Source organism: Callithrix jacchus, chromosome 1 (genome assembly GCF_049354715.1).
Source record: "Callithrix jacchus isolate 240 chromosome 1, calJac240_pri, whole genome shotgun sequence".
Classification (NCBI taxonomy): Eukaryota; Metazoa; Chordata; class Mammalia; order Primates; family Cebidae; genus Callithrix; species Callithrix jacchus.
The window spans coordinates 182,242,998-182,809,963 of NC_133502.1; the positions used below are offsets into that span (position 1 = coordinate 182,242,998).

A 566,966-nucleotide genomic window follows, 5' to 3' on the forward strand; every position below is an offset into this window, starting at 1 on the left:
GGCCCATCCTTCACTGTCAGCCTGGAGCAGCCCCTCGGACCTCAACCTGCTGGTCAGTGGGTGGAGGTGGCACAGACACCACCCCACTGCGGACTGGACCAGACAGACTGTGAGGCACCAGCCGGCTCCGGGCCAGAGGACATCTGAAGGGCTTCTTGGCTGTAGGGGGATCTGCTTTTGGGACACCTCTTCAGGGCCATCTCAGAAGGGACAGCATCCGCCTGTCTGCTTCAACTCCCACTGACAACGTCCATGTATCATTAGCGCTAATTAGCAGAGGGAAGCAGGCAGAGCACTTGGCCTGGGGCGCAGGCTTGCGGGAGGGACAATTGAATTCCCCACCAGACAAATGTGATTACCCTTGCTGCCTGGACCCACCCCATGCAGGACTGGGGCATAAATGGCCAAGTGGGACTGAAGAGCTCACCCCAGCCATGCAGGCCCCTGGTCGTTGCTGTCACTGGGCCAGCCTGCCCAGCCCCAGCGTGTGGGAGGCGGCCTCCATGTACGGCACAGCAGTGGCCGTCTTCCTGGTCATCCTGGTGGCCGCACTGCAGGGCTCTGCTCCCACTGAGAGCCGCTTGCCCTACCACATTCCCCTGGACCCCGAGGGGTTCCTGGAGCTCTCGTGGAACATCAGCTATGCCCAGGAGGCCATTGACTTCCAGCTCCTGGTGCGGCGGCTCAAGGCTGGGGTCCTGTTTGGGATGTCCGACCGTGGCAAGCCTGAGAACGCAGACCTGGTGGTGCTCTGGACTGACGGGGACACTGCCTATTTTGCGGTAAGTCTCTCCTCCCTGCTAAATTTCCAGAACTTTCTCAGCTGGCCATCTTTCTACACTCACCCTCCTTAGCCCAGAAAGTTTTCTGCCACCACTCAGTGTTTGAGTTGACTGCTCTGAGCCAAGTCTGCACCTGAGTTTGGGCATCATGGGGATGTCAATTTGAGGATAAAATAGGAAAGACATGCTTTCCACGGTCCCTGACTGCCCAGCCCAGATCACGGACCCAGCAATCCCTGGGAATGGAGCTACATACAGAGGACGCACACACCACACAGACTCCTGCCACCCCACACCCCACACGTGCATGAGCACAGATCCCATGACCCCTGGTCCTATAAACAATGCCCAGTACCACATCCCCAGAGCACACATGCCCACTGACATGGGCCAGGTGGTGGCTCATGGCCGGGCACAGCTTGACGCCTGCGCACCCATGGGATGCAGCCCGATCCACTGGGCTTGCACCCATGGACCCACTGAGCAGGGCAGACACCCTGTCCCCACCCACAGGCGTGAAGCAAAGCCCACAGGGCTCAGCTGGAACTGTTGGGATGGGCTCTGACCCCCTTCCTTCCAAATGTACCTCCACTCTTGCCCCACAGGGTGGAGAAAGGGGAGAAGTTTCCCTTCAAACTGGAGAGGACTTTAGGCCCTTCCACAAGCTGCAAGGGGTCCCGAAGTGGGCGAGCCCACTGCCTACCATGTGTCCTGCTCCCTCCTTCCTTCCAATATGGGACTGGCCACCAGGGCCTCTTTGTGGATGAAACCCCTCTCTCCACAGAAACAGACAACAGAGGGCCACAGAGTTCTGTTTCCCAAGTCAGGAGGTGCTTGCTTGATCTGTGAGCACAGAGCTGGAGCCAGTGGAGTGGAGTCTGTGTGGGGCGACTGGCCCCAGCTCTGTGCCTTGGTGTCACCATGGGGTGGTAGGGCGGACAGTCCCTCTCTGCCTTTTTGGGTTTTGTGAGTTCATGAGGGCAGACAGTGGCTGCTGTTTCTGGAGCTAAGCTTGCTCCCTCCAATCCCCACAACTCAGCCAGAAGGCACTTGCCCATGTCACCGGTCAGGCTTAGAGCCACCCAGGTAGGGTGGGTGGAGCTGCCTGGGAAGGGCCCTGCTCTGACCCACGGGGCTGCATGGATTCCCATGCACAAAGACACTGTGGCTCAGGCCCAGCTGAGAAGGACCTGGGACAGCCCTGGTTCTGAGCCATCAGCTGTCTGGAGGAGCAGTTGAGCCCCTTCGCTAGCTTTGGAGTCCTTCGTTACTCTGCCTGAGGCACCCTGAATACAGGAGTATTTGCTCCTCGCTGGGGCAGTGTCCCGCTGCCTGCCTCTCTCGGCTGCTAGGGAAGCCAGAGGAAGCCAGGTGACTTTGCCTTTCCGTCCCTGGCAAGGTTAATTTGCACAACAAATTCCTAGGAAAACAAATGTCAGCCTTGTTATTCCTCCCTAAGCAGTATGTTCAACTAATACCTGCTTGATTTCCAGCTGAAATATCACAGGCGAACTTTCTGCCTCTGTTGAAAATGAGTCTCTCGGCAAACCCGCAGTGTCCCCGGCAGGGCTGCACTGCATGGCTTTTTTCTCTAGGGAAAATTTGGCAACATCTTTTGCAGATTTCTTTTTTCTCAGGGAAACGTAGAGAAGATGTTTTAGCCCTGAATGTAAGATTAAAAAGAAACACAACCTGCAGTCCTTACCGCCAAGAGCCCGTGGGATGCTTGAGTGTGAAGAGCAGCCTGTTCGTCTGGGGAGACTCTTCCTTGTCTCTCAGTGGGTCTCCCTGGCGGTCTTCTCCCATGTGACCTGGCCTGGGGCCACCATGTCCCTGCCCCTTAGGGCCCAGTGCAAGTCCCCTGCAGATGGGGGCGGGGAGGGCAGAGGATGCCGGTCCAGATCCCAGGAAGCATCCTGCGAGAATGCAGCGGGTACGATTCCTCCCTGGGCCTCAGTTTACCTTCTCCAAGCAGGGCTGGGACTAGGGTGAGGGGAGCAGTGCCTAGGCACAGAGTTTAAAGTGGTGGTTTGGGCTGGGTGTGGTGGCTTACGCCTGTAATTCCAGCACTTTAGAAGGGCTATGGAGGATTGCTTGAGGCCAGGAGTTCAAGACCAGCCTGGGCAACATAGTGAGACCGAGACCCTATCTCTACAAACAAAAATTAAAAATTACACACACACACATAAAGTACTAAAGCAGTGCTTGCTCTCAGGGTTGTGCCAGCGCAGGGTGGGCACCTGGGAGCAATCCCCACCTTACTGTGGCACCCTGGTTTCTCTCTCCCTTCCAGTTCATGTCCCACCCTGTCCCCGACTCTCCCCTTTCTGAGGCTCGGCACCCCTCCCACCTGCCTGATCGAGAGTAGCATTGGCCTGAGGCCCTCGTTTCCAGTCCTGGTGAGGCCTTGGGAGCCTCGGGCACCTTCTTAAGAAGCTCAGAGTCCCAACCCCCCAGGCCTGGTAACCCCCATGGCTCATAGAGCCTGTGACAGGCTGGTAATCGAGAGCCCTGGTTCCTGGTTGCAGAGGAGGGGAGCACCGTTGGGGCTCAACGCCACTGTCTCCAGGCAGAAAGGGACATAGAAGGTGTGAGTGGAGCCCCAACCCCCAGAACACAGGGACTCAGGCCCGGCATCCCCCACCCTGCGGGCAATGGACATGGAGCTCTGCCGGGGGACGCCGAGCTCTGCCGGGGGATGGCCTCTTCCCCTGCGGATCCGCCCGGCTTGGCTCCTGCGTGCCTGAAGCCCAGGGCTTGTCTCTGCAGGATGCCTGGAGTGACCAGAATGGGCAGATCCACCTGGATCCCCAGCAGGACTACCAGCTGCTGCAGGTGCAGAGGACTCCGGAAGGCCTGGTCCTGCTTTTCAAGAGGCCCTTTGGCACCTGCGACCCCAAGGATTACCTCATTGAGGTAGGGGTGGCCCCGAGCACCCACGAGAGCGTGGGCTGCATGGGCATGTCACCTGCACCAATGTCACGGTACCTTTCCTGTCTTGATAAGTCTGGGGCCTGGGCCCAGCCAGCTACGACAGAGAAAGCCGAGGAGGGTGACCCAGAAGCAGTGGCAGGGCTGGGGCACTGAGGGCGGGGTTTCTGGATGGGGGGCTTGCGCCAGAGCCTCTCCCTTTGGGTTAGACCTTACTCCTGGGTGTCTCTCTCCTCCTGGTCCCTTCAATGTCAGGTGGGATTTGGAACCAGGAGACCCGGCTTTCCAACCCGGCTCTGTCGACAGCTTGCTGTGAGGCTCTGGACCTCACTTTGCCCATCTGTAAAATGGGGATGGGAACTAGACGATCTGTGAGTCCTGACCAACTCTGTCTGGGAGCTCATGGCCACAAAACCTTGAAAAAACCCTTGGCTCCTTATGCTGCTTTAAGAGTCCCCCCACCTGTTAGGAAAAGCAACCCACCTTCCCCTTGAAGACGAAACGCTTTTAACTCTAGTTCACCTTGACTCCTTTTGTCTTGTGTAAGTAACGCTTTGGGTGGCAGTGGCAGGGGCTGGCAGTTAGGGCCAGGTCTTAATCCATGCAGGGGGTCTGAGTGACCACACAGGAGGCCAGTGCCATTGAAAGATTTATTGCATTTCCCAGGAGGAGGGACACCTGTGCCATACAGGGCCACTGAGGAGCCCTGAGTTTGATCAGGAGGCAGACACAGGAGCCAGGGCAGAACCCAGACCTGAGGCTTTCTTGGGGGTTCCATTGGGAAAGGCCAGGCAGGGCAGGCAAACAGCTTCATTTAGACAATTCTGGTGGGCTCTGGGTGGCTGCGGTGGTCTCTAGTCACCTGGTTCCTGGCCCTAGGATGATTTAGGGCTGGGGCAATATTGGCCTGGGGTGTGAGTCAGGTGGAGGGGGTGGCTAGGGATTTGGGCTTGGGATGCCCTGGAGGGTTGGGAATATGATTCTCACACAAGTGTGAACGTTGGAGGGCAGGGCAGGTGCAGACAATTCTGGCCGTCTCTTTGACCCTGCTACTAATTAATAGATGCCAAACAGAGAAATATTGAATCTAAGGAAACAGAGTGGCTGGCTGTTTGCCAGGTGAGGAAACAGAAGCCCAGAGAGGGGTGGAGTGGACGTCCCAGAGGGCCAGAGCTGGCGCTGGAAGAGGTTCTTCCAGGAGGCTGTTGCTTCCCAGTGTAGAGGCAAGAGTGAGCAGAGAATCCTCCGGAACCTCACAGAGGACGCCAGTGCCTGTGTGTACTCAGCCCAGAGGCTCCAGGCCAGCTATACGGGCCTCTGCTGGAGCTCTGGGTGTCCTCTGCACTGGGCGGCTCACCGGCTTTCCACAAACTCAAAAAGCAAATTAGCCACTCACATAGGTCTGCACCCACGGTGCACAGAGAGCTACAAAAGGCACTTTCCACACCCAACCCCCGTGTCCACTCACAATTGCGTGTGACGGAGCCAGCCCCCACGTCCTGCCTCCTGAGTCTGCCCATGACCTTCAGCACCGCGAAGACCCACGAAGCCTTCTCTGGCTGCTTGGTCCCCTCCTGCCCGCTGGTGGTGACTATGTGACGTAGCGGGGCTCCACAGCTCAGTGTGGCCGTCAGCAAACCCCAGGATATTTCCTTCCTTTTGTAGAGGGCACTGACTCCTCAGGCTGGGCTGCTGATCTGACCAATGACCCCCAAACCCAGTCCACAGTGACCTTGGGGTTGGTGGAGGGAACAAATGTCCTGGCCACACTAGCTGCCAGCCTCAAGGGTCCCTTATTCACAAAGACTAGAGCGAGGTATGCCATTTGGCAGGTGTGGGTGGACAGGGACATGGAATCCACTCAGGAGCCCAATTCTGGGGACTCTGAGTGGGTGACCCACTGAGCCCTGTCTTGGCTGCAGGACGGCACCGTCCACTTGGTGTACGGGATCCTGGAGAAGCCGTTCCAGTCGCTGGAGGCCATTAACACCTCAGGCCTGCGGATGGGGCTGCAGAGGGTGCAGCTCCTGAAGCCAGACATCCCCAACCCGGCGTTGCCCTCAGACACGTACACCATGGAGATCCACGCCCCCAACATCCGCATCCCCAGCCAGGAGACCACATACTGGTGCCATGTCAAAGAGCTCCCCAAGGGCTTCCCCCGGCACCACATCGTCATGGTATGTGTGGGTCCAGGGCCTGAGTCCTCACCCAGCTCTGCCTCCCTGACACACACCCCAGCTCCCCAGCCCCTGACCCCGCCCCCCCCCACTCGCCGCCACCTGGGTTGTCCCTCACCCTGGAGAGCTGTCCATGGTCCTGGTTGGACCAGGGGGCCTCTTATCACCAGCAGGTTTCAGGCGCCTGCCTGAAGTCCTGCAGGAGCAGTGAGTGGCCTCTCTTCCCTGTCACCCTGCTCACTCCCCACCCTGAAGGGGCCTCTGAGCTCCCACTTCCCTGCCTGGACCAAAGCAACCAAGATCTTGGCTTCTGCATCTTTCCTTGGGACTGCAACTGCTGTCTGTCTGTCAGGCCACCTCCCCCTTCACGAAAAAGCAGCTCCAGTCAGAACTCACTTGCTGTAGAACACCCCCCTTCCCCGAGGAAGACAGAATAGCAAAGGCAATAGCTGTCGAGTGTCCACTATGCCACTGGCCCTGGGGGAGGGGCACAGTGAGCCCTCCTTCATCACAATAGCCCCCAGTTTCCAGCAGAGGAAGCAAAGCCCAGAGAGGTTATGTGAGCATCCAGAGACACACAGCAGGAAGGGGCATGGCTTTGAAGGTTCGCTGAGAGAGGTTATATGAGTGCCCAGAGTCACACAGCAGGAAAGGGCATGACCTTGAAGGTATGCTAGCGGCCCAGGCTCTATCCTCGGGGCTGCCCTGACTCCCACTGGGGCTGCAGGAGCTGGCCGGCCATGGCCCCATATAAATGAGGACAGCTGTGTCTTGTCCCTGCCTTGGCAGGAAATGGCCTATATGAACCTCAGTTCCTTAACCCTGGAGGTCTCTACAGGCTTTCTGTCTGCTTCTGGGCTGGTGGCTCCACCCTCACGGCCCTGAGCCCCAGAAGTGCCCCTGGAATTGCCCTGATCATCCCTCCCATTTTATAGATGGGCAGATGGAGGCCTGTGGAGGGACGCTGCTGGGGAGGGGAGGGCAGGGGCTAGTTCCCCGGGCTCAGGGGGCTGCCTCCCTGCAGTACGAGCCCATTGTCACCAAGGGCAACGAGGGACTCGTGCACCACATGGAGGTCTTCCAGTGCCCCCCCGAGATGGACAGCGTTCCCTACTTCAGCGGGCCCTGTGACTCTGAGAAAAAACCCGACAACCTCAACTATTGCCGCCGCGTGCTGGCTGCCTGGGCCCTGGGTGCCAAGGTGCGTGCCCCGTGACCCCAGGGTGGCGTCTCCTGCCTGGGCCTCTGGAGTTCCCCCAGTCCTGTTTCCCCAGCTTCACTGTCTCGGAGGCCCCAAGAAGGAGCTCCTAAGGGGACCCACGAGGCCACCAGCAGGGCCAGCCCTGAGGTGGCCTCCTCGCCTCTGTGATGCCTGAAATTCCACCTGTTTCCAGCCTTTGTTATTTTCCATAGAAACGAGAGTGCCCAGGAGTGCATGCCCTCAGTGGGTCCTGGAGTCAGGGTTTTGTGCAGAGTGGTCCCAGGGCTGGCTGGTGGTGGGACCAGTGTTGAAGCCTCCACAGGCTGACACTGGGGATCTCGCCAGCTCTCCCACCCATCTAGAGAAGGGGTTTCAGGGAAAGGCTCAGCCCCAGGCACCAGCTTCTCTCCCCAACTCTCTGACCTGAGTTTCATAGGTTGTCCCTGGGGAGCGCAAACAGCTACCTGTAGGAGGAAGTGTCGCCCTAATCCTGCTGCGTCCCCTCCACCACCCCTGCAGCTCAGGCCCCAAGGACTGGCTGGGTTTGCCCCTGTCCCCACGTGGGACCCTCTCAGGACACACCCATCTGTCTGACACCCTGCTCCACACAGGCATTTTACTACCCAGAGGAAGCCGGCCTTGCCTTCGGGGGCCCTGGGTCTTCCAGATATCTCCGCCTGGAAATTCACTACCACAACCCTCTGGTGAAAGAAGGTAGGGGGCTCTGCCGCCATTCTCCCCTTAAAAGCCCCAGGGCTCAGCTGTGTTGAGCCAGGGAGGAAATCCCACCCTTTGAGTGCCCTGCATGGCTCGTCTGCTGTCCGGCTGTTCTTGGCACATGGCCCTTGCGTCGGCCTTGTCTGCTCTCCATTGTCCATGGCTGTAGTGGGCTCCCAGGGACAGGGCCTCATGGGGCTCACTCCTCATGGCATCACCAGGGCCCAGCAATGGCCCCACACCTCCTCCTTGTCCCTATAATACTGGCTGCCCTCAGTGCAGCACTGTTCGTCTTGGGGATACCCCACGTGGGAAAGGACAAGGGGAATTTTCATAAGGGAAGCCGCCAGATGCCAAGCTCCAGAATGAGGCAGTGGTGTGTGCATACACAGGGAAGGGGTAAAACAGGGCATGTCTGGAGACACAGGACGTCCAGCCTGGCCACAGAGCAGGCACAGGAAGGGGAGCTGGGGCAGCAGCTGCTGGGTCATCCAGACCTGAGGGAGGATGAAGCAGGGTCAGCCTTTAGCATGGCAAGGCCAGGCGACACTGTCTCAGAAACTGAAAATACTTCCCTCTCTCTGTTGCACTAGCATCTTCTACCATATATAGACACACACACGCACACACATACACATGCACACACACGCACCCACATGCACACACTCGTGCACACACACACGCACACACACTCTCTCTCTCTGAATGGCACTTATTTCCATTTGTGCAAAGTGCAGAAGCAGCCTAAGAGATAAGTGCTAGGCTGTGACTCCCCACCTCGGGGATGCCGCTGGGCGGGGTGGTGGTGACCTCACCCTCTGCCTATTCTCCTGCCTCCCACAGCTGCTGTGAAGCTGGGAAAGGCTCACGCACAGAACTTGCTGTGTGTTGGCATGGGGCTGTGCCCAGCCAACAGTTGTCTGTGGTTTTTCCCTGGCTGCATATGTAATACCTTCCGCTGCTGTCAGCGTTCTCTCCACACGCACAGGGATGGGTATAAGTCAGCTTGGGCCTTAGCATGATACAGGATTTATTGCTCATTTAAGCCCTGAAAGCAAATGGGTTTTTGAAAACTCCCTAAGCATCAGGGAAGTCTGTCTGTTCATGATTATCTAGTTGTATTTATGGATCCGTTGCCAAATATAAGGACGCTCCTGCCACTTCACCAATCTCGAGATGGGCTGCTTTTCTATAAATATCAAAATCCCACAATTATTTCATGATTTAATCCCCATCTGAAGTTTAACCAATTGCAACACCCTTTTTATTATTATCCTCTGATGCAATCAGCCCGGAGATACAGGAGCCGTTTGAGTTTGGATGGTGCAGGGGTGTCCAGGGAAGAAGGCAGAGGCAAGAGGAGGTGTTTTGGCCTCACCTTAGAGGAAGGAAGCAGGGAGGTGGCTGGAGCCCCTGACGATGCCCTGAGCCCAGTTCACAACCCTGGTTTGAATCCCAGCTTGGCCACTTCCCAGCCCTGTGATCCCGAGTGGAGTCTTCGGTTCAGGCCCCGTCCTTGGTTCCCTCATCTGTGAAATGGGGAACTTACTGTGCGAAACTCTTATGAAGGGGATAGGTTATGTCTAGACGATTTCTGGCACCCAGGGAAGATGTTGGTATCTGTACCACCCTCTTATTTGTTTGATCAGAAAGGGCAATGCATGTACACTGCTGGAGAGCAAAAAAGCATGAAGAAGGTGGAACCATTCCCTGCCTCCCAGCTCCCGGATTTGAAGCGAGCACTGGTCACCGGCTATGTGTCTGTCCTGACTGCTTTTCTGGCCCATTAATTTTTTCTTGTGACCAGAACTTTTTATCTGTTTTTTTTTTTTTTTCCCACTTCATCTTCATCAGAAGCCTTGTCCCTGAGAATTAAAACCCCTTGTCAGTTTCACAATCCTTGCCGCCTGACATCCTTTTCCTATAAGTAACCCAGGGGCGGAGCCTCCTGCTGCACAGCCCCTCCTGACCATCCTGCCATGTCCACCATGCATCTAGGGGCACTGGGCTATGGCCAGGCCTTCAGAACACCCCATCCCTTGCCATGAGCTCAGCCTGCACTCAGAACCTGGCTGCTGATTCACCAGGCATGGAGTTTCAGGAACAGCAGGGCTCTCTGGAAGACGCCTGGTTTTGAGGATGTTCCAGTGGGTGTCAGCATCCCTGAACCTCTGTTTTTGTGTTTTTTTGTTCTGAGACGAAGTCTCACTCTGTCACCCAGGCTGGAGTGTAGTGGCACGGTCTCAGCTTACTGCAACCTCCACCTCCCAGGTTCAAGCAACTCTTCTGCCTCAGCCTCCCGTGTAGCTGGGATTATGGGCTCATGGTACCACGCCCAGATAATTTTTGTATTTTTAGTAGAGACGGGGTTTTGTCTTGCTGGCCTGGCTGGTCTCGAACTCCCGACCTCAGGTGATCTACCTGCCTCTGCCTCCCAAAGTGCTGGTATTACAGGTATGAGCCACCACGTCCAGCCTCCTGGACCTCTGACCATCAGTTTCATGTGACTGCTGGGAGGCCTGCCCAGGGAGCTTCAGGGACTCTCCAGTTAGCAAATCACAAGAAGCAACAGGTGTAGCCAAACCACAATCAAGAGATACACAGTCTCTGTGATAGGAAGCAGCAGCACGTTTTCCTCTGGAAGAGGCCCTTGACTGAGGCCCAGAGAGGGACAGCAAGTCATCGGAGAGCATACAGCATACTGTTGACCAGGCGGGACCTGGGGCCATGCATGGTTAGGGGCTGGACCTGCAATACTGGCCCTCCTCCTGGGGCCACATTCTCGCTCAGATTGTTCCTGAGACATCAGCTGGGTAGGTGGATTCCTTGGGTCTGCAGGACAGAAATCAAAGTAGTAAAAGTGGGGGCTGCAGGGAGGATGTGCTCCTTGAAAGCTTCTTGTTAACCTCAACACAGAGATACACTCACACTTGCCTAGCTTTGATGTGGGGCTAGGGCTCTTCTGCTCCATCAGCAGATGGGAGTTCCATGCCCTCTTCTTCCCCCAGACCACAACTGGTAGGTGGTCACCATCCTGCAGGCTGATTTCCAGCTAAGTCTCCTTTGAACGTGGAATAAGAACATCAAAGCATTTATGAAGCAATCTGAGCACAGAATGCAAGTCCTTCAGGATTTCCCAGTGTATCAGTAGCGTTTCACCCACACCTGATTCCCTGGCCAGCTTTAAGTGACTCCCCTTGATCACTGTTGTTTTCAGAGAAACAACAGTGCTTTCTTCCCAGGGAGTGTAGCCTGTTTGTGTCGATTGATCTTGCTCGCTGCCTGGCACCCACAGGTGTGGGAACAAAGACAGCTGGCTCTTGGTCTGCCTCGCGGGTGGGAGCGGATTGTGGGGTGACCGGCCCTGCCTCCTGGCTGAGGGCGGCTAGGGTCAGAGCGATAATCTGTCAGCAGTGGGAAGTGAGAGGGCCTCCACTCCCCGCTCACCTCCATCCATCCCACCTTCTCCCAGGACAGCACGACTCCTCAGGCATCCGCCTGTACTACACCCCTACCCTGCGGCGCTTCGACGCCGGGATCATGGAGCTGGGGCTGGTGTACACGCCAGTGATGGCCATTCCACCGCAGGAGACTGACTTCGTCCTCACAGGCTACTGCACGGACAGTTGCACCCAGCTGGTGAGTGGGACTGGGCCCGGCATGGCACTCTTCCTCCTCCCTCGTCCCCCAGTGGAGGCCTGGCAGGTGGTGGCCCAAGAAGGCTGGCAGGCACAGCTTTGGCTCCCCTGACCCTGAATCCCCTGTGGTCCTCCCTCTCTTCTGTATGCAAGGGAGCCTTCCTGCTGAGAGGCCACGTGTGTGTGTGCACCTCCCTCTCCAGCAATAACCATGGCTCCCACTAGTCCACACCCACGTGCCAGGCTTCCACGCACTGCATTTTAAAATATGCCATCGTTATGTAAGCAATACACACATGCACTTGCCACTCAAAAGCACAGGCACTGCAGCTAAAGAGAACGCTCTCCTTACCCGCTGCCGCCTCTCCCCGAGATACCCACTTGTCGGCTCTTTGTGTCCTTCCAGACCTTTCTCCTTTGTATTTCAGGAAGCCCTGGCAGGTGCTGGAAATTTTTTGTGGTTTTTTTAGAGTTGTATTGAATAGTTTACAAATTTTTCAACAAATGGAGTCATTCGTCCTGTGATTTGCCTTTTTATTGCTGCATAGTATTCCACAGGATGGGGTTTTCACCATGTACCTGAGCAGGGCAGGACTAGGTGAGGCAGTGAGGCACCAGCTACAGGATCTCAGGGAGCACCCGTCCTCAGGGCTGTGCACACTGGGTGGAGGCACAGGTTGGCGCTTAGGCTCTGGCACCAACAGCAGGGCCTTGGCCTCTGGTGAGATCGGGCCGTGGCTACTAAAATCTCCTCCTGTGCTTGCCCTATCTTGGTCGGAGCCTGTGCTGAACTGTCTCCCTGTCAATCAGTGTCTAGGCTGTTGTCAACTTTTCACCAATAGAAAGAAGCTTCGCAAAAATCCTTGTCCATGCAGGAAACCATTTTCTCATGTAGATTTCTAGACGTGAAATTGCTGCTCAGAGATGTGAGTGTTCCTTTGACTAAATCTTACCCAATGCCCCTCAGAAAGCCCATCTGCTGCCTCCTCCCACACACAGGATGAGAGGGTCCCCGGTTTCACTGACCGGGTAAGTGCCAGACTTACTGACCCACTGGATCAATAATAATTGTAAATATTTTCTCAGTCATTTGGGAGGAAGCCGTGTCAGTGCTGTTTAACTTGGATTTTCTGTGTGTGGACCTGAGGACCTTCTCATCTGCCTCTTGGCCGCTTGCTCCTCTTTTGTGTTCATTCCTGTGCTCGGTTTTTTTCAGTCGGTGGTTTGTTTTTCTTCTTATATGACGGATGCTATTTCCTAGTGTGTGTGTGTTATGAACATTTCTTCCTGTGTGGTAGCTTTACTTCTCATAATGACTCAGAAGGTAAGTGTTGACGTACCCATTTCACAGATGAGGAGGCTGAGGCTTGCTGGGATCACATTGCCAGCAGTCGCGCCGAGTGGAGATTCAGATACCAGCCTGTCTGACTTTGAAAGCTGTGTCCATGGCAGCAGATCGCGTCGTAATGAGGTTTATAGTGAATTTTCCTTCCCAGTAAATGAGTCGATTAGGATTTTTTCTTCTTGTGGGGAAGCCCCCAGACCATCCCAGTCTTCCAAGCAAAGGTTCCTCAAGGCTGACGGGAGATGGAGCTCTCGGCTGGCATGGGACCCATGGTCTCCCACAGGAAATCAGTTCTCTTTGTCCGAGACTGGGCTGAGAAATCTTAAACCCCACTCTGCAGTGGACACTCTCTCCCACTTCCCTAAAGCCCCCACTGGTGAAGCGTGGGCCCGTGTAAAAGGCTCCGTGGCCAGGGCTCATGGGGAAGAGTGGCCTCAGGCCGGCAGCACCCACTGCCCCTTGCGAGGCCTTGGGGCCTTTGACCCCACTGACCACTGACCCTGAGAATGCCTCTGTCCAGCCCCAGGAACGCAGAGCCACCTCCCCTTCCAGAGTCCCCTACTACCTTACATGACAGAATGAGAGTGTTCAGTCTTGTCTCCCCGTTAGCAGATAACAGGGGCACAAATTCTGCAGCCAAAATCTGGCATAGTCTAGATATCCCAGTGAAATAGGCCAAGAAGAGAGTGCTGCTTTGGACCAGAGTGCCCAGAGGAGCGTGGTCCTCCCTCTACTTGGCTGTGCCTGGCATGGCTAGGCCAGGGTCAGCTTCTGGGCACCAAAGGGTCATTGCGACCCTTTGGGCTTCCAGGCCTGGCACACCATGGCCCCTCAAGCCATTGCAAGGGACACAAAGCTATTAGTGACGGCAAGCTCAGGGGTGGCTGCTGCTTGGGAGGGAGAGGGAAAGAGTGATAGTGACAGCAGATGAGTCGTAAAAGGCTCGGCCATTCTTGACTTTCAGGGATGGGGCTTATGGGACCTTGAGCTCTGGGAGCTGCTGAAGGCATGAACAAGCTGGGCAGAGCCTGGCAGTGGGTGGGCAAGGAGACAACTCACTCACAAAGAAAAGGCTCAATTTTAGGAAACACTTTCTCTTAGTTTTTTTTTTTGAGACAGAGTTTTGCTTGTGTCACCCAGGCTGGAGTGCAGTGGTGCAATCTCAGCTCACTGCAACCTCCACCTCCTGGGTCCAAGGGATTCTCCTGAGTAGCTGGGACTACAGACACTGCCACCACACCTGGCTGATTTTTGTATTTTTAGTAGAGAAGGAGTTTCACCATGTTGGCCAGGCTGGTCTCAAACTCCTGACCTCAAGTGATCTGCCTGCCTCGGCCTCCCAAAGTGCCAGGATTATAGACATGAGCCACCACGCCTGGCCACGGAAACGCATTTTCTATCTAAAAAAGTTAGCATTTGGTTAGAGAAAACTTTTGCTCTCTGGAAGATTCTCTCATGTCCCAGTGATGGCTGGCGAGAGACCTCTTGGTGTGACGGCTGCTTTCTTTTCTGTGAGGCCAGCCTGCAGCCTCAGAGCGCCCAGCTGAGAGCACCCTGTGGTCACATCCGTCTTGGTCTTGGACGACCACCTTCCAGTTGCAACTGCAGCTCCCAGCTGTGGCAGGGGCGATGCTGGGCACAGGGAGAACGTAGCCTTGGCTGCCTTGAAGCCAAAAGGAGGCCACACTGCAGGGCAGCTGAAAGGCCTGCCCGGCCCAGCACGTAGGGCACTGCCAAGTAAGGCCTTCCACCTCTTTTTGTCCCCTGGATGGCAAGGCCTTGAGCACAGAGACCACGCACTACTCAGCTTGGTGGCTTTGCCACTCCCTGTCCATGGGGGACTCACCTTAAAGTTGACTCTGTTGACTGAGTGAAGCTGGACCCGTCAGGCTTTGCAGGCTCAGGAGAGGACCAAGGGCTCAGAAAGAAAGTCTCTCCCGAGTGGGACTGGGGGCTGCTTCCTTGGGAGCTGGGGGCTGTCATGGCCACCTCACTCTTGAGCAGGTCATTCCCCGTGAGGTTTCTGATGGTGGCTCTGACCTGGCCGGGGAGAAAGACCTGGAAAATTCAAGTGTTTCAGGGAAGCAAACTGCCCAGGGCACTGATCCCTGCCGAGTCTGGCCATGGACAGGAGGGTCCCCTCGGGGGTCGGGCCCTGACACTGCAGCCCCTCCACCCTCACCCCACAGGCACTGCCCCCCTCCGGGATCCACATTTTCGCCTCTCAGCTCCACACACACCTGGCCGGGAGAAAGGTGGTCACGATGCTGGTCCGGGACGGCCGAGAGTGGGAGATCGTGAACCAGGACAATCACTACAGCCCTCAGTTCCAGGTAGGGACCTGTGCCCCACTCCCGCCCCACCCCCAGCCCTGCCCCCAAGCCTCCTGCTGGGCCTAGTGTCACCGATGCCATAGGGACGGCCCCAGGCTGGCTTCTTTCTCCTGGGCCAGGCTCCCCATGTGGCCTGTACTCCCTGCTTGGGTTTCTGGTCGTAGGGATGGCCTCTGGGATGGGGGTCTGGCACACGGCAGATGGTGGTGGGACTCAGGAGACCCAGGCAGCCCTCCAGTCATATCGGTCTTGGTCTTAGATGACCACCTTCTAGTTTGAATACAATGCCCTCCTTGGCCAGAAGCTATACTTAGCCAGCCCTGGCTTCTACTGTAGAGGCTGGGGCAAAACGGACACCCCAGAGGTTGGGGAGGCCTGAGGGAGGATGCTGTGGGGTTTGGGTCCAGTCTGCAGCTCTCTGAGGTCTCCTCTCCCCCTACTGCTCGGCTCTGCCTACCCCAGGAGATCCGCATGCTGAAGAAGGTCGTGTCGGTCCATAGGGTGAGTGCCCAGCAGGAAGGCCGTTCCCATCACTGACACCAACTGGGGTGACTGGGAGGGCTGGGGTTGCCTCCAGAAGGAGGACAGAGAAAGTGAGGTGGGGAGGAGAGAGATGGCCAGGGCAGGGGCAGGGTTCCTGTGGATGGCTCAGGGCTGGCCTACCTCATGGGGAGACTCACGCAGGACTTCAAAGAGGGACATGGGAAGGGAGGGACCAGACAGGACACTCCTAGGGGACGTGTGTCCTCAGCCCAATCAGCTGAATCACAAACCCAAGAGTGTCTGGGAGGAGATGAGGGTGCTGAGGCCGGCAGTGAAGCCCTGATCCCTCAGAAGGGAAAGCCCAGGCCTCTGTGGGGATTTGCCAAAGTCCCCTGAGATGTGTCATGCCCCAGCAGCCTGCACGCCCACTGGCCTGCGCCCTGCGTGACCCACTGGGCTGCAGGAGCTGATGGTGTATAACTTCCTGGGGACACTCAGCCTGTGACCCTCACACATGAACCTGCTGCACTCCTCATAGTGGATAACAGCAACCGTACAACAGAGGTGCCCTGGCACACACAGTGGCATGGTCCCATGGGGACAGAGCCTCAAGCACCTGCCAACGCCAGATGTTAATGGTCATGTTGGCTTTTCCCCAGGGAGATGTGCTTATCACGTCCTGCACATACAACACGGAAGACCGGAAGCAGGCCACCGTGGTGAGTCACCCCCACTTCCCTCTGCACCTGCCCAGGGAGTGTTTAGCCTGGGCCATCTGAGGAAGGAGGACAGGTCTTGACTCCTCACCTAGGGCATGGGCTGCCAGAGAGCAGGGCTGTCCCCTCATCCCCTCAATAAGCCAGTTGTCCTCAGCGCCCACTCTCTGAACTCACAGTGGTGGCATCACCAGGAGCCTGGGATAAATGTAGCCTCTTGGGTGCCGCCCCAGGCCCACTGAGTCAGAGACATGGGCAGTGGCACTGAGCCATCTATGTTTTAACAAGCTCCCAGCTGATGTTGACCCAGCTCATAATTAAGAACCACTCACAGCAAGAAGCATTTCTCAGCATGGGGGCTGGTGTGGGGAGAAGCCGTAGGACAAGAGGTTGACCTTTGCCCCGTGGAGCTCAAGGTGCACCAGGGAGACAGGCCTGGAGCCCCTCTAATGGCAAACCAAGTTACAAAAACATTTTCAAAACCAGGTTGTGGAGCCACAGGTGCAGGGGCCTGGGAGGGTCTCACCAGGGACGTGTCTGTCCCGTGGAGCCCAGAGGAGAGGGGAGGAGGTGGAGGAAGGCTCCGTGCAGGGGCCCCAGAGGACAGAGAACATTTTCAGGATGGAAAGGAGAAGGGAGGGTGGACACATGGGTAGGCGTCAGGCGGGGTGAGTGTCACTGAGGATGATAGTCCTGGGAGAATCTGCACTGGGGATATGTGCTTTCAAGGCTGAGTATCCCAGCAGCACCAAGACACAGGCAGCCATGGGATGCATCACCCCAAGGGCTGCTTCTGGGATTGAAAGGGGATGCTGGTCACAATTACCTGGGTCCCAGGCACAAGCCAGGACCTCCCTGCCACTGGATCCATGCCAGCTGTCTCTGTAACCAGGGTGGCCTCCAGGGGTTATCCTTCCAATTGTGTGGCTCAGAGTGGAGCGGACCTGGTCACACCTGCCCTGACACCCCTCAGCACCAGGAACTCGGGTAGATGTCACAGCCCTGTTCTTTGTGTTTTAATCCAATGTGGATTCACCTGATGTTTACTGAGCCTGAGCCCCGACTGCCAGTCTCATTTATGTTTTCCTTTCGTTTTGAGACAGAGTCTTGCCCTGTTGCCCAGGCTGGAGTGCAGTGGCGTGATCTCGGCTCCCTGCCACCTCCAACTCCTGAGTTCAAGAAATTCTCCAGCCTCAGCCTCCTAAGTAGCTGGGATTACAGGCACCTTCCACCACGTGTGGCTGATTTTTGTATTTTTAGTAGAGATGGGGTTTCACCATATTGGCCAGGCTGGTCTCAAACTCCTGACCTTGCGATCTACCCACCTCAGCTCCCAAAGTGCTAGGATTACAGGCATGAGCCACCGCACCCGGCCTCATTGATGTTTCTTAAACAGCCTTACTGAGATGTAATTCACAGACTGTAGCATGCGCTCATTTAAAGCATGCAATTCTATGATTTTTTTGTATGTTCACTGATACAGGCAGTCCATCCCCATGGTCAATCTTAGAACATTTTCATCACCTCCAAAGGAAACTCCATATCCATGAAGCAGTCGGTCCTCATTCCCCACCCCGCCTCAGCCTGGCAACCGATCTATTTTCTGTCTCTGTGGATCTTCCTGTTCTGGACACTTCACGTGAATCGAATCACACAATACACAGCCTTTCGTGTCTGGCTTTTTCCATAGCGTGATGACTTGGAGGGTTCTCCACGTTGTAGCGGGGCTCAGGGCCTCATTCCTTTTCATGGATGAGTAACAGCCATTGTACGGATGGACCACGTTTTGCGTATCCATTCATTCACTGATGGACATCTGAATTGTCTCCACCTCTCATTTAGTTTTCATACCAGTCTCCAAAGTAGGAGTGTTTGTATTTTCTTTTTCTTTCTTTCTGAGTCTTACTCTGTCAGCCAGGCTGGAGTGCAGTGGCACGATCTCTGCTCACTGCAATCTCTGCCTCCCAGGTTCAAGCGATTCTCCTACCTCAGCCTCCTGAGCAGCTAGAATTACAGGCATGTACGACCACACTCAGCTAATTTTTGTATATATGTTTTTTTGAGATGGAGTCTTGCTCTGTTACCCAGGCTGGAGTACAGTGGCACAATCTCAGCTCACTGCAACCCTCCCAGGTTCAAGCGATTCTCCTGCCTCAGCCTCCTGAGTAACTGGAATTATGAGCATGTGATACCACACCCAGTTAATTTTTGTATTTTTAGTAGAGACGGGGTTTCACCATGTTGACCAAGCTGGTCTCGAACTCCTGACCTCAAGTGATCCACCTGCCTCAGTTTCCCAAAATGGTGGGATTACAAGCATGAGCCACAGTACCCAGCCAGTTTGTATTTTCACAGGTGAGATAAGAAGGCTCAGAGAGGGCAGGCATTTGACCAGGGTCACACAGCTAATAGATGGCTGAGCTGGGATCTGACCCAGGGCCATGGGCCTCACAGCTCTTGCTGCACACTTCCTGTCTCCCTTGGATTTCAGGTGACAACTGCCCTGGGTCCCTGATCACAAAGTCAGGGTGGGGGGGACAGGAGAGCTTTGCCAGCCCTTTATTCTCTCTAGAGGAGGTGCTCAGGAGATCATGGCAGCGGCTAATGTTGGATGCCTGCCACAGCCCAGCACTGCTCCAATAACTCATCCTAACCACACCCAGCCTTGCTGGGACTTCTGAGCATATCCCACCGGGAGACCCAGTGAGATCCAGCCACCAAGGCCACACAGTGAACTGGAGGCAGGGCTGGTATGGGTGGAGGTGCCAACTCTGACCGTGCTGCCTCTCAGCTGAGCACCTGTGCAGTGCTTACAGACAGCAGGCTCTGCAGGTGGAACACCCTAGGCAGGACTGCAGCACCGGCCCCATTCTGCAGGCACAGCCCCAGGGCCAGGGATGGGGAGGTCTCCAGCAAGGAAACTGCGTGTTCCCTGCCCAACCTGGCTTTGCGGCAGCAGAACTGATGCCACGTCCCAAGGCATCCAGGGCTGCCAGGCCTGGTGAGCACCACTGATGTCTCAGATGCCTATTCTTCAGGTTGAGACCCTCGGTGCCAGTGTCCCAGTGGGCGGGCAGTTCTGTGGCTTCCCTGGCCCGTGCCTTCCTCTCAGCAGTGGCTACATCACAGAAGCAGGCGCGATCAAAGAGGAGGGCAGCTCCCCAGGCAGATCTGAGCTTCTCATGCTCTGACAACCCCTTGCCTGCTGATCCAAGAGACAGCGGCCTTTGAAATTCCATTTCCTTCCCCAGGTGAGAGAGGAGGACAGATCCTGCACAGGGTCGGACCCAGTTCCCTTTTGATGTCGGCTGCGGCAGAGGGCGGGGAGGGGCAGGAACTCACCCAGGACGGCTATTGCCCCAATCTGACGCCGGTGGGGTGGATGATAAAAGCTGGGGAAGGAGGAATCCGGCCCAGAGAACAATGCAGGCAGAAACCCTCCCAGCCAACAGGTGCCAGGTTTGGTCTCTGGACAGAATTGCCCCGTGCTCTTTGTCTACACAGGAGGAGGGGCGGCAGCTGGTTTAAGCGCCATGCTGAGCTTTTCCCAGTCCTGTTCTGCCATAGAGTAGTGATGGCCTTTCTTCCCCACCAGCCACATGAAATCCCCAGGCCCACAGCAGCTTCACAAAGAGCAGGGAGCCTGGAGGACACCAGGGTGTCCTGTCCCAGCCCCTGCCCTGCTGGGGTCTGAGCTGCTGTCGGGGGAGCTCTGCTGTCTCCAGCCCCGGCTCCTCCAAGCTGCCAGCATTCTTCTTCCTCCTCTGGCTGAGGCTCCACAGTTACCAGCAACCCAGCCAGAGGCTTAAAGCCAGCGGTGGGGACCTAGGGGGTACCTTCCCTGCCCCCCCCATTATGGCAGGCCGTAGGGTTGCCCTGGGAAGCTGGAGGTTGTTGTCACAGCCTCTAGTCACAGTCCTGTCTTCTGGAACCCTTGCTTCCCTCAGAGCCGAGTTCTAGAAGTGGCTGGTGGATGGCATGGGGCTGCAGTGGAGAGGGCCTCCCTTGCAGTCCTCAGCTCCAGGCTCTTGCTGGAGGTCACAGGGACAGCTTCTAGCCAATAGCTGGGAGGCTGGGTCACTCAGGCTGTTCCACTGATGCTGTGGCTACCACGGGGCATCCCTTTGCCTGCTCTGAGACTCAGTTTCTGTTCCCATAAAATAGGCACGATGCCACCCCATCCGCTTGTGCCATTTCATTTCCTTCATGGCACCATCAGCGCCTGATACGAATTTCCTGGTTAACTCACTTGCTGCCTGTCTCTCCTGCCCTCGGTGGAAATTCCGTGAGGACAGGGACTTTGTTCCTCAGAGCACGCCTGGCACTATGCTGTGAACAGACAAAAGGACACAGTGAGCACATGGGCGCGGCGAAAGCTGCTGGATGGCAGCGTCTGTGTGGCCTGGGCCAGGGCTGACGGGTCTTCTCCGCCTTGCAGGGTGGCTTTGGGATCATGGAGGAGATGTGTGTCAACTACGTGCACTACTACCCTCAGACGGAGCTGGAGCTCTGCAAGAGCGCAGTGGACGCCGGCTTCCTGCAGGAGTTCTTCCATCTTATCAACAGGTGACGGCTCCCCGCCAAGCTCCCTGGCTCAGGGAACCCCAACCCAGACCTTCTGGGCCTGTTAGGCCGCTGGGCAGATTCGAGGAGCCTAGGCTCAGCTAGGAGTCTGTGGTGGCCTCACTCATCCCTCCCTTCACTCGCTTCCTGCTGAGTCTAGATTTGACCTGAGAGCCTCCTCAACCCAGCCCCAAACAGCTATTTCCCACCTGCCAAGGTGACCAGAGAGGTAAAGGCGTTGCCGGTGAAGGCAACATCTGGGGCGGCCTGGCAGAGGCGGCGGGGCTGGGGAGGAGGCCAGGATGAGGCAGTGGGGCTGGGGACGAAGCCTGGCAGAGGCGGCGGGGCTGGGGAACAAGAACTGGTAGAGGCGGCGGGGCTGGGGAACGAGGCCAGGATGAGGCGGCAGGGCTGGGGAGGAGGCCTCAGGAGGGTCACCCCAGGGACAGTACCCCACCTGCAGGGAGGCGTTGCCAGTGTCCCCTGGGCTCTCTGCCCCTTGGCCGCTCCCCAGCCTGGCTGTTCCTTGTTCCCACCAGGTTCAATGGTGGCAAGGAGGTGTGCACCTGCCCTCAGCCGTCCATCCCTCAGCAGTTCGCCTCTGTTCCCTGGAACTCCTTCAGTCGCAAGGTGCTGCAGGCTCTATATGGCTTCGCGCCCATCTCCATGCACTGCAACAAGTCCTGGGCTGTCCACTTTCAGGTGTGCCGCCATGGGCATAGGGGGGCATGCAGCCAGGGAAGACCTCATGGAGGGCTCCGGCCAGGGGTGACAGGACTGTGCACTGGCCTGCTGGCAAAAGTGCTCGCACAAGGCAGTTAGAGTAAGTGCCGGTGGTGACAGACCCAGACAGACAGACGGCCAGCAGAGAGAGGGGAGAGAGAGAGAAGAAAGACACAGAGGAGAGAGAGAGAAGAGAGAAACAGAGGGGGAAGAGAGAGAGATGGGGGGAGAGAGAGACAGAGGGGGGATAGAGAGAGAGATAGAGGGGGGATAGAGAGAGAGACAGAGGGGGGAGAGAGAGAGACAGAGGGGAGAGAGAGATGGGGAGAGTGAGAGGGGGGGAGAAAGTGACGGGGGAGAGAGACAGAGCGGGGAGAGAGAGAGAAGGGGGGGAGAGAGAGACGGGGAGAGAGAGAGAGACTGAGGGGAGGGAGGGAGAGAGAGAGAGGAGAGAGAGAGTGAGCCAATAGCAAGGCCAGGAAGGGCAGCACCCTCTCCAGGGGACAGCTCCACACCGGGGCCGCATGTCAGATGCCAGTGGTGTGAGCAGGTGCACCAACCTCTCCCTGCACCTAAAAATAAATTGCCAGGGGAGGGGAAGGTGAGAAACGAAGCAGCTGAAGCCTCAAGCTGGCTTTTCCCTCCTTCCCTGAGACCCACTGGCATTGGAAGGCATCTCATTTATCCCCAGCCCAGCGGGCTGCGGTCAGGAGCGCAGGCCTTTTGTGGAGTTAGTCACATAAGGTGCTGCAGCCTGGATACCCAGGAAGATCCCTCCCAGAAGCCTTGGGGAGATGGATTAACTGCTAAGTCAAACATCCTCAGCACCAAGGGAAGGAAGGGCTAATACTGGCTGGCCAAGAATCGTGTGGGCTGGATGCTGAGGGGGAGAAATGGCTAAAAAAAATCAGAGCCTGGTTGCTACATTAGTGAATGATGACACTGAGTGGGGCCGGAGGTGGGGAGGGGCCTGGGCTACTCCCGGCTTCCTGACTAGGTGACTGGAAAGTCAGGGGAGGGGCATTGACTGAGGTCAGTGGACCCCCAAAAAGCAGCTTCGGGGAGACGGGTGAGTTCGGTTTGGGACCAGTCGAGTGTGGGGGCAAGAACCCCAGAGGTGTCTGGGAAGTGGCCAGGAGGTAGCCACCCATCTTGCCCTCCAGCCTCAGTTTACCTCCTGCTGCCTTCCCTGCAGGGTGAATGGAACCTGCAGCCGCTGCCCAAGGTCATCTCCTCGCTGGAAGCACCCACCCCACAGTGCCCCCCCAGACAGTGCCCAAGCCCTGCCAGCCCCGCCATTATCAGCATTGTTGGGGATAGAGGCTGAGGGGGCACCTGCACCTCTCCCTCCTCTGTGCTGTCCCTGTGCTCTCACGCTGGCTCTGTGACAGCCCCCATGGAACAGCCCTGCATGCCCAGGATGAAGGGGCCAGACCACGCCCTGCCTAAGACCACGGTCCAATCCAGCCTTCTTCCCCGGGGTCCCCTGCATGGCTGAGAGGGTGTGGGGGCCCTGCTGCCCTGCCCTGGACAAAGTGTGCCAGGACCTTGTCCTTCCACACCCGCTGGCTCAGCGCAGGGTCCAGCCCTCCACCTGCCCTGTCCCACCTCATAAGCCAGGCCCCTGGGACAGGTGCCATGCTGGGCGGGGGCACAGACTCACCCCGGATGCTCCCGCTCCCGCCCCGCTGCTCCCAGTGATGGTGATTTGTGTCAGTGCGCGGCAGGTGCTGCTTAGACATTTCCCCACTGAGTGGCTGCTGTTTCACAGTGGGCGGCTTCCCTGCGATGGAGGCAGGACCAGGCACTTAGCTAGTTAGAGACTCATTGGGGAAATTGCTCCATTGCTGAGTAAATAGACATTTTCGCCCACCTAAAGGGAAGCCCTGACAGCAACTGTCTTCACCACCAAAAGACGAGGCGGCGAAGCTCCGGCGGGGCTTCTGGCGCTGGTTCCATGGGGGGGGGGTGGAATGGTTTGCACCCGCTTGCTCCTGTGGGTGCGGCCCGGGCTGGACAGACCGGGCTGGAGTCAGGGCTGTGCTTTCAGGGTGGTTCTGCCACTCCGTGGAGGTATGCCTTGGGCAGGCCATGTCACATTCCTGACCCTCACTTTTCTCATCTGTAAAACGGGCTAATGAGCCAATAAAGCTCACACTCGGGCTGGCACCCACTGGCGGTGGATAGGTTTGCACTCAGCGGCTGTCACTCCAGGAGAGAGAAGCTTGCCCCGAGCCTCCCCCCCGCCCCGTGCCAGGCGTGGTACCAAGTGCTTCCCCCTGAGCATCCTGAATTCGCCTCAGCTGGCCTGGGTGGGTCTTCCCTTCCTGCCCTCTGAGCTGTCTCTCAGTTAGGGGCAAGTCCAGCTCTTTGATGGTTTCTGGAGAGAGTGACAGATGCAGCTCTCTTCAGCCAGTTCAGCAAAATGCTGCCCAGCCTCCAGGGGAGAGGGGGAGATGGATGGGCTCGGAGTCCCCCGGCATCAGCTACGCGGCTGCTTCTCCTTCGAGGCCCTTCATCAAGAAGGGAACTCACAAGCCCAGGCGCTCTGCCCCACATTGTATAAATCACAGCTTCTCGTGGCCCGCAAGTCACAGGGCACTAGTGCTGTGGAGTGCTGGGCCCCAGCCTGGAGAGCCGCTCCGGCCCTCCATCATCTTTAGAGTCTCGGAGGCGGTGGACACAGAGCAGGTCCAAGAAGCCCCCTTCACTCTGACCATGTCCAATTGGCAGCCCAGAGAAGGGTCCTGCCCAAATGCCCGAGGGGCACTGGTGGCCTGTGGATCTCACAGGCAGGGAAACGGACTCCCAGATAAGCACCTCGCCTGGGGCCCAAGAGCACCAGTGACTGGGAATCCCAGCCAGCTCTGGAACTCCCACAGCAACAGCACCCCCCCCACCTCAGCCCCCACTCTCTCTCTCCTTATCAGGCTGGTTATCCTCTTCCTCTGGCAGAGACAGCAGCCACGTTGCCCCACCACCCCGCTCCAGCAGCACCCACACCTGCCACACCCAGAGGAGTGTGACCCTGTGGTTGCTGAGAGCTGCCACTGTCACACACTGAGGCTATGCACAGCCCTAGCAATCCCATGAGACACATGGTTTGTTCCCATGGATGGAGGAGGAGACTGAGGCTCAGAGACCCAACGTGAGGTGTCAAGGTCACCCAGAGTGAGCCGGGGAGCTCGGAGTGTCCCCATGTCCGACCCCAGTGTCTGAATGCTCAACCTGTTTCTTTACTTATGAAACAGGGATTTCCCCAGAACCCTGTGGGGTATTTTATCTAAAATCAGCTCTCTATCTGGAGGCTTAGGGAAAGAGCTTTATTACTTGAAAATGACCTACATGCTCCAGGCCAAAGGGACTCTCTGGGCTCACCCACCTTTTGAATTATTGAGGTGTGAGTCCAGCCGCCCAAGTCACTGTTCCTACCCCTGCTGTGTGACCCTGAGTTAGTTACTTTCCCACTCTGGCCTTGAGTCTCCCCATCTGCCCACTGAGGAGAGGGTTCTCCAGCCTCCCAGGGGGCAGGGGACTGCTAGGGTGGCACAACCCACCATCTGTGAGGTGTCCAAGCAGTGGGGTGAAGAATGCTCACGTCCATCGGCGTTGAGAGGTGGAGCGGCCTGGACCCCAGGTTCCAGTCAGCACAAGGGTGCCTGCCCAGGCGGGTCCCAGAGCGCTCCAGGGCTGTGCTGTCTGGTGGCCACTAGCCTCATGTGGCTACTTTTGATTGCGATTAATTTTAAATTAATTATGATACAAGGTCGGGTGCTGTGCTTCCTGCCTGTAATCCCAGCACTTTGGGAGGCAGAGGCAGGAGGATCACTTGAGCCCAGGAGTTCAAAACCAGCTTGGCCAACAAAAGTACAAAAAAAGTACAAAAATTAGGGCTGGGCTCGGTGGCTCATGCCTGTAATCCTAGCATTTTGGGAGGCCAAGGCAGGCAGATGACCTGAGGTCAGTAGTTCCAGATCAGCCTGGCCAATATGGTAAAACTCGTCTCTACTAAAAATATAAAAATTAGCCAGGCTGTGGTGGTGGGCACCTGTAATCCCAGCTACTTGGGAGGCTGAGGCGGGAGAATCACTTGAACCTGGGAGGTGGAGGTTGTAGTGAGCTGAGATGGTGCCATTGCACTCCACCCTGGGCAACAGAGTAACCGTGTTTCAAAAAAAAAAAAAAAAGACAGGATCTTCTGTGTCCTGGTCACACCCCCCACCTTTCCAGCCTGAGGCTGTTTCACCGCACAGTGCGGTAGGGTTCTGCCTGCCACAGCGTAGGCATGTTTTAGAACAGTTTGCTGGGAGTTCCTGGGACGCAGTACTCAGCCACAGTGAGCATCGTGGCATCAATATTTCCAGAAAAAAAATCTTTACAAATAGCTATGAAACAGGGTGTTTTAGAGTTGAGGTCAGGAAGACCTGGCTCGGGCTCTGGGGAGGTGGGTCTTCTGATGTGGACACTGGGCGGCGCGTTTGGGAGCCATGGCACGGCCAGGACCTCTTGCAGCCCATGGATGGAGCCCGAAGGTGGTGAGCTTGGGAGGCGAGTCATGGAGGCTGTGCTCACATCAATGCCCAGCCTCCCCAAGGTGCTGGGCTTTCTCTCCTCGGGGATGGAGGAAGCACACACAGGAAGGGGGGTTGCCATCGCACGCATCCCCCAGCTGCAGCCATGAGATACAATTTGGAGTGGGACCTGGGCTCTGACCTCCCCTCATCCTTAGCCTTCCCCCAAGGACAGGCCGTGAGATGGATGTGGTCACCAGCCCAATCCAGGGGTCTGTGGCCAAACCACAGACCGGGAGGAAGCAGGCCAGGCCATCTGGGAAGCCCGTTCTCCTCCTCTCCAAGAAGTCATCTCATCCAGGAGCCAGGCCCGCCTGTGAGCAAGGGGAGGCTGCAGGTGTTCCTTTGGCCCGAAGTGTGTGAAAGCCAGAGGCCCCCACTCTGCTCTCCAGCCGAAACCCCCTCCCCAGACTCAGGGGCCCAAACCCGCCTTTCACAGCCATCTGTAACCCAAACGTCTGCCCGCAGCTTTGTTCGAGCTCAGTCCACAGTGGGCCACGTGGTGTGGGAGCATCCAAAGGTGGCTGGGGCCTGCCAGGACTGCTGCACCCAGATTGCCACCTGCTGCCTGTGTGGCTCTGTGGGACGCCAGCTCCACGATGCCCCCAAGTATCTGCCACCCGATCTTCCCAGATTGCAGGGCATGCCAGGCAAGACTGCCCAGGGCAGTTCCGATGGGCCTGATCTGAACCCAGTTTCCGGGGAACGAGGGAGGGGACTGAGCACATGCGACGGGCAGCAATGGACACCCCTCCCAGGCAGGAGAGGCAGAGCTACTTCTGACACACAGGCAGTTACGGGGGGAAGAGAGGGCGGGCAGAGGAGCCACCCCCTCTCAAGGCAGCATGCAGGACAGAGCCGAAGGCAGGGGTCCTCCCACAGGGGCTGGGCAAGGAGGAAGGCATGGGCAGGAACTGCATCCAAATCAACAGCAAAGACAAAGGTCACCTGGAAACGGGGACTCCACTAGGCTCTTACCCCGCAGCACGCCCCTCCTGCCTGGGCCTGGTGAGTGAGGGGCTCAAGGGGAAACCGAGGCCGGAGCTGGCACTTCTGCGTGGGTGAGGAGGGCACCAATCTGAGACCCCACCCACTCCCTGCTTTGGCTCCTCTGTTCCCAGGCTGCCAACTCTCAGGAGGCTTTGGCCCCTGAAGAACAGGAAGGTCAAACAAGGTACGAAGAGCTTTCCAGCTCCCATTCGGACCTGTGATCCACGAGGCACCATCCTGCAGAGCCACCTTGGTCCCAGGTCTGCAAGTGCACCATGGCAGACAGTGCCAGCTGATCACCGCTCTTTCCTGGCCCAGACGCAGCCTCACGCTCTTTAGCCAAATGCCCCAGGGAAGCCCACTGATGATCAGTCAAGCTTGTAGTAAAAGATGAAGCCTATTTGCCGCCCTGTTTTCACGTGGGGCTTATCAAGTATTTACTAAGCACCTTCCAGAAGCCGGAAGAGGGTTATAAGCCGTGGTCTCTGAGCCCAAGCCAGTTTCAGGCTTGATTTCTGGGAGGATTGGGGTGGATTGGCACCTTCTGGTCAGTGACCCCAGGATGGGCCATCTTGGTCTCTGTCCATATCTGGTTTGGGGGTTTTAGCAGGACTAGGCCTAGACTAGGGACAGGGAGGGCCCAAGTTCTGGCTGGGTCCAGGGTCCAGGGCCATTTGGGACCTGTGGCCATGGATGGAGGACATGGGATGGGCATGGGGGCTGGGCTCTCAGTAGATTCCCTTCACCCTCTTGTTGTCAGGGTCGAAGGGAGACTTCAGGTGAGCCCGGGCAGCATAGGTCACCCCCATTCTCTCCAGCATGTAGTCCCCGCTCTTCACAAAGTCCAGTGAGACCTAAATGCAGAGGTGGGGATGAGGGTCACTCGTGGCCAGGTGGGTGCGTGGCTCTTACCTGCCTGCTTCTCTGGAGGAGGGGGTCTTGGCCTTGCTGCCTGCCCCACCAGCAAACTCATTCCTGAGCCAGAGGCTCCTTCCTGAACCTGGCCATCGCCCTAGAGCAGGTGCAGCTCCTGTCCATGTGACCTTGAGGTGGACATGGGCATCTGGGGTCCTGAAGAGCCCAGGTCTGGCAGCCAACACGACTTACACAGGACAGCACACCTCCTGCCCCAGCGATTCTAGATGCCTGGGAAATAGCAGAAACACAGCAGCTTTCCCGGACCTGGGCAAGCACAGCGGCTGGAGCAGCGCCGCGGCTGGCAGCCAATCCAGCTTGCATCCCTGGGGGCAGGGGGCAGCTGAAACAGCCTTCTAGACAGCTTGGCCTCTGTGTGCTCCCCTGGGGCTGATTGGCCCCCAGCAAGCCCATGGGAGCCAGTCAGCCCCAGGCGCAGGTAATCTTAGGTGCAAGGAGGGTGTGATGTCTCCCAGCCTGGCGCAGCTGGTGACACCGGGTTGGATATCATGGCACCAGCCCAGCCTGCCCTCCTCTTTGCCACGGCTGCTATGAGGAGGGCAGCTGGGCCGCTCAGGGACTCTGTTCTTCCTGTACAGCAATTAAAGCCAAGGCCAGGGCCACAGGAGGGAGTCTTGGGCTCTGCTCTGGAATTCAGAGGGCTCCTTCTTGTTCCTGGCAGCTCAGGACTGGATGAAAAAATAAAAAACAAACTGAGCTGTTTCTGTGACAGGAGCTTGAGGAGCGGCGGTCCTGAGCTGTGTGTGTACCTGCAGGATGGGAAGCTCTGAGCTGCCGCCTGCAGGCAGGCAGCACAGGGAGCTGGTGGCCTTCAAACGTCCACAGGCAGGCACAACTCACAGCGGGCACCTGGCCTTGCTAACAAATACCCACGAGGCTGGAGTTTCTTCCCCACCTTGAGCCTTTCCCACCAATGAGCAGGTTTCCCTGTCTCAGGAAGAAACCTGTTACACCCTGGGGTGCTAGAAAACGTTTAACAGCCAGCTCTGGGGTGGGGCGGGCGTGACTGTGGCATCTGCCTGTTTCCACAGTGCAAACGCTCTGGGCAGCCCTGACAGAGGGGTGGGAGACATGCACTGGCGGCTCTGGCCGCATCGACTGGTTCCCCCCGCCCCCAGCTGTCTGTCTGGATGCCGTGTAGCCTGGGCTGCCCTGGTCACGTTGGTGAGGGACCCATCCCTGACTCGGGAGAGAGCCGAGCATTACTGTTCCTTGAAGAAAGGGCCTGCACTCCCCAGCCCACCCTGGCACGGACCCCATAAACTCTGCTTTGGCTGGGCCCCAGGGCCGTGTCAGGAGGTCCTGCCTGTCGTCGAGCCATGCCATCACAATCCTCCGCTTATGAAGAAGACCCCACTCTGGGCAGTGGCCCGTATGATGACCCCGCATGGTAGGTGGGTGTCTGTCCACATTTTATAGATGAGGAAACCAAGACCCCAAGAGAGGATCTTTGTCAATGTCACAAAGCAAGTAAAAGGCAGGTCCCAACTGCTGATGGCATCAACTGTCCTGAGCCTCCCAGCTCCACTGCGGGACTCAGTCCCATGGGCTGCCACTTCTCCACGGCTCCACAGGACCATGGCTTTGCCCAATGCCTGGCAGTGCCCCCTTGGGCCTGCGAGCTGGGACTGCACATCCCTGCAGCTCCTGCTAAGGCTGGTCTGTCTCCAGGCTGCCCCTCCTCCTGGCTTCTCCCAAGTGCTACCTCCCTCCCTAACTCCCTCCACGTGTCCGTCAGGGGCTCAGGCTGGAAGGCTCTGGAGCCAGGCCAGCACCTCCGAGCCTCACTGGGGCTTGGGCCAAATGTCAGATCATCTCCCTTGGAGAGATGTGAAAGATGGGAAGAGGAGGTACAGACCACCCTTTCCTCTCCTGAGGAGGCTGCCCATCGCCTGCCCTACCACTCCTGGCCATCCTGTTCTTTCCAGCCTGCTCCTGCCTCCTGCAGCCAGAGGCCAGGGTCACCTGGTGGGTGTGGGGTTGCCTGGGGTCAGGGGTGTCCGAGTGAGAAAAGAGAGGAGGGTAGGAACATGGGTCTCCAAGTCTCTGGTCACCCTGGGGGCCACCCCTGCACCCCAGGCAAAGGGCGAGCCTTGGGTGGCTTAAGGTTTGGGTCTCTGGTGTCAGGAGCCAGCCTGGCCAGCGGGCACCTCCTTCTAACCAAGGGAAGCCTGAAACCGCCAAGTCAGATTCTTCCAGAAAGAAAATAGAGAGCTGGGGAGTCCTCTACCTGCTGAGGCCTCTTCTTCTCCTTCTCCTTGCCCCTCCTCCTCTTCCCTCTTCCTCTTTTTCTCCTCCTTCTCTCACCCTTTTCCCTCCCCCTCCTTTCTCTTCCTTCTACCTCCCTTTTCCCTCCCCCTCCTTCCTCCTTCTTCTCCCTCCGTCTTCCTCCCCTCCCTCCTCCCTCCATTCTTCTTTCTCTTCCCTCCTCCTCCTCTGGGCCCCACCTGTGCCTCCTGCCTGTGCCTGGCACACTCAGGCTGTGGTGGAGGGAGCTGGTTTAGAGGGATCAGCACTAGCCTTAGCAAGGCCACAGCAAGGCCAGGGGACTCACCGGCCCGCCACTGGGGTTGCGGATGTAACCGTAGGCAATGGTCTTGTCGATGGTGAACCCAAAGTCAGCCCTCCGGACGTGGCCCACGACTTGGCCATTCCTCCAGATGGCCTCCAGGCCGAACATGGGTACTTTGCTGGAAGAAGCAGTAGAGAAAGCTAGAACCCAGAAACCACAGGGTGGAGACACATCCACAGTGGCCTGGAAGAGAATGGAGGACTGCAGGGTGCCCACCCATCCATGGCTCCACACAGATAGGGCTGGCCTGCCAGGACCTTGCTGGTCCCCAGAGCCAGCCCAGTACCTGGCTGGACACCTGGGCTCAGGCTTTGAATGAGTAAAATGAATGAATAGAAAACATCAAAACCAGGAGTGGACTTTGCTGTTTCCAGAAGCAAGCCCTGTAGATTTGGGGGAGGCCCTGCTTCCGATTTCCTTCCACTGATCTGAATGGTTCAAACATGAAACGTGATTGTGGCTTGCTCTACTCTGTTTTTTTTTTTTATTTTTTTTTTTTTTTGGTGCAGTGGCGCCATCTCAGCTCACTGCAACCTCCACCTCCCAGGTTCAAGTGATTCTCCTGCCTCAGCCTCTGGGTCGCTGGGATTACAGGTGCCCACCACCATGCCCGGCTCATCTTTGCATTTTTAGTAGAGACGGGGTTTTGTCATGTTGGCCAGGCTGGTTTCGAACTCCTGACCTCAACTGATCTGCCCATCTTGGCATCCCAAAGGGCCAGGATTACAGGAGTGGGCCAGTGCGCGCAGCTGGGTTGGTTTTTTTCACAGCACAATACATGCTTTATTCACATGACTTTACTGCCTGTGATATATGAATGCTCACTGTACAATTTTTAAAAATTGAAAGCAGGAAGACAGATTTAAAAGTAAGCTAAAATCACAGAAAGGCCAGCACCCAGGGCTAACTGGTAACACTCTGTGGCCAGTGGGCAGACTTCTCCTGGGTGACGGGTTATCGCGACTGCAGCTGTGCAAAGGGGTCACTGCGTGAAAGGGCCGGGTTGAGGCTGAGGCCACCTCCTGCATCCACAGGCTGGAGTTGCTGTTTGGGTCCCACTTGTTAATCAGATTAGGGCGAGACTGGAAGGAGGTTTTGTAAATATCTTTGGTTTCACCCTAGTTCTTGTCCTCCACGTGAGGTCACTGAGTCCTCATATGCTTCATGGAGGGTCAGAAGGTTGGGGCCAAGCAGGCAGAAAGGACCCAGGGATGCTGCCCTGTGCAAGGGGCCTCCTCTCCTGGAGCTGAGCCAATCCTGGGCACTGGACGCATTGTCACACGAGAGGCAGAGCCCGCAGGCACCCGGGGAGAAGCCGTAAGACAATGACAGCGCGGTTCCACTCATCCTCCCTGCCCCCACCCTCATCACTCTGACACTCCTTATGAAGGCTCCAGAAATCTGGAAGAAGTGGCAGTGTTTGTGGCTAGCTGTCAGCTCCCTGCCCACAGAGCCCAAAGCTGCCCACTTCCCCAGAGACCTGCACCTCTGACCCCCGCCGGCGCCACAGGAGGGACTGGGAGCAGGGCCTGATCTCACACCACCCTGCAACCCAACTGGGACTCAGGTTCCTGGAATCCAAACTCTCCTGGTAGGGAGAACAGGGGGTCAGGGTGTCCCAGGCAGGGTCTCCCCTTCCACCTCTGCCAGGTGACTGGGCATGAGTCCCTGCCCCTTGGCACTGCGTGGTTTCCATTTGTAAGTGGGGATGGTGGCCCCAGCCAAGCCCCTCTCTCCGCATCGGAGGGCTATGGGGAGGACTAAACCAGAAGAGGATGGGAGGTGGTGGCACAGTGACCGGGAGGCCAGGTTCCCTGGATTCACCCTCCTAAGGCCCTCGGCCTATACCCACCACAGAGGGGTAGGCTGGGCTGGGCTGCGCCTTTCTCTCTTGAGACCTTCGTTTGAAGAGCAGGGAGCCTTCCCTGCGTCCCCACATGCCCTGATGGCCTGGGAGGGGTCCCCACCAGGTGCAATTTTATGCTTCTCCCTGGGTGCCTGTCGGGCTCTGCCTCTTACTCGACAGCCTGTCCGGCGCCCAGGATCAGCTCAGCTCTGCCTTTAACAGCATGGGAGCAGATGGCAAGATGGCCTCTCTCTTTGGCCTTGATTTTCTTGTCTGCACTGGGCTGTCGGGTGCGTTCTGGAAGAGCATGGCTGACACATAGGAAGCGTCAGTACCAGGGGCCTTAGACTGGGGGACTGAGCAGCGCCTGCCTGCCCTGGCTATGGGCAGTTGCTTCCGGGTAGGCGTGGGGCAGCGGGATACTCACTCCTCCACGGTGAAGCACACCAGGCGTCGGCGGAGGCCCGCAGCCCGCTGCTGCTCCAGCGCCTCCCGACCCAGGAAGGGCACAGGCGACTTCAGCCTGCAGGTGAAGGCCAGGCCTGCCTCCAGGGGGCTGTCGTCCGGCCGCAGGTCCGAGTGCCAGTGCCGGTAGCCTGCAGGAAGGGAAACCATGGGGTCGGTGCCACCTTGAGGGGGATAAGCCCTTTAGGAGATGCATGAGATGCTGCCCAAGCCCACCCCTGCAGCCTCCAACCCACACCCTCAGAGCTGCTTAGTCACCTGGGCAACCCGCGGGGAGGCAGGGGTGTCCCCAACCCCAGAAGGTTCCCTGGGGCAAGCCCCCCAGCAGACTGCCCATCAGCACTGCAGCCCTCTGCACCCTCAGGTGGGGGCATCAAGGAGGGGCTCGTGAAGGGGGAGCTGCCTGATGCCCAAGCTGGGTGCCCAACACCCAAGGGAGCTGAGCCTCCATCCTTGCCCTGGGCAAGAGTCTGGGCTTCCTCCAGAGGCCATAGCACCTGCTCCCCTGGGCCATTCTTCACAGCTCTCAGGAAAACCAAGGTGCCCAATTCCTATCCAGCTTGGCCCTGCTCCCCAGGTGCCAGGCAGTGCCTCAACTCTGAGTCCAGGTGTGTATAGGTGTTGCCGATCCCAACACCATCCCTGGGGCCCTGTGTGAAGACCCTGGGCAGCAAGCGGGTTTGGGAAATGGAGGATGCCAGGTGCTGGGGTTGGGGGAGGAAACGGTGTGGAAAGAAGGAAGCCAGGTGATGACATAGGGAAGGTAACCTTTCAAGCATCACCCCCGCCTGTCCCCCTGCGCCGTCCAGACCCTGCACTCACCTTTCTCAATGCTCAGGGAGTCGATGGCGCGGTACCCTGCATTGATGAGGCCATGCTTGGCACCGGCAGCCATCACAGCTCGGTACACAGGCACACAGGACACCTTTGGAACGTGCAGCTCCCAGCCCAGCTCCCCGACAAAGGTCAGCCGCATGGCCCGGACCTGGGGGATGAGGTCATGGCTTAGATATGGCCAGGCGGGATGGCCACCACCTCCAGGTACAGGCCACCACCTGATGGTCCAGGCCTCAGCCACTGCCTCCTGGTGGACAGCTCCTGCTTCACCGTAACTATCAGCTGGCCCTAGGTCACAGCTGGACTGCCATCAAGAAATAGGGTCTTCCAAGGAGAGCTCCCTCCAGCTGCTCTGGAATTCTTTAAGAAGAAGGAAGAGGTCACCTTTGGGAGTGGGAGATGGTAGGTTTGCTGTCTGCAGACAGCTCTTCCACAGGACTGGGTTAGCTTCCTGTCTGTCATAACCAATGACCACAGCTGGTGGCTGAAAACAATAGCAGGAAACACTCTCGCGGTTCTGGAGGCTCAAAATCCAAAATCGCCGTGCGGGTGAGCCACACTCCATCTGCAGGTGCCAGAAAGGGCCCTTCCACTTCCCAGGCACCTCCAGGTATCCTCGGCCTATGGCTGCACCGCTGCTGTCTCTGCCTCAGCCCTCACAGCCTTCCCTCTGTGTCTCTATGTCTTCCAAGGACACTTGCCACTGGATTTAGGACCCTCCCTGTCCCTCAATAATGTCATCTGGAGACGCTGACGTTAACTACACCTGCAAAGGTCCCTTTTCCAAATAAGGCTGCATTCACAGGTTCTGGGGAGTTAAGATATAGAACTATGTTTTGGGGTTCACCATTTAGTCGATAGCAGGGACCTGGGGCCAGCGTCTCACCCTCCTTACAACTCCGTTCCTTGTCTGTAAGATGGGGTTGGAAGCCTGGCTTTATCACTTTCAGAAGCTCTGAGACAGGTCTGCAAGGGGCAGGGGGAAGGCAGCAGCACGGTGCAGGGGACATCGCCCTGGCTGCACTTGGTGGGGACAGAGGCATTGGGGAGAGGACAGCCAGGCGCCAAGCGCTTGGTGGGGACAGAGGCATCGGGGAAGGGGACAGCCAGGCACCAAGCTCATTGTCCGAGGTGCCCATCAGCACCATCTGGTCAGCCCCGGCCCAGCACAGGACTCTGAAGATAGGCGTAGCCTCTGCCCGTCAGGACTTGGCTTGGCTGTAAGCACAACCATGTTCTGGGTGGGGAAGGTGCCAGAAAGCAAGACCCCTGCCTGGGACGCCAGACCAGGCTGGCAGGCAGAGCAGGATGGGCCTTCCAGGGGAGAGTAAAAGGCTCAGCACCGGGCAGCAGGTGTGGTGAGAGGCAGGAGAGAAAGGCCTGTGGGGCTGTGGATATCTGACTGTAAAAGACACAGTGACCCCAGACCCTGCAGAAATGAGTGCCAAATATCACGTGCTCATGGGCCAAGTTTCATCTCATCCCTCCGCAGCCCATGCAATGGTGGAAACTCTGTCTATAAAGTCTGCAGGCTGAGCAGACACAGAGGCTCCCGGAGGCACTGAGCGGGCCTGGGCACACGAGGCTCTGCGGAGGACAGCTGGTGTCTTTGGGAGGGTGTGTCCCGCACACCGGCACACAAGGCTAGCACTCGGCCACATGGAGGCCACAGGAGCGTGGGGGGCTCCTTGTGCAGGAGACGTGATTTTCCTGGCACACTGGGTTCGGGTGCATGCCACGTCCTCACCCAGCATCTGGCGTCTGTGTCCTCACCTTCAGGCAAACCCTTGAACCGACCGGCTCCCAAGGGAAGGCCTGAGTGCTCAGCCCTGGGACCACAGAGGTCACAATAGGAATGGGGCGAGCTCAGCGGATTGCAGGACCCCAGACAGCAGACAGGCCCGCCCTGTCCAGCTCCCGCTGGCATGCGCCTATAGGAAGGAGGGCAGAGGCCGCTCTCCCAACCACAGGAGCAGCTCCTTATAAACCTGACTGACACTTTAATCACATGGCCGCTGAGGGGCTAGATTCTTAAAGCTTTGGAAACAGCGCAAATTTGCTCTAAGTTACCATTTGCCCAGGCCTCTTAAAAAACTCAAAATTGACACAGAAAATGTACTGTTGACATTTCCCTGCTTCCCTGGTGCAAGCCGTAGGCCCCTGACAAAGATTGCCTTGCCAACGGGGTTCTAATTTTAGACAGCCTATGGAGGAGCTCAGGGCTCAAAGCCAATCTCATTTCCAAACAGCAAAAATGATTTTTAAAGCACACCTATCTGCAGCCTTCCAATTGTGGATCCATGTTCAGACAAATACCTGTCACCCAGCTCAGTGACAGGGTCGGTGTTTACGGGTGGAAGGGAGGAAGCAGTCCCATCCTTCCTGGCTCCAGCAGCTCAGCGAGGACGCAGTCAGCTGGGTCTGGGTCTCCGCTGTACCCCGTGCACAGTCCGGCCCAAGAAACAGTCCCTGAACAAAGGAGGAAAACAGGGCCACACCTACTTCCCAGCAAAGCGAGGGGGGTCTGGGTAAACCCAGGGGCCTCTCTAAGTCCACAGAATCCCTGGTTGCTGAGGCATCTCCCGTTTTCCTCCACTGAAGCAGTGGAGCAGGGCCAGCCCTCCGTTTTTCCAAGTAGGGACCCATGAGGAGAGCGACAGGATGAGTGAGGACATCGGAACACGGACTTCCAGTCAGCCAGGCTTGGGTGGGAACGGCATCTCCCAGTGCCCACGGGGATCAGCCCATTTGGCCTCAGTGCCATCCTCTGACCAGTCGGCCAGGGACCACAGGCGTGCGCCGCACAGATGGAAGCACAGGGCTCGGCACGTGGCCTTTGGCCATCCTGGCTCCAGTGGGCTGTGAAAGCCCCAGATGCAAGATGGAACTCCTGGCTGTGGATGGAGTCACAGAATTGTGGAATATCAACAGGAAGGGCCATAGGTCAGGTTTTGTTTAAAACCTTTCCACATCCTGAGGATTCCATGCAAAAAATCTGCTCAAACTATTAAAGTCAGCAAAGTTGCAGAAAATGAAGTCAAATGACCCTCCCGTATGTGGTCACGTGATCTCAAGGGCGCTGGGACCACTCACGTGGAAACAGTTCCCAACAAGTGGTGCTGGGAAGATTCATTAGCCACGTGCAGAAGAGGGAAGCTGGCTGCTTACCTTACATCATGTCCAAAAATTAACGAGACATGGAACAAAGACATAAGGTACTAGCTGTAGTGGCAGAACCTCTAGAAGAAAGTGCGGGGAATTGGAAATAGCAAGGGTTTCCTGGACAGAACACCAACAGCACAGGTCACAGAAGCAAAACTCAGATGGAAGCACATTAATCCCAAGCACGTTTGTGCATCAAAGGACAGTAACAGTGAAAAGGCAACCCTCCTGCCTCGGCCTCCCCAAGTAATGGAGAGAATATTTGCAAATATTGCATACAAAGGCCTTCTACCCAGACAGAATAAAGAACGCTTACAACTTAACAATAAAAAGTCAAATACCACCATTAAAACTGGGCAAAGGGGCGGGTGTGGTGGCTCACACCTGTACTCTGGGATACCGAGGCGGGAGGACCACCCAAGGTCAGGAGTTTGAGATCATCCTGGTTAACATAATGAAACCCTATTTCCACTAAAAATACAAAAAAAAAGTTGGGCATGGTGGTGCGCACCTGTAGTCCCAGCTACTCAGGAGGCTGAGGCGTGAGAATCACTTGAATCCAGGAGGCAGAGGCTGCCGTGAGCCAAGAATGCGCCATTACACTCCAGCCTGGGTGACAGAGCAAGACTGTCTCAAAAAAGAAAGAAAAAAGAATGGGCAAAGGACTTGAATAGACAATTCTCAGAAACAAATGCAAATGGCCAAGAAGCTGAGGAAAAGATACCCCACACCACTGCTCACCAGAGGCAAGCAAACCCAAATCACAGGGAGCCATCACTTTATGCCCACGAGGGTGACAACTACACAAACAAGAAAAAGGAAGTAACGAGTGTTGGTGGGCACGTGGGGAAACTGGACCCGTGCTCTGCTGGTGGGAACGAAAAGCCAGGCAAGCACTGTGGAAAACAATGGTGTGGGTCTTTAAAAAATCAAAGACAGAACTTCCATGTGACCCAGAACCCCACTTCTGGATACACACCTAAAGGAACTGAAAGGAAGGATTTGAAGAAGGATTTGCACACTTGTGTGCACAGGGTTATTCACGATAGCCGAGGGGTAGACACAACCCAAGGGTCTATCAACGGAGGATGAAAAAGCCAAGCATGGTGGCTCACACCTGTAATCCCAGTACTTAGGGAGGCTGAGGCAGGAGGACTGCTTGAGCCCGGGAGTCTGAGGTCAGCCTGGGCAACATAGGGAGGCCCTCCCTCTACAAAAAAAAAAAAAAAAATTTAAAGTTAGCTGGGTGTGGTGGCGTGTGCCTGTAGTCCCTGCTACTCGGGAGGCTGAAGGGGGAGGATCACTTGAGCCCAGGAGGTTAAGGCAGTCACCTGAGATCGTACCACTGCACTCTAGCCTCGGAGACAGAGTAAGACCCTGTCTCAGAAAAAACAAAAACAACAAAACCCACCAAAAAACAGATGATGTACAGACAAAATGTGTTCTGTGCACACCATGGAATGTTATTCAGCCTTAAAAGGGGAGGAAATTCGGATGCATACCAGAACATGGATGAACACGTTAAAAACACATCATCCTGAGTGACAGGAGCCAGTTGCAAAAGGACAAATCCTGTCTGAGTCCACTCATGTGAGGTCCCTAGAGTCACCAGATTCATAGACATCGAGAGCAGAATGCAGGGCATGGGGGCTGGGGAGAGGGGAGGGAGTCCTTCAATGGGACAGAGCTTCCGTTTCACTAAATGAGGACATTCTGGAGGTTTGTTTCACAACAACATGAACATACTTAACACTTTAACACATCAACCAACAAACCAACTCCTTTTCTTCCTGGGAAACTGAGGCTAGGGACTGAGTGACTGGCACTTTCTGCCATCCTGGGCCCAGGAACTGAGGAGCCAGGGGAGGCAGGGTCTGCAGAGACAGAGACAGGAAATTGGGAATTCAGGGAATGTGAGGCAACGGCCTGGGCCAGACCAACAGAAGGTCGGGGAGATACCAGAGACCTGGGAAAGGCAGTCTTTAAAAAGACAACAGCGAAGAATTTTCCAGAAGTGAAGATGGTTGGGCATGAGCTGTCAGACTGCAAGAAGCACAATGGCACCAAATGGGATAAACACCAGTGAATCCTTGGATGGAAAACACTGGGGTCTAGGCAGGCATCAGAGTGGGCAGGGCGCAGAGGGGGTGGGTGGGGAGGACAGGAGGAAGAAATGAGAGAGAAAGACAGAGAGAAAGAGGCAGAGAGAGGCCGGGCACAGTGGCTCACTCCTGTAATCCCAGTACTTTGGGAGGCCAAGTCAGACAGATCACTTGAGGCCAGGAGTTTGAGACCCAGCTGGCCAGCATGGCAAAACCCTGTCTCTACTAAAAATATAAAACTTAGCCGGGCGTGGTAGTTGGTGCCTGTAATCCCAGCTACTCGGGAGGCTGAGGCAGGAGAATTGCTTGAACCTGAGAGTTAGAGGCTGTAGTGAGCCAAGATTGCCCGACTGCACTCCAGCCTGGCAACAAAGTATAAATAAATACATAAATAGACACAGAGCGAGAGAGAGGCCTAAAATCCTGAAACCACCCCTTGGTGTGGCACTAGTCAATGCTATTCTACTATAGAACAGTATCTTTGAAGCACAGAGCTTTGGACAGAACTGTCAGCCTAGAAACCCACCTCCTCTGGGGTTGAGGGGGTAAGGTGGACCGACAGTGTCCTCAGATGCAGACAGAGCTTATTATGCACGATTCTTGTTGGTAGAATCTGTAGAGGATGCACTGCAACATCCAACACCTTCAAGCCCGGACCCCTGACCTCACCTGGGTGCAGCTTGAGGGTCAGACCAGAGCAGAAACCTGGCCAGGTGGGGGTCGAGCTGGAGGAAGACCAAGGTGAGGCGAACTCTGCCTCCTGGTCAGGAATAGGCGCTTTGGAATCAAACCCATGAAGGGTGGGGCTAAAGAGGACCCCTCCACCCATGGAACTAATCAGTCCCCTGGAGTTTGTGATCAGCAGACTGAGTTCTGCAAATAAAGGATTGGAGCAGGGGTTTTTCATGGCCGAGTGGACCCTGCTGGGAGCCGAGTCCCTTCCTGCTTGGCCCTGGCTGGGGGCTAGGACTCAGGACCCACAGGGCTGCCTGGTGCCCGCCTTCCCAGTGGCCAGGCGCTGTTCCAGCCAGCCGTCCTGGAGAGGAAAACGACTAGTAAAGCCAGCAGAGCCACCTGCCAGTGGCGGCCTCTGCCCGGGCTCAGACTCCTGGGCTGTAGGTTGTAGTGAGAGAGGACCCTTCTGTGGAAAGAGATCACGTGGGGTGAGGCTGAGGCCCACCGAGTGCCCCACACTTAGGCAGATGTCGCTACTATGACCATGGCTCTCACTCCAAATTGGCCTGAGGGCACTCTCTTTTTGGAGGGTTCTGGGTGTCAGACCCCTCCAGGACTGGGAGGGAGTTCTGCACGATGCCGCTGGTCCCCAGGGGTGAGAGACCCCTGCCCTGCCTGTCCTGTTCCTTTCAGGCCACTCAGGTGACACACCCGGTCTGCAGGCAGGTGCAGAGCCCTCCTGCTCTGGCCCACACAGCACTGGCACCCATTCCCACCAGCGTCCACCACCGTGGCCAGCAGGCTCGAGGCTCACCTGCTTCAAGGGTGCTAGGGCTCAGACCACAATCCCCCAAGCAGGGCGCCTGGCCTGATAACTCAGAACTAAAGGAGAACAGAAGGCCTCTGGGGCAGCCCAAGCCTCTCTCCGACCTCCTCCTCCCCTCCCTTCTTCCCCGGGCCTCTGGGTCTCCCTTTCCAAACCGCTCCTGTGCTACATAAAGCTTTGATTAAACACATCTGGTGTGCTCTTCTCTTGTTAACCTGTCTTTTGTTACAGGGCTGTTGCCTGTGCCCCTGATGATGGGTGAGGAGAGGGATCACACCTTTTTCTTTCCCTACGAAAGCAAGGTGAGAACCTGGAACAGATCACACCTCCAAGACCCCCACTCAGGGCCCTCTGCACTGGTTCTGCAGGAGGTCACTTGCCCCAGACAGAAGCAGCAAACCCAGGGCAGGACAAAGCTTCCAACCACCCACTACACAAACAACCTCAATCCAACCTCCCCTAGGGCAGCAGGCACTCCACGCTTTCTTCCCTCCCTCCCTTCCTCTCCCTTCCTCTCCCTTCCTTCCTTCTTTTTCTTTCTTTCTGGTTTTTTTTTTTTTTTTTTTTTTTTTGAGATTGAGTCTCGCTCCTATCGCCCAGGCTGGAGTGCAGTGGTGCCATCTCAGCTCACTGCAACCTCCACCTCCCGGGTTCAAGCGATTCTCCTGCCTCAGCCTCCCGAGCAGCTGGGATTACAGGCATGCACCATGCCCAGCTAATTTTGTTTTTAATAGAGATGGAGTTTTGTAGTGTTGGTCAGGCTGGTCTCAAACTCCCAACCTCAGATGATCTGCCCGCCTCAGTCTCCCAAAGTGCTGGGATTACAGGCGTGAGCCACCGTGCCTGGCCCCCTTCACACTTTCACGGCAACAGCTTGACCCTCGACCAGGAACATTGTGCCCCCACCTGCGGGTCTCTCTGGGCTGCACTGGGGAACCTGCCTGTGGCACCGGGTATCTGTCTAAGACCTCAGCCAATCTGCATAGGTTCCATAAATCGAGTTTTCAGGCAGAGGCTGGCCCCCAGTTGGTCTCTGACTGGCACGTCATGGTTATCTAATGCGGGCGGGTGCAGACGGCTCCATTCTGAACTAATCGAATCCTAAGAGCGCCTTGACGAGGACTTCTCACTGTCAGGAAAAGAGATTCAATTTCCTTTTGAGCTGAAATTAATTTTCAGAGAAAATCACTTTATCGCCGTGCCCCGAGGAGTGCTCCCAGCCCAGCACTGCCGCTTCGCAGGGGGGCCTGGCCTCGGCGGGAGCTCTGGGAACGCTGTGTCCGGCCAAGCAGGGCTCAGGGAAACACACCGGGAGAGCACTGCCCCCGGGGAATCTTGCTGGCCTGGAGGCAGATATTTGGGGAGCAAGGACAGCTGGTCTGCTGGCTGCTGAGTGACCAATAACTTTTCCCCACCCTGCTTGTTCCTCTAGCAGTCCAGGGATCGTGGCAGCCTGGGTCAGATCCCAGCCTCTCAGAAGAATCACGGCAGAGCAGCAGCAGCGCTCAGCTGGGAATCACGCCCAAGGCGTCTGGTGACGAGGAGGGTCTTTGGGCAGCAGCAGGCACCCCCTCTCACGCCCAGGGCCCAGATCTGCAGCTCTGGCCATCGCCCTCGTAGGCCCTCACATCTGCTTTCCACCCAGAGGCTCCGCTGACTGCGCAGCACGCACATTCCTCTCCTGCATCTGCTTGGCTGGGATCCAATCGATCGCCTATACATACTTGGCTCAGCCCCATGCTCCAGCCCAGCGTTTCTTCACGTTGAGGGATATGTCATCAACATGCTTTTAAGCCAGCACAAGATATTATTTAGGAGAATGAAATTCTCCCTGGATTCGGAGATTCCAGAATGTCTGGATAGACTTACGGAATGATCCGGAAAGAATTTTAGATATTGTGCTACACTTCATGCTATAGGTGGGGACACTGAGGCCAGAGAGGCGCCCACAGACGGCCAGGGCAGGACGGGAAACTGGGTGTCCGGCCTGAGCTCCACAGAGCCTTCAAGCTCACATGGAAGCTTCAGTCCCAAACCCCCCAGTGTCTGTGGCTGACTCAACTCTCATTGCCTGCCTGCCTGTGAGGCCCCACGGCAGGAGCTGGCTGTGGCCAGTGGCTGAACCCCACCCATCTTGATGGCCAGGAAATGGGGAAGCTACTATGTCCCAGGCTGGGGCCACCTGGGAATGTGTGGCCCTGGCCGCTTTGAGGGACAGTTCCCAGGTCAGCAAAAGCCATAACATTGACACCAAGGACCCAACACCTCTGCTCTCCTGGCCCCACCTCCCTAGGGCTCTCGAGAGAAGGCAGCAGTCCCTGAGGACAGGATCTGCCGCTGCTCTGTCTTCCACACCCTCAGTGGTGCCTACTCCTCAAGTCCTAGCTCCTTCTCCCGGGAGCTGGACCCACCAGCCATCCAACAACTTCAAGCCCCAAGGGCAGGAGTGGTCCTCCAGAACATGCAGCCTGGCCATTCCGGAGAGCCGCAGGGAGGACAAGGAGGGAGATGGCCAAGGAGGAGCCAGTGGGCTGCAGTCAGTGCTGGGCACCAGGGTCTCTAGGTGAGGACGGTTAGCCCCAGCTCACCCCCAGCCTGCCCCCAACGGGCCCCATGGACTCCAAGAACATGAGCATGGGAGGGACCCCACAGAACCAGCCACTTAGCCCAGGTGACAGTAAATCTGTATGCTCTAACGCCATGTGTCTTCCTAAGGAGAGTGGCCCTGGGGCACCGGCTGTCCCCGGCCAGGAGCTTGTTCATGCCGACAGCCGGTGCTGTGGGGAGACAGAAGCCTGCCCTCAGCATCGGGGGCATCTGCTGCCCTGGTCCTGCCACGGGGCTGGGAGGTGTTGGCATGGGGACCGCAGGGACCAGGAGAATGCTGGTGGGTGGCAGGTGGAGTGGGGACAGCCGATGTGGGCTCCTGGCCCATCCATAGGCCCCTGGGATCAGTCCCAAAGCAGAGCCCCCCCAACACGGTGCACACTTTGTTCCCAGCCAAAAGGCGAGACACCTGGGTCTCGCCCCACCCTGTCTCTTGCCAACATGGGACACCTGGGGTCTTGCTCCACCCTGTCCATCTCTTGCCAGCACTCAGTTCTCTGTGGCCACCTTTGTGGGATTCTCAGTTCCCTGAGAACTCCTTGGCCTGTGGTTATCACTCACCCTGTCCAGGACCTCTCTCCGGTATAGGCTGGGATGTGGCTGCAGGTCCTTTCCTGGGCCCCAGCCTCACTTAGAGTCTGAGCCCACCGAGAGCAGAAGCCGCATCTTCCATCCTGGGACCCCTGTCCAGCAGCCAGCAGGCTCCCAGGCAGAATGCCCAGAGTCCACGCCAGAGCCCCCAAGCACCGGCAGAGGGACCAGGTGAGCAGCACAGCATTCAGAACACATCCTTCAGTTTGGTGAAACGCTAGTGCCTGGCTGAGAGTCCCAAGTGGCCCATCGTGAGCCGACAGTGCCGGGAGGTACGCCACGGAGCCCCCCCATGGCCAGCGGGCGGCCTGTTTCCAGGCAGCTGGGCCTCCCCATGCACGCGCAGCACCTCCCCACCACCTGTTTCCCTGGGTCCCCACGATCCACACACCAGCTGACACTCACATCCCGCCTCCCCTACTTCCCCTCCCACGCATCCCACAGGCAGGGACCCTGGCCTAGAAAGCTCTGCGCTGCTCTCCCGTACCACCTGAGACCTAGGGCAACACTGGGCAAGTGAGGGGCGCAGAAATGCCCAAGGACAAAGAAGAACACGGCACACAGTGGCCCGCGAGGCGGGACTGCCAGCCACACACACCCCTGACCTGGGTGGCCCAGCTCTCCTCTCTCTTAGCCCAATAGTCTGGGTCTACTAGGAGGATGGTGTTCAAGGGAAGCTCCTCCAGGGGCCACTTCCAAAGCAAAGAGGTGGGCCCGGCGTGAAATCCATGCTCAGGGCGTGGGTGACGCAGCTGAAGGCGTTCCAAGTGGTGCTTGGGGAACGTTCAAAGGACAGAACAGCCACAACACTAGGGACGCCTGGAGTACGTTTTAAAATCCACAGCTAGACACAGACGACGGAAAGAAGATGGCAGGCGACACACTCCACTGTCAACCGCGGTCTCCCAGGGGGTGGGATTAGAGGGTTTTTGTTAACTCGTTCGCAGACTATGAACGTCCCCAACAGTCCTCTGAGATGCCACTGACCACCGCGTCCCAGCCAGACGAGCTTCGTGCAGCAGCCCAGAGACCTACAGACCCAACATCCTTGTTCTGAGGGGCCGGGGGCTGTGCCCAAGGTGGGCTTGCTAGAAACGAGTCCAGCACTTAGGCCCTGGAACCCATGTGCAGTTAGGGTGGGAAACTGAGCCATGAGCAGTATTTATACACACAGCCGTCACATGCTTTTTATACCAGTAAGCAGGAGACTGTGGGGACAAGCGTCCCCTGTGTCCGTCCCTGCACCCCTGCACCCCCATGCTGTGTCTGGCCTGGCCTGTCCTCCGGGGAATGTCATCCTGGAAGCGGGGTCTTTCTTTGTGTCAGCTCAGCAAGCACCTGGCCTGGCCTGGTTTCCAGGCCACAGAGATGGAGGTGACCCCAGGCAGCCATTACCTAGGCCTGGGGAAGCCACCAGGGCCAGGAAAGGTCTAGCCCCAGAGGAGGGAAGGGGAGGGGAGGCAGCAGGAGCTGCCTGTCTGGTCTGAGAACAAGCCCCCGCCGCTTGCTGCAGTGACTGTGTGGGTAGGAGGTGAGGCTGCTGGGCCTCAGACGGCAAGGGACATGTGCCAGGGGGAGGCCAGGCTGCTGGGCCTCAGACGGCAGGGGACCCACCTGGTGGTCTCCCCCTCCTGCAGCCAAACCACACAGAGGCAGCACCTATGCCAAGCCTCAGCAAGAGGGGAGAACCCGCAGTTCCCTCCCCTTCTGCAAACCAGAGCCTAGCCCCAGACAAAGCTGGATGCTGCATGGGCCCCACAGCCAGCCTTCTGGAGCTGGAGTCGAGCCTTCTGGAGGCCGTGTGGCCTGGCTGCAGCTGTGCTGGTCTCTCTAAGCGCCCACCCTCTCTGGTCCCAGTAGGCAGCTTTGCACCACAGAGGCAGGAAGTGAGCTAGACATGGCCGGCCCTGCTTCCTGGCTCCATGCAGCCTTTGGAGAGGGGAGGTGGGCGCAGAGCCGCCGGGATGTCCCTGGTCTCAGGCCGTCTCCTCCCTGACAGTCATAACCATGTTGTTTATCTGCTAACAGAACTCAGATTTGTCCCCCAGGACCTCCAGTCCTTCTGCAGGCCAGGATCTCGCTCCTCCTCAGCATTTTCCCCACCCGAACCCCAGATGAGCATACAGGAAGGAGAGATGGTGAGCTGTCTCCAAATGCGGCTATGCACCCGCCCACCCCTCCTGAAGGCCACATTCATGTCACTGACATATTTCAGGGGCTTTCTGGGTTTCTTTAGCCAGGTGGCCCTGTGCAGCCTGGCCCATCCAGCCCCTCTGAGCTCCATCTTGGCAACGTCCACCACACGGGGCAACGTCTCCTCAGCCCGAACCATGGAGGGCTCTGCAGGCCCAGCCCCCTGCTGCCCTGTGGCTTACACCCCTGCAAATAAGCAGGGTGGTCATGCACCGAGTTTCTCAACGGGCAATCCTGCCCTCAGCAGACACTTGGCCACATCTGGACACACTTGTGGCTGTCACAACAGTGGGTGCCACTGGCAACAAGCAGGCAGCAGCCAGGAGGCTGCCACACACCTGCGTCGCACAGGAGTGCCCCACAGCAGAAAGGATCTGTTCCAAAATGTCAGGTGTGCTGAGGTCAGGAGACCCTGTAACAGAGCCTTCCACACTGCGGTGAGGATTACGTGAAGAAATGTGCTGTGATGTTCTTGGAACAGCGTCTGGCACAGAGGAGGTCCCCGGCACACAGGAGGTCCCCGGCACACAGGAGGTCCCCGGCACACACACAGGAGGTCCCCGGCACACAGGAGGTCCCCGGCACACACACAGGAGGTCCCCGGCACACAGGAGGTCCCCAGCACACACACAGGAGGTCCCCGGCACACAAGAGGTCCCTGGCACAGAGGAGGTCCCCGGCACACACACAGGAGGTCCCTGGCACACACACAGGAGGTCCCCGGCACACAGGAGGTCCCCGGCACATACACAGGAGGTTCCCGGCACACACACAGGAGGTCCCCGGCACACACACAGGAGGTCCCCGGCACACAGGAGGTCCCCGGCACACACACAGGAGGTCCCCGGCACACAGGAGGTTCCCGGCACACACACAGGAGGTCCCCGGCACACACACAGGAGGTCCCTGGCACAAGGAGGTCCCTGGCACACACACAGGAGGTCCCCGGCACACACACAGGAGGTCCCCGGCACACAGGAGGTCCCCAGCACACAAATGGGCTGCTATGTTTACCAACAACACCTCATCTCAGCCTCGAGAAGTCAAAGCAGATGCCGAGATGCCTGTTTTCCAACAAGGAAATGAAGCCCAGAAGAGGGATGTGCTGGCCCAGAATAGAACCTGGGCCCCAACTCTGGTCTCTGAGGGAGCCTCCTGCCTAGGGCTGGGTCCCACAGAGTCCTGGCACCTGACACTGCCACCATCTCAGAAGGCACAGGCCCTGGCCCCCCGGATAGGGACTTTCTCATGCTGGCAGGGGATGTGTGGGGTGCTCCTTAATGTATAGGGTGCTCTTCAGGAACTGGCTGTGCTCCCGCATGTGCTGCCCCTCCTCCACACCCACGAGGGCAGCTGGGGGCTGCCACACGGAGCACTCCGGAGCCAGGTACTGCTCAGCTGAGCCAGGCCCTCCTGTTTCCAGGAGATCACCCCGCCTCAGGAGGGCTGCTGTGTGCCTTTCAGAAGGCGATACAGTAAGTGGTGATGCAGGCAGTGAGGCAAGGCCGCCTTCCCTGGGACTGAGTCCCTGGCATGCACTAGGCATGGGGAGGAATGGAAGATGCTGTGACTTTGGTCCCCATGACTTCTCCATGCTCCCAACAGCCTGTGGGAGGGTCGCCTCGTCCCACTGTCCCCCCTTCACAGTTGGGGACCGAGGCCCGGCGGGTAAAGGAACCTGCCTGAGATCCCCCAGCCCCCAGATCCCCCAGCGTGCCCCTCACAGCATGCTGCCACCCACAACTCAGAGGATGTGGCCAGCTGGAACCTACCAGGTGCCCGGCGGCTGTCACCACCTTGTGGGTGGAGAAAGGGAAGGCCTCGTCGCTCAGGTCTGCATCCAGCACCTCCTGCAGAATGGCCCGGCTGCAGGCAAGAGCAAAGTTGGTCATTCAGCAAGTGCTCACAGGCGGGGCCTGGACAGGACAGGCCCCAGGGACCCACCATGAATGGGACAAGTCTCTGTCCTCACGGGGCAGACGGCAATATACATGGATTAATAAAAAATATACCAAGACAGATGTACATTGCAAATATACATAAGACAGTCACCTTCCAGAGGGGTAACACCGGGGCCAGCAGAACCGCTGGAAAGGGAGACCAGACCAGGAGACAGCTCCTGTGGGACTCTCAGGTCATGGGTGGGGAGCTGAGACTGGAGCGGGTATCTAACCAGAGAATGCCCCTGAAGCCCACAGGCCAGGAGGAGCAGAGCATCTGGGCCAGGTCGACAATCCACATCCCCAGGCCCCTCCAGGTTCCCAACTCTTCAGAGGCCAGAGGGCCTCAGCCCTGCTTCAGTAACCATGGCCGAGAGGCGGGCTGGCTCTCGAGGCCTCAGTGCTGCACAGAAGAGCAGAGTAACCTGCCCACGGCAGAGGCGGACAGGAGCAGATTCCGGCCTCCTCCCAGCCCCCTGCAGAAGGTGCGCTTCCCAGACACCACCCTGCTCTGTTCCCCGACCTAACCCTCCAACCAGGCACCTCAGCCCACAAGTCCTGTCTGACGTGGGTATCAGATGCTGAGGCTGCAGACTTGGAGGGGTGGAGAGCTGGGCTTGGCACCCAGCAGGTGCTAAGAGCCGTTTTGACCTCTTAGGGGACTGTCACCTACCTGAGGGGACAAAGCCATTGCCACCTCCTAGGGGACTGTCACCTACTGAGGGCAGGGCTGCACCTGAGGGCTGTGGGGCCCAGGAATGTTCCTGAGCACTGGATGCTCGGTCCATACTCGACCGTTTGCAGACTTGCTGGGTCCCCCACTAGTTTATAAGCTCTGTGAGGGCGGGGGTTTGCTCCCCACTTCCCCTGCTCCACGGTGCCCAGCACCACGTCCACTCTCATACTTGCCCAAGTACCAGAGAACTCACTGGGGCTGGCACCCGCAGTCTTCAAGGAAGCCCTCACCTCCTGGGCACTGTGCCCATTTGACCCCTCCAGGTCTAGCCCTCTTCTGCCCTTCCACATTCTCACCCCTTCCCCTGTCCCCATTTAACCCATCATCATCCTTCAGCTCTTGGCTCAGCTGTCACCTCCTTCAGGAAGCCCTCCCTGACTCCCTAGGTCTTGGTCAGGTACTTCTTGTCCAAGGTCCTACAGTCTCCTGCCAGGGTGTCTCTCACATTGGTTGTACCCTCCCCCAATGCACCCACCCCCAGGAGCTCCTTGCCAACAGAGTCCCCATCCCAATGTGCCTGGCACAGAGAATGCTCTCTGTAAATAGGACTGACTGTGAACACCCTGGCTTGGCACAGCAGGGTGAGGGCCCTATTGCTAGGAGATGGTCCCCCACTTCTGCCCCTCTGGGGTCCCAGCAGGTGTTGAGACTGCAGGGTAGGCTACCCAGAAGTGCTGCTGACCCTAATCCCAATCGTCATTTTGCTGGGAGCCACCACCCACATCAGCCTGAGGTGCTCAGCTGTGGTACATTTGGCCAAAACCCTTATGTAACCACTCAGCACCCACGTGGTGCCAAGCCCTGGAGAGCGACAGCAGCGCCTCCAGACCTGAGGAGCACATGCTGTCTGCAGCCTTGAGTGGCGGCCACACAGAAGAGACCTGGGCCAGAAACCTGGAGCTGCCACCTGGTCCAAGGCTTTGAAGGGCTCTGACCTAGGCTGTGGGCTCAGCAACCTCAGGGAAAGGCCAGCTCCAGGGGTCCACGAGCTTCCCAGTCAGAGGCCCCGGTTCTAGTCCCAGGCTCTGTACTCACCCCTCACACTTTCCAAGCCCCAGTCCCTCATCCACGGGTCATTGTGAGGAGCCAGCAAGAAAGCACACGCAAAGCCCCTGGTGTGAATCAGGACCATGGCGAGGGCCGCTTCTGGGCGGCACGACATTGTCTCTCCCAGCCACACAGGATATTGGTTTTGGTTTGTTTTGTTTCATTTTGGTTTGAGACAAGGTCATGCTCTGTCACCTGGGCTTGAGTGCAGTGGCACAATCACAGCTCACTGCAGCCTTGACCTCCTGGGCTCAAGCGATCGTCCTGCCATGGGCTCCCGAGTAGCTGGGACTACAGGTATACACCAGCATGCCCAGCTAATTGAAAAAAAAACAATTGTTTTTAAGACAGGGTCTTGCTATGTTGCTCAGGCTGGTCTCGAACTCCTGGACTCCAGTGATCTTACTGCTTTGGCCTCCAAAAGTGCTGGGGTTGCAGGCATGAGCCACCGTGCCCAGCCTCCACTAGCACATGAGGCTATTTGAGTTCACATTCACTAGTCTTAAAAATGCAGTCCCATTAGCCACATTTCACAGGCTCAGTAGCCACACAGGGCTCAGTTATGGAACATTTCCAGAAAGTTCCATGGGGCAGCAGCTTGCACAGGCCCTGCTCCCTGGTGCAGCAGGCATGCGGAGCATGTCCCAAATAACAACTCCAAAAGTGCAGCACCAGTATTATTATTCATCTAAGAAAACTTGGGGTTATATTTGAAAGCTAGAGGACATTTTGGAGGAGAAAGTTAAGAAATTACCAGGAGGCAGTGAGCTCCTCTCCCGCCCTGGCTGCCTCCCCCGCTGCTGCCTGGAGCATCTTATAATGAGGCTGGGCGCCCCCGGCCGTACCTTGATCTGTCTGTCTGTCCCCCCTCCCTCACAGCCCACCTGCCTCCCCCACACTAAAAATAGCCCCACTCCCTGTCCAAGGCTGGTGTGGCGATGAAGCCGGAGGATTCCAAGGGCCGGCCTTGACACCCCTCTCTCCACCCCAGCGATGCAGAGGTTGGGGTCACCCAGGGGAGGAATGAAAAGCACCAAGGCTCATGGCTGCCTGTGGGCCAGGCGGGGGCTGCATGATTCCACTGCATCCCAGCCCCTTCCCCATCACGGCACCAGCACTCTCCTCTCCTCCTCAGGCACATGGATGCTGTCTCTGTCCCCTCCCCTCCCCCTGAGGCTCCCAGCACACTCCATCTGCTGTCTGGCAGCATGAGCCTTGCCCAGTCCATGGGAACCACCAAAATGCCAAACTCTCGCCCATGAGCCATACAGACTCAGGTCATTGCTCCCCACTGGACATCCCTGCCTCGCCTGGCCTGAGGCTCCTCACAGGCCTGTTGGCACCCTGCCTGCTGGCCCAGCAGCAGAGACCCCCCACCAAAGCCCAAGGCCGACCATGCTCCCCCTCTGCTCAGCACCTCTCCCTCAGAGGGGTGGCCACCAGGCCTCCGGGATCTCACCCTGCTGCCTCTGAGACGGCTCTTGCCAGGCTCCATCCCAGCCTCGACGCATGCCTCAGACAAACAAGCACTTGCCTGCCAAGGGACCTTTGCACCTGCTGTTGCCACTGCTGGAGCAGTTCCCCGAGAGCGCGCCAAGGCTGGGTCACTCATTTCCTGCAGGGTTCTGCCCAAACGTCTCCTGAATGCAGGCTGGTTCTATGGGCAGCCTCGAGTCAAACCCTTGGCAGAAGCCGGCTTGACCTTTCCCGTTCCATCCCTTCGTTCAGCACGCTCGCATCTACCGTGTGCCTCTGAGCACCGCAGCTTACACACACGGACAGCCACAGAGCAGTCACTCGCAGCCCGAGAGGGGAGCCACTGGCCCAGGACTCGGCGGGGGGTACCAGAGAACGCGAACCCCGTGGCGGGGTCTAGACACTCCAGCCAGAGGTCTTGGCAGAACCCCAGGCTGACAGGCTATCACCTAGACACAGCTGTGCCACCTCAAAGTGCTCACCTCAGTGACCTTCAGGCTGGAGACACATCTCCCCCACATCCCACCCTCCCCACCTCTTCTCTTCTCCTTTCCCATCCTCTCCCCAAAGCTGCCCCCATCGTTTTCCAGAGATAGATCACCCCTGTGACACCCTCCACGTCCCCAGAAGTACTACCTCATCTCATGCCTCTTCCTCCTGCCGGGTCCAGCAGAGCCACCCCGTCCAGCCCCACAGCAGATGTGATGGCAGGAAGTGCCCTGAGATGAGTGTCCTGGACCCTGAGCCCCGGGGTGTCAACAGTGGAAGGCCTAGACTAGGCCGTCTTCTCACAGAGGGTTTTTAACTCTTGAAAGGGTGTAGCAGTGAGCAGCGTGTGTGGGCTTCAGAGCCCAAGGGGCCACATCCCCATCAGCCCTGGCACTGACCAGCTGTGTGCCCATTGGCAAGTGTCTCTACCTCTCTGTTCCTCAGTTTCTGCATTAGTAAAAATAAGAACAATTATGACCACCTCAAAGGACCACTATGGGGACAGGAGATGTCGGCTCAGGCTTGGCAGGTCACAGGAGCTCCCTTGGTGGCTGCTGAACAAACTGCCCTTCTCCTGTGTCCCCACCCCAGTCCCTTCTCCGAAACACAGTCAGAGGGCTCTTTCCGAGGTGCACACCTGCTCAGCCATCCTTTTGCCCAAGACCCTTCAGTGACTGAGTGCATAAGCCAGCATCTGAGTGTCTTCCCAGCTCCTGCTTTCTCATGGATGGGAACACAGCCAGCAAGTGTTTGGAGGAGGAATGAATGCATGCATGGATAAGCCACACGGAGACCTGTCATGGGAGGTATTTAGGAAGGAGCCAGGGACCCATCAGTGAAGGAAATTATTCTGCCCAGGTAGCAGGGCGAAGCCTGGCCTCGTTCTGCCCACTCTGGGAGGGAGAACGGTAATTCCTCAACCGCACTGGCGATGAGACCATCCTCCCCTCTGGGATCCTGGGGTCCTCAGTGACTGAACAGCTGTCAAGTTCAGTCTGACTCATGTTATGGGCTTATCTGCATTTCGGGGCCTTGTAGATTATTCAGAGTGGCATCTCTGGGTTTACCAGAGCGGTTAACTATTCAGAATGCCCCATTCTGGACAAGCAGTTCTGCCCAAGGGCCCGTGGGAGGGCCTGGGTCCAGGGAGCAGGTGCACCCAGGCGAGGGCTCCCTGTCCTCTCACCTGGCTGGGCCCTGGATGCTGATCATGCCCAGGTCCTCAGAGCTGTCGATGAGCTGGCACCGGAACTTCTGGTCCTGCAGCACCGTGGTGATGTGGGACCAGTTGTGCTGGGCCACGGCCCCGCCCACAGCCAGGTAGTAACCGTCCCCTGGAAGAGAAGGACTGGCCTTAGATCAAGATTTCAGGGCAAGGTGAGGACAGTGAGGGTGGCCCAAGGGTCTCCCAGCTGAGAAAAACCAATGCCCTTTCAGGGGCCTGTGCCTTCACAGAGCCCAGGGACCAATCTGCCCCTCCCTTGGGCCCCCAGGCCACGCCCTGCACAGAATGTCCTCTGTGCCATGCGGGTTGGAAGAAGGACCTGCTTCCCAACCCCAACCACCCGCACCCCTGCGGACACAGCACAGAGACGCTCCTACCCCAGGGAGGACGCTGTCTGGGGAACCACAGGCCTAGGCCAGCCTGGCCCAGATGTGGCTATGTGGTTAACCAGCGTCACTTCTCCCCTCTCTGAGACTCCATTTTCTCATCTGTCAAAGGGGCAGCCCTACAACATCCGGCCCCAAGGGCTGTTGGGAGCATCCCTGGGACGAGAGACATTTCAGGGCCCCAGCCAGGCTGTTCCCTCCCTCTCCTCTTAACACCATGAGCATAACAGAGCATGAAGGCAGAGACAAGCCAGTTTTCAAGGGGCTCCCCGACCCCTGGGCTGAGGCTGTTTCTGGATGGTGTCCTCAGCCCCATGACAGACACCCCACCTCGCCCACAACACACACACACACACACACACACACACACACAAACACAGTGACTCTCAGGCCCCTGGCTCCTCGGTGGCCCCGCCAGTCTGCAGCCATCCCTGGCCTCTTCTAGGAGGGCATCGGAGCTACCAAGGCCAATATGTACCCAGGGAGATGGCAGCGGTGGGCCTGGCTCCTATGGGCCTGGTCATCCATGACCAACTTCCCTGAAAACAAAATGCCAGTCTTGAGGCCACGGGTCAGGTCAGGTCCAGGCCCGGTCTGTGAAGCCCACGTGGCAGAGAGCGGTGGGAAGGCGGGTAGCTGGGGGCTTGCGCCATCCGCACTGGCTGAGGGAGCTGAGGGCTGTGCACCTTATTTGGTGCTTTTCAGTATCGTTGGAAGGGCTCCCAAGAGCATGTATTCGCTTGTAATCTTACAAAAAAGATCAATAAAGATCATTTAAAATTGCTTTTAAGATTGACAGCTGCTTTGTACGCCACTTTGATCACATGTAAACCATCCCATTCTCTTGACTTCACGGTGATCTGATGCAGCGTACGTGATCGGCACACATATTAAATGCGTGCATACTGATGCGCGTGCATACTGATGCCCATGCATATTCATAACTCAGACAGTGCAGTTTTGAAGCCTGAAGTGAAACAAAGCCCACATGGTGTCTTCTCCAGTTGAGTGGTCCCTGGGACCCGCAGAGCCCTGGGGGATGTGACTCACGGCTCTGACTCCTTCGCACCCACCAAGTGCGACCTTCCCAGATTAACCAGCTCCACTGAACCCCAGAACTCAGCTCCAGGAATCCACCAGAATCCTCTGGAAAGCTAACTGTGCACCACTGGGAGATGGCTCAGAGTTCAAAGCACTTTCCTGACAGCTCCTCCTTATGAAGGGGGACTAGCAAGGTCCTCATTCTCCAGCCAGGGAAACTGAGGCTTAGGGAGGCTGCTCCCCAGCGTCCCAGCACCTCCAGGCTCTGACCCAATTCTCTATAGCAGCTCAGGGAGGTGGGTCCTCCTCACTCCATTTCACAGATGGGGGAAACTGAGGCTCAGGGAGGCAGTTCACTGAGCCAGGCAGTGGCAGGGCCTGGGCCAGGATTTTGGTGACCTGTGTCCTCATTTTGGCCTCTACTGTCTCCCAGCTAGACTCACTGAGTCTATGGCTCTGGGCTGTGCCAGGGCCTCTGCTCTCCTGGGGGCTGACACCCAGCTCCTCACAGGCACCTTTCCTCTGAGCTCAGGGAGTCCATTTCTGTTGAATGAGCTAGAGATGACCAGTGATGGGCAGGCCACACTGGTTCTGACCACGTCCCTCTATCCAGCAGTTCCTACCCAACCTCCAAAGCTCAGGCTGCCCACCTCCTCCAGGACGTCTTGCTCATCCCTGCTCAGCGGCTTTACATGGCCTTCCCTAACACCTCGCCTTTTACAATCCCCTTGCGTGTCCCACTCCAGGTTTTATAGGGCCTTTCCTGCAACCATCCATATAGAGCTCACTGGGGGGACCCTGAAGCCCCACCGGCCTCCTTCACCTCCTCCTGGCTCTGGCTGCCCTGGCACTGCCACATAGTAAAGGCACCACAATGACTGTTGAGGGAATGAGGATGAGCTCACAGATCCATGAAGGACATGCGCTCTGGATCAGCCTGGGACTCGCTCAGCCTCCACATGACCAATGGCAAGAGGAAAGAGTGGACCCGCTCTATGAACCCCATAGGAGCCCTCAGGCACGATCTCAGCCTCATGCCCCAAGCCAGGACCCGTCACTCACACTCACACCCTCATCCTCACCACAGGACCCTCACTCACACTCAGTCTCATCCTCACCACAGGACCCGTCACTCACACACACACCCTCATCCTCACCACAGGACCCTCACTCACACTCAGTCTCATCCTCACCACAGGACCTGTCACTCACACACACACCCACATTCTCACCACAGGACCTTCACTCACACTCACAGTCTCATCCTCACCACAGGACCCTCATTCACACTCACAGCCTCATCCTCACCACAGGATCCTCATTCACACTCACAGCCTCATCCTCACCATAGGACCCTCACCAACACTCAGTCTCATCCTCACCATAGGACCCTCACTCACACTCACAGCCTCATCCTCACCACAGGACCCTCATTCACACTCACAGCCTCATCCTCACCATAGGACCCTCACCAACACTCAGTCTCATCCTCACCACAGGATCCTCACTCAGACTCACAGTCTCATCCTCACCACAGGACCCTCATTCACACTCACAGCCTCATCCTCACCATAGGACCCTCACCAACACTCAGTCTCATCCTCACCACAGGATCCTCACTCAGACTCACAGTCTCATCCTCACCACAGGACCCTCACTCACACTCACACCCTCATCCTCACCACAGGACCCTCATTCACACTCACAGTCTCATCCTCACCACAGGACCCTCACTCACACTCACAGTCTCATCCTCACCACAGGATCCTCACTCACACTCACAGTCTCATCCTCACCACAGGACCCTCACTCACACTCACAGTCTCATCCTCACCACAGGATCCTCACTCACACTCACAGCCTCATCCTCACCACAGGACCCATCACTCACACACACACCCTCATCCTCACCACAGGACCCTCACTCACACTCGCAGTCTCATCCTCACCACAGGACCCTCACTCACACTCACAGTCTCATCCTCACCACAGGATCCTCACTCACACTCACAGCCTCATCCTCACCACAGGACCCTCACTCACACTCACAGCCTCATCCTCACCACAGGACCCTCACTCACACTCACAGTCTCATCCTCACCACAGGACCCTCACTCACACTCACACCCTCATCCTCACCACAGGACCCTCACTCACACTCACAGTCTCATCCTCACCACAGGACCCTCACTCACACTCACAGTCTCATCCTCACCACAGGATCTTCACTCACACTCACAGCCTCATCCTCACCACAGGACCCATCACTCACACACACACCCTCATCCTCACCACAGGACCCTCACTCACACTCGCAGTCTCATCCTCACCACAGGACCCTCACTCACACTCACAGTCTCATCCTCACCACAGGATCCTCACTCACACTCACAGCCTCATCCTCACCACAGGACCCTCACTCACACTCACAGCCTCATCCTCACCACAGGACCCTCACTCACACTCACAGTCTCATCCTCACCACAGGACCCGTCACTCACACTCACAGCCTCATCCTCCCCACAGGATCCTCACTCACACTCACAGTCTCATCCTCACCACAGGACCCTCACTCACACTCACAGTCTCATCCTCACCACAGGATCCTCACTAACACTCACAGCCTCATCCTCACCACAGGATCCTCACTCACACTCACAGTCTCATCCTCACCACAGGACCCTCACTCACACTCACAGCCTCATCCTCACCATAGGACCCTCACCAACACTCAGTCTCATCCTCACCACAGGATTCTCACTCAGACTCACAGTCTCATCCTCACCACAGGACCCTCACTCACACTCACAGTCTCGTCCTCACCAGAGGACCCGTCACTCACACTCACACCCTCATCCTCACCACAGGACCCTCACTCACACTCACAGTCTCATCCTCACCACAGGACCCATCACTCACACACACACCCTCATCCTCACCACAGGACCTTCACTCACACGCACAGCCTCATCCTCACCACAGGACCCTCACTCACACTCACAGTCTCATCCTCACCACAGGATCCTCACTCACACTCACAGCCTCATCCTCACCACAGGACCTGTCACTCACACTCACAGTCTCATCCTCACCACAGGACCCGTCACTCACACACACACCCTCATCCTCACCACAGGACCCTCACTCACACACACACCCTCATCCTCACCACAGGACCCGTCACTCACACACACACCCTCATCCTCACCACAGGACCTGTCACTCACACACACACCCTCATCCTCACCACAGGACCCTCACTCACACTCACAGTCTCATCCTCACCACAGGACCCGTCACTCACACACACACCCTCATCCTCACCACAGGACCCTCACTCACACACACACCCTCATCCTCACCACAGGACCTGTCACTCACACACACACCCTCATCCTCACCACAGGACCCTCACTCACACTCACAGTCTCATCCTCACCACAGGACCCGTCACTCACACACACACCCTCATCCTCACCACAGGACCTTCACTCACACTCACAATCTCATCCTCACCACAGGATCCTCACTCACACTCACAGTCTCATCATCCCCACAGGACCCTCACTCACACTCACAGTCTCATCCTCCCCACAGGATCCTCACTCACACTCACAGTCTCATCCTCACCACAGGATCCTCACTCACACTCACAGTCTCATCCTCCCCACAGGACCCTCACTCACACTCACAGTCTCATCCTCCCCACAGGATCCTCACTCACACTCACAGTCTCATCCTCACCACAGGACCCTCACTCACACTCACAGTCTCATCCTCACCACAGGACCCTCACTCACACTCACAGCCTCATCCTCACCACAGGACCCTCACTCACACTCACAGCCTCATCCTCACCACAGGACCCTCACTCACACTCACAATCTCATCCTCACCATAGGACCCCTCACTCACACTCACAGTCTCATCCTCACCATAGGACCCCTCACTCACACTCACACCCTCATCCTCACCACGGGACCCTCATTCACACTCACACCCTCATCCTCACCACAGCACCCCTCACTCAGGCTCTTAGCCTCATCTCTGCTGTAGCCTCAAAGCTGCAGGGCTCACCCCCTACTCCCTTTTTTCAGCAGCACCCTGGGGTCCCAGGAGTCCCTGCCAGCCCCCAGCCTTAAAGATGCCCTGGGCAGTGAGGAACCTATCTTTTCACCCTGGCCCCCAATATCCCACCCTCTCTGCCTCTTTTTTTTTCTTCCTGACCCATCTCACTCCCTTCCACTTATTTCAGTTTTTAAATCCTCTTTCCTTTCCCGACGTGTCACTTCCACGTGGGTGGGAACTTCTGTGTTCGGTCCATTGCTGGGTCCTTGCTGCCTTGTGCTGAGCCCGACACACAGTTGGAGCCCCAGGACTGCTACTGAAGGGGCAGGTTCTGAGTGGATCAGTAATGAGCCCCTTTCTCCCCTTGCCTCTTTCTCCCAGTGCCCGAGCTGGACCCCTGGGGGACAGTGACCCAGTCACAAAACAACTACATCTGCCAGCAGCACGGAGTCAGGCCAGGGGCCAGGAGGTGCTAGGTCTTCTGAATGGGCTGAGCCCTCCCCATTGGCTACGCCCCTGCCTCTGGGGGCAGCACAGAGTGCTGCACGGCCAGTATCTTCCCCTGTGCAAGGCCCGTCCCAGAGGCACCAATGCCCCTTCCCGGAGAAAGAGAATGCTTCCGTCGTCTCTGCTCCTTCATCCCTGGGGGGATGGGTTACAGGTGTAGAGATCAGACAGCTCCTGTGTGAGCCCAGGGACAGGACCAGGCCGAAGGGACAGGAGGCAGGTCCCAGCTCTGGGTAGCAGTCAGGGCTGAGCAAACAAGGCATGAGGGTACTGAGCTACCTGTCGCTGAGGGCACTCAAGCATTCATGGAGGGACTGCAAGGGCAGTCAGGCGCCAGCATGGACCCTGAGCTGCACATCTTTTAAGGGCCGCCCTTAGAAGCCCTCAGACTGGGGGTCACACGGGCCTGAGACTCCAACCCAGCCAGGATGTCAGTGGCAGAAGGGAGCTGACTGCTCTGAGTGGGAGGCACGGCCTGTCGTTGGCACACTCTGTTCCGGGCAGCCGAGCTGAGCACGCCCACACTGTGGCCACTCTAAAACGCAGCAGTGTGGACAGGTTCAAAGATGTAATCACTGAGTACTGGAGCTCCAGCAGTGCTGCCTGAACAAAGCCCGAATTTAGCTTGAAACAAGACCTCTAATCTCCCAGCCCTGATCACAGCAGGCACAACAGCTAATGGCAGAGCTGCCATCGGCAGCCCATCCCGTCCGTCCTGCCCTGTCCTCAACCGCCAGTCCACTGAGTAGGCCACTGTCACAGCGCTGTGTGCACAGAGGCATCCATACCTTCAAAGGCAGGGGCCAGCAGTGAGGCCTGGGGGCCAGGTGCCAGGCGGCTGACAGTCAGGTCACTCTCGGTGCCCCCACGCTGGTTGAGCATGCACGTGTACACAGTGGAGCCTGTGGGGAGGGGAGGAAGCCGGGTCTGTGCTGCCCCAGGGCCTGTGGGCCACTCACACAGGCAGCTCCTCATCACAGAGGCTGGATAACCCCCAGCAGGACACCCTCCTGGGAGATGACCTGGAGAGCCCCTCAACCCAGAGATGCTATTTCAGCTGAACAACCCAGAAAGGACTAGCCATGGGCAGGCCATCCCATCACCGCCACCCTTGTGGGAGGGAAGCTTCTTTCTTCCTGAAATGCCTTGGCACTGGCCCCTCCCATTCCATCCCTCCCACCCACCCACCACCATGCCGAGAAGTTTCTAGACACAGGATTCATGCCCCCTCTATTCATTTTGGGGCTCCCAGCACTGCGCCTGAGACTGGAGAAGACTCCAGAAATGTCTGTGGCATAGATTACTTAGTGGATGGAGGATGGCTGGACAGATGGGAAGGTGGGCAGATGGATGGGAGGATGGGAGTGGGTGAGTAGAAGGGGGAACAGATGTATGGAGAAACAGGGATGTGGGGGCTGGTGGATGGGTGGATGGAAGACAGAGTGGGCAGCAGGATTAATGGGAGGTGAGCAGCAGGTGCCTGGGAGTCTGGAGAGTGGGTTTGCTGGTTGGCTGGCTGGAGAGATGACGTCAGGGGTTGAATTGTGACCCTCAAAAAGATATGTGAAAGTCCTCACCCCAGGACTGGGACTGCGATCTATTTGGAAATGGATCTTTGCAGATATGATCAGGTTAGAGTGAGGCCATTAGTGTGGGCCCCCATCTAATCTCACTGCTTTCCTTATAAGAGGATAACATGGCTAGGCATAGCGGGCGTGGTAGCTCACGCCTGTAATCCCAGCACTTTGGAAGGCTGAGGTGGGAGGATCACTTGAGGTCAGGAGTTTGAGACCAGCCTGGCCAACATGGTAAAACCCCATCTCTACTAAAAATATAAACATTAGCTGGGCATGGTGGCGTGTGCCTCTAATCCCAGCTAGTCAGGAGGCTGAGGCAGGAGAATCACTTGGACCCAGGAGGTAGAGTTTGTGGTGAGCCAAGACTGCACCACTGCACTCCAGCCTAACCAACAGAGTGAGACTCTGACTCAAAAAAACAAAAGAAGAGAGAGAACACCTGGAGAAAGCCATGTGACAACAAGCAGAGACCACAGTGACACAGCTGCACGCCAAGGAAGGCTGAGGCCCCCGATCGCCACCAGCAGCTGGAAGAGCAAGGGAGGGTCCTCTGCAGAGGATCAGCTGAAGACACCCTAATTTTGACCTCCCACTTCCAGAACCGTGACAATAAATTGCTGTTGTTTAAGCCACCAGGTTTGTGATACTCTGTTCTGGCAGCCCAGGACACTCATGAAGATGGTGAAGTCTGCACTTTTGGGTGAGTGAGTGACAAAAAAGCACATGAAGATCCCAAGTATGTCCCAAGCCCTATTTGGCTTGGGACATACTTATATTAAAAATGAGCCATTATGTATCCAAAACTCAAATGTAGCTGAGCATCCTATGTTTCCATTTAATTCTGGCAATCCCACCTGTAAGAGTATGAGGGGGACTGGGCCCCCCAGTCCCAGGAGAGAGGTGGCTGAGGGCCAGCTGCCACACATCCTTTCTGGAATAGAGAGGAAGACAGAGGTGGGGAGGAGACGGAAGGCAGGAGCGAGAGGAGGAGGAAAGCGGTGAGGTCCTAGGGCCTGGGTGCAGGGATGGGGCAAAGGGGGCCAGACAGAGGGGCCCAAGGCCAGGTTAGGGCAAGGAGCAGTGTGCTCAGGGTACCCGAGGGGACAGGATGGTGCCAGCTCATCTCAGTGCCTGAGGCTGTGCCCATGGAGTGACAGGAGCATGCCCCCCACCGCAGGCCCCATACCTGGGGGTCGGCGGACATCTGCGGTAAAGAGCCAGTCGGCAGCCTCCCTTGCATCCAGCCCCACCAGGTAGAACTTCCCGAAGTAGGACATGTCAAACACAGCAGCGGCCCCTCTGCAGGCCAGACACTCCTTCTTGATCTGAAAAGTTCCAGGGAGGAGGCGGGAATGCCGGGGCGGCCTTTGGAGTGTGCTTTCCCCTCGAGAACATGGAGAACGGGGCCTCTTTCCAACACACCTGGACTGAGCCTCCCTTCCCTCCCTTCCAACCCACACCAAGCTCTTCCCAGCTCAGGTACACACTGTGACACATGCTTCTCAAGCACAGAGAACATTCTCCAGGATAGATGATGTGCTAGGCCACAATACAAGGGTCAGTACATTCAAAAAGGATGAGATCATATAAAGCGTGTTCTTTGACCACAATGTAATTAAATTAGAGATCAGTAGCAGAAGAAAAATTGGAAAATTCACAAAGAACTGGAAATTAAACCACACATGGCTAAAGAACCACTGGATCAAAGAAAAGAATCACAAAGGGAATTCAAAGCTACTGAATTAAATGAAAATGAAAGCACCACACGCAGCCATTCCCGGGATGCAGCTAAAGCAGTTCTCACGAGGAAATTCATGCTTGTACGTGCTTGGATTATAAAAGAAGATCTCAAATCAATAGCCCAATCTTCCACTTTGAGAAACCAGAAAAAGAGCAAATTAAACCCAAAGCAAGCAGAAGGAATGAAGCAATAAATATTAGAACAGAAATAAATAAGAATAAGAAAATAGAAAAAAACCCAGCAAAATGAAAAGCTGATTTTTTGAAAAGATCAACAAAATTGACAAACTTTTAGCTAGACAGAGAAAAATGAGAGGACTTAAAGTGCTACAATGAGGAATGAAAGAGGGGATATCATGCCTACCCCACAGAAATAAGAGGGATTGCGAGGGCACTCTATGAACAACTGTGTGCCAATAGACTAGACATGAAATGAACAAATTCCTAGAAACACACAAATTGCTGAAACAGAATGAAGACATGGCAAATCTTAATAGAACTAAAACAAAAAAGAGATTGAATTTGTAATTGAAAAATTGTCCACAGTCTCAGGTCCAGATGGCTTCCCTGATGAATTTTACCAAAGAAGAACTAATATCAATTTTTCCCAGACTCTTCCGAAATATACGAATAGGAAATACCTGCCAATTCACTCTAGGAGGCCAGCATTACCCTGATGCCAAAAGCAGAAAAAGATATAAGAAAACTACAGACCAGTATTTCTTACAAATATAGATACAAAAAAAAAAAAAACCCTCAACAAAATACTAGCAAATGAAATCCAGCAACATAAGAAAGAGATCACACACCATGGTCCATGGGATTTACCCCAGGAATGTGAGGTCGGTTTAACATTCAAAGGTCAATGGCTGTAATGCAGCATTTTAAGAGAACAAAGGACAAAAAACATCTGATCCTCCAATAGATGCAGGAAAGTATTTGGCAAAAGCCACCTGTTCATGATAAAAACACAGAACAAACTAGGAATGCAAGGGAACTTCCCCCACCTGATGAAGGACACCTACAAAGATCACATAGCAAACACGATATTTCATGATGAAAGACTGGGAACAAGATGGAGAGGTCCGTTCTTGCCACTCCATTCAACACTGTACTGGAGGCCCTAGCCAGCGCAATTAGGCAGGAAGAGAAAAACAGCATCCAGATCAGAAAAGAAGAAGTAAAAACATCCCTATTTGCCAATAGCAGGATCTTGTATATAGGAAATCCTAAGGAATCCACTCAAAAAAAACCGGTTAGAACCAATAAAATAGTTCAACAAGGTGACAGGATACAAGGTCATGCAGAAAAACACAAACAAAAGAAACTGTTTAGCAATGAACAATCTCAAAAGGAAATTTTTAAAAATTATATTTATAGCATCATCAAGATAAAATGCTGAGGAGTAAATTTAATTAAAACGTCCAAAGCTTATTTTCTAAAACCTATATTTTTTTGAAGGAAATGAAAGAAGAGTGAAATATGTGAAAAGACAACCCATGTTCATGGAACAAAAGACTTACTATCGTTGAAACGACAATATACCCCAAATTGATCTACAGACCTAACACGGTTCCTTTCAAAATTCTCAGCTGGTTTCTTTGCAGAAGTTGACTAGCTGATCCTAAAATTTGCACGGAGATTCAAAGGGGCCAAGAATACTCAAAACAATATTGAGAAGGGAAAACAGAGTTGCAGAATTCACACTTCTTGATTCCAAACTTGCTATTAAAATTCAAAGCTACATAATCAAGACAGTGAGGTACGAAACAAGAGCAGATCAACGGAATAGCACTGAAAAGTCCAGAAATAAGCCCTCATCTGTACAGTCAATTGATTTTCAACAAGGGTGCCAAGACAATTCCACGGGAAAAGCAATCTTTTCAACAAATGGTGCTGGGCCAGCTGGGTAGCCACATGCAGAAGAATGTGGCTGGACCCAACCTCATGCCATGCACAAAAATTAATTTTCATGAATCCTAGACCTAAGTGTTAAGAGTGAAGACTATAAAACTCTTAGAAGGAAACATAAATGTTTTGGTTTTTTTAGGTTAGGTTAGGTTCTTAGACATGACACCAAAAACACAAGTGACAAAAGAAAAATATAGAGATGAATTGGGCACGTCAAAATGTGAAAAGCTGGGCTGCAAACAATACCATCGAGGAAGTGAAATGGCAACCGCAGGATAGGAAAATCGTGTGCAGACTGCGGACCTGGTAAGGGACTTGTATCTAAACCATATTTAAAAACTTTTATAACTCAATAATAAAAAGACAAATAGCCCAATTTTAAAAGGGATAAAGGATCTGAACAGACATTTCCCCACAGAATATATGCAAGTGGACAACAGGCACATGAAAATGTGCTCTACGCCACCAGTTGTTATAGAAATGCAAATCTGAACCACGATGAGATGCCATTTCACACCCACTCAGAAGGCTGGAATCAAAAAGTCAGATAGCGACGGGACACGGTGGATCACGCCTGTAATCCCAGCACTTTGGGAGGCCGAGGCAGGAGGATTATGAGATCAGGATATTGAGACCATCCTGGCCAACATGCTGAAACCCTGTCTCTGCTAAAAATACAAATATTAGCTGGGCGTGGTGGTGCATGCCTGTAGTCCCAGCTACTTGGGAGACTGAGGCAGGAGAATTGCCTGAACCTGGGAGGCGGAGGTCACAGTGAGCCCAGATTGCGCCACTGCACTCTGGCCTGGGTGACAATAAAAAAAAAATTCAGATAATAGGAAGTGTTGGTGAGGATGTGGAGACACTGGAACCCTCTAGCACTGTGGTGAGGACTGTCACATAGTACAGTTACTTTGGAGGACAGTTGGCATTCCCTCAAAATATGAAACAGAGCTACCACTGACCCAGGCCTAATTCCACACACATGAGGAATGAAAACACACAAGCATACAACACCTGGTGCATGAATGTTCACAGCAGCACTGTTGCTAAGAGTTCAAAAGTGAAAACAACTCCAATGTCCACCAACTGATCAACAGATAAGTAAAATATGGTGGGTCCCTACAATGGAATACGATTGACATAAAAAGAAATGAAGAGGCCGGGCGCGGTGGCTCACGCCTGTAATCCCAGCACTTTGGGAGGCTAACGTGGGTGGATCACCTGAGGTCAGGAGTTCGAGACCGGCTTAGCCAATACGGCAAAACCCCAACTCTAATAAAAATATAAAAATTAGCCAGGTGTGGTGGCGCATGCCTGTAATCCCAACTACTCGGGAGGCTGAGACAGGAGAATCGCTTGAACCTGGGAGGTGGAGGGTGCAGTGAGCCAAGATGGTGCCCCTGCACTCCAGCCTGGGCGGCAGAGTGAGACTCTGTCTCAAAAAAAAAAAAAGGAATGAAGTGTTGACACATGACCCACGCTACCACATGGATGCACCTTGAGAATAGCATGCTAAGCAGAAGAAGTTAATCACAAAAGGACACCTAATTTTATGATTCTACTCATGTCAAATGTCCAAACTAGATACATCTACAGAGAGAGAAAGCAGAGTCGGGGTGCCTTGGGCTGGGGATAGGGTGGGGCCCGGGGTGACAGCTAATGGGTATGGGGTGTCTTTTGCTGGGAGATGAAAATGTCCTAAAACCAGATCATGGTGACGGTTGCACAACCCTGTGAACTCACTAAAAACATTGAGTTGTCCCTTTAAGTGAATAATTGTATATTATATGAATTAGATCTCAACAAAACTGTTTTCTAAAAAAATCACTCCCTGTTTCCTTCCCCACAGTTTACATATGCTGAGGTTTTCAGGGTCTCACATTCTTCATTGTATTTTCGAGTTGATCTCCTCCTTCAGGTCCCAACATGCCACCCACTGCTGAGCAGATGTGCCCACCTCATTATCATTGCAGGAAAAAAGTAATCACGGCAGCAGCAACCACCCGTTCCCAAACAGTTGCCGTGTGTCGGGAAGCTGTTTCATCTCCTCCCAAACTCCCTCTGAGTTTCCACGAGGGAACTCATATCACCCCTCATGTACTCAGGGAGGCCAGGGATGGTGGCACAGCCGGGCCGTGGCAGAGCTACGGTCCAGCCAGGCTGGGCAGGGGTGCACCGACCCTGGGAGCTGGTCACACAGATCCCTGCCCAGCTCCACATTCAGTGATGCCTCATCGGCGGACTGGATTGAAATCAGCCATGGAGAAAGTATTTACATCAGAGAAATTGGCCAATGCTGCAGAGCCGGCTTCCTCCCCTCCTCCCCAGAGAGCTGGTTGTTAGGCTGTTACCAGCGCACCACCGGGACCATCTGCCTCCTGAGCCCTCCATGGCTTCTCCAGCCTCGCCAGGCAGCAGGACAGGGCACCCGTTTGTCGGTTTCTGCTGTACGTTTGCTGACACCACCGGGGCTGCCGACCAAAACCCTCAGCAGCCTCCCGCACTGGGCTCCTCTAGCTGGGCCCAGGAAGCTGCCAGCGCCAGGAACAAGCACAGGTTTTGTGCTTTAGGATGGCTTCAGGCGTGTTTGCGGAGGCCGGATGAAGCCACAAAGCCAAGTTGGCATCTCCCCCGAGCTCCCACATCCTCGAGGGCCACAGTCCCACCGGCTTTAGAAGCTGTGGGTGCGGAGGTGCCAGACAGAGCCCCAAGCTCTCCCCGGGAGGCAGCCACAAAGGACTCGGGCACCACGCCGGCCCTGCTGCTCAGGCGCTGCATGGCACACACGCCTCCTCCTTCCTGCAGGAGCCCCTCTTCCGACGCCTGCAACAGATGCTCTGCCACTAGAGCAAGCTTTGGGGGAGAGGGTGGAAAGGAACAGTTTCCTCCCTTCAGGACCTGCTAGAACCCAGTGTGGGACCCAGGGGGGCCCTTGTTCAAAGACCATGAAGAGATTCAAGGCAGTGACAGCAGAGCAGGAACCCAAGCCAAGCCCTTTGAGGCAAGGGGCCCTGGGTGGCCTCAGGGTCAGATCCCACTGAAGCCAGGCTTGAGACTGTCCGGAGGCCCCAGGAAGGAACTCCTCGTGGATGCTTCCTAAGCTGTCCCTGGGCTCTGAGACCCCGGGCTCAGGCCTCAGCTCTGCTCTGCTGCTATGTCAGATTCGCAGTGAGATATCACAAGTCTCCCTGGGGTGGCAACAGCTGTGCTCCACCTGTGACCGCTTTACAACACAGCTGGGCAGGCCGAGGCAGACGCTGGCCTCACTCCCTCCAGGACAGCTGCCTGGGGCACCAGGTCCTTGGGTTGCCAGGTGTCCCATGTGACCAGCCTCACCTGCCCACTTTGGAGCAAGAGAAGCAGCAGGCAGGCTCCAGGCCACGGCTCCCCCGGCTCTGGTTCCCTCTGCTTATCCCTTGGAGGAACCCATACAGGGCCTGATGCCTGGGAGCTTCCAGCCACCTTGTCCTGGATCTGCTCTGCCATGGCTTCCAGAAGGAGGAGTCCCTTCCCCCAGCATGTCTCATGCCAGCCTCAGAGCAGCTCTGGAGAGCAGGAAGGGGAGGCTGAGAGCGGTGCAGCCCGACCAGGTCCCAGCCGGTCACCTCAGCCCCACTTCACCCCATCCCCAGCAGCACCACTTCTGCTCAGGCCTGGCTGCTGGTACAATCTCGGTACAGAGGGAGGAGCGGGGAGAGGAAAACGCATGATTCCTCCTCAAAATTGTGTTTGCTGAAAAAAGAGCATGAATGCAGAGCCCGAAGAGATTCCTGGGGGAGGGGAGCCCCTGCAGGGCCCGCCGAGGGCCCACCCAATGGGAGGCCCATCCAAGGGACAGGGAGAGGGACACCCCTCCACACCGCAGTGGGGAGCAGCTACACACCGAGTTCTGGTGGGGCGGGAAGTTGAAGGTGTGCTCGGCCCCCAGCAGCTGGCGGTAGGCGTAGTCCTTGTGCGTGCGGCTCCCGTAAGCCCCGTAGTAGTCGTACTCGAGGACCTGGGAAGAAAAGACATGGTCCTCAGCCTCCCTCCCTTATCCCTCCCCGCTTCCCTCCCCAGAGCAGGGTCCCAATGAGGCTGTGATGCAGGAGTCAGGCCTGGCACTGCCCTTGGGAAGCCCCAGCCATGAGTGTGAGTGTGTTGTGCACACGGGCAGGGGCTCCTGAGAGGTCCAGGCAAACGGTGGCACAGAGCAGGCAGCAGCATCGCCTGGTGAGTCTGACAGCCTGGCGAAGGCCTGGGAGGCTGGAGGAGTAGCCAGATGCACCCAAGATGGGGAACAGCAGGGCGAGGCGGCTGCCCAGGACCTCAGCCAGGCTGCTCCTGGTGCCCAGGCAACCCCAGGCCCTGCTCCTGCTCTGGGCCAGGCCCTGTGGGAAGTGCCTTACACTCCTAACAGGGGTGCCCTTTCTACAGATGAGATGCAGAGAAGTTCCATCTCGCCCAAGGGCACAGACCAGTCCCAGGTGGGCAGTGGCACAGAGCCAGGCAGGCATGTGGGATCCAGAGTCTAGCTTCTCTGCCATCGCCTTGGCCTCTCTGGGATCTGCCCCCCAGACACCCCACACACAGTCCCATGCCCCTCCCTGGCCTCTGCGCCTGTGGACAACCCCCCACCTACCCCCTAACTGCTGGCACAGCACAGCTGTGAATGAAGGTGCGGGCAACTCTCACCTCCCAGAGCCACCAGCCCCACCCACCGAGCCTCCCCTCCTCTTCACACACAGGTAGGAGCCAAGTGTGAGGTTATAATGGAGTAGGGCCTCTGTGGAGTCCCCTCCTTACCCAGGAGGGACATCACACCTGCTGCAGCCCTGCCAAGGTGTCCTGGACTCCCAGGTGGGCTCCCGGGTGGGGTGCAAAATCTGCCCATCTTGGGACCGGGGGTGTGTTCCTGACTCTCGCTCTTGTCTCCTCACCTAGGGGCAGGGGAGAGGGGCTTCCAGAGCCAGATGTGACTGGAACACAGTGGGCTGCGCTTTAAGGCAGGGTCTGCAGGACCCCTCCTCCCTGCAGGGTTCATGAGGACTGCATGTCCCTAGGGCCCAGCAGAAGAGACAATGACCAGCAAGGCTTGGAGGATGCTGACCCCACAGCCGAGGCCCATTAGCCAGCTCCGGCCCCCGTCTCTACCCCTGATGGCCTGGAGCTCCGGAGCCTGTCCTGGGCTATGGGTTGCCATGAAGAGGTAAGGTGGGTGGACCAGAGAGGACTGCTGAGACGCAGCCCCCAGAAAGGGATTTTGATTTCTGTAAATCTGGATCAAATGCTACCCCTCGGCTGGCCTTAAAGCCTTGAGTCGCTTGCTCCTGAGGGCCTGGGTCCCAGGTTTCACAGCAGAATGGCCTTGACTCCTCTCTCTGAGAACCCAGGTCCCCGGGAAGCCCCAGAGGATGCCCAGGGTCCAGGACACTGGGAAACTAAGCACCCTGGGTGCACGAACCCTCCCACTCCTACCCTCCTACGGACAGAAACCAGCAGTCAAAGTGGCCAAAATAGATGCATAGAATTAGGAGAAGATGCTCCATTCCTCCTGCAACCTGGAGGAGTCTTCTTTCAGTCTCCCCACCACGGGACACCCCTTCTGCTCTGCCCACAGCCCTTCCCACTTGGGCCATGGAAGGCCTGGCCGAGGCGGATGGGGAGTTGGGCCTGTGTGAACCTCATAAAGGAAGCACCAAGCCTTGGAGGCAGGTCGGTGGGCTCCGCTTCGAGTGTGCAAAAGAACTAACCTGGTTCCCTGGGCCTGATCACAACAGCGGAACCCCTGGGGAGGCAGGGCACATGGAGGGGCCAGGGGGTTGACGGGGCAGGGCCTCCCAGCAGCACAGTCCTGCAGGTGCTACTCACCGGAGCTGGGCCTCCAGGATGAAACCATCCCGGTCGCTCCCAGCCGTGCCGCTCCTGAAATACGCAGCCTTGTCCGAGGAGTTCCTGCGCAGGAGTGGGGAATGATCACCCGTCACACGCAGCCCGATAACCCTGCAGGGGGCAGAGTGCCACATCCGCCACTTTCACCCAAGGGCACAGAGAGCTAGGAGGCTCCAACTCTTGGAACCAGGCCCCCAGCCCAGTGTTCACAGCTACCCCCACTGCCTTACCCTGAAAACCCCCATCTATAGAGTTACCAGCTGCCCAGATCTGCCTTTGCCCTGAGAGCCCATCTATGGAATTACCACCTGCCCCGATCTGCCCTTACCATGAGAATCCCCATCCACAGAATTATCATCTGCCAACTGCCCCGATCTTCCCTCATTGGAAAAACCCCATCTACAGAGTTACCACCTGCCCCAATCTGCCTTTGCCCCAGGAATCCCATCTATAGAATTATCACCTATCCCTATCTGCCCTCACCAAGAGAACCTACATCTGTAGAATTACCATCTGCCCCATCTGTCCTCACCCTGAGAACCCTCATCTATAGAATTACCACCTGCTCTGTTCTGCCCTTGCCCCAAGAACCCTCATCTATAGAATTACCACCTGCCCCACCTGCCCGGGCCCCGAGAACCCTCATCTATAGAATACCACCTGCCCTGGTCTGCCCTTGCTCTGAGAACCCCCATCTGTAGAATTACCACCTGCTACGGACTGAATCACATTACCCCTAAATTTGTAAGTTAAAGCCCTTAACCCCAACGTGACTACATTTGGAGATGGGATCTTCAGGTTAAGGTTAAGTGAGGTCATCAGGTGGGTCTTAATCCCATAGGACTGAGGACCTGATAGAAGGAGGAGGTGACACCAAGCCCTCTCCCTGCTGCAGGAGGTCAGTGAGAAGGTGGCCGCCTACAAGCCAGGAGAACCCTCTCCAGGAACCCATCAGCTGACATCTTGATCTTGGACCTCCCAGTCTCCAGAAGTGTGAGAAAAAAAGGTCCGTGTAAGCCTCCCCACCTGTGGCCTTTTCCTGTGGCTGCCCTAGCAGACAGACGCACCATACGACCCAGCAATTCCACCCCTGCGTTTCCACAGGAGAAAGAGAGCAGGTTGCAAACAAATTGTGTTCATGTGTTCTTAGCGTTCCGTCCACAACCACCCAACGGGGGAGAGAACCCACAGCCCTCAGCTGATGAGCGGATCTACAAACGTGTGGTCTGCCTACACTGTGGAATATTCTTCAGCCATAAAAAGGAATGAAATTTGGACACATTTTATGACATGCATGAACCTTGAAAACATGCTACAGGAATGAAGCCAGACACAAAACGGCACGTATTGGGTGATTCCCTGTGTTTGAAGCGACCTGAACAGGCAAATCTGTAGAGATGGAGAGCAGCTTCGAGGTTGCCAGGGCTAGTGGGGCGGTGGGGGGATGAGGAAGGGCCAATGGCTGGGCCAGTGATTCCCGTGGGGTGGTGAGAATGTTCTGGAACTGGGTGTTTGGAATGGCTGCGCAGCGCTGCAAATGCCCTTAATGCCGCTAAACTGTGCAGTTGAAAGTGGTTAAAATGGCTCATTTTAAGATCTGCCTACTTAATCACAACAACGAATGTAATGCACACACCAGAGAAACAGAGTGGGAGCTTTCTGTAAAAATAAATGTGGTTTGGGAAAAAGAAAAAAGGAATCATTACTCTCAGGTTTGGAAGGACCTACCCAGGGGCCACCCCACCAGATGGGAAGGAGGCCCCAAGCCCAGGACTGAGAGGGCCTCAGGGGCTGCACCTGGTTCTGGGTGGGCAGCCAAGGGCCTGTCGCAGCCACACCTGCCCTCCCCTCCACCCCCTAGAGCCCGAGAAGGATGAGGCACCCCAAGGCCACAGCATTCATCAATGACATGGCCTGTCCTCCCTGCACGTCTGGGATTCCGAGGGGCAGCAATTGAGGGCACAGAATCCACCCACCCCTCTGTGAACAACAGGGACATGCCATGGGCCACTTTTCTGAGGAGGGAGAGTGTCCATCTCAAGGGCCCATTAAAGAGGGCAAGCTCCCCTCTTCATAAAGGAAAGAAAGAAAGCAAACGTCAGTGGCTGTGAAGTGCAGGAGAAGGCGGCTAGTGCGGTAGGGAGCCGCGGCAGGCGTGGGTGAACGAGGTTTCCCTGCGGGGCAGCGGCGCGCTTCAGACCTTGCCAAATCTCTTCAGCAGAGCTGCTCAGTTCTGAGGAACACATCTGAGCTGACTGCAAGGGGAGCAAACCCCGCGTTCTCCCGGGGAGGCTTCTGAGCTGTCAGGACTGGCAAGGGGGTGACTACAGGCCTGGGGGAATGCTCGGAGCCCCCAGGGCCATGTGTGGCCTGAGATCATAGCTAGCCCACCAGGCCCGGCCAGAGGCCCAGGGTAGCCTGGGAGCCAGCTCTCCGACCACTCCTGTCTCTAAGCCTCTCCCGGGAGGTGCGGCTAATATCGGGTCTCTCTAAGGGCACTGGAGTCTCAGGTGAGGGGGCCCCTTCTCCAGTTTCAATGCCACCTGCTCCCTGGGCCTGCCCTCTTGCCATCCCTGCCCAGCCATCTGTTCACACACCCCCCAAGCACCTCATTGCTCAGGATCCAGAGTGCCTAGGACATAGCCCCTGTTCCCAGAAAGCAAAGTGTCCAGCACAAGATGGCCAGGAAGCGGGGGAAGGAAAGGAGACAGGGGCTGGGAATGCAGGCAAGGAGCTCCTGGGTCTTTGGGGATGCAGGGGAGGGCACAGGGGCAGACCTGAAAAAGGGCACCTGGCGCTGGGTTTCACTGAAGGGGTGAGTAGAAGCTCCCCATGTTGCAGGAGCCTCCACAGCAGGCTCTATGAGCCGCAGCCCCTCTCCTGGGCACGCCATGATCTGGCTGCTCCCCAAGACGTGGCTGCCTGCACACACCCACCAAGCCCCCATCCCCAGCACCCCTACCCTGTTGGCGCTGCAGCAAAGGTTGTTGGGGGGTGGAGGGCGATTCCTGGGTGCATGTTCCTGCCCTCCACTAGAACAGAAGCTCCCCTAGGGCAGGGAGCCATTCACACTTTATTCCCTAATGTCCCGGCCCTGAGCCCTGAGCTCTGAGCCCAACACTTGGGGTGCCAGATTACTACCTGGGGACCAAAAGATGCCTCGCCACCTTGCCTGACCTGTGGCTGGGGTACGCCTTGCATTTCTGTTCCCCACCTCCCCCCCACCCCCGTGCCCTGTGGACTTCCCAGAGCCTCACCGCCTGCCCTGGGATAAGTCACAGCAGCTTCGGGGGTGTTACCTCATGCAGTGGGTCTCTCCTCATGTTTCGCCCAGCCAGTGGCTCATCGTGGGGGAAGACCACAGAGTAGTTCTTGGCGTAGGACTCGTGGCTGCGCTCTCGGATCCAGCGGGGGTGGTTCGTGAGCGAGTGATGGAAGCGCCTGCCGCAGATGTCGGGGGAGAGGGGGTGACAGGTCTCTGCTTTGAGGATGGCCCATCAGGGAAGGGCTGCCCTGGACAAGCCTGGACCCCGCTTCCCTCCACCAGAGGCCCTTTTGTGGCTCAGCATTGAGCGGGCCCCTGACTCTCCATTTGCCCCACAACTAGATGAGCTCAGCTTTCTCCCTAGGAGCCACCCCACCACCCGGTGGCCCTCGGGGAGTCAGCATTGCCGACAGAAGGCCCAGCCAGGCTCTCACCCGCCACGGGGCACGGGGCTCTGGCCTCACTCTCCACACATTGCCGTCTGCTGCCCAGGTTCCAGTGCTGGGGAGTCCTGGCACCCCCTGCATGCCTAGGGAGGGGGCAGCCCTGGGGATGGGCGGGCTTGGATCCCCAGAATGCTCTGGGAAGGGTCTATGGGAAGGGTGTTTAAAGTTTAGCCTCGCAATGCATCAGAACGAGAGTTTTGGGTTTGTTCCTTCAAGGCTGGGAACACAGTAGGCGGCCACCGCAGCCCGGGGTGGTGTCCAGCCAGCCTGGTGATCCCCACGCTATTTCTCATGGCGCTACAAAGCTCTGTGGCTGCACCTATGGCCTAGGCCTCTGCTACCTCTGGGTGGGCAGCACGGCCAATGCCGCATGGCTTGTTCCCTGGTCTCCCCAGTCAGATAGCGCAGAGCTGCTGGCCAGAGTTAGACCTGGGCCCAGCGGCGTGGGGGCCCTGCGGCCGCCTCCCACGCACACTCCTCCCTCTCAGCACCTGGCTCGCCCAGCGCCCCGCCTCCCCCTCACGCTCCACCTGCTGGAACCTCACTCAGCACCCACTACGTGCCTCAGCAGCCACATCAGAGGCGTTTCTGTCCTTAGTGACACAGGTCAGGGCTAACTGATTCTTAGTCTGCACAGAATTCTAGCAAGCAGGAATTTCTGATCTGGATGGGCAGGGAGCAGAGGTAGACATGTGGATTTTTATTCACGATATTATCATTAATAACTGCTGTTGCTCACCGCACCTGCTCTGGTGCAGGCCCACAGCGGAGTGCTGCTACAGGAGGAAATCCCTCCTTGTCTGTCCCCAGAGCTGCCTCCTGCATGGGACCCAAGTTTAACTCTTTCATGTGAGAGAAAACCGAGGGTCAGAAGTATCTCACGTGTTCCCAGTCACAAATGAGGCCACGGCAGAGCTGGCCTACACCTGCGCTATGCTACGCTGACCAGGAGCTGAAGGAGGGAGTGATGGAGCCTGTGAGGGTGTGGGAGGATTCCTGGGGGCAGCAGTCAGGTGCATGTCGGGTGGGCAGGAGCGGCGAATTGCAGAAGCCCAGCTGCCAATTCTGCCTGTGAGCCAGTGGCCAGAGGGACCAGGCTGGCCCAGGCTACACTCTTCACTTAAATAAAGAGCAACTCTTAGGCCAGGCATGGTGGCTCATGCCTGTAATCCCAGCACTTTGGGAGGCTGAGGCAGGCAGATCACCTGAGGTCAGGAGTTCGAGACCAGCCTGACCAATATGATGAAACCCTGTCTCTACTAAAAATACAAAAATTAGCTGGGTGTGGTTGCGGGCACCTGTAATCTCAGCTATCCAAGAGGCAGAGACAGAAGAATCACTTAAACCCAGGAGACAGAGGTTGCAGTGAGCCGATATCACGCCACTGCACTCCAGCCTGGGCAAAAAGAGCAACACTCCATCTCAACAAAAAGAGGAAAAAAGAGAAAAACAGCTCTTCCCTGGCTCACGCAGACCCTAAGGAATTTCTCTGAAGAAACAGCCCAGGCTGCACTCTGGCTCCGGCTCTGGCTCTGCCTTTGTTGGGTATTGGGCCAAGCGTCCACACACATGAGACTCAAGTGCACTCTGAGAGGGTGGGACATTGCTCCCATTTTCCAGATGGGGAAACTGAGGCTCAGAGAACAGGAGGGACTGACCACAGGCCATGCAGCTGACAGATATGGGGCTGAGGTGACAGCCTTTCATCTGATTTCACAGGGAGTCACCTGCAGAGCAGCTGCCACGGCCTAGAAGCTGCCTGGTGCCGAGCCAGCCCTGGGACCCTCACTCAAAGCCTGGAGTCTAGATGCACCCCAGACCCAGGGAGGGCTCTGGCTGCCTGGCCTCACTGTGTGCATCTCCCATGGAAGGGTAAGATGAAAGACATCATAGGTGTGTTCTCTGGCCTGCAGGAAGCAACTAGGAGTCTCTGGGTGGGGGAAGCTCCATTCTGGGGCCAGTGCTCTCTGTTCACTTTCTTTTCTGGGTCTTTCAACGACTGTCTCAGGCACCTCCCTCCTCTCCTGGCTCTGTCTCTCTCCTTCGGGGTCTGTGTCTTGTCTCTGTCCCTGGGCACAGGGGGAAGAGCATCGCATTAGAGCTAAACTTCTGGGGGCCGGCAGCTGGTCCCTCGGGCGGTGGTATCCACACTGGCACACTGAAGGGATTCGGGAGCCCCATGTCAGTGACAGCTGGGCTGAGGTGTGTCCTGGGTGCCATCACCCAGGTGGCTTGACAGGGGTCTGGGGCCAACAGGGTGGGTGCTCCTCCTGCCGTACCCCAGCTCTCAGGGGCTCCCCACCTGTGCCCTTGGCTTCCAGCCCCAGAGCAGCCCACTGCATGCTCCTGCCAGAGTCACAGTGATGGAAGGAGGATGGCTGACCTGGGAAGGCCCAGGCCTGTCCCCAGCTTGCCAGGGGCCGCCTCAGGGCCTCTGTCAACCCATGAGCAAACATCCTGCCTGCTGAGTATGGGACTAGGCTCCAGTCAGGAGCTGGGCAGGCTGGGCAGCCCCATTTTGCAGCCGAGAACACAGAGGCACAGAGATGCCACAAAATGCCACTGGGTGGGATCCTGGCTGGTCAGGTTCCAGAGCTGGAGTCCCCAAGAGAGGCCAGGGCACAAGGACTGTCCTGCCTGGGGCGGGAGCTGGGTCCCTAACTGGCTCTGGTCCAAAAGCCAGGGGCCTTCAGGCAAGTCACTTCCATTTCGCTGTTTGTAGCAGGAAGGGCCTGACATGGCCCTTCCTTATTCCTTTGGAGCTTTATCTATTCCGGAACATTCCTCTCTTGGGAGAGTGCAGGCCCAGCCCCCATGGGCTCCGAGTCAGCCAGAGGAGGCCTCACTGCGCTAGGCACCATGCAGGGGTGGCAGCTGGAGGACCTCAGTGTCATTGTCTGTCTCCACAAGGTCAGATATTTTCCCCACAGTGGGCATAATGGCCTCATCAGGCCAGGGAAGGACGAGGGGGCACCCTGAGCTGCTCAGCCCCTCTCCCTCGGGAGCCCACCCTGCCTGCCGCCTGAAGGAGCAGCTGGGGCCTCCTCAGGGTGGCCATCCACCTGCAGCAGCTGGGAGCAGAGCAGACTGGACAGGCCCAGGGGCCGGTCTCCCTCCAAGCGGCCCTGCCTCGATAGCCACCCCACAATGCACAGGGTGCGGCCTGGGCCACAGGCCGTGCTGTGCTGCTCAGAGCGGACACTGCCATAGAGATGAGACACAGGAGGAGCCTCCCTCCCTGCCGGGGAGCGCCTCCACCCCTGTCCTGTGCTCTGCAAGAGATGGCCCTGACTGGCAGAAGGCCATCAGGACACACTGCCATCACCGGCTCTGGCCATCAGCACCCCGGTCCACGCCTCGGCTGGGGAAAACTTAGCCTTTCCATGTGCAGACCCCATGCCGGGTACCTCACCAGTACAGATGCACTCTCTGCTCCCAAAACATGGCAGCACCTCCCCATCACCCTGCATTATAGATAAGGAAGTGGGTCTCATTCCTGGCCACTTTGTCAGTGTACAACAGAACCGGACAGCCTGGGCTGCCTGGCTACAAGCCACAGCCCACACACTGAGCACAATTATCCCAGTTCAGCCAGCCCCCTCCTGCCCCCAGGCCTCAGTCTCCCCATCTGGGAGGTGGGATGATGCAGTCCCACTGATGACTCCTGAGCTGTCCAGGAGCTCAGGCAGGACCCTGGGACAAGGGATCCTGGAAGCACTAAAGGGCACCTGCCCCCCGGCCACCCCTCAACACTGCCCACCTTCTGCTGGTGGCCTTCCTCCCTTCCTCCCTCACTGCTGCCTCCTCCAGGAAGCCACCTGGATTTCAGGGAAGGCTCCTTTCTAAGCGGCCCTCAATTTTTCCCCCGCCCCACATCTCCTGAGTGGTGGGCCCTGCCTGTAGGTCCCAGTGGGAGCTTGCCTGATGTCATAGCCATGCATGTCCTTCTCCGGGCGCCCGTGGATGATCCAGTGGGCCAGCTCCTGCCCACAGCCACCACCCAGCATCATTCCTGGCAGGAAGAGAAGTGCAGGGCTGTGGTCTGCCCCCCGGCAGTCTACCTGTGCCCCCATCTTCATGGACAGCACAGACACCCAAGCCAGCTCTGACACCTGGGGTGCTGCATGCCTCCCAACTAGACTGCACCCCTCCCTGCTGGACTCCCCAGCCTCTCCTGTCCCCGCCACTGTCAAGGGCCACAGTGCTCCTGGGCCCGCCTCCCCAAGAGCTCTGGGAATGGAAGGACTTATGGGGGCCAGGTGGGCTGCTGCCCAAACTCACCTGCACTATTGAAGCCACAGCCCAGGAAGAACCCTCGAAGCTCAGGTGCCTCCCCCATCAGAGGCTTGTGGTCAGGTGTGAAGGATTCTGAAAGGGAGAAGGAGGCCTGAATCCCTTGCAGTGCACACGCTCATGGGGTGGGATCTTCTAAGCGAGCATTGATCAGCCAGAGGGCCACGGGCGCCCCTCCACCCAAGCCCTCTCTCTCCTCCTCCAGGCCCTGCTCAGCGCCACTTCCTCGAGGGAGCCTCCCCGCTGGCTCCTGCCCTTGCCCTCCAAGCCTCTCAGCACATGCTGTCAGAACCAGCCAACGCCGACCTGCCCGGGTTCTGCCTGGTGGGGTCCGTCTCTGTCTTGTGGCCACTGTCCTGCCAACAAGGAGCCCTTCTCTGACCCTGGAGAGCAAGCCCCAGCCCCTCCCCTGCACCAGCATCCTTCTGTGTCCCTGCCAGGGACCTGTCACTCCTGCCCACTGGACCTCAAGAGGGCAGGGACTGTTTTTCTCACTCCACGGTCCCCGGCCTAGCACAGGGGCAGAGCCCCACAAGGGCAGGTGCTTGGTCCAGGTTTGTTGAGCCAACCAAGAATCCCAAGTTCTATGGGGAGGAGACCAATCTCCTGCTCACCGGTGAGCCTCAGATAGAGGCCAAGACCCAGTGGGAGGGGAACCCTGGCTCTCTTCAGCCGCAGACCCGGATTCAAACCCTGCTTCATCCCTTCCAAGCTGTGTGATGCTGGGCGAGTCACTTTGCCTCTCTGAGCAAGGCTTAGTGTCCTCGTCTATTAAACTGGGATAGCAGAACTTCCTTCCCAGGGCTGTGTGCTCCCCAGCCTACACGCATTCATCACCCGCCTGTCCTGTGCTTGGCCCTGGGAGGCCATGCTGAGCAGGACACGTCCCATCCCTTAGGGAGTGACGGAAGGAGGGAGCATATACTTAAGCAAAAAAGAGATGGTCTGGTAAAGAAAATACGACGAACTGAGGACCACGTGTCTCTGAGGTGCCAGCTGCCCCGCCCCAGCACTGCCCCGAGTTAGATTCTAGACTGGGTCTGAGGGACTCCAGGGCACCGAGTTTGTGAATGAGGAAATGGGGGTAGCTCCAGGTCTGCACGGTCACCCTCTGCATGCAGACCAGGAGCAAGCGCCGGCTGCTCCCAGGAGGGGGATCAGGGCCCCACCCTCGGAGCTAAGGAGGCAGCGAGACTCCAGGAGCGTGGACTGAGAACCTGGCTGGAAGAGGTGGGGCTCCTCGGAGGGCAGGAGGTAGCAGGGCCACTGCAGGACAGTGGGGAGGAGGCAGGCTAGAGGGGCAGGGCCCTGCATGGAGGGGCTGGGCTTTCAGGGCAGAGGGCAGAGGCCGGAGCAGCCCTCTGGGTGAGAAACGAGGAAGGCTCCAGAGAAGGTGATGGTGGGACAGAAAGAGTGAGCCTGGGGCTGGGTGCAGTGGTCCACACCTGCCATCCCAGTACTTTGGGAGGCCCAGGCAGACAGATCTCTGGAGCCCAGGAGTTCATGACCAGCCTGAGCAACATAGTGAGATGGCATCTCTACAAAAAAAATCAAAAAAGTAGCCGGATATGGTGGTGTGAGCCTGTGGTCCCAGCTACTCAGGAGGTGGAGGAGGGAGGACGGCTTGACCCCAGGATGTCGAGGCTGCAGGAGCCAAGATCGCACCACTGCACTCCAGCCCGGGTTACACAGAGAGCCCCTGTCTCTTTAAAAAAAAAAAAAAAAAAAAAAAGTAGGGGTGGAGGAGGTAACCTGGGCTGGGTTTGGGGATGGTCCAGGGAGCTCTTTGGGAGGGCTGGAACTATTTCCAAGCCCAGGGCAGGCAGGAAAAACGCTCTGAAGAACCTTGCACAGAATCTGCCGGGGGTGCTAATGAGAGCTAGAGGAGGGGCAGCTGCAGGAACAGGGTCTCCTGGATGTTTCACAAATGACTCAGGCGGGCTGAGCAACCGAGGACACATGGGAGCTCCAGGCAGCATGGCCAGGGGCCAGGCCTGGGGCTCCCACCCTGACCTTGGTGAGCTCCACCGTCCTGGAACGAGACTTCTGCCCTCTGAGGCGCTCCTAAGTCACGGGGCCTGGGACTTCCCTGCCCTTTTCTGGAGGCCAGAGGCCATTGGCCGTGCCTGGCAAGGAGAAATGCTGATTCCCACGAGCCTCCCAAGACAGGCTTGCCTGTACATCTTCCCCACAACAGGGCTTCACAGGGAGCACGGGCCCCCAGACTAATTAAAACAAGAGGGGAAGAGAGAGAGAGATGCCTGGGGTTGTCTGTGCCCCTGGGATTCTTTCAGGCCTGTGTTTCTCGCTGCCAGGCCCATGCAAGCTGGGGGGGTCTCCGGGGTGGAGGCGGTGAGTCACAGGCCCCCAGCCATGTGCTCCTACCCTGCACACTGCCCTGGTCCCTGGAGCTCCATCCCCTTCTCCCTGGGGCTGCATCTCCCACCGAAGGCTCCCGTAGGAGGCAAATCTATTAACATAGCCCCTGCCAGGGGCAGAGCAGATGCTGAGTGTGCCAGGACAGAGGGGGCTGGACTCCCCGGCAAGCCACAGCCCTTCCCTCCTCTCTCATCTCCAGGGCCTTTGTCTGCTCCCTGCATGGCCCGTGGAATTCCCCAGGGTCCCCACTTGGTGCCGTCCACCTCTACTCAGATACTCTCTGCAGCTGCTGGGGCCTGGACTGTGCCCTGCACCCCCTGTGCCGTCTTGTCCCTGGGGTATCCTGCCGAGTCAGTGCTCCGTTCGTCACCACCTCACAGACGCACCTACTCCAGAGGGCACCTGCTCCAGTGCCTTCAGTAAGGCTTCTGACACGGTTTCCCTGGGGGCAACCCCATGTCTTTCTAAACCTCTTTCCTAGCCCTGAAGTGGGGCCAGAGCTCCCCTATCAGGAAGCAGTGGGGAACACTGGTGTGAGTCTGCTGGAACCGGACGTGGAGGAGCCTCCTCCCTGCTCTGTGCCCACCCGGTGCTCCCCTGCCCGGATCGTTTATCCACGGTGGGCCCAGCACCTCCAGAGCCCAGCTGGGCTGGAACTCTTCCTGGCTGCCTGCCTATGTCCCCAGGCCACGGCCACCCAGCTACCCCACGCCTCCTGCAGAGCACCCACCCATGGGCTCTGGTCAGTGACTCGCCCTGGGTCTCCCCTGCCGGAAGGAGGGTGCTGGCCCGAGCATGCCTGCCTCCGGCACAGACAAGGTGCCACTGAATGTGGAATGGATGCCTTCATGAACACTGGGACTCCAGGCTCACTGGTAGTTCCTGGGCTGCCCCACACTCAACTCGGGGATGTATGGCTCAGAGTCCCTCGGCTGTAAATGCCCAGGTGCCAAGGTCAGCTCCAGCCCCTCCTGCTTCCCAGAGAGTGCCCCTTTGCCAGGGCCCAGGCTGGCAGCCTCAGCCCTACACCCGCACCCTGGGGCAGAACATTCCGAGCTCCCCAGGCCAGGAGGGCAGGGCGGGACTGCACTGTGGCCCACGTGGGGTGTCTGGGAGCCGAGCCCACCTTTTTGCTCCTGCATCCTCCAGCTCAGCTCTCCTAGGGCCAGCGAGGAGGGCCAGAGTTAGGGGAATCTTGGCGCAAGAGCCTTCCCCTGTTGAGCTGGCCTCCGGGTGCAGGCCACCAAGGCCAAGAACGGGGAAGGCCAGCAGTGTGGGGTCCTGGCCAGGGCAGTGCTCTCTGGGAGCAGTGGGGGTGGGGGCCGGAGGCAGAACTGGGGCTCACAGCTGCGTGGGCCTCGTGTCAGGGAAGGTCTCAGCGCTTCCATTCCTTGCTCAGCCTCTCAGAGTGCTGGGATGCAGCCCACTTTTCCCATTTTACAGACAAAAACACAGAGTTCCCGGGACAAATTGAGTCTAAGGATGAAGAATCCCAGGTAGAAAATCCAGGATGAGCCACACTTGAGGCAGGAGGAGGCCCTGGCCGCGTACAGGGGGCAGGTGACTGCCCTCCATAAACTCAGGCCTCTTGCCCGTGGAGAGGAGTGAAGGCCACACCTGGTACCCAGGGCTGCTGGAACCAGGCAGTGAGAGAGCCCGGGGACAGCCCTGGGTCCCCTGCCCAACACAGACTGGCCTCACAGGGCATCACTACCAAAAGTCGTCAGCCCAAAGGCCCACGGACGCCCACCCCGGCTCCAAGGCTTCCCACTTACCAGGGCCACAGACTGTGGACTTGATCCCCGTCTGCTCCAGCACGGGGACCCGGTTGATGGCACCTTCAATGTGCTGGGTGAACACTTCCCAGTCCAGGTCAAAGAGGCCGAAGACAAACTTGTCTGACACCTGCAGGGGGATGTCTCTTTTGTCCCCAAGCAGGGCATGCACCCCCATGCCACACCTGCCTTGTGATGGCTGCCAGGCCAGCCTCCGCTGAATCAATGCGTTAGGGGGCTGGCAGTCACCCACAGATCCCCGAAATTTGTCTCCCCAACCCACCAACCTATCAGGGAGGCCTGTCTACTCCCCCTCCCCACCCCAGCCCAAGCCTCCACCCACTCAGCCCTTGATGGCTGCAGTGGCCTGTGGCTGGTCACCCTGCATCCCCACCCTCCTTCAGCCCACTCCCCTAGGTCCCACCATGCCCCTCCCTGCTCACAAGCCTCTTCTGGCCCCCTGTGGCTCACAAAGGCCCCAAAGCCCTGCCCATGCCTGCCGGCCTGCCTGCCTCTACCATTGGGCCCACCACCCAGACCTTCCTGCAGCTCTTTGGGAAGAGCAAGCTGGGTTTGAGCTCAAGGCCTTCACCCTGCACTGGGGCAGTTCCTCGCCCAGACCTGGCACACTGGTTGGGTCTCTCAATGTAAGGCTCTGCTTGGACGTGCCCTCCCTAAGAAATCCTGTCCTGACCACCCATCTAAAGGATATCCCTCTGCTCCAGTCTCTGCAGGCTGATCCTGAACCTGCTGGTTTTACTCAGTGCCCTTCCAGAATCGCATTCCTTATTTACTTGTTTGAAACAAAGTCACATTGTCGCCCAGGCTTGGCTCACTGCAATCTCCACCTCCCGGGTTCAAGCGATTCTCCTGCTTTAGCCTCCCAAATAGCTGGGATTACAGACACCCACCACCACATCTGACTAATTTTTGTATTTTTAGTAGACAGGGGATTTCACCATGTTGGGCAGGCTGGTCTCGAACTCCTGATCCGATGTGATCCACCCGCCTCAGCCTCCCAAAGTGCTGGGATTACAGGTGTGAGCCACTACGCCCAGCCATTTGTTTGTTTCTTGTATGTCTCCCCACCAAAATATGGGCATCCAGAAGCAGGGACTTTTATCTTAGTTTCCCTCTTTCTCCAGAAATTAAAGCAGTTTTTAACCCAAAGTAGCCACTTAATCATTCCATGTGTGGACTCAATGCATATACACATAGAACGAGGCTGCAGGGCTGCCCTGACCCCAGAAGCTGCCCGGGGAACAGCCTAGGCCAGCAGAGTTGCCACTGCAGCAGCTGGCGGGAGGGCAGTGTCATTTGCTGAAGGACACGGGACTTGTGTGCTCTTATGCCCTTCTGAGGTCATCACTCCGCAGTGTGCAGCCCTTCACTGTTGCTGTTCTGAGACAAAGCCCCCCAGGTGCCCTGGTTCTGGATTTGACTGCATGCCAGGACTGTCAGGGTCAGAGCAAAATGGCTTTGAGCTTGGTGGGGCCAGGGGACCTGCAGTTCTCGGGTGTGCCTCTAAGGGGCTTCAGGAGGGTGGGCTTCCTGGAAGAGGACCACTCCATATGGAGATGCAGCCCCGACTCCCTCCCACTACCCCAGAGCCCTGGCATCTTACCTCCTCCCAGAAGATGGGGTTGGCCTCATAGCCACCCACAGACAAGGCATCCCCTTGGAGGCGGAGGTAGACAGAGGCATCGTGATCACGGACGTTGGGCATGTTCTGGAAGGCAGAGAGAGAGCCCTTGCCATCAGCCAGGGCTCGGTGGGGACTTGGTTCCAGAACCCCTACCCAGGGTCACCAGCCCAAGATGGTCCTCCTTGTTGTAGGACCCTGAGGACTGAGTGTACACGGGGTCTCGAGCTGCACACAGTGAATAGGTCACTGCCATTCAAGCCTGTCCTTCCCCAAATCCCATAAAATAACAGTCAAAGAGTAAGAAAGAAGAAGGAATGGATGGAGGAAGAGAGAGGGGGAGGGAGGGAAGCAAAACATATCACCCACAAAGATGAGAGAACGGGCAGAGGCAATAGCAGAGCATGGGAGGCTCCAACCGACACTGGAGGATGCAGAGTGGATGGGGGAGGGGCGCCTTAGCTGGTATTGGAGGTGAGGGAGACTGAACTCGGCAAGCCAGTGTGCCCCTTCCTGCCTCCTCTTGAATCTCCAGAGCCAGCCCAGGTCCCTCTGCAGGGACTGATGTGCTCGCTCATGTATGGAAGGAGCCCTATGGAGACGGTCTCCCTGCCTGTGGAGAGGTGGGTCCTGAGAGGCTCCAGACATGGGGAGTGGAGTGCAGAGAGTGGACTGCCATCTCCCACCCCCAGCAACAGATAGAAGACTCTTCTGTGAGACACTGAGAGGTCCAGAGGAGGCTTGAGATCCTGACTCCAGGGTCCTGCTAAAAGAGAAGGGCTTGCTGCCTAACCTTCCTGAGAGGCTCTCCAGTACTTTCCCAGCCTCTGATCAGACTGCTGCTCACTCTCTCTTAAAAATAAAACCACAAGAACATCAGGGTTACAAGAAGATGGTGTATGAGTGTGTTCTCATGCTGCTAATAAAGACATTCCCAAGACTGGGTAATTTATACAAGAAAGAGGTTTAATGAACTTACAGCTCCACATGGCTGGGGAGGCCTCACAATCATGGCAGAAGGTAAATGAGGAGAAAAGTCACATCTTCCATGGCGGCAGGCAAGGGAGAGAGCTTGTGCAGGGGAGCTCCCCTTTATAAAACTGTCGGATCTTCTGAGACTTATTCACTACCACAAGAACAGTATGGGGGAAACCACCCCCATGATTCAATTATCTCCACCTGGCCCTACCCTTGACACATGGGTATTATTACAATTCAAGGTGAGATTTGGGAACACAGCCAAACCATATCAGATGAGTCCCTGAAACACAGTGCTATGAAAAAGGAATCTAAGATGAAGAAAGAAGTCTTTAAATGAGATATAATAGTCAAAATTTAAAATTCAACAGAAGGGCCAGATAAGGCTGGGATCATCATCTAGCTATTAGGCTAAAAGAAAAAGACAACAAAACAGAAATCAGGAGTGGAAAAAAATAAGAAAACCATAAGGTAAATCTTGAAAGTCCAGCATCCATTTTACAGGGGTTCTGGAAAGAGAAGACAGAGAAAAATGCAGTTGAGGAAAAAGTCAAAGAAACAATCCAAGAGGAGTCCTCAGATTGAAAATCACATGTTTGGCCAGGTGCGGTGGCTCATGCCTGCAATCCCAGCACTTTGGGAGGCCAAGGTGGGCAGATTGCCCAAGCTCAGGAGTTCACAGCCAGCCTGGGGAACATGGTGAAACCCCATCTCTACTAAAATATGAAAAATTAGCCGGGAATGGTGGCATGTGCCTGTGGTCCCAGCTACATGGGAAGCTGAAGCAGGAAACTAGCTTGAACCTCGAAATGGAGGTTTCAGTGAGCTGAGATGGCACCACTGCACTCCAGCCTGGGCAACAGAATGAGACTCCATTTCAAAAAAAAAGGAAAAAAGGGAAAGAAAATCACAGATTCATGTTGAAGGGCCCAAGCGTGCCTGCCAAGCCCTGGGTCTGGACAGAGGACTGCACCAAGGCCACAATGTGGGAAACATCACACCACCAGGGGGCCAGGAGGGCCATAAACAAGGGACCCCATCGCTGGAGGCTGGAATACATGGAGCAAAATCTTCAAATATCTGATGGATGATTTTAAACACAGAAGCCATCAGTCAAGCATAAGAAAAGAATAAAACCTTTTTCAGACATTCATGGACACAAAACATATACTTCTCACGTATTCCTTTGCTTAAACCCAGGAGGCGGAAGTCGCAGCGAGCCGAGATTGCACCACTGCACTCCAGCCTGGGCAACAGAGTCTCACTCTGTCTCAAAAACACAAAACAAAACAACAACAACAATAACAACAAAAACCCATCATGGCCAAGTGAAATTTATCCTAGGAATGTAAGGTTGGTTTAATGTATGAAAACCAGTCAGTAGAATACATTACATAATACAGTATAGGACAAAAACCACACAATTCTTCTAGTAGATGCATAAGAAACACTTAACATATCCCAATGTCTTTCATGATTTAAAAAAAAAAAATGTCTCAACAAACGCTTAACAAACTTGGAAGAAGGAAACTTCCTCAAACTGCTGAATGGTATCTGCAGAAACCCACAGCTAATGTCATACTTCAAGGAAGAAGACTGGCTGATTTGCCCTGGAGATCAGGAATAAGAGGAGGATTCCGTTCTTAACCACTTTCACCCAATATTACATTGGAGGTTCTAGCCAGGGCAGTAATTAGGCAGCAAAAGTAATGAAAGGCATCCAGTGGAAAAGAAGAAGTAAAAAATCCTATTTGCAGATAACAAGGTCTTGGATATATAAAATTCTAAGGAACCCACTAAGAAAATTCTAGAACTAACAAAATAATACAACAAGGTAACAGGATACAAGGTCAGCATATAAAAAACCACCAACCAACCAAGAAAAAAACTATTGTATTTCTTTTTTTCTTTCCTTTTTTTTTTTTTTTTTTTTTGAGACAGAGTCTTGCTGTCCAGACCTGGGCTGGAGTGCAGTGGCGCCATCTCAACTCACTACAATCTCCGCCTCCTGGGTTCAAGCAATTCTCCTGCCTCAGCCTCCCGAGTAGCTGGGATTACAGGTGTCCACAACCACGCCTAGTCAATTTTTGTATTTTTAGTAGAGACGAAGTTTCACTATGTTGGCCAGGCTGGTCTTGAACTCTTGACTTCAAGTGATCTGCCCACCTCAGCCTGTCAAAGTGCTGGGATTATAGGCATGAGTCACTGCGCTCAGCCAAAAAACCATTGTATTTCTATACACTAGCATTTAATAATCTGAAAAGGAAATTAAGAAATAATTTCATTTACAGTATCATCAAAAATAATGAATATGCTTAGGAACAAATTTGACAAAAGAATTGCAAAACATGTATGTTAAAAACTAGAAAACTCTTTTGAAAGAATTTAAAGAAGACCTAAATAAGGCCGGGCATGGTGGCTCATGCCTGTAATCCCAGCACTCCGGGAGGCCAAGGCAGGTGGATCACAAGGTCAGGAGATCAAGAGCATCCTGGCCAACACAGTGAAAACCCTTCTCCACTAAAATACAAAAAAATTAGCTGGGCGTCTCAGTGTACGCCTGCAGTTCCAGCTATTGAGAGGCTAAGGCAGGAGAATAAGTTGAACCTGGAGGTGGAGATTGCAGTGAGCCAAGATCATGCCACTGCACTCCAGCCTGTGAACAGATTGAGACTCCATCAAAAAAAAAAAAAAAAAAGAGAGAGAGAGAGACCTAAATAAATAGAAAGACATCTCATGTTCATATAATGAAAGACTTATTTTCATTAAGGTGACAACATGCCGCAAAGTAATCTATAGATTCAACACAATCCCTGTCAGAATCTCAGCTGGTTTCTTTGAAGACATTAAATAGCTGACCCTAAACTTCATAAGCAGATGCAAGGGACCAAGAATACTCAAAACGATTTCAAAAAGAAAAATAAAGTTGGAGGATTCACACTTCTTGATTGCAAACTTACTGCAAAGCTACATAATCAAGACAGAGAGGTACTAAATAAAGATAGCCCTACAGATCAATGGATTACAACTGAGAGTCTAGAAATAAATCTTCTTCTTCACAGTCAATTGATTTTCAACAAGGGTGCCAAGGCAATTCCTTGGGGGAAAGCAAACTTTTCAAAAAATGTTGTTGGGCCAACTAGATAGTCACTTGCAAAAGAATGTGGTTGGACCCCTACCTCACACCATGCACAAAATTCAACTTGAGATGGACCACAGATGTAAGTATAAGAGCTAAAGCTATGAAAGCTTTAGAAGAAAATATTAGGAGTAAATCTTTGTAGTCTTGGGTTGGGAAATGTCTTCTTAAGTAGGACACCTTAAAAGCACAAATGACAAAAGGGGCAAAAAGAGATGAATTGGACATTATTAAAATTTAAAAGTTGTGCTACAAACTATACCATAAAGAAAATGAAAAAGCTTTGTAATGACTTCTAGATTTTGGGAGAAAAAAAGAAAGCAAAAAGACAATCACTAAACAGAAGTTTCAACCACTAAATAGAAGAAAATGTTCATAAATCATCTATGTAATAAAGGACCTGTATCCAGAACACTGAAAGAACTCTTACAGCTCAATAAAGAGATAAGCAACCCTATTTTTAAATGGGCAAAGTGTCTGAGTAAACATTTCTCCAAAGAAGATACACACATGGTAAGCACATGAGAAGATGCCCCACATTATTAATCATTAGGAAAATGCAAATCAAACCCACAGTGAGACACTACCTCATGCCTTTTAGGATGACTGGCATAAAACAAAGATAAAAAAAATAAGAGTTGGTGAGGATGGAGGGAAACAGGAACCCCTCCGTATACCTCACTGGTGGGAATGTAAAACGATGCAGCTTCTTTGGAAAATCGTCTGATAGTTCGTTTAAATGTTAAACACAGACTTACCATGTGACTCAGTAATTCCACTCCAATGTATAGTCTGAGTATTCCTTATCTGAAATGCTGGGGACTCAACGTGTTTCAGATTTTTTGTTTTTGGATTTTTGATATTTGCATTATACTTACCCATTGAGCATCCCAAACCCAAAAATTATAATCGAAAATACTCCAGGGAGTACTTCCTTTGTGTGTCATGTTGCTGTTCAAAACGTTTTGGATTTTGGAGCACTTTGGATTTTCGGATTTGGGGTGTTAAACTTGTATATACCCAAGAGAAATAACAGTGTGGGTCCACACAAAAATGTGGACACGGGTGTTCACAGCAGCACTATTAAAAATAACCAAAAGGTAGAAAGACCAAATGCCCATCCGTGGGAGAACGGTTACATAAAATGCATTCTATCCAAGCAATGGAATATGATTCAGCTGCAAAAAAGAATGAAATACTGATACATGTATCACATGGACAAACTATGAAAACACGCCAAGTGAAAGAAACCAGACAGCACATGATTCCATTTATACTAAATGTCCAGAATAGGAAACCCATCCAGACAGAAATCAGATTCCTGATTGCCTAAGTCTGGGGATAGTGTGGGAAATGAGGAGTGACTGATGACGGGTGTGGGTTTTGGGGGAGGAAGATAATGTTACAGACACACGTAACAGTTACGGAAGAAACTGAGCAGCTGGGATGAAAATGATTAATAACTCTAAGAAACACAAAAAGCTGGACACTACTTGCTCAGGCACTAGAAATGTTACATCATCAGAACATTGCAGACAGGAACTACTGATTTAACCAATTAACAAACAAAACTAACCTAAGCAAGACCATTTAGAAAGCAAGCAGGCATGGCGCCCACCTCCACCACGGCTCCTCCGCACACGAGGAACAGCCTTCTCTCAATCCCTCTGTCACCTGCCCCTGAACTGGTGATGCACACAGGAGATGGGACCCCTGTCCTATCTCTGAGAGCAGGAAAGGGGAGGTGCAGAGACCACAAGGGACACTCTGGCAGATGCTCCCTCCCTCCTCCACCAGGATCCCAGGAGTCCTTTTCGTTGGAATGAGGATATTTGCACCAGGGGGTTGTTGTCAGGGGGCACATGGAAATCCCAGTAACTGAGCACTGTTTAAACATGACAGTAACCGGGCGAGATGGCTACTGGGAGTAATCCCAGGACTTCAGGAGGCTGAGGCAGGAGGATCGCTTGAGCAGTTTGAGACCAGCCTGGGCAACATAGCAAAACCCCATCTCTATAAAAAATACAAAAATTAGCCAGGAGTGGTGGCCCGCGCCTGTAGTCCCAGCTACTCAGGAGGCAGAGGTGCCCAGGAGGATCACTTAAGCCCAGGAGGTCGAGGCTGCAGTGAGCTGATTGTGCCACTGCACTCCAGCCTGGGAAATAGAGTGAGACCCTGTCTCTAATAATAATGATAATAATAATAATAATAATAATCCTAGTTCTATACTTACCTCTACCAGCACCACTACTCTAAACAAAGCCAGTCCCAGAGCTCCATAGAGCAGGACAGTGGGGACACCTGGTGGCCGGGGAAGCCCCTGACGTTTGTTCCAGCGGGATTCACGTCTGGACCTTCCTGCATTTTGCATGGACCCTGCTGCCTCTGAGTACCAGCGACTGCTCAGCTCAGCATCAGTGTCCAGCGGCGACCTGGCCTTTCTCTCCAGGCAGCAGCCACCTGCTCTGGCTGTTCCCAGTCTGGCCCTGGTGCCACTGACTCCCTGCCTCTTGACCTCAGCCCATGCCTTCCATCTGCCTCTTTCTTTCATCTGAGCCCTGCCTGATTGTTCCTACCCTCCATGGCTCTTCCTCCAAAGCACCAGCTGTCGTCAACGCTGCCCTTGCCCTTGCTATCACACAGCTACCACCTCACGAGCACCTGCTGTATGCCAGGCACCACACCCAGCTGCATTGCTCTGTTCTTGCTTCGGCACAGCCTGAGGCAATAGGGGGTTATTACCCATTTTGCAGAAAAGGAAACCAAGGCTCAGAGCGGTGACGAACTTGCCCAGCCTGGGTAATGGAGGAATCAACATTTAAACCCAGCAACTGGCTCTTACCACGGCTCTCCTGGATGGAGCAGCCACTCCTTGCTGTTGTAAAAGGTCACGGGAGAACAAATGTGAGACCACCTAAGATCGCCCGAGCCACCTGCTTTAACGGGTAGCTCAGAGGGAAGAGACGACCCTGGCCACAAAGGACGCTGTGGGCAGAGCTCTCTAGGACCCAGGCCTGGGACAGATCCCCAGAAAAGGGAGGTCCTTGGGGCCACACAGCCCTCTGGCCACCCAAGAAGAAAGATGAACCTCACGTGAGACCTGAGCCCTCACCTGCCAGCAGAGCCCCCAGCCCCTGATGTGTGAGGCCACGTCTGATCAGGGTGGACAGTGTCCTGCTACGCAAGGCTGCCGCGCTGGGGGAGTTTCCCAAGCAGGCGGAAATGGGCTGCACAGGGGGCATGCACCCAGGACAGGGCCCCCTGCCTTGTTCTGTGGCCCGCCCAGGGGTCAGACCACAGCAAGTGGGCAGCTCAGAGCCAGCGGCCTGGCCCCTTCCTCAGATTCAAACCAATAGCCCAGCTGCAGCCTCTGGAAGGGCCAACTTCCAGACACCTGCACATGGCCAGCTGTCAGAGGAACATGAGGGACTTTGTGCAAAGCCCCAAATCTCCACTTTTCTCCCACCAGGTCTCAGAGCTGCTGAGGCTCGTGGCCCGTTCCCTATCCTCTGGTACCCAGAGGCACGTTGGAATCGGACTGGCTTTGTAAGTAACACCTGCAGCTTAGCGAGAACCTTGGCATTCACAGGTGGGGCACCTGCAGGGGCCTAGGCCAAGCCTGCCTTGCCTCTTTTCTGGAAGGGTGCCTCAAAGGCAGACCTCGAGTAGGGAATGGAAGATGGAGCCACAGTCCTGGGTTCAGGGGACACCCTGTGGCCACCTTCCCTGAAGCCCCAAGGACACAGCCCTGCCTGCCCCCTGGGAGCCGACTGTGGCCTGAGGGCGACCCCTGGTGGCCACCTAGGGGAGGAGGCTCTCCCCAGGGACCCGGAGGGAGGGAAGAGGCCTCAGCACTCAGCTCCAACACCCACTGTGTGATTGCTCTTAGCCCCTAACCCGGCACGTGGCACCAGCCGCCCACAGTGAGCGTTTGCTGGACGTTAGACTCATTCTATGAATTAGGGGTCGTGTGTCCAGTAGGTGGTGGCTTGCTCAGCACACTGGAGTCAGAAGCAGGAGCACACTGGAGTCAGAAGCAGGAGCCCACTGGCCCCATTTCCCCACCCTCTTCACCATTCTGGTCTAGAGGAAGCCAGGCTGGCACGGGGTGGTGATGGGAAGCCCCCGGAGATGAGGCTCCCAGCTCAGGGGCCCAGGAATCCCTCTCAGTGGCCCTGACCCTAAACAAGGGCAGTCTCTTCTCACACCGACCCCACCCCTGGCTCTAGCCCTGGCTCTCTGAACAGCCTGCAGCTCCAACTGCCATGCTCTGTGCATGTTCCTTCTCCACCACGCCACCCTTGAGAGTCTCGCCTAGATGCAGCCACCTCCTCCAGGGAGCTTCCCCTGGTTCATTAGGGCTGGGAATCCCTATAGCCCCTAAGACGCCATCAAAGCCCTCATCAACATGTTCTGGAATTGCCCGTGTACTTGTCTGTACCTTCCCCCAGCTCTATGTGGAAGAACTATGTCTCTTTCTCTGTTATGGCCCTGGCTTCTACAGTAGGGCTGGAAACACCCAGCTCACCCCATCAATGTCTGATGCAGGGAGGGTTCGATGGAATGGGGATGGTTGGATTAATATGTGGGTGGACACTGGAGGAAGGGTGGAGGGAGCAATGAGCGGGCAGAGGGAGGGATGGAGGGATTGATGGGTAGAAGGCTGGGCGGGTGGGTGGAAGGATATAAGAAAGAAGGGACGGACAGATGAACAAGCAGATAAATAGATGAAGAGATGGATGGAGAGATGGAGGGAGGGAAGAATGGATGGAGAGATGGCAAGATGCATAGAGGGAGGGAATGAGTGGAGGGAGGAAGGGACAAAGGAAAGGGGGATGGGTGAAGGGATAAGTGAATAAATGGGAGGGGGGATGGATATAGGAGTAGATGGATGGAGAAGGGGGGCTGGACAGAGAGGAACGAGGAAGGGAGGATTGTGTGATGAATGGATGGAGAGGGCAGTAGGTGACAAGGTGGCAGGAAGCTCGCAGCCACCAGCACAGGAGGAGTTGAGGACAGTAGAGAAGAGAGGGTGGGAGGCGCCCAGCCCCAGGTGCCAGCAGGTGCACCCGGGCCCCCAACCTCCCCTGGCCGAGGGCTCTCAGAGAGGTTCTTCGTGCTAGGAACCAGCACCCTCAGAGACAGGATCCCCAGGCACACTGGGAGCGTATGAACATTTGGCACTTCCCTGAAACTCCTGGGCACAGAACATGGCAAAAAGCCAGGCTGGCTCCACTATGTAGGACAGGATAGACTGTGTTCTGGGCATCAAGGAGAGGCCAGGCCCTGGGGCCAAGGGGGGCCAGCCCCATCAGGCTACACCTGTGCTACCTAATCTAATCCTCACGCCACCTGGAAACATCCCGTGTTACAATTCTCATTTCACAGATGAGGTGACTGAGGCTTGGGCCAGTGAGGAAACCCGCAAGAGTTGCATCATTTGGGTTCAAGCTGGGGTTCAGAGCCAGGTCTCTGCCCCCCCAACACATAGACTGACACAGAACCCGGGGCTGTCCACCTACCTGAATCCCCTCAATGCGCTCAGTGACGACATAGGCATGATGTATGGCCACCAATGGGACCTTGACTCCGGCCATCCGGCCCACGGCACTTGCCCACACTCCTGCGGGCAAGAGCACAGACGACTCAGCTCTGCTAACACCCGGTGGGGGCCGCTCCTCAGGTGTGCACAGGCTGCCTCTGCAGACCTGTCTGCCCTAACAGGGACTCCCCACCCCAGAAAGTGGCCTGGCAGAGGCGGGAGCAGGTTTAGGGAGCAGCCAACATGGCCATACAGGAGTCAGGAGAGACACCACTACTCCCACCTGCACAGTTGACCACACAGGGTGTCTGGATGGAGCCGTGCTGTGTCTCCACACCCGCGACCCGCCGCACCCCAAAATCATCTGTCCGCACATGAATGCCGGTCACTGGGCAGTTCTCAATGACCTGGGATGGAGAAGAATTGCTTCTAAAACTCCACGGGACTCCCTGGGGGTGCTTACCACCCCCAACCAACCCATCCTCCCAGAGGGGAGCTGCAGACACTATTTCTGCTAGCAGCCGGCCTCCCATGATACGGTCAGGGAAACAAGATGAGTGCAGCACAGAACATTAGACCCACCCATGCCTCGACTCCGAGAACTTGAAAGTCGGGCAAATTCTTCCGCTTGACTTGTGCGGGGAGCCCTCTTTTCATAACATGAAAAAGTAGCTGACTTATTTTTTAAAAGCAAGACATTTGATTAATAAAAAGATGTTTGCAGTCTACTGCCTGGTTAAAAAAAAAAGTTGCAAACAATAAGAGCTTGGTTCTATTTTGCATACATATATGTTTTCATAGAAAAATATTTGGAGTGAAACACACTAAAACGTCAATGCTAGTTACTGCTGGGTGAATTTGACTTCTTTTTGGCTTGTCTTCTTAAAATCGTTCTACAATGATGTGCACAGTTGAGATAAATGCAGATACAAATTGCAAGAACAGATTTTGAGAGGATTTGTTTGTGCAGCAGAGGAAGTGGGATGGGAGATCCGTGCACCCACAGTGTGGCCTGATGTCTGTGAACAGACCGAAGCCATAGCCTCCCCTTGGCAGGAGCAGACCAGAAGACTCAGCGAGGTCCTCACTGGCCCAATGCCACACAGCAGTCACAGAATGGTGCCTGTCTCTTGCCTTCTGCTCTCAGGGTTCTAAGGAAGGAGGAGTGGGCTGGGAGCAGGGACCCGAGCTGGGCAGCCATCAGACCTGTGCTCCTCGGGCAGCAGCCGCCCTGGTGAGGGTGGTACAGGTGCCAGCCGGGTCCATGGTACCATCATGTGGCACATACAGGGTCCCATAGAGGTCGTCCACGTTCATCAGCGGGTACAGAGTCTTGGTCTCCGCCGGGCTCAGCACATGGGATTCCACACCATACGCCTTGCCCAGCTAGGGGGGCCCAGAGGAAATTAACTGAGTCCATGGGGAGCAGACCTCCGGGGCACCCCCTCCCCCAGCTGGGTGTCCATCGCAAACCCCAACCCCACTGTCTCCCAGAAGCCTTAGCCGGTGCCCACACCCCCGGAGCCTGTCCCTTGAATCTGCTTCAGCATAAGAGTTAAGGAGCAGGGGATACTGCATTGAGGCAAGCTCCGGGCCAGGCTGCCTATGCCAACCCGACCCTCACCAGCTGTGTGAGCAACCTGCGGCAAAGTTGCCTCAGGCTCACTCAAGAAAAGTGGGGGTGATAATAATGTGTGCCATTGACAAAGAAGTTAGACTGGTGCCTGGCACAAATATAAGTTAGACTGGTGCCGGGCCTGTCTATTATATAAAATAAAGAACCCACAGGACCAATATTTTGGGCCTGAGAGGTTTCCCAGGCAGAGGCCAGAGTCCTCAGTTTCAGTCAGATAGACCACGCTCCCACATTTGATTGGCCCAAGAATAGCCAATCAGTGTCCTCAGGCATTGCCCATTGGGGACAGGAAGAGCTGAGCCAATCAGATCCTCTGTCTGGGAATTCTCAATGAAGCCTGGCAAAGTCACTTTCTCCAGGTGGCCCAGCCAGCAAGGGGCAGTGCTAGGGCTGGAACCCAGATCTATCACCTGCTGGGGCTCCTTCCTCGTGGCGTGTCCTCTTCCCTCTTGGCAAGAGGGGTGCCCACCGACATAAGCCTTATCCCCCGCCCCACAGGAGGCAGACTCATCCACAAGAGCCCCCCACCCCCAGCCCTACAGGGGGTGCACCCACCTATATGACCCCCCAGGGAGTGCACCACTGACACAAGTCCCCCACCTTGCCCCCCACAGGGGCACACACACCGACATAAGCCTCTTGTACTCATCCAGGCGCTGCCGGTTGGACGCGATGAATAGGCCCCCGTTCTGGATCCAGCCCGTGTGCAGCCCCGTCTCCTTCTCCAGCTCCTGGCTCACCACGCGCCGAGTGTGGGCCAGAAGCTCCACCTCCACGTCACTGGGGCGCAGCTGCCACAGCAGGCCTGCCAGGGAGGGTGAGGACCATCACACTCCAGGGAGGGGGCTGCACCTCCTTCCCCCAGGCGAATATCAGGGGACACCCAGGGTCTTTCTCGACAGAACCCATGGGGCCTGGAGAGTTTGTTAAGAGGAAATAACTGGACCAAGATGAATGTGAGGGCCCCGCCCATGGGCAGCTCAGGGAGTGACACAGCAAAGTCCCCCATTTTGGAGCACCTACTGTGTGCCAAGCCTGCCATGCCCAATGAGAAGGGCGTGATTCTCTTATAGATCAAGTTAAGGTGGCATCAACAGTCCTGTGGCCAAGGTCACAGAGCAGGTGAGTGGGGGTCTGGGGCACCAACCCAAACACTACTGAATGAAGCCTAAATCTGCACTCTCCACAAAAAAGGCTGCCCTCCAGCAGCTGACTCTGAGAGGTGGCAGGCCAGGGATGTGGCTGGTGACACATCAGGAAAGAGGTTATGACAGCCCAGCTAGGAGGGCCAGCGAGAAGGGAAGAGCAAGGGTTGGAGCAGTGGCATGGGGGAGCCGGCTGGCATCAGCTCTCAGGAGCCCGGAGGTAGACCTCTTCCCGGCTCCACAGTCAGTGACCTCACACTGGTGGCTTGCTGTTGGCCACGTTGGGAGTGTTTATACCACAGGAACTGGTCAACACTGCAAGTCAGGAGAGCCAGTTTACAGGACACCCGTGGTTGAAGGGTGAAGGCAGAAGGTTGGCCTTCTGGGGCATGCACACCGTAGGTGCTTAATATATACACACTGGCTGGTTAGGAGAATGGGAACTGTGCAAGCCTCTGGTGCTCATGGAGGACACAGGTCTGCTTCAGCCCCAATGGTCCCCATCAGTCCTCTATTCCCTGGGACGCCTTCAACCCTGGTGGCTCTGTCTGGGAGAGGGGCTTCTGCTCTCTGGACTGCTGCCTGGGGTTTCCAGCCCTGGCTCCAGCTTCACTCTCTGGGCCACACAAGCAGCATCTACTCCCTTCTCCCACCACAGCTCTTCAGAGACTTGGAGGGCAAGTGGTGCCCCAGGTCTGCCCACCTGCAGACTAGTCACGCACCCTTCCCCAGGGTGTCTCCCCTCCAGCTCAGCTGCCTCTAGCAGGCTGGTGGTTGTGAACCCAGAACTGGCCTAGCTAGCAAGGGGCTCTGGCCTCTCACTGTGTCCTATCCCTCCCGGCCCCTAACTGGCCCCTGGTCCCTACCTGCCGTGTGCCAGGTGGTCCCAGAGGTCAGCCGCTCCCGCTCCAGCAGCACCGCTCCACTCACACCCAGCTTGGCCAGGTGGTACAGGGTCTGGCAGCCCAAGCTGCCTCCACCAATGACCACCACGTTGGCTGTGCTGGGCAGGGGCCGGCTTGGGCCTTGAGCCACTGCCGAGGTGCCCTGTCCCTCCTTCAGGGTCCGCTGATATGGCACGCTCTTCTCAGCTGTGGGGCCAGCTGTGCTGGACAGGTTGCGTGGTCCCAGGCCCCGGGTAGGGCTCTGGCAAGGGTGGGCAGCAGCCACACGTAGGGCTCGGCTCAGTGAGGCCATGGGGACTCCAGGCCTCAGCATAGCAGGGAGCTGGGGAGAGAGTTGGAGCTGGGTGGGATGCAGAGGGGACAGGGTGGGTGCTGTGCTGAGCACCCAGGGGAATAAGCGACCTATGGTGCTACCTTCCAGGGCCTTTCTCCTGCCACCTCCCCATGCCATTCATTCATTCATTCATTCAGTATGTATGTATGTATGTATTAAGGGCCTGGTATGCAGCAGGCTCTGTTAGGGCTCAGGGGCAAGCTTGGTGACAGTGGGCCTCTGCCAGCCCACAGAAAAGACAGGCAGCACCAAGCTCTGGGTAGGAGTGGGGGTTGGGGCCACAAGGGGAGGCAGAGAAGAGTGGCTGGCATGGCTGGCAGAGGTCCAAAGTGTGACCTGAGGAAAGCGGGGCTGCCCGTGAGACTGGGCAGGGAGGCCAGGGAGGGGACGGAGGACCAAGAGCTGGAAAGGAGGTGCTCCGGTCTCAGGGTCACTCAGCCCAGACCACAGACAGCAAGAGGCTGGGGGAGGTGGGGCTAGGCGGGGCTGGGAGGGCCCTACCGCAGTCCTTTCAGAGCTCAAGATGGTCCTGAGGGGCCAAGCAGCCCTGGGACCCCACAGGTCTGTGCTGGGCAGACCGCAGGTGCTGCAGTGTGGGGATGGGACCTGGGAGGCAGGAGCGCCCAGGGAAGGCTGCGGAGGTAACACAGCAGGATGCGGCGGGGCGAGAGCTGCGTCGAGGGATGGAGTCACTTGCACTCCCAGACAGGGAGCCAGGAGGAGGGAGAGGCAGTGTGGATGCTACAGTAGTGGCTGTAGCCCCGATATGGGACACCCAGCCCCCTGCCCCACTGCCCCATTCCAAAGGACGAAGCAGGGAGTCTGGTTGGAGTGGCGTGGGGCAGTGCAGGGGGGTTGGAGGTTGTCCTCAGCCTCTCAGCCCTCACGGTGTCAGCCCGCCTGTGCCCAGCCTCAATTCTTTAAACTAAGAATTGAGTTTAATTCAATTAAACTCTATTTACTGAATGCAGAGGTGACCCTGGACAGGGAGGCATGCCCCCTGCACATGTCTGTATATACCTTCAGTCCTTGAAGGTCCACAGTCTTCCAGGAGCCCCAGGAGTGGCGCCCTACCAGGGGAAAGCCAGCTTGAGTGGTACGGAGACAGGCTGTCCAAGGCCAAACACCCCTGCCCACCCCCCACCACCACACCGTGCTGTCCACAGCACAGCACACCTGGTCAGCTCTGGGCAAAAGCCTCCCTCCTCCTTCCTACTGTTCCCAAAGCAAAGGCTGCTGGCACCAGAGGCTGCCACGTGCCCCTTCACCACCTGCCTAGCCAGTCAGGGCTCTTCTGACTGCCAGACTGGGGGCTGGGTACTGGCAGCCCCAAGCCCTTTCTGACTGCCACCTCCTTGGAAACAGCTGCCTCCATATTAACTTGCTGTCCCGCCCCCTCCAACTGTCTCCCTCCCCTGAGTCGGCTTTCCAGGACTGAGGGCTTAGGACAGCCCCCAGCTTGGGATCAGACAGACGGGTGGGGGTTTTGTCACAGCACTGGGGCCTTGAGCAACAATTTAGCCTCACTGCAAAGTTGGGGGCCCAGGAACACCCTCCTCCCAGCCTGAGAGGGTGGCAGGGGTCGAGCGAGGAGAGCTCCTGGCACCTTCACCGGTTGGGGGAGGGCAGACTGTTGGAAGGAGAAGCAGCAGCAATGGGGGCAGCTGCCCATATGATGAGCCCTGGTCCTGCCCACCCAGCTGGATGGTCCCTGCAGCCAGAGGCAGGAGGTCCCAGCTAGCTCCGGCCAGGCCCCGCCCCACCCACGTAGGGGAGGCCCCAGGCCTGTCCCTCCCTGGGGGTGTACCTCCAAGTACCTCTTGACAGTTGCAGCACTCCTCAGCCCTAAGAGTGCCTGACCCAGCAGCGGTGCCTTCACCTTCTTCCTTTCCAAGCAATGGCCCGGCTGGAACCCCAGGCTGTCCCTGCCCCCCAGCCTGACTGCCCGAGCCCTGTCGCCGCCCAGCATCTGGGCGGGGCGTACCGCCCACCACCGCGGCTTCTCGGCCAGCCCAGTGGGCAGCTCCCTCTGAGGGTGGCAGAGAACGGCTGTGAACCCGAAGCCCCATTACCCGTGAGTGACCTGGCAGTCAGCCTCCCCTTCCGATCCTCATTTCCTCATCTCTGAAACAGGAGCCTCAGGGTGCTGCAGTGAACCCAGGCACCCCTGCCTGCTGGAGCCTGTCGGAGCTCCCCAGGCCCAAAAGGAGCTATGCACAGGCCTGGTGGGCAGGAAATGTGGGGTCAGCAGCAGCCTGGGCCAGGAGCCACGGGCCTGTCCAATGTAGGGGTGCTCACTGCCTTCAGAGGCAGCTGAGAAGGGCTGAGTCAGCTTCCCAGGGACAGGGCTCCTGATCTGTGTACTCCTGCTCTCCCGGGTTCCCAGACCCTCCCGTGTTTGGGGAGATGCCCCCAAGCCACTTGCTTTTTTACTGCCACAGCATGTAGGCCCCAGGGCAGGGATTCTGGGTCCATTGACTGTTGAGTACAGCAGGGCCCAGGGAGAGGGCCACACAGCAAGCTGGTGGGGAAGGCAGATGGGATGCTGCAGCCTGACTGGGCTGGGGCAAGTTACCCATCCCCAGGCAGAAGGAGACTCCCGGAGGAGGGGCGCGGAGCAAACCTAGAAAGAATACACCTCTGGATGCCCAAAGAGTCAGAACAGGTGCCGATGTAACGTAAGAATGCCTCTCGTGCTAAATGGAAGATGGGGTACTTCAGTGGCAGTCTGTTAATATTGTAGTGGTGCCAGCTCCAATACCGGAAGTGATCATATAGTAATACCAGTCAAACAAATCATTGCATTCTTATTTGCACCAAGGATGTCCGACTGTCCTGCTGCCAGCGAGTCTATCCTCTACCTTTACAGAACACCCGATGTATAGGAAGCACTGCTGGGAAACATAGCGACATCTAAGACCCAGTCCCTGCCCTCGAGCGGCTCAGGGTCCACGAAGCAGACAGATCCACGGATCAGCAAGACACCACGAGGCTGGCTTCCTTCCAGCAAGGAATCCAGGAGGACTTCTTAGAGGAGGGGGCCTAGGTTCTGGGCCTGACCATGTGCTGCCAGTCCCTGCCTCAAGGGCAAAGGGACCATTGGCTTAGGCCCCTGGCTGCCTAGTGGAAAGCTGGCCCCACCAGTTTGAGGCTTGCCTGGGGTGGTGTGGGACCCACCTGGGGCAGATGGTGTCGCCTGTCCAGTGGCCTGAGCTAGGGCTGTGCTCACCCAGCAGGGTGACATATGAGCTCAAGAGGGTGAAGAAGGAGCATGGCCCAAGTTCCCCCAGGAGTCCTGGGACATGCAGGTGCATGGCAGAGAGACACAGCAGTCACCACAGCCCCAGGGCAGTGGCCAGGTAGCCCACACCTCTCCTGTCACCACACTCAAAAACAAGTGGCAGCTGTTGCAAAAGTGTCACAAGCCAAGAGGGCAGCACAATGACCCTGTACTTTGAACAAGGGGTGGTGGCTGGGGGCCTGTCCTGGCCGGTCCCAGTTAGACTCGTAGGATTTTCATCCAGCAGGGCCTGTTAGCTCCCAGCTGGGGTCTGGGAGAGGTGGAAAGGCTGTCTCCCCCGGGGAATGGTAGTCGCAGCTCTGGAGGGGTCAGGCTCCGGACAAGGAGGCCGAGACAGGATCCTGTACCATCTCCAGCTGGTCTCACCACTTCTCCCTTTGCTGAGACTTAGTTTTCTCATCTTGGACTGGGAGACTAGCCCTGCCATGTCACTTTCCCTTGTAAATTTCCCTGAGTAAATTTCCTTCAGTCCAGCTCTAGACTACACCAACAGAGAGGCTGCCACCTCAAAGAAGTCACCTCCACCAGGAATAAACCCACTTGATCACAGTGCATGGTCTTTTTAATGTGCTGTTGAATTTGGTTTGCTAATATTTTTATGAGGATTTTTACATCTATGCTCATCAAGGTTATCGGTCTATAATTTTCTTTTCTTGTAATGTTCTTATCTGGCTTTGGTATCAGGGTAATGCTGGCTTCGTAAAATGAGTATTACTGTGGTGCAGATGAAAGTCACACATGACTTGGCATTCAGGAGTGAGGGGCTGCCTCCAGGCCCACGGCCCTCCCCAGCCTCCCCACCACTGCTCCAGTGGGGACTGTGGTGGACTTGCTCCTCTGCCTGGACATACCTGGGCCAACCCCAAGACTCTTCCTCTGGCTCAGGCTTGCCCTCTCTGCAGCCCTTGACCCCCACTTGCTGGCCAGGCTTCCAGGACAGGGAGGTGCCTGCAGGCTGCCCTTTGACCGGGGAGAAGTCCAGGGAGAAGCAAGTGCAAGCGCTGGGGGAGGAGGCTCCTCCACCGAGTTCTGCGTACCGCCCTGTGAAAGAGGACATGAACAACAGCACCCCAAACTGTAACAGCCAACATCACCACTGACCGGGAGGAAGGAAGCGTCCCCGTCACCCCCGAGGGCCTCCTGGAGTCAGGCTGTGTGCTGAAGGCGTCATCTCAAATGAAACAGCAACAACTGCTACCCATTGTGGAGATGGGAAAACTGAGGTAGAACACAGCTGTAGAGAGTAAAAAGTTCCTTTTCAAAGTTTCCTTTCTCGTTAAAGAATAAATCCTGTGTTAGAAATAGTAGTTTGCTTTAAAGGCTTTCTTCAAAGCCTCCTTGCCTTTTGCTAATTACTCTTTGTTAAGCCCTGTCCTATGTAGCTGTCAGACAAGGTCACAGGCATGTAGTACATTTTATGTCCCTGTACTTTAACCAAGATATCGATGCTATTACTTCTCTAAGTCCTTCCGTGAGCAACTTCCTGTCCCTTCCTTATTTGGACTTCCTCTTTTCCTTTTGTCCTCCATTGCCTTTACCTACACAAGAGAGTTTGGAGTTATCAGCCAATCAAGTTTAGTTTTAGTTTGTGAAGTCTGGCTCCAATCAAGGTAGATCAGACACAGCAGTAAGAAGGACCCACAATGCACGAAGGATAAATATGTCTGCTTTTCCTTCGTTCATTGTACTCTCGTGGCAAGATGGCTAGAGAGAGTACCCTTCCTACAGGAAGTAAAAATTGCTTGTTGAGAGATCCTTTGTCTCAGTGCCGATTTTTCTTTGCAGCACCAAGCATCTGTTTCCAACAACAGCCAACAGGTGCCAGACCCAGGTGATTCATGGGCCAGGGAAATTTCCAGAACAATTTTCAAGTGCTGAATTTACACTGCCAAGATTTTATTTTTTCAGTAAGAACCTCAAAAAGAAAACTACCACCGAATATTCCCATGATTTCATGAAGACAGAATGTTTTCCACCTTCAGCCAAAGTAGGAGGGATACCCTCCCAGGGTAAGGGTGGTCCTTCCTAAGAAGCAGGTGGCTGCCCCCATCTACCTGACACCGATGCACTGGGGCAAGTGGAAAAGGCTCCAGGCCTGAGGCCACCTGGACACAGGCATTCCCAGGAATGAGCTGCTGAAGTGACCCCCACCTAGCCAAGCGGGACTGGGCAGTTGCTGGTTTCAGGCCAGGGCTTCTGAGGCTCTGAATGCAGACCCTCATTCCCCAGACCACCCTCTCCACTCCATGGCCTAACATTATTTGTGAGTGAAAGCAACATGCTGGATGGAATCTGTGGTGGAATCCATGGAGACATGGTGCATCCTGGTGGCTGAGCCTGTGCCAGGCAGGTGCCAGAAGTGCTTCAAAACTCATCTCAGGGCACTGTGTCCACAGCCACAGGCACTGCCACCTTCTGATGGGGGCACAGGACATGGAGCTTCAGAGGGACTTCCTGCCCACAGTGGGGAGCTGACCTCAGCCCCTGTGTAGGGCCCTAGTTTGCACTGGGGATTTGGAGGGAAGGATGGAGAACTAACAGCAAGGGCAGAAGCTGGAGGCCTGGGCTCAGCCGGGGTCTGGGAGCCACAAACACCATCCAAACCCCTCAGCCAGTCAGCCAAACCCGCCAGGGCTCTCATGCTGCCTGCCCAGGAGACCCCTGGCATGACCCATGCTGTGCTTTGCATATTTGTGTGTGTTGCCCTGGAAACTTCCTGTAAAAATCCAGATTTCCAAGCTTCAGTCTTGAGAAGCTGGCCATACAGGGCCCAAAACTCATTGGACATATTTAGGTGGGTCACTCCTAGTCCAGCTGGCCACAGTTCTTACCCTGCATTTTGCCCACTAGCATCTGGGAGCTTTGCCTTTCCAGCACTGACCAGGACTCCCAGCACTGACCAGGACTCTCCATCTGGCTGCAGGAGCAAGAGTAACCTTCAGAGGAGATCCTGGTGCAGCTGGGGTCTTGCAGAGAACGGAGCGTGGGAGGGTGCAGTGCTCTCTTTGGGCCCCAGTATCTGAATGCCCTTCTAGGTACTCAGGTGAGGGCAGCAGCCCGCCACAGATGAAAGTCACTGGTTACCTCCAGGCTGCCTGCCCTGGAAGAGTAGCCTTGGCAGGAAACATCGCCCCTAGTGGCCATACATGAGTATTACAACCTGGGGGAGCTGGACCCAGCTCAGAAGGGGACCCCGAAGGTCCCCCCTGATCTCACGCTGGCTGGGACTGACAGCCTAGGCTCCGTCTGGCTCTTTTCTTGTCTTCCAGACCACACCAACAGAGGGGCTGTCACCTCTACCAAGGACAAATCCACTTTATCACGGTGCATGATCTTTTTAATGTGCTGTTGAATTTGGTTTACCAACATTTTGGTGAGGATTTTTACATCTCTGTTCATCAAGGACATTGGCCTATAATTTTGTTTTCTTGCAATATCCTTGTTTGGCTTTGGTATCAGGGTGATTCTGGCTTTATCAAGTGAGTCTGGAAGTGTTCCTTCCTCTTGAATTCTTTTGGAAGGGTTTGAGAAGAATCAGCATTAATTCTTCCTTAAATGTTTGGCAGAATTCACCAGCGAAGGCATCAGATATCCTGGGCTGTTCTTTATTGGGAGGTATCTGATCACCGATTCAATCTCCTTGCTCACTGGTCTGTTCAGATTCTCTCGTTGTTTCGTGATTCAGTCTGGCTGGGCTGTCCGCTTTTAGCAGTTAATTCACGTCTTCTAGGTTACCCAGTTTGTTGCCATCAGTGTCTATTATAATCTCGTATGTTTCTTCCATATCAGTTGTAATCTTTCCTCTTTCACTTATAATTTTATTATTTATTTGAATATTCTATTTTTCTTAGTCTAACCTAAGGTGTGTGGGTTTTATTAACCTTTTCCAAAAAAAACTCAGCTCTTAGCCTTATTGATCCATTCTGCTGTTGTTTAAGTCGGTATTTCATTTATTTCTGCTCTGATCTTTCTTTCCTTCTGCTCACTTTGGGCTTAATCTTTCCTCATTTTTTTTTTTTTTTTTTTTTGAGACTGAGTTTCGCTCTTGTTACCCAGGCTAGAGTGCAATGGCGCGATCTCGGCTCACTGCAACCTCCGCCTCCTGGGTTCAGACAATTCTCCTGCCTCAGCCTCCTGAGTAGCTGGGATTACAGGCACGCGCCACCATGCCCAGCTAATTTTTCTGTATTTTTAGTAGAGACGGGGTTTCACCATGTTGACCAGGATGGTCTCGATCTCTTGACCTCGTGATCCATCCGCCTCGGCCTCCCAAAGTGCTGGGATTACAGGCTTGAGCCACGGAATCTTTCGTCATTTTATAGTTCCTTGAGGCATGAAGTTAGGTTGTTTATTTGAGGTCATTCTTAATGCAGGCATTTATTGCTCTAAACTTCCCACCTAGAGCCACTTTTGCTGCATCCTATAAGCTTTGGTATGCTGCGTTTCCATTTTCATTTGCCTCAAGATATTATTTTATTTCCTTTTCGATTTCTTATTCCACTCACTGGTTGTTCAGGAGTGTGTTGTTAAATTTCCACATCTGCGTAAAAGTCCAATTTTGCTCCTGCTATTCCTTTCTAGTTTTATACCATTGCGATTGGAAAACTTGTTTTGTGAGCTAGCATGTGATCTTGCCTGGAGAATGCTCCATGTGCACTTGACAGGAGCGTGTGCTCTCTGCCACTGGATGGAGTGGTCTGTATCTATCTGTCCGGTGCATCTGGTTTGTGGTGTTGCTCCAGTCCCCTGTTTTCTTACTGATTTTCCAGCTGGATAATCTGTCCATTGTTTAGAGTGTTAAAGTCCCCTACTATTATTGTATTGTTATCTATTTTTATCTATTTTCCCTTCAGTTATGTTAATATTTGCTTTACACAGTTAGGTGCTCCCATGTTGGAGATATATATAGAGAGATATATATAGATTTTTTTTTTTGAGGCAAAGTTTTTTTTGCTCCTGTTGCCCAGGCTGTAGTGCAGTGGCACCATCTCAGCTCACTGCAAACTCCGCCTCTCGGGTTCAAGCAATTCTCCTGCCTCAGCCTCCTGAGTAGCTGGGATTACAGGCACCTGCCATCTTTTAGTAGAGATGGGGTTTCACCAAGTTGGCCAAGATGGTTTTAATGTCTTGACCTTGTGATCCGTCCGTCTCGGCCTCCCAAAGTGCTGGGATTACAGGCATGAGCCACCGCACCCAGGTTGCTGTAATTACTTTTTAAACTTTTGTCTTTTAATTTCATATTAGAGTTAAAAATAACTTATGTGTCACCATTACAATATGCTATGCTTTGGATGTTTTTGTCTTCCACAAAATTCATATTAAAATCTAATCCCCAATGCAGCAGTATTGAGAAGCATGTCCTTTAGTGTAAGTGGTCAGGTCCTGGTGGCTCTGCCACTGTAAAAGGACTTGGTGGAAGAAATTTGCTCCCTTTTTCTCCTCCGCCCTCTGCCTCTGCCACGTGAGAACGTAGCAAGAAGGCCCTCATCAGACACCAGATGCTGGTGCCTTGATCTCGGACTTCCCAGCTTCCAGAACTGTGAGAAACGCATTTTCATCCTTTATAAATTACCCAGTCTGGGTGGTTCTGTTCCTGCAGAACAAAAGGGACTAGGACACAGCGTCAGAGTACTCCCAATTTGACGATGTTTTTATCTTGACGGTGAGTTTTAATACTTTTGTGTCTTCATGTTGTTACCGTCCTTTTATTTCAACTTGAAAAACTCCCTTTGGCGTTTCTTATAAGGCAGTGATAACGAACTCCCACGGCTTCTGTTTGGGAAAGCATTTTTCTCTCCTTCATTTCTGGACATCTCTCCCGAGGTTGACAGTTTCGTCCTTTCATCCCTGTGAATATATGTTCCCACTCTCTCCTGGCCTGCGAGATTTATTCTGAGAAATTAACTGATAAAATTCTTGGGGGTTCCTTGTATGTGATGAATTGCATTTCTCTCACTGCTTTCAAACATATGTTTTTGTCTTGGACTTTTGAGAAGATCTGATTTGTTGAAGATTTCTTTTATTTTTAATTTTTGTGGGTACACAGTAGGTATATATATTTATGGGGTACGTGAGACACTTTGATACAGGTATGCAATATGAAATAAGCACATCATGGAGAATGGGGTACAGATCCTCTCAAGTATTTATCCTTTGAGTCACAAACAATCCAATTACACTAAGTTATCTTAAAGTAGACAGTTAGGTTAATTTGACTTATTCTTTTCCGATGTGGACGCCCTTTATATCTTTCTCTCGTCTGACTGCCTTAGCTAGGACTCCTAGTACCATGGTGCATAACAGTGGTGACAGAGGCATCCTTGTCACGGTCCAGATTTTAGAGGAAAGGCTTTCAGTTTGTTCCAATTCAGCACAATACTAGCTGTGGGTCTTTTGTAATGGCTTTTATTATGTTGAGGTATGTTCCTTCTATCCCAGTTTTTTTTAGTTCTTTTTTTTTTTAATTATTAAGGGATGTTGACTTTTCTTAAATGCTTTTTCAGCAGCAATTGAAACGATCATATGGTTTATAGTCTTCATTCCACTGATATGATGTATCACATTGATTGATTTGCAAATGTTGAACCATTTGCATATGATGTATCCCACTTGGTCATGATGACTGATCTTTCTAATCTTTCGTTGAATATGGTTTTTGGTGTTCTACTGAGGACTGTTACATCAATATTCAACAGAGATATTGGCCTGTAGTTTTCTTTTTATGATGTGTCTTTGCCTGGTTTCAGTCTCAGGTAACCCTCGTAGAATGACTTTGAAAGTCTTCCCTCCTCTTCTATTCTTTGGAGTAGTCTGAGTAGCCCTGGTGTTATTCTTCAAATGTTTGATAGAATTAAGCAGTGAAGCCATCAGGTTCCAGGCTTTTCTTTACTGTGGGACTTTTTAGTATGGCTTCAGTATTCTTACTTGTTACTGGTTTGTTTAGGTTTTGGTTTCTTCTTGATTCAATCTTGGCAGGTTGTATGTGTCTAGGAATTTGTCCGTTTCCTCTAGATTTTCCAATTTATTGGCATGTATCTGCTTATAGTAACCACTGATGACCCTTTGGCTCTCTGCAGTATCAGTGGTAATGTTTCCTCTTTTCATTCCTGATTTTATTTATTTGGATCTTCTCTCTTTTTCCTTAGTCTGGCTAAAAGTTTGTCAATTTGTCTTAACTTTTCAAAAAACCTTTGTCTCACTGATCTTTGGTATTGTTACTTTTCATTTCAGTGTCATTTATTTCTGCTCTGATCTTTATTATTTCTTCTACTAATTTTGGGTTTGGTTTGCTCTTGCTTTTCTAGTTCTTTAAGATGCATTGTTATGTTGTTTATTTGAAGGTTTTCCTCTTTTTTGACGTAGGCACTTACAGCAGTAAACTTCCCTCTCGGTCCTGCTTTTGCTGTGTCCCATAGGGTTGGGTGTGTTGTGTTTCCATGATCATTTTTATTTCAGGAAAAATTTTGATTTCCTTCTTAATTTATTCATTGACTTACTGGTCATTCAGGAGCATATTGTTTAATTTCCATGTATTGGTATGGTTTTCAAAATTCCTCTTAATAATTTCTATTTGTATTCCACTGTGATCAGAAAAGATGCTTGACATTATTTCAATTTTTTTGAATATTTTAAGGCCTGTTTTGTGACCTAACATATGGCCTATCCTTGAGAATGATCCACGTCCTGAGGAAAAGAACGTGTATTCTGTAGCTCTTGGATGAAATGTTCGGTAAATACCTATTAGATCCATTTGGTCTATAGTGCAGATCAAGTCTGATGTTTCTTTGCTGATTTTGTCTGGAAGATCTGTCCAATGCTTGAAAGCAGAATGTGGAGGTCTCCAGCTATCATTGCACTGGGGCCTATCTCTCTCTTCAGTTATAATAATATATCATTTATATATCTGGGTGCTCCAGTGTTGGGTGCATATATATATAAAATTGTTGTATCCTCTTATTGAATTGACCTCTTTATCATTATATAGTGACCTTGTCTCTTATTACAGTTTTTGTCTTGAGTTCTATTTTGTCTGATATAAGTATAGCAACTCCTGCTTTTTGGTTTCACGGAATATCTTTTTCCATCCATTTATTTTAAATCTATGTGTCTTTATAGATGAAGTGTGTTTCTTGTAGGCAACAGATCATTTGGTCTTGTTTTTCATTCCATTTGGCCAGTCTATGTCTTTTGATTAGAGAGTTTTGTCCATTTACATTCAATGTGATTACTGATAAGTAAAGACTTACTCCTGCCAATTTGTTATTTATTTTCTGGCTGTTTTGTGGTCTTTTCCTTCTCCTATATTTCCTTCCTGTCTTCCTCCAGCGAAGGTGATTTTTCTCTAATGATATGATTTAGTTTCTTGCTTTTTATATTTTGTGTATCCACTGTATGTTTTTTGGTTTGAGGTTACCATGAGACTTGCAAATACCATCTCATAACCCATGATTTTAACCTGATAACAACTTAACACAATCTGCATAAATGAATAAGCAAAAAGAAAACTAATAAAAACTCTATGCCTTAACTTCATCCCCATTTTTAAATTTTTTGTTGTTTCTATTTATATCTCATTATAATGAGTACATCCTAAAAAGTCGTTGTAGTTATTCTTTTTGAATTGATTCGTTGTTTCATCTTTCTACTTAGCATAAGAGTAGTTTACACACCACAGTTACAGGGTTATACTCTGTGTGCTTCTGTGTGCGTACTATCACCAGTGAGTTTTGTACCTTCGGCTGATCATTTATTGCTCATTAATGTCCTTTTCCTTCTGATCGATTTACTCCCTTTAGCATTTCCTGTAGGACAGGCCTGGTGTTGGTGAAATCCTTAAGCTTTGGTTTGTCTGGGAAAGTCTTTATTTCTCCTTGATGTTTGAAGGATATTTTCACGGGATATACTATTCTAGGGTAAAAGGCTGTGTTTTTCTTTCCTTCAGCACTGTAAATATGTCATGCCACTGTCTTCTGGCCTATGAGGTTTCTGCTGAGAAGTCTGCTGCCAGATGTACTGGAGCTCTCATGCCTGCAAGAAACACACTTCACCTATAAAGACACACATAGATTTAAAATAAATGGATGGAAAACGATATTCTGTGGAAACCAAAAAGCAGGAGTTGCTATACTTATATCAGACAAAATAGAATTCAAGACAAAAACTATTATTTGCTTCTTTTCTCGTGCTGCTTTTAGGATCTTTATCCTTGACCTTTGGGAGTTTGATTGTTAAATGTCTTGAGGTCTTCTTTGGGTTAAATCTGCTTGGTTCTACAACCTTCTTGTGCTTGGATATTGATACCTTTCTCTAAGTTTGGGAAGTTCTCTATTATCCCTTTGAATAACTTTCTACCTGTGTTTCTCTACCACCTCTTTAAGGCTAATAACTCTTAAATTTTCCCCTTTGGAGGCTGTTTTCTAGATCCCAGAACTGTGCTTCATTGCTTTCATTCTTGTTTGTCTCCTCTGACTGTGTGTGTTCAAATAGTCTGTATTCAAGTCGCTAATGCTTTCTTCTGCTTGATCAATTCTGATGTTCAAGGACCTTGTTGCATTCTTCAGTATACCAGTTGCATTTTTCCACTTCAGAAATTTGCTTGATTCTTCTAAATTATTTCAATATCTTCATTAAATTTATCTGATGTAATTCTGAATTCCTTCTCTGTATTTATGTTGAATCTCTTTAAGTGTCCTCAACACGGCTATTTTGAATTCTCTGTCTGAAAGGTCACACATCTCTGTTTCTCAGAACTGGTTCCTGGTGCCTTATCTAGTTCATTTGGTGAGGTCATGTTTCCCTGGATGGGGATGATGCTGGCAGATGTTTTTTGGTGTCTGGGCATTAAAGAGTTAGGTATTTATTACAGTCTTCTCTGTCTGGGCTTCTTTGTAGCAGTCCTTCTTGGGAAGGCTTTCCAGATTTTGAAAGGATTTGGATGCCATGATCTAAGCTGTGTCTGCTTTAGGGGGTGCCCCAAGCTTAGTAACTCTGTGATTCTTACAGACTCATAGAGGTACTGCATGGATGGTCTTGGAAAAGACACAGGAGAATTCTCTGGATTATCAGGCAGAGACTGTTTTTCTCTTTCCTTACTTTATCCTAAACAAACAGAGTCTCTCTCTCTGTTCTGAGTCACCTAAATCTGGGGATGCAATGACACAGGTACCCTGTGACCATCGCCACTATGACTGCACTGGGTCAGACCCGAAGCCAGTGCAGCACTGGGTCTTGCCCAAGGTCTGCTATAACTGCTCCATGGCTATTGCCTATGTTCACTCAAGGCTCTGGGCTGTACAATCAGCACGTGCAAAGCCAGCCAGGCCTCTGTCTTTCCCTTCAGGGCAGCAAGGTCTCCTAGGCCTCAGGTGGGTCCAAAGGTACCATCTGGGAATCAGGGACTAGCATCAAAAACTTCAGAAGTCTACCTGGTGTTGTATTGTACTGTGGCTGAGCTGGCACTCAAATCACAAGAGGCAGTCCTTTCCACTCTTCCCTCTCCTTTCCAAAGGCAGAGAAGCCTCACCCCACAGCCACGACCACCCCAGGCCATGAGGAGTGCTGCCAGACTACCAACCACAGCCTCTTAGGCCAGATTGTGGTGGATGCTGCCAGGCCTGGGACTTGTCGTTCAGGGCAATGGACTCCCCTCTGGCCTAGGGCACGTCCAGAAATGCTGTCCAAGGGTCACGTCCTAGAATCGAGGACCCCAAGAGTCTACTTGGCACTCTACCTCGCTGTGGCCATGCTGATACCTGAAGCCAGCAAGTCTCAGAGGCTCACCCAAGGCCCTCCACGTAGTACCTGGGTATCACTGCTGCTTATTCAGGCCCAAGGGCTCCTCAGTTAGCAGGTGATTGAGAATGCTTCTAGGACTGGGTCCTTTCCTTCAAAGTAGCAGATTCCCTTCTGACTCAGGGTATGTCTAGAAGTGTCATCTGAGAGCTTGGGCATGGAACAGGGGACTCACGACTCTGACCAGTGCCCTACCCTGATGTGGCTGAGCTGGGTAGGGCACTGGTCAGAGTCGTGAGGACCCTGTGCAGGACACAGTCCTTCCCACTCTTCCTTGTCCTCTCCTCAAGCGGAACAAAGGGGTCTCTTTTAGAGCCCCAGCTGTGAAGCCCTGGGGTTAGGGGAGAGCTGATGCCAGAGGTCTCTTGGCTGCCCTAGCTGGTGTCTCAGTACGTTTCATGCTCCCCCCACCCACAAGTGCACTGTCTCTGGGCCTAGTTCACTACTGGGACTCCCCCAAGAGTTGCAGTCCTTATGTTGAAGACCTGGATTACCTTTCAAGTTTACGTGGAGACACAAGCCCAGTGTCTCTTCAAATACTGCTTCTCATGCATTCTACTTTCTCACCCATTTTACTTTCTTCTTCTGGAATTTGTCTGAATGGACGTCGGAACTTCTTCCATCTCCGTCTTCATTAGTTTCATCTCTGCATCATTGGGGATGTCATCAGAACTGCTTCCCAGTTCACTAATTCTTTCTTGTGCCAAATCTGAGGTTAAACGCATGCACTTTGACATAAATATCTGTGGTACAAACGGGCTGTTTGACCCCGAGAGCTCACTGTGATGAACAGTGAGACACCTGGGGCATTCTCCTTCTCTCAGAGAGGATGCTCCAAAGTCCAGCTTACCCTGGGACCAAGAACTTCCTTCTGTTAGCAAAGGGAGCTAAAAATTCCTCTGCACGCCAAGGTGCTATGGGGCTGGACGGCTGGCATTTTCTGGAAACTCCCAGAAGTCCCTGAAACCCAAGTAGTTTCCATGCTTCCTCCATCAGACAAGCCATTTTCTCAAGCTCCCACGCAAAGAAGCTGGAGTCGTGGGGTGGGGTGACCGTGTCTTTCTCTGGAATGCAAACCCACCCACTGTGCATCTAGCAGTGGCACTGGCCTTCCTGCTTGCCTCATAAACGCCCCCAACTGCACCTCCTTCTTCAGCCACATCATGTGCCGTGGTGTCCATTCCAAATCCAACTTCCTGCCAGTTCCAACCAGTATTTGGCAGCACGAGTTCTGCTTGGTCTTTTCCCAACTGACTAGGTTATTTTCAGAGTTCCTTGCTCTTTACACAGATTTCCAATCCCTTCTATTCTGCATGACACACAGCTATTTCGTATTCTGCGTCTGTGGATCTGATTCTGCACCCTGTGGTTTCTGCTGCCTCTGTGCAACGTATCATGTTTCCCTGTGTGATCTACACTTTCTGACAGTTAATGTGTATTTCTTCGAACATTACCTCTGGAGATTATCTGAGGCTGAAATTGGAAGTGGATTTGCATTTCCTCTTTCCAGGCACCCAGGAGAGGCAAAATCCCAGTGTCCTACTTTAAACTCTTAGCTCCAGGCTTTTCAGACCCAAAGGAAGTGTAATTTCAGGCTGGAAGCTTCTTAGAGGTCAAATCGGAGTTGCACATCGTATTACTGCTGTGCAAAGCACCACGCACTCCACGGCTGAAACAATGGTTTGTCGTTTCATCGTTCTGGAAGTCCAAGGTATGAGTGTTGAGAGGGTTGGAGCCTTCTGGAGGCTCCAGGGCGAAACTGGTCCAGGCCTCTCCCCTAGTGCCTGGCGGTTGATGGCAATCTTTGACGTTCCTTAGCTTGCAGGGATGCCACCCATCTCTGCCTCCACCTTCACATGGTGTTCTGCACATAGGTCTCTGTGTCCACATGTCCGCTTTCTACAAGGACCCCGGTCGCACTGGATTAGGGCCCACCCTAATGACCTCATCTTACATTGATTACATCTGCAGAGACCCTATTTCCAAATAAGGTCACTGTGGGAAGTCAAAGTTCCTCTTTGAAGTTTCCTTTCTTGTTAAAGAGTAAATTTGCCAGTAACTCTTTGTTAAGCCCTATCCCATGTAGCTGTTAGACATGCTCACAGGCACGTAGTACATTCTATGTCCTTGTACTTTAACCAAGATATCTGTGCTGGACGTGCTCACAGGCATGTCCCAGCCTGCAGCCTATGCCCCTTACCTGTTTAAAAAAGTTTTAAGTTATTAGTCAATTGGATTTTAGTTTGAATTTTGAGATCTGGCTCCGACCAACGGCAATCAGTCACAGCAGTTAGGACAACCCCAAATGAGTAAGGGATAAACATGTCTGCTTTTCCTTTGTTCATTGTACTCTCGTGGCAAGATGGCTAGTGAGGGAAGCCCTTCCTGCAGTACAGGAAGTAAAAGTTGCTTTGCTGAGAGATCCTTTGTCTCCGTGCTGATTTTTCTTTGCAGCACTGAGCATGTTTCCAACAGTCACATTTACAGGTATTGAGAGTTAAGAGTTGGCTGGGTGTGGTGGCTCACGTGTGTAATCCAAGCACTTTGGAGGCCAAGGCGGGCAGATCACCTGAGGTCGGGAGTTCAAGACCAGCCTGACCAACATGGTGAAACCCCATCTTTAAAAAATAATAATAATAAAAAAAAGAGAGTTAAGAGTTTCAGGATTGGGGTTGGGGGACACAACACAATCTGTAACAGGTTGGTGTCTCAGGTGAGTTTTCTTTCCACCCACTATCAAGGTACAAGAAAGAGAATTTTCTTCGTGATCCCTGGGTGATGGTGATGGCAGCACTGTGTGTATGGGGGTGGGTATTTCTACTCTTCCTGATGTTGGGGGTAAGGCCTGTTGGTCCCAGCTTTAAAGAGGGGCTTGCCTTGGGCAGGCCCTGGGTTTTGTCTCCTCTCTCGCACACCCAGCCAGGTGATAAAAGATTGGCCCTTAAGCTCATCCAGTTGGGCAGACACCCATTGGGAGGAAGCCAGCCCACCTGTCTGGATTCCTGCCTTTACTCAGGCCATCTCTGGGTTTGTTTCTTTATCACCAGCTTGTTGACGGAATGACAAATATTTTCCCAGTGTTTTTGTTGTTTTATCAGAAGGGTTGATCTGGACATGTAACCTACTGCAGAAGACAGAATAACGGACCCCCAAAGATATCCACGTTGAGACAGTGTCACAGTCTGGAACCTGTAAATATGTTGCCTTTAATTGCAAAAGAGACTTTGCAGATGTGATCCAGGGAGATTTTCCCGGATCATCTGGGTGGGGTGAATCTAATCACGAGTCCTGAAAAGTGGCGACCCCTTCCCAGCTGTAACCAGAGGGAGACAGATGTGACTGTGGAAGAGGGGTCAGAGAGATGCCACTTTGCCGGCTTTGAAGATGGAGCAGGGGCCATGATTTGACAGATGCAGTAGCTTCTAGAAGCCGGAAAAGGGAAAGAAATGGTTACCCCCGGAGCCTCCAGGCATGAACACAGCCCTGCTGACACCTCCATTTTAGCCCAGTGAGACCCAGGCTGGGCTTCTACAACCTACAGAACCAAGAGAGAATAATTCTGTGTTGTTTAAAGCCCCTGCGTTTGTGATTTGTGACACAGCGACAGAAAATGAGTGCACTCACACACTGCTGGAAGCAGAGGGCAAGCCTCTGGAGACAGCACCCACTGCTCCTTCCGGGTGCGGAAACTATTTTGTTTTATTTTGAGATGGAGTCTCCATCTGTCACCCAGCTGGAATGCAGTGGTGCGATCTTGTCTCACTGCAACTGCTGCCTCCTGGGTTCAAGCAATTCTTTTTTCTCAGTCTCCTGAGTAGCTGGGACAACAGGTGCGTGCTGCCACGCCCGGCTAATTTTTTTGTATTTTTAGTAGAGACAGGGTTTTTATCTTCCTCATTCTTCCATTTTCTTGTCTTCATCCAACTTTAATTCATTATCTTTCTTGAGTTTATATTTGTGCTGTGACGTCCACTTATGCCTCCATCACTTATTTTCTAGGTAAAAGTCAAGGAATATTACTGAAGCCTGACAAACCGAGGAAGCCTGTGCACCTGTCCCCCCACCCACCCGTTCCTCTCTCCCTTCCCCGCTATCCTTCCTTATCTCTTTTTGTCTTGTTTTCTTCTAATTTAGTCTCGAGGTCTCTCTCTGGAGAGTTCATATCCAAGTCATCCACCCTCCAGGAAAGACTGGACCCCAAGGACAGTCAGGCTGGGGTGTGTGGGTCAGATGGATGCAGAGGCAGTGGCACAGGACACAGGGAATCACAACTGTACCCTCCTTCCAGGGAGAAGGGGTGTGCCTCTCCGAGCAGATAAGGGGGGTTGGCCCAGGACACGCATGCTCAACCACCAGTGAGGAGTGAGACAGAAAGAGAGAGAGCGAGAGAGAGAGAGAGAGAGCGAGAGCCAGCGAGCGCCGTGGGCCAAAGCCTTTATTGGGGTCCAGGGCATTACCCGAACAGCTTTCCCATGAGGATTCTAATTGGTGGGTTTAGGGCAGGCAGCCCCAAGGTCCATGGTTGCTGACTGTGACTGAGAGGCCATCACTGTGGCCTATTTGCACAGCCACACAGGGGGTGGGGTCAGTCCAGCAGGCTGTTCCAGATGTCCCATAGCGAGGTGGTCACCAGGAGGTGGTGGCACAAGACAGCTGTCTGAATCGACCACACTGGGGAACTGGGGAGTGGTGCAGGAACTGTTCAACTGTGGGCAGGCACGGTGGCTCACGTCTGTAAGCCAACATTTTGGGAGGCCGAGGCAGGCGGATCACCTGATGTCAGGAGTTCGAGACCAGCCTGGCCAACAAGGTGAAACGCTGTCTCCACTAAAAATACAAAAATTAGCTGGGTGTGGTGGTGCAGGCCCATAATCTCAGCTGCTTGGGAGGCTGAGGCAGGAGAATCACTTGAACCCGGGAGATGAAGGTTGCGTGGAGCCAAGACTGTGCCACTGTACTCCAGCCTGGGCGACAGAGCAAGACTCCAAAAAAAAAAAAAAAAACCAAAAACACACAAAAAACAAACAACAACAACAAAAATCTGTAAACCGTGTCGAGGGTGACTAAGCCTTGCTTCTGGTGTGAGAGTTAAACTTATATTCAAAACGGACATCGAAGCTACACACAGTTGTAAGTGCTCACTGTATTTTTTTGATTGGTGGTTGCCTTTTGCGGGGCTTATCCCCATTGCGTGGCAGCACCGACTCTTCCACGGTGCTTAAGACTCGTTTCTGTGCTTTCTTCACATTCTTTCACGCCTGGTACTGAAGATCTGCAGTGCTCGAATCCTCAGAGGAGGCTGCACAGGCCCGTTCCAGAACCAGAGAGAGTCCAGGAGTAATTCACATGCTGTGAACCGGCTTTCCTTCCTTTTGACTTTTTTCTCCTTTTCCATTTGAAGTGTTTTACTTTCATGAGAGTCCTGCAGGGCAGAAGTAATCTAAATACCCATGTGTTCAGAAAACATCCTCTTTTTCACAGAAATAAATATTTTGTACATTTTATTAAAGGCTAATTTTGGAAATTTAAAAAACTTCAGGTTATACTTCTTAAGCTCCTCCAAGCCGGTCTGTTTTGAGGTTTTGGAGTACCTACACGAGAAAACTACTATGCCATGCAGTTTTTAAATCATCATACATTTCCCAGAGTAGAGCAAAACGTTTGACAAAGTCCTCACTCTGGAGGAAATGCAAAAAAACTTTAAAATCTCTTTTGTTTGATTTAAAAAAAAACTTGTTTGCAGAGATCCGGGCTCAACACTCTACCCAGTGCTTGGGCATCTTCCCAGTCATCCAGCTGAAGTTAGCCCCGGTCATTGTTCAAACAAGTGCTCCCCTAAGCAACAGCCCTGAGTCTTTTTTTTTTTTTTTTTTTTTTTTGAGACAAGGTCTCAGTCTGTCACTCAGGCTGGAGTGCAATGGCATGATCTCAGCTCATTGCAACTCCACCTCCCGGGTTCAAGCAATTCTCCTGCCTCAACCTCCCGAGTAGCTGGGACTACAGGCACAACCCCCATCATGCCCGGGTAATTTTTGTATTTTTAGTAGAAATGGGGTTTCACCATATTGGCCAGGCTGGTCTCATTCTGACTTCAGGTGATTCACCTGCGTCAGCCTCCCAAAGTGCTGGGATTCTAGGCATGAGCCACGACCCCCGGTTGCCCCCGAGTCTTTCTTTGCATGTGGCAATGCTTTGCCTGCTGCCTTACAAGTGAGCCGCTACTTGAGCATCAAACCCTCGGGTCCCTCTTGCCATGAAGACCTTGTGCAGATTGTTCATTGCCTTGTACTGCTGAGTGTTACTGGGAAAATGCCTCAAGCAAACCTGATTGGTTTTTTTTCTCCTAAGAGACTTGTTCTTTCTGCTCGGGTGCCCAGTGGATTGCTTTTTACCTTTGAACTCCAAGGTGAAGCATTCTGTGCTCATTTAGTGTGGGGTATGGTGTCCCTTTTTAGTCTTCTGTTTCTTTAAAAATAGAAGTGGTTTTAAAAACCACTTAAAAACATTTCTCCTTAGCCGGGCATGGTGGCATGTGCCTGTTATCCCAGCTACTCGGGAGGCCGAGGCAGAGAACTGCTTAAACCTGGGAGGCGGAGGTTGCAGTGAGCCGAGATCGCAACACTGCACTCCGGCCTGGGCTACAGAGCAGAGACTCCATCTCAAAAAATAGAAAAGAAAAGAAAAAAAAACATTTCTCCTGCTCCATGATTTTGGCTTTGTTCTCCAGAAACTCCAGCTATCCATGTGCTGGAGCTATCCTCAGCCTCTTCTGCACGACGGGGGTTCTCTGAGATGCTAAACTTTGTGCAGGGCGAGGGGGGTGCCAGTGCTGGCTTCTGGCCTCCGAGAATCTGCAGCCATGGCTCCCAATGCCAGGAGGGTGTTGGAACTAGTCCTAGGTCCAGGGAGCCCAAGACCCTAGAGACCGCCCTGGGGTTAGCTCCCAAGTCTCCTCAGACTTCGGTTTCTCTCCTTTTCTGGAATGGGCCCTTCTCTCCAGCTCAGTTATGGCCCGAGCATGTTTTTTTCAAGGGTTTCTGTGTTGGCAGTGGAGGGAGAGAGGCCTCCATGTCAGCTCAGCCTGATATGTCACTAGAAACCGGCTGAGACCTTGCTGGTCTTGTTCAATGTTGAGTCTCAGGTAAGGGATCAATAAAACTGATTGGATAAACAAGAGCACTAGCACGAGTATGAAAGTCCTATTTTTTGCAACACTTAATAGATAAAAAGAAAACACCTCGGCTGGGAGCAATGGCTCACACCTATCATCTTAGCTGTTTGGGAGGCCAAGGTGGGAAAATTATTTGAGGCCAAGAGTTCAAGACCAGTCTGGGCAACACAGCAAGACCCCATCTGTACAAAACATTTTTTTAAATTAGCTGGACAGGGTGACATGTGCCTGTAGTCTCAACTACTTGGGATGCTGAGGTGGGAGGACTGCTTGAGTCCGGGACTTTGAGGCTGCAGTGAGCTATGCCTGGGCCACTGCACTCCAGCCTGGGTGACAGTGATCCTATCTCTTAAAAAAAAAAGAAAGAAAAGAATTGTATGAGTCCTGTAGAAAACTGCAACACATTCAGAGAAAGACAGGGAGAGGGACAAACGGGGAGAGAGAAAAGGGGCAAAAGGAAAAACAAACAATCCAGAGCTTCCTCAGCTCTCCCCACCCCTCCCCACTCCCAGCGTATCAGCTTCCCGGGCTTCCCGGGGCTGCGGCTTCTCCCTTTGGTTTCCTCCAGGGCATCAAAGAGGCACAGAGTAGACCCTCGCTAGGACGCTGGAGTGAGTGGAAGTGATTCTTGCTGTGAAGCCATCACGGAACTTCTTTGGAGAGGGGAGGTGACAGGAGGTCCTGAGAAAGGGCCCTAATTCAAGAGTATGGGGGTCCCCACGAGAAGAGGGAGAGACCTCTGGGACCAGCGTGCAGAGGCCTCAGGAGGAACCAACGAACCCCGGCACCGCATCTCCAACTTCCAGCCTCAGAACCGTGAGAAAGCAGATTTCGGAGTTGAGGCAGCGGGGGTCACAGCAGCCTGAGCCAACCAGGGCGGAGCGAAGGCAGGGACAGTGCGAGGGGCTGGGGCAGGCAGAGGGGAGGGCGAGGAGGGGCGGGGCGGGGGCGAGGAGGAGCCGGGGAGAGGGTGCTGAGGGGCGGGATGAGAGCAGGCACAGTGCGGGGGAGGGGGCAGGGGCGGGGCGAGGGCGGGCACTGCGGGGGAGCAGGGACGGGGCGAAGGCGAGGAGGGGCGGGGCGGGGGCTAGGACAGGGCGAGGGGAGGGGAGGGCGAGGAAGGCAGGGTGGGTGGGGCGGGGCGAGGACATAGGCGGGGCGGGGGTGAGGAGAGGGCGAGGGCAGGGGCGGGGCGAGGGGAGGGATGGTGCTCGCGCAAGGCCCCCATGCCTGGTAGACGAAAACAGTAAGTGAGTTATTTTCTTTTGTCTCAGAGTGCGAGGCCCCATCGCTTCTCCCTGACTCGACCTTCTGATCACCAGCCTGGGACGCCCACTCCGCGGTCAGCTGTCCAGGGGCTGCTTCCCAGCAGGGAGGGCTGCGTAAGGAGGGTGGGGCCAGCCCTACGGGGGTCCCTCCTGGAGACTCGGCTGTGGTGTCAGTGAATGGGGCGAGGCCAGGGCAGATGGGCATTGTCCAGCCTGCAGGTCAGGGAGAAGGCTCGGCCCAAGGGAGAGGCTCCCGGGGTTGGAAGCTCCTCGAGAAGGGAGCATTTTCACCCTGTCCATTGGGTCCGCCTCCCAGCAGCCTCAGTGGGGCGAAGTTTTGGCCAGGGTCCAGTCTGCAGGAAGGGTGGGAGACCCAGGGGCTGGCCTGAGAGGCAGAAAGTTATTGCTTAGGAACTGGGGTGCTGCCCAAACAGAAACGTGGGCTCTGGCATCAGGCCAAGCTGCAAAGGGGTCACATGTGACCTTGGACAAGTCACTTCACATGTCTCAGCCTCAGTTTCCACCTCTGGAAAATAGGCTGTTTCCTGACCAGGCACTGGCCAGAGCTGTCAGGGGATCTCTGTTCTCTCCCATGGCCCCGTGGCAGGAGCTCCAGCAGCCACCTTGGACCATGAGGCAGCTATGAGAAGGGAAGGGCATACTGAGGATGGGAGATGGGGAAGAGGAGCCTCTTAGCCAGGGCCTCTGGGAGGAGCCATTGAGGACGAGGGATCAGGAACGAGGAGCCTCTGAGGATGGGAGATCAGGGAGGAGGAGCCTCTGAGGATAAGGAATCACGGAGGAGGAGCCATTGAGGATGAGGAATCAGGGAGGAGCCACTGAGGATGAGGAATCAGGGAGGAGCCATTGAGGATGAGGGATCAGGGAGGACCACTGAGGATGAGGGATCAGGGAGGACCACTGAGGATGAGGGATCAGGGAGGAGCCACTGAGGATGGGAGATCAGGGAGAAGGAGCCTCTGAGGATAAGGGATCACGGAGGAGCCATTGAAGACAAGGGATCAGGGAGGAGCCACTAAAGATGAGGGATCGGGGAGGAGCCATTGAGGATGAGGGATCAGGGAGGAGCCACTGAGGATGAGGGATCAGGGAGGAGCCAATGAGGATGATGGATCAGGGAGGAGCCACTGAGGATGGTAAATCAGGGAGGAGCCACTGAGGATGAGGGAATAAGGGAGGAGCCACTGAGGATGAGGGAAATCAGGGAGGAGCCACTGAGGATGGGAAATCAGGGAGGAGCCACTGAGGATGGGGGATCGGGGAGGAGCCATTGAGGATGAGGGATCAGGGAGGAGCCACTGAGGATGATGGATCAGGGAGGAGCCACTGAGGAAGGGAAATCAGGGAGGAGCCACTGAGGATGGGAAATCAGGGAGGAGCCATTGAGGACATGGGATCAGGGAGATCCCTGAGGCTGGAGGATCAGGGAGCAGGGGGCCAAGGTTCCTGATGGCTCAGGGACCAGGGCAAGACAAAGGAGCCTAGTACTTCCACCTCTGGATGCCCCTCCATGAGGGGAAGGAGAAACAAACCTCTTGTTCTCTATTTTGGTTTTCTCTATCATACATCACAGAACGCACCTAAATGGAGAGTGTTTTTCCCCCTTACATTCAGGGTGTTGGTTTGTTGCCCAGGCTGGAGTACAGTGGTACTATCACATCTCACTGCAGCCTCAACCTCCCAGGCTCAGGTGATCCTCCTACCTCACCCTCTCAGGAAGCTTGGACCAGAGATGTGCACCACCATGCCCAACTACTAAAAAAAAAAATGTTGTAGAGACAGGGTCTCACTGTGTTGCCCAGGCTGGCCTCAACTTCCTGGGCTCAAGCCATCCTCCCACCTCATCTTCCTACCTCAGCCTCCCAAAGTGCTAGAATGACAGGTGTGTGCCACTGCACCGAAGCTATTTTTATCTTCAATATACATGTAAAGAAACAGGGGCTCAGGAGGTACCCAAGTGATGGGCAGGAATTAGAATCCCATTTATCTGCCTGATGCCACCTGGAGAATTCCAGGGTGGTGCTGTGCCAGCCGGGAGGTGGCCATGGCACCATTACCTCCTTATGTCTCAGACCCTGCCGAGGTTGGGCCACCCTGAGATCTAGGCACCCCAGTTCAGACAGACCCTGCGGACTCAGGTGAAGGGGTCCAGCCACTCCCTCCTCCCCAGGCGTGAAAGGCCGACCACTTGCAGAAAAGAACTCAGCTTTATTTGCAGTAAAAACCATGGTCTGAGAAAACCCATTGGCAAATGTACAGTTTGTGTCCATTTGGGGCTGCCGCCAGCTGGGGGGCCCAGATCCCTGACCCGCATGCATCGGGCTCCCACATGTTAATCTCAGGCCCTGCGGCTGAGCCCCCACGGAGGAGACCCCATCTCCTGCTGAAACCATCCGGGTCCCAGGCAGCACCCAGCCCTCCAGCCCTCCTGCCTTTGTGCAGTGCAAAAGCCAACCAAACCAAATACAGATCTCAAAACAAACACACACAAAACAGAAAATCCACAAAAACCAGGGTTCTGAATCATTTTTTCTCAGTGTCCGTCGTGATCATGACTTAGATGTCAACAAATAAAATATACATCATTTTCTTGCTATTATAAAATCTCTTACTATTCACAGATATATAATGGGAGATTTAGATGAAATAATTACAAACCTTTTTCCCCTTAAAAAACGAACAAGCCAAACAAAACACAACAAAACAAAAACCCCAAAACCAAAACACAAGACCTTTCTGCTGACAGTGAACACGGGGGCTGCTGGCTTCCTCCCACCATCCTCGGCGCCCGCTGGGCCGCGGAGCGCAAAGTGCTGGGTGCGCCCTGACACGCAGGCCCCAGGTGCTCTCTCCCAGGCCAGCTCTTGGCTTCCCTGCCCTGCCTCCACCTCCCCTCATTTCCCGAGCCTTTGTCAGGGACCACTCTCTCCCCCTGCCGCTGCCCATCGCCATGACTCCTCCCGCCTCTCCCCTACACTCCAGAGACACCGAGGCCAGAGGCTACAAGGCCAGCATCAGAAGGAGCCCCTAGGTCCCTAGCACCACCCACAGCAGGGACCAGCCTCCCCGACACCCAGCCTGGGCTGGGCACCTCCCACAGGCTGTGCAGCTGGCTGGAGGGAGAAGGGGCTATAGGAAGCCCAGGTCTCACCGGAGGCTTTTGCAAGGAGCCGGCGGGGGAGACACTGTCACCAGGTCTCATGCAACATCTGAGTAGAGAAACCAGGGCCTGGCTAGCCCAGCCAGAGGTCAAAGGCCAGGAGTCACGGCTGAGGGAGGTAATGGGGTAGAGCCCCAAGAGCACTTATTCTGAGTTGGCCAAGGCCCAGTTTTAGGCTGCAGGGGCCCTTGGATGGAAGCCCTGCCAGGGACTGGAACCAGCCTCTCGTGCCAAGGCTGGGCAGACCCTCAGGGACTACCCTGCGGGAGAGAAGAGGGGCCTCCTGGAGAGGGACCTGGTGGGGACCTAGAGAGGGGAAAACCCTGTTTTCTTCCCTGCCCATTTCAGGGTTTACAAAAGATGTATTGACCTGGTAGCAGGGCCGACACTTTCCTAGGACTCCAGAAAAGGCCTCTCAGAGAGAGGACGGGGAACAGTACCACTGACGGGAAGCAGGGTTGGAATTTCATCATCTCTAAGGCCCCTCCCAAGAGAGGGGCCTGCCCTGTGTGTGCCCCTGGCATGGAGGGGAGTAGGGGAGTCAGGGAGGTCTGGGGAGCCAGAGGGGCTGCAGAGGGTAACCACAGTGCTCTGTCCTCCTGTGCCCTAGCACAATAGGGCAAGTGGGCCTGCAGTGAATAGCCTGGCTCTGGTCCCGTCTGCCTCCCAAGGCCTGACACCTCCCCCTGGGAGCAGCAGGAAAAGACAGGCAAGGCTGAGTCCAGGGGCTGAGCAGAGGGGCTGGGGGCAGGTCCTCTCTGCTGTCCTTAGCCCTCCCGGGGACAGCACCTGCAGTTGAAACCTAGGTTCCTGAACGCCATCTCAGTTGGACAGGGGCAGGTGATGGGCTTTTGGCCTCAGCTGCCACCCAGAGCCTGGCTCACAGCACTGCTGGTGCCCCCCTCCTCTGCGCTCTGGGTGGGGCTAACCCAGGTTTCCTCTATGTACAATAGCATACCCAGTGACGGGTCGCCGAGGGCAGGCTGACGGTGAAACGGTTTGAGTTTAGGACTTTCAACACCCTCCCCATCCCTGTGGGTGGTGGAAGCCTGGGAGGTTGGTATTTCCCACTGAGTCACAGGGGAGCTAGAGACAGACTTCAGGGCTGGAGTGGATCTCCCAAGAAAATCCATGAGTCCTGTCCATGTTCCTGCTGTCACTGGATGCCCTCCTCTTCTACGTACGTTGAAGGAAACCAGCCGATCTGAAAAAGACAGCAAGATTTTGTGTGTGTGTGTGTCTGTGTGTGTGTGTGTGTGTAAGCACATGTATGCATGTCTATGTTGGGGTGGGGACAAATAGAGACTCACGGAGATGGGGGACCCTTCAGAAGTCCAGAGTTCTCAGCCAGGCCTGCTACACAGAAGGACCTGGTGGAGTCATTGCTTGGGAATAAGAGCAACCCAGAAAAACACTACCCTTGGCTAGTTTAAGACGATCAGCCCACACTCCAGCTGCCAGTCAGAAAAACATTAATCTTCCTGAGGAAAAGAACATCACCCAGAACCACTACAGTTTTTCCTTAATACACAAGCTTGGCATTCAGTCAAGACCAAATGATACAAGAGAAAAAAAGCAGGCAGTAGAAATCAACCCAGAGGTATTAAAGTCATCTGTCAGGCAAGAGAAATAACTCTGATTTATACTTTTAAGAAAATGGGCCGGGTATGGTGGCTCACGCCTGTAATCCAAGCACTTTGGAGGCCAAGGTGGGCGGATCACCTGAGGTCGGGAATTCAAGACCAGCCTGACCAACATAGTGAAACCCCATCTTTAAAAAAAGAAAAAGAAAATAGATGAAAAAGCAGGCAATTTTACCAGAGAACCTAAATCAGAACTCAAATAGAAATCCTAGAACGGAAAAATATAATGAATGAAATGAAGAATCCAATAGAGGGATTTAGACAAACAGAAGACTAATAAACTGTAAGACAGGTCACTAGAAAGTGACTAGATAGAAAACCAGAGAGAAAAAAGGATGAAAAACACATAAAATTGTGGAAATAATATGAGGCCATGGTAAAAAGTTCTAACATCCATGTGAATGAAGTCCTTCCAGGAGAAAAAGAGAAAATGGAACAGACACGCTGCCTGCAGATACTACTCTGGCTGAGAAATTTCCAAAAGTGATGGACATCAAGCCACAGGTTGAAAAATCTCTGTGAATCCTAAGCAGAATAAATAAAGAGAAAATCGCACCTAGGCACATTATAGTAAAAACAATGACAAAGGCCTTTTTTTTTTACATGCAGCACAGTGGGTAGTAGCAGCATTTCCTTCAAAGGAGCAACACGAAGTATGTTGTCTGACTTTTCTGCAGAAATAATGGAGGCCAGAAGACAGTGGAATATCAGCAAAGTGCTGAAATAAAGCATTCGCCAACTTGGGACTCCACAGCCAGGGAAGTGTCCTTCAAAGATGAACTAGGTCTCCTTGGAGAAATGACTGATTCCTGGGGGAGAACGAGTAAGTACAATGGAAGAGAAAGTTCTCCTTACAGTAGAATGCTAACTAATATTGATCATTAGTAAAAAAAAAAAAAAAAAAAAATACCTATTTTTCAGCCATAAGAGAAATAAGAGAATAGATAAAATTCATCAAGGGAAGTTAAACTAGTACATGAAAGTTTGAAGAGGAACAAAATATTTACCTAACCTCAAAGTATCACCCTGCAAATTACTTGCTAATTACAGTAACTTCATAGTAGAGGAACAGAGCAAATATAATCTTAAACACAAGATCAAACTTAATGTCACAAATAATGAGCAAACTGGCATGATTCATCTTCTAACAAGACACTGTGGCATGGAGAAAGTGCCAACATCCCCATTGTGGTGTTCCCAATGGAACCTCAATCACATCATGAAGAAACATCAAATAAACCTAAATTGAGGGATATCCTATGAAAAAGTTGGCTCAAACTCTTCAAAAATGTAAGCCATGTAAAGCAGAGAAAGGCTGAGGAATATTCCAGATTAAAGAGAGTTAAGGAGCACAGCAAGTCAACACAATTCATGATCCTGGATTGGACCCTGGACCAGGAGAAAAGAGCTACAGAAGACATTTTTGGGGTGACCAGTGAGATTTGAATACGAACAGTGGATTGATAATTGCATTATATCAAAGGGGAATGTCCTTGGTCTTAGGAAATACTTAGGGGTAAAGAAATATGATTTCTGCAATTTACTCTGAAATGAGCTAGAGAGAAATAGAAAAACACACCACACCACAGCAGAGCGCGCGCGCGTGCACACACACACACACACACACACAGAGCAAGTGATAAAGCAAATGGGGCAAAACATTCACAATTGGTAAATCTGGGCAGGTTACTGCAACTTTTAAGTTGAAATTTTAAGTTTGAAACTTTGTTTCAAAATTATAAGTAACAAACATTGTACAATGTGAACATTTTTTTAAAAAGTGAAATAAAGATGTTTTTAGATTCAACAGAAACTGAGAATTCATTAATAGCAAATAAGCTTTAAAAAATACTAAAGAGATGGAAAGTCAGGCGGCAGGAAAATGGTTTTGGGTGGAAATATAATAATGCAGAAGGAAATGGGGATCCCTTGGAAAGGTGAACAGGGGGTAAATCTAAATGAGCACAACTGCCTAAAACAAAAATCATGTCTTCTAAGGTTTTAATATATATAGAATTAAGATACATGACAACACTGGCATAAAAGTTGGGAGAAAAATGGATACAATCAAAAGTTGCAAAGGTCCTTCCTTGCACTGTCTGAAAAACAGTAAAAAAAGTACACATTTAAGGTAATATCTAAGAAGTCAAAGTGCATGCTGTAACTCTAAGGTTACCGCTTAAGAAAAAAGTATGTAACTAACAAAAAAATTGGGGGGAGGGGAAGTGGAATTAAAAATACAACGATTAATTCAAAAGTAGGCAAGAAAGAAGAAAAAAGGAGTAGATGTGACAAATAGAAAATAAAGTTAGATAAATTATTTAAATCCAAATAGCTCAGTAATTACATTAAATGTAAATGGGCTACATATACCTATTAAAAGGCAAAGGCTGTCAGATCAGACTGGCTTCCCCAACTCTTTATAAGAGACCCATTTTAAATATAAGGAAATAGAAAAGTTTAAGTAGTATGAGAGAAAATAGTATGCCACACAAAGCACTAACCCCAAGAAAGTTGATGTCATCCTACCAGCAGATAAAGGAAACTACAGCAAGAATAAATGCCAGAGAAAAGAAGAGACGTTTCATAATGATAACAGGGTCAAACTGACAGGAATTATCCAGTAATACTCAAACTAGATGTTCTAAAACTTAATGCTCTATACAAAATACCTGGATCTGGGAAAGGGCCCAGGTATGTGCTTATTAAATTACAGCTTCAGGCACTTTTAATGCCAATCACACAAGGACCACTTTGAGAACCAGTGGTCCTAGCACTTTAGGTGAGCTACCTAAGCCTCAGTAGCCTTGATGCTTCTGCAGGGCAGTTGGGTAAAAAATGGATCAGATTTGAGGGCCTCCAAGGGGCAAACTGCCTGCTAGGTGAAGGCAGAGCAGCCCCTGCCACCAGACAATGGAAGGGTCAGCACTGGGAGCCCTCTGCAGCCCCGTGCACTTGCCCTGTGCAGCTGTAGCTCACAAAGAAAGCTGGGCATTTTCTAACTGGTGGCACAGGGAGCTCTGGTGATTAGTTGGGTGGGTACTGAGAGATATGAGTCAAAGCTAGAGGTCCAGATGGGACGTTGGGATGAAGAGGTCATGGACTGAAGGCCCACCTGGTACTTGGGAAAATGTGAAGGGATGGGAGTGGGAAAAGACTTAGTGTGTCTCTACTACCTCACCAGGGCATAGATGGGGCCTTAGAGAATGACAGGAGGAGCCCAGCAAGGACACCGTGTGCTCCTTAGTCCTGTGACTTCCCTTCCTGTAAACAGCTTAGGGACTTGAAAGTAATTTGAAGAGTATGGCCATGAGGGCAGCCCAGAATAAAAACAGAATGGGATGGAGGGTCCTAGGAGCCTGGATCCAGATCAGACCTCTGTCGCCGATTCCCAGCGGCATGACCTTGGGTTCATGATAAACAGCTGGAGCCTCAGTTTCCCCCTGTGAACCCCAGCATTCTGGGCTGCTGTGAGGATGAGAGAGATGGCAGAAGGTGGCTGGGACACAGCCTGGGACGTGGACACAGCTGTGGTGCTAGTCTGCCTGAGCCCAACCAGCTAAGGGCTGCAGCAAGGCCAGCCCCATGCACTCAGGATGGGGCCACTCACCCGTCCATTGGTCTCGCCCTTCCACCAGCCCTGGTCCCCGCCGATGCGGCTGTAGATCCTCACCACATCCCCCTCCCGCAGCGAAAGCTCCCTCATGTCTCGGGCGGCAAAGTTGTACCTGGCCACAGCTGTGCCAATGACGCGGGGTGTGAACACTGTGGAGGGAGATGGGCAGTGTCACTCAGCTGCAGGAGGGGCTCGGCCAGGGCTTGAGGAGGCCTTTGGGCCAAGCTGGGTCTCTCCCCTGGTGCCCAGCACTCTGCTCTGTACCCCGAGAGGAAGGATATCAAGCAGAAAGGCTCTGGAGGGACACAATGGCCTCCAATCCCAGGCCCCTCCCCCTCTGGGTTTGGGGACACAGCACATCCAAGTCCCTGCAATGAGGATATTCTTAGGGACAAGAGCAGGTGCCCAGGTGTGGGAAGTAGAAAAGCTCCATTTTATAGTTTCCTTTCTTGTTAAAGAATCAGTATGCTAATAACTTTGTTAAGCCCTATCCTATGTAGCTGTGAGACATGACACGCTCACAGGCACGCAGTATATTCTGTGTCCTTGTGCTTTAACCAAGATATCTGTGCTGGACGTGCTCACAGGCAGGTCCCAGCTCTCCACTGCTTTTACCTGTTTAGAAAAGTTTTAAGTTGTTAGCCAATCGGGTTTTAGATTAGATTGTGAGGTCCGGCCCCAGCCAATGGAGATCAGACAGAGCAGTAAGGATGACCCCACATGCATAAGGGATAAATTTGTGTGTTTTCTTTGTTCATTGCACTCTCCTGGCACAACAGCTAGCGAGGTGCCCTTCCTGCAGCTCAGGAAGTAAAAATGTGTTGCTGAAAGATCCTTTGTCTCAGTGCCGACTTTTCTTCGCAGCACCAAGCATCTATTCCCAGCACCAGGCTTTGACCACCATTGCTCCAGTGGTCCCCCAATTCCAGAGTCCAAACCCAATAAGAACCCCAGCGGAACCAGCTTGGCCCAGATGCAGAATCCTGATAGACAGGTGACAATGACCATGGCCGAGGGGGGCAACACACAGGGCTGCTGGGAAAGGGTGTTGACTCTGGCAGCAAAAAGCCATGCAGTCAGGGCTGACTGAAACCCCCTCCTCCCTGCACCCAAGCCCCACAGCTCCTCCTCGTGGCCACCTGTTTTCTGCTACCAGAGGCAAAGCTCTTGATGAATAAGGAAGAATGACAGTGGATGGGCCAGGCAAGTGGCCACTGGGGTGGGCATGTCCACAGGGGGTGGGTGTTGACAAGGGCAAGGACAAGCCTGACACGTCCTCAGGTGCCCACAACAGCCTCTGCCCAGCCTCCCCAGCCCCCTCCTTCCCCCACCCAGCGCCAGACTGCGGGCAACTGTGGCCATGTCAAGCAGGGCTGTGAGGCCAGTGGGCAGCTCCGTGCTGGGTTTCCCAAGGCAGCTGCCGCAGGCCTGGTCCCCCCACACCATGGGCAACAGCGGTACCTGACCAGAAGGGAGCGGAGGGGCCCTGAGAAGCAAAGCTGAGGCCCTGAGGACTGAGAAAAGAAAAGTTGTAGGAAGCACAGGAAGCTGCAAAGAGGCGAGAGAGAACGTGAGGCGGGCGGCAGGGCATCCGCGCAGTCACAGCGGGCACAGCTACAGGCCAGGGGGCAAGGGGCGGGGCAGGCCCTATGGAGAGGCAAGGGGGGCAGCGGGCAGCACGAGTTGTCAAGCCCCAGCCAGGCACAGGCGCTGCTCGGCCACATCTGAGCTACCCTGGAGCTACTCTCTGTGCCTGTGTCCTCAAGAGCACACTGGGACTACCTCCTCTCATGCCCTCGCCTGGCATACAGCAGGTGCTCACTAAGGCCTGCTGTTCCTCTCCTGGCCAGCTCGGCCTGTGTGGGAGCTATGGCCCTATAGGTCACTGCAGGCTGGAGGACACAGGATGACTGTGCACAGAGTCCTGAGCTGGAAGTCACATGCTCTGGGCCTGCCCCTGCCTGATTCCATGTGACCTTCTCTGTCCTGGGCTGTGGAATCCAATCTGCGAACAGGCTGCCTCTCACAGAGGAGGCCCAGGGCTGGGCACAGGGAGGGGTCTCGAAGCGGCGGGCCTGCCCTGTTCTCTCCCACCAGTAACAGCTCCATGCACAGGGGTCTCTGCCTGGACTTGGCCCCTCCAACCCCTGCTGGTCTCTGGGCAAGGGAGCCGACACAGAGCGGCAATTCTGAGCAGAGGCGGAGTCCCTGCCTGTCACATGGCCCAGGAGATGCCACATGACAGCATTTGTGACGGCCAGGGGGCCGGGGCCAGTGCCATGTTCCCGGGGTGGGACTCTTGGCCTGGGTCTGTGAGGGCTGGATCTGGGCCCTGAGAAGTGGGCCAGAGCAGACCCCTCCAAGGAGTGCTGATGTGCTGGCTGGGCTGGGGCGTTACCTGGGGACCGGCTGGAGGCCCTGGAGGCCGAACGTTCTCGGGACTTGTAGGGGTACTTGAGTGTGGTGTCCAGCTGCTTGAAGCTCTCCTTCAGTGAGTGGCACTGGTAGTACTCCACCAACTCCTGCAGGGCAAACACACACACTGATAGCCGCCGCCACCTCCAGGAAGCCCGCCCCCAGTGAGCTGGCCTCCCTCTCCCACCTCCTGCTTCATGCTGGGTAGAGACTAGCCTCCTGGACTCCTCAGAACCTTCCACTTCCCTGCAGCCCACAGTGGGTGGTCAGTACCATGAAGGTACCAGCAACTTCCCCGAATGTTTCTAGGAAAAGTAATCTGTGAAATATGCCAACACTGACCAGCACGGACGCTGACTGCAAAAGCCTCTGTAATGGAACACCCAGAAACACTCTGTCCAGCATATGGGACAAGCTTCTAGAAATAACAGGGTCTCCAAGTGACAGAGTGTCATGCGGCCATCAGCCAGGGAAAGACTCATTAATGGCAAATGTTTGTGACCTTGAAAAGTTGGCTAAAAATTAGCTGGAGTATTGCCAGCATTATTATGTTAAAAAGGTAAATAAGAACCACGCCTAAGCTGTGTGCAGAGGTTCTTACGGTAACCGAGACACAAACATCGGGATTTCTTTCTTTCTTTCTTTTTTTTTTTTGAGACAGAGTCTCCCTCTGTCACCCAGGCTGGAGTGCAGTGGCACAATCTCGGCTCACTGCAGCCTCCATCTCCTGGATACAAACAATTCTTGTGCCTCAGCCTCCTAAGTAGCAGGGCCCACAGGCACGCGCCACCACCCCTGGCTCATTTTTGTATTTTTTGTAGACATTGTTTTGCCATGTTGACCAAGCTGGTCTCGAACTCCTGACCTCAAGTGATCCACCCACCTCAGCCTCCCAAAGTGCTGGGATTACAGGCATGAGCCACTGTGCCCAGCCCGGGATTATGGATTTCTGCTTGACCCTATGCTTTTCTGTGGCCACAGCTAAGCGCCTGGGGGCTCTCGTCAGGAGTTTTCAGTACATACAACTTTTGTAATTAAGAAAACGTAGGCATAACTTTAACATCATTTTGAGCATTATGCCTGTAACTGCATTCCAGCTGGGACGGAGGGTGGGGTGAGCTGGGGAAGGAGTTGTTTGAAGCCATACGTATGTAACACGGGCCAGGTCCCAGCTGGAAGCCCCACTGGGCCTCGCTTTCTGCTGTCACAGGAGGATGGGCATGAGAGGGCTCTGGGTATGCTGGTGGCCCGGGCTGCCCACAGTCTGCCCCTGCACTGTCTACCAGGGTCAACCAGCCTGCCCAGGCTTTGGGGGTCAGAAGTCCCAATTCAGGAGGCTGTGAGATAGCTCTGGCTGTCCCAGTGCCTTCAAAACCAATTCCCTAAATCCTTCCCACACTGGGAAGAATCGGTCCTCACAGGAAACACGGCCATTGGCTCAGGGCCGGGAGGAAGCACCTGTCCCCTGCAGGCTGGGCTGGAGTCACCTACCAGGAGGCTATCGAATTTCTTGGCCTCCGTGATGTGGATCCAGTTGTCCTTCTCCACCACCTTGATGTGCTTCACCTCGTCGTTGAACCTGAAGAAACACATGGCCCTGGTGGTCCCTGCGTGAGGGCCACATGGCCTCGGCCCCCTCGGCAGCCAGGCTCATTCTGTTTGCTGCAGCGAAGCCCCTCATCCCTGGCCTCCGGGCCACTCCCTGACACCCTGTCTGACCCCAGCCCCGGACAGCACCTGCCTTCCCTCCTTGCCTGTTTGGGGCCCTACACCCCCAGCTGCTCAGCACCCCGCTCTCCTGGCCTCCAGCCCTGCCAGGGTGTCCTGTCCCGGGCTTCTGCTCATTTGCTGCTCGGCACTGGGAGCCTCGGCACAGTATTTGCTCCTCCTCCGGTGGAGCAGCTGGGCCCAGCCCTGACATCACATCTCCTGACATCTACCCCTGCACATCCGCTCGGCCGGCCAGGCATTGGGGCTGCTCCTCAGGGGCGCCAAGCACAAGCCTGTCTGGGCCTCGGCACTGGCTGCTGCCCCTGCCAGATGCTCACCTCATTCTGTCCTCATGGCCCTCTTGTGTTCTCAGGTCTCAATCAAAATGACAGCATAGGGGAGCCCCCGCACCCCTCCCCCAATGCCACCCACCCCCTTGCCAGACACTGACATCACAAGAAAACTACGGCCCGATTCCCCTAATGACCATGGACGCGGAAATCCCTAGCAAGCAACTGGCAAAACAAATCTCTCTCCTGCAGTCGGGCAGCCTTTAATCACAGAGCATGTCCTGAGAGATGAAGGCAGGCGCCTCCATCACGGAACCAACGCCACGGAGTGCATGACACAGGCCTGGGGGGCGTGGCCGAACGCACACCCCACACCTGGGGGGACGGCAGAGCCTTTTGCTCCCAGGCTACAGACCTGCACAGCGAGGTACTGCACTGAATACTGCAGGCAGCTGTAACATGATGTCAACATAGAAAAGGTGTGGTAAAAACACAGTATAGAAGATGGCGATGGTCCCATAAGACTGTAACAGAGCGGAAAAGTTTCTATGGCCTGCTGACATCACAGCGCAGCCCATTACTCATGTGAGTGTGGGTATGCCGGCATAAACAACGCTACGGTGCTGCCAGGTCATACAGACACATAGCACAAACAGTTCTGTGACGCCCCGCAAGCTCGGGGCGTGGAGAGGACAGCGGGCTCCCCTTCAGAACTGCCCTGGGGGACACGTCTCCCCGAGCCCAGAGCCGCCACTTACTTGATGCTTATTGCAAAGCGCTCGGCCTCGGCAGGCCGCTCCCTGATCAGATAGGTCCCGCTAGCGTGGGACTTGAGCAGGTTGTCCGTCTGCTGCCTCTCCATGTTACCTGCAAACCTGCAGGAGGGGCCCGGGAGGAAATGAGCCGCAGTGAGGACAGTGTCTGAGGGGCCCAGCCCTCCGTGTGTGGCGGGCCACGTGAAGCACTCTGCAGTCCTCATCCAAGAGCTCATCTCCGAATGCACCCCAGAGGAAGAGGCTGGGTCCCTATGAGCGGGCACCACCGCGGGTGGGGTCTGGCATCCGAGCCCCGCCTACGACGGGATACAGTGAGGCTCAGGACAGATCTTGAGAGAGGTAAGAGAGAAGGGTGACTGTGGCCCCCAGCCAGTCCCACGAGCTGTATTCTGCTCTACAGACCCCGAGTCCCTGCCATATTCAGTAGATCCAGTTTCTTTCCTAAAATATATTTTCACTATTTCAAAAGCAGCAATGGCATAACGGCTTATGTGGATGTTTTTGGTAACACGCTTCAGACTGCCAACGTCTCTGTCAGTTGGATTTTGAACAGACTTTGAAATGAAGCTCTTCCTGCCACCTGTACTGCAATGAAGCCCCCGCTGGAGAAGGCCAGGCAAGTTCCCCCCAAAATCCACTGCCATGTCGTCAGGTGAGTTGGGACTTCGGTGACTTCAAACAGCCTCACTGTCCCCACCAAGCAACTGTAGTTAAGTCAGTGATGACCCCTGTGACCTTAATATGCCACCTTCATATGGTGCAGTTCAAATTAAAAAAAAGGGTTTTATTCCCCGAAATAGCTGAGCCAGCTGAGCTGTTTTAGAGAGGGTTAACAGCTGCCTCCAGGACAGGGATTCCCCAAGCTCCCAGCAAGTTACAGGCCAGGAGGGAAGCCACTAATGCCTTCTCCCACGCTGCCAGCCACTCACGTGCACCATCCCGACCCTCGGGCATGCCCCCATACTGGAGGTCACCGGATGCCATGTCTGCAGCCCACCATCCACTCACCAGGGGTAGGCAGTGTAGTCGATCTCTCGGGACGGTGGACGGCTGATGGGTGGCTGGCGGCAGAGCACACAAGTGTTAGTGCTCCCCCAGGGCCATCCACACAGTAGGGCTCAGGGGGATCGTTGTCAGTGACCTCACCCCAGGATTGGCTGCCCTGGACAGGACCATCAGTGGATTCAGCCCCAGTGCCCTGGGCCTGGGAGGGACCCAAGGGCGGCAGCCAGGACAGCCTCATGGCTGAGTACATGCCCTACAGGTTTGATGGAATGGACGCCAGCGCAGCCACCAGCTAACACAGACTTGATTCCCTGGGTGTGAGGTGTCCTCAGCCACTGGACGTGAGCACACACACAGCCAAGGCTCCCTGCTTGAGGCCCCGAAGCCCTAGGGCGGTGGTCTGCTGGTGGCCACACTCAGGCGGGCACTGCCGTTCCAGTGAGTAGGCAGGGCTCCCTCCTTGGCTAGAGCCCCCCACCCTGGCCTCACTGAGCTTCAGAGACTACCTCTTCCTTCTGCACCCTATTCACCATGCACACGGGGAAACGGAGGCTTGGGGAAGGGAAGGAACCTGACCCATTCTGTCATCAGGCTGGACTGCAGTGGCACAATCTTGGCTCACTGCAACCTTTGCCTCCCAGGTTTAAGCGATTCTCCTGCGTCAGCCTCCCGAGTAGCTGGGACTATAGGCGCCTGCCACCACGCCCAGCTAACATGTTTGTATTTTTAGTAAGACAGGGTTTCACCATGTTGGTCAGGCTGGTCTTGAACTCCCGACCTCATGATCCACCCACCTCAGCCTCCCAAAGTGCTGGGATTTTAGGTGTGAGCCACCATGCCCAGCCCACACTTTCACTTTGACTTTTAGCTGTCCTTCGGGGGGCTGGAGGTGGAGTAACTCATTTTACTCAAGGCTGGCTGCTGCCTTTCTTAACAGAGCCGATAATTCGCTCCATATCCCTCAGATGAAAGAAATATCATATTGCCTTGATTTTAAATAGCATAAAGGCTAGCTTTGATTCCTTATGGATGAGGGAGCTTTTTCTCTCTAAGGCTGCATGACGGTCCAAGAGAACTTAAAGAGTCCCTGAAATTTGGAGAAAGGCAGCTGGCTAGTCTCCAATGCAATACAGCTGCTGCAGAGATGCCTGTTTCTACAACTGCAATGAAACCACACCAGATCAGCTGAGCCCCTTAAACAGAGGAATGGGCTGCCCTGCAGCCCCCCACCCATCTTCTCTGGGCTCCAGCTCCAGGAAGCAGCTCGCAGCAGCCTAAATTTAGCAAGGACATCCCAAACAAGCCAAAAATGTCCACGTGAGGAGGCAGCTCCCGGAACCCTCAGCACCCAGGCCACCGTGCTCCAGAAGCTTCCATGGGAAACGACTCACCCTTCCATCCACAGGGCAGGGCTTCACAGATGAGCTGGGGAAATACCCTGACTTCCTGGTTTGCACCAGACGACCCTGGTGGAGGAGAGATGGTTAGGACAAGGGGGCTGAGCCTGGCCTAAGGGAGTGTGGGGCCATTTACATGGACTCAGCATATGGCAAGCCCGCTCCTGAAGGGTGGCAGAACCAACGTTTTCTTTCCCCAGCTCAGCTGACCCGGTCACCTGACCTCTAGGCATCCCATCCTAGAGTTGAGAGCACTAAAGCCCCTCTGCAAGGCCACCCAAAAAGCTGTGGCCCTGGTTACCGCCGGGGAGGGACAGAGCAGGACCGAGGATCTGTACAGCACAGACGGCCTTTTGTGCCCTCTGACCCTCCTGTTACATAAATGCAGGGTCTGGTACAAGAAGTTCCTCACCGAGTATGAACTGGTAATGACCACGACAAAATGGCTACCGCATCGCTGTGACCTGAACACGGACAGACATTCAGCTCTAACACCGGCTCCTGTGGGAGGCTGCCTTGCTAGGCTAAGCACCCCCGATCCCCCGTGGCGCTCTGCTGACCTGCGGGTCTTGGGGCTCCCTTCAGCACTAGGCTTGGTGGAGGGGCCCAGGAGTGGGTGTCTGAGTCCTTGGCTCAGATGCTTGGGTGCCAGCACGCTCAAGGACACGGGGCCTCAGCATGTCAGGAGGAGGGCATGTGTTCCCAGGACCCTTTCCAGCCCAGCCATCTGCTGAGGGCTCAGAGGGATGAACACCACAAAGGCCTCCACTGTGGGCCTTGGAAACAGAACCGCAAACCACATCGTGATGCCGCCGCCTGTGCCCACCTGGGGAAGGAGTGACCCCGCCTGCTCACCCCACAATGCTGCCAAGGTTTCTGGCCTGAGCTGAGGCAGGGGTGGGGAGGAGGGTAGGCATGGCATGGCCAGGGCAGAGGCCTGGGGAAGGCCTAAGAGACACAAGAGAATCAGGAAGGACAGGGGCCAATGGAGAAAGGCCTTGGGCGCCAGGGCAGGAGGGCCTCTCCCAGGAAGGGACACTGCGTCCCCTACCATGTGAAAACAGACACCCTGGGGAGACCCGGCTAAGGTTCCCATGAACGCATGCCACGGCACAGAAGGGAGGCACTGAGGCAGGAGAGGCCTTGCCGGACAGCCTGTGCCTCCTCCTCCCTGGTGGTCCCTCGCCCTCTACCTTGGCCTCTGCCTCCACCCCTGCCTGGGGATGCGCAGGACTTCGTACTTCTGCCCCGAGGAGCAGGGAGGAGCTGGAGCCATGGACCCTCCACCCTCCCAGGCCCTAGGACCCACCTCCCACCACGGAGACTCGGGGTCGCCCCTCAGCAGCTCAAGCACGTCGCCTGTCTGGAAGGTCAGCACAGGCTTTCCGGGAGGGGCTGGGTTGCCATGGTAATTCTGCACGGCCACCATCTTGGGACCTGCAAAGGACAGGACAGCTCACTTGGTGACTTAGCAGCTCATTCAGTGACTGACTTGGGCCGGGCCAGCAGCCCACCCTAGCACACAAACCCCTGCACCTGCGTCTCCCCTCCATAAATCCTAAATATCACAAGTAAACTATTTATGCAATAAACAGATTCAGGGGTCACTGGCAATGGAAGCTTATTTTCAGATGTCACTTTGTTTTTCTTCCAAAAAACCTTTCGGATCTGTGACCAAGAGTCAGCTGTGTGGAACGGAAGAGAGGGCGACGGGTCAGCAGGCCCAGCAGCTTGCCCAAGGCCACAGAGCTCTCAGAGGTGCTCTGGGCCTGAAATGGGGGTCCTCGCTGTGCCCCAGGGACTCTGGAGGCTGCTCTTAGACAAGCTTCACTCTGACCCAGCCCCACCCGTGGCTCGTAAGGAGCCCATGTCTGGCCCAGCCCAGCTCCTGCCTGGTCCCTGCTGACAGGGGTGAGGCTGTGCTGAGCACTGCCTGACTGCACTGAAGTTTGCTGAGGACACGATGCTGTCTGCGTACGCTGTGTCTACAAGCATGTTTCCATTAAGCTACCCACAGCAAGGTGGCCAGGGAACGGGGGACGTGGTGGGGGGATGGGGGACATGGTGGGGGGACGGGGGATGTGATGGGGGACGGGGGACGTGGTGGGGGGACGGGGGACGTGGTGGGGGGACAGGGGACGTGGTGGGGGGACGCGGGACGTGGTGGGGGGACGGGGATTAGGTGGGGGGACGGGGGACGTGGTGGGGGGATGGAGGATGAGGTGGGGGGATGGGGGACGTGGTGGGGGGACGGGGGATGAGGTGGGGGGACGGGGATTAGGTAGGGGGACGGGGAACTTGCTGGGGGAATGGAGGACGCAGTGGGGGGATGGAGGACGTAGTGGGGGACGGAGGATGTGGTGGGGGGACGGGGGACGTAGTGGGGGGACGGGGGACGAGGTGGGGTGATGGGGATGAGGTGGGGGGATGGGGAACATGCTGGGGGAATGGAGGATGCAGTGGGGGGACGGAAGACGTAGCGGGGGATGGAGGACATGGTGTGAGAACAGAGGACATAGTGGAGGACGGAGGACCTGGTGGGGGACGGAGGACATGGTGGGGCATGGAGGACGTGGTGTGAGGACAGAGGACGTGGTGGGAGATGGAAGACCTGGTGGGGGGACAGAGGACGTGGTGGGTGGATGGACGATGAGGTGGGGGGACGGAGGATATGGTAGGGGGACGGCAGCGCGTTTTGATCTCAGGTCTCTGGCTGCAGCTTGGTGCCCCTCCGTGGCTGGAAGGCCCTTGCCCCTCTGCAGGATGGGTCCTGTCCCCACAGCCCAGCATTGCCTTATCAGAAACAGAGCCAACTCCCAAGAGGTGCCACGGAGGTGGGAGAGGCGGTAGGGCAGGGCTCAGGAGGCAGCATCTGGAGCCTGGAGCCATGGGGGGCTGGGCAGACCCGGCCATCACCACACCCAGGGCCTGGCTCAGCTCCCAGGTGACGGCTGACATGGGAGACAACAGAGGGGCCAAGTCCAGAAGACTCACCTGGCCCCACTCCAGAGGCGTCCTGTGAGGACAAGGACAGAACACAGTGACACGGTGATGAGAGAAGCGAGCGTCGACCCACCCCGCCCTCCCCGTCCCACTCGTTCCCAGATAGAGGGGTCAAGGACACTGCTCCCAGTGCAACCCCCCGACCCTGGTAATACACTCCACCTCTGTGCACCTCCACTCCTGGAAGGTCTGTGCCCTTCCCTCTCCCACTCCTTACCAGGAGCTCCTGCCTCCTCCAGGAAGCCTGTCCTGACCACCCACTCTGAGCCCAGGCTTTGTAGCGTCCATCTGGGACACACAGTGCCAAATACGACTAAGTTTCCCTCCTCCATCAAAGCTGGTTCACGTGGACCACACAGCTCGAGGGGCACACAAAGCCCCAGAAGTGAATTCAGTGACTCCATCCCCACATCTGCTGAACAGCGGGCTCTGAGCCAGCTGGGGACTCGGGGGCAGGGGGGCTGCTGCAAGTCCCAGAGCTGCACCCACAGCCGCGAGCAGCCAGCAGGCAAGCGACTGACAGGGCAGCTGGGACAGGAAGACCCCGCTGGGGCCTCCAGGAGGACTCTACTGATACCCACCAAGGAAGGCAGGGGCCTCTTGTGACCAAAAGTGGCTCATCCAAGACAATGGCTTGCCTCTCACCACTCCGGTGGCCCCAGGAGTGGTGAGAGGCAAACAGTTGGGTGTTTCTGGCTCTGGGCATACAGGGCTGTGGCGGGGCCAGGGAATAGGGAGAGGAAACAGTTTGGAGACTCACCAGATCGGCAGGAGAAGCTGGAAAGGAAGCAGGCCAGGCATTAGAGGGGAGCCCGATGACGCCAGGGCCCCGCATGGCTCTCACTCACACCAACCCAAACCTCTGGGCCGAGCTGAAGATGGGGAGCCAAGCTACAAAGTGGTCTTTCTTGGACATGGGTCATGGGCATACAGGTCTGAGCTCATGGCTGCAAAAGCCTCTCAGTTACTTCTGGCAGTGAATTCTGAGCTCTGGCTTTAGGGGGCCCATGGGAGAACTCAGACTGGGCAATAGACCTGAGATGGCAAAAAGGTTGTCCTGCCTGGGCCACCTCTTTTGAATGGTAGCAGCTGCCTGGCACTCGAAGGGGAGATTTCCACAATCACTTAGTGATGCCTGCTGGGGCACGTGATGAGGAGGCACTGGTATGCTTGCTACCCGCCTGCCATCCTCAGCTCAGACACCCAGGTGCTGGCACGCTTAAGGACACAAGACCTCAGCATGTCAGGAGGAGGACAAATGTCCCCAAGACCCTTTAGGGCCCAGCCATCTGCCAAGCTGGCCGCCACCCACCACCAGAGAAGGCAAGGACCCCAACAGCTCACACACACGGCTGATGTGACCTCCACACCACCCAGCAGTCAACAGTGCAGACAGCTCTGGGCAGACAGAGGTATCCAGACACTAGAGAATAGGTTCTAGCTCAGTGGGCAGGGGTCAAAGGGCAGGTAGGCAGTGCCGTGGAGGCCAGCTGCACAGTAGCAACGCCTGTGCCTATGAGGGCTTCCCAGAGGAAAGGCCAGCATCTCGGCCTCCATGGGTAGCACACAGTTAAGCCTGCCTGGGCAGAGCCCAGAGGTGAAGGCCACCAAGGTCCAAGGAACACTGCCCAGAGCCAAACCCCAGAGCAAAGGTAGAAGCCTGGATCAAAGGGAAGGCAGCTTGGACATTCTGCAGGGAAAATGGTACATGTGGCAAGGATGGTGTACCCCAGGACAGGGACGAAGAGGGGAGCCAGCACACAAGCCCTTGGGGGTGTCCTGGGCCCCCGAGAATGGAGCTGGTGCCAGCCAGGGGCTACCACCAGGACACGGGAGAATGCTGACAGCAATGCTGGCTTTCAAAAGCTCTGCAGCTGCCTATCTGAGGGGACCCCAACTATTAAGAAAAATTCGGCTGGGTGTGGTGGCTCACACCTGTAGTCCCAGCAATTTGGGAGGCCGAGGCGGGCGGATCACGAGGTCAGGAGTTCGAGACCACCCTGGCCAACATGATGAAACCCCATCTCTACTAAAATTACAAAAACTAGCTGGGCATGGTGGCACGCGCCTGTAGTCTCAGCTTCTCTGAAGGCTGAGGCAGGAGACTCGTTTGAACCCGGGAGGCGGAGGTGCAGTGAGCCAATATCACGCCATTGTACTCCAGCCTGGGCGACAGAGTGAGGCTCCATCTCAAAAAAAAGAAAAAGAAAAAGCAGACTTCAAAACCATAAAGAGACGAGTGGGTAGGTGGGCACGCATGTCTGCAGAAGGCAGGACAGAGTGGGTAGGTGTGCACGCGTGTCTGCAGAAAGCAGGACAGAGTGGGTAGGTGTGCACACGTGTCTGCAGAAAGGGCAGAGTGGGTAGGTCAGCACGTGTTTCTGCAGAAAGCAGGACAGAGTGGGAAGGTGGGCACGCGTGTCTGCAGAAGGCAGGACAGAGTGGGAAGGTGGGCACGAGTGTCTATAAAAAGCAGGACAGTGCCCAGGGCCTGGTGGCAGTTGGCTTTGCCTGGGGATAGCAGGAGTTGTTTTTCTCTTCTCCTTTACCCTTCTCTACATTTTCCAAACTTTCTATGAAAAATCAGTAATTAACAATGGGCGGGAAACAGAAAAATTACAAAATAAGAAAACTTGGAAGGAAATATACCGAAGTATGCCTTTCATTATTTCTAGGTAAGTTCGTGGATGATGGTTTTTTTTTTTAATTCATCTCTTTTTTTTTTCTTTTTCTTCAAATTTTTGATAAGTAAGGATGTTACTTTTAGAAACAGAAGAATTAAAAAACGTTCTTAGCAGCGGCAGCCAGTCGTCTGGGAGAGGGACAGGCAGCCACAAGGGGGCAGTATTGATTGGCACAGAGGAGAAAAGCTCCATTCAAGCACGGGCTGCCTGTGGAACCCTCCAGCACACACTCCAGGGGCTGTGGGATCCTGCACACAGCTGGGGGGCTGCACTGGGCCTGTGGTGGGGACAAGGGGGTCTGGGCTGACCTTCTGACCCTCTTCCCAGCACAGGGTAGTGGGCTGGCACTCACAGTAAATGATGAATTAACTACTGATCTAAAGTCACAGCTCAAAATACATCCTGGGCAATGGCATCTCGGGGTGACAAGCTGGCCTGACTTGCTTTTCTGTCTCAAGTCGCTTCCAGGAAGCCCAGGGAGACTCAGCCTGCGGCCACAGGGGGTTCTTGGTTGAATGGAAGCTCCACTGCTAAGTGCTAAACAAATCGCTGAAGGATTCAAGCCTGTCTGGGGGCCGATGATGGAGGTGACATCCTGATGTCTGAAACCTCTCTGGAGAGAACCGTCTCAGGCTTTGCACCGCTGTCCAGCTGCCCTGAGCTGGGCACAACCCCAAAAGTATGCCCCTGACCCAAGATGCTTCAGAGGCACCTCCAGGGTGCAGGGGCCATCCCTGCCTCTGCCCGCTGCCAGCCTGGCTCAACTGAGCCTCAAGCTTCCCTAAAGGGGCATGAACAGAAGGGAACCATGTAAATGCCACGTGTGTACGTGTGCATGTGTGTGTGTGTCTTAACCATTTAGTAACATGGCTATAGCTACTGACGGCCAGGCCTCAGCCACCAGGAGAACCCAGGGTGACCAGTGTTTCTGTGATGAGAAACTTCCATGCACCTGCCGAGAATCTGTGCCGGGTTTGGGGGTGGAGATTCTGGAAGCTTACTCCTCGAGTGGGGCAGGGGATGCAGGAGATGGGGAGGGGTACCAATTAGGAGAGACAGCTTGGAATGGAATTCGTCCTGGCTGTGTCTCCTGATAAGTGTGAGGTGTGTGGTAGGGGTGTGCCCCAGGGCACATGAGTATCAATGTCCTCATCTGCTCCCTGCCCCGTGGGAGGCTGTGGCTGAGGCCCAGTACCTGGGTGGTAGCGGGTGCGGCCAGGGACTGGGGGCAGTACTCACTGATCTTGCAGGGAGGCATGACCTCCAGGCACTCCTTGTGTGCCCCAACACCACACTTGGTACACAGGTAACCCTGGTAGAAGGTGCCCCTGTACAGGGGAGAGCAGGAGGTGATGTCAAGGCTGGGTCCGGCTCCTCACACCTCTCTGCCACGGTCAGGGCCCTTGTCCCCACCCAGGCTCACCTGGCGGGCTGCCTCCCAGTGCACACGTCCCTCACAGCCCTGAGCATCCAGGACCCTCCCTTACCAGGTAGCCTGACACCTGCTTCCCCACCTCGTCCAGGCTGGCTCCCGGCCCCACACAGCATCCCTGGGCACCCAGGAACAACTACCTCCTGGCTAGATCTAAAACTCCAAGGGCTTGGCTGAGCTTTTTTTTTGAGACAGGGTCTCACTCTGTCACCCAGGCTGGAGCACAGTGGCTTAATCACAGCTCAACCTCCAGGGTTTAATCAAATCTCCCACATCAGCCTCCTGAGTAGCTGGGACCACAGGTGCAGGCCAGCACGCCTGGCTGACTTCTGCATTTTTGGTACAGACTGGGTTTTGCCATGTTGCCAGCCTGGTCTTGAACTCCTGGGCTCAGATGATTCGCTTGCCTCGGCCTCCCAAAGTGCTGGGGACTACAAGCATGAGCCATGCCTGGCACAGGTCTGACTCTTGTGGGATATACTCCCTTAACCCCTCAGGGCCTCCCCCAGGGAACTCGGGACCCACAGAACACAGCTCCCTCGGGGGCCTGGGGTGGGTATGGAGCAGGGCGAGGGCTGAAGGCGGCGGTTTCCCGCACCTGAGGAACATTTTGCAGGCTTTGCAGTTGGTGGTCTTGTCAAATGTGTACATCTGGAAACTGTGGTGGTTGGCATTGGCTTTGTCCGGCTTGATGTTTGACCTGGCAGGAGGGAAAGAGAGCAGATGCTTCACCCACCAGGTTCCCGAGCCCCCTGATGTGGCCATCCTGGCAACCAGCTGGCTCCGGACCCAGGCTGTGCAGAAAGCCCAAGGGCCTGAACTCCAAGCCTGGCTCTGCCCCCAACATGGGGCGGCCTCGGGGCCCAGACTCCCTGCTGGTAAAAGGCAGGTCAGAGAGGACGCTTTAACACTCTTCGGCACTGGCCTGAGAACCTTCCAGGTGGGGCCAGTAGTCCAACGTCTTGACTGGTATTGGATGCGGGCAGGTGTGGTCACTTGTCAAAACTCAGAAAACATACTTCAGATTTGTTTGCCTCATTGGATATAACCTTGAAATTTCAGAAGTTAAACAAATACTGGGCCCCTGGGGTACCTCGGGGGGCTGCACTGCTATGCAATTCACTTTGACACAGACCTGCTGCTAGACGGCCAGGGCAGAGTGAGGCGACGCGGACAGTGAGAAGGTGGCTATTAGTCATCATGTGGCTTCACCTTCCGTGAACACTTGGACTTTTCCACAACAGAATGTTGGGGAGAAAGTTACAGGCCATGGAAAGTGAATGGTAGAAGAGGAGATGCCTCAGGAGCCCCCTGACACACACACACACCGAGCCTGGACGCAAAGCAGCTAGCTGTGTCTGTTCCCATCAGCCAGGCCCTGTCCTGCTGTGTCCAATGGTTCCCATCTGATCCTCCCTAAAAGGCCAGAACACAGGCCTTCCCCTCTCCAGGTCACCAGAGGAAACGGTCAGGGAGGGAGCAAACCTGCCTGAAGGCTCCAGCTCACCTGCCCGCAGAGCTCAGACGACCTGCCCACCCCCAGCGTCAGTGTACCGGGAACCCACTCATTGTCTTTCTGTTCACATATCTAGGGGTACCTCTGGAATTCATGAAAATATACTTATCAGACTTCAAAAACAGGTGTCAAGCCACCAGCCCGTAAGACCCTGAAGACTGGGGCACCAGGAATCCTCTGGCATCATGGCCACTCCCAGTGAGTCACTGCTCTGCGGGCCAAGTGCTCAAGGCTCAGCCTCAAGGGTGGCATGGTTCATTCCAGCAGGACAGTGGACCCGCCTGGGACAGGCTGTGGCAGAGGGAGAGCCTCTCATGCTGGATCAGTTGTTAAAAGGGATGTCACCAAGGTAGGCTGGCAACCCAGGGTGATGGAGGTTGTCTGTGCCCCTGACATTCCAATTTTGCCTTCCACCGCCCCCGATCTGAGAGTCCACCTGGGCTCCCACCCCTGATACCACTCATATGAGCGGGACCTGGGGCTGCCCCCGGACTCACATGGCCATCTCAAACTGCTCCATCCACTTCCTCTTCATGTCTTCTGTTTTGCAGAAAAACTGGAAGCCCTGCTTTCCTTGCAGGTGAATTAGGTAGAAGCCGTAAGACCACTGCAGAGGGGAGAGGAGACATGCTTGCAAGGGACACGGCTTCAGACATCCAGGCACACGTACACGGGTACTCTCGTCTGTGCTGTACGAGTGTATACACCTACATGCTTGGTTGCCTATGCCTGTGCGAACATGTTCTCATGTGTGTACATGCATTCTTGCCCACGCTGTATGTGGACGCATATGCCTCTGAATGCATGCATGCCTAGCTGTGTGCCCACATCCTCACGTGAGAATACAAATGTGCTGTACCTTCCTCTGTGCACGCACAGTAGTGTGTTCCTGTGTGTGCATGGACGTGCATCGTGCCTTCGTGCATCTCTGCAAGTGCACCTGTGCCTGAGTGTGCCCTGTGCTCCTGTGGGCATGTACATGTGCACGCACACACTTGTCTCTGTCCCTGCAGGTCCACATGCATTCTAACGTGTATGATGCACATGCACCTGTGCTGTGTGCTCTCCCATGGGTGCACACACCTATGCATGGGGAGACATGCCCTCCTGCCTGTGCCCGTGTGCACAGATGCTCCACTGTGTGCACATGTAGATGCGTATAAAGGAGCACAGGGCTTCACCAGGACCCCTCTGCCAGGCCTAACCACCCCCTTTTACTTCCTAAATGTGATGCTAAAAAAACTCACTTCTCTGAAGTATAGTAACAACAACAAAAAGGCAGGAACAGCCAGGGGCCTGGGCACCCTCCACAGGGAACAGCCGGGGGCCCGGGCACCCTCCACAGGGAACAGCCGGGGGCCCAGGCACCCTCCACAGGGAACAGCCACGGGCCCAGGCCTCCTCCGCAAAGCCATCCCCCACTGAGCGGCCCACAGCGGCTCCCTTCCCTGACTCCCTTCCCTGACTCCCCTTCAGCCACCCCCACAAGCCTCGCCATCTTTCCAAGCTCTGGGGCAAAGGGCTTTCAAAGTGGTCCAGGAGGAAGAGTTTGGCAAATAGGAACCCACTGGTTACAAAAGATGGTGGGAAAGAGGAAGGGAGGGAGGGAGGGAGGGAGGAAGAGTAGATTGGGGATGTGAGGAGGGAGGAAATCAGGAGAGAAGAAAAGGAGAGGAAGAGGGAGGGAAGAGGGAGAGAACACAGAAGAACAAAAAGGATACTGAAGAGCTGAAGCGAGACCAAGACCCCCGACCTCCAGGGACGGAGGGTGGATGGGGCTTTCCTTTCTCACTGCCTTAGTGGGCAAGTCTTTCACCATGAATACAAATCATTTCACCATTAGGAGAGTGAAAGGAGGATGGAGAAGACCATACGCCTGGCCCTTCAGGCCCCTGGGTGCCCTGGCTCTGGGCAGTGCCAGGCTGGGATGAGTGAGGCAGGTGGGAGAACCTGGGTGCTAGGTGCTTACCATTTTCCCGTGAGACTAGGAAGCATGAGGAGAGGAAGGGGGAGATGGTCAGTGAGAGGCTCAGCCAGACCCTGTGGGGGGTGCCGCAATAGGGTGCCAGGAGCCCTGGCAGGTAGGACACCCCCACCCACTGCCTAGGCTGGGGGCGGGAGATCAGTGGGGAAAGGACGTTGTTTCCAGAGACTTGGTTGCTGGAGGCTGGGACTGCCTCGTGGGCCCCAGTTACTTGTTTAGGGTATCAGGGTGGGACCAGGTCACCTCAACAGCTCATCCAGCTTGCACTCGCTGGGTCTGTACCAGCGCCACACTAGCAACCCTGAAGACCAGGGCCTGGACTTTCAGAACATGGGTTTCTGCCCTCCTCCCCTTGCACATGGTAGGTGCTCAAGTGACATAGGCAGAAGCCTCAGCTGAAGCAGGACTGAACCAGAGAGCCAGGCAGCAACAGCCCTGTAGCCCTGGCCCCGCCCCCTAGCAGCCCCAGGCCCCAGCCCTGCAGCCCCAGTCCCACAGCTCCACCCCTGCAGCCCTGGCCCCGCCCCAGCAGCCACAGGCCCCAGCCAACTGCCCGCAGTGTCTTGGACAAGCCACAGCCAGACCCACCCACAGTCCTTCTCCAAGCACCGCAGGGTGGGACGAGAGAGGAAAGCCTGCTTGCTACAAAGGACAACATGGGCTGGAGTCAGGCTGGCCAGATGGAAAGCCAAGGTTGAAAGCCCCACCCTCGCTACAGGCCTTGGGCAGGCCTCCCCTCTGCTTCAGTCACCACACTGGGGAGCGGGATTCTGGTGGGCACTGGGCCCGGCTCGGAGCAGGCCTGCCATGAGCACTGGTCATGGCGGCCAGGCAGTGACTCAGAGGGGAGGCTTCCTGCAGGGTGGGCCCCCCCACCCACGACCACCCGTGCCCACCCGGCCAGCATCAGCAGCTGACTTCGTGTCCCCTTCACCTGGGGTCCGGAACCCAGTGCCTCTCTCCAGGCCACCCCCACGCTCCCCTCCCGGGGGAATTGGGGGGGCGGACCCGGAGGCCCCACCTTCTTGACGTCCTTGTTGTTCATGGGGTCATCAGTCATCTTGTGGAAGAGCAGCTCGATGATCTCCTTGAGCTCGTAGCTGTAGCCCTTCCGCTTGCAGACAATGACCACCTTGTCAAACAGGAACAAGTACCTGGGCCAGGCAGCGCAGTGGGGCGTCAGCACCCAGCACTGTGAGCTCTGCTCCGAGGCTGGCAGCAGGGGCTCAGCCTGAGGCTCTGGCACTTGACTCCCTCTCCCAGCAAGCCCTGCCCTCCCCTGGCTCACCGGGCTAACGGGCTAACGAGGGCCTTGGCCAGGTCTTGGCTAGTCCCATGCTGCTTCTCCAGAAAGCCTTCCTCGGCTCCCTACCTCCATGACTGAGACTGTGCTGGGAGCCTTTCAGGGGGCTCCTGCACCCCCCAAGCCGGCCTCCCACACACCACTAACCCTTGACGGCCACTCCCAGTTGATCCTGCGCTGGACTGGGAGCCTCAAGGGGGAGGGACCTGGATCTGCTGTGGCCCCAGCTGTAGCATACAGTAGGTGAACATGGAGGTCCCTGGACAAGCACGCAGTAGGTGCACACGGAGGGAGCCCTGGACAAGCATGCAGTAGGTGCACACGAAGGGCCCTGGACAAGCACACAGTAGGTGCACATGGAGGGCCCTGCCCCAGCACACAGTAGGTGCACACAGAGGGCCCTGCCCAAGCACACAGTAGGTACACACGGAGGACCCTGGACAAGCACGCAATAGGTGCACAGAGGGCCCTACCCCAGCACGCAGTAGGTGCACACGAAGGGCCCTGGACAAGCACGCAGTAGGTGCACACGGAGGGCCCTGTCCCAGCACGCAGTAGGTGCACACGGAGGGCCTGCCCCAGTGCACGATAGGTGCACACGAAGGGCCTGCCCCAGCGCGTGGTAGGTGCACACGGAGGGCCCTGGACAAGCACGCAGTAGGTGCACATGGAGAGCCCTACCGCAGCACACAGTAGGAGCACACAGAGGGCCCTGGACAAGCCTCGGCCGCCGTGGGCCTGGGCACTCTCCGGCAGTCATTTGGCAAAGAGCTCATTTGGCCACTCTGGGCCTGTCTCGGGTCCCTGGAGGCTGAGTCTTGGCAGTGCAGGGACTGGCCCTCCAGGCCTTTGGCTCTTCCACCCCAGTCTGGTGCCTGCCACGGGCACAAAAGCCCCATGGTTGTGGCACCCACTCGCTGACGAGAAGGAAGGAAGTAATTAAAACTGAACACCACAAAGCCACTGCCAGGCAGCTCTTTCCACAGGAAGGCCCTGCTTCCAGAGCCACTTAGGAGCGGCTCCCAGACAGGGAGAGCCTGACCCCGGAGGGGCGGCACCCAGCCCACCCTGCTCACCTGTCCTGCTTGGTGTGGTTGACTATGGACCGAACCTTCAGTTCCCCATCGATCTTTGGTCTTCCAAACTCCTCCAGTTTTACTTGCTGGAAAGAAGGAGAGGGGCTGTCAGCCGCGGCTGGGGCAGCACACCGAGGGGGCTCCCCACAGGCAGCAGGGGCAGGACAAAAGGAAACAGCCCCTGGGGCTCCCAATTGGTCCTCAAGCGGACAAGGGAGGGCGCAGAAGACCAGGAAGGCACAGGGACTGGCAGCTTCTGTCCCTTCCCTGGCCAGTCCTGCCAAGGGGCTGCCTTCAGCTCTGGGGACAAAGGGCAATTGATGGCCGGCTCACAGGCCGCCGCTGCGTGGAGCCCCAAGTGGGACCTGGTAGGAAAAGCCAGATGCCCAAGCCCGAGAACCCATGTCCAGGAGAGAACAAACAGTGCCTATCTGCCACAGGGTGGGCAGGCTGGGATCCTGCCAAGGCTGAGCTTCCACTCAGACCCCGTGTGGCTTCCTGAGGTTTCGCTTCCATTGTCTGTTTGGTTTGTGTCTCTGTGACTCTTCTGATTCAGAGACAGCATCTCTTGACATATTCCCTGTGCGGCTTTCCAAGTGTCCATACAGACAGGAAAAGGTGGAGGAAAACGCTTTGAGACACGAACAGAATCCTGCCTGGCAGTGCTCCAGGCACCGGCTCAGCGTCTCCTTCCAACACCTCAGCCCCAGAGACTGCAAGGGCAGCTTTGGTGCCACGTAGCCTCAGTCAGCTTCTCCAGGCCTCAGACCCCAGCTCTCGGGCGCAGAACATGAAGGCACCACCTTCCCTGTGGTCATGGGATTCGGAGCCAGGACTGGGTGCAGGGCCTGGTTCATGGGGATGCTTGACGCCTGCTGGCCATGCTGTTTTATTCTTGATGTTGTTTTTGAGACAGAGTCTCACTTGGTTACCCAGTTACCCAGGCTGGAGAGCACTGGCGCAATCTCAGCTCACTGCAACCTCCGCCTCCCGGGTTCAAGTGATTCTCCTGTCTCAGCCTCCCAAGTAGCTGGGATGACAGGTGCCTGCCGCCACGCCCAGCTAATTTTTGCATTTTTAGTTGAGATGGGGTTTCACCAGGCTGGCCAGGCTGGTCTCAAACTCCTGACCTCCAGGAATCCTTCTGCCTCAGCCTCCCAGAGTGCTGGGATTACAGGCATGAGCCACCGCACCCAGTCTGTTCTTGTTGTTTAATGAACAAGTATTACTCCCAAGTAAAAACTTAAAAAACAAAATAAAATGAACTTTTCTCCTCACACCCTGCTCACTATACAGCATTTGCGAATGCCTTGAGCAGGAGCTCGAGGCAGCACGGACCTGCCAGGTGCTGACGGTCAGGGCACAGCTGTTCTCGTCTTCCTCTGCATTCAGATGTTCTTATTTCTTTGTAAATTGAAAGATGAAGGGGGCAGTATCATAATGCCATTTGGTAGCTTTTTTTTCTTTCATTGCCAACATATCATGGGTGCTTTCTCGTACCCTGTTTGTGGAGGGTGCTCTCTTTGTACTGCTGACACTGGGTGGGTGTGGGCTGGGCACTGGAGGCCTTTCTCTGCCACAGCCTCATGCGAGTGAAATCACCAGGGTGAAAATGTTTGTGATTCACGTGGCTCATGCCTGTGGTCCCAGCACTTTGGAAGGCTGAGATGGGCAATCACGAGGTCAGGAGTTCGAGACCAGTCTAACCAACACAGTGAAACCCTGTCTCTACTAAAAACACAAAAATTAGCAGAGCGTGGTGGCAGACGCCTGTAATTCCAGCTACTTGGGAGGCTGAGGCAGGAGAATCTCTTTAACTGGGGAGGTGGAGGTTGCAGTGGGCTGAGATCATGCCACTACACTCCAGCCTGGGTGACAGAGTGAGACTCTGTCTCAAAAATAAAAAAGTTTGCGATTCATAGGGGTAATTCTGCCACCCAAGGGATCCTCTGGCAATGTCCAGAGGCATATTCAGTTGGTATCACTTACGGGGATGGAGGTGTTATTAGCATCTGGTGGGTGGCAGCCAGGGACACTGCTCCACATCCTGTGACAGACAGGGCAGGTCCCACAGCCACGAATGATCCCACCCCAAACGTCGACAGTGCTGTGGTGGAGAAGCCCACATTAGAACAAGCAGATCCTTGGGAAGCCCGCGTTAGAACCAGCAGATCCTTGGGAAACCCGAGTTAGAACCAGCAGATCCTTGGGAAGCCCGCGTTAGAACCAGCAGATCCTTGGGAAGCCCGCGTTAGAACCAGCAGATCCTGGGAAGCCCGGCTTAGAACCAGCAGATCCTGGGAAGCCTGGCTTAGAACCAGCAGATCCTGGGAAGCCCAGCTTAGAACCAGCAGATCCTGGGAAGTTGGCTCCGGTTGGCACAGACCGGGGAAGTTGCTTCCTGGGGTGGCGTCTCCCCACTCCCCAGGCAGGACGAGGTGACTGACTCAGCAGCGCAAGCCTGGCCTCTGCAGGGCCTGGCTCTGGGGAGAGTCCTGGGAGATGGCAGCCCTGCCTGATGGGGTCTGAGGAGCAGAGGTGAGCCGGCCCCACCGAGCCTGGGACCAAACCCTGTCCATTGCCCCTGGAGGGGACAGACAAGGTGAGGGTGGGCCAGGGGTCCAAGGAGTGGGGGCGTCTCCTGCCCCTGGGAGCCACAGCTCTCCTCTGGGACTTAGAGTCTTTTGTCTAGGCTGGTGCGGGGAGAAAAGGGGGACGGGGCAATTAATACGGTCCCTCCCCACCCCCTCGATGCTCCCTGAGCAGAGGCCATCTTCGGTGCACAGGGCATTTGGGTTGTCTGTGGTGGGCAAGGGAGCGTGGATGCCGGGAGTCCAAGATCCAACTCAGAAGCTGCCGGCACTACACCCTGCACAGGCAGCTATGGTGGGGCTGCCCATGGAGCTCGCTCAGTGTTGGGCTGTGAGCATGACTTCACGGGAGTTGTCCTCAAGGACCTTCCTTAGCCTGAACGTCTCCACACACATAATCTCCTTAGTCAGTCCCACTTACCAGGTTTTCTATGGAGCTCTGAAATTCGCTGATTTTCCTCAAAGTCTCCTTGTCCCGTTTAACTTCATTGATGTACATGGCCAAGTCCTGGAAAAGAAGAGAGAGGGAGTGAGTGGGCTATGCTAGGTGGAGTGTGTGTGTGTGTGTGACTGTGTGTGTGAGCTGTGCTGCGTGGGGATGTATGTGAGTGACTGTGTGTGTGAGTGAGCTGTGCTAGGTGGGGGTGTAAGTGTGTGTGTGAGCTGTGCTGGGTGTGTGTGTGTGTGACTGTGTGTGTGTGAGCTGTGCTGGGTGGGGGTGTATGTGAGTGTGTGTGTGAATGAGCTATGCTAGGTGGGGGTGTAAGAGTGTGTGTGTGAGCTGTGCTGTGTGTGTGTGTGTGAGCTGTGCTGGGTGGGGTGTGTGTGTGACTGTGTGTGAGCTGTGCTGGGTGTGATTGTGTGTGACTGTGGGTGTGAGCTGTGCTGGGTGGGGGTGTATGAGTGTGTGAGTTGTGCTAGGTGGGGGTGTAAGTGTGTGTGTGTGTGAGCTGTGCTGGGTGTGTGATTGTGTGAGCTGTGCTGGGTGTGTGTGTGTATGAGTGAGCTGTGCGGGGTGGGGGAGTGTGATTATGTGTGTGTATGATCACGTGTGTGTGAGTAATCTGTGGTGGGTAGGGGTGTGTTTGAGTGATTGTGAGTCAGCTGTGCTGGGTGAGGGTGTGTGTGTGATTGTGTGTATGAGTGATTTCGTGAGTGAGCTGTGCTGGGTGTGTGGGGGGGCTGTGCTGGGTGGAAGTGTGTGTGTGATTGTATGAGTGATTTGTGTGTGAGCTATGCTGGTTGGGGGTGTGAATGATGTGTGTGTGTGATTGTATGAGTGATTTGTGTGTGAGCTATGCTGGTTGGGGGTGTGAATGATGTGTGTGTGAGTGATTGTGTGTGAGTGGGCTGTGCTGGGTGTGAGATTGTGTGTGTATGAGTGATTGTGTGTGAGACTGTGTGTGTGAGCTGTGCTGGGTGGGGGGTGTCAGTAATTGTGTGTGTGAGTTCTGCTGGATGATGTGTGAGCTGTGCTGGGTGGTGTTTGTGTGTGTGTGTGAGCAAGCTGTACTGGGTGGGGATGTGATTGTGTGTCTGTGTGTGAGCTGTGCTGGGTGGGGTATGTGTGATTGTGTGAGTGAATGTGTGTGGGCATGTGTGAGTGAGGTGTGCTGGGTGGGGTGCATGTACATGTATGTGTGTGTGAGCAGGCTGTGCTGTGGTATGTATGTATGTGAGTGAGCATGTGTGTGTAAGCAGGCAGTACTGGGTGGGGTGTGTGATTATGTATGTGTGTGAGCAGGTTGTGCTGGGTGGGGTGTGTGTGATTGTGTGATTCTGTGTGTGAGCATGTATGTATGAGCAGGCTGTACTAAGGGGGTGCATGATTGTGCATGTGAGCGGGTTGTGCTGGGTGGGGTGTGTGTGATTGTGATTGTGTGCGTGAGCATGTATGTGTGAGTAGGCTGTACTGGGTGTGGTGCATAATCGTGCATGTGAGCGGGTTGTGCTGGGTGGGGTGTGTGTGATTGTGTGTGTGAGCAGGCTGTACTGGGTAGGGTGTGTGACTGTGTAGGAGCAGGTGCTGAGGTGTGTGTGATTGTGATTGTGTATGTGTGTGTGAGTGGGCTGTACTGGGCGTGGTGTGTGATTGTGTATGTGTGATTGTGTATGTGTGATTGTGTGTGTGAGCAGGCTGTGCCGGGTGGCATGTAAGTGGGCTGTACTGGGCAGGGTGTGTGATTGTGATTGTGTGTGTGAGATCGGGTTGTGCTGGGAGGGTGTGATTGTATGTATGAGCATGTGTATGTAAGCGGCCTGTACTGGGTAGGGTGTGTGTGTGAGCATGTGTAAGTGGGTTGTGCTGGGTGTGTGTGAATGTGACTGTGTGTGAGCAAGCTGTGCTGTGCAGGGTGTGTGAGCATTTGTGTACATGCACGTGTACACAGGAGCTCAGCCCCCAAGGACCCCCTCCACCCAGCATCCAGGCACTCGGCATTTCCAGACCTCCTTCCTTCATCCTGCCGGGGAGGCTGCCCTCAAGCAAGAGGGCTAAGAAGCATCACCTCTGCATGACAGATGAGGAAAGTGAGTCAGGGAAGGGACCACACCAAGAGCCACACCTCATCGGTGACGATGACAAGAAACCGAGACTCCTGGCTGGTGCCGCTTCTTTCTACTCCATCACGTGGTCCCTCTTAAACATCCTTGTAGAGGGAAACAGCCCTGTGTGTTGGAGCCACAGACCATGGAAAAGCCACCTGGCTTGGGCTGACCTATCTCCCCGTTCTTGGGAAGCTCCCTGCTCCCCGGCCTCTCCAAGCCACAGCCTCTCATTGGAGCCTGGACAGAATGAGGGGTCAGAAAGTCCCTCTCTCCATGGGTCTGGCCATCCCCACTCCATGCTCTCTGCCATGCTGCAATCCTTGTGATGGTCACCAGGGAGCAGTGCCCACTTCAGTCCAGAAAACTCAGCCTCTGGACCTGGCCCACAGCAGACCCCAAGGGAGCCAGCCAGGCAGGCGGTCCCAGCCCTGCCCACCCAGAGCAGCGGGCAGCATTCCCCGAAATGCAAATTAGCAGCCAGAGCCTGAGCCAGGTCAGGTGGTCAGCAGGTTCCCATCCCTCTGGCCCTTCCTGGTTCCTAGAGGCCCTCATGTCGGCTCCCCACCCACCACGCAGGACGACCCTTCCTGGGGAAGCTGCAGCATGCTGTCTGAAAGGTGTGTTTTGTTTTCCTATCCACTTGCCTTTAAAATAAGAAATAAATTCCCAGAGACAAGGACCCCAATGGCAGGGACAAAGCTCAGGGCCCAACGGCAGAAACATTACAGCTCTGACCACCGTGGCCCCTGTGTGCACCTGGCCCGATGCCTGGCACGAAAGAGGAGCAGATGGAAGTTGCCAGAATGAATGAGCAGGTGAGGGAAATATCTGTACTTTGATACAGAGGCAGGACTGCAGTCAGTTCATGGAGCTCGGACCTAAAACTGCAATTCCTATAGACAAACCTCAGGCCCACAGAGGCAGGGTGGCCGACTCTCAAAGACACTGCCTTATAAGGAGTCAGCTCTCAGTCCCTAGAGGGAATCAAGCCCAGGTACAGTGACGACTCCCATGGTGGCTGCATGAATGACTTCCTATATAAACTGGGAATCGATCAAAAGACTTCCGAAATCCCTCCAGCCCTGAAGTCTCATGATGAGGCTCAGCGGTTCTCAGAAAGACAGACGCATGTCACGGAGGTTCTCAGAAAGGCAGACGCATGTCACGGAGGTTCTCAGAAAGGCAGACGCATGTCACGGAGGTTCTCAGAAAGGCAGACGCATGTCACAGAGGTTCTCAGAAAGACACATGCATGTCACGGAGATTCCCAGAAAGAGAGACGCATGTCACGGAGGTTCTCAGAAAGGCAGACGCATGTCACGGAGGTTCTCAGAAAGGCAGACGCATGTCATGGAGGTTCTCAGAAAGGCAGATGCATGTCACAGTTATTTGGCAGCACTGTGAGCGACACTCCTGGGAAACTGTCCCATCAAAGGACTCAGAGCCACCCGGCAGCCAGAAACCATGTGCTGAGAGTGTGAAATGCAAGACCACACTGAGGGGCCGGGTGCACAGCCCACTGCACCTGCTGTCGCTGTCTCAGAGCCCCCGAGGCCGTCCGAGCTGGCTCACACACCGTGGCTCACGGCAGGCAGGCCAGAGCAGGTGTTAGAAGGGCGGCTTGAGGGCCGCAGAGAGGACCCGAAGAGTTATGTCAGCCTGTCACGGCAGGAGGCATCGCTTTCCCAGAGCACTCCTCGGGGGCTCGCTGCCCAGCGGAGCTGAAGGTCTCTGGGACTGGCTTCCGTGCCCACACACGAGTGCCCACAGGATTTGGAGTAAATTTCTCCCAGAGCACATGGTCTGCTCAGAGAACCTCTCAGCACGAGCGGCCAAGCCCTGGTCCCACTCCCGCCACAGCCCAACAGCAGCTATAGATGGAGACAGATGACTGCCCCTCCCCCACCCAGAGGGAGCTCCTTAAATGAGGCACCCGGGAAAGAAAAAGGTGGCCCAAAGCCTGGGGGTCTGCCCAGAGGGCAGGGGCCAGGTGTCAGAGGGCAGGACTGCAGCCCTGAGGGGGTTGGCAGAGGTGCCCCGTGCTCCCGATGAGGGAAATGTTGGGGTAGTCATGGTCCGTCCACCCAGTTGCAGCTGGAAGGGACTACCACATGCTGGTTGCCAGGCCTGGCCTGGGACACAGTTGACCATGGCTGACACAGGTCTGGCTGGGAAGGGGCTGGCATGACCAAGTGTGTCCAGGAGTGAGAGTGCCACCCACGGGGAAGCCAGTTCCTTGGGGACGGAACCCAGTGGGGGGGCAATCCTCCCTGGAGAATGTCCTGTCCATTGCAAAGGCAGGAAAGGCAGGATGAGGAAGAAGGTACAGCCTGAGCCAGTACCCGGAGGTGGGGAAGTGCAGGGAATGTGCAGAGCCTGGGAGCGATCGCATGTGCCTGGAACTGTGGTAAACACAGAGGCAACATCGGGGGCAAGTGCCCTGCAGAAGGCCTGGAGAGCCTGCTTCCTGGGCAGTGGGAGCCACGGATGGTGCCTGAGCAAGGGAGTGACATGAGCTAAACTCACCCAGACAAGGGGAGAGAGGGAGGCATGGCTGGATGGGGCAGGGCGGCCTCAAAACAGCCAGGAGCGAAGGAGCTGCCCGGGCAGGTAGCAGAGAGATGGCACTGGGGCTGGCATTTTAGAAGCAGAAACCTCACGGCTGGAAGTGAGAAGCCCAGTGCCTGGGGGGCGAAAGCAGGAGGAGCAGAGGCTGAAGGGAGGTCTCGTTGGACAGGGAGGTTAGGACTCAGGACACCTGAGGGAGCAGCACTCTCCACCTATTACTTCTACCCGCCGTGGGTCTCACCCACTACCCTTCCCTGACCCTCCCCAACTCCTGCTGTCCCGGGAAGACGTCTATGGTCACAATCTCAGCTTAATGAGCCCAATTGCAGTCCAAGAGCGAAGCAGGGTATGCTAAGTCGCACGATGGCTTCTCCCCTGCCTCAGTTTACCTACCCACCTGCATGGCTTCCAATGCTTCTTTGAGCTGCTGCTTCTCAGGCCGTTCTGCAGAATGGCTTAGAAGTTCCTGGAAGGGTGAGAAGGGTATCACATGTTACCACTCAGGGGTCCTGGCCTCTGCCCTGGCCCCTACCTAGTGCAGGGGGTGCACAGAGAACAAAGTCCTCAGAAGAACACCACCCCCACCTGCTGGCCCAGGCTTGGATTGATAGTGACCCTTCGCACAGAGGACACCCCACTTCTTGGCAGGGGCACTCCCAAACCTTGTGGACAAAGGAAGGGGGTGACAGTGAGAAGGGACACGAAGGCAGCAAAACACAAGGACAGTGAGAAGGGACACAAAGGCAGCAAAATGCACAGCAAAACAGCTGTGCCCGCAGTTCACGGGAAAAGGGTCTTTCGAGGTGCCTCGCAGAAACCACTGCCTTCCCTCCCAGGTCTGTCCTTCCTGAAGGGCTTCCATTTCCATTTCTCCCATGGCCAACAGGAAGCTCAGAGATCAACCACAGGCCCTTCTTATTCCTGGTGTGGGGCGCTTTTCTGTCTCTTTCAGTTTTCTGACCTCATCAGTGATTTGAGTCATGGTTTTCCTATGTGTATTTACTGTGATAATTGTCCATCACGTGCACTGAGCAGTGGTTATGAGCCAAGCACAAACCTCTTTGCTGACATTCAACTTCATCTGTCTGCGGGCTGTGTCCCACACCCCCTGGAAGCTGCCGGCCCTCACCTGACTCCAGCAGTGATGACCCCCACGGGCACATGGGACCCAGAGCCTCACCTTCAAGAGCAGGTGGTATTTGAGCACCCTCTGCATGGGGACCACCAGCAGGTCTTGTAGCTTAAATTTTCCATCCTGGACCTTCAGTGTGCACTCCTGCTAGGGCGATAAGGCGATGGGAGACCCCCCAGCCTGGGGAAAGCCTGAACCACCTGTCCCCTCGTCTGCAGAGGGGAGACCTAAGCCCAGAGCTCGGGCCCAGACGTTTGGTCCTTCTCTGGCTGGGTTCCCAGAGCCAGTCCATGCACCAGGTGTGTGCAGAGGGGTGGGCTTCACAACACAGGGGTGGGGACACGCCACCTCTCCCCCTTCACCATGTCTGCACTGGCCACACCAGGACGCAGTGAGACACATACGATGCTGCAGGGACCCTCTCAGGGCACCTGCCAGGCCTGCCTGGGCGTAGCTTTGACTGTTCCGCCAGGCCAGGTCTTTTGGAGAAGGCAGCAGGGCACCCCCCACAGACCAGTCCCCCTCTGGCCTGGCCTCTGGGAGAAGCAAGGTGGGGTGTCAACTTGCAATGAGCTGTGGGACCGCTCCCAGGAACCAGGGAGTTCCCCCATTCATTGCCTGGAATTGGGGGGCATCCTGCCTTTCCATGGGGGCCACACTGCTTCCACCACTGCCAGAGTTAGGGGACTCCACGCCAGGCTTCATGCAGAAAACAGGGTGTACTGACCAGAGGGAGCCTGGAAACTCAGCTGGGAGAGGAGGGGCTGGGAGGGGCTCACGTGAGAAACACTAGATGCTGATGGGGCTTGGGGTGAGGATGGATGTGGGGTGAGGGGGCCTCACAGTTACCAGAAAATGTTATCTGAGGCTCCCTGGGGCCAGCAGAGGCCAGGGTCAGGGGTCAGCCAGAGCCCCAGCTGAGTGAGATTCAGTTCCAAAGCCCTTTCTCCTTGGGGAGTCTGGCTGTGTCCTGACTTGGGATGGTGACCTCCACCCGGCCCACTTCCCAACCCAACACGATGCAAAGGAGAAAAGACCAGCACGTCACCACCCTGTCACCACCCCCATCACCACCTTCCCAACAAATGGGCAAGAGAGAGGCTGGCACATAACGAGGTCCTGCCTGCAAGCTGCCACCTCGGGGCTGGGGCCAGGGCCAGGGCCTGGTAGCACTCACCTCGACTTTCTGCCTAAAGTCCTCCCGGTTGGCCAAGAGCTGGTTCAGCGTGTTCTGGGCATGCTCCATGTGGCTGCAGTACTCCCCGTAGATCAGGAGCCTGGACGGTACACACCCACACACACACAGGTTTAACAAGCAGCTCGAGGCTGCAGTGGGCCCGTCCATTCTTCCCAGTAGGCTGCAGGTATGCAACCAACAGGCCCCTCCCGACAGCTCCCTGTGCATGGAAATATTCGACGGCCAGGAGGCTGCTTTCCCCCTCCCGAAACGCTACCGGGCCGTCAAGAGGACTGCGGGCATGCCGGGAGAGGGGCCCCCGCTGTGGTTCTAGGTCAGGTCCTGGCTGGGATGCAGGGTGGAGCTCTCAAGCCCCCATCACACCCCTGAAAAGGGCTGATACTGGAGGAAAAGAGAAGCCCCTGGCATCCCCCCAGGAAGGAAGGCCCCAGGAGGCCTCAGACTTCTGCACAGGCCCTGAGCACTGAGGCCTGTGCCAGCTAGGGGCGCGCCCTGGTGCTGTGCCAGGTGGGGAACCCCCAAGGGTCACCCTTGTTGCTTCTACATAGTGCCTGGATTCCATCAGCAGGGGAGACATCCCCCTCTTCACCGGGGATGTGGGCAGCCATGTGGCTGCCAGGCCTGGGAGGACCAGCTGGGTCCCCAGAGGACACTCGGGAGGCCGGCCCTTGTGTCCTGCCCACTACCTCCTCCTGGCCCCAGCATCGCTCTCCTGCCACTTGGATTCTCACTTCGGTACCTTGTGCTGGTCTCTTCAGCTGTGGCACCCTCCTCCCTCACCCAGCACTGGGCCCACGTCTCTACAAACTGGAACCCAGGGTTTCTGACCTCTGGAGCCTCGGGGTCTTAGGTTTACCAGCCTGAAACTTCATCTTTAAAACCCTGTCATCCCACCGACAGGGCAGTCCCAAAAAGAACCCCGCCAGGTGATGACGTTGGTGACAAGGATGACAACAGCCACCACTCGTGGAGGCAGCTGCTCCCAGGTGCTTTGCCGACAAGCCTAACGACCTTTTTTGCCCATTTGTAAAGATGGGTGTGATTAGCCTCACTCTTGAGGCAGGGAGATTGAGGCCTCCATGAACTTGCTGGAAGCTGACAGTCTGGCCTGCAAGGCTGGGGGACGACGGGTGCCCTGGTGATGTGCTGTCTGGCAGGGCTGTGTGTTGGTGAGCGTCTGGAGGCCTCCCTGGTGCGGGAAGCCCAGTGCCGGCTCTCGGGAGCAGGTTACCATTTCTCCTTCCATCATGAGCGCTGCTTTGCCGCTGGGCACTGGCCTGGGGCTCAGGGCAGGCAGCTGGGCCTGCAGCTTGGCTTCTGTGGAGGGCTGCACTTGGGAAGAAGCATCCTGACTGTGGGGTCTTGATGCAGGGACAGGGTTTCTGCCACATGGGTCCCTGGACAGGCCCCACTCCCCACACCTGTGGTTCTAGCCCAAGCGATGCCACTTTCTTCCCCACTCTGGAGTTGTGGGCTGATCAGAACAGTGGCTGGGGACATATTTCTGCCCGGGATCATGTCCCTTAGGAGCTGGCTCAGGCACAGGGACAGGCATGTTGACACATTTCCCACTCCCAATAAATACTCATGAGGCCATCCTCACACGTGGCCAGGGGCACCAGAGGCCCTGAGACCCTCCCAGCGTTGCACATGGGTCCAGTGGCTGGACCCCCTGAGAATTCTCCCCCACAGGCCTGCAGGAGGGCTTCTGGCATGGGAGGCTGCGATTCAATGACTGAGAAAGGACCAGAATCTGCTTGAATCCCAGCCTTGCTCTACTTACACCACACCCCACCAGGAACGCCCACATCAACCACAGCACAGCTGAGCTGGCAGCCCAGCCATAGTCAAGCAAAGCACCCATGGCCAGTCCCACAGGGCCTACACGTGGGCCTGCACGGGTATGTCCCCATGGGTGGGTCCCATGTCCACAGACCTGAGAGGTCTGCATGGAGGCATCACCGTCATTGCAACGGGAGTGCTTCCTGCCTGACGCCGCGGGTGTGTGTTAACCCGAAGCCACTTTAAATGGGAACCTGCCCCTGGTTTCCACCTAAATGAGTTATTGCACTGATCATTTTAATAGAAAAGTTGATGAAAAGCTATCATCTCTGGACGCAATCAAGAAAAGGGGTTTTCCCCTTTTTTAAAAAAAAAAATTGAACAAAAGCTTCAGAAGCCCCAGCAGAGGAGAGGGGAGAAGAAACAGAGGGACATTTAAGAGACCTCTGGCAGCCTGGAAAGTGAGCAGACAAGACACAGGGTCCTGGCACCTGCCCTGCTCCGGATCCGTGTTTTTTCCACCCTCAGAGAACCGTCAGAGCCATGCGCAAAAGACACACCACACGCATCACCTAGTGCCGGGGGCTGGGCTGGAAGCCGGAGGACTGTGACTGTGACAGTGAGGCTGAGAGAGGCTCGAAGCTGAGAAGGGAATCACCCAGCAGTCACCCACGCCAAAGCCCAGGTCCTTGGGCTGCACTGGGCCGCCTCCGATGATGACACCAGACCAGAACCACGGCAGGAGGTCCAGGGGCACCGGGAACCCTGCGGCCCCCAGCCCACCCATGTGGTCCCTTTGAAAAGTGCCCCGGCTGGGGGCGGTGGCTCACGCCTGTAATCCCAGCACTTTGGGAGGCCAAGGCGGGTGGATCACGAGGTCAAGAGATTGAGACCATCCTGGTCAACACGGTGAAACCCCGTCTCTACTAAAAAATACAAAAAATGAGCTGGGCATGGTGGCGCGTGCCTGTAATCCCAGCTACTCAGGAGGCTGAGGCAGGAGAATTGCCTGAACCCAGGAGGTGGAGGTTGCAGTGAGCCGAGATCGCACCATTGCACTCCAGCCTGAGTAACAAGAGCGAAACTCCGTCCCAAAAAAAAAAAAAAAAGAAAAGTGCCCCAACCTGCCCTGAGGACTCCAGCTGGGGAAGCCAGGGCAGGTGATGAACCCTGGCACTTTCAGAGCTTCCCAAGGCTGCCCAGAGGCGGGAGGGCGAGTGTGGGCTGGGGAGGGGAAAAGCCAGAGCACCCGGCAAGGGGTCCTCCCTGCATGGAGCCAGGTCTGCTGCTGCGGGGGCCGGGGCCATGCTCGGGCCCAAGGAAGCACGTGACACCACACGCCTGACTTCCCAGGAGGCCCGGCGCTACTGTGGCCTCAGCTTTGAGCATTTCAGGTGAGCTGGGCCCAGTGATGGCCCCAGCCCCTCCCAGTCAAGGGAAGTATTCATGTGAGTGGAAAAGCACATGAATGAAGCCCAACGGGTAACATGCCTGGTGCCAGCAGCTCTAGTGTGGCCGAGCCAGCCTCAGGAGCTCCCCACTTCAATTTCACACTACACCAGGTCACCTAGGCCCGAGGTGTAGGCAGACGAGGGGCTGGGGTACATATCCCATGCTTGCTCTCCTCACACCACGCTCCACCAGGAATGCCCACATCTCGGCCACAGCACAGCTGAGCTGGCAGCCTTCACCAGGCAACCTTCTACTCATCCATCAAAACCTTTCCCTACCATTGTCCCTTCTGTGCTGCCTTCTCCACCTCAACCCCTGCCCCCGCAGGGCCAGAGGGAAAAGCAAGGAGACAAGTCAAGGGGAAGCAGGTAGAGGCCTGTCCAAAGTCACTGGTAGCTGACAGAGGAGACGGCCCCGGTGGCACCCCCCACCAGCTCCGAGCTCCTGCAGTGGGTCTCACTTCTCCCCACGCCCCGGCACCCAGCCCGGACCTGCCTGTACAGGCCTCACACACGGCTGAGTGGCCATAGCCTCAAGCCTGGACACGGGTCCTTCTATGCATTTGATGCGAGGATGCAGGGTGTAGGGGGCGTGCACAACAGACACTCACAGTGAACAGCAGAACTACTGGGGAAAGAAAGTCAGATCACCATAAGGAACCTGCAGTGGCCCTGGCCATGGGACATGCGTCACCCCTGGGCTCACTGTGTCCTCACAGAAACACCACTTTTAGGACGGGGGCCCTGAGGCTCAGAGGTGACATGACTTCTGAGGTCACCCAGCAAGGGGGTACAGGGCTGGATTCCAAAGCTAATGCACATGGCTCCCAAGCCTGGCCCTCAGGGCCCCACAGTGAGGCTCTGCAGAGGGACACTCTCTCCACTGACTCCAGGACACTCAAGGGGCCCACGCCCTCTCTCACTCAGCCCAGGTGCAAAGCAGATGGCAGGGCTAGCTGTCACCCCCAGCCCCACTAACCACAGGCAGCTGGCAATGGAGAGGTGCCTGGGCCACAGCTCAGCGGCAGTGGGAACAGCAGTGCCCCCCACAATGCCTGTGCACCAGAGCCTCATGATGTGACCTTATTTTGTCACGATACAGATGTAGTCATGGTGAGGATCAAGATGAGGCCATGCTGAAGGAAGGTGACTCTAAATCCCAAAAGAGCAGGCTCAGAAAAGGACACAGAGAAGTGGGGAGGCCGCGTGAACAGAGAACGCGGCAGGGCACGTGGACACAGGGACAGAGAATGCGGCAGGACACGTGGACACGGACAGAGAACGCGGCAGGGCACGTGAACACAGGGACAGAGAACGCAGCAGGGCACGTGGACACAGGGACAGAGAACGCGGCAGGGCACGTGAACACAGGGACAGAGAACGCGGCAGGGCACGTGGACACGGACAGAAAACGCAGCGGGGCACGTGGACACAGGGACAGAGAACGCAGCAGGACACGTGGACGCAGGGACTGAGAACACGGCAGGGCACGTGGACGCAGGGCACGTGGACGCAGGGCACGTGGACGCAGGAAGAGAGAACACAGCAGGGCACGTGGACACAGGGACTGAGAATGCGGCAGGGCACATGGACGCAGGGACACAGAACGCGGCAGGGCACGTGGACGCAGGGACAGAGAACGTGGCAGGACACGTGGACGCAGGGACACAGAACGCGGCAGGGCACGTGGACGCAGGGACAGAACGCAGCAGGGCACGTGGACGCAGGGACTGAGAACGCGGCAGGGCACGTGGACACAGGGACAGATAATGAGGCAGCATAGCCACAAGCCAGGAACCCCCGGGACCCCAGGAGCTGCAGGACGAAGGAAGGCTCCCCCTGGAATCTCTGCGGGAATCGTGACCTGGGGCTGCCTGGACTTTGGCTCAGTGAGACTAATTCAGGACGTGGGCTGCAGAGCAGGGACATCCCTGCTGCTTTAAGCTACCGTGTTTGTGGTCATTGTCACAGCCCCCCTGAGCTCCTCTGTCTTGCTTCTCATCCCTCCCACCCAGCAAGAGTCCAGCAGCTCTGTTCACTGCATGTCCTCAGTCCAGAGCTCAGGAGTGCTACACAGCAGGCACCCTATAAAAGTGTTGGGACTCAGCCTGTGAGCAAGAACCAGGGCCCTGGGGCTGGCTCCAAAATGAGAGGAAAGGAGCAGAAAAGCTGGATGCTGGGATGGAACCACCATGATCTGGTGGTGAGCTTTGAGGAAACGCTGCCAGCCTCTTCCCCAAAACAGAACCCCAACTGATGGGTCTGACATGGCGTCTTGCTGCCAGGGACAGGGCCACCTGTCTGCAGAGCTCCTGGGCTGAGCCTGTGACTGGACGCACTGCCCACACTGCAGTGGCACTCCAAGGCAGGGATGTCCTGGGGACCATGCGTGCAAGGTCATGCTGGCAGGACGGGTCCAGAAGAGTCACAGGGCAGCCTGGCTGCAGAGACTCCTGTGAGAGGGCGGGCCGTCCACCCTGTCACTCTCCCACACGGCCAGCCACTCCCGCTCCAGGGCTTCAGCCTTTAACAGGTATCAAAGCAAACCATGCCTCATCCGTAGCCTCCCTCCACTCCTGGCCAAGGGAGAGCGTGAACAAGGCACTGAGAAAATCCGCTGTACCCCACGCCTGGTGAGGATCTGGTGACAGCCAGTGTGACCCTGCCAGCTGGGCACTATTGGCTCACCCGCAGGTGAAAGGAACACCTTGCTGGGGGCAGGTGAGAGAGTCCTGTCCCCTACCCCTGCCCACTCTTACCCACCAGGGCTGGCCAGTGTGCTCACACCTGCTGGGCCTCATCAGCTCTCCTGGTCCCCTCTGCCACCTGACCATTGGCACTGCCTGTTCCCTCACGATTCCGGGAACCCCCCAAGCCATGGCCCCCAGACAGCAGGCTCCGGGACCCTCCCTGCGGGGGAAGGGGAGCTCCTTTCCTGGAGCTATGGAGCACACAGGGAAGCACCTGCATGGTTCCCATGCAGCGCGCCCGAAAATCCAGCCCTGGGCCTGTCCCCGGCTGCCTGGACAGGGAGGGGTGTGTGAGCTGTGCTGACAGGCACCTGGTGGACAATGAAGGGGACCCTCCTACAGACAAACAAGAGAGGCACCAAGGCGCCCAATGCCCAGGGCCATGTGGTCAGATGCCCCTGTGGGGTCTTCTACAGCCCCAAACCCTACAGCAGACCCTTCTAAGACGAACCAGAACATGGTGTTTGTATCAAGCTCCCCAGTGGCTCTAGTGAGCAGCCAAGTTCAGGAAGCATCAGCACAGACCCCTTCAGGCCCCTCCAAAGGCTCTCCGAGGAACAGAGAGCTTGGCACCGTCCCTGATGGGGCTCTCTCGAAATGTCTGTGGCTAGAAATGCCATCTCCACGGCCTCCATCAGCCTGGGCATCATCTAAACCCCAGAAATCCGACCTCCCTGGCCTCCAACAGCCCCCTGTGCCACCTCCTTTCATCCTTGTCTGCATCCTAACTCTAAAGAACCAGCCACAAAGGTGCAGAAGGGAGAAGCAGGGCCCCAAGATCTCCACAGGGACACGGAACCATTCCAACAGCCGCCCCTCACAGCTAATTAGAAGTGTCTGGAATCCCATCCTCCCCCTGCCAAGCTCCCACAGGACAGGAGGCTGGCTCTCCATCAACCAGGCTATGGCTCGGGGTGGGTGGCATTCTCAACAAGGTAGGACGGGGTCCAGAGGGGGCGGCCCCTGCCTCAGACACCCAGCACCCAAGAGTCCCACGTGTGTAAACGCCCCTGCAAACAGGGAGGAGCGGGCAGCCACTCACCTTTCCTTGAAATCAAGAAAGACCTTGGCCAGTGTGCTGCCCCCCACCATCATGGACACATCGATGGCTCTCAGGAAGCTGTGGTGCACCTTGATCAGGTCCTGCGTTAAAAAGAGCCGTGAGTGCCTGGCCAGGCCCACCCGAGGCAAGATGGGAGCACTGTCCTGGACGCACCCTCATGTTGCTGTGGCTCCTGTCGAGCGGGTGAGGGGCCCAGGTGCTGGGCCTGCACCCTTCCTATCTATCTGTTCATGCCAGGGTGTAATTCAGGTAGAAGGTTCTAGAGCAATGGGGCCCCAAGGAGCCATTCCGTGTGGGAAGGACGCCACCCACAGCCCACATCAGCCCATCTGACACACAGTGGCCGGCTCGGGGCCAGCTCTGCAGCTAGAGTGGTGCAGCACAGCGCAGCCCCGCCGTGCTCAGCCAGCACCCCGGGACCCGCAGCCCCGCCCCAGGCTTCTTTCTGTGTGTGCTCCTCCATCCTGGCCACAGCCCATGGCCGGATGAACTCTGGGTCAGAGGCACAGGCCGCTGGAAGCTGCAGGGTCCAAGCCAGCCTTGTCCAGGACAGCATAGCCATAGCCCACCCTTGCAGCTAATGAGACGCCCAAGAGGGCAGGACATAGCTACTACATGGGCTGTGGGTACCTGTGGCCACCAGGCCCAGAGGAAGCGCCAGGAGCAGCGTGTCCCCGGAGGAAGCCCACCCACAGGCGGCTGCTGAAACCTGGTGACTCTTTGCCTGGGGAACTGTCTTTCTGTGACTGTGTTCAGACACCAGCAGAGCAGGTGAGGGGTCTTCTCAAAGGGGTGGAGAGACACGTTGCTCTCCGGCCACTGACAAAAACTTCATCTACATTCCCAGGGCCATCTGTGCCTCCAGCCATGCAGGTCAGTGCCACCCCGACCCGCAGACAACGGGAGCCCAGAAACCTGCCACCCTGACTCCTAAACCTAAAGACACTGGAGAGGGGAGTGAGGTCTCCTCCTTCCAGCCAGCACATGCCGCCGCGGAGCCGCAGGGGCGCAGCTCTCCAAGGCCCTGGGCACAGCAGGACATGTACGGCCAGTGCCAAGTTAAGGCCCAGAGCCTGGCATGAGCAAGGGGGCCAGGACCCTTACCTCCAGGTTAATGAAGACAGCTGCCATGTCTGCCGGGCTGAGCACCAGCCGCAGGGGGCTCATATAGTTCTGGAAGAGAGAAGCCCACCGCTGCCACCCTGCTGCTGTCACCCGCCCTCTCAAGGTCACAGTTGCTGGTGGAGGGTCTCGGGCCAGCTCCACAAGAAGGCACACTGGGGTACTCCATGCTTACTGGGGCCCGCCTGCGTTCTGGCCACATGGGGCTCCATGCTTCGGGGGTGAGTACAGGGGGCAGGGGGAGGTGCAAGGGCAAAGATTCTAATGCTCCCAGCATGATTGGGGCAGAGTCCTGCAGAGGCCACTCACACACAGGGTGGATTTGGGTGCTGCAGTGTGGCTGCCCTGAGGTGGGAGTTCGGTTGTGGCTTGTGGTGAGGAGCTGAGACCCAGGAGGCAGGGCAATCAGAACTCAGACACTGAGCTTGTGCTCCTGAGCACGACCCCAAAACTGTTAGTTAGCAAAAGGGACACTCTCCACCCCGAGGAGTTCTGGAGGGGCAGGGAGTGGACCAGAGGCCTCCAGCCCCAGCCTTAGGCAGGAAGTGAAGTGAAGATGAGGCCAGGTGAGGCTGCTTCCCTGCTCCAGAGGCCCGGGACGCCCTGCCACCCTCTCCTCTCCTGCTCCCCAAGTGCTTTCTGGCTGGGGCGGCCAGCAGCTCTGCAGGCGTCCTCTGGGCCCAGCTGTTGGACTGCCACTTGGCCACCATGGGGAGTAGAGAGCATCGCCCAAGCAGAAACAGACACACCTCGGTGACAGCCTCAGGTGGGGTGGAGACAGACCCTAGGAGAACTCCTGCTTTCTGAGGCAGCACTCAGCCATGGAGGGAGTCGAAGGCCAGCAGAAGCTGACCTCAGGGCCAGGATTCCCAGAGGGGGCGGGACTCTGCCAGGGCTGGGGCGGGACTCTGGAGGGCTCGGGCAGGGCTTTGAGGGAACTGGAAGGACCTGGGCCAGGGTGTACACATGTGTATGCAGAAAGGCTGCTGGCCAGGGACTGGAGGGTGGGGCAGCAGGAGGGGCCCGGCCAGAGCAAGGCCAGCCTGGGCCCAATGGGGCAGCCCAGGTCTCTCGGCTGGAGGCATCATGGCCAACCTGGACCCCACACCACAACCAGAAGATAGAAAAAGACTCCAACCTGAAAACAACATGGGTTTTTCTCTCCAGTAAATACTGGCAGGTGGCAATAAAGACTCAGAAGTGCTGGGGAAATGTGCCAGGGCCGGCCGACCAGGTGCCCACAGGAGGCCCGAGCGGGGAAGGGCAGGTGAAGTCTGGTCCTCGGCCCTCCGGGAGCTCAACCGGTTGGCAGGAAAGAGGACCCGGATGCATGGGGGTGGAAGAGCTGTGCAGGGGGCTCGGAGTCTGCGGCTATGGTTATCAGGCCCGACCACACCCTGTGCAGGACACTCCCAGGCCCCATGGGAGCTGCCCCATTTTACAGAGGGGAAGGCTGAGTGTGCAGAGGCTGGGGAGCCCCTCTAGGCAGGCTGGGGGGAACACTCAAGGAGCTAGCTCAGGGCCTGCCTTTGAGAAACGCTCAGGAGCTGAAGCCATAATCCCACCCTGATTAGGCTCGGGGGAGGAGGGACACCTGCAGGCCGGGGCTTCAGGGGCTGCAGAGGAAAGGAGAGGGCACCCTCCTTTTGGGAAGGGGGTACTGGAGGCTGGGGGGGCCACTGAGTCTCCTTTGCCTATCAGAGACGCCCTGTGGTCCTGCCTCCAGAATGCATTCCCAAGAGGCAATGGCCCCGCCATGACCACAGTGGCTGTGGCCATTTTCCAGCAACCAACACCCACCCTCACCTTCTCGATGTCCTCTAGGGTGCGGTAGTACTTGGCCTCAGTCTCCTGGATCTCCAGCAGGCAGCAGTTCCTCTTGTCATCCTCAGTCATGCCCATTTTCTACAGGAGGGAAGGGGGCATCAGCAGGACCCCATGGGGCTGGCCACCTGCTGCCTGCGCATCTGCCCCGTGACACCCGGACACCCCTACACAAGACGACACCTCCTCGGGTTTGGCCACGAGGTCACTGAGTGTGCAGTGCCGCAGCCAGATGAATGACAGAGGGGACCAACCCCTTCCCATCCATTTTGCAGGTGAAGAAACTGAGGCATGGGGAGGGGATGCGGCACAGAGGCAGTGCCAAGGCAGGCTTGCAGGTGGAGGTTTCTAGAATCCCAGGCTCCTACGCCTCCGATTCAGAATCTCAATTCTTTACCAGACTGGAGCAAGCACCTCAGAAGCCACCCCTCCAGCACAGGAGCAGGGTGACCTGCTAAAGTACCTACTGCGTGCAGTCCTCTCTACATGGCAGACGGGTGCCTGACTCCATGCAGACCACACCCACCATTGCACGTCCCAGTGCCAGCCACCTGCAGGCCGGACTCTTCCCCTGAGTGCCTACTGGTTTCTAACCAGGGGGCCTGAGATGACACCCCCTGGTAAGGCCCCTGGTGCCTCCTCCAGAGCAGGGCCTGCCCCCACCTCTGGAAGAATGTGGCCGGGGCAGGACTGTTCGGAGATTGCCTGGCCAGTGGTCCAGAGTGAGGCGACAGGTGGGGTCACTGTGGGGAGTGGTGGATTTTTCCGACACTGTCTAAGGTGCTATTAGGCTGGGTGAACCACATCTGTCAGAAGGCTCTGGAGAAACGTCGCTGTGACCCACGGCACTGGTGTCTGCCCTAAGACCATCATCATCCTCCAGGAAATGCCCAAGGATCCCCTTGGGTCTGCTGGGCTGCAGATCTAAGGCAACGTGCAAGATGGGGCTGGGGGTACAGGGCCACAGGGGTGCTGAGGGTCCCTGATGCCCAAAGTCACGTGTGCCTGACCACGTCTCCCTGAGGGCAGGGTCCTGAGTTTTCTCAGAGGTCTGAGACCTTCCTGAAAGGTCAAGAAGATGGCGTAGGCAGGACGTCCCCAACCTCCCCTTCCAGGGCCACTCACCTGCATGTATCTAATCTGCAAGCGTGGAGAAAGAAACCAGAAACAGTGGCAGTTAGCAGGGCCCACAGTGTCCTCACAAGCTGGGCTTGGGTGTCAGGAACACCACCCCACGACAGCCAGCAGACCCTAATCACATCACAGCCCCTGGTGCTGCCCAGCTTGGCGGAAGAAGGCTTGGGGGCCAGAGCTCCCATAGCACCCCTACCCAGGCTCTGGAAGGGGCACCTGCCATCCTCTGGCCTATCTCCCTTTGGAGACGTCACCATCTCTATTACCTTCTACTGGTGCTGCTCAGATAGCTCCAGGCAGGACAAGGGAGGACATGGAAGCAGCTGTTTTCTCTCAGAGGAACCTGGCAGGAAGCAGGAACTACCCCTTGCCCCCAGCCCCTGCCTGGATGGACAGGACAGCTCAAGACCAGTGGGACCAGCAATGGGCATTAGGACCCTATACAGAGCGGGACAGCAGAATGTGGCCCAGCCCGGACACAGGCAGCACTGCCCGCAGCCTGGCAGGTTCTGTGGATGCTCTCTGTTCTTTCCCAGGTGCTTCAGAACCCGGGACAGCAGTGGGCTCCAAGGAGCACCCACTCTGGCCAGGCACAAATGGGGGTGTCAAGAGAGAGGGCCTGTGTGATCCAGGCACCACCTCACAGGCACTGCATGTGCCCGCTGAAGTTTACCCGCCGGACACCCAGCTTTCAAACAACGAGGAGTGGACTGGCCCTGACCAGTCAGACCTCATTCCCAAGTCCAGATGGCTCATCGGCCACCTAGGGACCTCTCAGGCCAGCTCCGGGGAGACAAGGGGAGCCCCAGCAGCAGTGCCATGGCTCAGCCTTCCAGCCCTAACAGCTGCCCTGGAAGTCTTGGGAGCAGGGCCACCCAGCCAGGCTCCCCGGGAAGGCAAACTGGAGGCCCTGCTGCCTCCACAAAGGGCCGTCATCCCTGGAGAAAGACCCTGTAATAGCGGGGAACAAAACTCACCTCAAGACCCTTTACGGACAAGCAGAGAAACCTGCTCTTAAGAGTCCATTTGGGGGCTGAGACCCCCAGCCCTGCACCTGCCTGTCTCTCCCAGCAGGACACCAGCAGATCGGGTGAGGCCCCCCTGCCGGCAAGGCCTCTTTGGGGATTTGTTTCCCCAGCTTTCTGCCTCTCTACCACCAGCTGGTTACTCCCGCAGTGAAGGAAAACACTGAAGTCGGCTAGAAATTTCCCATGTCTTCAGGGAAAGCAAATGGCATCAAAAGCCTCTGCAGTTGGCAAGTGGCATCTCGCCCACTGCTCAGGAGCCTGGGAGTCCGAGGGCCTGTGACCTGCCCCCCCGCCGGTCCCCATCTCTCCATCCCAGCCCCACTGGATGCCCACCTTCCACACAGCAGCTGCTGGCAATAAACCCAAACTGAGCAAACTGGCCTCCAAGAGATTATTCGCCAGCGCCTGCTTGGAAATAAACATCCTTGCAACATAAAAGATGCACAGCTGGCTAATTGGGCCGACACTGGTCTCATCACTCTCCACACAAAGGGGGAAAATGATGCGCGCTGTTAGACTGTGCGCCAAGTTACTATCTTAGGGCTCCCTGGGCAGGAGGGACTGAGGGCCCTGCAAACTCTTAGACAGAGGATCCTGCGGCAACGCAGGCGGAGGGTCATGATGGTGGTGATGTCGCACCTGGGGCACTTGAGAGCACCTCCATAGGGAGGAAGGGCACTCAGTGGACCAGGAGTCAGTGAGGGCTTCCAAGGATGTGCCTCAGAGGAGCCCTGTGGGAACTGGGAAGGACCATGGGATATACCCTCTGGATGTCCCCCTGTACCCAGGGCAGCTCCCCCTCGGTGGCTCAGACATGGGGACAGCTCGGTATTGTGTTAAGCAAGGGCCAGGCTGCTATGTGGGTGAGGGGAGGGGAGGGGACTGGAGGAGGGAGGGGAGGGGAGGGGAGGGGAAGGGGTTGGGAAGGGAGAGGAGAGGGGGAGGGGAGGGGGTTGAGAGGGGCCAGGCTCACCATGGGCTGCTGCACCTCCACCTTGATGATGTCCTCATAGATGTCGTCCCCTCCATCCTCACATGGGACGCAGTCGTAGATGTCCTCCCCCAGGTCATGCTCGCTGTACAGGAGGAGGCAGGTTAGAGGGCAGGGGAGGCTCCCACCACCCTGACTGGGGAGCCGCAGAGCATGAGGGTCCACGAGGGATGCAGGCAGCTGGAGCCACAGTGAGGTCAGCTGCCTGGGCCTCAGTCTACAGAGTGCGGTGGGCCCCGCCTGTGGGGCGTCTGTGGGCATGAACTGGACAGCGCAGGGAGCATCCTCGAGGGCTCTGCCTGCTGCCTCCACATGTGCATCTCAGACAGATCTACCAGGACAAGCCCCCACTTCTCCAGCCCTCTGCTAAATGCTGGGGACACAGGCCAGAGGCCCAGGGCCAGGACCCCTGCCCTCACCAGAATCTTCCCACTCCTATCTGATGGGCGCATGCAGCTTCTGCCTCCAGACCAGAAGCCCCTTTCCCCCCAGCCCAAGGCTGTGACCTGGAGCCCTGAGTGCTTCTGGCTCAGCCCTGGCTCTTCCAGTCCTTGGAGCCAAGGTGCAAACGTCCCAGGTACATGGACAGCGACCTGGAGTTTGTCATTTGCCCTCTGAAACCAGAGCCAAAGAAATTCCTGCCAAAACCTGATACAATAAAGCTTTGTTGTAGCTCATGGTCCTACTCCAACAAACCACCCCTCTGCCTGCAGGACTCAGTTCCTGGGCCACCTCCTCCAAGACGCCCACCAGGACCCCCACATGGTCTGTGATCTGGACTCCTGCAGGCAATCGTGTGCTCAATGTAGCTCCTTGGTGACATTTCCAGTGACTCTGTGCATGGCAGCTGACCAGCCTGGCTCCTCCCCACACTGGGGGACATTTCCAGTGACTCTGTGAGTGGCGGCTGACCAGCCTGGGTCCTCCCCACACTGAGGGACATTTCCAGTGACTCTGTGCGTGGCAGCTGACCAGCCTGGCTCCTCCCTACACTGGGGAACATTTCCAGTGACTGTGCGTGGCAGCTGACCAGCCTGGCTCCTCCCCACACTGGGCTTCTTCAGCCCTCCTGATGCTCCACCCTGGCCTGCTGGGGCTCAGCAAGTCTGCCACTCTATCAGCCACTGAGCCAACCACCCCTGTTCCCACAGGCCCTGCTGGGGGCTCACTACACCCGGGAGCTCAGGGCAGGAGCTACGTCAGGCCCAGGCTGGATGTGTCTTCAGCCCTGCATGCCCTCAGCCTGTACAAGGACGCCTCTCACAGCCTAGGCTCAAAGTGGGTGACAAAGTTCACTGCTGGAAGGACGGAAATAAATGCAGGGTACCCCCTTCCACTGCCACCATGGCCAGCATGCAGGCAGGCAAGGCGAGGATGGAGGCCGGGGTAGGAACGGTCCCTGCGGCACTCAGGAACGGGCTCCGCAGCCACACTGCATGCCACAGTCTCATCCCAAACCTTGCCTCTGAATATCAGCCGTTGCCTTTTTAGGCTGGGGTTGGGGAGGACCATTTAAGGTCTGCTTGAGAGAGAGAGGCACGTGTGCATTCAAGGAAGGCCCTCGGCACCTTCCCTGGAGGATCCACCACAATGCATGAGCCACCCACCGTCTGCCTGTGGGCGAAGCATCTGGGCCTCTCTAGAGGGGAAGCCGGGGGCGAGCCCAGCTCCTGCCTTGCAGAGCTTCCTACAGGCAGGTAGGCAAAAGTGGCGGAGGAAGCTGTCGCTCCAGGTACTTCATTTTCTGCACCACTACAGGTGTGAGTGAAGCGGCTGAAAGCCAGCCAGAGTAGCAAAGCTGGCAGAGGGCAGATGGCCATGGGACAGACACAGAATCCTCCAATCCGCATTCAAAGAGCCACCCACCCTGGGCAAGCCCCTCTGTGTGCCAGCACCTGAAAAAAACCAGTTATTCTTTCAGGCCTCACAGAATCCTTGGAAGTAGACAGCGCTGCCACCGCTGTGCAGACTGAAACAAACACGGACGAACTGCCAGCAAGCAGCAGGGCTGCGGCCCTCGGTCACTGTCTTGTTCCCTCCCCACCCGCCCACCACCGCGAGAGGTCTGTTAGGGTGCTGCTCAGCCGTTCAGGAAAACTGAAGCCGGGGCAAACGCAGCCTTCATTCAGATGGGCTGGGCCCACAGTCTGGTGACAGAGGCCCCCCAGGAACAGACATAAGGCAGGACGGGTGTTTGTGTGCGCACAGGTTTTCTTACTAACCCATCTCAAAGGTCTGTCCCCAGCCAGGTCTGGCAATTGTCTTAGAAACTGTCACCAGCAATGACACAAATCACCTCCCCTGCCTCTCCAGATGAAAACAGCCCCCACCGCTCTGCCCGCCAGGATGCCAGGATGCAGGCAAGGGGCTGCTCCCCATGTTTCTATCACATGGCACAGTGAGGCTGGCGGCAAAGCCTGTCGGGAACTCTTGACAGTTGGAGGCGAGGCAAGACAGGGAAGCTTCGAGGCTGCTCAACAAGACAACTCAAGGGCAGATGAGGCCACTCACACTGTCTAGAGACAGACGTCAGCTTCTCTCCAACAGGCCAGGTGGAAGAAGGGGGGCTGGCTATTAAATGCTGCAAGAGCTGATGAAATGGTTAAAAAAGGCTGCAAGCTGGGCCTGGACTGGGGCCTGGAGTTGTCCCACACAGGGATGGCAAACAGCTGCACTGTGGGGCATCCCAACAGGGTCCAGGGCTCTACCCCACCACTCAGGAGGCTGCTCATAAAGGCCCTAGTGCAGCCCCCATCATGAGCCGACCAGAACCGGGTTCAGGCGGGGATGCTGACCACATGCAACATCTTTCCTCTCCCACAGGAGCCCCAGGCTTGTCACGGTGCATATGGGAAAGCCCAGCTCTGGCTGCCGCAGGGTCTTTCGGACGCCAGGGACACACATCCTTCGCTCATGCCTCCCCCCGCAGCAGCCTCCCACTGCCATTTACTGAGAACCCTATGACGTGCCCAGATCTGACACCAGGCCTGAGTGTATTCTGGAAAATACAGCATACGATCCACTGATCCCGGGATGGGGGAGAGCGAGCAAGCCCCATCCTGAGTCCAAACTTTTTTTTTTTTTTTGAGATAGAGTTTCACTCTTGTTGCCCAGGCTGGAGTGCAATGATGCAATCTTGGCTTACAGCGACCTCCGCCTCCCAGGTTCAAGTGATTCTCCTGCCTCAGCCTCCCAGGTCAGCAGCTGGGATTACAGGCATGCACCACCACACCGGGCTAATTTTGTATTTTTAGTAGAGACAGGGGTTTCTCCATGTTGGTCAGGCTGGTCTTGAACTCCTGACCTCAGGTGATTCGCCCACCTCGGCCATCCAAAGTGCTGGGATTACAGGCGTGAGTCACGGTGCCTGGCCCGAGCCCAAACATTTTAAGGAGGGAGAGGACAGAGAAGACTGGGGTGGTCAGAATCTTCCTGAACAAAAGAAACGTGAAAGATGCTTCGAAGCCCGGGTGAACCTAGAAAAGGGACCCGGAAGGCAGAGTCCCCTGCTCACCTCCCTCTTCCCTGACCCATCTTTAAGTCAGAACTGTCACGCCTGGATCTAGGCACAAGCCCACATCTACAGAGCAGCTGCTGAGTCTCAAGCTTGGTGAGAAACGCCATGTACAGGGTTTTCACAATATTTCTGCAAAGCTTTTTAAGGATCAAAATACACCCTCAGCAGTACCTTTCTGACAAAGGGATACACCTGTGTCTCTCATGCCCTCCCACATCACAGAACATTTTCATCTCACCTGAGCTCCTCCCTTTCCCCATCAGGTTCTTCCCCATCCCCAGCAACCACCCTCCTAACTGTTCTTCACCACAGACGAGCCTTGTCTGTAGTTGAATGTCAAGGGCGTCCTGCATTAGATTTGTTTTCGTGCCTGGCTTCTTTCCCTCAGTATTGGGTCTTTGAGACACATCCATTCTGACTACTGTCCACATCTGCCGCCCACTCCTGTATCCAGCCGAGTACTAATCCATGGCATGGATAACAACACGTTACCATTCTCCTTCTTGATGGACATTCGGGTTGCCTCCAAGTTTGTGGTAATTGTGAATAAAAGCTGCTACATGGGAATTCAAGCTGTGTGTGTGTGTGCGCAGGTGTACACATGTGTAGTGGGTGGGGCGGGGGGTTACACATGCTTTATTTTCCTTTGGAAATGAAATTCCACTAGGCGTGGAGTTGCTGGTCAAAGGGGAGGTCTATACTCAACCTCATAAGCAACTGACAAATGCTTTGCTAAAGTGGGTGCATTCCACACCCCAGCCAGCAGCGCTCAGCAGCCCAGCTGCTCCACATCCTCATCCGCTTCTGCTGTGCCAGTCTTTTTCATTTCAGCCCCCAGAGTGGGCGTGGAGTGAAACAGGGCTGTGGTTCTACTTGGGACTTTCCTGATGGCCAACGCTGTGGAGGGGTCCTGTGTCCTTGCTGTAAACCTTGCTTTGTGAAGGGTCTGTTCCAGACTTTTGTCCATTTCTAAAAATTGCTCGTCTGTCTTCCAACTGAATTCTGTGAGTTCTTCGCATATTCTCCATACATGTCAGATATGTTTTGTGATTCCTCCCCCAGTCTCTAGCCTGGCTGTTGATTTTCTTAATGATATTCTGACAAATATTCATGTTTAATTTAATAAAGCCTAACTTAGCACATCTTTCTTCAGTAGCATTACGGCTCTGTCCTGTGTCCTAAGAAATCCTGTGTCTTGTCTAAGAAATCTTTGCTGTCTTTAAATCACAATATAATTTCTTACGGGGGCTGTATAGTTTAAGCCGTTACGTTTAGGTCTCTGATTCATCCCAAATTAATGTTTGTGTAGGGTATGAAATAGGGTTCACTTTTTTCCCCACAGGAATATCCACATGTTCCAGAACAATTTCTCAAAACTCTTTTTCAAGCAGGGCATGGCGGCTCATGCCTGTCATCCCAGCTACTAAGGAGGCTGAGGAAGGAGGACTGCCTGAGTCCAGCAGTTAGAGGCTGCAGTGACTTACGATCGCACCACTGCACTCCAAGCTGGATGACAGAGTGAGAGCCTGACTCTTAGAAAACAGACAAAAACTTTACCATTGGATTACTTGGATCTCTGTCAAAAACCACTTGGCCAAATAAGGGTGAGTCTATTTTGGAATAACTACCCTATTCCATCAATCTATTTGTCTGTCTTTATGCTAACACCTCTGTGTCTTGATAAGTTTTATGGAAACTCTTGAAATCAGATCATGTAAATCTCCAAGCTTTGGACTTTTTTTTCTTCTTTTTATGAGACGAACTCTCACTCTGTCGCCCAGGCTGGAGTGCAATGGTGTGATCTCAACTCACTGCAACCTCTGCCTCCTGGGTTCAAGACGTTCTCCTACCTCAGCCTCCCAAGTAGCTGGGATTACAGGCGTCCACCACTGTGTCCAGCTAATTTTTTATTTTTAGTAGAGATGGGGTTTTACCATGTTGGCCAGGCTGGTTTCGAACTCCTGACATCAGGTGATCCACCTGCCTTGGCCTCCCAAAGTGCTGGGATTACAGGCATGAGCCACCGCACCTGACCCTAGCTTTGTTCTGCAAGACTGTTTAGGCTATTCCAAGGTCCTCTGCATTTCCATGTAAACTTTACAACCGTCTTGTCAACTTTTTAAAAATGTCTGCTGGGATCATGATGGTAACTGTATGGGGTCTACAGATTAATTTGGGCAGAAGTGACATCTTAATATCTTCCAATCCATAAACACAGCATATATTTTAAGTCCTCATTCATTTCTCTCAGAGACACTTTGTAGTATTATGGAATTTTGGAAGTATTCGGCCATTTCTTTCTCAGTGTTTATTCTGTCTCCTTCCTTCTTCTTCTTCTGAGATTGCAGTAACACCAGTGTTGGATGTCCTGACATTGTCACACGCGTCTCCAGCTCTGTCACTTCTCTCCAAACTCCCTTCCTCCCTGTGATTTACAGCCTGTAACTTCCAGGTGAGAACGGTGGCTCACGCCTGTAATCCCAGCACTTCGGGAGGCTGAGGTGGGTGGATCACCTGAGGTCAGGAGTTCAAGTCCAGCCTGGCCAACATGGTGAAACCACATCTCTACTAAAAATACAAAAATTAGCTGGGCGTGGTAGTGGGCTCCCAACTAGTCAGGAGGCTGAGGCAGGAGAATGGCTTGAGCCTGGGAGGTGGAAGTTGCAGTGAGCTGAGATCGTGCCACTGCACTCCAGCCTAGACAACAAGAGCAAAACCCCATCTCCAAAAGTAAATAAATAAATGACAAAGTGCGTAACTTCCACCGGACTACCTTCAAGTTCAGCGACTTTTCCCTCTGCCACGTGCAGCTTTCTCTTCAGGCTGATCCAGCAACTGTTCATTTTGGGTCTCGTGCTTTTCATTTTCAGAATTTCCATTTGACAGTTTGTAGTAGTTTTTGTTTCCCTGCTGAGGCTCCCCATCTGTTCACTCATTAGTCACATTTTCCTCTAAGTCCTTGACTGTATTCATAATAGCTGCTGTGATGGTTGATTTTGTATGTGAACCTGACTGGGCTAAGGACTTCCCAGAGAGCTGGTGAGGCGTTATTTCTAGGTGTGTCCGTGAGGGGTTTCCAGAAGACATCAGCATTTGAATCAGAAGACCAAGTAAAGATTTACCCTCACCAATGCGGATGGGTGTCATCCAGTCCATTGAGGGCCCAAGTAAAAGCAAAAAGTCGGAGGAGGACGAACGTGCTCTCTTCTAACGGTGAGACGTCTATCGTCTCCTGCATCTGGACATCGGAACTCCTCCTGGCTGTCATACCTTCAGACTCCAGGACACACAGTGGCGCGCCTGCCCATCCCACACCAGCACTCAGGCCTTTGGCCTTGAGCTGACACATCACTGGCTCGCTGGTTCTCTGACCTCTGGGCTCAGACTTAGTTAAATCACCTGCTTTCCTGGGTCTCCAGCCTGCAGGCAGCACATAGTGGAACTTTCTGGCCTCCCTAATCACGTAAGCCAGTTCCCATAATAGATCTTCTCAGCCACCTATGGGGATCCCACTGGTTCCACTTCTTGGAAGCCCTATGACCAATACAGCTGCTAACCACGTCTGGGTCATCCGAAGGTCAGCTTCTATTGACTCTTTTTTTTCCTGAGCATGACTCACTTTCTCCTGTTTCTTGCGTTTGGTGGTTTCTTTCTTGGACCCGAGCTGTTATGAATGAGACTTTGTGAGACTCTGGATCACACCATTTCTTCCGAAGGGTACAATAGTCTAACAGTTAACTTGGTTGGGCTCAGACTTCGAACTCTGCCCTCCCTGAAGTGGGCAGCAGCTGAACTGGCTGCTGAGTTCCGCTCCCAATTGTTGCTGTTTTTTACTGCAAATGTTAAGATCTTTCCCGTGCAGGTGAAGTTTAACGGTCAGCCAAGGATTTGAGTGGATTTTATACACAAAGATTTAGAGGCTCCTGCTTGCTGTGGACCTCTCCCGTCCAGCATTTCCCTCCTCACCTCTGGGCTGCTGGACCAGCCCCCAATCTGTCCTGGGACACCTCAGCTTTCTGCATGAAGTAGGCAACCCAAAAGTGAAAGGCCCCACAGCCTGAACGTCCCCCCACAGCAGGCGTGTCCCTCCCAGGCAGGGTCCCTCCAGCAGACTACATCACTGCACTCCAGCCTGGGCAACAAGAGCAAAACTCCATCTCAAAAAAAAAGAAAGTTGGGGCTTTGGTGCTGCTTTAGATCCTGCTCAGCTGTGTTGCTCTTGCAGGTTTCAGGGGTCATTCCTGTCTGTCCAGTTGCCCAAGAGGAAGCCCGAGATGGATGAGAACAGAGCCCTGGACCAGGCAGGAATGTGGCCATGGCCATCTGTCCCAACCACTTCACAGTTCAAGTGGGGAGATTAACATGGCAGTTGCATCTGAATCCAGGCTCCAGGAACTCTCCCAGGTACGGAACAGATCCTAGAAGCAGGCACTACTGTGGTGTCACTTGGGGTAACAAGTGCTGGTCCCTAATAGCTCCTTTCCTTTGGCCATCACTGACAAGGCAGTCCCACTGCTACCTTGCTTCTCAGCACAGGTGCCATCTCCATCAGCAAGTTTCTTGTGCAGGGAGGTGACACATGACCAGTCTCAGTCACCTGAGAGGCAGGCTCACTTACATCATGACCAGTGGCCCCAGTGCATCTGAGGGCCACAGCCATCCACTGGGAGGAAGAGGGAACCCTCAGGGGCTGGGTTGAGAGAGGGGTGCACCATGAGACTCACCGGAGGGTCCGAAGTCTCTTGGGAGGGCAGGGCAGTGACAGGGGAGGGGACCCCATTGTGCAAGGACCCTCACCTCTGCCTTCTCACTAGATTGAGCTTGACGAGCACTCAGCTAAGACCCGGCACATGGAACCAGAGCCAGCCCCACGTGGCCCTGCCCGCAATCCCATGGGGGAGATGCCAGGCTGCCGTGCCTTCCCTCTGGACGCTTGTAAAGCACCCCAAGGCCCTGCCACATCTGCAAGTGCCTTTGGAATCTCCGTGGCACAATACATCCCTCTCTGTGGCTTTGTGTGAAGTTGGTGTGTCATTCCCTGATTCTTTTCAAATCAGGGTAGAAAGAAGCGTGTGTGGAGGCTCCATGTCATCAGAGGCTACACTTCGTGGAAAAACTCCATGCCCATCCCACACTGGAGTCTGGTCCACAGAGCTGGCCGGTCCTCCTCACTTGGGAACAGGAGGGCCATAGGGGGTCTCTTGTTGGCAGAAACTTGACTCTTGCTCCTGAGCCCCTAGAGTGGAGGCAGCGAGGCAAACCAGGGTTGTCTTTGTAGCCCTTCCTGTTTCTAGCTCTGTAACTGTGGCAGGATTACCTGGGCTCCAGGTTCCCCGTCTGCAATGGGAGGGTGACAGTGGCAAGGAGCACCACTTGTGTAAAAGACAAGTAGAGGCTGAGCATACAGTAGATGCTCAGTAAGTGGGAGCGTGGCCGATCGGCCCAGTGGGCGGGAGGAGGGCTCATTCAAGGAGACAGCCTTATCACAGGGGCCGGTGCTCAACACACAGGTGTGGAAAGCATCAAAAATGATGGAGACTAGAAAGTTGGGGGTTTGGGCTGGGCTCAGTGGCTCACACCTGTAACCCCAGCACTTTGGGAGGCTCAGATGGGCGGATCACCTGAGGTCGAGAGTTCAAGACCAGCCTGACCAACTCGGAGAAACCCAGTCTCTACTAAAAATACAACATTAGCCGGGCGTAGTGACGCATGCCTGTAATCCCAGCTACTCGGGAGGCTGAGGCAGGAGAATCGCTTGAACCTGGCAGGTGGAGGTTGCAGTGAGGCGAGATTGCATCACTGCACTCCAGCCTGGGCAACAAGAGTGAAACTCCATCTCAAAAAAAAAGAAAGTTGGGGCTTTGGTGCTGCTTTAGATCCTACTCAGCTGTGCTGCTCTTGCAGGTTTCAGGGGTCTTTCCTGTCTGTCCAGTTGCCCAAGAGGAAGCCCGAGATGGTTGTGAACAGAGCCCTGGACCAGGCGGGAATGTGGAAGCCCAGACGTGGAAGGGCCTCCATGGCCAGACCCGGGCCCCAGCCCAGCTCCCTCCGCCCCTGGCCAGGGACCACCCCTCCTTCCCTCCCGCCCAGTCTCATCCTTTTGCTCCTGCTGTTTTCTGGGAGTCAGCTGCGCTGACAGATGCTAAATCCCGACCATTATTTTTGTCCTCACAATAGCCTGAAATCTTCCAGGAGGGGCCCCCAAGCACGGCTGCAGGCCTCCAGGGACGACAGAACCTGCCACCTTCACCTCCTGCCCAAGACTCCGGGGGCGCAGCCCAGCAGCCTCAACCACCTGCCCCAATTCTGTTACAGAAAGGCAGCTGCTCCGAGGCCATCGCCCCTGCCCCGCTGTCCACAGAAAATCAAAGAAAAGCCAACAGACTCTGCATTCCGCCCCCAGTGGGCCTGAGTGTTTACGGCGGCCATAAAATAGCGCTGCTGACAGGCTCAGATGAGCCACGCTGGCCCCGGGCTGTCTGGTCCCGCCATGCAGGGTACCAAGCTGCCATTAGTGTGTAACTAGGAGACCAAGTCAGACGTCTCCTGACCTCGGTCCACACCTCGGGGTGGTTCATCCCCCGGGGGCTGCGGTGGGGTGGCAGACAGGGGGTGCATCAAGCCCCTGAAGAACCCGGCTGGGAACTGGATGGTGTGTATGTAGGGACAGATGGACAGACGGACAGACAAGGACCACTTTACACATCAGGGGGCTCATTCTCACACGCCCTGGCAGAGGGAGGGAGGCCTCACTTTTACTACAAGTGGGGAAACCAGGCCCCACAGAGGGCACAAGTCACCCAGCTTGCCAAGTCATGTAGGCACCCACCTTCACAGGCCCCCAAAAGGAGCCCCATCCAGGGGACTATGCCCTCAGGCTGTAACTCCCTCTTCTTGGGGGATTCTTTCTAAGCAGTAAAAGAGCTTCCCACCATCTAAAAATATTCAGGACTCAAAAAAGAACCACCCCTGGGGCCAGGTCACAAGGACTGGGCCCAGGGGAGCGTCCCCGGCCACAGCACAGGGTTTCAGTTCCCCTGCCATGTGAAGCACACTGTGTGACCTCTCTGAGCCTTCATTTGTGCAACTGCAAAATGGGGGCTGGAGCACCCACCCTGCAATGTTGTGAGGGCCAAGATGAAGCAGCAAAGCCCAGGGCCTGGCTCTCAGGGGACAGGGGCGGGGAATGTTGAACAGCGTATGCACCCATGGCTCAGATCCTTCAGGAATCGGGAATGTCTCGGAACCTCGTGGCCCCCAGCCCTTCCTCCTACCACAGTGCACCAGGCCCAGGTCTAGTTAGGTCCCCTTAGGGAACGTTCATCTCAGGATTGAGAAACAAAGGCAGGAAGACGAGGGACACTTGGCAGCAGAGACTGTCTTGCTGTACTTTCTAAGCGTCTTGTTAAAGAGAACTTCAATTCAGCCTGGCAGGGCTGGGGGCTGCCTCTGAGAGAAGGTGACCTGTGGGCTGGGTTTTGCAGAATGAATAGGAGTTGGGCAGTCAATATAGGAGGTATTATGTACATGATGGGACTTTTACAATAACACCCGGCATGTTATCCTTACTCTTTAGAGGAATATTTCCTAGATGCCACTGTGTGCCAGTCAGATCTATACTGAATACAAGGGAAATAATGTCACAGAGAAGTCTTCCTCTTCCTGGGGTTCCAGAAGAGCACCAGGAGGGCGATTTCGAGGGGCTAGACCTTTGTCAGACACAGCACATCCCTGTCCTTCAGGCCGCAGCCCAGCTGCCCGCCCCTTCCTGGAAAACGACGAGATGAATGTGCAGGTCTTTAAAGTGGCCCGTTCTGTGCAGGTCCCCTCCCTCTGCAGAGACTGCATGAAATGAGACCGGAGAGTTGCTGTGACCACATCGGTCCTGGAAGCACTCGAGTTTAACGAGGTATTATAAATGAAAGCCCCTGGAAGTCCCAGGCCATACCTGCTCACACACACACGGGATGCAGAGCGGCGCAGTGGTCACGGGCACCTGCTCTGCGTGTGTCAGAGGGCTCCCCTGTGACCTCCTGCTGAAAAGGAACAAACGGCCTCTCCCGAGGTGGTGGGGGTTGGGGAACAGGGTTTCAAAGTCACTGAGGCAGCCAGCCACACGGCAGCAGGGCTGCTGGAGACATGTGGGGCCCACCGTGGTGCCAGAGTACTGAGGGGCCAACAAGATGTCTGATGGGGGCAGGGAGGGCTCCAGAAAGCGCAGGCCTGTCATCCCAATGAGCTACAGTCAGCTGCCTCCAGCCAGCCCCAGAGGGAAGTGCTGGTGGCTTAGTTAGCAGCGTGGGTGCAGACAGGGAGACCCCTGCCCAGCAGTCCCGACAGGTTCCGGGCTTGTCTAGACCACAAGAGCAAGAAAGGCTGGACTATGTACACAGGATCACCTCCGAGCCAGGTCCACCAGCCCCCAGTTCCTGAGAACAGACACAGCAGAGACCCAGACACTCCTAACCCCGCTGCCCAAAACGAGGCAGTGACTGACTGGCCTGGCACAGGGGCAAGAGCAGTTTTCCTAAATCACACTTTGGCAAATCCTATGCACTCTTCAAAAGGAACACCTCCTCAAGGAGGCCTTCTTGGCTTCTTGGCTTGTCAGGGTCTGCCCCCAGAGGATGCCGCCTGGATAGCCCATGCAGGAGGTAGAAGAGCCTCAAGAATGAGATGAGCAGGCGCCTACATGGGGCTCAGGGCGAAGGTCTGTGGGGCAGGGCTTTCTCAGCCACCCCCAGGGTTAGAGGAGTGGTCTGACAATCACCCTCAGACAGACAGAGCTGGGCTCAAATTGCAGCGCTGGCCCCTAGTTCTGTGTGACCTGACCAGGTGCCTGCCTCTCTCAGAGCGCCATCTTCCTGTTCAGCAAGAGGGTTCGGGGTCCCGCCTGCAGGGCTCAGCCACATGCAATTGGAAGCATTCTGAAAGAGGCACCTTCTGGGGAGCTGGCTTCATTCATTCTATTCAGCCAGTCCCCACAGCCAGGCCAGGCCTCACAGAGTCACATGGAGGACCAAGAGACCCTCAGTGCATTTGAGGGAGTCATGTGCTGCCAAGGAGAAGCCCAGGTGGGGCCCAGCACACAGCCTTAGAGGATCTACATGCAAATGAGGCACCACGGCCAGTGGGAAGGCAGCGCCAGCAGACGATGCTGCGGTCCAGCCACGGGAGTCCATGTCGATGAAGGACCTGAGGTGGAAAAGGGCAAAGGCCTTTCTCTCCCAACCATCACCAGCTCTAAGGACCCCACCTGTCCTCCATCCCTCCAGCCTCCCCTCCATCCTCATACAAGTCTCAGGCCACCAGGGCAGGACCGGGGGGTGGGGGGGGTTGCCTGTCAACACCTCTGCTGGGGGAGGGGGCTTCATTCAGGCCTCCTTCAGACCAGGGCAGGGTTTGCACATGCCTGGGGCCAGGGGCTGGCTAACAGGGCTGGATTCATTTGCTTGTCTCTTGTGGGGACAGTTTTTGTGGGGTCTGCTTTCAAACTTGTCCCCTTTGGAAAAACAATCCTCTGGGGTGAACATAATGCACCCCAAACCCAGCCTCAATTCGGGCTCCACGCGCAGGCCTCTTCCACACTGCAGACCTCCCGGAGTGAGGATGAACACACAGGAACTCAGGGGATGGTGTCTACACAAACTTCCTTTGGGAGATGTGGGCAGGGTGAGGACAACTTGGGGAGGGCGGGCCACAGAGGACAGCGATTTGTTCCTCCCTCCTTGTCCCCCTGCAGACAAAAGGGCACAGCACAGAATGGCCAAGGCCCCAGGACAGGAACCAGGGGGAGAAGCATGGCCCCGGCCTCCCAGGTCGCAGCCAGCAGGCAGTCCCGCTCACTCCCCAGGTGGAAGGATAACCTCCAAACCGCCTCGACACCAGAACTCCTATATTTTATGCACCCTAAAAAATTAACCCAACGATGCTAACATGACACATTTAAAGCAGCACGGTCATTTACGACGCAGTAAAGCATGCAGCGCTACATTCGAGGTGAATTACATCCCCCGCCGTGTCACTGTCGCATTTGTTTAAGCCTGAAAATCACTTCAACTCCAAGGAAAGCGAAACCAGTGTTATGCAAAGCAGGCTCCTAAATCATAAAATCGTGTATTCATCAAGCTCAGAGGGATTCACAGCCCATCTGGGTGGATGCTTTCATTTCAGAGATGGGGAAACTGAGGCCCAGAGCAGCAGCCCCTTGAAAGGAAAGGCCAGCTAGATAGACCCCAGCCATGGCGATCCACCACACTAACGCAGCCAGCAGCCCCGGCCTTACATCCACACCCTTGCCCAGAGCCCCCGCCCCAGACTCTCCCTTCCCACAGGCACTCAGGAGCAGCTCTCCTTTCAAAGCCACTCCTGCTCAGATTCTCTCTGGGGAGAAGCCAGGAGGACAAGAGGTTCCGGACAGAGCCTGGCTGTGTCTGGGATCACTCCCTCCTCATGCAGCCACTGGGAGGGGCGGGGTACCCTCCCAGAGCAGCCTGAGAGGTCGCAGGACCCCGCTTTGCAGACAAGGATGCTCCTGATGGGGCATGTTTAAAAGCTGGCTATCAAACATCTAGCAGCACACCCCTCCTCTGAGTGCAGGGAGGAGGCTGCAGGTCTAACCCCCCTTCCTCCAGCCACACAGGAGGAAGCGGTTGGCTAAACAAGGGTGAGTCTCATGACCACGTCCTTCCTTTGGCCTCTCATCTGCCCCAAGTGAGAGCTTCAGACTTCTGTGTCCCTCTGATCCCCTAAGAATAATTCCCAGGGGTCTCTGACCTGCCGGTACCATGAGAGGGAGGGCAGAGGCAGGCAGCCTGGCTCTGCTGGGGGCGCCACCCACTTCACAAACAGGCCACAACAACCCGGCACATCGGCACCAGCGTCTGTGCAAGACCACTTACAAGACGCCCTCATCACGGCTCTGTTGCACCCGGTCCAGTGCCCTTTCCAAATCCTCCTCCATCGACAGGGCCCCCCCAGGCTGCGTGGACCACGCCTAGCCTCAGTGAAGAGAAAATGGGAGCCAGCAATGCTGGCTGCAGTGTCAGGAGAGGGACAGACAGCCCTGGAACTCAAGGCCAGGGTGATCAGAGGGATGTTTCTTGAAGCTGGAAGGAAGAAGCCACTGTGCCACTATCGCCATGCCCACTGGGGCTGACCACTGGGCACGGGCATCGCCACCTACCACCGTGCCCACTGGAGCTGACCACTGAGTGCAGACATCACTGGTACACAGCCACCTTCCTGGACGCCCAGGAATGCTGCCCCCTGCAGCCAGCACAAGCTGACCCAATCCGTCCTCCTCCTATGAGGAGAAGCACTGTCACTGCAGTGCCACCAAGTTGGGGTCACAGAAGGCATTTTGATGTGTGCCCTGTGCCTCCCTGGGGGGAAGGTGGTCCTCCCTGTGAGTTCCCGGGGAACTTCTATAATGCTGATTTCTTGCCAATACCAAGCCTTGTCCCACAACAGCACAATATGCTGGACTTGCGCTGGAACAAGCCTCAGCCATGCCTGCACGTGGGAAGCCCCACCCCGCCCTCCAGCCTCGCCTTCCACAGCCTGCCAAGCTCCTTCTGCTGGGAAACTCCCAGTCTTCAGCAAGCTCCTCCTTGGGTACTGAGGCCAGGCTGTCACCTCTTCTAAGAAGCTGTCCTTGCTTTCTGAGCTAGCATTCCGCCAGCCCCACTCTGCTTCCACAGAGCTCTTCTCTTCTGTGGACAAACCTGCCTCGGGACCCCAGGCTGTGAGCCCCCCAGTGCAGACATCTAGCCCTGGGCCCCCAAGAGTTGGGCAGGAATGAGAAGGGAAGGACAGTGGCTGCCGGGGGAAAAGCCATTATGCAAATGCAAGGTACCGATTATTAGAGCAGTTTAAAAACAGGCCCTCCACTTGGGCTTATTTTGCTTGATAAAGCATTTTTAAGTGGCAATATTTTGTGTTAATTTTTTCAACCAGCTGCTGTTATTATTTGATTATGCATTATTCAAAGCTCTCAACAGCAAGCTTAGAGCACTTCAGAAAATAACTTCAGTGTTGTAGGCGCCCACGCAGGGGATTGGCTCCAGCTCCCGAGAAGATGGTCTAGATCCAAGACCTGTGCGACCCAGCACGAAGCCGCTGGCCACGTGTGGCTGTTCAGCTCACAGATGACAAGCTGCACTTATCCGCGCCAAAGCGGGAGCAACATACCTGATCAGAGGACTTGGTGCAACAGCCACGAAACATGCGCTGCCCAAGGATGACCTGCGACACCGATCTCAAGTTGACCCAGATAATATTTTGAATATGCTGGGTTAAATATAAAATGCCTTTTTCTTTGTTTAAAGATGGGGTTTCATCATGTTGGCCAGGCTGGTCTCGAACTCCTGACCTCTTGTGATCCCCCTACCTCAGCCTCCCAAAGTCCTGGGATTACAGGCATGAGCCACCATGCCCGGCCATACATTTTTATTTTCTTAAGAGGTGAGGTCTTCCTCTGTCGCTCAGGCTGGAGTGCAGTGACAGGATCTATGTTGCCCAGGCTGGTCTCGAACTTCTGGCCTCAAGCAATCCCAAAGTGAAGTGTTGGGATTACAAGTGTATGTCACCATGCTCAGCCTATAAAATACATTCTTAAGATTCATTTCGTTTTTCCCTTATTTCTTGACGCAGCTCCCCTACAAACCAATCACATTGCCTTGAAACTGCCCTTTGGCTTCCACACTCCCCATGGGGCCTGGGTCTTGGGAGGCAGGAAATGTGTCTTCAGTTTGATGGGTTTCCAGCTCCTGGCCCTGGGCCTGACACACAGAGAGTGTTCAGGAACCAGCTGATAATGGAATGAATGATGGTGAATGAATGAAAGCACACAGGCACTCACACGGCACCCCTCACTGGTCTCCTAAAACCACATTTGCAGGTTCCCTGGGAGACAGCTGCGTCTGTGAGCCAGTGTTTGACTTTTCCCAAACAGCTGCAGGTGTCTGGTGTCTGGGTAGCCAGGGGAGTCCTTTAGACATTCAAGGTGACCCTCATGTCGGGCATGTGGCTATGGGCCCAAAGCAAAGGACAGGTGCGTTCTGCTCCAAATGACCCTTCCCTCTCCTCACTCCCCTACCTGATGATATGGTCTGGCTATGTCCCCACCCAAATCTCATCTTGAACTATAGTTCCCATAATCCCCATGTATTGTGGGAGTGATCCGGTGAGAGGTAGCTGAATCACGGAGACGGTGACCCTCATAACCCTCATACTGTTCTCATGCTAGTGTGTGAGTTCTCACAAGATCTGATGGTTTTATAAGGGGCTTTCCCCCTTTTGCTCTGCACTTCTCCCTGCTGTCGCCATGTGAAGAAACACGTGTTCGCTTCCCCTTTCACCAAGATGGCAAATTTCCTGAGGCCTCTCCAGCCCTGTGGAACTGTGAGTCAATGAAACCGCTTCCCTTTATAATTGGAGAAATCTTTAAATTATAATACTAACACACCTGACTTCTGATTAGACCATTTCCCCAGCTCCAGCACTGAAAACTCACAACCACATTCTCTCCATGAGTAGGACCCAGGTAAGAAATGCCATGTGTTTGTGTCTTGTAAACTGCCATAATGGCTAAGTATCCACACCAAGTCCACAGAGAACGGATGCGAAGTCTTGCCTTCCAATGAAAGGAGGAAGGGGGGAAGCAGCATAAAAAATTTATTAAACTGGAGCCACTGGGACCAAATCGAAAGTTAAAGATTCAAATGCATTCCCCTTCCTTAGAACTGATGATTTACGTTTGCAATAACTGCAGTCATAAAGAGCTTGTTGGATTACAGAGGTGCAGTCTTAATGTCAGGGAATAACATTATCGGACGGCGCAAAGCCACGTGTTCCCCAGAGTCGCTTTTCTGGGTTCCCCAGAGTCGCTTTTCTGGGTGAGAGGAATTTTGGTTCAAGAGATCAGTCACAATCAGAATGGGCAGAGAAAGATGGAAAATGGGCAACCCAGACAGGTACAGTGGCTCACACCTGTAATCCCAGCACTTTGGGAGGACGAGGCAGGTGGATCACCTGAGGTCAGGAGTTCGAGACCAGCCTGGTCAACATGGTGAAACCCATTCATATTAAAAAATACAAAAATTAGCCAGGTGTGGTGGTGCATGCCTGTAATCCCAGATACTCGGGAGCCTGAGGCAGGAGAACTGCTTGAACCTGGGAGGTGGAGGTTGAAGTGAACTGAGATCACGCCACTGCACTCCAGCCTGGGTGACAAAAACAAAACTCATCTCAAAAAAGACCAGGCAGGTGGTTCACACCTTTAATCCCAGCACTTTGGGAGGCTGAGGCGGGCAGATCACCTGAGGCCGGGAGTTCGAGACCAGCATGACTAACATGAAGAAACCCCAGCTCTACTAAAAATACAAAATTTAGCCGGGCATGGTAGGTAGCGCACACCTGTAATCCCAGCTACTCTGGAGGCTCGAACCCAGGAGGTGGAGTTTGTGGTGAGTTGAGATTGCGACATTCTAGCCTGGGCAACAAGAACAAAACTCCATCTCAAAAAAAAAAAGAGGGAGGGAGGGAGGGAGGGAGGGAGGGAGGGAGGGAGGGAAGGAAGGAAGGAAGGAAGGAAGGAAGGAAGGAAGGAAGGAAGGAAGGAAGGAAGGAAGGAAGGAAGGAAGGAAGGGAAAAGAAAAGAGAAATAAAAGGAAAATGGGCAACCTAGGTTCTAGCCTGATGAGCCAGGCAGAAACCCTCCAAATGGAATGTGCACCCTGAGCCAGCAGGGGCAGCCTGGCCACGTGGCGGGCAGCAGTTCACGGAGTGTCCCAGGCTCAGCACCCAGGAGGCTCCTACGGAGTGTGTATGTCACGCCGGTCCTTGGCCACACAGGCCGACTAGTCCCCATCGTCCCAGAACCCTCCTGTGCTGACCGTCCAGAAACACCGAGGGGTGTTTCTGCAGAGCACAAAACCCCAACCTCAGGCTGGTGACAGGAGACACAGCAGGTCAGGAACTTGTCAGGAGCACCCCAGGCTCTGTGGGGCACAGGCTCTGCACAGTGGGGGGTTAGGGTCAAACCGTGGCTCTGCCACTTACTAGCTGGGTGACATGGGCCAGTGGTGTCCCCCTCTGGACCTCAGTTTCCTTATCTGTAAAACGAGGATGACCGCAGAACAGCTCACAGAGCGAATGAGGGTGGGGGCATGCAAGGGAATGAAGCCCAGCAGTGCCCAGCCCCAGAGAAGCTCGTAAGCATCGCCCACTGCTGCTGTCATTGTCATGTGGGTACAGACGCCCTACCATGTACAGAAGGCTTGCCCTGCCAGGGCTGGGCCAGGAGAGGACAGGAAGAAGATGCAGGTCCGACCCTCTGATCTGCAGGGGAAGGGCAGACCATCAAGGTGTACCCCTGGGGCACCCCAGAGCCCCAACAGAGGTGTGGGTACCGAGGGGGCGCTGGCCAGAATGGAGCACAGGCGGCTTCACAGAGTGGGAGACACCTTGGCCTGGACATGGCAGAGAAGGATTCCAAGGCAGGGAATTTGGGGAAGGGTGCAGAGGGCATGGTTCCAAATCTAAGCATGGCAAGTGGTGAGGCTGAGACACTGCCGGGGGCCTTATCCCCCAGGGACTTCCCTCTGGCCATGCCACCAGCCTGAAGCCCTGCCCTCTCTGAACCTGTGTCCTCCCCGATTACAGGGTTGAGATGGACAGCCCTCAGTCAGCCTTGGGAGCCTGCATGTGAGCAATTTTTGGAATTTCTGTTTCCCCCAGATGAAGTTTCATTCTTGTCGCCCAGGCTGAAGTGCAGTGGTGCGATCTCGGCTCACTGCAAGCTCCGCCTCCTGAGTTCAAGTGATTCTCCTGCCACAGCCTTCTAAGCATCTGGGATTACAGGCGCCCGCCACCACTCCCGGCTAAATTTTGTATTTTTAGTAGAGACAGGGTTTCACTATGTTGGCCAGGCTGGTTGGTCTCTGACTCATGATCTCAGGTGATCCACCCACCTCGGCCTCCCAAAGTGCTGGGATTCCAGGCGTGAGCAATTTTTTTCCCTCAGAAAATTTTCGAAGTTTCCCTCAGTTTCCTGAGGCTGGTCAGTGGCCTCCAGGTCAACGCCCCAGGCCTGGCTGTGACCCGCATGGCCCCGGTTCCTGCCTCTCCCCTTCTGGATGCTCTACAACCCTCAGACCCACGTGGGGCTGACCAGATGTCTGGGAGCTCTGGGAGTCCTGCCAGTGGGATTGCCCAGGGCCCCGAGGCCAGCCCAGCATCAAAGGAACGAGCTGGTGGCAGCTCCTCCGGCTGGTGGGCGAGGAATTTCTTTCACAGGAGAGCATGAGGCTGGGCTGCCAGCATGGTGCTGCACACTGATTTGGGTGTGACTTAAATTGTTTATATAGGCAAGGACCCTGGGCCCTGCACCCTGGATATGGGCTGAGCAGTAAGACGGAGAAAGCCCCAGCATACAGCAGGCACTCAACACACGCAGCTCCCCACCCCACTCCTCTGACAGTTCTCATTCTGTCTGTGTTCTAAGACAAAGGGAGAGAGAAACACTAAGTGTTCCCAGAAGAAACGGTAGCTGAGCTTAGAACACAGAAGCTGCTGTCAAACAGCTCCAGAGGCCCCCAGGTGGCAAGGAAGCCCAGAGGCACCGTCTCCCGGTGGCCTGGGAGAGTGGTGGCCAAGCCAGGCCGGGAGCCCCCAGCCAGGATGCAGGCTTCAGGCAAGCCTGCCAGATCTCAGCCTGGGTCCCTTACCTGCAGGTGGGCCCCCCTTTCCTCCTGCCCTCCGACCTCCCTCCTCCCAGATCGGGCCACGAGATCACGCACTGGCCACAGATTGCCACGGTCCCGGTGGGGCTGCAGCCCTGGTGCTGTGCCAGGCTTGGGCAGTGCCTGGGTGGAGCAGAGGCCTCTCAGAGAAAGGAATGAGGTGGATACGAAGAAGAGCAGAGAGCGGCGGGCCCACAAGGCGGGTGGTGCCAGCAGGGCTGCGTGTCAGCTCTGAGCCCACACGCTCCCGTGCCCTGCGCCTGAGCTCCGGGGCCTCTGCTTCTGGCTGCACTGCTCCCTCCTCACGACACAGCCTCCCAGGACACAGCTCAAGGAGCATGACCAGGCCTCCTTTTGAGCGGGCCCCTGCTCCGCCCCACAGCTTCGCAGAGACAAGCCCTCATGGAGGACCCTGCTAGGGTGGTGGGCCAACATCCAGGCCAGCCACCAGACTGGCTGGGCAGCCTTCTAGAATGTACGAGGAGTGTGAAGATCTGCTTGCCCCTGGGGCTTCGCAGCCTTCCCACTCTGCATGGGAGCCCACTCCCTGACCCATCACGAGGAGGCACCCGGTGGGAAGAGCCCAGGGCCAGCTCTGCCCGCACTGTGGCCACCACCTTTCCTCCCGACTCCCTGGACACCACCAGGAACCTCCCTGTCCCTCCCTCCTTCCCTCCATCCCTCCTGCCTGCCATCCTCCCCGCCCTCCTCCCATCCCCCAGACTTACTCGGCCAGCTCCTCCAGGCTGCGGTAGACATCATCGTCATTCTCTGTGGTCTCCTCTGAGGGAAAAGGCCTGTGGGAGAGAAGGCGAGAGGGAGGTGAGTGTATCCCAGCACTGCTGGACCCCACAGCAGAGCCCAGTGTGGCCCAGCCAGGAGCAAAGGGGCTCCTGTTCACTCTCTGGAAAGACACGAAGTACAAGGACACTGATCGGAGTCACTGATTCGGTCAACTGGGCCGCAGAGCAAGAGGAGACCCATGCCCAGCTCACCAGGGGGCAAGGAATGTGTCACACCCACTCCGGGCTCTGGGTGTCCAGAGGGCAGGTGAGAGGCCCAGGTCAGGGCTGCAGAAAGTGTTCATCTGCCTGGAGACCTGCCTTCCCCTTTACCCTTGCTCCCATTTCCAGGGGTTCACAGGGGAGAACCTCCTGGTCTCCAGTTGAGTCCCCGCAGGAGAGGAGGCAGGAGTGGACTCTGGAAGGAAGGGGTGGCTTCTGAGGCACCGAGGGTAGGGACTCGCCCTCCCCACCCATCAGCCACGAGCTGGAGGTCAGGAAGAGAGTCCTGAAAGTGAACAGCCCTCAGACCCTCTGCATGGGTCTGCGGCCTGCCCTCCTAGGAAGGGAGCAGGAGCCTCATGGGGACACCCCAGAAGGAATAGGGCGGTGCTCCCCTCACCCTCCGCCCCCAGACGCCCCAAGCCTGGTGCCTTTCTGCAGTTCAGGATGGTATAGAAATGCACACAAATATACACGTTAATCATCTGGGCTCTTCTTGAGTCTCATTTTCTGGAACTCCCGTGCACATGTACATAATTATCAGTGTTTTTCTCCTGTTCATCTGTCTTATGTCAATTTAATTCACACCAGCCCAAGAACCTGGAGGGGTGGAAGGAAGCAGTTTCTCCTCCCCTAGGATCCAAAGCATGGCTCTGCTCTGTCCTCTGCAGACAGACATGGGTGTGGTCCCGAGTCAACAGGCCTCCCTGCACCAGGCGAGCACAGCCAGCCCGGGCCAAGCACTCAGAGCCCAGCCTCGGGGAGGGAGAAGAGGCGGGAAAGGCTGATCAAACACAGAGAGGAGGGGGCTGCAGCGGGTTCAAAGCTCTGGGCCCAATCCACTAATCTCTAGAGGAGACCCGAAAGGCCCTTTAATTAAAGCAAACATCCCCCTGTAGCCCCAGGGTGTGTGTTCTGGGAGGAAACCTGTCACTGAGGATGGGCCAGGAGACCCCAGCAGGGGCTGCCAGGCCCAGATGCTGGCTAGGATTGCTTCCTCGCCTGGGGTCAGGCTGACATTTGCTCAGCCCAAGATCCAGCTGGGACGGCAGTCCAGCCTGGCAGTCCTCCCACCACTGGGAGACTGGGGGCCTGTGCTGCAGCGGGAGGGGTGGGGGAGTCCGCTGAGCTGTGAGCTGGAGGCCTGGGTCCTACCTGGCTCTGTCACAGACCTGCAGGGACGGGGCCTTAGGTCAGAGGTCCCCAAGCCAGACCCACCAGGCCATTGGTCAGCGTGCCCCTGTGGCTTCCTGGTAGAAGCCTGTGTCTAAGGGGGCAGCATGGCCAGGCCTGACCTCCACGTGGTGAGCTCTCTCCTCCCAGCCACTCTCCCTCCTTCCACCATCACCGACAGCAGCATCCCCTAGTGGAGGTGTGTGTCCTCAGGTCACAGGCAGAGCTGAGGCTGCCACATCATCCTCATCCTCAGGGCTCCATCGCTGACACAACACCACTCACAGCCAAGAAACCCCTCAAGGAATCCATCTCTTCCCCCGATCAGCAGATCACCAAGCTGTCACAGATGGGGGTGGGGCTGAGGAGCCACAACCTGGCTGACATGCAGGTGACCCCAGAAAGTGCAGGAGCACACGGGGGCCAGGAGCCAGAGAGGCTCTGCCAGGCTGAGAAGTGGCTTCAGGACCCCAGAGGTGGAGGTTTCTTCCCTCTCAGCATGAAACCCTGCTGCCAGGACAGCCCCGTGCTCCCCCGCCAGCCCCTCGCTTACGTCCAGCCATCCCTGTCTCTGATCTCGTCAGTCACTTCTGCTTTTTCCAAATTTTCAATGATGATTGGTATCCCTTCCATAATAAAAATAGAGGCCGAGCACGGTGGCTCACACCTGTAATTCCAGCACTCTGGGAGGCCAAGGCAGGCAGCTCATGAGGTCAGGAGATTGAGACCATCCTGGCCAACATGGTGAAACGCCATCTCAATGAAAAATACAAACGTTAGCTGGGGGTGAGTAGCCTGTAATCCCAGCTACTCAGGAGCCTGAGGCAGGAGAATCACTTGAACCAGGGAATCAGGGGTTGCAGTGAGCTGAGATGTCACCACTGTACTCCAGCCTGGTGACAGAGCGAGACTCCGTCTCAAAAAAAAAGGAAGAAAGAAAGAAAAGAAAAAAATAGAATCCAACTTATTATGAAAATGTGTCCTCATAATAAGTAAAAAATGTTAAACCCCACTTACATCCAATAAAAGTGTGTTATGTATAAAATGACATCGTGGCAAAATATTAACGTGCTTTCTCACACAGAATGTAGAGAGGGAAGAGAAAGTATCAACCTCGTGAAGCTGTGAGGGCAGGATCTTGTTCAGATTTGATCACAGGGCGTGGGCGACAGTTGAGGGCATCAAGGCATCCCCTCCAACCCTGAGATATTAGCAGGTACAGGACGGCCATTTGGGGGCTCTATTTCCAGAACCCACCCTGCTAAGTCGTCTGAGAGATGCACTTACACTTTGTGAGGAGACACACACGTGCCTCTCACTCTTCCTGCGCCCAGGCAGACATCGCTCATCCCCCGAAGTTCTCCAGTCCCTGAGGCCCAGTGCAGGGTTCTTAACACAAGGCTCTGCTCCTCCATCAGTCCCGGGACTCAGATGGGACCCACCTGCCCTGACAGGAGAGCTGAGCCCGGGGCAGCGAAGGAGAGGAAGGCTTTCCAGCTGGGCAACCCAGGTGTGAACCCTAGGCCCAGCCCCTGCTCCCTGTGACTCTGGACAACCTACCTAACTTATCTGCATGTCACCCTTCTCGCCCCGGAAGATGGAAGTAATCTGGCCTTCTAGGAGGGCTGCCGTGAGAGCAGCTGTAGGATGGCAGAGTGCCCTGCACTTAGCGGGGCCCCAACAAGGGCAGCTGCAATTTAGAACTTCCAGCATCATCCTCGTTCCAGGCACCTTCCGCTGCCCGAGAAAACTGCCTTCTGATGCCTCCTGAGGGCCTAAGAGCCGCACCCACAAAGACACTTTCAGAATATTGTTTCCTAACACAGAAAGTGAGCGTCCCACTCAAACAAGGCACAATCGTCATTTCAAAACCTTTTGTCGGCCAGGCACAGTGGCTCATGCCTGTAATTCCAGCACTTGAGAGGCCCGAGGTGGGTGGATCACCTGAGGTCAGGATTCAAGACCAGCCTGACCAATATGGCCAAACCCTGTCTCTACTAAAAATACAAACAAATTTAGCCAGGCGTGGTGGCGCCTGCCTGTGATCCCAGCTACTCGGGAGGCTGAGACAGGAGAACTGCTTGAACTGAGATTGTGCCACTTCAATCTAGCCTGGGTGACAGAGTGAGACTCTGTCTCAAAAATATAATTTTTTTAAAAAAAACCTTTTGTCTTTTAAAAAACCTGACCTTGAGCCATCATTGTCTTAAATTTCCCTCCCCTGCGACTCATTGGTGTTTTGTTCAACCCCTCCTGTCATCTCCTCTACCTGCCTGACCCAGAAGAGAAAAAGCAGGAATGTTAAAGCCCAAGGACTTCTCCTGCCGCCCGTAAAATCTTCACTACTTTTATTCTAAGATCCCTATTTGAGGCCACAAATCCCCTTGAGAATGGAGCTGCAAATCCAATTAATTTCTGCCAAAGCCCAACAAAGGCTACTGTGGGGGGGTGGGGGGGGTGACGGAGGGAGAGCAGGAGACAGAGACAGCCCGTCAGGGACTGTGCAGGGCCTCAGCACCCAGCTGCTGGGGCAGGAACACGCAGGGGAATGGAGGAGGCTTCACCAGGTCCCGGTCCCCTTTCACTCCACTCTCCCCACAGCCTCCCATGACCATGCACCTCTGGCCTTTGCACCTGCTCTGCCCTCTGCCTTCAGTCTCCCGTCCTCCTGCCATTCACCCAAGTGCTAGCATCCTTCAGGGCTCAATCCAAGCCCTGCCACATGTGGGAAGACTTGAGCAGTCTCTCAGCCTGGGTCTACCTCTGCCTAGCACAGTGCCTGGTGCTAGAAAGGCATGGATGAGTAGATGCATGAATGGGTGGGTGGGTGCATAGATGGGCAGGGGGAGGGTGGGTAGTTGGCTGCCTGGGTGGGTGAATGGATGTGTGGGTGGGTGGGTAGATAAATGGGTGGGTAGGTAAGTGGGTGAGTGGATGGATGGATGGGTGAGTGGGTGGATGGATGGATGGGTGGTTGGGTGGATGAATGGGTGGGTGGGTGGGTGGGTAAATGGATGGACAGGTGGGTGGATAGATAAGTGGGTAGATAGATGGATGGATGGGTGGATGGAGGGACAAATGGATGGCTGAGTGGCTGGCTGGTTGGGTGGGTAAATGGATGGATGGGTGGGTGGATAGATAAGTGGGTAGATGAATGGTTGCATGGCTAGGTGGGCCGGTGGATGGACATGTGGGTGGGTGGGTGGATGGACAGATGGATGGATGGATGGGTCGGTGGGAGGGAGGGTGGATGCGTGGGCAGATGGACGAATGGATGGGTGAGTGGTTGGCTGGGTGGGTGGGGTAAATGGATGGATGGGTGGGTGGACAGATAAGTGGGTGGATGAATGGCCAGGTGGGCGGTGGATGGACATGTGGGTGGATGGATGGGTGGGTGGGTGGGTGGGAGGGAGGGAGGGTGAATGGGTGGGTAGACGGATGAATGGATGGGCCAGTGGATGTCTGGATGGGCGGATGGAAGGATAAATGGATGGCTGAGTGGATGGCTGGCTGGGTGGGTAGATGGATGAATGGATGGGTGGGTGGGTGGGTGCATGGATTGATGAATGAGTGGGTAGCTAGATGGGTACATGGCTGGGATGATGGGATGGGTGGATGAGTGGCAGACGGGTGGGTGGGTAAGTAGGTGGGTGGAAGGATAAATGGGTTGTCAGGTGGCTGGATTCAAGGATACACGGATGGATGTCTGGGAGGACGGTGGATGAGAGAGTAGTTGGACTTTATGGGCTGATAGATGAATGAGTGGATGGATGAATAAATGAGTAGCTGGGTGGGCAGGATTAGTGGGCGCATGGGTAAGTGAACAGATGGGTGAGGTGGGTGTCAGATATTCTCAGGTGCTCCTCAGCCCCTCAGACGATGGCAAACGGCAGCCCCAAATTAGATACAAGGAAGCATTTTCAAGGAGAGCTTGTATGAGATCACACAGGGATGTTGCATTCAAGTAATTGAATTTGGGATACATTCAAGTCACCCCTCAGTAGGGACTTTGTAACACTGACCTCGACTTAACAACAGGATACATATTTGCACAGAGAATGTCTGAGCAGAGTTTCTGAGGCCACATCCCAGTTGTAACTTAGAGCCCGCTGGAGGTGGGTCGGGTGGAGACTGTGGTCATTTTACAACAAGGCCTAGCTCCACCCCCACCCCCACCCCCACTACCGTCTTCAGGTACCAGCTGATTTTCCTTCCACACTTACCCCCATGTCCCCTACCCACACCTTCCCCTGTGGTGTCTGCCTGCTCGTTAGGAGCAGGGAATGAGAAGCTAAGAAGGCAACCCCCAGCCTGTGCAGCCGTCCCAAGAGCAGTCACCCCAGTTCCCCTCTCATCCCACCAAAGCCTTCCTGAGCATGCGTTTCCTCGTGCCCGGCTTCGGGAAGCTGAGTTTCCCACTGCACCGAGGAGGGGACAAAGCGGATGTCCGCACAGGAAGCAGAGAAGCCACAAGTGCCGAGTGCAGAGAAAACCCCGGCAGAGCCCGCCCTGGGCAGCAGCCCCTCCTCCCGAACCATCGGTCCCATCCCACTCACCCCTCCTCCCCAAGCCACTGCTTGCTCAAGGAGTCCCCATACCCCACCAGCCTCCAACAGGCCTCCCCCATGAGCTCAATCTAGGCAGGACAATCACAGTCCCAGTGCCACAGCCAAATAAGTCACCAGCCAGAGGACACAGACCGGAAAACAGGACACCCTACAGGGGTGTCGGAATCCAAACCCAGGAGAAAGGGCAGAGGAAGTACAACCTCTGCTTCCAAAGAGCTCCTTCACTCTCCTTCTGTCCTCCTCCGGGGATTTACGGGGCACCCGTTCAGGGCTGACCTGGGCAGCCGTTTGTCACTGATTCAGGGGGAAGGAGCCGCTTGAGTCTGGCTTTGTGATGGTACATCAAGCCCTGGTCCTTGTCCTCAGGACTTCTGTGAGAATCTGCTAGAAACAATGGCCTCTGCAGAGCACCACCCGTGCCACTGTGCCTATAGCTGCATGGTGGCCCCACAGTCCGGAGGGAGGGGCACATTGGATGCTCAGGGGTCCCTGAGCCAAGGGCCACGAGCACAGATCCGAGTCAGTGCAGACCCTGAGGATCTCAGCTGGAGGGGAGACAGCTTGGGTTTGCTTTCTTGGAAGGCCCTGAGGAGCCGGCAGCCAGATTTTATTTTGTTTTTTATTTATTTATTTTTTGAGACAGAGTTTCGCTCTTGTTACCCAGGCTGGAGTGCAATGGCGCGATCTCGGCTCACCACAACCTCCTCCTCCTGGGTTCAGGCAATTCTCCTGCCTCAGCCTCCTGAGTAGCTGGGATTACAGGCTTGTAATTAGCCACCATGCCCAGCTAATTTTTTGTATGTTTAGTAGACACAGGGTTTCACCATGTTGACCAGGATGGTCTCGATCTCTTGACCTCGTGATCCACCCGCCTCGGCCTCCCAAAGTGCTGGGATTACAGGCTTGAGCCACTGCACCTGGCCAGCCAGATTTGAGACGAAGACCCAAGTTGCCAAAGAGAGGACTCCAAACACAGCTGCCCTTGTTCCCAGGCAGGCGGCAGGTCCTGGGTTCTAAGCACCAGCCCGCACAGCTCACGCCTCACTGTGCTTCCATGAGAGATGTGGGGCTGCAGACGTGGGGTTCAATGGGGAACACAACCGCCTGCTGGAGCTGACCTAAGATTTCACAATGACAGCAGCTAGCTACAGGGACAGCAGGCTGGGCCCCCACAACACAACTGCCCAGGTTCTGCTCAAGCGCTTCGAAACCAGCCGGGTGCAGTGCTGGGCCTGCTGATGCCACCTGGCCGCCTCCTCTGCATACTGAGTGGCCTCCAGGGCTCTATGACTCAGGGCCCACGGCCACTCCTGCAGCCCTCACGTCCCTCCCGGCCCCGTTTCCCTGGGGGCTATCGCCACCACAGAACAGGGAAGCCTCTCTTGCCTCTTAAAAAGCCAATCTGCCCGGCAGGTTTGTGTCTCGGCCTGGAGAGTGTCCACAAACGGCCCTGCCTGGGCCAACATGCGGCTCCCTGACTTCAGCCCGAAACACCTGGAAAGAACATCAGGTAGAGGCCGCATCACAGACCCAGCACCTCAGCCGTGCTCCCTGGAGGGAAGACCTTGTGGGGAAAGCCAAGAGCAGGGCCTCGGCAGGTGACGGGTCTGGGTTCAAGCCCTGCCTCTGCCTGTCTGTGAGCCTCAGTTTCCCCAACTGCAGAATGGGGGCTGGTAGTAGCAACTGCTAAGACCAATAGCCTTTGCAGAGCACCACCTGTGCCACTGTGCCTAGCAACTGCCAAGACCAAGCAACTGCCAAGGCCAGGAGCAGCAACTGTAAGAGCAAGGGAGGCGTAAGCTTCCTAGTGAGCACCCTGCGTGGTGGCAGCCCACGCCTCTCCCCTTCTCCTCTCCAGCAGCTCAGCCCCTGAGCACACTCTGCCTCTTAGAACAGCTGCTCCTGGGCTGACTCCCAATTCCTGGATCTCAATTGGAAAAGTGCCCCCTCACCACAGATGCTCCACCCAGCCCTGCCATGGCTTGCGGGGCGCGGGGGGGCAGACACCCCACCCAGCATTTCCTCACACAGTACATCTGAACAAGAATGCACCCTGAATGAATGTTTGGGTTCTGGAAGGTGCTGAAGATTCCAGAAGGCACAGAAGTCAGTGCTTGGCTCATCCAGCCATCATGCACAGTCTGGGCTTTTGTTTCCCACACTCTGTTGGCATCTTACAGGAAGGATCCAGAACTTGAGACAGTCCCTAAGGCCTCCACTTGGCCGGTACAGAAGGAAAGCGTGACCTGACTCACAGAAGAGGATGCCGTGCACGGTGACCGCCAAGCACCGTGTTCACCAGCAGCGCATCGGGGACACTGCTCCACATGACCTGCTGCTCCTCACCCAGCCGGAGCCCTGTGAGAGAACGGGCAGAGCCTGGAGCTACATCCTGGAGGGCGGGACCCACTCACGGCACCGAGGGAGCGCTCTGGGCCTCTGAGACCGGGTGTGGCCAGCACTGACACCTGCTACCCCGGTTTTCCCATGGACTGGCATTTCTTCAAATGTGGGACTTTTGGTGCTGAAATTGGGACAAGCTGGCAACCTTAGTCCTGCAGATGGTAGACAGCAGTGTTTCCATTTACGGTGCTGATGCTACCTGTGGGGGAAGCCTGGCTAAGCCTCAGTTTCCAATGCTGAAAACAGCTTCAGAATCAGGCTCTGGGAGGGCCGGGTCCCAGCCTGACACTGGAACACCACCAGGTGCAGTGGCATGTCACCCAGGCGGGGGCCATGGTGAGGAGAAAGACCACAGCACTGGTGGAGGGGCCATGGGACCCACACCCAGGGCATGGGAGCCGGGCCACAGCCCTTTCGGCGCTCCGTGCCAGGGAAACAGCAGCCAGGAAGACTTGAAAGGCACATCGGGAAGCGCAGCCCGGAGGACCCGCCAGGCCCGTTTAATTATTGAGGGAGTCACCTGGATGCTGTCTTCTACTCGGCAGGGAGGCCTTGAAGCACCAGGCTTCGCTTATTAGAAACGGTTCTCCTGATAAACAGCTCCAACTGTCAAAACAAGCCGCCAGATCACGTTTCTTTTCTCAGCGAACCATCATCCCACCCAGCCCAGAAGGGCAATCACGACAGGAGGAGGCCAGGTCCAACCGGGCCTCCCACCCACGGCCACACCTGGCTCAGGATGCCAGTGTATGAGATGAACCTGACACACCCAGCACGAAGGCAGCACAGGGCCGAGGGGTGCAGGGAGTATACAGAGACACCTCGGGGTGGCAGGGACCAGGGAAACCAAGAAGGGCTTCTCACAGGAGGTGGCAAGGGAGCTGGTGTGAAGAGTAAAGTCTAATTTTGAGTTCAGAGTTCTGACTCTGTTTGGGGTTGTTTTTTTTTTTTTGGCAACTTTTTGCAGAGATGGGGTCTCAGTATATTGTCCAGGCTGGTCTCACTTGGCCTCAAGCGATCCTCCCACCTTTGGCTCCCAGTGTTGGGATTACAGACATGAGCCACCATACCTGACCCAGAGTTCCAGCTTTGTATAAGACAGAAACCCTGTCCACAAACCTCCTAGCTGTGAGCTTGCCAAAGGCCCTACACCCCCGGCCTCAGCTCACTGGCCGTAAAATTCAGACAGGCCACCTGCCTCCAACTCAGTATGTGAAGGAAGAAGGGAGAAGGTGACGATGGACATGGGCATGATTTAGGGGCTGGAGGTGGCAGCCTGGGCAGAGGGCAGATTAAGACTTAAGTGCCAGGTGGGGCAGGAGTCTCACAGGGCCGGAGTCGAGAGTGACCAATGGGCTGGCCCTGGCATGGCCAGCAGGGTCTGAAACCAAAGTCAGGATGGAGGTAGGAGGGTCTCTGCCCCACAGGGTGGCAGGTTGGAAGGTGTGGACACTGAGGCACAGTCACTGCCATAGCCCCAGCAGTGACCTTGACATCTGCCACGGCAGGTCCAGCAAGGTGGGGGAGATGGTGAATACACCAGAGCTCCAGAGGAGAGACCCCCAAGTGACCCCCAAATCCAGCAAGACTGTTTCTGCCCTTGTTTCCAGAACCCCGTCAAGGCAGAGGAAGACACAGATCTCACAGGCGGAAAGCAACGCTTGGTTCTCTGCCGGCTCTACTTTGTCCGGGAGAGGAAGGGAGCTGGCGCGGCTGCTGATTACAGAGGAATGTGACTTCTCAGCAGCTGTAAAGTATAATACAGTTTTTATTTTCCAACACACTTCTCGTAAGGGAACCTCGGCTGGCATCGGTTTGGAAGGAAACGGCCAGTGGCCCACAGGGTGTCCTTCCCGGTGAGCGGGCGGAGCCTCCGAGGCCACTCTGCCTTTCGTTCCATGCTAGGCCTCCTCCCAGGGGACACCTGCCCAGGCTTGGCAGGAAACCCCCTGGACAAACACTTAGGATTTGTCCATCAGGGTATGGGGCTGAGAGAGGAAGCTCTGGAACAGAGGCGTTGTGGCCCACAGGCCGGGAGGGGGCTTTCCAGGGCCAAGGCCTGCACCCCCAGTGCCTGGCACGGCTGCTCCGCCCAGCTGCCAGGTCAGGTCTCCATGCATCCCACTTCTGCAAAGCGAAAGCTCCGCATACTCCCTGCAGAGGCAGGACGGGGACCAGCCACACTTCCAAACTGGGCACTGATGGGCCAGAGCCCCAGCTGTCTTCCTGGCCTTGGCCTGGGGACCCTTGACCAAACTCATCCATGCTGGGCAGAGAAGGGTGAACAGAGAGACTGAAGAAGACTATGGCACAGGAACCCAGACATGACAGGTCTGATTCATGAGGAGGAAACTGAGGCAGGGCTCAGGTCTGCCCAAGCTTCCAGAATATGCAGCAGGACCGGGGCCTGGCCTCCAGAACTGCAGATCAAACTCTCCGGTCCCAAAGGTGCCCAGGAGGGCCCAGACAGCTCCCCAGTTCCTTAGCAGCCACCACCAGGGCAGCTCTGAGCTCCTCCTGTGAACACGGAACGCTCCGTCAGCTGCTGGAGCTCCCCTCTCCCTGAACACAGAGGTTTCCTTCCTTGGGCCCATGGGGGTCTGTTGCAGGAGGGCAACAGGCACACGGCTTCCTGAGCTTCTCCCCCTCAAGTCTGGTGCAGTCACCCAGATCACAAGAGCCAGACTGGGCAGTTTTGGGTGGGTGGACACGGGCCACAGCGGCTTATCTGCACATGTGTCCCAGCCTAGCCAGAGGCAGAGTGGGTGCTTGGGGACAGGCCAGAGACTGAATCCACAGGCTGGAGGGCACAGGCTCTGGTCCGAGACCCAGGAGGAGGAGCCACATGGCATGCCCAAGGCAGCAAGTTTCAAATGCAGACCTTCCTCCAGCAAACACTCGCAAGCTGGCAGCTGCAGGCAGGACCCCTACTCGGGGACCTGGGGTGGAAAGGCCAGAGTGGAGACACATTGGGGGTTCTGTGCAGCCACCAAGCTGCTGTGTCACCTCAGGCAGGACCCTCTCCTCTCTGGGCTGCCACGGGGGACTAGGCCACACAGCAACTGAAGGCTCTCCTCCCCCTCCTCCCACTTCCTGCCCACTTGTCTGTTGAGAAATGAAGGGTCAGCTGGGTGGCCCAGGCCCTTGGCAGGCTCCCTAGTGTGAGGGGCCCTCGTCTTGGAGGATTTGCTGTGACAGGGACAGCAACTCCAGGGCCTGTCTAGGAGCAGCCACTACCCTTCCTCCACCTGATGCTTCAGGCATCACCAGTCAACCACGGTGTTCTCTCTGAGCCCAGCTGGGATGGACACTCTCCAGACCAATGGATTTGTCAGCCCTGGTGAGATGGTTAAGGACACCAGTGCCAGCAGATGGCAGGTTTCCAGGAGAGCCCTGGACAACCCTCCACTGTGGCATCAACTGCCCAAGGTAGGGCCAGGCCCAGGAGTCCGGGACAGCCTGGACAAGCTGCTCCATAGACGCCAGCCTCTGCCCACCAGGAGAGTCTTGAAGCAGTAGCGAGGCACACCCATCCAGCTGAAAGGGCACAGGGAGGCTCCAATCCTTCCACTACATCACAGGGCAGGGGACAGGGAAGGCCTCACAGGACAGAAGCTGTGCTGATGCTCCTGACAGCCCCACGAGACGGGGTTCCGTCTCCATCCCAAAGAGGATGCTGAGGCCCAGAGAGGTGAAGCAAGCTGCCCAAAGAGGCCAGCCAGGAAGTAGCAGAGCTGGGCTAGGAGCCAGGACCTCACCCCACCCAGCCACATCTCCGACAGCAGCCTGGGTAGCAGAGCTGGGCTAGGAGCCAGGACCTCAAGCCACCCATCCACGTCTCAGACAGCAGCCTGGGACATCACAAGGGACTGAGCACACCAAAGGGCCTGGGTATTGCCCCCCCACCCCCGGGACCTCCTGTTGGACCAGCCCCGCTCACCCTCTTCCTGTTACCCTGCCCATGAGCCCCCACCACTACCACCTGGGTGTCCACAGCAGCCCCTCAGTGGCCCTGGCCCCCACTCTGGAGCTCCTCAAGGCCAGGCAGGGTCAGAGGAAGGCTCTGGACAAAATCTCAGAGGCCCCTGCCCTGCTGGAACCCCTAGGGCTCCCCTCACCCACTGCTCCCTCCCCTGTCCAGCCCTCCCTGTCCCTGGCTGCCCCGGCCCCAGCCCCTCTCCATCCAGGGCCACCAAGCGCAGGGCTTCTGCCTGGGCCTCCCTGCCCCAGAATTCCCTGATCCACACCTCCCCACCCCAGGCCTCCCCATGGCCGTCAGGGCCCAGCCCAGGTGTGGCCTCCTCAGTGAGGCGCACAGACCACTGCATCCGAGGGCTCCCAGCCCTGCCCCATCCCTCTGCTGCCACCCTGAGATAGTTACCTCGGGAACTGTGGGCCTTGGAGGGGCTGCACACAGTAGGTGCACACAACTGACTGACGGGCGGCAGGGACAAGAGAGCGCAACTTGTCAGCCCCAGTGCTCCGGTCACCAGGCCACTGGGCAGGGGCTCCCAGCAAGTGTGAGGACGAGGACGGAGCCCAGGTCTCCCACAGTAGCCCCGAGGGGATACGCTTGGCTGGACCACTTTGCAGCAGAGAACTGGGCCTTGACCCCTGTAGGTGGCGCTAGCCCTGGGACTGAAGGTGGACCTGGGCAGGTGGGGCTGGGCGAGGGCCAGCTGTCCAGGCCCCCAACTGCCCACCTTGGAGCCTCAGGCCTATGGTCTTGAGTTTCAATCAGAACTGGCCATGCCTCACCTCTGCCCTCCTGGGATACCTGTTCCATCCAAACCCTCCCTGCTCCCAGAATGCCAGATTCCCAACCCAGGGCGACACAGAGTTCCTGTCCTGCAGCTGACCCTCCCGCCAAGTGGGTGCTCAGGGAAGGTAGGATCCATGAACAGAATTCTCCAAAGAGCAGAAAACCCAGCACCCCGCAGCCACCAACCCCAGCCGGGACCTCAGGCCAAAGCCAGTACTGCGCCTCAGCATGAACAGCCCCACTTCCCGAAGACTGGAACCTCGATGCTGGGTAGAAGCCGGCCTCAGTCTTCTCACCAGCAACCCTAAAGGGGCAGTGGAGCCCCTCCTGTCCCCAGGGTTGGCAGATGAGACCCGAGGCTGGTTTTCTCAGCTGCTGGAGGCCAGTCCTACCAAGAACCGAGTGGAAAGAGCCCGGACACCCTCTGCCGGCAGCTGTGTGCCTGGATCAATGCTGGGCCCAGGACCCAGGCCCCCTGACCCCCAAGCAGATCTCACTTGAGGATGTCAGATGGAGTTCCAGCCCCACGCTGCCCAGCTGGTTGGTCCTGGGCTAGAGGTGACCTCTGGGAGCTTTGGCATCCTCCTCTGCAAAATGGGGGTGAAAATCCCTGACTCCCAGGGTTAAGAGGAATATTTAATGAGCTGACACCTGGGAGGTGCTCAGCCCTGTGAACGCCTGGTCATTGCTACTATGACGCAGGGTGGAGGGGAAGCTCCAGAAGGGCTATCACAACAGATGGGACACAGAGTGGCTTGCCAAAACCTGTGCTGATGCTAACAGGGACGGAGGGAAGCCAGTCCCAGGAGGCAACTTCAACAGGGGTGGGTCTCTTCATGGAAAGATCCAAAGCAAAGTAGGGTAAACCCAAAATTCAGGACGGTGGCTACTTCCTGACAGGCGTGGGAGTGGACATAGCTCCTTTGTGTCCTAAGAGCTAGAACCTTCTCATTTCTTTTTCTTGGGCTGACTGGCCAGCTTGTGAGTGTCCTAAGTAATTACAAGTTAAATCAATGCATCAATAAAGACAAGAGGGAAAGAGCGGAACAAAAGGCTGGAGAAGGCGACAAGCAAGGGCCCCACACGGCGGGTCCCAGGGTTCCATCCTCTCCTGTCAAAACGCCGCTGCTGGCAGCCATGGGCCCCTGGGAACATACCTCATGTGGGGCCGGGCATCATCTTTGGGGAAAGCAAGCCACGAGCTGGGGTGAGGCAGACAGCTCTGGGCTCAGGCCGGCTCCTGCGTCATTCCGGGTCCCCTGAAACCCTGGCAGCCCACCCCATGGCAGCCTGGCACAGGCTCTGCAGCCACCCAGGCCCGCATTTGCGTTTGTTTCCACCACACCCTGAGTGCATGACCTCAGGCTTCTCAGTCTCAGTTTCCTCATCTGTAAAAAGGGGACGACAGGTCCCTAAGCTCAGAGATGAGCAGGGTCAAGCAGTGTGTGTCAGGCTGAACTAGCACAAATGTCCAGGTTTCACCCCCGTGGGAAGATGACAGCCCACCAGGTGAGGTCCAAGGATTCAGTCTGGCCAATGAGATATGGGCGGAAGTCATCTTACGAGCAGCAGCAGCAGCCGGTACAGGAGCTGCCCTGTCACAACAACCCTCCCTGTTCCCACTGGACACTATCTGTCAGTCTAGCTTGAGGACAAACGACAGAGGACAGCCCGGCCTCTGACCGCTGTTGGCTAGTGCTATGAGCGAGACACATTTGCTGCCATAAGTCACCAAGACTCAGGAGCCAGCTGCTCCCACCGCAGAACCTTCTTTCCAACCTGAAACAAGCAGCCAGTGCATGGGACACGATACACAAGGGCCATGGTGAGGCCAGCACAGGGGACATTCGGGAGACTATCCTGTTATTACTAAAGACCCTGCTCCAGTGGTGAGAGGGGCTGCAGGGAGCACAGTGGATGGGAAGGGGCTCGCTCCCGACCTGCCTCGGGGACCACAGTCCGCCAAGACACCACCATGCCAAGACGTCATCTTCTATTCCAGGACATTTTTAATGATGGCACATCTGATCTGCTTATGTATAAACCCCACCACAGAACATGATGTGTCTTTACTTCTCAGTCTCTGAACATGAGCCGATAATGTTACCCGGCTTCCCAGATAAATTTTTAATGGTGTCAATGCTGAAGAGCTGGCCTTGGTTTGTTTTGCTTGGTATAGAGTAAAACCATCTTTGCTCCCTAAAGGGAAGGGCGGGAGTAGGAAAGGGCTTCACCTCATGCCAATGACCAGGCACAGAACATTCCTCCTGCCCGGAAAGCACCATGCTTTCAAATAGCACCCAAATAGCAATTATATTTGGGACAGGGCACTGGGAATGAGGAGGCCATTATCCCTGAAGGCCCCCATCTCTGCTACCTGGAGGGGGGTTCTTGAATCTCAAACCTCCCCCCCAGCTGCAGGCTTTCTCCTGGGCCAGGAGGTCTCTCGGATGCCAGGGCTACGGTAAGAAGCACTGGTTAGGCAGGACACAGTGGCTCATCCCTATAATCCCAGCACTTTGGGAGGCCAAGGGGGAGCAAATTATGAGGTCAGGAAATTGAGACCATCCTGGCCAACATGGTGAAACCCTATCTCTACTAAAATATAAAAAATTAGCCAAGCATGGTAGTGCATGCCTGTAATCCCAACTACTAGGGAGGTTGAGGCAGGGGAATAGCTTGAACCCGGGAGGGGAGGTTGTAATGAGCCAAGATCGTGCCACTGCACTCCAGCTTGGCAACAGAACAAGCCTTCATCTTTAAAAAAGAAAAAGTAGCAGCACTGGTTAGGCCAGGTGCAGTGGCTCACGCCTGTAATCCCAGCACTTTGGGAGGCCAAGGCAGGCGGATCACCTGAGGTCGGGAATTTGAGACCAGCCTGGCCAACACAGAGAAAACCCGTCTCTACTAAAAAATATAAAATTAGCCGGGCGTGGTGGCATGTGCCTGTAGTCCCAGCTACTCAGGAGGCTGAGGCAGGAGAATCGCTTGAACCCAGAAGGCGGAGGTTTTGGTGAGCTGATATTGCGCCATTGCACTCTAGCCTGGGTGACAAGAGTGAAACTCCATCTCAAAAAAAAAAGCCCTGGTTAGGGCTGTTGAGGGTGAGGGTACTGTTCTGGCCTCCAGGAAGTACCAGGCCTCTGCCACGCAGGTGGGCTAGGCTGAGGAGACATGGCTGAGGGACATGATGAAGGGACCCCTCCTGAACCCTGCGTCCCAGAGCTGGCTGTGCAGCAAAACCCACGTCCCTGCTGTGTTCATGTCCTGGGGCTGCATGACCAAGCACCACCAATGGGGACTTAAAACAACACACATATCTTCTCTCCAGTTCTCCCAGGTTGGGAGCCCAGAAGCCTGAGAGCCAGGTGCTGCAGAGTGGTCCTCCCTCTGGGGGGTGGAGCGGTGGGCGGTGGGGGTCCTTCCTGCCTCCTCCAGTCCAGGTGGCACCACGCATTCCCTGGCTTATGGCTACCTCACTCCAACCTCTGCCTCCCTCTTCACGCAACCCTCTCCTCTTCTCCCTGTGCCTCTCCTCTGTGTAGTTCTTGTAAGCACCCTTGTCATTAGATTGAGAGCCCAACCAGGTAATTCAGGATGATCTCATCTAGAAGTCCCTACTTTCATTACATTTGTTAAGATCCCTTTATCCAGTAAATTCCCATTCACAAGTTCTGAGGGATATAGGTTTTGGGGGCCACCATTCACCCCATACAGCCCCTTCCCCCAGGCTTGCCTGGGATCTAGATGGAAAGCCGGTCCTGGATGCATGGTCCTCAGGCCTTACTTTGTGAACCACTGCTTGGGGCTGTGCCTCACTGGTTGGGTCCCTCAGCACCAGCTCTGCCCATCAGGCCCACGTGGACCTCCCTCTGTAGATGAGGGAACCTGCTGAGGGTCACACCAGCAGCAAGGATCCCAGCCAGGCCTCAAACCCACGTCTCTCAACCTCAGGCCAGCCCCTTAACCCTGAACTTCTGGGTCTGAGACCCACCACGCCCTGTCCTGTTCTGCTCTGACCCAGGTATGGCTGCAGTGTGCTCACCTGCATGTGACCAGCGGTCCAGCATCCACTCCCACATGACCAGGCATATCCCGAGGCTGGCCAGTGCCTGCTATGTCCCAGCGCCTGGCCCCCAGCCCGGCATAACCAGGCACCAACAGAATGAGAAATGAGTGAAGGAATGAGTGACCAAAGAAACACATGAACAGCTATGGACTCCTTGGGCTGAGTATCAGCTTCATAAGACCTCAGGGAAGTGACGCCCTCTGGGCCTTAGTTTCCTCATCTGTAAAAGGAGGGAATGAAGGTCCTTCTGATGGGAATGTGCCAGTCTGTGCCCTAGGATGTCTTTCCCCACATGATGCCAGGAAGAACGAGCCCAGATTCCAGGCACCTGAGCTGCCCGAGTAGGCGGAGGGCAGGTGTAATGCTCAGGAGCTAAAACCTGGAGCAGACACACAACAGCTGATGCACATTTCCCTAGAGCATCTTCTAAAGCCACTTTCATGGACACGCATGCCCCTGGGGCTCTGCAGGCTTTAGGGATTCCCAAGCTCCCCGGCAGGTGGAAATCCTCCACCTCGGACTGGAGACAGCTCTGCTGCCATGTGCCACATGGAGAGTCTGGTCACAGGGCCTCCTTGAACTCTTGCAGCCTTCCAGGTGGGTGCTGGGAGATCCCCATCTGCAGATGAGGAACCTGAGGCACAGAATGCCAGCTCCTCCTCGTTCTGACTCTCAGCTTTTGGACCCACTGTGTGCCAGGCACTATACCGACAACTTTACAGACATCACCTTTGGATCCTCATAACAACCCAGTGAGTCCAACCGGCCATGAGGATACTGAGGTTCGGGGGTAAGAAACTGATCCATCGCTGGGTGTGGTGGCTCACACCTGTAATCCCAGCACTTTGGGAGGCTGAGGTGGGTGGATCACAAGGCCAGGAGTTCGAGACCAGCCTGACCAACATGGTGAAACCCCGTCTCTACTAAAAATATAAAAATTAGCCGGGCATGGTGCTATGCGCCTGTAATCCCAGCTACTCAGGAGGCTGAGGCAGAAGAATCACTTGAACCTGGGAGGTGGAGGCTGCAGTGAGCCGAGATGGTGGCACTGCACTCCAGCCTGGGCGACAGAGTGAGACTCTGTCTCAAAGAAAAAAAAAAAAAAGAAATGGATCCAGCACCACCCGAGTGAACCAAGTCAGTTCATTCACACACCCATATCATATTGTTCTGTGCCTACTATGTGCTGGGAGCAGAGGGCTTACTACTGTTGGTCAACAGAGGTTGTGGCCTTAATGATTCTAGAGTACCACACTGAGACCAATCACCTGATATTCATGTGAAATAGGGCAGAGGAGAATGGATAGAAGGGTAGATAGACGGATGAGTGGATAAATGAATGGATGAAAAGATGGGTGAATAAATGGGTGGATAAATGGATAGATGCGTGAGTGAATAAATGGATGGATAGATGGATGAATGAGTAGATGGATGAATGGATGGGTGGGTGGATGAATGGATCGGTGGGTGGGTGGATGAATGGATCGGTGGGTGGGTGGGTGGATGGATGGTGGAAGGATGGATAGATGGAAGGATGGATGAATGGGTGGATGGATGAATGAATGAGTAGATGAATGAATGGATGGGTGGGTGGGTAGATGAATGGTCGAAGGATGGAGGGATGGATGAATGGGTGGGTGGATGGATGGATGAATGGGTGGGTGGATGGATGGATGAATGGGTGGATGAATGGGTGGGTGGATGGATGGATGGATGGATGGATGGATGGATAAATGGGTGGGTGAATGGATGGATGGGGGTTGGATGGATGAATGGGTGGATGGGTAGATGGATGAATGGGTGGATGGGTAAATGGATGAATGGGTGGATGGATGGATGGATGGATGGATGGATGGATGGGTGGATGGATGGACAGATGGATGAATGGGTGGGTGGGTGGATGGATGGATGAATGGATGGGTGGTAGAAGGATATATGGATGGATGGATTGATGGATAAATGTGTGAACAGATGGATTGATGAGTGAATAAATGGACAGACTGAAGAATGGATGGGTGGATGGGTGGCTTGCTGGGTTGCAGGGTGCTTAAATGATGAATGGGTGGACAAACAGACTGATGAATGGACAGGGAGATAGGTGGCTTGGTGGGTATGTGGGTGGGTTGTAGGGTGCGTGGATAGGTGGATGGATGAAAGAACAGACAGGTGGGTAGATACATATGTGGATAGATGATGAGTGGATGGTAGATAAGTGGGTAGATAGAATAATAAAAAGAAGGAAAGAAAGAAGGCAGAACAGAAGTGGGGGAGGGGAAGCAGTGAGTGAGAGGAGGAAAAAAGCAATAATAAAATCCATTAGATGAGCCGGAGAAGTATTCTCAGTGGGCAAATCGGCAGCTTAGCAGGTTCATCTGACAACGGCTGTGATGATCTGGGAGCTGAGCAAAAAGAAACTCAGCTGCATTTTGTCTTTTAAAGACAGACACAGGCACATCCTTGCCCCACTGCAGAAGCTCAGGCTGGCTCTTCATGCCCCCCTGGCCAGGCTGCCAGCCCTGCTCCTCCGACTGTCTCAAGGGAGCTCATCTAGGCCAGCCACGCACTAAACTGCCAGTTGCTGTATTTCTGAACAAACGCATCTCCTTCACACCATCACGCTCATGGTGGCAGTGGCAGAGAGGACACACCACTGTTCCCTAACCCTGCCACTCAGCTAGGGGTGCGGGGTGGGGGCACAGCCCCTGTTGACCCATTGGGCCCCGCTCGCCATTTCTGTGCTGCACATAGATTTATTTTATGTGTGTCATGCACTTCCCATGTGCCAGGCCCAGCAAGTCACCCGAGTCTCTCACTCAGTCCTTGAAAACCCCACACACAAGATGCCACAATCACCCCATTCACAGATGACATCCCAGGTCTTGGAGGTGGCAGGACAGAGATTCCAGCCACCAGCCACTCAGTGGTCAGGTAAAAGCTTCGGCAGGCCATGGTCAGCAGGAACTGGTTCAAAGCCTTCTCTTTGGGGCCAGGTGCACACTCGTGGTGGCCAGTGGGCCAGGCTGTGGCTTTAGCACAGCAAAGGTCAGTGTTCTGCTGCTGCTGTCCCTACAGACGTGGCCTCCCTCTGCCCCAAGGCCACTCACTTCTTCCCAAGTGTGGGTCACCAGTCAGCAAGCTGGGAAGTGGGTCCTTGGCCAAGAGAAGGTGGAAGGCTTGGTGCAGCACTGCCCCATGCTGAGCAGCAGAACTGGACACTAGGCCAGTGCTGGGAGGTCTAGGGCATGGAAAAGGAAGCCCTCAGGGACTGTGGAAGTGCTGCCCCAGCAGCCTCTGCTGACGTCACCTCTTCATGTCCCCTCTCTGCAGTCTTGAGTCCTGCCCACCAGCGGCAGCTTCAACAGCTGTGGCAGGTTCCATCTGACAAGCACCCAAAGGCTGGAGCAGGGCAGGGAGCAGCCAAGCAGGGTCCACATCACCCTGCACTAAGGCCAACCCACACACACCTCTCCCCTCTGCTGCACCAAAGCTCTTCCCCACCCAGGGCCAGCTCTGTCACCAGCCTCGCTGCCACATCAGCACTGGCATCCCTAAACTGAAAGAAACCAAGCTAGGCCTGAGCACCCTGGACTCTCCCTCCCCGCACCAATACTCCCCAGACAGAACAGTTGAGCACCCTCCCTTCACCTCCCTTTTTCGCCATGAGGTTCCCTGGAGAACCTGCAACCAAGCCCCAGGGAGCATCCGAAACACTCCGGCACCTGCTGCTTTCGCCTGCATGATCCCTACATTCAGATGCAACTGGTGGAGATACTGGGATATGGAAACGAGCAAGACCCAGGCCTGCCGGGAGCTCCCAGTGCAGAGATGTGTGTGGGCACACAAGCACGCACACACACCCCATGCACCTGCACAACCTGCACACACACACACATACTCATCTACACACACACACACAGACACCCACATGCACACACACCCATATGCAGCTACACACATATACCCATGTCACCTGCATGCACCCACGTGCACATACACACCCACATTCATATGCACACCACATGCACCCATATGCACAGATTTATATGCACATGCACATACATACACACACCCCTGTGCATGTGCATATATATGCACACACCCATACACACGCACCATCTCACATAGTTTGTTCCGTTTAAACTTGGAGGCCCCAGCCACAGCTGGACGGATGCAGAAGAGGAGCAGTGGTGGGAATGAGGCATTGACAGTTCCAGGCAAGAGCATGGGGCCTGCCCAAGGCTATTCCTCACTGAGTTGCCCCTGGCTTGTGCTACTGACCAGGGCAACAGGGGCCTGGGATGTGGAACAGGTGCCAGATTGATGGAGCAGGCCGGCTGGTGACTCGAGCCTACCCTCTAGAGAGCTGGCCGCTGAGGGGCCAGACCCCAGCCTCAAAGCCCAGCAATCCAAAGGTTGCCTCTTCTGACCGCCCCTCCCAGGGAAGGAGTTTAGCGTCGTCCAAGTACTCCCCTCCCACTCCCTAAGCAGAGGAGGTTGAATCCATTACCGTAATGAAACGAAAGAAAAGGAAAAAAGCGTCTCCAATTAGGTTGGCCTGGGGACTCACATGTCATCCTGTCCACGCACAGCAGACCCACTGAGGTCAGGTGGCCAGGACGTTTATGTCACCAAGTGGGACAATTAAACCCATCCTGCTGGCAGGATGGGCTGCTCAGCGCATAACAACTGCCACCTCCCGTTCCTATCTGCTCTAAGCCCAATTACCTGGAATTGACCAAGCAGCACCAGATGAGAAAGGGAGCACCAGACCACCGGATGGGAGAGAACAGGGAGAACCGGGGTGCTGTGCCCGAGAGAAGACAACAGGAGCCACAGCAACATCTTCAAACACAGAGAGACTCAGGGGAGAAAAGCCCGGGACCCTCGGGGCAGGACACAGTATTGGCGTGCTGACCCTTACCTTGGCTCACAACATGCACAGCGGGTAGCACATTCGTTCACAGAGGCGTGGGGGCTGCAGAGTCCGCCAGGGCCCATTCATGGAGCCTCTGGCTGAGGTGTCTCACTTGAGAGGTATTTGGTACTTTGTAGGTGATTCAGAAAGGCAAAACCAGGTTTGGAGGTGGGAGTCAAGGACGCAGCCCTCACCACTAAACAAAGAGACTTTTTATCTGAGCCGTCCAGCAAGGAACTGGGTTCCAGTGCTCTCCCAGCCACTGCAGGGGCAAAGGCTTAAAAGGAAAGTCTCTACACGCTGCCTCTGTACCCCAGGAGGGCACCCAGCCTCTCCGGCATGAGCTGCATCTTAGATCTCATTGCCCAGGGCTCCCGGATAAAGCCTGCCACCAGCTCCCCCTGCACATGGGGAGACCAAAGAGCAGGTTCTTAGAGCCATAACGAAATGCCAGGCCACTGCTTCCAGTTCCTCGTGTTTTGTTGTGCTTAGATTCAATACGGGTGTGTCTGATATTCTGAGAATTCACTTAAAATTGAAGCAGCAAGTTCCAGCTGACTTCCAGTTTCTCTCACTCCAACCTCAGCCTGACCCCTGTTCCCTGCCTCACAGCCATGTCAGCAACGCTCTTCACAGGAGCCACCAGGTGAGAACAGGCCAAAGGTTCATCACGTGATAAACGGTATGCCAAATACGGCCCGGCAACACCATGGAATGTTTCGCAGCCATGAAGAGGAATGACGCACTGACCGGCTGCGGGTGGCTGAACCGTGAAAGCACGATGTGGAGTGAGATAAGCCATGCACAAAAGGCACGCGCCGCACGGTTTCATGGACATGACCCGTCCAGGAAGGGCAAACGCACAGGCAGAAAGCAGGCTGGGCGCTGCCCGAGGCTGGGGAGGATGGTGACTGTGCATGGGGACAGTTTCTTTCTGGGGTGTGAAGATGTTTTGAAAGCAGAGGTGGCAGTTGCACAATATTGTGAATATGCTAAATGCCACTGAACTGTGTGCTTTCAAAACGTCACATTCCCGTGGTATGAATGTATCTCAATTTCTAAAAGTCAGAGAGCAGAAGAGAGGGTGGCAGGGCTAGGTCAGGGTGAGACAGTCAAAGCCAGGAGCCCATGAGGAGCCAGAGCCGAGCTCCCCACCACGACCCCATGCTGGTATGTGCCAAGATATGCCACCTAGCTGGGCCTTCAGGCAGCCTCCTAGCCGTTCAGGGGGCTCTGCATCTGCTCTAATAGGTCACCAGAGAGTTGCAGAGTTGGTGGCTTCAAGCAACACAGACTCTTACAGTTCAGGGAGTCAGAAGTCTGGAGTGGGTCTTCGAGGCTGGTGTCAAGGTGTCAAGGGGCCGATCCCTCTCAGGAAGCGCCAGGGAGAACCTGTCCTTTGCCTTCTCCAGCTGCCGAAGCTGCCTGCATTCCTTGGCCCACAGCCCCACCACTCTTAATTCTGCCTTTGCTGTCACATCTCCTTTTTCTAACTGATCTTCCTGCCTCCCTCTTACAATTATTCGTATTTATATCTGCAAAAACCCTTTTCCTTGTCATACTTTTGGGGTTTGGGGCTCAGGACATCAACCTAGCAGGCGGGGGCCTTCACCGAGGACCAGGTGCTGCACAGTGCACAGACGCACTGCAATCCCACAAAGCAGGGCCATGCTCCCAGCCTACAGAAGAAGAGACAAAGGTTCCAAGAGCATCCCTGCCCAGGGTCATTTGGCTGATGGAGGTCTCCTTCATGGGTCCTGAGCTCCCAGGCTGAGGACATCTTTTGGCTTCCTTCTCAGGGAGGCCTATTCTTCACCATGTCCTCCCTCCCAGCCATTCAGAGCTGTGATGGCCCCAAATTAGTATACCCCCAATCTGGAGGACTAACTCTGGCCACAGCAAATCCACAACCCCCTGTGCCTCGCTGGTGCCTTCCACAAACTCCTCTCCCACTCCACAACCACAACCCTCCCCCTCAGTCCCACCCCGGCACGTTTGATCCCCAGCTGGCACCAGGGTGGGATTCTGAGATTAAGTCTCCAATTCATCAGCCTCTGAGAAGCATAATTGGGGCTTTTATGGAAAATCAGCTCATTATGCAAAGTGCAAGGGTTGTGAAAATGATTTTTCAAAGGAGCACATCGAGTTCCTATCCAGCCACGAAATGAGGGAGAGGTTCTTCAGGGATGTGGGCTTGGTTTGTGGGTTTTCCAGGAGGAAAGGGTTTGGCTAAACTAAAACCTTTTGCTAATTACTAACACTACAAAACACTGGAAATGAAACACTTAGTGTCTTGTGAAATGCTGGTGGCTACCCCCAGAACGTTCCGTTCGCCATGGAAATCTCCGCCCATCTGGAGCAAGGTGGGACATTGCTCAGACTCAGCCGCCAAGCAGGGCTGCCTGGAAGGGCGGCCTGTCACCTGTCTCCCAAGCTCTCAGGTGAGCATGGGAACCGGTGGAGTCCTGCACTCAACCCCGAGGGCTACAGAGGGAAAGGACCCAGGAAAAGTCCCAGAGTGGGGCACAGAGGAGAAGCGGAAAGCCAGGCCCCAGGGAGGGGGCCCTGCAGAGTCTCCTATGAAGCCCCGCCCTACACCCAGGAGCCCTTCCTTTCGGCCTGCAGACACCTCCCCTTCCTCTCTCACATCAGCCTGGCCTGTGTGCATGCAGAAGGCAGTAACTCAGCAGACTTGGGGTACTCAACCCCTCCACACGCCAAAGAAAAGACTGGCTCTTGCTCAGCTCCCAGGAGGTGACCTCTGACCTCTCAGCCCTGGGGTGCCTGCCGGATAAGCCCTCCCCAGAAGACCGTCTCTGTATGCCTGGGGCCTTGGGCCACACGGCGTATGCTTGTGATGAGGTTTACGGTCGGCTGTGGGCAGTACAGTGCCAGTGTGGCCTCTGGAGGGGCTGGGGATGGCATAACCAAGGTGAGTCTCACAGGCATCCCTGACCCCATCGGCCACCAACGCAGACCCCCACTCCAGGGCTTGGGTGGGCTTCTGTGCCTAGAGATGTCCTGTGCCTGCTGCCATATGTGCCTCCTGTCACACCCTGCTGCTGGGAGAACTAAGCGCTGTACAGAAGGCTCCATGGGGGAGGACAGCTGGAAATCCACGCCCCATGACTCCTGGCTCCACCTGGGGCCTTTTGCTGATTGGAGTCTAGATCTTTCTCTGCCGCCCTAATGGCTTCCCCTGATAAATCAGAACCTGAGGATGGTCTTGGGAACCCCACATATACCGTGTGACTGTCACTAAGCACAGTGAGCCCTTCTCTGGGCCGGGATAGAGCCCAGGGATTTACAGGTCTCACCTCAAATCCAACAAACACCCCCAGTGCCTATCCCCATCTCGCTGATGTAAAAAGGGAGGCTTGGGAGACACCTCCGGTGCAAGGCCCACAGCTAAGCAGGACGCAGGCCTCAGAGCTGGGGCCACCCACATGCAGCCCTTGCTCTTCATGCCTCCACTCGGGTCTCCCATGGGGCAGCAGCCTTCAGGGCTGGGGTCTGCAATCCCAGTCCAGGGGGCCACTGTGCCCACACACTGCCTGGGCAGTTCTCCAACCTGAGAGGGAAGAGGGCAGGTTTCCCTCTACATCTGCCAGCCCCAGGGCCAGGGCCAGGGCCAGAAGATCCCTGGGGAGGCTGCTCTGCCCGTCCTGGGAGGGGTGACGTGAAGCACCGACAATGTCCTCTGGGGTTGGCTGGGTGGAGGGGCCAGAAAGGTAGGGAAGGGAGGGGTTGGCCAGGAGGGAGGGTGCCCACCCTGGGCCTCAAAGGGCCTCCCCACTCATCAGACGGCAGAACACACACCCAGGACAGAGGCAGGCCCAGCCCTTTCCATGGTCCCCACCACCCTCGAAGCCACCAGTGGCTCCCCTTGCCACCTGCAAACCACTAGGGAAATAGGCCCTCAGAGCTGCAGATGGGGAGCCTCACGCTCAAGAGGGCAGGGGTATCCAGAGCCTGACACGGGCGCAGCTGTGGCCAAGGCCGGTGTTTAGTCTGCAGCAGGAGCGGGGACACGGCTGCGGGCACCTGCAGCAGGACCGCGCCAAGGCCGAGCTGGGCCACCTGGCTCCCCACAAACAGAATCAGGTTACTCGTCTGACGCGGGTCTACAGCCGGTTTGCAGTTTGGGTCTCCGGATTGCAGAGAATGGCTATGGACTTGAAGAAGAGATCAAAGTCCAGTATTTCAAGCAGGAGCGATTAAAACGACTGAGTTGTGTTGTATCATTCTCATTCCTGCCTAATAATATGTTTAAAAAAACAGGCTTGGAAGTAGAGCCACGTCACTGCCAGTACTGGAGTGTCAGGGGCCGGTGGGAGGAAGAAGGAACCATCATTTCTGGAAACAAAAACTAACAAAAAAAAAACCACGGTCTCTGTATCAAGAAGGGTAATTTTTTAAAAAATTTAACATGTTTTAAACGGTGCCTATCACAGAGTCCGCACCAGCTGGGAAAGAGCCTGAGCTCCCAGTGGAGGGAAGGGCGGAGCCTCAGGCATCAGTCACCCTCCAGACGGTACTCAGGGTGGTGGGCACAGGCGTCAGTCACCCTCCAGACAGTACTCAGGGTGGCGGGCACAGGGCTCAGTCGCCCTCCAGACATTACTCAGGGTGGCGGGCACAGGGGTTTTCTCTGACTGTTGTTTTTTATGCCCAAAATGTGTTCTATCTAAATGTTCTTTTGTATGTGTTTAATATTTAACTTTAAAAGTCTATGTTTCACATTATTCAAAAACCTCAATTCAAAGGAATTTCCGTGTCCTCTGAGAATCCAGTAACAGTGGGTTCAGAAATATGTACCCCCACCCAGTGCCTCTGTGAACCTGGGCAAATGGCCCCCACCAAGGGGTAGCTGCACCACGCAAATATTCCAGCACCATCATCCTGGACCCCCTAGCCTGCAGGTACACACAGCATCCCCCACAGGTCACGTCAGGGTGAGGCCCCTTCCCAAAGTCGGGGCACCCTCATGACGTCACCTGTGTCCAGATGTGACCCTATCCCCTCTGCTCTCAGAGGCCAGGCTCTCTCTGCCATCCCAGCCTTCTCATCCTGCTGGCCCCTGTCCTCCCAAGGGCCTCCCAGACACATGTCCCCACCCAATCGGGAACCTGGTCTCCCTGACCTCAATCTGTGGGTCAGAATCTACAGTGACCAGTTCTTATATGGGTCATTCCCTGGTCTCACAGATGCCCGAGTGCCCCAAGTGTCAGAGGCAGGAGGCCAGATCACAGGGGTCATGGGACTCACTGGGGCTGAACTTTGCAGTCCAAGCAGAATAAACGGAGAGTGGAGAAAGTCCTTGGGTGTGGCTTGTCCAGATGCCCTGCACAGAGACCCCCAGCCCCGCAGCCAGGCAAGTCCACCCCGCTCCAGCCCAACCCTGCAAACAGACCCAGCTACCTCGTGCTCACCAGAGCCCCTGGTTCTGATGTGTGGAGAGTGAATTTAGGTAGGCAGCGATCTGTGAAAGGATTAATTTGCTGATCTTATTACCTAAATCGGAAGAGATTTTGCGGCTGTCAGTAACATGCTTGCAAGATTTCCCCGGTGTGAGCTGAAGACCCCCCTCCCGTCCCCCACACCCCTTTCTCCCGCCACCAACAGGCGATGTGACAACACGCTGCAAATGTGTGATAAAGACACAGGCAGAGGGCACCTGCTTCAACCCCAGTCGCGGTGACAAGCAGGCTGGTGTCGATGGAGATGAAAGGACCTGGCCTTGGCGCGCTTGGAGACCTCACCTGATTCCTTTGCTCTGCGCGATGCTGTGCAGCGAGAGCCTCGACACCGCAGAGATGACCTGGGGGAGACAAGAAAGACACTCCTGAATTTTCACAAGAAAACAGACACAGAAAGACAGCACAGAACTGGGAGGCAAACGCAGCACATCGCATCTGGGGAGAACACGGCGCAGCGCTCTGGAGGCTAGACACTTGTTTTGTATTTGCTGTGCTGAACTTGTCATTTGGATGCGCTGGTATGTGCTGGGCGCTGCTGCCCTGCCAGCTCCTGTGGCCATGATGTTAATGACTCCTGAGCTGCCTTCTCACCCAGCAAAGGTCTACCCCGTCACGCACTGCCACAGGGCTTCACGATGCCACCCTTACAAAGGGCTCACTCATCCCCCGCTGCTGTTCTGCAAGGTACCGTATGAGTAACTACAGCTCATGTTCACAGTAGGCGCCAACCTTCAGAGAAGGGGAAACAGGAGCCCAGAGAGGTCAAGTGACTTGCCCAAAGTCACCCAGCAGCCAGGGCACCACACAGATGTCCCAGGGTAGTACCTGCTTCCCTTCCAGCCTTCCCTGCTCCATGACATTTAAACAGGCACCTGGCTCCATGGAGGGCTTGGGACACAGAAGGACAGGAGCTGCAGGTGCATAGCAGCATGACAGGATCTCTCCTTGTCTTGCCTGGCCAGCAGACCGGTCAAGAGGAAGGTTTGGCGAGGAAGAGTAGCCGATCCTCCTCCCTCTGCTCCCCATAACCGGACTGCCCCGTGATGTATGCCTGCCCTGGATAGGCGGGACTCTCCCATCTCCCAGCATCAAAAGCCCACACAGCTACTCCATAGGTCTCCAAAAGGACAGGAGGGCTGGGGACAGAGCAAGAGGCTCTGCAGATAAATTTAGGGAACCCGGGGCAGGGGACAGGGAGGTCGCTGGCCAGCAGCACAGGTTGTCACACACAAGGGCAGGAAGCTAACACAATTCATAGGGTTAATGGAGCTCCTTCGAGCCAGGCTCGGGCCCTGTGGAGGCAGATGCAGCCTCAACGTTGACTATCCAAAGTACGCATGTGAGTTCCTGTGAAAGTTCACGCAAGTGTATGTGCATGTGTGTGGTCGTATGTGCGTGTTGCTTGCATGTGCTCTGAGTCTGTGTGTGCACTGCATGCCTACATGGCCATGTGTAAATGTGTGTATGTGTGTGTCTGGGGGTGGGGAACAAGGCCCATGACGGCGACGTGCTGAATCCACAGACAACCTCCACTGGGTGCTGGCGTCCTCAGAACGGATCCCAGAGGGCGCTCTGTGAGCCGCACAGCAGGAACCCCACAGGGCCGTCCCGAGGTGCGCATTTACTAGACAGGAAAACCGAGGCTCGGTCACTTGCCCAAAACCCCCAGCCGGGCACACCTCCAGCCCAGGCTTCCTTTCAGGCTGTTCTGCTTCCAGCAGCAATTTTCAAAAGGAGAGAGGAAAGAAAATGAAGCACAGGGCCTGGCAAGCTGGCGGGTTTGGCCCTGAGCAGGCGCCGTCTGCTGTCCCGCACGTGGTGGTGATTCCAGGCTGGTCTCACGGAAGCTAGAGCCATGGAGGGACAGGGTCCTCCTGTGCTTCCGAAGACAAGGCTCAATGGGACGATTCTGCGGCTGGCCCCGCCGCACTCCCATGCCAGTGCTACAAGGGGCCTTTCACAAAGAATGAGCAACTTGGCTCAGTGGGCATTTTTGGCTTTTAAGAACTCTAAACATTTAGGGCAAACAAAAATTAAAGCAATATTGCTGTATGTCCTTATAGTTCTTTGGAAGAATGTTAGATCTCAAAGGTTTGGCAACCACAGGGCACTCCAGGCTCCTCACACACCTCCGAGGCACATGTAGCTAATCAACTCCTTGGAGGAACCGCCCCAGGCTCAGAACCTTCTCCACGGAGCCTGAAGGAGGCACCAGCATTCGGTCAACACAGGAGAACCTGTTTGTCCACCTGGAATTGGTACAAAGGCCCCAGGTCGGGTCGTGTAGATGGAACCAGAGACAGAGAGGAGGTGTGGCAGGAGAGCCAGCCAGGGCCGGAACATGGGTCTCCTGTGTCCACACATCTGTGGCTCCTGTGGACAATTTCTATAGCTGCTATGACCACAGCAGCCTCAGCCTCGAGCTTGCGGCACTTTGCCCCAAGATGACTGTGTCTCAAGTAGCCTCTGAAGGGCTCTGGAGTGCCTGCAGCATCAGATGGGGCAGCTCCTTCAACAGGTTGGCTCAGCCAGAGGAGCCCCGTCCCTACATCGGCCTGAACTTCAGGCTTCCAGGCTGGCACTGGGGACAGGGGGAAGCTCAGGGGCCCACCATGGGGGACCACACCCCAGTGACCCACGACCCAGGGCAGGTGAAACCCACCAACCTAAAAGGTTAGGAGCAGAAGCCCCTCCCTGCGGGGGAAGGGAAGCCCCACAGTGGCTCCCAGGGTGCCTTTGGCCATGCCCACCCACTCCTAGGACAGAGAGTTGGGTGTCCCCAGGGGCCCCGCTCTCGGGCACTGATCAAACACCCCTTAGCCCACAGCCCCAACCGACTCTTCTGACAGCGCAAATGTCAAAGGATGACATTTTCCCTACTTTTATTACCTCATCTGTTCCGAGTCCCAGGTAACAAGCGAATGAAGACGCCCTTCCCTCTCTCCCTTCCCTCCCTCCCCACAGACAGCCAGGGGCAGGAGGAAAGGGGTGTGTGCACAGGGACAGGGAACAGGGGAAAGACGTGCCCCTCAGAAGGACCAGGCCTGCTGGGGAACCCACCTGCACCGCCAGCCTCCAAAGCTTCAGCCCTCTACGCAGTTCACCGACGTCCAGGCCTCACACAGGCCGTGCTCGACGGGACTCACTGAGGAACGAGGTGGGGACTGGAAAGCCCAGAGGACAGGCAGTGGTGGTTGGGTCTGGATCCTGAATGGCAGCCCTGGCTCTGTCCACACCCAACCATGGCCTGCTCTGACCTCAGGTTCCCAGACACGGGCAGCCCGTCAGCCTCCACACAGCCACAGCACAGCCTTTTAAAGGCGGCGCTTTTAAAAGACGCACCCCAGGCCCCACCCCGTCCCCAGGCTCTGGGGCCTGGGAAACTGCACTTATAGTTCAGGGCCCACATGGCAGGATATGCAGGCCAGCTGGGGCCCTCTGTCCCCTAGGGACTGGACAGACAGGTAACGACATAAACTGGGTCAAAGCCTGCGGGAGGCCAGGAGCACGTACTGATTGTCCACCTGTGAACAATCCTCACAGAGCCAGGATCCCTAAAGCCCTTCCATACTGGACGAAGAAGCAGAGGGGTCAGGAAGGACGCAGGGAAGAGGACGCGGTCTGTGAGCTCCTCCAGAGTAGGAACTAAGCTGGCTTTGCTGAATGATTTCTCTCCAGTGTCTTCACGTTGTAGGCCCATCAGCTATAACTCCACCTGAGAAACCTTTAGATCACAGTGGCCATAAATGCAAAGCTCCATGCTGCAGGTTCAGCAGAGGATGACAGAAAGCCTCAGTGACCCCAGAGCCCAGACACCGAAAACTCCACGTGACACGTCCTTCAGCAAAAACACTCAGCACTTTTACTTCACTGTACCAAGTTTCCAAACTGAGGACAGAGGTGCTGTGCTCAAAGTACTTGCAAGTTAAATATCCACAAGCAAAACTCAAGTCAGGGCCAAGAAGAAGGACACCTGCAGATTCATCACCAATCACCTGATCTTGCCTGGGCTTCTAGAAAGAACCCAGATGTCCAGCTATTCATAAGTGACCTCAACCTGGTCTCTAATGTACCTTCTGTACTTTCTCTCTGTATCTTCCGCCTCACTTCTTTTTCACACCTCCTGTAATTTCATCCCTCTGTGCTATAATCTTAGTGACTTCCTCGGTTCTATCTTCTGATTCATTCATTCTCCCTTCAGCTCCACCTAGACTACTGTTTAAGACACATACCGAGTTTTTCATTTCACCAACCTCAATTTGCATTTTGAGAATTTCGATTTAGTTCTTTTCTCAAAGCCCATCTGTTCTTTGCATGCTGCCTGTTTGCTCATCATTTTCTCTTCTTTTCTTTTGCATTCTGTTCCTTTTTTCCAAGAATAGAAATTCTCTCTCTCGTCCATTGCATCTGCTAACCCCCTCCCGCATGCTGATTTGTTTCTTTCTGAGCACCAGCTGGCTAGCCTGGTAAACATACATATATTCACAGATTACATGTATTGTGTATAAACACACATATATATCATGCTGTGCTGTAAGTGCATCTTCAATGGGAGTTGCTTTCCATGGGCAGAGGGAGCCCCCAAGCTCTGAGAGGCTGTGAGGCTCTCCTGGTTTCCCCCTGGCTTTCAGGCCCCACCCCAGGCCTGGTGCCAATGCACAGTGGACCCTGCCAGACTGTTTCCCTGCCCAGCCTGGGATGGTCAGCTGCTTCTGTTCCAGGCCCCAGGGCGCAGCTCTCTGGTCCCCATTCCATGGCCCTCTCAGGCTTCTGTTCCATCTCCCTCACCTCCACCATGACATAACCCCAGCTGATAGGGCCCAGGCCCTAGGGTGAGCCTGGTTCCAGGCCTCCCAGGAGGTGGGTGGGGAAGCTGGCCTGGCTCTCCGTTCTGGTTTTGACATCCCTCTTGGTTTCTTATAACTAAAGATTTATTTCTCTTTCTAGTTCTAAGCCTAGTAATCATGTTTTGATTTGCATTATTTCATTTAAAGACAGATTCTGGTGAAACCCCGTCTCTACTAAAAATACAAAAAATCAGCTGGGCATGGTGGCGCGTGCCTGTAGTCCCAGCTACTCAGGAGGCTGAGGCAGGAGAATTGCCTGAACCCAGGAGGCGGAGGTTGCGGTGAGCCGAGATCGCGCCATTGCACTCCAGCCTGGGTAACAAGAGCGAAACTCCGTCTAAAAAAGAAAAAAAAAAAAAAAACAGATTCTGTCCGGGCACAGTGGCTCACACCTGTAATCCCAGCACTTTGGGAGGCCAAGGCAGGTGGATCACAAGGTCAGGAGTTCAAGAACAGCCTGGCCAAGATGGTGAAACCCCATCTCTACTAAAAATACAAAAGTTAGCTGGGTGTGGTGCCAGGCGCCTGTAATCCCTGCTACTCAGGAGGCTGAGGCAGGGAATTGCTTGATCCTGGGAGGTGGAGATTGCAGTGAGCCAGGATAGCGCCACTGCACTCCAGCCTGGCCGACAGAGTGAGACTCCATCTCAAAAAAAAAAGAGGGATTCTATGTGTTGGAGTGGGGGAGGAGCCCATGCTCACTGACCACTGTGTTTCACAGAAATCCCTAGGCCTTCAGCAGTGCAGGAACCCACAAGAACCTCCAAGCAAAACAGCCGTCAAATCCCCACGAGCCTTCCGCCTAACATCAGTCAGTGCGGGGGCGGCGACACTGCAATGATTTTAGAGGAGCCTGCCGATTTTGTCATCTTGATGGTGTAGATGTTGCGGGTGGTGTTTGTTCAGTACACATCACAGGGTGGCAGCGTGGGACAATGACACGAAAGCAAGAGCTCTGGGCCGCACAGGTTCAGGTTCGAATGTCACCCTCCCCCTCGGAGCTGGGAGAAGTTCTCAGCCTCTGTGAGCCTGTTAACCCAACTGTAAAACGCGGTCCTAACAGAGGCCTCCTCACAAGGCTGCTGGGGCCTGTGGGCAGACACGCCCCTGGAGGGGACGCAACATCGCCCATGAGTGCCCAGTGAGGACGTGGCCAGGGCTCTGCTGACGATCCCGACACCCCCTGCAGAGCGGAGCAAGTGTCTGTCCACACAGGGGACCACAGGGTCCTCAGAGCAGGTCTGCAGCTGGGCAAGGCAATGCCAGCATCAAGGCTTCAACACCCAGCACCCATCACGCCTCCCTCCAGGAAGCCATCTCATCAGGTGGTGCATGCACAACTCTAGTGTTCTCTTTCTGGTGCCTCAGAGAGATGGAAGCCAAAAACGTGACCCAATCACCCTGCACTTGAGCCAGTGAAGCCAGAGTGCTGCCCCCCATGGTGAGGCCGCCAGGGCCCTAGGGAAGCGCGCCACATGCTCTGACAAGGTTTACAAGTCCCCAGCACCCTGCATGCCCCACTCTGACCCTCGTCAAGCCTCCAGGAGAACTGGCTTTGCTTAAGGCCTCTGGAGGGAATTCTCCTTTCCAGGACCCCCTGGCAGGGCCAGCCATACCCTCCTGGCCACCACCTACAGACCCCAATGCGCCAGGTGAAGACAAGAGTAGCAGTGGCCAATGGTTCTCACGACCCCCATGCCCTGTGCAGTGGAGACCCGAGATGTCCCACCCAACTCTTGCCACCTGGAGCTGGCACATATACACACCTTCTCCCAGGAGGAGCAAGGCTCTGCCGCATCCAGCAACTCATCCACTGTCCTCTAGCGGGACGGCCAAGGATGCTGACAGCTGCCAGGAGAAATGGCAGTGCAGGGCAGTCCCCGTCCCCGGCTCAGCTGAGTGCTAGGCTCACAGCAGCCTCCAGCCTCATTTCCCAAACACATGGAAATGAGCCACTCCTACCACACTGCCTACCAGGAATTGCTCCAACAGAGATCTTAGGTCTCAGGAAGACCTCCCAGCTGTTCCCCACCCAAGGCCACAAGTGTACCTCCGACTGACGGACCAGGAGACTTGCAGTGAGAGAGCCACTGGCTTCTTCATACGATTGTTAACTGTCTTGTTCCATGTTTAAAAGTCCCATTCGTCTTGAGGAAACATCCCAAGGCGGCCATGGGCATCTTCGCTGCCCTCCATTTTTCTCGATCTAAAGAGCAGTCGGATCCTGACTCAACTGACTGCTGTGAGCTGCCAAGGCACAGGTCTGCGTGGCAACACGAGGCAACCTGCCCACAGCACAGCAGACACCACATCCCCGTGAGATGGGGCGTGGCGGGGACAAGGAAGAGAAATGACTCTGGCCAGGCGATGCTCTGCAAAGGGGGAGAGCCCGGATTGTCCTGGGTTCAAATCCACCCCTCCAGGACACCATGCTGAGGCTCCCTGAGGCTCGGTTGGCTCATCTGTGAAGTGGGATAACCACGTCTACTTGTGTGGCTGCCAGTGGAAGAGACGGAGCCTGGCCCAAGCAGGGACTCATGCACAGCTGTGGAAAGGGGACCGTGCCCAACCCGGAAAGCCCACGGAGGGATTTACGGGTGCACATCATTCTCCACTTGAATAAAGAAACAGTAACAGCGAAGTACTGAGCTCACAGCCAGAAGCACACGTGTTTGTTATGGCTTTAGAAGGAGGAGCTCAGGACCAGTGCTGAAATGGCAGAGAAAGGGAGGCCCAGAGGAGCAGGAGGGATGGGCAGTGACAAAGACGACTTTTGACTGTCTCTGTCTTTGCCCATCTTTCCTGCTCGGCAGGACTCTTTCTCGTGACAGCCACATCACTCTGACAGCGGCTGCTGAGGCCGGAGGTCTCCTGGGAAGACAGGGATTCCCTGGGGTCTCCGGACAGCGCTGGAGCTTTCACTCCTTGGCCAAAGCCTCCACCTGTCGGAGCACCACACAGCTTGCTGGTAGCTGTGCCCACCAGAAGGGCGGGTGCAGGGTTTGTCCCCCTCTCCTGCTGGGGACATGGGCTGCGGAAGGCCCAGCCCCAATCATATGGCCTCCTGCCCAGCATGAACCAGAAGGCAGCCTGAGGACTCACCTATGACCTTTCCTGAGAGCAGGGGTTCCAACTGCCAGTGGTGACTCGCTGGTGCCTCCTGAACTCAGTTCACAGGGTCCCAATAGCATGTCTGAATGAGGTAGGCTGGGACAGAGCAGGACAGAAAGTGCCACAGTCCTAGATTCAGCGTCGTTTCATGAAACCTTCGTCCGTTTATAACATATTTACATGTACTCTTGGTCATTACACCAAGTGCCTTCCCAAAGGAACTCGAGCTAGGTGCAGTGGCTCACACCCGTAATCCCAGCTATAGCCTCACTTGAGATGAGGCGTTCAAGACCAGCCTCAGCAACATGGTGAGTCCCCCTCTCTTTCTTTGAGACGGAGTTTCGTTCTTGTCACCCAGGCTGGGGTGCAATTGTGCGATCTCCACCCACTGCAACCTCTGCCTCTCAGGCTCAAGCAACTCTCCTGCCTCAGCCTTTTGAGTAGCCAGGGATTACAGGCAAGTGCCACCATGCTTGGCTAATTTTACATTTTTAGTAGAGATGGGTTTCACCATGTTGGCCAGGCTGATCTTAAAACTCCCAACCTCAGGCGATCCGCCCACCTCGGCCTCCCGAACTGCTGGGATTACAGGCACAAGCCAGCACGCCCAGCCCCAATCTCTTAGACAACAACAAAAGGTCGTTAAGGCCACATGCAGGGGCTCACAGGCGTAATCTCAGCATTTTGGGAGGCCAAGGCAGGAGGACTGTTGGAAGCCAGGGGTCTGAGGCCAGCCTGGGCAACACAATGAGACTCCATCTCTACAAAAAATGAAAATAACCAGATGTGGTGGCACGCACCTGTGGTCCTGGCTACTGGGGAGGCTGAGGTGGGAGGATCACAAGCCCAGGAGGTCAAAACTGCAGTGAGCTAGGATCATGTCACTGACTGCAGCCTGGGCCACACAGTGAAACCCTATCTAAAGCGAAGTAAAATTAAAAAGAAATTGGGGCCCTGAGCCAGGCTGGCGGCCACGTGATGATGAGCCATCCGCCGACCTGGACTGCTCTCAGAGGCTCTGCTGATCAGAAGAGCTTTCTGGCCCCAACTCCCCTGCCGTCATTGGGAATCAGTAAGAAGGACCTGAACAGACCTGGCCCCAGCCGCAGACCTTCCTTATCAGCCATTAACATGCCTCTGGAAACACACACGCAGCCCTGCAGAGCCAAATGGCAAGATTATCAAACTCATTTAAAAACGTTGCCCCGGAAACTCACCTATCTGCCTGGGAAATCTACGGCTACTATTGCGGCATATTCAGAAGCAAATTATTATAAATTGCTTTCTCTAGCTCAGCCTGTGTTATTCACGTGGAAAGCAAGGTCAGGAAAACTTGGGGTTCTTGCTTTCAGAATGACAAGCGACCATCGAGCAGGGATAACTACAAAATGTATACAATCACAGCTTCGCGTTCAGGTTTCGCCACCAGGAGGAGGCTGGAAAGCAAAAGCAAGCAGGAAAGACCCTTCTGGGCCAGTGCATTCGGCAAGGGCGGGGCTGTGGGGCCCGATTTCAATGTCGGAAGTTTGTTCTTAGGAGTGGCAGAGTGCAGGGAGAGAGGTGGGAGCCACCCCAGGCCCCCAGACAGCTGAGCGGCAAAAAGAAAAGTGCCACTCACTCGAGTCAGGCAACTGCCAGCACCCCTGAAGGGGACTGCACGGAAGGAGGGTCTGGCTGTCCTTGCAGAGAAGATCAGGCTCAAAAGTCATTTAGAAGGAAAGAAAAAGGTGAAAGTGTCTTCTCTGTAAATAAACAGCTCGGAATTGGTCCGCTCCTCCTGGAGCTTTCAGCATGATGAAAAATGATGCTCAAATATATGCTTCCTCACTCTCAGTGGGTCTGGTCCAACATCCTCAAATGCAAGGGTCTGAGAGACCACTTGAGCCTTGGGGACCAGCAACCCAAACCTTTGTGCCTTCCAGTCTGCAGGTGCTCTGTATCTACTACACAGATGGATATGTGGGTGGGTGGGTGGGTGGGTGGGTCAGTGGGTGGATGGCCAGAGGGGTAGGGAGACGGGTAGATGAGTGGGTGGGTGGATGGGTGGATGGCCAGAGGGGTAGAGAGACAAGCAGATGAGTGGGTGGGTGGATGGATGGATGGCCAGAGGGGTGAGTAGACGGGCAGATGAGTGGGTGGGTAGGTGGATGGATAAGTGGGCGGGTGGGTGAACAGATGGATGTATGGATGGAACGACAGATGTGTGGATAGATGAGTGGGTGGGTGGGTGGATAGATGGATGGGTGGATAAGTGAGTGGGTGGATAAGTGAGTGGGTGGATGGACGGATGGATGGATGGATGGATGGATGGATGGATGGGCAGATGGGTGGGTGGGTGGATGGATGAATGGAGAGGTGGATGGACAGATGGTAAGTCGGTGTATAGATGGATGGATAGAGGGCCAGATGGGTGGACAGATGGGTAGATGAGTGGGTGGGTGGATGGATGGATAAGTGGGCAGGTGGGTAAAGAGATAGATGTATGGATGGAATGACAGATGTGTGGATAGATCAGTGAGTGGGTGAGTGGGTGGGTGGATAGATGGATGGGTGGATAAATGGGTGTATGGATGGATAAATGGAGAGGCGGATGGACAGCTGATAAGTCAGTGTGTGGATGGATAGATGGATGAATGCTGACTCAGAGGGATCCCTTTGCCCCAACCCCATCTGATGAAGGAAGAAGAGAGAGAAGATGAACCCTGCGGGCAGCCTCATTATCTATGCCCCTGAGTCCCAATACACCCTTGACAATTCTGTACAAATGTCCCCCCTCATGGCTGGTGTCACAACCACTCACCATGGAGCCACCACTGCCCCTATTTTGCAACTTCAAAAACCCAAGTTCACAGACGTAACATGACTGGACCAAGGTCTCACTGCCGTGGGAGGCTGCAGCCTGTGTCTGACTCAAAGCCCAGATTCTAACCCCACCACCAACAGAAAGGTACCTGAGAGTCACCATCTGCCTAGGAGCGGGGGCCAGCCCTGCCCCTTCCAAGCCCCCAGCAGATGGCTCGGGGACAGACCCTCTGGCTAGGCCCTGGCTCCATGGGGTCCTCACTCCACCCTTCCTCTGAGTGTCTGCCCCTCTGGGAATGAAAGGCTGGGATTCTAGTCTGGACGGTTCTCCCAGCTGGGATCACATCTAGGAGTCTCAGGTACCAACACAGAGGGCAGACATGAAGATCCTTGTGGGCTCCTCAAAGAGGCTGAGCAGAAGCCCCCAGGGATGGCACAGCTGTGACCTGGACACTGGCCAGGGCCAGCGATGTGGGGAGACTTATCGTATGTGAACCATGGCCTCAGCAACCTGGCCAACCCCAAGAAGGAAGACAGGAAAGGAGCAGGGGCCAGCTCCAAAGGAAACAGCAAGGCCCGGCTTCCTCCCTGCCACATTCCCACTCCCACTGTGCCCCTGGCAGTGTCACTAGCCTGTCATCGAGCCCCCACTGAAGCCACTGGCCTCTGGAGCTGTCTCTGCACAATGCTCCTGGCAGATGCTGCCGATGAAAGCGATCGGCACCCAGAAAGGGAACAGCACCGCCCTTGGAAACGCCTGGACCGACAGTCTCAGGTCCCCTGAGCACAGATGGCCCACTGTCCCACGTTCCTAATGCCAGCATGGAAGCCCTATATCCCAGGGCTGGGCAAGGGCAGACCAGGCACAGGCGGCAGCTTCTCCCCACCAGGAAATTCTACAGGAATCAGTCGGTCAGGGGAATTTCCCATCGTTCATGGAAGCAGCTTAGCAGCCATCTGGTCCAAATTCTCCAATTTTGAGATGGGAAACCTAAAACCCAGCTGGGAGGATGCAAGAGCTTCACAAAGCCCACCCAGCAACTTCCAGGCAGGCCCAGCCTAGAACCGGGGGTTCTCAGTTGGAGCCTGAGGCTCTTCTCTCCCAGACATGGCTGTCTAAGCCTCCTGCCGGCCAGATCTTTCCCAGGTTTATTTCATATGATTCCCTCAAAACCCCCACGAGGCAGTTCTGTGGCTCCCCAAATTCTGCAGAGGAGTCACTGGGGCTGAGATAGATGGCTGGTACCTCTGGCGGCAGAGCCCCACTCTCCATGCCACCCTGCCCCGGAGGGCCGGCATCCGTCCTGGATTTGAAGGCAAGGGACAAATCTCAGCCTCCAGGCATGAAAACAAGGTTCCTGAGTGGGGCTCTGCAGCCTGTGAGGCCAGTAAACCTGTCCCAGCACGACTGTGGCTGGATACGCCAGGCTGCTCACTGTCTGCGAATGCTGCTCACTCATTCCCCGAGACACTCCCTGGCCCCTCCCGGGCATCGCTCAGCGTGGCTGTGGCTGCAGGAGCCAGGAACAGACGGTGCCTCCCTTCCCTGTCCCCCAGGAAAAGGCGAGGATAAAGGTGGGTTCCAGTGTGGGGGGTGTCTGAACCCGGGCTGCAGATGAGCTGCATCGGTCCCTCTTTAATCAGGGGCAAGGCCAGAGACCACGACCCAGATCTGCTGCCCGGCACATGAGTCACTGCCTCAAAGGTACAAGAATCCCACAGGAAGCTCAAGGCACCCGCCCAGGCCTCAAGGCCAACGTGGGGTTACGGGAACAGCACAGCGCAGGGCAGGAGGGAGGGGCTCTGGCCTCCCCACACCACCCTGCTCTCTACACAGATGTCTCACCCCCTCCAACAGCCTCCCACTCTGCTTCTTCCTTGGACCCCTCCCTCTTTCCAGAAGTGGAGACAGTGAACCAAGAGGCTGGAACACAGGCGTCTACACAGGCAGATTCCCATGTGGGACCCCAGGATCTATCTCCCTCCCCAGCCCACACCTGCAGAAAAGCTGTCCAGAGTGGGGAGCAGAGGACTCGTGGAGACACTGCTCACCACGTCTGAGCTCCAAGCTGCAAGAGGCCTCGGGGATGCTCCAAGCTGCAAGAGGCCTCGGGGATGACACACGCCCAAAGCCCTCACCTTACACACAGAGAAGGCGGGTCTAGAGGAGGTGTCTTGTCCAAGGCCCTGTAGCCGCTCGGGGCAGAGCAGGCCCAGAGAGAACGAGGGTGGGAAAGTGAACAGTCACCATGAAAACAATCGCACACTCTCCCATGGCTGGCCCTGACTGAAAGCCTCACCTGTGTTTCTTTGACAAGCTGTGAACTCACCACACTCAGATCACGTGTGTGCAAGCCAGGGCTCAGGAGGTCACTCAGGGTGGGCTGGGAACCCGGGTCCACAGGGCCAGGACCGAACTCTCCACGCCAAGGTCAGACCCAGGTCCCAGCCACTGCCTGCCCTGGCTTTGCAGAGCCGACCTCCTCCACCATGCAGCCCAGCGCCACAGCGCTGAGGGCTATCCACAGCTGATCAGAACGGAGCTCATCAGGCAGAGGGCAGGCCCTCAGCAGGCGGAGGGGGCCCTGCAGACATGAGGCAGGCTCTGGGCAACCTAGAACCCTAGTCTGAGAGTCTGAACAGCTCCTGTTCTCAGGCCTTTGGGCTCAGACTGGGACTCACGCCGTCAAGCCCCTTGAGTCTCAGGCCTTCGTTCGGATCAGGACGGGAGCTGCACCACCAGCCTTCCCGACCTCCAGGTTCCGAGCAGCTGACTTCAGGATTCTCAGCCCCCAGACTGTGTGAGCCAGTCACTGGTATGAAATCTTCCTATCTACCCATCTGCTATTGGCTGTGCTTCTCTGAAGAACCCTGACCAATACGATATTGGAAACGAGCATGCATCTCCCCTGGGATGAACCCTTCAGGCCGGCCCTGCTCCCACCCTACCCCCACGCCCAGCACCACTGACTGCTGCCAGCAGTGGTTCCGTGGAGACAAGAGTGGCAGAGTGACAAAGGACAGGGTGGGTGTGGAGCAAAGACAACTGCCCAGAGGAAAGCTCATCTGCTGGGATTGAGGGAGAGCAGCCAGTCGGCCAAGGCAGGGGAAAGGCCCACATGCTGGCCGAACAGCAGCAGTGGCCACACAGGGGACTGGGGAGTGGAGGCCTGTAGCGCACAGGGCCAAGGACAGTGGGAGTGCAGGGCCAGGCTGGTGTTTGAGAGACGCTTCTGGCTGCAAAGAGGAGACAAGCTGGAGGGAGGGCAGGACCAGAAGGGCCCCAAGGACTCTTCTGACCAGGCCGGGCCCAAGACAACGCGGGAAGGCCCAGGCAGGAGGCTGCAGGGGTGGGCCAGAGAGGACGCACCCAGAACTGCTTAAGAGGCTGATTGAAGCTGCCAGGGTGTAGGGTTGAGGCAGGGAAGACAGAAACCATCTCTGTGCTTTCTCCTGGGAGACACAGACAGGGCTGGCCTGAAGAAGGGGGATGATGGGGGAGGACAGCCACCAGGCCCTGGACGCACAGTGGCCAGCTATGGAGAGGAGGGCAGGGGATGCTGGGACTGGCGTCTGGGCCAGGTGGAGCTTAAACCCTGGTGCAGCCCGGGGCAAGTCGCCACATGCCCCAAGTCTCACTCCCCACCCACCTGGGGAACCTCATGCCGGAGAGGCATGAGGTTATCTGAGCCACCGCCAGCCCTTTCTGCTTCCACAGAACCCCTGCCCGGCCTGCTAGATGGCCTTCTGCTGCCTTCCCGTGACCCCAGGATGTCCTGACTGTATGTGGAGAGGCTCCCTCGGCCTCAGACAGGTGCCAGCAGCCTTTCTTCCTCAGCAGGTAATTGGCACACTCCGCACTCTGCGCAGTGACGCCACACAGCCACTGCCACAGCAGGGTGAGAGCATCACACTGACAGGAACCTTCTTGGAACAGCCAACGCTCATGTTTGGGGTGACACATTTGGCTCTAGGCTCAGAAGTTGCTCCACTGCCTCCATCAATCCTCAACCACCCAGTGAGGTCACTGTTACTATACTCCTTGTCAAATGAAGAAACTAAGGGTCAGAGTGGTCACATGCACACATCGGCCGGATGGTCTAACGTTGCACAGAGGCAGGCAGTGCCTTGTGCCCTTAAGGGGACACACCCAGAAGGAACGGCCTCGGCCTCCTGACTGAGCCTCGCCCCAGAACCCCCTCTCCGGGTACTCGCTCATCGGCCACACATTCCCAGCCTGATACTGGGGAGAGATGACAGCAGCCACCACCTGGAGGGGCTGATGGGTTTCCAGTGGCTTCACTGACCTCCCTAATGAATGGCCATTTTAATGGGAATCGAGGGGAGGGGGGCGGGCCACAACTCCATCTCCAACAGCAAGGCAATAACTTTCCAACACCCATGCTTGTCTCTGAAGCGTAACTTGGTAACTTGGTTATTAAGCGCAAGCGTAACACAGCACAGGGAGGTGTGTGAATCTCCACCGCCACAACAACTGCACGCCTGCTCCTGCTCTGAATGCCCGCAGGAAAGCCTGGGAAAGCACTTGACCCCTGAAGCCCCCCAGCATTTTGTCCCTAGGCTATCTGGCGGCGAAGGAGGGCGCGAGGCCCATCCAGGCCCTCAGGCTCAGCAGGCGGAGGTCTCTTTGACCAGTTTCTTGGCATAGGGCTGAGCTCAGCACAGGCCTGTGTCTCTGGATGCTCCAGATGTACCATGGGGCGGGCACCTCTGCTGACATCTGGCAGCCAGGGGAGGCTCAAGGGCCAGGGACAGGCGGCTGGCACCACCACGGCCAAAGGGCCACACGAGGAAGGCCTCATGCAAACCACACACACTGCAGAGCTGACTACAAGCGTGACCGTGGCTGGGTGGGCGTTTCTGGGAGGATCTGACCGAACCGAGATTGTTCAGAGTGTGGCCGACGAGGCTCCCATCCATCCCCAGCCAGGGGGCCCACAGGGAGTGAGGTGGCGTCCCGGTGTCCTCAGCTGTGAGACGGGAGCAGCTGCACCCACGAGGGTAAGGGAGACAACACACCGCCCACGGCTGCTCCACACAGTCGCGATCATCACTGCCGCCTCTCCTGTAGATGCAAGCCCCCATCTCCACCACCACTGGGTCCCCTGTGCTCCAGGCAGTCGCGATCATCACTGCCACCTCTCCTGCAGATGCAAGAGCCCCCACCTCCACCACCACTAGGTCCCCTGTGTGTGTTTGTCACAGGGCAGAGCTCAACCATAGAGGGGCCATCCCTGCTGACCCCACCTACCGCCTGTCTCAGGAGGACTCCCAGGAAGCCACAACCGCAGGGGATGCCCAAGCAGCAGCCACTCCCCCGCCACCCACACCAGGAAGGTCCCTATCCATCCAGTGGGTTTCCAATGGGAGTGCAGAGCTGTGGGCAGTGGGGACAGGGGCCAGGGACAGCAGCTGAGCACTTACTTAGGGGCCCTTGCTTTCTTGCTCAGGGGTACAACAAGCTTTGACTGAGTACCCTAGCTGCGTACCAAGCAGGGTGCTAGGGTGACCTCGGGAGCTCCAAGGAACCAGCAGGGTGTGATCAATGCCACGGGGTAAAGAATGGAGCAGCTGGGAAGCACCGGAGTCCAGTAGGGTCCCTAACAAAGCACAGCAGGGGGCGGGGATGTCCAGGAATCAGAGAAGGCCCCCTGAAGGAGGCCTTCTCCTGCTCACCCTGAGACCTGTGAGATGAGCCGAAGTTAGGTGGGTAATGGACAAGTGTGTGTCGAATTACCTGGGTGATTGATGGACGAGCGTGTGTCAAGTTAGCTGGGTGATAGTCGAGCGTGTGTTGAGTTAGCTGGGTAATGGACGAGTGTGTGTCAGAGGCTCACCATAAATGTGGGCAAGCCCCCTATAAGAAGACACTGATCAGCAGGTGGCCCAAGGACACTGCCATGGCCTTGAGCACCTGACATCACAGAGCCACAGGGCAACCAAGTGCACATGCGAGTCCTCTGCCAAATGGAAATCTAAGCAACAAGCCACACACACCGGGATGAACAGCGCAGCCGGCTCAGATCAACCTCAAGGAACCTGCTCTCCTTTCCAAAGCAGAAGCAATCGGGAAGCCTACCGCCTCGAGAGCTGCAGGTCCGATCTGCTCAGCGTGAGACCTGCAGGAAAAACGTCTAAAACCCGGCCGCAGACAAAGCTCTGGTGTCCACATTCGCTCCCAAGTGGTTTTGCCTCAATGACTGCTTAATCCTGGCCCATCAAGGACTTCCCAAAATGGCCAGTTTATGGATTTTTTTTTTCTTGTCTAAGGGTAGGGTTCAAAAATACATTTTCCCCAGAATAGATTCTCTAAGGCCACGAGGGTGAGGACACAGAAAAGAACAAAGCCATCTAGAAGTGGAGGAGAAAAGAGATGCTGCGTGGGGAAGACAGGCCAAGGAAAGACCCACCTGTGCCGTCTGCAGGAAGAGGGGCTAGACATCCCCCCACCAGCCCCTTGCCCACCTGGCAAGAGCAGCCCTGGACACCAGGGTACAAGGTGCACCCCCAAGAAGCTCTGTGTGCCCCACTGGAGGAAGGAGCCGGCAGGCAGCATGGGGAGGGAGTGTGCAGGAAGCCGCTGAGCTGAGAGGGAGCCACGGAACCGGGCCGGTGGCAAGGGACCTGTCAGCCAGGCTCAAGGACTCATGAGATGGTAAAGGCGAGCAGGGAAGGACAATGGCCTGAGGGACAGTCGAGGGTAACACCCAGGTCAGATAAGGCTGGATCTGACCAATGGTTTTATAAAAGCTGCCTTTCACCCGAAGCGGTAGAAACAGCTTCTCTAGTAGGAATCTTGCATTTAAAGGTGGGGCGGGCATGGGGGGCACTGCCAGTGCCACTGCCCAGGAGACCACAGAGATGGCCAAGTGAATGTGATGTGCAGTCCCTGATGGGTCCTGGGACAGAGAAGACATAAGGGGGAAACCGAGGACGCCAGTCACTTCAGTTAGTGACAATGTGTCCACAATGGTTCATCCATTGTAACCAAGGCACCAGCTACCATAAGGTGCGGATGGGGGACCGGGTGTGAAATACAGTCCTCTTCTGTACTAGCTTCTCAATTTTGCTGAGTCTAAAACTGCTCTAAAATATCTGGGTAAAGCGGGGGCTGTCCCTTTGGCAGGTCACGCGGGTAACAGGTCAGCTTCTGCAGTCAGCCCTCCAGGACGCTGGCCGTGGCTTAGGACGGAGGCAGGTGAGGTGTGCAAGGGTCCCTGGTCACAAGCCTGGATGTTGCCTTCGGTAGCCACAGCACGGCCCCCTACTGTCAGGTGCTCCCAGGGGCAGCAGCACCCCACTGCCAACAAGGGCAGGTCCCAGCGAGGGACCAGCAGCCCAGAGCTGGGGGCCATGGCTCACCCACGTCCCAGAGTAGCTGGGCAGGGCGAGAGGTCCTACAGGTACAAGGCCCGGGACCGCAGAGCTAGGACCTGCACTCAGGCTGCAGGGCTTCCCACCACATAAGAGAACTTGCCCCCAGAAAAGCTGCCTCGGAGTCATTGGCTCCAGACAGAAAGATTCAGCCTTCCTGCAGGCATGATGCTATCTGCAGCCCAAAGGGCGCAGACGTGGGGCAAGGTCCTCTTGAATGCATCTGGGGTGGCCCCACCAATCTCCACCTAATGAGATGGGGCTCGTGAACCGGACTGAGAAGGAGGAGCTGCCCAGCTCTCCTGCCTCCATCACAGGGCCTGGATGACAGGGGAAGAGGCTGCATGAAGGCTGCACGTGAGTCTCCAAGCCAAGCTCTGATGGATTCCCAGACAGCTCGAGCCTCCAGCAGAGGTGGCAGGTGAACACGAGGAGCCAACAGGGCCCCAGCCTCCTCGGCCCACAGCCGGGAACACGAGGAAGGGGGAAGGTGCAGAGAAAGGCTGGAGGTCCAGGGTGGGCCTGGCAGCCGCCCACTGGAAACTGCTGAGGTCCCAGGCTTCCTCGAGGTGGCCTGGCAGTGGCCGGGAACTTCGAGAGGCTCTCTCATGTGCCTGTTACCAAATGTATAATTTAATATTCTATATTTTCATCCCAGACAGGAATTAATTATTTAATGTCCTATCAAAACCAATTCCATCCTTCCTACTAGTGTGTGGGGGTGGAAGTGTTGGGTGACCCCGGCTTGCATGACGGCAACACCGGGGAGGGTGCAGATCAGACATCTATGCAGCAAGTATGTGCTGAGAACCTGCCAGGGCGCCTGGCACAGGATCGCAGCATGACGCCTCCTGCTTGGCAGGTGCCCAGAGGGTATGCAGGGTTACAAAGGAGGGTGTCAAGCTTTCAACCTAGTCTCAACTGACTCTCCAGAAGCCTCCTCCCCCAAGAGATACGGTGCTGAAAACAAAAGACCCAGACAGCTGTGTGGCAGGCCCCAGGCTGTATGGGACACCATGGACAGCAGGCCCAGCCATGCCTGGCAGAGCTCTCAGATTCCAGGGCAGGAAGCACACTGTCGATCAACAGAAATCAAGGCAAAGAACGAGCGGGGTCCAGGCGGAACCCCGCAATGAGGGGGTGAAGCAAGCAGGCACAGGCCCCGTGCACTCAGCCTTCACAGCCCTGAGGGCAGCCCTGCTGTGCTTGCCCGGAACATGCAGCTGTCATGGCCAACTGACATCTGTCCGGGGCTGGAGAGCATCCCCAACAGTTCATGTCCTTCCTGGAGCCTCAGAATACCATCTTCTCTGGAAACAGGACCACTGTGGATGTAATGAGTGAAGATGAGGTGACCCTGGAGTAAGGTGGGCCCTTGATCCACTGTGACTGGGGCCCTCAAAAGAAGAGAAAAGACACGGGAGAAAGGGAGGCTGGGTGAAGTCAGATGCATGATCGAATGATGTGGCCACAAGCCAAGGAACCCCGGGAGCCTCCAGAAACTGGAAGAGGCAGGAAAGGCCCCTCCCCCGGGGCCTCTGGAAGGAGCATGGCCCTGCCGACGCCTGGAGTCTGGAATTCTCCAGGAGAGGGCGGAATCAGTCCCCCTTGTTTTCTGGCACCAGGCCCCTGCTACTTTGTTAAGGCGGACAGTGGACGCCAGTACAAGGATGAATGTCACAAATGCAGTGCTCAGTCCTTCGGAGCAGACAGGCTCAGGGACACAAATGCCATAAGGTGACCCCAGGGGCCCTGAAACCCTGCAGCAGAGGCAGCCCACCACTGAGGCAAGACCCCCAGGGCAGCGACAGCTGAGAGGTCCAGGAGGACAAGAGGGATTCTGCCATGCCAAGAAGTCAGGGAAGGTGTGCTGTGACTGCAGGAAAGGGATTATGCCTTCCCCAGAGGGCCCCGGCACCCCGCATGCAGGATGGGGGCCCCACGCCCACCCCATGCCAGGCTTGGCCCCCAATGGGCCTCTTTCCCAGGGAACAACCTCCCCAGGCTCTATCCCTGTACCCCCAGCCCCTGCCAATCTCTCTGGATCCTTCCCTCCTAACTGGCATGGCTAGTTCCTAAGCCTGCAAAAGGCTCGGATGTCCCCGCACCCCACTCCTCGAGCAGATGAGCCCTTCATCATCTGCTCATTTTTCGTTCCTCTAATCATGTGAAGAGCCCTGGTAATTGACAACAATTCTCTGCACAAATGGCTGAAACTCATCTGCTGAGACGGCCTCTCTGCCAGGGTGCACCAGGTGAGCGTGGGGCTGAGGGGTGTGAGCCACAGTGGGCAGTCGGGGCCGGGGAGAGGAAGAGATCCAAGTCAGCTGCTGACCTGCTGCAGAAGCTCAGGCACTTAACAATTCATCGGAGCAGGCCACAGGCACTGGACCTGGGGAGCCTTCTGGTGGCCTGTGCGATGCCAGCAGCAACTTCCGGCATGCCTCCCATGACAGGAAGCTCACTACCCAAAGCAGCAGACGAGAAGCCTCCCCGGGATCCAGTGCCACCGTGAGGCTCAAGTACATCCCACAACTCTCACTTGAGGGCCACAGAGGACTAGCAACTTTGCTTAAACTGATTCTAGTAGGCTGGGCACAGTGGCTCCTGCCTGTAATCCCAGCACTTTGGGAGGCCGAGGTGGGCAGATCACAAGGTCAGGAGAGCATGACCAGCCTGGCCAACATGTTGAAACCCCATCCCGACTAAAATACAAAAAATTAGCCGAGTATGGTGGCGCACACCTGCAGTCCCAGCTACTCGGGAGGGTGAGGCAGGGGAATCACTTGAACCCAGGAGGCAGAGGTTGCAGTGAGACAAGATCACGCAGCTACACTCCAGCTTGGCATCGATTCTAGCAACTCATGAGAAAAGAGAGGGAATCCGAAATAAATGGTAACCATCCCCCGTGTACACAAATGCGATGCATCCACCTAGATGAGCGGCATGGGAGCACATGTGATCATTAATTACCCAGCACCGCCAGGCAGCCCACCTCACGCTCCTGTGCTGGTGCTGGTGCTGGTGCTGGTGCTGATGCTGGAGCCGTTCCCTCTGCTGGGGCGCCCTTGCCCTACCTCCTGGCTGGATCCCAGGCTCCTCCAAAGTACAGCTCAAAGGGCACTATCAAAGCAGTGCTTCCCGAGGCACCTGGGTGCTCCCTGCAGTAGGCCGGCTGCCCTTCTCAACTCCCACCACACTTTGTCAATGATGAGGGAGGTGGGCGCCAGCCTGGGGGACATGGTGGGGTCTCTACAAGCACTCAGCAGATGCTGGCCCACCCAGGGCAGCCTCTCCACCCAGGCTGGCTCCCCGGCTGTTACTTTATGGGACATCACCAAGCTGTCTGCTTAGCATAGCTGTCTTTGCCTATATATATGCAAAAGATGCTTCAATCAGAAGTTTGCTTTAAAAAAAAAAAAAAACTCTCTGGCTTTAAAAATGTTTTCACTCCAAAGACTTTTAATCAGCTTTATTTACTCAAGAAACATGGATGAGCTGGATGGCTCCACGAGAATGCTGGTACGGAGCAGAACAAAACACTCAGGGAAGGAGGGCCCACTGGACGAGCAGCTCTACCAGGGATGCGCAGCCCGGACAGCAGGTACACGCCAGCATGCCCTCCCACTCAGCCAGAGGGGCTCAGTGCTGTTCACAACTCACTCCCTCACCCACACCTGAGCCAGCCACAGTGACAGGCAGAGCCTAAATAATCCGGGCCCTTCCAGAGGTTTCTCTCCAGTAGACTGGAAAGCACAGCCAATATTCATCAAAATGAATGAGTCTTCGCTGAATCAGTGACTTCATTTGCTCCCCAATGTCCTGCGATTGATTCTCCTGGACCTGTGAGCCCACTCAACCAAGGGCGGCCCGGCGTGGAGCGTGCATGCAGCCCCCACAGCTGGCTGTCTGCTTGGTCCACATCCAGCCGCAGTGGGAGCGCGGGCCCCGCGCAGCCCGCGCCGCCGGCCTCTGCTTCTTCCCCAAAAGTTCAAGGTCGGTGTGCTCAGGCATCCCTGTCACATCGATGAGCAACCTCAGCTCCAGCGACCTGTGTTTCTCAGAGCTCTCTAATTCCAAAACAAGTCTTGATTCAAGGGCACAGCAGCGACCAGGACTCCCCGAGGGTCTGCTGCTGTGGCTATGTGAGGGTCTTATTTGTTAATAATTGTGCACCTCCAGGAGCGTGCAATTGTCATTCAGATTTTACCCAAGCAAGGCGCTCAGAGTGCAGGTAAGACGTGATCCCAGGGCAGACCCCTCCCAAGGCACCAAGGCATGGGGTGTTCTGCTGGGCCCCCACCTCAAATTTCTATCTACCAGCTCGCAATGACTGGACCCTGCATCTGGCCTCACCTGGTGGTGCTCAGCTGCCCCAAGATAGAGGTAGGCACACGCTCTATGCCATCTCCCTGACCTCGAAAACCCACCCCAAACCCTTCACGAAGCCTCACCCACTTATCCTTGGGCTGGAAGGAACACCAGTGCTACTGATGGCGCACTGGTGACAACCAAAATCAGATGTTCCAAGACCAGCTTTCTCAGCTACTACAAACCCACCATTAAGGGGACTGTGCTAGACACCCAAGTTCAACCTCGCTACAGATCACGGAGAGAAGGGTGCGCCGGAGACGGACCTGGTCCCATCTCTGTACTGACAGGTGGGGGCAGGAAGGCCCAGCCGGGCCCAGAGCCACCCTTGGCGCCCAGGATGCGTCTCAGAAAGCAGGGGTGAAGGGGCTAGAGCAGGATGGGGGAAAGACAGGAAGGAGCACCCATGTGGGCCCCAGGGTTCCAACCCCAAAGCTTCCTGCAGGTGGGAAGGCTCCGCCACATACAAGAAACTCCACAAGAACAGCACGTGAGGGGCTGGGTCTCGTCTGACGCTTGCCTCAGCCCAAGGGTACCTGAGCAGCGGCCATCCTGGAGGAGGGGTCTCAGAGCCCACCGTGTGCCTAACCCTACCACAGGGAGGGCCATTATAATTCAGAGAGGTTTCAGCTGGGCGAGGCGGCTCAAACCTGCAATTGCCACACTTTGGGAGGCTGAGGTGGGTGGAGCATGAGGTCAGGAGTTCAAGACCAGCCTGGCCAAGTACAGGTGAAACTGCCTCTCTACTAAAAATACAAAACTTAGCCAGGCAGCATGAGCCTGTAGTCCCAGCTACTCGGGAGGCTGAGGCAAGGAACTGCTTGAGAACCCAGGAGGCAGAGGTTGCAGTGAGCCAAGATCGCACCACTGCACTCCAGCCTGGCCGACAGAGCAAGACTCCATCTCAAAAAATAAAATAAAATAATTCAGAGAGGCTAAGTGACCTGCTCAAGGTCACGCAGCTCAAAGGACTCAAACCCAGGTCCCGTCTGATGCCGTCTGAGCTCTGGCCAGGGTCCGGCTCTAGCCTAGTCCCAGACAAAGGGAAGCCCCTGACTTGAAGGCACCACACACTGAGGCCAGGCCCCTGTCCGAGTTGGTGAGGCCCATGTGTTTGCACCTGTGTGTGTGACGGGGAGGGGGTTGGGGGGTGCAAACCCCCAGTCGCCTACAGGAGACAAGTAAACAAGACAGGCCCAGAGACGGCCAGGAGTCCACTCCCCCTGCTCCTCAGGGCACTACACACATCATTTACCCGGCCAAGACTCTCCTCTTCCGCTGGCAACCCCCACGTCCAGAACAACCCAGGGGCTGCACACAGAGGGTCAGAGCTCTGTTACCAGGAGAGCAAGCAATTTCTGCAAGCACAAAAGCCTGGGTTCACATCCGTACTCCAGGGAGGGGTCTGCTGGGCTCACGGAGCTCACCTCCCTGGCCTGGGCAGGTGGACACGCAAAGGTGTGGCCACTCTTCCAAGATGCACAGCAGGTCCAGGAGCCGATGCTGCCCTGCAGACAGGACTTCCCAGACACATGGGGGAGGGGTGGCCCGCCGGACAAGGCAGGTGCCAAGTCCTGGGCACCCTGCCCCGGGCCCTGTTGTTCTCCCTCAGCAGTGGTGGTTCCAAGAAGGGTTGGTTCCCTGGGGCTCAGCCCAGCTCAGAGGCGGGCCCAGGCAGCAGGTCCCTGGAAGAGGTCTCACCTCCTCTGGGGCAGGGTGCGGTGGGGGCCATCTGCCGGCCCATTCAGCAGGAAGGGACCTCTTCACCTCCACAGCCCTCAGGGACTCGCTATGGAAACTAATGACCTGGAAGCAGAAAACCATCCCAGGATAGAGGTGGGGGCAGGGGCAGTGAGGCCCCCAGACCCCCTTGGAGGGGGAACAAAGCTGAATGCAGCCGCTCCAAGCCCACCCACCTGCCACTCCAAGGAGCACAGGCCCTGGGAGGCTGGATTTTCACAGAAGTGGACATCTGGGCCCAGGGAATTCATGGGTCTGCAGTCCTAACTCTACACATGGCAACCGCAGCCCCAGGCCCACCCAGGTCCCACCCCACCCACAAAATGTAACTTCCTAACCATTTTCAAATGCACAGGTCACGCTGCGCAGCCATCTCCACTGTCACACATACATTCCACACACCTCCCTGGAGACGCCATGGACTCCCAACAGAGACCCTCCCAGACCCCAGCACCCCAGGGACATCAGAGGCTGAGGGATGAGATCACAGCAGCCAGAACACAGACCAGAGGGATGATGGCCGGCCCCACACCGCCATCAACGAGGCCACCCACCTCCCTGCCCCTGCCTCGCATCCCTGCCCCCACCCAGGGGCTGCTTTTGCATGTTCAGGGCTTCTCACCTTCAGTTCCCATTATGTCCCCATGAGCACCTCAGGTGGCAGGATGAGCCCTCATTGCAAGATGAGGGAACTGTGGCCCAAGGAGGGGAGGCCACTCCCGAAGGCCACCGTGCAGGTAGAGGTGACAGAGCTGGACCGGCCCAGGGCTCTCCTATGGCCCCGGCCGCCTCCACTTCTCCCAGATATCTGTTCCCCCAACCCCCAGGGACTCCCAGCTCCCCATCTGCCCAGGACAGGCCTCCAGACGCAGAGGGAGGGAAGGTGAGGCTCCTGTGTGAACTGCCTCCTCACCACCAGCCCTGAAGGGAAGACAGGCGCAATCACAGCGACCCCCCTCCACGCAGAGCAAGTTGGTGTCCACAGAAGGCGGCCACTCCTTGCTGGTCCCCACCGGGAACCCCCACTTCCCACGCCCAAGCTCAGGCTGAAGGGGGAGACCCCGCCTGGCAGCACCCTGGGGGATGAACCTTGAGGGCCTAGTGCTAAGGGAAACAGGCCCATCACAAAGGATGAATTCCATAGGATTCCCTACAGGAGGTCCCCACAGGACTCCCTTACATGAGGCTCCTGGAGCCCGTAGCCTCATGAAGACAGCAAGTAGAGGGGGGTGGGGCAGGGGCTGAGGGGGTGAGTGCTGAATGGGGACAGAGTGTCCGCTTGGGTGATGAAGGAATTCTGGATATGGACAGTGGTGACGCCTGCTCAGCAACATGAGTGTGATGAGAGCCACCAACCATGCACTGGGAAACGGTTAAGAAGCTAAATATCATGTCTGTGTATTTCACCACAGTCAATAAAACAAAACGAAGCCACAGCTGCAAGTGGGGACGCACACACCTGAACCCTCCAGGCCACCAGCTCTTTTGAATCCAAGCCCAGACAGGGCCAGGGGCCCAGACATGTCTGCCCCTACACCACGGGCCCTGGGTCACCAGGGCAGTTTCTAGAGAAACCGCTGTGTCCAGGAGCCACGTCACTCTCAGGGAGGGACGCAGCTCCGGGAAGGGCTTTTCCAGCATCCACATCTCCAGGTCTCAGCCACTCCTTGGCCAAGATGAGACCCACGTCCCCCAAACAGGGTCAGAGCCAGGCAAACACCAGACTCCACCCCAATCAGTATCATGAGCCTGCGCCGACTCATCTGTTCCAAAGGCCGTCATCCCAGCATTGGCTTCAAGACACTTAACATTTAATTTCCAGATCCAGGGAGGCTGCCATTAGCAAGATTAATTGTGTGCACACACAATTTAATTTCTCCCACCACAGAAACAAAAGTGACACTTACCCCAATTAGAGGACACTGGGCCCTGGCAGGAGGCTAGTTATTCACAAGGAGGCGACAAGAACAGCATTGAAATGAAGGCCCCTGCCAGGGGCGTGGGGACACCGAGTCCCCAGGGAAGGCTCACTCCAATGAGCTCTTTGCTGAGATCAGGGTGGCCTGAGGCAGGCCCAGCAGGGATCTAGAGCTCAGTAGAAAGGAGTCTTAATACCATCTGCCCTTCTACCCTCGGTGTGGGAAACCAAGGCCCAGAGAGGCAGCCTTGGCCAAGGCCACACACCACAAACCACAGGCTAGGGGTCTGACACCAGGTGACCCCAGACAAGCCGCCCCACCATGTCTTAGCCTGGGTTCCTCTTCCAGGAAATCAGAGTCATCACCTGCTCCTCTTACAGGGGTGCTGAAGAGTGGGGGCTCAGGGCACGAGCCTAGAGCATGTCCACACCTGTGCGGGAGAGAGCGTGCCTGCTCTGGGTGCTACCTGCCGGCTTCCTAGACTGGCCTGACACCACCTAACAGCCTAGGAGTCAAAGGAGTGAGTGACAGTGGCTACGGGCACAGTGATCGGCTCTCCCCAGGGCCACCCTGACACCCCTGGAAAGACTGAGGGACGCTTGGGAGGGAAAGGCACCGGGTCCAGGGCCTGGGGAAGCACGTGGCTTTCCTTGGGGCAGGTGCGGGCACAGCCCACAGCTCCGCAGTGAGGACCACCCCCAGTCCCACACAGTGACTGCACAAATAAATTAAGGCAGCCAGCCCATCAGCACCTGCTCCACAAAGACCAAGTACATAAGGAAATCCGAGAAAACTCCCCAGGGCACCCGGCCAGGCTCTGCTGTTTGTTCATAGACATTTCATTTACAAAAAAAAATTTTCTTCTTTCTTCTCTGTCCCCTGTTAAACCTAATCAGGCTTTCCCGACATGGTGGTGTTTTATTAATGTTTCCATTGTTAATATTGATACAAGACTGGGGGCTCCACAGCTTCCACGAAGAAAGAACTCCAGGCTGGAATATGTGTGTTCCCCGTGAATAATACATGGCCCCACAGGGCCACTCCTAGGATGACCCCACGAATTACCAGCTCCGCAGTGGAAGGACCCACCATCCTGCCTGGGAAAACTGGCTACTAACTAACAGTGTTTGTGCACAATCGGGAGGCTGTGATGCCCGGGTGTGGGAGGGTGACCCTCGAGGGCTGGGGTAGGTCCCCAGGCAGGAGTGGCAGCCAGGGCACAGGCAGCATGGATCATGCCAGCCTGGCACATCCACAGGACACAGAGCCCTCCACACAGCCCAGACTCTGGGGGTGGAACCAGGGGGCCCAGGACAGGACCCCAGGCAGTGGTTTCTTCCAAGGAGCCAGAGCCCAGCTCCGTGGCGACCACACAGAGCCCTGCGGCCTGTCACAGAGGGCTGACAGTGTGCACCTCCGGCAGGCCCAACAACACAGATTGCAGCCTCCCAGACCCTGACTACACGGCTTCCTTCCAAGAGGTGCAGGAAGAAACCACCTGAGAGGCCAGGAAACGGGGAGGGATGGAGAGGGAGGCAGAGGGCCAAGGGGCCATGTCTCTCCTCAGCTGGGGCAAAGACTGCTGCTGCCTATGCCCTGGAGTCCTTCTCCCCTTCTTCCACTAGAGACAGATGCTCAATGGCTCAGGGCTGCCTGCTAAGACAGCATTCCTCATTCTCCCTTGCCGCAAGGAAGAGCCCCCAAAGCACGTTCTGGACATTGTGTAAGAAAGGAAGGGGAGGTGAGGAAGGGTCATGCATTAAAAGGAAAGAGCTGCCTCCCCTGCTTCTTTCCTGCTGCATGGAACACTACGAGATGGCAGGAGCCACGCAGCCACCTTGAAGCACGAGGTGGAAGCCACACTCTGGTGACAGCAGAGGTAGATACTCAGCACACCTAAGCTGCTTGTGGGGATGATGGCATTGCCTGGGACGTGGGCACTACGGAGGAGCATCTCTCTCGCCACCTCACTATCAGTCACCTGTCCCTGCAAACTGGCAAGGACCTGCCACCTTTCACACCAGAAAAAACATTAAGGTCTTCTAATATCTATTTGGGCACTTTCTGGTCTGAAGACGAAGGGTTCGAATAAACAAGGTGGAGGAGTGAAAAAGGTAAAAAGGTACAAGTTAAAAAGTAAGAAACACAAAGACGATTTTCTCTCCGAGGCTCCTGAAAGAACCCAGAACCCTACTCGAGGTGCTCAGAAAACAGAGGCACGGAGGACAAGGCTGCAGGGCCCTCAGGGCCGGACACTTAGGCCACCTGCAGGAACACAGTCTCCAGCTCCAGCTTCTCCCTCCCTCCCACTCTCAGCAGGAGGAACTGGTGGAGATGGAAGGGAGGGATTAGTGGATGGAGAGGGAGAGACAGAGGGGAGGAATGGAAGGGGAGGGATAGAGTGGGGATGGAGGGGAAGGATCGAGGGGAGCGATGAAGGGAAAGGATGGAGGGGGAGGGATGGAGAAGAAGGACAAAGGGGGAGGTATGGAGGGAAAGGATGGAGGGGGATGAAGGGGAGGGATGAAGAGGGATGGAGGGGGATGGAGGGGAAGGATGGATGGAGGGGAGGGATGGAAGGAGAGGGAGGGGGAATAATGGAGGGGGATGGAGGGGAGGGATGGAGGGGAGGGAAGGAAGAGGAGGGAGATGGAGGGATGGAAGGGGATGGAGAGAGAGGAATGGAGAGGGATGGAGGGGGAAGGAGGGGAGGCATGGAAGGGGAGGGATGGAAAGAGATAGAGTGGCAGGGAGGAGGAAGGATGGAAGAGGATGGAGGGGAGGGATGGAAGGAGAGGGATGGAGAGGAGGGATGGAGATGCGGCTGGGAGAGGTGGGGATAGAGGGCATGGAGTCAGAATGGAGGAGACAGGAAGTGGGTAAGTGGACCAAGGTGGTGGGGGGAGAGATGGAGAGAGAGGAAAGGGGGATGGGGAGGAAGGAGGACAGGGACGGGGTGCCAGAGGTTGTGGGGAGAGGAAAGGGATAAAAGAGGTGGGGTATGGGGAGGAGGGGGAAGGAGAGGGATGGGGACATAGGGTAGGGGTGGAGGGGACCCAAGGGCGGAGTGGGGGAATGATGGAACAGAGGCCGGCGGTGCAGGGGAGGCGTAGGGGGGATAAAGGGGGGATGCATGGGAGGGGCGGGGGACCAGCAAGGGGCCTGCCCAGGTGGAGTGGGGAACAGGGAGGCCGGGGTTGGCTCCGTGGCTGTGCTGCTTGGATGGGAGGCCTCCTGGTGCCTCCACGGGGCTGCAGGGCTTTGTGAGTCAGGAGCATCCTTTGAACACAAACAGGCCTCTGTTTCTTTTGGAAACATGGGTGCTCGGGAGGTGGGGCGTGAAAGAGCACCCTTACCGGTACATGCACCGCTCTGCAAACTCACTCGGGAGCAGATGGAATTAAGTCACTTGCCAGCGTCAACCCGCTGGTCAGCAAAGATCAAACCCACAGAGATTTAAATCAGTGGTGGCCAGGGGCTAAGGAAAGTTGGGGGGCTGAGGAGTTACTCCTAAAGGGTTTGGGGTTTCTTTTTGGAGGTAATGGAAGTGTTTTAAAATTTGTGGTGGATACATGGCCTTGTGAATACGCTGAAAACCCCTGAACTGCGCACACTTTAAAAGAGCGAACTCCATCTCAACAACGCGACTATTTTAAAAAGAGCAAGAACATCAGCTTTCCGCACACTGGTATAAAGCTGTCTCGTAAGGCCAGAGCTGTCTGATTCTCTGCCTTCTAAATCGGTGTCCACACTAAAATCTTTATTAACGTTAGCAGGCCGGGCGCAGTGGCTCACACCTGTAATCCCAACCCTTTGGGAGGCCGAGGCATGTGGACCCCTTGAGGTCAGGAGTTCAGACCAGCCTGGGCAACATGGTGAAACCCGCCTCTACTAAAAGTACAAAACTTAGCCGGGCATGGTGGCAGGCACATGTAATCCCAGCTACTCGGGAGGCTGAGACAGGAGAATCGCTTGAACTTGGGAGGCGGGGGTTACAATGAGCCCAGATCACACCACTGCACTCCAGCTGGGTCTCAAAAAAACAAATAAATGAAAACAAAAAAGATTAAGATCTTTATAAACGTTAGAGCAGGTCTAAACGTGGGGGTGACAGCCACTCTCGCGGGGTGAGGTCTAGGCACCTGGCACCCCTGGCTCCACCATGAGAAACTTTCAAACTGCGGCTAGGGCACTGTCAGAGGGTAGCTGCTCATTTAACCGGATCTGGGCACCACTTTGCTCACAGAAGCAACCCTGGAGTTCCATGTTGGCGTCATTTCAGAACTTCCACCAGCTGTGTCTAGAACTGTGTTGGAGAAGTTGATACTAATATTAATGACATTTTCTTTTCTTTTGCTTAGAAACTCTACAAAAAAAAACCTAACCAAAACAAATGTTGGACTCAGGAGCACATGGTGGCTCTCGATGAAGGACGCGGGAAAACCAGCTGACACTTGGAAAGAAAGCCGCTCCTTCAAGCAGCAAGAGACTAAGTTCCCTTCCTTCCACCCAAGTGGCAGAGGCATCCAGGCAGGTGCCAGCCTCTAGCCTCTCACTGGGTCAGGAGCCGAGCGCAGGGTGCACCTGGCTAGGGAGCCTGACATCTGGGCTCACACCCCCCACCCTGCTCTGCTCCCCTGTAACCCACCATCTGACCCATCCCTCAAGACACCATCCACCCCTACCTCCCCATCAATCACCTGTCACCCAGGTGGTTGGGCTGTGTCTCCTTGAATCAAAGGGTCCCAGGTGGACGGGGTCATGTCCCACACTCCTTCCTGTCTCCCCCAGCCCAGGGCTGAGCCTAGCTTCATCCACGGAGGTCAAGCCAGAGAGTCCTGCTCTGCGCCCACCTCCAAGGAAGTCCTGCTCTCTCTCCACCTCTGCAGGGTGGCTCACACCTGTAATACCAGCGGGCCCGCCTCTGGGTGGCCACAAGGTGTGGCTCTAAGCCCTCAATTTCCAGATTGCTCTTTTCTGCCTCATTCAGTGAAGACCAAATATGGAATTTCCAAGTCGCCTAAGGTCAAGATAATGCCAGACCAGGACCATGGAGATGCCTGAAATTTGTATTCAATTAATGCTGGAGGCAAAAAGATCACTGGTATTAATGGCGTGAAGAAAAAACAACACAGCCTCAGGCCTCCAGAACGTCTCCCGCCAGGGACATGGCAGCCTCTGCCAATTAAAACTCTTCAGAAGTGTCCAGCACCTCCACCCGCAGAACACCTGTGAAGGCAGACAGGCAGCTGGCCTGCTGGTGGTCCGAAGGGGCCCAACGGGGCTTAGGTACACTCTGCCCAGCCAGGCCCAGCAAAGACTCCTACCAGGAACATCCACACCCACTTGCCTCCTTTGAAAATCCCAAGCTCTTCCAACATACTGCAGCCGGGTACCCTGAGGCTGGGAGGGACCTCTGTGATGGGCCTGCCCCGGGCTGCTAAGCACAGAGAAGGCAACTGAGGCTGGGTGGACACAGACTGACCTAGTGTCACCTGGAAGCAGGCAGGGTGGCCAGAGGGGCTCTGAGGCTGAGTCTGGTACTCTCCCTATAACGCCAGACCTCAACAGAGAGAGCCTTTTTAGGCCGGGCTTGGTGGCTCACAGCTGTAATCCAGCACCTCAGGATGCCAAGGCGGGTGTATCACCTGACATCAGGAGTTCAAGACCAGTCTGGCCAAAGTGGCAAAACCTTGTCTTTATAGAGAATAATAATAATAATAATACAAAACTAAGCTGGGTGTGGTGGTGGGCACCTGTAACCCCAGCTTTTCAGGAGACTGAGGCCGGAGAATCACTTGAACCTGGGAGACAGAGGTTACAGTGAGCCGAGATCATGCCACTCTACTCCAGCCTGGGCAACAGAGTGAGACTCTGCCTTAAAAAAATTTTTTTTTAATTAAAAGATCATTTTTAATCCCCTCAATTGGTATTTAAAACCATCGGTTGAGTGGCAAGGTAGTTGGGCTTCTTATGTGGTGCCCAGGGAAGCTTCTAGGCCTCACGAGGACAGGCCCGAGCTGGTGCCAAGGCTCTCCTGACAGACTCCCCAGTCAGAGCCACCACAGGCCGTCTCAGATTTGGGGAGGACACAGACCCTGCCTCTTGATGGGAGGAGTCTCAGAGTGTGCAGGCACCTTTAGCCGGCCTGAGGGGCCCCGTCACAAACAGGGAATAACAGTGTCTCTTCCAAGGCCCGGGAGCGGGCAACCTGAAGACATCAATGGGGAGAGGGGGCTTCTCAGAACTTGAGTAGTGTGGGCTCCTCAGGCTAGGTGCAGTGGTTCATGCCTGTAATCCCAGCACTTCGGGAGGCCTGGTGGGTGGATCACCTGAGCCCAGGAGTTTGAGACCAGTCTGGGCAACACAGGGAGACCCCATCTCTACCAAAAATTTATTCATTCATTCATTCATCTCTACCATTTATTTATTTATTCATTCATTCATTCATCTCTACTATTTACTCAGGACGGAGTCTGTCACCAAGGCTGGAGTGCAGTAGCTCGATCTCAGCTCACTGCAATCTCCACCTCCTAGGTTTAAGCGATTCTCATGCCTCAGTCTTCAAAGTAGCTGGCATTGCAGGAGCCTGCCACCATGCCCAGATAATTTTTGTGCTTTTAGTAGAGATGGGGTTTCACCATGTTGACTATGCAGGTCTCAAACTCCTAACCAGGCGGTCCGCCCGCCTCCGCCTCCCAAAATGCTGGGATTACAGGTGTGAGCCACCATGCCTGACCTCTACCAAAAATTTAAAAATTAGCTGGGCTAGTGGCACATGCCTGTGGTCCCAACTACTTGGGAGGCTGAGGCAGGAGAATCACTTGAGTCCAGAGATCGAGGCTGCAGTGAGCTATGATTACACCACTGCATTCCAGCCTGGGTGACAGAGTGAGACTCTGTCTAAAAAATAATAAATAAATAAAGTAAAACCATGGCCCAATTTAAGAAACATTTTATGAAAAACGCCAATCCTGAGGCCCCGTGGTAAATGCTGGGGCTCAGAAAACAACACCCCAACATGAGGCCCTCTTCTGTCCAGTCCATTCTCCCCAGAGCTGGCCACAGAAACCAGAATGCCTCTTCCCCCAAGCAGGTCTTAGAAACCAGAACCCCCTTCCCGAAAAGCCAGCCATAAAACCTAAAAATAATACTCTACCTATCCCTCCCCCATCTGCGTAAAAACTGGCCATACAGAAGTTCCCTGACCTACCTCGTCTGACTGTAGGTCACAGACCCATCATCCCAGAGAGGGTCCTGCCCACACCCAGAAGGAAGAAGCGCTGCTCAGAGAGGCCAAGAGGAATCCAAACAGACGGGCCTCACGGGGCCCACTCAGTCCGGGTGTGAGCTCAAGGTTCTTCTCTCCCGACCCCATTGCTACACCACTGTGCATACTCTGTTGACCCTAAGCATAAAAATGAGCAACGTCCCCATATAGGAGGTTCCCCTGTGTCAATGTTCAATTTTCTTGCCTTTTGTCCAGTTAATAAATCTACCTCCTAATTTTTTTTTTAAGACAGGGTCTCACTCTGTTGAGTGCAGTGGCTCGATCTCAACTCACCGCAATCTCCACCTCCCAGTTTCAAGCGCTTCTCCTGCCTCAGCCCCCCGAGTAGCTGGGATTACAGGTACGCGCTGTTACACTCAGCTAATTTTTGTTATTTTTAGTAGAGACAGGGTTTCACCGTGTTGTCCAGGCTGGTCTGGAACTTCTGACCTCAGGCGATCCGCCCACCTCGGCCTCCCAAAGTGCTGGGATTATAAGCATGAGCCAGTGTGCCCAGCCCCTCCTGTCTGATTTTTCAGTGAACCTTTAGGGTACCAAGGGCCTTAGCCCCCACATTCTCAACTGATACTTAAAACCACAGCCCAATTTTAGGAACATTTCATGGAAAAGTGCCACTGCAGAGCCCCAGTGGTCACAGTGGTGACCTCTATTGGGCACTCACCACCCGAGAGGCCGGCTACCCACTCCCGGTGGGTCTCCCGAGATCAGTTCCTCCCAGGCCTCAGAAGAGGCACGGTTAGTCCCCATCTGTCTGGAGACCCTGAGACTGACTACAGATGCCTGCACACTCTGAGACTCCTCCCATCAAGGGGCAGGGTCTGTGTCCTCCCCGCATCCAGGACGGTCTGTGGTGGCCTGACCAGGGGAGTCTGACCAGGACCCCTGCACCATCTGAGCATGGCCTCTTGAGGCCTAGAAGCTTCCATGGGCGCCACATAAAACGTCCAACTACCTTGCCAGAAAGCCCACTGAGGAGGCTGGTCCTGAGCTGAACGGGCCCATCCTGCCCTCCAGCAAGGGCCCACAGAGCCACCTGAAGGGCTCCCGACTGCCCCTGGCCTGGTGACTTGGCCTAGGTCTGTAGGCACTGGACTGTGCCCCATCCTCTTGGGGTATTTACTTCCCCACTATTTTGACACCAGCCCCTTGCAAGAGCACAGAGAACCCCGCTGTCCTTGACTGGGGAATCCCAGTACCCACTGCCAGATTCTACCTTTTCCCGGGAGACAGGCTGGATGGGGTCAGTGGCAATGTGCCACCACCATCGGAAGGGGATTGGGGTGGGGAGGACAGCTGCAACCCAGAGGCCACAGGAGATGGGCCGATGTCCCTACCATATACCTGTCCCTACCATATACCTCCCCCTACCACGCAGCTCCCTGCACCATGCACCTACCCCACCACACACCTCCCCCTACCACGCACCTCCCCCTACCATGCATCTCCTGTACCACATACCTCCCCCTACCACGCACCTCCCCCACCATACATCCCTGCCCACCTTAGTGGTCCCCAAGTCAGGAGACTCTGTGGACTGCTTCAAGCCTCAGTGTCCTGCAGGTCAGACCAGAACCTCCCACCCTCACCTGTCTGGGCCAAAAGGGACACAATTTGGGCAGGAACTTGGAGATCACAGACTTGGGCCCAGGGAGACCCAATTTAAGGCCAGGACCATCAGCTCCCACTGTAGCTGGCCTCCCTGAGCTCCAGCTTCCTCCTCTATACACTGGGATAAAAACAGGCATTCGCTCTGGACGTGTGAGGACCACACAGGACGATCCACACGCAACACGCACGGGACCTGGGGCACGCCAGGAGGACTACGCGGGACGATCCACACACAACACACATGGGACCTGGGGCACGCCAGGAGGACCACACAGGACGATCCACACGCAACACGCACGGGACCTGGGGCACGCCAGGAGGACTACGCGGGACGATCCACACGCAACACGCACGGGGCCTGGGGCACGCCAGGAGCCTCTGCTACAGGACACGGTACACCCAGCCCCATGAAGGTTGAGCCCTCTGTGTTTGGTCAAACCTTTTCCATGCAGACACAGCTGCAGCCTTGGGGCTACCACATCCCCAAATTTGAGGAGCCTGAAATGCGGCCAGCACTGGAAACAGGGAGACTTCCCACATTAAGATGTTTCTGTTTTCCTAGAGCTCCAGGAGAGAAACTGTTCACCCACGAACCCCATCGTGGTATCCAGATGCCAGGGGCACTGGAGTGCAGGCTGCTGCAGACAGGTTCGCCCAGAGGCCAGGGGTGCTGGAGCGCAGGCTGAGGACAGGTGCCCACATTTGATGCAGGGGAAGACACACATCTGCTCAAAAGTAAAACGAGGGGGTGTTTCAGGTTGAACTGTGTCCTTTCAAAAAGGATTCATGGGGTGCCAACCCCCAGGACCTCAGATTTAACATTACTTATACAGAGTCTTCAAAGAGTAATCAAGTTAAAATGAGGTCACTGGGGCAGGCCCTAAGCCAAGTGACCCGCGTCCTTACAAAAAGAGGAAGTTTGCCAGGCACAGTGGCTCACACCTGTAATCCCAGTACTTTGGCAGAACAAGGCAGGTGGATCCCCTGAGGTCAGGAGTTCGAGACCAGCCTGACCAACAAGGTGAACTCCTGTCTCTACTAAAAATACAAAACTACTCAGGCGTGGTGGCACACGCCTGTAGTCCCAGCTACTCAGGAGGCTGAGGCAGGAGAATCGCTTGAACCTGGGAGGTGGAAGTTGCAGTGAACTGAGATCGCGCCACTGCACTCCAGCCTGGATGAGAAGAGCGAAACCCCATCTAAAAAAAAAAGACGCTGTTTGGAAACAGAGAACAGAGATAGGCACAGCGGAAAGATGATGAGAAGAAAACAAGAGAAGGCACGTCTGCAAGCCAAGGACAGTACCCCGGACAGTCTCCCTGTGCCCTGGAAGTTGTGAATGAAAAAGGGCGACTCTAAAGAACATGTTATTTTTATGTTTTTAAAGATGTAAATAATCATGAAAAAAAAAGATGTAAACACATCAGCAAATTAAATGTTTAAGTGAATGTTTAACTGCTTCATCTGCCCCTAAAAGCTCATAAAATCATGTGAAGCAAGAAACTTAAAATCCTCTCACTGGGAAAGGGGTAGAATCGGTGTATCTGGAGCGCCTTCCTATCCGGGTGTATTCTGTGCCCCAAATCACAAATAACCGCATGGGGCCCCAGCCTGCGCCCTGGTGGGCTGGCTCCAGCCCACGGGCCAGGCTCTCCTCCAGGGCTCCCCACTCCCTGCCACACACAGCTTTGTTCTTCTGGCTGACCCTCTAGAGAACTGAAGACCAAATGCTTTTTCTAGACACTCTAAGACATCAAAAAGGCAGAGAAGAATCCCAAGTTCTCCCTTTTGAAACCTCAACGCATCTAACGTACCAATAAAAGCAACGATCAATGCCTCATTTTCTGAGTTCACGTCCTCCAGGGTCCTATGAAATTCAAACCAGGAAACACCTGGGATCACTCTTAGACGACCACGTGGAATTCAGTGAGTGCCCAGGCTCACGGCGGCAAATGCGCTTGCAGGAAAGCAGCGCCTGCCACAAAGCGCACACCCAGTCATGGTACCAGGCTCATGGGCACAGGTGAGCGGGCATGCGGCCCACACTCTCCGGGTGGAGTCCAACGACACGCCCGCTGCCCCCGGGTGACAGCAACCAGCCATGGGGTGCCAGGTCTGCAGCTGGGGCCCTGTCTTCCCCGCCGGCTTCTCAATACACCCCTTACTATCCAAGCTGCTGAGCTGGTGCTGAGGACCCCGTGAAGCCCGCTTCCCCGAGAAGGCCCGGGAGTAACAGGTGTGGACAGACGCCTTCTCCGAGCACAAAATACTCTTTCACCTGAGTAAATGATGATGTTTTTGGGCCTCGTCCAGCATCCAGGGCCACAGCAGCAGCTGCTGTGCTGGGCAGTCAGACTCAGGGCCCTGGCAGGCAGGGGACGTAGGGAGCACTTAGGACACTAGTGAAAGGGGAGGGTGCACCTTGTGGCTTGGGCAGTGCCACTGGCAGCACCACACGTGAGGCTTCTCCTAGAGTGGGGGCTCTGAGCAGCCGCCCTATGCAAAGTCTCTCACCAAGCCCCAGCCCACACTTCACAGCACCACAGCAAGAACAGGGGCTCAGCCAGGCACGGTGGCTCACATCCGCAATCCCAGCACTTTGGGAGGCCAAGGTGGCTGGATCACCTGAGGTCAGGAGTTGGAGACCAGCCTGACGAACACGGCGAAACTTTGTCTCTACTAAAAATATAAAAATTAGGCAGGCCTGATGGCGGGTGCCTATAATCCTAGCTACTCAGGAGGCTGAGGCAGGAGAACCGCTAAAACCCGAGAGGCAGAGGTTGCAGTGAGCTGAGAAAGTGCCACTACACTCCAGCCTGAGCAACAGAGCAAGATTCCGTCTCAAAAAAAAAGAGCAACGGCTCTGGGTAAGCGAGGGGCCTACCAAGGACAAGGTGCCATCCTGAGCCCAACACGCCCATCCCTCTCCCCACGTCCAGCTGCCAGTGCCCCATCACCTGCCATCACCCTTCCTGTCAGGAAGATAGGAAGCAGTGACAGAGATGAGCCAGAAAACCCTCAGGGCCCTGTGACATCTGGGGAGCTGATGGACAACAAGACCTGAAGACCAGCCCTGGGGGACAGCCACCTCTGTAATGGGCCACTGGGGCTGCAGCACAGATGAGGTTCTGGTAGCCAGGTGAGGTGACTCACACCTGTAATCCCAGCACTTTAGGAGGCCAAGACAGGTAGATCACTTGAGCCCAGGAGTTCAAGACCAGCCTGGGTAACATGGCAAAACCCTGTCTCTACAAAAATTAGCTGGGTATGGTGGTACACAACTGTAGTCCCAGCTACTTGGGAGGCTGAGGTAGGAGGATCGCTTGAACCTGGGAGGTAGAGGCTGTAGTGAGCCACAGTCATGCCACTGAATCCAGCCTGGGCAAGAGTGAGACCCAGTCTCAAAAAATAAAGAGGTTCCTACAAGGAAACCGCCTGACCCCCAGACCTTCCAGAGGATGAGTCTGGAGGTATCAGCAGTCCCCAGGGTGGCGTGGATCCCCAACGCCACAGGTGCTGGCCCCTCCGTGGCCTGGGGCTGTGTGGGGACCTTTGGACATCCCTGCACAGATCACCGTGCACCTGCGCCATCTGCCAGGGTCAAGGAGCCCAAAACAGTGATGGGAATGTGGGGCTGTTTTCCACGAGGGCACCTCTATTAAAGACAGCTGCATCTCCCTGTGTGGGAGGAATCGTACTGTGAGCCAGGTCATTTGCCCCTCATGCTCTGAATGCAAGTTCTAGGCCCATCACGGTCCTTGGGGAAGCCCCGCCCCACCCTGCCCCACTCAAAGCTCAGACTACACCAACCAAGAAGACTGCAGCCAGCCAGCCAGGGACCCCAGCTTCGATCCTGCCAGGACGTGGCGGCCACTGGGCCCGATCAGCCAGTGATGAAACCAGGTACATGAAACCACGGATAAGACCATGGCTGAGGGGGGACTCAATGTACCCCTGGAGGCCAAGAGACTGAGCCCACACCCAGGACCTCTGCACACAGAACTGGAACCCATATCTCCCCACGTCACCCATGACCTCATGCATACAACACAGCACAGGTCACAAGTCAGAACCGGACACAAAACCCAGTGGCACCTGGAGAGCCCTGGGGAGCCAGGCTCTGGGTCCCCGGCCCTTCCTTCTGATGTGCAGCTGGGACTCTTTGGGGACCCTTGCCGCAGCCCATCCTTTCACAACAGAGACCTGCAGGAGCAGGGACCTCCCCGCTCCGCGCTTCCCCGCCTGCCACTGGGCCCAGGAGCCACTCAGTGAGCAATGGCGGCTGTGCAGCTTAGTCCCCTCAGGCCTACCACAGGCAGGGCTGGCGGGCAACAAGGGGAGGGGCAAGGACCCAATGTGGCTCTCCAGTGCCCACACTCTCTTGTCCATACCTCCTTCAGTCAAGGCCCCAAACACGTTGCCAAGAGCAATGACGACAGGGAGGGATGGCTACCGGTGCCAGTCCACAACAGGCACAGGGACACATGGGCCCCGGCACCTCAAATGCATCCCCGCTCCCTGCAGAAGATCAAACCCAGCATGCCCTGCCCTGCCCAGGCCAGCAAGCCCACCCAACCAGCTCAGAGCCCCCAGGCCACACCGGAGGAAGGCCACTGCTCCCCCAGGCAGCTCCTGGGTACCAGTCACTCCATCCCATCACAGTTCCAGCCCAGGCCAATCCTGGCTGGGCACCTGTCCCCCATACAAAAGACAGAAGGAATGTCGAAGCGTGCCCAGCTGATCCTGGTGGCCTGGAGACAGAATGGGGAGAAGGCTCTTTAACCCAGCTGGTTCAGCTAAGCTAGGAGACTAACTAATTCCCTGGCTGACTAACTGAAAGCTCAACAAAGTTGGGGAGCCCCCTGGGAGCTGAATTAGGGGATGGGAGAAGGCCTTGCCGGAATCAAAACTGATTTATAGACTCTGGAGGGGACGCTGACATTTCCTAGATCCACGCCATCCTCGTAAATCAATTCCCATTCTCCGCTCGACTCAGGCCACGCCAGCCTTTGCAAATAAATGCCAAGCCTAATGAGTTTTGAAACAACCAGGCTGAAAGTAACAAAGAAAATGCCACTCATTGGCAATCCCAACTGCAGCAGCACAGACGGCACACTGGGGTGGGCCGGGGTGCCCCTCTCACCCTGCCCCCTTCCTTCTTTGCCCCCCCAGAGTGAAGAAAGAGTCTGGGGACACCCTTCCCACCCTACCCCGCTTCCTTCACTGCCCACCAGAGAGTAGAGGGATGCTCTGGGGATACCCCTCCCATGTTACCTCCCTTCCTTCATTGCCCACCAGAGAGTAGAGGAGAGGGAGGCTACAGTGAGGGCAGCCCTGCCCTTTGAACTGGTACCAGTGTCCTATGGCCACTTAAGGCATGAGCTCTAAAGATGCAGGAGATGGGCTGAGATGGGGAGAGCCTGGACCCACAGCAAGAAAAGGCAGAGGGAAGAAGCCACCCTAAAAATGGAGACTGTTCCCCAGCATCACCACACCCAGAGCTGAAGGTCCCCATGCAAGGCCGGTGGGCACCTCATCCTTCCTCAGTGGGACCCCTCAGTCACTCAACCTCACACCCTCTGCCCTGGAAATCTCCCCTCACTTCTCAGACCCTTCCCTGATGCCCCCAAGCCAGAGAAGGACCCACCCCCCAACTGCAGTGACCACCCCGACCTGGGGTCCACCCCAGCCCGCCACAGCCCCATCTGGTACACAGGGCACCCTGCACCAAGCCCAGTGCCTCCGTGGAAGTCTGGAATCTTATGAACCTAATGGCCCAGAAAGATACAGGAGGTGAAGGCAGCAGCCTGCAGGGGATCTGAGACCCAACTAAAAGAGCAGGGAGGGCCGTCCCACACCGTCTCCAGCGCTGCACCTCTCTGAGGCAGACGCAGCTAGGAACTGGGTGCCGGGAGCAGATCCCTCGGGCTGCCTGGCTTGGTTTTGCAGCCCCTACAGTTCTGAAAGCAACATGTGGGGCCCAGGCACCAGCAATGTGGTGAAGACAAGGGCACTGTGGGCCCAGGGGCATGCAGGCAGCTGCACTTCCAGAATCTCCACACAGAACTCACACCTTCCCCTCAAAGGGTCAGGGTCACACAAGGAATCAATGGGGATGAACATGGTCTGGTAAGAACATCAAACTCAAAAAGAAATTAGCTTTGAGCTACAAAACTGCTAAGTAGGGACCCAACTCCAGGCGCCCCCAGCAATCAAGAAAAAGGATGGATCTGGAGGGCCCCAGCCGCACAGAGGAAGCATTCTATGAAGACGGCTATTGAATCATTACGAGAAACTGTCTCCCAGTGGAGACAAATCTGAACATAGGGAAGTTGGGCTGGGTTTTCTGGTCTCATTGCCTCGTGGGGAAGGGATGAAGATGTGAGTCGCCTCCCTCATGTCCCTGGCCTGGAAGCCACTCACAAAGCTGAGTCTGAGTCCTGGAGCCCAGCTGCAGCTTCGAAACTCAGTTCTCGCACTGCGGACTGTGGGAGCAGCCACCTCTCTGCCTCTGTTTCTCCAACTGCGAAATGGGTCAGGGTAGGTCAAGTGCTGCAGCAAACAGAGCCTGGATCTAAACACCATCCCTCTGTGGGGCCACCTCAGTGAGCCATACAGAGTCCTCAGAACAGTGCCAGGCACAAACCGATGCCCACTTCAGGCTAGCGAGGGTGGAAGGCTGTGCCATCACCCACAAGCCCAGCTGTGGCTCTCCCTTCCTACTCATCACTTACAACATGAAGCCAGAGTTTGCAGACCAGATGGTCCAACTGGGCAAAGAGGGGGAGAAAGCCTCATCGAATGTGACAGTCACACACCGTGTGAGGCCAGAGGAAACACTCCACTCTGACCTTCCTCTCCTCTACTTGGAAACTGCGCCTGGGGATTGTATTAATATTTCCATTTATTAACATGCCCTCTTACATCCCAAAACACATCTATTAACTTCAGATTCTTTGTGTACACCAAGAGGGATGAGCTTGCCCCTCACTCTCTCTCCTTCGTTTGGCTGTTCGGAGGGCAAGGACAGGGCTGCTGGCCTCCCATCCCCCATCCTCCCCTGCATCCTTACCAGCTATGACACCGCTCCATCAGACAGCTCCCCATGAGCCACATGAGCTATGTGAGGCCATGTGACTAGAATCTGGCCAATAAAGTGGGATTAAAGCAGAGTGGAGCTTCTGAAAAGTCTGCTTCACTGAGTCAGCTTCCCCCACCCCAGCCCGCCCTATTGCCTAGAATGAAGAAGTGATGGCTGGAGCTCTCGCAGCCATTGTGAACCATGACCTTGAGGATGGAAACCAGTGCTGAAGAGGCAGAAGAAGAAGCTGGGTGCACCTGAGTCCCTGAGACCATGGCTCCATCACCCCTACCCTAGACTGTCTACCTGCAACCCTCCAAGAGAGAACAAACCCTTGTGAGTTTCGGCTCCTGATGTACTGGGGTTTTCGTTAGAAGCAGTCAAGCCTGTTCTAACTGGCACAGGCTACAATACAAGTTCAGATCCTCCAGGTGGAGACACCAGACCCAAGGGAGCACCATGCAGTGGGCTCTCTCATGTAACCAGTACCGAGCCCACTTTACAAATGAGGGGCCGTCTCAGTGAGTCACTTCCCCAGAGTCACATGGCTAGAAAATCGGGGACAGGGGTGCAGCCAGAGGTGGACATGGGAGCCTAATACAGTTCCACAGAGGGCAAGGCCATCCGGGCACACTGTGTGTGTGTCTGTGGGTCATGGCAGTGATTGGACAGAACCAGAGACAAAGCTACAGCGGGAGCACCCCAGCTCCTGGCCAGGCTACATGGGCTGTGGGAAGCAGGGCCGGGCACGCCACTTCTTAGGAGCACAGGTCTGATCTCTACCGTTTCATGTCTACCTAAAGGAATATATTGGCACATGCACTGGGGACTGAAAGCACATTTTTAATAAAAACTAAACAGGAAAGAGCCTGCCTCACTCCCTACAAAGTTCCCACTGGGAGCACCCAATCCCCAGCCCTTCACCCTGGAGCGTGCCGACCGGGGAGAACTTTCCATGAGGAGGGAAACACTGTGTCTGCGCCGTGGATGCCCGAGCCGCCAGCAGCATGCAGCCTGCACACTTGAAATGTGGCTGGTGGGACTAAGACCTTGACGTTCAACTCTCTGGAATTCAGCAGCTCTCTTGAGGTATGAGCCACACAGTAAGCTGCACACACTCCAGAGTGGTCGTCCCCTTATTTTTACATATGTACACACCCACGAAACTGTCAACAGTCAAGACTGAACATATTCACCGGCCCCAAAATGTTTTCTAGTGCCCTCTGGCGACCCCCACGCCGTATGGCCAGCATCACTCCAGAGGCCTGAGCCAGGCCGGCAGATGCTTTAACTGAGTGTCAGATAACTCGTCTTTCCTCCTCCCCCATCTACCTCCTGACCTTTGCATCACACATACAACTAAAGATGCCACGTCCCAAAGTCAGTGCATTAAACAAAGTCCAGGCCAGGCACAGTGGCTCATACCTGTAATCCCAGCACTGTGGGACGCTGAAGTGGGCGAATCACTTGGGGTCAGGAGTTCAAGACCAGCCCGGCTAACATGGTGAAACCCATCTCTACTAAAAGCACACACAAAAAAAAAATCAGTCAGGCGTGGTCACACTTGCCTGTAGTCCCAGCTACTCAGGAGGCTGAGGCAGGAGGATCACTTGAACCCAGGAGGCAGACGGTGCAGTGAGCCAAGATCGCACCACTGTACTCCAGCCTGGGTAACAGAGCAAGAGTCTCTCCAAAAAAAAAAAAAAAAAAAAAAAAAACAAAGTCCACCTGGGCAGGGAGGGCTGCCCGTCAGCACAGGCCTTCAGCAAGTCCCTCGGGGTCCCCATTACCAATCACACACCAAACATCCTCCAAACCCACCCTTGCATCGCCCAGAGCCCCCACAGGTCAGGAACGCCCAGGCCAAGAAAAGAAATCAAATTTTCTTTTTTTTTTTCTTTCCAACTTTTATTTTAAGTTCAGGGGCACCTGTGCAGGATGTGCCGGCTGGTTGCATAGGTAGGCGTGTGCCATGGCGGTTTGCTGCCCAGATCACCCCATCACCCAGGCACCCATCAGCTCTTCTTCCTGATCCCCTCCCTCCCCCGATGCCCTCCCCTCCAAAGACGTCTGATTTTCAAAGATGGGGTGTCGGCCAGCTCAGGACAGCCAGCAGCTCCTGCTGGTGAACTTGGATAAGCTGCAGCTCCAGTCCCGGCCTCCAGCAGATGTGGGAGATGGCTGGCAACCAAGAGTGTTTTAATACAAAAGAGACAAACCAGAAACCTAAGGCATCAGGACACCATCACCTACGGACCATCTGAGAAGGTGGGAAGGCCTCCCACACATGGGAACACCAGACCCGGGCTGAACACGAGGCTGTGTCCAAATCCCTACGGCCCTGCCACAAGGATGAGCAGGGGGCTTCCAGAGGATGCTGTGCCTAGATGACAGAACCAGGACAGGAGCGTTTCAATCTGTACCCCAACACTTCAGGATATATCAACACCCATAGGTCCCTGGTGCTGGGTCTGAGCGTGGGAGCTGCAGCCAGATTCTGGGGCTGGGGACACATGAGGGGGGCATACGCGGGGGCCTTCCGCACCTTCTCTGCCCGTGTGCTGCGTCTCTACCCTTTTCTATTGCAGAACACAGATTACACGCATGATGGCGTTCTCCACGCGTGCGCGGCACTCCTGACGCTGCCAGGCAGTCGTGCTCAGGGGCTGCAGTCACTGGTGGTTGACTATTGGGGGGGACGGTGGTGTTCTTTCATTTCTGCATTAAGCTCATAAGTACTCTCTCAGTCCCCTAAACACAGTCACCCTCTACTTGTTTAGCCCCTCTAAAAACACAGTCGTTCTGCAACTGTTCAGTCCCCCTAAAAACATAGTCATCCTGGGAGCCCGTGACCGCTCGTCCCAGACACAGCTTCCATTTGTCAGAATCAGGACTCCTGATCCTGGTGATTTCAAGGAGGAAAATCTAACATTAAGCCAGCACAGTCCATGGGGGCGGGGGCCACGTGGAACTGGATTTGGGAGACAGGCACCGTCCTCTGAAGGCCCAGCCTGACCCCACACATCTTGGGCTGTTCACAGACCGTGCAAATATCACCTCACTTCCAAAACAAACGTGAGCTTTGGGTGGAACGCTCTACCCCTCTGCCTCTGCAGGGAGCTGGCAATATGCAGTGGGTGCTCACAACACCCACCGCTGCCAAGACCATGTCCCGGAGCCCAGTGTTTTGGTGACTCAGGGCTGTAACTCTCTCTGCGCTCCCAGCAACGGCTCGCAGCTCGCACCACGACCCCCCTGAGAAGGACAAGAAAAACATGCATGGCTGCCACATAGAGTGGGACAAGCAAAAGGTAAGTCAGGGAGGTGGGAACAATCGCAGGCACAAGCCTCCTGGCAGTCCCGGGAGTGCAAAAGGGACCTCACTTCACCAGCAAGAAGAAGAAACCGAAGCCCTGGTCAGAGGGGTGCGCGCTTTGCTGGTGCCCCACTCCAGATGCCTCTATGGCAGCGACGATAATCAGAATAATCTTCAAGTGCAGTTTCTCCAAAATGCACAGAAATGACCGATCCTTTGCTCTGTCCGCACTTGGTAAAACACCAAAGGCAGAGCTTGCACACGTGGCTCATGAGAGGGGGACCGACGCCCACACAGTCGGTGCACAATGGACGCCCATCACACAACCTGCCAGATTTCTGAAGACCCGCAGGGAGGGAGCAAAGTCAGGACAAACAGCAGGGCCACAGCTGAGAACATCTGACCCCACGGGGATGCTCAGATGCCAGGCTGGGTCCGTGAGCCTCAGGACCGGCTGTGTGCTCGTGGGAGCTGCCACTGGGGGCAGCCACGGTGGGATCTCCGGGGAGCAGGTGAGCAGAGAGGAGCAGGAGGTGGGGCCCGCAGCCGAGAGGCCCAGCGATGCCAGCCCGGCTCTCCCCAGCCAGTCCCCCAGACTTTGCCTCCCACCTCCCTGGAGCCCTTTGAGGGGGTTTCTGTCCAAGGGCCGCTGGCTACAACTTCACATCATCCTGAAACACAACCCAACAGCTCAGCGCAAAGCCCTGAGACCCTAAGACCCAGGAGGTGCCCTGGACGGTCCAGCCCAGTCAGAAAGGCTGGGCCCAACCCCAGCATGGGCTGCCTGGGGCTTTGGGACAGACGTGTCTCATGGTGGGCTGGACACACGTCAGAAAAGCAGCGCTCACTGGGCCAGACACAGAATTACCACGGAGCCCAGCAATCCCACGCCTGGGTATGTGCCCAACAGAACAGAAGACAGGTGCTCAAAAACACACCAGGACACGAATGTCCCCAGCAGCCATCTTAACAGTGGCCAAGAGGTGTAGACACCCCAAATGTTCATCAGCAGATGGTGTACCTGGACCGTGGAATATTCTTCAGCCAGAAAAAGGAACAAGGTGCTGATGCAGTGAGGCTGGAGGACAGAACGCTCAAAGGAGACAGAACACTCAAAGGGTGCACAGCGTGTGACTGTTTATGTGCAGGGCCCAGGAGAGCAAACCCACAGGGTCAGAGAACAGATCTGTGGTGACCAGGGGCGGTGGGGGGCGCAGGGATGGCAGCTGAGGGATGGGATTTCTGCTGTGTGTATTCCTACCACCAGAGAGGAGAGGGGTGGAGGAGAGGGAGATAGAGGGAGGCAGGGAGAGAGCTAAGGAGAGAGAAGAAGAGGAGAGGAGGAGGCAATAGGGGGAGAGCAGGAAGAGGAGAGGAAAGGGAAGGGCAGGGGAGAGGGGGAAGTGGGAAGGGGAGAGAAGCGGGGGCAAGGGAAGGGAGAGGGGAGAGGGGGAGGGAGGAAGGAGAGAGGAAAGGGAGGAGGAAGCGAAAGGGAAGGGGACAGGGAGGAGGAGGGGAGGGGGGAGAGGGGGAAGGAGAGCAGAAATGGAGGGGGAGCAGGAAGAGGGGGTGAGAGAGATTGGCATTCACTTCTCCATCTCTGTTGCTGTCCCACGTTCCACAAAGTGGAGAGGGAGGTTTGGGACTTTGGAACAGGTGAATGTGACAAAGGTCACTGGTCCACCCAGTGCCACACCTGCACTGGGCCAAGCGGCATCAAGCCCAGGGCAGCTGACGAGCAGGCCAGAGCTGAGAGGGAGCAGGGAGCATCAGTGGTGTGCTTGGGAACCATGAAAACACCAAGAAGTGCTTTTAAACGAGCCGCTTGGTTGGAAGAGCGCCGGCCTGGTCTCCTTGTCAGTGTCCCTTTTCCTGGCTCAGGGAGGAAAAGGTCCTGGCTCTAGTCCTCATTGGCCCTGGGAACATTGGGGAATTTCTCATGGTGGGGTGGAGCGGGAACATCCACAGCTGGAAGCCACACTCGTCCCCCACACCACCATCCCTCCCTCCTTGTGATCACATGGTTTCATTATTGCACTTTTTGAATTCGCGGCAGCTACCATCTACACCCCTCAATCTGATATTTTCAAGGGGACTTGGCACATTCTGGGGTTCCGCAGACTCCACCTGCCAATGGCCAGCTGACTTTCTCCCAAGGAACAGAGTCGGTGCAATGAGGAAGCCTCAATCAAAGAAAACACAGGATGAGAAGCTGGGCCCACCTTACAAAGCACCCTCCAAACAGGAGCCCTCCCTGGGCCCCTTGTCTCCATGGAGAAGTCCCCCAGAAAAACTGGTGCCAATCTCACAGACAAGGCACACACACTCACTCACAATGCACACACAATGCTCACAAGCACACATGCACACTCACAACGTATACATGACACATGCACTCACACAACGCACACATGCACGTGATGTACATGGACATATACACACATGTGCACACATGCACGTGATGTACATGCACACACGATGCACATGTGCACATATGCATGTGATACACATGTGCACATGCACACGATGTACATGCACACGTGATGCACACATGAACACACACTATATATGTGCACACCTGACACACGTGCACACACATTATGTATATGCACACGCAGCACATGCACACACAATGTACATGCACATGACACACACATGCACACACAATGTACATACACGACACACATGTCACACGATGTACATGCACACAAGACGCACACATGCAGTCACACAATGTACATGCACACATGACACACGATGTATATGCAGACACCACACATATGCACACACATGATGTACATACACGACACACACTTGCACACACACACGGGCATTCTCACATGCAAAGCATATGCATACAAGATACACACGGGCACACACACGCCTTCCCTTCTAAAAGAAACCTGGCAGGAAACAGGCACAGGCCATGGCTGTTCCCCCAGGGAGAATGGAGGGAAGGAGGGGCTTTGCTCAATCAAACACGCCTCTCTGCTCCTAGCCAGCGGGGTGATCCATGGCTCCAGGGAGAAGGCAGGCAGACGACACTGTGCTGGGCTTGGTCCCGCTCGATAAGGAGGAAGAAAGGCGAAAGATGAATTGCCGGCCGAGTCTGTGACTTGCACTGAATGCTAACTGACAGTGATTCATTTGGAAAGTTTCTCTCCATGGGATAAAGCCCTCTTTGTAGAAAGGGAAGGTGGTGGGCGCTAACCAGGGCCGGCACGCAGGCCCAGGACTAACAAAAGCATCCCAGTCACCATCACAGAGCCTGGCTCTCCAGCCGCCCTGGGAAGTGCAGGGACTCTTGCTGGGGAGCCGGGCACTTTGAGGATGTGGGGCTGGGTGACTGGGGGTCTCGCTGGTGAGATGGATGGAAGGGGGAAGGGAGGGGGTGAAAAGAAAAGAGGGGAAGAGAAGAGTCGGGAGTGCTTGTGTGTTGATTCCAGAAGCTGAGCTGGAAGAAAGCGTTGGCTCGAGTCTCACTGCTGGGCCTCCAAGACCAGCACAACTTCGTGGGTTCCCCTGCAAAGCACACCCCAGACGCTTCCAGCCATGCTAAAAGCATTAATTAAGTACCTTCTGAATGCAGGCATTGGGACAGTTTAAGTCAAGGGGTGGAAAGGCAGATGCTTGCATGGCAGAGCCTGAAGCGAATGTCCCAGTTCTGGAATTGGCTGTGTGACCCCGGGCCAGTCACCGAACCCCCTCTAAGCCTCAGCACCCTCCTCCATCAAATGTGAGGATTGAGACACACATACAAATAAGTCCAGAGCTTCCAGAACACTCGAACAAGTACTAGAAAGGACAAACAAGGACGAGGTTGCGCCCTCACGGGGTCCTGCCCCCTGCAAATCCCACCCCAGCCTCTCCTCTTTGTCCACTGCAAATCTCTGTGCACAAAAGCCCACCCAGCAAGCCCCAGACCCACTCCCCACACTGGTGACAGCCTAGCCCTAGAGGTCACAAAATCATCTGCACGCCATGACTCCCTTCCCTAATGGGCCCCATCCCCTTCCTCCTCTCCCGGGGCCAGGTTCTTTATCTGTTCCTGATCGAAACCCATTTTCAGGAGAAATGACCGAAACTCGGCACCCAAAAGGCAATGGTGAAGCCTAACGGACTACCTACACCAACGACTCTATAATGGTGGAAAAAACTAAATATTTTTGATGACTTAACATCAAAGTGGGAGAGCAGGGAAACCACCATGAGAAAAACAGAAAAATGGGTGGGTTTTTTTTTTTTTTTTTTTTTTTTTTGGCAAGAAGGGTTTTATCATTTCTAGTAAGTCACAAAGACGCCTAACCTCCAAAGGGAAATGTCGACCCACTGAAAATGTCGACGCAGCACAGGGGGCCCTGCCCATCCCACAGACGCAGCTGGGACTCTGCCTGCCCACTCTGGGTCTCGCTCCCTGTCCCAGCCCGTCTGAGAGGGTGCCGTCCTCCCCTTTACTGATGGGAAACTGACGCTTAGGGAGGAAAACAGCTGGCCCAGGCCGCGCATCTGGTTGAAGGACTGGGCTGGTCCCATATGACACTGACCTCTGCCCGGCCCCCAAGGACAGAGCCAAACAGATCCCAGACAGAGAATCCTGGGGAAAGAAAAGGCTGGCTGGACCCATGCCCTCCCGAGGGAGACCAGGACAGTGGAGGAGAGCATTTATGCAGCCTCCTGGAACCCGGTCCCCAGCCCTGGTCCAGCCAGCCCCACCCTCCCCGCTGAACCCCAGCCCCCTAGCCCTGGACCATCACCACTTTCACAAGCACAACCCCCAGATTCTCCTTCACTGACCTCCTTCCAAAGGATGTCAGCAATTTCTCATTTCCCTGCTTCACCAACTCCATCTTCCAAAGTGATGGAGACTCTAACACCATTAAACATGATTTAATCTGCTTTTCCTAATGATGTACCCACGGTGTTAGGCCAGCTCTCCTTTTCCACTTGAAAGACATCGCGGGGTGATTTCCTCGGTGACATGAATAGGGAAACAATCGGAAATGCTAAAGAGGACTCCAGCTCTTTATGCCTCCAGCTCAGCTTCGGCAGAAAAGTGAAGCAGAGAGCAGGAAGGCAGCGTTTGCTTCCGAGCCTCACATCTGCGTTTCACGCACTTCTATCGGCTAGTCTGGACCCAGGCTAGCCCCGACTACCCCCACCACCGGGAAACCAGAAACCCAGGCCAGAGGCCCTGGAAAGATGGCAGGCTCCTTCTTGGTGGCACCCACTGTAAGAAGAGTCAGCCTGGAATCTCTGAGCTCCCGCTAGTGCCAGGACAGCGCCAGGTCCACCACAGCTCATTCATTCCTGCCTCACAACTCCACATGGCTAATACTGTTACGTCCATTTCCTAGGTAAGAAAACTGAGGCCCGCAGAGTCATGTGGCATGCCCAAGGTCGCATCTCTTTTTTTTTTTTTTTTTGGAGACAGAATCTTATTCTGTCGCCCAGGCTGAGGTGCAGTGACGCTATCTCAGCTCACTGCAACCTCCACCTCTGGGGTTTGAGCAATTCTCCTGCCTCAGCCTCCTGAGTAGCTGGGATTACAGGCACTAATTTTTGTGTTTTTAGTAGAGATGGGGTTTCACCATGTTGGCCAGGCCTAGCTGTCCCCCATGGCCAGGGCAGCTGGCAATTTCCAGTCCATTCTAAGCCATGGGACAAGGGCTGCCCACTCAGCAAAGGAAGCCGCCAGGGTGACGGGTTTTTCCTGAATGTTCCTCCCGTCTTGGGAGAGAAAAGATGCTCAGCCACGTTTGCCACCAGCTCAAACATTTCAGTCTCAGATCAGAGAGGAATGCGAGCTGGAAACAGCACAGCGCACACGGCCAGATGGACGTGGCCGGTCTCAGCAACACAAACAGCACGTTCTTGGCATCCACGGGGCATAGACATGGAGAGTCCCGTGGCCCCCCGCCACCCCCGCTGTGTCCACCGTCCAACCGCATGTGCCCCGGGGAGCCCAGAGACAGTCCAGGAGGACTGTACCGCAGTGACCCAAGGCCACTTTGCACCCTCCCCAATCCTGTTCTGCCGGGCCCCAGGCGTCAGTCAGCACCTGTTCTCTGCACTGAGCCGAATGCCAGAAGGCCAAACAGGAATGGGCGTGGGCCCCAGTGTGGACCCCATCCTCCAGCAGCACGGGGAAATGACCGGTACCCCTCTTACTGTGCACCAAGAACCAGGCCTCACTCCTGCACGTGCAGCCAGGAGGCAGCTCAGCAAGTAAGGGATCTGCCATCAGAGGCGGAGCCAAAGCCTCCTTCTAGGTGGCCGCAGAAAGGCCTAGACTGAGGCCAGGGGCCAGGAGAGAGTGACCAGGCTCTGCCTCCAGTACACAGATGACCTCAAAGCAGCCTTGGCCCTCGCCAGGCCTCAGCGTCCCACAGCACAGCTGCGGCTCAGGCTGCAGGAGGGCTGAGGGCTCTTTTCACCAGGCATGTGAGCAGCTGTGCCTCTCCCTGCGGGCTCCTTGCGGGCTGGGGCAATCCAGGGTGGCTTCACATGAGGCGGCAATGCTGGGCTGGTGCAGAACCACACCACTGGGTCAGTCATCAACAGCCCTGGCCATTGGACAGCAGTGTCCAGTGCCCCCTCCACCTGCCCAGCTGGCCTGAGCACCGAGGTCCCTGCGTCCACATGGAGAAGCAATGCTGATACCAGCAGGGGAGGTGCCCCCCTACCCACGTGTCCCACACTCTGAGCACCTCGTAGACCTGTCCAGGACCAGGTCCCACCCATCTCAGACCCCATCACACAGACGAGCCTCGGCTCAGCCGCTCAGCTCAGGGCTGCAGCACTGCCTGCCACCCTCTGCATTCCCTGGGCTGCCTTCCCACAGCAGGCCAGGACAGGGGAACCTACCGGCCACCTACAGCTGCCTGATGACGCTGGGTGGCACCTCCACTAATGAAAGGGGCCCCCACCGAAGTCCCTGAAGGTCATGTCCCGGGAGTTTCCAAGCACCCTGAACATCCCCAAAAGTCTAACTCATACCTTTCTGCCCACCCCATTCCTGGCTAGCCCCAAGTGCCCTCCGTGGGGGACCCTGCTATCAGGCAGGATCAGAAACTCTAATTGGAAATATAGCTCATAATTAGTCTTTGATTAATTAAAAAAAGAGAAAACTAATTACTTAATAAATGTCGTTGGTTTAATATGCATAATCTCTGAAGCCGTGCAGCCCTGAAAGGAGAAGGGAGGATATTCAGAGGGGTCCTTGGAGGGGAGACGGCAGGGGATGCAGATTCAGCCCATTTCCCTCTGCCTGCTGTCTCAGGCGCCAGAGAGTCCCCAGCAGATGACAGCTCTGTGCATGCAGAGCTTCGGGCTCTGCTCCCTTATCACTCCATCCCTGCACCTGGTCAGGGCAGGAGCGCCATGTTTCCTCAATGAATGAATGAACAAATGAGTGAATGAATGGCTTCTTCTTCAAATCACTGAGTGTCGAGAAAGCTGGGCATGGTGGCTGACATCTGTCATCTCAGGACTTTGGGAGGCAGAGATGGGAGGACTGCTTGGGGCCAGGAGACCAACCTGGGCAACATAGCAAGACTGCATCCCTATTTTTAAAAAATAATAATAATAAAAGATAGAAAGAAAGTTGTGTCTCACCTGAAGAAACCCAGCTTCCCAGTCACAAGTCCAGAAATGGCCAAGGCCCTGCTTCCCTGACCAAGTGCACTAAGCAGCCTGTGTGATGCTGAAGGGCTGGGCTTGGCCACACACAAGGACCCCCAGCCAAGCAAGCACAAGAAATCAACTGCAGATGAACTTGAGTTTCAGCAGACCCCCATTTGCGAAGATGTTCATCCACCATGGAAATGAACTGTCACATCCTGCTGGGTTGGAGGGTGGTTCTCATGGTGATGGGATTGGATGTGAGGGTGGTTCTAATCCTGCAGGCCGGCAGGAGTCAGCCCGCATGCTTCTCCCCACTGGCAGGGCGAGCAGGCCAGCTAATGGCATGCAGGTGTGCTTGGCTGGTGCAGACGCCATGCATGCAGGTGCAGAATGGGCCCCGCCTGCTAGACTCTGAGGCTCGCACCACAGGGAGGACCCGGCTGCCTCTACTTTGTTTGCCTGATGGCAGCAGGAACCCTCTCCAGCCCAGCTCAGGGAGGCAGTGGGGCAGCACACACCTGCTATGCCTGGCTGGGCTGGGAGAAGGAACCCCACCCTGCAGCAGTTCTCCCTCTAGCTCTGTCATAGCTGTGACCCCAGAGCATCAACCTGCCTGGGCTTCACACACCCAGGAAGGGGCCTGACATCTACAGGGAAGCACATGTGCCCAGTGGACCAAGAGGCCTGGTGCTGACAGCACCATAGGTGAGGAAATTTAAATGTAGGGACATGGGGCAGAGAACTGGGCTTGGCTGGGCAGCCCCTTCATGGTGAGCAGCTGGCCTGGTCGTTTGTGAGCATTTACCCTCCTACCCATCAGGTGGTAGCTTCTGGCTGTCCTGTGTTGTCGTTCCCCCCTCCCCCACCACAACCTGCCAACCCCCTGGCTCTATATTATGAACCAAACACCTGTCCTCAGGTACATGGCTGACTGACTTCTAACAAAGATTCCAAGGCCATTCAATGGGAAAGAATCTTCGTTCCAACACATGACGCTGGGAAAACTGGATACCTACATGTAAAAGAATGCAGGTGGATCCTTATCTCACACCATATTCAAAAATTAAATTAAGGCAAAATGGATCAAAGACCTATACGTTCAGAGTTAAAACTATAAAACTCTTAGACAAAAACGCAGGGGGAAAGTTTCATAACACTGGATTTGGCAATGATTTATTGATGTAACCCCAAAGCACAGACAGCAAAAGCAAAAACAGACAAATGAGACGACGTCAGACTTTAAAAGTGCTGCACAGCAAAGACCTCACCCATAGGGTGGAAAGGCAGTCTCCTGAACAGAAGCAAATAAGTGCAAACCTCGTCTCTCCTAAGAGGTTAATATCCACAAGTAAAGAACTCCTACAGCTCAACAGCAGCCACATCTGATTTTAAAATAGGCAAAAGACTTGAACATGTATTTCTCCGAAGGTGATGTAAACCTGTGGAACAAGCACATGGAAAAAGATGCTCAACATCATAGTCATTAGGGGATACAAAGGAAAAACAGTGAGCGTCAGACCCAGGCAGCAGGATGGCGATCACCAAACAAAAAGATGGTGAGGGTGTGGGGAAATGGGAGCCCCGCTCACAGCGGGTGAGGGTGTGGGGAAATGGGAGCCCCGCTCACAGCTGGTGGGAATGTAAAAGGCTGAAGCCGCTAAGGAAAACAGTACCGAGGTTCCCCAAAAAATGAAAACGTAGCACTACTATGTGACATGATCCACCAATTCCTTCTGGGTATACAGCCAAATAACTGAAATTGGGCTCTCAAAAGACTATTTATTTTTATGTTTTTGAGACAGTCTCACTGTGTTGCCCAGGCTGCAAGTACAGAAGTTCCATCCATCCTCCTGCCTCAGTCTCCCATGGAGCTGGGACTACAGGTGCGCACCACCACACCCAGCTAACTTTTGTATTTTTAGTAGAGATGGGATTTTGCCACATTGGCCAGGCTAGTCTCTAACTCCTGGCCTCAAGTGATCCACCCACCTCGGCCTCCCAAAGTGCTGGGATTACAGGTGTGAGCCACCACGCCCAGCCACAATAATTTTTGTTAAAGATTAAGAATCAAAAGGATCACCCAGTGCTCCAGCCCCGAAGTCCCCAGGGCAGAGCGGCCCAGGAATCTGCATGCTTCTCCATCGCCCTTGCTGCTGGGGATCTGGGAAGCCCCAGCAAGTTCACAGTCAGACACTATCATTCCAGAGCCGCTGCCTTCCCCAGCCCCAAGGGCCTGACCCCACAGCCGACGCCTGGTTCCAGGCTGGCGGCCGACTCCTATCTACCTTCAAAAAACCAGTGCTCCTGGAGAAAGGTCTTCCAGGGTGCCAAGAAATGACACTTTGTCATAATTAATTACTTACACTTCGATATTTTTTTTTTCTTTTCTCTTTCTTGGTCTCATTTAGCTTTTTTGCTGCAAACATCAAATTGTCAGGCTCCAACACACACAATTAATGTCTTGGGGGCACTGGGGAGAAACAATTAGCCAATTAAAACTTAATTAACTATGGACATGGACAAAAAAAAAAAAAAAAGCATGCACCAGTTGCACCAGGACCAGCTGAGAACATGCAGGCTCTCAGCCACGTGGGTGGGGACGGGCAGGGAAGAAACAGACACAGGAAAGAGAATGTCAAAGACCCACGCAAGAGGTCATCCAGCCACTCCAACCAAATGGACTGATTCCCAGATGGGGAAACTGAGGCCCAGGGAGGCAAGCAGTGACCAGTCCACGTACAATGAGGAACAAGGGCAGGGCCTGGGCAGGCGTCCTCAGGCGTGGGGTGCTGCCATTACAGCCACCCAGAGGCCCCTCTCCCCAGAGCCAAGTCCTAAGAGAGAAGGGCGTCAGCAGGCGCACATCATTCCCCAGGGCGCCAGCCCCCCTGTAGCCCAGCAGGTGCTAAGTTATTCTTACTAATTCTAACAGCCTGACTTGCAACTTTGTAGATCATGGGTTCCCCCTTCTGAAAACCTCAGGACAGCACCCCAAATCTCCCTGGTGGAGGTCCCTGGCACTACCCTAGCTCCTGCCCCTCCCCATCTCCTACTCCAAGCAAATCCCTTCTAAACCTAAGCAGGCCAGGCCACCACTACTGGCCACTGGACCTTTGCACATGCTGCCCCTGAGCCCTCCCATACCACCACCATCACCTGCAGAACTCCACCTCAGACCTCGAGCCCCAGCACCTCCTCCAGGAAGCCCTCCTTAACCAGCTCAGCCGCCTAACATACCTCTGCCCACCATGGTCCTTGTCAGTCTGCCCAGTAGGCAGTGACCCCTGGCTCCCTGAATTCCCAGGCTTCAATAATCTGAGGCTGCATGTCCTGACACCAGCTGAGCTGAGCAGAGGACACAGCAGCAGAGAGGGCCACCCTCCTGGCAACAGCCCCACTGCAGAGGCCTGGGACCAGCCCTGGCCACAACTGAAGCAACTCCCCAAACCTCAGCCATCTCAGAAAAATCAACGTAATGCTGCAGACACCTGGCAGCCTGTCACAGACATCCACGACACCTCTGCAAGCGCCCACCCAGCATCCAGCCCTGGCTTTACTCAGGCTGAGGCCCGCCCACACATGCTCTTATCAGGACCCACCTTACCAGTGGTGGCAAAAACAAGGCAGACTTCCGTAAAGCACCCCCAGCTATTTCGCTCTCTCCCCTCTCTGGGGACAGTAACCCTAAGACCAGTTAGCCCAGCAGTGGGAAACCCCTGGCACTCGTGCCTTCACACCACACCCCTGGCAGTCAACCTCAGCCAATCAATGGCTGAGCCTCGGGACCCTTCTCAACTGGGCCCTTCAGTCAGCCACTAAACATTGATCAGGATTAACCAAGTCTTCAATCAGGCTCCTACCTCTACAGATGCAGCAGGCACTGGGAAGAGAGGGGAGGCCACCCAAGGTCACAGAACACAGCAGAGGTGCAGCCCAGAGGCTCCTGCCCCAATCCCACTGGACAGTCTTTTCAACAAATGGGACTGGGAAAACTGGGTATCAGCACGCTGGGTGGCCGTGGGACCTGGCATTCACTGAAACACTGTTCTTGAGGTCACGCGCCCGCACCCAGCACCCCAACTCAGCTCTGCACCCTTGCCTTTCTGTCTGGACTCAGCCCCACTCTCCAACCAGCCCCCAAATTCTTCCCTCCAAAGGCATCCCTCTGGTTTTATTCTTTTGCCCCCTAGCCTTCTACAAAAAAACAACAGTAATGACCCTCAAGCAGGTACAAGTTCCCAGCCTGGCACCCTATTTCTTGGAACAGTTGCAAGAATCCCTGCCTCACACTACTGGCATGGAGATCAAGAAATCCACTCCTTGGCCAAGGGCACTCCCAGAGCTTGAACTCGGGTCTGGAAGTCACAGCCCTCAGGGACCCTGTGAGCAGGGTTGAGGCAAAGACCCACAGGCTTCCTCGGCCACCTCACTTGAAGCACAGCGGGCTGCGCCTGACCTCCAGGCACGCAGCGGGCTGAGCCTGATGTCCAGACCCACAGGGACTCAGCTACCAAAACTGAACCGCCCTCCACCCTTGCCCAGTGTGAAGGCAATAGCAGGCCTGGCTCCTGCCTGGAAAGGGAAGCAGAGAAAAACCTCTCCCATCACATTATAAAATGGCAAGTCATCCAATGGGCTTACCGACTGTGTGTGTGTGTGTCTGCACATGCACTTGTGCATATGCATGTGTGCACCGTGTGTGTGCACATGTGTGCGTACGTGTGTGCACGTGTGTGCGTGTGTCTGTGCCCACATGCAGCCTATCTCACTGTCAAGTTCATCTGAAAGTGGGTGGGTATATAATGTCCCATAATGACAACAGCCAGCAGAAAAAAAGAGGAAATGTTTTCAAGCAGAAACTCCCAAGGCCTTTGCCAACAGCCCCTGCGCCTGGCTCTGCTGGAAGCCCAAGGTGGCTCCAATAATCTGAGGCTTAGCGTGGAACGACTGCATTTTAGTAAGTAATTAGTGCGGAGTAGATGCTGCTGAAAGACTAGCGAGCCTTGCCACCAGCATTAAGGCAGGGAGAGCAAATGAACTCACCGCAGCATCAGCATCTGAGTCATCAGACCGACCCGCAGGAAGGCTGCGGGTGAGCACAAAGTCTTCCGCACTCAGCAAATTAACGAACAAATGCAAAGGGGAAATTAACCAACTCGAGGGGCCTCGGGGCCTGGGTGTGGAGATAAGGGTGCTGGATCGATACCCCAAGGTTACTGCTGTGCTCCTCCCTGGCCAGACAGGGCCTGGGGGATGCATTCATTAATGCAGCTGTGAAATGGAGAAATCAATGACACAGCTCAAACAGCATCTGGATATACCTGTCCAGCCCCTGACACAGGACAGGTGGATGGCGGGTGTGGGGCAGGATGCACTGGCCAGGTGAGGCTGGCACTCCAGGCCACTGGAACAGCCATCAGACGCACCCCCACCCACTGCCAGGGCCATCACCCACATGCTCAAGCAGGACTGGTACAATCACAGCACCACTCCCGGGAGCTGCCATATGAGACTTGCCCCACGCAGACACGAAGCGCCACCACCTGGAATCTCCCTCCAGCAACCTCAGCATGGGGGAGGGGAATCTTTAGACCCATTTTACAGATGGGGAAACTGCAGTTTCGAGACCTCAAGCAACCTGTGGTGCAAACTGGGTCCTGATGACAGCCGGATCCTCAGCATCACCTTCGTCCCCAGCCCTCAATGGGGTCTCCACAGGTCCACTCCCACCTGGCCCCAGAAGCACCAGCAGTCTCCAACCTCAGCCCTCAAGGTCAAGTGCAGACAGTGCTGGGTGGGTGTTTGTTGGAGGCAGGGGAGAAGGAGCAATGGCAGGGGTTGTGGCAACAATCGGGGTGGGGATGGGAAGTCCGGGATGACAAACTGGTGTCCTCCCTCGGGCCAGCTCCGGTGACACCCACATGCTGGGGTGCTATGCTGACAGGTGGGGGGTGCTGGGATAGATTCAAGGTACCTGCTCTGGCTCAGGGGGGAGAGAGTGGCAGCGCATGCCAGGTGCTTCCTCAGGGGTAGGGGACCCCAAGGCTGATGGAAGAGGGTCCCAGGCAGAAGAGGAGCGGAATAGAGGTGGTGAGAGCTGGATCTCACTCCAGCAAGAAGGCAGGGCCGCTCTGCCTGCACGCAAAACCCAGGGGCCTGGCAGCTGCTGACCAACCCAGGGCCAGGGGGGACCAGGATGGCGGCAGCTGCCGTACCTCATCTGCAGCAGGGGCACAGCCAACTCTCATCGCCCTGGACATAGTGCCTCGACCGTCCCCGCCGCCAGTACCCCCAGGCCCCCAGACCCCCAGGCCCAACTCAAAGAAGGCAAGTTTCCTCAGCTGTGATAAATCAATGGTTTCCAACTATGTTTTTAGCCTCTTTAGAACCCTTTCTTTAAGCAAAATGTCAGCAAAATGCCATATAAAAATCTGATAAAAGCGGAACTGTTCCAATTCAGTAGGGCCGTGCCTCCACTGCCTCCTCCCACCCTCTTTGAGAAGGTCCAGAGTGGTCTGAGATTATCAGCAGAAAGGAGTGAGCCGTGCCTGCACTGATACCGTCAGCAGACACTGGTGGTCACTGCACTGCGTCCTCTAAAGACCACTGGTCAGCACCCTCCCCTCCAGGGTCAGGCCTCTTACTTCCTCTCCCCAGACAGCCCCACCGGCCTCCACCCTGCCTCCTGGCCTCCTCACTCCGTCCTGGCATCCACACTGCCTCCCAGCCTCCTCTCTGCCTCCTGGCTTCCTCTCTGCCTCCCGGCCTCCTCTCTGCTTCCCGGCTTCCTCTCTGCCTCCCGGCCTCCTCTCTGCCTCCCGGCCTCCTCTCTGCTTCCTGGCATCCACACTGCCTCCTGGCCTCCTCTCTGCCTCCTGGCTTCCTCTCTGCCTCCCGGCCTCCTCTCTGCTTCCTGGCTTCCTCTCTGCCTCCCGGCCTCCTCTCTGCTTCCTGGCATCCACACTGCCTCCTGGCCTCTCTCTGCCTCCTGGCATCCTGGCTGTCTTCTGTGTACCTTCCATACAGCCAAGTGCCCTGTGCGTAAACAGCTGCCTTGCTAGTCGGAGAGAAGAGGGCACAGCCGAGCAGATAAGAACGGGGCCTCAGACGGACGCAATGGCTCATGCCTGTAATCCCAGAACTTTGGGAGGCCGGGGCAGGGAGATCACGAGGTCAAGAGATTGAGACCAGCTTGGCCAACATGGTGAAACCCCGTCTCTGTAATCCCAGCAACTGGGGAGGCTGAGACAGGAGAATCGCTTGAACTCAGGAAGCAGAGTTTGCAGTGAGACGAGACGGCGCCACTGCACTCCAGCCTGAGCAACAGAGCGAGACTCCATCTCAAAACAACAACAACAAAATGGAGCCCCTGCCATGAGCAGGACCTGAGGATGCCCCAGCTCCTCCATACTGCAGAGCACTGTGAGACTCGTCTTCTCTGAGCCTGATTCCTTCCTCACCTGTTAAGGTCCGTGAAGGGTACAGGTGCTCGTGGACGTAAAGGCCCAGTAGCCACAAGCGATTACTCCCGTGGAGGAGGGGGGAGGGGCAGAAGGAGAGGCTGGCACTCAGGTGACCAGCGGTGTGTGCCCAGCGTCACCAGCTGGCACTTGAGAATCCATAAGCAGCCACGGAGCTGCCCCCAGGCAGTGCTGACAGCCAGCTGTAACTGCTTCAGAAGTCGCTGAGCCTCGAAAATTGTTTTAATGAATAACATATAGGAGAATTACGCCCGTTCATTAGAAGGTGTGCCCTGCTCTTTCACTCCAGCGAGAGAAACGGCCTAGCAATTTCCTCTTGGAAGGTCCATTCTGCTCCAAGTGAGACCGGCGTGAAATGCCCTGCCCAGCCAGTGCCTTGGGTACCTGGGGCCAGGCAGGCTGGCCTGGGCTGGGACACAGGAGAAGCAGCATCAGACTTCATTCCTAAACCTGTCCCTGCACAGGGCAAGGCACCGTCAGGCCAGGCCCTACTGAGCCAGAGTGGAACGAGGGCCTGCAGGAGGGCAGGAAGGCACTAGCAGCTCTGGGCAGAACCTTCCAGGCAGCGGGCAGTCAGAGAGCCCATCGGCAGGGAGGGGTAGAAGCAGCTCCACAGCAGCGAGGAGGAGCAGGGGGCAGGGACCAGGGAGGATGGAGCTTTCCCTCCAACACCCAGAAGCTCCTGTGCCCCGGGGGCCTCAGAGCACCCCTCCTGCAGGCAGGGAGCACCTGTACCACTCAGGAGCAGCACAGCCTTCCCTCTTCCCTCCTCCCCTCCTTTCTTCCCTCCCTGCCCCCTGCCCCCTGTCCACCTGCCTTCCCTGTCCTCTACCTGGAATTGCAGCCCTCACCTCCTGAGTCTGTCCTTTTGTCCCCTGATCTAGGGTGCAAGTGCACACAGTCTGTCCCCACAAAGGAAGAGAGCACCAGCATCCCCATCGCACTCTGCTCACCCTGCTCCGGCCCAACACAAAGAGCTGACCATGACACGGCACCCAGGAGCCTCCGATCAACAAGGGAAGTGGGACCACTGTTCTCACTTCACAGGCGAGGAAATCGGGCTCAGGGAAAGTCGCATGCCCAAGGCCCCGTGAAGGAGCTGGACAGCTCCAATGCCAACGCCATGACCAGGCACCTGGGGGGGGGAGGCAATGAGGGTTTGAGGACCCAAGAAACCCACAGCTGTGTGACCTTGCACAAGTTGCTTCAGTGGGGCTAAGAGAGGCAACACCACGGCACGTGATAAACCGTGGGTGAGCTGCTGTGGTGCCTTTCTGCCCTGCTGTGGGCCCTTGCTCAACCCCGGCTCACAATAAGGAGATCAGGGTAGCTTCGCTCAGAATCACTGTGATCTGCAGAGTCCAAGGACCAGAATCTCAGAAGCAAGCCACAAAAACCAGCAAGCCACAGAAACCAGCAAGCCACAGAAAGCCCACGCCTTGCCAGAATCCTCCCTCCAAATGCCCAACCAGATTCCGAGCTGAGGCAAACCCACCCCTGGAAGAACTCGCCAGAGCTGGCCGCCCATGAGCTTCTCCACACTCCTCCCCGGCCGGGTGACTGGACAAACCGCCCAGACACAGGGCACAGAGGAAAACAGGAGAGGATGTCCGGGCCGCGGCGGGGAGTGGGGCCCACAGCTCCCAAGAGCAAGCGCTGCGGACTCATTCCATAACTGGGCACAGAGCACACCCACACGGGCAACACAGGAAGCCGGACACAGCTGATTTGAGGAAACCTAATATCTTTAATGCAACCCTTTGAAAAAATACCAGGAAAGCCAGCCAGAAGAGAAAAACTTCCGGGATAAACGTTCTGGATTCTTTAGTTCCTGCTGGAACTTGCCGGCTGAGTGAACAGGTAGAAAATGCTCATTAAAATGACTTGGACCTACAAGTTCATCTTTCCACTGAGTCCTTTACGGCAACACCTCCATGGGGACAGTCTCGAGCTTCATTCGACCCCCGCAGAAACAAAGGCTCAACGCGTCCAAGTATCTGCAGAGTCCGACTCACATGCAGGTCTGACCGGCCAGAATCCTTGCTCTTGCCTGCCCACCTCCTCCAGGGCCCACCTGGCTCCAAGGAACCTGGATGAGAAGACACCAAAAGGCAGGTGCAGTGGCCCACCTGGCAGGCCTCCCAGGGCTCCCGGAGCCTGGAGGGTTTCCAGGGGTCCATCTGCCTGCTGCCCAGGTCTCCCCAGGTGCCATAGGCCAGGAGCAGAGAAAACTTGGCTGACTCAGGGTGGGTCCCCTCCCAGCGCTCCTCTTGGGTTAAGGAAACCCTCTGTCCCTGTCCCCAAAGGGAAGGCAGAAGAAAAAACCCCAGGGCCAGTGGGTGGAGACCACCCTTAAGCACCAGGTGAGGGCCATGAGCAGGGAAAACACTGGCCGAACCAGTCCCATGTCCATACAGGGCCATCCCTGGCAAAGGGAGATCGTCTCATTCCTGTTAGTGTCCCTTTAACACACAGAGTGATCCTTTCCTTGATAAAATCCCAAAGGAAAGACTCCAGGGCTGAATGTGGGCCAGAGCCAGCAGGCCGCAGGGCCGAAGTCCAGTTTCCACTTTCTCATTCCTCTGTCCTACCGCTAATTGCTCAGCAGCTAATCTAGGATCCCTCTGAGGGCAAAGACCATGTGAGTCTCTTCATTTTATCTCCGGCATAGTAAGTGCTGACTAAATACTTGGTAAATTACATGCTTAACAGAATGATAGATGGGGAGGTGGGTTGGTGAGTAGGTGGGTGGGTGAATGAATGGATGTGTAGATGGATAGATGGATGATGAATGATGGATGGATGAATGGATGGATGGATGGGTAGGTGGATTGATGGATGAATGATTGATGGATGGATAAATGGATGGTGAGTGGATGGGGGGATGGGTGGGTAGATGGTGGATAGATGGATGGACAAATGGACGGAGGAGTGAATGAATGAATGAATGAATGAATGCCTTTTGTCTGCCCAAGGAATGACTCCCACAACATGAGAGCCCCGGGGAGCCGGGGGCAGCTGTTTAGAAAATGAATGACAGCAAACCCAGAGCCTGGACAAGACCTAAAACACCACAAACCTCCTTAAATAACAGGGGAAATGGCATTTCCTAAGCCAGCAGAGACACCAGCCAGCTGTGATGAATGTTAGGTGTCAAGCCAACTGGATGAAGGGATGCCTGGAGAACCACAGAAGCAATGTTTCTGGGTGTGGCTGTGCGGGTATTTCCAGAGGAGAGTGGCGTGTGGGCCAGTGAGGAGATGACCTTCCTGTGGGCAGCACCATCCAAGCGGCTGGGGGTCAGAGAGAACAAAAAGGCAGAGAAAATGTGATTCCTTCTCCCTCCCCGAGCTGGGACTCTGTCCTCTGGCCCTGGATGTCAGAACTCCAGGCTCTCCAGCCTTTGGCCTTGGAGACTTGCCCCACAGGTTCTCAGGCCTTTGGCCTTGGACTAAGAATCACACCAGTGTTCCCCAGTTCTGGGGCTTTGGGACTGGACCGAGCCCTGTCCCGGCCACTCCTGGGTCTCCAGCTTGCAGAAAGGCTGCGGGTCCCGCAGCCTCCACAGTCGCACAAGCTGATGCTCCCGGTCGGGCCCCTCTCATCTGCCTCCACCCGGCTCCTCTGTCTCCCTGGTCTCTGGAGGGCCCTGACTAACCTACCAGCCAGTCTGGCAGGCTCCTTCTAGCCCTTAGTGCTCTGAGTGTAAGTAGGAGCTGACCAGACAAGGAGTAAGAGTCAGCTCTACCCCTGGAACCCGGGGAATCCCCGGCCCCACACGCCCTCAGCTACCCCACCAGCCTCACCCACCCTAGATCAACTAAGCTTTGTGTTCTGGGGAGAAACGGCTGCCACCCCCTTCCTGGGCAAGCCATGGGTGGAGGAACAGGGGGTGGGCAAGCAGCCACATTACGGTCTGAGGTTGCTGGGGGCCACCGAGCTCATCTGGAATGGCCAGGGTGTCCCTACTAGGCTGAGCTCATAAACAACAGAAGATGAATCTGGACGTTTGGGAAACATTCAGCAAACACCCAGAAGAAATGAAAGGGGCATTCGCTCTTCATCTCTGTGGCCAGAGAGGCCGATGCAGGGAACAGCCAACCGGACGCATCAGCCCCACCCCTCCATACCCACTCCTTGTGGTCAACAAGCTGGGAGTCCGAGAGGCCAGAGCCCAGCAGCCTCATCAAGTCCCGTCCCTTCCCCAACCCTTCCTCCCCTCTATCCACAGCAGGAACTAGACCGAAATGCCCCAGCCCAGTGGCCTCAGCAAGTCCCCTGCTTCTGCAACCCGGCTCCCCAGGTCTCTCATGTGTGGGAGTCATTCCTTGGGAAGACAGAAGGCATTCACTCCTCCATCCATTTGTCCATCCATCTATCCATAATCCACCCACCCCCATCCATCCACCCACCACACTCACCATCCATCCATGTGTCCATCCATCAGTCATTCATCCATCTATCCATCTACCTCCCCTGTGTCCACCGCAGAGAGTAGACCAAAATGCCCCGCCCCAGCAAGAGGTCCCCAGGGGTCTCGGCCAAAGGGAGGCAGGGAGGAGCTGGGCTTTTGCTTGTGTTTTGTTTTTCCAGAGTACCTGCCTGGAGGAGGAAGAGGAGGAGAAGCCAGGAGGCATCCATCAGAACCATTAGGCTCCAGACCGTGGTGAACGTTCCAGCACCCCAGCCTCCACTGGCCCCAGGCCAAACTCCACTTGGAAGTACTGCCCATAGCTCACCCGTGGTAGGAAAAACATCCAGGGAAGGAAGAAAACACCGACAGGGAGAACATCGCTGGTGGGGCCGAGGCCGAGCCCGCCCTGGAGGGCAACTGTGGACTCCGGCTCCATTGCTCCCAAGGGCGCCAGCACCCAGCACATGGTCCCACAGGGCCCAGTCCCAAGCCAACCGTCCCAGACACACTACAGGCCATGGCCTCCAGGAGGCAAAGGGTGTGGCTCAGCTGCAGAAACGAGAAGCAGCAAGGTCCCAGAGTGGCAGGGCCCCAGGGCACATTGGGTGCTGACACCCTACACACACGGCTTGACCCGCTTCAAGGACCTTTGAGGGTGGTACTGCCACTGCCGTTTTACAAATGGGACTTAGAGAAGCTGAGTTACTTGGGTGAGGCCGCACCCAAGAGATGGCAGGGCTGGCACTCAAAGCCAGCCTACAGGGTGCAAGTCCACGTGCTCAGCCATCCGCTGTGTCTCCCAAAGGCACAGCCATTGCATCTTTTTTCTCACTCTGTCACTTGGGCTAAAAGTACAATGGCATAATCACTGCTCACTCCAGCCCTCACCTCCTGGGTTCAAGCGATTCTCCTCCCTCAGCCTCTCGAGTAGCTGGTATTACAGACGCCCACCACCACGCTAATTTTCGTTTTTTTATTAGAGACAGGTTTCGCCATGTTGGCCAGGCTGGTTTCAAACTCCTGACCTCAAATGATCTGCCTGCATCAGCCTCCCAAAATGCTGGGATTACAGGCCTGGGCCACCGCACCCAGCCCAGACATTGCATCTCAACAAATAAAGTAACGAAGAGAAAAACTGGCCGCTGCCATCTCTGCGTGAAAGTCTGGACTTGTTTCAAGCAACACCAGCGGGGGCAGCGGCAATGGTGACCTGCGCTTCATGAACACCTCCTGTGGGCCTCCCCCAGGCTCCTCAGCTCAGTTCCGGTGTCTGCACAGTGACATCACCTCCATTCCCAGCACCCCGCACCGTCACTCATGGTCCAAACCCACCGTCCATTCCTAGCTCCCCATGAGCGATGCCACAGCTTAGCCAGCACCACGCTGACCACCACGGTGAGACGTGGGCAGACCGAGGCCGGCGCGAGGAGCAACCCCTCGGAACCACAGCTGCCTCACGGGAAACCACGGACGGTGACAAGGGCCGCCCATTTGCAAACTGCTTGGCTACACGGCTGGCATGTTGACCAAGGAGAGTTTAATCCAAATTCATGTACATCTCACCTCACTGCATTCCACCTCAGCAAATTAAAAGCAAAATGAGATTACATACTGAATGCACCGCATTTTAACTGTGGGCCAAGAAGTAGGTTTGGCCACAGTTTTCCTGTATTTTTCTCTATACAGCTCTTAGAAATACCAGTTGTGTGTAAAAGTATGTGTGTACGTGTGAGACTGTGTTTGTGAATGTGTGTGATATGTCCATGTTGAGGGGTATCATGGATGTCTGTGTGAATGTGTACATGTGACTATATGTCTGCAAACGTGTGTGTGTGGGTTGTGTGTGTGGGTGTGAGCAAGGAAGATGGGTACAAGTGTGTGTATGTGTGTGTGTGGTGTGTCCATGGGTGTCTATGTAAATGTGTATGTGTCGCATGTCTGTGAATGTGCGTGTGTGTGTGGGTGGGAGTGGTATGAGGGTGAACGTGTGAGGTGGGTGAGATAGTGTGTGTTTGTGTGGTGTGTCCATACATGTCCGTGTGAATGTGTATGTGTGTGTGTGTGTGTGTGTGTGTGTGTGTTCACAGGGTGAACTCCATTACCCAGAGCCCTGGGTAATGTGTGTGGCTCCATTACCCAGAGCCCTGCAGGCAAATTCATCTCTGTTTGCAAGGAGAGAGGAGAGAGTTCCACACCATTTCAAAACAAATCTGTAGGAACTGAGAAGCCACTTCCAGGAAAGCAAAGCCGCCCAGGCCGTTCAAGCCTCCCCGACTCCAGCCCAGCAGCAGGCCCCTGGACAGCAGGACCCACGGCCCTCAACAGGGCAGCCAACTCCCAGGTGGAGGGACCTCAGTGAGTCATTTAGAGACAAAAATTTATAAGACAGATGGTTACAGAGATGAGCTCACAAAGAGGTCCCTGGATCTCAGGTCTGGAGAATTCCAGGACCGAGGAAGGGAAGGGCCAGGCCCCGTGGCTCCGGGAAAACCTGGGTTCCGGAGACTGACCTGAGGCCGCGCAGCACTTCCACACGCTCCCCTCGAAACTGACTTCTCAGCATGCGCCACTACAGACGCAGAACTCCCTTTGCGCCTCACAATCAGGCGTTCACAGAACACTTCTTTAGACACCAAGTCCCTGATAATGATCCTCGAACAAACCAGGCGGTAAATTTCTGTTATTTCCCATCCACAGGTGGAAATCCACTCTCCGGGGAGTCCAGGGAGCAGCATCTCCCAGAGCGGCCAACAGCAGGCAGGGCCTGGGGCCCCTCAGCCACTGTCAGCACCTCCAGCTTCCAGCCCCCAATCACTCAAGAAGCTACCACAGCCCTGATCCCTCCATTTGAAAAGAGTAACCATGGAGATGCAAGGCTCTGGAAGGCATGTGGCCCCTGCGTCTCTCTGTATGCAGACTCACCAGGAGGCCACCACGGAGCTGCAGCCTCCCGGGGCCTTGATACCTGCCAGCTTCGGGGTCCCCACATGTGTACCAGTCCGGCTCCTGGAGGACTGGTGCCATGTGAGCCTTCCTGAGAACACAGGGACACTTCCCGTGGTCACCACTGGAGAGTCACCCCTCTATGCCCAACACCTGCCCAGAGTCAGAGACAGCTCTGCTTGACCCAGGGGCAACCAAGAGAACCCATCCACAGAGCACACAGTAGGCACCTTCCCCACCTCATCGCCCCAGCCCCTTAGGAGGCAGTGCTAACATCAGCCCATTCTCAGAGGAAGAAGGGAGATTCAGGGCAAGAGGTCAGTGCTCAGGGTCCCCTGGCTACAGCAGCCAGGCCAGGTTTGTCACACTCTGCCCTTCCCCCACCCGCCTGAATTCACAATACCTGGCCTCACCGTGACTGGAGGGAGAAAGGAGCCATCCTGCCATTCCAGCCCCGACACACAATCTGGCTTCCACGCCTTCCTGTTTGGAACACAACCTGCCTGCACCTCCCAGACAGGAGGACGCAGAAATCCACAGGCCCTGCTCTGGGGATCTGGCCCGCCTGCCACTGAGCAGGCAAATCGGCCACCACGGCTGTGCCACGGGGCCGGGAGGAAGTGACCACTCACTCACCTTTCCGAAGTCTCGCACGTCGAAGAGGTCAAAGGGGTCGAACAGCTCGCTGTTCCTTAATCCGAATTTATCGTGGCAGACTTTAAGGAAGGTCCGTATGTTCTTCAAACACAGGAACTAGAGGGAAAAAGCAAAGAATAAGGGGAAACTTACTAAAACGGTAAGGTCTGTGAAACCCACGCCAGCAACGGCAGCGTGCTCATCCGTGCAGCAGCACATCCAAGCTCGTTCCTGTTCTGTCAAAGAGGAGATGGGCTCAGAGAGGCAAAGATGCCCCCGTCCCAAGGCTGGGGGTGGGAAGCCCTGCCCAGCTCCACACCAGAGCGTGTGCCCACCACCGCCCCAGCCTCCTCACCACACAGCTGCAAAGCCCACCAAGGCCTTCATGTTCAGAAGACACACCGCTCCCCATCCCGATTGGTCAGGATGGCAAGGCAGCACCCCGGGCCCCCCATGACCATCCAACCCAGCCCTCCCAGTTTCCACCACTTGTATCTGCAGTCTATCTGGTGCAATTTTGTCCAACAGAATTTTCTGGAATGACAGAAATGTTCTATCCCTGGGTCATCCAATAGGGCAGCCACTAGACGCAGGTGCCCACCGAACACCCAAAATGTGGCTAGTCTGGCAGGCCTGGTGGCTCACACCTGCAGCCAGCACACATCAAAGCTGACAGTCAGGGCCAGAGCAGACTATGCCGGCCTTGAGTCAACCAGGACGGCTAGCGCACACTCACGTGGGCACGTGCACAGGCATGCACACACGAGGCTCCTGACAACACCAACACATCCTACTCACAGGGGACAGAGCCAACAGCCAGGGACCACCCACAGGAAGCCACGGCAGACCCAGAGAGTGGCAGGGTCCAGCCACAGCGGGGGGGGTGGCGGGAGGGGTGGAGAGACCACAAAGCCAGAATTCCCAAATCGATGCATGCTTCATTTCTTCTCTGCCCACCACCAACCAGTGGGTTCTCCCCTCACCGTGCCTCATGTGCCACGGGGGCAAGAGGCTCAGCAGGGGCAGAATGACCATTTGCCCAGTCCTCGTGGAGAAACAGTTGGGAAGGAAATTCAGGAGGCAGCAGGTGAGGTGGCCGGGAGGGCAGGCTTTGGAGTCACTCAGGGCCCAGCTGGAATCCTGCCTGCTGACTACAGCAGGGAGATCAGGGACAGTGGCTCTGCCAGGCCTGGTTTCCTACCTGCCTCACTGGGTTAATCACGTGCCCTGATGACCAGAGTGGTACTGGGGTGTGGGAGCCATCAGTCCCCCAGCCCAGCTCAGCATGGGGATTCACAAGAAAGGCTGAGGCACACACGGCCCCAGAACAACCTAGGATTGTCGTCCTCATCAATAACCGCCCCTACGTGCCCAGCTCCAAGAGAAGGACAGAGAGCCTGTCCCTGCTCACTGGAAATGTAGATAAATTGGCAGATTTTCAAATAGTGCAGGTCAGAATCAGCGCCCAAGAGCATAAACCAAGCAGCGATCCGAACGCCCTGGGAGTGCAGGGTCTCCCAGTCAGGACACAAGCCCCTGCCGGCCTCTCCCCGCCAACCCAGCAGGCAATGCCCACCCCAGCCCCTTCTGCCTCAGGCCATTCCTCCCATCTTGGCTGAGGTCGCCACTGTTCAAAGACAACAGACCCATTTGTTTTATCCTCAGTCGCTCTCTGTCCACGTGTGTGTGCGCATGCGTGTGTTTTGAACACTCCAGATTAACTGCAGACATGACACTCCTTTATCCCTAAATACCTGAGTGTGTATTTCCTAAAAACAAGAACATCCTCTTCCATAATCACAGTACCTGTGACAAAACCAGGAAATTAACATGAGTACCACACAATTAACTTAACTATAGACTGTACCTGCATTTCCTTAATATATGAAGGATAATCAAAATGTCTTTTACAGCTAAAAGGAAAAAAACTGGCCTAGGTTCCAATTTGGGACCACACAGAGTTTCCGCCGCCATGCCTCTGCAGTCTCCATTAATCCGGTACAACCTTCTCCAATAGAACTTTCTGGAATTATAGAAATGTTCTATCCATGTGCCGTCCAATAGGGCAGCCAATAGACACAGGTTCCCACTCAAAATGTGGCTAGTCCGGCAGGTGCGGTGGCTCATGCCCGTAATCTCAGCACTTTGGGAGGCCGAGGCAGGTGGGTCACCTGAGGTCAGGAGTTTGAGACCAGCCTGGGCAACACAGTGAAACCCTGTCTCTACTAAAAATACAAAAATTAGTCAGGTGTGGTGGCATGAACCTATAGTCCCAGACACTCAGGGGGCTGCAGCAAGAGAATCGCTTGAACCTGGGAGGCGGAGGCTGCAGTGAGCCGAGATTGCACCACTGCACTCCAGGCTGGGTGACAGAGCGAGACTCCATCTCCAAAAAAAGAAAAAGGGTGGCTGGTGGCTACTGAAAAACCGGATTGCTACTTTCATTTTTAAGTTAAATGTTAAAGCTACGTGTGTCTAGTAACTGGATCTAAAACACTCCATGCTCTTTGTTTTTAATGACCTGTTAATTCTGAAGAATACAGACGCAAAGGACAAATCCTGTGTGATTCCACTTTTATGAGGCCCTGGAGTCGCCAGATCCACAGAGAAAGCAGAATGGTAGGTGCCCTTGAAGGGTTGGGCAACGGGGTGTCATGGTTTCAAGGGGAACAGAGCTTCTGCTTGGGGAGATGAGAGATCTGTGGGTGGGGGCGGAGGCGCTTGCCAACAGAGTGAATGCGCTTGACGCTACTGGACTGTGCTCCGGAAAACAGCAAAGACGCCAAGTGTGATGTTACATGTATTTTACTACAATAAAAAGATTAATTAGAAGAGGGAGAGAGACGTGGAGACACAGACCCACAAGGAATACATGTGATGTGAGGCAGCCAGGAGCCAGTCACACCAAGGGTGGCCGCCACCGCCAGAAGCGTGAGAGGCCGTGGGGCGGGTTCTCCCCCGAGGCCCCACGAAGGAACTGCTGCTACTGCACACCACTGATTCCAGCTTCTGGCCTGCAGCCCTGTGAACAATAAGGCTCTGCTGCTTGAAGCCACCACGTTGATGGCACTTGGTTAGGGCAGCCCCAGACGCTGGAGCCGGGAGCCGCCTGAGGACTGGGGTGGAATGGGAGCTGCGCCCTCTCCCTCGTCCGTGCTGCTGCCCATGACGCGGCTTCCAGCCCAGCTCCACTATTTTTTGCACATGGCTTGTCTATAATTTCCACTAAATTTCATTCTTCCTCAGCCTCCCAAGTTTAGAGTTAATTACATGGGTCCCAGCCATAATCACAGTCGGCCAGACCCCGGCTTCCTTTCAGGCTCAGAATAGGGCCAGCACCCCTCTCACATGGGCCCAGCATCTGCCATGCCTGGACCGGCCCCACCCACGGCCACTCTGGCCACACTAACCTTTAAGAAGCCCTCCCAGTGCAGCTCGGGGCCCACCTCAGGTGGCCTCTGGAAAACGGAGCCACGCAGGCTGATACAGATGGCAGGGACAGGGACGGCAGAGACTGGGACAAACATGGGGACTGCTTCAGGCTCCACCTCAAGGGAGGCCACACACGGCCTGGCCTTCCTTCAGGGAGCATTTCCTGTGGGTTCTACAGTTCATCCCGTTTCCAACGAAGGGAAACTGAGACGCAGAGCGTTAAGGACTCGGGCACCCAACCAGAGGGCGGGCAGCGCCAAGCATGAAGCCATGTCGGCATTGGCCAGGGCAAAGGCCCTCTGAGAGGACAGGTCTGTGTGCAGGCACCGGGTCCCTTCTGCCGTCCCTGCTCCCCTTTCCTCAGTGGCCCAGTTTGCAAGGTCTGTGGTTGCTCTGGAGGCAAACAGAGCCCCAAGGTCCAGGTTCTAGATAGGAACTCTGACGGCTGGCAGGGAGTGGACCCAAGGCTGACACTTCTGCAGGTGCATCTCGGCCACAGGGGCCCATTGAGGACACAGGCCGAGGGACGGTGGCAAGGGAGGCCAGATGGTGGTCAGTGCCAGACGAAGTCGCCTGTCCAGGCTCAAGCTGGGTCCAGCTGTCACCTGCGGCTGCAGGAGCAAGCAACATTCTTCCCTCTCACTGACCCGACCTGGACTTCGGGACCCCCCGAAGGGCAGGTCCCAGGGCTAAGTGGGCTCTCCCCCAGGCTGGCGGCTGTGGGGTCCCCACTGTGTGTGTATTTAGGGCACTCTGAGGGGGCACGGGCAACCCCACCTCCTGCTCTCCACATCCCCAGACTGCAGGGAGGGCTCCCACCCCGGGCCCCAAGAATCCTTGTCCAGGCTCTATGGCTGCAAGGAGAGGCAGCGTGTGCTGTGCCCTGGAAACGTCAGCCCCTTTCTCTCTGGCCCATTCACTGGCAGCCACGGATCTAATCAGGCTGAAATCGGATTAGTGTGGGGACAGAGGCTCCTCGAAGAGCCGCCCACCTCCCCAGGCTCAGCTGCACTGTCCTTCAGATATTGCAAGGCACCAGGGCGAGGCGTCACAGACAGGAGAGGCAAGAGAGCCAAGATCCCAGAACCAGGACCCCAGGTCTGAGCCACAAGTGAGGCCTGAGTGCACCCTGGAGGGGAAGCTTCACCGGCCAAGCTCACATGCTCTTTAGGGTCTCCAAAACCATCTACTATGATGGGGACACAATGACAGGGCAGCCCTCTCCGCCCTGCAGAACCCACGGCAGCCCACCAAGAGCAGGGCCGCCTTCAGCCTACGTGGGACCTTACTGGCAATAGGTCGCCGACAATGCTGGAGTGGGACATGGGACAGACCTGCCCCACCCTCCAGAGCTGGCATCTACCTGGCATGCTCGTATACCTCAGCCCTGAGACGGGTCAGAAGGGGAAACTGAAGCTGGGGGAGGCAAATCCACTCGCCTGAAGTCACACGGCCAGCAGGCCTCAGCTGGGGAGTTGCAGTTTGAACATAGGTGGCTTGGGCATCAACTCCTGGGCAAGGGGGATGGAGTAAGGGCAGAGCTTGATAATGACCATAGGCAGGGTGGACAGTGACCTCCACCAACATCCAACTCACTCACCACCTGCAGAGCCTGCGAGGAGTGTGTGGGAAATGGAAAAGTTCCTTTTTACATTTTCCTTTCTTATTAAAATGTGATAACTTTGTGAAGCCCTATCCTATGTAGCGGTTAGACATGCTGTGCTTACAGGCACATGGTACATTCTATGTCCTTGTACTTTAACCAAGATCTCTGATGTCCCAGCTCTCCACTGCTTTTACCTGTTCAGAAAAGTTTAAAGTTGATAGCCAATCCAGTTTTAGTTTAGATTGTGAAGTCTGGCTCCAGCCAATGGAGATCAGACACAGCAGTAAGGACGACCCCAAATACGTAAAGGATAAATTTGTCTGTTTTCCTTTGTTCATTGTACTCTCATGGCACAATGGCTAGCGAGGTACCCTTCCTGCAGTCCAGGAAGTAAAAATCGTGTTGCTGAAAGATCCTTTGTCTCAGTGCTGACGTTTTGTTTGTTTCTGTTTTTGTTTTTTTGCAGCACCGAGCATCTGTTTCCAACAGTGTGCATGGTCACTGTCCCATTCCACAGATGGAAAACCGAGGATCCAAGCCATGAGCTCACTAATAGACCCAGGGCTCAGGGGCAGATGGAGTGGCTGGAGTGAGAAAGGGCTGCAGGCCCCTGCCTGAAGAGGTGCAAAGAAATCCTGTCTTACCAAGTGTGGTGGCACCAGACTGGCAACTTCAAGGCAGGTGCCACACTGCCTTGAGGGCTGGCTCCCTGGCCACAGCTGGGCCATGCAGGAGCAGCCTGGGGCCGGGCTGACCTTTATGGGAGGTGACCCCCCCCAGCTCCCTCCCCCCAGGAGAGCTTAGGCAAGCCCCATCACTGCACAGTGAGCCTCTGGCACAGAGCTCCAGGCCCTTCCAGCCACGATCTGCTGCGCGTCTTGGTGCACTGACTCAGAGATCACAGGCTCTCCGCTGCTGCCAGGTTTTCTAGAAGGCCAGGCCCTGGGCTAAGAACTCCCTCGAGTCACTGCAGCAATCCCTAATTTACAGATGAGGAAACAGGTTTCATGAGGTTACCTGGCCTGCCCAAGGTCACTAGCAAGGATGTAACCAAGCTGGCAACAGATCTGGGATGGTCTGACCTCCAAGGCCAGACAGCTGGCCTGTAAGCTATCCTGTCTGTGGGTTTCTGGGCAGGGAAATCACATGATATTTTTCTTTTTTTAAGAAGACAACAGTACTTTGAGGAGAACTCGGTCTGTTCAGAGGTGATGGGGAGACGGTGAGAGTAGGAGCCCAGCCTTTGGGCTTGAGGGGTGGGCCCCACCCACAGAAACCAAGGCTTGGGAATGTGGCCAGCAAGGTGAGGGTCACACTGATTTACTGGCATGTCATAACTAACTGGCACGCATGCGCCTTTCACAGCCTGTACCCCTTTCAGACCCACGTCTGCTCCATCCCCACAAACAACTTGTATTTTGAGCCCCAGTTTGTAGACTTGGAAACAGAGGTACCAAAAGACAGGCAACCTGTGATCTAAACCCAGGCCCGGTCCCTCTCAGGGCGTCCCCCACCTCTGGCAGTCCCTTTGGCTGCCCCACCAGCAAGACCAGGAGACCGGATGTCCTCAGTCCCAGGAGTGATACTCAGTGGGGGGTGACGCCCTGCAGGGAAAGCCCCAAGCTGGGGTCTCCAGATCCCCTGGCTTGACCTTCCCCTCCACGTAGACTGTCACCAAAAGACAGAGCTCCCCCTAGGACTCTGGCTGGCATCCCCAACCACCCACTCCAGTCCCCCACAGTCCTCCCTCCCAGCCGGTCTCTTGCACATGGCCACATTCCAATGCAGACCCCACAGCAGGTGCACCAGGTGGGGACAGCCCAGGCCTGGCTGTACCCCAGGCCTGCTCCTACTCAACAGCCACACAGGTTCTCTGTACCTCAGTTTCTCAATCTGTAAAATGGGCAAGGAGAACCCTGCCCTCTGACTTCCAGGATGCTAGGACTCTCACTCAAGACAAAAAGAGACTGTACTGAGGCCATCTCCCTGGGGAAGTCCAGAAGTCCCCTGAGCATTGGCCACTGAAAGAGCAGGGGCAAGGGAGAGGCACAGTTAGCTGGAGCTGAGGAGCGGCCACACCAAACGAGGACCTAGGCCCTTCGCTGCCAGGGTCCCACCCTGGAGCTGTTAGCCTGCCACCCCGCTGGCCTTTAGTTCACAGCAGAGCTCCTCAAGGCAGCTGCCAGGGACTGGGGGAGGGACACAGGCTGACAAGGAACTTCTGGGGCCCAGCCTCAGGCTCTCTGCTCATGCCCAGAGCAGCCCAACAACTGGGAGGTGAAGACCCCCTCCCCATGATCCCCTTGCTGCAAGAGGGAACCTGGACACCACACCCCCCCGCCAAAGAAACAGGACACCATAGCTTCTGGACCTCAGGAGAATAGGCAGTCTCTTTTTAAGCCCCTGGGTTTTTCTAAACAAGTCGGGATTTCCATGTGCAGCCTCCATGCTCTGCAGCAAAGGCTCCAGGAGGTGCCCATGGACCCAGGGTGTTTTCTCGAAAGACTTCAACAAGTGTCACTAACACGGCACTTGGCAGAGATCGATCGCATGCCCGGCGGCTCTGCTTCCGGCAGGAGTGGCACTGCCTCCCTGGGGCCACACTGCTGAGTGGTGCCAATCAGAAGCTCTGGCTGGCAGCTGAGGATGTCTTTGATCAATACAAAATGGGAAAACAAATTAATTTCCTGTTTTATTTATGCCATGCTCATTCCAACAACCACTTAAAATGGCTTGATTACTATTCAGCAGATGCAGCTTGATGGAACAGATCAAGCTTGGGGCCATGAGGTAGATAAACAGGTGACCCTGGGTGACAACAGGCCTGCCAGGTGCTCACGGGGACAGGAGCTGAGGCCGTTTGCTCCCTCTGGGTCCCAAATATCCTGGACAATGCCTAGCCCATCACGAAGCTCACTACCTGGAAAATGAACCAATGAACCAACGAATTAATTAATTAATGACCAAATAAATGAATGCCTAGGAAGTACTCAGGTGCCTTCTGACTGCTGGCACTTCTCAAAGGATCTTGCTTTCCCCTCAAGCAGCAGAGAGTCCACGATGCCCTCTGAAGCGCCCGGGGCCCCAAGGACAGCCACTGCTGCTCAGGTGGAAACCCTCACTTCCAGAAGCATCTCCTCCAGAAACAAGCAAGCAGGTGGAACTTAGGGCCTGGCCTCCACCCCTTATTCCTGCACACATCAACGTCACCTGCACAACTCTACACACCAGCTCACCAGGGACCCATTAGCTGGACAGATCCAATAACCATTCTGGTGGGGGAGGTCCTTTATTGACCATTTTATGGATGAGGAGACTGAGGCTCAGGAAGGCCTGCATCTGGTCTGTCATCAGGTACGGTGGCTCACACCTATAATCCTGGCACTTTGGGAGGCCAAGGCAGGTGGATCACTTGAGGTCAGGAGTTTGAGATTAGCCTGACCAACACAGTGAAACCCTGTCTCTAATAAAAATACAAAATTGGCCGGGCATGGTGGTGCAGACCTATAATCCCAGCTACTCAGGAGGCTGAGGCAGGAGAATCACTTGAACCCTGGAGGCAGAAGTTGCAGCGAGCTGAGATTGAGACATTGCACTGCAGCCTGGGCTACAACAGTGAAACTCCATCTCAAAAAAAAAAAAAACTGGTCTAACTTGAAGGTCACTGTCAATAAGGAGAGGCTTCCCAGGCCATCGCCAGGGCCCCTGCAGTGAGGCCTGTGTGTGTGTGTGTGTGTGTGTGTGTGTGTCTCACTCCATCTCCCAGGCTGGAGTACAATGGCGTGATCTTGGCTCACTGCAGCCTCCACCTCCCAGGTTCAAGCAATTCTCCCACCTAAGCCTCCCGAGTATCTGGGACTACAGGTCTGTGCCATCATGCCCAGCTAATTTTTGTATTTTTAGTAAAAGAGATAGGGTTTCACCATGTTGGCCAGGCCGTTCTTGGACTCCTGGCCTCAAGTGTTCCACCTGCCTCAGCCTCCCAGAGTGCTGGGATTACAGGTATAAGCAACTATGCCCAGCCCACACTGAACCCTTAAAGCGCAGTGGCTCACACCTGTAATCCCTGAACTTTGGGAGGCCAAGGCAGGTGGATTACCTGTGGTCAGGAGTTCGAGACCAGTCTGGTCAACATGGTGAAACCCCATCTCTACTAAAAATACAAAAATCAGCTGGATTCTGGCAAACGCCTGTAACCGCAGCTGCTTGGGAGGCTGAGGCAAGAGAATCGCTTGAAGCTGAGAGACAGAGGTTGCAGTGAGCCAAGGTGGTGCCATTGCACTCCAGTCTGGGCAACAGAGCGAGACTCCATCCAAGAAAAAAAAAGAAAGACGCTGCAGTGCGGGACTCCCAAGGCAGAACTCCGAGGCCACTCCAGCTCATTTGCTGCTCCGAGCAGGGAAAGCATGGGTCAGCCAGGGACTGACTGACGAGTGTTGGGAGTCAATTTTGTCTGGATGATTGAACATGAACACTTCCTTCGCTTGGGCCCATTTCCCCAGCTGCACGTGCACCAGGGCCACTGGGCCAGGCCAGCAGGCTGAGTAATGAACCCGACCCGCCTTTGCGCACAGCCTGGCACGAGGCTCCCCCCTCACCCGGCTGGGATACGGAGCTGCTCTTCCTGCTGTGATCTGGAGGAGGGGGTGGTGTTTTCTTTGTGCACATCAAGGTCTTCCAGGGGCCAGCCTTGCCCCAATCAGGGGCAGAGAGAGGGGCAGAGTGAGGGGCAGGCCAGATCACAAGCCAGGTGGCCCGCATGACCTCAGGAGGGGAACTCCCCCCACCAAGAGCAGGCAGCTTCAGCCATGGCCGCTACACCTGTCCACCGGAACGAGGGAAAGGGCTGCATCAACAGCATGTCTCATATCACTGTCATGTAAAGGTTTCCGGCATTCTGAGTCTCACTGACACTCAACGTGCTAAAACAACGTCAGGTGGCACTTCCACTTTCTCCAATAGCACATGGCACCCGCTGAGTCCGTGCCTGGCACTGCACCAAGCCCTTGACATTCCTGTCTGGTTCATCCATCTAAGGTGGTTCATAAGCTGTCATGTATCCCTGGTCTGCAGGTGGAGAAATAGCTTAGGGACCACCCTGCTCATCCGGGGAGTGAGGGGAGGGCCCAGGTCTAAGCCAGATGGTCTGGTCCCACCCCCATGGGAGCCCCAGCGGATAGGCAGGACACAGCCCACCCTGCACATGACCTGGGAGGAGGGAGGGGCTGGGCTGGCTCGGGTAAAGGTAGAGCTAGCTGCACACAGGCTCTGTCGGGGGTGCCTCTCCATCCCTCTGACACAGGCGCTTCTCTCTTACACTGGGCCCTCCTGCTTCCCAGGAGATAAGCCAGTAATCCTGGAACCAGGCACCTCCACGGATGACTACCAAAACGCAGCTCCAAACACACTATACTTCCTCAGCACTGGTGGAGGAAGTCCTCCAAGTCAGACCCATAGAGGCAAGTCCCGGCCCTCAGCAAGCTTCTGGACCCCCACCCTGACCCAATTCCGGCACCCTCCGTCACCTTCCACGAGGTCTTCCTGCCACTCCCACCCCCAAGCTTTCCAGTTTTGGTTCATCCAAGGCGGGCTGGGGGCCCTGGACCCTAGAGGCATGTGGCTGCCACTCGGCACCTGCTAGGGCTCTGAGCCTTTGACTATGCTGTTCCTGTGGCTTGAACACTGTTCCCTATCCCCACCTCCTAACCTTGTCCCTTTCAACCCAAGCCCAGCTCCTGAAGGAAGAAACGGCCTTTCTCCTCCACTGCATCTACCCCCTCAAATTGCAGGTCACTGGCTCACCACACTCTAGGCAATGGTACTGCAAGATGGAAAGCGGGCTTCCCAGAGAAGATACCAGAAGACTCACGGGGCCCAGCCAGCTGCTGCTAATAGGGCCCTGGAGACCTGGATTCAAAATGTCCGCCACCAGAGCCAAGACCCCAAAATCCAACCAACAGCACTCAGGCAGCCCTGGGTCCAGAATCCCAGATTCTTCCCAAAAAAGGGATAGGACAAGGTTGCTTCGCAGCTCAAGGCCAGGAGGCCCAGGTAGGCAGAACGCCCGCCCAGCCCTGGGCATCACCTGCTGGTTAGCAGCTTCACTCTCAGCTTTCCTCAGGGTCTCCTCCAGAGCAGCCTGGTTTCCAGATGGGCTCTGCTGCAAACCTCAAGTGCCCAGCCAGTGAGAACCAGCAAGGACCAGCAGGCATGAAGTCCAGGAAACCCGGCGCTGGGCTCCCACACACTGCCAGGGTCTGTCCATCTGTCTGTCTGTCCGCAGCCCCTGAGCCACGGGGAGTGGGACTCAAAGGCTGAAGAGTCAAGCTCTCAAGAAAAGGGAGACACCCTGGCCACCCAGCAGCCCTGGGCACATGCACGCAGGGCCATGCCAAGCTGCAGAATTGCCCCTCTCCATCCTGAATGCCTTCCTCAGCAGTACTTGAGGGGAAACGCAGCAAGAAAAGTCAATTCTGGAAAAGCCCTTGTTCAGAAATCCGAGTGGAGTGGGTGGGCGGCGGGAGGCTCCTTTTCAACTCTGCACCCCCATCCAGTCCACACTCAGACACCAAAGAGGCGGTGTCCACTGTGTGCTATGCCACAGCCCAGTCGTGCCTGTTCAGAGCCAGCAGCCGACAGGGATCTCAGCTTTCCACCTGCTTCCGCAAGCCCTCTAAGGACCCAGCTCTGCTGCTGACCGTGGGTCTAAGCCAAGGGCGGGGGAAATAAAGAGTGGCCCACATGATCAGGACTTCAAGGTCAGGGTCAAACCAAAGGTTTTCTATAAAGCTAGCAGGAAATTGCTTTTCGAGTATTTCTCTTTATAACCATCTTCCCTGAGCCGGCTTCTGAGTGCCGGAGGGTTCAAATCCTACTCTCCTGCCACCTGGCTCTGAGAGTTTAGCCCAGACGGGACACCTGCGCCTCGGCCCTCCTGGGTGCTCTCACAGGACCTCAGCCCCTCCTCTCCGCTGCAGCCACAAGCCGTCTGTGAAACGGGCTCGTCTCTGCCACCTCATTTTCTCCATTTCTTTCGCCTTCCGGAAAGCAGCCTCAAATGTCAACATCGGGGAATTCACACGCTCTCTGGAGCGCCCCATCTCCAGCGCAATTAGACAATCCAACTACAGATAGACCCAGGCAGAGCACGATTGACTCAGCCTGTTCCCCTGCCGCCCACTAAAATTAAAGCCAAATGGAGCCCTTCATGGCCAGCAGACACCGGATTATCGCTCTCGGTCTGAAGGAACGATTCTCGCTATTATCCCTTCCTACTGGGCTAAAAATACTGAAAGAAAAATGCAATCACAGCACCAGAGCGCTTCCCGAGCAGGGGGGTGACTGAGAGCCTCCTACGATCAGAAACGAAAGGCAGGGCCAGCTTCCCGAGCAGGGGGGGTGAACACAAGCCTCCTTCTACAATCAGAAATGAAAGCCAAGGCAGGCACGGCCGTTCACTATGGAGGCAGTGAGGCGGGAGGCGGCCTCTTCCCCCGCAGAAGCCTCCAAGCCAGCCACGATTGACAGCAAAGTGTCAAAAACTCTTCTTAGCCAACTACCAAACGGGCAACTTCGGGGGCTGGAGAACAAGAGCTGGCACCCAGCAGGGTCAGAGCAGGAGGGGGACAGGCACAGTGGGGCTCTCACCCTGAAAGAGGCCCTCACGCCCACCCTGCCCCATTTGGAACTCCTACTGGAGCCTCTCCTGCAGGTGCCTACAAAGCCCCACCCACCAGGGAGTGGCTGTCACCTGCCAGGCAACGGCAAAGGGACCCAACATGGCACCTCCTCCTCAGCAGTTCCTGTGCTCCATGAGGCCCATAGGCGGGAGCTGGGACCGCGAGGCAAAAACCCATCTCAGTCTGGACCCCTGACACCTGCCCTTCACCTCTCAGAGCCTCAGTTTCCTCACCTCTTAGGGAGAGGTGGCAGTCATACCCACAGCAGCTGACAGCAGACCACTGGTGGGTCACTCACCTTGTGCTGGGGACAGGACTTTTAGACTGCTCCGCTACTTCAGGAACATGATCCCCAAAGCAGAGACGTTTTCCCCATTTTACAGCTAAGCAGAGACGTTTTCCCCATTTTACAGCTAAGCAGAGACGTTTTCCCCATTTTACAGCTAAGCAGAGACGTTTTCCCCATTTTACAGCTAAGCAGAATGAGGCTTCAGGAAGTGTCGTTATTTGCCCAATGTCGTGGGCAGCTGAGGATGCTATAGCAAAATCCCATAGCCCGGGACGCTTATAAACCACAGGGGTTTCTTTCCTGCAGTTCCAGAGCCTGGAAGCCCTGCATGGTCAGCTTCCAGTGGCTTCTCCTTGCACCCGTGCATAGCAGAGAGTAGAGAGAAGCGGCCCCTCATGGTACTCGTAAAAGGGCACCGTCTGATTCACGAAAGGTCTGCTCTTATGACCTCATCTAAACCTAGTTACCTCGAAAGGCCCCCGCTCATAATAACACCTCATTTCAGGGTAGGGTTTCAACACAGGAATTTTTGGGAGACACAAACATTCATTCCCAGTCCATAACAACAAGTGTAAAGAGTTGAATGGGTGGGCCCCAAAGAGATAGGTCTGCACCCTAACCCTGAGAAGCCTATCTGTGACCTTTTGGAAAAATGGTCTTTGCAGATAAAATTAGGCTCTTGAGATAAGATAATCCCAGATTACCGGTGGGCCCTAAATCCAATGACAAGTGTCCCTAGAAGACAGACAGAAGAGAAGAGGCTGTGTGACAACAGAGGCACAGATTGGGTGGATATGGCCACAAGCCAAGGAATGCCTGTGGCCACCAGAACCTGAAAGAGTCAGGATGGATCCTCTCCTAGGGCCTCCAGGGAGAGGTCAGCCCTGCCGACACCTAGAGCCTTCACAAAAAGCACAGCCCACCAACAGCTACAGCCTCTGGAGAGAGCACAGCCCACCAACAGCTACAGCCTCTGGAGAGAGCACAGCCCACCAACAGCTACAGCCTCTGGAGAGAGCACAGCCCACCAACAGCTACAGCCTCTGGAAAGAGCACACCCCGCCAACAGCTAGAACCTCCGGAGGGAGGACAGCCCAGGAACAACTAGAGCCTCCAGAGGGAGCACAGCCCTACCAACACCTAGAACTTGCAGAAGGAGCACAGCCCAGCAACAGCTAGAGCCTCCAGAGGAAGCACAGCCCCAAAGACAACCAGAACCTCCGGAGGGAGCACAGCCTGCCGACACCCAGAACCTGTGGAGGGAGCACAGCCCTCCGACACCTTGGTTCCAGCCTGTGGCCCCCAGGGCTGCTGCTGGAGGGCGCTGGTCTGTGGTTCTTTGTCGAGCAACTCCACTGGCCAGCTGGTGGCAGGCAGCCCTGTGCCATTGGCACTGTGCCTGCCAAGCCGACCACAACAGGCACTTGGAATAGCTGTGGGATGAAGGGCACACAATGGAATGAGTAGGGTTTAGATGAGAAACTGAGGCAAGAATTCTCTTGGTTTCTTCCACCCTTTGTCCCCGTTCACGCCAGCACGGGTTCCGCAATGCCCCACGCCCCCTGCTCACAGCTGGGAGACCATGGACCCTGAGCCCAGCACACTGGGGCCCTCTGAAAATATGGTTTGGACCCCGAGGCCTAATCCAGGGCTCTTTGGGGAACAAGGTCTGTAGAGAGACTCCAGGAGGGTGAGAAGTCAGAAAGTCCCACCTGTGTGGGACTCCAGACCCAACTGTCTCTGACCACCATAAGGCCCAGCTTCAGGCATCCCTGAATGGGGACAGGGGGCTCAGGCACAGGCTGGGGAAACCTGTCTGGCAGGGAGATGGAGGTTCAAATCCTGAATGCCCCCCACACCCACCTCTGGGAAACCCAGATCCCACGACCCCAGCTCCAGGCTAACCACACGACTCAGGCTCCAGGGCCTGCCTATCCAACAGCTGCCTCCCTGTCTCTACAGAAGGCACCTGGCTCGAGCACCCCAAAACCAAGACCTGGGGCCTCCATCCCTAGGTGTCCTCCCTCTGCAGAAGTACCCACTACTTGCCAGAGGCTGCAGCCAGTACCTGACGGGCAGCACCGCCCATCACCCCTTGCACAGGCAGTGGCCCCCACATGAGGGACAGCCCAATGCGCATGTGTGACGTTCTTAAGATCCCAGCACCACGAATGCCAAGGGAGGTAACACATCCCGTTCTGATGCGCCACGAACACTGCCGAAGCTATCACTGAGAGCAACACGCCTTTGTGCAGGTGGGGAATCCCTCCGCTGTCAGCGCCCATCATTTCCAGAAGAAAGAGCCAATTGTTATGTCCTGTTATCATCCCAGTCATTTCCAGGGATTTCTGAGAAGGGGCGTATGCCTGGTGTTAAGAGGCCATCCCCACGGGCACACACCACAGCTAATGTCCCTCTGTCCGTCTGTCCACCCACCCACCAACACCTGCTGAGGGTATGTGGCCCTGCGTGTGTGGCCCAGCCTGCCGAACCAGCTCTGTCACCATGGGGCGAGGCCCAGGGAGGGGCAAGTGCGTGTGAGACGTCCAACAGGAGAAGTGCCTGCACTCCCAGGAGCTTTCTCGCCTGGTGCTGGAAGGACCCAAAATGCTCAGGATCACGGCAGCACATCGTGGGTGCTCAGGGAATCGGAGCAAATCAACGCAAGCCTGAAGGCTCCCAGAGGAGGCATCCCAGATCCAGCCAAGGAAGGTCGGTGGGGCGGCGGCTGTGGCACTGCAGCCGAGCACTCACGTGCCACACACCTGCCTGGGGGTGGGGGGGCAGGGATGTGCTGGCGCTCGAGCAGGGGAGGGTCTTGCTGTGCGTGTTCACATGTGTATGCGCATGGGGTGTGCAGTGCTCGGCTGTGTGCCGGCATGCACGTGTTGCTGTACATAAGGACGTGCACACGCTCTCGGTGTGTGTATGTACCAGGCACGTATGTGTGGCGTGTGTGCATCTGTATTATGAAAATAAAGCTAAGCAAAAATACATCTGTAGGACAAGGACTGAGAAAACGGTTCTGAACTCCAACAGGTGGAGGGTAAGACACAGTCTTCCAGTTGTTTAAACCTCTTCGTTTTTATTACTGCTGTTTGCATGCAGTGAATGCAAGTGTGGCGAGGTGAGGAAAAAGGAAGGCAGACACTCCTTCCTCCGGCTGCCCTGCAGACACCCACACCAGAGAACCAGGGTGCCCTGCAGATGGGAGGCAGTGGCCAGGTCGCCTCCAGGCTCCGCCAGGATCCAAGAAGGGCAGAGCCTGACCAGGGCATTTCCAGCCAGATTCTGCTTCCTGTGGGGATTTCCTGCCCCTTCAGGTCCTAACTCTTCAATCATTCAGGTTCTGGGGAACCCATGGAGAGCAACACAGCCACGCCACCCTCCACAAGCCCAGCCAGGGAGTGTGGCCCCATGGCCGACACCAAGGTGAGGCTCCTGGCTGCTGAAGCTGAGCCAGAGCATGGCCCTCACATTCCTCCTCACTCCCTACCTTGCTTCTCCCCACTCCCCAGGGAGTGGTCCTCCCTAGTTCCCACAGTCCTCCCCACTTCTCCCCACTTCCCCCATGCTTCTCTCCACATTCCTTCCCATGGCCACACTCCTCCCCATGCCCCCCCATGCTCCTCCCCACTCCCCCCGTTACTCTCCACTCCTCCCCACTCCCTATGGTCCTCCCCATGCCCCCCACACTTCTCCCCACTCCTCCACACTGCCCCCACAGCCCAGCCTCCCCAGCCTGAGGGGAGCCCTCCAAATCCTCCAGCTCAGGCTACTTGCTTAAGCTCCGTTCCCGCCTCTTCTGCTCAGCACAAGGGCACGGCCCCTGTTCCGGGGAATTCTTGAAAATCTGGAATGGGCAGCGGGCACCTCACTGCCCATCTGCTCTTCTCCTGCTCACTCGCAAAGTCAAGACGTGGAGCCCACGGGGCCAGGAGGCGCCAAGCACAGCTTCCTGGGTGATCTTGGACACATTGATGACCCTCTCGGAGCCTCAGTTTCCCCCACCCAGTGGCTCTGAATGAATTCCCTGGATTCCTGAGGAGGAGGCAACCTCCTCACTAGCTCACGGGGAGAGAGGGAGGGAAGGCAGTTCTGATGCCTAAAAACAGGTCTGCAAGCCAGGAACTCAACCATCTCCGGAGGTGCCAGAGATCCTCTCAGTCACCCGGCCTCCCCTGGACCCACAGCCCCTCCCTGCCCTGTGACCGTCATCCCAAGCTCCTGGGGAGGGTCTCTGGTTCTCAGAGGTTGGGCCCGGCGGGTCTGGGGTCTGGGCTGCTCTGCCTTCCTACCTTTCTGATTTGTTTCTTCTTTTGCTTTGTTTTGGTTTGATCTGGTTTTTTTCCGAGTAGGCATTACTTTCAGAATTTCTTAAAATGTAATCTCAGCTTTGGGTAAGGTTTGGAAGGACGGGGTCCCGTGAATGCACAAAAAACAAGCAGCCAGCTAGTTTCTGAGAAGTCCCCTCCACAGTCAGAAAATGTGAAGATGAACTAAGAAGCTGTGCTTTCTGGAAATTCCAGGCGAACCAGCACCAGGCCCCCCAGCCAGCAGGCAGAGCACCAGGGGGCAAGACAGCGGGAGGGGGTTCCCTGCTGCCAGGACAACAGCTGGGCAGCCGAGGTCAGGAACGCTACAGCTGCAGCCTCGCTTTCCACCCCACCTAGGCAGGAGCCCAGTGGGAGGGAGGCTGCCTCTGCCAGGGTCTGGGACAGAGCTCTCTGGGGGGAAAGGGAAGGCAGGAAACCCAGCCATCCTCAAGCAGTAAAGTCAGAGCTGGTATTTCAGCCGGGAGATGAACTCCGGTCCTGGGCACACCTGCTCGAAGTCACAAAAAGGGCAGACTGCAGTGCCTACCCCCCTGCCCAGCTCCCCACCTGGCTCCTCCTGCCCACCCGCCTGCCTGGGGTACCCAGGACTCTCCAATGCCGCTGGTGTCTCTCTGGCTCCTCATTCCATGCAGGCCTATCCTCTGGTGCTCTCCTAGTTGGGACAACCATCCCTGCTTTACCAGGTGGAGAAACGGGCTCAGCCCAGCAGTCAGGGGCCTCCCCTATATCAGTTGCTATAGATCTAGTCCCATTTCACCAGGGAAGGAAGCGTGCCCAGGACGCCGCTCCCTGGGATGAAATGGGTTTGTTTTTTTCTCCCAGTGTAGAAATAGCCCCACCAGGACAAGGGCAGGATGTGAAACCGACAAGAACTCCCATCCTAAAACATCACTGACCACTGAGGGCGTTTTCTGTCTCTGACTCTGGGTTTTTAGGGGTTTTCTTGTCTGTGTGTGTGGTGTTTTCTACATATTTGACTACAGGGAATAACAGCATATTGAGTGCTGGCACCCCCTCACTGATAGCACAGGGATCCCAGCTCCCTGCCTCCCCAGCAGCAGTGCAGGGCGAGGAGGGGAGGCAGGGACAGGTGGACCTGGTGCCTTCCAGGGCATGAGGGATATCATCCCGGCGGGCAGAGCAGGAAACGGAGACGTGTGAGTTCCCCCAGCATCACCATCACAGTTGGCAGCTGGGGCACCTGTGCTGCACCCCCTCAGCCGGGACACGTGGCCAGGGCCACTCCACGCAACTGTCACAAGCCTAAGATCAGCCCCACCAAGTAAAAATGGTGGCGCCAACAGGGACCCCGAGGCGCACAGCTCCATTACCACCTGCATTCATCCATCCATCCTTCATCCGTTCATTCCTCAATCTGTGTCTGGTCCCACTTTGTACCAGGCTCCAGGCACCAAGAGGAGAGCCCTGGGCCCCGCCCATGGGAAGAGACAGTCACAACCCAAGGCTCCCAGGCCAGGCCTGTGAGGTGCTCCCTGCGCCACCCCAGGTGCTATTTTTGGAGGAGGGGGTAGGGGCCTCCCAGGGAAGTGAAAGGGCAGCAGAGCGGCTCGAGGTGCTGAGAAACTGAGCACACCCCACCAGGCATAGCCGCGAGGGCCCAGGCCCAGGGCCGGGCTTGCAGCAGAGGCAGCCCAGAGGGTGGGGTTCCTGACAGAGCTCTCCTCTGGGCTGACAGTGACTGAAAATGGCAAATCCACAGGCATTAGATATGGTCCCACTGCCACCCAAGGGCCTCAGCCCCAGGCTGCAAGAGAGACAGACACTCAGAACTTTCTGGGCCGGGCCCCTGTCTGTCACCTGGGACAGCTGCGGCATGGAAGCCACCAGAGAGGAACAGCTGGGAGACAAAGACACAGGTCCCGCAGCCGGACCTGCCCGGAGCAGACCTTTGCTCCAGGCTTCCCCCAGCTCCTGCCCACCCTCTGTGCCAGACTGCTCCCTCCCAGGGTGCCCACCCCTCAAGCTGTTCCTCCCACCACCCCCTTCACACCCCATTCTGCTGCAGGCCTGATCTTTGGGGGCAGGCTGTGACCCCTGCCCCTCCCCACCAGGGAGCCCGGGGCACGAGGCACCACGCACCCCGCGAGCGTCTGGACGGAAGGAAGAGTGAGCAGTGCCGGGCTGGACCGTGCAACTCGCCCCCCAGACAAAAGCTATGCCTCGTCCTCATTCCCAGAACCTCCAAACGTGATCTGATTTGGGAAAAGGGTCTTCGCAGATGTGACCAAGGAAGGACCTGAAGAAGAGGCCACCCCAGATTAGGTGGGCCCCGAATATCCAGTGTCTTCTTCAGAGACAGAGAAGAGAGAGACACGGGATGAGGCCCTGAGGAGAGGAAGGCCCAGAGCCCCTGGACGTAGGGCATAGCCGTCGCCTAACACCTCTGGAGGGCGGGGCTGTGGCCCTGATGCTGACGAGGGGTCTGACCTCTGGCCTTTAGAGGAGAAAGCACATTTGTGGTCCGAAGCCCCCGAGTTTGTGGTCATTTGCTGTGGCAGCCACAAAGCACACAGTGAGAGCCCCCAAACCTCTGTTACCTCCAGGCCCTCCTCTCTAAGGCAGCCCCTTTGCCGTCACCCCTGCCCGGCACTACTGCTTGCTCATTGCTCTGCAGCTCTTTCTCGGGAGAAAGAACTGCGAAAAAGCAGCAAAGGAACCAAGCTCGGGCCGACGAGCTCCAACAGGCGCTGCTGCGGGTGCACCATGAGGTCAGGGCGTCCTCCAGGACCAAGCTGGGCCAGAAAGTTCTTATCTGTGGGGATTTTCATCATCTCCCGGTTAAAATTCTCAGCCTTCCTACCTCCCCTGGTCTCCTCCTCATCCTAGATCTCTGGCGAGGTCTCCACACTGGACAGAGGCACAGGTAGGCGAGCTGGGGGACCCCACCGGAGCCTCACACCCTGCAGGCTGACCCTGGGTGCCGGCCACGGAGCCTCTGACTCCTGCACACACGGGAGGTGTCAGGAAAGTGGCTCGCTTCTCCCCAAATTGTGTCTCCACTTAACAGCGACTGCCAATTATTTCCCAAGCCAGGGAATCGACGGCTCATCTGTGGGGAAAATGGGACGTTCAGTGCTTTCTTTCCCTGTCCCTAGGAGTCAGTGAACGCCCTGCTGACTGGCACGGAAAAGGGAGGTACCGCCAGGCCCAGTAGCTCAAGCCTGTAATCCCAGCACTTTGGGAGGCCGAGGCGGGTGGATCACAAGGTCAAGAGTTTGAGACCATCCTGGTCAACATGGTGAAACCCTGTCTCTACTAAAAATACAAAAAATTAGGTAGGCATGGTAGCGCGTGCCTGTAATCCCAGCTACTCAGGAGGCTGAGGCAGAAGAATTGCCTGAACCCAGGAGGTGGAGGTTGCGGTGAGCCAAGATCACACCATTGCACTTCAGCCTGGGTAACAAGCGTGAAACTCCGTCTCAAAAAAAAAGAAAGAAAAGAGAGGTACCTGGCATCTGGGCCAGGCTCTTTCCTCCCCCAGCCCCGATGGGTAATGCTTTGTCTGCCTGACTCTGCAACAGCTCTTGTGGAACGAAGGAGTCTCGAACCCAGAGAGAAGCAGCAGCCTCCCTGATGGAAGAAGGACTCTCATCAGTAAAGCTGAAGGGCCACCTACTCCGTGCTGGCTGGTGCCAGGGTCCCCAGGACAGAGCCAATGGGCAGGAGGCCATCATGGGAGGTGTGCCTTGGAGAGCCCAGGATGGCAGCAAGCACAGAGGCAGGAAAGGGCGTGCTCATGCTTAGAGAGGAATCGTGCCCACAGGCCTGCCGCCTTGCTCTGTGACGCCTACCCGAGAGTGCAGGTGAGGGACGGGGCGCCTCCACTGGCCCACACCCAGCAGATGTCCCCGGCAGCTCTGAGCTCTCCGGGTAGGAACTGCTGAGTGCTTGCAGCTGGCCCAACATGGACCAAGGCCACCTCAGCTTCATTCACCAAGCGGTCCCCAAGAAACAATCACTGCGGCCCAACAGAAGAGTCAACCCCTTGATCTCGTAGGAGTGTCCAGTAAGTAGGGTCCCTCACTCTCAGAGCAGGTCTCCCAGGGACCCAGGCCAGGACACAAGCCAGCCAGTGAGAGCTGAAGCTTCCACCTATGGCCAAGGCGCCATGGGCTGTGGAATGGGCAGTGTGCGGTTTTATGTCCAGAAACCGGTGAGGGTTCTTCTGATGAGAACTGGGGTTGGGGAACACCAGAATCTGGGGCTGCAGACTGCAGAGGGCCCCAGAATCCCCTTCTCCAATCCAGCTGGTTTTCAGTGACCCAAGGTCACCTCTCCAGGGTTTATAATGTCCTCTGACCTCTCATGGACCCACAGGGCTGGCTTGAGGGGCCCAGCCCAGGTGCCCTCAAATGCCAGCTGCCCACAGCACTCAGGGCACACATAAGCCCCAGCCAGTTTTACTTTCCATTGCAAACCCCTCACGGGTTTGCCAAGAACTCCCGAGCCAGCTGCAGAAAAAACACAGGACAAAATCATGGCCCAGTGGCTCAGGGAGCAGACCCTCAACAGCACCCCAGACTTGCAAGATGCACACCAGGAACCCCGCAGAAGCAGAGCAGCCCCTTGTTCTGGCAGCCCCTAGTTCTGGCCTCCCTACACCCCCTGCAAAGCTCCTGGTGCTGGGACTCAGGGCTGTGAACACCAACATTTTAGTGTTAATTTCATCAACATTAAGGAAATTGAAAGCTCTACTGAGTCCATTAACTCCTTAAATGGTTTTCAAGACATCACTGTTTTGATTGTGTAGGTTTCAACTTTCCCTTTTATGTTATTAAGTGTATCTTTTCTGCTTCAAAACCGCATTGAGGGCTTGGCCCCATCCCTGGGTTTTCCCTGGACCTCTGACCTTCCACCCTCCTGAGGTTCTTTCAGAACTGCTGAAAGGTAGGAAAGAGCAGCTTTCAGAACTGCTGCTTTTTCCAGAGCAAATTTCGCAAATCTCAATTTCATCAAGAGATTCGACTTTTCATTCACTTTCGCCAATAACATGATTGTGTACAGCTTTATTAATGGCCACTTTTATTTTTAGACTGATTATTTCTACCAATAAGCATCTTAGAACTTAATTAAAGACACTAACTATGTCTTGGAGCAAAGGCCCTTTGCATGGAAACCAGGATGGTGCCGGCAGAACTCAGGGTTGAAGCTACAAGAGCTTCCTCAGGACCCAGCACCAGGAGACTCTGTCAAGACAGTATTCCTCCAGTAAGTATCAATCAATGATCAATCAATCAGGGATCAAGCCCTCAGCAGACTCAGCAGCCCAAGGTTACTAACTTGGCCAGGAAGACCCAGGAAACGCTGCTGACCAGAAGCAAGGGAGAGAGGGCACAGGGACCATCACGCAGACAGGGCTGGGGGCACCTGGGGTGGACAGAGACAGCACAGCCCCTCCTCATGAGCCACTCACTAAGGGGATGGACATGAGCTCCACACTCAAAGCCGGTCAGCAGGGTCCAGTCATGCCCACAGGCAGCTCTCAGGGTTGCTGTCCCTGTGTCGGGGGTAACCAAGTTAGGCTTTCTTTTTTTTTTGAGACCAAGTTTCGCTCTTGTTACCCAGGCTGGAGTACAATGGCGTGATCTCAGCTTACCGCAACCTCCGCCTCCTGGGTTCAGGCAATTCTCCTGCCTCAGCCTTCTGAGTAGCTGGAATTACAGGCACGCACCACCATGCCCAGCTAATTTTTTGTATTTTTAGTAAAGATGGGGTTTCACCATGTTGACCAGGATGGTCTCAATCTCTTGACCTTGAGATCCACCCGCCTCGGCCTCCCGAAGTGCTGGGATTACAGGCTTGAGCCACCGCGCCCGGCCTCAAGATAGGCTTTCTACACAGTAGGGCTGTGGGCGTCCAATCACAAGGGCTTGGTCTGGTCAACTCCAGAACTTGTGAACACCAGAAAGCCATTGAAAAAACCTAGAAAGATGGCCGGGCATGGCAGCTCACACCTGTAATCTCAGCACTTTGCGGGCCAAGGGGGGTGGATTACCTGAGGTCAGGAGTTCAAGACCAGCCTGGTCAACATGGTAAAACCCTGTCTCTACCAAAAATATTAAAATTAGCTGGCATGATGGCGGACACCTGTAATCCCAGCTACTCAGGAGGCTGAAGCAGGAGAATTGCTTGACCCCGGGAGGCAGAGTTTTCAGTGAGCTGACATCCCTCACTACACTCCAGCCTGGGCGACAGAGCGAGACTCCGTCTCCAAAAGAAAGAAGCATATAAAACGCCATGTCGTATCACATCCAAGGACTGCGACATGTGAAACGTGGCATGATTTTATGTATCGCCAGGGGAAAACAAACACCAGTGAAGCCATGAATACGCCTCTGATTACAAGGCTTCCATGACCCACTCTGGCTTCAGAGATGTCAGAACATGGAAAACTAAGTCACCTTCGAATCAATGAAATACGGTACATGGAAAACCATTTAGGATAGACCAGGATATGAGAAAAGCTGAGTCACAAATAAAAAATATAGCATAGCCCAGTTCTGTAAATCAAACGGGTATGCACAATTAAATGCAAATAGCTCTCCTCTAGGTGGTAAGAAGACTAGTAAACTTTACATATATATATACATATACACACAAAGTTCAAGACCAGCCTGGGCAACATGGCAAAACCCTGTCTCTACAAAAAATACAAAAATTGGCCAAGCACAGTGCCACATGCCTATAGTCCCTGCTACTCAGGAGGCTGAGGCAAGAAAATAGCTTGAGCCTAGGAGGTCAAGGCTGCAGTGAGCCCCGATATATATAAATCACACACACACACACACACAAATACATGTATTACATTTGTACAAATATATAGACACAAATACATGTATTTACATTTGTATATATAATACACATGCATTTATATTATATAATGTATGCATTATATAAAATATACACAATATACAATATATGCATACATTATATAATATACAGATGTTAGTTATATATGTTATACCTAATGTATAATCTATATGCATATATAAACGACATGTACATATCATATATGTTTTTTTTGCATGTGTATGCTTTTTATAAAGAATGTCAAATACATATAATGAAAAATACATTTTAGGCCTTGCCTGGTGGCTTATGCCTGCAATCCCAGCACTTTGGGAGGCTGAGGCAAGTGAATCACGAGGTCAGGAGTTTGAGACCAGCCTAACCAACATGGTGAAACCCCATCTCTACTTAAAATACAAAAATTAGCCGAGCATGGAGGAGTGCCCCTGTAGTCCCAGATACCCAGGAGGCTGAGGCAGGAGAATCACTTGAACCCAGGAAGCAGAGGTTGCAATGAGCTGAGATCCTGCCCCTGCACTCCAGCCTGGGCAACAGCCTGAGACTCTGTCCCATAAAAAAATAAGAAAAATACATTTTAACACAATATAAAAAGAAAACTATAAGCCAATACCCTAAATGATGCAAAAACCATCCACAAAATCCTAGCAAACCAAATCCAACAACACGATATAGAGATCCCTTAGGAATGCAAGGATGGTTCAACATACAGAACTCAGTAGACATGACATGCCACATCAACAGAATGAAAGACAAAACCCATGTGACCATCTCAATAGACACAGAAAAAGCATGTGACAAAATTCAATATCCATTCGTGATAAAAACCCTCAAAAATCTAGGAACAGAAGGAGCACTCCTCAACACAATAAAGGTCATATATGACACACCCACAGCTAACATTATATTGCATGGGAGAAAACTGAAAAGAATGGAAATCAGTATTTGAGATATATCTGCACTCCCAGGTTTACTGTAGCACTATTCACAATCAACCTAAACATCCATCAGTGAATGAATGAATGAATGGATAAAGAAAATGTGACATGTATTCACAATGGAATACTATTCAGCCATGAAAAAGAATGAAATCCTGTCATGCCAGCAATATGGATGGAACTAGAGGTCATTGTTAAGTGAAAAAAGCCAGACATGGAAAGCTAACTATCCTACGGGCCGCACACTGTGGCACACGCCTGTAATCCCAGCACTTCGGGAGGCCAAGGTGGGTGGATCACTTGAATCCAGGAGTTTGAAACCAGCCTGACCAACATGGTGAAACCCCATCTCTACTAAAAATACCAAAATTAACCAGGCATGGTGATGCATGCCTGTAGTCCCAGCTACTCAGGAGGCTGAAGCAGGAGAATAGCTTGAATCTAAGAGGTGGAAGTTGTAGTGAGCCAAGATCACACCACTGCACTCCAGGCTGGGCGACAGAGCAAGACTCCATCTCAAAAATAAACAAACAAAAAAGCTAAATATCGTATGATGTCTCTCATACATGGGAGCTAAAAAAGTTGACCTCACAGAGGGAGAGAGTGGAATGATGGACATCAGAGGCCATGTGGGGCAGCAGAGAAGTGAAGAGAACTCAGTTAATGGGGCAAACGTGATTAGGAGTCAGTTGTAGTGTTCAGAAACACAGGAGGAGGATTACAGTCAACAATAACTCAGTGTGTATTTCAAAAATAATCAGAAGAGAGGACGAGAAATGTCCCAACACAAAGAAATGCTAAGGTCACGGCATCCTGATGACCCTGATTTCATCATTACACACGGTGCAAGTGTATCAAAGAGTCACACGTACCCTATAAACAACATGTAATCATCATGTACCAAATTAAATAAATAAATAATACATTTTAAAAGGTTGTGGGGGAAAAAAACAAAACCCACCAAAAAGCAAGAGAGGCTCAGAGGCATACTTGTCAAAGCTCTGGTGCCACCCATGTATCATGCACCATGTATGAGAGGAAGAGAAACGCGCCTGGGGCCAGTCCCATGGTCCTTAGGGTCCCTACCCCTGGGGTCATCCCAGTGGGCCTGGACGGAGCTGCCGGTCCTCTAGAGAGCAAAGCCTACACCACCTGGGGTTCAGAGCTGCCTAGGAACAGCCTCCGGCTGCACACCATCCGGTCACAGAGCCTGGCAGCTGGGAGAGAGAGCCATCCTTGGCCTCTGCCTCTCACATAGCTTCAGACCATGGCACTGTCCTCTGTCTGCCCTAGGCTCACTCCTGGAACCTTCCAGGGCAGGGCCCTATCCCCAGCTCGGATCTGGAGGACAAGACCCTCAGCCAGCTGGCTCACCGGCTCACTTCAGTGCGGTCACCCTCGGTTGCAGCAAATGTGCCTCAATGAGAACTACCATGAGGCTATTTCCACCTCAACAGAACCACCAAGAGACTATTTCCCGATTAAAGCTTTAACAGATCAAGAGCAATAAATGAGTCCCCAAAAAATCAATCTAAGGCAGTGACCTTTTTTAAGAAAAACCACTCTGTCCACAGGCAAAAACCACTTAAAAGTAACAAACTGTGCTGGGCTTTGAGGCAGTTTGGTTGGGTGTCGGTGAGAGCCGTCTTGTTACCTGAGATGAATCCCACATACCAGGATTCACATTTCCCCAAAGAGCTGGATTCCACCGCGCCCGCCGTGCCTGCAAGGACGGAGCGTCGGCACCTGCTTCCATCCTTCCAGACCAACTGGGGCTTCTGACGGCTGCGCTGCTTGTATGGCAGAGAATACAACAAACGGGAAGGAGGGCGAATCTGGAACTCAGTCTGTGCCAACCAGAGACATCTGTCTCCATGGATCTGATTAGACCAAAGGCTGCTAAGTGTGGTCAGTCACCCCAGGCTGGGGCCAGACTCACCAAGACCATTTACCTCCCACCTTCAAGTTCAGCTAATCTGGACACCACCAGCATCAGCGCCACTGAGACGAGAGAGCAGCATAAAACGAAAGGCCAACCAGGGAACCTCAGGGGTGGAGCTGAAACAACCCTAACCCTGGTCAGGGCAGATTCCAAGCAGGCTGCTGGGAGAGCCCACACATCCCTACAACCTTGGTCAATGGGAGACTTGAACCCCTAGGGCCAACTCCAGAGGGGCCACAGTGCCTACCGGACTGCTCAAGCCTGACCCCTGAGCACCCTCTTCATAACCCAAGTCCAATCCATCCCAAGCCCACACACTCCTTCTGTGCTCCAGGGGGGCAACCGTCTCTCTCCACACCCACTTCCCTCCCTACCCCTCACCTGGACACATCCATCTGCCACTGCCCCACCTCTGGGGCTCCAGGCCTGCGTCTCTAGTGGTCCCGGTGGTGCAGACACAGTGGAGCTTTCCAAGGCCAAATCTGAGCACACCACGTCTATACCAACTCTGCCCAAGGCTCCCTGGCACCTCCAGGATGAAGCCAGCTCTGCCTCTCTGCCACCCCTAGACTAGACGTATAGGGTAGTCTGCACCCTGGGCCTCAGTCCTCGACACTCCTGCCCTCCTGGGCCTCCGCCCTCCCTACCCACCCAAGGCTCCCACAATGGCTGCGCTCCTCCCCGCTCCCCTCCTTGAAGGAGAGACTGGGTGTCAACAATCTCTCCCTTGCCCCAGGGGCCCATCACTTACAAATGCCAGGTCCTCAGCTCCCTGGGCATAGGACGGCCTGGAGAAGGAAGACCTATAACATTGGACCCCACCTGATGATCCCACACAGGGAGCAATGTGATGAAAATCCCTGCCTGCCATATCTCGTTTCGTAAAAAGGCAGTTACCCAAGCGGGGGCTGGGGTGCTGCACAACGTTCAGTGCTTACTGGGAGCCAGGGATCTGGGCCCACAGGAGGCCACCGAGGCTCACAGGGCCTCACCTGACCACCCCTGCAGCCCGTTCTCCAGAGGAGCCCACGGAGGGGTGGCGGTAGGCATCACGAGGCTGTCCACAGCACACACAGCCCTGTGGCTGGTGCACCTGGTCCCAATGACAGACACATATGGGGCTGCAGAGATGGAGGCAGCTCCTTCCCTGAGCCCAGCCTCGCTGGCCCAGCGCCTCCAACTCGGAGCTACAAACTAAAAAAGCTGCCTCTCTTCAAGCCCCCGTCCTGGGGGTGCAGCACAAAGTCCCAGGCCTGTCACCTGCCCCACAGCCTCTTGGGCCAAATGCCCCCTCCATAGGGCGGCCCTGACCTAGCAGGCACTCCTCGATCACAGCAAATGCAAACGACTTCTGCACTCCCACTTTAATCTACTGCCTGGCTCTCCCCAGTTAGCAGATGTTTCGTTTAAGCAGCTAAATTACCACAAAATACACCGAAAGAGATGACAGACCAGTTTCTCCCAAGCTTCATTTGCATGACGAGGGAGTGGTGTGTGAAAATTCTGCCTTTTCCTTTTTGAAAAACAAAAAAATTGTTACTGTTGCAAGTCCCAGCATCTCAGGAGCCCACGGCACCTCCTTCAGGGAGCTGGAACACCAAGGTCTAACCCGAGAAGCCCTGGATTGCAGTCCCACCATCGCTGCCCCCAGCGAATTCAGGGAGAGTCTGTGTGCCCTCTGAGCCTCAGTCTCCAAAGCTGGTGGAACAGTCGTAACTGCTGCTGCCAGGGGCAGTCCGGGGGCAGGGAAAGCCATCAGGGACCAGGCCCACTTGGGCCCTCAGTGTTTAACTAATCAAAACCATCTGGGTCGCCCCAGCAGCCCAGGGGCAGCTCCAAGCAGGCACTGTGGGACCAGTGACTCCACTGTGCCCCAGGAACTCGGGAGGGGCACGTGTTCTAAGCCAATGACCCTCTAGTCTAGAAACTGTCCTGGACGGACCCATGGCCTACCCACACGCAGAAGGGTGCCCAGGAGTTGGCCCAAACCTCCCAGGCCACCAGACAGGCAATGCCAGAGAAAGGCTAGCACCTGAGCTGCTCCACCGAGGAGGCAAGTAGTGACTGTAACACTGGCACCCTACCCAGGCCACCCACTTCACACTGCAAAGGGCAACCATGACCTGCATGAGGAGGCTGCTGACATCCAGTGTCCAGGCTGGTTCAGGAAGGAGCAGGGCAGGACGGGGGCCCCAGGAGCCAGGCCAGGGTGCAGGCTGAGCCAGTCATGGGTCCCCAGCTGTCAACAAAACCCGCAGCCTGGGGCCACCTGCACCACTTGGGTTCCCACTCAGATAGGGAGGCAGCCAGGGCTTCCCCCAACAGAAGGAGCAACTCCTGGTCCAACAGCCTCCCCGCAGAGTGCACAGACCTCTGGAGGCAAAAAAGGCCCAGAGACTGTGGATCCATGAGCCCTTGGTCACTTCAAAGAGCAGAAAACCACCTCAAGGAAGCAGATGGCATCGCCCAGATTCGCCAGACACAGGCACAGAAGGGAAGCCTTCCACCCCAGGTCACACCTGGGGTGTGGCAGACCAAGCCGCCATCCCTGTCCCTAAAGGCCATTTTGATTCACCCACAGTCACACGCACCCGCACACATCCCTAAGTCCCAGAAATCACGCTGCCAAGAAGTCAGGCTGCACAGATCAGCCAACACATGCAACTGCTTTGAAAGGTGAGCTTTACAGCCTGGATTCATCGGCTCGGTTATTCGCTCGAAGATAAGGCAACTGTCCTCACCGGGCACGCCCCTCAGCTCCCGACAACTCAACAGTCAGGAACTGCTGGGCACCGTCCCTCCGACCTTCTCCAAGAACATCTCACAGCCCAGGCACCCCGATGCTGGGGCAGGGCAGGGGTCGGGGAGGCTCCAGGAACACAGCACATCATTAGCTCATGTAGAAAAATGGAGATGCACCCAAAGAAAACAGCAGAAAACCCATGTCATTATTAAACCCGTGTCATTATTGAACCCACGTCATTATTAAACCCGTGTCATTATTAAACCCGTGTCATTATTGAACCCGTGTCATTATTAAACCCGTGTCATTATTAAACCCACATCATTATTAAACCCGTGTCATTATTAAACCCGTGTCATTATTGAACCCGTGTCATTATTAAACCCGTGTCATTATTGAACCCGTGTCATTATTAAACCCGTGTCATTATTGAACCCGTGTCATTATTGAACCCGTGTCATTATTAAACCCGTGTCATTATTGAACCCACATCATTATTAAACCCGTGTCATTATTAAACCCGTGTCATTATTAAACCCGTGTCATTATTGAACCCGTGTCATTATTAAACCCGTGTCATTATTGAACCCGTGTCATTATTAAACCCGTGTCATTATTGAACCCGTGTCATTATTAAACCCGTGTCATTATTAAACCCACATCATTATTAAACCCGTGTCATTATTAAACCCGTGTCATTATTGAACCCGTGTCATTATTAAACCCGTGTCATTATTGAACCCGTGTCATTATTAAACCCGTGTCATTATTGAACCCGTGTCATTATTGAACCCGTGTCATTATTAAACCCGTGTCATTATTGAACCCACATCATTATTAAACCCGTGTCATTATTAAACCCGTGTCATTATTAAACCCATGTCATTATTGAACCCGTGTCATTATTAAACCCGTGTCATTATTGAACCCGTGTCATTATTAAACCCGTGTCATTATTGAACCCACATCATTATTAAACCCGTGTCATTATTAAACCCGTGTCATTATTAAACCCGTGTCATTATTGAACCCGTGTCATTATTAAACCCGTGTCATTATTGAACCCGTGTCATTATTAAACCCGTGTCATTATTGAACCCGTGTCATTATTAAACCCGTGTCATTATTGAACCCACATCATTATTAAACCCGTGTCATTATTAAACCCGTGTCATTATTGAACCCGTGTCATTATTAAACCCGTGTCATTATTAAACCCGTGTCATTATTAAACCCGTGTCATTATTAAACCCGTGTCATTATTGAACCCACATCATTATTAAACCCGTGTCATTATTAAACCCGTGTCATTATTAAACCCGTGTCATTATTGAACCCGTGTCATTATTAAACCCGTGTCATTATTAAACCCGTGTCATTATTAAACCCACATCATTATTAAACCCGTGTCATTATTAAACCCGTGTCATTATTAAACCCGTGTCATTATTAAACCCGTGTCATTATTAAACCCGTGTCATTATTGAACCCGTGTCATTATTAAACCCGTGTCATTATTGAACCCGTGTCATTATTAAACCCGTGTCATTATTAAACCCGTGTCATTATTAAACCCACATCATTATTAAACCCGTGTCATTATTAAACCCGTGTCATTATTAAACCCGTGTCATTATTAAACCCGTGTCATTATTGAACCCACATCATTATTAAACCCGTGTCATTATTGAACCCGTGTCATTATTAAACCCGTGTCATTATTAAACCCGTGTCATTATTGAACCCGTGTCATTATTAAACCCGTGTCATTATTGAACCCGTGTCATTATTAAACCCGTGTCATTATTGAACCCACATCATTATTAAACCCGTGTCATTATTAAACCCGTGTCATTATTAAACCCGTGTCATTATTAAACCCGTGTCATTATTGAACCCGTGTCATTATTAAACCCGTGTCATTATTAAACCCGTGTCATTATTAAACCCGTGTCATTATTGAACCCACATCATTATTAAACCCGTGTCATTATTAAACCCGTGTCATTATTAAACCCGTGTCATTATTGAACCCGTGTCATTATTAAACCCGTGTCATTATTAAACCCGTGTCATTATTGAACCCGTGTCATTATTAAACCCGTGTCATTATTGAACCCGTGTCATTATTAAACCCGTGTCATTATTGAACCCACATCATTATTAAACCCGTGTCATTATTAAACCCGTGTCATTATTAAACCCGTGTCATTATTAAACCCGTGTCATTATTAAACCCGTGTCATTATTGAACCCACATCATTATTAAACCCGTGTCATTATTAAACCCGTGTCATTATTAAACCCGTGTCATTATTGAACCCGTGTCATTATTAAACCCGTGTCATTATTAAACCCGTGTCATTATTAAACCCACATCATTATTAAACCCGTGTCATTATTAAACCCGTGTCATTATTAAACCCGTGTCATTATTAAACCCACATCATTATTAAACCCGTGTCATTATTAAACCCGTGTCATTATTGAACCCGTGTCATTATTAAACCCGTGTCATTATTGAACCCACATCATTATTAAACCCGTGTCATTATTAAACCCGTGTCATTATTGAACCCGTGTCATTATTAAACCCGTGTCATTATTAAACCCGTGTCATTATTGAACCCGTGTCATTATTAAACCCGTGTCATTATTAAACCCGTGTCATTATTGAACCCGTGTCATTATTGAACCCGTGTCATTATTAAACCCGTGTCATTATTGAACCCGTGTCATTATTAAACCCGTGTCATTATTAAACCCGTGTCATTATTAAACCCGTGTCATTATTAAACCCACATCATTATTAAACCCGTGTCATTATTAAACCCGTGTCATTATTAAACCCGTGTCATTATTGAACCCGTGTCATTATTAAACCCGTGTCATTATTGAACCCGTGTCATTATTAAACCCGTGTCATTATTAAACCCGTGTCATTATTAAACCCGTGTCATTATTAAACCCACATCATTATTAAACCCGTGTCATTATTAAACCCGTGTCATTATTAAACCCGTGTCATTATTGAACCCGTGTCATTATTAAACCCGTGTCATTATTGAACCCGCGTCATTATTAAACCCGTGTCATTATTAAACCCGTGTCATTATTGAACCCGTGTCATTATTAAACCCGTGTCATTATTAAACCCGTGTCATTATTAAACCCACATCATTATTAAACCCGTGTCATTATTAAACCCGTGTCATTATTAAACCCGTGTCATTATTAAACCCGTGTCATTATTGAACCCGTGTCATTATTAAACCCGTGTCATTATTGAACCCACATCATTATTAAACCCGTGTCATTATTAAACCCGTGTCATTATTAAACCCGTGTCATTATTGAACCCGTGTCATTATTAAACCCGTGTCATTATTGAACCCGTGTCATTATTGAACCCGTGTCATTATTAAACCCGTGTCATTATTAAACCCGTGTCATTATTAAACCCACATCATTATTAAACCCACATCATTATTAAACCCGTGTCATTATTAAACCCGTGTCATTATTAAACCCGTGTCATTATTAAACCCGTGTCATTATTAAACCCGTGTCATTATTAAACCCACGTCATTATTAAACCCACATCATTATTAAACCCGTGTCATTATTAAACCCGTGTCATTATTGAACCCGTGTCATTATTAAACCCGTGTCATTATTGAACCCGTGTCATTATTAAACCCGTGTCATTATTAAACCCGTGTCATTATTAAACCCGTGTCATTATTAAACCCGTGTCATTATTAAACCCGTGTCATTATTAAACCCGTGTCATTATTAAACCCGTGTCATTATTAAACCCGTGTCATTATTGAACCCGTGTCATTATTAAACCCGTGTCATTATTAAACCCGTGTCATTATTAAACCCGTGTCATTATTAAACCCGTGTCATTATTAAACCCGTGTCATTATTGAACCCGTGTCATTATTAAACCCGTGTCATTATTGAACCCGTGTCATTATTAAACCCGTGTCATTATTGAACCCGTGTCATTATTGAACCCGTGTCATTATTAAAAACAGACATGGTCTTTGCTGCTGGCTCCCACAGACATATGTAGCCAAGGGGCGGCTGGTCTCTTGCCAGCCTGAGCCACCCTGAGAAACGTGACCCTTAAGAAACAGCAGAAGAGGGAATTCGTCACCCAGAGCACAGAGCACGGGCAGCTGGAGTCATCGGGAGGGCCTCCCACAAGAGTCACCACACACACAGACCCAAAGGCAGTGGAGGCGGCTCTTAACTATTCACTCCGGTGAATAGCACCTGACTGCAGACACCCACCCAAGCCCTCCCCCACCCACTCCTGGAGGCACAGGGCAGAAATGATAGCTCCATTTCACAGATGAGGCAACTGAGGCCTAGGCATGATGCAAGTGGCTGGAGATCTCATGTGCCCACTGGACTCATCTTCCTTCATCACTTATCCTGAGTTAGGCACTGGCTACTTGCATGATGAGGAGTGGGTGGCCTTCCCCACTCATAACTCCACGGAGAAGCGCCCCACCACCACCTTGAAATGCCAAGGGGAGGGTGGGAGGCAGACGAGGCGGGCATCGGGGAAGCCATTGCCTGGCTCACCAACCAGCCTCCCTCCCGGAGAGAGGAGGCAACAGTAAGGAATCCCCAGGGAGCCCTGCCCTGCTGGGTACCCGGAGTCAGCAGGCAGTGGAGATCCAGTGCCATGGAGGGCCCTGGAAGGCCCACGGCCACAGGGCATCTGGACAAGCCCCTCTGTCTGCACACAGAGGCAGAGTCCCCAATACCACCATCTGTAAGGGATCCAGTCCACCTGGCCTAGCTACTCAGCACGCCCAGGGCATCACCTCCCTGCATCCTCGCACCCACTCTGCACAGGAGAAACTGGCGCTGTACCATGAAACTCAGAGTTCAGAAACTGGCGAAAGTCCCACAATCAGGAAAGAACAGGCTTCTGGTGTATGGTAACATCAGCCTCCCTCCCTTCCTCCCCAGGTGGGACTGACGAGTTATCCTGTCACCCCAGCAACCCTATGTCGCGGGCCTGGGGTCCTGACTCCAGAAGTGGGCCCTCCCTGGAAGGCCAGCTGCAAAGGGCAGCAGTGCAGAAAACCACCCCCAGATAGGAAGCAGACCGAGAAGCCGGGGCCGACGAACTGACAATGCACAACCCACGCACACCCTGCAGAGAAGGACGATGAACTGAGAACAACACGACACTGTCCCTGCCAGTTCCAGTCATCACGGTGGTGAGGAACCCCAGACACCCCGCACAAGAGTGACGCTGCCAGCGTGCGGCTGGTGAGACGCCATCAATACCCCCATTGTGAGAAAGGACATCTGTGTGTCTCTGAGGAGGAAGACAAAATGTAGGGCCCTCTAGGCCTCGGGATAAGCATCAAATTCCTACTCAGCTGACTGCTGGGAAAGAACCACGGGGTAGAAAAACAGCTCGGCAATTCAGGAGGAAAATGCGGATGTGGAAGCAGGATCCGGCAGGTCAGAGTCCGGACCCAGATCAGCAAGCCAGGAAGGTGGGGGCTGGGGAGCTGTGACCCTGTTCCAGACGCTCCTTCACACTCACCTGGCACACTCCGACTGTCACACAGGGCTCTGCTAAAAGGCCGCTTCCTGGAGGTGGATGAATACCCAGCCCCACAGCAACTCTGCTCCCTTGCACAAGGGCCTAAACAGGGAGGTGGTGCCAGAACGGCCCATTGGGCCCCTCCAAGTGCCAGCCTCCCCTTCAGGCAGCCACTTGCCAGATGGGAGTGGACGTCAGGTGAGGTGACCAGGGCACAGGGCGGCAGTGGTCATACCAGCAGCAGCCTTCGTGTGCTGCCCGCTTTTAAGCTGGGCCAAGCACATGCCTGCACCCTGTGTCAGGTGTCACCACTCCACATCTACCCAGGGAAGGGGTAGTGTACCCCCTTCCTACCGTGTAAATTGGTAAACTGAGGCTCAGAAAGGTGGAGCAAGCTGTCCAAGGGCAAACATGAGAGAGCTACGGTTTCCAAGTTGGACTTGGAACCTCGTGGTCCTCTTCCTCACCATGCCATTCCACCACTCAGAAAATCCACACATGCCCTGCGCCCAGCACTGTGCTGTGGACAGACAGGTAGGCACACGGGCTCCTGCTTCCAGGACTTCCAGGCAGGACACTGACTTTTCCAACCGGCCCCCGAAGTCTTCCAAGAACCTCCAATCTCTCGGGTCACCAGTTTCCATCGAAGTCAGTCCCGTGTGGCACAGTAGGGAGCTGGCCTCGCCCACCCTCCTGCAAGGCTTTTCATGTGATTCATGCCCTTGGCAGAGACCAGAGTGCGTCACGGCCCAGAACAGGTTACGTCCACCTCAAGGCCCTTTTACAGCCTTTTCCTGCTGACGCCAAGCCAGGCTGGTGAAAGCACCAACAGGCCATTTCACGGAATGAGGGGAATGAAGGTCTCATTTCAGCCACTCCCAGCAGCCCGAGGCAGAGCCCGTCTCCTTACCAGGAGCAGCAAGCACCCCAGCCTGCCCAGCACCCCTCCACGTCCATGGTCTCACCGACCAGGAGCGGCGAGAGCTGAGCACAAACCCACATCTTCACCGAGCGCTCAGTGGGCCAAGCCTGTCGCCCACAGCAGGAACCTGCTGGGTCAATGCTGTCTGCCTCTCTGGTTCCTTACCTGGCCTCCCACACTTGGCTCACCTCCCATCTTGGGGTCAGCTTCTGGGGGTGCCCAGCCTCAGAGCCTCACAAAACAGGATTCAATAAAACCTGCCCTGGGCAGAGACTATCACTCACATGAAACCCTCAGCTTGCAAATCACGGCATGTATCGCAGAAAGTATTATTATTATCAGCAGCGGCAACAGCTCCAATTTACACATGAGGAACTGAGGCTCAGAACTCATGTGCCCGAAATCACACAACTGAGAAACAACAAAGAATATGAAGTCCAGCTCCCCCCAAAGTCCAGGAGCCCCCGCCTGCCTGCTATGGCCAGGGGAAGCCCCTATGGGGCTGCGCAACCAGGAGCACAGAGGCACGGCACCCCGGGCCCAAGACAGTGCTGAGCTCCAAGGGAGTATCTAAATATCACACACCTGTACGTTCACCTTTACACCAGTGCAGTCAGAGAACAGAACTCTGAATATCTGTCATGGAGAGATGGGCCCAGGAAGGCAGAGGTGCCTCCTCTGTCTTTTAAAAATACTGTGTTAGGGCCAGGCGCCGTAGCTCACAGCCATAATCCCAGCACTTTGGGAGGCCAAGCAGGCGGATCATGAGGTCAGGAGTTCAAGATCACGTGGCCTGGCCAACATGGTAAAACCCCGTCTCTACTAAGTAAAATACAAAAAAATTAGCTGGGCATGGTGGTGCATACCTGCAATCCCAGCTACTCCAGAGGCTGAGGCAGAAGAATGGCTTGAACCAGGATCCAAGAGGCAGAGGTTGCAGTGAGCCACGCCCAGCTGCCCTGCCCCAAGCCTGCCTCCTTCCAGCTCTGGAATGAAAACAAATAAAACCAAGAGAGACTTCAGGCAGAGCAAGGCCCCACCCCACCCGCGCATCCCACGAGGACCTCCAGCAGCCCTCGGAACCTACAGCATTCAATGGGTGCCTGGTGGAACAACCCAGCAACTGTAGATGGAACAGCTCAGATCTGAAGGGGGTCTTGTCTTTCACCAAAATGACTGTAGGATCATTTCTCTCTCCCATCCCAGCAGAAAGATGAGCTGAGGCCTGGGGGAGGGAGGTACAGATGGCCCAGTCACAGGGGGCAGGAGGGTCTCAGGATAAACAAACACTCATGAGCATGAGAGACCAGAACCTTCTGCCACCCCAGGGGGCCTGGGACACAAAGTGTTGCCAGACAAGTATTGCCTAGGCACCTTGTGCACCACAGACACGTGGCAATGGCTCTGGGGCCAGTCACTCCCAATGAATGACAGCTGTCGCTCACCCAGGCGAGTGACATGACAGGCGGTCCATCTCCATCCATGACAGCTGTCACTCACCTGGCACCTCTGGTTCCTGACAAGGTTGGGAGGTGGAGCACTGGCGCTGCAGGCAAGTGTCCAGAGCCTGCACCTCAACACACAGCCCGTAGCCCTGCTGGACGTCAACCACAGACACGCTGGGGGACAGAACAAGGCAGAAAAACCAAAAGGCAGGCTTCGGAACTCTGGGGAGCAGCCAAGGTCAAGGGGGCAGCTCCTGAGTCAGGAAGGCCAAGCCAAGTCCAGGTGGCTCAGTGCCTTAGGCCTCTGCCCCTCAAGGGATGGGGTGTCCACCTGCCCTGGGGCACGCAGCTCCTGCACCCCCTGCCTCTGGAGATGTTCCTATGTGTAGAAGACAAACGTGACGATCCAAGAAATGTGGCTGAAAACTGGACACGTGTCCAAAACCAGGGACAGGGAGGCACATGGCATTGGAGGGTCAGGCCAGGAGAGGCAGGGCTGGGCGGGGCTGGGGAGACTGCCCTCTGTTGCCCGCCTGCTGGAGGATGCTGGTCCCAGAGTCCACTCGGGGGATCTCAAGGCTGCCTCCTCCATCGGGGGCTGGGGGACAGTATCCCGCTCCAGCGGCTGCGGAAAGGACCCCCCCTGCGAGAGGATGACCATAGAAGTGGCCGACACAGCATTTTTTAAAGGCCCCTGACAACAGAAGACAGACAAGAACCCCCTCCCCACCCCTATGCAGATTTCAAAGAACACAGGGCTCCGAGCCCTGGAGAAAACTTGGAGATGGACTCCCCAAGCCCGGGAAGGCCATGGCCAGCAAGCTCCTGGCGGGAAACAGAAAGGTATCGTATTTTCTTGCTGCCTTTGAAACCAAAAATACAAAACAAACCAACAGAAATACTCTGACTTCAAGGTCACGTTGGCCCAGGGAGACAAGGAGTGGGTCTGTGAAGATGGTTTTTCTTCCTCCTCATCTAAAACTCTTTAAAGACTAACAAATGAGCCCCACAAAACAGAAACGCTGTGTTTCTAACAGCATCCGGACTGCAAAACCTGCAACTGCCAAGCACGAGGAGACCTAACTCAGGGGTGCCGCCGCTCAGGGGTGCGGCCAGTCAGGGGTGAGGCCACTCGGGTGCCGCCGCTCAGGGGTGCGGCCAGTCAGGGGTGAGGCCACTCGGGTGCCGCCACTCAGGGGTGCCACCGCTCGGTCTGGCCCGAAGTTCCCCTCCCACTGCGGAGACCTGCCCCCTCCAAGGCCCTGTATTTGTTATTCTTGCTTCTCTTTTGGATTCAGAAGCCAGTATCTGTAGCTCCAGGCAGAGTCCCTCTGAACAAGAAGCTTCCCAAGACCAAAAATCAGGCACCTGAACATGGGGCTTGCCCCGGTGACGAAGGGGGCTCATTAGAGCTGACCGGGGCAGGGCAGGGCGCTCGCTGGGTTTAGGGTCTCCTCCAGCCAGCTCTGGACCCCAGTGTGAGAGCAGGCCTGAAGGTCCCGGAGCACCCACTGCAGCAGCATCGACCGAGCACAGGTGGAGGGGCACTCGGGCCTCCAAAGAGCTTCCGTGCCTGGGGTGGGGGTGTCCTGGGATGGAGGGTCCTGGGGTGGTGGTGTCCTTGGGTGGGGGTGTTCTGGGGTGGGGGTGTCGGAGAGGCGACTCATGGCTCCACCCTGCAGGGATGGGGGCACATCAGCCAAGCACTTCCCACTTGCCAGGCACCTGGCTGAGAGCCGGGTCCCCAGCCAGCCCCTGAGAGGGGCTTCTAGCCCCTTTGACAGAAGAGGTGGCAGGGCCCAGAGGTGCCACGGGACAGCCAGGACATGCTGAGGCACGATCTGAACACAGGTGTTGGAGAGCTCAATGCTGTGCTGTCTCTACCCCAGGAAAGTGTCGGCCGCCCAATGCCCAACCACACGCAAGGCCAGGCCCGGAGCAGACGGGTCCCCAGGCAGGGGCTGCATGAGGACGGCTCGGCTACCAGGGCAGCAGGAAGGAGCGGACGCCGCAGCCATCCGGAACTCGGACAGAGGATGTTGACAGGCCGGGAGGATGAGCCGGTGCAGACTTCCTGCCACAGAGACACAGAGCCTGGAGGACAGGCAGCCAGGCGCTGACCTGGGCCCAGCCCCGCCTCCAGCCATGTCACAGAGCCCCACTGCTGACCTCTGGCCCACAGGACCTCCTGCTGTCAGCCAGCTGACTTCGCCAGGGCCCCAAGCTCCCCAACAGGACCCAGCTGAACTCAGTTGAAACAGCATTCGGGGAGCACAGGTGCCAGTGATGAGGGAAGGCGCTGCCAGCTGCACACCCTAATGCCCTGGCACCTGTCAGGGAGCCTACCAGTCACCCTGCCTCCTGCCTGCCTTCTCTCTCATCCCAAAGTGCCATCTTCCTCTCTCCATTCACCTTCATTCTGTGGCCCAGAAAGCCAGCGACACCAGGACAGGGTTTCTGCCTCTCCTGCTCAATGCCAAGAGGAGTGCATGGCAAACAGAGTGGAGGGCAGAGTGATGGGCATCCAGGAGCAGGAGGCCCAGGCCCGGAAGCCATGTGGCCAGAGGGCAGAGCCAGTCAGCCCTGGGGCCATCTCTGGGCTCTGGCACCTGGCTCTCTATCTCCCAACCTCCCACAAACCCAAGTGCCCATTTTGCTGGTGGGGAGGGGGGAACGAATGGCACTCCAGAGGCCAGAGACACAGCACCAGGCCTCAACCCCCACACAGCTGTGCGACCTCCTGACTGGTTCATCACCTGTCCCCTCCTTCATCCATTAACTGGGACAGAGCCATCCCCACCTGGTGCCATGCAGGGTCTTCCGAGGACCAGGGGAGGTGCCAGTGCTGGGCAGTCCTGAAACAAACCCTCCCAGGACAGAGAAAGGGCGCATGTCAGGGCAGAGGGGCCCTGGACACAGGATCTTTCCCCAGGACACCAGGGTGCTGCCCCTGACCCCGACACCACAGAAGCTGATGACCACCCAGCTGCCCGGCCAGCTGTGGGTCACGGCCACCTCTCTGGAACTTTCTATCACGCATCTCTCTGGGTCTCAGACTCATCATCTGCTGCAGGGAAACACCATCCCCTGCAAGGCAGAAGGAAGGACACCAAGCAGGTGGCCCGGTGCCAGCCAGGTAAAGCTCTGCGGTGAGTGGCGGCTGCTGCCTTCTGTCTCTAATCGTCAGAGCTGCCGGCAAGCAGCTTCCTCCACCCCAACTGCTGCTGGAACGTGGATTTCAAAAACTGCAACACCCCTTCCAACAATGATCTGGAATGAAGCCATGTGGCAGCGCCACCAGCCCTTGGCCACACAGAACCTTCTCTGTAGAACAGCCACCTGCCTCCAACCCTTAGCTACCAAAAGCCATCTACTTTTCAGGGCATCTCAAGTGTCACCTCCTCCAGGAAGCTCTCCGCCATCACCCTACTTCCAGGGATCTAAATACCACATTTGCTGAGGACTAGCACAGCCTTCTGTGGACCAGCATAGCCTGCTGTGGACCCAGCCAACAGCCAAGCCTGCATGAGCCCCACCTCCCGCCCGGTCCAGCCCGGGAGGCCCTGGGGAGAAACAGGAGACGGGGTGAGGCCCCTTCTTCATCCCGGGTCACCGGCAGGTTCTTCCTTACCCATGGACCTCCCTGTGACTATTAGCAGCTCCCCTTACCCATCTCAGACTTCAGTGTCGCAGGACCATCTGGTTCACCTGACTCTGCTCGCCCCAGAATGCCGCCTCCTGCAGACGAGCACTAGTGACCACAGCCACATCCACTACACCAGCTCGGTGGCCAGGTGTGCCCAGTAGCACACCCAGGGCTTCAGCTCCCAACTGGCAGCCAGAACGGAGGGAAGGAGAGGCAGGCAGTGAGGCTGCAGCCCCAGGAGGAGAGCCACTCCCTCAGGCCACCCGCTGCACCCTGCTCTGATGCTGAGGGAGGGCCAGCGCCCTCACTAGGAGTGAGCCACTGGGCTCGGGGTGAGGGTGCCTGTCCTGAGGCTCAGTGGGGCCTGCTGCAGGTAGAAACTGTGCTGGGCGCCAGGGACACACTTTTTGCACTAAATCTTTCCAAGAGGCCGGGCGCAGTGGCTCACACCTGTAATCCCAGCACTCTGGGAGGCCGAGGCGGGTGGATCACGAGGTCAAGAGATCAAGACCATTCTGGTCAACGTGGTGAAACCCTGTCTCTACTAAAAATACAAAAATTTGCATTTTTACATGCTGGGCATGGTGGCGCACGCCTGTGGTCCCAGCTGCTCGGGAGGCTGAGGTAGGAGAACTGCTTGAACCCAGGAGGTGGAGGTTTCGGTGCTTGCACTCCAGCTTGGGTAACAAGAACGAAACTCGGTCTTAAAAAAAAAAAAAAGTCTTTCCAAGAGTCTGCAAAGTGGCCACGGTCATCCCATTTCAGACAAAGAGGCTGAGCTGGAGGGACAAGGCCACCAAGAAGCTTCTAAGAGTGGCCTAGCAGGCGAGTGTGGTCCCACTGCCACCCCCGCGGGCCGCTCATCGCATCTCCAAGCATTCCCAAGAATCTCTTTATGGCAGTTTCCTTCCAGACACAAGCAGCCCAGCCTCCATCAGGAGCAAAGGCCCCTCTATACTGCCCCAAGGGTGGGAGTGGAGGTCACGGAGGTGCTCAGCCTGCTTCCTGGCACAAAGAGGGCCTGGGAGAAAGCTTTGCTCTAACTGAGCACTTCCTGTTTGGCCCCTGCCAAGGGCTTTCGATACAAATCAGTCAATGCGACCAGCTGTGTGGACCAGAAGGGGAAAGCCCCGGGCACCAAGAGCCTTTATCAGGGACCCGAGCAGACCTGAGGGCAGGAGAGGCTGCCAGGACAGGCCTCTAAGGAGACAGCAGCAGTGAGCCAGGCGAGAAGGTTCCCCTACAGGGAACTGCGGGGGAAAGGCCCTGAGTTGGGAGGCACAGAAAAGTGGCCAGCAGCTGAAGCTGGGGCACCAAGGGCCAGGGAGACCCCACGGGGGCAACACCAGCAGGGCTGGTGACTCCAGGGCGGTAGCGCCAAACCGTGTGTGGCTGCAGCACATGTGGCCAGGCCAGGCTAGCGGCACAGGAGGCCACAAGAGGGGAACCTAGGACAGGGCTGGGCTGCCGCCTGCTTTCGTAGGGCCCGCCGCCTGGTTCCGCAGATTCTGCAAGCCAAGCAAACGTTGTTACATTTTTAAATGGTTGAGCCGGGAGGAGGAGGCACGAAAATAATAGTTCATGTTAAGGTGAAAATTACGTACATTTCAAATGTTATTCTACAAAAACAAGTGTTACAGGCACACAGCCGTGCTCCCCTGCTCACAGGCCAGCCAGGGCCGCCTTTGCGCTGCACGGGCAGAGTTGCCGGGTCGTGACAGATGCCGTCTGGCTCACAAAACCTAAAACATTTACTATCCAGCCCTGCACTGGAACATGTGCCGCTGCCAGCTCTCAGAGAGAGAGACGGCAGTGGCCAGGCTGGGACACCGGGAAGGAAGGAGATGACCTCAGGGGCAGTCAGGAGGGAGGCCTGCTGGGGCCTCAGCTGGGGACTCAGGTCTAGGCCTATGTGTAAAGCCAGGGTCTCCCACACTGGCCCCAACAGGTTGCCAACGCTGTCCTGAAAATCCCAACCCTCAAAGGGGAAGCCACAGCCCACAAACATCGCCAGGACACAGGGACGGACATGTGTCCCCACAGGTCTCAAAAGAGGGCATTATGCTGCCCAGCACCCAGGCCAGGACCAACATCCTACCAGAAAACGCAGAAAGAGTTCCTCCAGGGAGGAGACATCGCAGGCCCCAGGTCTCATGGCAAGAAAGGGCTCAACAGGATGCTCACCCACGCCTGGCCCCACACAAGGTCCTGCCTCCAGGACTCCACCGCCCTGACCCTGGGGCCCCAACCCATCTCCAAAGCCCAAACCACAGGCAGATTCGAGTCACTGCTCACGGTGGCCTCCACACTTCACACCCATCTCATCCCGGCCCATGCCAAAGCCAGGCTTCTTGCCATCACAACACTCAGTACAGAACCCTCCCTCTTCACCAATACCAGGTTATGCCCTCTCTATGGCCCAGGGTCCTTCCTGCTGACCCCAGGCCCGAGTCTGGGATTCTGCTCAGCACAGCCTTCAAGTGCCACTCCCAGTCAGTCCCTGTCACTAACAGCCGGGGCTCCCGCCCCAGCCCCACCCCAGGCTCCCCGGCGCCTGCCAGCAGGAACGCAGTGCTCAGAACATGAGCGTTTGGCACCCTCATTTATTTATTTGTTTGTTTGTTTGTTGAGATGGAGTTTCACTTCCATTACCCAGGCTGGAATGCAATGGCGCGACCTCGGCTCACCGCAACCTCCACCTCCTGGGACCAGGCAATTCTCCTGCCTCAGCCTCCTGAGTAGCTGGGATTACAGGTACACGCCACCATGCCCAGCTAATTTTTTGTATTTTTAGTAGAGACGGGGTTTCACCACATTGACCAGGATGGTCTCGAACTCTTGACCTCGTGATCCACCCGCCTCGGCCTCCCAAAGTGCTGGGCTTACAAGTGTGAGCCGCTGCGCCGGGCCCAACCTCGTTTTTATTACTGTCCCCACAAGGAGCCTTTCCAGATATGTTTCCTAATCTCCCTCCCTGCATGAAATTTTAATACTGCAGATGCATGGTCTCTGTGGGTTTTTTCTTTTTTCTTTGAGATGGAGTCTCGCTCTGTTGCCCAGGCTGGAGTACAGTGGCCCAATCTGAGCTCACTGCAACCTCCACCTCCTGGATTCAAGTAATTCTCCTGCCTCAGCCTCCTGACTAGCTGGGAATACAGAAGTGTGCCACCACATCCAGCTAATCTTTTTTATTTTTACTAGAGACGGGGTTTCCTGTGTTAGCCAGGATGGTCTCAATCTCCTAACCTCATGATCCGCCCACCTCAGCCTCCCAAAGTGCTGAGATTACAGGCATGATCCACTGTGCCTGCCCTGTTTTGTTTTTTCTTTTGAGGGCACCTTACTCTGTCACCCAGGCTGGAGTGCAGTGGTGCGATCTCAGCTTACTGCAAACTCTGCCTCCCAGGTTCCAGCGATTATCCTGCCTCAGCCTCCCAAGTAGCTGGAATTACAAGTGTGCACCACCATAATGGCTAATTTTTTGTATTTGTAGTAAAGACGGGGTTTCACCATGTTGGCCAGGCTGGTCTTGGACTCCTGACCTCAGATGATCTGCCCACCTCGGCCTCCCAAAGTGCTGGGATTACAGACGTGAGGCTGAGGCATGAAAATTACTTGAACCCAGGAGGCAAAGGTGCAGTGAGCCAAGATTGCACCACTGCACTCCAGCCTGGTGACAGAGGGAGGCCCTGTCTTAAAAAAAAAAAAATCAGATAAGTAACATATATTATTATAATTAGTGCTACACATTTCTTTTTGCTTTTTTGTTGCAACCACCAAAATTCTATAAATATAAATGTGGCTTACATTACATTTTTATCAGGCAGCACTGATACAGACAGAAAACAAATACACACGTCAACATGTGTAGACACATATGGATACAGAGACACATATATAAATAACGTACACACAGCAATTCCCCAGGTGTGAACATGAAGAGCACCTGGAAGCAGGAACGCCCAGCAGCACTGAGCACACCTCACCTGATCTTGCCTTCTTTTTTTTTTTTTTTTTGATACAGACTCTTACTCTGTCAACCAAGCTAGAGCTCAATGGCATGATCACAGGTCATTAACGACCTCCGCTTCCCTGGTTCAAGCAATTCTGCCTCAGCCTCCTGGGTAGCTGGAACTGCAGGAATGTACCACCACACACAAATAATTTTTGTATTTTTAGTAGAGATGGAGTTTCACCATGTTGAGCAGGCTGGTCTCGAACTCCTGACTTCAAATGATCTTCCCGCCTAGGCCTCCCAAAGTGCTGGGATTACAGGTGTGAGCCACCCCACCCAGCCACCATCTTGCCTTCTAAAAACCCCTCTCCACTAGAGTTCCTCGGACAAACAGCTGCTTCCTAAGCTGGGACAATGAAAACGCAGGGGGAGTCTGGAACACCTTCTGCCGGAGAATCAGGCACAGGATTCACATGTCCTCTGCAGCTTTGGAGGAATCAAAAGACACAGGCAGGCCGGTGTGACATGGTTCCCACTGGTCAAACCTGAGACTATATGAGCATCAACATAAATAATGATGGTGACAGGTTCCATGAATGGTATAAAATAGGAAACTGTATGTAATCCAAACCAGAAACATGGCAGGAAGGGACGGAATGAGAGAGGGAGGGAGGGAAAAGAAAAGCAGGGATGGGATGAGAAGAAGAGGAAGAAAAGAGAGAGATTAGCAGGGAAGGACAAAGGAAGGAAAGGAGGGAGAAAAGAAGCAAGTGTCAAGACAGGGATACTGACTCAAAGCATCTTCTTTAAAGATGTGTTCCATTGCACTCCAGCCTGAGTAACAAGAGCGAAACTCGGAAAAAAAAAAAAAAAAAAGATATGTTAACAGCAAAGTGAAAGAAAGTAACTTTACAGTGAAATCAAGCAAACTCCACCTAAGCAGAGAAACCACACACATCAGGCTCACTAGGGCACATCAAGCCCAGCGCCACCTGCTAGCTGGAGGCGAGAAGGATGCCCCAAGGAGGCTGTGCTGGGCCCCTACAGGTGCGTGGCCTGACCCTGCAAATGGGGGAACGTTCTGTAACCGGAGGAGGCTGTAACCTTCCGGAGAGTCAAGGTCGTTAACATCAAAGAAAGGCTGAGGAACAGCGCCAGGCTGACGGAGAGGCACACAGCCACAGGCAGCCCAGGGTCCTGAGGCCACTCTTCTGTGCTGTGAAGGGCATTTGCTGGGACAATTGCAGAAAAGTGGCCGGGTGACGGACTGCTGCCATTTGCTGGATGGAGACAGCGGTGCTGTGGTTATGGAGAATGTCCTTGTTAGTGGGAAACATGGGAATGCATTTGGGGGGCAGAGCATCGAGTCCCACACTTACCCTCAAATGGTTCAAGAAAAACTCACGTGTGCTATACTTACAACTTTTCCTATGACTGAGATATTTTCAAATTTTTTTAGAAAATAAAATCTAACCCCCAAAACAGAAAAGACATCCTTGTCTTCCTTACAACCAGCATTACCTCCTCTGCTCCTGGCAGCTTAGTGTTTTGGACCTCGGCCGCACCAGCCAAGCCCCTTCTGCTGGCACCGGGAGCCCTTCGGGGCTTCCATGTGGCTGGCTTTTCAGTCACCAAGCACCTCATCAACATCCGATGGGGTCCTTGTGTGACCAGAAGCTTCATGAGAGCAGGGACAGCCCCAGCCTGTTCTCCTCCCTCGCAGGCACAAAGCCTGTGTGGCACATGGCAGGGATTCAGGAATTATTCCTCAAATGAAGGCACAGAGGGACAAAGAGGTAAATGAACAGAGGGAGGCTGGGTTCGGAGGGACCCAGAAAGGAGCAAGCCCAGCCGTGGCCCTGCCTTGGAGAGGCACACACCTGGAGAGGGGCAGCCACATGAAGGTGCTCCGGAAATACTCAGTGTCTCATTAGAATCACCCTTCACACGCTCCAGCTGTCTAGCCACTGAGTTTTGCAGAACCAGCAACAAAAGTACCATGTAATGAAACAAAGAGTGGAGAGGACGAGGCCAGAGAGACGCCTGGAGCACTGGGGGGTGAGACTGAGGCTCGAAGCACATGCAGGACAGGGTGGGGACAGGGTGAAACCCAAGGAGGCTGGCTGCCAAGGGGAGGCAGCCCCTACACCAGCTCCTACAGGAAGAACTGGGCTAGAAGGAGAGGTCGTCTTCCAGCAAGGGCACAGCTCATGATAGCACACATGGAAAAGGCCCTGGAGGGGGGTGCCAAAAACGTCGCCAGGCTGGCATGTCCAGGAAGAGGCAGGGAGCAGGGGGGTTGAGGGGGAGGTGGGGGGCAAGTTCTGGCACATGCGGGACCAAGCCTGTGCATGGTGTCCCAGCAATGGCTCCCTGATCTGTTTTATGGGGAGGAGGCAACCAGGGTGACGTGGGCAAGTCAGAGGCTGGGCGGGTGGTGCCCTAAGGGTGCAAACTGCGGACACTGGCACAGGCAACCTCAGGACCTCCCGACCGAAGCTGCTCTGGACATACCTGGTATCTTGTTAAGGTCAGCAAATTGTGGCCATACCCAATTAGTTTAATTAAACCCACGGGGCTTCCAGGCACTCTGGATAAAAAATAAAATAAAATAAAGTAGATCCTGCCAGCTTGAGAGATGAGCAAGTGGGCAACAGGGATCTCTGTGACCACCTCCGAGCCCCGGCTCTGCACACAGCAGATGCTGCATAAATGCACATTGCTATGACGCTCCATCAGGGCAAACAACCCAGCCTAGATCAAACTCAACGTGGGAGGGGTACTCCAAGTCCTCTGAAACCAGGATGCCACCATGAGAAGCCAGGAGAAATTCCGGAAGGAGGAACATCATAGAGCCCTCCATGAACATCATAGTGCCAGACATGTCAGGACTGGCAGGGACGTGGGAGACCCTGTGGGCCCTGCAACTCACCAGCCAGGGATCACAGGCCCCTACCCCCAGCCCCAGCCACCCCATGAAAACAGACACACACCGTGACAACCCAAGAAGGAGGCCAGGACATGTCTCAGAGTCCAAAAGAGAGCAGCTTAGGAATGGCGGAAGGCACCATTCATTTCAACAGTCCTGGGAGGGAGACTGCAATCCCCATGATGGTTTTGCCACTTCCTGATCTGGGTGAGAGGGAGTGGTGGGTTCGGGGCAGCGGGGAGTCACTCAAGCTCTCTGAACCTTGACGGCCTCACCTATCAAACACAGGCGGCACCCCCCACCTACCGTTGTGCTTGGCCCACAGCAAGGCAGATAAGAAAGGGCAGATGTGATTTTTCCATGACCCAAACCACCATGGGTGATGGGTCCCCCACCCTCATCCCTTAAGAAATATGAGTTTCGGCCAGGCGCGGTGGCTCACGCCTGTAAACCCAGCACTTTGGGAGGCCGAGGCCAGGGGATCACCTAAGGAGTTCAAGGCCAGCCTGGACCACATGGTGAAACCTCATCCCTACTAAAAGTACAAAAAATACCTGGGTGTGGGCAGGGCACGGTGGCTCACGCCTGTAAACCCAGCACTTTAGGAAGCCAAGGCCAGGGGATCACCTGAGGTTGGGAATTCGAAACCAGCCTGGCCAACATGCAGAAACCCCATCTCTACTAAAAATACAAAATTAGCTGGGCATGGTGGTGTATGCCTGTAATATGAGCTACTTGAGAGGCTGAGGCAGGAGAATCACTTGAACCTGGGAGTCAGAGGTTGGGGTGAGCCAATATCGCGCCATTGCACTCCAGCCTGGGCTACAAGAGCAAAATTCCGTCTTGAAAAAAAAAGACAAAAACAAAAACAAAAAAATTAGCCGGGTGTGGTGGCAGGTGCCTGTAATCCCAGCTACTCGGGAGGCTGAAGCAGGAGAATTGCTTGAATCCAGGAGGTGGAGTTTGCAGTGAGTTGAGATGGCGTCACTGCATTCCAGCCTAGGCCACAGAGCAAGACTCTGTCTCAAAAAAAAAAAAAAAAAAAAGCTGGTGGCGCACACCTATAGCTCCAGCTACTCAGGAGGCTGAGGCAGGAGAATCACTTGAACACGGAAGGTGGAGGTTGCATTGAGCCGAGATGGTAACATCGAACTTCAGACACAGAAAGATTCCATCTCAAAAAAAAAAAAAGGAAAGAAAGAAATGTGAGTTTCCCAGATAGCAAGATAGCAGACAGCAGACAGAGAAATGAAGTCCTTCTCCAATCCCTATGCAGCCAGAGGAGGTAAAGCAGTTTCTCCACGTGTGAATGTACAGATGGGGCTGTCACAGCCAATATGAGGCTTAAGGGAGCACCCGCAGATGTCCCTGTGCAGACAACAGCCATACTAAAGGTGGCCCACCCTCCACAAGACGGAGGAGTGGAGGTCGAGCTTGCCCTCGATAAACAGCTGAAACGTGTCAGAGGCCAGGTGATGTTCATTTTCTGGGCACTGTGCTAAGGGCGTGCCTTCTGTGCCTGTCCTCAGCAAATCCTCCCAGCTTGGCTAAGAGGGAACTGCTATGACTGTTCTCATGACACAGATGGGGAAACTGAGGCACTGGAGGTCATTGCCTATGTGGGATGGGACATTGCCAGGATTCAGTCAGAGCCCAGAAGCACACAGACACATACCCATCTGGGCCAGGCCTCCTACCGCCCAGGCCCCTAGACATCCTCTACCAGCCCAGCTGCAGGCTCCGTAGACACCCTTCCACTGGCCCGACAGCAGGGCTCAAGGGGCCTGTGTCAGGCTTAGTTCTGCTGCCTGGCGGATGGTTCCAGAGACTCGAACTTCCAGTGCAGGGGCTGAGCCAAGCCACCTGCCACAACCAGGGCCCCCTCCTCTTCCCATCTTCCCAAACCACAGCGGGGGTGAGTCCACCAGGCAAGGCTGGCTTTCTCCCAAGCCTCCTCTGTGGTGACCCAGCTGCCCTGCCTCTGCGTTGAGCCCCAGCCTGCAAGCAGCCGTGAATCCCGCTGGAGCAAGTCAGCCTGGGCAGCCCCTGCACTGGTTCGAGGCCCAGCCCTGCTCCCCACAGCTGCCCATCTCCGCAGTTTCTCCCACCAGAAGGTGCAGTCGACTTCCCAGTCCCAGCGAGGCTCTGAGAACAGGTGAGAGGACAGATCTGGGGAAGCCCTCTGCAGCCGTGACCGCCACCCCTGCCACTCAAACCTGACACTGCAGGAAGAGGGGCTGGCTCCAGGGAGGCCCCTGAGGGCTCCTGCTGAGTCGGCCCTGGCGCTCCTGGGTAATTGGGTAATCATTACCGAGTGGGAGGGCGGCCCATTCCCCTCAGGGCTGGCCTTTGTCAGCGCCCCCAACCCCGCAGACAAGGCCCAGTCTCCTAGGAAACGCAGTTACCGCCAAAGGGCAGTGGCCTCCCAGCCCAGCCTGGAACGTTTGGTGACTCACTCTCCCTCCTTCCCGGGCACCACGTCCCACTGGTGAATGGTCCCTGTCCACGTGGAGTTGCTGCGTGCAGTGAAGAGCGGCCGAGCCCACTGGAGGGTCGCACCTTGTAGGCGCTGGCTGGACCCGGCTGGCACTCCCTCTGCCTCCCCCCACCTCTTCTAAGCTGCCCCTGATAAGGATTCTGAGACCCCCAGAAGACAGGACAGAAGCCTCGATTCTGCTCAAGTCTTAACCAAGTTCCCTTTAAGAAGCCAAGAAAAGCAGCTCCGTTCAGCGGAGCAGACATTTTTCTGCTTGGCCCTGCGGCCGCACGCGTGCCTCCGCTGCGACAAAGGCCACCCTCAGCACCCGACGGAGGGGCGGAGGTGTTGGGGAAGCGAAGGGGGCCCCGACTGGCGCCAAGTGGCCCGGTCTCGGGGATAACCGAGTCGGCCCGACCCGAACCCGGGTCCTGAAAGGCGGAGGCCGGCGAGGGGGCGGTGCCCGGTGCGCACCGGCTCCCTCCGGCCCCGAGGGCTCCCGCCCCGCGCCCCTCCCGGGCCCTGCAGCCGCGCCCCGGGCAGGCGCAGGGATCGCGCCCGCTCTTTCTCAGGCGTCCGGCCGGCAGGCGAGAGGCCGGAGGATGCGCCCCACGAGGCGCACACCGGACTCGGCAGCCTCCCTGGGGACGGAGGGAACACACACACAGGGCCCGGACGCCGGACTCTCCCCAGTCCCGGTTGGCGCAGACCGCGGAACCGGCGCACGCGGGACCCGAGCAGTGCCCGCGGGCGGCGGCGGCGGCGCGTCCCGGGCTGGAGAGACTTTGCCAACTTCCAGCCTCCCGAGGTCGTGGCTCCAAGGCCCCGTGTCGCGCCCTCCCTCCATCGCCTCTCCCGCCGCCCGCCCGCGTCCCCGAGCCCGGCCGCCCCAGCCCCCGCGTTCCGTCTGCGCGTCCGGCAGCGCGAGCGCCGAAGCCCGGGGCTCTCCCGCCGCGCCGGGCGCTCACCTGGGACATCTGCGGCCGGAAGTTGATGTCCTTGAGGTCGATGGAGCCGGGGGAGAGGTTGTGCAGCAGCTGGCACAGGAGCACCCCGTCGCGCAGCGCCTGCGCCAGGTCGAAGACCACCGCGGAGGGCCACACCACCCGGTGGTTGGGCGGCAGGACCTTGCAGTCGATGAGCCAGCGGCCGCACTGCCGCCACTGCTCCATGGCGCCCGCGAGCCCGACCGGCTCAGGGCAGTGCGCGAGCCAAAGTGCGGCGGCCGCCGGGCATCCCGCCCGCTCGCGCCGGGCTCGGGGCCGGGGCGGGGCTTCGCGCAGGCGGCCCCGGGTCCCCGCTGCGCCGCCGCGCGTCCCCTCCTCTTCCTCCTCCTCCTCCTCCTTCTTCCCGGGCTGCTCTCGGGCCGCTGCTCCCGCCCACGTGCGGCCCGCGGGGCCGGCCAGGGGCAGCGCGCCGGACCCCTGCTTCACACACAAGCGCGCCCGCGGGCCCCGGGCCGGGCTGCACGTCGCCAGCCGCCGCAGCGCTCCGCGATCCCCGCCGCCGGGCGCCGCATTCTGCGCTCGGAGCGCCCCGCGGCCGCCGCTGCTCCTGCCCCGCCCGAGACAAAGGCCCGGCGGGGTCGCTCGCTCCGCGCGTCCCGGGCCTGGGCCGCCCGCGTCGCCGCCGCTTTGTTCGCCCCGCCCACGGTCTCCGCGCCCGGCGCTGCGACTCGACGACTCCGCGGCTCCGGGGCTCCGGGGCTCTGGGGGCGCAGGGGGCGCGGCCACGGCCGGGCGGGGCAGGGGCGGGGCCGGAGCACTCGCCTGGCGCCTCCCCGCGTCCCAAGCGCCGCCCCCGCCCCCCTACTTCCTGCCCCGAGACCGCCCGCCAAAGTTGCGGTGGGCTGGGGCTGCGGCTCAGGCCCTGGTCCCGCTGAGTTTCTCCGAGGGCGTCTGGACTTTGGTGCGCCCTTCTCCCTGGGTGAGCGACCTCGCCCATGGAGTGATGGCCGGGCGTCCCTCCCGGGTGCCTTTGGACCTCTGTGGAGATCAGGAGGTGGCCCCTGTCGCTCTGGGCGCCCTCGCGTGGCCGTTCGGAAAGGACAGACTCGGGAGGGGGCCCCCGGGCTGGGCCGAAGCTTCCTGAGCCCCCTTGGCCCATCAAGCCGCTCCGGCGGGACATCCTAGGCTGAGGCTGAAGGCGCGCCGGCCCAGGACCCCCAGAGCCCTCTTCCTGCTCTCCGCCCTCTTCCTGGCCGGAGCCCGCAGGAAGACCCCCGACCCTGCACAAAGGCCAAGATTCCCCAGCGTTTGGCCTAGAGTCATGGCCACTCGCAGCTGCCCAGCGGGCAGTTCCTGGCGTCCAGGGCGGAATCTGTGACCCAAGTGAGAGCAGGAAGGTGCTCTCTGCCCAGGGTCTCAGCCGGCCCCCATGCGAATCCGCCCGGTCTCCCTTCTGGGCCACACCCTGGGTGGTGGGGGCGAGTTCTGTCCAGCTGGCTACGTGTGACGGTGGGAGGGGCTTCAAGGACATAAACAGATTCTGCAACTGAAATTATATGGATCCTGGCTCAGCTGCCGGAACCGCGGGTTTTCACTGCTGATTCACTGGGGGACACCAGGCAAGTCCAAGCCCTTCTCTGAGACAGGCTCAGCCCCGGAGGCCGGGTGCGGTTTCTGAGGGCTCCCATCCTGGACTCTGGTGGAACCTTGGGCCTCTACAAGCCGGGACAGCACTGGGCAGCACTCCCGGACTCCTTAACCCTTGTCTTCCCGGTGCAGGGGCCAGAACGAGGCTATGCGAACCCAGAGAGGGTCCCCTGGGCCCAGGGCCTCCGATGGGTGTCCTGTCCCGGGAATTGGCCTCTGCAGAGAGTCACACTTGCGCCTTCTCCACTTGAGGTGGAAGCAGGGGGTCCCAGATTAGGGTCTGGCCCACACAGAGAGGTCAGGACAGAGCTGGCCCCTGTAGCAGTAAACTCAGGCCAGGTGACAGGTGAGCCGGCAGCTCCTGTCTCTTGCCTTTCCCTGCGAAAGCAGCAGTGGGCACCTTTAGGGCAAGCAGGAGAGCCTTCCTCACCAGAGGAAGATGGGGCAGCAGGTGGACCCTCGGCATCTCCCTAGTAAATCAGAAAGCCAAGAGTGGAGCCTGAGCCGGTCCCTCCAGCACCATCTGAGAGCCCCCACTGAAGCCTCCTTGTGCAAAGCCTCATCTCCTCGGCTGTAGAGTGGGGAGACTCCACCTCTCCTGCCAGACTTGCATGTGAAGAATGGGTGGATAAATTATCCAGAGGCTTCCCACGGTCCTGGGACAGAAAGGGCTCCCAGAGGAAGAGCTACCAGCTCTCCCAACCCCTCTGCCGAGTATAGCACAGTGATGCACCATGGCAGCTTCCCCAGGCAGCTCCCTCAGCAAGGGGGCGTCTGTCCTCACTATCCTCGGCCTGCCTGCTCTGGCCAAGAGGGGACCCAGGCAGCTGCCTGCCAACAATGCCGTGGGCACCTGCTGCCCCCTGGTGGCTCTGTCACCACCGGGCACCTGGCTGCACCCAGGCGGGGCTGCACGGAAAGTCTGGGGTTGAGCCTTGAGAAGAGACTAGTCAGGAGACACAGACCTCACATGGTGGCCCTGAACCACTCAGGCCTCTCTGGTTTCCAAGTCCTGATCAGCATAGTGGGGACACTCACCGGCCCGGTGAGTGTGAGTGAATCCTCGGAGGCTCTGAGGGCAGGATGGATGTGTATGAATAAAAGCTTGGTGGGGCCGCGTGCAGCAGCTCACACCTGTAATCCCAGCACTTTGGAAGGCTCAGGCGGACAGATGGCTTGAGTCCAGGAGTTTAAGACCAGCCTGGGCGACAAAGTAGGACCCTGTCTCAAAAATAAAATAAAAGGTAAAGAAAACAGGGCAGGAACTCCCTTTGTAACCTTTAGCATGGGTATAATGAGCAGATCGCAATTGCGTCAACTCAAGGCACATGCTGGGAAGACTAATAGAGGGGACGCTGTTCCGGAAGATCCTCGTCCGCTTGGACTCCGGGCTTCCTCCAGGACTGCCTGCCGCACACCTCCAGGGGGCGAGAGTGCTGTTACACCCTGGAGATGGGCTCCAGGGGGAGCTGCATATACAGACTGCCAGTGCACAGCTGCCAGTCCAGCCAAGTCGATGAAACCAGGGAGTGAGAAATGCCAGCAAGGGCCATGTACCCCAGTATGGGGGAGGTTCACAGTCGCTGCAGGAAGGCACAAGGCAGGACACACCCCAGGAGGGGGTGTCAAGGCTTCCAGGAGAAACCGAGGCTTGAGTTGACAACCAAAGATGGAGCCTGGTTGTGCTGACTGGGAGAAGGTGACGTGGAAGATGGAGGGACAGGCACGGGAGAACTAAGTCGGCCTGGACTGGGGCTTGGGCAGGAGTTGATTTTTAAACCACAAAGGAATTAAGTGTTGCCATGACCTCAGGCATTGACCAATAAACTGCAGCGTCCTCCTGAGTCCTTCTCCCGTTCTCCCTGGCAGCCACGTGGGCAGCGAGTACCAGCAGTTCACCTTCATGTTCTGTCCAGCCCTGCCCCCTCCTGTCCTGCCCCCACCAAGCCCAGGCCCCCTCTCCTTGGACATACTTCCACCCTTCCACCTGTCCTCTACAGCCAGCGAGGACCCAGTCAGCCCTCAGTGACACCCTGTCTCTCTTCTGCACAGATGGGCACTCTCTGGGCTTCTGCCTCGTTGGAGGCAAAATTTAGCAAATCACTAGAACTATGATTTTTATTTTATTTAAGATGGAATCATGCTCTGTCACCCAGGCTTGCGTGCAGTGGTGCAATCTTGGCTCACTACAACCTCCACCTCCTGGGTTCAAGTGATTCTCCTGCCTCAGCCTCCTAAGTAGCTGGGATTACAGGCACCCACCACCGCGAACGGCTAATTTTTGTAGTTTTAGTAGAGATGAGGTTTCACCATGTTGGTCAGGCTGGCCTCAAACTCTTAACCTCGTGAACTGCCCACCTCAGCCTCCCAAAGTATTGGGATTACAAGCATAAACCACCATGCCTGGCTGTAACTATGATTCTTAAATACAATATATTATTTTTTTTAATCCAATATGGTCTTTCAGGGAAGCCACAGATGCATTAAACTGATCCAGAGGCAGCTTATAAAAGGCAATGTAGCCCGGCGCAGTGGCTCATGCTTGTAATCCTAGCACTTTGGAAGGCCAAGGCAGGCAAATCATGAGGTCAGGAGTTCGAGACCAGCCTGGCCAAATGGTGAAACCCCGTCTCTACTAAAAATACAAAAAATTAGCTGGGCGTAGTGGCAAGTGCCTGTAATCCCAACTACTCAGGAAGACAGAAGGTGGAGGTTGCAGTGAGCGGAGATCGCGCCACTACACTCCAGCCCAGGCAACGGTGCAAGACTCCAGCTCAAAAAAAAAGTTGTGGGGGAGCAATGTAATCAGAGGCTGGATGTGGTGTATCATGCCTTTAATCCCAGCACTTTGGGAGGCTGAGGTGGGCAGATCCCTGAGTTCAGGAGTTCAAACCAGCCTGGGCAACATGGTGAAACACTGTCTCCACCAAAATACAAAAAATTAGCCTAGCGTGGAGGTGCACGCCTGTAGTCCCAGCGACTTGGGAGGCTGAGGTGGTAGGATCACTTGAGCCCAGAAGCAGAGATTGAATCAAGTCAAGATTGTACCGCTACATTCCAGCCCGGCTGACAGTGAGACCCCATCTCAAAAAAATAGTAAAAGGCAATACAATCTTATTTATTGAGGCATACTTTAACACTATTGCTATGTGAATTGACGTTATAATACATAAGATTGCACTTACAGGGCTGGGTGCAGTGGCTCACGCCTGTAATCTCAGCACTTTTGAAGGCCGAGGCGGGCAGATCACCTGATATCGGGAGTTCCAGACCAGTCTGACCAACATGGAGAAACCCCGTCTCTACTAAAAATACAAGATTAGCTGGGTGTGGTGGTGCATGCCTATAATCTCAGCTACTCCGGAGGCTGAGGCTGGAGAATCACTTGAACCCAGGAGGCGGAGGTTGCAGTGAGCTCAGATCGCGCCATTGCACTCCACTCCAGGCCAGGCGACAAGAGTAAGACTTATCTCAAAAAAAAAAAGATTGCACTTACATCCCACATTGCCACTTCCAAGTCATTATGTTTTAGCAGCATTCATAGCTGCATTAGCCAATCCTGTGTCTTGAGTCTGAGTGGCTGACCAAGCCATTCCATCACTTCTCATCACTATTATTGTACTGAGTGGTCCAACATAGAACTGACTCACCAAGCACATTGGTGAGCTGCCCGAGGTCACTAGCAGCACATGGAAAAGTCAAGTCCAAAAGCCAAGCCTCGCTGACATCTGTGTGCACCCCCAAATACATGCTGCTCCTGCAAGCGCTTTTCACGCCTAGAACCTTCTGCTGTCCCTGGATGCACTGATTTGGGTGGGTAGGTGATGAGGGAGGGAAAATGATCTGATGTCTAGAACACGTGGATACTGAGTCAGCAGCAGAGCACAGAGCCCTGGAGCCCATGTGCACACACACCCCCACCTCACCCCACTGCGGTGCCGAAACGGGCCCTTAGTTCAGGCGGGAGTAGCAAGGCTGAGAAATGGAACCCGGGGAGCCCAAATCTGACTTAGAGGAGGAAAGGGCAGCTGGAAGTGTCTCCACGCACCCTGTAGGTCCTGGAAGCCTGGGGACTCTTGGATCCTTGGGGCCCCAGAGAGGAGACCTCTGGAGACCTCTGGGATGAATGGATAGATGGATGGAGGGATGGATAGAGGGATGGGTGGAGGGATGGATGGTGTAGAGGGATGGGTGGAGGGAAGTAGGAGGGATGGCTAGAGGGAGAGACAGATAATGGAGGGATGAGTGGAGGAATGTGAGAGGGATGGGTTTAGGGATGGGCGGGGAGGGAATGAAAGGGTGTAAGAGGGATGGGTAAACAGGTGGCCACCATTGTGTGGGCAGCATGGCTGGCCTTCCCCTCTGGCTTCTCTGCCCAGTCACTCACACCACGAGTGATGCTCCAGCTACCACTCAGCACATCCTTCCTGCACCCAGGCGCTGAGCCAGGACCGCTTACATCCTAGGAGGCAGGTACTGTCATCGTACTGTGCCACAGATGAGATCGGCTCACAGAGCTTGAGGGACTTGGCCAAGGTTGTGCAGCAGGCAGAGTTCAGATTCGAACCCAGTTCCACCTTCTCCCATGCCTCTAGCAGAGAGGTTGGCTTTTGTTTTCTGCTGATAAATGATGATTTCAAGGGCAGTAGCATAGGACAATCTGACTCTATGACGAGCCCAGTGCCCCCTTCTGGGTTTCTGCAGAGCTGCCCTCATCAAACTAGTGTCCTCATTCACTGGGCAGCCCCAGCATCTGGTTTCTGAACAGGAATGCATGTTTAGCATGTTACATGCCACAGTGGAAGGGCTTGAGACTTTACCTCTCATTCAAGACTGTCTCTTTCCATACAGGCCTCCCCAGAGAACCACATCTAGCCAGACTGGGCACTTTCTCAATCCAGGTTTCCCCAACGAAACACCAAGACCTGCTGCAAGGTCTCAGTACTTTTCATCACAAGGTCCAAGGCCCAAGGGGCCCTCATTCCACAGCCAGCGTCCCAGAGATAGACTAAAGCTTCTCCTTCAAAGGAGCTCCACCCAAGGCTGGAGTCTGCCCATCATCCCTCCATCTGCCCCTCCATCCATCCCTCCCATATCCTGCTACTCAATCCTTCCATCCATCCATCCCTCTTCCCATCCCTCCATCCCTCCCACATTTCTCCACTCATCCCTCCACCCATCCCTCCCTCCCTCCATCCCTCCACCCATCCTGGAATCCATTCTTCCACCCATCCCTCCTACATCCTTTTATCACTCCCCCATCTATCCCTTAACCCATCCTTTCATCCTTTCTTCCACCCATCCCTCCCTCACCCATCCCTCCCCCACCCATCCCTCCCTCCATCCATCCCTCTACCCATCCTTCCACCCATCTCTTCATCCTTCTACCCATCTCTTCATCCTTTCACCCATCCCTCCATCCTTCCACCCATCCATTCCTTCACTCTTCCCTTCATCCATCCCTCCCTCCATCCATCCCTCCACCTGTCCTTCCATTAGCTCTTCCATCCATCCCTCCCCCATCCATTCCTCCCTCCATCCATACCTCCACCCATCCTTCTATCCATCCCTTCATCCTTCCACCCAACCATTCTTTCACCCATCCCTCCATCCTTCCACCCATCCATTCCTTCACTCTTCCCTCCATCCATCCCTCCACCTGTCCTTCCATTAACTCTTCCACCCATCCCTCCCTCCATCTATCCCTCCATCCATCCACTCATCTATCTCTCTATTCATCCCTCTATCCAATAAATTCATCCCTCCACCCCCCACCCATCTCTCCATTCATCCCTGTATTCATCCTCCATGTATCCCTCTCACATTCCTCCACCCATCCTCCCACATCCCTCCATCCACCCTTCCATCCTCCATGTAGAAAACACTGAGCACTGGCTTGGTTCATGAGGAAGGGCAAGTGAATGTTTGACTCTTCCCAACATGACAGGATAAAAGAGCTACTCTCATGTCCAAACCGCATGAACACCCACATTGTGCAAATTCCATTTGTAGCTACATCATGCAAATTCAGCTGTCACAATTTCCTGGGAAATTATAGGTGTAGAAAAAGACCATCTGGCCCACCATAGAGTCAGGGTATGCCTGACTGAATTGTTGGGTGGGGGTTTTACATTTTGTTTGAAAGGGCAGAATATAGATTTTTTTACTTCTTGTTCAGCTTTCAAAGTGATGCCATAATCCAGCGATCATAGCAGAAACCGTAATCTCTGAAATCTTAACTGCCAAATGGCCATTTTTTGATCAATTTCTGATGACTATTTAGGAGACCAGGGGCAGTTTTCTGTGAGCACTGCCTTGCATCTTTGAGCTTGTGAGTTCAGGGTCACTTAAGGCCTTAAGGAAGGGGAGAAGTCTTCCCTCCGTGAACGGACTTCATGCACCTGTAGGCTGGAGGCTGGGCACCAGTATGTGGAGGTAGTCTTGGGATTTCTGCAGGAGCCTCTCATCACAGCCCATCAGGCCACCCCAGTGCAGGAGAGGAGGTCCGGTCCTGCTGGGGGGAATGAGCCAAGCCCCACATGGCAGGTTGTGAATTATGGGAATGGGTTTTGAGTTATGGGAGGCAAGGGGGAGGCTGAGGAGCCTCCTGAATGTGTTCCTTGGCAGGCTCAGCCAGCCGAGCTCTGGAAGCTTTGGCTCTTATTGAAAGGGAGGCAGCACGCCCTGGTGTGAGGAAGACACAGCCAAGGTACGCAGGGCTCTAAGTCTGCCCACACCCTGGATAGCCTTCCATGGCACCCTGTCCTGGGCCCCTGCCCCATCCTCTAGCCACAGCACTTCCTGGGAGGCAGTAAGAGCACTGTCAAGGGGACATGCCCACCCTGCCCTGCTAGACATCATCCCTGCCAGCCCACAGCCCATGTGCTCCAACGCTGGGACATTTCTGCCACCCCCAAAAGAAACCCCAAGTCCCTTAGTGCCCTCAACCCTGCCCACCCTCAGCCATGGAAACCACTAAGCCGCTTTCCATCTCTATGGATGTGCCTGTTCAGGACATTTCATCTAAACGAAATCAGCCAACGTGTGGCCTTTTGTGCCTGGCCTCTTCCCCCCCAGCACGATGCCAAGTTCCGCTCCCATGAATGCGTACCAGTGAGCACTTCGTCCCTCTTTACAGCTGACAAGTCCTTGCTTGTAAGTGGAATCAACCTTAGTGATACACTGCACTTGATCCAGCACATTTGAAATATTATCATTTCAATATGTAATCAACTTAGAAACTTATTAGAGAGACATTGGACATTCTTTTCTCTCACCAAGTTTCCAACTCCAGCGTGTGGTTTGCACGGATAGCATATTTCAGTTTGAACCCTACATTTTCATCAGAAGCATTTGATATGTATTTAGGTTTCACAGAATTCACAGTTGAGAAAGTAGATTTGCATACCCAAATTGTTTCAAATAAACTTAGAAGTTTGCCAGAAACAGAATTGAGTATCAATTTTTAAATCAATTAAAATTAGAGGCTGAGCATAGTGGCTCACGCCTGTAATCACAGCATTTTGGGAGGCCGATGCGGGAGGATTGCTTGAGGCCAAGAGTTTGAGACCAGCAAGGGCAACATAGTGAGACCCCATCTCCATAGTGTTTTTTTAAATTAGCCAAGCATGGTGGCACATACCTGTAGTCCCGGCTACTCCTGAGGTAGGAGGATGGCCTGAGTCCAGGAGGTCAAGGCTGCGGGAAGCAATGTTCACACCACCTGGGCGACAGAGCAAGACCCTGTCTCAAATAAAGGTTCAGTTCCTCAGACAAGCCTCATTTCAAGATCTCAGGAGCCATACATGCCTGGTGGCCACTGATGTCCTCAACTCAGGCTTGGGTCTGCCTGCCTGAAGCCTGGCTCTGCCCACACCAGCATGACCTTCTGTCCCCTCTCCCACGAGCAGCCACATGGCGATCTGCCCCACCTATGGCCAGGGGGGTTCTGGGAGAGCCGGATGTAAACAGTTCTGCACTGAGGCTGGCACCCCACATCAGTATAAGAATAAATGAAAATAAAAAGAAAAGCAATCAAGCATCGCTTCTAAAGAGACTCTTCTCCTCCATCAGCTCAGAACTCGGCCAGCTTTGCCTGTCCCTGGGAAACTCAGCGAAAGCAGGCTCTGGAGGCTGCTCAGATGTCCACACATACATGTGCGTGTGCATGTGTGTATGCTGGGAACTGGGGACAGTGTGGGTGATACTTCCCCAAGGGTTGGCCAAGCCTTTCTGGACTCTTTTCTCCATCTGACCCCCATTCCCACCTGCAGGAAGAACAACCCCTTTAAATCTGATCATGCCCCTGCTGCTTAAAGCCTACTCTGTGTCAACATAAAAACGTGCACACCTGTATTTACAACAGGAATGTTTAAAACAGCCAAATGTCCCGTAAGACCAAACACAGGGCCGGGCGCAGTGGCTCAGGTCCATAATCCTAGCGCTTTGTGAGGCCGAAGCCGATGGATTGCCTGAGGTCAGGAGTTCAAGATCAGCCTGGGCAGTATGGTGAAACCCTGTCTCTCCTAAAAATACCAAAAAAAAAAAATCAGCTGGGCATGGTGGTGGGTACCTGTAATCCCAGCTAGTTAGGAGGCTGAGGCAGGAGAATCGCTTGAACCTGGAAGGTGGAGGTTGCAGTGAGCTGAGATTGCCTCACTGTACTCCAGCCTGGGCAACAAGAGGGAAACAAAAACAAAAAAACGGATACACATACGGTGGAATATTACTCAGACTTAAAAAGGAATGAAGTTTTCTGATCCATGCTACAACACAGCTGCAGCTGGAAGTTTTATGTTCAGTGAAAGAAGTCAGACACAAAGGTTACAGGTTGTATGATTCCATTTCTATGAACTGTCCAGAATAGGCAAATGCAAAGAGACAGAAAGTAGACTGCGAGGTGCGGGGTGGGGGTGGTGGGGGGTGAGAGGGGCTGCGGGGGGGGGGAGGGGCTGCTGGGAGGTGGGAGGGGGAGTGAGTACTCACGGGTACAGGGTTTCAGGAGTGATGAGGATTTTCTAAAGTTGATGGTGGTGATGGCTGCACACCCCTCTGAATATACTAAGAACCACTGAATTGTACACGGAATTGTGGGCGGATTGTACAGTATGCAACATATTTCAATAAAGCTGTTTGTTATATTTCAAAACAAAACAACAATCTTGGCCTCCCACTGCCATCTGAGCATATCCAGACCCCTGGCATAATTCTCAAGGCCCTCTGTACCCCCACAGCCCTCTCAGTCTAATTCATGCCCCTCTCCAGACCCACGCCAAATCCTACCATCCTCATGCTCTTGAAATCCTCTCCAGACCAAGCTGTACCTGGCTTTGCCCAGCAGTGGGCTCAAGGGAGGTTGGTCCCCCAGGAAATGTATATGTCTCCTAAAACCAACTCAGCCATCATTTCTCTCAGGGACCATCTCCTGCTCCCAACAGTGCCTTCTGTACCTTTCTTAGAGGCCCTGCAATGTCTCCCTGGCTGTGGGGTGGCCTCCTGTGGGCTTGGCCTGTGGGCTTACCTCCTTTGTGTCCTCCCAGAACACAGAACAGGGCCCAGCATGCCTCTGGCTAACAGAGGCTGCCACTGTGGACTCTTGCCTCCTGGAGAGGTCCCAGGGGCCCCAGAGGGTGCTGTGCTGTTTCACAATTGGTGAGAGTTAGACACCAGCATGAGTTCATTCCCCCATCCATCCACCCATCCATCCATCCAACCATCCACCCATCCATCCATCCCTCTACCCACCTACCCATCCACCATTCCGTCCTCCCACCCATCCATCCATCCATCCACCCATCCCTCCAACCATCCATACACCCCTCTACTCATCCACTCATTCATCCACCCACCATCCATCCATCATAGATCCATTCATTCACTCATTTATCCACCCATCTACCCATCCACGCATGTGTCTATCCATCTACCCATCCATCCATCTGTACATTTATCCACCTATCCATCCTGTGCAAGGCCTGGGGACATGCAGAGCCAGTCTAGGATTGCCAGTGTCAGGAGGGAGGTGTCAGATGTGTCTGGGCAAGAGAGGCTGCCACCCTGGCCTCTTGCCTGCTAGGGAGGTCCCAGGGGTCCTAGAGAGTGCTGTGTTGTTTCTGAGCAGAGTTAGACACCTGCAGCTGCCCTGGGCCCCCTCCTATCCCACCGGACACCCCAAGCTTCCTCTTGATGCTGTGTGGTAACTGTGCTGAACCTAGCAGAAGTCCCCAAGGCAAGTGTTCTCTCAGGGTCATCAGGTTCAGCCTGGCTCCAAAGGAGGGGGCTCTGCTGCTGGAGCTATTCTTGAATTTCTTGGCTCCAACCCATGGGAAAATCTGAAGGTCCACATGCAGCTTCTATTGGGCTCAGGCTGGAGATGTTGATCTCAGACCCCAGTAGTGGCTGTGGCAGACCCAGAATTGGAGGGGCCAGTAGGAATGCCCTCCTGAGACTGGGAAACCCTCGAGAAGACCCCCAAAGTTTAGCCTCCCCAGCCTCTCACACATGCTTGGGGCTGACTGTAGGAGAGCTGGGGGCTCCCCCGAGTAGGGGCTCCACCCAGCTACTCTGGGTCCCTGGGCAGGCGATTCAAACCTCCGGCCTCTGTGTGAAATGGGCACAGCAGTCACCCAGGGTCCTGAGATGGCTGCATGCCCAGCGTTGAGGATGGCTGACCCTCCCCACACTCAGGGCCCATACAATCCCCTCCAGGGTCCTAGCTCAGAGCTTCGTGCTCGCCTGCTGTGAATCTAGGAAGCCCCTCCCATCGCCATCTCCACTTCCCTGAATTGTCCAAGCTCCAAAGGGGGGACCCACTTCTCTCAAACACTGGGGGGCCACCCTGGGTCCCAGCACCCCTGCCACAAAGAGGACAGGCAGTGGGGAGGTGGAGGCCCAGCCCCTGCAGGTCACGTGCAGCCTGGACAGCTCCCCTCCGTGTCTGTCACCAGGAACCTTTGGCCCAGTGTGTGGCCCAGCTGGCCTGGCTCCTTCTAGGTCCTGGCTACCTCAGATGTGAGCTTGGAGGTGGCCGCTCGGAGGCTCCTGCTCACACACTCGCCACTGCCACCTGGACGTGGGGCCGTCCCACGGCGCCAGGCACACTCGCCGACACAGACATGTCCTCCTGCGGAAAATCTAACTCGAACCGCACCAGGCACTGCGTTATTACTTCTTCTCCCGCAGCCCACAGCTTCCCCTCTGTCCCTCCAGGGCCAAAATGCAGGTCACAGTTCTTATGATCTGTCCCATGTCGGAAGCCTGGGGTGTCATGAACCCAGCCAGCTCCACACCCAGGTGCTGATCACAGATGTTATTGCCCTTGTGACAGGCCTTCATCAATGGCCACCATTCCCACATCCCCATGCCCAGCCATGTCCCCAGCCCTCTGCTACCATGGCCAGGGAGGGTCAAGCAGTTTTGCCAGCTGAGCCCCAGGAGGGACCTGCTGGCTTCTTGGCCCCACTTCCTCTTCTCCAGGTGACATGGACCCTGCTATGCCCCAATAGCCAGTGGCATACTACCCCCACCCCTCCCCTTCCACCACTTGGTGCCTGGAGGAGTCCAAGGACTCTGACCCCTGCATGCTCTTATGGGCTGGCTCACCTTAAGGAATCCCACTGCTGAGGGTAGGTGGGTACTCAGAGTCCCTAGCACAAGGGAGCAATCGCTAAAACCTTCCCCAGTGGTGAGCTGGGATGAGATGTCCATGGAAGGAACATGCTGCTGGGTGCAATGCATCAGATTTTTTGTGTGTGTGAAACAGTCTCGCTCTGTCACCCAGGCTGGAGTGCAGTGGCACCATCTCAGCTCACTGCAACCTCCACCTCCCAGGTTCAAGCGATTCTCTGCCTCAGCCTCCCAAATAGCTGGGAATACAGGTGCACACCACCACACCTAGCTAATTTTTGTGTTTTTAGTAGAGATGGGGTTTCACCATCTTGGCCAGGCTGGTCTCAAACGCCTGACCTCATGATCCACCTGACTTGGCCTCCCAAAGTGCTGGGATTTTAGGCGTGAGCTTACCATGCCTGGCCAGTGCCTCAGACTTCTGAGCAGTTTCGGAGTTGTCTTTAGACAGCTGGCTGTTGCTGGGAGCCCTGCATGCACTGAGGAAAGCCAGCGAGCAGCTGAGGGCCATTCATCAACCGTTTCCAGCAAGGCAGGAAAGCCAGAGGGCTTTGGCAACTTCTATAAAGAGGCTTTCAGCTCTGGTGGCTTCCAGGGGGAAAAAGCTGAGATCCAGCCCAGCCCAAGCTGAGGAGCTCCAGGGAAGGGCGATTCATAAGCTTAGAAAGTCTTCTTGGTCAACAGCAGGACCCTAACTGGGTCCTACTGTGGCCACAGACTCAGAACAGGAACACCCAGGACAACACACTCGAAAGTCATACTCCTCATGACCCCTCCAAAACCTCAGCCTGGCCCGGTGCAGTGGCTCACATCTCTAAGCCCAGCACTTTGGGAGGCTGAGGCGGGAGAATCACCTGAGGTCAGGAGTTTGAGACCAGTATGGCCAACATGGTGAAACCCCGTCTCTACTAAAAATGCAAAAAATAGCCAGGTGTGGTGGCGCACACCTGTAATCCCAGCTACCTGGGAGGCTAAGGCAGAAGAATCGCTTGAATCTGGGAGGCAGAGGTTGCAGTGAGCCAAGATCGCACCACTGCACTCAAGCCTGGGCAACAGAGCGAGACTCTGTCTCAAAGAAAACAGTACAAAAAAAGAAACCTCTGGGCCTGTAAGAGGCTGGCATGGCCCCCTTGCCGCAAGCTGCCCGAGGCTTCTTCCCTGATGCGGTGCCACAGGTCGGCCTCAGGAGACGGCACCTTGGGCTATTGGTCTGTGCTCTGAACTCACATTTAGGAATCTTAGCTTTTCTTTTGTTTTCTTTCTTTCTTTTTTTTTTTTAAGACAGCTTCTTGCTCTGTAGCCCAGGCTAGATAGAGTACAGTGACATAATCAGAACTCACTGCAGCCTTGACCTCCTTAGTTCAAGCAATCTTCCCGCCTCAGCCTCCCTGGTAGCTGGGACTACAGGCACACTCAGCTCATTTTTTAAGTTTTAGGTTTTGTTTTTGGTTTTTGTAGAGACAGGGTTTTGCCATGTTCCCAGGGTGGTTTTGAGCTTCAGGGTTCAAGCCTTATGTTCACCTTGAGTTCCCAAAATGCTGGGATTACAGGCATGAGCCACTCTTTTTTGGGCACCATCCCTGGGTCCCCTAGAGACTTTCACAGTATCTTCATTGTTGATGCCTCGGCCTGGCCAGATAGCCAATCCCAGACCCCCGGTTCTTTCCTTCACCAGTTTCTGTGTAGGGTTTACAGTGGGTTGAAGGGTGGACTCCAGACAGACAAGTCCACATCACATCCCTGAAACGTGTTATTCTGACCTTGTCTGGAAAAACGGTCCCTGAAGTTGTTTTCTATAAGGATATCATCCCGGATTATCTGAGTAGGCCCCAGATCCAATGAAATGTCCTTCTTAAGATAAACAGAAGAAATTGGCCGGACGCTGTGGCTCACGCCTATAATGCCAGCACTTTGGGAGGCCGAGGCAGGTGGATCACAAGGTCAAGAGATCGAGAACCATCCTGGTCAACCAGGTGAAACCCCATCTTTACTAAAAATACAAAAATTAGCTGGGCATGATGGCACACGCCTGTAGTCCCAGCTACTCGGGTGGCTGAGGCAGGAGAATTGCTTGAACCCAGGAGGCGGAGGTTGTGGTGAGCCGAGATTGCACCATTGCACTCCAGCCTGGGTAACAAGAGTGAAATTCAGTCTCAAAAAAAAAAAAAGCAGCCTTGTTGTGAACTGAACACGAGCCCGGGAATCTCGTCCCGCGAGAGGGTCCCAAACCTGGAAGAGAGTGTGCGCGGAAAAAAAGGAGACAGAGAGAGACGGGGTCTGGAGGACTGATTAGGCAGCGCCCAAACAGTGACTTTATTTGTGCAGTTGGTTCCATTATATAGTTTTTTCTTTAACATCATTACCTCAATGCAGATCATTTACTCAAACAATAAAAGGAACAGAAAATTCCTGAGGTATGATTCTCAGGAACTGTCAAAGGGAACAAATACTGATATAAAGGATCAAGGGGGAAATAGGTGATGCTGATTATCAACATTGTCAGAACAATCAGTAACTTGGATAACAATCTTTAATTAACTAGAAGACACAAGCTCAGTAGTAAAGCATGCATCTGTGAAAGACAAGGACCACAGGGGAGGTCGCCAGGCTGAAACAATGCCTGGTAAACAAAGTCATAAAACAGATTTACATCAGGAGCCAGAAAGGGGGACATAATGCTTTGTGAGACCACTCGGCATTCACCTGGCCGTTATGTCATCGGCCAAGAAAGCTGAAAATAGTGTCCTGCTTAATCATTCTCAATTTCCTCTTTCATTCTCTTCTTAATTTCCTCTCACTCATAGCTCGACAGCCTCCAGCCAGGGAAAATGTGTAAGGAATCAAGCTCACCTAATGGCAGAGGCCAAGTTGTTAGCCTCTCGCAGGGGCGACCCCCACACAGCCTCCATGTTGGCCAGGCTGTCTCCAACTCCAGACCTTGAGCAATCCACCCGCCCAGACCTCCCGCAGTGCTGGGATTATAGGCAGGAGCCTGTTTCTTGTTTGTTTGTTTGTTTGTTTGTTTTGAAGTTGGGTCTCACTCTGTCCCCCCAGGGTGAAGCGTGGTGGTGCCATCACAGCTCCCTGAAGCCTTGACCCCCAGGCCTTGACCTCCAGGTTGTCCTCCTGCCTCAGCTGCCTGAGTAGCCAGGACAACAGGTGGGCAATACCGCCCGGGCTTAAGCTGCAGTTTTGATGAGAGAAGTGCCAAGACGTTTGACGTGTTTAAATCCAAAGCTGTCCATCCTCTAGCCATTAATTGTTTATATTCCTTGCACATACAGAATACACTTACCCCTCCCTGCAAAGCCTCATCTATCACAGTCTCCTGCGCTTGCCATGTAATTAGGTCCAGGTGCAAATGAGAGGCCTCAGGTGCGCTCACCGCCACAGCCTCTCTCCACTGCAGACCCAGGACTAAGAAGTGGATTGTCTGCCCCACGCCCAGTGACTGCACATTCAGTGGGCACAGGACAAGCTCCTGTAGACCCTCCAGTTCAAAGAGCGGAACATAGGCTGGTGGGGGGCACACAGCAGCCCCACGTCCATCGTGTCTCAAAGTCAGCGGGGCGCTTTACCGCTTCCTTCGTGGAGGCTCCAGGAGTGATTCCTCATGGCTCGAGTCCCTTTTCCTCCCTGTAACTGTGGTGTCTGCGCTGGGCGTCAAATGCTATTGGAGGGCTGTGCTGTGTTTGTTGCTGAGCCTAACCTCATTCCTGCCTTGGAAGCTTGGGGGCCAAAGGTCTCTTTTCATTCCACACCTTCTCCGTCCCACCGAGGCTGAGCTGGCTGTGTTGTTGATTTTTTTTAAATAAAGACAGGGTTTCACCATGTTGGTCAGGCTGGTCTTGAACTCCCGACCTCAGGTGATCCACCCACCTTGGCCTCCAAAGTGTTCGAATTACAAGCGTGAGCCACCACGCCCAGCCAGCTGTGTTAATCCTAGTCCAATTCTGTAAAAACTTTGTAGAAAGCGGGTATGTGACTGGGATAAATTAAAAAGCCACCAAGTTCACTGTTTTGAATGAACATCAGCCATTCTTTTTGAATCACTGATCCTCAGGTGGCTGCAAGCTTTCTGTGAATTTCCTGAGATGCAAAACAATTTTACTCTGACAAGTTCTGCACATTTTTTCATTGCCTTTATGAAGGGGCAGAATTGGGAGTTCCTTACTCCACAATTTTTGCTGATATCCTTCAGAAAGTAATAATAACTTTTTTTTTTTTTGAGATGGAATCTTGCTCTGTCACCCAAGCTGGAGTACAGTGGTGAAATCTCAGCTTACCACAACCCCCCACTCCCAGGTTCAAAAGATTCTCCTGCCTCAGCCTCTTGAGTAGCTGGGATTACAGGCACACACTACCATGCCCAGATAATTTTTGTGTTTTTAATAGAGACGGCGCTTCACCATGTTGGTCAGGCTGGTCTCGAACTCCTGACCTCGTGATCTGCCCACCTTGGCCTCCCAAAGTGCTGGGATTACAGGCAAGAGCTACTGCACCTGGCCCATAACTTTTAAAAACTGCTTTATTGGCTGGGCACAGTGGTTTATGCCTGTAATTTCTCATGGCTCATGGAATCCCTTTTCCTCCCTTTGTGAGGCCGAGGCGGATGGATCACCTGAGGTCAGGAGTTCAAGACCAGCCTGGCCAACATGGTGAAACCCTGTCTCTACTAAAAATAAAAAAAAATTGCTGGGTGTGGTGGCAGGTGCCTGTAATCCCAGCTACTCAGGAGGCCGAGGCAGGAAAATCGCTTGAACCCAGGAAGTGGAGGCTGCGGTGAGCCGAGATCACGCCATTGCACTCCAGCCTGGGCAACCAGAGCTAAACTGAAACAAAAATAAAAATAAAACCAACCCCCCCACACACTTTATCGAGATATATATAATTCAATACCATAAGATTCATCTATTGTAAGTGTATAATTAAAAGCTTCCCAGTATATTCAGAGCTGTGCAACCATCACCCAACCTAAGTTTAGAAGATTTTCATCTCTCTAAAAGAAAGCCCATTCCTATTAACCGTGACTCTCCCTTCTCTCCCACCCCACCCAACCCCAGCCTCTGGCAACCGCAAATCTACTGCCTGTCTCTCCGAATGCTCCTGCTCCAGGCATTTCATGGAAACAGAGTCATAATCTCCGTGTTTTGTGTATGTTGTTCTCGAGTTCACCAGCATGTTCCAGCACTTCGCTTCTTCCTAATCCCTGGATAGTACTGCATGCACGCATCCACACTGACTCCTGAGCAGTTGCTAATGTTTGGCTGGATGGTTAAGGGCTTGGAAAGGAATGGATTGGGAGCAAGTTGTCTGGGAGTTCTGGGACCAGGTACCAGATGGACGCCTGTGGGGATGGCTGTGCCAGGCGGGTGTCTCTGAGGCCCGTTCACTTCAGAGGAGCTCTTGGTGTACAGATCTCCACAGCTGCCCCCTCTGCAGACATCATCAGCCTCTTTTCCCAGCCAGTCCCGTGCATGTTTGATGGGCCCCATGTGCAGGGAAGGGTGGAGGCTTGGCATGGACAGCAGCATGGACGTCCCCTCCAGAGCTGACCTGCATGCTGCCACTGCTGGGCACCTGGCCTGCTGATATCAGAAAAAAAGAAAAACCTGGGCCAGGCGCGGTGGCTCAAGCCTGTAATCCCAGCACTTTGGGAGGCCGAGGCGGGTGGATCGCGAGGTCAAGAGATCGAGACCATCCTGGTCAACATGATGAAACCCCGTCTCTACTAAAAATACAAAAAAAAATTAGCTGGGCATGGTGGTGCGTGCCTGTAATCCCAGCTACTCAGAAGGCTGAGGCAGGAGAATTGCCTGAACCCAGGAGGTGAGCCGAGATCGCACCATTGCACTCCAGCCTGGGTAACAAGAGCGAAACTCCGTCTCAAGAAAAAAAAAAAAAAAAAAAAAAACCAGCCCTGAGCTCCCAGTACAGCACCATTGCCTGGGGAAGCAGCCAGCCAAGCAGCAGCAGGTTGATGCCATTGGACTTTGTCCCCCAGGGAGGAGAAGGAGTCTCGGCCTCACTGGAATAGACCCAGTTGCTTTTCCTGCATGCAGTCCTCCTGCCAGCCCTGCCATCCACTCAGGATGCTCTGCCGGCTGCCATGGTGTCTGCGTTGAGTATGTTAAGCCGCAGAACATGTCGTCCAAGCAAGAAAGTCATTCCTGAGCAAAAGAAGTCACCGGACTGAGCACAGGCTCCTTCCCAGAAGTGCTGCCTGATAAAAGGAATGCACAGGCACGTGGTCAGCACGCTGCTACCAAGTGAAGACAGTGACGGCACCTCCTGGAAAACGCCGTCGTGGAGGTTTGAGGCCCTCACCTGCAGATTAAAGTGTGTGCTTTGAACCAAAGACAATTAGATGATGTCGTCTCCCCATCAGCCAGACACCATGTGTCCAGGAACCAGGGCTTAGAAGGCCAGTGGCTCCTGTGACAGATGCTTCTGATAAGCCTTTAACTTGGCATCCTGCCCACCCACAGTGGTGGGATTTGATAGCTCAGAAGTATTGGTTTTCAAGGAAAGAATGTTTCCACTGAGGAATTCAATGATGGCTCCTCTGATTTGGAAAATTAATCTATCACCTGGCAATTTGGTGTCCTCATTCCACTGCATCGAAATACCCAGAAGTGGGGCCAGGCACGGTGGCTCACACCTATAATCCAAAAACTTTGGGAGGCCAAGGCAGGAAGACCACTAGAGTCAGGAGTTTCAGACCAGCCTGGGCAACGTGGGAAAACCCTGTCTCTACAAAAACAAAATTAAATAAAAATTAGCTGGGCGTGGTGGCATATGCCTGCATTCCCAGCTACTAGGGAGGCTGAGGCAGGAGGATCGTCTGAACCCAGGAGGAGGAGGCTGCAGTGAGTCCTGATCGAACCACTGTATTCCAGCCTGGGCAACAAAGCAAGACCCTGTCTCAAAACCAAAACAAAACCACGAAGTGTGTGACTTTACCAGCTGGGATGATTGATGCCTAATGCCAAGTAGAAAGTGAGTCAGGGCTCTACACAGAGGCTCAGTGTGTGCGGGAGCCCAGGGGATTTTCTGAGGTGCGTTTTAGTATTTCCATCCAACAGTAGAAGCCAACAGAAAGCTACAGCAACTGAACAGAAATGTGTAAAGGGCAGGGCAGTCTCGGGTTCATGCCCCTGGGGAATGAAGCCATAAGTCACCCCTCTGGCTAAAGAACCCTGAGCAGCTGAGATGCTGCTGGCTGGCAGAAGAACCCTGGAAATGCCCACCGTGTGATACACTGTAGCCTCAGGACTGGCTGCAGGAACAAGGCTTGTAACAGCTCCGTAGATTCCCTTGCCTGTTAAGTAAGTGTATTCTTTTTTTTTAGATGGGGGTCTCACTCCCCTCTCGCAAGCTGGAGCGCAGTGGCATGATCATGGCTCTGCATCCTCAAACTCCCAGGCTCACTGATCCTCCCACCTCAGCCTCCCGAGCAGCTGGGACCACAAGTGCGTGCACAACACTGGCTAATTTTGTTTTTTTGGTAGAGATGGTGCATGTTGCCGAAGCTGGTCCCAACTGCCTGGATTCAGGTGATCCACCCACCGTGGCCTCCCAAAGTGCTGGGATTACAGGCCTGAGCTGTAAGTTTGTGCCTGCCCAGCCGAAACCTATTCTTAAACTAAGGAAGTTTTTGTTTTTAAGATATCGGAAAAACAGAGGATTTCCTGAAGTCCTGGGTCTGTTTAGTTAGTAAGCATCATTAACTTGTTCCCTCAGCCATAAACGTCTTATGACCAAGAGTGCTTCACCTCCTGGGAATGGGACCCAGTAAGTCTCACTGTATTTTTCTCCCATTCAAGATGGAGTCACTCTGGTTTGGACACTTCTGGCAGCTCCATGGGGTCCCTCCTCTAAGCATCCAGGCTTTAATCATTCCAATCTCTTCCTTTTGTCCCTTTTCCCTAGGGGTGGTGCTAGTTGCTTCCTGCAGGTGCTCCCATTAGGATATTTTAATTTGTTTCTTCTGAACTTAACAACTTTGTACTTAGTGAGCAGTTCCTTATATTTACTTTTGTCTGTTCCAGTGATTGGCGTGGCTTCCCGCTTCCAAACAAACCCTGACTAATAGAAGCTCCATATCAATCATGTGTTTTGCAAATTTCTCCTCACATTCTGTGGCTTCCCTTTTCACTCTCAAAAGGTATATTTTTAAAGCTTTAAAAATTTTAGGCCAGGCACGGTGGCTCACGCCTATAATCCCAACACTTTGGGAGGCCAAGGTAGGCAGATCACCTGATGTCGGGAATTCAAGACCAGCCTGAGCAACATAGAGAAGCCCCATCTAAAAAATATATATATACGAAAATTAGCTGGACATGGTGCATGCCTGTAATCCCAGCTACTTGGTGTGGGTAACAACCCGCATGGTCACCGAGGAAGATGACTGTGCAGACCCCAGGCATGATGAGTGCCTGAAGTAAAACACACTGCTTACTCCTATCTGCCTCGTATAAACACACTTAGTTCTCACATCTAGCACACTTAGTTCCGCATACTCTTTCTATATAATCATATAACGGATGTAGTCAGAGCTGTACTGACACATTTAGTGCTGATTTATAGAATCCTTCCATATAACCATATAGTAGTTTGCAGTAGGAGGAATACCTAGAGCAGTCACAGAACAGAAGCAGTATATGGGAAAATAGCCAGACCAGGACAAGAATCAAAGACCCAGGTGGTTGTGTCCCTGCCTGAAAGGGTATACACTGTATGGCAGGCTTGGAGCAAGAGCCTCTCCTCGTGAAAAAGGCGTTGTGGTACCTTGCATCCAGTACCTGTGGAAGGTAGGCCTCATGCCTGAGATCCCATAAATAACCAAGGGAGAAGAACCCCTCTGGTGTGACCAGCCATGGTGGCTATACACCCTGTCAGTCTTTTCTTGCTTCTGTGCTAGCTCAAAGAATCCTCCCATAAATATCTTAAGAGAAGAGCACAAGTCTGTCAGCTCCCACTGCATTGGCTTATAGTATCCTTCCATTAGAAATCCTTTGAAGTTTCCAGCCCCAAGATAAGCAGTGTTGTGCATGACACCTGCTGCACACAGCCCACCTCCTTGCCTCCGTGACCTAATGGGAGTGACCCCCTTTTCTGTACATGGTCCTCTACTACTGCACACGGCACAGCCCCCTACAGCACACGGCCCACCTCTCTGCCCAGGTGGCATAGTGGGGTGGCCTCCTCACTTGAGACTCGTGTGATTATTTATGCCCTATCACTAAGCCTATAGATGATGACCTCACTTACGACCCTTCCTCCTGCCTGTACCTAATAAATACAGACGATTCTGCGCATTCGGGGCCTCACCTGTCTCCGCTCATAGGTGGCGTAGCCACCGAGTCCAGCTGCTCTTCTCCAGTTCTTCAGTGTCCTGTTTCTTTAATTCTCAGGTCCTACACTTCAGCACAGCATAAGGGACACCCCACAACCCTGTGGGGCCCAACAGCCCTACAAGGTACCACTGCATTCCAGCCTGGCTTTTGGGAGCAAGAGTCTGTCTCAAAAAAAAAAAATACAAAATTTAGCCAGGACTTTTTTTTTTTTTTTTTTTTGAGATGGAGTCTTGCTGTGTTGCCCAGGCTGGAGTGCATGATCTCGGCTCACTGCAACCTCCGCCTCCCATGTTCAAGCGATTCTCCTGCCTCAGCCTCACGAGTAGCTGTGATTACAGGCATGCACCACCTCACCTGGCTAATTTTGGTATTTTTAGTAGAGACGGGGTTTCACCATGTTAGCCAGCTGGTCTTGAACTCCCAACCTCAAGTGATCTGCCCGCAGCAGCCTCTCAAAGTGCGGGGATTACAGGTGTCAGCCACTGTGCCCAGCCACAGGTCTTATTTTCTAATTTGGTATCTTATCGCCATAAGAAGTCTGCTGTTTCAGTCTTATAATCTCTATTTTAACACGAATGCTAGTGACTTGTATCTAAGTCACAAAAGGGAGGGGTTATAACAATGGGAGTTGGACCTCACATCCCATCATGGCTAGGAACTCAGTTTTAAGCTTTTTCTGAGGTCCCCTTGGCCAAGAGGGGATCCGTTCAGTCACTGAGGAGTTTGGGATTTTATTTTAGGTCATATTCCCGTCTTTTGGCCAAGATTTGCCAGAGATAGCATCAATGGCCAAACTTTTATTTTGTCCCATATAGCTACTGGGGTGGTATGCTACGTGAGCTGGGTCCATCTTATCCCTTGGTGGGACCCCTATGGCCAAGTTACTTAGAGCCAAAAGATTTAAAGACAGTTAATTGTTTTAGGACAGACAAGAAAGGAGATGGGCAGGCACTCGTTAACTTTAAAAACCTGTGTGCAGGCTGAGTACAGTGGCTCACGCCTGTAATCCCAGCACTTTGAGAGGCTGAGGCAGGCTGATCACCTGAGGTCAGGAGTTTGAGACCAGCCTGACCAACATGGTGAAACACCCTCTGTACTAAAAATACAAAATTAGCCAGGCATGGTGCCATGCACCTGTAATCCCAGCTACTTGGAAGGCTGAGGCAGGAGAATCGCTTGAACCGGGAGGCAGAGGTTGCAGTGAGCCAAGATTCCGTCATTGCACTCCAGCCTGGGCAAAAGGGCAAAACTCCGTCTCAAAAATAAATAAATAAATAAACAAACAACCTTTTATGCAACATAAGAGCTAAAGACCAAACTCCAAAAAGCAAAGTTACAAAATTGACTTACCTGTAAGTTTTATGTATTGAGCTGACAGCTATTCGGGTATTTGTGAACTGCCTCTGATTCAGAGGGTCCAAACAAACTTTATCCCTCGAAACCAGCTCTTACCTCCTCATGCGTTTACCTCTTCTGCAATCGTCCCTGGGCCTAGAGGGAGGGTGCTTGATATCAAATCAGATTGGGCCCAAAGGGATTTCAAATCATTTTCAGATTCTGGAGATATAAGGTAGAAAGAGAGAGATAATCTTCGTTTTTCACTTAATTTTTGTAGCTATCAATAGCTCAAAAGGAAAACAGTTTTTTTGACTCTGGAAGACAAAACATGAAGAATTAGTAATGTTTCGAACAGAAATATAAGCCCTATCTAGTTTTGACGACAACAGGAAAGGAAGCTCACAGGTAACTAAATATTCAAATTATTTAGTTCAAGGCATAGAAGAAATGAACAAATTATATTAACTCAGATAGAGGCAAAAAAAAATTTTTTTTTTGAGACGGAGTCTCACTCTGTTGCCCAGGATGGAGCGCAGTGGTGCAACCTCTGCCTCCTGGGTTCAAGACATTCTCCCTCCTCAGCCTCCTGAGTGTCTGGAATTACAGGCACCTGCCACTACACCTGGCTACATTTTAATATTTTTGGTAAAGGCAGGGTTTCACCATGTTGGCCAGGCTGGTCTCGACCTCCTGACTTCAAGTGACCGATCGCCCAGGCCTCCCAAAATGCTGGGACCACAAGAATGAAAACCACACCCGGCCAGATAGAGGCAAAATTGTTAAACAGGTCTTTGAATACAGGCCTGTTCTGTGTCTCTTGAAAGCAGTTTAACTTCAGTTGCTGTCTTCTCCTAGGTCAGAAGACTGGGAGAGTACATAAGACTTAAATGCTTTGAAATTTGTTGAAACTGATTTATGGTCCAGCATGTGATCAGTTTTGGTAAATGTCCTGTGTACTTGTACTTGTAAAGAATGTGGGAGGTGGGCAGATCACAAGGTCAGGAGTTCAAGACTAATACGGTGAAACCCTGTCTCTACCAACAATACAAAAATTAGCTGGGCCTGGTGACAGGCGCCTGTAGTCTCAGCTACTCAGGAGGCTGAGATAGGAGAAACACTTCTGGGAGGTGGAGGTTGCAGTAAGCCAAGATTGAGCCAGCCTGGGCGATAGAGGGAGACTCTGCCTCAAAAAAAAAAAACAACCAAGAATGTGCATTCCACAGTTGTGGGCTTAGTGTTCCTTGGATGTCCATTATGCTCATTTTCTGTTTTGCTTTCTTTAGAGAGGAGGTCTTGCTCTGTCGCCCCAGCTGGAGTGCAGTGGCATGATCATGGCTTACTGCAGCCTCAAACTCCTGGCTCAAGGGATCCTCCTGCCTAAGCCTCCCAAGTAGGGGGTGAGCCACCACACCAGGCTTCATTATGCTAGTTTTCTTAATTGGCATTGGAGAAAAACCATAAAATTAAGGGAAAACGGTAGATACTAAAAGAGAGTGTTATTGGAGTGTGATTGGAAGTGGAGTGAGGGAAGGAAATTGACCTTGCTTTCATGGGGCTGTTGAGTCCAAAGGAGCAGTATAGAGGCCTCACTTGGTTGAGTGAGATGGAGAAATTCAAGACCTATTTTTGAGACAGTACACTGGACACTTAACTAATTAAAAAATAATTGCATAAATTATTGGAAGCAAGAATGTTAATACAGAATGTTAATAGCAACAGTAAAAGCAGTGGCAAAAGTAACCACACAAGCAGAAATATAAAAACCACCAGGACGATGAGACCATAGAGCCCACCGGGGTCTCACTGACAGGATGGTGGGCGCCCCACTCCTCCTCTTCCTCCTCCTCCAGTTCCTCGAGGTCTCCCTAGGTCTTCCTCCAGCCCCTGCTTACTCTCTCTTTCAGTACCTACCTTCTTAGCGCGTTCTCCTCTCCCAGCCCCTCCTCCCTCCTCTCCCAGCCCCTCTTCCCTCCTCCTCTCCTAGCCCTTCACCATCCAGCCGCTCCTCCTCCAGTTCCTCCTCCTCTCCCAGCTCCTCCTCCTCTCCCAGCCCCTCACCATCTAGCCCCTCCTCCTCCAGCTCCTCCTCCTCCTCCAGCTCCTCTTCTCCTAGCTCCTCCTCTCCCAGTCCCTCACCATCCAGCCCCTTTTCCTCTGGCTCCTCCTCCTATCCCAGCCCCTCACCATCCAGCCCCCTCTCCTCTGGCTCCTCCTCTTCCTGCTCCTCCTTCCCCAACTCCTCCTACTTCAACCCCTCCTCCTCCTCGCTCAGACCCTCACCATCCAGCCCCTCCTCCTCCAGCCCCTCCTTCTCCTCGTCCAGCTCCCACTCGGGCCTCAAGGAGCGAGCTCCAGGCTCGGCCTCAAGGAGCGATCGATGGCTCGGGCTCGTCGCACCCGCCTGCCCGGCCTCTGCGCTCGGCTCGCCAGGCCTGCGGCGCTGCCATGGGGACACTGCCCGCGGCCCAAGGCCCCGCCTCGGGAGCTTCCCGAGGTGGGCGGGCGACGTGGGGGAGGAGGCGAGCGGACGTAGGGGCGGGAAGATGGGGCGACCCTGAGCGCGCGGTGTCCGGGGCACTGGACTGGGGCCCCGGCGTGTGCGCTGGCGGCGGGGCCGCGCGGTGGGGGCTCGGGTCGCTGAGGCGGACCTAGCGGGGCCGTCCCAGGAGGGGAGATCCCTGACGCTGCGCGGCTGGGAAGGCGTTCGGAAGTGGGTTGCGGTGCTTCCCTGTTCGCTTGCTCCTGACATGGTTTTTGTTTGGGTCCAGGGGCCTCCCGGGAGCTGGATGCTCGGAGCAGAAAGGCGGCCCTGGCGGCCCCAGCGGGTCCCGGGGCTGGCGCCTGGCGGCGTTTCCGGGGGTTCGCGCCCTTTCAAGCGCTGCTGTCCCCTGTTTCACAGATGGAGACTCTGAAGCTCCAACAAGCAGCCTCCCCAGCACCGCCCAGGGACTGAAAGCTGGCACTGCGCTCCCGTCTCACTCCGCGCCCAACTCCCAGGCTGCGCCACGGCTTGTAAGTAGCTCGATCTCGGCCTCTGACCCCCAGAGGGCTGATGCTGCGCTGTAGACTGCCGCCTGCCTGGCTTCCCCTCCCCTCACCGCACGTTCGTTCCTTTTCAGCAGCACCACTTGGGAAAGACGAGACCTGAAGAGACTGTGGGGCCTGATCCCCCAGGGTGGGTCGGAACAGCCGCCGCCCCGAACGCCGGCCCGGACAGATACGTGCAGGGCATGCCGCTGGAGCTCCTTCCACCTTCCATCTGGGGCCACCATGCCCCTTCCTCAGCGTGCTGGATCCATTTCTTCAAGCTCAGTGGTCCAGGCCATGGTGGCAGAATCACCCCCCAGTGTGTGACGCCTTGCCCCTGTCACTTCCACACAGCTGCACCTGGAAGAGCTGTGGCCAGGCACCGCTCTGATCTGCCTGCTGTCCCCTGAATGGGCCTCAGGTGTCTTCAAAATGGCGAGGCCACCTCAAGTTTCTTCACCACACAACCCTCCTGAAGACACTGCCTGCAAATGGGCTGAATTCCTAATTTCTACCATTCAGTTAAACAAGGGATCCTTAAACCCCAAAGCTCGGAAAGCTCTCCGTTAATTTAGTGTGCAGCGTGTGGCAGCTGTCCACGCGTGGCCCGTCTCAGAACAGCAGGTTCCCAGGAGTCCAGCAGGACAGGTGAGGGGATGAGTGGCCGCGCCCCCCTAGCGGAGAAGGCCTTGTCTGAAGGCTACGCCCGCCTCCGGTACAGGGACACCGCCGTGCTCATCTGGCAGCAGCAGCAGCAGAAGTTGGAGTCGGTGCCGCCCGGGACATACCTGAGCAGGAGCCGGAGCATGTGGTACTCACAGTATGGAAATGAGGCCATCTTGGTCCGAGACAAAAACAAGCTCGAGGTCTCTAGGGACACAGGGCAGTCCAAGTTTTGCACAATTATGTGATTCCGGTGAAAACTTGGGCCCAGGACCGCACTTTGAAGAAAACAGGCTTGGGATTAATTCAGGTGTCTTGCTGATAATCCTTGCTGGAAGGTTTTGAATAATGAATGTGAAGATCAAACTGTGGTGTAGGAACTCAAGCCCAGCGTCGGCTCCCGAGCCCCAGCAACGGTGTGACTGGTGCACAGGACACTTCACCTGTAGAGTCCCCTCGTGGTCAGCTGTTGTAACATTTGAATCCTCCAGGTGCTGCTAGGGACAGCATAGGCCTGGGCACTGCTAGATGCTTGGTTTAAACCAAGCCAAGAGTGACCCTCCCATCCCCACTGCAAACCACCTCTTCAAGTTTGTAAAGGTTTTGGTTTTCTTCTGTTTTTGGCACACATGGCGAGTAGCAGCATTATCTCACTGGGACCTTTGTCGCACTTACATTTTGTTTTTTGCTTTTTTGAGACAGGGTCTCACTCTGTTGTCCAGGCTGGAATGCAGTGACACCATCGCAGCTCACTGCAGCCTCCCAGGCAGCTGTGGCTACAGGCGAACTAGTGTTTATAGAGATAGGGTTTCCCTGTGTTGCCCAGGCTGGTCTTGCAGTCATGGGCTCAGGCCTCCCAAAGTGCTGGGATTACAGGCACCGGCCACTGCACCAAGCCTGACTTGTATTTTGAGTCACCAAAACAATCGTCACGTGTGAAGCATCATGGTAGCTTCCAAGCATTTGAGGCCCACTGGCAGTGCATCCAAAACACAGGAAACTGGAGAGTTGTAAGTTGCACATGTGTGGCCTACAGTGATCTCCAGTGTAGGCTGAGCAGGGCAGGCTGTCCATCAGGCTTAAAGTATTCAGCCTCTGTGCCTCCAGGTGACTGCTCCCCTCCATTCAGTGTTTGTCATGTGTTCACTGTTGCTGCCACAGCTGTGCGTGCAGTCTCCATGAAGGCCTTGCCCTCTGCCCTCACTGACATCTGCTCGGCTACACAAATGGTGTCTTCTGTCAAAGCTAATTTTTTTCCAAATAAACATCCTTTAGTACACACCTCCCCTTCCTCACATTCTTTTTATCCTTGTTTGTAATATCCTACTTGGCTTCCCATTTTTTAAATAACAGTGATATCTAATTGATTGCTAAAAACTCCAGTACAGAAAGGCATAAAGCAAAGCAAACGTGCTCTCCCTGGGGAGAGCCCGGCTGGCAGCTAGGGGCGTGTCCCATGGCTCATCAGTGTGCACACACAGTCAGGTGATTCTGAAGGCCTCATCCTGCACCATGCCTCTTGTTCTGCCATTTTCTTTCTTGCTCAACTGTACAGTCTGGGCATTCACTTCATGCTTTTTTTTTGACAGTCTCACTCTATTGCCCAGGCTGGAGTGCAGTGGCACAATCTCGGCTCACTGCAACCTCTGCCTCCTGGGTTCAGGTGATTCTCCTGCCTCAGCCTCCCAAGTAGCTGGACTTACAGGTGCATGCCATCACAACCAGCTGATTTTTGTATTTTTAGTAGAGACGGGGTTTCACCTTGTTGGCCAGGCTGGTCTCAAACTCCTAATCTCAGGTGATCTGCCCATCTTGGCCTCCCAAAGTGCTGGGATTACAGGAGTGAGCCACCTCGCCCAGCCTGCTTCATGTTTTATTATTATCTGACTAGCAACACTCCTGTGAGCCCACAGATGAGCACAGAGACAGCGTCATGGTTGTCATCTGTGCAAACAGCATGTCTGAATGTGCCTGTTCTCTCTGTTCACGCTTCTCTTTGCAGCTGTGCAAGTTCATTTGCAAACATCCTCGAGGTGGAACTGCTGGGTCAAACTGCATTCCCCAAATGTCCTGCCAGAGGCCTGGTTGGCAGCAGCTTCCTTTGCAGCCTGTCTTTTCTGCGAGATTCCTGGCTTGTTTGCAGCCTCTAGCTGGGAGGTTTGAAGTCAGACTTCCAGGATTGCCATATGGAGCTGCAGACGGAGTGAGCTCAGGGCTGGAGGACCTGCCCTGCCAGCTGACATTCCTACAGTAAGGGTGGGCCCATCAAGGAAGCACTCCACGTCTGCTAGGTAGGGTTTGTCTACATCTTTTTCAGTTCTTCAGTTTAAGTCCTGCCTGGGGAGAAAGCAAACTCCAGAGGCAAATCTGGAACCCCTGTATGCCACCTTCTCACCGCACCAGACTCACCTGAGGACAGGTTGTGGCGGGTTTGGCCCTAAGCCTGGGAGGCAGCGCTGACACCAAGGATGGAGTCTGAGGTCACGTGCAGAGCTGGGAGGATGTGTGCTCAAGGGCCAGTCTCTGCAGAGGTCAGGGCATGTGGGTCATGGACAGGACAGCTGGCACTAAGCTGATTAGGCTGCAGGAAGACACCATCTGCCTGGGGCGGACAAGGTCCCATGTCCGTCCTCAAGGAGGCTGGTCTGGATGAGAAGGGTCATAGTCTGGCCAGGAGTGATGCCGTGCCCCCAACCCTGTGTGGGGTTGGGTTGGGCATGTTCTCAGGCCTAGATGTATCCCAACCAGAACCTTCTCCCCTGGAATATCTCTTCCAGGCCTAGTTCCAGTACCATCAATTGTGAAAAGCTGACACTTCATTCTTCAGTGATCCTCACTGCATGCCAGCCTCTGCAGTCTGGCAGTTAAACCTCCCTATGAACATCCGCTTTTGGGGTTTTATTTACTTGTCCATTAGGACTGAGTGAAATCACAGGAAGACACTTCAGGGCAGACTGAGGTGCAGAGGGAGGGGACAAGTGGCCAGGTCAACTAGAAGAGCACAGAACCTGGCTGTCTCGAAGAGAGCAGCTTGTACTAGGGAACCAGCTGTCAGTAAAGCAGACTGTAGCTTCCTAGTGAGGCAAGAAATGATGCTCTCTTCATCCTGCGAGGGCTCAGGACAAGGGCTATTTAATGGTTCAGTTATTACTATTTTTTCTTTTATCTCCACTTATTGGTATTCAGGTTATTATTTTTTTAAAAGAGATGTTGGGGCACGGTGGCTTATGCCTGTAATCCCAGCACTTTGGCAAGCTGAGGTTGGCGGATCACCAGGTCAGGAGATCAAGACCATCCTGGCTAACACAGTGAAACCTCATCTCTACTACAGATAACAAAAATTAGCTGAGCATGGTGGGATGTGCCTGTAGTTCCAGCTACCCAGCAGGCTGAGGCAGAATTGCTTGAATCCAGGAGGTGGAGGTTGAAGTAAGCCAAGATTGTGCCACTGCACTCCAGCCTGGTGACAGAGTGAGACTCTGTCTCAAAAAAAAAAAAAAAAAGGAACAGTGATGTTGTCTAGGCTGGAGTGCAGTGGTGCAATCATGGCTTACTGCAGCCTCAAACTCCTGGCCTCAGGCCATCCTCCTGCCTTGGCCTCCTTAAGTGCTGGGGTCACAGGCACAAGCCACAGCATCCTGCCTGTAAATGGTTTTCTGGGCCCCTTCTGGATGCCCTGGGTATTTCTGCCAGGAGTTACAAGGTGTCAAGTGTGGGCTCACCACCCTCACTGTGGACCAGTGAAGGCTCTTCTAGACCAGCTGCTTCCAGACATTTCCAGGGTCCAGGAGAGAGGCTGGGAGCGCCCACGGAAAGCACAGGAAAATGCAAAAACAGCCTTGTTTGTTTGCTTTTTATTATGAAAACAAAACAAATGCCCCAGGAGAAGGGTCCATGATTACCAGAAACATCAAAGAGTACTTTCTACCATTTTATTCTGTTGTGTTGAGGCCAGCATTGCAATAAACAAGCTAAAACTACTTACATTGGACTCATTTTCAGTAACTGACATTTACAGGAATATACTAGAAACGGCACTAAAAAGTTTAAGAAAAGTTACGGTAAACTTGCATGCACATCGTACAGAAATGTAACATTTTAAATATAAAAAAGAAAAACTTCCTGGAAGGGTTATGCCAGTATTAGAGAACAGCGCTACACTGGATGTGACACATTCTTCATGTGGGGTGTTACTCTTTCCCAAAAGACTGTCAGAGGCGTGAGTGCTGCAAAAGAGCAAAACCAGAAACTAACACAAAGAAACCAGGTCTTACAGTCTGTGAGCAAGATGCCGCCGCCCAACACGAAGAGGGGTCGAGTTCAGTTCACGCCCTCAGCCTGCCCCCTCAGCCTCCAGGGGTCACTCAGAGCGTTCTCAAATCCATTTCCCACACACAACTTGTCACTGCTCCTTTCCCCTTGAAAAAAGCACGTTAGAAGCTGCCCTACAGGTCTCAGCAGTGGGACAATCTAATTGAATCACCACGGCCTTCTAATACAGAAGAAATGGATGTGGCCGTCACCCTCAGCCCACTGGCGAGGGCGTTGAGGAAGACATCAATCCTTTAAAACTCTGAAAAGACACTAGTGTTGAAGTCTGGACAGAAAGCCTTAAAAAAGTGACAGCACCAATGCAGCTGCTCAGTGTGCCCTTGGTGGGCTGACAGGGTCCGCAGCTTCTAGACGAAAGGAGCAGAGGTGAGCACGATGCCACCATCGCAGAGAACCAGCTGGGAAGGAAGGGCCCCAGGATGCTCCTGCTGCTCTGCCCCTGTAGCCAGCCGCTCCCCTGATAGCGTGCACAGGCGACTCACTGCCCTGCGGCTGGAGGGGCACTGCAAGGAGCACCCCACATGCCCAGGCACCCCGGCTTAGGGTGTGCATCACCCAGCCCTGTGCTGGCAGCACGCTACCAATCAGCCTGTGTGACCTGTCAGCTGCTGTGTGTGAATCCCTTAAGTTCAGTTTAAATAGTCCATTAAAGATCTGTTTAGAAAATACCTTTGAAAAACAAGGGTAACTTTAAAAAAATTGAAACTTTCAAATTCATTTATATTTTTATTATAAACAAAACTTAATTAAAAGTTTAACAAACTGGCTGAAAACTCACCAAGTGTCAGACTCACCAGCAATTTAAAAAATGGTAATTTACCAGCATTTCCTCATCAGAGTTCCCTCTACAGTAAGGGCATACCTAGATCTGTAAGGGCTGGCGGACTCTGAATGAATTTTATGGTTTTTTTTTTTAAATCACCACATATGAGGATACTAACGATAGTCCCTATATCCATCCAGAAGTGCTGGCAGAAAGCACTGGCCACCATCCAGGACAGACCACACCACAGCTCCACACCCAGCGCCCCCCTGGAGACTCCCCCACGTCGAGGTCTGGGAGAATGCCTGTCTTCAGGCATTTCTGGGCTGTGACAACTCGTGAGCAGGAGCACGGTACAAGTCTCCGGGAGGGAATCTTCCTGGGGCCAAGACACTCCTCCACCCCTGAGGAGGGCAGAGAGGCTGAGGAGGACCTGGACAGGTGGCTGGAGGCTGGCAGGGGGAAGCATCCCCACCTGCAGGCCTGGGAGGCTGACCCTGGCATTCCTGGCCGAAGCCGCCATGCTCTGAGCTTGGTGGGCCAGTGTGGGGCATCCCCACACTCAAAGACCAAATGGCAGCCTCCGGGCAAACAAAACCGAAACATAACCTTCTGTTATACTCTGTATATTATTATTTTTTTACAATAGAAAGTTAAAAATCAAGACTTAGATTTACTATACATTTTTTCTCTCAGATTACAAAGTTTATATTATATAACTGGGGTTCCCTAAATTGATTTCTTTTAAAACAGTCTTAAAGAGACCAGAAGTGAATACAAAAGAACTAAACAAAATAAAAAATGAGAATGTGCTGTAGCTGAAAGCTGTCTAAACCTGTAAGTCTCCAAGTTTCATACAAAAAAAAAAAACCCACAAAGAAAAACAAGCAAAAAACCCAACGAACCCAGGGGCGAGCGCACGGACAGACGTGGGTGGGCACGGCGCGGGGCAGAGGTTAGCACCTGGAGACGACAGGCCTGCCGCCAGACAGGCCCCGGGCCCGGCACGCCACCGAAAAGGCCTGCATCTCTGCGATTGTTTGAATGCATGTCTTCTGTGGTTTGTTTTTCTTTTTTGTTTTTTTAAAAAAATGACCAATGATGTTAATAAATAACTATTATATACACATAAGCTTGGGAAAGTGGCTCCCAAGGGCGCAGCAGCAGCAGCAGGGGCAGCGCTAGCCAGGCGGGGACGCACATCGGGCTGGACTTCCGTAGAAAATTGCCAAACCTTACAAAAAAAGTCTCCTTTTGTTTTTTTAATCTTTTCTTCTGTTTTTTTAAAGTTGAGGTAAAAGCTTCAGTGTATGGAAACCTGCAGGCTGCACACACAGCCGCGCCGTTCCCTCCGAGGAGCTCCGGACTTCAACACGTCGGAGAACAAGACACCCCTCCTGGCCATGACCCCACCGGTCCCCAGCCCAAGGGTTCCACGCTCCGGGCTGGGGCTGCGATGAACCTTGGCTTAGGCCCAGCCTGGTCCCCACAAGCAGGCACATCGGTCCTCAGCCCCTCCAGAAAGAGGCAGCCGCGTCAGACACGAGGGTCAGAGCTTGAGGCCCAAATGACAGGGACTACCTGTTTTGAAAGCTAACAGCTTTCAAGTACGGTGCCCATGTCTGAGACACTTCCTGGGAAAGGTTTCTTTCTGGAGCTACAGACCAGGCTGGGCCTAAGCAAAGGGATTCCACGAGGTCCTTCAGTGCGAGTCTCACACGGTTTTCTGGGGTCATCGGGTTAGCATTTGAAGTTGCCATCTCCAAGTGACTGATTCAGTGATGAAGAAGACACTTTCTGCAGAGTTCACACCTTCTCATCAAATCTAACGCACACACAAGATAGATCTCTGACCTATGAAAGCAAAAACTGGAAGATATCGTAACACTGAATGAAAAAGACCTGCACACCATGGAACAAAGGTGGTAATATTAACCACGGAAGGGGCACGGCAGTCTCGGCGTGGGCGGCATCCATCTGTCCTGTTGTGTCCGAAGCCAGTTCATTCTGAGTCGCTGCTGTCAGAGCTGGACCCGCTGGAGCTGCTGCTCCCAGACTCGGAGGAGCTGCTGCTGCTGAGCCTGGAAGGGCCCCCTGAGGGTGCAGAGCCGGGTTTCTCTGTGGAGACATGGGTGGGGAGGTACGCTCACTGCACACCTGCTCCTTGACCAACACACTTGGTGCCACGATCCACCCATTTCCTGACCCTGCCGTTTAATAAGCATGTATTGAAATTAATCAGGTCAACAAGACTATCTGAATCTACTTGAGACACTCAAACAGGAAGTGATGGATGGGAGGAAAGGCTGTCCATAAAACATCCCTCGTCATGTGGCCACCAGCAGTACCAACGGGACACGGGCAGCTGGAGTGCTTACTCTGCCTGGGGTGCCCCAAGAGTGACTACAGAGACAGAGCCATTCAGCAGGCAGGGTCACGGGACCTGTCTCGACGCTGGGCAAACTGTTGCAAGGCCATGGCCCAGCTAGGACATGCTCCAGTGCAGACAGGACCCTACCGTCCCCCAATGTGTGTGTCCTGGAAGCCAGGGAAAAGAGATGCGTGTTCTAACAGGGTCCAGGAAAAGGAGGCAAGGGATCAAATGTTGGTTCCCCTGAACACAAAGCCTGGTAATGCACAGGGCACGGGGCCGGCCTCCCGTGTCTGCTACCCCAGCCTGCTGTGGAAGTGCTGCCGCCGGCAGAACAGTCAGAAAGCTCACTGCTTAGGGGCTGGGCTGCCCGGTTAAGCCTCACAGGAGCCCCTGGGAGAGGCAGTGCCCTGGAAAGGGCTGTGTTCACACACACCCCATATGCGCATACTTCCTACAGGGTTGGGGTGTGACCCCCTAGTGACAGACAAGCAAATCAAGGTTCCAGGAGCTCAAGAGCTCATCTAAGAACACAGAGTGGCTGGGCGCAGTGGCTCATGCCTATAATCCCAGCATTTTGGGAGTCCAAAGTGGGTAGATCATGAGGTCAGGAGTTCAAGTCCAGCCTGGCCAACATGGTGAAACACCATCTCTACTAAAAATATAAAACATTAGCTGGGTGTGGTGGCGGGCGCCTGTAATTCCAGCTACTCAGAAGGCTGAGGCAGACAATTGCTTGAATCCAGAGGCAGAGGTTGTAGTGAGCAGAGGTTGCGCCACTACACTCCAGCCCGGGTGACAGAGGGAGACTCTGTCTCAAAACAATAGCAACACAGAGCTTATGAGGAGGCGAGCCACACTCAGACTGGGTGCTCAAACCCCTACTGCTGACCCCTCACCCCCACCAAAGAGGGTGGCACGGTGGCTGCGGGCAGTACCTTTCCGGGCGGGCTTCTTGCTGCTGCTCAGCTGCCCACTGACATCCTGCAGACGCTTTTCCAGCTCCTTCTTCTTTTCCTGAGCTAGCTCCTCTTTTGACTTGGCTGCCTGCTTCTTCCCGCTTGCTGCTGTCGGGGAACAAATGGGCACTGAGACTGCAGAGGGAACCGATGGGGCAGAAGCCAGGGCTGCACCCAGGCGGCCACAACCCCAGCCCTGAACACTGTGTCCACGCCAGCTGCCCGGCTTTCACAGGTCTGGAGCTGACAGACGCAGAGCTTTGCCAGGGCTTCTAGTGGCAGAAATGACTGGGATGAGACAGACCCACCCACCCGCCTCGCTGTGCACTCCGGGTATACCAAGCCTGGATGGTAAGGGAAGAGGCCATTCCATGGCGCCAACAGGTATAGGGACACGACATGGTTTGGCCAGCGTCCCTCACATACAGGGCAGAGCCTCTGACTCATGGACCTGCCTCATCACGGCCACTGTCTGCCTCTGCCTGGGCAGCAAGGATGATGCGGTCCTGGGGTCTGGTCTCCACTGCCTAACACTCCTGAGTCGCTCCCTCCAAGTTGACCCAGCGACTTACCGTGGGTCAGATGTACCGTGACCACACAGGGCCACACAGACATTTCATCCAGAAAGGAGGCTCCCTTTCTCAGAGGGAGTGAGGCCCGAGTACACCTAAGAGGCCACACGGAAGTTCCAGTGAGCCTTGCACTCACTGGACAGCCTGCGGGAGGTACCACAAGGTCCGCCTCTGCTCTGCCCTCCCTCCTACTCTGCCGGACCTGCAGACCCTGGCAGTGACTTGTTCCTGCCATCGACTTCAGGGAAGCCTGGGCTGGTGCCGGGGTCCATCCTGTGAGGCCTCCGGACTTGTGACCCCAGTCAAAGGGAGGGTGTCCTTGTTATAAGGGAAGCTGGTCTGCCCTGCAAGGGACCATCAGAGAGGTCACCTGCAGCCAAGGCCCCAAATGGAGCCTCAGAAAGGCATACAGTGAGAACCCTAACTGGGCCCTTAATGAATGGGGTTTGGGGCTGGAGCCCGGCCCCAGGGTTGTGCCTTCCCTGGACAAGGTTAAGGCCAAGGCACGCAAGTGCTGCCCACATCCCTGAAAACAGGGAAAGCGGGCTCTAGCTGGGTGGGGCTCAGGCCTGCCCTTGGCAGACCACAGATATCCTCAGGGCATGAGGTGGGACAGAGGAGCCAAGACAGCATGGCAGCCATGTGCCCACGCTCGCAGACGGGGGTTGTGAGGAGTGAGAGGAGGGACAGGCCAAGGAGGGGAGAGGAGCTTCAAGCACCACGCTCCACCCAGGCAACTTACAGAACGGTTTCCTTTGCTTTTTCTGTAAACAAGACTTGACATATCTCTCCAGTTCCCGCAAAGTGGTGGGTTTCAGAGTCTCAAAGTCAATTTCTATCTCGTCAGGGTTGGAGTCCCTGAGCGAGGGCTCCCGAGACTGGATGATGTGTACCACCCGGCCCAGCTTCTCCCCGGGTAGCCTGTTGATATCCAGGCTGAGCTGGCGCTTCTCATCGTAGCTCATGGGCAGGCCCTCCTCCTCTTCCTCCGAGTCGTAGGAGGCGGATGCCTGCTTGCCGCCTTTCTTCAGCTGTCTGGGGCATAAGACAGAGCAACACGGCGCTGAGTCTCTGTCCACCTGCCCTTGGAGCCCACTGCACACTCCCCTTCCTCCCAACAGCAGGTTGCTCTGCGCCCAAGCTTTCTTCCCAAAGTGGTGCCTCAAGGCAGAAAATCAAAGGTTAGAAAAGTTGCTCGCAGCTGGGGGGTTTCCAGACCTTGGCCAGGAAATAGTTACAGAGGCTAGTTCCTCTCTACACCCCACAGGCGTCTCAAAATCCACAGGTCAAGAAATGACCTCTGTATTTGGGTAATCCAAAAGAAGGCAAGAAAGGGGAAAACAAAGGGGCAAAAGACACAGAGGAAAAAGAAAATAATGAAACAGCAGACCAAAATCCAATTGCACCAATAACTATGTGAAATATAAATGGTCTAAACATACCAACTAAAAGCAAGAGATACTCAGATTAAAAACAGCTCATGCACACAGTATCTACACAAATGCCATTTTACATACCGTGTTCTAGGTGTATGTTAAAAGGAAAAAAGTGAGGAAAAAATACACCATGGAAACATCTGTCAAAAGAAAGCTGGGGTGGCTATATTAATTTCAGACAATGTAAGCTTCAGAAAAAGGAGTATTTTCAGGAAAAAAGGATACAGTGCAGGGCCGGTCACAGTGGTTCATGCCTGTAATCCCAGCACTTTAGGAGGCCAAGACAGGTGGATCATCTGAGGTCAGGAGTTCAAGACCAGCCTGGGCAATATGGCAAAACCCCATCTCTACTAAAAATACAAAAATTAGCCAGGCATGGTGGCAGGCGCCTGTAATCTCAGGTACTCAGGAGGCTGAGGCAGGAGAATCACTTGAACCTGGGAGATGCAGGTGGCAGTGAGCTGAGATTGTGCAAATGCAGTCTAGCCTGGGCAACAGACTCCATCTCAAAAAAATTAAAAAAAAAAAAAAAAAAAAAAAAGGTCTCAAGTCAGTAATCTAATCTTCTACCTTAAAAAAAACTAATGAGAGGAATCCAAGTCTAAACTAAGCAAAAGGAAATTGTAAAGATCAGAAATAAATAAAAGTAAAAACATTTCAAAAAACATCAATGAAATCAAATTGTTTCTTCGAAAGGTCAATAAAATTGGTAAGTCTCTATCCAGATTCACCAAGAAAAAAGACACCGATGACCAATATCAGGAATAAAAAGGACACATCACTACAGGCCCTACAGACACCAAAAGGATAACGGAGGAATACTAATCAACAAACTACGTCCCTAAGTTTGACAATCTGTGTGGGATGGATGAATGCCTTCAAAAGCTAACACTCAGGAAGGAAGAAATTCATCATCTAATAACCTATACCCACTAAACAATCCAAACTCCAGGCCAGATGGTTTTGGGAGTGGACCCTACCAACCATGGAAGTATTAACATCAATTCTATAAATTTACTCCAGAAAACAGGAGGGAGGGCAACACTTTTCAAATCATTTTTTAATTGCCTCTAATCACTCAAATATTATGTCTCCAAGTCTTTTTTTTTAATAAGAGATAGAGTCCTACTCCATTCCCCACGGTGGCCTCAAACTCCTGAGCTCAAGTGATCCTTCTACCTTGGCTCCCCCAAAGTGCTGGGATTACAGGCGGGAGCCACAGCACCTCGCCCCAACTCATTTTTGAGGCCAGCATTATATTGATACTAAAACCAGACAAAGATAGTATAGGCTGAGCATCCCAAATCCAGAATGCTCCAAAATCTGAAACTGCTCAAAGGAAATGCTCACGGGAGCATTTCAGATTTGAGATGCTCCATGGGGACTACAGTGCAAATATTCCAAAATCTGAAGCATTTTTTTTGAAATATCCTTATTTTAAATAAAGGATACTCAACCCATATAAGAAAAATGGATGTTTGCATCCTCCCCCAAAAAGGAGAGAGGGGGAAGAAGCAAAGGAAAGAACTACCCTGACCATCCCACTTGCTGCCTCCCTTAATGGCTGACCCAGCTGTCCAAACCTAAACCCAGGACCCCCGTGCTCCTCTCCCCCTCCCTCCAAGCACCAAGGCCTGGCCTGCCGCTTCTGAAATAATGCCATCTCCAGAGCCACACCAATTTCTTTTGCCTGCAGAACCACGGTAACCTCCAAAGGGGTATCCATGCTTCTCACATTCCTGCTTCCTGCTAAGCTATTCTCCATAGCGCTAGGATCCAAATACTTTGAGCTTATGTCCTAACTCCCCTTCATTTGCTTGAAAAGGAAGCATGAACACCTCGAACAAAGCCGGCCGATCTTAGCAGCCTCAACTCACCTCTTTTCCCAACTTGTTCTTTTTCAGTGGTGCCAACTTTGCCCTCGTTCCCAAAAGGAACACGTCCTACTGGTCTCTCCGTCTTTGTACTGCTGTTCCCTGTTCTTGGAACGCCCTCCCTGGCCCTCTGCTGCCAAGCTTGCTCCCACACAGCTGTGGGCTCCCCCTTGGGAAGCCTCCCTTCCACCTGGCCGGGAGAGGAATCCCGGGCCTGAGGGACTTCCCTACTAGCTCATGTTGCTTTGTAGCTCCTGCGTGTCCCTAACAGACACAGGGTGGTACCCAGCCACAGCAGGGCTCCCAAAGGAGACTGAATGCACCCGTGCACGATTCACCACCACTGTCTTGCCTATGGGCAAGCCCAAAATGGGGCGCTCAGCCCCCTCCAGTCAAGATCTTTGGCCCAGACCAGGAAAACATCCCAAAAGCTTCATGACATAGAGACCCGGCTGTGCCAGTCCTTCCATGTCCAGAATCCTGGCCAGCCCTGAAAGCAGCTGAGCACCTCCTAGAACCCTGGACTTCCCAGCACAGGTCTTAGCAGGTCCTCCGTCTCCCCACCCCGCTCACCCTGGTTTCCAGGTGCCCAAGGCGTGAAGCCCCCAATCCTAGGCTGCGGCTCCGTGAGCCCCCATGGTGCTGAGCACTGGGCTCTTGGACCCACCTGCCTGCTGCCGTCGTGCTGTTGGCCTTCTTGGCAGGAGCCTTCTTCTGCTGAGCCTGCTTGGCAGGTGGAGCCACCTTGGCCTTCTTCTCTTCCTCGGCCTTCACCCTGTGCTTCTCCTTCTCCTTCTCCTTGTCCTTCTTCTTTTCCTTCTTCTCCTTCTTCTTCTTTGGTTTGTTTACTGGGGCCTGAGACAGGGCGGCCAGCTGCTCATGCACGGCCTTCAGCTGGAAAAGAGCGGGCAGCTGGGCAGGCGCCGGGCGTGGCCTGCACCACTGGGACTGCCTGGGGCCCTGTGATCAAGGGGGCTTGGGGCAACGTGGAGCTGCCTCAGTTGGACAAGGAGGTGAGCCAGAAGCACCCGGCCCTGCTCTGCCCCCACTCCCCTGCGACTGCTAGTGTTTCATCACTCCTCTCCGTCCCAGCTTCCTCTCCCAAAATGGGGAAGAACTGGCTGGCCACAGGCTGAGCACTGCGCAGGTGGCACAGCAGGGACTCGGTAAGGGCAGCTAACTTTTTCAATTTGTTATATTTTAAGTTCTGGGATACATGTACAGAAGCTGCAGGTTTGTTACATAGGTATACACGTGCCATGGTGGTTTACTGCACCCATCAACCCATCATCTACATTAGGTGGGCGGCTGACATTTTTATTATTATCATTTTTCAGATAAGGAAGACTATCTAGAAATTTAAATGCCCTTGCAAAGGAGGCTTTCATCAGTGACTTCTAGGAAGCCATTTGATAACACGCAGGCCTCCAGGGTTAAAACAATCCACTGCCAGCAGCCAGCATTCATCTGGGGCCGCCCCACCACTGGCGGTGTGCTAAGCGCCTCGCCTGCCCTACTCCAGCCCCACCCCCATGGGAGAAGAGAGGCCCCTCGAGATGCACTGCCCAGGTAAGGACACAGCCCGTCCCTGTCTCTGGGTGGTCTGTGCAAGGCCACCAGCGGGTGCGTGAAGGAGCTGCCACCCCTGAGGCCACACCTCACAGCCGTCTTCCCTACTATGTGGTCCTTGACAATTCAAAATCAAATGTCCAGCCCACCTCGGGACTGCAGGACCGTCGCTGTCCTTGCAGCCCTGATTCACGCTGTTCCCCTCCTGACTGGACAGCCCTGCTCTACTTTCTTCCAACCTGGGGTCCCAGAAATCGTGCACCTGGCTGGCTGCCAGAGGTCTGGGGAAAATTCACACCTTTCTCAATTCAACCTCAAGATAGCTCAGAGGGGTGACATTCATCCCATACTGCAAATGAGGAAAGCGAGGCAGAGAAGGGAGAAGGAAACACAGCCTGGCAGTGGAGCTGGGGCTAGGTAGCCACACGGCAGGACCCCCAGGACTCTGGAGCCTATGCCCTACCCCACTGTGAGTGACCGCTTGGAGCCCAAGCACTGCGGTGGCCTCTGTAAGTGCGTCACAGATGTTTCTGGAGCAAAGCAAGGCACACATGATCACCGAGCTCCCACCTGAAGCCCGCCAGATCTCCAGAAACATCCCAGCCACATGTCCCTGCGGCCACTCACTCGTGTTGTGGGTCAGGCTTGCACCGCCCCAATCTGGGGAGGGCACCCCGAGGGCCTTTGGGAGGAAGCACTAAACGGCTGCTGTGGGACATGGGGCCAAGGAGGGACCCATGCAAAGGGACGGACCTCAGGCTGCTGTGCCAGCCATCCCACCTCGGCCCCTCAACTCCACGCCAGCGCATCAGTGCCCACCTGCTCCTGCAGCTCTGCCAGCCTGGTGGCTCGCTCCTCCTCCGAGTCCGAGCTGCCCGAGTCCGAAGAGCTCTCCTCACTGCTGCGGCTGCTCTCGGCGCCCTTGCTCACTACGGGGGCTGCGGGGGCAGGCAGCGGCGGTGCCTCCACGGGCTCATCTGGCATCTTGGCAAACCTCATCTCAAACACATCCTGTGAGAGAGCAGGGGCTGTCCTGAAGACCTGCACGCCCACAGGGCTGCCCCTTGCTGTGGGCCCCCAGGGTTCCCGAGATGCTCCTGGGGCAGTACCCACAGCTGCTACGAAGGTCAGGCCAGGAGAAGATGGGGTTCCGCCTGCCAGGAGGGCTGTAGTTGCTTCCAACTCCCCCTCCCTCCCTACCCAGGCAATTCCTGGGGACAGGCCTGGGAGCAGGGGACACAGGAGCTGGCCCACAGATCCCTTCACCAAGTCCATGAGCCCTCTCTAGAAGACACATGCATCCTTATGACCTCCTGGCCGGAAGCTCCAGGGGGGCTGCCCCTGCTGTGAAACGAAGTGTCTTCCTTTGAACTTGGACAGGGTCCTCCTCCGCAGCCACAGGGTTTCAACTGACCTCTTCCTATCTCTTCACCCCAGAGTTGACTGCCACATCACAGCTCATGAAGGGTCAACACCAAAAGTTGGCTCAAAAGGTCAAAGTCTAGTCCTATCAATATTTTGTTTACAAAAAGATATATTAAAAGCTAGCCAGTCATGGTGGCACATTCCTGGGACCCTAGATGCTTGGGAGACTGCGATGGGTGGATTGCTTGAGCCCAGGAGGTCAAGGCTGCAGTGAGCTGAAAACGTGCCACTGCACTCCAGCCTGGGTGACAGAGTGAGACCCTGTCTCACATATATTTCTAAATTTTTTTACTGTTTTTTTTTTTTTTTTTCCTTAAGATACAGTCTTGCTATGTCGCCCAGGCTGGAGTGCAATGGTGCGATCACAGCTCACTGCCTGGGTTCAAGTGAGTCTCCTGCCTTGGCCTCCCGAGTAGCTGGGATTACAGGCGCCCACCACCATGCCTGGCTTATTATTTTGTATTTTTAGTAGAGACGGGGTTTCACCATGTTGGACAGGCTGGGTCTTAAACTCCTGACCTCGTGATCTGCCTGCCTCGGCCTCCCAAAGTGCTGGGATTATAGGTGTGAGCCACCGTGCCTGGCCTACTTTATTTTTGGTAGGGACAGGGTCCTGTTATGTTGTCCAGGCTAGTCTTGAACTCCTGAGCTAAAGTGATCCTGCCACTTTGGCCTCCCAAAGTGCTGAGATTACAGGCGTGAGTCACCACACCCAGACTTCCTATCAAAACTGACTTTGGAAAGGTTTTGAACCGGGGCCTAGGTCCTCAGTCACCCCTCTCAACAAACATCCCCTTCCCTGGGGCAGCACAGCTCACTGAAGACAGGGATGCACAGTGAGGTGGAAATGAGGGGAGATTGCTCTTTGCCAAGCTCATAAACCTGAATCCACGTCATCTGCACACGTGACGTGACCATTCAGGCTAGACTCAGCTCTAGAAAAGCCGATCCTGGGCTCTCATCTCCCAGGTTCTCCTCTCAGGAGACATCCCCAGAGGCATCCTGACCCCCAGAGCTGCGGTCCAGGCCCCCACTCAGCCGACAGCCTTGAAGCCATTCAGATCAGGTCGTTTTGGTGTTGGGCTCTAATCCCACAACTCAATTTATAAAACAGTATAATTGCTAAACAGGGGTCAGTAATGGAACTCTATCAGCCTCAGGGTCTCACTCTGTTGCCCAGGCTGGAGTGCAGTGGTACAATCACAGCTCACTGTAGTCTCAAACGCCTGGACTCAGGTGATACTCCCATCTCACTTTCCCGAGGAGCTGGTACTACAGACACACATCATCCCACCTGGCTAGTTTTTGCAATTTTTTGTAGACAGCTGGTCTTGAACTCTTAGCCTCAAGTGATCCTCCCACCTCCGCCTCCCAAAGTGCTGGGATTACAGGCTGAGCACCATGTCTACCCAACAGCACCTGTTGCAGGGGCAGGGGCAGAGGCAGAGCTGCCCGCGTTCCCGCTGGGTCATCAAGCCCAGGCACCGCCCTCTATGCTCAGCTCCCTCATTATGCTCAGCTCCCTCATTAAGCTCAACCCAGGATTTACCAGGCTCCAGAGGACTGACTGTGTTTGCAAGGTCTTTTGTGTTTAGGACACGGCGAGGGAGGTCTCAGTATAAAACTGGGGTCCTGATGGCTTCCTCTGGATGTAATGGGACCTCTAGGACCCAGGACACAGAGAGAGTACCAATGGCAGCAGCGCCCAGGAGAGGGCCTTGGGCAGGCCCTGTGCGCAGGAGGGTGGGAGAGGCAGCAGGACCCGAGGCGTGAATGAGTTTCTCTCTCCACCCCTTTATGGGACCTATCATCAATAATAAAACCATGTGCTGCTCGGGTACTTCAAAACCATTCTGAGCAAGGACTGAGAGCATCTTACATGACATTCTGGGTCCCATAAGAAGGAAAAGCATATATCCAGAATTCTCCCCTTTCCTCCAAAAGTAAGATCCTTCAATTAAATAACATTTATCATACTGGTGCTGTTATTTATAAAAGCAAATCACCTACGATCACAATTAGAAAAGGTAAAAACGGATTCTGGCACATCGACCCACACCAAAACATGTGTGTGGCACCTGGACTTTAGCAGAAAAACGCACACACAGGCAGGAGGGCACACGTGAGCACGTACTACACACACTCTCCACACACACAGGTACACACACACACGTATACACATGTCCACGCACAGGTCTATACACACACACGTCCACACACACATGTATACACACGTACACACACAGGTCTATACCCACACATGCGCGTGTACACACAGGTCCACACACACAAATATCTCTGTGAGGCTGCTGCATGCTCACAAAGTCCTGTGCTGAGAACCAGACCAAGACAGAAAAGCAGAATGCCACACAAGCTGCTGCCATCTAATTCATCCACCGGCTGCACTGACAGGCTAGCGTGGGAGCCTCTCCTTGCCACAGAGACCTGCTGGAAACTCCAGTCGGTGAAGCCACAGGAGAAAGGACATCTGCTGTCCCACCTACGACAGGCACCATCCCTCAGAGGGAAAGGCTCACTGCTGCAACACCTCGACAGAGCCCCGGCGGCAGCTCCTGGAACCCAGCTCAGAGCCTGGCAGGGACCTGGTTGGCACTTGGGAAAGACGTGTGGAGGGAATGAGGCACTCTGAGGCTTTCCTTGGCTGGACTTTCACATGGGTGTTCATTCCACACCGGGGAGCCCCCACCCCACACCAGGGAGCCACCCAACCTATGCCCAGTCTCAGGTTACCTGGAGCTTCCGGGCCATGGCCACCACCTCATGGTCTGGGGGATTGTATTTGTAGCAATTGGAGAACATGAGCCGGACGTCGGCAGCAAAGCCCTGTGCGTCTGGGTACTCCCGGCCATCCATCTTCCTCTACAACACACAGTGACAGGGGCCAGTGAGTGCGGCCTGTGGCTTCAGGACTCTCTGCCACACCCCATGAGATGAACTCCAGAGCCTCAGGGGCCACTGCCAGCTCAAGGGGTGGTGTCTACTGGATTGGCAGGCAGCACACCCCAGCTCTCCGGGACCTCGTAGGGGAAGCTCAAAGTGAGGACATCAGAGGGTGACTCAACGGCTTGGCAGGGAGGGCCTGGGACTCCACAGACACTCCAGGCATGGCCCCCACTTGGAAGAAAAAGGCGCTCCATGAGAAATCCTGGGTTCCCACCACTGACCCTTAGCCCCTTCCTTGTCCAATGAATCCTCACACGCTGATGCGCCATCAGCAGCCCTGGGGGGCATGAGGCTGCAGCAAAGTCGGATTCCACCAAGAACACGGAGCCTGCTCAGTGTACACAAGGAAACTTCAGTTTCCCTCGAAGAAGTCAGTAGCTGTCAGCCAGCTCGAGTCTTACAGAAGCAGCCCCGCATCCCAGGGGCCCAGCTGGACCTAAGGGATTCCATGCTGTGTCCAGTGACAGCTCCTGAACCCCACAGGGGGGGAGGCAGCGGGGGTGTGTGGGCCAACACCCACCCATGTTTACTAGGCCACACAGACCCTGTAGCAAAAGCCACTGCCAGTCCCACCTGGCTTTGGCAAACAGAGAACTGAGGCCCAGGCCTGGGCAGGCAGTGCCAGGCAGCAGGGGTAAGGAGGGGCACAGCCCCCCAGAGCTGAGGGGTGCAGGCGGCTCTGCTGGGGGGTGGGCGGGCAAGCACCCACAACGGGACAGAGGCAGAATCGTCGAGGGACACTTCAAGATGGCCGCTGGGAACACACCAGTTGGGGCAAAAAGAGGTCACGCTGCACCTAAGGAAGTGAGTTTCCCATCCCGGGATGGCTCAAGGAGAGGGACCTGGTCAGGGACCTTGAAGGAGGACACGCCCAGGGCAGGGCGAGTCTAACCTGACCACTCCTGGGGGTTTAGATTGCATTTGTCTAGGTGCCAGTGAGATGGAGGGGGTGGGCACTAACCCACAGAGGGCAACCCCCGACTCAGGGTCCATACCCTTTGCACTCAGACATGAGCCCCTCCAGAAGGAAGGGCCGGCAGAAAAACCCAGGGGCGAGGTGGGAGCTGAAAGCCTCTGATATTGCGAAGAAAGCTTGTTTTCATTTTAGCATGTGCTGGGACAAACCATGCCCAGAAGCTTAGTCTTTGAAGTCTACAGGTCCCGAGGCCTCTCCCTGGTCCGCTGACTGCCCTTTCCCTGCACCGTCTGGGCCAGACTCGTGGGGAACAAGTGCTGACGCTTCACCTGGCTTCCCCCCAAGTCAGGACAGACGGGAGCTCCCAACAGAACTTACCCCCAAGTCAGGACAGAGGGGAAGCTCCCAAGAGAACAGATCAGGACTTTAAAGCGAACTCATATTCTAGAGCTTCTTTATTATGCTTTCAAGGGCAAATCAGACCCTTCGACCAAAATGGAATTAAGCTGAGCTTGCGTCCAGCCCAAACTGGAACCCCCAGTAATGTTCCGAAATTCCTGTTACTGTGCTGAGACACACAAACCCCGGCCCTGGAGGCTGGAGCCGAGGCTCGTGGCAGCTTCTAGGCTGTACTGCTCCAGGCCTCAGCTTCCCCACCCACAGCGGTGAAGCCAGGCAGCCCCCGCTTATCGCTTTCACCTGAATGTGCACTGGGACCTGGGGCCTGGGCCAGCCAGGTCTATCCTGCCCTGGAATCCAGCAACCAGGGGAGAAAAGGCTTTCACCAGGAGCAACTGCCTGAGGTGGGCAGACTGACTGCAACCGGCTTTTGCAGGCCCAGACCCCAGGATGAAAACAAACAACTGCCCACCAGGGCTCCCAGCCGTTCTTCCCCGGGTCACACCGTTGGCGAGGGCGGCGGCCACACCTCCCTCAGCTGCCTGCATGTCCCTGGGAGCTGGCTTGGAGCTCTCCCAGAGAGAGGGCAGATGCCAGCCGAGAGCTTGGAAAGGTGCTCAGGGAAGACCCCTGCCCTGGGGCTGCCCATCCCCAGCACATTCTCCGCTGAATTACCACCCCCCTTCCCCCCTTCTCCTCCTACAACTCTACAACCCCCAGGACCAGACTCACTCTGACCTGCTATGAGGCACACAAGAGCCCAGGCAGAGGCTGTGGCCTCAAAAAGACTGGCACGGTGGGGGGGGGGGGGGTAGGTTCTCTCTCAGCTCGCCCCCCGCCCAGGGCCAGCTTCTGTCTGCTGAGGGGGTGGGGCTCAGAGGCACGTAGAGAGCAGAAGCCAGGCCATCCCTGCCGGCTGCCTCATTCTTGCCTGCTGTGAGCGCCTGTCTCTGGGGCTTCAGGGAAGCAAGTGCAGCTTTAAAACTTGTGCCTAGCATGAGAGTGGCCCAGCTCTAGGGCCTGATGATACAGAATGGGACGTGGAAAGGAAATAAACGAAATCACCAAACGGCTTCAACGGGAACAAACAACAGAGCTGCAGACTCTGGGACTGCAGGCAGGGCTAGCCTGCCTCACTGGGCCCTGCCAGCCACAGCCGGGGCCTCGGGGGCCAGGCCGAAGGGTGCGTTTGTCTGGCAGGTGAGACCCTGCTCCCTGAGAGCCCCCACTCAGCCAGCACTAGACATCAGCCCCCCATGGCAGAGCCACAGCACGTGGACAGAGCAGGGCACGCCGCGCAGCCACGTACTTTCACGGTACTGAGGTCCATGGGGTGCTTGATGATGTCATGGTAGTCGTGCAGCTCCAGGGCCTCGGCGTCCACCGGCTTATAGAAGGGCCAGGCGTAGGCCGCGTGCTTCTTGGACAGCATCTCCCTGAGGATGCTGTCGCAGTAGCGCAGGTGCTCAGACAGCTTGCCCTTCTTGCCTGCATGCTGGGGCACCTCGCCGTCCTCCAAGTCCTTCTTGGGAGGCTTAATGGGGCGGCCCCCACTCTCCCGCCGTGCCACCACTTTGGCCTGCTTGGGGTCTGACAACGGCGGGGGCGACTCGCTCCGGCTGGCAGTGATGGCAGACGTCGTGGGAGTGGTTGTGTCTGCTTTCCGCTTCACGCCCTTTTTCTGCAACAGTGAAATAACCAGTGAGCACCGGACACTAGGCTGCGGCCCCGAGGACGCACGTCGCAGCAGCCACGGTTCTAGGGTGCTGTCTCCCTGCCTGGCGCTAGGCTAAGCAGCCACATGCATGGCTCCACAGGAGAGGACACCAAGGCTCAGGGGCCATGTCACTGGCTCAAGGTCACACAGCTGGCAGTGGTGAGGCTGGGACTCCCCCTCAGGCTCAACTCTAAACCCGCCCTCACTTGGGCGTGGGGAGACACCTCTCTCCCTTAGCCCCGAGGGCTCAGGGGTCCAGGATGGGCTCACACCTCACACCCCCAAGCCATGTGAGGTGCTGCATGCAATTCGCCAGACGCCTAACAAGCACCCAGATCGGGACCCGGGACCCTGGGGCTGCAGAGACCTGGGAGGAACTCTCTGCTTTTAGAGACCAGCAGGAACGTTCCAGACTGAGAGCCGGATTCCACGGACAAACACAAGTTTTGCGGGACAATGGGGAGGCAGGAGAGCATTGAGGACACGGGGCGGGGCAGCCGACCAGGAGGCAGGAAGCAGCCACAGCAGCTTTGGGAACAGAAGCCTTCAGGGAGTGAGTGGGTGAGTTTGGACTCTATCCTGGCAGCAACGGGGAGCCACCGAAGGCTATTTCAAGCAAGGGGAGGAGGGAGACGACCGAGAGGACCTGCCATGGGTGTGTCCTGGGGGCGGGGCAAGGCACCAGGTGCGCACACACGTTTCACATCCAGGTTTCCTGGGGGTGTGCAGGTCTCTCTGGGCAGCCTGCAAGGGCCCTGCACCCATGGGCATCACTTCAGCGTGCCGGGGCCAGGGCTCAGTGTACACCCTGAGACCAGCTCAGCCAGATTCTAATCTCAGCCCAGCAGGAGAGGAGCCAGCGGGAGCCACAGATCCCAGCCCACGGCACCTACCATCTAGAGCACCACCCACAGCCACTGCCCAGCCAAGCGGCCACCCTCAGACTGGCAGGGGCCTGAGCTGGCTATCCACAAACACCTGACAGGCACCCATGGGCTGCCAAGCGCCACGCGAGTGCCGTAAAGGGTGAATGGGAGAAGGAATGGACTCATCTGGCCATGGCAAATGGGACAAGCTCCAGAAACAGCCTCGCTGGGGGAGGTGGGTTGGCTGGGGGCCACCCGTAAGTGCAGGCAGTGAAGGCCACGGGAAGGGGAAGCAATGGAGGTGGCGTTTTACCTTGGGCGAGCCATTTAACCCCTCTGAGCGCCCGCTTCCTCATCTGTAAGATGGGGGAAATACTGTGTGCCCCAGAGGGTTGCTGTGAGAATCAAATCGAAGAAGACAACACACATGAGTGCCTGGCACAGGCCCTGCCCAAAGCAGGACTCGCCAGGCCTCGCCAGTCCCAGACCGTGCAGGGAGTACCCACTCCCTGCCAAGACTGCCAGGGCCCGCTGTGAAAAGCTCCCAGCCAATGGGGAGTGGGACAGGCAGGTCCTCACTGTCCCACGTAGAGCCCACAGGCGGACAACACACCCAGGTGGGTATGGCTGGTACTGCTCCCCTGGGTGTGAGCAGGGGAGGATGGGGACCCCTCCCACCCTCGATTCTCTTCCACACCTTCCCCACCTTGACCGTGCCCTTGGCCAGGGTTTCCGGCCAGAGAAGCTGGGGTTCAGGTTCAGCCAGGCCCTCCCTTACCAGCTGTGTGACCTTCAGCTCCCCAAGCCTCGGTCTCCTCATCTGCGTCAGGAACAATGGCCTGACCTCCAAGGGCGCAGAGAGAACCACTCCCAACAGCTGGCACTCAGGGAGAGGTGGGAGCTCCCCACCAGCTGCTCCTGCCCCAACCCCAGGAACCCTGGCTAGGCTCAGACACCCCAGCCGACCAGCCTCAGGGTGCTTACCTTGACAACGGGTGGCGTAGGAGGAACCACGGGGACGATGGGTGTGGCAGGAGGAGGTGGGGCGGCAGCTGGGGGGACTGGGACCGACGTGATGTTTGCAGTGATGGTTGGTACAGGGGTGGCAGCGATGACAGGTGTCTGGGAGACAGTGGGGGGTACGCTCTGAAAGGGAGTCGCTGGGGAGACAGAGGACACGGCCGCCACTTGCTGCGTACCTTCAAGACAAGGAAGGGACATTCAGCACCACAGGCTCTACTAGTATTTCCAGAAGCTTCCAGTGCCATCCCTCCAGTCAGAACATGGGGCCAGTTCTGTGCTGCCAAGACTCCCAGACAGAAGAGCCCTCCACCCTGAGATGCCCCCAACCCGGCATCTTGGGGGCAGGGCTGGCCTGGCTCATCTTGGCTGAGGGCTCCCTGCATGAAGGGGAGGGCCCCCAGCCACAGACCACAGGAGGCTGAATGAGGCCAGGGCAGTACCACGCCTGCAGCTAACAGCCAACCCTGGAGTAACGGAAAGCTGGTACTGAACTCAGTTCCCTCAACAACAAGCTAAGTGACCAAGGACAAGGCCATCTTTAAGTCACCAACTTCCATCTGCAGCATGGGATGGCCCACGGCACTGGCCATCCCGCCTGGTCAGCCTCTCCCTCCAGACACACCTGCATGCTGGGTTCCCAGGCCAGGTGGGACCCCAGGGCTCATGGCATTAATCACCACTGTGCTCCCGGACAGGGAGACTCGGTCTTACTTGACCAAGGAGCCAGGCAGGTGACGGTGACTCTCAGGTCACAGATAATAAAAAGAGTGCTGAAGAGAGAAAGGCCCAGGAGGGCACAGGCCCCAGGCTTCATGGAAGAAGTGACTTCAGGGATGGAGCTGGAAGGTGAGCCAGATTTGGGAGGTAGAGAGCAGGGACAGATGACCCTCCTAGACTGTGAGCTCCTCCCCAGAGTGGGCTCAAAAGCAGCCAGTTACCACGTTCAAGTCTTCTGCGTCCTGGGCCAGCTGCCCCTCCAAACATCACCCACAGGCCACACTCGGCCAACAACCAGTGCCCACGAGCTCTTCACAGATGGGGAAACAGCCGGTGTCCCAGCCCAGCCACCCAGCGGCCTCTGCACAGAGGCCCAGCCCCCCACCAGCCCCACCTCCCTTTACCTGTGCTCTGGGCTCCCGCAGCTGGCTTCCGGCCTTTGCCCTTTGGAGCAGGGGGTAGTAATTCAACTTCCTCTTGGGGCATCTGAGCCACTTTTTGCAGAAAAATTTTCTCTAAGGCTTGGGCCATTAGCACTATATCGTCTGTGGGCTGAAGACAGAGAGAACCTAAGTCACGTGTCAGGAAAGGAGCTGTGCGTTTGCAAAGGACATTATTCGTTGTAGCTCAAAATCATTTAAAATTTGTCAACAGATTGGGCAGCACAGGAGAAGACAAAATGAATATATTTATTTATTTTTTTTAGATGGAGTCTTGCTCTATTGCCCAGGCTGGAGTTAACTGGCACGATCTTGGCTCACTGCAACCTCCATCTCCTGGGTTTAACTGACTCCTGCCTCAGCCTCCCAAGTAGCTGGGATTACAGGTGCTTGCCACCATGTCGGGCTAACTTTTTTTGTATTTTTAGTAGAGACATGGTTTCACCATGTTGGTCAGGCTGGTCTTGAACTCCTGAGCTGAAGTGATCCACCCGCCTTGGCCTCCCAAAGTGCTGGGATTACAGGCGTGAGCCATGGTGCCCGGCCAGGTGATAAGCTTTGGGCCTGCCCAAGAACTGCTCCAAAGCGCATAGGCCCGCCTGGCAGCAGCCAAGAATGGCTGTGGGATCCGCCCCACACAGCACCCGAAGCCTCACTGTAAGCAGCGTTCTAGGCCTGCATCTCCTTACCTTGTTATAAATGTAACAATTCGTAAACATGGTGTTGAAGTCCTGCATACATTCGCTTGCACTCCAGTAATAATTATTTTCTAGTCTCTTCTTAATAGTCCCCATATCCATTGGATTTTTTATTATTTTATGATAATCCTAGGAAAAAGATTTTCAGAGGCATTACCAACAGATTCTACATAATTATTTCCACAATTCCCAAGTGGACACAGTCTGGTCTTCCCAAGTGAACTGAGGGCTGGGGCTGGTCCGAGGCACGTTCTGGTCATTGGAAGGTAGTGGGCCATAGTGAGGTGAGCACTTGGCCAGTTCCAAACTCCTGCCCAACCTCTCATGGACCACAAGCCTGTGCAGAGGGGAGCCCACGGAGCTAGGGCAGACCCCAGGAGGGGCCTTACAGACCCCAGATGAGGCCACACCCTCTAGGGTCTAAACCAGCAGGTGACCAGGGCCCAGCAGAGCCCAGAGCCCAGGCCAGCAAGCGCCGGCCCATGGCTTCCTTTGCAAGGCTCAGGGTGTGTCTATTTGGGCCCAGGTCAAAAATGAGCACGCAGCTGAGGGCGCCACTGCCTGGAAAGCAGGCCTTAACATACACTTGGCCTCTGACTCCAAGTGGGCTCGCCAAGCTGGCAGATGGGCCATCCTGCAGAAGCCAGTGAGGCAGAAGGCGGCCCCAGTGAGCCTCCACTCCTGAGTCCCATCGCCATCTACCTGCTTTCCTCCCCATAGGCTTCTCCCTATTTCCTGCACCTGGGCAGCCACCCTCCTCTCCCATGCCCACATGTGCCTGTGTGCTGTGGGCTTCCTGGGGCATGAGCTGTCCCCAGCTTAGCAGCTAGGGACAGAGGAGCAGTCTTTCCAGGAGCAGGGCCAGCAGGAGGGGGCAGAGGACGGCAGCGACAGAGCGCGGCTCTTGGGGAGGTGGTGGCCACGCACCGGCAGGTTCAGTTTGATTGCGTCCACGGGCTGGTAGAAGGGCCAGGCAAACTGGTGTTTCCAGAGCGTCTTCACCACCACGTTCTGCATGTACTGCAGCTGGTTGGTCTTGCGGCCAGGCTTGCTGGGGTTGGAGACCTCTGGGGGTGGTGGGTTCACAGGGCCCGGGACCGCCGGGATCCCCGCGGGGGTGACTGTTGTGGTGGTGGACATCCTCCGGCAGCTCACTCACTTTCTGTCACAGCAGTGGCTGGGAGAGGCCCTGGCTGCTTCTATGCTCCCTGAAGAGGCGAGACGTCCCATTTCTGGGCTCAACCAGGCGATGGCTACAGAGGAGAAGGCACAACACAGAGACAGGCAGTCACCCCGGGACCCCCCACCTCTTCCAGCCTTGGCAGGCTCCTGAGGGTACTGTCAGGCCCCAGCAGGGCCAGCTCCACTCACTCACCCCCCTCGACCACCCACCCAGATGAGTGGCTGTCGGGGAAGCTGCTCAGGCCAAGTGCCACCAGCTTGGGACAACTCTCCATCCCCTGCTCTCAGACCCGGAGGCAAGGCGTGGCAGTGGCGTGAGCTCAGGCACTAGCCTCCTGCTCCCTGGTGGGGGCTTGGAGCACGCGCTGGGACGCAGATGTGCCGAGGGACTCAGCCACTGGCAGCCTTGTGCCCACCAATTACCCACTTGTGGGGGCCCACTGGCAGTCACTAGGTTCTAATGGCTTGGCTGCAACGTTCTGAAGAGCGTGGACAGCCACGGTGTGGGCCCAGAACAGCCAGGGCAAGTGGGGCCGGTGCGACACAGACGTTTGCTGACCCACACGTGGTGCAGGGAGGTGGCACGCTTGCGTGAGGCTGAGTAGGGAGGTTCTACTGTAACCAGGAGAATGAGCCCAGTTTGTGATGGTGGCACGGTTGTAACCCGGCCTGGCTCTCGGCCAATCAGAGAAGCAGGAGCAGCGGCTCAGACCCTGCCAACCTCCACACCCCGGTTCACCACAAGGAGCCCCACACACATGAGCTGCTGGGCTTCCCTGGCCTCAACTGGTTGGCCACATGCAGGGCTGGCAGGAGGCCACCGCTGCCCTGCGTGTCCCAGGAGGGCAGGGACAGTTGAGAGCGCCCACAGGAACGCTGTGCACTAGAGAACGCCTGTAGGCCTCCAACTACAGCCAGGGCCCTGCAGATGGCCCCGTGTCTCCCTGTAAAGGTGTGGGGCAGACGTGAGGAGCTCTAACCCGGCGCCTGGGACTTCAACTTCAGCCTCGTCCCTTGCTGCCATTTAAGCCTTTCCCAAACTTGTACAACTGACGATTAGACAGGTCAGGGCTGGAGGCTGCCCTCAGGGCACAGGCAGCAACTCTGCTGTGGGAGGAGCCAGCGCTGGCCCCAAGAATCAGCCACTTTCGGACGCTCGGGGCAGACAGTCAAGACTAGGGGAAGTTTGTGAGCTGGCTGACATCTGGTTGGTCCCCTGAAATCTGCCATGGTGGGCACAGTTACATCACAACAATGGGCAAATACTATGAACCAGGGCCTCCTCCCAAGCTGGCTGTCCAATGCTGTCAGCACCCTGAGTGACAACCTTACATCCCCCCTACCTGAGCTACACACAACACAGCTCACCCGACAAGCCTGCACCAGCAAACACACCTCAACTCCAGAAGCTCCCACCTGTGCCAAGGTCTCAGGGAGCCCCTCACACCACCCTCTTCCAACCCTCCAGAGGTGAGTGGGTGCCTTCACGCCCCTCCATAATCCTGACCCGGCACTCACAGCCCCAGGCTGGAACCCTGGTGGGGAGGGCAGCTCTTCTGGCTTCTGTGTCTTCACTCCGGACAGACAACTGCTGTGCCGGGCACAAACCTGGGGTTTTGCCCGCTGCTCCTGCTTCTCTGATTGGCCCCAAATGCCTCTCTTCCCACTGCCCCAGGCCAGCACATGGTGGCACTGCCCCTCACCACCACCACTTGCTCTGGTTTCCAAGAAGCCCTCCCAGTGGCGCTCTCTGCTCTGCCCCGCAAGGACAGCCCAGCCCCGTACACAGGGTGATCTGTTAAAACCAAGTTGGATCGAGTCACTGGTCCGCTCAAAAACTCCCAGGGTCTCCATGTGACTCAGTGAAGGCAAGTCCTGCACCACCCTGGCTGGTGGGGCCTGGGTGACCCAGAGTGACTGGGTCCTGAGACCTGTGTCCTTTTCCTGTGACTTGTGGCCCTCCCTCAAGGCCTGGACAGTAGCAGGCTCCTGTCCTTCCAAGGCCTCCGGGTACCTCCCAGAACACCCTTCCTGCTGGGCAGCAAAGATGCTGGGGCCAGCCACATCACCTGGTCCTTTCACTTCCCCACGAGGCCCAGAGGGTGGAAGAGTCAGACACAAAGAATGCTTACGCCAGTGACCAACACCAAGCACCATATGCAGCTCTGCTGAAACTGCCCGGACAAGCACCCTGATGGAAGTCCCAGGCTGTGCTGCTGCTGCTTCCCAGGGCCTAGATGTCGGCTCCCAGGTGTTGGTCAGGTGGGGAAATTCCAGTACCCACTGCTACCACACAGGCCCAGGGAGCCAGGAAGTGAGGCTGAAACTGACTTTTGGGGGTAGGGTGGTAGTCATGGCACAAAGGACGGCTCCCAGGCTGCAGGTCAGCTTCCTCCAGCATGAGGATGGACGATCACAGCTCAAGGTGGGACCTGCTTACGCGACCATCAGGACCCAACACCCGCCAGATCAGGCCCTCTAAGCCACCCACTTCCAACCACCCACCCGCTGTTCCAAATCCGAGGCTGAGGAGGAACCGTGGACACAGGAGTGCATCCTCCGTTCTGGGTGGGGAGGGCAGCCCCACCCAGCTGTGGACTGTGAGCCTAAGCAAGGCAGATGGAGGAGTACCCTGGGCTGGTACCAGCCCACCAGCCACAGCAGAGCCTCCCGAGGTTCAGCCCAGGAGCCCTCTTGGCACTGCCGGGGAAATCATGGTCAATGCGGTTAAAGCTCTGGAGCTATGCCCGGTGCCAGCGTGCACTCACTGAATGCCAGTGCTCACTACAGGCCCTAAGGGTGCAGCTCACCTCCAGCTCCGCTACCTGGCAGAAACACCCTGACTGCAACAAGACTTGGAAGGTTGAGTGGTGCAGTACAAAAAGCCCTGGGCACACACTGGCAGGCAACTGCCCCCAACCCCAGTGTCGAGGCATGATGACCCTACCTCTCCTCTCCAGGCACACAAATCCTGCCCTCTGAGACACCTACACCCCACACACTCAGATTTTTGCAAAAACTTAAGGACAACACGAAACCATAGTAAGCAGCCCTGCCTCCCCTAGAAGCCTTCAGCCCAGGCAGTCTGGCACTGACCAGTGAGAGGGGTGGGAAGGAGGGCAGCCAGAGAGCAAAAGGACCCACCACCTGGCAAGAGCCACACCAGGAAGGAAGAGACCAGAAGGCTACAGTCAGGTGAGAGTTGGGGGGGCGGTGGCCCCTCCCTTGTGGGAGAGTGTGCCAGCTCCCAGAGTCTCGGGAGAGGGAGGGCTGAGAGGTGATGGGTGCTGTCAGCCTGTACTCCCTAAACCTCAGGTCCCGTCCACAGAGGACTTCCCTCCAAGTGCAGTGGGTAGACAGGCAAGAGCTACAGCCAGGGTCTGGCTCTGCCACCCTCAGTCTCTTAACTGTCCAGAGAGAGAAGCGGAAGAAACCAGCCAGCATTTGTGCGAGGGAGCCTCAACAGACCCTGGAAAGAACCAGGGAGACCTGTGGAACACCCTGAAAGACTCTCCGAGGGCGGCACAAACGAGATGAGGCAAACAGCGCCCCGACCAGAGCCCAAGAGCCTTCCACTCTGTGCAGGGAGCTCAGGGCCACATCCCGAGATGAGGAAGGCAACTGAGGCGTCCACAAAGAAATTACAGTGAAACAGACACCGGCCAGGTGAGCTGGAAGTCGGTGATGGACTACAATCCAAATCGACATGGAGGTTCCAACAGAGAAGAGATATGGTGGGAAGGACACAGTGGGGTGATCCTACCCCAAACCCTGACTGCCCCAGAGGATACACCAGCAGGACAGTCACCCTGCTGCAGGGTATGGTGCTTTCACACCATGCTCACCCCACCTCTGCCCTCTGGCCCAGACACAGACAGTGGAGAAAACATCAATAACAACACAGGTGGTCAGCCAGGGCCACGAACCCTTCAGCTCACAGATGCCGGCCAGGGCCACAGGGCCCTTCAGCTCACAGATGCCGGCCAGCGCCACGGGGCCCTTCAGCTCACGGATGCCAAGACCCCCACAATCCCCATGACAAACCTGCGAGGTCAGAATGACTGTGTACACGTACAGACGACCAAGCTGAGGCCCCTTCCTCCTTTATCTCCAGAGCACCACCTGAGCACAGCGGTTTTGGGACACAAAGCACCCAGCAGTGGGCAGTGGGGGCACGGCCTACAATCAGGATCCGGGGCTTCTTGTCCCAGGCTTCTGAACCTGCAGGCAGCCGGCAACACGGCAATAGGAGCTTAGGCAGTTAAAGAATGAGGCGTTCCTGCTTCCCCCACCCCCAATGACCAGCAAGGACACAAAGGCAGCCCAGGATGGGGCCAGCTGCCAGCCACAAGGCCCCTCCAGAATTCAAGGTCCAGTGGAGATGCCGAGAGGGCTGATTGCATATGTGTTCCCATGGGGTCCGCACACCAGACACAGAGGCCCTGCGGAAAGGCAGCAAGGGGCCCCCATGGGGTCCACACACCAGGATTCGCAGCCTGGCTCCCCCCTCCCAGCTGACCTCACTGTGAAGTTAATAGACGGTCTGTGCTGAAACTCAGCAAGGCCGTCATCTACTGAGTGCTTCCCACCACAGCCCACAGACCGGCATGACAGTCTACACCCCACGGGCCACAGCTTCACTCATGCAAGGACATCCTGGGGGCTGGGACGTCCTAGCCAGGGGCTAAAACTGGGTGTGACCACAGGCCCCCATGGCTTCGGATAAAAGGAGGGCCCTAGGTCCCAAGTCACCTGGGGCCTCAGCAAAGGGAAGAGGACCTTGCTCCAGGGTGCCACGTGGAGGAACTGAGGTAACACTGGGAGTGTGGCTGGCAGTGTTGGACATTCAGAAACACGTCTGCCCAAAACAAACATGGCCCTCACTTCTCCCAGCTCCCAGAAACAAAGTAAACAGAAGGTTCGTGTCTGGCCGCCAAGGACCAGTCCCTCACTGTCACATCCCTGTCCCCGGGGCCAGAGCCTGACCACTCCACATCACCTGCCTCACTCCCGTCATGGCAGTCAACTTTCCTGATTTCAGAAATCCAAACCCGCCAGTGGAACCTTTCCTGGGGGGCAGGCATGTCTCTCCTACACACACCCCTACCCCAGGGTCTGAGGTGACATCCCTAATCAAACCTGGCTTTCTGCAGATACACAAAGGCTCAAACTATGGACAGCTTTGTATTAGCTGTAAAGGGTCCAGATTTTGCGGCAAAAGAAAATACCCAGCATCCCCTCACTTAGCCTACTGTGTCACCAGGAGGGAGGGTGGGCAGGTGGCCAGCAAGGGCTCCATTTTATAGTGCAGGAAGGGGTGGCCTGGGCCCCACGGCTGGTGTACGCAGTGGCACTGGATCTGAAGCAAAGCTGGGCACTGGAGGCGGTGCCTTGGGCCGGTTCGCTGGCACGCCTGCTGGAGGAGCAGAGGGCACTGATTCAACACTGATTTTCTGGAACCAGAGTTAATATTGGGAGTGTGGTGGCACTGAGGTTACAACCTTTTGAAAGTCCTCATGTTTCTGATATTTGGACTGAAAGTTCTATGAATGAAATGTGTCTGGAGTTTGCTTCATGATAATGTGGGGAGTGAAAATGAGTAGGGCCTGGAAGAAATGGGCCAGCCCAGAGCAGCCCCCACCTGCAGCAGAGGGAAAAGCGCACGCTTCCCTTCTCCCCAGGCCCCAAAACCACACTCTTCATCACACATTCTGAAGCCTGTGTCCTCACAGCAACTGTGGGGTCCAGGGTTTTGCCTTGTACCCATTCTCCACCTTCATGGGGTGGGGAAGAAGCCAAAGGGACTCCTGTGAGGAACTGGGGCAGATGGACTCAGGTGGAGCAACTCGGGCTGGAGGAAAGCATAAGTGCCAGAGACCCCAGCACCTTCAAGTCTAGACATGAGACACACAGAACCTTCGCACTGCAACCCCTCCTTCACCCCGGCACCTGCCCTGCAGGAATGTGCAGCGGAACGGGGTGTGGTCTCCTGGGGGTAAACCCTCGCTCTCTTCCTCGGGGAACAGAGGGCCCCACTCCAGGGCTCACGGGGACACGGGACAATGGACACTGACGGGGCTGGGAGCCAGTCTGCTAGAATGTGAACCTAAAGGGCCCGGGAGCGTGTTCAGTGCAGGAAGAGCTCATTTCACCACTCAGCCCTCCTGTGGTGAAGGTGCTGCCGCACAGCCTGCTGACAGCTGCTTTGCTCCAGGGGGGCTCTGCTGTATGGGCAAGATCCCATCGGGAAGGCAGCCGGCCACCAGTTCCTGTTGCAGCAGCAGCCTCACCCTCAGCAAGCGCACTCCACCCCTGGGACCACGGCAGGGAAGCTGTGGGTCCTTTGGGGACAGGCCCAGGGAGCCAGATGTACCATTGCTGCTCTCCCCCGGGCACTGCAGGACAGGGATGGAGTTCTGTCTCCCAGAGGAGGAGGCAGAGGCTGAGACCCTCCCTGCGGCCCACCTCCCCAGGCCCCACCTCCCCCAGTCTCCCTCTCAGCTGCTCACAAAGCCCATGCTGTGGCACCCACAGGCACTGCCTGCTGGCCCAGCAGATACAGAGGCAGAGGCCACCCTTGCCAGCCGGGTGAAAGTCAGAGTGAGCGGGCAGCCTAGCTTAGATATAAGAGGACCCAAAACTGCCCAGAGAGGAGACTCGGGCGAACCACAGAAGTCCTTGAACACCGAGAAAAACCCAGAGATGAGTGGGTCTGACGAGATCAAGAAGGACACAGGCCAGTCGCAGCGGCTCAGGCCTGGGACCCTAGCACCTTGGGAGGGGCAGGAGGATCCCCTGAAGCCAGGAGTTCAAGACCAGCCTGGGCAACATAGTAAGACCCTGATTCTACAAAAATTAAAAAAAATGAGCCAGGCCTGCACACTGCTACACTCCAGCCTGGATGTCATGGGGAGACCCTGTCACCAAAAAAAAAAAAAAGATGTGGAATGCTGCAGAGAAGATTTCCAAGGGGAGGGGGCAGGGGCCGGGCTCCCACAACACTGACTGGCCCCTTCCCTGGGTCCCCCTCATGCCCTATCCAGGAGGGGCTCTGTGCTGGACATGGAAGAGACGTTGGCGAGGTGACCCGAATCCTACCTATCTTCACTCTTGCCATGTGGCCCTGGGTAGGCCCTCCCCACCTCTGGCCCAGAAGCTGTAGGTGGTCCCCCCAACCCTTCCCAAGGTCCCTGGACTCTGCTTTCCTCTCCATAGGGAGCAGGGACCTGAATAAAAAGCAGAAATTCAGCCCCCTTCAGGCTGGTCCAGCTCAGAATTCACCAGAAAAGATGCTGAGTCCAGGGCGTTTCAGGGCTGTGGACAAACAGGGAGGGAATGGGGACCTGTCCAGTTGCCACCAAAGAAAACACCCAGAAAAGCTAGCAGCAGCCTCCCTGACCCCTCCTGCCATTCCACAGACCTCCTGGAAAGGAGGGACCTGGAGGGGCAGGAGCAGGCATGCCACCTGGACAGCACAGCCTTCAAGTGCTCCACAGAGGGAGAGCAGAGGGCTGCTGCCCCCCATGCTGCACCAGCCTGGGGCAGGCAGACCAGCCAAGGGGCAGCGACTGGACCATGGGCCATCTCTAGCCTGGCCTGGCCCCAGAGCATGGAGCTCTTATTTGGGGTCCAGGGAGGGGGAGTCCCAGCTTTCACCAAACAGGCAGGGTTGGGAGGACGGCTTGCCAAGGCCACTCCAGCTATAGCATGGGTCGGGAGGAGTGGTGGCAGGGAGGGGCAGGGCTACATAGCTCTGCAGGGACTCAGCTAGACCTGCAAGCTAAAGGGTGGGAGCCAGGAGCACCGGAACTAGGAGTGGGGTGCTGGAAGAAGCAAGGGAGGCCTTTCCCAGTGACTCCCCATTCCCCAGGGCTCTCCAGCCTTGGGATTTCCATAGCCCTGGGCCCCACGTCCCTGGCTGGGTGGCCCCACTACTGCACTCCAGCCTGTCTCCTGGAGCTCTGTCCTGCATCAGCGGGGGGTCAGATGAGCTCCATCTTCCACAGGTGGAGGGGGGCACTCTGAGGTGAGAGGGCACAAGATTGCCCAGGCAGAAAAGGCCAGCGTCAGTTGAACAAAGTTGGACATCCATGCCAGAGTCACCGCCAACATCCCATGGCCCCAGAATTCTCAGGATAATGCTGGGGTTGGTGTTGTGATAGGCTATGGCTGAAGGGAGCTGAGCCCGTGAGAAGAGACCCCAGCCTACCGCCCCCACAGCACCGTCTAACCTGGCCAACCTAGCACCTGTCCCCAGGCCCACACAGTGACCAGCGGCCACCCTGGGGCCACCCTCCAAGACTTGGGAAACTGGATCTGTCCAGGCAGGGCCGTCTTCAGTGACAGACGGAGCCAACTGCCTCCTTCTATAGAGCCAGGGGAGAAGCCGGGGGTTGGGGGCCCCCCTAGCACTTGAGGAGCCCTGGGGAGCGTGGTTGGGCATCGTGGGCCATTGGCCCACCCAAGCAGGCATGGCCAGCCATGGCGCCTACTCTCCACGGGGCTCTGCCCAGTGCCCTGAGCCCCCATGCACAGCGCACCTGCTCTCCAGCAGCTGCTTAGCCGCCTGGTCTGGTGGGGCAGCCCAGCCCTGTCCTCAGGCGCTCCAGTGGACTAGAGAGGCTGTCCTGGGGTCTGGCCCTAGACGTGCTGAGTGGGTGCAGCTGTCAGCACTGCCTTTCCCACAACTGTCCCCCACACCCCACAGTTCTCCCCAATCTGTACCCACCAGTGCCTTCCAGACCTAAGACCTCGTGCGCCTCCTGCTTTCTGAACCAGGCCCTGTGCTTCTTCCGGCCCCATGGCCCTGGCAGAGTAGCCTCTCTGGAGGTTTCCTTTCCTGCCATGACACCCCACAGCCTTCTGGCCACACACTGTCACCTCTTCCAAGCTCCATCCCCACCCACCTCTCTACCCAGTCCTCGAATAAAGAGGACTCAGAGGACACTCTACCTGCATGGGACCCTCACAAGAGGCCGACCCTCCATGTGCGCTGGGAATGAGGAACCTGGCCCCACAAACATCCATGGGATCCTTCTAAGCCCAGGCCACCTGCCTCGTAAGCAGGGTCTCCCACAGGCCAGGGAAGGACAGGAGAGCCACGATTCAGGCAGAGGGTTCTCTTCAGAGGCAGTAGAGTAAGGGCAGTACCTGGCCCTGGAAAAGGAAGGGGACACTGTGCTCGGAGGGACGTAACCTCAGGGCCAGGCCCTGGTGCTCCACCAATTCCCACACTTCCTAAAACAAAGTTGTGGCAGGCCCATCCAGCATCCATCTGTCTGCTCCATCTTCTCTCAGCCAGCCTGACGAGAACCAAACTCACAAAACACCCCGGCCGCAGGAGTCAGGCCTGGCCTCACCGCCGTCCCACCCAGACACAGTGAGCCAAGCCAGGATGAGGGGCCAGCATGGCTGCACCTCTCAGGCCCGTCCCTGTGGGATCATGTGGTTATCTCATCTATGTTCTCTGCCCCCCCCCCTCAACCACAATTGCCCAGGACTGCAGGATGCCCCCAGACCTGTTGCTGGGCCAGACCGGAGGCAGAGCTAAGAACACGGAGAGGGCATGCAGCACATCTGCCTGTGAGTCCACAGCCCACAGAGCCACTGTGCTTGACCCCTGCCTCCTTACCCAGCCCCTGGCACCAGCAAGGGCCCGGTCAGTGTGCCCAGGGCTCCGTCCTGTGGTGTGGGCAGATGGGGGTGGGTGGCACCCTGGATCCGAAGACTCATACAGCTGCCCCTTTGCACATTTTGCCCCCTGTGAGGCTGTGAGGCCAGGGCTCCAGGAACGCATGGCACAGGGAGGGCATCTCCTCAGCCACTTAGATTCTTTTTCCTTCTGCCACATGACAGGTTAGAGCTACAACACTCGGCACTCCTGCACAAGCCAAGCACTGGCACAGACGCATCCTGCCTCACCTGGAGGCTAACGATGTCCCACCCCCAAGCCCCAGAGCTCCCAGGTCCTCAAAGGTGCACTGAGGGTGCTCCCTCTGCCCTAGACTTCAGACCCGGCCAGCAGCTGCCTCTGCAGATCACACCTGAGCCCACTGGGCACTTTGGGAAATGCTGTAGCTGGTTATCAAGCCACACTCAGAAAGACCCAGCTGGTGACCCCTAACATCACCATGCCCCAGCAGGACACTTCTCCAAGTGGCTGGAGAAGTCTCTCCCAAACACCTCATTAATTTCTGACGAACTCAGTACCTTGGGGCCTGTGGCAAGTGGGAAGTGGGGGCACAATCCAAGCCCCGTCTTACCAACACAAGGCTCCAAAGATCCAGCAAGGAGGCAGCCTGAGAACTGACTCTCAGGAACAGCCACAGGCTGGCGCAAGACGCAGACAGCCAACAGTACCACGGATGCCACAGCGCCAGAGCCTCCGGCCACACCTGTCTCCACTGCAAACTCAATCAGGAGTGGCCAGAAGACTTACAATTTAAACCATTAACAGGGGAATAGCCCAAAATGTGGCACTTTCTCTTTAAAAGTGCTCACGGGCAGGTGATGTGGCTCACACATGTCACCCCAGCACTTTGGGAGGCCCAGATGGGTGGATCACCTGATGTCAGAAGTTCAAGACCAGCATAGCCAACATGGCGAAACCCCGTCTCTACAAAAAAATACAAAAAAATTATATGGGCACAGTGGTGGGCATTTGTAATCCCAAATACTTGGGAGGCAAAGACAGGGAGAATTGCTTCAACCCAGCACGCGGAGGTTGCAGTGAGTGGAGATCACACCACTAGACTCCTGGGCCACACAGCAAGACTGTCTCACAATAAATAAATTAATTAATTAAAACACAATAAAAGAGCTCTCAAGCATGTTATCCAAGTGTGGTGGCTCATGCTTGTAATCCCAGCACTCTGGGAGACCAAGGAGGGCAGATCACTTAAGGCCAAGAGTTAAAGGCCAGTCTTGCCAACATGGCAAAACCACATCTCTACTAAAAATATAAAGGTAATAATACTTAATTAATTAAAAATAAATAAATAAAAGAGCCCTCAAGCATGCCAGATGGCAGGAGCCCAGGAACCAGAGCAGGAATGCCTGGGCACAGGGGCCCTTGCTTTCACAGAAGGGAGGACAGGCAGAGAAAGCCTCATGCTCCCCCACCAGCTGGGCACCTCTACAAGATGGCAGTGACCAACAAAAACACAGGGGCAAGGCCATTCTTGGCAAACCCTGACCCAAACGCACCTGGCGCCCCATCATGCTTTGCCACCTGTACATCTCTTCTGCTCCAACAAGGGGGCAGAGCCACAGGGTCAGGAAGGCCCCAGGCAGACCCAAAACCTTCATGGCAAGCAGCACTGCATTCTGTCTGCCATGATTCATGCAGTTACCTTTTAGCTTCAACCATACCGGCTTTGGGAAAGGGACCTGCCGCCCAGGCATGGTGGCTCATGCCTATAAACCCAGCACTTTGAGAGATCACGAGGACAGGAGTTTGAGACCAGCCTGGCCAAGATAGTAAAACCCCATCTCTACTAAAAATTCAAAAAATACAAAATACAAAAAATTAGCCAGGTGTGGTGGCAGATGCCTGTAATCCCAGCTACTTGGGAGGCTGAGGCAGGAGAATCTTAAAGCCAAGAGGCAGAGGTGGCATTGAACTCAGATTGCCACTGCACTCCAGCCCCGGCGACAGTGCAAGACTCCGTCTCAAAAAAATAAAATAAAACAAAAAATAAATAAGAAACCTGCCTAAGACACAAAATCCCGACAGGTCAGTTATACCTTGATGACCGGTCAAGGAAGTAAGAAGCAGCAGCTCCTCTAACCAACTGCTTTCACTGCTTTGAAAATCAGCAGGACTGCAGGCATGCCCCCACCTCCCAGGCAGCAACGCTGAGGGTGGGGTAGGCCCTGGCTCCCCGCCCCCTAGCACCCTGTGCATCCACAGCAAAACATGGCTCTTCCTGTCGAGAACTGGGGCCACCAGCGGCTGGACAGACACAGCACAGCTGTTAGTTTTGTGCTCATCACCCCACTTGGGAAACTCTGAGCCACCATGCTTCAGGGAAAGTGGTGGCACTTTCTGGTGGCACCAAGAAGCGGACAAGGCCATCACCACCTGCCTGGTGCACGAGGCTCCCACAGCTGGCACCTCCAGAGCCTGGAGGGAGAAAGAGAGGAAAGGGTGACGGCTGGCTGCAGCAGCAGGCCCAGATCTGCACTTTTCACAACCCCACTTTCACTTTCTGGGTATGACTACACTGCGTGTAGGGCAGGGAACCGTGTTTGCAAGTCCTGTCCTTCATTCAAAGCTCACTTCCGAACCGGCAGGAGCTGTTGTCAAAGGAAAGTAATTACTCTACTTTCTAAAAACAAAACGAAAATAAAAACGAAGCTCACTGCCTACCGGGAGAAAGCTGTTGAAATCCCTCCTCCCCGGATGTCCCAGCGGCGGGGCTCAGGCTGGAGCTGCTCCGACAGTCTTCCCAGGTACCCGGTGTCCTGCTGAGGCACTGGGCCTCCAAGGGTCAGAAAGAAATGGCCCTCGCTCGCCTGCAGACAGTCCAGTCACAGTGTGAGTCTTATCTTTCCCGATCAGTACCCTCCAGCACACATCAAGGCCTCAACAGAGAAAACGGCAAACACAGACCTTTATTTGCAAATGACAGGCTGCCTCAGGGCTGCCAGGGAAGGACCAGGAGGGGAGGTCCCTAACCCCTGAGGCCAGCCCCTCGCAGATCTTCAGACCTTCCTTAGACCCCATTGGAAGCCAGTAACAAACTACTCTCCCCAGAAAAATGCCACACAACTTTGCATAGATTTCAGGATCTCCCCAGGGTCACTTCATAGACCCAGTGAAAAAATAAAAAGGCTTCATTTTAAAGGAAAGAGTACGGGGAAAAGCCTACACAACAGCAGGGTAAAAAGAAAACTTTGCTCTTCTGTTCCTGCTCACGGTGGAGGACGGGACACACGGAGCTTCCTCCTGCAGTTCCAGCCCGTCACTCGGCCCACCACTGCACGACGCCTACCCTCCCGGTTAACTTTTGCAGACAATGACCAAGTTTAAGGTAAGGGGGAGAAACCCCAGCTATGTATTTCTGAGCAGAAAGCTTTCAACCAAAATGAAAGATCTCAGCCACTCAAGGATTGGGTCCAACGGAGGAACTCACGCGATGGACTGTGGGTCTCTACCCCCGGTGGGTCTCGGCGGGCCGAGTTATGGGACGCCCGCCCTCGAAGGAAAGGAGGCCGCGCGAAACCCCCATCCCGGCCCTGCCCCCGTAAGAGCAACCGGTGGTGGAATGAGACTTCCCGCATGCCCCAGCTTTATTCACAGGGAGCCCACCAGGGCCATGTGGTGTACACGGTTCGGGGTGCGCATTTTTCCCCGGATGGGCTTGTATCACGTTGTCACTCCGGCGCCCCCCAACAGTGGGAAGGAGGGAAGCAACCCCGTCCCTCCCGCTCCAACTCGCCCTCGGCCGGATTAAGCGATTTTCAGACTGATTTCAAAACGGGAACGGGTCTCCCCTAGTATGGCTGCAAAAATCTGGCAACTCAGAGGGGCTGAAAGTCAGCTCTGGGCCCGTAACTCTGGGAGGAGGCCGCGCAGAGCTCAGGCCCGAGCCCGGCCTTGCCCCCCGCCCCGGCCGCGACGCGCGGCCACGGTCCCGAGGTGCTGGCCTCAGCAACGGCCCGAGAGCGAGGCCGGCGGGGCGGGCGCGGGGAAAGTGGCGCCGCAGAGCGTACGGCCGCGGCCCAGGGCCGCCGCGCGCACCTTCCCCCTCCGCGTCCTCCCTGCGTTCCCCCCTTCGAAAGATGGCGGGCAGAGGAAAGGGGGAAAAAAATCCCTTCCGTGAGGGAGGGTGCGCGGAGGCCGGGCTGGCGCGGGGCGCGCCAACTCCGAGCTGCGCGCCCCGGCCGCAGCGACGCCCCCGAGCCCGGGACGGAGGCGGCCGGGCGGGAGCGGGCGGAGGACAGCGGAGCCCGCGCCGCCGCCGCCGCCGCCGCGACCCCGGGCGGCCGCCGCGCTTTGTTGCATCGTGGCCGCGCACAAAGGCGGCGGCAGCGGCGGCCCCGGGCGCCCGGTTCCCCCGGACGCGCCGGCGGCCTGCGCGGGACGCTAGGGGCCGCGCTTCCCGGCCCGGCCCGACCCGCCGCCGCCCGCGCCGCCCGCCGCCCCGCGCGCGCAAGGAAGCAAGAGAAAGGCGTACTTGGCCTCGCGGCTCCGGCGGCCGTCCCCTCCCGGCCCGCGCGGCCGGCTCCTCTTTGGCTCACCGGCCCCGGCAGCATAATAGACGCGCCGGAGCCGAGTAGGGCTCATGCGCTACGCCGCGGCGCCTGGCGGGAGTCGTAGTCCGCGGCCGGGCCCGCGCCGGGGCCGCCCAGGGGAGGCCGCGGCGCGCGGACTACATGTCCCGGCCCCGCCGGCGCCGCGCCCCGCCCCGCGCGCCCCCGCCCGCCCCGCCGACCCGGCCGCGAGCGGGCCCAGCCCTGGGGGCGCGCGGGGGCGGGGCTCGGCGCCCGCCGGGCAGGACAACGACACTGGGACCCCAGGCGGCCGCTCCCCGCTCGAGGCCGCGCGGCCCTCCCCACCTCGCGCCGGGGACAGCGCCTGGAGGCGGATTTTCCGGTGCCCCAGGGCGGCGTGAAAGACGCAGGAGCGCAGCCAGCACGGCGGCCCCCGCCCGGGCACCCTGGGGCCCGCAGGAGCCGCCCTCGAACCCAGGCCGCCCACTGGTGGGGCGGCGCGCACCTGCCGGGAGCCCGTGTTTGTAAACAAACCGCGCGCCTAATTAGCCTGACGGGAGCGCGCGCGCGGGGGCGGGGGCGGGGCGTCGGCGCGCGCGCGGGCAGGTCGGCCCCGCCCGGGGAGGAGCCGCGGTCGGCCGCGCCCTCCTTGTCCCCGTCTCCCCCACCCCTGACGTGCCGGGGCGCGGGCGCCCAAGTTTGCTATCTCTGGAGAGGACTCCATGTCTCCAGAGCTGGCCAAGAGCTAGGGGTGTTCTCAGCTCGGCCTGGGGACCTTCTCGCCCCAAGCCCCAGTTACCTCATCTTCCCAGTGAGGGGCAGGAACGAGAAATCAGGTTCCCAGCCTGAGATTCCGGGAGAGGGCCACCAAGGTGAGAACAAGGACCCCTGGCCCTTTTTCTGTAACTTGAAAGGTTCAGCTTGAGGACACGTTTTGCATCTTGTTTTGGGTGATGATGACTCGGGTTTATACATAAATCAATTTTTTTTTTTTTGAGACATAGTTCCGCTCCTGTCACCCAGGCTGGAGTGCAGTGGCGCGATCTTGGCTCACTGCAACCTCCGCCTTCCAGGTTCAAACGACTCTACAGCCTCATCCTCTGGATCTTGGCTCACTGCAACCTCTGCCTCCAGGGTTCAAGCGATTCTCCTGCCTCAGCCTTCTGAGTAGCTGGGATTACAGGCGCCCCCGCCCCCCAACCAGGCCCAGCTAGTGTGTGTGTGTTTTGGTAGAGAGGGGGTTTTACCATGTTGGCCAGGCTGGTCGAACTTCCGGCCTCGATGATCCGCCCACTTTAGCCTCGGCAAAGTGCTGGGATTACAAGTGTGAGCCACCATGCTAGGCCACATAAGTCAGTTTTAATCCAGCTGTAACTTAAGGTAGTTACACGTTGTGTATATTAGACCTCAATAAAAACGTCAAAAACAAAAAAGGTTTCCTTGGTGCCCACTGAACCTGCCAACAGCAAGGTCAAGTTTCCTTGTGTGCTGCACCCACCCCAAGCCCCTGGGGCCTCCGTGTATTCCAGGTTGAGCAGCAGCTCCACTGCCTGAAATGTACACATCTATGCAGTATTCATAAAGTGAGTTCCAGCATGGAGACAGTTCATCCCCACACACACCCAGAAGGCAGATGTTCTGCTCCAGGCTGACAGGTAAAGAAACATGCTCAGTGAGGCCAAGGGTCCTGCCAGGGTCACAGAGCCAATTTGCAGGAGAGCTGAGACTTCAAAGCCCCGGAGTCTTAGGCAGAGTTTGCAGGAGAAGCCAACGCCTTTCCCAACCGTGCCCAGCTGTTTCTGCTGGGAGCCTTTTTACGCCCCAGGGCAAGACTCTAGGACAAGGTTCAAGCAGAGGAAGGCCTTGCCTGTCTAGTTGGCAGAGTGGACCAAGCACAGTCCTCAGGCACAGGAAGGTCTGGAGGGGAGTGGGAGGTGAGGATCTGCAGGCAGGTCCCTTAGAACCTCCATTCTGTCCGCAAAGTCCCGGTGCAGTTCCTCAATCTCCAGACTTCTGTGTTAGCCACCTTGGAGGCTACTACCCATTCCCGCTGTCTCCATCTCATCTCCTTGGGTATCTTGAGCACTCTGGCCACTGGGATGGCCACCTCACTGCTTGCACAGACCCCACTGCACTCCTTCCAAGGCCAGAACAAAAAGCCTTTCCACCTGGTCATGACCTCAAAGAGCCCAGATGCATGCACACAGCAGGCTGCCCTGACCAGCCAGCATGTCTGAAGCTGTTGACCAAATGCTCACAACCCTGCTGAGCCTCCCGCTGTCCTAAGACAACCCCTAGGAGTATGGCAGGAACCCGGGTCCTCCCTGGGCACTGGCTCTGATGGGAGCACCAAGGTCCCCTTCTTCTTTCCCTTCCTACTGCTCACGCACTCATGAGTGGCCTTGATGGCTCCATGGAGCCACCTTTCCTGAGGCTGGAGAAGTCTCTGGGAAGCAGAATCTATAAGGGGAACAGGACAGAAACTCATTTGAGCATCTCAGTCCCTGTGCTACTATCTCTGAGGACTAGTTTAGGGGCCACAGTGGCAAACAGCTGAGAGCCAGCAGGGCTGGCATTGAGAAGGGATTTGGGGTGACACTGTGGTCCCCTCCAGCCCCCAACAGCTCATCATCCTCTCCCTTCCTAGCCTCAGGCTCTTAGAGTTTCAACCTCTGGTACTGCTGAATTTCCCAAATGAAGCCACTTAATCTCCCCAACCCAGGTTTCCTCCCCCCGTCACAGGAAGATAAAAATAGAACCTGATCCCACAGCTCTGGGGGGGGGGGGGGGCGTGTGCAAAGTCTGGGTCGGTGATCAGGAGCAGGCCCCGCTGCCTTTGCCTCCTTGGCCATCACTCACCTGTCTACCTGACATTTTACATCCTGAGTCTCCCAGCTCCATGAGAGCAGGGCATGGTGTCCACGATGTGTCCCTGAACATCCCCGAACAGTACCTGGCAGTGGAAGCTCAATACATAGCTGCTGAATGAATAAATGTTCTCTTCTGCCCCTCTGTCCTGCCCTCCAGCCTCCATCTGCAAAACTCAGTGTAGCCCAAGCTCCACCAGTGAATCAGCCACCTGCTCACATCTAAAGGAGACTCCAAAACCAGGCTCCAGTCAGGGTCCTCAGCTGCCTCCTCCTTCTCCACCCACAATGCCCCTTAAGGCAGCAGTCCACAGCCTTTTTGGCACTAGGGACCCATTTCATGGAAGACAATGTTTCCATGGATGAGTGGGGGCGGATAATGGTTTGGGGATGAAACTGTTCCACCTCAGATCATCAGGCATTAGATTCTTATAAGGAGTATACAGCCTGGATCCCACGCATGCACAGTTCACAGTAGGGTTTTTACTCTTAAGAGAATCTAATGCTGCTGCTGATCTGACAGGAGGCAGAGCTCAGGTGGTCATGCTCACAACTGCTCACCTCCTGCTGTGCGGCCCAGTTCCTAACAGGCCATGGACCAGTAACAGTCCCTGGAGTTGGGGATCCTGGCTTAAGAAACAGAAGTTACATTATGCCACTAAAATGTGTACATCAGGGCTGGGTGTGGTGGCTCATGCCTCTAATTCCAGTACTTTGGGAGGCTGAGGTGGGCAGATCATGAGGTCAGGAGTTCAAGACCAACCTGGCCAACATGGTGAAACCCTGTTTCTACTAAAAAATACAAAAATTAGCCGGGCACAGTGGCACATGCCTGTGATCCCAGCTACTGGGGAGGCCAAGGCAGGAGAATGGCTTGAATCTAGGAGGTGGAGGGGAAAAAAAATTATACATCAGTTTCTTGAAAGTTTCATTATCATGTGTCTTTCCCCAGGATTGATCAGCTCTCAGCACAACTTTGTAAGAAAGTGAATTTCTCGGCCGGGCATGGTGGCTCACACCTGTAATTCCGGCACTTTGGGAGGCCGAGGTGGCAGATCACAAGGTCAGGAGTTCGAGATCAGCCTGCCCAACATGGTGAAACCCCATCTCTACTAAAAATACAAAAATTAGCTGGGCATGATGGTGTGCAGCTGTAGTCCCAGCTACTTGAAAGGCTGAGGCAGGAGAATTGCTTGAACCTGGGAGGCAGAAGTTGCAGTGAGCCGAGATTATGCCACTGCACTCCAGCCTGGGGGGAGAGAGCAAGACTCCATCTCAAAAAAAAAAAAAAAAAGAAAATGAAATTTTACCTCCACCAGGCAGAGGCTGGGCCACATAGAACTCTGGAGGGTGGGGGAGCAGAGGTTTTTAATTATACAATAATTTAGTGCCTGCTGTGTGCAGGCCCTGTGTCAAGAGCCTTATGTACACCATTTTACTGAAACCCGGAACAGTTCTATGAGGTAGGGATGATTATGCCTACTTTACGGGTGAAAATGGAGGCACAGTGAGGTTAAATTACCAGCCTGAGCCGTGAACCCAAATGTGGGCTCGTATTTCATTTACAAAATATATTCCAGAAGGCTATAGCTTGGTAGGGGAAGGTGAGGTGTTAACTTGAGGAAGCAAATGCCCAGATGTAAGTTCATTCAACTTCTCTTAGACAAGGGTGGGGAGCCCCACGGAAGGGAGGGAATGTGGAGATGAGCCTTCTCACTTTCCTGTTCTTCCTGTCCCCAACACAGAAAATTGTTTGCACAAAAATAATAGTCCTTAAAAGCATAGAGTGGAAGGTCTCTGGTATAACCTGGGAGGGAGTCCGGTATATTCAAGTAGCTGGGACTACAGCTGCACACCATCATGCCCAGCTAATTTTTGTATTTTTAGTAGAGATGGGGTTTCACCATGTTGGGCAGGCTGATCTCGAACTCCTGACCTTGTGATCTGCAACCTCGGCCTCCCAAAGTGCCGGAATTACAGGTGTGAGCCACCATGCCCGGCCGAGAAATTCACTTTCTTACAAAGTTGTGCTGAGAGCTGATGAATCCTGGGGAAAGACACATGATAATGAAACTTTCAAGAAACTGATGTATAATTATTTTTCCCCTCCACCTCCTGGATTGAAGCCATTCCTGGTATAACCAGGAGAGTGAGCTGTGCTGCAGCAGCATCAATGAGGTTTGCAGAAAGACAGTCAAAAGCAGGCAGGCAAGACAAGACAGGTGGGCTGGGTGCAGTCACACACTTTGGGAGGCTGAGGCGGAGGATCGCTTGAGCCCAGTAGTTCAAGACCAATATGGGCAACAAAGTGAGTGCCAGTCTCTACAAAAAAGAAATCAAAAATTTAGCCGGGTGTGGTGGTACACGCCTGTGGTCCCAGCTATACAGGAGGCTGAGGCAGGAGGATCACTGGAGCCCAAGGAGGTTGAGGCCACAGTGAAGTGTTTGTGCCACTGCACTCCAGTTTGTGGGTGGCAGAGTGAGACCCTCCATCTGAAAAAAAAAAAGACAGGTAACCCCCACTCAGTCTCAGTCTTCACATCTGTAAGATGGGTACAATAAATAAGTACCTTGGCTGGCGCAGTGGCTCATGCCTGTAATCCCAGCACTTTGGTAGGCCAAGGCAGGTGGATGACAAGGTCAGCCTGGCCAACATGGTAAAACCCCATCTCTACTAAAAATACAAAAATTAGCCAGGGATGGTGATGTGCACCTGTAATCCCAGCTACTCCAGAGGCTGAGGCAGGAGAATCGCTTGAACCAGGGAGGGGGAGGTTACAGTGAGCTGAGATTGCACCACTGCACTCCAGCCTGGGTGACAGAGCAAGACTCCGTCTCAGAAAACAAAAACCAAAATAACAAAAAAACAGCCTGGCACAATGACTCACACCTGTAATCCCAGCACTTTGGGAGGCCGAGGCAGGCGGATCACGAGATTAGGAGATGGAGACCAGCCTGACCAACATAGAGAAACCCTGCCTCTATTAAAAATACAAAATTAGCTGGGCATGGTGACTCATGCCTGTAGTCCCAGCTATTCGGGAGGCTGAGGCAGGAGAATCACTTGAACCCAGGAGTCAGAGGTTGCGGTGAGCGGTGATCATGCCACTGCACTCCTGCCTGGGTGACAGAGACCCTGTCTCGAACAAACAAACAAACAAACAAAAGAGGCAGTGGAGAAATGGGCATAAAAAAATCCCACTGCGGCCACTGTGTGACATGGCACAGCCAAAGCCTAGAGTCTAGCAGTCGCCTGGCAGCTCTTCTCCTGTGAATTCCTGTCCTGGAGCTTCATTGACACAGCGTCCAAAGACATGCTCCTGCCTCCCTCTTCCTTCCTCCCCTCTTTCTCTTCCCTCATTCAGTTTGCCTGGAGTTCATCAGGAGAAAGCGTGGGGCTGCCCCCAACCCCTTCAGCTGCTCATTGCCAGGGCCACTGCCGAGGGCCTCACAATCTCCTCCCTCTTCTCCCGCCTCCTTGGCGAGAAATAGATATGCATTTTGATGTTCGGATTGGATGCTGCTGGCAAGATGACCATTCTATATAAACTGAAGTTAGGGGAGATAGTCACCACCATTCCTACCACTGGTTTTAACGTGGGCATAAACAGAGGCATAGAAAATGTCGCCATGGCCAGTAGAATATAGAACATTTGTTTGACAGTGTGGGATGTTGGTGGTCAAGATAGAATTAGACTCTCTGGAAGCATCACTTTAAGAATACTCAGGGTCGCCGGGCGCGGTGGCTCAAGCCTGTAATCCCAGCACTTTGGGAGGCTGAGGCGGGTGGATCACGAGATCAAGAGATCGAGACCATCTCGGTCAACATGGTGAAACCCCGTCTCTACTAAAAATACAAAAAATTAGCTGGGCATGGTGGCGCGTGCCTGTAATCCCAGCTACTCAGGAGGCTGAGGCAGGAGAATTGCCTGAACCCAGGAGGCAGAGGCTGCGGTGAGCCGAGATCGCGCCATTGCACTCCAGCCTGGGTAACAAGAGTGAAACTCTGTCTCAAAAAAAAAGAATACTCAGGGTCTTAGTTCTATGGTAGATAGCAAAGATCATGAAAGAATTCAGAAAGTAGCAGATGAGCTGCAGAAAATGCTTCTGGTGGCCGGGTGCAGTGGCTCACACCTGTAATCCCAGCACTTTGGGAGGCCAAGGTGGGCGGATCATGAAGTCGAGAGATTGAGACTAGACTGACCAACAGGGTGAAACCTCATCTCTACTAAAAATACAAAAATTAGCTGAGTGAGGTGGCACACCCAGCTACTGGGGAGGCTGAAGCAGGAGAATCACTTGAGCCCAGGAGGTGGAGGTTGCCAGGAGCCGAGACGGTGCCACTGCATTCCAGCCTGGCGACAGAGTGAGACTCTCAGACAGAGGGAGGGGAAGGGAGCAGAGGGGAGGGGAGCGAATGGAATGGGAGGGGAGGGGAGGGAGGGGAGGGGAAGGGAGGGCAGGGCAGAACAAGGCAAGGCAAGGCAAGGCCAGGCCAGGCCTCTGGTAGATTACTTGAGTGGTGCAGTGCTGCTTTTTTTTTTTTTTTTTTTGAGATCAAGTCTTGCTCTGGTGCCCAGGCTGGAATGCAATGGCACAATCTCAGCTCACCACAACCTCTGCCTCCTGGGTTCAAGCAATTCTCCTGCCTCAGCCTCCTGAGTAGCTGGGATTACAGGCGTGCGCCACCACACCTGGCTAATTTTGTATTTTTAGTAGAGTTGGGGTTTCTCCACGTTGGTCAGGCTAGAACTCCCGGCCTCAGGTGATCCACCCACTAAAGTGCTGGGATTACAGGCGTGAGCCACCAGTGTTGCTGCTTTTTGCAAACAAATAGGATTTTCCAAATGCTGTGGCCATCAGTGAAATGACAGATAAACGAGGGCTTCAGTTTCTTCCTAACAGAACCTGGCATGTTCAAGCCACCTGTGCAACACAAGGAACTGGCTTGTGTGAGGGACTGGACTGGCTGCCAAATGAGCTTCCAAAACGTTAAATGACACTGGATATCTAACCAAGGACATGTTTGATAAAATTGGTCTAGGCTTGTCACAACAAAATTAGTTTGTATCTTGGTTATTAAACAGTATCTGGGCCTGGTTTGGGCAGAATATGAAACTTATTTTGTTGCTAATTATTGTTTACCAAGTGAAGTATTGGATTCGAGATTGAACTAATCAACCAAGACAAAAGTATACCAAATTGCAGGGTCTTTATTGCCGGTGACCACGGAGGACTCACGTCTCTCCAACCAGTGGCCCCGAACTCAGGGGGAGCAGGGTATTTAAGCTGAAGAACCACATAGTGGATGCAGGGCAAGCAACTCTACAGATGCTTATTTTGTTAACTACTGATAAGCAAAGGCCAGACAGTTCATTCTTTAGAGCAGGCTAGCAGTTTTGTTTACAGAAGCCAAGGTCAGCAGTTATTGCAAGGAAAATGGGGCAGGTTTTTGGAAAAACAGCTTTGTCTTATAAAATGGCTTTGCTCAGGCTCTAACTCTAGGCCGGCTGTAGCACATTCTCCCCTGTTCTTTTAACATGTATTAAATCTTTAATAGTTTTCCTCTTTTTGGATCCCTTTCCAATTAAGGAACTAACATACCCTCCAGTGGATCCTTCAGTATGGACCCACCGGTAATAGGTGGAAGTCAAGGGGGGTCCTCTCCGAGGGGCTACACCAGGAATCAGGGGAACAAGGAAGGTTACTGCGAGGAGCAGGAAAGGCTTAGCTTTAGGTGGTCTGCTGAAGCTGAGGTCACTCTTCATTGTGCGTCCCGGGGGGCAGTCTTGACATGGAATGGTGGATCCAGGCAGTCAGTCGTCCACCTTGATTGCCTGGTGGCAGGATCACAGTGTAGGGTCCTTTCCAGCGAGGAGTTAGGCCAGAGGCGGTGAATCTCTTTACCAGGACTTTGTCCCCGGGCTGGAAGGGGTGTACCGGCTGGTCAGTGAGGTCCACTGGGGTAGGTCGAATTCCCCTGATGAGCGGGTGCACCTGGGACTGAACAGACTGGAGTGCCTGCAAGGACTTAAGGAGTGTATGGTTATGGACTTCAGCATGTATGGTGTCCGCAAGTTTGGGGAGTAAGGGAGGAGGCCTTCCAAACATAATTTCAAAAGGAGTGAAGCCTTTCTTATAGGGAGTACATCGGGTATGGAGGAGAACAAAAGGAAGCAGGTTGACCCAGTTTTCATCGGTCTCTAGAATGAATTTTGTTAAAGTCTCCTTTATAGTCCGGTTCATCCTTTCAACCTACCCTGAACTCTGGGAGTGATAGGCACAATGTAAATGTTAAAATGCTCAATGCATTAAAAAGTATATAATAATTATAAACATCCATGCACATAACAGCAGAGCTCCGACACAGATGAGCAAAATCCAACAGAAGTGAGTGAGAAGCATTAGTCCAGCAGTAATAGTTGGAGACCTTAACACTCCATTTTCTCTTCTTTTCCTTTCTTTTCTTTTTTTTTAACATTATATAATATTCTTTTTCATTTCTTATAACAATTTCTGTCTTAAAGTCTATTTTGTCTGATATTAGTATAGCCAGGCCAGGTCCTTTTTAGTTACTGTTTACATAAAGTTTTTTTTTTTTTGAGACGGAGTTTCGCTGTTGTTACCCAGGCTGGAGTGCAATGGCACGATCTCGGCTCACCGCAACCTTTTTTTTCCAGACAGAGTCTCTGTTGCCCAGGCTGGAGTGTTCTTGTCTCACTGCAACCTCTGCCTTCTAGGCTCAAGTGATCCTTCCACCTCAGTCTCCCAGGTAGCTGAGACTACAGGTGCATATCACCATGCCTGGCTAATTTATGTGTGTGTTTTTTCTAGAGATGGGTTTTGCCATGTTGCCAGAATGGTCTCCAACTCCTAGGCTCAAGCAATCGACCTGCCTTGGCCTCTCAGAGTACTGGGATTACAGGCATGAGCCGCTGTGTGTAGCCAGCACCCCACTGTCTTTTCGCTGTTGTTTTGTTTTGTTGAGATGGAGTCTGGCTTTGTTACCAGGCTGGAGTGCAGTGGCACATCTTGCCTCACTGCAACCTCCACCTCTTGGGTTCAAACAATTCTTCTGCCTCAGCCTCCTGAGTAACTGGGACTATACACGTGTGCCAACACACCTGGTTAATTTTTGTATTTTTGGTAGAGAAAGGGTTTCACCATATTGGCCAGGGTGGTCTTGAACTCCTGACCTCAAGTGATCCACCTGCCTCAACCTCCCAAAGTGCTGGGATTACAGGTGTGAGCCACCACACCCAGCCGCCACTTTCAATAATGGATAGAATACCTAGACATGAGATCAGCAAGGCAATTAAAGCCTTGAATAATACTATAAACCAACTAGACTTAGCGAACATACGCAGAAACTCCACCAAACAGCAAAATCTGTATTTGTCTCAAGTGCACGTGGAACATTCTCCAGGACAGACTATATACTAGTGTTATGGGATCTTTGGGGTGTTGCCTTTCTGACTGGAGATGTTGGTGGCTGGTGGTGCCATTGCCCAAGTTTTGCTCAGGCTCCTGGGCTCGTTCTGCCCACTCGGCCTGGCAGGCTGTACCGGCCTGGATCCCATGCCTCCAAGGGAAACTGGAGTCAAGCGTGGAACAGTGAGTGAGGGGTATGTGAGTGAGCATGGCTTCCAGCCACCGTGCACAGTCAGACACGCCGGCTGCTGTCGTGGGGTGAGCAGCTCCAGGTGCTGGCACAGGTGCCACTGCAAGCAGCTTCCTTGGCTGGCACCAAAGAATGTGGTGGTGGCTGGAAGCTTGGAGCCACCAGGAACCAGAGGGCCCCAGAGAGGGAGTCACAGCCCTGGCTAGGGGACCTCCCAGGTCTGGGACCCCAGAGGTCTGTGGCTTTTCTCTCCTCTTCACCTACAATATGGTGAGCAAGGGGGACGTTTCCCATGTTTGTGTTAAGGCTCTTTTAGCCTCAACATTTGGTGGGTCCCTAGTTCTTGTCCTGCATCCAGGAAGAAAGAAGTATGCAGACAAGTGGAGGGTGAGCAAGACAAAGAGGAGTTTTAGTGAGTGTTAGAATAGCTTGGAGGAGACCCTCAGTGGGCAGCTCCTCTCCGCAGCTGCTCGTCCCATCATCTCCCCATTGTCTCTCCGTCCTTTCTTTGAGTCTGGGTGAATCCGGGGTTTTTATGGGTGTTGTAGGGGAGGAAGTGGGTGCTGAGTGGTCGATGTGCAGCCGTGGATGGCCACACACAGACCCAGGGAAAAGAACCACAAGTTCCCCCTCTGACATGCAGGACCCGCAGCCTGGCCCCTCACTCGCCACACTTCAGCCTTCCCCAGCTTGAAGGTGGGGCTTCATCAGGGACCCGTCCACTTCCACCCAGGAGCCTATCTGCCTCCTGCCACTGTTCACGACACCCAGGCTGTTCATGCCAAGGGGCAACTGCAGGCCAGTGCCAGGCTGTCCTCAGCACCCCGGCTTCCCTCCCATGCTTATTGGCACCCAAAGTCCAGAGGGGGGCCAAGGCAGCAGGGGGCTAGCATGTCAGCGCTGCTCCCAGCATGTGTACACCTGGCTGGGCTGCGACAGTGCCCAGGCTCAGTCCCAACTTTGCTCCAAGATCAGGGTGGGCACCAACAGCCGGGAGAAGCCAGGCAGCAGGAAAAGGCATTTCCAAGCCTGCATGGGGTAGGGATCTTCTCAAGCCCCAAGCGCACACAGGTGCCTGGGTCAGGAGCTGCGGCAGGGCAGCTACAGCTGACCATTCCCACTCTGGGCAGCCTGCCGCTGCCACAAAATGGCCACAGAAATGTCTCTATAACTTTTATGTGCAGTGGCGAGATCTTGGCTCACTGCAACCTCTGCCTCCCGGGCTCAAGCGATTCTCCTGCCTCAGCCTCCCGAGTAGCTGGGACTACAGGCACCCACCACCACACCCGACTAATTTTTTTGTATTTTAGTATAGGCGGGGTTTCCCCATGTTGGCCAGGCTGGTCTCAAACTGCCAACCTCAAGTGATTCACCCACCTCCACCTCCCAAAGTGCTGGGATTACAGGTATGACCCACCATGCCCAGCCTCAATAACTTTAAGATTAAAGTCATACAAAGTATCTCACCTGAACATAATGGAATGAAGCTAAAACTCATTAATAGATGGAAAATTGGACAATTCAGAGGTATGTGGAAATCACAAAGAAGAAATCACAAGGCGGGTGGGGCGCAGTGGCTCACACCTGTAATCCCAGCACTTCCAGAGGCCGAGACAGGTGGAGCACCTGAGGTCAGGATTTTGACACTAGCCTGGCCAACATAGTAAAGCCCCATCTCTACCAAAAATAAAAAAATTACCCAGGTGTGGTGGTGCACACCTCTAATCCCAGCTACTTGGGAGGCTGAGGCAGGAGAATCACTTGAACCCGGGAGGCAGAGGTTGCAGTGAGCTGAGATAATGCCACTGCACTCCAGCTTGGGTGTCAGAGAGACTCTGTCTCAGGAAAAAAAAAAAAAAGGTTGGACACAGTGGCTCACGCCTATAATCCCAGCACTTTGGGTGGCCGAGGTAGGTAGATCATCTGAGGTCAGGAGTTCGAGACTAGCCTGGCCAACATGGTGAAAACCCATCTCTACTAAAAATGTAAAAATTAGCTGGTCATGGTGGTGGGCCCCTGTAATCCTAGCTACTCAGGAGGAGAATCGCTTGAACCCAGGAGGCGGAATTGCAGTGAGCTGAGATTGCGCCACTGCACTATAGCCTGGGTAACAAAAGCAACTCCATCTCAAAGAAAGAAAAAAAAAATCTAGGCCTTCATGGAGAAACATATTGTTGAAAAAAAAAAAAGAAAGAAAAAAATCAGAAGGGAAATTAGAAAATACTAGCTGAATTTAAACAAAAACGCAATATACCAAAACATATGGGATGCATTGAAAGCACTGCTCAGAGAGAAATTTACTGCTGTAAATGCCTACATTACAAAAAGAAATATCACAAATCAATAACCCAATCTTCTACCTCAAGGAACTTGCAGTAAGATTAAACTGAGATCAAAGCAAGCAAAAAGAAGAAATACTAAAGATTAGGATGAAGACAAATGAAATAATGGAAAACCAATAGAATAAAGAAAACTAAGAATCTGTCTTTCAGGAAAAAAGTCAACAAAATAGACGAGCTGACTGAGAGAAAGAAAGAGGACTGATACTAGTAAAATCAGGAATGAAAGTAGAAGCGTTACTGTTGATCTCACACATAGAAGACGGATTGTATGAGAATATGATGAACAGCTGTGCCAATGAGTTAAATAACCTAGATAAATAGCAAATTCCTAAGAATCCACAAACTATTAAAACTTGCTGAAGAGGCTGGGCGTGGTGGCTCACACCTGTAATCCCAGCACTTTGGGAGATTGAAGTGGGCAGATCACTTGAGGTCAGGAGTTTGAATCCAGCCTGTCCAACATGGTGAAATCCCATCTCTACTAAAAAATTAGCTGAGCGTGATGGTGTGCACATGTAATTCCAGCTACCTGGGAGGCTGAAGCAGGAGAATTGCTTGAACCTGGGAAGCAGAGTTTGCGGTGAGCTGAGATCATGCCACTCCATTCCAGCCTGAGTAAAAGAGCGAGACTCCACCCAAAAAATTAATAAATACATTTTTTTAAAACTGACTCAAGAATATACACAAAATCCGAATGCATCTGTAAATAAAGCAATTGAATCAGTAATAATAATAATAATAAAACAAGACTCCCAACAAAGTAAAGCCCAGGCCCAGGTAGCTTCACTGGGGAATTCTGTCAAACGGTTAAGGAAGGATTTACAACAGTCCTCGTCTCTTCCTCAAAATAGAGGAGGCAGAAACACTTTCCAATTATTTTATAAGGCCAATATTACCCTGACACCAAAGCCAGATAAAGATATCAGTGGAAAAGAAAACCACAGGCCGGGCACAGTGGCTCACGCCTGTAATCCCAACACTTTGGGAGACCAAGGTGGGCGGATCACCCAAAGTTGAGAGTTCGAGACCAGCCTGACCATCATGGAGAAAGCCCGTCTCTACTAAAAAATACAAAATTAGCCGGGCATGGTGGCACATGCCTGTAATCCCAGCTACTCGGGAGGCTGAGGCAGGAGAATTGCTTGAACCTGGGAAGTGGAGGTTGTGATGACCCGAGATCATGCCATTGCACTCCAGCCCAGGTGAAAAAAAAAAGAAAAAACTACAGACTAATACCTTTTATAAATATAAATGCCAAAATCCTCCACAAAATACTAGCAAACAGAATCCAGTAGTATATTACAAGGAGTGTATGCCATGACCAAGTGGGATTATCAAAGGGAAGTTATTTTTTATTTTTATTTTTTTCCTCCCTGCCTGAAGGGTAGTTCAATGTATGAAAATCAACTAATGGCCGGGCGCGGTGGCTCAAGCCTGTAATCCTAGCACTTTGGGAGGCCGAGGCGGGCGGATCACGAGGTCAAGGGATCAAGACCATCCTGGTCACCATGGTGCAACCCCGTCTCTACTAAAAATACAAAAAATTAGCTGGGCATGGTGGCTCACGCCTGTAATCCCAGCTACTCGGGAGGCTGAGGCAGGAGAATTGCCTGAACCCAGGGGGTGGAGGTCGCGGTGAGCCGAGATCGCGCCATTGCACTCCAGCCTGGGTAACGAGAGTGAAACTCCATTTCAGAAAAAAAAAAAAAAGAAAGAAAATCAACTAATGTAATAGATCATAATGAAATAATGACAAAAAGGAAAACCCACATTGTCATGTGATGGGCTGAATTGTGTCCCCCCAAAATGTATTTATTTATTTAATTTTTGAGACAGAGATTCACTCTGTCACCCAGGCTGGAGTGCAGTGGTGCAATCTGGGCTCACTGAAACCTCCACCTCCCAGGTTCAAGCAATTCTCCTGCCTCAGCCTTTTGAGTAGCTGGGATTACAGACGTGCACCACCATGCTTGGCTAATTTTTGTGTTTTCAGTAGAGATGAGGTTTCACCATGTTAGCCAGGCTGGTCTTGAACTCCTGGCCTCAACTGATCCACCTGCCTTGGCCTCCCAAAGTGCTGGGATTACAAGCATGAGCCACTGTGCCCGGCCAGCCCCAAAAATGTATATATTGAAGTCTTAACCATCAGTACCTCAGAATGTGACTATATTTGGAGACAGTGTCTCTAAATAAATCATTATGTTAAAATAAGATAATTAAGCTGGGCCCTAATCTAATATGACATGTGTCCTTACACAAAGAAAAAACTCTAGACACAGATATGTACAGAGGTGAAGACACAGGGAGAAGATGGCTGTCTATAAGCCAAGGAGATAAGTCTCATAAGAAACCAATCTGAGGCTGAGCACAATTTCTCATGCATGTAATCCCAGCACTTTGGGAGGCTGAGGCAGGAGAATTGCTTAAGGCTAGGAGTTCATGACCAGCCTGGCTATAAGTTAGACCTTGTCTCTACAAAAAAAAAAAAGTTTAAATATTAACCAGTCACTGTAGGACATGTCCGCAGTCCCAACTACTTGGGAGAGTGAGATGGGAGGATCACTTGAGCCCAGGAGTTCAAGGATGCAGTGTGCCCTAATTGTAGCACAGTGCTCCAGCCTGGGTGACAGAGTGAGATGGAAGGAAGGAAGGAAGGGAGGGAGGGAGGGAGGGAGGGAGGGAGGGACGGAGGGATGGAGGGAGGGAGTCCCTGAATGCACTCTCTTGCCTGCAACTGTGTAAGATGTGCTGTTGCTGTTCCTTTGCCTTCTACCATGGTTGTGAGGCGTCCCCAGCCCTATGGAACTGTGAGTCCATTAAACCTCTTTTCCTTTATAAATTACCCAATCTCAGGTATGTGTTTGTTACAGCATGAGAATAGACTAATGCATTGTGGTACTGGCACAAACATAGACATAAAGATCAATGGAACAGAATTGACAGTCCAGAAATAAACCATATATTTGTGGTCAATTGATTTTTGACAAGGGCACCAAGACTATCCAATGGGAAAAAAATCATCTTTTCAACAAATGGTGCTATGATAACTGGATATTCACATGCAAAAGAATGACGTTAAGGCCGGGCACAGTGGCACATGCCTGTAATCCCAGCACTTTGGGAGGCAGAGGTGGGCGGATCATTTGAGGTCAGTAGTTCAAGACCAGCCTGGCCAATATGGTGAAACCTGTTTCTACCAAAAATATAAAAATTAGCTGAGCATGGTGGTGCATGCCTGTAATCCCAGCTACTTGGGAGGCTGAGGCAGGAGAATCTCTTGAGCTTGAGAGGCGGAGGTTGCAGTGAGCTGAGATCATGCCACTGCACTCCAGTATGGACAACAGAGTAAGACACTGTCTCAAAACAAAACAAAACAAAAGCAAAGAATGAAGTTGGGCTAGGTGATGTGGCTCATGCCTGTAAGCTCAGCACTTTAGGAGGCTGAGATGGGAGGATTGCTTGAGTGCAGGAATTTGAGAACAACCTGGGCTCTCTAACAACCCCCATCTCTATCAAAAAAAGTTTTTTTTTTTTTAAAAAAGAAATGAATTTGGACCCTTACCTCACACCACATATATAAAATTTAACTCAAAATGGAGGCCGGGCGCAGTGGCTCAAGCCTGTAATCCCAGCACTTTGGGAGGCCGAGGTGGGTGGATCACGAGGTCAATAGATTGAGACCATCCTGGTCAACATGGTGAAACCCTGTCTCTACTAAAAATACAAAAATTAGCTGGGCACGGTGGCGCATGCCTGTAATCCCAGCTGCTCAGGAGGCTGAGGCAGGAGAATTGCCTGAAGCCAGGAGGTGGAGGTCTCAGTGAGCCGAGATTGCACCATTGCACTCCAGCCTGGGTAACAAAAGAGAAACTCTGTCTCAAAAAAAAAAAAAAAAAAAATTTAACTAAAAATGGATCAAAGACCTACATATAAGAGTGAAAGCCATAATACTCTTAGATGAAAGCATGGAGACAAATCTACAAGACCTTGGATTTGACAATGGATTTTTTTGGTAGTAAAGTAAAAGTTGAAGTAACAAAAAAAATTGATACATTTGACTTCATTGAAGTTAAAAACTTTTGTTCATCGTATCAACAAAGTGAAAAGACAACCCAAAGAATAGGAGAAAACATCAACAAATTATATGTTTGATAATGGCATACTATTCAGAATATATAAAGAATTTATGCTTGTGATGACATTATTCTGAATATAGGGCAAAAAAAAAAGAAAGAAAAAGAATTTATGCAACTCAACAGCAAAAATACACACGAAAAGATGCTCAACACCATGAGTCATAAATGATGTGCAAAATCAAAGCCACAGGGAGATTCCACTTAACACCCAGTAGGATGGACGTAATTTTTGAAAAAAGGAAAATAAATGTTGGCAAGGATGTGAAATTATAAGAGCCCTCATGTATTGCTGGTGGAAATGTAAAATGGTACAGTCACTGTGGAAAACAGCGTGACAGTTTCTGAAAAAGTTAAACATGGAATTACCATATGACCCAGCAATTCCACTCCTAGATATTTACCCAAAACGACTGAAGACAGGTGCTCAAATAAAAACTTGTACAGAAATGTTCATAGCAGTATTATTCATAATCGTCAAAATGCAGGAAAAAACAAACGTCTATCAGCCAATGAATGGATAAACTAAATGTGGTATATCCTTATACAACAGAATAGTACTCAGTCAAAAAGGAGTGAAGTACTGATACATGTTACAACATGGATGAACCTTGAAGATATTAGAGGCTACATGAAAGAAGCCAGGAATGAAAGACCACATCTTGTATGGTTCCATTTATAAGAAATATCCACAAGAGGCAAATCCATAGAGAGAGAAGGTGGATTAGTGGTGGCTCACATCTGTAATCTCAGCACTTTTTTTTTTTTTTTTTTTGAGACAGAGTTTCGCTCTTGTTACCCAGGCTGGAGTGCAATGGCGCGATCTCGGCTCACTGCAACCTCCGCCTCCTGGGTTCAGGCAATTCTCCTGCCTCAGCCTCCTGAGTAGCTGGGATTACAGGCATGCGCCATCGTGCCCAGCTAATTTTTGTATTTTTAGTAGAGACGGGGTTTCACCATGTTGACCAGGATGGTCTCGGTCTCCTGACCTTGTGATCCACCTGCCTCGGCCTCCCAAAGTGTTGGGATTACAGGCTTGAGCCACTGCGCCCGGCCAATCTCAGCACTTTGAGAGGCCAAGGCAGGAGGATCAGTTGAGCCCAGGAGTTAGAGACCAGCCTGGGCAATATAGTGAGATGCCGTTTCTCAAAAAAAAAAAAAAAAAAAAAAAAAAAATTAGCCAGGCATGGTGCTGCATGCCTGTGGTCCCAGCTACTCAGGAGCCTGAAGTGGGAAGATTGCTTGAGGCTGGGAGGTTGCCAGGGGCTAGGGAGAAGAGAAGTGGGAGTAAGTGTTAATGGGTATTGGGTTTCTGTTGATTGTGAAGAAAATGTGCTGGAATTAGGCAGAGGTGATGATGGCACAACATTGTAAATATGCTGGAAGTCATCAAATCATACACTTTAAAATGGTTAAAGTGGAAAATTTTATGTCATGTGAATTTTGCATCAATAGTAAGATTTTTAAATTTTATTTTATTTTTAGAGACAGTGTCTTGCTCTGTCACCCAGGGTAAAATGCAGTGGCACAACCACGGCTCACTTCGGTCTCGACCTCCCAGGCTCAAGCAATCTTTCTACCTCAGCCTCCTGAGTAGCTGGGACCACAGGCATGCACTACTATGCCCGATTATTATTTTTTTTTTGAGAGACAGGATCTCACTATGTTGGCCAAGCTGGCTCTAACTCCTGGGCTCAAGTGATCCTCCCACTTTGGCCTCCCAAAAGTGCTGGGATTACAGATGTGAGCCGCTACACCGGGCCCAATAATTTTTTCCCTCCCCTCCCTTCCCCTCCCCTCCCCTCCCCTCTGTCCCCCCCCTCCCCTCTCTCTCCCCTCCCCTCCCCTCTCCCTCCCCTCTCCACTCCTACCCGCCCCTCCGCCCCCACACAGCTCGTAGCTTTCTCAGCCCCCTGTGTGTCCCCAGTGCTTGGCACCAATGATGAGCTCAACACAAAAGGCTTCATGCCCAGCCCTTGCCAGGCAGCAAAGGGGAGCATGAGGAGCAGGTGAAGTTACTGGGATGGCACACAGGCTCATTTGAGGAGACTCTTGAAGCTCTTTGAGTCAGTACTTTAAATCTAGGCCAAATTGTAGATCTATACCTTCTCTTAAGAAGGAAAAGACATTGCTGCTCATGTCCCCTGCACTTCCTTTCAGGCATGTCCGCATTTTGGGGGATGGGGAGAGTGATGCTGACCTGAAGCTTCTCTGAAATAAGTAGGGGAGTGAGACTGTGCATGCCTGTGAGTGTTTGGGGGTTGGGGAGAGAGAGAGAGAGACAGATGCTAAGGATGCTGTCTTTCTAAGAGCCTTGGGACAGAATAGGAAGTAGGTGTCAGAAGAGAGAAGGTGAAAGGAGAGGTGGGGTCCTCATAGCTGCCTCTCCTTCCTGGGGCCTCCCTGTGTGCTCTTGCCTGCGAGTGAGGCACAGCACATTCAGGACCAGACAGCCCTTCCCTGCTGCAGCCCTGGACTACCTTGGATTCCACATAGTGGCTGCTGTTTTTGTCCCACCTTATGTGAGGAAACCACAGGTTAGAGGAGACGTGTGTGGGTTGGTGTCCCAGCCAGAGCTGGGCACAGGCTGGTGCCAATGCCTATGGGCATAACCATTAGTCTCCACAGCCTTGTGCCCAAACCTACAGGGTTGTGCACACAAGCCAGGGAGTACACAGAAGCCAGGAAGTTGCAGGTTAAGAAGGGGGTCAGAAAGTGGAGACTACACAATCATGGTGACCCCTAGAGCTTTGCAGAGCTGGGGTGACATTGCAGAAGGAGTCGCAGCCCTCCTGGTCTTCCTAGGTGCCCCGTTTTTTGGGCCCCACTTGTGCCCAAGGCCATTCAGGATAGTGACATCAGCCGTAGCCGAGAAAGAATGGAGGACAGACACCTGCCCAAGAGTGTCACATGCTGTGGTGAGCCAAGGCCCCAAAAGACATCCTCCTGGCCAAAGATCGTGTTTCTACTCATTAAAAAAAAAAACAAAAAAAAAACCTTTTATTTTACAATGATTTTATACATTGCATTTATATTTGCATATAATGATTTTATATTTATATTTACGAAGACAGTACAGAAAGTGCTATAGACCCCCTACCCAGTTCCCCCACTGTGAACTTCATATCACCAAGGCTCACTTGTCATAACTAAGAAACCAATGCTGGAAGCAGAAAGTGTGACACTTCCGGCTTTTTCTCTTTCTCAAGAAACGAAAACACTTGGGCTATTCATAGTCTTTTGTGGCTCTCTGTGAATTTTAGAATTGTTTTTTTCTGTTTCCATGAAAACTGCCATGGAATTTTCATAGGGCTTGTGTTGAATCTGTAGATCACTTTGGGTAGTATGTGCATTTTTAACAATATTAATTCTTCCAGTCAATGAACATGGGATATCTTTCCATTTATTTGTGCCTTCAATTTTTTTTTTCCTTTTTTTCTTTTTTTGAGATGGAGTTTCACTCTGTTGCCCAGGCTGGAGTGCAGCGGTGGGATCTCACCTCACTGCAACCTCTGCCTCCTGGGTTCAAAGTATTCTCCTGCCTCAACCTCCCCAGTAGCTGGGATTTTTAGTAGAGATGAGGTTTCACCATGTTGGCCAGGCTGGTCTCCAACTCCTGACCTCAGGTGATCCACCCACCTCAGCCTTCCAAAGTGCTGGGATTACAGGCGTGAGCAACTGCACCTGGCCTCATCAATGTTTGTTTGTTTGTTTGTTTGTTTTTGAGACAGAGTCTCACTCTGTCGCCAGGCACCAGGCTGGAGTGCAGTGGCACAATCTCGGCTCACTGCAACCTCCGCCTCCCAGGTTCAAGCAATTCTCCTGCCTCAGCCTCCCGAGTAGCTGGGACTATAGGCGCGCACCACAACGCTCAGCTAATTTTTGTATTTTTAGTAGAGATGGGGTTTCACCATGTTGGCCAGTATGGTCTCGATCTCTTGACCTCGTGATCTGCCCACCTTGGCCTCCCAAAGTGCTGGGATTACAGGCTTGAGCCACCACGCCTGGCCCTCATCAATGCTTTATAGTTTTCAGTATACAGGTCTTTCATCTCCTTGGTTAAATTGATTTATAAGTACTTTATTATTTTGGATGCCCTTGTAAATGGGCTTTTTTCTCGCTTTCCTTTCAGCTCTCACATTATCGATATGAAGAAATAGAACTGATTTGTAAGAGAGAGAGACAGAGTCTTGCTGTGTGGCCCAGGCTAGTCTTGAACTCTTGGCCTCAAGCAATTCTCCTGCCTCAGCTTCCCAAGGTGCTGGGATTACAGGGGTGAGCCACTGTGCCCAGCCAGAACTGATTTTTGTATGTTGATTTTGTATCCTTCAAATTTATTCTGAATTTGTTTTTCAGTTCAACTAACAATTGTTTTGTGGAATCTTCAGAGTTTTCTACAAATAGAATCATGTCGTAGCAAACAGACATAATTTTACTTCTTCCTTTCCAATGGGATTGCTTTTATTTTATTTCATTTTTGTTTGTCTGATTGCTCTTGCTAGTATTTCCAGTACGATGTCTAATAGAAGAGACAAGAGTGAGCACATTATCTTGTTCCTGACTTTAAAGAGAAAGCTTTCAGTTTAGCTGTTGGCTTTTCATAAATGGCCTTTATTATATTGATGGAATGTCCTCGTATACCTAAACTCTTGAGAGTTTTTATCAAGAAAGGATGCTGAGGCTGGGTGCGGTGACTCACGCCTGTAATCCCAGCAGTTTGGGAGTCTGAGGCGGGTGGATCACGAGGTCAGGGGTTCGGACCAGCCTGACCAACATAGTAAAACCCTGTCTCTACTTAAAAATACAAAAATTAGCCAGGCATGGTGGCACACACCTGTAATCCCAACTACTTGGAAGGCTGAGGCAGGAGAATTGCTTGAACCCAGGAGGCAGAGGTTGCGGTGAGCCGAGAGCATGCCATTGCACTCCAGCCTGGGCAACAAAGTGAGACCCTGTCTCAAAAAAAAAATACAGAAAGTTAGCTGGGCATGGTGGTACATGCCTGTAATCCCAGCTACTTGGGAGACTGAGGCAGGAGAATAACTTGAACCTAGGAAGCGGAGGTTGTGGTGAGCCGGGATCCCACCATTGCACTCCAGCCTGGGCAATAAGAGTGAAGCTCCATCTTAAAAGATAAATAAATATATATAGATATAGATAAAGTCTATATGTGTGTTTACTACAGTGTGTATATATATGCACTATAGTGTATTTACTGCATATAATACAGTAAAGCTATAGTGATCAAGGTGGGATGGTTAGCATAGAAACAGACACAGACCAGTGGAGCAAGCAAGTCGGCCCAGAAATTAACCTAAGCAGATGCAGTCAACTAATTTTCATTTTTTATATCTATATTTTAATGTCTATATTAAAAGCCATGGGTTCATACTGATACTCTAATTTAAATACAAAACCACAGGTTCGATTCCAACATTTTCCCTTTTCCTGTGATTAGCTCCTTCTGTCCAAATCTGAGACATGTGGCTCTTATTACATTGTATTTACTTTTTACTCTAGTATTACTAAACATATAAATCAGTTTCAGAATTGCTACACAATACCCTTGGGAGAAAAACATTTCCTACCTAGAGAACAGAGTTTGTCACAGCTTATTTTGTCTAGCTTTATAACATGGATTCAACTCACATTTTCCAAGTTCCTTAAGTTGGTTCCTTGCTCTCCCGCTCACTTCAGTGTGTTTTCACTAGTCATATGCAGGACTCAGGTTCATTTGTTATAGTTTAAATTTTAGTTCGTTTCATCCTGATTCATTAGAATGTTCATCTATTTTTTGAGTCTATAAAGTATTACTGCAGTCCCAGAGCCAGAGCCATATAAAATGTTGACTCGGAGAAGTGCTACCTCCTCCCCATCCCTATGATACCATTTCCATTCCCCTTTTATTCCACCTTTCTCCTATCCATTTCATTGGTATTTCCATCGTCAATCCTGTTCATTGTTTTCCCTTCAATGCTCTGGAACCATTTATATACTATTGAAACCATCAGGTCTTTAAAAATTTGGTGGACTTCTATAAAAACTTCTAGGCCTAGTGTTCTTTAAAACTGAGAAGTCTCGAAAGACACTTTTCAAAAGAAGACATATATGAGGCCAACAAACATGAAAAAATGCTCCTCATCACTCGTCATTGGAGAAACGCAAATCAAAACTACATTGAGATACCATCTCATGCCAGTTAGAATGGCGATCATTAAAAAATCTGGAGACAACAGATGCTGGAGAGGATGTGGAGAAATAGGGACACTTTTACTTTGTTGGTGGGAGTGTAAATTAGTTCAACCATTGTGGAAGACAGTGTGGTGATTCTTCAAGGACCTAGAAGTAGAAATTCCATTTGACCCAGCAATCCCATTATAATTCCAAAGGATTATAAATCTTCCTATTATAAAGAATATGCATGCGTATGTTCATTGCAGCACTGTCTACAATAGCAAAGACTTGGAACCAACCCAAATGCCCATCGATGATAGACTGGACAGGGAATATGTGGCACATATATGCCATGGAATACTGTGCAGCCATAAAATACGATGAGTTCGTGTCCTTTGTAGGGACATGGATGAATCTGGAAACCATCATTCTCAGCAAACTGATACAAGAACAGAAAATCAAACACTGCATGTTCTCACTCATAGGCGGGTGTTGAACAATGAGAACACATGGACACAGGGAGGGGAGCATCACACACTGATGTCTGTGGCGGAGGACTAAAGGAGGGAGAGTCAAGGGTAGGGAGTTGGGGAGGGATAACATGGGGAGAAATGCTAGATATAGGTAATGGAGATGGAGGCAGCAAACCACAGTGCCATGTATGTACCTATGCAACAGTCCTGCATGTTCTGCACATGTACCCCAGAACCTAAAGTGCAATAATATATATATATATATAAATATAAAACTGAGAAGTCTTTTAATTACTTTCTCTATTTTTACATGAATATTGGCCAGAATGAGCTTTCCAATTCTTATAAGGTCATTTTCTCTAACCTCTATTTCCCCAATCAATTAGCCATTTAATCTAGATTTTTCCAATTTTTGTATCCATAGATGTTCTGCCAACAGTCAACTACTTTTCAATAAGGGTGCCAAGAGGACTGTATGAGTCTGTTCACACACTGCAATAAAGTGCAAGAAGCTGAGACTGAGGAATTTCTTTTCTTTTCTTTTCTTTTTACCCATTCACCTAATACACTTAGAGACTGGGTAATTTCTAAAGAGGTGTAATTGGCTAATTGTTCTGCAGGCTGTACAAGCTTCTGCTTCTGGGAATGCCTCAGGAAACTTACAGTCATGGCTGAGGGTGAAGGAAAAGCAGGCACGTCTTCCTGGCAGGGGCAGGGAGAGTGAAGGGTGAGGCACTACACACTTTCCAACAACCAGATCTCATGAGAATTCTATCACAAGACAGCCCTAGGGGGATGGTGCTAAAACGTTAGAAACACCCCCGTGATCCAGTCACCTCCCACCAGGTCCCACCTCCAACACTGGGGATTACAATTCAACATGAGATTTGGGTGGGGACACAGAGCCAAATCACATGAAGGACACAATGGGGAAAGTACAGTCTCTGATAAATGGTGTTGGGAAGACTGGATATCCATGTGCCAAAGAATATGCAATTGGACCCTTATTTTATCTCACACAAAAAATCAACTCAAAGGGAAGTAAAGACCTGAATGTAGGCCGAGCGCGGTGGCTCACGCCTGTAATCCCAGCACTTTGGGAGGCAGAGGTGGGTGGATCACGAGGTCAACAGATCGAGACCATCCTGGTCAACATGGTGAAACCCCGTCTCTACTAAAAATACAAAAACTTAGCTGGGCATGGTGGTGCATGCCTGTAATCCCAGCTACTCAGGAGGCTGAGGCAGGAGAATTGCCTGAACCCAGGAGGCGGAGGTTGCGGTGAGCCGAGATTGCGCCATTGCACTCCAGCCTGGGTAACAAGAGAGAAACTCCGTCTCAAAAAAAAAAAAAAAAAAAAAAGACCTAAATGTAAAACCTGAACCCATAAAACTCCTAGAAGACAGAGGGAAGACCCCTTGACATTGGCTTTGGCAATGAATTTTTAGATATCACACCAAAAGCTCAGGCAACAAAAGCATAAAATAAACAAATAGGACTATGAGAAACCAAAAAGCTTCTGCACAGCAAAGGAAATAAAGGCTGCCAATGGAATAGGAAAAAATATTTGCAAACTATACACCGGATAAGGGATTAATATCCAAAATATATAAGGAACTCCTATAACTCAATAGCAAAAAACCCACAAATAACCCAATTAAAAATGGGCAAAGAGGCTCAGTGGCTCACTCCTGCAACCCCAGCATTTTGGGAGGTCAAAGTGGGCGGATCACCTGAGGTCAAGAGTTCAAGACCAACCTGACCAACAGGGAGAAACCCCGTCTCTACTAAAAATACAAAAATTGGCCAGGCGTGGCAGGGCATGCCTGTAATCCCAGCTACTCAGGAGGCTGAGGCAAGAGAATCACTAGAACCCAGGAGGCAGAGGGTGCAGTGAGCCGAGATGGTGCCACTGCTCTCCAGCCTGGGCCACAAGAGCAAGACTCCGTCTCCAAAAAAAAAAAGGGGGGGCGGCGGGCAAAGAACCTGCATAGACATTTTTCAAAGAAGACAAAATGGCCAACAGATGTTTAATTGTGACATTTGACAGACTGCAGTTCAAGATGATACTTTTAAAAATGGATTCTCGCCTTTCTGCCTGTGGACGCCGCCGAAGCAGCATCATTAAAGTCTCTCTTCTCCCCACGATCATGTCTAAGTCAGAGTCTCCTAAAGAGCCGGAACAGCTGAGGAAGCCCTCTTGAAGGGGAGTAACGCCCTTGAATTGTAAGAGAGGCCTGAGAGAGCTTATTCACCCCTTTCACCACGTGAGAGCACACAGAGGTGCCAACTGAGGAATGGACCCTTAGCAGATACTGAGTTAGCTGCTGCCTTGATCTTGGAATGCCCAGCCTCCAAAGCTGTAAGCAATATGTTTCTGTTGTTTATAAACTACCCAGGCTAAGATATTTGTAATAGCAGTCCAAACAGACCATGACAGCAAATTAAAACCACAGTGAGTATCACTTCACACGTTAGGACGGCTGTTATCCGAAGTCAAGAGATAAATATGAGCAGGGGTGTGGTGAAGGGTATACTCTACACTGTTGATGGGTGTGTAAATTGGTACCGTCATTGTGGAAAATAGTATGACGGTCCTTCAGAAAACTAAAAGTAGAACCAACATATGATCCAGCAACCTCTCTTCTGGGAATATAGCCAAAGAAAATGAAATATAAGCACTTCATAGAGATTCCTGCATGCCCACGTTCACTGCGGCACTGTTCATAATAGCCTAGGTGTGGAGTCCACCGAAGTGTCCACTGACAGATAAGGAAATTGTGGTCTATACACACAGTGGAATATTTCCAGCCTTTAAAAAGGAGATTCTGGCTGGGCGTGGTGGCTCATGCCTGTAACCCCAGCACTTTGGGAGGACAAAGTGGGCATATCTCCTGAAGTCAGGAGTTCAAGACCAGCCTGGCCAACATGGTGAAACCCTGTCTCTACTCAAAATTTTAAAAATTAGCTGAGTGTGGTGGTGGGTGCCTGTAATCCCAGCTACTCAGGAGGCTCAGGCAGGAGAATCACTTGAATCCTGGAAGCAGAGGCTGCAGTGAGCTGAGATTGCACCATTGCACTCCAGCCCAGGCAACCAGAGCGAACCTCTGACTCAAAAAAAAAAAAGGGAAATCCTGCTTATTGTGACAACGTGGATGAACCTGAAGGCGTTTTGCTAGTTGAAATAAGCCAAACATAGAAGGAAAAGTACTACATGATCTTATGTATATAAAAATTGTTTTTTGAGATGGAGTCTTGCTGTGTTGTTCAGGCTGGAGTGCAGTGGCACAATCTCTGCTCACTGCAACCCCTGCCTCCCAGGTTGAAGTGATTCTCCTGCCTCAGCCTCCCGAGTAGCTGGGATTACAGATGCCCACCACCACACCTGGCTCATTTTTGTATTTTTAGTGGAGATGGAGTTTCACCATGTCAGCCAAGCTGGTCTAGAACTCCTGATCTCAAGTGATCTGCCTGCCTTGGCCTCTGAAAGTGCTGGGATTATAGGCATAAGCCACAGTGCCCAGCCAAAATTTTTTTTCTCTCTTTTTTTCTTTTAACTACTCTGCACTTATTGGTAAGATATTTCAAAATATTTTTTTTAAGTGCAAACACATAGAAACAGTAGAACAGTGGTTACAGGGGTTTGCAGGTGGGAAAGATTGAGATGGGAGTCCAAAGGGTACAAAATTAAAGTTACGTAGGATGAATATGTCTAAAGATCCAATGCATGGGCAGGGCACGGTGGCTCATGTCTGTAATCCTAGCATTTTTGAAGGATAAGGCAGTTGGATCACCTAAGGTCAAGAGTTCAAGACCAGCTTAAGGCCGGGCACAGTGGCTCACAAGGTCGAGAGATAGAGACCGTCCTGTTCAACAAGGTGAAACCCGTCTCTACTAAAAATACAAAAGTTAGCTGGGCATGGTGGCACATGCCTGTAGTCCCAGCTACTCGGGAGGCTGAGGCAGGAGAATTGCTTGAACCCAGGAGGCGGAGGTTGCGGTGAGCCGAGATCGCGCCATTACACTCCAGCCTGGGTAACAAGAACGAAACTCTGTCTCAAAAAAAAAAAAAACCAGCTTAGCCAAGATGGCGAAACCCTGTCTCTACTAAAAATACAAAAATTAGCTGGGCCTGGTGACAGGTGCCTGTAATCCCAGCTACTCGGGAAGCTGAAGCAGGGGAATTGCTTGAACCCGGGAGATGGAGGTTGCAGTGAGCCGAGATCAAGCCATTGCACTCCAGCCTGGGCAACAGAGCAAGACTCTGTTTTGTTTTGTTTTTTTAAACAAAGACGGGGTTTTACCGTGTTGGTCAGGCTGGTCTTGAACTCCTGACCTCAGGCTGGTCTTGAACTCCTGACCTCAGGTGATCTGCCCGCCTTGGCCTCCAAAGTGCCAGAGCAAGACTCTGTCTAAAAAAAAAAAAAAAAAAAAATCTAATGTATGGTGTGAGGACCATGGTCATCAAGAATACTGTATTACATACTGAAAATTTACCGACAGTCGATTTTAGGGACTCTCAACACACACACTAAAGGAGCCACTATGTGAGATGATGGACATGCTCATTAGTTTGTGGTACCATTTCACAATGTCACATTGCACGTTATTATCATTACAAAAAATGAGGTCTCACTTTGTTAAGAAGACTGCAGTGCAGTGGTGCGATTACAGCTCACTGAAGCCTCAAACTCCTGCGCTCAAGCAATCCTCCAGCCTCAGCTTCCCAAAGCTCTGGGATTACAGATGTGAGTCCCTCTGCCCAGCCTGCACTTTAAATAGTCTATATTTAAGTACTAATTATGGCCAGGTGCTGTGGCTCACACCTGTAATCCCAGCACTTTGCGAGGACATGGCGGGTAGATCACTTGAGGTCAAGAGTTCAAGACCAGCCTGGCCAACCTGGCGAAACCCCCATCTCTACTAAACATGCAAAATTAGTCGGGCATGGTGGCACACGCCTATAATCTTAGCTTTTTGGAAGGCTGATTCAGCAGGAGAATCACTTGAACCTGGGAGGTGGAGGTTACAGTGAGCTGAGATCATGCCATTGCACTCCAGTCTGGAGTACAAAACTCTGTCTCAACAACAACAAAAAAAAAACCAAACCAAAAACAACTCATTAAGTAGAACATTAGGTATAAATTAAATGGCATGTATTTAATAATAATAAAAAAGAAATTGACATGAGTATATTGCTATTTTTTTCTAGACAGGGTCTCACTCTGTCACCCAGGCTGGCGTGCAGTGGTGGCAATCAGAGCTCACTGCAGCCTTGAACTCCTGGCCCCAAGCAATCCTCCTGTCTCAGCTCCCAAAGTACTGAGATTACAGGAGTGCATCACCACCCCGGCCAGTACATTGCTATTCATTAAACTCAGGTTACACTTGGATTTCACCAGTCTTTTTCTATTCAGAATCCAACCCAGGGCACTGCTTTGCACTGAGGTATGAGTTCCCTCCCATCTCTGACAGTTTATCATTTTTTTTCTTGCTGTTTATAACCGAGACAGGTTTGAGAAGCGCTGGTGAGGTATTCTGCAGAATGCCCCCTACCCTGTCTGGGGCTGTCTGAGGTTTGCTCCTGATCAGTCTAGAGAGAAGACTGTGAAGCCAAGTGCCCTCTGCTCGCTTCATCACAGCAGGGACCCACGCAGCCCATGAGACCTCACGACCCAGGGTCACACCCGCCAGGCACCTGCACTGTGATGTTGCTGTTCCCCCACTCCATACTCTGTTCTTCAGGAGAGAGGAGAGGCACTAAGCACATTTCACTCTCACGGGGCAAAGGTTTTAGCTCCACCTCCTGGAGGGGGACAGTACTACATGTCACCTGGGATTCTTCTATTCTTCCCTAAGGAAGATCTGTCTCTCCTTCACCATTTATTCAATCACTATGAACCGATGTATATTTACATCATACTTTGGGGCATAATCCAATGCTACATAATTTATTTTGTTGTTCTAATCGTCCCAGGTTTGGCCACTGGGTGCTCTTTCCAGGTTGGCCCCATGTCCCTGTGACCTGACCCATTTTTTTTTTTTTAATTTTTTTTATTGGATTATAGGTTTTGGGGTACATTAGCAGAGCATGCAAGACAGTTGCGTAGGTACACACATGGCAGTGTGCTTTGCTTTTCTTCTCCCCTTCACCCACATTTGGCATTTCTCCCCAGGCTATCCCTCCCCACCTCCCCCTCCCACTGGCCCTCCCCTTTTCCCCCCAATAGACCCCACTGTTTAGTACTCCCCTTTCTGTGTCCATGTGTTCTCATTTTTCATCACCCACCTATGAGTGAGAATATGCGGTGTTTCATTTTCTGTTCTTGTGTCAGTTTGCTGAGGATGAGGTTTTCCAGATTCATCCATGTCCCTACAAACGACACAAACTCATCATTTCTGATTGCTGCATAATATTCCATGGTGTATATGTGCCACATTTTTCCAATCCAGTCTATTATCAATGGGCATTTGGGTTGATTCCAGGTCTTTGCTATTGTAAACAGTGCTGCAATGAACATTCGTGTACATGTGTCCTTATAGTAGAATTTTTTAGCTTCTTGAGCAATTCTCAACTTTCCACCATTACTTAACGCTCCAGTCTTGCAACAAAAGATGTCACTCCGACCGGGCACAGGGACTCACACCTATAATCTCAGCACTTTGGGAGGCAGAGGCGGATGGATCACTTGAGTTCAGGAGTTCAAGACTACCTTGGTCAACATGGTGAAACCCTATCTCTACTAAAAATACAAAGAATCAGACAGGCGTGGTGGCTCACGCCCGTAATCCCAGCACTTTGGGAGGCTAAGGTGGGCGGATAACCTGAGGTCGGGAGTTCAACACCAGCCTGACCAACATGGAGAAACCTCGTCTCTATGAAAAATACAAACTTAGCAGGGCGTGGTTGCACATGTCTGTAATCCCAGCTACTTGGGAGGCTGAGGTAGAGAATTGCTTGAATCTGGGAGGTGGAGGTTGCAGTGAGCTGAGATCGTGCCATTGCACTCCAGCCTGGGTGACAAGAGCAAAACTCCGTCTCAAAAAAAAAAAAAAATTTATTTAGCCAGGTGTTGGAGCACATGCCTGTAATCCCAGCTACTCAGGAAGCTGAGGCATAAGAATCGCTTGAACGCAGGAGGTGGAGGTTGCAGTGAGCTGACATTGTGCCACTGCACTCCACTCCAGCCCGGGAGACAGAGCGAGACTCTGTCTAAACAATAACAACAAAAGATGTCACTCCTACTCCCCAGCTGATTCATTTCATCTTCTGGCAAGTCTTTGTTAAGCCCCTGCTGCATGCCCACTGCTGTAACACACAGGGAACATAGTTGGTGTTCATAAAGCATTTGACCATCCATCTCTTCAAACAAGCCCTTGCTCTCTTCCCAGCGTTGTACCAGGCTTGGGGGATTCTGCAGAACATGGCAGACGAGATCCCTGCCCTCGAAGAACACGCACCGAATCGTGCAAAGAGACCTAAAGTCATAGCGACAGCAGCAGCTGTGTGCCGTGAGCCCTGCTGAGACCACCAAGGGGCCCGCGGGGAGGGCTCGGCGTCCTCTGTGGCAGGCAGAAGTGCTAAACCTGGGTTCTACCCTAAATCTTTGGAGCGAGCTGCTGCTGCAATCCTCCCAGTGACTGCATGACTCTAGACAAGGCACCTTTCCAGAACTTTCTCTCATTTCACGGGGGCCAGAATGAGACCAAGCCATCTATTTCCACATTGCATGGAAGGAGAAACAGATGCTGTGTTCAGGACCCCAGAGCCTGGAGCCTGAGGCTAAGACCCTCTGCCCCGGCCAAGTCCAGCGTTCCAGACCAGAAGTCAGAGAGGACAGCATCCCAGATGCAGGCAGCAGCACTGACCAGGAGTTCACAGCAAGACGCGTCCCTCCCACTAGACACACTTCATCCCAAACTTGATTCTGGCTCGTGTTTTAAAGGGGGTGGTTAGCAGTACCTGCCTTGCAGTTTGACTTAAAGATGAAGTAGGAGTAGGCCCAGAGTGGGGGCATCCCAGGCTCTGATACACAGTAGGCGCTCAGTGGGTGTGCTCTGGCCTGGTGATGCCCCTGGACACTGAGGTGGAGGGACCCTGCACACCAGTCTGTCATATTGCCCAGGTACAGGATGGCAAAGCTGGCAGAAAGATGTATCAGCCTCCATGCCTACCCAGCAGCTCTCGGCCCCCAGGCACCGCCAATCTCCAGCGCCTGAGTGGGTGGGCAGCAGGGACAGGCCAGCAAAGCCATATGCAAGGGAGGCTGCTGATGTGTGCAAGGTGGGCAGGCAGCCAGGCCTCGGTGCCCGGGGAGGGAAGGCATACAGGAGTCTGGGATCAGCATCGGGTAAGATGCTGACACCTGGAAATGAGTGGAAGATGGAGGAACTTCAGGCCTTAGGACCGCTGCCTCCCTCTTCACTGAGCCGAGGAGACCGGGAAAGGCGGGAAGAGGGAGGAATGTATGCACTTCTTCATGATAAAGGCAAAGGGGGCTGTGGGTGGGCCTCAGGACCTACAGGAACCCTGACCATCTGGCTTGGTTGGTAGCTGCACATACGCAGGGTTAGTGCATGCCACAAATGCACACAGGGGTGGGCTGAGTTGCAGAGTGTGCGTTTCCTCCCTCCTGACCTGGAGTTGCAGCCAGGGCTCACATCCCTCAGTCCCCGGACTCCTGTCCCTCTGGGTTTCTTTCCCTCTGGTGTTTGTTGCTACTTATAGAATCTTTAGGATCAAAGGGCTGAGCGTGGGACCAAGCATCTGGTGAGCAACAAGTCACTGGGTCTGCCCCTTCCGCTTCAGATGAGGGGTGCCCGGGGTAGGGAGGGGGTGACCCTAGACCTGCTGTCACCTGCGGGCTGTTCCATGCATGAGGGCAAAGAAGAGTTGGTCCTGCTGCTCACGGCTTCTCCCTGCCACCTGGCACAGGGCATGGTGCAAAGCAATCCCGTGAGTAACGCTTGTTAGATACATGATGACAACACAGCCTGGGTCTGTGTCTTGGAGAGAAGATTTTGGAATGAGCTAGAACCAACAATTCTCTGAAACTGGAAAGCCCCTGACCGTCAGCAGGGTGTTCTGGCGTTGGTCATCTTCTCAGCTTCCTCTGGCCCTGCCAGGCAACTGAGTGGAAGGGAGCAGTGGAGACACCTTGAGTCCACACCAGATGGGCTGGACTTGGATTCCAGCTCAGCACCATATCTCTCTGTCCCTCAGCTTCCTCTTCTTCAAATGGTGATGATACCTTGTTGGAGGATTAAACAAGATCATGTGGGTAAAATGTTACCAGTGTCTATGTATATTACTGCCATCACTGAATTTGGGATCAGTCTCACCCAGACTGCATACTGGCCACCTAATGTCCTGTTGATTCATCCATCCATCCATCCATCCATCCATCCATCCATCCATCCATCCAGCATCCATCCATCCACCACTATTCATCCATCTGCCACCATCTATCCATCCATCCATTCATCCATCCACCACCATCCAGCCAGCCAGCCAGCCAGCATCCAGCCATCCAGCATCCAGCCATCAGTCTACCACCATCCATCCACTACCACCATCCATCCACCCATCCAACAACCATCCATCCATCCAGCATCCATCCATCCATCCATTCATTCAGAATCCATCCATCCAGCATCCACCCATCCATGCACCACCATCCATACATCCATCCACCACCATCCATCCATCCATCCAACCATCCACCACCATCCATCCATCCATCCATCCAACCATCATCCATCCATCCATCCAACCATCCATCCATCCATCCATCCAACCATCCAACCATCCATCCATCCAACCATCCATCCATCCATCCATCCAGCATCCATACATCCAACCACCCATCCATCCAGCATCCATCCATCCATCCAGCATAAAAACAGCCGAGATCATGCCACTGCACTCCAGCTTCGACTACAAGAGCAAAATTCCATCTCGAGGAAGGAGAGAGAGAGAGAGAGGGAGAGAGAGAGGGAGAGAGAGAGGGAGAAGGGGAGAGGGAGTTGCGGGGGGAGAGAGAGAGAAGAAAAATAATTAAGCAACATCTTTTAAAAGAACCAACTTAGGGCCAGAGTGGTGGCTCATACCTGTAATCCCAGCATTTTGGGAGGCCAAGATGGGTGGATCACCTGAGGCTGGGGGTTCAAGACCACCCTGACCAAAATGGAGAAATCCTGTCTCTACTAAAAAAACAAAATTAGCCGGGTGTGGTGGTGCATGCCTGTAATCCCAGCCACTCGGGAGGCTGAGACAGGAGAATTGCTTGAACCTGGAAAGCGGAGGTTGCAGTGAGCCGAGATCGTGCCATTGCACTCCAGCCTGGGCAACAAGAGCAAAACTTGGCCGGGCGCGGTGGCTCATGCCTGTAATCCCAGCACTTTGGGAGGCCGAGGCAGGTGGATCACGAGGTCAAGAGATCGAGACCATCCTGGTCAACATGGTGAAACCCTGTCTCTACTAAAAGTACAAAAATTAGCTGGGCATGGTGGCGCACGCCTGTATCCCAGCTACTCGGGAGGCTGAGGCAGGAGAATTGCTTGAACCCAGAAGGCAGAGGTTGCGGTGAGCCGAGATTGCGCCATTGCACTCCAGCCTGGGTAACAACAGCAAAACTCCGTCTCAAAAAAAAAAAAGAGCAAAACTTTGTCTCAAAAAAAATATTTTTGGCTGGACTTGGTGGCTCATGCCCATAATACCAGCACTTTGGGAGCCTGAGCACTTGAGCCCAGGAGTTCTAGACCAGCCTGGGCAACATTGTGAAACCCTATGTCTACAAAAAAAATACAAAAAAATACAAAAACTTAGCCAGGTGTGGTGGCAATTGCCTGTAGCTCCAGCTACTCAGGAGGCTGATGTGGGAGGACCACCTGAGCCAGGGAGGTCAAGGCTGCAGTGAGCTGTGATCACACCACTACACTCCAGCCTGGGTGATAGAATGAGACCTGTCTCAAAAAAAAAATGTCAGGTTTGGTGGCTCACACCTGTAATGCCAGCACTTTGGGAGGCTGAGGCAGGTGGATCACTTGATGTTGGGAGTTTGGGACCGGCCTGATCAATGTGGAGAAACCCTGTATCTACTAAAAATACAATACTAAATACTAAAAATACACTGCTGGGTGCAGTGGCACATGCCTGTAATCCTAGCTACTTGAGAGGCTGAGGGAGGGGAATCGCTTGAACCCGGGAGGTGAAGGTTAGGGTGAGCCAAAATAGTGCCATTGCAGTCCAGCCTGGGCTACAAAGAGTAAAACTCTGTCTCAAAGAAAAGAATATAAATAAACTTTTAGTTTCATTAATTTTCTCTATTGTTTTCCTTTCTATTTATCTCTGCTCTACTGTTTATTATTTTTTTCCTTCTGCTTGCCCTGGGTTTAGTTCGTTCTTCGTTTTCTGGTTCCTAAAGTTAGACTGTTGATTTGATGTCTTTCTTCTTTCTTTTTTTTTTTTTAAGACGGGGTTTCACCATGTTGGTCAGGCTGGTCTTGAACTCCTGACCTCAGGAGATCCACCCGCCTTGGCCTCCAAAGTGTTTGGATTACAGGCGTGAGCCACTGCACCCGGCCGAGGTCTTTCTTCTTTCTAAATGTAAGTGATTACAGCTAGAAATTTCCCTCTTAGCACTGCTTTTGCTGCATCCATAAGTTTTGGTATATTGTGCTTTTGTATCCATTTGTCTCAAGACCTTTTCTAATTTCCCTTATTTCTTCTTCAGCCCATTGGTTAGTTAATTATGTTCTGTTTAATTTCCACATACTTGTGAATTTTTCCGTTTTTCTTCTGCTATTGATTTCTAGTTTCATTCTATTGTGATTTCAATGTTTTAAATTTCAGGGTTGTTTTGTGGCCTTTCCTAGAGAATGTCCCATGTACATTTGAGAAAAACATATATTTTGCTGTTATTGGGTTGAGTGTTCTATTTAACTCTATTAGCTCCAATTGGCTGACAGTGTTATTCAAGTTCTCCACTGCATTATTGATTTTGTCTTATTTTTCTTTTAAAGATGGGGTTTCACCATGTTGCCCAGGCTGGTCTTGAACTCCTGACCTCAGGTGATCCACCCACCTTGGCCTCCCAAAGTGCTAGGATTACAGGCGTGAGCCACCTCGCCCTGCTTTTTTCTTATTTCTTCTTCTTCCTCCTTTTTTTTTTTTTTTTTTTTTTGAGTTTCATTCTGTCATCCAGGCTGGAGTGCAGTGGTGCAATCATGGCTCACTGCAGCCTCGATCTCCCCAGGCTCAGATGATTCTCCCACCTCAACGCCATGAATAATTGGAACTACAAGGATGCACCACCACACCCAGCTAATTTTTGTGTTTTTTGAAGAGATAGTGTTTCTCAATGTTATGCAGGCTGGTTTTGAACTGCTGGGCTCAAGCAATCTGCCCGCCTCAGCCTCGTAGAGTCCTGGGATTTAGGCATGAGCCAACATGCCTGCCCCTGATTTTTCTATTCATTATTTAAAGCGGGGTAATGAATTCTCCTAGTGTTATTGTAGAGCCATTTGTCCCTTCAATTCTGTTGATACTTGCTTTATATATTGTACAGCTCTGATGTTTGATGCACATATATTTATAATTCTTATATTTTGTTGACTAATTGACCTTTTTATCAATATGTTGTCCTTCTTTGTCTCTTGCAATAATTAAAGTCTATTTTGTATGGTATTAGTATAGCCATGTCTGTTCTCTTTCACTTACTACTTTGCATGAAATATCTTTTCCCATACTTTTATTTTCAACCTAGTATATGCTTAGATCTGAAATGAATGTCTTTCAGGTGATTTTTGACAAAAGTACAGAGGCAATTCAATAGAAGGAAGTTTTTCAACAAATGGTGTCTGTATTAGTTTGTTCCCATGCTGCTAATAAAGACATACCTGAGACTGGGTAATTTATGAAGGAAAGAGTATTAACTGGCTCACAGTTCCACATGGCTGGGGAAACCTCAAATCATGGCGGAAGGCGAATGAGGAGCAAAGTCATGTCTTACATGGTGGCAAGCAAGAGAGCTTGTGCAGGGGAACTCCCACTTTTAAATCATCAGATCAGCTCACACCTGTAATCCCAGCACTTTGGGAGGCTGAGGTGGGCAGATCATGAGGTCAAGAGATGGAGACCATCCTGGCAAACATGGTGAAACCCTGTCTCTACTAAAAATACAAAAATTAACTGGGCATGGTGGTGCACACCTGTAGTCCCAGCTACTCAGGAGGCTGAGGCAGGAGAATCCCTTGAACCAAAGAGGTGGAGCTTGTAGGGAGCCAAGATTGCCCTACTGCACTCCAGCCTGAGGGACAGAGAGAGAGTCTATCTAAAAAAAAAAAAAAAAAAAAATTAATCCACCTTATGTTAGGACCTGTTAATGTAAAGAAAAAAACATTAACCCTAACCTGTACCTCATATCTGATACAAAAATTAACTCAAATTGGCTCATAGATCTAAATGTAAGAGTAAAACCTAGATTTTTTTTTAATTTAAATGTTCAATCCTGGCAACTTTCATTTAAAAAACTTAGAATTATTAGACAAAAACATAAAAGAAAATCATAGTGACTATAGATTAGGCAAAATTCTTTGATTTGACACCAAAAACATAATCCATAAAAGAAAAAAATTGATAAATTGGACTTGATCAAAATTTTAAAACCTTTGCTCTAAAAGAGACTTTTGGCCAGGCATGGTGGTTCATACCTATAATCCTAGCACTTTGGGAGGCTGAGGTACAGAGGTCACTTGAGGTTGGGAGTTCAAAACCAGACTGGCCAACATGGTGAAACCCCGTTTCCACTAAAAATACAAAAATTAGCCGGACATGATGTTTGCCTGTAATCCCAGCTACTCAGGAGGCTGACGCAGGGGAATCACTTGAACCAGGAGGCGGAGGTTGCAGTGAGCCGAGATTACACCATTACACTCCAGCCTGGCTACAGAGCAAAATTCCATCTCAAAATAATAATAATAATAATAATAATAATAAGCAAAAGTTTGGCTGGGCATGATGACTTACACTTGTAATCCCAGCACTTTGGGAGGTCAAGGCAGGCAGATCACCTGAGGTCAGGAGCTCCAGACCAGCCTGGCCAACATAGTGAAACCCCATCTCTACCAAAAAAAAAAAAAAAAAAAATACAGGCGGGCTCAGTGGCTCACACCTGTAATCCCAGCACTTTGGGAGGCTGAGGCAGGTGGATCACAAGGTCAGGAGTTCGTGACCAGCCTGACCAACATGGTGAAACTCTGTCTCTACTAAAAATACAAAAATTAGCCAGGCATGGTGGCTCACACCTATAATCCCAGCTACTCTGGAGGCTGAGGCAGGAGAATCACTAGAATCCAGGAAGCGGAGGTTGCAGTGAGCTGAGATTGCACCACTGCATTCCAGTGTGGGTGACAGAGTGAGACTTTGTCTCAAAAAAAAAAATAAAAAAGCAAAAAATTTGAACAGACACTTCACCAAAGAAGATGTAGAGGTGCACTGGGCGTGGTGGCTCAAGCCTGTAATCCTAGCACTTTGGGAGACCAAGGTGGGTGGATCACGAGGTCAAGAGATCGAGACCATCCTGGCCAACATGGTGAAACACCGTCTCTACTAAAAATACAGAAATTAGCTGGACATGGTGGTGCGTGCCTGTAATCCCAGCTACTCGGGAGGCTGAGGCAGAATTGCTTGAACCCGGGAGGCGGAGGTTGCAGTGAGCCAAGATTGTGCTACTGCACTCCAGCCTGGCGCCTCTCGACAGAGTGAGAGTCTGTCTCCAAAAAAAAAAAAAAGATGTAGAGGTGGAAATAAGACAACATCATAAGTCAGGATGGAAACGGAAGCTAAAAAATCACAATTAGATACCCAAAAGGACTGGAAGCAGGGACTCAGACAGGCGCCTATTTTACCTACTGTCTTAATCCAGCGGTAGCTATAACAGAGTACCTGCGACTGGGTCACTTATAAAGAAAAAAGATTGATTTGGCTCAGACTTCTGATGGCTGGAAAGTTCAAGATGGGGCATCTGCATCTGGTGAAGGCCTCAGCTGGCATCCACTCACAGTGGAAGTGAAGGGGCGCCAGAATGTGTAGAGATCACACAGGAAAGCAGAAGCCGGTGGGAAGGGAGGCGCCAGGTTCTCTTAACACCCAGCTCTCCCAGGAACTAAGAGAGTAAGAACTCACTCAACCCGGAGAAAGGGCATAGTCTATTCAAGAGGAATCTACCCTCATTACCCAAACACCCCTCACTAGGTCCCCATCTAACACTGGGATTCAGTTTCAACCACGAACATCTAGACCATAGCACCTATGTGAGTAGCATGATTCACAACAGCCAGAAGGCAGAAACACCCAACTGTCCATCAGCAGAGAATGGATTAAAAAATAAATGCTGAAGGCCGGCTGTGGTGGCCACGCCAATAATCCATGCGCTTTGGGAGGTCAAAGCTGGTGGGTGGCTCACTTCAGGCCAGGAGTTCCAAGACCAGCCTGGCCAACATGGTGAGACCCCGTCTCTACAAAAAATACAAATAGCAGGATGAGGCAGGAGAATCGCTTGAACCCAGGAGGGGGAGTTTGCAGTGAGCTGAAATGGTACCACTTCACTCCCGGAAAACAGAGTGAGACTCTGTCTCAAAACAGAACAAAACAAAAGATATGGGCCAGGCGTGGTGACTCACGCCTATAATCCCAGCACTTTTGGAGACCTTGGCAGGCAGATCACGAGGTCAAGAGATTGACAGCCTGGCTGACATGGTTAAACCCCATCTTTACTAAAAATATGAGATTTAGCTGTGGTGCATGCCTGTAATCCCAGCTACTTGGGAGGTTGAGGCAGGAGAATTGCTTGAACCCAGGAGGCGGAGGTTGCAGTGAGCCGAGATGGCGCCATTGCACTTCAGCCTGGCAACAGAGCAAGATTCCATCTCAAAAATAAAAATAAATAGTGGTATATACATACATTGCAGTATTATTCAGCCATCAAAAGGAATGAAAGTATGAATCCTGCTTCATAGATGAACCTTGAAGCCATGATACTAAGGGAAATGAGCCAGGTAGAAAAAGGCAAGTATTGTGTGGCTCCACTTACATAAAGTACTTAAAATAGGCAAATTCGTAGAGACACAAAATGTCATAGAGATTCTCAGGGAGGGGTTGGGGGAAGGGGAAAATAGGAAGTCAGCATTAAGTCAGCGTTTAGCGTATACAGAGTTTCTCTCTGGGATGATGAAAGGGTCCTGGAAATTGATACTGGTGATGGTTGCATGGCAGTGTGAATGCACTTCCTGTCACTGAATCATACACTTGACACTGGTTAAAACACGGTACCTTGGACGGGCGTGGTGGCTCACGCCTATAATCCCAGCACTTTGGGAGGCCAGGGCGGGTGGATCACAAGGTCAAGAGATGAGACCATCCTGGTCAATATGGTGAAACCCCGTCTCTTCTAAAAATAGAAAAATTAGCTTGGCCTGGTGGTGCACACCTGTAGTCCCAGCTACTCGGAAAGCTGAGGCAGGAGAATTGCCTGAACCCAGGAGGTGGAGGTTGCGGTAAGCCGAGATCGTGCCATCGCACTTCAGCCTGGGTAACAAGAGTGAAACTCCATCTAAAAAAAAAAAAAGAAAAAAAAGAAAGAACTGTACCTGGTACCTGGCTGGGCACACTGGCTCTCACCTGTAATCGCAACGCTTTAGGAAGCTGAGGTGGGAGGATTGATTGAGTCTAAGAGTTCAAGACTAGACTGGGCAAAATAAGGAGAGCCCTGTCTCTACTAAAAATTAAAAAATAGCTGGGTGTGGTGACATGCACCTGTGGTCCAAGTTACTCAGGAGGCTGAGGCAGGACAATTGCTTGAGCCTGGGAGGTTGAGGCTACAGCGAGCTCTGATCACACTACCACAGCCCAGCTGGAACAACAGAATGAGACCTGGTCTCAAAAAATAAAAAATAAATAAAAACCATAGCTTTGGCTGGGCATGGTGGCTCATGCCTGTAATCCCAGAATTTTGGATCACCTGAGGTGAGTTTGAGACCAGTCTGGCAAACATGAAACCACATCTCTACTAAAAATACAAAAAATTAGCTGGGCGTTGGGGCAGGTGCCTGTAATCCCAGCTACTCCGGAAGCTGAGGCAGGAGAATTGCTTGAACCTGGGAGGCAGAAGTTGCAGTGAGCCAAGATCACGCCGTTGCACTCCAGCCTGGGTGACAAGAGTGAAATACTGTCTCAAAAACAAACAAATGAAAAAAAAAAAAAACTACCTTTAAGTGCTCGCCAGGGTCTAGCCCCCTTATTGCATAAGAATCCTTAAAGCCTAGACAGGTTGGTCTTCCCATTTTACAGCCAAGGAAACAGTGTATGAAGGTGCCTAGGTGTGTCTGACTCCAGGCTAAACACGTTTTTAACCACTGTGCAGTTCAGAGCCTCGTAAATTTCTGGCTCCATATTCAAGTCATAATCGGTCTGCTGAGAGCTCAGCGAAGACGGCAGGGCTGCATACAGGAGACGGGGATGAGGCCCACAGGGTGGAAGGGGCAGATCTGGGCTCTCACCCCAGGCAGACCATCCAGTGGGAGGTGTCAGGGACTGCGGGACAGGAAGGGGAGGCCCAAGAGCCTGGCTAGCACCACCCAATGGACAGACACGTGGTCTCCGGGTGCGTTGCTGGAGGGGTATCCCAGGATGGCTGGAACTATCTGGATGCTGTGCCAGGCAGGCCAAGTGGCTGGTCATACCGCAGCTGCTCTGTGACCCTCTTGGCCACCACAGGCCCTGCTAAAGGGGCAGCCCTGAGCTGGGACACTCCCCACAGACACAGCTGACAAGGAGGGCGCTGCCTCCAGGTGGCTTCCCCCAGGCTTGTGTGGGATCCACATGGCAAGATTGTCCCTCAGGAAGCGGATCTGGGGACTCTGGAGACACTGAGTCCCTTGGGGCAGGAGCCAAGGCTGGAGGAGGGGATGAGGCTGTGTGTGCAGTGGAACCCCAGGACCATGGCTGGCCTGGTACCAGAGGGAGGAGAGTCTGGGAAAGAAGTGCTGAGACTTAGCCTAGGGGAGAGCTGCAGAGGGGCAGGGGAGGCCAAGAGGATGGACTTACGTCCAGGTCACATCGGGCTGGACACAGAGCAGTTTCTCCATGTGTGGCCAGGAGCCTATAGGTAGCTGGTTAGAACTACAGATTCTGGCCGGGCACAGTGGCTCACACCTGTAATCCCAGCACTTTGGAAGGCTGAGGCAGGTGGATCACCTGAGGTAAGGAGTTCGAAATCAGCCTGGCCAACATGGAGAAACCCTGTCTCTACTATAAATAGAATATTAGCCTGGTGTGGTGGATCACAAGGTCAGGGGTTCGAGACCAGCCTGGTCAACATGGTAAAACCTGTCTACTTAAAATACAAAATTAGCTGGGTGTGGTGGCACACACCTATAATCCCAGCTACTCAGAAGGCCGAGGCAGGAGAATTGCTTGAACCTGGGAGGCGAAAGTTGCGGTGAGTTGAGATTGTGCCATTGCACTCCAGCCTGGGCTACAAGGGTGAAATTCCGTCTCAAAAAAAAAAGAGAACTACAGATTCCTATGCTCCCCCCAAGACCCACGCGGGGGCCAGGGAACCTGCGTTCTGGAAGCTCCCCAGGTCACTCTGTTGCATGTGAAGTCTGAGAGGCACTTGCCTAAGTGAGGAGCCTGGAAACATGGCGCAGGCCACCAGCCGTGACTTTGGCCAGAGTTCCCTCTGCAGCTGCCCTTCACCACTTCCCGTGGGTCCTGCACTCACCGGACTGACCTAAAGCTCACAGTGTCTCTGCCCCTCACAAACAGCCCTCCAGGGCAGGACCCTGCCCCCACTACTCACCTCATTTGGGGTGAAAGGCAGAGCCTGCAGAGACAAGGGTGTCTAGGCTCCTTTGAGACCCGGCCAGCCTTTAGGCGCCGGGGTCTGAGTTAGGGTCCAACCTTCTACATTGCCACCCCCAAAGGATGGTTTCTTTTATCCTTGGATCTCCTCAGCTTTCCCCAGCTTGGCCTGGGGCAAAGGTCTCCAAGTTAGCCCCATGTGGGTGGCTGGTCTCTGTGCCAGCTGAGCCGTCTCCTGGTCCCACGCCAAGGAGGGCTCTGAGCATACCCCACCTACCTCGTCTGCATTGCTTACCCACCCTTACCTGAGGCCTGCTGGATGGGAATGGGGGTTGGGGTGGGGGCGGGGTGGGGGCAGGCCCTACCCACACCCACCTCTCTGGCTGAATCTCCCCGGTGCCTCCAGCCTCACCCCGCTGCCCCGACATAGCCCATCCTCACCCCAGAGGCCTGTGTGGTGCCTGCAGCACAGCCCGGCTCTTCTGGCACTGGCACCGAATCCTGCGACTGTCACCTGTGGGTCTGGCTCCCCCAGATGGAGCCCTTCCTGAGGGCAGGGACCAGGTGGGCCCGCTTCAGACCCACGGCACTTGGCAGTACCTATATGCAGAGGGCTCCAGGGGTGCTGGTGACGAGGTGAGGGCCGGGAACTGGGCTGATGGGAGATTTGTGGTGGTGCAGCAGCCAGCCCTGCGTGCCACTCTCCTACTGTGAAAATGAAGGAGGCCTGTTCTTTCTTTCGTTGCAAAGGCAGGACATCTGGCTGGAGAGTATCGGTTCTCCTCAGGGAAAACTAAGAGATCCTTCTGGTCCTTCCTACTTTCTATCTTTTTTTTTTTTTTTTTTGAGACGGAGTCTTGCTCTGTCGCGCAGGCTGCAGTACAATGGCTCGATCTCGGCTCACTGCAACCTTCTCCTCCCAGGTTCAAGCAATTCTCCTGCCTCAGCCTCCTGAGTAGCTGGGAATATAGGAACCTGCTACCACACCCAGCTATTTTTTGTATTTTTAGTAGAGACAGGGTTTTACCATGTTTGCCAGGCTGGTCTTGAACTCCTGACCTCAGGTGCTATGCCTGTCTCAGCCTCCCAAAGTGCTGGGATTACAGGCGTGAGCCACTGCGCCCAGCCTCAGTCCTTTCTGCTTTCATTCCTTGTGGGCTCCCGTGGAACTGTTCTTCCACACCTTCCAGAGCCTTTGTTGCCGCTGTTCCCACTGCCCGCCTTCCTCCTGGCGTCTGGTTTCACAGAACGGCTCATTCTGTACCGATTCTTGGTCACTTGTTTCTTCCTCTTAACAACTGGCTGCGGCTATGGCTCTGTGGCAGGACTTCCCAGGCTACCTTATCCTTTGGCGGCTGTGGACGGTTCCAGAATCTGGATGTCCCATGCATATTTACCTGTTCCTCCATGGATGGACATTTGTCTCCAGTGAGTCCACCGTTATAAATACTGCTGCCACGGACACGCTGGGGCAGCCTCGGGGCCCTCTGCAGGCGCCTCTGAAGGAAAGATTCCTGGGTGTGTGTGTGGGGACTCACAAAGGGTTGTATATTTTAAATGGGCACTGGGGTCAGTGCTGTAACCCTAGAACTTTAAGAGGTTGATGTGCAGGATACCTTGAGGCCAGGAATTCAAGACCAGCCTTGGCAACATAGTAAAACCCTGTCTCTACTAAACATTAAAAAAAAGTTAGCCGGGCATGGTGGTGCACACCTGTGGTCCCGCCCCTCAGTAGACTGAGGCAGGAGGATCACTGGATCCCTGGGGGACTGAGGCTGCAGTGAGCTGTGACCACGCCACTGCAGCCCAGCCTGGGCAACTGAGGGAGACATCACCTCCAAGAAGCAAACGGGCACTTGGGGCCCATCTTTTATCTCTGTCTTAGAGACCACGGTTGTGATGTAAATGACCTCCATGCTCTGGTAGTCCCTGCCCCTCTGGTTTCCGACAGCTTTAAAATGAGACCCCAGATGAGGAAATCAATGTCTGGGGTCAGAAGTATCCAGAACCAGCCACATCCCGTGGGCTGCACCTCCTCTGCCTGAATTCCAGCCTGCCCACCCTTCCCATAACCGGTCTACAGTGGGGAGATTGGCCCCATGTGCCTGCCAGCCTTTAGCTGCTAGGTGGGCCTGGTGGGGTGGCTGCTCCCTGCCTCCAAGGCTGTCCCCCAAGCTCTGTGGCTACTGGAAGACAGCTGGGAGTAAGGTCCAGGCCAAGAGCCTTGGAGAGGCCTTGGGGGGGTCTGCCACATTCCTACAGATACTCAGGCCTTAGCGGGGCTTGGCGGTAGTTAAAAGCGGCAGAGGTATAGGCTATAAGCTGGCGTGGGCAGATGGAGGGGCCTCGGGGGTCCTTGGGGGAGCCATGGAGGAAGGGAGCCCCTGGGAGCTGCTGCCCTGGCCAAGAACTCCACCTGAGCCGGAGCCTCTCCTCTGTGTCAGCTTTTCTATTTTAGGCAGCTGCTCCTCCCCTAGGGAATTCCCGGCGAGCCTGCGGGAAACCCAGAGGGGGGGGCTTGCATCCGAGGCTTCAGACTCTCCCTGAGCTCCCACCCCCAGGTTCCCCCTTCAGTGCCTTGGGCTGGAGAGGCTCCCCCACCTCTGCCAAGCTAGTATGCTCACCTAAACCCAGGTCACCCCTTTCCTTAGGTTACTTATCCCCATGGAGACTGTGCTGCCCCCTACCCCAGTCCTCATTGTGAAATCTGGGAAACAATGGGAATGGGCAGCCCCGAAGGTGTAGGGAGGGGACTGGGAGCAGTCTAGGTGTCGGCGTGGAGAGGGCCACAGAGCTGCTGTGGGGACAGCCACGCAGGGCTGATGTCCACACTTGGAAGAGGGCCGTTGTGACTCACAGGAACACACGGGGCCTCTGGAGGCCTATAGAGCAGGTTCAAGCCCCAGCCTGCGTGTACTTGCCGTGTGACTTTGGGAAGTCACTGAGGCTCTCTAGGCCCCTCATTTTCCTCATCCACTTTAGCGTGGAGGTCTTTTAAATCATCTTCCTCACCGGTGAAGATCAGAATAGCTCCCACGTTTGGGACTGAATGAGACTGTATCTAAAGTCCTTAGGTGGGCTGGGTACAGTGGCTCACACCTGTAATCCCAGCACTTTGGGAGGCTGAGGTGGGCAGATCACCTGAGGTCAGGAGTACAAGACCAGCCTGGCCAACATGGTGAAACCCTGTCTGTACTAAAAATATAAAAATTAGCCGGTGTGGTGGCGCAGGCCTGTAATTCCAGCTATTCAGGAGGCTGAGGCAGGAGAATCACTTGAACCCGGGAGGCAGAGGTTGCAGTGAGCCGAGATCGCGGCACTGTACTCCAGCTTTGGCAACAGAGCTAGACTCTGTCTTAAAAATAAAAATAAATGAGTCCTTAGGCAGGTGAAAGGCACACAGTAGGCGCTCAGGAAGAACAGCTGTGGTGGTTTTTAATAGCTCCGACAGATGGAAATAGTTTGGTGTGATGGGGAAGGAATACTATTAGCAGCCACATATAAAGTCCTTAAAAATGACCCCTGCAAATCCCCCTACACCATCCACACCCCTCCCACCCCGGCCTGCCAAACACACATTACAACTAAAACCTTTGAAACATCCCTTGGTGCCGGGCACGGTGGCTCCAGCCTGTAATCCCAGCACTTTGGGAAGCCGAGGCGGGTGGATCCTGAGGTCAAGAGATCGAAACCATCCTGGTCAACATGGTGAAACCCCGTCTCTACTAAAAATACAAAAAAAAATTAGCTGGGCATGGTGGCGCGTGCCTGTAATCCCAGCTACTCAGGAGGCTGAGGCAGGAGAATTTCCTGAACCCAGGAGGTGGAGGTTGCGGTGAGCCAAGATTGTGCCATTGCACTCCAGCCTGGGTAACAAGAGCGAAACTCCGTCTCAAAAGAAAAAAGAAACATCCCTTGGCTCTTTGGGGCTCTGATTTCCAACTGGCCCTGTCCGCTCTGTCCCAGGAAATGTTATCTTTCACAATGGTCTTTGCAACCAGTAGGATTCTGCTGCTGCCACCAGCCACCGCGGCCTCCCAGAACCCAGGGTGGGGAAGGGATTTGCAGACCGCACCAGGTGCAGCCTGGCTTTGGAAACAAGTGCCTCATTCCTGGAATTCTTGCTGGGAGACCCGCCCAGCTTGGCCTGAACCAGACTGGTGTCTGGCTGAGCTCCCAGCATCACCTGGGGGAAGAGGGGGGGCCATCCCCAGGGACACCCTGTCCTGGAGGCGAGTAGAGGGTGGGGCCGGCAGACAGTCCTAGGGACTTTTAAGCAAGCTTAGCATAGGTTTAAATCCAATAGGAAGGTGAACGTAGTGGCTCACGCCTATAATCCCAGCACTTTGGGAGGCCAATGCGGGTGGACTGCCTGAGGTCAGGAGTTCGAGACCAGCTTGGCCAACATAGTGAAACCCTGGTCTCTACTAAAATTACAAAACATTAGCTGGCCGTGGTGGCGGGTACCCGTAATCCCAGCTACTCGGGAGGCTGAGGCAGGAGAATCGCTTGAACCTGGGAGGTGAAGGTTGCAGTGAGCAGAGATCATGCCATTTCACTGCAGCCTGGGCAACAAGGGCAAAACTCTATCTCAAAAAACAAAAACAAACAAACAAAAAAAAACAGGAAGCAGGTTGAGGGTCTTTATTGAGCACCTGCTATGTGTCCCTCCTGGCAGGCGCCGAGGTAGACAGGTGTCCCTCTGTCATGAGCCCACAGTAGTGAGGGAGGTAGACAAGGAAGTGCCCCCTGGTGAGAGCCAGGATGCTGGCAAGGATGGAGGGGCCTTAAGGAAGGGACAATCCAGGTTTATTCGGGATTGTGGGGCTGCCAGAGACAGGGACTCCAGCTCTGGAACTGGGACTGTGCCAAAGTGGAGTGTCCTCACTGGAGATGGGCGATCTAGGGGGTCACCTTATAGGGTGGCCAGGGGAGGGGACATGATGAAGGGAGAACGAGGCTGGTGGGAAGCAGAACGGAGTGGACGGAGAGAATCTGACACAAGGAAGAAACTGCACAGTCCATGTCAAGAATAAGATGGGATCCTCTGGTCTACCCTGCTTCCTCTGTGCTGGGAAACTAGGGCCAGGGGAAGAAAAGGATAGTGGTATAGTGGGGGCTGGAAGCAGCTTTCTGGACACCGGGGTTGAGAGTGGCCAATCAGGATAAAGCTGTCAGGTGAAGACCCTGATGGGCCCCTGGGGAGGTCCTGGGGATGGGGAAATAGTGACATAAATCCCCCAACAGGCTGCCCTGGCATAGTTACCGTGGGAAAAGGAATTTGACATAAAATCCCACTGACCTGGGCTGGCAGCAGCCTTAGGGCTCCAGGCAGCAGCAGCAGCAGCTCCTTGAATGGTGGCCAGGCCAATGTGGCCTGCCAGCCTGGAAAGCTGATCAGCAGCTCCGGGAAACCCTAGGTCCTGGGCATTCCCAATCCCTCAGCTTCCACCACCCTCCCAAATCAAGTGCCATCGGAATTCGCTGCCCCCCAAAGTTTTGGGCTGGCTAGGAAGGGGCCAGTGCTCCCCAGCTGCCTGCTTCGAGGACACCACATCCCGCCAGGGGCTGTCTCCATCACTGGCTGGTAGCCCTTGCTCTCCAAGTTTGGTAGTCCACTGTCCCCAAGGAAATACTCGTCCCTAGGTGACAGCAGGGTTCTTTGAAAGTCCCAAGTCCTATAAGGCTGAAGTTCCGCATTTCAGCCCTGCTGCTACCATAGAGCCACGCTGCCTGCTCCTGATCCCACAGATGCCGTCTCTGAAGAGCCCACTCCCGGCAGCATTAAAGGTGAACTGGCAGGCATGTGGGTCCTGCCTTGAGCCAGGGCTCACTTCCCTGGTTGTGCCCACAGGCTGTGGGTCTGTGGCAGCTTTTCAACCTCTCTGAGCTTTGGTTTCCTCATTGTAAAAAGGAGATAATAAAGGCATCACATCACAGGCCTCTTGGGAGGGCGCAAGGAGGTACTAAATGTAACACACTGACGGGTTCCTGTGTCATATTCTGTGTTCAGGGCACACAAGTGTCGGTGCCACGTCACCCCACCCTCCTGAGCCAGTGCCCAGAGTGCTGTCTGTGATGAGGGCTAGGCTCAGCTCCGCCAGACCCAGGGGACACTGACCCAGGAATTACAGTGGAAAATATTTTCGCTCTGGAGGAGCTGCGGGCTGGAAGACTCACCAGGTTCCGGGAGGCCCAAGTGGGCACTGGGTGGTCAGGGGTGCCCTGGGAAGGAGAGCCAGGTGGGGAGGGTGCCCAGCAGACTTGGACTGTCAGGCTGACCTGAGATCCTTGAGTTGGGGTAAAGAGAAACCTGCTAGACATGTTGTATTTACTTATTTATTGTTGAGATGAAGTCTGGCTTTGCGCCAGGCTGGAGTACAGTGGCGCAATCTCCGCTGACTGCGACCCCGACTCCTGGGTTCAATTGATTCTCCTGCCTCAGCCTTCTGAGTAGCTGGGACTACAGGTGCCCACCACCACACCCAGCTAATTATTTTGTATTTTTAGTAAAGATGGGTTTCACCATGTTGGCCAGGATGGTCTCGATCTCTTGACCTCATGATCTGCCTGCCTCGGCCTCCCAAAGTGCTGGGATTATAGGCATGGACCACTGGGACCCGCCAAAATGTTATATTTATTAAAAAAATTGTTTAGAGAAGGCCAGGAGTTCTCCTGAGATCAGGAGTTCGAGGCCACCTTGGCCAACATGGTGAAACCCCATCTCTACTGAAAGTACAAAAATTAGGCGTGGGGGCAAGTGCCTGTAATCCCAGCTACTTGGGAGGCTAAGGAAGGAGAATTGCTTGAACATGGGAGGTGGAGGTTGCAGCGAGCCAAGATAGTGTCATTGCACTGCATCTGGGTGACAAGAGGGAGAGACTCCGACTCAAAAAAAAAAAAAAATTGTTCAGAGAAGCAGTTCTATTTTCAAATTCACTCCTGGTGGCTAAAGCCTGGTTAATATTTGGAAAAAGAAATCTTCGTGCTTTTTCCCCTCTTCTGTGATTCTTGTTTTCCCTTCTATTTTCACTTGTAATATTTTTTCCTGAGCCCGACAACAGTTTGGGTAGGATATAAAAGGATTTAAAACTTAGTAAAGCAAATTTCTTGCCTTTGTTAAATTGCTCTTCCTTGCTGGCGTTATATGGTTTCAGAATTTTGTTTTATTTTATTTTATTTTATTTTTTGAGATGGAGTCTTGCTCTTGTTGCCCAAGCTGGAGTTCAGTGGCCTGATACCGACTCACCCAACCTCCGCCTCCCAGGTTCAAGCGATTCTCCTGCCTCAGCCTCCTAAGTAGCTGAGATTACAGGCATGCACCACCATAACCGGCTAATTTTGTATTTTTAGTAGAGACAGGGTTTCTCCATGTTGGTCAGGCTGGTCTCGAACTCCCGTCCTCAGGTGATCTGCCCACTTTGGCCTCCCAAAGTGCTGGGATTACAGGCGTGAGCTATCCTGCCTGGCCGGGTTCAGAATTTTAGCTATGACTGCAGGGTGGATTGCAAAAACGCTGAACAGGGTTAGAGGAGTTTCTCATTTTTACTAGAAGGCTCTATCTCCTGAGGGTGGGGTGGCTGGGAACCTGGTTTGAGTTCTGAGGCTTCTGTGAGCCAGTCCCTTATTTTGCTCTGCCCGGAGGGCTGAAGGACTGGAAATACTTTTGCTTTGGGGCTGGAACCAGGGCTGCAGTTTGGGAGGCGGTGCTAATTTGGAAGAGGAGGCGGGGTCTGGTAAACACTTTAGCAGCATTGGGCAGTGGGAATTAGGGAATTTAGGGCAGGGGGAAGCTGGTTCTGAGTTTTAAACTGGGGAGTTGACGGATGAGAGCTGGAATTTTAGGAGTTTCTCTGTCTGGAGGTTTGGAAAAGAGCCAGGTGGGAGCTAGGGTGGGGAGGGGTGGGGAGAAGTAGATGGATCTGAGATCTGAAGCAGTGTGGGGGAGAACAGCAGGTGATGGGCGGGGATTCTGGCCCAGGCAGCCAGGTGGACGGAATGGAGATGGCCTTCATCCGAGCTTGGTTTGCTAACCTGTGACAGTCACTGTTCCATGCTCCAGGGCACCTGGCCCAAGGGACCAGGCCTTTTGGGCACACAGATCCACACGCAGCCCTGCCGGACCACACAGGAACCTTCCCTTCTGTGTCCTTCCTGGGAAGGGGATTCCAGACCATCTGCCAGTCTTTCGGTTCAGCCTTTCTGACAAGCGCACACCTCACTCTCCCCGGACATTTTTATTTCAAATGCTCTGTCCCTTTGTTTGCACGGGTTCCTGTGTCATATTCTGTGTTCCCATTTTAAATTGGAGAATAAGTGACTGCATGTTATTCTTCCCACAGGCCTAGTTGAGCGGGTAGGGAGGCCGTACCTACCTCCAAGGCTCTAAGAAGTGAAGCAGGAGGCGAGAATGCACAGTAGTCAGGGCTAGACGACCGGGCCTCACCTTCTAGGCCCCGGGGTCCTCCTCTGGGGACCACCCCCTTGTACCCGTAGGTGAAAATACCCGCCCAGGAGGAAAGGGTTGGCCCCAGAGAGCCCTGTGCAAAGTGAGTTTGCGCACTGCGGAGCGGGCGCGGGTGTCTCCAACGCGGCTCTCCCAGTCCGCGGGGCTGGGGAGGAGCAGGTGCGCGCACCGCTGGCTCTGTGCCAGCAGAGGCGGGAAGAGCAGCCGGCCCCGCGGGGAGGCGCAGCCCGGGCTTCCGAGCTCAGTGAACGCGCAGGCTCTGGGGCTTCTAAATGGGCCGGAGTCGTCCTGCCCGCCCAGGGTAGGCGGCCACATGGGGGGCACTGCGCCCGGGCGCGGCCCCAAGTGCTTTCCAAACGCCCACTGCCGCTGTCATCCGTACCGGCGATGATCCAGAAGGGGCCTGGTCGCCCGGGGAGGTGCCCCGGTCCGCCTCGATTCCGGGGACAACGCCAGGCGACGCCACCTGCGCGGGTCCCGGAGGGCCTCTGGTCCCAGTGTGCAGGGCGTACTCAGTCTTGGAAACGCGAGAGCACACTAGCACTTTCCTGTATGTATTATTATACTTCCATTTTTAGGAAGTGCATTAGAAGGGCCTGCGGCAGCTGAATTCGGGATTAAAGCTTTAAAGCGGGAAGCGTGCTCCCGGCGCGGTTCCTTTAAAGCGTTGGGCCTGCCCGAGGCATTCTGGCCGCAGCCGCGGCCCGTAGCGCTTCTCCGAGAGGCGGGCTTTGTGCGCTCGCCCCGCCTTTGGACAACGCCCCCTCCCCTCGCGCACGCGCACTGCGCCCCCGCCGCCTGGCGCCCGCCGGAGCTGCCGCCTTGTCGCGCAGAGTCCGCGCTCCCGCCCAGGAGGCGGCCGACGCGACGTCCCGAGCGCCCGGCCCCGCCGCCGCGGCCCGACAGGTAAGTGGGCAGCCGCCCGGCCCGGGGGGCACGAGGCGGGGAGTGGGACGGCGCCAGAAGCCCTCACATCGTCCCCGGCCGCCGCACGTGTTCCTTGCCGGGCCTCCGGCCAGGCCCAGCCCCCGGCGCTACCCCCACTGCGGCGGCCCCGCCCGGGACCCCCTCACGGGCTCCTCGGTGGACGGCCGCGCGCGCAGGCCCCTGCACCCCGCCCGCCCCCACCGGCGCTCCCACCTCCGATTCCCTGGCGGGCCGCTGACAAGGCCCGAGCGCCGGTACTGGGGCCTCTCCCTCGGCGGCGCGCCCGGCCTCACATCGCTCCTCTTCCTCCATCTCCAGGGAAGGACCAGACCCACGAGCCAGTCAGTCCCCGGACGTGGCGCTTCCCTTCGTAGAAACGCCCCAGCCCGCTCCCGCCGCTCACTCCAACCGGAGGCAGCCAGGCTGCACCTCGCTAGGTGGGGTCCTGGGGTTCGGGTCCTCGCTCCTGAACGGAGGGTCCCCCGCTCCTCCTCGCGCGGGGCCGCAGACCAGTCCTGGCCGGTCTGCGAGAGCCATCTTGAGCGGTTACGTTCCCGGACTAGACGGAGGTTGGGCTGTTACTTCCCGCTAACGACCCTCCCTGCTGTCTCGCAGGCAAGTTTCCAGCTACCCAGGTCTGTTTTCCTATCTCCCAAATGCTTACGCTGTGACCTGGGCAGGTGCGGTGCTAGCCGGTGGGGAAGACAGATGGGTAAGCGAAGGACCCAGGCCGGGAGCCCGTCCAGGACCTGAGATGCGCAGCGCCGGGTTCCCACCGCTGTCGGGCCGGCCACCTGGCTGCTGTTTGGGATGCACATTCATTCCGGTCTGCACGCAGCATGCTCTCTTGGACAGCATGCCGCAGGCCGATTCCTGGGCTCCACCTTGGGGACTGAGGGACTCCGGAATCCGCCAGTGGCATCCAGCCCAGGAGAGCATACTGAGCTTTAGTTGCTGGGCTTCAGGTGGTCAGGCTTACCTGGATGAAAAGCAGCAGCTGCTAGGAGGAGCCAGGCCGCACCTGGGCGGGGGCGGTCAACTCCTCATCACCGTGCATGGAACCTTCTTGGCCCCCACTTTTTCAGCATCAAGTCGCCAACCTTCCTGTTCCCTTAAAGTGATTCTTCACAGAAACTCCTGGGTGTTTATGAAAATGCCAAGCTTTGGGCTGGGTGTGGTGGCTCACACCTGTAATCCAGCACTTGGGGAGGCTGAGGCAGGCAGATTGCTGAGCTCAGGACTTCGAGATCAGCCTGGGCAACATGGCAAAACCCGTCTTTACTAAAAATGCAAAAAATTAGCCGGGTATGGTGGTGCTCGCCTGTAATCCCAGCTTCTCTGGAGGCTGAGCATGAAAATCGCTTGAACTCCGGAGGCGGAGGTTGTAATGAGCCAAGATCTTGCCACTGCACTCCAGCCTCGACCCAAAAAAAAAAAAAAAAAAGAAAATTTCAAGCCTAGACCCCACCACTGAGGTAGAAATTGGTGGGTGTGTAGTGTCAAGAAACTCTATTCTTAAAAGGCATGTTAAAGTTAAGGGTTTTTTTTGTTTCTTTGTTTCTTTTACTTGTTAATGTTTTTAGAGCCCAAAGGGTGGGGTGGGTGGGCCTGAGCTGGGAGGGGTTGAGCTCCTTTTGTAAGACCGCCAGTCTGCTGCGCCTTGCCTGAGGGTGTTTCAGGCATCTGGACTCACCTAGGTGAGTAGACAGCTGACTGGAGCTGCTCGGCCCTCTGAGCTGCCGGTTCTGCCTTCTGTTCCTCTGGTGTTTCACTTGGGTAGGGAACGGCCACACTTCACTCAGCTCTTGCCCTGACTTGGCTGTCTCCGGCTAGGACCTTTGCAGTGGACTTTGCAGCTTTTTGCTTGGATTTCCGTAGCTCCTCCCTCTCCTTGTACTTGTCCAGCGTGCCAGGGAGAAGGCAGCAGTTGGGTTAAATTGCCATGGCCAGGTTGCACTTATGACAAGCACCATGTAGCCGGCATTTACCGAGGACTGGCTTTGTACTGGCACTTTGTACTCTGGGCAGCTCTACAGGGCCTGCCCCTCCCCTTCCCCACTCGTGTGTGTGTGTGTGTGTGTGTGTGTGTGTGTGTGTATGTGTGTGTGTGAGAGTGTGTGATGCTCAGGCTTTAGATGCATCGTGATCCATCCTTTCGAAGGGAATCTTTGCTGCAGGCGAAATGGATCTGTGGCCACACCTGTTTTCTGGAAAGTGGGTGTTGTAGTTTCTCTGCCTTCCTCTTGCATCAAGACTTTGAGACTCTTTTTGATGCCTTCCGTTTCACCTTAATGTTACAAGCAGCCTTGCAAGATTTCGGTTTCAAGCTGCAAACTAGAACGTACAGTGTGTAAACTCGTTAGATGGATGGTGGTGCTAGCTTCCAGAATTCTGATGGCCAGTGGTATTTGCAAGCATGTCTCAGTGGCTTGCTTTTTTAGTGATGCTGTGCCTCCTTTCAGAATAACCTGTTGTGCTTTTATGAGACGTATTCAAGTAATGGATCTATTCTCGAGATGGAGGAAACTAGCTGCTTACTAGAGAGATTTTGGGTAAATTTTATTGTCAAGCTGAAACAGTCTTTTTTCATTCCCTTGCATGTTGGTCTTGCTCGTAGAATATCCCTGGTGTACTTGAGGCTGCTTTTCCAGAAGGCAGGTTGTGGGAATTCCAGCAGGCAGAGCTGGCTCTGGCTCGCTCTGCTCTCTTTGCTGAGTTTTGTAGCTCCTCACTGGGGGCGAGGCCTGTGAGCTGTTAGCATTCTGGAAGGCAGCTTGGTGCCTGCAGCCTGTGCATGGAGGCACCGGAGCCCACCCTTGAGGCGCAGACCGCTGGGTGCCTTCAAGCTTGGCTGTGAATGTGATTGCATCAGTGGGTGCATTTTAGGATTTGGCTGTGCTCCCAAACTTCTGCACCCTGAAGCCATCTTCTGTCATTTGGCATGTTAGCTTACTGTCAGGAAACCTTTTGCTGTTCTTTTTATAATATGTACAGGGCTTTATTTTATTTTTTTTTTTTGAGACAGTTCACTCTTATTGCCCAGGCTGGAGTGCAATGGCGCGATCTCAGCCCACCGCACCTCCACCTCCCGGTTCAAGTAATTCTCCTATCTCAGCCTCCTGGGATTACAGGCACGTGCCACCACATCTGGCTAATTTTTTTTTTTTGTATTTTTACTAGAGTCGGGGTTTCACCTTATTGGCCAGGCTGGTCTCAAGCTCCTGACCTTGTGATTCTCCTGCCTCAGCCTCCCAAAGTGCTGGGATTATAGGCATGAACCATCACGCCCAGCCGTGTCCAGGGCTCTTTGAAGAAAATTGCATTTTGTTTGCACAAACTGCTGCATTCCTACAGACTTCTGGACAACAAAATAGGAAGCACCCTTAAGGGTGGGGTCTTTGATGATTACAAAAGTGACGAGAGCAGGTGTCTCAGCAGAGCAGCTAGAAAGTATTAGCAAGGACTTTGGGTAATTAATAGGGTTCTCAATTTGGAATGGTTTGTTTGCTACAGGGCTCAATTGGTAGTCAAATGTTTTCCTTTAAATCCTTTTTCCTGAAAATCCATTTTTAAAAATATGGTTTGTTTCTTGGCCTTGGCCCCCTGTTCTGCATCTTGCTCGGCAGACTGCCTCTGTCACTGGGACTCTCCATCCACATCCCCTGTGTGACCAGCGTCAGAGCCATGGCAACGGAGGAGAAGAAGCCTGAGACTGAGGCCGCCAGAGCACAGCCGACCCCTTCGTCTTCTGCCACTCAGAGCAAGGTGCATGCCCAGGAGCCATGTGGGTGTTTTGGGGGGCAAATAACGCTTAGAGATTCTTGGAAACCTTTCACGCTCCTAAGTCTAGCCTTCCCTACTCAGTTAAAGGTCACTGCTAGTTTCTATTTCCTGACCACATACCTGACAAATGCTTGTGACCTGCTGTTTCAGGGATCCCAAATCTGTCACCTGGAGGAGGGAGGCCTTATCAAAAATACATACTTGGTCCTGATTGTAAGAGTCTCTGTAAGACCCAGAAAACATCTCTTCATAATTTCCCCCACCCCGGCTTTGATCTGATGCGCAGGCAGAGCTGCATACCCTCTTGTAGACCTTTAGCCAAGGGAGCAGGGCCTCTGTTTCAGGGCAGGTGGGGGTGGGGTGCACTGGACCAAGGTCGGGGCTGGAGGGGCCTCCTGTGCTGTAGCAGGATCAGAGGTGGGTTTGAGGTGGGGTCCTGCCTTGAGGGGACCTCAGACGTTTCTGGCTTGGCTGGTGCTGTTGGAGGTCTTAGGGGGAAATAGTGGGCTCAGATTTAGATCTGTTCCATTTGAAAAGTGACGCCACAAAGAAATTGATGGAAGGCACTGGTCATGTGGTTTCGGAGCTATAAAGATCTGAGCTGAATCCAAACTGGTCACGAGTGGAATGCACAGTGGTGGTGACTTTGTGCTAACTGATCTTTCCCGCAGCCTACACCCGTGAAGCCAAACTATGCTCTCAAGTTTACACTTGCTGGCCATACCAAAGCGGTGTCCTCAGTGAAATTCAGCCCGAATGGAGAGTGGCTGGCGAGTTCATGTACGTAGCACTGAGGCCCTTAGCTGCTGGAAGAGGCGGTCTGAGCTGCAGACCAGAAACCATCGAGGGGGTGGCTTGCTTCCTCACCTCCTGCTCCAGGCTGCAGCGGGTGATGTGTCTCCTCCTGGAACTGTGACCTCAGTGCTGGTTGAAATTGCCTGTGGGCCTGGGGAGGGAGGAGAAGGGGGCTGGTCATCTCCGGCACGTGGGTGCGCTGAATGGGTTCTGAGCCGTGGGGTTCATGCTGATCACCAGGGGATCATGTGGGAAAAGCCCAGGCTTTGGACTATGGATGACAGGACAACTGTGGCCTGCTCCTAGCCTCAGATCCTTTTGTTTTCTTTCAGCTGCTGACAAACTCATTAAAATTTGGGGCGCATATGATGGGAAATTTGAGAAAACCATATCTGGTCACAAGCTGGTAAGTTTCAGCCCTGTGCGATGAAGTTGACTATTGAACAGTAGCTCCAGTGAGCAAGTGGTCAGGGCCATTTTGAGAACGGTGGGTTCAGGTTTAAATTTTCCCCCCTTTTTTCCTCTCTTTTTTTTTTGAGATGGAGTCTTGCTCTGTTGCCAGGCTGGAGTGTAGTGGCGGCATGATCTCAGCTCACTGCAGTCTCTACCTTCTGCGTTCAAGCGATTCTCCTGCTTCAGCCTCCTGAGTGGCTGGGACTACAGGCGTGCACCACCACACCCAGCCAATTTTTGTATTTTTAGTTGAGACAGGGTTTCACCATGTTGGCCAGGATGGTCTCGATCTCTTGACCTCATGATCCACCCTCCTCAGCCTCCCAAATATTCTGTTTAACGCCAGATACACTTGACTTCCCCAGATGAGTGTCTGTGAGGCTGGCAGAGCTGCAGAAAGCCTGCTGTTTTCCTCCCCTGCAGTGTGTCTTGTAAGGTTAACGCTAGTAAGAGGATTTCCTGCGGGCAATGGGGATGTTTGGGATTTTGCCCACAGGTCCTATTCTGTCCTTTTATTGTCCAAGTTGCTCTGTCCAAGTTACTGACCCTGTTTTTTCTCCCCAAGGGAATATCCGATGTAGCCTGGTCGTCAGATTCTAACCTTCTTGTTTCCGCCTCAGATGACAAAACCCTGAAGATATGGGACGTGAGCTCGGTAAGCAACACTCAGTGCTCCTCTCTAGGGAAGACTGGCTGCAGGGGCACGGGGCATCGGGGCAGGGTGGGTGGGCAGAGACTGAGTGGACTTGGGGATCAGCCAATCACTGGTGGGTGGGCGGGCATGCTCTGAGCTGTCAGGCATTGATGACTGTGATCTGGTGCTGTTGTTTCCAGAAAGATCCACTGGAATAATCCCAGTAATACTCTGTTTTAGGGAAAGTGTCTAAAAACCCTGAAGGGACACAGTAATTATGTCTTTTGCTGTAACTTCAATCCCCAGTCCAACCTTATTGTCTCAGGATCCGTAAGTGTGGCCTGGTGTCTTCCCTGGGGGCTGTTGTGACCGATGTGGGAGGGCTGTTGAATTTGGTTGTAGCAACCGTGGAGAAGGCAGGTAGGCCCTGCGTCTCTTCTGTGCTGCTTGTGGGGAGGAGGGGCTGGGAGGTCTTGGGTTCCGGGGAGGTTTGTCCCCTCTCTTCCCTGTAAAAGTCACTCGAATCTCTTCCTTTTGTTCAGTTTGATGAAAGTGTGAGGATATGGGATGTGAAAACAGGGAAGTGCCTCAAGACTTTGCCTGCTCACTCGGATCCAGTCTCGGCTGTAAGTTGCTCTGACACAGATGGGGTGGTGTTGGCAGTGCGTCCCCCTGATACAGATGTGGCCAGCTGTCTCCCTGGTGGACATAAGCCTGGGTGTGGCCTGTGCCTAACTGATTCCTGCTGTTATGCCGAAGTCTAAAGCAATCAGGCTGGAGGCTGGGACCTGAGAGATGAGTCCTGTGTGCAGCGGAGGGGTGGCGAGGGGGTGGTGAGGTGTCAGTGGAGTGCCCTGTGGTGAGTACCATGGGGCCCTTCGAGCAGGCTGTGGGGGTGGTGGCCACAAGCATTCAGGGGGCAGTGTACCTTGAACGGATGCATGGGACAAGAAGGGTACAGGCAGGGAAGGGCACTGGGAGTGGGAGCAGGGGTGGAGTGTGGGTTTTGAGTGGAATTAGCTTTGACTGCATGGGCAGGGATGACCCAGTCCTGTGGGAACTGTTGGAAGCTGGAGCCCTCTGAAGAACAGGCTCTGCACAGGGACATGTCCTGCCATTTTGCTGTTGCCATGCCACTGTGCAAAACAAATGACTGAGAGGTTGGGCATGGTGGATTGCTTGAGGTCAGAAGTTCGAGACCAGCCTGGCCAACATAGTGAAATGTCATCTACTAAAAATACAAAAATTAACCAGGCAGGGTGGTGGGTGCTTGTAATCTCAGCTACTGGGAGACTAAGGCTGGAGCATATCTTGAACTCAGGAGGCGGAGGTTGCAGTGAGCTGAGAATGTGCCACTGCACTCCAGCCTTGGCAACAAATGCCCTAGAGTCAAACGACACAGTATCATAAACTGCTCCATTTCACAAAGTGGCCAGAAGGTTCTTTTGTTAACAAAGCACATGAGGTAGTTTCAGGGCCAAGCCTGCCCTTCGTCGAGAAGCGGAAGGAATCGTTCGTCCCATGCTGCCTGCCCATGTCCCTTTCACTTCCTGTCATCTTGGCGGTGAAGGGGTTTAAGTATTTTTACCCTTGGAAGGCTTTGCCCAAGTGAGATGGACAGGACAGATAGCGTGTCAGGCTGAGGCGGGATGGCGGGTTCAGCCACGTGGCCTTTGCAGGCCCAGAGTCACTGCTCTGGGGAGGCTGTTTGCCGTGGGGATGGCGCCACGTGGCCCTGTGCGAGGGGGCACCTTGGGTCACAGCAGAGCCACTTTCAGACTGGGATTGACAAATGAGCCCTTGTGAAGTCACCTGAGAAAGGGGTTCACCTGGTGGCCTTGAAGTTGGAAGAAAGAATTCTGTGAGCATCCTAGTGGCAAAAGAGAGCTGCATGTGGGACTGGTAGGTGATGGGTAGGATCTTTCTCCTACAAAAGCGGTGTTGCTCATTAAGAACAAACCAAACCAGGGTGAGTGTCGTGCCTCCCACCTGTGACGCCAGCACTGTGGGAAGCTGAGGGAGGAGGATCCTTGGAGACCAGGAGTTTGAGACCAGCCTGCACAACATAGTGAGACCCCATCTCTATACAAAAAGTAAAAATTAGCCAGGCAAGGTGGTGTGAGCCTGTGGTCCCAGCTACTTGGGAGGACAGGGTGGGAGGATGGCTTGGGCCCAGGAGTTTGAGGCTGCGGTGAGCAAGATCACACCACTGCACTCCAGCCTGGGTGACAGAGCGAGACCCCGTATCTTAGAAAAGAGACTAAAAAGGTGAGTGAATGTAGGAAGCAGAACGTCTGTCCCCTGAGCCACGCCTGGGTCAGCTACCAGGAGAGGAAGTCTGTCCCTCCGTGGTCTTCTGCTTTGTTTTTCAGTGTGTAGTTGCCAGCGTGGCTCATTCCTGTCCTGTAAATAACTGGTACTGTGCCACAGCTGCTGCTCTGCAGAGAGGTTTTGGGGCTTTTTTTTTTTTTTGAGATAGAGTCTCGCTCTGTTGCCCAGGCTGGAGTGCAGTGGTGCGATCTTGGCTCACTGCAGCCTCTACCTCCTGGGTTCAAGTGGTTCTCCTGACTCAGCCTCCCGAAGAGCTGGGATTGATTACAGGTGCCCACTACTACACCTGGCTAATTTGGTATTTTTAGTACACATGGGGATTCACCATGTTGGCCAGGCTGGTCTTGATCTCCTCCCAAAGTGCTGGGATTACAGGCATGAGCCACTGCGCTCGGCCTGGGCCACTTTTGATGTATGCGCACATCTGTGTCCTTGGACTGCTGGTGTGGGCCTGCTGTGTGAGCAGGGACTCTGCCTGTCACCTCTCGTGGGTGCTTATTTGTAATTCTCACTTAGACAGAAAGCAGTGGAGAGGGATCCTGTTTGCACGGCTTTCTGTGCATCTGAGGCAGTTTCTGCAGGATGGCGTTGGAAGGGCAAATGCAGCAGTCGGGATGTGTTTAGCTTTTTCACAGGTACATGTTGGAGCCTTAGAGACTTTGAGGCATGTGGCCCCCTGCTTACTGCCCCTATCCCTGTCCTTCCTCAGTCTAGGTTTGCCCTCTCTGGCTGGGGCTCCTTGGCCGAGGGCTACTGCTGAACCCCATCATCCACAGCCCTCACGTCCTTGTTGAACCCGAGACCTGTGTTTTTCTTGCCCTTGAGCTTCAGCTAGTGCTTGTCTGCCCAAGTCGGCTCCCCAGAGCACTTGGAGTGCTTCTCTGCTAGGGGTCTTGCCATCCCCAGCTGGGTTCTGACTGGTTGCCTTAACTGTTTCTTAACTATTTCTTTTTTTCTTGAGAGGCTCTCAGTCACCCAGGCCGGAGTGCAGTGGCACGATTTTGGCTCACTGCAACCTCTGACTCCTGGGTTCAAGTGATTCTCCTGCCTCAGCCTCCTGAATAGCGGAGACTACTAACACACCCGACTAAGTTTTGTATTTTTTGTAGAGACAGGGTTTTGCCATGTTGGTCAGGCTGGTCTCCAATTCCTGGCCTCAAGTGATCCACCCGTCTCGCCTTCCCAAAGTGCTTGGATTACAGATGCAAGCCACCGTGAGACCAAGACCAGCCTGCCTTATCTAGTTCTCCCTAGCACTTAACTTTTCAGGCAGCTTGCTGCTGGAATGCAGGGGATGGGCTGTGTTGCCCCTTGTGCCTCAGTGTGGGTGGGATGGCAGAGCCGGGCCCTGTTTGCCGGTGGGTAGTGTTTGGATGTGGTGAAGAAGCCGAACAAAGCAAAGCATGGAGTTGGCCTTGTGAGCTTTGGGGATTTCAGTTGACGCACTACCATCCAGTGGAATGGTCTTAATAAAAGACTGTCTTGCAGATTTAAAGGCAGGGGTAAATGTGGTTAGACTGATCACTGTGAGTTAGAAAAGCACTTTGAGAGGCTGCTGACCAGATGATTACAGTGAAGCAGCTGGCCCAGCGGGAGCAGCCTGTCAGCAGAAACAAGTACTCACCCCCGCGTCTACTGGAGAATGTCTTCCAGGGCCATGGCACCCACATGCCCAGCATGGAGGCTGCCAGCTTCATGGTGACCCAGAGCTGAGGGCTGTGAGGTATCTGCAGGTTTCATAGACCTGGTGTAAAAAAAGAATATCAAGTGTCTTGTAATAACTTTCTGCGTTGATTGTGCTGAGATAATGTTTTAGATACATCGGGTTATGTGCTATCAAACTAGTTTCACTTGTCTTTTAAGCTTTTCTAATGTAGCTGCTAAAACAGTTACAGTGGCACATGGCTGGCGGGCTCTTGCAGAGTCTAGCCTAGTGCTTCTCCAGGCGCAGCAGCAGGCAGTATGCCCCGGCCACCTGTTAGAAATTCATGTTCTTGGGCCCCGGCCTGGACTGGTCACATCAGAAGTCCTGGGGTTGGGGCCTAGTGGCCTCTGCTGTAGCTGCTTGAAGATGCCTCCGATGCCTGTGGATTTGCCTCTGGGGACACATGGCAATGTCTGGAAGCTCAAATAAAAATGACAGAAATTTGTGATGAACCTCTGACCCCTGACATTGTGGATTTTGAATCCATTTGTTATAAGATTCAGTTGGAAAAAAAGAGGAAAAACTGAAGCAGATCAGTTATAAGAAAGGGATTGTTGTCAGCTTGCAGCTTCTTTTTTTTTGAGGAATTAGCAGTCTTTACTGGGCTGAGACCAGGAGTCCGTGGGTCTGGAGGACCTCTGTGTGTTGTCAGCTTTCCTCTCCACGCTGTCCTTGGCCTGTTTCCGTAGCCTTATGCGCTGTTTCTTCTGCTGGTAGTGGATCTTGGCTTCTCTGCTGACTTTGCATCATTTCGTTTTATTCCTATTAAGCCAGGGGAGATGATCTCTTAACGGTGATAACCCTGTCAAGCTGCCCTCATAGCAGGGCAGGCAGATAGAAGCTGCTGCTCTTTGTATGAGGCCGAGTGGGACTGTTGGTTGTGTGTTTCTTTGCAACAATATATCGTGGCCGGGCTCGTTGGCTCACCCCGGTAATCCCAGCACTTTAGGAGGCTGAGGTGGGCGGATCACAAGGTCAGGAGTTTGAGACCAGCCTGGCCAACATGGTGAAACTCCATCTCTAATAAAAATACAAACATTAGCCGGGCGTGGTGGCAGATGCCTGTAATCCCAGCTACTCAGGAGGCTGAGGCACGAGAATCTCTTGAACCCAGGAGGTGGAGTTGCAGTGAGCCGAGATTGTGATACTGCACTCCAGCCTGGGCGACACACTAAAGAAAAAACAAACCAAAGAACAACAACAAAAAAGAAAACAATACAAACATCTCAGGCTTTTTTTTTTTTTTAGATCAGGTAAGAAGCCGTCGTGTCCATGACTTGAAAGTAAGGTTTTGTCTCTTCTCCCTCCTCCATTCTTAGGTTCATTTTAATCGTGATGGATCCTTGATAGTTTCAAGTAGCTATGATGGTCTCTGGTAAGTGAAAGCATTCTTCATTAATCAGTGAGTCTTTACTGAGAGCGAGCTCTTGCCCTATTCCTGGATCTGGGGGTACAGCAGTAACGAAAGACCCAAGTCCTTATTCTGAAGCTTCGCTGCTGGCCACACTGCAGACACTTCAGCAGATATGCACTGCAGTTTCAAGGTTGACATCACAGGTGACGGGGCAGTGTGCGTTGGAGGATGTGGCTGTTGTTAGGGTGGGTCAGGGAGTGCCTCCTCCATCAGACTTCAGCTCCATGTAGACATTGACGTGCACTTCACATGCTCATGGAGAATGGGTGTTTGAACCCCTTGAGAGGAACGCCATGCAGATCCGGGAGGATGTTGAGTGTGCTGTCGTGCCTGCTGAGGAAGTGTCACCACCCCGGGCAGGTGAATCTGAGCAGATGACAGCATGGAGAAGGGCAGGAGGAAGAGGGACAGCCTCCTGCAGAAAGCATACCTAGGTCTCAGCAGGCGTTGTTTGTAGCGCTTGGACTTGGTAGTCTCAGTGTCCAGCTCTCCTCAGGAGACAGGGCAGTGGAGCCGCAGATGTGCACTCAGCGAAGTGTCTGGTGGGAGCCGGTGGTGGGAGTGGAGTGTTTAGGCTGTGTTTTGGATGTGGGGCAGACAGCATAATAACTTCAGATTGGTCACTAGGGAGGAGCGGGGCAGTGGCAGATACTGGCCAAATTGAAGACCTTACTAGGACTTCCTGCAGGGAACCCTCAGGTGGACACCCACACTCGAAATCTGTTTCCCAATCTGACTGCAGTGACTGTTGGCAGGGGGTCCCCAGGGGCCCCAGCGGCCCCAGCTGTAGTCGTCATGCATGGTCCCCCATCAGTCTTGAGTAGATGGGTCTGGTGGGTCTGGTGGGAAAGGGTCGGAGTCAGAGCTGCACCTGACCACCAGCCTTCCCATGGGCTCTGCAGCACACACTTGCCGGCCATTACCTTGCAAGGTTCAAGCTGCAGTTCCAGCACTGTGAGGGCATTTGGGGCTGAGGTCACTGGGATGTGCTGTGGCAAAAATGAAGTCATCTGGAGCCCCACATTGGCCAGTAGTGGCTATGGTTAAAGCCATGGATTACACTTGACCATTTAGCAGGTTGTTATAAAGGGTACAATTTGGGAACAGCCAGAGGGATGGGGTGCACAGGGTGAGCTATGGGGGAGCATGGAGCTGCCGGGGCCTCTCTGGTGCCACTCTCCTGGCCCCTCCATGTGTGTGTGTCACCAACAGGGAAGTGAGCACGGGACAGTCTCAAATTACTCATGGACCCAGCTCTAAGAACTTTTTAAAAAATCAGAAATATACCGAGGAAATCGGGTAAATGGGGAACAAATGAGGACCCTGATGAAGTAAGGTGTGTTCTTTGATGAGACTGGTGATTAAGACCTTTTACGCCTGTAACGTAAAAAGCAAAATAAACCAGATTAGACATAGGAAGTGAGTGGAAACACTGCAGGAGGAGGAAGCAGCTCATCCAGGCTGAGTGGCCTCAGGCTGCAGCAGCAAGGCTTGTCCACATTTCTAAAGTGACCCAAGGCATGGTGCCTGGAGGGACCGGCTACTGTGGAAGAGGCTGGAAAAAGGGATTGAAGGCCTAAAAATAACATCATTCCCTGTGACCTTATACTTGAATCCAGTTAAATATTGAGCTGCTAAGCTTATCCAAACTTTTCCAGATCACAGACGGGAGGGAGCTCCCTGGTTCATTTCTTTGGATTTAGCATGACCTCATTACCTAAGTTTTGATTACTGGTCCCAAAGGAAGACCAGAGAGGTCAGCTCACTAGTGCATACTGATGCTAGGGTTCCAGAGGAAGTAGTAGACCTCTGAGCCTCATGCACAGAAAGGAATTTCCACAGCCAAGGAGTTCAGTATTCACTATTAAATAATGAAAGGATTATAACACAAACATCAGGAAGCCTGTTACCTAGTTGTACCAACAGCTGAATGGTGTTAAAGGTCCCTGTGAGCAAGATAGACCAATATTGTTGACTACTCACTGGTAACCAGTAATTTTCATCATATGTGGTGACACGCTAAAACTTTCTGTGGAAATCAGAAGTGAGACAGGCATGCCTGTTTCCTGTGGTACTCAGCATTGTTGAGAGTTTCTAGCTAATGTAAGAAAATGAAAGCAATAGTCGTATGAAAACTGAATAGAGATACACATCTTTGTAGATATGGGCCGGGTGCAGTGGCTCACGCCTATAATCCCAGCACTTTTTAAGGACAAGGTGGGTAGCTCATGCGGTCGGGAGTTCGAAACCAGCCTGGCCAGCATGGTGAAACCCTGTCTCTACCAAAAATACAAAAATCAGCCGGGCATGTAGTCCTAGCTACTCGGGAGGCTGGGGGAGGAGAATCACTTGAACCTGGGAGGTGGAGTGCTTTTGTGAGCTGAGATCCTGCCACTGCATTCCAGCCTGGACCACAAAACAAGATTCCATCTTAAAAAAAAATTTTTGAGGCTGGGCACGGTGGCTCACGCCTATAATCCCAGCACTTTGGGAGGCCGAGGCAGGTGGATCACGAGGTCAAGAGATCGAGACCATCCTGGTCAACATGGGGAAACCCCGCCTCTACTAAAAATACAAAAAATTAGCTGGGCATGGTGGCGCATGCCTGTAATCCCAGCTACTCAGGAGACCGAGGCAGGAGAATTGCTTGAACCCAGGAGGCGGAGGTTGCGGTGAGCCGAGATTGCGCCATTGCACTCCAGCCTGGGTAACAAAAGCGAAACTCCGTCTCAAAAAAAAAAAAAAAAAAAAGAGGTCGAGACCATCCTGGTCAACAAGGTGAAACCCCATCTCTACTAAAAATACAAAACTTAGCTGGGCATGGTGGTGCAAGCCTGTAGTCCCAGCTACTTGGGAGGCTGAGGCAGGAGAATTGCTTGAACCCAGGAGGCGGAGGTTGCGGTGAGCCGAGATCGTGCCATTGCACTCCAGTCTGGGTAATGAGAGCGAAACTCTGTCTCAAAAAAAAAAAAATTTAGAAGCCACCGACATGGTGCTTTTCAGACATTTAACCCTCTGACATGGGCACTGTCAGCCTTGCTTTTGAGGCACACGTCCCTCAGTTGGTGAGTGTGGGACCCAGACCTCGTGTCACCTCTGGAGTCCGGGCCTGGAACCCCAGCCCTGCTGGCTACATGGTGTGATCTCGCATCTATTGCCATCAGGGCTTGAAAGTGGACTGTTTTTCTTTATACTGGGAATTGCCCATTAGAAGATGGGAAAAATGTTCCCAGTTTAACAGTGACAAAAATGCTAAGATATTTAGGAATGCAGCTACTGAGAAAGAGCAGGACTTGTGGAGGACACGAGAAGCGGAACTGAGAGGACACTTGTGGTGTGAGGTTAGGAGACCAGGCCCTCGTGGCCCGGGGAGCTCCTGGAGAGGTCCCGTGAGTGCTTGTGGAGCTGGAGGCAGTGAATTTAAGATCCACTGCACGCAGGATGGCACTGTTGCTGAGAGAACGGAGGAGATGCAGAGTTGGGAGGAGAGTTGCCGCTCTGGTTTTAACACCCTGATGTGGCTGAGGTCCGGTGTGGTCCGGTCCCGGATAACTGAAGTGTGGGTGGAACAGGATGGGGTGTGCAGAGTGGAGTGCACCGCGGCCCTCGCAGGGGCCGGCTTATCCATGGGTAAGAGATGGAGGGACCATGCATGGCGGCCATGGAGTCTTGGGCTTGAGGAACAGTTTGCCCACGTCTGTCCCGCCTGTGCCCTGCTGGCGGTGGAAGTGTGGTGCTAACAGTGGGCTGTGCTTCCAGAATGTGTCTGTATGGGCAGAAATCACAGAAACCCTGGAATTGGAATAGTGTAAATGCTTGGCCCACCCCTTCTGGGAATAGTCCAGAAAACTCTCAATACTCTTACATTTTTATTTAACAAAAAGCTCCCTCTCCCTGCTCGTGTGTGTGGCAGGAGAAGCCCTGGGCTGTGGTGCCCTTCTCCTTGGCCAGGGAGGTGGAGAGAGCGACAGCCTTCCCCTCTGTGTTGGGGTGAACCACGGCTTGTGGGAGAGAGATCCACCGGTCCCCACACACGGTCTGTGCGTGTGTGGCATGTGTGGCCTGTTTCTGTTTGTGTGTATAGTGTTTAGTCTTTGTCCCTAGAATAGAAGAGAATGACTGTTAAATGGGTGAAGCATAACTTTAAAAAAAACACATCAGGAAAGGCGTGCTTGGCCGAAAACAGATCTGATTCCCAGCAGCCCTCGAGTCATCCTAACTTGCCTGCTTACACTTTTTTGTTCTCTTTGCTTTGAAGTCGCATCTGGGACACCGCCTCTGGCCAGTGCCTGAAGACACTCATCGGTGAGTGTGGCTCTTGCCCCGATGTGTTCCCTGCCCCTGTTCTTCACTAGCTCATCCTCCCCTCCTGCCCTGGGCCTGCCCCTGCGGGAGGAACCTTACTCCTTGTCCGACCCTTCCCGCCAGTTCCTTCTGACCGCTTGCTGGCTCTGTTGCTCCTTCGAGTGAAATGTTCCTGCCGTGGCCTTTCTTCTCTCTGGCCAGTCTGGGGCTCCTCAGCCTGTGCTGTCGGGCCTCACTCTGGCCGCTCACTGGCGTCCTTTGGGCACCCCCATCGCCTCCTGGCTTCAGGCCCCTGCTATCGTGCCAGCCTCTCAGATTGTTCCTTGAGTAGGCGGGGCTGAGCACCTGCCCTGATACACACCCATCTGCTGCCGGTGCTGCCGAGATGGATGGAGGTGCCCTGGGAGCACGGAGGACTCCACACCTAGGGGAGGAGGGGAAGGAGGGATATGGCATGGCTTGGATGGGAAGGCCGGCTGCCGGGCAGAGTGTAGCCAGAGGGTCTGTGATGGCCCAGAGTTTCTGCTGCCCCTTGCAGGGCCTGCAGGAGGGGGTGGAAGGGTTTTCATCTGGGGGGTGTTCATGTTTGAAAGGCCTATGTTAGAAGTGTGGGATGGGCTGCCCCTTGAGGGGGAAGCTGGGTGGCAAGGATGGGGGGATGGACCCATGTGTGGGGAGGCCCCCCCTTTTGTGTTCTTCTTCACCTGCTCCCCTGGTCCCCTGTCTGTTGTAGCCTGCTGGGCCGGCTAAGACCAAGCACCATAGACTGGGAGGTTTTCAGCAGCAGAAATGTGTTTCCCCAGAGTTCCGGAGGCCGCATTCAGGCTTTAGAGGCCTCTCTTTGGCTTAGAGATGCTGCCTTACCCTGGCTTCACACTGGTGTCCCTGGTGCTTCCGTGTGTCCAAATGTCCTGTTGTAAGGACACCACCCTATGGGCCTCATTTTCACTTTGGCATCTCTGAGGCTCGAAGCCTGGACTTCAGCATGAGTTCCCTCGCCAGGGCAGTCTTTGTAGCTTCCTGCCTTGTGCGGCCAGCCTTTTGCCATGCATCCCTCCTGAGCAAGATCACACTGCCCCGGGTGTCCCCTGCCCGGGCCACCTGTGCTCAGCTGTGTGCCTCGCTGTCATGTGAGTACACATGACCGTCACTGCCACCCTGTGGGGAGGGGTGTCCTCCTCCTGCAGAGAGGCTCATTCACCAGCCCAGAGCTCCACAGGAAGCAGATGCAGGGACCAGGATTCGTGCCCAGGCACAGGTGGTTTTGTGTGCCCCTGAGCCAGGGGCGGGGGATAGGGAGGGGTCGCTGTATAGCAGTTTGTCCATTGGCATCTCCTCAGGTCTAGCGAGTTAGACCGTTGAAGGACTGAGGCAGGTGGGCTCATGCGTTCTCCGTGATGCTCTGTCCAGGCAGCCTGGGTTAGGTATGTTGGGCCACTTGCCATCAGCTGCGTTAAGGGAGCCCAGCCCCCGCGGCCTTCGCCGTGACCTTGGCTTGCCTGGCTGTGTGTTGTGGTCTGGCCCTGCATGGCCTCACAATGCCTCCCGTGCCTTTTCAGTGTACGTGACCGGGCTGAGGGAGCAGAGACGGCGGGTGCCTGGCGAGGCCGGGCGTCCCCGTTGTGGTAATGCTGAGGGCCGCGTCCTCCCTGGTGCTCGGGACACACCAGTGCCTGCACATGCTCGGGGACTCTGACGGGGCCCAGGGATGGGACCTGCACTGGGGCTCACTTTCCTTGGGATTCCCTCCTCACCCAGGTGAGGGGAAACACCTTCCTCCCGTTGTGAGGGTTATGGGTTGTCACCTCCTGGAAACTCTGACTTTTTTAGCTCTGTGAGAAAGAGCAGCTCTGCTCTGCCTCCAGGGCTGTGGGTCCAGCTGATAGGCCTGGGCATTAGCTGTGGGTATGCAGCAAACAGGTTGGTCTTGCGGGCACAAATGCCCCTTGTTTCGATGACTTCTTAAAGGAGAATTTCCGAGGTGACTTTCCCAGCTCTCTTTGCTGCTGGTGGAGTCATCCTGTGTTGAGCTGTGGATTCTCCAATCATGTCCATCCCCTGAGGCAGGGGATGCCTGAGAGTGCCTATGGCCCAGTGCCCGAGGAGGCCTGTGTTTCTAAAGTCCTGGTGTCGAGGGGCCCCCAGGGCATGGGCTTGAGGTGTCAGGAACCTGCTCACGGCTGGTGTGCGGTGGCTAGGCCACCCTTCAGGGCACCGAGGGGTGGTGCTGCTGGCACAGGTGGTGGCAGCCTCACTAAGATGTCATATTTGGGTGACGGGGAGTGTACCTGGGAGGGTACCCTGCCCAGTTGTCGGTACCCACCGTTTGTTACCTGTCTGTTTTTATTGCAGATGATGACAACCCCCCAGTGTCTTTTGTGAAGTTCTCCCCGAACGGCAAATACATCCTGGCGGCCACGCTGGACAAGTGAGTGCTGCATGGGGCTGCGGGGCGGGCGGGGCCTCCCCAACCAGAGATGCCAGCGTGAGCCTTTGGAGAGCACCTCGTGGGCTTGGTACGGGGTCCAGGCTCCTGCTGGAGCTTCAGCTTCAGGGGAGTGGGCTGTTAGGCTGGAGGGCAGGCCCCTGCCCGTTCTTTCCTGAGGCTGAACCTCAGGTCCGACTAAAGGAGGAATTAGGGTCAGTTTTCTGGTTGAGTGACTGTGTGGCTGTGGCTGTGGCCATGGCCATGGCCTGGGCAGGTGGGGGGCCTCCAAGGCCGTTTCTGGTTCTGACCTCTGAGCGCCTTGATCTTATCTCTCGCAAAGCTGACGCCCTCCTGGGCTGTCCCTTCCCATGTGTGCACCCTCAGCCCTGTGGCTCCCAGCCTCGGCCCCAGTCCTCTGAGGGCTGTGTTGTTGGGTGGTAAAACCTGTTCTGGATGTTTCCAGAACCAAGAGAACTTCTTACCCCTTTGAAGATGACCGAGTCAGGGATGATAGCACCCATCAGCTTCCTGTTAAAGTCTCTCTTAGAACTATACATACTTGAGAATCTCAGGTCATCAAGTCACTGGACTTTGGGCCTTAGGGCCTCCTTACCCTGAAGGAGAAGAGGGTTCCACCCCTGCTGGCTTTGCACCTGGCACTGATGGTGGCTGTGACGTAGAGGCTGCAGAGTTGGGCGTGGGGACAGAAGGGCCGCGTCTGGACATACCCCTCACCCCTCTTTCTGTCTTGCAGCACTCTGAAGCTCTGGGACTACAGCAAGGGGAAGGTGAGCTCCCACCAGCTTGGGCCCAAGTTGGGCACTGTCCCTGGGTCATAGCCCCTGGCGAGGACAGAGCTGGCCCTGGTGATGACGAAGGAGGGGAGCTCAGAGAGCCATCGCCACTGGGTTTGGTGCGGATTCCTGAAAGACTTGGGTATTTGTAGGGTGGCAGTCTACCAGTGAACGCGTTGATCGTGTGGGTTTTGTGCTTGTACATATAATATTTAGAGTGCTTTTCAGAACTAAGTGTAGTCAGTGTTTTATAAAACACTTTGCTTAGAATGTAGAATTATCCCAAATCAAGGGGAACCACGACTCTGTGACCAGCCTGTCCCCTGCCATTTCAGTGCCTGAAGACATACACTGGCCACAAGAATGAGAAATACTGCATATTTGCCAATTTCTCTGTTACTGGCGGGAAGGTGAGTCTCCCATAACCGAGAAGCGTCTCGCCCATTCCCAGCTTCCTCTCCTGAGAGGTCATGCCTGTTACAGGTTGCTTTCTTCTCAGAGATGCTTTTCTGTGCCCACAAAACGAATTTCCTGTGTTTTAACCAAAGTGTACTGTGCCAGGTACCACGGACACCTTGTCCCACTTGCTTCTAGGTCCGTCTCCTTCACAGAGGCAGGCAGCCTGGTGTCGAGCGCTGTTGGCACTGCTTAGCTTGTACCTTCTGAGGGAGCCGGGACCCGGCAGGTGGAGCTCTGCGCGCTCACGTTGTCTCTGGGTGGACGCGCTGGCTCCAGGGTGTTGTCCACCCGCCCCAGCAGAGAGGGGAGTGTGTTTTCCTGACACCCACCCTGGTCTTGATGCTCCTGTCTTAGACCGGGGGAGATTCTCAGCAGCACACACAGACCAGAAAAGGGTGACCCGAGAAAACGTCTTCCAGCCTGGAAGCCTCCCCTGGGGCAGGCAGGCACCTGGGTTCTCAGAAGGAGGCCAATGTTGGGGTAGAGCAGGCGGGGCTGGACCCCTTGGAGAGGAAGCCTCTTGCCTGGCAGGGGGGCGGGCAGGGCTCTTTTGGTTGGGTCCAGTGCCGCAGCCACCTGTGAGGTGGGCTTGGGACAGGGCATAACTGGACTGTCCCTTCCGCACGCACATGATCTGACCTGCTTTTCCTCACCATCTTCCCTGCTTGTCCTTACCTAGTGGATTGTGTCTGGCTCTGAGGATAACCTTGTTTACATCTGGAACCTTCAGACGAAAGAGATTGTACAGAAATTACAAGGCCACACAGGTGAGCACCTGTTTATGTGGGGACAGTTCTGCAAGTGAAGCGTGGTCTGCTTGGGTGCTGTCTGCCCTCTTCCTCCTCTGGCCCTATTTAGGAGCCGCTGCTAAGAGCTCTTGCCTAAGGCATGGAGCTGGTCAGGGCTACTGCCGACTCAGACCCAGGGCTCTTGGCTTGAACCCTGTTTCTTCCTGTTCTGCCAGGCATTCTGGTCTGGAAGTGCATGTGGCTCTGGGACTTGAGGTGGTGTAGCCTGTCTCACTTTGCGGCCAGCTTTGTTTCCTGGGCCGAGGACAGTGAGGTCATTGCTGCCCCATTCTAGAGGCTCTGGCTCCTTTCAGGGATACCTGTTTCTCTCCCAGAGAGACCCTGGCTGCTCATAGCCAAGTGGACCCCGCGGCAGTGCCAGTTCCCAAGCCACCTAGGTCACCCCCTCCCTAGTCCTGGCTGCCCCCTCACCCTCTGGCCCCTGCATTTCCATGTCTCATTGGGCCAGTGACAGCAGGGGTGTGGAGCCCCTGTGGAAATCTGGGGAGGCGCTTCTCCCTCCGTGCGAGCAGCTTCACCCAGCCTGCAAGTGTGCCACCACCCAGTGTCAGCGCTCACGCTCCACGGGCCTGGGCCTTCCTTTGTGTCCTCGCCGGCATTCTGGGGTTTGTTTGGTTTATGTAGGAGCTGTAAACCCTTTGATGTGGCTGACCTTGCACCAGCCTGTTAGATCTGACTGCCCTGCTTTGGGGGTGGACTTGTCCTGTTGTGACAGAGCCAGCCCTGAGGGGCACTCGGGCTCAGCAGTGTTGGGCGGAGGTGAGTGGGCGGCTCAGGGTCCTGAGTGCTAGAGGGATGTGGTCGACAAAGGACTGAGGACCTCGAGGGATGGTCTGACTGGGATCCCTGCGTGCCAGCCTCTCAGCCAGTCTTGCTGCCACGTTCCTCCCTGTGGGTGCCGAGCTACTGCTGGTGGGGTCATGGGGGGCTCCTGCTCTACAGGCGGGATGGCTTTCCCTGCTGCCTTTCTCCCACTGCCCACCCTCCCCGCTATGTCACCCTGATAATGGCTCTTGTTCCCTCGCCCCCCGTGTTGAGGGTAGGCAGCGGGTGCTTGCCCTGAGACCTCCCGGGTGGTGTATAGGTGCTACCAGAGTTTTTGGGGAACAGTGGAGCTCAGTCTGAGTTGGTACCCACAACCCAAGGCATAGGGACAGCTCTGTTTCTGACTGTGTCTTTGTTTTCAGATGTTGTGATTTCAACAGCTTGTCACCCAACAGAAAATATCATTGCCTCTGCTGCGCTAGAAAATGACAAAACAATTAAACTGTGGAAGAGTGACTGCTAAGTCCCTTTGCTTCTGTGCGAGAGACTGTCAGGAAGTTGACCCGGATTGGCAAGAAACATGGTGTCTCGAGCTGGTCCCCCGGGTCTGCGCCTGGGGTCAGAACGGGGCCGGATGTGAGCCTCCTCTTGGAAGATGATTTGTCTGAGCGGAAGGTGTAGAGCACCGGAAGATTCTAAAAGTTGCTGGTGACATTTCTTGCCAATTCTTCTAACACTGTCTAGGGAAAAGTTCCTAGCCTGTTGTGTGCAAAACAGTCAACACAAGTTTTTAATTTTTTATTACAAAAGGGTAAAGTTCAATTTATCATGCGTTGTGTTTTTCAGTAAACATTCTATATCTTGTTGATATTCATGACCCAGTGCACGCTGTGGCTGGTCACCGCCATTGTGGCCCCAACAGCTGCCGCCCCATTCCCTGCTGCGTAGCCGCCCCGGGCTACGGCCCTGACTCCTCTGTTCCTGCTATAGTCGTTCCTGGTGTCTGCGTCTTTCTGGAAAGCACAGTGTCGCGTGTGGTTTTCTGTGTAAAGAGCCTTTTGTGGCCCACGCATGGCAGCATGGTCATCGCACACGGCGCTGCTGTCTGTCTCACCAGTGTCCCTGCAACAATAGCACCACAGACTGTAATAAAAAGGTGGGGCTTTGTGGACAGTTGTGGGAAGTGCATCCTTGTGCAGTGCATCACTATGTGGCCGTCTTGGAGAAAGGCTCCCTTTCCTTCTCTGGGAAGTAAAGGAGGCGCCCTGGCTGGCCGCACCTGCTATCTGAAGACGCCTCCCCTTGTAGGCTGTGCTCAGTGTTGCTGGGGGAGGGGCAGGGTGGGGGTTCTTAGTTGCAAAGGAGCCAAGCTCCTGATGGGCTCCCGTTGGGATGTTGGGGACACCCGTGGCATGGGAAGGCTCCCTGCATCCCTCACTCCAGGTCAGGTGCCAGTGGGACTAATGTGCCTCATGAGGGCTGCAGAGCCAGTGCTGCCCCTCGGCTTCCCATCTCCTGGCAGCCCCAGGAGCGGCTCCTCAAGGGATTGGGTGCTAAGCGAGAGCCTTGTCATCTCAGCCCTCGCCTGCCCACCTGCCTGTGTTCCTGGCCGCGTGGCTACCTGGTGCTCACCTGCACAGCAGTTTACGGGCAGAAGCTGAGCGGGAGCCTTTGGGGAGTGAGGCTGAAACCTGAGCCTGTCTGTGGAGACCTTTGTGGTGGGGGCTGCCATGCAAAGCCAGCCCATGGGGCAGGGCTTTGGGGCAGGGTGGGCTGTGGTGCTCCAGAAAGCCAGCCTGGGTACTGGGTCTGCAAATGGCCCTGGCCCCAGAGCCCAGCCAGCTCTGCCTCTGTCAGGGCCTGGAGTTCTGGGTGAATCCTCCAGCTTTGTGATTGTACCGGCCCAGGGAGGAGGTGGGGGTTTGTCAGGTGGGCTCTCCTGGGGGTCCTCTAGTGGCAGAGGTGAAGGAGGGATTACCTGGGCATCTGGAGATGCGTGTCCCACGGTTTCCCTTGCCCCTCTGTTTCTGATGAGGTGTACAGTTGAGGGACCTGGGCTAAAGTGAGTTGCCACAATGAAATGGGTTGATTTCTGTCTTTGACACTCAGGGTCTGGGCACCCTGCATTTGCCGCCTGTTGTGACAGACTCGGGGAGCTCCACCTGCAGCTGCCCTCCTGTGGGGCACCCCGGGGGCTGTGAGGCTCCTGCAGTCTCGTTCTGCCGGTGGGGGGAAGCCCACTCCGGGGAGGGCTGTGCTGTGCTGAGTGCTGTATCCCTGAATATAGTTTATTTTTTCTACATTTGAATTCTGTTGTAGATTTATGTAAAAATACATTCTTTTTGAAAATAAAAATTTTCATGTCTTCTAATTTTGTCCTGTGAGAATTTCTTAAAATGTAGCTGTCTGTGGGGTGGGAGGGCAGCTGCCCTGGTGGTGGGGTGGCATCTGGTGTGCCAGCGTGCCCCGCAGGACAGTCCTGGGTTTTCACAGTAGCCTTAGCAACGTCATCTATTTGTGCTAATAACGTACATGTTTTGTATTGATTTTCGGCTTTTCGGTATATACCTGTGTGCTAATTATTGACGGTGGTAGGCAGGTAGGCAGAGACGAAGGGAGCTCCTCCAAAGTCCTGCGGCCACCACCGTGCTGGGGAGGCTCTTCTGGGGCATGCGCTACAAACAGGAGCTTGCAGATGCGCAGAGTGTGGCACCCCCGGGTTCCTGTTGCTGCTGCAGGGACTCGCCGCTCTTCCGTGGCTGCTCGTGTCATTGCAGTACAAATCCCAGACGTTTGACCACGTAAGTGAACATGTGGCATGGGGACAAACAATCCTCCAGAAGCATTATTACCATAATGCCATTTTCATACCAAAAAGTCCCCCCACCCTCTTTATTTTATTTATTTATTTTTTAGATGGGGTCTCGCTCTGTTGCCCAGGCTGGAGTAGTGAGTGTGTTCACAACTCACTGCAGCCTCAAACTCTTGGGCACAAGTGATCCTCCCACTTCAGCCTCCCCAGTACCCGGGACCACAGACACATGATACCAAGCTCGGCTAATTGTTTTATTATTTTAATTATTTTATTCGCAGGCTAGCAAATTTTTTAATTTTGCAGAGAGGGTTTCTGTGGTGCCTACGCTGGTCTCAAACACCTGCACTCAGGTATCCTCCCACTTCCGCCTTCCAAGGTGCTGGGATTACAGGCATGCGCCGTTGTACATAGCCCCCTGAGATTCTTTACTATTCGATGTTCAGATTTCTCCTGTTGTCTTGGTATGTTTCAGGAAAAGTGTGTGTCTGTATGTGCACACATGCACATCTTGCATGTGTACACGTCTACATGCATGTAGTGCACACCTGCACATCGGTGCACAGAAGTGCGTTTGTCTATGTGCAGCAAATCACAGCATGTGTATGTAGATGTACCCACATAGGGTACGTGCAAACGCACAAATGCATGTGCCGGACAGGTGTGTGCCTGTGTGTACACACGATTGGAATTGGATCCAGACAAGGTCTTCACCTGCATCTGTTTACCTCAGGCCTCTTTTTCTTTGCAGACGTCTCGCTCTGTCTGTCGCCCAGGCTGGGCTGCAGTGGTGTGACCTCAGCACGCTACAACCACTGCCTCCCAGGTTCACATGATTCTCCTGCCTCAGCCTCCTGATGAGCGGGGAGCTACAGGCACCCATTCACATTGCCTGGCTAATTTTTTGCATTTTTAGTAGAGATGGGGTTTCACCATATTGCCAGGCTGGTTTCCAACTCCTGCCCACCTTGGCTTCCCAAAGTGCTGGGATTACAGACGTGAGCCACCGTGCCCAGCCCCTCTTTAAATTGCAGGTCCTCTTTTTTTTTTGTACCCTGTGTCCATTGAAACCAGGTCATTTATCTTGTGCCTCCTGGTCTGGTTTTATTTTGCTGAGCACATCTCCGTGGGGCTGTTCAGCATCTTCCTGTCCCCTATAACCTGACAGTGGGGGTGGCAGCCGGCCACGCCTCCCGCTTGATTCAGGACATGGCGGGTGGTGCTATGTGCCTGTTCAAGCAGCTGACTCATCAGATTGGTTTTATTTGATAAACATCGGTCCAGTCCTTACTCAAGTCCTACGTTTAAAATCTTACAGGAGTTTAAGCCAGGCGCGGTGGCTCATGTTTGTAATCCCAGCACTTTGGGAGGCCGAGGCAGGTGGATCACGAGGTCAGGAGTTGGAGACGAGCCTGGCCAACATGGTGAAACTCCATCTCTACTAAAAATACAAAAAATTAGCTGGGCGTGGTGGCGGACGCCTGTAATCCCAGCCACTCAGGAGGCTGAGGCAGAAGAATGCTTGTACCTGGGAGGGAGAGGTTGTAGTGACCTGAGATTACACCGTTGCACTCCAGCCTGAGTGACAGTGCGAGACTCCATCTCAAAAACAAAAACATACAGTAGTTAGTGCCCAGGACAGATGTGTCAGGGACACATATACAGGCCAGGTGAACGCTCTCACCCTGCCTGCCATGCTCGCCCTCTGGGGTGCTTTTCTGGTGGTTTCCATCGATGGGAACCAGGCACAGGTGGGGTCTATCTGTGTCATTTAGGAAAACAAGCTGTGTGCCACAGCCTGTTCTCCAGCCCATGAAGAAAGCTCTCAAAACACTGGTGGGATAAGGGTGTTGGCCGTGTGGATTCACCGTCCCAGCAAGGAGCTACCTTAGGGTCGAGGATGACTTCTGAGAAGTAAGAGAAAAAAAGACTCAGGAGGAGGATCAGGTGTGGTTACCCAGAGGAAGGGCAGAGGATGCAGAATCCCAGTAGACAAATGCCTGCTCCTGGGCCATGCCCTGCGATGGCTTATCACGCCCTCGGGGGAGACCCTGACCCTCAACACGAAGCCCGACGGGTGTGTGTGGGGGAGCAGAAGGTGCAGCCGCTGTTAAAAGAAAGATCCACTTGGCAAACATGTCATTCAACGAATGAGGGGACCTGTAAGGTGTTACAGCTGCTTGAAAGTCCCACACTTACGTAGGCAAACAAATGCTGAGACAAATTGCAAAGAAATCCAAGACTGGCAAAAGGTCAAAATCCGCCATAATCGCATCGCACTGGGCACATTCAGGGTCCTGCAATTCCAAGCAGCAGCCAAGGCCAAAGGCGGAGAGGCCTGGGCAGCGCCGAGGCTCCTTAGGTTGGGCAGAGATCTTGCTTATGCCTATTCCAAGGTCTCGCTGTTTTTTCTGAGGGTAGACTCTTCTGCCAAAAGCTTGGTGGGCAGGAGGGAGGGTTCCCATGAGGCCTCTTGGGGAGGGAAATACCAGAATATGGCATGACCCCGAGGGGAGGGGCTGTAACCGATGAAGGCCGCCTGGTAGCTTCATTGTCGGGGTGCAGGGGGCGAGCTGGGCTGCGGTTCCAGCCTCCGGGCTCAGCCTTCACCTGGATCAGCGCACCCGCTCCTAACAGCCGCCGGCCAGGCAGTGGCTTTCTCGTGGCGGGTGTGCTGACAGTCCAGGTCTGAGCCCTGGAGCTGCGCGCACTCGCCAGCCTGTTTTCCTCATTCCAGGCCTCAGGCCCGGGGCCCTCCAGTTCCCGGGCTGCGCCTCCCGCAGCCTACGCTGTCTCCGCAGGTGGCGCCGCGTCCTTCCCAGGAGGGGGACTGACACCCTGCGGTTACCCTCGACCCCGCCCTCCATAGCTGTTGCGCATCTTCTCCTGAACCCGGGGCTCTCACCCGCTCCGTGGAGCCCCGCCCCGGCTCCCGGCCTCGCCCGCCTCAGCCCCGGAGGTCTCCCCGCTGCCGTCGTTGCCCGCTGGGCTGTTCTCCGGGTGAAGTCGGAGGAACGTTCTTTGAGCTCATTCGGTCCTATCCCTCCCCCGCGGGAAATCCTTCAGGGTCTCGCCCTTGCTACGGGTCAAAGTTCAAGTCCTGGCACCGGTCCCCGGGGCCCCGCGCCAAACGGGCCCGACGGGTCACCCTCTGACCCGGCTCCTGGTCCCCGGTTCCCCTCCAGCCCTGGGGCCTTGCGGGGCCCTCCCTGCGATTCGGTGCTCCAAGGTCCTCGCGGCTGGCCGGCGCCTCCTGGGGTCTGGACTTGGGTGTGGACCTCCCGGTCCGCCCTGCTCGCTGCAGCGATCTCCACGGAGCTCGGCGCGGAGGCTCTGGAGTGGCTGGGAACGCGCTCCGCGCGGGCGGCTGATTCGCTCCGTGTGCCCAATGCTGAGTTTTCTTTTAATGAATCACTGTTGAGCGGAAACTTCCATCAGGCTTTGAAGGGGGCCCCGAATGTCTGCGATGCTGGGGACGCGCCCGTCAACCGGCCGAGAAGCCCTGTGGCCGATGCGGCGACCAGGCCCTGCAGGTGTCGGGACGCGAACAGGACTCAGTGCCGGGGGGGTGGGGGGTGGGGGGAAGCGGGGTGGGGGCGGTTAAGATGAAGACACAGGCCGGGCTTTGCGGCGGCTCACCCCTTTCATCCAGCACTTTGGGAGGCCGAGGCGGGACGATCACCTGAGGTCAGCAGTTCGAGACCAGCCTGGCCAACATGGCAAAACATCGCCTCTACCAAAAATGCAAAAATTGGCCAGGCGGGTGGCGGGCGCCTGTGGTCCCAGCTGCTAGGGAGGCTGAGGCAGGACAATCTCTTGAATTCGGGAGGTGGAGTTTGCAGTGAGCCGAGGTCCCGCTGCTGCACTCCAGCCTGGGCAACGGAACTAGACTCTGTCTCAAAAACAAAAACAAAAATTAGCCGGGCGTGGTGGCGGGCGCCTGTAATCCCAGCTACTCGGGAGGTGAGCCAGGAGAATCCCTTTAACTCGGGAGGTGGAGGTTGCCGTCCAGCCTGGGTGACAGAGCGAGACTCGAGCTGAAGAAAAAAAACAAAAAAACAAAAAAACAACGGGCCGGGCGCGATGGCTCACGCCTGTAATCCTAGCACTTTGTGAGGCCAAGGTGGGTGGATCACCTGAACTCAGCAGTTCAAGACCAGCCTGGCCATTATGGTGAAAACCTATCTTAAAAAAAAAAAAAAGGCCAGGCGCGGTGGCTCACGCCTATAATCCCAGCACTTTGGGAGGCCGAGGCGGGTGGATCACGGGGTCAAGAGATCGAGACCATCCTGGTCAACCAGGTGAAACCCCGTTTCTACTAAAAATACAAAAATTAGCTCGGCATGGTGGCTCGTGCCTGTAATCTTAGCTATTAGGGAGGCTGAGGAAGGTAAATTGCTTGAACCCAGAAGGCGGAGGTTTCGGTGAACCGAGATTGCACCATCGCACTCCAGTCTGGGTAACAAGAGCGAAACTCCGTCTCAAAAAACCAAAAACGATGGTTAGATGCCACGAAGTAGGTGGCAATGCCTTAACCGTATGCGTGTTGTCAGGCCCGAGAGCCTCTTCCATCCTTGTCAAGGGGAGTGCTAACCTTCTCTCCTTTCATACAACACAACACAATACTCTAATCGCTTCATATTTAGGCACCCAAGCTCTATTTACCTATCGATAAGGGTGACTTTTTGTTCGCTATTCAGACACGTACATTTACAGAAATGCAAGAGCCCAGTGGGAAATCACAACTGTTTGCATTCGATCGTCTTTATTTATTTGAATTTATTTAAAAAAACTTCTATTGTTCGTTCATAATATATTCACAAAAGCAGCCAATTAGAAGCCGAGGCGAACAAACGGAAGTCCCGAGCGTCCTTCAGAGAAATAGTTTCCCCCAGAAACAAAACAGGACGTGGGCGCAACTCCCGTGGCGACGCACCTCGCAGACGGCGGAAGACGGGAAGAACTGTCTACGGAAGTAGAAGGTTAGTAACGAATCAGAGGACGAAGATTGGTAGATCCGCTCCACGGACTTCCGGATGCGGCCCTGCCCTTGGAACTATGGGTGCTCGGGGCGCCGTGTGCCCCCGCTCCGCCACGTTTTCGCAAGCTCTGCGTGGTCTTGCGTGGCGAGTTCGAACCCCGGTACGGCTTAGTGCCCTACAGCCAGTTTCCGCTCTGGGAGTCCGCGCTTGTCCTCGGGCTCCAGGTTACAATGTCAGTGTTGGCGCTTTGGCGCGGGCCCGTCCTGCTCTAGTGCTCTGTTCTTTGGACCCCGCAGGCCCGGCCACTCCCATCGCCTGGCTGCACAGGGCTCTGGGAGGCTCGGGGACCTGGGACGCGGAGTCTTCCGGACAAGGAGCCCGAGGGTTGCACAGACTGGGGCACCACACGGCCTGGTGAGGATCATCGCTGTGGGCGCGACGCACGTGGGTGTTCACAAGTACACAGGCACTCGCACATGCGCCCGCAACACCTGTGCACATTCAAGCACGTGTCCATACATGGGGGCACACGCGTCCTTATACGTATGTACATAAGCATGTCTACACACGCACGTCTGCACACGAGTCACATGCAAGTGCACACATGCATGTGTCCACACACGTCCACATGTGTACACGTGTGAATGTGTCTACACATGCAGACGCATGTGCCTGCCCACATGCCGTGTGCAGTGGACTGTGAATGGCCATATTCATTTCTCAGAGCTTTTGAGATGTGTGTGTTTCCAGTTGTGCATGTTAATTAGAAAAAAAAATTGAATTTGTAGGTTAAGGCAGGTCTTTAACTTTCCTTCATTTCCTCTCTGGAGACCTGTTGGACTGGGCTGGGCGCTGCTGCATAAGGCCATCCACGCCCTGAGCCAGGTCTTCTCCGGAAGGTTCAGGGCAAGCCCTGGCTTACAGATAGGAAACCGTGCATGAGGCACTGCCCACCCTGCAAAGATGGTCAAGGTGTGGGGCAAGGAGCAGCAGCCTGGAGCTCAGAGCCAGGACCTCGGGGTTCAGAGAGGGGTGTGCCTGGAGTCCTTCCACAGTGGGAGGCCTGGTGTCATTCTGTACCCAGATGGTGAATTGGGGCTCTGCGAGCTCCAGGGGGCCCAAGCGTCTGCCCGGCCCCCGTTCTGTCCACTACCCACCTGCTGTGCTGTCACGAGGAGGGGTTTGCTAAAATGCAGATTCCTGTCTTCCCCAGTCTGAGTCCAGGGTCTGTGGTCAGGCCTGGGAATCTGTATTCATTGAGGCCCTTGGGTCCCGCCATCATAGCAGCCCATCTTTACTTTGGGTGGAGGTTGGAGGTCTGCATGTCGTCTAGGGGGACTTACCAATAGTGACCCAAGAAGAGGGAAGATGGCCAGAGGGTTCTTGCGGGCTGGGAGGGCCAGGCTGAGGCCACAGCACCCTCCCCGACTTGGTGCAGAATCTGTGGAAGCAGCTTGAGCTGTACAGACAGAGGCTGCTTTGCCCCATGTCTGCTGGTGCCTCCGGAACTCTGGCTCCGACAGATGCCGCCTGTCCTGTTGACTGCTTCATCCCAAGATGAGCCCAGCGCTTGCACACAGGGTGTCCCAAAATGTTTGTTGAACAAAGCCATGATCAATATTGGTATTGTCCCGAGACCCATGCCTTCAGCCACGGTTTGGGCACATGCTCACTGCCACTTATGGAAGTCCCTCTAGGGCCCACGCATGTCTCTGTACCAGAGAGTTGGCCTTCTCCACATACCTGGTGTCTGGGGTAGGAAGGTGGATGGGGCAATGGGAATGGTCAGCCTCAGGGAGTCCTTTTTGCACTCCACTCAAGTTGCCAGGGATGTAACTCACTGGACCCTAAGTCTCGCTTTCCGAGGACCGTTCTTAGTGTCTTCTATATGAAATCAGGCTACATCTAGAGAAAGTTCTAGAAATAAAAGGTGAGCTAGTTTGCTGACTCTCCCATTTGAGCACATGGAGACTAAGGGAGGGGAGGAACTTACTCAAGGGCACCACACAATTATTATTATTATTTTTTAAATGGAGTCTCGCTCTGTCTCCTAGACTGGAGTGCAGTGGTGCCACCTCGGCTCACTGCAACCTCCGTCTCCTGGGTTCAAGTGATTTTCCGACCGTAGCCTCCCAAGTAGCTGGGATTATAGGTGCCTGCCACCACACCGGCTAATTTTGTATTTTTAGTAGAGATGGCATTTCACCATATTGACCAGGCTGGTATCAAACTCCTGACCTCAAGTGATCCACCTGCCTCAGTCTCCCAAAGTGCTGGGATCACAGCTATGAACCGCCGTGCCCAGGCCACCTTACAAGTTACTGCTAGAGTGGTGGGGTAGGGACCTGGCCCTCAGTTCCCAACACTGGACATGGGCAGGGTGGCACATGGGCATGTGCCTCATTGAAATGGAATCTCAGACAAATGAGTCAGGTTTTACTTTAAGTGTAGCCCAAATATTTCATGGGACACACTTACCCTAGAACTTACTCACTTTATCTGAGCTTCAAATGTAGCGGCGTGCCCTGTATTTTGATTTGCTGAATTTGGCAGCCTGAGCAAGGGGAGCGGAGGGCTTCTGTTATTTGCCCTCAAGCAGTGTTTCCTGGCGTTGGCTCCAGTAACTGGTTGTCTCTTGAAATGTCCGATAGACAAAAGGGAAGAAAACTGGGAAATACTGTGTTAAATAAACTTGCACAGTTCCTTTTTCTTTTCTTTTTTGAGACAGAATGTCACTCTTGTTGCCCAGGCTGGAGCTCAATGGCGTGATCTTGGCTCACCGCAACCTCCACCTCCTGGGTTCAAGCGATTCTCCTGCCTCAGCCTCCTGAGTAGCTGGGACTACAGGTGACCGCCATCATGCCTGGCTAATTTTTGTATTTTTAGTAGAGACAAGGGGTTCACTATGATGGCCAGGCTGGTCTTGAATTCCTGCCCTCAAGCAGTCGCCGGTTTCAACCTCCCAAAGTGCTGGGATTACAGGCATGAGCCACCACACTCGGCCCTGTACTCTTATTTCCAGGTTCACATGGCTTTGGGGAGGCTGAATTTTCCAGAATGCTGATGACATTTCTGCTCCAGATCCGGGGAGATGTTGGCAGGTCAATACTCAGCAGTAGAGAAGGCTGAGGACAGTCTGGGCCCCACAGGTGGCCATTTTCCCTCTCCAGACGCCCGGTCATGTGGTTGGTCGAGGCTACCAGCTCTTCCGAAACTCAAAGCTCCAGGCACCCACAAGGAAGGACAGAGCCAGGGTAGACAGCACAGTGGGAAACGCTCCCTCCCAGCTCCCAGCACTATCTTGTGGAGTTCAAAATTGGTGGCGGGATTAGAGCTCAGTCTTTATAGGGAACATCCCCTGGAGATGTGTCTGTGGCTGCCTGGGGTTTAGTGAGGCAGGAATGGGCCCCTGCCCTGCCCACCTCCCACTTGTCCACCTCTACCCACCTGCTGGCTGCCCCCAGAGGCCTTGCTAGGTTCCCTGGAGGCTCCTGGGAGGCTCTCCGCTGGGGGCCGGGGGAAGTAGCAGAATCAGGGTGACATTCCCAGGAATACAGACAGGCCCCAAGGACTCATTGCCTCTCAGAACGGAAGGCCTCGATGACCCAGGACCCTCCTGGGGCTGTCACAAGTCTTTGAGTAACCACCAGGGCCCAGATGGTCAGCTTCAAGTCCACGTCTAATGGCCACCACGCTGGCCAGCAGCCTTTGGAATGCGCTGGTCCTTTCGAACTGCCCCTGGCTTATGGGTATCCCTGCCTGCCAGCCCCCCATCCTGCTGGCCTTGGTGTGGGTGGTGGGCTGGCCCCAAGGTGAGTTGTTCCTGTCCCTGTCTCCTGCCTCTCTTTAGATCACTTTATTTTTGAGACAGAGTCTCTGTCGCCCAGGCTGGAATGCAGTGGCGCCATGGGGAATCACTGCAACCTCTGCCTCTCGAGTTCAAACGGTTCTCCTGCCTCAGCCTCCTGAGTAGCTGGGATTACAGGTGTCCGCCACCACTCCTGACTAATTTTTGTATTTTAGTAGTGACGGGGTTTCACCATGTTGTCCAGCGTGGTCTCGAACTCCTGAGCTCAGGCAATCCGCCCGCCTCAGCCCCACAAAGTGCTGGGATTACAGGCGTGAGCCACCGCACCTGGCTGCTTCGATCACTTTGGGAAGAGTGTTCCAGTATCAGGGTGTGGGGCCCAGGGGCTTGGGTGTCTGCTCCAGCCAGTCACCCCGCTTTGGGTGGGACACCCAATAGGCGGGGAACACAGGGGACTTGTCTCCTTGAGTGCGGGGCTGGGCGGTTCCAGCAGCGTCCACCAGGGGGCGGGGCCGCACCGCTCAGGGTGAAGCTGGAGACGCTGACCCCGTCCTGCCTGGGGTTCCTGGCTCTCACCGCAGCCCTCTCCACCCGGCCTCTCCGTGAGCTTGGGCAAGGCCCTAACTGCTCTGCCTCAGTCTCTTCCCCTTGAAGGGACTGATCTGCAAAGTGTCTACCCCGGAGTTGAGCTTGTGGGGAGCGCTCGGTGGCATTCAGCCCTGACTGTGCTGTTTACTCCATGGAGAAACCGAGGCTGGAGTGTCCGCAGGACATCAAAGGTGACACCTTCAGGTGCAGCCAGCAGCGGGGCCCCAGGAGGTGCTGGGAGGTGCCTGGATTTGTGGGGTTCTTGGTATGTGCCCAGCACGCAGCAGCTCCAGGTGCAGCCCAGACTCTCTCTGGCGTTTTTTTCAGAAGGTCGTGTTTTCTGTGTGACACGCAGAAAACCACAGTGGGCCGGGCATGGTGGCTCATGCCTATGGTCTCAGCTGCTCAGAAAGCTGAGACTGGAGGATCACTTGAACCCAGGAGTTCAAGACCAGCCAGGGCAACATAGCAAGACCCCATCGGTACAAAAAGTTTGAAAATTAGCCAGGCATGGTGTAATGCACCTGTGGCCCCAGCTACCCAGGAGGCTGAGGTGGGAGGATTGCTTGAACTTGGGAGGTCCGGGCTGCGGTGAGCTGTGATTGTGGCACTGCACTCCAGCCTGGACAACGCAGTGAGACCCCATTTCTAAAAACAAACTGAACCACGTGGAGAAAGAGAACAATACAAACAAAGAAGAGCCCTAATCTTGCCGAGCAGGTGCGTGACGGGCGCCACTGGCATTTTTTTACAGAGGAGAACCGCTGGCATCACCGTGGATTTTCCGTTTCCCATTGGGTCCAGAGTGTGCAGCAGCTCCAGGAGCCCCTGGAAGGGGAGGGAAGGACACAGCGTGCCTTTTTGTGTTCCCAGGTTTCCTGGCAGTGGAAGACTCTGTCCGTGACAAGTAGGGGGAGCGGGAGGGTACGGATAAGGCCCTTTCGGTGCTGTGTGTGGAAGGCCCAGAGGGTTTAAAATGGGATGCCTCCTCGAGCACCGATGCCCACCCCATCACGCCCTGGGTTCCAGAGGACAAGGTACTTTGCCCAAAGGGCACAGTTGCTGTGGTTCTTTTGCCCCCCCGCCCCCCCCCCCAGCACTATTATGAAATGGATTTTGGCCTTAAAGTGGAGGGTGTCTCAGGAAGGAGAAAACGCATTTCCCTTCCCAGCGCCCATGGTGACCTCTGGGAAGAGTGGGACCCGCCCTGCCTGGCAGGCCCAGGACTCCCAGTGGCATCTCTCCCACTCTGCAGGGATGTCCCCATGGCCTCCCAGTCAAGCCGCTGAAGGGACTGCTGTTCCCTGCTTCTGCAGAGAGGGTGATGACCGTCTAGGGGGAGGAGGCCTCTTCTTAGGGCTCAGGGGCCTCTATTAATAAAGTCACTGCTGACCCCGGACGTACGGAGGGAGGAGGGGACGGAATGTTCCCAGGGTTAGTGTTTGGACGGAGACCCTTCTTGCCTGACCCAGCTGTCCTCCTGAACGCTCTGGTTCTGCCCTGGTCTCCGAGGCTCCGATGGGCCGGAAGCCCTTCGTAGACACGGTGCTGGGCTTCCTTCCTCTGGGGCATGAATGTCCCTGGACTGGCTCCCTGCAAGTGTCCTGAGGGCCTGAAGGAAGGAGGGACGGAGTCTCAGGCCTGAGGGACTCAGACACAGGCTGTCCACCCACCAGGAGCTGGCTCACAGCTGTTCCAGAAACTTCTCAGGCTGCCCACGGTCTGGCTCTGCCTCTAGACCCCAGAGGCAGCCTGGAAGAGGACTCTTGTTATGTTTCTCTCTCGTTCAGTTGTTTCCAACCGGCCAAGTCCCGTGGGCCTAGGGTGGCTTTGGTGGGTGCCCTCCCCTGCCTGGGCATTCAGGCCATTCCAGAGGCTGCAGGGATTTAACTCGGGTGGGTGCAGGTCCCTGTGGTTGGAGCCCTGAGACCCTCCAGCCAGAGGAAGAGCCCAGTATTCCCGACACCCATGAGAGGGCTGAGATAGCCCATTTTGAGTCACTCCCACTGTCTTTACACCACTCACCTGCCTCTGGGCGCCCTGTACCCGCACACCATGCTACGTGCTGTGGGGCTGGGGAGGCGGAAACATTTACAGAAGCTTCCCTGGGGCACCAGACCTTGGTGAGGCTGGAGATAAGTTTAGAAAACGCTGCCGGACAGAGCACATGAGGCACCGGTGGTGGGGCTGTGCCTTCTCTCGATTCTGTCAGTCAAGACCCCGCTCTCGGAGTGCCCACTGCGATGGGCTGGAACCAGGTGCCCACGTGCATGATGTCTGGCGCTGGGGGCTGCACATTGCTTCCTCTTTGTGACTGAGGAGAAAGCAGAAGCCAGAGGACCCCAGCTAGTGGGGAAGAGAGAAGGACTCTGAAGGCAGCGCTGTGTAACTGCAGAGCCCACGCTGGCCCAGCTGTCTGTCAGAGAGCCAGGGTGGGGACCGATGTCTGCTGGGAGCCACAGCCCCTCACCTATGGCCGAAGGTGTTTGGGAAGTCCTGCTCGAAGCTCTCCCCAGGGTTCAGCGCAGAGTGGCTAAAGGCTCCGAGAGGCACTGCATGGAAGAAGCCTGCACCCCCTTGCCCACCCAGTGCTTCCTAAACTTCCGTCCCCCCAGAGCAGCAGCCATAACCCCTGACCCCTGGTCTAGGGCTCTGCAGACACATGCTTTGAAAAGTGCTGCCCATCAGAGAGCTGGGGGCAGGACTCGAGCTCCTGGGGCTGGGGGGTGGACTCGTGTCTCTCCTCTGCCCGCAGGGTCCATTCCGGCCAGGGAGTGGATGGCCCCCAGGGCTCAGGTGTGGAGCTGGACTGCTGTGAGGGGCTGCAGTGAGGCTGCCTAGAAGCCCAGGACCCCAGGACACCCATTCCCTTTTCTGCACCTGTTTTCTCTGCTGTAAATGGCAGGAGAAGCTGTACCTGCTTGGTAGGGGCTGTTGGGGGTGGTGCAGCGCCTGGCGCAGGGAGGCCCTTGAAGGTTGGCGGCTGTGGGGGCCGAGCATACAGGGGCTTGGACTTGCTGGTCCAAGAGGTCTGAGTAGGGCAGGGTCCTTGGGGAGGAAGGCCTCCTTCCTGCAGCGGGCCGGTGGGTGTCCTGCCCTGTGCCGGGCCCTGGCAAGAAGACTGTCCCCAACAGGCACGTGGGCCTGCTCTGTTGGAGCTCCAGCTCTAGGTAGATGATTTCTGGATTCGGCCATGCGGGTCCTGGGAGCTGGGGGAACTCATTTAGGGGTGGGCAGAGCTCCTTCCTGAGGAAACAGCATGAAGGACAAGGTGGAGTTTGCCGGGAAGAGGGGAAGAGGGCTCTGGTAAGAAGATACAGCTGCGCAAAGGCCCTGGGGCAGGGAAGAGCAGCCCCTCCCTAGAACAGCAAGGAGCAGGAGGAGCCCGGGTTGGGGCGGGCCCAGGGAGGAGGAAGGTGATGGGGTCAGATTCCACAGGACCTGGCTTTCTCCCTGCTGGGAGAGGTGGTTTGGGCAGAGATGGGCAGCATGGAGGAGGCAGCCCAGGGAGTCCTGGTGGTTGTCCGGGTGGGGGGGGGGGGCTGGCCTGCCTGGGTGGGGATATACTCGCTCCAGGCACCCACCAGCCCCCTCCAGGCCCATCTGTCTTCCCCAGGCCCCTGGGTGCTCTGTCTGGAGGGTGCTTCGTCTGGGCCCTGCCCCGGGGAGGAGGCCAGTCCAGATCTCTGCAAACAGCGTGCCCCTCCCAGCTGTCCCCTTCCCTGATGGCCCTCACGGTGGTAGATGCTACTCTTGAGAGGGGCAGGAAGAACCAACCGCTGTTGGAAATCTGGGAGTGCAGGTCTGGAGATGCATGCTGGACGACCCTGCCCATGTGGGGACTGTCACAGTGCCAGCTTCTGAGGGGCTAGGGGGCCCAGGGTGGGCTGGAGGACCCTGTGAGGTGGGTGACGGAGCAGAAGGCGCTCCCAGAGCTGTCCCTGGTGAGGGAGGTGTGGAAGCCACTGGTGGGGGCTCCTGTTGGACCCTCCTGCTGTGAGGGGCGCAGTGTCCACTTGGGGAAGCTCTGTCCCGGCTCCCACCAGGAGGCAGGGGAGGCACTTTGCCCAAGATCATGGGAGAGCCGGGGTGGGTGTCATCTTTCAGGCCACAGGCCTGGGCCCCAACGTCCTGGGGAACAGGGAGGACACTGCCCAGAGCGTCTTGACCCTGACCCAGGGACCCTGGCCTGGCCCCAGGGCCCCAGCAGCCTCTGCTATTTCTGGCCCTGCTGAGTGGGGCTGCTCATGGCAGCTGCTCCCTGCAGGCACCGCATGTGGCTGCTGGCTGTAGGAGACCCTGGCACAGGCTCCAGAGTGCAGGGTGACCAAACATGTCCCATCAGCTGGCCTTGGACTAGGTGCTTGGGGTTCTGTGGGAACCCTGAATAAATGTGGGAAGGCCCTGGCACTGCCTGGAGGAGCTCTGACTCCAGGGTGGTTGGCACACAGCGGGGTCAGGGGCACAGACACTGGGTCCGGATAACTAGGGCCGGGTCCCACTCGGTCCCTGAGGAGCACAGAGAGCTCTCTGTGGGTGTCCAGGGGCTACTGTGACAAGTGACCACGTGCTAGGAAGCTGCAGACGATGGAGAATGACTCTCTGAGTGCTGGAGGCCGAAGAAGCCAGGTGTCTCATGGACGTCAGGGGAGGGTCCTGCCGGCCGATCCCGGCTTCTAGAGGCTCCAGGGGTTCCCTGGCTGCTGGCCACATCGCTCCCAACTCTGCCTCTGTCCCCACACAAGCCTCCACTTCCATGTTTCACTCCACTACTCCCTGTGTCCCTCCTCCTTCCCCACAGTGTCCCTCCTCCTCCCCCACCATGTCTCTCCTCTCCCCCGGGTCTCTCCTCTCCCCTCCGTGTTTCTCCTCTCCCCTCTGGGTCTCTCCTCTCCCCCCGTGTCTCTCCTCTGCCCCTGGGTCTCTCCTCTCCTCCCTGGTCTCTCCTCTCCCCCCGAGATCTCTCCCCTGCATGTCTCCTAAGGACAGTTGTTATTGGATTTAGGGCCACCTGGACAATCCTGACAATCTCCTTCCCAGTAACTTAACCACATCCGGGAAGACCCTGAGCTCGCCAGTGCGTGGGCGCTGAGACACGTGGAACACATGATTCCAGGGCCTGGTGGACCAGAGAAAGTCGGCTTTTTCACACTTCCAATGCACCTTCTGTCAGCCCTGATGGAATGGGCAGATGGCAGGGCACCTACCATCCACGCCAACCACAGCCGCCCCCTCGGGTCCTCACCCCTCCTTTCCGTCCCTTGAGCACCCCCAGTTCTTCCTGCTTCAGGGTCTCTGCCTCTGCCCCCTCTCCTCCAGGAGCCCCCTGGGCTGGCTGTGCTGCCCCCACCAGGTGCCCAAGCTGGATGTAGTCTCCCTCTCTTTGCAAGACCCTGAGGCAGTGCCCACGACAGAGGCCACACTCCTGCCCTGGTCTGGCTTGCTGTGCTGTCCAGAGTGCACCAGCAGGGGCCCCATGGCAAAAGTGGCACCAAGGGGCTTCGAGCTCACAGCTGAGGATGGCAGGAGTGGAGGTGAGAGAGGAGCCTGCCTGGGCCTGGCATGGATGCCTACCAGTCGTGGGGGTGGCTGGGTGAGTGTGCTCTGCCCACAGGTGCATGGGCTGAGGGTCAAAGCACACTTCTGTGCCAGGGCATCTCTGTGGCCCCACAGTGCACCTGGCCTCAGGGAGGCTGAGATGGGCCCCGCCAGGTGGGGCAAATGCCCAGGCACTGCCCCTCCCCACGCCCCTTTCAGTTTGGCACCACTGGCCTCATTTCAGATGAAGCAACGTCTCCTTAGAGGCATGTGCGCCCGCAGCACCTCACAGCCAGCCCTCGTCTCTTCCTGGGGGTGGTGGGGAAGGCGGGGAAGGCAGAGGCTGGGAGCCAGGTCACAGCTCTCTGCAGGGTTCCTTGGCCCAAAGATCCTGCCATGGGCCCTTCTCATTGTAAACAGGCCGCATCTCCTCTCCGCTGCCAGTCTGTGTGGCTGCCGGGCTCCCTGCAGGGCCCTCGCTGGCTAACGGATACCCGACTGCTCTCATCTCTTCCTGCCCGGGTCTCCTATTTATTTAGCCTGGTGTAACCCCTGCTGTTGCCTCTGCTCAGCTGGGAGCCAGTGTCCTCTGCACTTGGCCCTGTGACCTTGGGATCCTGGTCCCTGTGTTCTTCTTTCTTTCCAGGCTGCTGTCCAGGGTGGGCCCAAGGGACCCGTTGCCTCGCCTGGAGGCTGCCCTTGTGCAGGCTGAAGTGTGGACTGACCGCCCGGGCCAGTGCTGCTGAGTGTTGGGCGCTCTCCCCTGCCTCCTTGGGGTGACACTGGCTTTCTAGGGGGCCAGGCTAGGAGCGGACGAGGCCCTGTCTGCACAGTCTGAATGACACTGGCACACACCGTGGGCGCTGGAGAAGACCGGACGAGGTGACCCTCGGGCATGAGCTCTGGGAGGGACCAGGTGCGCGCCACAGGCAGTTTTTTCTGAGAGCACATTTCAGGTTTCTAGGGAGGCCAGGAAACCCTCGGGAGGGCCGTCGGGATGTCCCACATGGGAAGAACTGGCATGGATGGGCATGGCTTCTAGAAGGAGGAGTCTGGTGAGGAGGGTGTGAACAGGCTAGAACACCGCAGAGCGCAGGAAGCAGCCGAGTGGGTCTCAGCCACGAGCTCTGGGAAGTCTTCTTGGAAGAGGTGATGCTCAGCTTTGATCTGAAGGACAAGAAGGAGCTGCTCACTCCAAGAGCTGGAGAAGGGGAATTCCAGGTACTGGGGCCAGCACGTGCAAAGGCCCTGGGCTGGAAATGAACCCAGGCCTTGGTGGATGAGCTAGGAGCAGGGTGAAGCTGGGGTGGGGGGCTTCAGGAACTCAGAGGCGCCTCCGTGTACAGGCAGCTCCCCACCTCAGCCTGGAGGAAGCGGCCCTGCCTTAGTGGTTCTGAGGACCACTTGTGGACCATCCTTGTGGCTGGTCCTTCCTACCCCGGCCTTGTCGTCTGCCCACCTCAGCCGACGGCTCCATCATGGACTTGGTCATCGTCACCTTTGGCCCCTCTCTCCCCCGGTACCAAACAAGTCCCCCAACCCTCACCCTCCAGGCCTCTGACGTCTGCAATCCCACCTTGACCCCTCAACTGTCTGTTGTGGAAATTTGAGCTGAGAAGACGAGAGAGACCAAGAGACACAAGAGACTGTCTTTAATGGGCGCGGGCTGGCAGTGGCCTTACTGCCCGCACTGCTGCCAGCCGGAGCTCCAACAGACATTCTCTTCTGTCTCTTGGTCTCTCTCTTCTTGGCTCGAATTTCCACAACATTTTGGTGCCGAAGGCCAGGAAACTGTCCCGTCGGCGTACCTCAGGACTAGGACCTCCCCCAGCCCCAGGGCCCAAGCCCCACAGGCAAAGGACACAGCAAGCCTCGTCTCTGCTCCTCCGGCTGGGGTCCTGGGTTTTGGTAATGGTAGCCTGTAATTGCTGCATAATAACGGTTATTGTGTTCTATTTAATATAAAACCCACCCCCAGCTCTGCTGAAAATTAGCTAACTCCCTGTAAAACCCACCTTCCCTATCCTCCCCACCTTCCCTATCCTCCCCACCTTCCCTATCCTCCCCACCTTCCCTATCCTCCCCACCTTCCCTACCCTCCCCACCTACCCTACCCTCCCCACCTTCCCTACCCTCCCCACCTTCCCTACCCTCCCCACCTTCCCTACCCTCCCCAGCTTCCCTACCCTCCCCACCTTCCCTACCCTCCCCACCTTAGCAAAGTTCCCAGGCATCTCAAGGCTCCCGTTTTTTCTTGCTGACCAGCTGCAAGGTCACAGGGCAAGATAACACCCAAAGAAGTACAATGTTTCTTAAAATGCTATTTTTCAAATGTAACGTACATCACAAGACATGTTACAAATTACTTAACTCTTCTAAGTTCTGGCTTCTGTAAACCTGTTAGCTGCTTTGTCATCTGGGTGTGTAAAAAGTACCCTGTTTTCTTTGGGGCTCAGCCTTGGGCTGCGAATCCGCTGAGCCGGTGGCCAGCTTCACGCAGTCCTCCTGTTTCACCCAGTGGTCTCTCAGGTCTCCTGAATATTCTGCAACACATCAACCCCCCCCAACTTCCAGCATCTCTCACACCCCCAAATCCCCAGGGCTGGATGAACCCCTCCTTCCCTGCAGTGTCCTCTCCGTGGCTGTCCCCTCCATGTATCCCTGTGCGGTGAGCTCCCATCCCACCCCTTGCCCCTCTGGCCCTCCCACCATTACCCTGCTTTTCGTACAGAGAAGCCCCTGGGGGCTTCAATGCCCTCCCAGCCTCCACTCCGTCTCCATTCACCCACAGATCTCCTCCTCCACTCCAGCTCAGCTCCGCCTTGCCTGGGGCCCATGCTCTCTGTATAGGGGTGCGTCTCCTCCTGAGCGCAGCCTCCTCCTTTCACCCTTCCTTCCCTCTCAAGACCTCTGGGTGCATCCCCTTCACCGCCCCTTCTCCATCCCCAGGAGCCGCCCTGTCTTTCCACTCAGGGACCTGCAACTCAGCATGTCCTGTGCCCAAGTCCAATGGCCCCTTGCCCACCGTGCAGGCCAGCTCCATCGAAGGTGCTCAGCCCCCAAACCCGGGACCCCTGCTGGCTCCCTGCAGGTACCCACACACTCGGGTCTCCTTCTGGTCTCCTGTGGCCACTCTGGTCCCGGCCTGGTCTCTACCTACCTGGCAGCTAGCCTAGGTCAGAGCTGGAGCTCCTCCACCCTGGCTAGCCAGGGCTTGGAAAACCCCAGCCTCTGCCTGGCTTCTGAGGCCCTGTGGGATTGCCCGAGGTCCCTTGGGCCTCTGCTGCCTCCTGGCTCCTTCCTGGATGGCCAAGCTGGCTCCACTCCATGATGGCTCCTGCTGTCCTTAGCCTGGGCCATGGAAAGGGCATCACATGCCCACTCCCACCCTCACTTCTCTCTCCGTAGCTGCAAGGCCTTCCCTGGATCGGCCTGTCCCATCGGATAGGCCCCTGTTCTCACGGTGGGGACAGGTCCCCATGTGCACAGCCATCTCTGCACCAGTCCCCTCCCAGCATGCAGCCTCTTCTAGGGCCGGCTGTTCATGGCGTAATCCTGGGGCTGCAGCAGCGTCTGGATCAGGGCAGTGACCCACCAGACTGTGGGGGCTGGGATTGGGAGGACGGAAAACGGAGAGGAAGTAAGGAGAAAGGGAGGCAGAGTTCCCTACCAGAAAGAGCAGGGAGGGGGCCAGGTGGCCTCCCTCTGCCCCTGGACCATGTAGGGGGCAGGTGCCGGGGACTTGGCAGCATGTACTCCCCACTGTGCTGCCTGTGGGACCCACAGAGTTTTGGGGTCACTGGGGCACATGCCCAGGCAGGGCTGAAGGCAGACATCCTCTTGCTTTCAGGGCACTCCTGGAGGTGGCCTGTCTTTACCTATGAGGTGGGCATGGTACGCACACCAGCTGCCACCTGCCGATGGGTCCTCCTGCAGCTGAGAGGTGCGTCAGACATGGGGTCCCTGTGCCAGGACCTGAGGGGTGAACAGCAGATCATCAGGTGGCAAAGGGTGGCCTTGATTTCAAAGGCCACTGCCCGGAACTGAGACGTTGACAGGGCACCGGCCTGGGACGGCCCGTCACAGCCATGCTCCAGTTCTGTCCTCTGCGGCAGTGGGCGGGGTCAGGTGCAGGTGTCACACCCTGGTTCTAGGTGAGAACTGTGGCCAGGGGTGGAGTCACTCAGGGGTGGGCAGGCACGCTGCAGCTGGCTTTGCACATAGGACTCCCAGGCGCCAGACCACAGCTCCTTTCCCAGCTCTGCAAGGAGTTGTTGAAAGGCAGTCATGTTGAGTGTTTTACAGTCACCAGAAAAGTGAAACACTCATTACTCAAAATATAGAAGAATAGGCCAGGCGTTGTGGCTCATGCCCATAATGAGGCCGAGGTGGGTGAATCCCTTGAGCTGAGGAATTTGAGACCACCTGGGTAACATGGCGAAGCCCTGTCTCTACTGAGAAATAAAAAAGTGAGCCAGGTGTGGCGGCGTGTGCCTGTGGTCCCAGCCACTTGGGAGGTGAGGCAGGAGGATGGCTTGAGCCCAGGAGGTTGAGGCTGCAGTGAGCTGTGATTGTGCCACTGCATTTCCAGCCTGAGCGACAGAGTGAGACTGTCTTTAAAAAAAAGAAAAGTACTTCAAGAATGTTACAAAGAAAAAGAAAAAACATTAAAAAAGAAAAAAAGCAAAAAAAAAAAAAAAAAAAAAAGGAAAAGTAAAGACAAAGAAAACTTAGAGGAATATAACAGTAAAAAAGAAAATCAACTGGACCGCCCCGCCAGTGCTTTCCAGTAAATGTTTGCTGCTATTTTCCCTGTGTGTGTGCGTGCGGTGTGCTATGTGTGATGGGTGTGTGGTGTATGTGTGGTATGTGTGATGTGTGTGTGGTGTGGTGTGCTATGTGTGATGTGTGTGTGGTGTGGTGTGCTGTGTGTTGTGTGTGTGGTGTGTGTGGTATGTGTGTGGTGTTTGGTATTTGTGTGGTGTATGTGTGATGTGTGTGGTGTGGTGTGCTATGTGTCTTGTGTGTGGTGTGTGCACATATGTTTGAGGGTGGTGGGGGTGTTTCTGTCACTGGGGCCTGTGCCTCACTGTTTTCTCTATCACATCTTTTCATGAGATCTTCTGCCATGTGACTCTGAGTGGTGTGTGGTTTGTGGTGTGTGTGGTGTGTGTAGTGTGTCTTAGCCTATGATCCCCACTGTGGGAGGCTGAGGCAGGTGGATCCCTGAGCCCAGGAGTTTGAGTACAGCTGGGCCACATAGTGAGACCCTGTCTCTACAAAACAATTAAAAAAAATTAGCTGGGCATGGTAGCTGGCGCCGGTGGTCCCAGCTACTCCTGAGGTTGGGATGGGAGCCTGGGCGGTACAGCTAGATCCCCATCTCTACAAAAAGAGAGAAAAAACAACCACAAAGTGTTACATTTTATAAAACAAGAGAAAACCTGCCTGCTGCACCTGGCTGCGCCCCTCCCACTGACGAGCTGTTTGAAGGTCTCTGCCTGAGAAACACCACATCAGACAAACACCCTGATCCATTCCTCTCCTCAGGAAGGCAAGAAGTCAAATGCCTGGGCCACGGGGCTGCCACGTGTGGGATGTGTTGTGTGTGGTTAAACATTGCTACTCTATTTCCTTCTAGAAAGGAAACTGCCTTTTCCCTTCATGTCATTAACATCAAAATCATTGCCCATTTAGTAAGGTAAAGAGATGTCTTTGTCTTAATAATTTTTTTTGAGACGGGAGTTTAGCTCTTGTCACCCAGGCTGGACTGTGGTGACGGGATCTTGGCCCACTGCAACCTCTGCCTCCCGGGTTCAAGAGATTCTCCTGCCTCAGCCTCCGGAGTAGCTGGGATTACAGGTGTATGCCATGGCACTCGGCTAATTTTTTTTGGTGTTTTTAGTAGAGATGGGGTTTCTCCATGTTGGTCAGGCTGGTCTCAAACTCCTGACCTCAAGTGATCTGCCCGCCTCGGCCTCCCAAGTGCTGCGATTACAGGTGTGCGTCGTTGCACCCAGCCTGTCCTCTTACTTTTTAAATTTGGAACTTTGTGCAGTTCCACATTGGACCTGCCTGTGGGCTGTAATTGTGTGAACTGGTGTTCCTGGCCTTTGCCTATTTTTTGCCCTGTTTTTTTTGGAGATGGAATCTTGTTCTGTCACCCAGGCTGGAGTGCAGTGGCCTGATCTCAGCTCACTGGAGCCTCTGCCTCCCGGGTTCAAGCGATTCCCCCATCTCAGCCTCCAGAGTAGCCGGGACTACAGGCGCGCGCCACCATGCCAAGCTAATTATTTATTTATTTATTTTTAGTAAAGATTTGGTGTCAGCGTGCTGCCCAGGCTGGTCTTGAACACCTGAGCTCAAGCAATCTGCCTGTGTGGGCCTCCTAAGGTGCTAGGATTCCAGGTGTGAGCCACCGGGCCTGGCCTCGCCCTCTTTTTTAAGTGCATTGGCAGGAGCTCTTTGTGGTAATAATGTAAAATCTTTTTCAACTGTGTGGGTTATAAATGTTTCTCCAGGACTGCCTTTGTCCTTTTGCTTTGCCTCGGTCTGTCACTGTTTCCTTGATGGTCTCAGGGTGTGTGTGTTGGGTGGTTTGAAGGGCGAGGCCTGGGAGGGGGTGCTGGGACAGTGGCTCCGGGCCAGGCGTGGTCACGGCATGGCCGGGGCTGGGGTGGGAGCCCTTTGAGGCTCTGCTCGGCGCTCTCGGGGGCCTTCCGGCTGAGGGTTACGTATTGGTCCAATGAACTCTTCCTGAAAGTGCGTTTCGTGGTAGGACGGTTCAGGGTCAGCCCTGATGGCTCACGTCGGCCTAAACAGGACATTCTGCTGTAGTAACACAAATGACGATCTGTTTGTTGGAAAATCGGCAAGATATGCAAGTGCGTGTGTGAGATTGTGCAAGGAAATGGGGCAAGAGTCACCCAATTAGTAGTTTTAAAAAGCCCGTCCTTAAACATCCACTTCCTTTCAGGGCCAAGGGGCTGGGCGCCTCGCTGAGGGCACAGCTCTGTGGTGTCACGGGAAAGTCCCTCTGAGGGGGTCACAGTGAGCATGAGGGGAGCTGGCCCATGGCAGCAGCCCACGAGTGTTCAGGGCAGACAGGACACTGGATCCCCATGTCTGTCCCTCACCATGGCCTAGCACCGCCCCCTAAACAAAACCAGCCAAGCCAGGGGCTCCTCGAAACTTTTCCAGCACACTCCATCAAGGGGCATGGAGGTCATGCTTGCTCTGGACAAGGCCACACCCGATGGTGCCAGAAACCTGCTTCCTGTCACAATGTCCTGGGTGGTGGCCACTGCTGAGGTCTGGTAGTGGGGCCAATGTGCCTGACCCCCAGAGCCTGCCTGGGAGCCAGAGGCCCAGGCAGGGCGGGAATCCCTTCTGCTCCTGCCCCAGTGCTTTCTGTCCCACCATCACAGGACTGCGGGAGAAACAGGGAGATGCCACTCCTGCCATCTCTCAGCATCCTAAGAAAGCCACCACTGCCTGTGGAGGAACCCCGACTTCTCACTATTGAGATGAGATCGGTGGAGGAACCCCCGACTTCTCACTATTGAGATGAGATTGGTTTGGCCAGGCGCGGTGGCTCACGCCTGTAATCCCAGCACTTGGGGAGGCCGAGGCAGGCAGATCACGAGGTCAGGAGTTCAAGACCAGCCTGGCCAATATAGTGAAACCCTGTCTTTACTAAAAATACAAAAATTAGCCCAGCGTGGTGGTGGGCACCTGTAGTCCCAGCTATTCGGGAGGCTGACGCAGAAGAATCGCTTGAAACTGGAAGGCAGAGGTTGCAGTGAGCTGAGATCACACCACTGCACTCCAGCCTGGGCAAAAGAATGAAACTCCATCTAAAAAAAAAAAAAAAACAAAGATGAGGTCAGTCCTTATTCACAGCTTTTGCCTCCATGGGAGGCACAGTGCTTCTGGGATAGGGTCACAGATATTGAGAGCACGGTTGCTGGTGTCCAGCAGGTGGTCAGTCGGTGGTGACGATGCCATAGGACAGGAGAGGGACGCCTTAGTTCGGGTTGTTTCAACATCACTGCCTTCTGGAAGCTTCAACATCACTGCCTTCTGGAAGATGGCTCCGAGGCTCTCTCCTGGAGAGGGAGGAGTGATTTCATGGTTCTCCTGATGCACCTGTTGGGCACTGCCCTCCTCCCCAAATGTGCAAAACTTCAGCCATCTGGAGAGTGTTCAGATGGCAGACCCGGTCTGGAGCCAGTCCACCTTGTACCTCCCAAACTTCCCTGGGTGACGAGGATGATGGCCAGGCCCAGGTCCTTGGACTCCTGAGGACCAGGAAACTCAGAAGGGAGGACCCACCCTGGGGTCCTGATGCCTGGTTGCAAGTCCTGGCTCTGTCCTTCTCCAGCTGGGTGATCCCGCATCAGAGCCTCAGTGTTCCTGTCCATAAAATGGGTTTGATGAACACTGTCTGGCCCACCCCCTTACTGAGAACCATGAATGGCAGCGTCACTTTCCGAGGTCGCCATCCAAATGCAGAGCCTTCTGACACCACGTGTTGTTCGTCCCTCCTGTGGGTCCACAGCTCCTTGCTTGCCGCCTCCTTGTCCTCCCAGGTGCCCAGGGAGGAGGTCACAGACGCTCCTCTAGCCATCCACAGAGTCTGAGTCTTGGATTATGGGAGTGCAGGTGGCCGTCTAGGAGGACACGCTGGCTCCCATACCCACATGGCTGCCTCATTTCCCCTGGCCAAGCCAGCAGACGGGCGGCTCCCAGCCAGCGCCACTTTCCACAGAGGGGCAGGGCGGAGGCTCGGGGAAGCCGGGAAGGGGCTCTGAGCCCACACGCTGCTGCTCATGTCCCCAGCCTCGGGACACACTGGCTGTGGGGCTGCACAGAGTCCTCAAGATAAAGGCCCAGAGCTTCTGAACTGCCAGATGGGCAATGGGAGGGGGCTAGAGACAGGGTTGTCTCCAGCCTTTCCAGACAGGAGAGGGGTGACCTCAAAGTCTCCCTTGAGCCAGCCAGAGCTGGCCTTGGAGCTGGAGTCCTGACCCCCAGCCGGGCTTGAGGCTGAGCTAAGAGGACATTATGGGGGCTCAGAGCCCAGGGGACCCCCCACACCTTAGGCTGGGCAGGAGTTGGCAGGGGGTCTGACCTATCTCCAGAGCATCCAGGTACTGGGGGATTTGATCTTCTCCCCATCCCCCCTGCCCGGAATTCAGTTAATCAATAGAAGAAATCTCTGCGTCACACCTCTCTGAACCCCGCAGGCTTCTACAAGATTGATTAACACAAACATCAATTTCTTGGGCTGCACGCCTCCAAAAACACGGCACTTTTTCAGATTGAATTGCTACTGTGTGCCCCGTGTAAATAAAGGAGAGGGAGTAATATGGAAGATTTGTTACTGAGGCGGAGGCTCTGCTGCCTGCTCTGCCGGAGCTATTAGGGGCTGCGGTGTGGGGTGGAGGGAGGGAGAGTGGAGGCACAGAGATGGGGCAGACCGCCGGGCCCAGATGACAGGGAGAGACACACACAGAGACAGACACAGAGGGAGAGACAGAGGGAGAGTGGACAGGCAGAGTGGGATGAGAGGACAGAGAGGGAGAGGGGCAGAAACTGAGAGGGGAGGAGGAGGTCGGGAGAAAGAGAGAGAGAGGGAGGAGGAGGCAGAGAGAGGGAGAGGAAGAGGAAGAGGGAGGGAGGGAGGGAGGGAAAGGAGAGCAGGGAGGGAGGAAAAGGCGGGGAGGGAGCAGGCATCCGGCGGTGTGCGGGGCTGGGAGGGAGAGCTAATTGCTAATTCATTTTCCCGGGCTGTCTGAAGTGGGTGGCAGCTGAGGGGGGTGCGCTGCTGGTCTCGAAGCAGGGGCTGGTGGGGTGGCCGAGGGGGCCCTGTCATGGGAGGATGGGCTCTTCTGTTCTCTCCCTCCTTCCCTCAGTGCAAAGCAGGGCTTAAGGCAGTCTCCCCAGCCCAGGCACGCGGTGGGCGCAGGACCCGAAGGCCTTGCTCAGAGACCAGGAAGGCCAAGCCTGGAGCAGGGAGACCAGAGGCCAGGGGTGAGGCCCAGGGCACTGAGCAGAGTGGGATGGGGGCTCCTCCTCGAAACCATGCGCCCCCCTGCTGGGCTCCCTGTGGCCAGTGCCCTCTCAAGTGTGTCCCAAGGCCCCGTGCCTCTCCGTCCCACCATCCCCCTCCCGCCTCCCTGCAGCTGGGTTCCAGACCAGTGCTGTACAGGAACCAGGATGAGTGTGAGCCACACAGCAAAGTTTCAATTTTGTAATAGCCTCGTACAAAAGGAAACCGGACAGGTGCCATTAGTTTCAATAATGAGCTTTGAACTCAACATGCCCCAAATGTGGTCCTCTCCACAGGTCATCAGCACAGAGAAATGCCTCCTGCAGTCATTTTCTTGCTGAGTCTTTGGGACGGGGCTGTATTTCATATACACAGGGTCCCCTTAAGGCCCGGCCACCTGTGGACACTCGGGGCCAACGTGGCTGGCAGCTCCATGCTGGATGGTGCAGCTCTGGGCCCTGATTCCAGTGCCTGTGTGTCCCCACAGTAAATGCTGAGGCCTCTCTGAGTGCGGAGGCTGGGTCCTGGCGACAAAGCTGCTGGCGGATTGGGGGTCTCCCCTTTACCTATGAAGAGGCTGGCATAGCGCCCAGCATGGAGAGGCTCGTGGCAGAGAAGGAACTGCATGTTCCAGGGCAGAATTTCAGTCAGTTCAACTCCAAGCCACTGCTCTCGCCCCACTCCCCAACTGTGGAGACCCCGGGAGCCTTCAGGACTGACCACGGGCCCGGCAGGTTTCCAGGCCTCGGATGACTTCCATCCTCGCTGCCATTGGCCCTCAGTCCACTGGCCGGCTCCTGTCGGGCGGCTCTTTGGGGCCAGGTTCTGGGTGTGGAGCACGGCCCAGACGTCCCCATTCTCGGAGTGGCTGGAAGCAGGACACTGCTTGAAGTCCTTCTCCCACCTCTTCCCAAGGCCGACTGCTGTCCTCCTGTCCCTCAGAGTGGGGCTTCCAGCTTCAGGCAGGCATCCACCAGGCGGGGCCCTGGCTCCAGGGCTTGAAGTCTGAGGGTGCTATCTTCCCTTGGGAGGTGTCCCCCAAAGTGGGTGGCTGGGACTTCCCTTATGTATAACTTTTTAATTTAATAAAACACAGATTTTATTGTATTTTTGAGACAGGGTCTCACTCTGTCAGCCAGGCTGGAGTGCAGTGGCACAATCATAGCTCACTGCCACCTCAACTTCCCAGGCTCAAGAGATCCTCCTGCCTCAGCCTCCCAAGTAGCTGGGACCACAGGTGTGAGCCACTGTACCCAGCTAATTAATTTTTTTTTTTTGGTAGAGACAGGATTCCTACCATGCTGCCCATGCTGGTCTCAAACTTCTGGGCTCAAGTCATCCTCCTGCCTCAGCATCTCAAAGCACTGGGACCACAGGTGTGAGCCACCATCGTTGGTCCAAAACAGACTTTAGCAGAGTTTATAGGACCATTGTGGTGGGTAGAGAGGTGATACCGCCGCAGACCAGGCTTCCTTGGCAGAGAACTTGACTTTTACCACCTTTCTGCTGTTCAGTGAGCCAGGAGTCAATGTTTGGGGCTAACAGGTGAGGCCACTGTGCTGGAGAAGGCAGCAGTCGCAGGGCTGGAGACCATGCTGGTCCAGGCCACTGTCTCTGGACTCTCATTTGCACAGCAGCGCCCCCATCTGGGTCCCTTCCCCAAGGAGCTTCCCAAGAAGCTGAAAACACCGGTCCCATGGCATGCAGCATTGAGAGTGTTGTCAGCAGGCATCCACTCACTCACTCACTCACTCAGTCACTCACACGTGCATTTTTCATTCATCCATTCACACGCTCATTCATTTCTTTGTTCAGTTGTTCAGCAGGTGTCCACAGGCTGAACCTTCAGATGCAGTGATGCAGGCATGATTCTTCCCAGGTAATGGATGAGGAACACAGGCTCAGAGAGGGTCAGAGGCTTGCCCGAGGTCACACAGCCGGAGAGCAGTGGAGTAGGGCCTGAGCCCGGGCAGAACTCATCCGAGGGCCCCTACACCTGCCTTCTTAGATTTTCACCCCAGCAGTGCACTGGCCCCAATCAGTAGGCCTTCTGCCTGTCTGTCAGTGACACTGGGGGGTCTCAGGGTTGGGGACAGCATGGGTCTCAGCAGGAGCACCAGGAGACAGTGCCATGAGTCAGGCTGCTGGGGGATACCCTGTGAGGTGGGCTGGGTTGGGGAGATGCAGTGGGGGGCTCTCTGGGCTTCTTTGTCTCTGCTCGGGGATCACTCCTGGTGGGGGCTTGGTGGGAATGCGGAGGCCTAGTTTACATTTACCAGTGTCCTGTAGGATCAGGGGACTGCCCAAGGCGTTCATCAGCAACACCCAGCCGGGGCTGTGCGGGCTGTGCCCTGGGACCTGCAGCCGCCTCGGTTTCCCCCAGGGCTTAAGCCCCCTGTGTTCGCCTTGCTCAAGCCACCCAGAGAGGCCGACAGGAAGACTCAGGAGGGAGACTGAGGCTTCGTCCCTCCTGGGGCCTGACTTGGACAGCCTGAGGGTTAGACCTGCCACCGTCTCCTCTTACCTGGGGCTGCTCTTAGGGCAGAACGACTGAGCCGCCCTCCCAGAGCTGGAGTGAAGCTGTGGGCACAGCTGCCTCCTTAAATGGTGGGAGCGCCCACCCTCCGCCCAAAGCCCCCTCCAATGAGCTCCTGCTGCAGCCAGGCCCTCGGCAGAGCGAGGCCTTATGGGGGGCTGTGCGTTTTGAGTGGTCTGGAGTGAGTGAGTCAGCTCCTGCCGCGGGCTTGGGCGGCGGGCTCTTGAGTTAAGGGTGGCTAATTTGGCACAAGAACACAACGCCACCGGCAAGTTCTGGGAAGCTTGGGAGCCGTCTGCACAAAGGGGCTGGGGCAGGTTGCTGCGCCAGGGGCCCTGTCTGTGGGGGTGGCGGGGCGGCAAAGGCACTCAGCTGGGGCCCTGCCAGCCACTGTCCCCAGCCAAGGGCCCAGGGCAGGCACCTGTGGCAGGCGGGGACTCACGGAAAAGGCACATTCCCGCAGGGCGGGGCAGGGTGGGGCAGAGCCTCCTGGCAGTGGTACCCACCTCCCTACCATCTCAGTGCCTGAGTCAGGCCCTGGGAACCCTGCCGGACTCTCTCCCCCACTCCCCTTTTTCATCTCAGGAGTAACAAGAAGGGTCCAAGGTGAGCACGGTGGTAGGTGGCAGGGTCATCCCCCTTCCTGCCTTGGCCCATAAGCAGAGCCAGCTCCCATGCCAGGGTTGAATCTGGCTATGGGGTGAAGCTGTGGTTCAGGACCTGGCAGTTCTTCTCAAACGTGTCCTTGCCTCTTGGCTCCGAAACACAGATGCCTGCCTAGGTTCCATAAGGAAAGCAAGAGTGAATGGAATGGGGTGATACTGGCACCAGGCACCCCAGCCTGGCTCCCTGTGCCATTGCTTCCTGTAGCAGGCCTTCCCCGAGCGCTGCAGATGCCTCCGGAAGATGCCTCTCCCACTTCTGCTCTGACACCAGACCCTCCTGGCTGGGTGACCTTGGATAAGGAATCCCAGCGCTCCCTACTCCAAAGTGAGCACAGGGACATCAAGACTAGGAGGTGCTAACCCACTGTCCCTGGCCAGCAGTGAGGCCAGCGGACCCAGAGCCATCCAGGGAAGCAGCCGTTCCCCTTAGAGCATGGGTGAAGTGGCCCCTGGGTGCTAAGGGGGCCCAGCATGAGGAAGGTGGCAGCCCTAATGCCACCCCAGGTAGGATGGCCTGAGAGTCTGTGCTGGGAAGGCATTTAGGAGGCCCTGGGAACCCTGGCGCAGACTCTCTCTTGTAGCATTCTCTGGGGATTGGCCTGGGGCAGCACAAAATCCCAGAGTCCCCTCCTGTGTGTCCCCCAGCCCCTGCTTCTCTTGTCTGCCCAGGGACACACAGGAATGGCTAACAGCAATGGAAATTACAACATAGTGGAATTGAACGAAAATTAAAACACAACATATTAGCCGGGCACAGCGGCTCATGCCTGTGATCCCATCCCAGCACTTTGGGAGGCCGAGGCAGGAGGAGGAGTTGAGGCCAGGAGTTTGAGACCAGCCTGAACAACATAGTGAGACCCTGTCTCTTAAAAAAACAAACAAGCAGCCAGGCCTGGTGGCTCATACCTGTAATCCCATCACTTCGAGAGGCTGAGGCAGGTGAAGCACTTGAGGTCAGGAGTTTGAGAGCAGCCTGGCCAATGTGGTCAAACTCCATCTTTACTAAAAATAGAAAAACAGCTGGGCATGGTGGCACACGTCTGTAATTTCAGCTACTTGGGAGGCTGAGGCTCGAGAATTGCTTGAACCCGGAGGTAGAGGTTGCAGTGAGCTGAGATCATGCCATTGCACTCCAGCCTGGGCAACAAGACCAAAAAAAAAAGCAAAACACACAATAAGAAAACTTTTTTTCAAATTCTAAAAATTAGTTCTGACTTTAGAATAGAGATTCTGAATATTTTTAAGCCTTTATTATATAGTTGAAAAATAAGGTCAAGGTTGGATTAAGCGTTGATAGTCCAAGTTAGCAAAAATACTATTTTTTTTTTTTTTTTTGAGGTGGAGTCTTACTCTGTTTCCAGGTTGGCATGATTTCGGCTCACTGCAACCTCCGCCTCCTGGGTTCAAGTGATTCTCCTGCCTCAGGCTCCTGAGTAGCTGGGATTACAGGCGCCCACCACTGTGCCTGGCTAAACTTTGTATTTTTAGTAGAGACAGGATTTCGCCATGTTGGTCAGGCTGGTCTCAAACTCCTGACCTTGTGATCCGCGCGCTTTGGCCTCCCAAAGTGCTGGGATTACAGGCGTGAGCCACAGTGCTCAGCCAGCAAAAATGCTGGTAATGCCTCTACATGTATTTCCTTGAATCTTGTACTGTGTCTTACTGATATTGAAAGTGTTTGTTTTTTTTTAAATGTTGCTGTGCTTAATTTTGTTTAAAACCTTTTTTCCTTGCTTTTTAATTTGAGGAAAGCCATGCTATTAAACAAACGAACCTATGAGCTAAGCTCTGGGGTTATATTTGAAAGTAGAAAGCGTTTCCTGGACTCAGAGCTCAGAAGCTAATTGAGGAAATACGCACATAACTAACTCGAATGAAGGCATTAGGTCAAAAAAATGAGATTCTTCCTGTTTGCACATCTTCACTGCCTTAACAACAACCAAGAAAATCTGCACACACACAACCACAGGAAAAAGGAAGTCCTCTTGCAGTGTTCTTATCTCATCATCCACTTAATTACACAAACCAGAAACCTAATGTTCCTCAAACCCTCACCCCCAAATCTAGTCTGCCCCTGCGATAGTCCATGCGACCACTCTACACTGTTTATCTCGTCGACTTTCCTAGAGCAGCGCCAGCTTCTGAATCCACCTCATTGCCTACATGATTAAATGGCTTCTGGCCGGGCGCCAAGGCTCACGCCTGGAATCCCAGCACTTTGGGAGGCTGAGGCGGGTGGATCACCTAAGATCAGGAGTTTGAGACCAGCCTGACCGATATGGGGAGACACTGTGACCACTAAAAATACACACACACACACAAATTAGCCAGGCATGGTGGTGGACACCTATAATTTTAGCTACTAGGGAGGCTGAGGCAGGAGAATTGCTTAAACCCAGGAGGCAGAGGTTGCAGAGAGCCGAGATTGTACCATTGCACTCCTGCGTGGGTGACAAGGGCAAAAACTCCATCTCAAAAAAAAAAAACCACAAAAATTAGCCTGACGTGGTGGTGCGCACCTGTAATCCCAGCTACTCAGGAGGCTGAGGCAGGAGAACTGCTCGAACCTGGGAGGCGGAGGTTGCGGTGAGCTGAGATCACACCACTGCACTCCAGCCTGGCAGGAGAGAGACTCCATCTCAAATAAAATAAAATATAAAATAAAAAAGTGGCTGCTTTTTTTTTTTAAGACAGGGTTTCACCATCCTAGCCAGGATGGTCTCGATCTCCTGACCTCATGATCCGCCCTCCCTGGCCTCCCAAAGTGCTGGGATTACAGGTGTGAGCCGCCTTGCCCAGCCTAAGTGGCTTCTAATTACTTTACCCACATGTGCTCTGGCACCTCTGTCTCTATGGAGGGAAGCCAAGTGATCTTTCCAAAACACATATGCCGTTGCATCATCCTGCTTCAAACTCTTCAAATATTGCCTATTATTCTTTATATTAACACCAACTTCTTTTTTTACTTCTTCTTATTCTTTCTTTTGAGACAGAGTCTTGCTCTGTCACCCACGCTGGAGTGCAGTGGCACCATCACACCTCACTGCTGCCTCGACCTCCAGGGCTCAAGTGATCCTCCTGCCTTAGCCTCCTGAGTAGCCAGGACCACACACAGGTGTGTGCCAGCAGGCTGGGTATTGTTTGTATTTCTCAGTAGAAATGGGGTCATGCTGTGTTACCCAGGCTGGTCTCTAACTCCTGACCCCAAGCAATCCTCTTGCCTTAGCCTCCCAAAGTGCTGGGATTACAGGTGTGAGCCACTGCACCTGGCCCATACCAACTTTCCCTACCTGACTTGCAGAGACCTGCATAGGCTGGCCACTGCTGACCCCTCCAGCTTCACCACAGGCCCAGAAGCCCCCTCCTCTTCCTTGTGCAACCCCTCGAAGGCCCTGCTTCTGCCAAGGGCTCTGTGCTCGCCTGTCCTGCTGCCATACAGTTAGTCTGCGCTGCTCTAGCTCTTCCTCAGCCTCCAGAGGCTGCATCCTCCTTACCCCCACCTCACAGCAGCTTATATTTATTTATGTGATAGTTTGATTAACAGCCATCTCTCTGACCAGACTAGCATAATGCTTTACAGACACTAAGTGTTACAATGTTTGTCGCATATCAATAGATGACTAAAACATTAAAATGGGATTGTAACATGGGGTTCTGGGGGTCTTAAACAACTCCATAGAAAATCCGTGTTATGAATAAGCTACATGGGAGTTTCAAAGTGTTTTGCACCAAAATAAACTATACGAACTTCTTATAACATGTCTGGACAGAACATATGAACTTTGTGTGATACAGCTAGAACAATGTTTAAGGGAAAATTTACAGCATTAAATGCTTATATTAAAAAAGGAAATCAATGATCTATGCTTCCACTGCTAGAAACTAGAACAAGAAACAAATTAAATTTCAAGTGGGTTGGGTGTGGTGGCTCATGCCTGTAACCCCAGCACTTTGGGAAGCCGAGGCAGGTGGATCACTTGAGGTCAGGAGTTTGAGACCAGCCTGGCCACCATGGTGAAACCCTGGTGTATTCTCTACTAAGAATACAAAAATTATCTGGGTGTGGTGGTTCATGCCTGTAATCCCAGCTACTCGGGAGGCTGAGGTGGGAGAATCACTTGAACCTGGGAAGTGAGCAGAGATCGTGCCATTGCACTTCAGTCTGGGCGACAGAGCGAGACTTTGTCTCAAAAAAACGAAAACAAAAACAGACAAAAGCCTTCGAGCAAACCAATGGAAGCACTAAAGAGCAGAAGTCCATGAAGTAGAAAAGAAAAAAGCAATAGGAAAAATAATCAAGGAAGCCAAAGTTGCTTCTATGGAAAGATTAATATAATTGACAAGTCTCTGATCAAACTAATCAAGAAAAAAAGATACAAATTACCAATGTCAGAAATGAAAGAAGGGATATCATTACGGATCCTACAGATACCAAAAGTTTAATAAAGAATGTTATAGGCTCGGCATGGTGGCTCTTACCTGTAATCCTAGTGCTCTGAGAGGACAAAGTGGGAGGATTGCTTGAGGCCAGGAGTTCGAGACCAGCCTGGCAACATAGAAAGACCCTGTCTCTACAAAAAAAAGAAAATAAAAAAAGAAAATAAAAATTAGCTGGGCTTGGTGGGTGTGCCTGTGGTCCCAGCTACTCAGGAAGCTAAGGCAGGAGGATTACTTGATCCTGGGAGTTAGAGGCTACGTTGAGCTGTGATCGTATTTCTGGACTCTAGCTTGGGGACATAGCAAGATCCTGTCTCAAAGAAAAAGAAAAGAAAAAAAAAAGAAAGTTTGTATTAATAAAAAAAAAAATAGGAAATATTTGAAGAATTTTGTCTGGCCGCAGTGGCTCACGCCTGTTACCTCAGCACTCTTCTGGGACTGAGGTGGGTGGATCATCATGAGGTAAAGAGGCCGAGACCATCCTGGCCAACATGGAGGAACCCCATATCTACCAAAAAATACAAAAATTAGCGGGTCATGGTGGCACACACCTGTAGTCCCAGCTACTCAGGAGGTTGAGGCAGGAGAATTGCTTGAACCTGGGAGGCAGAGGTTGCAGTGAACTGAGATCATGCCATTGCATTCCAGCCTGGCCATAGAGCAAGACTGTCTCAAAAAAAAAAAAAAAAAAAAAAAAAATTGAAGTGTTTTAAGCAGTGGGATGATGCAATCGGGCTTGTGACCTTTGGAAAGTGCATTCCAGCTCCCCTCCATAGAGCAGATAGGAGAGTTGCTGGCGCGCACGTGGGCAGAATGGTCAGAAGGCCACAGAGGCAGTGATGTGGGTGAAGAGGCTGGTGCTGGTGCTGGTGGGGATGGCAGCTGCCGTAGGAAAGTCGATGGGATAGACAGTGTAAAGCGATCACATTGACTAACGAAGGGACAGACTAGATTTGGGGGTGAGGGTTCGAGGTTTCTGGTTTTTGCAGTTAGGTAGATGATGAGATAGGGAACACTGCAAGAAGACTTCCTACAATAAACAAACAAACGGATGGCTGGGCGTGCTTGTGTGGGCCTGTAATCCCAGCTACTCGGTAGGCTAAGGTGGGAGGATTGCTTGAGCCCAGGAGTTAGCCTGCGGTGAGCTGTGATTGCACCACTGCGCTCCAGCCTGAGTGACAGAGCGAGACCCTGTCTCTAAATAAACAAAAAGAATGTGACAAACAATTTTATGTTCACATATTTTACAACTTAGAAAAAAATGAACAAATTCCTTTAAAGACAGTTATCAAAGTTCACTCAAGAAGAAATAGATGGTACCGGATATGTTAAAGAAATTCAATTTCCTGTTGAAACCTAAAAAGAGCGGGAACAAGCTCCAGGCCTAGATGACGTTGCTGGTGAATTCTACCAATGCTTACGAAGAAATTAATGCCAGCTCGACACAGTCTATTCCGGAAAACAGAAGAGGAGGGAAAATCAACAACCCTTTTTATGAGGTCAACATTATGTTGACATCAAAACCCGACATTGCAAGAAAAGAAAGCTGTAGAGCAATATTCCCCATGAACAAAGACACATACATCGTCGCTAAAATATTACCAAATCAAATCTAGCAATATATGTGTGGGAAGTAAAAGTCCCTCTTCAAAGTTTCTTTTTTGTTAAAGAATGAATCATAAGTGTGCTAATAACTTTGTTAAGCCCTATCCTATGTAGCTGTTAGACATGCCCTGCTTACAGGCACGTAGTACATTCTACGTCCTTGTACTTTAACTCACAAGCATGTCCCAGCTCTCTATTGCTTTTACCTGTTTAGAAAAGTTTTGAGTTATTGGCCAATCAGGTTTTACTTTAGATTGTGAGTCTGGCTCCAGCCAATGGAGATCAGACACAGCAGTAAGGACGACCCCAAACGTGTAAGGGATAAATATGTCTGCTTTTCCTTTGTTCATTGTACTCTTGTGGCAAGATGGCTAGAGAGAGTACCCTTCCTACAGGAAGTAAAAACTGCTTGCTGCGAGATCCTTTGTCTCAGTGCTAATTTTTCTTTGCTGCACGGATCATCTGTTTCCAACAATATGAAAAGGATAACACATCTGACCCATGGGGTTCATGCAAGGATGCAAGTCTGGTTCAATATTCAAAAAACAATCAGGGCTGGGTGCAGTGCCTCATGTCTATAGTCCCAGCACTGGGAGGCTGATGTGGGTGGATCCCTTGAGCCCAAGAGTTGGAGACCAGCCTGGGCAACACTGTGAAACCATGTCTCTACAAAAAATAAAAAACTTAGCTGGGTATGGTGATGCACACCTTTAGTCCCAGTTACTCAGGAGGCTGGGGTGGGAGGATCATCTGAACCTGGGGAGGTTGAGGCTGCAGTGAGTCATGATCACACCACTGCACTCCAGCTTGGGCAACAGAACAAGACCCTGTCTTAAAAAAAAAAAAAAGTCAGGCCAGGTATGGTGACTCTAATCCCAGCACTTTTGGGGGCTGAGGTGGGAGGATCATTTGAGCCCAGGAGTTGGAGACCAGCCTGGGCAACAAAGTGAGACCCCCATCTCTACAAAAAGATAAAAACAAAAATAATGTGGGTAGGGGAGCACGCCTATGGTCCCGGCTATATGGGAAGCTGGAGCAGAAGGATTACTTGAGCTCAGGAGATTGAGGTGCAGTGAGCTGTGTTTGTGCCATTTCACTCCATACTGAGTGACAGAGAGAGATCTTGCCTCAGAAAAGAACAAAAAGGAATTAATGTAATTTGTCATACCAACAGATTAAAAAAGAAAAACCGTGATTATCTTAATAGATGTAAAAACAAAAAAGCATTTGACAAAATTCAACATCTAGTCATAAATAAAACCTCTCAGAAAACCAGTAAGAGAAGGGAGCTTCTTCAACCTTATGAAAGGCATCTACAAAAACCCTACAGTTAATATCATAATTAATGATGAAATACTAAATATTTTCCAAGATCAGAAAAAAAGCAAAGGTATGCAGGGTTATTATTGTACTGGAAAGTCTAGCCAGTAGAATAAGGCAAGAAAAAGAATAAAAAATATACAAATTGGAGAGGAAGAAATGAAATGGCTTCTATTTGCACTCAATATGACAGTCTATACAGAAAATCTCAAAATATCTACGAAAAAGTTATTTGAATTAATAAGTGTGGCAGGCATGGTAGTGTGCAACTGAAGTCTCAGCTACTCAACAGGCTGGGGTGGGAGAATCATTTGAACTTAGGTGTTTGAGACCAGTCTGGGCAACAGTGTAAGGTTCTTTCTCTAATAATAATACTAATAATTTTTAAAAAGTAGCCCACTGCTTCTGGTCACCTTTGAGACTGGCTTACTCTGGGTCTATTGCTCCAGACTCAGCTTTCTTAGACAGAGCTCATTTTGTCAAGTTCAGTGGCTCATGCCTGTAATACAAGCTACTTGGGAGACTGAGGTGGGAGGATCGCTTAACTCCTGGAGTTCAAGGCTGCAGTGAGCTCTGATTGCATCACTGTACTCCAGCCTGGGCAACAGTGACCCCATCTCTAAACAAACAAACAAACAAACAAACAAACAAACAAACAAACAAAAACAAGTGTAGCAATGTCATAACATATAAGGTCAATATACAAAGAAGTAATTATAATTCTCATGTACCAGAAATGAATCATTTGAAATTGAAATCAGAAAAGAAACAATACCATTTACCATAGCACCAAAACCTATAAAATGCTTATGTGTAAATTTAATAAAACATGTACGATATCATTATGTTGAAACTGAAAAACACTAATGAGAGAAATCAAAGAAGACCCCAATGGAGAGATATACTATGTTCATGAATTGGAAGACTCAATATGGTTAAATTGTCAATCATTTTGAAAATTGGGATTTAATAGAATCTTGATCAAAATCTCAGCAGGAGTGTTTATAAAAATCAACAAGTTGATTCTAAAATTTATATGAAAAGGCAATAGACCTAGAAGAGCCAAAATATCTTTAAAAAAAGAACAAACACTGGAGTATTCTCACTGTCTGATTTGAAGACTTACTTTAAAGCTATGATAATCAAGACAGTGCAGAATTGGCAAAGGGTATACAAATAGATCAGTGGAACTAAAATAGACTCTCATGTATATATACTTAATTTATTTTCATTGAAGTTACAATATAACTCAATATAGAAGGACCATCTTTTAAACAAATAATTCTAGAACAATTGAACATTTGTATGCAAAAGAATGAAACTTGACTCACACATTGCACCATATACAAAAATGAACTCAAAACACAACCTAGGCCAGGCACAGTGGCTCCTACCTCTAATTCCAGCACTTTGGGAGGCTGAGGTGGGCTGATCTCCTGAGGTCAGGAGTTCAAGACCAGCCTTGCCAACATGGAGTCTCTACTAAAAATATAAAAATTAGCCAGGAGTGGTGGCCCATGCCTGTAGTTCCAGATACTCAGAAGGCTGAGGCAGGAGAATTGCTTGAACTTGGGAGGCGGAGGTTGCACTGAGCCAATATTTCGCCACTGCACTCCATCCTGGGCAACAGAGAGAGACTGTGTCTCAAAAAACAAACAAGCAAACAAAAAATGTAACCTAAACTAACTTTTAAATCTGAAACTATAAAACTTTCAGAAGAAAACATAGGAAAAAAATTTGTGGTTTTGGTTTTGGCAAAGATTTCTTTTTTCTTTCTTTCTTTCTTTTTTTTTTTTTGAGATGTAGTTTCACTTTTGTTGCCCAGGCTGAAGTGCAATGGCACAATCTTGGCTCACCACAACCTCCACCTCCCAGGTTCAAGTGATTCTCCTGCCTCAGCCTCCTGAGTAGCTGGGATTATAGGAATGTGCCTCCATGCCCAGATAATTTTTTTGTATTTTTACTAGAGATGGGGTTTCTCCATGTTGGTCAGGCTGGTCTCCAACTCCTGACTTCAGGTGATCCACCCACCTCTGCCTTCCAAAGTGCTGGCATTACAGGCATGAGCCACCACTCCCAGCCAAAGATTTCTTATATCTGACAACAAAAACACAACCTGCTTAAAATTTGATAAATTAGACTTTATCAAAATTAAAAAAATTAATGAAAAGACAATTCACAGATTTGGTGAAAACATTTCCAAAACAAAATTCTGATCAAGAGTTTATATCCAGGATATATGAAAGACTCTAAAAACTCAACAATAAGTAAACAGCCAAAATAAAAGGTGGACAAAAGATATGGACACTTCATCAAAAGAATATTTATGGATACCAAATAAGGACACAAAAAGATGCTCAATGTAATTAGTCATTATGTAAATGCTGAGATGACATATCACTATACAGCTGTTACCATGGCTTTTTAAAACCTGACAATGACAAGTGTTGGTGAGGACACAGAGCAACTGCAACTCTCGTACATTACTGATGGAAACAGAAAATAATATGGCTTCTATGGAAACTGTTTGGCAGTTTCTCATAAAGTTAAACATATACTTATGGTATGACCCAGAAATCCCACTCTTAGATATTTATTCAAGATAAATCACATGAAAATCTGTGCATGAGTGTTTATAGCAGCATGATTTGTAATTGTCTCAAACTGGAAAAACTATTCAAATATTTTTTAAACCATGGCGTGTCCATATAATATAATACTGCTCAGCAGGAAAATGAGGGAGCTATAGATGGAGTCAATTTCAAATGAATTATGCTAAGTAAAAGAAGCCAGGCTGGATTTGGCAACTCACTCCTATAATCCTAGCACTTTGAGAGGCCAAGACATGCGGATTGCTTTAACCCAGGAGTTTCAGACCAGCCTGGGCAACATAGTGAGACTCTGTCTCTATTTTAATAAAAATAAAAAATAATTTTTTTAAAAAAGAAGCCCAATTCAAAAAGGCTGCATAGTTTATAATTCCACTTAAATTACTTTCCAGAAAAGATGAAAGTATGGAACAGATAATAGATCAATGGCTGGGGGAATTTACTACAAAAGGGCCTGGGCAATTTTTGGGAGCAATGGAAGTGTTCTATAGCTCGATGACGGTGATGGTCACATGGCTATTTCAGTTTGTTAAAATGTACAGAACTATATGCTGAAAAAGGTAAATTATCCTCTAGATAATTATACTTCAATAAAACGAACTTTAAAACAATGAATTTGGGAGGATCAACATCTTCATAATATTGAGTTTTCTAAATTGTGAACATGATATGCGCCCCCCATTTATTTAGCTCTTTATCAACATCTATTAATAAAATGGCATTATTTTTTTCTCTAGAGACTTTGTGTATATTCTATTAGATTTATGTCAAGGTACCTGCTATTTTTTTTTTTTTTTTTGAGATGGAGTTTTGCTTTTGTTGCCCAAGCTGGAGTACAATGGCTCAATCTCAGCTCACTGCAACCTCCACCTCCTGGGTTCAAGTGATTCCCTACATCAGCCTCCCAAGTAGCTGGGATTACAGGCATGCACCACCATGCCCAGGTAATTTTTGTATTTTTAGTAGAGACAGAGTTTTACCATGTTGGCCAGGCTGGTCTAGAACTCCTGACCTCAGGTGATCTGCCTGCCTCAGCATCCTAAAGTGCTGGGATTACAGGCATGAGCCACCGCACCTGACTAGTACCTGGTATCTTTTGATGTTGCTGTAAGTAGTGTCATTTTAAAAATATTTTATATTTATTTACTTATATAGAAATAAATCTGATTTTATACTCAGCAACCTCATTAAACACTTAGAAATTTGAAGGTTGATCTATGGGTTATTTTAGATCTATGTAAACGATCATGCTATCTGTGAAAAATGAGTTTTGTCTCTTCCTTTCCGGTCCTTTCACCTTTTTTCTTTTTCTTAATTATTGCTCTGGCTAGGATTGCTTATATAATGCTGAACAGAAGCGGTGACAGAAAAAATCCTTGCCTCGCTCCTAATTTCAGAGGGAACGCTTTCAACATTTTACCATTAAATATGATGACTGCTGTAGACTTTTAATAGATTTTTCTTAGATTAAGGAGGTTTCCTTTTATTTCTGGTTTGCTAAGAGTTGTTTAAGTTTTAGTCATAAATAGATGTCAAATTTTTTTTGAAAGTTTTCCTACATTAGGAAGACCATCAGCTGCTATTTTCCTTAATGTGATTAATTATATTGATTGCTTTTCTATAACCAAATCTGCAATTCTGATATAACTGTTTAATGATGCATTATCTTTTTTATTGCTGAATTCTATTTTCAAATCTTTTGTTTTGTATTTTTGCATCTATGTACGAGTACTCTATTCTCCTCTCTCCAGAGTTGGAACTAAGGTGAGGCAGGTGAGACAGCTATGGTGTAGCATGTGACGAAACCCCACTCTTGTTGTGAGTGCACATCTTTAAACTTTGTACTAGGCACCTCACTCACCTCCTGGCCTTAGCTTTCTCATAGTTTTGGTGAGATTTGATTTTAAATTTATGCTATCCTTGCAAAATAATTGAAGAGCATATCTTATTTATTTTCTGGTAAAGTTTATGCAAGATTGGAATTTACTGTAACTTGTACTTAAACATTTGGTACCAGTGAAGTCATCTAGACCTGAGGTTCTCTGATCAGGAAGATTTTTTTCTTTTAAAATTACTGATTAAATTCATGGAATGCTTGTAGGACTACTTAGTTTTTCTATTTCTATTAGTTTTCTATTCTTCTTGAGCTTGTTTCAATGAGTTATGTATTTGTTCTTAAGAATTTGCTCATTTTGTCCAATTTCATACTATTTTTGGATATATTGATATATTATTCATTTTTCAATAGATGTGAGACTTTATGTCATTGTGGAACACAATGCTATTTTGATGTCTTTGTCAGATTGCTATACAAAATCAATTTCTTCTTCCTACCATTTCTTGTGTTTTAAAATGTTAGTTTGCTCATTTCGACTGGAAGGAGTTGAGGTTTCGCTTCCTCTGGTTTTATGTCTTTTGCTCCCTTTTTCTTCCTGACTAGTCTAGAATCAGGTGTTATTTCTGCAGTGCTGTGACATAGAGCACAAAGCAGATATGGTCCCGGAGTCAGAAGGCATCTTGGTGAGGCTTCTCATTTTGAGGTTGTGGCATCAGCCCTTCCCTGCCTCCTCCAGAGGCTGCAGTGTTCCTAAATTATAACTTCAGCACCAAGGCTGCTGGGCTGTTTTCTTGCCCTCTCTCTGAAGCCTGTATCCTGACCCGAGCTGGCCTCCATTCCCTACTGACCTTGGGGAGTGCTAAGTGTCCAGATCATGCCACTCCCGACCTGGAGCCCTGTGGGCTGTGTTGCTCACCCTCCTTCTTCTGTTTCTGATTTGTGAGAGGCTTGTCTTGTTTTCAGCCCAGGCATATGTTCTGGACCCCCTTGTTTCTGTTGCATTGATGGCTGCCTTGCTCTGGGGCAGTGGGTGTGAGCAGGTGTGCATCTGCAAGTGTTTTGATCAGAAATCCCCTTCATTTGAAATGCAATTTGCTCTCTTTGTTAGTCTCAGCCTCTCCAATTCAGAGTAGACAGGTGGCCTCCTCTTGACAAGGAAGGGCCTTTGAGAGAGTTTTCTGAGCAACAGAGCAGCTTGCCCTGCAATGAATTCTGCCCCTGCCATGTTGGAATGCAGACGAGGCTATGGGTTTTTAAGCCAAGTTTTTCTTTCCTCCTCAGATTTCTGTACTTAGGCATTTCTGCACGTGTGGCATCCAAGATGGTGGTTTAGTGAAGTGGCCTCTCTCAGGCACAGGGCTTTTTGCTGGCACTTCCGTGTGACTCTCCTCCTCTGTCCTCCTTCCCTGTAACCTCTCTCACCCTTCCAGTTTCAGCTTAATTTTGTCTCCCTCAGAGAAGCCCCGAGCAGCCAGGCCCCCTTTATACTCCTCTCTACCCTGTGTTTGCTTTCCTGGCATTCGATGCCCATGTGGGCACCCTGGCCCATCATCCAGGATGGTGGGGGTTGGACCCACCCCACAGCTGAAAGAAGGACTTGACGTTTCTCTCCCACCTCCCCAGGCCTGCTTCCATGCAAACACTGCTTCTGTCACAGGGAAAGGGCCGGAATAAGACTGACTCTATCCCCTGTCCCATCACTGGGCATCTGGTTGCACAGGTCTCCTCCGAGCCCAGTTTGAGGGTTGCCTGCCTGCCTTTCCTTCTCCTTGTCCCTCTCTGAAGGGAGCCAAGGAGCTCAAATTTGGAACGTGCCCAGTTTCTCTGAGAGGTCCAGTGTGACTTCCTGTTTGAAGATCTCCTAAGTTTATGGAATTTTAGAAACGCTCTGCTAATAAGGCAGAAGTGACTTTTGACCTCCCCTCCCGGCTTCCATCCTGTAACAGGAAGCCAGTGATTCTTTGCTGTCCCACCTACCAGAGAGGCAAGAAAACATCCCTGGGAGAAAGGCCGTTTGCCTTTTGCTCTTCATCTTGGATCTGGAAAGTTCCGTGCCCTCTTCTCTGGGGGGATGAGTAAGACGGCACACAGGGCTTGGGAATTTTTAATAAGGGCCAGAGCTCTGCAGGGACGCTTGATGGGGGTGCTTGCTGTTGAGGTGGGGAGGCTGGAGGAGAGGCAGATGCTTCCAGGAGTAACTGTCTGGTTACCAGACTGCAAGAGCCATGAAGCCCAATTCTCCACCCAGGGAGGGGCGGTGGGGAAAGGGCGTCAATTTAAGAGTTTTATTTACCTTTAACTACTCAGCCAAGCAGACACATTATTTAGGGACTAGAATAAAAAGCCATTCACTTTACTTCAATTGACCATTTAGTTCAATTTGTGTGTTACTGCAGGTAATTACTCCAGTAATAACACGCGGTAATCGGCGCTGATTGGGAGCCCGCCCCGGCTCTGTATTAATACCGTGTGCCATATATACTAATTATCCGTGTGTTACCATGGTTATTTGCATGGACGCCGTGTTAACGACACCCTGGAAACACAAGGCAATAGCGAGTTTTGAATTAAATCTTTGTGTTCTCTTAGAGCTAAAAGCGCATTTCACATAAAATAATCATGAATAAAATGAGATCATCTTGGCAGAGTTGCCAGGAAGCTGATTAACTGAACTGCATAAATGTGACTTTATCCCACTCAAGAATTAGAGCCTCCCAAACGTTGTCAGGGTTGCTAGGCAACCCCCTAAGATGACATCACTCACACAAGCCGCGCTGCGGCGATGTCATCTCTACATATTTATAGCGCCTCTCGGAGAGGGTGTGCATTATGGAAATGACATTATTTTTCTCCTGGTTGATGGGTATGAATGGCCGTTGGGCCTCGGAGGGCTGTGGAGAAGGAGAATTTGGGAATACCTGTGTGACACTTTCCTGGGGCATGATAGATGCTTTATTTCCACCAGGCTACCCTAATGGGTCCAAATGAAAAGGTGTGTGTCACAGCTGATGAGTCGTGTGAAGGCTTGGTCAGTGGAGGCCACTGCCTTCCTGCCTGTGCACAGAGGCTGCACCTATGCCCAGGTCTTCCAGGAGGCAATGGATTGTTGACATCCCCCCAGCTGGAAAGAGCCCCCTGTACTACAGTGGGCCCTGGCTCCCTGCTCTTGCCCTGAACCCATACCAGGGGAAAAACTGAAGTGGGGACCTGCTGGCTTGAGTAGTGCTGAGCATCCCATCACAGGAGGCATTTAAGAAGAAGCTGGACCACCAGAGCAGAGAGGAAGGGGAGGGTGGGAGGTCGTGTCTAAGTGCCCACCCTGAGCCAGGCTGGACACACAGCTGAGGCCTCTGAGAGGGGGACCGTGGGGAGTGAGGCTCAGCAGCGAGGACTCGAAGGCTGACCCAGTGCCTGAGGCTGAGGCAGCGCTTCTTTCAGGGGCTTGAGAAGGGGTATGGCCAGAGCTCCGGCCTCCCGAGCCAGAGAGGGAGTCTGGATTTTCCTGGGGAGCTGAAGCTCCATCTTCTCTGAACCCCAGCCTCCTCTGGCTGCAGCATGAAGAGGGGTTGGGGTGGGGATAAGAATTGAAATGCAGAGGAGGGGATCTAAGTTTGGGGTCAGGATGGCTTTGGGGCAGCTCTCACCTGCCCTGTCAACTTCCCTGTGTGGGGTTTATTCCCAGTAACCCCCAGCCAAGCCGGCCCCGCCAACCCCCATCACCCTCCAACCCCCATCACCCTCTAACCCCCATCACTGTCCAACCCCCATCACCCTCCAACCCCGCATCTCCCTCCAACCCCGAATCACCCTCCAACCCCGAATCACCCTCCAACCCCCATCACCCTCCAATCCCCCATCACCCTCCAACCCCCATCACCCTCCAACTCCCATCACCCTCCAACCCCTCATCACCCTCCAACCCCCCAACACCCTCCAACCCCCCATCACCCTCCAACCCCCATCACCCTCCAACTCCCCATCACCCGCCAACCCCCATCACCCTCCAACCCCCTCACCCTCCAACCCCCCATCACCCACCAACCCCCATCACCCTCCAATCCCCATCACCCGCCAACCCCCATCACCCTCCAACCCCCATCACCCTCCAACCCCCCATCACCCTCCAACCCCCATCACCCTCCAACTCCCCATCACCCGCCAACCCCATCACCCTCCAACCCGCTCACCCTCCAACCCCCCATCACCCACCAACCCCCATCACCCTCCAACCCCCATCACCCGCCAACCCCCATCACCCTCCAACCCCCATCACCCTCCAACACCCCCTCACCCTCCAACCCCCATCACCCGCCAACCCCATCACCCTCCAACCCCCATCACCCTCCAACCCCCATCACCCTCCAACCCCCTCACCCTCCAACCCCCCATCACCCACCAACCCCCATCACCCTCCAACCCCCATCACCCGCCAACCCCCATCACCCTCCAACCCCCATCACCCTCCAACACCCCCTCACCCTCCAACCCCCATCACCCGCCAACCCCCATCACCCTCCAACCCCCATCACCCTCCAACCCCCTCACCCTCCAACCCCCCATCACCCACCAACCCCCATCACCCTCCAACCCCCATCACCCTCCAACCCGCGTCACCCTCCAACCCTCATCACCTGAAGCCATCTCCCTTCATAGATGCCTCCCTGTAGAAACAAATCTGGCATAAAAGAAGTGTCACCAAGGCCTCCAGCAACCTGTGTTCCCAAACCCATTCCATCCTCGAGCAGCACTGCACAGCCTTCTCCTCGTGCCTTCCAGGAGACCCACCCCACCCATCCTCCCCACCTGTCCTCCCCATCAGTCTTCCCCACCTGTCCTCCCCACCCATCCTCCCCACCTGCCCTCCCCAGCTGCCCCCCCATGAGTCCTTCCTAGTGGTCCTCCCCACCGGTCCTCCCACTTCGTCATGGGCTACACCTTCTCAGTCTCTTTCCATGGCTGTTTTGCCTTTTCCCCACCTGGGATGGCTTGGGGTAAGCCCCATCTACACCCTCTCCCAGGATCCCCAAGTCCAGTCCCTTGATTTTATTTATTTATTTATATATACTTATTTATTTTGAGACAAAGACTTGCTCTATCACCCAGGCTGGAGTGCAATGCTGCAATCTCAGCTCATGCAACCTCTGCCTTGCCGGTTCAAGCGATTCTCCTGCCTCAGTCTCCTGAGTAGCTGGGATTACAGGAATCACGCCTGCCTAAATTTTGTATTTTTAGTAGATATGGGGTTTCACCATATTGGCCAGGCTGGTCTCAAGTTCCTGACCTCAGGTGATCCACCCACCTGGGCCTCCCAAAGTGCTGGGATTATAGGTGTGAGGCACCGCACCCAGCTGACAGCCCAGTCCCTTTAAACACCATTCCTATGGCGATGGCCCCACTGCATCTCTCCAGCTCTGACCTCTGCCCTGCCGTCCAGATATTTGTCCACCCACTCACCACCTCAGCATCTCAACAGCTTCCAGGCTGAATCGGACAACTGCCAACATCTCCCAGCAGCACGTCCATGCTGGAAACCTGATCCCCCTGTCTTCCCATTCCTTAAATAGTCCCCGTTCCCCAACTGGCTCTGCCAACCCCGTGACGCCCTCCTGGGCACCCTGCCACACTGGGTGTGGCTTACCTAAGAGTTGGTGGGTCGGGGGCTGGTGCTGTCACCAGCACAGAAGGGGAGGACAGTGCGGGGTGTGAGAAGCAGCCTCTGTCCACGGGGCCTGTGCTTTCAGGCTGTGGGAAGAGCGGTGCAGAGCCACGGCATGCGCAAGAGCTCCTGAGGCTGGGTGGGGCGGGTATTCCCTGGGAGAGAATTTTCTGAGCTGGAGTGTGAAGGATGCACCATGGGGGTTGGGTCCTGGGCCCCAGGACCCTACAGGGGAAATGTCCCTGTCCCTGGCCGTGAGCTGAGGCCTACCTGCTTGGGAGTTTGGGGAGACGGGCCTGCCTAGCAAGCTGACTGAAGGAGGAGCTATGGCGCTGGCTTATGGGACTGGGGGCTCAGTCAAGCCTGTGTGGTGGCCATAGGGAATTTCTACTGGTCCCCCCCTCCAGGAGGGGTCCTCCTGGCATGGGTTTTGAGGAGAAGAATCTGACTCAGGCTCAGAACCAAGGTGTCAGGGCTCCGGCTCTGTAAGGTGGGGTGCTCAGGGTTGAGAACTGTTGGGGGAGGGTGCACTGATCAGTGCCTGTCCCCTAGTGACTGTGCCCCTGGCCAGTGACCGGGGAGGAGAACCCAGGAGGAGGTCCTACTTCAAATGGTGGCCCGAGCCTGCTGCCACTGAGGGCTTTAAGCAGTAGTCTGGGAGGTGGGGGCTAGGCACAGAGGCAGGGAAGACCCCCACCCAATGTGTGCTGGGAGAGGCATGCACCAGTGGGCCTCGGTGATGAGGATCCTGTGTTCCCATGGACAAAATGGTGGCCATCTCTTGATGCCCCTGAGCTACCGGCAGTGAATTGCCCCACACCAGCCACCAGCCTCTGTTCCCCGGGCCTCTCAGAGGCGAGGTCTGTACCAGGAACTCATGAGCCCCCTTGCCGGCCTGGGCCCTGTTGGTGACAAGACAGTGGATCACCCCACACCAGCCTTTCTTCAGGAGGTGTTTCTAGTCTCTCCTGCCCTCAAGCAAGTTCCAGTGAACATGTGTTGCTTGCTAGACCTGGGTCCCCCAGCCCTAACCCTCACTGTAACCCTCACCCTAACCTTAATCCTAACCCTAACCCTCACCCTAACCCTAACCCTCACCCTCACCCTCACCCTCACCCTAACCCTAACCCTAACCCTCACCCTAACCCTCACCCTCACCATAACCTTAACCCTCACCCTCACCCTAACCCAAACCCTAACCCTCACCCTTGCCCTAGAGCAAGTCCAGCCCAACTCCAGGGAGCCAGCTGAGGACTAGCAGAGGGGCTAATTCTTAGAGACACTGAAGGAAGCCAGCCACATCTCCAGATGCCGACCACCATCACCAAGACTGCATAAAATCAAGGACATTTACACACTCGGAGGGGGGCTGCCACATGGTCTCAGGTGCAGAAATGCCCATCAAACTTACTGCTGGAGGGTCGGTGGGAGATCTTGTCACCCAGAGGGCCCAGGCTGCAAGGATGTCTTGTGAGTCACTGGTACTGACCTGATTTCTGAGAGGCCCGGGGAAAGGAGGCTGGTGGCGGGGGTCCCAGGCTCTCCTCAGTGACCATGGCCCTGCTGCTGATTGGCCGCAGTCTCCAGGGTCACCTGAGTTGCAGCCCCCACCACAGAGGCTCCCTGGCAGCTGGAATGAGCATCCAGGGGATTTGGAAACTGAGCCTCAGTGCCTCCCAGTTTCCTCACCGCGTCGCCCACGAGCATGTTGCAATCATCCTTCATGGGGCCAAAATGCTCCCCAGGGTCACAGCAGTCCCTGCCAATGCCAGTCTCTGCTTTCCTTTGTCTCCTTCAGACACCGCCAGGACTCTCTCTGCCAACTCCCTTCTAGAAAGCTGTTTGGGAAATTATTTAGCAAGGGAACTCTTGGCACATGTTGGGTATAAGCAGGTCAAAGAGCTCAGAGGTCTGACGTGACTGGGTGTGTTCCTTGGGCCCCGGACCTCCCACACCAGTGTGGCAGGGTCTCTACCCCCTAGATGGGCCCCCAAGGGAGCTCTCCTGGCCACGTTGGAGCCAGTTCGTCCCGCTCGGTGGAGATTTCCAGGCCCCCCTGAGTTCTGGCCCATCAGCCTTTCTGCCACAACCCAACACAACCACGTGGATGGTGTGTGGCCAACTAGGCCGAGGCTCCATGGAGGCCTCCCTCGCTGGGGATGCTGGGGCTGGAGCTGCCTGAACGTGGCAGGGCTAGGCCCGCAGGGCCCTGTGGATGAACAGAAGCGAGCCAGAGCCGGCACTCAGCGGCCTCCAAAGCTGCAGGGGGTTGGGGGCTGAGACTTGGGTTGGTGGATAGAGAGAGGTTGGGTGGTGGAGCTGGGAGCCAGGGGCTCCCCCTTCTCCTCAGGAGGAGAGCTCAGGTGGCTCCTGCCAAGTGATGGGGGGCCCAGGACCTGTGGGTGACCAAGGGGAGCTCTGGGTGGCTGGGAGGATGGTGAGAACCATGGCGAGGAGGATGGGGTTGGCTCTGGAGCTGGGGCGTTTCCTGAGCTCTGCACCACTGTCTTACCTATTGTGCCTCACTGAAAACACATCACATCCTCGTGGCATGAGCACCCATTTTACAGATGGAGGAACTGAGGCCCAGAGATGCCCATCAGCAGAGTCTGGCCTCCAGATCTAACTCCTCCTTCCTGGCCTTTTAGCTGCTGTGGAAACGGAAGGCAGGTGGTAGACCATGGGAAGGCCCCATGAGAGGTGGGATGGCCGCTCAGGGCTGGGAGATGGGGCTGCCACTGGCACCATCCTGGAGTGAGAAGGAGGGTTGAGGTCAGAATGGGGAGAGTGTAAGTCTCTCCCACCCTCCCTCCCTCCCTGCACCTGGGCTTGCTCCCCCCAACCCCCACCGTCAAGAGCTTCACCCAAGCCTCGAACTCCTGCCCTCACTGGCTTCACACCCCAAGTCCACCTGGCTGAGGTTGTGGAGGAGGCCACATGGCACAGCCACTGTGGGCAGCAATGTCATTGTCCTTCCAGGGCCCTTAGAAGCCACAACCCCACTGCTCTCTGGTCTGGCAAGGGTGTGGCTGCCGCCAAGCCCTCAAAGGGGATGACATGTCTCTGTTGTTGCTGTTGGCACTGTGGCAAGGATGGTCAAGGGTGACCCATTTAGGACCAAACTTATATCCCAGGGGATGCTGCCAAGACCCTGCGGTAATCTGCTGATTGGAGGTGGTGGCGTTTAAGACCCACTTTATAAATCACACCTGTGTGGACGTGGGGGATGATTAAAAACCCCACAGGGCTTTGAACAACCCTGAATACATAGGGCAAGGGCAGCTGGTGCCCTTGTGGACTGGCTGAGAACATGCCCTCTGGGGTGGGTGAGGGCAGTGTTTGCAGCTGGAATAGTCTTCAGGGGCTCTCTGTCCTGTGACAGAAAGTCATAGGCCCTTTGCTGAGCACCTGGTGTGTGTCACGTATCACGAGAGCCAGTGTGGGGTGGTGTCAAGATCCAGGGCTCCCTCTTGTTCCCAAGTAATTGCACCCTAGTAATTTCACCTGTTTGGACCTCATTTTTCTAATCTGTAACCAGGGGAGACCATCTGATTCACTGTTGGTTATGAGGGGAGGTGTAGACAGAGCAGCCAGCTCAGCTGGGCCCTGGGGAGCATGTGGTAAAGGGAATTCCCTCACCTCCTGGCCCCCTCTCCTCTCTCCTTGGGCCAGTGGAGGGAGAACCTGGTCTCTGGCTCAACTGGAGGGTGGTCTCTCTGCAACTCCAGGAGTGGCCTGATAGGTCAGCATTTTTGAGCATCTACTTCATGCAGTTTGCTGTGCAACATGCTGGGAACGAGAATGATGAGGAAACACAGATAAGGGTTCTAGGGCTCATCATCTTTGGGGCAGGGATTGAACCATCCAAGCCTTCTGGTAGAAGTGATGGCATCTGTGGTGCTGAGTGAGGGGCCCCTGAGGGGATAAAGAGGGACATGGGATGTGAGTAGTGGTAGACTGGGCGAGGCAGGTTGTCAATTTAACCCTTCATGCCTCAGTATTCCCATCATGGAAAAGGGACCTTTCATCACTTTCTAAAAAGGAGCAGGAAGTAGCAGGAAAACCAGAAAGTGGAAGGTAGGGCCTGTCTGACTTCATGGTTGGGTGCACTGATAATGGTCAGAATTCTGGAGCTCACTGTTGGGGGTTGCTGTGTGATCTTGGGAAAGTCACTTCAATCTCTGTGTGTCTGTGTTCTGGCCTGAAAAGAGGGGATGGTAGCCCCTGCCTCCTGGGGTGGCTGTGAGGATTACAACATAGAAAATGTCGTCTTCTGGGAAGAGCCTTGTGCCCGTTGGCTGTTATCACTGTGCATTTGGTTTTCCCTCATCCTGACCTCAGAGTGGGGCTGCCTGTCCTGACCAGAGTGGGGCTGCCTGTTCCCTGCAGGAAGCCAATCAGGGTCACTCTGCTCAGGGAGTGGAAGTTTGGCCTGGAGTTTCCCCAAGACTGGGACAAGAGGGTCTGATTTACTTGGGGAAGTGAGCTGTGTTTGGAGCAAGTAAGGCTAGGGAGAAGACCCTCCTTCACCTGGGCCCTTCTGAGCTGTGTTTGGAGCAGGTGAGGCTCAGGAGAGGACCCTCCTTCCAGAATTCTAGGGGAGGCCGAGGAGAGGCCCGCAGAGAACAGAGCAGAGCTGAGAGAGCCAAGGTTCCCAGGCAGTTTCCTGCAGGAAGCCCACCTGGTTCCCAGCGGCTCCAGCCACTTCTCCTGGACTGTGTGGGTGGGAGGAGCCCAACAGAGGGGGCTCAGCCTGGGAGAAGGCTCAGCCCAAGGGAGGCCTGGGGGAGGGGAAGCAGTGACAGGGCCATCCTGTCTGAATTCCCCCCACCCTCATCTCCTGGATCTATTGGGCAGTGCCACCCGCACCTCAGGAAGACCTCTCTCTCAGCCTGGGAGAGCGCTGGGCAGCCCCCAGCCCCGCCCCACCTCCATCAGCCTCGGTTCAAGGTCAGGGTCAGCCTGAGGTAGCAATGCCTTTGTGTGTGTCTGTGAGGGGGTGGCCGCTCTGCAGGCTTTTCACGAGGCTGCAGACCCTGCTGGCCTTTCTGCCAGGGCCCTGGGGGGGAAGAAGGGCTGTGAGCCCCCAAATGCTCCAACGAGGCCCAGGCACTATTCATCAGAGCTGATTTTCAAACGGGCTTGGAGGGAGCTGTAGACAGTGAGGGGAGGGCTGGCCTTGTGGGTTCTGCCTGGGCAGGTGCAGGCCCCAAAGTGCCAGCCCCAGGAGCTGAGCAGGGTTTTGGGGTGGACAAGGTTTCCCAGCGTTGGATATGGGAGAAGTGGTCTGGCCTGGCCTGGCTGTCTTTACATGAAAGCGTGAAGCAATGGCCTGGGGCCTGAGCAACAGAGGGGCGTCCTGCCAGGGGTGGTCCTATCCCAGTGCAGTGTGGCCTGGGGTGAGCACTTCGGTTTCCACAGGAAAAGGGGCTGAGTGACAGCCCACAGCAGGGGCTGTGAGGATGGAGGACACACAGCAGTGCTCCACTGATGCCCTCAGATGCCACCAGGGGAGTCGGAGGTGGCTGAGCTACTGGAGGCAGGGAGACTGAGGCCCCAGTGGGAGCTCAGGTGGGGGACCCTTTGTTCCAAGAGAGTCTCTCCCGTCCCCAGCTGAGGCCCCACCCTCCTCATCACAGGTTGCACCCAGGATCCCCTGGGGAGGGGATTTCTTTGTCCCTTTGGGGTTCTTAGGCTCTGTTGTCAGGGAGCCAGCATGGATAAATGGCCCTCAGTGGGGGGCAGGTGGCCTGCAAGCCAGTGAGGACAGACAGACAGAGAGCAGCACACCAGAGCCCCTGCCCGGCCACCCTGCCCTCGTGCCAGCCTCCCTCACTGCCCTAACTCCTGGTTTTTCATCAAAACGGCACACAGGCTCTCAGGCTGTCCAAGGTCACGGGGCTGCAAGGGGAGCTGAATGAGGCCATTACACTGGTTTCTAATGTCCCTGCTGCCACAGCTTGAAAGCTGCCTCGATCAAGCATCCGGGACACTCCAATTTCCGCTTGTCCCGCAGCGATCATATCAGGGCCTGAGTGATCTCCTCGCTGGCGGGTGGCGGAGATGCAAGAGCAGCCAGCCGGCCAGGCGCCCCCACCCACACGGCCACCCCTGAGCTCAGCCGTCCCCTCCCTTGGGAACAAAGGGATTCTCGGGCCATGGCTGACAGGCTGAGAAACAGTGGCATGCTGCCCTCGATAGTCTCCCCGAGTCCCACCCGGGCCCTGTGCTGGGTTGGGCTCAGCTCATCCCTGGCTGGGAACTCTGTCATTGCATTCTCCTTCCCCTGGAAGGGCTGGGGTAAGGCAGGGGCGGCCTTTACATGCCACCCACATGGGGAGGTGAGGGGGCTCCAGGGCTGGAGGGCTCAGAGGGGCAGCATTTATAAGAGTCACCCACTTATAAATGGCCCAGGGTTTAGGGAGTTGGCTGCAGCTGGGCCTCATAGCAGCCCCCAGCCTGCCAGCTTTGGGCAGGAGCTTGGGGCCAGATGGCCTGGGGTTGAGAACGTGCCGGTGCCTGGGGGTCCCTGAGCCTCACCCCCGGCATCTCCAGGATCGCCCGGATGTCGGCCCTCAGTGGCTCATTTGTAAGGGGCTTTGTTCCGGAGCTGGTGACTGTGGGATGCGAAACCAATTTTTAGAACGTGACTAAGCAAAAACAGGAAACAACCCAGATGTCCCTCAGCTGGGGCTGGATAAACAGGCTGTGGCACCCCCTGCCATGGAATAGTACTCGGTGACAAAAAGGCGCGCATCGCGGAGCTGCCCTGCCGGCGCCGGCTCGGAAGGCTGTGCTCCCTCGGGTTCTGCGGTGCGCAGAACTCAGGCTGCCGTTGCCGGGGTGTGGGGCTCCCTGGGGGGCTGGCGTGTGCTGTATCTTGATTATGGTCATGGTTACAGGACCACATGCATTGGTCAAAACTCTCAAGAGCTGTGGGTGAAAAAGTGGCGTTTTCCTGAGTGTAATGTTCAGTTTGTAAATAAAACGTTGGAAAGGGTTCTTTCTTTGCACGAGACACAGAAGGCAGCTTGGAACGGGCCCAGCCGGGCACTGCTGAGAAAGCAGAGTCAGCTCCATGCTCACTATGAAGCTGGAAGAGGACCTCACGCCATCCATCCCTTTGTCCCTCGCTGGGCCTGGAGTTCAGGAAGGGCTTTGGGGTGGGGGTCTTCTCTTCCAGGCTGCCTGTGGGCAAAAGTGGGGCCCTCCCCAGCACTTGCCTGGCTTGGGGGAGAGTGGCCAGCGGGGCGGGCCTCGAGGGGGGACAGGGAGGTGTCTTTGGGCAGAAAGGCAGGACTCTGTCGGAGGAGCCTTGCTCCCACTCACATAATACCTGGGGAGGTGTTACCAAACTCACAGACAAGCCAACACCGAAAAGATGAAGCCATGTGGGGGAGGGGGAACAGAGGGCGAGGAGTGGACCTCAGAGCCGCTCAGCCCCTTGGCTCTCTCCCCGATTGCAGCCAGATGCCCTCAGAGGCTGATGGCTAAGTCAGCACTGGGACTCCCATTTCCTCCCTCACAGCAGCACAGAGATTCCAGGACTGCTCCCAAGCGGAGGAGGGCCGGCTCCCTCCTTTCCTGCAGACTGGCTCCAGCCTCTCCCTGAAGACCCCCAGCAGCCATCTGCAGGAATTACCTGCGGGTAAAATAGCCTCTGGGTCTTCTCCTCCCCGAGGATCGCAGGCCTTTGCCGTGGCCCTCACGGCACACAGCTACTTACACTGGGGCCCTATTTTCCTAGTGGTCAGTTATCCTGTTGGCCAAATTAGACTGGCCACCTGTAACTGAATTCCTTTTCCCCATGATGACAGAGGGAATGGGGAGCCCAGGGTAGGCTCCAGAGGAGGGCAGGCTCTCACCTCCGATGACCTTCAGGTCAGACCTGGAGGGAGGATGAAGACAGCCATTCCCAGTGTCTATGGGTAGCTTTGGGTATGTCTGGAATCTTGTTCCCATTTTGCTGATGAGAAAATGGAGGCCGAGAAAGCCCAGGTAACCTCCCCGACGGGACTGAACACATCTGGCCCGGGGACTCTTCCCCTTACCTGCCCTGCAGAATGCCCCTAGCCCAATCGAGGCTGCTCCCAGACCACATACAGCAGTGTCCTGGGGTGCAGCCTGGGCACCAGCATTTCATAAGGCTCCCGGGTGAGGGGCATCCTGGGTCACTGACTTGACCCCTCATCCTTCCCCTGCTCAGGCCAGGGGCACTTCCTGTACCATCTGAAATGAAAATCACAGCTGACATAACTCACCTCACACACAATTTTGCAAAAGAGTCAATATCATGGCCTGACTGATATATGGCAGAGGAATGAAAGGGATATTGTGTGATAAAATAATCTGTTTTCAAGATGTAAGGGCCTGGATCTGGCTCCAGGGAAGCCCAGAAGCCCCCCAAGGCACGCCTGGGCCATCACATGCCCGCGCCAGCCCCCATGGCCGAGGCAGACAGACCAGGCCTAGAGTTCTAGCCTCCAGCAGCTGCGCACGCGCCTTTGACGTGACTCTCCCAGGTGGTAATGTTCCAAACGTAGGGACGTGTCCTCCCTCAGCAGACATAGGAGATGCTTCTGGGAAAAGTCAGTGAGGATTAACCATGTAGCAGAGATCCCCAGGGCATGCTTTCCGAGGTTCTAGCCCAGGTGATTGTAAGCAGCCTCATCACTGACCTGAAGGTCTGGCCTCACCAGGCTCAGTGCTACCTGAAGGGCTGGCCTGTGCATTCACTGAAGGTCATCATGACGACTCAAAGCAGCCCTTCCTGAATTTCCAAAATGCCCCTTGGGAGTGGAGCCACCTAGTATTCAACCATTCTGATGTGTCCTGGTGACATCAGATACTCTGGGGACAGGAGGAGCTTGCAGGGAGGGTCACCTGCTCCAGGGTCTGGTGGGCCGCCCGTGTAAAGCTTGCAGCCAGTAGAGTCTGGAGGGCTGGAGAGGGGCCAGCGTGGCAGGAACATCCCACAGAGAAGTCAGAGTGGGGCCAGTGCGAGGAGAGAGAGAGGCAGAAAGTGACGTTTTAATGCAGGGTTTTAAATAACCACAGTTAATGCAAAATGAATGCAAGATATGTACAATGAAGGAAGTACTGAAGTTTTAGAGGAAAAGGGTGGGCGGGCCTGAGGTTCCCTTCTGCCCCAGGCTCTGGGGCCCAGCAGGGCGCTGTCAGACACTGGTCTTTGACAGCCTCTCTCCAGGGCAGAGGTTTCCTTGGCTCAGGGTGGTAGAAACTTGGTCTTCGGTGCATCTGCAAGAGGGCATCTGGGTGGTCAGTAGCTCCCCACAGATGGCTGCAGGGCTCTGGGGCATGGGCAGACCCCCTCAAGGTGGCTGTGCTGGGCTGGGCTGGGTGTGGCTGACCCTCGGAGTGGTGGGCAGCCGTAAGGCCCCTTCGGGCGGGTACAGAGGGGAGCTGCTGGAGGGTGCCCTGCAGGGCACAGGTGACAGGCTGTCCGGGACAGCAGTTCTCAGCCCAGCTGGACACATGGGGCTGGTTCTAACCATCTGCTGCCCAGGCCACACTCAGGCCACTAAAATCCCAGTCTTCGGGGTGGGGTCTGGGCAGAAATGTTTTAGAATCTCCCCAGGTCTACAGTTCAGCAAGGACTGGGAGCTCCTGGAACCCACCCGGGCCCTCCTGCCTGAGTCTGGGTGGCCAGGCTTCCACGTGGGCAGTGCCACTGCCACCTGTCCCTTTCCCAGGGAGGCCTCTGTGCATTCTTTATTCCCGTCGCCGTCACCACCCGTGTTGTCCTCACTGAGAAGAGGTCATTTGAGAACTGCAGGACTATGCCTCGTTTGCAAACGGGGCAGCTGCTAACGTTCTTAGAGTCTGCCTTCTGCTAGAACCTTCCAGGCACGTTCTCAAAGCTCTCAGGGGAGCCCTGGGCTGTCAGCAGTCTCCCACTGCCCCGTTTCACAGGCCTGGAAGCCGAGGGGCAAAGGGCCGAAGTCTCCCGGCCCAGTCCCCGGCAGGGCGAGGAGAGAGGGAGCTGGAACCCGGGTCTCCATGCTCGCTCCGGCCCCTGCCCCACGTTCTCTCCCTTCACGGTGGGACCTTTCTGTGCCCTTTCTACGTCATCCGGAGCCGGTGACGCGCACTCATCCGTCTGGCTGGAATCGCCGCCTGGCCTCTCACCGCGGTGACTGCCTTTCGCGCTGCGTTACTTGGATTTGCTCGGCTATTGGCTCGTTTTTCATTCTGCATCTGCGGTAACCAGACTCGGAGATGAAAAGCGTGTGGTGCCTAATCGTGATGAAAGAGGGGCGCGTGCCAGTGCCTGCGAGTCTGAAAAGGACCCTTTGAAGGCAGAGGAGCAGGGGAGAGTGACTGCAGGCTCAGCTGCCCCGTGGCCCTCTGGTGAGCTTGGCCTCTCAGAGCCGAGGCTTTCCCAGCCGTGAGGCGAGAGAGGGGATCCACCTCGCAGAGTCCTGCAGCGTGCCTCGGAGCGGCCATTCCTTGAGCATCGTTGCCATAGCTGTGATATGTTATCACTATAACGTTTATCTATGCGTCATAAAATAATAGAACTATTTTATTTTGGAGATCTCTTAGAAAACATAAACAGGGGAAAGAAGCACGAAATGGCTGACTTGAGAATAGCTTCCGCGCCGATATTCAATTACCCTCCCTCTCTCTCCCCCCGTCTCTCCTTCTGCAATTTGATTATTTCGGGTCCCACAATTCACTTGTGCCAACATCCCTCAGCCTCTCCTGAGGGCGCACAGAAGTGAAATAAACAGGCGTTGGCTGCGACCCCCCTCTTTGGGAGTGGCATGGGTATGGAGACCTCTTACAAAGTCCTTTCATTCCTCAGGTCCATGGGTGAGCAGAAGCGCTGGGGCCACACTGGTAGTCTGTGTACCCTGGCGGTGTTCTCCCCATTCCGGGAGGTTAAGCACGCGCACCAGGTCACAGAACAACAAAGGGACAGGGCTAGGCTTCTAACTCAGGGTCTGGAACACAGTGTTTTCCGTTTCAATATTCAGTCATCATTCAACCAACATTGATCACATGGGTTCCAGGGTGCTACGTGTGGGGGGCGGGAGGTGAGCAGAAGGCGGGTCCCATGGTGGCTGAATTGTGGTGGGAGAGTCAAAAAAGAAACATAGGGCAGGCCAAGCCACAGGGTAACTTACACACCACCCAGGGCTTCGGGAAGCAGCCCCAAGGGGATGCGTCAGTGGCGGTGGGGTCTGAGGCATCGGGCGGGTGGCAGAGGGCTCTGGGGAGGGCTGTGCTGCAGACCCCCGATGTTGTCTCAGTATTTGAAGTTTCCACACAGGCTTGTGATATGGGGGAATTTGTCCCTTGTTCAAACTACAGATGAGAAAGGGGTGCAGGTGCCAGCGGCTGGTCACTGTCCAGACCTGCCCTTCAGAGGCTAGACCCTCATCAGAGACTTGGGTGCCAGGGACCCATGAGACCTGGCCCTTGCAGTCTATGGGAACTCTGTACCTTCCTCCTGGTTTTGCTATAAATCTAAATAGTTCTTAAAAAATACAACTCGGCCCCCCAAAGACACACCCCACAACTGGCCCTTGGAGAAATTGGCAAGCCCACCCTGAGGAAAGGCCGGTGCTCTGGAAATCTCTCTTGTTCTGCTCGTGAGGCACTGTCATGGGTGGGAAGGGAATGCGTAGACTTCTCTGTGACATTCCTGTGCTTTTCCGGGGGCGGGGTAACTACACCCCGAGGGGTATCTGTGCATTTGGGAGGTTTGCAGTTTCCAAGGCAGACCTACACTGGAGGCTTCCCCCGACCTGGTCCGAGAGAATTGTGGTGGGTCCGTCACAGCGCAGCTCCTGGAGCCCGGGAGCCCCAGAACCCCCAGGGCCCCTGCAGCCACTGAGCGTGATGTGGGACCTGCTGGGCCTCTCTGGCCTTCCCTCCACCTGTGCTCTGGCACCCGAGGTCTGTTGACAGTGCTGCCTCACCACGTGGACGCGGTCACATGGCAAGGGGCAAAGATCTCAGCGTCTTTTTTGTTTCTTTGTTTTTGAGACAGTCTCACTGTCACCCAGGCTGGAGTGCAGCGGCTCTATCCCGGCTCACTGCAACGTCCACCTCACAGGTTCCAGCGATTCCTCTGCCTCAGCCTTCCAAGTAGCTGGGATTACAGGCAGGTGCCACCACACCCAGCTAATTTTTGTGTTATTGGTAGAGTTGGGGTTTCACCATGTTGGCCGGGCTGGTCTCAAACTCCCAACCTTAGGTAATCCACCCAGCTTGGCCCCCCAGAGTGCTGGGATTATAGGTGTGAGCCACCGTGCCTGGCAAACATGTTTTTATCCTGTTATGGAGGTGAGCAAAAGCCCAGGAGGCCAGGCCAAGGTGCAGCTGGTCAGTGGGGATTCCAACAGCCAAGAGGGATCCTGGGGTCCACCTCACTGGTGGTCACGTGTGGCCGGGACCCTCCTCTGTGGCTCTGGACCATGGCAGGTTTTGTCTCTGGGCAAGTTGCCATGGATGGTGCAGCACTGACTGGGTGGAGTTCGGAGTGGGAAATCTGGGAGGCATCTAGAGAAGTTGGAGTGGGGCCAGCACGGCTGGAGGGCAGTGGGGAAAGGAGCAGGCCCCTGCAAGCCTGGGCAGGTGGTGGCTCTGCCCCAGCCCTGCAGCTTGAATCCCATGGCAGGCACTGCCTGGCATCCACGGCCAGCAGGCCTGAGAGCTGGTCGTTTGAGCTGCCCTTAGCCATTTATAACCCACCCCCCTCAATCATCTCCCCTTAATTTAGCCCTTCTTGCAGCCACAGGAGGCAGGCTCTTCCATGGCACTTCACAGATGCTCCAACCTGACCCCCCATCCTCCCGCTGGCCATGGCCACCGGGCACTGGCCCCCAGGCTCTGTGCTGCCACTGTCAGCTGGAGAGAGAGCCAATGGCTCCTGCCACAGCCTGGAGGGTTAAAGGAGGCACCGTGTCTGGGGCTGGCCCGGTGGGCATTCCATGTCATGCTTGTGAGTCTGAATTTCCTTCATTAGAAACATTTGTTTTTAATGAAGTGAAATTCACACTACATTAAATTAACAGTTTTAAAGGGTACAATTCAGTGGTATTTAGTTCATTCACAATCTTGTACAACCACCACCTCCAGTTCCAAAACGTTGTCCCCACCCCAAACGGAGGCCTATGCCCATGAGCAGTCACTCCTCACTGTCCACTCCCCAGCCCCACAAACCACCAGTCCCCCTCCTTCTCCCCTCCCCGCTCCCCTCCCTTCCCCTTCCCTTCCCTCCCCTCCCCTCTACTCCCCTCTCCTTTCCTTTCCTTACAGGATCTCACTCTGCCACCCAGGCTGGAACACAGTGGTGCAATCTTGGTTCACTGCAGCCTCAACCTCCTGGGCTCCAGTGATCCTCCCACCTCAGCCTCCTGAATAGCTGGGGCCACAGGCACGCACCACCACAAGCAGCTAATTCTATTTTTTTTTGAGATGGAGTCACACTCTATCACCAGGCTGGAGTAAAGTGGCACGATCTGGGCTCACCGAAACCTCTGCCTCCTGGGTTCAAACGATTCTCCTGCCTCAGCCTCCCGAGTAGCTGGGACTACAGGCATGTACCACCACACCCAGTTAATTTTTGTATTTTTAGTAGAGACAGGGTTTCACCATATTGGCCAGGATGGTCTCGATCTCTTGACCTCATGATCTGCCTGCCTTGGCCTCCCAAAATGCTGGGATTACAGGTATGAGCCACACGGCACCTGGCCTGCTTTCTGTTTCCAAGAATTTACTTGCTCTTGCTGTTCCATGTAAATGGAATCATGCTGTATTGGCATTTTGTGTCTGGCTTCTTTCACTGAGCGTGGTGTTTTCAGGGCTCATCCTTGTAGTGCCCTGCGTCAGTGCCTCATTCCTCCTCATGGCTGGATTGCCTTCCACTGCAGGGATGAGGATGGGCACGTTTCTGTGTATCCCTTCATCCGGGGATGGAACTTTGGATGTTTCCATCTTTTGGTGGCCATGAATGGAGCTGCTGTGAACCTGCGTGTCTGTGGATCCGTCTGAGTGCCAGTTTTCAATATACCCTAGGGGTGGCACCCTGGGTCCAAGGGTGATTCTATGTCTTACTTTCTCAGGAACTGCCACACTGTTTTGCTCAATCTCTCTTTTTTTGGTAAGATGTTTCAAGTTCCAGCTACCGGCTGTTTTCCATACTGCTTTTCATTTGAAAAACAAGGACGCTGAGGCTCTCCGAGGTCAGGGACTTGCTGGTGAGCATGGCAGCCAGGACCCCGGGCTCTGTCACTTCTGCCCGCCTGGGTTTCACACATCCCTGGAGCCCTCGTCCCCTTTTCTTCTGAAGTTTTGGCTTCTGAGGGTAAGTTTCTCAGGGGCCAGTGAGCTCATGTCCTATTTCTTTTCGCCCCTCCCCAGCCCCGACCATGCACACAGTAGGTGCTTCATAAATCACCAGGGCCTGACTGTTAATGGACTCTACCAGATTCTGGCTGATCCCCGGACGCGGCCTTGGCCTGGATAGACTCGAATCTCTCAGCAGCCACCGTGGGGGACTGGCGCCTGCTGTGGAGTTGGGTGAACTCTGGGTCAACACCAGTTTACTGAACCGCTTTCTGACTTAAAGGGAAATGGTGTGCTTGGGAGAGGATGCTGCCAGGAGAGCCCGAATCTCTTACCTCTCTCCTGGAAAAATAGATCATGCTTTTTCCTTCCTCCCGACTGCCCCCCCTCCCCCGCGACCACAGTGGAGCAGATGTTAACTTTCCAATAAATGGGGGAAAAAAAATAGATGAGAGGCATTTAGCAAACGACAGCTCTGTAGCTGAGCAGGCCGGAGTTAGCGCTCTGATTTCAACTGGGACTATAAAATTTTATGAGCTATTAAATTGTCCTAAACCTCCTTTACCATACAAACTCGAGTGTCTGAGATTACCCATTAAGAAAAAGTGGGTTACATCAGGAGAACTTTTACTACTTACACTCAATTGTGTTCAATCAATAAAACTTCTAACTTGCTGTGTCGGTCCACAAAGAGTGCGGGCCCCAAGGTGGACGGGTGTCCTGGACAGGCCCCTGAACTTGGCGGAGCTGGACAGCAGACCTCTCTGATGGGGTGGCTCACCTTCAAACTTCTGGAAGGTTCTGGCTCCTGCTTGGGGTCCCACGGTCATGACCTGAATTGAGTAGGAGGTGGGGGCCCAGAGACCGGCACTGTCCACACAGAACCTGGCAGGGAGCCCAGCGGCCAGGCCCAGGCCTGAGTGAGCATGGGGACCTGAGCCCGCCTGAGAGGGACGGGGGCTGCAGGCCAGGGACCCTGAAAGAGGGGTGGGTGTAGGCAGAAAATCCCGGGTGGTTCATCTGGTAAGGAGGACTCTGTTGTCACCATGGATGTGCTGAGAACCAAGTCACACACTAGCTTTTTAGGCCCCTCTCCTGTTTACAACAAGGCACTGAGGCCCAGGGATGGCTCTGGCTGTCCAGGGCACCTAACAGATGAGCCATAAACCTGATTCACCCCTGGGCATCGGGCTGCGGTGTTTCTGCTTCCCCATGTGAGGCGGGGGGCTCAGCGAGCCTGAGGCTGAGTGGGGCCCTGGAAAATCTGATTCTGAGGTGGAAGGCCCAGGCCAGCCCCTGGATGGTGGAACCCTCACCAGGGGAATGAATGAGGAACTGGGGGTCCCTTAGGGGTGGGGGCTTCCTCTGAGGTTGACTCCCCCAGGGAAGCAGCCTTCCATAGATAGCTGTCCTGAACCCTTGCAGAAATGACAGAAGCCTGTCCCCCTGCATAACCACACCTGCAGAAGCCCGTTCCCCTGCAGAACGCACCTGCAGAGCCCCCTCCCCCTTCAGAACTGCACCTGCAGAGGCCCCACCCCCCACAGAACCGCACCTACAGAATCCCCTCCTCCCCTCCACTGCCAACTGGAACCTGGTGACCCAGGCTGGCTGGTCAGAGGGGTCTGAGGCAGGAGATGCTGCTCTGCTGGGCAGTGGGAGGTGGGCAGGGGCAGAGCTTGACTCTTGCTCAGACCAAGGCGGATGGGTGCTCAAAGGAGCAAATCCTGCAGCTCTGGGCTGTGGTCCTGGCTGTGCCTCAGTTTCCTCACCTGTAAGATGGGGTGATGACACTTGTTTCATGGTGGGTTCCTGGAGATGATATGAGGTCATATCTAATGGGACTTTGTAAAGTGCTCAGTCATGGTGGCCAGACTGAGGAAAAAATAGATTCTGTAGACAAAGGGAAACATTGGTAAGTGACAGCGAGAGGGCTGAGGCTGGTTTTGACCTTTGTTCAAGAGAGGGAAGTGGGGGAAGAGGGCGTTCCATTGTGACCTGTCTGCAGTGTAACCCAGAGGAGAAGCTAGGGTGCCCGAGGCCTGACCAGTACCATGAGCTAGGGGGACTGCCTGAGATTAGAGCTGCATTGGTGGGGGCAGGTTTAAGACCTCCTGCTCCCCAAGGCCCCATCAAGATGTGAGGAAGGTGGGGAGCCTTGCTCATAGCAGGAGCCTGTGGGAGGCCTGCCAGGCCCCAAGCCACCCAGGGGTCTTTCCTGCTTCCTGGGGGCAAGCGGATGACATCCCTGGGACCCTTCTGGGAATGAGAAATTGTCCAGCCCTGAGTCCAAAGCTCCATTCTGCCCCCTGACCCAGAGGAACCTGGCCTTTCAGCCCTTGCACTGGGGCCATGGTCTCCAAGACCTTGGGAGCTCCAGGGTGTCTAGGAGGCAGGGGACTGGGGAGACAGTTGGGCTGGGAGACCTGGCCCCAGCAGCATCTGGAGGGCCAGCAGCTCGGGAATTCAAAACTGTTGTGACAGACCCGTTAGGCAATTCCTGCGGGGCAGACTCTGTGCTGGGAGCTGGGCTTCTACATCCACTATTTGGATAAGCATAGCCACAGCTCCCTGTCACTGTTTATTCAGCCTGCCAATCTCCTCCCGAGCCCCTGGAGCGTGCGTGTCTCCTGGCCACCCAGCCCCCTGCCTGTTGTGACATCCCTGGATGGGAAGCTTCCAGACACCCTGGTGCCTCCTGGCTGGGAAAAGGCCGGGCTCAGAGGCCTCTTGGGGCAGCCCAGGTGGGGTGGGGCTGGGTTGGTTTGGATTTTGGGGTGTGTGTCAGGGAGGTGTCGGCATGCAGGGCTACACAGCCAGGCCTGCTGTCGGAGTGCGCTCTGCCAGACGCCAATTAGCCTGGTATGTGGGACGATGACCTCCCACCCGCCTGGTGATATGGCCTTGGGATCCACTCCCAGACCCCTCTCTGCCCTCGCCAGACAACTGCTGGAGTCCCATGACCCAGGGATGCTTCTGGGGGTCAGAGAGTGCTCAGCTCCCCCATCTCAACCCCTCACGGGGGAAGGGGGCAGGGACTTGCCTGCCGTCCAGACCCCAGGGATCTCCACCCCATCCTGCCACCAACTCTGAGGGGCTGGTGGGGCCACTGTCCCCCTGAGGGGCTTGGTTCTGAGAAGGGAGGGCAGGCTGGGGGAGCCTGGAGGTGACATGGTGAGTTGGGCAATGGAGGTTCACCCAGGCTGCCCCAATGTCTGGAAGTGTTTCTTGGCCCAAAACTCCATGCCTTCAGCTACGGGTGTGGAGCGGCCCCATATACATACATAGTGATGTGCCACCAGCGAAAATTCACCCAGACCACCTGGACATAGCTGCAGGGGACAGGGGCCTGGTACTGGGGAGTGAGTCACTGGAGGGGCAGGGGCAGACTCCAGTGATCAGGCTGAACATCTTGGGGTCTCTGGGAAGGGGCCCTGGGAGGAGGACCTGTGATATCTGTTGTGGGAGCTGAGTTGGGGAAGGGTCCGTGCTGGGTGCTGGGGCTGGTGGATGGTGAGTCAACCAAGCCGTCTTGGAACCTTCACCTTGGGGTAACTGGGGGCCCAGGAAGGTTGTCAGGAGAGGGGGCCACCGCCATCTTTTAGGAGTCTGTGATGAACCCGGGTGGGAGAGAGAGGCATAGAGCCCTGAGCACTGAAATGTCCACTCAACCCTGTGAAAAGAGACTTGGAGTCTTCCTTGGCCTGCGGGGAGTGCTGTCTCCTCTGGGTCACCTGTGAAGCTCTCAGCCCTTGAGTTGGGTGGCTGTGTGACAGCTAAGGGGCCCTGCCCGTGTGCAGACATGCCAAACCTTGAGCCCAGGGGCACCCTGGAGCAGCACTCTTTGGGGCAGCAGAAGGCATTTGGTTGCCCAGAGAGTTGGAAGCTGCTGCTGGAGCACCAGCCCTGCGGAGGGAGCAATGACCCTGCGGAGGGAGCACTCACCCTGTGGTGGGAGCACCAACCCTGCGGTGGGAGACCCTGCGGAGGGAGCATTAACCCTGTGGGGAGGGAGACCCTGTGGAGGGAGACCCTGTGGAGGGAGCACCGGCCCTGAGGAGGGAGCATCGCAGAGCTTCCTCAGGAAAGGGCCCTGGGGTCCAAGGTCTCAAGAGCCCTGGTTCAGGTCAAACCCCATCTTTACTGAGACACTTCCTGAGCCTTTACCTGCATGGCCACCCGCCAAGCCTGCTCACCATGCCTTGTTCTTCAAAATTTTGCAACTCTGGGACCCCAGCTTGGGCAGGGCCCAGCAAAGACCCCCCTTTGGGCGGGGCTGGCCTATCCTTGTCTTTAGCTCCTGTGGGTAGAGCAGGAAGGGAGACCTGGACTTTCTGGGTGTGGGCTGGGAGGGAGTGTCCTGCTGTCCAGCGCTGCCAGGCTCAGCACTGAGACCGCATGCCCTGCCTGAGGCTCACAGCATCCTTCCAGGTCTGTGCTGCAAGGGTGGGGTGCTTTACAGAGCAGGACACTGAGGCACACAGAGGTCCCCCCTCCAGGCAACTGCAGCCCCTCCTCAGCTCGGCCCCTGGCAACCTTTCCTGATGTCCAGTGGGCTGGAGGAGGGACAAACGTGTACTTCCCACCCCCGTCCCCCGGGGCTGCTGGCCTCTCTGGCGGCCTCTTTCCTTGATGATCTGGGTCACCCCCACTGCCTGCCTGCCCCTGGCTGGCTACTCTGTCTTTGGGATGCCACTGGGTCCCAGAAGGGCTGTTTCGCCATCGCTTTCCCCCTCACCTCTCTGGGTCAGCTCTGTATTCTCCTCTTTCTCCCTCAGCGGCCCCCCTGGGGGTCTTTGCCTAGAGAAATTTCCCCAGGGATCCATCCACCCCTCAGAGTTATTTTTCATAGGCCCTGGCATCTGAGCGCCCTACCCTGCCCCCACAGGTCTACTCCCTGAGCAAGGCCCGTGTCCTGGAAGGCAAGGGCTCTGTCGGGTATTTGAGGCAAGGGTGGTGGGGGGTTGCTGGAGCCCAGGATGCCAGGACCCCCTCCCCAAAGGGAGCACCTTCTCCTCCCTCTGCAGGGAAACCACCTGGTCTTGGGGAGGGACGCCAGCCTCAGTAAGTCCTTCCTGTCCGGTGTAATTGCTGGGGAGGTGACACCTGGCCCGGGACTTCTGAGGGCGGGTGGGGCAGGGCCTGGGCCCTGAGGCAGAAGGAACCCCTCTCATAGGTGTAGCGGCGAGGAGCTCAGGTGCTGACTGGGTCTGGCCAATGTCTGCTGTGCCTCCTGTGCATGCCCGAGCACAACCCCTCACTCTCTGATGGAACCCACCTCTCCTCTCCCTTCCTCTCCAAGCTGAGTCCCAGTTCCCCTTCCTCCTTTCTCTCCTTTTGGGGGAGGCTTGTAGCTGAGTCTTTGTCCCTGAGATTTAGCTCTTGGGACCTAGGGTTCAAAGTCCTGCCCCTTTACTGACTTGTGACCTTGGGTAGGTTTAGGTGACGTCACCTGGTGTCATGGGGCCCAGCTCCTGGGTGATGGGGTCTGTGGCACCCAGTGACAGTAGGCCCGGGGTGCTGTGTGGGCACCGGGGGCTGAGGGAGGGGAGCCTGGTCTGTGGGAGGATGGTGGTGTGGGCCAGGGGTTGGGCCTACTGCTGTCTGTGTGGCGTGGCTCAGCCACTTTCTCACCCACCCTCCCTGGCTGGGACAAGGCTTTGGGGCTTTTGTTGCTTTTTGGGGAGAGAGGCACCCAGGTGTTTGAGCTGTCAGGGCCAGGACAGGGCTGGGTTTGTGAAAGGGTCCTTACTGCACCCCTGTCACCTGTAGTCCACCCAGGGCTTAGGACTGGGGACAGGTCAGGGCCCACCCCCAACCCTAGGCCTTTTGCCGCTTTAAGTGGGCTGGGGCTACGAGAACCCAAACCGCAGCGCCCCCCTCTCTCATTGGCCCCTTTAGACAGTGGATTTATTGGCCTGTGGTTTCTCAGTGGTTTTGGCTCACAGGTGCCCAGAGCTGAGCCCGGCTGGGGAGTCCCCCGACAGTCGCTGGGAACCAGAGGGGTGGACGGCCTGGCAGCCCTGGCCCTGGCTGGCCCTGCAGAGAGCTCCCAACACCCAGTTCCCACCTGCGCCTCTTACCGGGCTTTCTCCTGCTGCGGCTGGGCGGGAGGGTGCTCTTCTGCCCCTGGGGGCTGCCCCCACGGTTTGGCTGTGGCTCGAGGGGGCTCCAAGGCCAGAACCCACTCCTGGTTACAAGCTCAGATGTGGGGAGGCGACCCCAGGTAGGGAGCGGTGGGCGGGTGGGGCCAGGGCTCCGCCCTTCCTTGCCAGATCCAACTTCTCCCAACCACTAAGGCAGGGCAGGGCCTTGCTCAGGCCCGGCAAAGATGGGGCATCCTGCGCTGCCGCTTCCCACCTGTGACCTTGGAGGGATACCTTCTCTCTGGGGTTCGGTCTTCTCCTGCCTCCTAGAGTTTATCCAATCACTCAGCAGGCATTAACTGGGCACCTACGGTGTGCCTGACGAAGCTCTAGTCCTGGTTCTGCTTGGTCCAGCCACCCGCCCCTGCCGGCCCCCCACCTCTCCCTTTACCCCCCACCATGCTTCTCCCTCTGGGGAGTCTTCCTGTCCTCCCACCTCCACCCTGGTTGGGCCCGATGTCCTGCTGTGGCTCTCTGGCCATGCGTACGTTTCTCCCCGCAGCTAGGCACCTCCCAGGTGCCTAGGTGTGTTCTGGTCTGCCCATCCCTGGGCAGGCCCGGGTCCACGTGGAGTGCTACCTCTGTGGAGCAACCTGAAGGCTGTCAGAGCAACCAGAAGGGCCCCTGACCTGGCCAGAGGCCCCTGCTGACGCCGCAGAGGTGGGCAGCCCTAGGCACCTTGCCCAGCTGCACAGACTCTGGGAGGGGAGGTGTCTTGCCACCCGATAGCTGGCGACACTGGGTCTTGGAGGGTAGAGCCACATGCCAGGTTGACAGAGGGGGCAGTGACTGAGCTGGCCTCAGGATTGGTCCCTGTCACTAAGACTGGCCTTGGCATCTGTGATGCACAGAGGCCATGCCTCCCAGCGCCTGGGCGATTCCTGAGGGAGCTCTGTGTGTCCTCAGCACTGTCATTTTGGGGTGGAGCAGTCCTGGAGGAGCCGAGGACTGCCCCCATGACGAGGTTCTGCCCTCCAAGTGTACTGTCCGACAGGCTCGGGGCAGCTGTGTAGATTAGGGTCTCGTTCTCCACTGACCCTTCGGAGCTCTCAGTGGAGCCAGGCTCCCTGCTCCTTCCCATCCTTGGAGGTGCCCAGCAGCCCGGGTAGAGAATGACGTTCATCAGGGTTTCCTCCTGGCTGGTTCCAGGAAGATTCAGGGTGAGGAGGGAGCGGCGGTATCCACACGCTGGAGCCCCACGTCTGTGCAGACAACCCGCAGACACAGGCAGACCTGGGGCCCTTCCACGGCGCGCACACACACGTGCACCTGCAGACACCACATCTGCCCAGGGAGGCCGTGGCATGGGGCACACGTGCCCGTGGGGCTGTGGGCAGCCCGCGTGCCCTTCCTGCTGCCACCCACTCTGGCAGCTGGGAGCCTCCTTTTGCAAGTCTTGCATTTCTCTTACAGTCCTCTGGGTCAGCAGAAGCTTTCAAAACCCTTTCCGCTGTTTCCCAAGCTGTGCAGGGACACTCTGTCTCCGCTCCAACTTAGCCTTCCAGAAAGATGGGGAACGTGCCTGTCTCCAGGCTGCGCCAGCAGTGGCCTCGGCTTCTTAAAGAGCCAGCTGGGCTCACCTCAGAGTGGGCAATGGGAGCTTGGACAGAGGCCAGCAGGCCGGCCTCTTGCCACCCCCAGGGACTGCTGGCCGCTGACCCTGGGCTCCTGGTGAGATGAGGCATTAAAGCGTTGGAGGCTGGGAAGCAGCGCTGGGGGAACCTGGGGGGCTGCCTTTCACCCGGCAGAGCACCCAGGGGGCTGCTGAGAGGATGGCCTCGAGTTCCTATCTTATAACCTGGATTTGGCAAGGTCGCCCTGCCCAGCACCCTCTGCTTGGCCACTCCCTGAAGCAGGGCCGGGGTTGTGGGGGCAGTGGGGCCTTCTTTTCAGTTCCCATCTGCTGAAGGCCTGGGCTCTGTGAGAGGCCCCTGCACATGGGGCCCATGAGGCAAACCCCTGCCGCTCCCCAGGTGACCCCCAATTGGCAAGGTCCAGCTGACCCGCACCCCGTCCCCAGGGCCAGCACAAGGTCTGGACTGCAGCAGGGCCTCAGTGGAGGTGGTGGCGGGAGCATCCAAGGGGCTGGGCCTGGCTGCCTGACCCTGTGTGCTGGGGGTCCTAGTTTCTGGGGAAGGCAGAGGTGTCCAGTGGGGAGGGGCTGCCCCCCACCAGGCCCAGTTCCGTCCCTGCCCTCCCCTGGGGCTGTTGGTAATTTAAAGGAATGACTTTTGTCTTGGCTGCTGTCTCACGTGGCCTCCTCCTGGAGTCCCCTTCGCCTGCCAGGCGACCCTCCAACTCCCTCCAGTTTCCAGCCTTGAGAATGGACTGTCTGGACATCTGGTGCTCCCCACCAGCAATGCCACTGAGAGCGCCAGAGCTTTCCTTTCACCCCCTCCTTGCCCCAGGCCCTGCTGCCTCCCAAACCAATGGCCCATTTGGACACCAGCCTTGTAGATGCAGCTCCACTGCAGCTGATACTAAGTAAATGAATGTTGAATCTGCCTCCGTCCTCCAAAGTCTAAGGAGGTTTGCCAGGGAAACACACATATCCCAGGAAGACACATAGGAGATGGAAAAGCAGAGCCAACCCCGAGGGCAGGATTAAGCGAGGAAGCAAGCAGTGTGACCATGTGATTGGCCTTCAGTGCAATGTTGAGCTTCCTGGCAGCCAGGGCAAAAAGGGAAATGTGACTAGCAAGGGGCTCTCTCTGTTCAGGAGAGGTCTTTTATGAAATTATTTATCAGAGGGTCCTTAACTACAGGCCTGGAAGAGCATGTAGTCTGAGGGACATGCAGGCCAGATTCCTCCTGGGGCTCTTGCTTAGAGCAGTTGCGAGTGGGGCTGCTGAGGGCTCAAGCTGTGGGCACGGGAGGAGGCTCTGTGGGGTTGAGGATCCCTGAAGCCACAGAGCCTGGCTGTGGTGAGCAGATTCACTGTGGTCACTGGCCCTCCAGGGGCTACGCAGGGAGTCCTGGGCCTCTGTACCAGATGAGAGCGGGAAAGGCACTTGGTAGACTAGCTTCGGCCCTGCCTGGCCACCTGGCCACTGTGAGACCTTTGGTGGGTTCTGCCCGTCTGGCATCCTGGGTCTTTCACCCCTGACCCACTCTGTGAAATGGGAGGTGACCCACACTGGCTCTGGCCCTGCTCCCTGCCAATTGGTGCCCAGAAGCAGGACACTGCCTGCCCCCATGGCCTCCTGCCCCTGCCCACGGCCACCTCCCACGTCCTGGTGCTCCGCCTCCCCCCATGGCCTCCTGCCCCTGCCCACGGCCACCTCCCACGTCCTGGTGCTCCGCCTCCCCCCATGGCCTCCTGCCCCTGCCCATGGCCACCTCCCACGTCCTGGTGCTCCGCCTCGGGTTGGAGGCAGACTTCGCTCTTCCAGAATTGCTTAAGTAGAGGGTAAGCAGCCCAGGCGTCGGCATCTTGTTAACCTCCTTCAGCCCAGGCTGTGACAATGGGGGACGCAGGACCCAGACACCGGAGGGGGCAGAGAACCAGTTCCTGGAATCGGGGAGGGCCCCAGGCCCACCATCCTCACCCCCACAGGGCACCGGCAGAAGCCCACCCTGGCAGCTGCCCTTGCTCCCCCTGACCTCTGCAGCCCCCACTGCAGTGTAGCCCACTCCTCAGCAGGACGGGCTCGCTGGTTTCCAGGGCCTCCAGACTCTCCTCTGGGGCAGAGCTGTGACTCCACCCGTTCTCCTGGCACTTCCAGTCTCAATGGTTTCGAAAGATCCCATGTCCCTGGCCTGCCACCACCCGTTGAGAGCTTTCCCTCTTGCCACCTCCTGTGTGTTTTCTCTTCTAGAAAGTTCCTGTGGGCCAGGCGCGGCCACCGGGACCCAGGCAGGCGAGGTGGCTCCAGCACACCCCAAGTCCCTCTCTTTGCCCCCAGATATGAGCCAGGGTCTGGGCTGAGCCCAGCTTCCAGTTCCCCAGCTGCAGCCAGGCTGGCCTGACTTCAGCCAGGAGTGGAGTCAGGACTCCTGCCAGGAGTGGAGTGTGCATCCTTCCTCTGGGACCTCCACTGTGCCCAGGAATTGGATCTGCCCTGTCTGTTCACAACCAGCCACTCACACACAGGCAGAGGCCCTCCTGCCTCCTCCTGGAGAGTGTGGCCGGGCTTTCCGCCTGTCCTGAGAGCAGGGGCCACCCTGCCTGCCTCCAGGGCCCAATCGTGTGGACCTCAGGGTTGGTCCTTCAGGCAGGACACCCTGGGGCGCTGTGGGTATACCACTAGCAGAGTCTGTTGGGAATTAAGCCCTCAGTGGTGCCTGCAGGCCAGGGTCCCCTTTTCCCCGGGCAGCAGCTTCCTGGGGCCACGTGGCCGTGGGTTGCAGCACAGCTCAACACAGTGGAGCACATGTCTTTGAGTCACTGCCTGTGCAGGCCTGGGCCAATGACTGCCGCCTCAGCTCGGGCTTCCCTGCTGGAAACGGAATGGAGGCCTGCCCGGTGGCTTGAAGGTGACTGTCAGATGCTGGCAGGAGGCCCTGGCCAGGAGGCTGAGGTCTGGAGCAAGCACATTGATTCCTTTGAGACCAGGGGCAAATCGGAAAAGCAGGAGCCCTCACCCTCGACACACACTTCTTGAGGAGTGGAGTGGGCACACTTCCAGAACCGGGGTGGTGCAGGCTACTAGAGAGGGGCTTGGTCCATCCCCTCTGGCCCAGCTGGGGAGGATGTGTCAGGAGAAGTGCTGATTCTTCCTTAGGCCCCAAGTCCCCTTCCCGTCCTCCCAGTGCCCTCCCCGTCCTCCTCGGCTCTCCCTGGATGACAGGTCAACTCCTGGCACCCTCTTGCCCCTGGCTTCCTTTCCTCCTGCCCTTCCATACACCGCAGCCAGAAGGATCTTTCTAGAACACGAATCTGATCATGCCACTTAGGACTACATAGCCTCCCATGCCTCTGCATGGCCCTCCAGAGGATGAGACCCTGGGAGACCCCACGTCACCCCTCTTCCCACTGTACCTTTGGCCCTGTGCCCACCCCTCTGTACCCTGGCATACACACACACACCCGTGTCTGCTGGTGCCCCTCCTCCCCTTCCTGCCCAGCACACCCCCCTTCTCTAAGTGCAGCTCAGACATTGCCTCCCCCTGGAAGCCTCTTGGGGGTCCCTCCCTGACACAGGGGCTGGCCCTCCCCCTGCCAGTAGCCATTGTGGAGTCCCAGAGGTGCCCTCAGGCTGTGCTTTGACTCCCCCCCTCCGAAAGCTGACAGCCCCTAGGGACCCAGGCCTTAGCCCAGGGTGTCCTGGGCCAGGCAGAGGCTGTCTGATTGCTGGGCCGTCGGTGCCAGTGTCTTTCGGCTGGCACTGCTGTGGCCGAGGTGGGCACCCACTTTCCCAGTGTCTCGGGTCACGCAGGGCCCATCTCAGAGGACTTTCACGCCCCTGCACAGAAATAAATATGTCTGTTTATTTCGGTTTCCATGGCAGTGCCCTGGGACTGAGGCTCCCACTCCTGGGCTGTAATTTTCCTCTTTGCAGCCTCTCTTTCCATGGCCCTGCTGCCCTCCACTGTGCCCAGGCCTGGGCTGGGGGTCAGGGACTGCCCATGAGCCCCAAAGGATGGGGTACTGTGGAAAATCCACCCTGTTGTGGCTGTGGCATTGCTGCCTCCCTTTTCCTGGCTACACAATGCCCCAGAACTGTAGCCCTGTTCTCCCCACAACCCTCCACCCAGTGAGGCCTCATCCCTCCCTCCTACCGCCTCCTCTATCCTGACCCCACCTGGTGCTCCAGACCCCCTGCCCCTCCCGCCGAGTCTGCTCCTGGCCCTGGACCAGTGGCCCTGGCTTGAGAGCAACGTGGCCATCTGGGCCTGGTCGGGGGAGTGATGTGATTTCCAGCTGGCCTTGGCGCTGCCCAGCGGGTGCAGGAGGAGGTGTGAGGGTGGGGTGCCCAGAGGGGGTGGGGGCAGTGCTCTGTGCAATGCCAACAGAGGCAGTTTCACATTTATTTCATTTCCAAGTCACAGAGTCACTGAGATGGAGGAAGCCGGTTTGTGGCGAGCTGACAGGAGTAGAGACTATTAAGACGGAGCTGCTGGTGGGGACGAGTGACTGAGCACTTCCTCCTGGGCACACACGCCTGTCCCAGCAAGGCGGTTGTGCCCACTGGACAGGCAGATAGAGCAAGGCCAGGAAGGGCTGGCAGGGGCAGCTCATGAGAGAGGGCTCCCAGCCACAGCCCCCTGGGTTTGGCTCCAGGCCGTGGGCTCCCAGGCTGCCTCTAGATGATTCATGCAGTGGTGCCTGTGCCAACTCAGCCACTCCCCTTCCCTGGGCTCTGCCCAGGAGCTGCGGCATCCCCAGGACATGCTGGGGGCCCGGGGAGCCTTGTGGGGAGCTAGAAACACACCCTGTGAACGTTCCTACCCCGTAGAGACTGCAGGGGCATGTCCTCGTAGTTCTGATTTGTTCGCACGGAACTCCTTCTTCTGCCTGGGCTCTGCCCAGTCCTGGTGGGTCTCCAGGGGCTTTTATCCTAGGAACAGGAAGCAGTGAATTTTGCTGGAAGAAAAAAAATAAAGGCCCAGCAGCCTTCGGCCATCTGCCTTGAAGCTGACCTCTGGGTTCAAGTGGCCTCCGGATTGCATGCAAGGCCTCTCCCTACCCTAACGCCCCAGTGGAGGGCAGGCAGGGGGCAGAGTGGGAACCAGGAGCACAGGCTCTGTGCTGCCATTCTGGGGCCTCAGAGTAGGAGGGGGCCATTGAATGCACCTGGTGGTGACTGCCCACAGGCCTTTTTTTTTGAGACTGAGTCTCACACTGTTGCTCAGGCTGGAGTGCAGTGGTGCAATCTCAGCTCACTGCAATCTCCACCTCCTGGGTTCAAGAGATTCTCCTGCCTCAGCCTCCCAAGTAGCTGGAATTACAGGCGCCTGCCACCATGCCTGGCTACTTTTCTTGTATTTTTACTAGAGATGGGGTTTCACTATGTTGGCCAGGCTGGTCTCGAACTCCTTAACTTGTGATTGAGCCACCTCTTTTGACTCCTCGTTGGCCCAAACCCAAACCGACACCTGGGAGACTTTGGTGCCTGCAGTGCATCTGTCTTTGTTGGTCTGGGCCTGGGTCTTCTATTCACCTCTCTGGCCTGGTGGCCTGGGCTGGGCCGGGTGAGGGTGGGGCCCTGTGTGTCTCCACAGAGAACAGAGTAGGAAAGTGAAGACGCGAATATCATCTGCATGTCACAGATGGGGAAACTGAGGCACAGTGACTCCTGCACAGGCACAGGGATTGGCTCGGCTACAAACACACTCTTGTTTCTGAGAGTTCTGTTCAGGAAAAGGCGTGGGATACTCCTGGAGGGATGGAGCTGGGACCACCCTGTGTGGAGAGCTGGAGGGTGTCACCATGGTGGGAAGGAGGCTGTTCCCTTCGTGAGTCCCCTGGAAGGGTTTCTAGGGAGGAGGAGCTGAGTCCATGCCCCTCTTGCCTCCCACATTCTGCAGGGCAAGGGCGGAGCACCCGTCACTAGGGGCTGCTCTGTAGGGGGCAGTGGGCATCGTCAAGACCTCCAGGCCCCATAGGGCCACAGGCCTCTGCCCACAGCATCCGGGCTAGTGAGTGGCAGGGAGGTGTCCATTCTGCCTTGGGCCTCGAGGGCCGGTGTCCCCACAGCAGCTGCCCAGCGCTGGCACTCCAGTCTCTGATGCCGTAGAATAAGTGGGCAGCAGCCCAGCCACATGTGCGTCTGTGTGTTGGGTAATCTTTCAGAGAGCCTGGGTCCCCTGAGTGGAGCCCGAAGGCAGGAGACCCCTATTGATTGGACTGGCTGCTGCCTCCCTCCTGAGAAGGCTAAGGGGCTTGCCTGGGGTCCTCTGCTGCTGTGGTGGGGTGGGCATGGCCTCCATGGGTGGCTGCCTCAGGCCCTTCCTGGGTTCGACCCCTCTGACCCCGTCGGGTTCAGCTTCCCTGACTGACAGTGGCCAGTGGAACCCTGTCTGGAATTTAGGGGCCCCAGGAGGGGAAAGGGAATGGGGTGTGACTTAGACCCTAGAGGAATAGCCCTGCTCCATGGTGGGAGTGGCGAGGGCTGACCCAGGGGTCTGATGGCACCACCGTTGCTGGAGGAGCCCCCCAATTGGATCGGGCACCTGCCTTCTCCCCGACATCTGTCTCTCTCTGCCATTCAGTCCCAGGGGCCCCTGACCTGAACTCGGCCACTCCTGGGGTGAGCACGCGGCAGCTGTTCGTCAGGCCCCCTTGGACGAGGCTGGGGCCACTGACCACCCGGAGGTCAAACCCAGAGCCCCAGAGACCACATGTGAAATCGTGTCAAGGACAAGGAAGCCTGCAGTTCTGGGTCTTCCTGGAGGCGCCTGGTACCTGAGCCTCCTGCATCCCAAAGGCACCATTTCCTCACCCCAGTCATCGCCGCGAGCCTGGCTCTGAGCCAGACAAACCTGGCCAACCGACTATCGGGGGCACCTCCCAGCCTCAGTTTCCCCGTGGGGTAACAATTCCAGCTACACCCTGGGGCTGAGGTGGGAACCAAGTGAGACGTGGTTTAGAAGGAGATCGGGGCACTTCTTTTTAGCCACAATGGCGAGTGTGCCTGATGGGACCGTTTCTCAGGCTGGGAAGCAGAGGCCAAGGGAGGACTCCATTCCCTGGTTCCTGATTCTTGTCTTTTAGCCCAGCACAGAGTGGGTCTAGCAGGCACCAGTTAAGTGGAGTCACCATTCAGTAAGTGCCCACCGGAGCCACTCTTGAGCCAGGGAATGGTGAAACAGACAGGAACAAGGCACAGTCCCTGTTCTGAAGGGAGTAAATTTTCAAAAAGATTGCAGTAGGCATTGTCATCAAAGTGGCAGAGAGTTTGGGGTGACCCAGGCAGGAATCAGGACTGCCTGACCTCCCAGACCCACCCTGGCAGAAGGCATGGGGAAGATGGGGCAGGGTGAGGGGGATGGGCCAGCTGGTGAGTCCTGGGCCACACTGAAGAATCTGCTCTTTCTCCTTTTTTTTTTTTTGAGACAGAGTCTAGCTCTGTCACCCAGGCTAGAGTGCAGTGGCATGATCTTGGCTCTCTGCAATCTCCACCTCCTGAGTTCAAGTGATTCTCCTGCCTCAGCCTCTGGAGTAGCTGGGATTACAGGCACGTGCCACCACGCCGGGCTAATTTTATATTTTAGTAGAGATGGGGTTTTGCCACGTTGGCCAGGCTGGTCTCAAACTCCTGACCTCAGTTGATCCACCTGCCTCTGCCTCCCAAAGTGCTGGGATTACAGGTGTGAGCCACCACACCAGGCCAAGAATCTGGTCTCTTGGCTGGGTGAGGGAGGATCACTTGAGCCCAAGAATTCCAGACTAACCTGGGCAACACAGCCAGACCCCCATCTCTACAAGAAAAAAAATTTAGCTGGGCACAGTGTCTTGAACCTGTAATCCCCATGCTTTGGGAGGTCAAGGCAGGAGAATCACTTGAGCGCAGGAGCTCAGAGCTGCAGTGTGCCGTGACTGTGTGGCTACACTCACCCTTGGGTCATGAAGTGAGATCTGTTCCAAACAGAAAAAAAGAAAAAGAATTGAGACTCTCTCCGAGGGCGATGGGGAGCCTTGAGAGAGTGACATGATAGTGGCGTTGCTGGGGTGTTTGTAGGGACCACCTGCTGTCCCCTCCTGCTGACATGGCCCCTCCTTCACCCCTGTCCTGCCTTTCCTTGCCACTCCTGGGTGAGGCTGGCTGCTGCCTGCAAACAAATGTCCCCTGTGGCCTCAAAGAGCCCCTGAGGCTTGTGAAATAAGAGTACAGTTTAGGAAGACCCCCCCCACATACACCCTGCCTCCAGTGGGAGCGCTTCCTGGCCTGGAGAGCAGGACTGCGGCGGCACTGAGGTGGGGAACACCTGGGCTGGGCCCTTACCTCCTTTGCACTGGTCTTGTGACTGGGCATGTCCAGCCCCTGCTCTCTCGGACCTGACCTGGGATCCCAGGGAGAGGTGTGCTCGGTTCTCCATCCTGACCATGTTCCCTTGCTGCTTCCCCTGAGGGGTGTGTGCTTGTCGAGCGTCTATGCCCAGCTGGCCTGAGCCAGGCCTGTCCCATCTCGGAGCGACAGAGGCTCCCCCGCACGGGTAGAGTGGATTTGCATGGTTGGCTGTGGCTCGAGACTCCAGGTGGGCTTGTCCTTCCCTCGAGGGCTCACACGCCAGGCCATGGAGGGAAACCAAAGTCCCCAGGGGGCTTCCTGCTCCCAGGGAGAGCGGTGGGAAGGGCTCCAGGTGCCAGGCCTCTGGGGCAGGCAGCCTACTCACCTCTTCCTGGTCATACAGCCTGGGAAATGTCCTCACCCTGTCGCCTCCATTTCTTCCCTGCAAAATTGAGAGGAATCCTTTCTGTGGGGTGAGGGGGAGCCGGTGTGGGGAGCTCAGGGCCCTGCTGGGACAGCAATGGTTCCCCGCCCTTCCCACCCGGGAGAGACCGCTTCACCCTCGTGTTGACTTCCCCTGTCCCCCTTGGGGCTGGTGGCCCAGGCCTTGCCCCCTTCACCCATGGCCTTCCTACTGGGCTCCAGGTGTACCAGGCTCAAGCGACCCCTTGGAGTCTGAGGAGCACAGGGGCCCATCCGTGCTCCTGAGGGCTGGGAGCCTTGGGGAAGTGTCTCCTAGAAATGCTGAGTGTGGCGGGGAGGGGGCGGCAGAGCCAGCCCCCCTGCTCCTCCGCGGTGGGTGGACTTGTCTGTGCCGTGTGCTTTTGATGCTTCTGTGGTGGGTAGAAAGGGCACTGGTGGGGGAGCTGTATGCCTTCTGGCTGGGAGCCCTTGCAGGGGGCCTCAGCTCCCCAGCGCGCCCCTTCTGGGTGGGCAGGAGCTGGAGCCAGCAGGGACTGGCAAGAAGTCCTCACGTCGGGAGTGGGCTGAGCAGAGGAGCGCTGGCCCGAGGGAGCAGCAGAGCTTAATGAGACCACAAGCCAGGAGGGAGCTGGGTGTAGGAATGTCCTTCCTAACGAGGCCACAGCCTCACTCTGTTCAGTTCAGAGAGGGTTAATTAGGTACCTGCTGTGTCCCAGGCTGCAGTTGGCGCAGCACTTCCCAGCACACGGGTCCAGAAGGGGGTCCCCAGCAAGGGCCCAGGCTTCCCAAGGAGGAAGCGGATCCATAGTGGAGAGGCCCGACAGGCACACCTCAGCCTCAGTCAAGGCCAACACTGACTGCAGTGCGCCCACTGACACTGTGTCCCTGACATGTGTGGGGAGAGTCGCGTTGCCCCATACCCTTCCTCCCAAGCCCACCACCCATTGCCTGGTCCAACCATGAGGCCTGTGGCAGACAGAGCCACCCAGGGACACCCTGTAACACCTGAGCAGCGCTGATCAAAACTGCCAGGCACCAAAGATGAAAAAAATTGGGGGTCGAGGCAGGTGGATCACCTGAGGTCAAGAGTTTGAGACCAGCTTGGCCAACACAGTGAAACCCTGTCTCTATTAAAAATACAAAAAAAATATATTACCTGGGCGTGGTGGGGTGCACCTGTAGTCCCAGCTACTTAGGGGCTGAGGCACAAGAATTGCTTGAATGCAGGAGGTGGAGGTTGCAGTGAGCCAAGTTCACGCTACTTCCCTCCGGCCTTGGTGACAGAGCAAGACTTCGTCTCGAAAAAAGAAAGAAAGAAGGAAAAAAAACAAGACGAGGAAAGGCTGGGAAACCGTCACAACCAGGAGGAGCCCAGGGAGGCGAGAGACCACGTGGTGTCCGGAATGGGGTCCTGACAGAAAAGGGACACTAGGTAACGAAGGAAATCTGGATAAAGTGAATGTCGGTTCACCATGATGCACCATGCTGGCAGATGGCTGGGACGGGGCCCACACGGATGAGGATGCGTGCTGGTGGGTGGAGGGGATGCGTGCTGGTGGGTGGAGGGGATGCGTGCTGGTGGGTGGAGGGGATGCGTGCTGGTGGGTGGAGGGGATGCGTGCTGGTGGGTGGAGGGGATGCGTGCTGGTGGGTGGAGGGGATTCGTGCTGGTGGGTGGAGGGGATGCGAACGCCCTCTGGCTATCTTCTCCGTTTGGCTGTAAATCTCAAAACATTCTGAAAACGAACAACTTGTCGACCAAAAAGAGGTTCCAGGGCTAGCACAGGGGGAATGCTGCCCTGCTGGGGACTCACTGGGCAGCCCTGGGTGACAATGCTGGTGTTCAAGGCTCTTAGCCGTCACCTGGTTATCAGCTGGGGCTCAGGCTCCAGAGCCCAGGCCAGGTGGCTCCACAGGGAGTTTAATACGCAGCGGATCCAAAGAGGGGTGTATGGGGGTTGAGATTCCCATGCCTTGGGGGCCCCATGAAAGAAGGGGCTGCCTGGAGGAGCTGAACTGCAGAGGCCACCCTGCCAGAGGTGCTGCCTGAAGCAGAGATGGGGGCAGACACCTGGCCTCTTCCGCCTCCCACCCTCCCAGCCCTGGCCAGAGCCTCTCAGGGACAGAACACAAGCAAAACCTGGAAATGAGCTTTGCTGGGCCAGGGCCCAGGCTGCTGAGCATGGCAGGGAGAGTGCAGGGGGAGCTGGGCTTCGGCAGACAGAGCACTGGCGTCCACAGCAATCAAGGTCCTTGCAGAAAAGAGGCAGTATCGGGGCTCAGAGAGAGAAAGAACAAATCAAGATCACATAGCCAGGGAGCAGTGGAAGTGGGATTGGAATCTGGGCTCCTCCCTCCTCTAGTCTAAAGAGGCTGTTGTCTTGGTCACTGTGGGGATGTGCTGAAAGCCATAGGCCGTCTTCCTGGAAAAATGCACGCATGGAAATACTTAGTGCGTGATTTCAAGAGATTTGAAGACTCCCTGGAGCCCAGTTAGGACCCCAGGCTACGGTCTTCTCTTCATTGCCTCTTGAGTCAGTTCCGCCCAGAGATCAGAGCAACATCAGCAGCCAGGGTCAGGTGAGGCTAGCGAACTGGGGTCCCGTGGGCCCCGCCTGCACCCCCTTTGGAGGAAGGCAGTGAGGCCGAAGCAATCGGGTTCATAGTGGGGGCCCAAGGAGGACCTGGTTCTTGCTTTCACATGTTGAGCGCTGACGGCACACACCTGTCCGTTCACGGCTGGTCCAGACTGCAGCATCTCTGTGGCTCAGGGCTCTGTGCTGCTCCTTCTTGCCCTTTCCTCGCCGTGGCGGCGGCCTGGTCCCTCATGTTTCAGGGTGTCCATCCTGAAAATAAATAGCATGGGAGAAATCTTCCTGCAGGGAGCCAGGAGGATGCAGCAGCTCAGGGATTTGGGCACGCCAGGGCTCAAATCCCGAGTGTCACTTCCCAGCAGGGCCTCCTAGACCCTCCTCCTGGACTTGCTGTGAGGGAGAGAAGAGAGCTGTAGAATGCCCAGCGGGCACTGGCTGATGCGTGGACCATGTCGACCATCGCTGCTATTTTGTTATCATCAGAAATTCAGGCTGGGCGTGGTAGCTCACACCTGTAACCCCAGCACTTTGGGAGGCTGAGGCGGGCGGATTACTTGAGGTCAGGAGTTTGAGACCAGCCTGGCTAACATGGCAAAATTCCATCTCTGCTAAAAATACACAAAATTAGCCAGGCATGGTGGGGGCATGTTCCTGTAGCCCCAGCTACTCAGGAGGCTGAGGCAGTAGAATCACTGGGACCCGGGAGGCGGAGGTTGCAGTGAACCAAGATCATGCCAATGCACTCCATCCCGGGTGACAGAGTGAGGCTGTCTAAAAAAAAAATGAGAGAGAGAGAGAGAGAGAGAGGAATATAGAAGTTAGATGAGCCTCACTTCCACCCTCCAATCTTGCGTGTTGATGACCTCTGGGATGCCTTTACAAATAAAATAATTGGGCAAAAATGTCCCGCATTTGGACTCTGTAGTTCTTAACATAGTGTGTATATATATATATGATACAAACGTAGTTAATAAAATACCACTTAATGACTATTGCTTCTGGCTGTTATGGAGTAGCTGGCATAGATCAATACGTAGGCAAGCCGGGTAAAATACAAATGCTCCTTTTGAAGACACTGGTGAGCAGCTGAGCCAGTCAGGACTGGAAGGGCTGAGACCTCAGCAAAAGGGGAACTGGGGCGAGATGAGCCAACACTGGGGCTCGCTTCTCATTCCGGGGATTTGCCAAGTCCTGCTGCAAGACCGGAGGCCGCAAATACCCGCGAAGAGGCAGGGAGGCCAGCGGGTCCTGCTGCAAGACCGGAGGCCACAAATACCCGCGAAGAGGCAGGGAGGCCAGCGGGTCCTGCTGCAAGACCGGAGGCCACAAATACCCGCGAAGAGGCAGGGAGGCCAGCGGAGTTCCCCGGGCTGAAACTGCAGTCTGGATCGTCAAGGTAGCCAAAACTTGAGCGGTGAAGATTCTGAAGAGGAGGGAGGTGGAAATAAGTGAAGTTTGATGCTCAGAGGTTTCCATTCTCGCCGTTTGGTGGATGAAGGTGTGCAGAGCAAGAAGCTAAGAGGCCCAGAAGAAAGCTTTCGAGGTGTCAGGCGTTGTAGGGTGCTGGAGAGACCAGTTAGAGCTTAGGACTTGCCAAGGAGGAGAAGCTCCGGAAGACGCTCAGGCTCTCAGCCGGGATGCCTGCAAGCTTAATCACTATGAAGGGAACCAGAGGCAGAGCCAAGGCTTCACAGATATCAGGGAATACCAAGAAACAGGACCAAGAGAAAAACAAATGCCAGCAACAGCCCCGCAGACTGCTCGGCTATTGGTAGCATCACAGACAGGCCTTCAAATCATTATTCAGGCAAGTGGATGATACAACAGAGAATTCCACCAGACAACTGGAATCTATGACAAAATGGAAATTCTAGAAAAATGTAATGATTAAAATTAGAAACTTAATAGACAGGCTTAACAGCAGGCTGGGAAGTAGAGTTTTAATAAAGTAGAATGATAAGTCAGGGAAAAGAAACTATGATGGAACACAGTGAGCAAAAAGGATGAGAAACAGGGCAGGCCATGCACGCGGGGTCTGGGGAGCAGCCCCATCATGCGGATCATTGGAGTTACACGAAGGAGAGCGAGAGAAAGGGAAGGAGAGAGAGAGAGGATAGGGAAAAAGCAATGTTTGAAGATATAATGGCTGAGGATTTTCCAAAATTGATGAAAGAAAACAAATCCCAGATAGAAGACTGATACACACCAAGCAGGCTAGGTACAGGGAGAGCCCCTCTAGGCACATTATGGCGAAACTGCTGTAAACCGAAGACAGAAACCTTAGAAGTAGCTAGAGGTAAAGACAAACAGACAAGTTACCTTCAAGGGGACCATAAGATTATTTCTCAGCAGAAGTGACGGGATCCAGAAGACGAGGGAGGGGCATGTTTACAGTGTGGGAAGAAAAGAGCTGTGTGCCTCTAGAGTTCTAGGCCCAGAGAGGAAGGAGCACCTTCAGATACAAAGGAGACTCATCTCAGATCGGAGCTTCGGAAGTCTCCGTCTCCACTGTGAGCTGGGGAAATCCAGGCAATAGAAACAGAGGTTGTGCAGCTCCATGCCCCCTGGGATGTGGCAGGTGCACACATAGTGGACAGAGACAGCAAAAGTGAGACTAGGGGTGTCCAGCTGGCAGGCTGGCGAGCTGGGAAGCTGAATGTGGGGCACAGCCTGAACTGCCGGCTTTGAACCCCAGCTCTGCCTCTTAGTAACTGCGAGCAATGATTAATCTTATGTGTCAATCTGGCTGGGTGCAGTGGCTCACACCTGTAATCCCAGTACTTTGGAAGGCTGAGGTGGGTGGATCACCTGAGGTCAGGAGTTCAAGACCAGCCTGACCAATATGGAGAAACCCTATCTCTACTAAAGATACAAAAATTAGCTGGACATCATGGTGCTCGCCTGTAGTCCCAGCTACTTGGGAGGCTGAGGCAGGAGAATCACTTGAACCCAGGAGGTGGAGGTTGCAGTGAGCCGAGATCATGCCACTGCACTCCAGCCTGGGTGACAGAGACTCCATCTCAAAAAACAAAATCTTCTGTGTCTACCTGAATGGGCTACAGGGTGCCCTGACATTTGGCTGAACATCATTCTGGATGAAATTAACGTCTGAATGGTGGGCTGCGTGAAGCCGATTTTCCTCCCAGTGTGAGTGGGCCTCATCCAATCCACTGGGGGCCTGAGGAGACCAAGTCTGAGTACAGAGTGGCTCTGCCTGACTGTGGAGCTGGGATGTCGGTCATCCCCCTCCTTGAACTGACGCTCACGCATCCGCACTCCTGGGTCTCTGCTTTGCCGATGCAGATGTTGGGACTTGTCAGCCTCCAGGGTCATGTGAGCACTTCCTTATTTTACAGATAGGTGGAAAT

At 54.7% G+C, this 566,966-nt stretch overlaps 6 protein-coding genes, 3 long non-coding RNA genes and 1 other non-coding gene across 26 annotated transcripts; 5 read left to right on the top strand and 5 right to left on the bottom strand.

The window, feature by feature from the left end:
* The first annotated feature begins 425 nt into the window (after nucleotides 1-425).
* On the top strand, nucleotides 426-23,781 carry DBH (dopamine beta-hydroxylase). Its single transcript, XM_035262208.3, has 12 exons — nucleotides 426-782; nucleotides 3,552-3,698; nucleotides 5,636-5,893; nucleotides 6,918-7,094; nucleotides 7,706-7,808; nucleotides 11,284-11,450; nucleotides 14,984-15,127; nucleotides 15,590-15,628; nucleotides 16,270-16,329; nucleotides 20,765-20,892; nucleotides 21,429-21,591; nucleotides 22,808-23,781. Exons 1-12 carry the CDS (start codon nucleotides 435-437, stop codon nucleotides 22,937-22,939), a joined length of 1,866 nt encoding a protein of 621 aa, XP_035118099.1. The 5' UTR covers nucleotides 426-434; the 3' UTR covers nucleotides 22,940-23,781.
* A 3,792-nt stretch (nucleotides 23,782-27,573) lies between these two features.
* On the bottom strand, nucleotides 27,574-99,397 carry SARDH (sarcosine dehydrogenase). 4 transcript variants are annotated; one of them, XM_078331192.1, is made up of 22 exons: nucleotides 99,299-99,397; nucleotides 98,502-98,551; nucleotides 97,109-97,469; nucleotides 95,724-95,902; nucleotides 94,668-94,847; nucleotides 93,745-93,868; nucleotides 93,442-93,542; nucleotides 83,785-83,889; nucleotides 82,161-82,290; nucleotides 77,995-78,081; nucleotides 77,635-77,725; nucleotides 73,302-73,443; nucleotides 69,982-70,065; nucleotides 68,015-68,128; nucleotides 61,664-61,802; nucleotides 59,689-59,802; nucleotides 52,860-53,007; nucleotides 47,758-47,851; nucleotides 33,815-33,977; nucleotides 32,955-33,123; nucleotides 30,664-30,799; nucleotides 27,574-28,027 (listed from the first exon to the last, which is right to left on the bottom strand). In XM_078331192.1, the coding sequence occupies exons 3-22, from the start codon at nucleotides 97,458-97,460 to the stop codon at nucleotides 27,902-27,904; spliced, it is 2,778 nt and encodes a 925-aa protein (XP_078187318.1). In that variant the 5' UTR covers nucleotides 97,461-97,469; nucleotides 98,502-98,551; nucleotides 99,299-99,397; the 3' UTR covers nucleotides 27,574-27,901. The 4 variants fall into 4 exon arrangements, with proteins under 4 accessions (XP_078187318.1, XP_002743502.2, XP_078187325.1 ...); XM_002743456.6 differs by lacking the exon at nucleotides 98,502-98,551; XM_078331199.1 differs by lacking the exons at nucleotides 97,109-97,469; nucleotides 98,502-98,551.
* A 101-nt stretch (nucleotides 99,398-99,498) lies between these two features.
* LOC144576971 (uncharacterized) lies at nucleotides 99,499-102,084 on the top strand. The gene is made up of 2 exons (XR_013519926.1): nucleotides 99,499-99,555; nucleotides 100,351-102,084. It is a non-coding gene; the product is annotated as an uncharacterized LOC144576971 (long non-coding RNA).
* A 20,137-nt stretch (nucleotides 102,085-122,221) lies between these two features.
* Nucleotides 122,222-341,896, bottom strand: VAV2 (vav guanine nucleotide exchange factor 2). 7 transcript variants are annotated; one of them, XM_035262213.3, is made up of 30 exons: nucleotides 341,155-341,896; nucleotides 289,439-289,555; nucleotides 221,143-221,201; nucleotides 193,215-193,283; nucleotides 172,207-172,309; nucleotides 170,197-170,211; nucleotides 169,054-169,152; nucleotides 167,230-167,298; nucleotides 166,105-166,205; nucleotides 159,059-159,158; nucleotides 157,930-158,025; nucleotides 157,147-157,215; nucleotides 152,056-152,142; nucleotides 149,044-149,129; nucleotides 147,686-147,818; nucleotides 146,650-146,664; nucleotides 145,178-145,287; nucleotides 143,763-143,864; nucleotides 142,972-143,060; nucleotides 139,809-139,825; nucleotides 139,040-139,061; nucleotides 137,355-137,482; nucleotides 136,040-136,114; nucleotides 134,652-134,704; nucleotides 133,626-133,742; nucleotides 132,359-132,446; nucleotides 130,851-130,974; nucleotides 129,914-130,000; nucleotides 128,447-128,601; nucleotides 122,222-124,397 (listed from the first exon to the last, which is right to left on the bottom strand). In XM_035262213.3, exons 1-30 carry the CDS (start codon nucleotides 341,356-341,358, stop codon nucleotides 124,350-124,352), a joined length of 2,637 nt encoding a protein of 878 aa, XP_035118104.1. In that variant the 5' UTR covers nucleotides 341,359-341,896; the 3' UTR covers nucleotides 122,222-124,349. The 7 variants fall into 7 exon arrangements, with proteins under 7 accessions (XP_035118104.1, XP_035118111.1, XP_035118108.1 ...); XM_035262220.3 differs by lacking the exon at nucleotides 170,197-170,211; XM_035262217.3 differs by lacking the exon at nucleotides 146,650-146,664.
* Nucleotides 341,897-362,795: 20,899 nt separating this feature from the next.
* On the top strand, nucleotides 362,796-370,073 carry LOC100894993 (uncharacterized). Its single transcript, XR_013525056.1, has 6 exons — nucleotides 362,796-362,848; nucleotides 363,152-363,218; nucleotides 366,953-367,005; nucleotides 367,087-367,596; nucleotides 367,871-368,114; nucleotides 368,222-370,073. It is a non-coding gene; the product is annotated as an uncharacterized LOC100894993 (long non-coding RNA).
* Nucleotides 368,783-370,073, top strand: BRD3OS (BRD3 opposite strand). Its single transcript, XM_078331273.1, has one exon. The coding sequence runs from the start codon at nucleotides 368,786-368,788 to the stop codon at nucleotides 369,038-369,040; it is 255 nt and encodes an 84-aa protein (XP_078187399.1). The 5' UTR covers nucleotides 368,783-368,785; the 3' UTR covers nucleotides 369,041-370,073.
* Nucleotides 370,074-372,631: 2,558 nt separating this feature from the next.
* BRD3 (bromodomain containing 3) lies at nucleotides 372,632-409,793 on the bottom strand. 6 transcript variants are annotated; one of them, XM_078331259.1, is made up of 13 exons: nucleotides 409,196-409,272; nucleotides 407,386-407,531; nucleotides 394,761-395,086; nucleotides 393,825-393,962; nucleotides 393,100-393,247; nucleotides 391,940-392,154; nucleotides 389,682-390,053; nucleotides 386,845-386,973; nucleotides 383,488-383,679; nucleotides 381,767-381,993; nucleotides 378,532-378,824; nucleotides 377,197-377,322; nucleotides 372,632-376,005 (listed from the first exon to the last, which is right to left on the bottom strand). In XM_078331259.1, exons 3-13 carry the CDS (start codon nucleotides 394,971-394,973, stop codon nucleotides 375,890-375,892), a joined length of 2,169 nt encoding a protein of 722 aa, XP_078187385.1. In that variant the 5' UTR covers nucleotides 394,974-395,086; nucleotides 407,386-407,531; nucleotides 409,196-409,272; the 3' UTR covers nucleotides 372,632-375,889. The 6 variants fall into 6 exon arrangements, with proteins under 6 accessions (XP_078187385.1, XP_035118128.1, XP_078187388.1 ...); XM_035262237.3 differs by having other exon boundaries at nucleotides 377,197-377,325; XM_078331262.1 differs by lacking the exons at nucleotides 407,386-407,531; nucleotides 409,196-409,272 and adding an exon at nucleotides 409,578-409,793.
* Nucleotides 409,794-460,954: 51,161 nt separating this feature from the next.
* Nucleotides 460,955-484,147, top strand: WDR5 (WD repeat domain 5). Of its 3 annotated transcripts, none has more exons than XM_078331278.1 (15): nucleotides 460,955-461,080; nucleotides 461,420-461,736; nucleotides 464,728-464,866; nucleotides 465,556-465,664; nucleotides 466,012-466,085; nucleotides 466,698-466,787; nucleotides 467,007-467,096; nucleotides 467,309-467,392; nucleotides 472,122-472,177; nucleotides 476,475-476,521; nucleotides 478,874-478,949; nucleotides 479,704-479,737; nucleotides 480,079-480,153; nucleotides 480,882-480,969; nucleotides 482,199-484,147. In XM_078331278.1, the coding sequence occupies exons 3-15, from the start codon at nucleotides 464,786-464,788 to the stop codon at nucleotides 482,297-482,299; spliced, it is 1,005 nt and encodes a 334-aa protein (XP_078187404.1). In that variant the 5' UTR covers nucleotides 460,955-461,080; nucleotides 461,420-461,736; nucleotides 464,728-464,785; the 3' UTR covers nucleotides 482,300-484,147. The 3 variants fall into 3 exon arrangements, with proteins under 3 accessions (XP_078187404.1, XP_078187407.1, XP_078187411.1); XM_078331281.1 differs by having other exon boundaries at nucleotides 461,420-461,716; XM_078331285.1 differs by having other exon boundaries at nucleotides 461,420-461,538.
* Nucleotides 484,148-489,078: 4,931 nt separating this feature from the next.
* Nucleotides 489,079-489,204, bottom strand: LOC118148459 (U6atac minor spliceosomal RNA). The gene has a single exon (XR_004735274.1). It is a non-coding gene; the product is annotated as a U6atac minor spliceosomal RNA (small nuclear RNA).
* Nucleotides 489,205-509,745: 20,541 nt separating this feature from the next.
* LOC128928479 (uncharacterized) lies at nucleotides 509,746-530,101 on the bottom strand. The gene is made up of 3 exons (XR_008473542.2): nucleotides 530,022-530,101; nucleotides 517,239-517,330; nucleotides 509,746-513,896 (listed from the first exon to the last, which is right to left on the bottom strand). It is a non-coding gene; the product is annotated as an uncharacterized LOC128928479 (long non-coding RNA).
* Nucleotides 530,102-566,966: the final 36,865 nt, after the last annotated feature.

What these genes read in the sequence shown, in the direction of transcription:
- WDR5 (XM_078331278.1), top strand. Translation starts at nt 464,786, where the DNA reads ATGGCAACGGAGGAGAAGAAGCCTGAGACTGAGGCCGCCAGAGCACAG. An exon ending in GGGACTACAGCAAGGGGAAG is followed by an intron (nt 479,738 to 480,078) that starts GTGAGCTCCCAC and finishes CTGCCATTTCAG; the next exon opens with TGCCTGAAGACATACACTGG. An exon ending in TCTCTGTTACTGGCGGGAAG is followed by an intron (nt 480,154 to 480,881) that starts GTGAGTCTCCCA and finishes GTCCTTACCTAG; the next exon opens with TGGATTGTGTCTGGCTCTGA.
- BRD3 (XM_035262241.3), bottom strand. Translation starts at nt 394,973, where the DNA reads ATGTCCACCACCACAACAGTCACCCCCGCGGGGATCCCGGCGGTCCCG. An exon ending in TGCGGGAGCCCAGAGCACAG is followed by an intron (nt 392,155 to 393,099) that starts GTAAAGGGAGGT and finishes CTTGTCTTGAAG; the next exon opens with GTACGCAGCAAGTGGCGGCC. An exon ending in TGGACCTCAGTACCGTGAAA is followed by an intron (nt 386,974 to 389,681) that starts GTACGTGGCTGC and finishes TGTGTGTTGTAG; the next exon opens with AGGAAGATGGATGGCCGGGA.
- DBH (XM_035262208.3), top strand. Translation starts at nt 435, where the DNA reads ATGCAGGCCCCTGGTCGTTGCTGTCACTGGGCCAGCCTGCCCAGCCCC. An exon ending in CCCGGCACCACATCGTCATG is followed by an intron (nt 5,894 to 6,917) that starts GTATGTGTGGGT and finishes GCCTCCCTGCAG; the next exon opens with TACGAGCCCATTGTCACCAA. An exon ending in CCTGGGCTGTCCACTTTCAG is followed by an intron (nt 21,592 to 22,807) that starts GTGTGCCGCCAT and finishes CCTTCCCTGCAG; the next exon opens with GGTGAATGGAACCTGCAGCC.
- VAV2 (XM_035262213.3), bottom strand. Translation starts at nt 341,358, where the DNA reads ATGGAGCAGTGGCGGCAGTGCGGCCGCTGGCTCATCGACTGCAAGGTC. An exon ending in AATACCACCTGCTCTTGAAG is followed by an intron (nt 157,216 to 157,929) that starts GTGAGGCTCTGG and finishes TCACCCTTCCAG; the next exon opens with GAACTTCTAAGCCATTCTGC. An exon ending in AGAAATTCGATAGCCTCCTG is followed by an intron (nt 130,975 to 132,358) that starts GTAGGTGACTCC and finishes TTTGCCCTGCAG; the next exon opens with GAGTTGGTGGAGTACTACCA.
- BRD3OS (XM_078331273.1), top strand. Translation starts at nt 368,786, where the DNA reads ATGAGTGGCCGCGCCCCCCTAGCGGAGAAGGCCTTGTCTGAAGGCTAC.
- SARDH (XM_002743456.6), bottom strand. Translation starts at nt 97,460, where the DNA reads ATGCTGAGGCCTGGAGTCCCCATGGCCTCACTGAGCCGAGCCCTACGT. An exon ending in GGAGAGACCCACTGCATGAG is followed by an intron (nt 70,066 to 73,301) that starts GTAACACCCCCG and finishes ACTCCTGCGCAG; the next exon opens with GAACTCCTCGGACAAGGCTG. An exon ending in AGCATCCAGGGCCCAGCCAG is followed by an intron (nt 47,852 to 52,859) that starts GTGAGAGGACAG and finishes TCTTGCCTGCAG; the next exon opens with CCGGGCCATTCTGCAGGAGG.